The 569,428-nt window shown below is 38.8% G+C and overlaps 5 protein-coding genes and 1 gene segment (V, D, J or C); 1 reads left to right on the top strand and 5 right to left on the bottom strand.

Annotated features, from left to right (window-relative positions):
* The first annotated feature begins 76,051 nt into the window (after nucleotides 1–76,051).
* Nucleotides 76,052–266,574, top strand: LOC120522907. The gene is made up of 7 exons (XM_039743683.1): nucleotides 76,052–76,199; nucleotides 96,432–96,552; nucleotides 104,539–104,868; nucleotides 255,332–255,643; nucleotides 260,405–260,525; nucleotides 265,235–265,280; nucleotides 266,446–266,574. The coding sequence occupies exons 2-7, from the start codon at nucleotides 96,471–96,473 to the stop codon at nucleotides 266,518–266,520; spliced, it is 966 nt and encodes a 321-aa protein (XP_039599617.1). The 5' UTR covers nucleotides 76,052–76,199; nucleotides 96,432–96,470; the 3' UTR covers nucleotides 266,521–266,574.
* Nucleotides 151,586–213,745, bottom strand: LOC120522905 (nectin-1-like). Of its 3 annotated transcripts, none has more exons than XM_039743675.1 (11): nucleotides 211,213–213,745; nucleotides 186,651–186,763; nucleotides 185,420–185,449; nucleotides 176,301–176,348; nucleotides 170,289–170,597; nucleotides 158,171–158,470; nucleotides 157,755–157,860; nucleotides 153,754–153,890; nucleotides 152,785–152,873; nucleotides 152,441–152,544; nucleotides 151,586–152,027 (listed from the first exon to the last, which is right to left on the bottom strand). In XM_039743675.1, the coding sequence occupies exons 2-11, from the start codon at nucleotides 186,709–186,711 to the stop codon at nucleotides 151,973–151,975; spliced, it is 1,239 nt and encodes a 412-aa protein (XP_039599609.1). In that variant the 5' UTR covers nucleotides 186,712–186,763; nucleotides 211,213–213,745; the 3' UTR covers nucleotides 151,586–151,972. The 3 variants fall into 3 exon arrangements, with proteins under 3 accessions (XP_039599609.1, XP_039599611.1, XP_039599608.1); XM_039743677.1 differs by lacking the exon at nucleotides 211,213–213,745 and adding an exon at nucleotides 192,724–192,744; XM_039743674.1 differs by lacking the exon at nucleotides 211,213–213,745 and adding an exon at nucleotides 192,042–192,073.
* LOC120522906 (nectin-1-like) lies at nucleotides 264,880–338,630 on the bottom strand. 6 transcript variants are annotated; one of them, XR_005632531.1, is made up of 11 exons: nucleotides 338,379–338,623; nucleotides 336,647–336,746; nucleotides 325,660–325,992; nucleotides 321,011–321,310; nucleotides 316,123–316,228; nucleotides 312,542–312,693; nucleotides 310,539–310,647; nucleotides 308,881–308,925; nucleotides 281,975–282,063; nucleotides 272,123–272,232; nucleotides 264,880–267,735 (listed from the first exon to the last, which is right to left on the bottom strand). XR_005632531.1 is itself a non-coding variant. In XM_039743678.1 (10 exons), the coding sequence occupies exons 2-9, from the start codon at nucleotides 336,717–336,719 to the stop codon at nucleotides 282,003–282,005; spliced, it is 1,179 nt and encodes a 392-aa protein (XP_039599612.1). In that variant the 5' UTR covers nucleotides 336,720–336,746; nucleotides 338,379–338,623; the 3' UTR covers nucleotides 271,853–272,232; nucleotides 281,975–282,002. The 6 variants fall into 6 exon arrangements, 5 of the variants coding, with proteins under 5 accessions (XP_039599612.1, XP_039599613.1, XP_039599616.1 ...); XM_039743678.1 differs by lacking the exon at nucleotides 264,880–267,735 and having other exon boundaries at nucleotides 271,853–272,232; XM_039743679.1 differs by lacking the exons at nucleotides 264,880–267,735; nucleotides 338,379–338,623 and adding an exon at nucleotides 336,972–336,993 and having other exon boundaries at nucleotides 271,853–272,232.
* Nucleotides 338,631–395,499: 56,869 nt separating this feature from the next.
* Nucleotides 395,500–417,894, bottom strand: LOC120522908 (nectin-3-like). 3 transcript variants are annotated; one of them, XM_039743685.1, is made up of 8 exons: nucleotides 417,831–417,894; nucleotides 414,571–414,672; nucleotides 414,116–414,448; nucleotides 409,641–409,937; nucleotides 404,888–404,993; nucleotides 402,536–402,681; nucleotides 396,974–397,093; nucleotides 395,500–395,599 (listed from the first exon to the last, which is right to left on the bottom strand). In XM_039743685.1, the coding sequence occupies exons 1-7, from the start codon at nucleotides 417,871–417,873 to the stop codon at nucleotides 396,975–396,977; spliced, it is 1,146 nt and encodes a 381-aa protein (XP_039599619.1). In that variant the 5' UTR covers nucleotides 417,874–417,894; the 3' UTR covers nucleotides 395,500–395,599; nucleotide 396,974. The 3 variants fall into 3 exon arrangements, with proteins under 3 accessions (XP_039599619.1, XP_039599618.1, XP_039599620.1); XM_039743684.1 differs by having other exon boundaries at nucleotides 396,974–397,096; nucleotides 417,831–417,889; XM_039743686.1 differs by having other exon boundaries at nucleotides 396,974–397,096; nucleotides 417,793–417,866.
* Nucleotides 417,895–433,306: 15,412 nt separating this feature from the next.
* LOC120522911 lies at nucleotides 433,307–457,426 on the bottom strand. The segment is given in 3 exon segments: nucleotides 433,307–433,664; nucleotides 455,559–455,888; nucleotides 457,312–457,426. Coding segments are annotated over 3 exon segments (447 nt in total).
* Nucleotides 457,427–482,172: 24,746 nt separating this feature from the next.
* Nucleotides 482,173–541,082, bottom strand: LOC120522910. Its single transcript, XM_039743687.1, has 5 exons — nucleotides 540,833–541,082; nucleotides 504,526–504,855; nucleotides 496,403–496,508; nucleotides 491,070–491,115; nucleotides 482,173–483,393 (listed from the first exon to the last, which is right to left on the bottom strand). Exons 1-5 carry the CDS (start codon nucleotides 540,891–540,893, stop codon nucleotides 483,307–483,309), a joined length of 630 nt encoding a protein of 209 aa, XP_039599621.1. The 5' UTR covers nucleotides 540,894–541,082; the 3' UTR covers nucleotides 482,173–483,306.
* Between the last annotated feature and the right edge of the window lie 28,346 nt (nucleotides 541,083–569,428).

Genomic DNA, 569,428 nt, shown 5'->3' on the forward strand with positions numbered 1-569,428 from the left:
AAATTAAACCGGTTTGATAATGAGTTGTTGCTGTTAATGACAATAAATATTGGAACTGACAAAGAATGTTTTTTCCATTTCGCTTCTGAATAATGAATGCTGATGATCATGAAAAACATGAACAATACAGTTAGCAGGGTGATACTAGACTGCAACTAGTATCCCCTGCTCTTGTGACAGCTGAGCCATTGCATCAGTATGTCAACATGCTGCTGTCTTAAGTGGAGACATATAGTGTGTTCTCACCTTCAATACTGAAATTAGATGTCTTCATTTCTATTCTTGAATTTGAGTGGGCTTGCATTACTCGAGATATTTGCTAGCTTTTAGAGTGAGTGCTACACTGCTTATCTATCTCGTATATAAAACAGTGAGAATCATGGCATATACCATGTCAACACTAGCTAACTACAAATACACATACAAAATATAACAGGGCCATAAATAGTAAGGATAGCTTCCTTGTTCAAAGAGGCAAGTTGACAGACCCCAGTGATGTTCCAATAAAGCCACCTGTTAAAGGCAGACTGCAACTTATCTGAAAGCAGCAGATGCAGATCAGCTCTCATACAACCATTATTTGACAGACGGTAAACTAACCATGATGAACATGCTCTATATAAATCTACACATTCTCAAACACTTAAAACATATCTGCCTAGAAGACCTGATACTCCAAATTTCCCACTAGACAAACATTCATTCACTGCAACAGTTAAAAACGACAGTTTCCTTCCAGCTATGTACTTTCTTGTGTCCTGACCACTTCCTTTCTAATGCAGTCTATTGCATAGATGCACGCTCAGACAACTCAAATGACAGAGTGCACTTTAGGAGGTTTTGAGTTTCTGATGCTGATCTTGGTGAAAATGAAAAATCCAGGTAAAATTTACACAAAGGCTGAAGAATGTGTGACGGTATAGTAAATAAGTGTAAAAAATCTTGGCAGTTGATTTCAGAGTTACTTCAATGACTTTTACTTTGGATTAATACTGAATGTGATGTTGTTTGATTTTTTCTTCTTCATAACATCCTTTGCTTTTAGTTCTTTATTATCTTTTCTTTTTAAACATAAGCACAGTATATATTGAACAATTGTCATGTATTGTATTTTGTGTTGTTTAATTTTATTTACCTTGTTATGTGTATGGATGTAACACCAAGAAAAATTTCTAACAACTATGTTGCCTGGCAATAACGTTTAAGTTCTATATACAGAATACTAAAATTAGGGATGTTCAAAACAATTTTACATGATAGATTGTTTATAATGGAATGCTAAATGATGCCTGCTGGTTGGAGTTAAAAATTACTTTTAAATGTTTCCTTTTTACATAAATAGTGCACTGTTTACACAATTATGTTAATCAGTACTGGATTAAGGTTGAAGGAATGTTTAATTTATATTGCACCTGTCATGGTACACACTAGTTGATAATACTTTATGTAATCTTCATTTTACATAACAATTAATACGGCAATATACCAAATATAAGTGTATAAGGTATATACGAGGTGTGATCAAAAAGTATCGTGAATGTTGATGGAGAGCACCATCCAAGAGCAATGCAAAACAATTCAATGAAGGTTCTGACATGTCCATCCTAGAGCCTAGTTTGCATCAAGTTTCAACTTGTTTGATATTGTCAGTCATTTGTGAGCCGCTGTTGAGTTCAAGTGTGTTTTTCAAGTTTGTCGTAAATAATGGATATCAAGCAACACATTAACATGAAATTTTGTTTCAAATTGCATAAAGCTCAGGAAACCCATCAGATATTAAAATTGGTTTATGGTGACACTGCACCGACAATTAAGACTGTTTACAAGTGGTTTGATCAATTTCGTAATGGATTGACTCGGTTGAAGACAAGAAAAGATCAGGATGTCATTCAAAATCAATAACAGAGGGAAATGTTGAAACGATTTCATCCTTCATCATGACAACGCTCCTTGTCACACATCCCTTCTGGTACGACAATTTCTGTCAAATAAAAACATTATGCTGTGTCCGTACCCACCTTATTCGCCGTGCGACTTCTGGCTGTTCCCTAAATTGAAGATGACCATGAAAGGCAAATGATTTCAATTCATTGAGGACATCCAAGCAGCCATGAAAGCCCAACTAAAGACATTCTCGAAAGAAAACTTCCAGAACTGCTTAGCAAAGTGGCAGGAGCGTTGGGATAAGTGCATTCGAATTGGAGGAGAGTATTTTGTGAGTGACTAGTAGTTGTAAATCTTTTACTGCAATAAACGTTTCTTTTTAAAATATTCACCGTATTTTTTGATCACACCTTGTATTTAACTTTTCATATATATATTTATAGTATCTTTTATAATAATGATCAAAAAATTCTGGTATAACCAACAGTCCAATGTTTAATTTATATAGTGCCTTTTGAAGTAAATGCAAAATTAAAAACCATCCAATCTGTTTTTAAATAATTTAGTTCAATTCAGGGTAGCATAGGCTACCGGTCTACCACAGGGCCATCTCATGCGCACATACACACTAATACGAGTCCAGTTTAAAGTCACAATTGAACCTATGAACGCAATTTTAATGAGAGACATGGTGGATGTCTGTTGCATCTGAAGGAAAACTGGAGTAAATCAAATAGATACAAGTAGAGAATGCAAACTACATGCAGCACTGTGCTGTTCACATAAATGACAGGATTGATAAGCATTTAATAAACCATTCATGTTTAAAACCTTGGATTCTAAACTGTATTCTGCTGGTCCAAACATGCGTATTCTCTGTTTGAATAGAGTCAGTGCTCTAAATAAAAAGAAACCAAAAAAAAAAAGAAACAACAGAACAAACAGCAATTCTTCTACACTATAAAACTATACTAGAAAACAAAGTTTGCTGTAAATTAAAAGCAATAGTGTAAATTTTAAATGCACATGAGAATAAATGCAATGTTAGCACTGCTGCCTTACAGTAAGGAGTTTAGGGTTTGCATCCCAGGTCCCAGGTACTCTCTGCATGGTATTTGCAAGTCCTCGCTTGGTCTGTGTGGGTTTTCTCTGAGTGCTCTACTCGCTTGTCCTCCCACTGTCTAAACACACAGGTTAGGTGAATTGGTGACGCTAAATTGGCCTTAGTGTGTGCTTAATGTGTGTGTGTGCACCATACAATGGACTGGTATCCTGTCCAGGGTTTATTTCTGACTTGCGCCCTATGCTAGCTGGGTTACTCCAGCCCACACTATGCCAATGCTCCGGATTAACTGGGTTAGAAAATGACAGAGCATTTGAGAATAAATTAGTAAACTTTACTTTATAGCAATTTGAAATTATCATAACTGGTTGCGGAACAGTAGACCAGCTCTTCTCCTTGATGCAGTTGCTGGAAGGTATGTTTGATTATGATAACCTAGTCTACATATATTTTGTAGATCTGGGAAAAGCATATGACGTGGGAGGTGCTGAATGAATATGCCACAGAGTTTAACTGCTGTCTGCCGTTACTATGAGGTCAGTCACCTAATGCCCCAACATCAGATAAATTTCACAATGTCCATCAAGAAATGCCTGCCGTATGCCTGGTAACACTGTGGTTAAAATTAGGGTTGTGGAAGGGCTATCTGACTCAGAAGGCATTTTGTGACTTTGTGGGTGTTTTGTGATGTTGTAGGTGTTAGGTGACCTATAGCATGCCTATTACATGCTGCACTTAGACCTATTTCAGCATATGGAGTAACTGGGCTGCTCCTGGGTGCTATTCATTCCATATATGAAAAATGTGAGAACTCTGTCAGGATACTTTTGCATTTGTTAACTGTGGATTTCTTGTCACCATTCTTGTTTGTGTTTTTTATACGCAAAATATCAACGAGAAGCTGAAATTGTGAGGGTAACTTGCTATGGAAGCTAGAGATAGCATTGTTGCTTTATGTAGATGATGTTGTCCTCTTTGCCTCATCTGATTGTGCCCTTCAACATGCACTCAAGTGATTCATTGCTGAGTGTGAAGCAACAAGGATGAGGCTCACTGCCACTAAGTATGAGGTAATGGTTCTCTAGGAAAAGAGTTAATTACTGTCTCCAGGTAATGTGGGAACAACTGCCCTTAGTAGAGGCATTTCAAGTATCTTGGGATTTTGTTTATGAGTGATAGAAATGAAATTAACAAGTGGTGGCCTCTGTCCTGTGGGTGCTTTACTGGGCCATCATGGTGAAGCAAGAGCTGAGTTTAATTTAAAGACAAAACTCTCTATCTATTAGTTGATCTACAATCCTGTCCTCAACCAAAGTCATGAGCTGTGAGTAATAACTGAGAGAATGACATGACGAGTACAAGCAGCAGAAATTAGGCTTCTTCCTAGGGCCACTGGACTGAAACTCTATGATAGGGTAAGAGGCTCAGTGATTCATGAGGACCACAGACTAGAGTTGCAAAACCAGGCACATCCCCATCTACAGGGTCTTCACCTAGTGAGAAGTCTGGGCTAACCTACTTCACCTGCTGCTTTTGTGACCCTCACCAGGAAAAGTGGATAAGAAAATGGAATAAGATGAGATGAAATGTAGCGTATAAATGCTTGACATATTTGACAGAAAATCTGTTATTTAAAATCTGGGGCACTGTATAAAATGATTGTTTTATTCAATGGTTGTATATAAATATATATACTAGCAGAATACCCGCGCTTCGCAGCGGAGAGGTAGTGTGTTAAAGAAATTATGAAAAAAAAAGGAAAAATTTAAAAAAATAAAGTAACATGATTGTTAATGTAATTGTTTTGTCATTGATATGAGTGTTGTTGTCATATCTATATATATATATATATATATATATATATATATATATACACATCTATATATATAAATATATATATAGCAAAATACCCGCGCTTGGCAGCGGAGAAGTAAAAAGAAAAGGAGACATTTTAATAATAACGTAACATGATTGACAATGTAATTGTTGTATATATACATACATGTGTACATATATACACAGACACATATATTATGGGGTGCCAAACAGATACAAATACATTGATTTTCTGAATATATAAAGTCGGCGTCAGAATATATAAAGTCAAAACTTTAATATATAAAGTTATTCCCGAATATATAAAGTCAAAACTTGAATACATAAAGTCAGCGTCGGTATATATAAAGTCAGCGCTGGAATATATAAAGTGAAAACTTGAATATATAAAGTCTAGTTAGATTTAGTCATCATTGTATAACTATTTCTTTACCATAGAAATTTAAAGACTAATTTCAACTTCCATTCCTACCAAAGATATTTCTGGTGACTAAATAGAACCTACTTATATCCAAATTCGAGCTATTGAGCCGTCGCCTGCCTGCCTGAATAAGTCACCCTCGCTTCGCTCTTACTTTTTTACAGTTCATTTAATCATGGCTAGTGGCGGAAACATTATAAAATGGAAGGAGGATTACACTGAGTATGGCTTTACCAAAACAATTATTGATGGCGAATCCATTATTCATAAAGCTTGAATTGGTGATCTGTTTTTCTGTGTTAACCTCATATTTTTTCATACTTCTTCTCAAACCAAGGGGGTGCGAGGGTAAAATGAATTGAGAAGAAAAGGAAAGATTTTAAAAATAACGTAACACGATTGTCAATGTAACCTTTTGTAAGTAGTGTCTGGAGGATTCAGTGTGGAGAAACTCTAGAGACAGCGTGTGTATTAACTTGTGGATTTTTCTGTGAGTATTTGGTGGCAGTGTGACGAAGTTGCTTCGGAAGACGGCGTTAGCCGCGGAGCTCAGCTCAGAGTGAAATGAGGTGAATGGGAGGGGAGAGGATGACGTCACTCCTCCACCTGCCTTAGTTTTACACCGTGCTTTGTTTCTGAAGTAGCTGCAGGCATGAATATGCTTGTACAGTATGTGTCACTCGCTCGCTTCTTATTGTTTCGCTGCCTTCTCAATTGTATAATGCATGTTTTCTTCAGCGCTTTTTGGAGCTCTTCCTGGTTTTCTACATAATGCGTTGACAGTCAGTTCACATGATTACGTGGGAGGCGTGATGATGTCACACGAAACTCCGCCCCCCACGGCCATTGAGCTCAACTTCATTACATTATATGGAGAAAAATAGCTTCCATTTATGACCATTTCGCGTAGAATTTCGAAATGAAACCTGCACAACTTTTGTAAGTAAACTGTAAGGAATAAGCCTGCCAAATTTCAGCCTTCTACCTACATGGGAACTTGGAGAATTAGTGATGAGTCAGTGAGTCAGTCAGTGAGTGAGTCAGTGAGTCAGTCAGTCAGTCAGTGAGGGCTTTGCCTTTTATTAGTATAAATATAATATTTGTCTACATCTTTTTCCAAGTAACTTAAGTATCCAGAATATAGTCTGATTGGTCCCGTAGATTTGGTGCAATTGGTAGACTGCAGATAGATTGAAGCAAGCTGAAGACAAGGAATGAAGACTATAGCCACTACAGAAGATGTTAACCATCTGGTAGACTTATGTGATTCAAGTGCAAATATTAAGAATATATAGTAAGGACTGATTCTGTGTCTCTCCCTAAGATTATGTTATATTTTGCATTATTTGTTTTGGCATGATTCCTCACCATTATCTTGTTCAAATTTTATTATGTATGTTTAGTTTTTATCTTTTCTACTCTTCCAGTGTTGTCCTGGTTACGTTCTGCCGTTACTCAATAGGACTGTAAAAGTCAATAGCATTTAAAAGTTTTTTTGATGTGCTATTAGCAAGGTTTTCAGCAACTGTTTAGTGTTCTTGCTGTTTTACTAAGAAATCTAAAGGTACTTTAACTCTTAGTTAGTTTCATGTATCTCTTTGGAGACTTTTCAGTCTGATTTCTTGGTATCTGATTACTTGACTTTGCCTTAGAATTTTTCTTTGAATTGTATCTTGGCAAAGTTGAATTTAAGCTTAGATTAAAACCGCTAAGAATTTATTTAAGACCCATTATAATTCTAGGAGCAAACTTGCATTGTGTATTGTAAGCCATTGATTTTACAAGAACCGAGTAAGCTGAAGTGAGTGATGTAGCTGTTACCTACGCAGTAGTACATGCCACACCCTTTTTTAGTTAATTTAATAAGCACACGTGCAATGACATGATTTTTGAAGACTTTTCATCATTTATCATAAATTGCAACTCACAAGTGAATCATTCTGAACTTTTCACTTTTGATAACAAATGAAAATGTAATATTCTTGTTTTCTTCTGATCAATTTACTGCCAGTAATGCACCAGGTTATTATACTATTTTACTTCCCATTAGCGTGATTTGGTGGCACAGTGGCTGTTGTGCCTGCAGTATGCCTTCATAGTCTTGGTTCTGTCAGTGAGGAGTCTGTTTTTCTCTGATTGATATGGTTTTTCTCTAAATTCCTAAAGGCACATATGCTCAGTTTAAAGGCAATTTTAAATTTGTCTAGTGCCTATGGAGTCCCCCTCCATAGGTGATCACAGTCTTGCGCCCAATGCTTCCAAAATCTTGCACTAAATTAAGTAATTTTAGAAATGGATGGGTATATCCCTTCAGTCACAAACCATACTCAATAATTTAAATGGTCAAAATATCTCTATTTCGTAGTAAAGTGTAAAAAGCTCATATCTCTTGTTTACTCAAATTTGAGAACAGACAACTTTAAGAAGATTGTGAGTAGTCTTACATTCCTGTAATTTTGCAGCCCTTGATTTTGCTCTGCTCCCATTGTGTGCCAATTCATACTTCAACAAAAGACTATAAAACAGTTTCTTGAGCGTACTGGTTGAGATTGTGTTCTGATATTTACTCTGAACTGTTTAGGCTGATTGTGCAAGGTTTTGAAAGGAAGAGTAAAATTGATTGTATTTAGGGTGGTGTAGCCACTGCTAGCATGCATGCAGAGGTGCTGGAGAGAACACTTACAGAAGACAACCAGTATCAGTTCTCTTGCTTGGGAAATAAACATAATAGTGAAGCAATGGGTGAGTGGTGTACCTCTGTGTAGCCTTCATTACTAGAATACAAACCTCAAGGTGTTAAAAAAAAAACAATTTAACAGGTGTGAACACTAGAGGATGTCCCAGACCCCCAAACCCCAGACACAATTGCACTCCACACAAGTTCAGGTTCAAAAATACTTTTTTTTTGTTTTGTTTTTAAATACATTTTTTCTCTCATTCTCTCTGGCTTCATAATGAAACCAGCACAAGCATAATGCTTTTCTTTTTTCACTTTTGTTCTCCTCAGATCCTCCCTAGGTGTGCTTTTTCCTTCTGATTCCCTGTGACGAGGCAGGGGGCCAAAATATTGTCTCTGGGAAGCACTTCTGGGTCAGGCAGAACCTGGGTAGGATGGTAAATCCTCCTCCCAACAGCTTCTCTTGGTGGCACCCAAGGAACAGGGCAACCATCAAAACCAACACTTCCATGCTTCCCTGTAGGTGTTCAGGTAGGGGATTATTAAGTATACTGGGGGATCACAGGATCCCGGGAGGCAGTCTTTCACTGTCCGTCCTTTAAAGTAGATTCTTCATGCGGAAAGGTAACAGTAGCCATCACAATCGTGATGCCCCTCCACACATATTGTCCATCCATGACAGTCTCCTGGCTAAAAAAGGGAATACAAACTGTGTTGAATATGATCTCCATCCATTATGATACATCTCCTGGATGAATAAGGAGACACCCAAATGTCAGTCCATCCCTGCCTTCAATCACACAGGACATTATCAGAATAAAGCTGCTTTCTCTTCATGACACATGCAACACTCACTGTCATATAGAAACAAACAAGTTTATTAAAGACCTCAACATTTCAGCACATGCGGCTTTTCAAACTTCTTCCGTCTTGGGTGAACAGCATCAGCAGTTGCTTAGACAAAACAATTTACATCTAATGAATAAATTATCTGTAAAGATGTAAACAGGCATGGTATAGGGCTATTGACTTGTTAATAGTGGTCTATGTAACGTAATCCCTCTCTCTTTTGCTTTTTGTCAGTAGACCATGTCTTCCTGCTCCTCCTCCCACTTTCACTACAACTTCTTTCCCAACTAGCACCTCAAAGCAACTGTGAAAAAGGGCGACTTTTAAATCTCTACCTGGGTTCATTACGAGCCAGGGTGGCCCTCTGTGGCTTCACGGACCCCAGACTAAACCTTCCTCTACTAGTTCTTAGCATCACTATGCCTCTGGACTTAACTTACTGTACATATTATTGGGCCAGGTCTTCTATGATTACACTTTTATGTTGTTTCCGGTACCAAAGAGAAGGAGGTATATTTTCCTTTGTCATGAATGTGCTAGGCTTCTTTTGTTTTTTTAGAATGTTATTATTGTTATTATGGTAATATCATTGCATAACTATTTTGTATTTTATTTATTTTTTTTTTGGTACAAGATATTCTTATGTCCAGTTACTATGATTTTGAGTACTTGCTAGGCGCTCAATCCTGTGGCCTGGGACCCATGAAACCATGGTGGCCATGATATCAGATGGCCATATGCCTTCAACAAGCATCTAATCCCAAACTTTGACACTTTAAGGACAAAACATGTAAATTAAATAAACAAGGAAGGCTTTTCTTGTTTTGAATTTTTGCTTTTTTGACCTTATTATTTTATGATAACAAAACAGTGAAACACACACTATTATAAAAAATATAGTCCACTCCTAAATACAATCAGTGTGACATATAGAAAGAGTTATGATACATTCGTCAAAGCCAATACATCATACCCCACCCTTAGCCTGTGCAGGGAGCAATTTGATTCCACAACTTCTATTATATTGTAGTTCTACATAATAATTAAAACAACAAAGATTACACAGAAGCATAATAATAATTATTATTTACATTTACATAGCACTTTTCTCACTACTCAAAACACTTTAGATAGTGAGTTAGGAACTACTTCAAACACCACTAATATGAGCATTCACATGGTTAATGTGGCAGCAGCCATTTTTGTACCAGTACTCTCACAACACATTAGCTATAAGGTGGTGAAGTGGTGAGAGAGAGAGTCAGTTAGAAGCAGGGGATGATTAGGGGTCAGAATGACTAGGCCATGGAGGCAATTTAGGCAGGAGCCCAGCATTCATACATGTTGGAAATGTACTGCAGCATTTAATAAATTCTTGCAAAACAAATAACTGTTCAACACAAAGACATTTTACATTTGTATCTAGATTTAAATAACATAATATTTAATTTTCCTATACCATTACAGAGGGTGCATTATGATTCTATCATTTACACAAAATCATTTGGCATGCACATCATGTAGCATAAGTCAGAGTTTATCGCCAGGTAGTCTAATTCCACCCACTCTGTTACTCTGAAAACTGATGCAATAGGATTAGTGCAATATTGTAAAGCCAGCACTATCTGTTGGATAAGAAAACATTTTCCCCAAAGTGGTCTTAATTTGGAATGTCCCAAGACATATGACTGAGTAAGAGTGGAGTTACATGTTGTTGTTCTCTGAGTCAGCCTTAAAATTAATTACAGCCTGTTTTGCACTGATTGATGAAGAGTGAATTTAATCTTCTTCTTTCGGCTGCTCTGATCCTCTTCTTCCATATCTCTCTGTCCTCTGCATCTTGTTCTATTACACCCATCACCTGCATATCCTCTCTCACCACATCCATAAACCTTCTCATAGGCCTTCCTCTTTTCCTCTTCCCTGGCAGCTCTATCCTTAGCATCCTTCTCCCAGTATACCCAGCATCTCTTCTCTGCACATGTCCAAACCAATGCAATCTCTCCTCTCTGACTTTGTCTCCCAACCGTCCAACCTGAGCTGACCCTCTAATGTACTCATTTCTAATCCTGTCCATCCTGTCACACCCAGTGCAAATCTTAGCATATTTACATCTGCTACCTCCAGTTCTGTCTCCTGCTTTCTGGTCAGTGCCTCCGTCTCCAACCCATAAAACATAGCTGGTCTCACTACCGTCCTGTAGACCTTCACTTTCACTCTTCTCAAATTGACCTATTTCCATTCCATAATACGAGGGACGTTCAAAACCTTTCTGCACTTTTATATTTTCTTTGGAAACGGTGAGGGTGGGAGGAGTATTAATTGGGCATTAAAAAGTTGGTACAACGCTGGGAAAATTGCATCGCAAATGAAGGTGACTGTGCACAAAAGTGATGCAATTTGTTTTTGAAATTCTTAATAAATAGAGTTAAAATATGTGGAAACTTTTTGAACGTCCTTTGTAACTTCAAAAATTATTTTTTTTCTCATTATTTTTCTTTTCAAATTGTTTCATTTTCACCTTTTATCTCTATCCAATTTTCTAAATCTTCTGGTAAAATTTCATTTCAATGCATACAGTTCTATTCTATCTTTGCCAATGCCCATGTTGCACAGGCTTAAAGTAATGTAGAGAATATATACGTTGCCAGTATCTTTATTTATTTTGACTTTCACTGAGATAATGTCACTTTTCCAGGTTTAAAACTCAATATCCATTATTTTAATGATTTCCTTTGAGCAATAGTTGTCACTCATTATCAGTCTACACATTCGAGTTTCCCTCCATCCAAATTTATATCTGCCTCATTTTTTCCTATCACCACTACTTTTGCATTTTCTTTATTTATGTATAAATCATAGCTTTTTCCACTTTCCTCTAACACTGTTAGTTGCACTTGAAGATCAAGTTCATTTTTTGTTAGTATTTCAATATCATCTCCTAATCTGAGATATTATATTATTTGCTTGCCAATAGTAGTTCCTTCTCTTACATTGACTGCCATCTTTTCCGTTATTCTTTCTAACAATGCTATGAACAACAGTGGAGACAGCAAGCCTCCTTTTCTGGTTTCCATTATCCAAAGATTTCAGTAAATATACTCTTTCCCAGCATTGTCTAAAATTGACTAGCATTTGGCACTGTGACAGTAATTGATAAAGTGTATCAATAATTCCAATACTGTCCACTTTATTATATAAAATATAATCAAACACATATAGTTATGGAAGTTTAGGGAAGTTAGGCAGGTTCTTCTTAACAGTGCATGTTGTAAAAATTCTATTTGAGATCAGAGTTGATTGAAAGGTTCAAACACATTGTTAATATAAAGCTCTTGAAAGGTCGAGAAACCTAGTGACTTTCATAAATCAAATACTGTGTTACGGAAGGCTAAATAATTAAATTATCCTGTAACAAGAGAATAATAGCAGAGCAGTGACTCAGCCACTAAGTGCCGCTTACATATGTTCCTTGACTTTTGATTTTAGTTTAATATTTAGTTTTGATGTCATTAAGGAGGTTCCTTGTTACAGACTGCACCTCTATTCTTTTGATGAATTCAGTTGGAAAAATGTTTGCTCGTCTCTGCTACTTTTTAAAAAATGCTTCATACCTGAGAGCCTTGATCACTTCCACAAGTTATTTTGAAATGAAATCATCTCAGCCCTCTGAAGTGATCACAGATTACATTGACTGCACAAAATGATCAAATGTCATTCAATTCACATAAAAACTATTAAGACTTATGGGGCCAATTTCATTCTGCATTCACATTTACATCTGAGGCTATTTACAGTAAATGCATTTAATGAAAGCTTAACAAAAAGTCTAAAAAAAACAAAGAGGGTAGAATAAAGTATGCTAGGGCTAGTGTCAGAAGTACAATATGGCTCTGCAAATGTGTTACATTTCACTCAGCAGTGTTAAACAAAATTTACATCATTAAACTCATAAAAGGGCTGCCAGAAATGTAAAAAGCAATTAAATAAAGCCTCAAGCTGACATTTTTCTAGTGTGCACATTGTTCAATGTGTGGTACAATAAGCCTGTAGCTCGAAATCTCAACTCACACCTCCAGGAGTTGGGCTTGGATCCCATCTTGACGACAGGTCAAAGGATAAAAATATTTTTTTATAATGAACAAGGTACATTAGTCCAATTTTAAACTTGTATATTCTGCTTGGTGCTACAGAAACATAAATATATATGTAAGACAAACACTTTGAATGACTTGAACAGCATGGCATGTATTAATATCCACATTCTGTATGTGTAGGGGTACTTCTATAACACTGACCCCTGTAATGACATAACCAAAAGAATAACGAGAGTAAATTGTGTGCAAATTAGACAATTAAGACATCATAATCAGCAACTGAATCTGGGATTGGAGGTCCATGGTGGGGCAAAAGTATGGTGTAAATGATGGTGCCAACTAAAAATTGCTTCTTTAAAATGTGATTTTTTTTATTTAATTAACTAGAAAATGGAACATAATGGTGCAGTGGTTAGTGCTGCTGCCTCACAGAATCAGGATCCAGTGTTTGATTCCTTCACCTGGTCTGTGTGCCATTATCAAATTCTTCCTATGTCTGGTTTTTCTCTAGCTACTTTAGCCTTTCTTTCATAAGGTAGCACGTTAGGTTAGCTGGTAGTTTTAAACTGGCCCTGTGGAGACTGTGAGTGTGTGCATTAATGTGTCCTGCCTGTCCCACTCTTGAACACCTCCACCTTGCTGCTGGGTTAAGTTCTAGTCCTCATTGATCTCAAAATTGTATTTGGAGGATTTCAGAATGCCACTGTTAATTAGAAAAAAAGTAAAAGTTTTTTATTTATTTTGTTGCATGAAGTTGTAGTTAGTATTCCATTGAACCCAGGCTTTTCTAGTTGGGATAGCTCGGTGTAATGTTTGCTTCAAGGCTCATGGTTTCTCTGTTCATTTCAAAGTTGACTGGAAGCACTAAACTGGCTGTGTGAGTAATTGTGAGTTGACTACATAACAAATGTTTACAAAATGAATGGACACACAAGAGCATACTCTGGTGTTTTGTCTTGGTAGAGTTCTATATTACTCTACTTTCCTCTTATGTATTCTTTAATGTGTAGCCTTTATCAGAATGCCTCAAATCTCATAGACTTATCACTGTTTATAAGGTATAACTTCTTTCCACTTTCCCTTCTACATCTATAACCTCAGGCAATTACAGAGTAAGTTTAGTTTAGTTACAATCTTAAACATTGTTGATAATATTCCTAAAATAAAAACAATAAGCAAAGTACAAGTGAACATTGGCAACCGTACAACCTGATAAATGCTGATGTATAGTTTCAGGTGGCACACAGACTTGTGAAATACTTAAATTGTCTCTAATTAAGTCATCATTTCAGGCCACATGCCTGTCTCAATATAGCTGTTGAGCTGTACTCTCCATTGTGTTGTCGTTTTCATGGAAATGGTTTAAGAGAGAGAGGGATGGGTAAAGCAACTGAATTCATACGTTTTCTGTTCAAATCTTATGGCCAATAGGGTGTCATGGTCCAGAATGGCTTCTGATTCAAACCCAAACAGACAACTTTAGACCAATATAATTCAGGTGCGACACATCCCCCACTTACTGGCTTATTTTCACACCTGCCCCCATAAACCATTTGTTGAGCTGATGCTTGACAGCTAGGTAGTCTGGCTTTCCTGTGGGGGTTGATTGAGAGAGTCCTGCAGAGAATCACTTACCAAACTGGTTTTAGACATTTCCCCTAACCCTGTCATGAAATTCACTTCTTGAGTCAGTCCTAAAGACTGTTGGATTAGACATGAAAGCACATCAAAGAAATAAAACACTAATATTACATTTGCTTTGTCTGACGTACAAATAAAGACATACGAAATATTTATCAACTTATATACAAAATTTCACACCGCAACATTTAGAAAGAAAACTGCCTTTGTATTACCATTTTTTTAAATTGAAACATTTGCAATATTCACTTAATTTTGGCTGGTGTTTGTTTTATAATGGATTTGGAAGTGACAATTGTTGTGTCTTTGTTTTACAAAGTCATAATGGCAGGCTGAGGCTGTAGTAGGATTTGTGGTACAGTGCTTAACCACAAATTGTTGATTCAAGTCCACAGTATGCTCATTTAGAGATTCTTATCCTTATAACCTCCTAGAATTTTGTTCCTACTCTCAACAAACATGTGCTTCTCCAAGTAGTCCAGTGAGAACTTGAAAATAAAGCAGAATGACCCTAACAAATTTGGAGAAGATATAAAAAGTTATCTAAAAGTTTCCAGGAATTTTCATTCTCAGGAACATCACTAGGAAATGAAAGCTAAAGTAAATTGTTGAAGTCAAGACGAGATCTGGAAATCTGAAAAATCTATTGGTATCATTTATACACTGCTCAGAGATGCAAAAAATAACCCATAAATTACTGCAAATGGCAAAATGTTTAGATAGATAGATAGATAGATAGATAGATAGATAGATAGATAGATAGATAGATAGATAGATAGATAGAACTTTGTCTCCCGGGTAAATTTGGTAGGAATTTCTTCAAAGAGCTAATGGTAAATAGGACTACAATTTTGACACCTGAAATTAAGCTCTAAAGTGAGGTGCATTTTATAAATTTTAAAAAAATAATAATAATAAAAGAAGTAAGAAAGTGGTGGAGTGAAAACTTATATCAATAATATCAACCCAATATCCAATCCAATATCAATCAATTCATAAATACAAAGGGAAAACTTACCGCTGTGAGGCACAAATGACAGATAGATAGATAGTGTGGTCAGGTGCAGAAATGACAGGTCTTGAAAAATAAACTTTGGGCTGTCAACAAAAGTCAGTGCCTCGTGGTGTTTAGGCATCATGCCTTTAGGCTTTCAAATAAAGAAAAAAGCTTGGCTTTAACCCCAATTTCAGGGTCAGTTTGTTCAGGAACTCTGTTTGACAGGTCACTCAGGGCCAAAAAGACGCCTCATTCTAGGCAGCTGGGTAGCCAGAATGATTAGGGCTAAGTGCCCATGCTCAAGTGCACTCAGTTATGTCATCATTCATTCCTTTGCTGTGACCTCCAGGAGGTCCAGAGATCACCCCATAACTGAGCTTGCCCTTTTAATTAGCTTGTTGATTCAGTGATGCTCCCCGCACAGCAAACCACGGCGTAAAATATCACACTGACCATCACAGAATTATAGAAGATGTGAAGGAAGTTACTAAACACATTTAAAAACACAGTCTCCTAAGAAACAAAAGCCTGGTTTGCCCTTTCTTATATATTTCCTCTGTGTTACAAGACCAGTCCAACCTGTCATTTAATGTGGACCCCCCCCAAGTATATGTATCACCCCTCACTCCCTGTTTAGTGACCAGACATAGAGGCTCTTCGGTGCAGTGAAAGTCAAAAACCAACTCCTTGGTTTTGCTGATGTTAGGATGTGGTCTCTGTATCACCCTTTACCAGTGTCTTTCTACAAAGAAACAAAATTTTCACACCACCCCCCTATCAATACACTCCATAAGTGCAGAGAATTTCTGCAAGTGACATTAGATACATTTCAAGAAAAAGAAAACTGAACAATTTGTGAAGAAGAACATGTTCTGAACCATTAAGTATAACTTATACTTTGGGGGGTGGTAGCACAACAGAAGGATACAATTGCCTCTGCTGACTAACAGCAAATCCAAGAAGCTAATGTCACAAAGGCAGAATCTTAATATGAAAAGAGGCTCAATAATGGCAGCATGCCAGCAATCCTACACATGCAAATCAAATACCAATATGAAATATATACAGTAGAAAAGTTAAAGAATGTACAGTACATTGGCTTTTTTTAGTCCCTAGACTCTTGAGTATGTATGTTAATGGAAAACAATGAATGAAAGAAAGCCGGAATTATTTATGAGTTAGAAGAGTTCAGAAAGGAAATTTGGAAAAAAATAAGAATGGAAAGAATTGTACAGTTGTGGGATATGAGAAAAGTTTGAAAACTGTTATTTGTGCCAAAATAAGTTACTACAAACTACTGATTGACAGGCTACCCCGGCTGTTGCATATACTATATTTACTGTTTATATCTTTAAATCTATTAAGATAAAAAATATGAATTATGACATTTTACCCAGCAGTGCCCTAAACCCTTGCACAACATGCATATCTCAGTATATGGATACAGCGCAGTGCTACATTGTATTTTTAAGTTGCATATATTAGATTCATGTGGTTCATATAGTGGTGGAAAAATTGCAAACACTGGTCTCTAACACCCAGGATGCTGTAGACAGAAACATTACACTTTCAGATGTTGATGATAAAGGAACTTTAACACCTCAAGAAACTGTGAGTAAAATCTTCCATTTCATTTGTATCAAGAAAACACGTATGGTTGCATTGCATTAGATAAAGATGCTCTTTCAATTTGCACAGCTTTATTATCTTTTAATTCAGATTAAAGCTGTGCTGCAATTCTATGCACACCAACATCCTTGCAGGAGTGATTGCATACAGTAGTTTTACAGCGTGGCAGTAATCTTGTCATTATTTACTTTCTTTCTGCAAATTTTCATTAAGCCCGCCAAACAGATTTAAAATTCTACTTTCACTGAGTGCACAGAACATATTAAAATGCAGCTACTGATGAGGTGCAATTAGTCTTTATTTTAATAAAGTGCTAAACATCACAGATGTCATCAAAGATCAGTTGACGTTGTTTGTGTTGACCTGTGTTTAACAGCATTTACTGTAAATAGCGTCAAAGGCATTTCTCTATCAGACAGACATATCACTTTTAACATTCATTCTTCAAAGCTGCAGTGACTTTTTCGCGGTCAACTAGTGGGTCTGAGATATGAAATGAACCAGAAATCTTGTAATTTAGGGTCCAGATCCTTAACCACAATGCCACATAACCTCTGTGTACTGTGTAGCACCAATTTACTGGTGAACAATTGAAATGCAAAGTCGTTTGACTGATTGCTTCATTTCTCCAAAAGCCTAGCAGTTTAACACCTGGTACTTGCAAGGTAGGACTAAAAGAAACAAATAGAAACAAAACTAAACTAAAAAAAAACAGGATTTCCTTGTAGGCATCTGTAAACCAGTCAATCAGTCACATGCATAAAGAGGATTTAAAAAGTTGTAAAACATGTTCGGTTTGAGGGAAAATGTATACTTTTCAGATGCAGGCTTTGTAGGCCAACCACCATATCTAGTCATAGAGGTGAAAGATCTGAAGGCAATGGTGACCTCAATGCCCTTAAAGTTCCCCTTGCAGTTACAGAACACTGGACCCAGCAACTACTAACGCGACTTTCACAGGTTTGCTTACCTGCCGTAGTCCTGATGTCTCTGTTCTCTGCCAGTTTATCCCTAACCCTGTTTTACCATTCAATCAAACCCTTAAGTTTAAATCCCTCCAGCTGAACTTCTGAAGCTGCAAAAATATGGAAGAATCAATGGCAAATTAATTAAAAAGCTTTAGCTAATTTGTTATAGCACTAAGCAAAATATTAAAGAAGATCAAACTAGAGAAATATCAAATGCAATGAGTTAACTTACCTCCTATCTCATGTATAAACTCCATAATGCAGTTACTGTATATTTATAAGTACTAATGAAAATGAAAAGTTCCACAATCCAACAGCACTGACACAGAGAATTCTGCTTTGCTCTTCTGTCTTAAAGAATGGAACGCTTTCCTCAATCAATCCTCAGGCATTTTTAATAATCAAAATATTGGACAAATGTGTCATTTTGGTTTCTAACTAACTTCAGCTATAAAAGTGCACACTATCCTGGGGTAATTATGTAATCATCTTGAGTGCTTGCCTTTTACCTTATCCTTAATTTTAATATCTATACTATGGAATACTGTATCTGGGCGAGGGATGACACAAGGCAAGACCTAAAATACTTTGGGTGACAACAGAGCAAAACCCATTTAATTCAATGCTGCAAAAATAGAGAACTTTTTATCAAAAATAAGTTTGACAAGTTGACAGCATTTATAAATGCATGAAGCATCTGCATGATCTTCCTGGTGGCTAGTCAGGTCCAATTTGAGATGCCACTTCCTGGGAGCATCTCTTCTTTATGCTGACCAGACCGGAAGGGCAGGGGCTTCATTGGCTCTGTTGCTGTCAAAGGGCGGTTTCTTGAGGTAAGAGGGAGACAAGACTGTTAGCGACAGTGCCCCCTCTTGTCCTGGGGTGGTAGCACATACCTTAGGTGAGCCATGAAGGCAATTCTCTGGTGAACACGTGTCAACACATAAAAAGTACATTTACTTGTGTTTTTTAACTATATAATTACATTCACTTGCTTCTTCAAATTTTGATTACAATTAATAAGAGATATCAAGTTTACTAAGTAACCACATTGACAAGGATATCAATATTTGACATAAGTAATCATTATAGAGCAAAAAGATTCCATTTCAAAATTATATTTACACTACTATGTATGAACATATCACTGCTCTTTTGCAGACTTTGCTCAAACTGTCCATGTCTTTTGAGCTCAGATCTCTTGCTTTCTAAATTGTCCATTAATATTTGCTCTTCAGGAACGGAGGAACTTAGACCACACTTTTGCTAATGGGTGAAGGTGGCTTCTTCTTTTGCACATGAATATTGCTCAAATGTGAATTAAGATAAACTTCAAATGTTGAGCTATATTAGGTAGGCACTGGGTGTTGCGTTTCCTGCACTGCAATATTTTGTATAACACTCAGTTGTCATACAGATTTTCTTACACAGGGTTCTAATAGAACATTCCCAGCAATCATCATCAGTGTGTAGCAACACACTAAGCTGGGCTGACCTGGCCTGTTATTCCCAGAAACCATGTGCTAAATGGACCATACTGTAAAGTATAAATATATACATGTTGTTCCACCTGAGTAAAGAACAATCATGGCAAAAAACAAAACAAAACACATTTCGACACCCATTTCGGTTTCTGCAAGAAGGAAAAGTGCAACCATCCCACCTGATTGCCCCTGTTAACATTTTTTCCCCTCTCTTTCCCTTTCATCATCTTGTCTTCTCCTATACTTCTAGCCCCAGACTCTAGAGGACTGTACTGAGAACAGAAGGGCAGACTTTAACACCCGATTTGTGTGTCATATGCTTGAGTCACTTGGCCATGGGTGTCTGCAGGAGAAAACCATATTATATTTTTTCAGTTTTACTGTCTGCACACTAATGTGCAATGTGTGTACTAGTATGGATAGTATTAATGATGCATGTTCAACGTTCCTGCATTTTTGCCAACATTTCAGAGTATTCTCAATCAAGTTTCACTGTAGTTTTTATCCTAGCTTTTACTGCTTAGTTATGCCACACTACTTTGACTTACTGTAGAGTGCATGGCAGGTGCTGAATGCCGCTGTCTCTGAGGGTGTCGATCAAATTCTAAAACTTGCAATGGCAGGGGGTAATGGATCACATGACTCCCTAATGACTTTCAACATAGTTTCAAATAGTTTTTCATCACAATAGAGTTGGTACTTAGAGTGTGCCATCAAAGCACTGGATCACAACACTTGTTATTCTCTTATGGCAATATCTTTACACTCCGGTGGCATATAATTGAGTTGTCTACATCTTCTTTGAACAATGTATTTTAAAAATTGAGGTAAGAGAAGCACAAGCATTATTTTGCAGAAATTAAGTGTCATTAGTGTGTGATATAGCTAACCCCCATGAATGCCATATTAGCAACTGCATGTTAAGTTCTAAACACTTTAAGAGCTTAACAATTTAGTTAAATTATTGAGGTCATTAACATTTACATCTGTAAAACTCCTTTCAAACAGTTTTATTCACAAATAATTTCCTGTGAAGGGTTTGAGTAAATATGAGTTGAAAGTTGACATTTTGCTAGGACTCTAACAGCACTGCCAGATAAAGTTAATTTGGATGTATTCTTATTGTGAAAGATTCCCGAACACAGACAGTTTCACAGACAGCCAAATCCAAAACACGCTTTTTATTTTCTTTTATACAACACACAGTACACGAACCCCCACAATAAACTCAGCTCAGTCCTTCTCTTTCTTTTCCTTTTCTTACCTTCTCCCACCTCCACTCCTTCAGTCGCAAGCCCCATCCTCTTCCACCCGACTCCGGCTGCCCGAGTGAAGTGAGGCGGTCTCCTTTATACTGCACCCGAAAGTGCTCCAGGTGCTTCCTAATTAACAACTGGCAGCAATTCTGGGTGTGGCGGAAGTGCTGCATGTAAGTTCAGCTCCTTTTCTGGCAGCACTTCCCTTCTCCAGTCGTCCCTGTGGGGCAAGGTTCCTAGATGTCTGCCACACTACATTTATGTGTGTAAGAATTGTTTGTTGTTAGGGCATGTGGTCCTAGAAGCTGTGTCTCGCTCTTGTTGTCCAAGTTTCTTGATACAATCTAAACCTTTTGAGACTGCTTTTTTGTAGTTCACCCTGGCAATAATAAATTCCTGGCTAGGCTCTGTAAGGTTTTGATTTTCAATTCCTGGTTTTAAAACTTGGTAGACATTTTGTTTAAGATTTCATCTCCTAGTCCTTTATTTTCTTTTGCCCTTGTGGCCTGCCAGCTATTTATTTGTAATGATACTCACCCCTCTGGAGAAGCTTCTTCTGCACCTTGATAGAAGGAGGAATTGTAGATTTCAAATGGATGCTGTTTAAGACATCAGTAGAGGGGTAGCTGCATGGAGGAGCTGTGGTCAAAAATTCAAACCACAATGACCATCCCAGACCCACTGATGGAAACTAGTAGTTTGAATATTTGTCAGAAGCCTTCTGTGCAGTTTGCAGGAAGGTTTCCAGATTTGACTGAGTGGTACAAGCAGGCCATAAAGATGGAACCTGGAGTGGTGGCCGTCAAGGCCAGTGTGTGTGTAGTTTCCTGAGGCTATGGAGATATGTTCTCTTTGGAGGAAGCTGTGCTAGAGGCATTAGTTGGGTCCACCTGGGTAGCCCAGATTACCACGGTGATCTTGCTCAACTCATACACATTTTTGTATGTTTTCTGTTCTCTTGATTTAACTGACTATACTGTTGTGGACTCATTTCATGTGCCACATCAGTTTTGCAAATTGGTACTGTGGTAACTGCCAGTGGTCAGCTATAACAGCCCTCAGAAAACAGCCTCTTTATAGTATTAGGTAAAGACGACTCTTGCTTCTAAACACTGCAAGTGGAGCACTTCCTGGCAACATCAGCTGAGCTGTCTGCTTAGCCCCATCAAGCTATGCAGTCCTGCCACCACACTGACCATTCATTTATCATACTTCATTCAACATACATGTTCCATATAGCAAAATAAATTGCAGAACATATTATATACATCTTCAGAAGAAATTATATTTTGTGGAAATATTACAGCTCTTTAACAAACAAATTCATTTTAAAGTTATTAATATTGTCTTAGGTGTTGGAATAGGTAATTAATTATCATAAATGTGACATATGATATATTATGAATAATTTTTTAAATGTTTATCAAATATCCAATAAACAATGAATATTGTTTTTCATTCTTACGTAGTAAACAAACTAAGGATTCCTTTGTATCTGCTTTCACTGTTTCACATTTTTCAAATAAATGACTAATATAGGCCCTGTAGGAAATACATTTTCCATATATCTGACACTGCCAAAAACTGTTCTTTCAGAATATATTCATCTGTTTATTGGAAGACAGTGTAAAAATATTAAGAATGTAATTAGATGAAATGGGTTGTCCTCCTGAGAAACAGTAAAAGAGTGGTGGAAACAGCAAGAATCAACTATCATGGTACTGCTATGTTTTTAAACAATTTCCCTTCTATTCAGGGCAGTTGTTCCCCCTTCATATGGGGTCTATCTCATTTATAATCTTTGTATTTATTCAAGCATGAAAATAAGCATACGACAAAAAACAGGAAATTGTATATGTTAAAATAAAAATCTGATTAATAAACCAGCTGTATGCATATATCCATGTAATTTACCTTTAGTGGTTAGGTGTGGGAAGAATGGACAGTGACAACTGAAGAACTGTTGGGATGTCAACCAGGTCAACCATTTTAATTTCCTTTTTTTTAACAGAAACTTAACACCTTCTGGTGACAAAACAAAGTGTCCTCAAGGGCAACAAAACAACACAAATTATAAGGCTTTATACAACCATTCCTTTAACACAAACAGTCTCCCAAAGAGCTCTGGTTCTGTCAAGTCTTGGTATCAAAAGACACCTCATCCCAGTCACTCGGGCTTCTTATCTCAGGAGGACCTGACAGGGAGGAGCTAATTGCCCTCACTGGGAGGTTTGTTGGAGCTGCAGGGAGAGGAGAAGATATCCCCTGTTGGGTTATCACATACCTTGAATGAGTCGGCAAAGAGATTCTCCAATGCACAAGCCCCCCTTAGCTCATCCCTAGGGGTATGAGTGGATTTCACTGTGAGATCTTGGGCTCAGGAGAGGGCATCAGCGTTTGCAAGGCAGGAACCCTGCCAGAGCACTACATTGAATTTATAGGGGTGCAGACTCAGGAACCACCGAGTGATCTGGGGATTGAAGTCCCGATGGTGAGCTCCTGTCCCAAGAGGTAGTAATTGAGCTGCTTGATTGCCCATTTGAATGTGAGGGCCTCCCGCTCAATAGCCGTATACCTCATCTGGTTCATCGGTTTCTAGCTGAGATACATTATTGAGTGTTTGAGTCTATCGATGACTTGGCTCAGCATTGCACTGAGGCTGTTGTCAGAAGCTTAATCTCGAGAAGAAAAGAGAGAGAAAAATTAGGCAAAAACAATGTTGGAGTGGGCATGAGGGCCTTTTTTTAATCACTAAAAGAATCCTCTGCCATGGGGCTCCACATCACCATATTGGGAGCCTTTTTCTTTGTCAGCTGTGTGAGAAGCGTGGCCCTCTCAGAGAAGTGGGGAACAAACCTCCGATAGTACCCTGCCGAATCTAAAAAAGCCTGTACCTGCCTCTTGGTTGATCCGTAGACTGGCACTGTGAAAGGACCAGAGGACCTCTGTAATGTGGCGTAAGTAGACAGCACTATAGGCATTACGGGGCCAAAGCAGTCTGTCCACCAGACTCTGAAAGGTCATGTGGGGGCCCATGCAACACAAAGGGTAGAACACAGTATTACCAGTGGCCACTAGGGGTGCTTTTGCTGTGTCTCTCAGGAGAATCTGCTAGTAGTCCTTCGTCATGTCAAGAGTGGATCCCATGCCTCAGGGGCGATGCAAGTAGGGACTGGAGATGAAGCTATAGTAAGGCAAGTGGATGTGCATCCCACAGGACTTGTGGGACTAGGACCCTGGTCGGTCACCCCAGGGTCTTTCTTCAGTGCCCTCTCTAGGGTCCGGCAAGTCATACTGGGTCAACGCTCCCTTAACTCTTTTTTTCATGGCTGGGATGCTTCTTGGATTGGGGATTCCCCATCCATGGCCAGGCTCCTCAGTCTGGGCAGGCACAGTGAACCATCATCCCGTTTTCTTTGGGGCCAATCCATCCCTAGTATCAAGGCATGTAAAGGTACTGTAAGGACCACCACCATTAGAGGTTCGAGTAGGCCCTGCACCCATATCCAGCAGGTGGCAGTCGGAAGTGTTCGCTGATCACTGTGAGTACAGGTTAGACTGGTCCGTTTACTATCACATGTTCCAACGGGACAAAGCAGCCTGTAACAATGGTACTGTTACTACTGGAATCATAAATGGCGAGGACTGCATGGACAATCAATTGGACCATGTCTGTAAAGGGAAGCGAGAGAGGGTTAGTCATGACCACAAGACAGTACCTTTCTCCCCATGTTCATCTGCTCTCCATTAAGTTTTTGGCCCGAGGACAGCAATCATGTGGGCAGGAGCCCACACTGGTAGCAGCAGAGTTGTTGTGATAATCGTGCTCTTCTTCAAAGAGCGTCTCCATCTCTCTGGCACCTGCTTCAAATTTCAAAGGTCAGGCAGGGTGTGACTGAAGTCCCTGTTCAGGCCTCTCTGTCATATTAGCAGTCCAGAGACTAAATCTTTCATGTCATTCTGATGCTGCCAAAGCACAGGCCGAAGGATGTGGTATGGGAGGGTGAGTATTAAAAAAACATGTTGCGCTTTTCCTGTTAAAAAAGGGGCCAGCAGGTGCATCCATTTATGCTGCGGCCATCATTGCTGGGTAGCTGTTTTCTCAAAAACCAATAGATATGTTTCAACGTCATCCCGTGGATACATCGAGACAAGCAATTGGGTGTGGCCTTGACCTCTTCCATGTCGGCCACCTGCTTCTGCCCATTCTGCCTGTTGCAGCTGTAGGTGGGTTACCTCCTCAGCCAGTCATTGTACCAGCTCTGTGAGGTTGCCAATGTCTGCCATTGCCTAAGCCAATGATTCTGATGACTATGCCAATGTGGTCTGCAGGGGGTGCACCAGCTCCTCAACCCTAATCCAGACAGGCACAAGCCACAAATCTAAAACAACATAGCCTTTTGTTTGGCTGTGGTAGACTGTTCCCAGTCATTCCTCACAATAAAGCACAGTCCACAGGCTCCAATAAGTACAAATAAAGCAGCACACAGCCCTTTCTTTAATTACATTAGGTGAATTACCTTTTTTATGTTTTGTAACACTGCAGTGGGCTGGGATTGGCTCCAGCAGACCCCCTGACCCTGTAGTTAGGATATAGTGGGTTGGATAATAGATTGATGGATGGATGTTTTGTAACAACATGTTGGGTATTATGTACGTGCACCCACACCATACGAAAACTGGACATAGCATGTCATCAGTCAGTTAATGGCTTCCAGCACAGCAGGCATTATTGGAGTGAGGCTTGGCTGAGGTATTACTATCCTGTCAGCCAGTTCTCTCAGAAGTGACAACAGGTAGCTTAATGTATGCCAAAAAAACAAATAACTGACAAAAAACCAAATACATTCTTCAGTGATAACACGCAGAGCTGGCAATCTTAAAAGGTAACTAAAATAGAGTCTGTGCAACATATTCCTCACTTTTAAGGTTTAATGTATTTGTTATATTAATGCACATCATAATAATGGCACAGTGATATGAATTATTGTGCATGTGAGTCATCATTTAGCTGGTTTGGCTGCATTTCCCTACTTACTCTAAAATCTTACATACAGATGGATCAGAGTTGCTGTAAATATGTGCACATTCTCCCATTAAGTTTTCTTTTATATAGTCAGGCTTTATGATAGTTTCATACACACATTTCAGGCTTCTTTATGTGTGTATGCAAGTTTTAAAATTCTGACTGCTGAAGACTTGGAGGTGCTAATTCTAATTCACACTCAGCAGCGAATTGCTCAAGTGTGTGCCAAAGGTCACAGTCAGATGAGACAAAGAGGATATCATGATCTGCATAAAGCAACGATGCTACCCCTAGCCCCTTAGAACCAGACTCTCTTACATCTTGTCCATAAAAATCATGAGCAACAACAACATTTATTTATATAGCACATTTTCATACAAACAGTAGCTCAAAGTGCTTTACATAATAAAGAATAGAAAAATAAAAGACACAATAAGAAAACAAAATAAGTCAACATTAATTAACATAGAATAAGAGTAAGGTCCAATGGCCAGGGGGGACAAAAAAAAAAAAAATCCAGACGGCTGGAGAAAAAATAAAATCTGTAGGGATTCCAGACCATGAGACTGCCCAGTCCCCTCTGGGCATTCTACCTAACATAAATGAAACAGTCCTCTTTGGATTTAGGGTTCTCATGGAAGGACTTGATGATGATGGTCACGTAGACTTCTGCCTTTTAATCCATCCATCATTGTTGGAGCATCATGAAGCTTTGAGTAGGTGGAGGTGGCAGGCCACCACCACAAAGAAACGGAAAAAGAAACAGAAGAGAGTAGGGGTCAGTAGATTTTAGAGCCACCATGAATAGTTATTATGAAGAATCGAACATACAGAGTATCAGGATTAAGTTAAATTAAGTTAAATGTAAGTTATAAAAAGGCCATGTTAAAGTAATGTGTTTTCAGCAGTGTTTTAAAGTGCTCTACTGTATCAGCCTGGCGAATTCCTATTGGCAGGCTATTCCAGATTTTAGGTGCATAACAGCAGAAGGCCGCCTCACCACTTCTTTTAAGTTTTGTTCTTGGAATTCTAAGGAGACACTCATTTGAGGATCTGAGGTTACGATTTGGAATATAAGGTGTCAGACATTCCATATATAAGATGGGCGAGATTATTTAAGGCTTTATAAACCATAAGCAGAATTTTAAAGTCAATCCTGAATGACACAGGTAACCAGTGTAGTGACATTAAAACTGGAGAAATGTGTTCGGATTTTCTTTTCCTAGTTAGGATTCTAGCAGCTGCATTCTGCACTAGTTGCAAACGATTTATGTCTTTTTTGGGTAGTCCTGAGAGGAGTGCGTTACAGTAATCTAGTCGACTGAAAACAAAGCGTGAACTAATTTCTCAGCATCTTTCAGATATAAGAGGTCTAACTTTACTTATGTTTCTTAAGTGAAAAAATGCTGTCCTAGTGATCTGATTAATATGTGATTTAAAATTCAGATTACAGTCAACAATTACCCCTAAGCTTTTTACCTCCGTCTTGACTTTTAATCCTAATGTATCCAGTTTATTTCTAATAGCCTCATTGTATCCATTATTGCCAATCACTAAGATTTCAGTTTTCTCTTTATTTAACTTGAGAAAGTTACTATTCATCCATTCTGAGATACAAGTCAGACATTAGGTCAAATGAATCGGTGTCATCAGGAGCTATTGATAAGTACAGCTGTGTGTCATCAGCATAGCTGTGGTAGCTCACGTTGTGCCCTGAGATAATCTGACCTAACGGAAGCATGTAGATTGAGAATAACAGCGGACCCAGGATAGAGCCTTGTGGACACCATATGGATATCATGTGTCTTGAGTTGTAATTACCACAACTAACAAAAATTTTCTCCCTGTCAGGTAGGATTCAAACCAATTTAAGACACTGCCAGAGAGGCCCACCCATTGACTAAGGCATTTCTAAGAATATTATGATCAATGGTGTCAAATGCAGCACTCAGATCTAAGAGGATGAGAACAGATAAATGGCCTCTGTCTGCATTCACCAAATCATTTACTACTTTAACGAGTGCAGTTTCTGTGCTGTGATTTGTTCTAAAACCTGACTGAAATTTATCAAGAATAGCATGTTTATTTAGGTGGTCATTTAACTGCATAATGACTGCCTTCTCCAGAACTTTACTTAAGAAAGGCAGGTTAGAGATGGGTCTAAAATTTTCAAGAGCTGAGGGTCAAGATTATGTTTCTTAAGTAGGGGTTTAACTACAGCAGTCTTAAGACAGTCTGGGAAGACCCCGTATCTAATGACAATTTACTATGTCAAGAACATTATCAATTAGCAGCCTGATACTTCTTTGAAAAACCTTGTTGGTATCGGGTCAAGGGCAGGTGGAGGTTTTAATTGAGAGATTATTTTCTTTAAATCAGGTAAATCTATCCTAGTGAAAGAGTTTAATTTGTTTATAACAGGATGTTGGGGTTTAGGAGGATCCTTAGTGTTGGGGAGATATACTATGTTATTTCTAATATCATTAATTTTTTGATTGAAAAATACAGCGATAGCCTCACAGGTTTTACTGGAAGTACTTAGGAGGCATTCCTTTGAGTTACCTGGGTTTAGTAGGTGATCAATTGTAGAAAATAAGACTCTGGGATTACTAGCATTGTTATTTATAATCTTGAGAAATAGCAGCGCTCTCAAGACGGACAGTGTTATTGTATTCTGTTATTATAGACTTTTAATATTTTATAGTGGATAGTTAGTTTAGTCTTCCTCCATTTACGCTCAGCTCTGCGGCATGTTCTCTTTAAATCAGACACTCTTTGGGTCTTCCATGGTATAACAATGCTAGAAGATTTTTCACTGTCTTTTCAGGTGCAACTATGTCAACAGCAGCTCTCACTTTAGTATTAAATCTTTCCACCTTACTATTTACATTATCCTCGCTATTATAGCTGGCACTATAAACAGACTGATTGCTTAGAATGTTTGTAAGTTTTAAAGCTGCTGCTGAGTCAAAGAAGCGTTTATTAACAATATGCTTCTCATGGTGTTTTTATCATTATTTCTATATTAAAAAGTAGAAGAAAATGGTCTGATAGACCAATATCAATGATCTGCTTTATATCAACTTTCAGTCCTTTAGTAATCACTAAGTCTAACGTATGACCTGCTTTATGTGTAGGCTGATTTATGAGCTGCCTCAAATCAAAAGAATCCAGGAGGTTCATAAATTCTTTTACTTTTAGATCACACTGATTATCTATATGAAAATTAAAGTCAGCAACTATTAGGAGTGTGTCATAGTTAGTAATTAAAATTGAAATTAAGTCAAAGAATTCCTCAAAAAAAGACGCGTTGAATTTTGGAGATCTATACACGGATAATACTAGAACTTGAGAATCTCCATGGATAACAACGTGAGATACTCAAAGGACTTGAACTTACCAAAACTGACATCTTTACATTTTAACTGGCTCGAGTAAATGTTTGCCAAGCCGCCCCCCCTTTTTCCCTGGCGGTCTGCACGAGTAAAACTGTAATCTGGAGGCGCAGATTTGATTAAAACAGCCACGCCGTCTGAGTTAAGCCACGTTTCACTTAGTGCAATAAAATCTATTTTTTTATCACTAATAAGATAGTTGATAAAAAACGTTTTGTTAGTTAAAGCTCTAACATTTAATAATAAAGCAAGACTGGTGACAAACCATAGCCTTGGTGGAGTCCAACACTGATAGTGAACAAATTGTATTTATTAGTCAAAATGCACATTCTTTGTGATTCCTCACAGATATAGAATGAAACAACAAGACTTTGCTCTCTCTCACTCTCTCTGCTGTCTCAGAACAGTGGTCAATAGTTATGATACACATACAAACACATTCAGTACATACACTGCAAGAAGCAAGACAGAAGTGTATTCTGTACATAAAGCCTTCATACATTGGTCAATTTTTCACTTTCACCTGACTAAAAATTACCATACAAAATTCTTAAAAATTTTTTTTTTTTAAATTAAGAGGGCATTTAAAATTTAAAGGAACCAACTTTTGAGATATCTTAAACTGTGTTTCAGATAAATGAAAAGGCAGAATTGCATTTAAGGTATCTGAAATCCTTTCTGGAATATCTCTAAATGTTGTTTGCGTTCATACTTTCAAATGAGAACAATGATTAATAAAACCTCTTGAAAATTGTTTTTCCAGATACAGTACATCAATAGGCATATTATTGACATCTACAGTATATAGAGAGAATTAGCAATTTAGCTCTTTCTGAAACTGTGTCTAGCTTCCTTATTATGCACCTTAATTGTTTACACTTTATGCGCCTTAAAATCTGAAACATATTTTATTTAATATGTTTTTATCTTTGAAAATGATAGATTCTTGCCTGTTTAATTTAAAAAAAACTATGAAGTAGAAGGAGTCAACAAAGTTTGTCCTGATATAAAAACGGCCTGTAGAAATGGCCTTAAGAGGGTTTAGGTGACCCACCAGCCACCAGAAGTGACTGAAGAACATGGAGAGCCACTCAAGTTACAGGATATGATCACAGTCGTCACTGCTTATGATCCACAAAGCAAATGTTTAAATACTCATTCCATGTCACATAATGTTTTTTGTTTTTCAGGTGGACCTGTTACAGGAAATTATACAACAGGTAAAAAAACACATTTTCTTCTTTTTTGCAAAGTATTCTTGTTTTAAATCTGTATTATTTATGAATTAAAATTCAATAAAAAGAAAAAGTCACATTTTTTCTCACTTTCATGCAGGAGTTTGAGAAATCATGTTGTGAAATGTTAAAGCTGTTTTGGAGGAGGAGTTGATCTTGGGATTTGAATAGTTTTGACTGTTAGATGCATAGTCCATTATTTTATTAGCTTGTACTTTAAAAATGTTCCTTTCCATTTAATTCCTCATTGTAAATTTGGCACATTCTTTTATTCATGGTGACTTGCGAGATCAGAGTATATTATAACTGTTTACAAATTCTTATTTATAGATACATCTTCAAATGCACAGGAAGTTATTTTGAGATACATACAGTGGAAATGCTTGTTTGCGACTGAGCATATTACATTTTCACTCAAGAGAATATTTTTACAAACAGGTTTATTTAACAGCATTTTAATAAAAATTCATATGTTTAGAACCTTGTGGGCATACGATTGGATGACTTGCGACACAACTTGTGTGAGATTTTTTTCATAGTCATTTCTCATATCATTTGATGTAACCATAGACTCTTTTATATCAGAAATTTTATTGTCTCTATTCTGCATCAGAACCTGAGATTTTTTTTCTTGGTCAACACTATAAATAATATTGGGCAAGTAATATACAATTTATTTAAAAATATAATTTTTTGAGTTAAGAGGGAATTTAAAATTTGAAGGAGCCAATTTCTGAGATATTTTAGACTGAATTTCAGATTTCTGAAAGGCAGAACTGTCTTGACTGCATTTTAAAATATGTGAAATCCATTCTGAGATGTCTCTAAATGTTATTTCCATTCATACTTTCAAGAAAGAACAATGAACCTCTTGTAAAGTTTTTTTTTTTATTTTCTTTACCAGTCATATCACTGCGGTGGGCCAGGATTGGTTCCTGCCTTGTGCCCTGGGTTGGCTGGGATTGGCTCCAGCAGACCCCCGTGACCCTGTGTTCGGATTCAGCGGGTTGGAAAATGGATGGATGGATGGATAGTCATATCAAAAGGCATATTAGTGCCATCCATTATATACAGAATGACATATCAATTTAGCCCTCTCTAAAATTGTGTCTCTGAGATTCCTTATTATGTATCTTAATTATTTTCATTTACTGCACCTTAAAATAATTTCTGAAACATATTTTATTGGATCCGTGTTTAACTTTGAAAATGATAGTTTCTTGCCTGTTCAATTTTGAAAAACTGTGAAGCAGAAGAAGTCAACAATGTTTTGTACTGACAAAATAACAGCTTGTAGAAATGGCCTTAACAGGGTTTAGGTGACCAGAAGCCACCAGAACTGACTGAAGAACATGGAGAGCAGGATATGATCACAGCCATCACTGCTTATGATCCACAAAGCAAAAACGTAGTTATTGTATTAGATACTTGCTCTCTTTCACATAATTTTCTTTGTTTTTCAGTTGAATCTATTAACAGAAACAATATAATAAGTAAAAAAAATAATTTATGCTTGTTTTTCTGCAATGTAACCTTGTTTTAAAACTATATTATTTATATATTGGAATTTAGTAAAAACGAAAGTCACAACTTTTCGTCTTAAAATGCTGAAAAGTACTCTTTCATGCTGGCACTTTGAGAAAATATGGTGTGAAATGTTAAAGCAGTTTTTGTGGAGGAATTAATCTTGGGATTTTAGTTGTCTAGATAGTTGGATGGACAGTTCACATTTCTTGTAATTTATCTTGTACTTTAAACCATTTCCATTTAATTCTTTATTGTATATTTTGTAAATTCCCTTTTTCATGCTGACTTATGAGATTTTTATACTATTTCGAGGTTGCTGATCATGAATGTTATATTTTTAATATTTGATTCTTTACCGATGATTCTGTGCTGTATAATTTAGAGTAGTTCAAGGTCAGTGATTTTGAATATGATGTTATTTTTGATTTTAATCCGTGACTTGAGATTTAAAATGAAATGAAAATGACACATTTTTATTACAACTGAGAATATTTAAAGTTTAAACATTTTTATAGAAACACATATTTTAATATCTATATATATAATTCACTAAGGGCATGCAAGACAGTGAGCGCAAGCAAGCCAGAGAGCCACGCCCGCCAACTCTAAGACCATGGGATACGTTTGACAGAGCCCCGCCTGCCAACTCTAACCCTCCTACCGCGTCATGGGATATGCATGACAGAGCCCCGCCTGCCAACTGTAACCCTCCTCCCGCGTCCAGCATCGCTCTCGAGGCATGTGCACTGCCTGCTCATGTGCCCGCACGCAACAACTCACCAAACACAGCCTCAGTCGCTTTCATCTGTGCAATAGTCCACATGCACCTCTGAGCCACGTTGACTTTTCACCGCACGCAAGACAGAGAGCCACGACAGCCAACTCACAGAGCCCTGCCCGCCAACTCTAACAGAGCCCCGCCCATGGGTTACGCACGAAAGAGCCACGAACGCCCACTCTAACCCTCCTCCCTTTCAAAGAAGCTTGCCAACAATTAGGTCTTCTTAAAGACAACTAGACAAAATGATCCGACAGGTTAATCCCTTTGCTAAGTCTTACATGCAAATGCATGACATTATCACTTACAGTAACGCTGTTGCTGCTGTACAAATGGTTTTCATGGAAAATCCAAAAATGGATATGAGAAGGAATAACGCCCCGTCCTTTTAAACTGATGTTGCTGCTATCTTTGTAGATGAAGACAGGGAACCTCCTGCACAACGCAACATTTGCATATACCCAAGGGGAGATGCTCGTCCCATCAGATTCTAATTTGCCTTTTACTTTTACATGCAATTTCCTGTTACATTGGCGTTTGCAATGACTATTAATAAGGCACAAGGACAAACTTTCAAAAAAATATGCCTGTATCTGCCATGTTGCTCTCTCCAGTGTTCCATCTTTTCATTCACTGACAGTTGTATCCTCAAACCCTCCTCATTTGGACAACCATGTCTTTCAGGAAGTGTTCACTCAACAATAAATAATTATATGTGGCTAGTTTCAAATATTTGACTATTTCTTGTTTATTATGCACTTCTACCTTATAAAGTAAATCAGTACATTGCCAATGAACACCCTGAATTAGAACGCTTATGTTAATTCAGAATTTTTCAATTTTATGTGAATCTTCTCATGCTTCAGTACTAAATTACAATCAATGGAAAGTGCTCTAATATACAGTAAGATGATTCACAGATAACTGGGAAGAGCATGCTTTTATTTTATTTTTGAACCCAGAAACCCTGTAAAAGTTATCTAGTAGGTTTAGCACCACTGGCACTTCTAAGTGTAGACTGTTAATTAAGAGCCACATCATAGAGAGTTACTTTTTAATTCTGTTTGGCATTGCCAAAAATGTACGGTTCTTGGTTTAATAGTAACTACAAAAAGCATTGGTGATAGTGGCAGCTGCCAGAATGTGGTGTAGTGTGGTTTGGAATGTATGCTGTTAACCCAGACAGACAGTTCTGGCATATTGAAATATGATCCAAGCACAAATATTGGGTACAAACCCAAATTTGTGATGTACAGTAAAGAAATATCCTGATTTCTCATCCACATCAAAAGCTTTCTCTGAATCCAGAGATTCTAAAACTTATGTAAACTCCACTGCTGAAGGACTACACAGTATAGTACATTAAACACTTTTTGGACATTTGACCAGATACATCTACAATTAACAAAATCAGTATGATCTTGTGATTTTATTGTAGAAGACACTTTCCTCACTCTATTTACTACATATAAGACTTTAGCTCGTACTTTGACATTACTCAGTAACAAAAGTGGTCTATAAGATGTTAATTCAGGAGGCCCTTTATTCTTTGAACAGATATCAATCAATATTTGACATAATGTATAGGGTAAGATGTGACCTTATTTAACGCCCTCAAACATAGATTATATTAATTGGACTAATGTAACAGACAGATTTTTATAAAATGCCATAAAATAGTGATTTATTCTTATGTTACATTTCAGGAAGCCTTAGTGGTTTCTTCACTTCTTTTATGAATAATGTATTACGCTGTGAAAGCTTTAATTTATCAAGGAAGTCATTGGTATAAGTTTGTTTGAGAGATGTCTAGTATTCCTTAAGTATAGTATAGTATTTCAGCTAATCCTTCATGTTTACCGACTTGTCTTTTACTGAGTTGTTAACTTCTGCACCTGGGTTCTGCACTTCATTTTTATGTGTTTCCTAAGATGAAATCTCCATGTTCATAATAAAAGTGGTGTGGTGTGACATAATCCTTAGTTTCTGTGTTTCTCTTCTATGTAGAAGACACAATTCTATTTGCAGTGACAACCTTTTTGAATAATTTATATTTTGCTTTCATTTTCTATTTTTTTTTTGAAAGGTTTATTGAAAATTTTCCCTTGGACTCTTCTCACCTCCATATTAATTTCTGCTGCACTGGCGGTTACTACATGCTGTATTACTATGATTTTCAATAAAATAATCAAAAGGTACAGTAAGTAATAAAGGTTTTTTTATTTTGAAAAAATAACTCTTACTCTTAACCAAAGACTAAAATAATGGAATTTTCTAAACACTGTCTTCATCTTTGGAACAAGACTGAAATCATTGTAGTGCTAGTCTTTGTCTCCATCACAGTCTTGGTTATAAAAAGAAACCACTTCAAGGATAAAAAATACAAGTAAATACAAGTTATCATCAATATACTAACAACCCAATTGTACTTCATTCACTCAGAATATGGAACCAATGTAGGAAGTACTTCAAGACAGAGAAGCTTTTATCTGTAGCACCTCTACACGATAACCACCTTTTTCCACTGTCAAACTTATACAGTTTTTAATGTCTGGAAAACATATGAGATTAAATCATTTAATGATTTGTCAATAGATAATGCCTTTGCATCCTATGAATAATTACACTCCAAATTTAGTTCCCCATCACCACAATTTTTCCACTATTTCCAAATTAGAAACTTTACTAAACAAAATCTGCCCAATTTTCCTCACCTACCACCTACTTCTATTGCGGAAGAAATACTGATCAGTTATGAGGTCTCAGACAGCATTTATATAATATATAAAACATTTTAAAGTCCCTTCCTTTCAAAGATCCCGGAGTACAGTGGGGAAAAGCATCTCTTACTTAACATTTCAGAAAAGGTGTGGACAGCAGCCATGCACAGAGTTCACTCTAGTTCAATATGCACAAAGCATACAAATATTCAACTTAAAATCTTTTAATGAGCACATCTATTTCATTTGAAATTATCCAAAATGTTTCCAGGGCAAGATCCAACCTGCAAACATTGCAATCGAGCCCCAGCCTCACTAGGCCATGTGTTTTGGGAATGTACCAAATTAACATCATTCTGGACCAAAATCTTTAAATGCCTATCAGACAGCCTTGTTGTCACAACCACTCCTAATTCATTAACAGGTGTTTGGTATACTCCCTGATGGGTTTAAGTGGAGAAGGACAAACTTTTACTTCACTATTACCATGAAGACTTATCTTGGTCAAGTGGAAGAATCCTAGCCCACCTCTTTTAAGTCAGAGGGTAACTGATGTTATATACTATTTGAAATTTGAAAAAATCAAATTCTCACTTAAAGGATCTATACAAACCTTTTTTTAAAACCTGGCAGGATCTAATTAATAACATTTTAGAACTTAAAACTTTAGAATTTAGTTTTGTTAAGTTAGACTTATTTGTATGGCATGTTACTTGCTTTTAATAAATTCAATAAAAAGTTAAAAATAGAAAATTAAATGATAAAAAAAGTGTGTCCTTAGTTGATCGATATTTACAATGCCTTTACCTTTGCTGTTGAAAAACAAAACAAACAAGCAAAAAGAAAATACACATTAAAATGTGATGCTATGTTTGTGTAGGAAACTACAGCCATGAATTGTTTGTTTAAGCCACTATTTGAATCAATATCAAACTCCTTGCTGAATTAAATGTATTTTCTGATTAGTTTAACATTCAGATACATTTGTCAGAATATTTTTACTTCAGTTAAAGTGAAATAAGGGTACATTTGTTTGCTTTTTACTTTACATAGTTTAGAGAAAGTATAGGAATCGTGAAAAAATCCAACCCTTGATATTTTGATGAATCCTGACATTTTAGACTTTCCTGAGTCCGAAAATACCATTTTTGAAATGATGTCTGTTTGTGAGTAAACACAATAACTCGAAAACGCTTTGTCCTCGGTCAATGAGATTTTATACACCTGCTTTATATCAAAAATAAGGAATCCTATCAACTTTTGGGCCGCTTCCAGCAACCGGAGCTGGTACTTTAACTGAATACTTTAGCGAATTTTCAAGTAAACTATGGTTACAATAAAAGATAGATGATTAAAATTTTGTATAGGTTTTTCTAATAATAAAAAGAAAACATATGAAATTTGAGAAAATTACTTAATTGGAAGTAGTATTTTATTTAAGCAATCATCCAAATGTTTTGTATCATGGAAATATAAATGTGTACACTATATTAAAAACAGTATTCAATATAATGCATATTCTTTCAATAACTTATTTATTTTATTTAAATTTATATATCATCAGTTTAACAATAACATGTAAACATTGAGCATGACACATAAATATAAAGATGTAATGGGAACAATAAGCTGCTATGTCAATAAGGTTAATGCATCAGAATTCTTTCATATCTATACTAATAAAAGGCAATGCCCTCACTCACTCACTCACTCACTCATCACTAATTCTCCAGCTTCCCGTGTAGTTAGAAGGCTGAAATTTGGCAGGTTCATTCCTTACAGCTTACTTACAAAAGTTGGGTAGGTTTCATTTCGAAATTCTACGCGTAATGGTCATAACTGGAACCTATTTTTCTCCATATACTGTAATGGACGTTTGCCCGATGGCTGTGGGGGGGCGGAGCTGCGTGTGACATCATCACGCCTCCCACGTAATCACGTGAACTGACTATGACCGCAGTACGTAGAAAAGAAGGAAGAGCCCCCAACAATAAAATGGTGGAGAACCCGAGGATTGAATAAAAAGGCTGCTTAGTTGGCGAAGCAAGGAAAAACGACGGCCTTATATGCCGTTTGTTTATAAAACAGTGGAGAAGCTGTGTAAAGGCTGCTTCACATAAAAACAGCGGAGCGCCTTATATGGGCAGGCAGTCAGCCAAAGAAGGGAATCAATAAATAACTATAATCATAATAAAGGAACAAAAAAAATAGTGGAGAAACCGCAAATTAAATAAAGGAAATGGGTACTTGAGCAGTAAACTAAGTCTAAAATAGCTACACAATAACTATAACAATCTTAATAAACGAACAATAAAACAGTACAGAACCGCGAAGCAAGGAGAATAAAACAGTGGAGAAGCTGTGTAAAAGCTGCCTCACAAAAAAACAGCGGCGCGCCTTATATGGGCAGGCAGTCAGCCAAAGAAGGGAATCAATAAATAACTATAATCGTAATAAAGGAACAAAAAAATAGCGGAGAGCCCGCGGATTAAATAAAGGAAATGGGTATCTGAACAGTAAACTAAGTCTAAAATAGCTACACAATAACTATAACAATCGTAATAAACGAACAATAAAACAGTAGAGAACCGCAAAGCAAGGAGAAAGGACGGACTTCAACCAATCAGATTTTCAGTTGGTGTCAGTAGGACCCTTTAGCAAGCGTACGGCAACGTCACCGTATTCAGACCCATTGATTGGATAGAAGCAGATATGAGCAAGTCTACGACGCCATTGAACGCATCATAAACGCTCCGAGCGAAAGATCGTTGCGTGCACTACAGACAACTCCATGGCAGGATTCTGGACAATATTATTTGCCAGACACAGACCAGATTTCAAGACCATGAAAACCTGATGCTTATCACGCTCCTTGATCCCCAAAACTTTCGGGAAAACAAGAAAATTTTCACGAATGCAGCCTTCTACACTTTAACACAACAGCCACGGAGCGCTTTTGGATCTGTCTCGGCTAAAAACGGAACTGACTGTAATGTATTCTATGGATGATTTTGCAGGAAAATCTCCCACTGATCTCCTTGACTTCCTTCATCAGAAAAATCTAATTGAGAGTATGGGGCGGCTGTTCACATTGGTATATTTGGCGGTGAGCATTCCCGTGTACACTTCTTCTGTCGAGCGGAAATTTTCAGCCCTAAAGCGAATTCAGACTTATGCCAGGAGTAACATAGGGTGGGTTTGCCTTTCACCCTTAGCTTCGATGGGGATAGAAAGTGAGGTTTTGATGGAACTGAAGCACTCCGATAATCTGTACGACAGAGTAATTGAACTGTTTTTGAGGAAAGAGAGGACGATGGATTTTGTTTACAAATAATCCGAATTTTTGGTGAGTAAAATGTTACGATTTTCCTAAATGATATTGCACGTTTATGAGTTATTATTGATGCTTTTTATGTGTGTCGCGGCTGTGGGTGCAGTTGAAAGGAAGTTGTTCATCCCTGGTTTGTCTATAAAATAAAGGCATTTATTGTGGCTACAGGAGTATATACATTCACCTAAAGGATTATTAGGAACACCTGTTCAATTTCTCATTAATGCAATTATCTAATCAACCAATCACATGGCAGTTGCTTCAATGCATTTAAGGGTGTGGTCCTGGTCAAGACAATCTCCTGAACTCCAAACTGAATGTCAGAATGGGAAAGAGAGGTGATTTAAGCAATTTTTAGCGTGGCATGGTTGTTGGTGCCAGACAGGCCGGTCTGAGTATTTCACAATCTGCTCAGTTACTGGGATTTTCATGCACAACCATTTCTAGGGTTTACAAAGAATGGTGTGAAAAGGGAAAAACATCCAGTATGCGACAGTCCTGTGGGCGAAAATGCCTTGTTGATGCTAGAGGTCAGAGGAGAATGGGCCGACTGATTCAAGCTGATAGAAGAGCAACTTTGACTGAAATAACCACTCGTTACAACTGAGGTATGCAGCAAAGCATTTGTGAAGCCACAACACGCACAACCTTGAGGCGGATGGGCTACAACAGCAGAAGACCCCACCAGGTACCACTCATCTCCACTACAAATAGGAAAAAGAGGTTACAATTTGCACGAGCTCAACCAAAATTGGACAGTTGAAGACTGGAAAAATGTTGCCTAGTCTGATGAGTTTCGATTTCTGTTGAGACATTCAAATGGTAGGGTCAGAATTTAGCGTAAACAGAATGAGAACATGGATCCATCATGCCTTGTTACCACAGTGCAGGCTGGTGGTGGTGGTGTAATGGTGTGGGGATGTTTTCTTGGCACACTTTAGGCCCCTTAGTGCCAATTGGGCATCGTTTAAATGCCACGGGCTACCTGAGCATTGTTTCTGACCATGTCCACCCCTTCATGACCACCATGTACCCATCCTCTGATGGATACTTCCAGCAGGATAATGCACCATGTCACAAAGCTCGAATCATTTCAAATTGGTTTCTTGAACATGACAATGAGTTCACTGTACTAAAATGGCCCCCACAGTCACCAGATCTCAACCCAATAGAGCATCTTTGGGATGTGGTGGAACGGGAGCTTTGTGCCCTGGATGTGCATCCCACAAATCTCCATCAACTGCAAGATGCTATCCTATCAATATGGGCCAACATTTCTAAAGAATGCTTTCAGCACCTTGTTGAATCAATGCCACATAGAATTAAGGCAGTCTGAAGGCGAAAGGGGGTCAAATATTGTATTAGTATGGTGTTCCTAATAATCCTTTAGGTGAGTGTATATATATATATATATATATATCGTGGACTTGAACCCGGACACAGACAGGCGGACATCTTAATTTCACCACACACCGTTTATTTACACTATTTACAACAATAATGAATCAGTGCACTTCCCAGTGCCTCCAGCACCGTTCCCCCAAATGTCCAGGCCTCACAGTCCTTGTGCCTCTCTCTTGGCCGCCTCCCGTCCTCTCTCTAGCTCCGTCCCCTTAAATAGGAACCCGGATGGGCTCCAGCTGCTTCCCGGCACTCCTCCGTAGCCATGCCCCAGTGTGGCGGAAGTGCCGGCTGCACACCCGGAAGCCGTCCGGGTGTTTCCTGTCGTCTTCCCCCCAGCACTTCCTGGTGTGGCGGAAGTGCTGGGCTCCAGGGATATTCAGGCACCGGGGCGCCGCCTGGCGGTGGCCACGGGTCCCTACAGGGCTGGGCTTCCAAGCCCTTTACCCGAGGCCCCCAACATAACCAGGGCAGACGTCCCCTCACGGTCTGGAGGAGGTACAAGCCCTCCTCCGGTCCTCCTGGGCGTCCATGCCTCAATATATATATATATATATATATATATATATATATATACACACCCCGATCTACATACTGTCAAATAAACAAAACACATGCCGTGGTGCAACACGAGAGGCTTTGCCTCTAGCGCTGACATCCGAGGTTCGATTCCCGAGACAGGGTGCAGTGAGTGTGTACGCCTGATGAACCCAGAATTAGGGTGAAACACGTGCCGCGTATTGTTTGCATTATTTGACAGTAAAACTATTTCAGTATATTCAATATATATAAATCAGCACTTCCCAATTCATTTTACCCTCGCACCCCCTTGGTTTGAGAAGAAGTTTGAAAAAATATGTGGTTAACGCAGAAAAAAAGATCACCAATTGAAGCTTTATGAATAATGGATACTTTATTCGCCATAAATAATTATTTTGGTAAAGCCATACTCAGTGTGATCCTCCTTCCATGTTCTAATTTTTTCACGACTAGCCATGATTACATGAACGGTAAAAAAGTAAGAGCGAAGCGAGGGTGACATATCCAGTCAGGCAGGCGACAACTCAATAGCTCGAATTTGGATATAAGTAGGTTCTATTTAGTCGACAGAAATATCTTTGGTAGGAATGTAAGTTGAATTTACTCTTTAAATTTCTATGGTGAAGAAAAATGTATGCAATGCTGACTAAATTTACCTTTTATTCCTACCAAATCTATCTATCTATCTATCTATCTATCTATCTATCTATCTATCTATCTATCTATCTATCTATCTATCTAAGTTGCTACATACAATCAAGTCATACAGTTGAAATAGAAACTATGACAACTTTTATAAAAATCTGAGTGGGATACTGGGGCAGCTTAGCCTCGAGTTATTTAAACAAGATGAAGGACTGAATAGTCTCCTTTCATTTGTCAAATATCTTGAGTTTTTATGATTTTACTGCCTCAAATATGCTATACAGAATAACATAACATTGTTAGTTTATTATATGTGATATTTTTCTTCAACAGATATAAATCCTTGAAGATGCAAGGAAATACCGGACAAGAAGAAAAGGTATTTTTGATAGATCAAATGTATATTGGAGATATAAAAGACACAATTATATTTAAAATGTTTATTATTTCCATGGCTTTGGGGTACTACTGCTGTGACGTGCTGCATAACTGACAAAAATTACAATGTCATGAATTCCATTCCTTACACCTGAATATTGCATCACTTTCTTCCTCCTGAAGGTTATGTTTATGCCTTCACTATAATCTGTCAGTCCTTGGCAAATTATCACTCAAGGTCAACAAAACCTTCCTCCTTGTAGGAACACAAACCCTACGCCTATTCCAAAACCTTCAATAATACTTTCCTGATTGCTCAAGTTTAGTTTCCAATGGTAACCTTCATCAAATTCAAATCAGTAATATTGGTTTATTGAGCAACCAGGCTATTTTGACTTGCATTCAACTAAATGACTATCACACAAGGTAGGTGTTAGGGTTTACTTCAAGTAGGACATACTGTAAAAGGCCAAAGAGTGCCAAATTATCAAAATAAAAGCTCTCAAAAAAAAAACTTAATAGTGATCCAAGGTAGAACAGGAAACTTAAAGCAAATTAATGGAAACAAACAAAATATAACATAAAATCCAATATTCCTCCACCAGTACTTAATTCTACAAGATTTTGCTGCCCACATTTTCACCTCCAAGGTGCCACCAAAACAGTGCCCCCTTCATCTCCCATATCCACCATTCCGTTTTCTTTCCTTTCAACTGCCTACTTTCTGGAAGTGAGCACTTGCCCTAACTCTCCTTTGCCTGAAATGGGCTGATTTTAAGCAACACTCAAACACTACTTCGATCCCCTGAAAATCCTGGAGTTCCATCTGAAAGACCAGCAGCCTTGTAAGCATCACAGCTACTTGCCCTCATAGGCAGTGGCGGCTCACTGCTGCGCTCCACATTCTGGAAAGACTTTTTTTGGTTTCCTTAAAATCAACCAGAACCTCCAGCATAATATCTTATTGTAGATTTCTTTATTGGAACAATAGGAGGACCCCATTGTCATTCTTGTGTATCCAATATGAGCTTCTGATTAGCTGTTCAACTGTCAATGGATGTTTTCCATTTTTATGTTTGTTCCACTGTACCAACTCACAAATGGCAAGTTTTTTCACACTGAAAACCTTATTTAATCCAGAGACCTAAAGAATCTGGTGCAGTAAATATCCAATATCCGGACAGAATTAGCCAGTAGTTATAGGTGGGCGGCTACTGTCAAAATCGCAATTAGAGCTGTCAATCATAATGATTAATGACGTTTAAGCCCCGCCCCCTCTGATGTCACACCGGAAGTGCCGCCCCGCTGACGCAAGACCGGAAGTCCCGCCCCATCGCCTCCTGATGACGTCACGTCGGAATTCCCCTGCCCCTCCACGTGACCTCTCTCCACTCCATTGGTGCCACCCCCTGGCGTCGGATTGGTGTAAGGCTTCCCGTCCCCTCCCCGACTCCTCCTTGAACCCTTCCCTGGCCCCTGATTGGTTCCATAAACTGTCAAGGGTCCGTGTGATGGATGTCTGACCGCTGGTTGAACCCGGATTGCACCTGCCAGGCAAAATAAACTGTCAATGGCCCGTGTGACGGATGTCTGCCCGCTGCTTGAACCCGCTCAGCCCCCCTCTCCCAAAAGACAAGCCCAGGCGTGTTACAGCCTTTACCTCGACAAGCTCGGGCATGCCCGGGGCCTGTCGTGAACAGCTCAGGCATGCCCGAGGCCTGTCCTGACCAGCTCAGACATGCCCGGGGGCTGCCTCGGCCCCCGCCCTTTCTCTGGCACATGCCCAGGCAGGCCCTGGGGTCTGTCCTGACCGGCTCAGACCAGCCTAAAGTCGCCCCAGCACCGACCCGAGGATGTTCCGTACCCTGACGGCCTCAAGGGACTGCCTCGGCCTCTGGAGCAGCACCTGACGGGCGGCAGCCCCAGACCTCCCAGTCCCCCGATACTTACCGGCCAGTTCTGAAAAGGCCCTATAAAAAGCCAACCATTTTGTTCTCATCTTGGCTTCAAAAACCTGCATTTTTCCAGCTCACACACACACAGATAACAAACTGTCAGATCAAAGACACGGTCTGAGTCAGGCCACAGCACCTGACGGTCATCCTCCACACACTTCCCGGTCCCCCACACATCCCAGTCCCCCACACTTCCCTGCCGAAAGCCTAAAAAGCCAAGCATTTTGTTCTATCTACGATTTTAAGATGAGCACACCATTAAAACATCTCATCTTTGCTTCAAACTAAGTCAAGCTGCTTTTTTTTTTCCATCTCACACACAGATAACAAATTGTGAGATCAAAGACACGGTCTGAGTCAGTCAGCGTGATCGCACCCTGCTTCTGGGCCCCCTGGGGTCAGGCCACACCTAGCGGCCGGTCTCCCCACCACTTCCCAGCCACTTCTGAAAGTGCTGTATAAAAAAGCGAATCATTTTCTTCGGTTCTATCTATGATTTTAATATGAACACACCATTAAAATATCTATCTCATCTTTGCTTTATCACTTACAGGTCCATCCTTTTCCATCTCACAGAAATTCCTCAACCAACATTGAGTCAGGTTCCCAGTGACAGACTCTGCAGTAAAAACATTCTTAGCAATGGAGCCGGTTTCTCAAAAAGAAATCAAGCAGCCCCGCTTTTAGCAGACCCCCTTGCAAGCAGGCCTGTGTGCTCTGTCTCTCTTTCTCTCAGAGCGCAGACACAGGCTGAGATAGCCCCTGCTGCAGCGTGGAGCGCGATCGCCTTCGCATAGTTGTGTCCTTCAAGCACCCATTCCCTCTGGGTGAGCCCCTGCGAGATCGTCCGCTTGTCAACAGCTGTCTGTAAAGTCCCCTACCCCCATACGTCAGTGGGCTTGAGACCGCGCAGACCCTCGGTCGATGGATCTTTTAAAGTTAAGGGATTTTTAAAGATTAGCTTGTAAAGTTTGAGATAACTGCTAGTTCAGCCCTTTAAAAATCACACCTAGTTAAATAATATGCCGCAGTTCCCTTTTAAATCACGTTTGAGACGTCTAGCCTGGGCTGATTGGTGGCTGATATCAAAAATGTTCACATATATACAGAGCTTAACCTTAGGGTTTATTTTCCGGGGTCTGTCTAAAATCAGACAAAAGACACTTATTAAAAAAGAGCAAAACCCTAATTTCCTTAATTACATTGTCCTCCTGGCTGAGTAATGAACCATGTCCTGTACTTTCGAGAGGCCGGCCCATGCCTGTCATCCCTTACACTATATAGCATGTTTGGTTACTCTTTTTGTAAGTATAATATAATGAAGTATCACTACACTGGTCAAGAGAGACGGATTCCACGTTTGTTTTGCTCAGCTCATTTCTATCACCTAGGAGCCTTTTGACAAAAGAAACCTCTCTAAATACACTTGTGCATTTCAACGGAGATTTATAAGAAATCAGGTTTTCTACCTTATCCCAGTTTTGTACGTGCATGTAAAAGAACAGAATTTTGATATTTTCTGTCTACTCAAAAAACTGAAAATATTTCTATTAACACAAATGATAATTTGAAATCATTTTACTATTTCTAATTAAAAAGTTAAAAACAGAAAAGCCCAATTATGATTTTTGTTTGTCATGGGATGGCCCTAGGGTGACACTTTTCCCCTTTATACTCTTACTTATGTAGACCTTAAAACATATTCTTACCAAAATAGTTCATCACTTCCCAATTCCTGTAACATCAGGTAATTAGACAGAGCTCCATGACAGGCAAGAGAAGATTATAGGTCAAATACACAGTGTCATAAAATAAAATAAAGTGTGAACACCGCGCAGACCTCTGCCCATGACGGATGGATCTTTTAAAGTTAAGGGATTTTTAAAGATTAGCTTGTAAAGTTTGAGATAACTGCTAGATCAGCCCTTTAAAAATCACACCTAGTTAAATAATATGCAGTAGTTCCCTTTTAAATCACGTTTGAGACGTCTAAAAAATCTAGCCTGGGCTGTATAATTTGTAATTATATTACTTAATATAATTTGTATAAAAATCGATCTAAAACAAGCCTTTTTTCTCTTCAAACTCACCCCACATTTTAAATACAGGTATCTTCAGCTGACCCTAAGGAAACATCTTGTGGAAGCAAGCGGCCCGCATGGCTCAGGGAGGGGCTGATGGTTCCAGCAGGGGCCGAATTCACACTTCAGCTAAATCAGGTTTCCCAGTGACAGACTCTGCAGTAAAAAACTGCTAGTTCAACTAGTTCATATTCTAAACTCCAATATTTAATGTTCTTCCTGAATCAGGAGGAACACAGCCCTGACGTTTAGTGCCAGATAAGATTCTAACAATAACTGGCTAATGTTAATCAGCCTCATACTAGCAGATGTTAAATAATGTTTTCCCCAACTCTTTCCCATCCTGTGGAACTGCCTACATAGATGACCATTTAGTTGATAATATACCGCAGAACACTTAGGTTCTGTTGTAGTGTGCGGTGAGCTTGGGGTGATCCGGTCTTAAGATGTTTTTTAATCTCCTCTGTCACTTAGTATTTGTACATTTTAGTTTGTACTGTCTTATCTTTGTGATAGAGGCGAATCAATGTTTCATTTTGGAATAATAATGTCTAGCGTAACTCTGCCCCTGACTATGATCCCTGCGCAAACCCAGGTCCTTGGACTCGTATTCAAGAAGATTGCAGACACTTGTTGACTCTTGGAATCACAGTTCAAACTTACGTCCCTTGACCCTGAATGCTACTAAAACCAAGGATGCTTTTTCACAAACAGAGGGGAAAGCAGTTCTCAATGACAGCCATCCTATGTCACCTGGACTACCTAAAAGAAAGAATAAAACCTCATAGTTTTAGTAAAATTTTAATCCTTGTGCTAACGCCTATAATAGATATGATGTAACTATTCACTAAAAACATTTTCCATCCTGATTGGCCTAACGCGTCCAAAGCCTAATCATCAGCCCTGTAGTGTACAGGTTCCTATAACCTCCTATAACCGTTCTTATTTTCAGGGTCTCATAACTGCTGTAAAATGGAAGGCTATTACCAAGCATTCACAGAATTTCTAAAACGCTGTATTATACAAAGCCCCCTGACTACCAAAGTGTTTATAACCTGTTGATGAAAATGCTGATTTAAAGTAAAGCCTGAACAAGATAACTGTTTTCTAATCATCATATAAAATGCTTAGTAAATAAAGAGAGACTAAATACAATTTATAACAAAAATGGAACACCGATGGACGGCTGAATAAACAAGGGAATCTAACTTAGCTTGAAATGCCGCAGAGTGTTTTACCAATAAAACCCTACAACTGTGGTTCTCAAACTCTGGGCTGACCACGCTAGGGGGGCGAAGTAACAAAAAGGGGACTCGAAGATGTGAAAAAAAGAAAACAAGAATCGAAAATATAAAAATTACATCTATTGAACCCAAAACAAATTGACTTAAACTACCTTCTGATACAGAAAAATAAATATAGAGATAGATAAATGTCGATGCAAGTAGGTATAATAAAATATGCAAATAAAGTGTCAGGAGAATAAAATATGATTTTTTTCATGATTAGCAGGCCAAAGAACTGGCCATTTGAGAAAAAATAATCGTACATTTGTGTTGTAAGCAGAATCTGAATGACTTGGGCTGGCAAGAAAAAATAAAGGGTAAAAGATATCAGATGTCTCCGGTTCATTTAGGGACTTTATACTGGCTATTCCAATTTAAAATGAGTACAGAAATTAAGTTCTATGCTATGTTTGGGGTGGATGTGATCAGAAAGGCACTGATGCTTCCAAAGAACTCTTTTGGAAACAAGGCTTTTTCTTATAACGTTTTAAAATCGGACCTTTACAAAGATGCTTTTAGATGCTTTATTTTCTAAAGATACTTTATTTTCATGTTAAAGCAACCGGTCGTTTTACTTGGCTACTGAACATGTATTTTTGTTCACTAATGCTTTAGTGTTTCATTAAGAATTACCCGAATATGTGATCATTAGTTTAAGAAGAAAGAGTAATTAGCTCTCCTATTTTGTGAGCTATACAAGCGTGCTGAGCGGTTGGCTCCCATTTATGAGGTCACTAGCATGAGCTAAAGCTGCCGATTTTAAAAACATGATTTTAGTTCCGATGAACTTCGGAGGGGCAAAAAAGGGCTACTTACATCCCCTGACTATAGTTAAACCAGCACACCTCACTACGGCCTCCTGTGCATTCTTATAAATCTCCGTTTAGATAGATAGATAGATAGATAGATAGATAGATAGATAGATAGATAGATAGATAGATAGATATGAAAGGCACTATATAATAGATAGATAGATAGATAGATAGATAGATAGATAGATAGATAGATAGATAGATACTTTATTAATCCCAAGGGGAAATTCACATAATTCATCAGCAGTATACTGATACAAAGAAACAATATTAAATTAAATAGTAATAAAAATGAAAAAAAATTAAAATAAAATTAATGTGTTTAAACGCACAAGTGTATTTACAGAGTTTTCCTTTGTCGAAAGGCTCCTAGGTGATAGAAATGAGCTGAGCAAAACACTAAAAATCACTGATCGCAGCAAATCCAAAAACACACGTGGAATCTGTCTCTCTTGTGTGGTGTGGGGTTACTTTTAAAAATAACTTCATTATATTATACATACAAAATGAATAACCAAACATGTTATATAGTGTAAGGGAACGGCAGGTATGGGCCGGCATCTCGACCTTGTTCATTAGCCTGGGTGCAAGCCCCTATTAAACCCGAGGCCACAGAAGGAACAGAGAGCTTTTACAGGCAGAAGTGTTAAAAAGAGACACAAGGCGTTTGTAGCACGAGACTGCTCCATGTCTTTAAAGGTGATAAATCAAAGTTTAGGTTTGTACATGACATAATCCTAACAAATTCCTGAGACTACCAGCCGGTGAGCTCTCTGAGGGTCACCCAGCGGGGGGTGGGTGCTCGAAACGGGTGGGCTCAGTTGTTTGCAAGCGAACTCACAGAGTCCCTCCTCCGATTGAGGTGCTTGCAAAGCCTGACTTTACTTTCTGTGTGTAGAGAGAGAGAGCAGGGGGCTGCTCGCAGGGGGGTCGGCTAAAAGCTGACTGGGTCTGCCACTTGGTCTTTCTCTCTGGGAAATCAACTTCATTGCTAAAACTGTTTTTTACTGCAGAGTCTGTCACTGGGAAACCTGATTTAGCTGAAGTGTGAATTCGGCCCCTGCTGGAACCATCAGCCCCTCCCTGAGCCATGCGGGCCGCTTGCTTCCACAAGATGTTTCCTTAGGGTCAGCTGAAGATACCTGTATTTAAAATGTGGGGTGAGTTTGAAGAGAAAAAAGGCTTGTTTTAGATCGATTTTTATACAAATTATATTAAGTAATATAATTACAAATTATACAGCCCAGGCTAGATTTTTAGACGTCTCAAACGTGATTTAAAAGGGAACTACTGCATATTATTTAACTAGGTGTGATTTTTAAAGGGCTGATCTAGCAGTTATCTCAAACTTTACAAGCTAATCTTTAAAAATCCCTTAACTTTAAAAGATCCATCCGTCATGGGCAGAGGTCTGCGCGGTGTTCACACTTTATTTTATTTTATGACACTGTGTATTTGACCTATAATCTTCTCTTGCCTGTCATGGAGCTCTGTCTAATTACCTGATGTTACAGGAATTGGGAAGTGATGAACTATTTTGGTAAGAATATGTTTTAAGGTCTACATAAGTAAGAGTATAAAGGGGAAAAGTGTCACCCTAGGGCCATCCCATGACAAACAAAAATCATAATTGGGCTTTTCTGTTTTTAACTTTTTAATTAGAAATAGTAAAATGATTTCAAATTATCATTTGTGTTAATAGAAATATTTTCAGTTTTTTGAGTAGACAGAAAATATCAAAATTCTGTTCTTTTACATGCACGTACAAAACTGGGATAAGGTAGAAAACCTGATTTCTTATAAATCTCCGTTGAAATGCACAAGTGTATTTAGAGAGGTTTCTTTTGTCAAAAGGCTCCTAGGTGATAGAAATGAACTAAGCAAAACAAACGTGGAATCCGTCTCTCTTGACCAGTGTAGTGATACTTCATTATATTATACTTACAAAAAGAGTAACCAAACATGCTATATAGTGTAAGGGATGACAGGCATGGGCCGGCCTCTCGAAAGTACAGGACATGGTTCATTACTCAGCCAGGAGGACAATGTAATTAAGGAAATTAGGGTTTTGCTCTTTTTTAATAAGTGTCTTTTGTCTGATTTTAGACAGACCCCGGAAAATAAACCCTAAGGTTAAGCTCTGTATATATGTGAACATTTTTGATATCAGCCACCAATCAGCCCAGGCTAGACGTCTCAAACGTGATTTAAAAGGGAACTGCGGCATATTATTTAACTAGGTGTGATTTTTAAAGGGCTGAACTAGCAGTTATCTCAAACTTTACAAGCTAATCTTTAAAAATCCCTTAACTTTAAAAGATCCATCGACCGAGGGTCTGCGCGGTCTCAAGCCCACTGACGTATGGGGGTAGGGGACTTTACAGACAGCTGTTGACAAGCGGACGATCTCGCAGGGCTCACCCAGAGGGAATGGGTGCTTGAAGGACACAACTATGCGAAGGCGATCGCGCTCCACGCTGCAGCAGGGGCTATCTCAGCCTGTGTCTGCGCTCTGAGAGAAAGAGAGACAGAGCACACAGGCCTGCTTGCAAGGGGGTCTGCTAAAAGCGGGGCTGCTTGATTTCTTTTTGAGAAACCGGCTCCATTGCTAAGAATGTTTTTACTGCAGAGTCTGTCACTGGGAACCTGACTCAATGTTGGTTGAGGAATTTCTGTGAGATGGAAAAGGATGGACCTGTAAGTGATAAAGCAAAGATGAGATAGATATTTTAATGGTGTGTTCATATTAAAATCATAGATAGAACCGAAGAAAATGATTCGCTTTTTTATACAGCACTTTCAGAAGTGGCTGGGAAGTGGTGGGGAGACCGGCCGCTAGGTGTGGCCTGACCCCAGGGGGCCCAGAAGCAGGGTGCGATCACGCTGACTGACTCAGACCGTGTCTTTGATCTCACAATTTGTTATCTGTGTGTGAGATGGAAAAAAAAAAGCAGCTTGACTTAGTTTGAAGCAAAGATGAGATGTTTTAATGGTGTGCTCATCTTAAAATCGTAGATAGAACAAAATGCTTGGCTTTTAGGCTTTCGGCAGGGAAGTGTGGGGGACTGGGATGTGTGGGGGACCGGGAAGTGTGTGGAGGATGACCGTCAGGTGCTGTGGCCTGACTCAGACCGTGTCTTTGATCTGACAGTTTGTTATCTGTGTGTGTGTGAGCTGGAAAAATGCAGGTTTTTGAAGCCAAGATGAGAACAAAATGGTTGGCTTTTTATAGGGCCTTTTCAGAACTGGCCGGTAAGTATCGGGGGACTGGGAGGTCTGGGGCTGCCGCCCGTCAGGTGCTGCTCCAGAGGCCGAGGCAGTCCCTTGAGGCCGTCAGGGTACGGAACATCCTCGGGTCGGTGCTGGGGCGACTTTAGGCTGGTCTGAGCCGGTCAGGACAGACCCCAGGGCCTGCCTGGGCATGTGCCAGAGAAAGGGCGGGGGCCGAGGCAGCCCCCGGGCATGTCTGAGCTGGTCAGGACAGGCCTCGGGCATGCCTGAGCTGTTCACGACAGGCCCCGGGCATGCCCGAGCTTGTCGAGGTAAAGGCTGTAACACGCCTGGGCTTGTCTTTTGGGAGAGGGGGGCTGAGCGGGTTCAAGCAGCGGGCAGACATCCGTCACATGGGCCATTGACAGTTTATTTTGCCCGGCAGGTGCAATCCGGGTTCAACCAGCGGTCAGACATCCATCACACGGTCCGTTGACAGTATATTTTGCCCGGCAGGTGCAATCCGGGTTCAAACAGCGGTCAGGCCTCCATCAAACGGACCCTTGACAGTTTATGGAACCAATCAGGGGCCAGGGGAGGGTTCAAGGAGGAGTCGGGAAGGGGACGGGAAGCCTTACACCAATCCGACGCCGGGGGGTGGCGCCAACGGGACGGAGAGAGGTCACGTGGAGGGGCGGGGGAATTCCGACGTGACGTCATCAGGAGGCGACAGGGCGGGACTTCCGGTCTTGCGTCAGCGGGCGGCACTTCCGGTGTGACGTCAGAGGGGGCAGGGCTTAAAAGTCATTAATCATTATGATTGACAGCTCGAATTGCGATTTTGACAGTAGCCGCCCGCCTATAACTACTTTAGCCTTTCAATAGTAAATTTGTTACAAGTAATAGTAACAGCCAGCTCTGTGGAGTCTTTCGATACATGTTCTCCCTTTCCATGAATTTGCAGAATTTGTTTTTGACTCTGGATTTTGATTGCATTTTTGGCTCTGACAAATGGTTTCTTCTGATTCCTGGTTTTGAACTTGACCTATACCTTGGTTTTGGACATTTTGATTTTTTGACCTCTGTCTCTGTTTAGGCGAATACTATGTATATTTAGTTATGTTTATTTATTAATTAATAATTATGTTCTGTCTCTTTAAATGTTCTGATGTTCCTTTTTTTTGTGGCTGTAACCCACTACTCCACAGTGAGCACATCATTAATGTAACCTGCGTAAGCGGTGCTCTTCAAGAAAACATTGATGTAAGGAAGTATAAGCAATGTTTGCATATATGTGGAAGTTATTTTGTCAAAATGGTGCCATGTGATCCTCTCAAAATCAAGGATCAAGATCTAGTAGTTCACAAGCACCAGAAGCCTGAGCTTCCATTGTTCTTCTTCTTCCCATAATGTAATCGCCTTCTGCAATTTGTGCCATTCTCAGCAGATGTCGCTGCTCTTGTTTTTCTCCCTACCATGTCACTGTCTACTTAAGTTTGCCAATGGAGGTTTGCCATAAAAGAGACGTGAAACAAAATAAATTAACCAGCCATCAGCCAAAATGTTGTAGATTATTCACGTCCCAAGCTTTCAGTAAAGATCAAAATCAAGATTGTAGCCCCAATTGTTTGTAATTGCATAACAATCGCGTGACAGACAGACACAACCCTTAGAATTTTATCTATGTAGCTGATAATATAATAATTAAAATAATCCATTGATCTTTCTAATCCTCTTATCCAGGGCAGGGTTGTGGAGCAGCCAGCACTTATTCCAGAAAGTATCAGATTCAAGCTAGGAACAATACTTGGACAGTTCATGGTGGCAGTCCATGGCAGTGCAAACACACATGTGCACTAGGGCCAATTTAGCAAAGCAATTCAGCTAAGTTTATTCAGTTCAGATGTTTTAGCTGTCATTTGTGCCTCACAGCAGTAAGTTTTATGTGGAGTTTATATGTTTTCCCTTTGTGTTTATAGATAGATAGATAGATAGATAGATAGATAGATAGATAGATAGATAGATACTTTATTAATCCCAAGGGGAAATTCATTAACTTTTTACTCCACAACTTCCTTACTTCTTTTATTATCATATCCTCACCAGGAACCACCCAGCATGCACTAAAAAAATTATAATTGGTTTGTGGTGCTGCAATCTGTCCAATTGCACACTCTGTTTTCTCCATTTTAAGAGTATTTTTTATTCTGCGTGTGCACAGCATGCCATGGGTTGTTATAACTTCAACGACGACAGCTGCTGCAAGCAGAGCAACAAGCAAGAAATCTATCTTACTTTGAGTAACTAGCACCAAGAATGTGTCATAAAGTTTATTATTTCCAGCTTACTTTTGTTGTCACAAGCATGCCATCAGAAAAACAGAAGGCACATTTTCTGATCCCCTTGCTACTTTAAAAATGGACATATTCGGTAAGTTTTTAACATTTTCATCACATTGGTACTCAAAAATAGCTCCTTTATAAAATAAACACTTCACTTTAGACCAGAATTTCAGGTCTATCTATCTATCTATCTATCTATCTATCTATCTATCTATCTATCTATCTATCTATCTATCTATCTATCTATCTATCTATCTATCACCAACCAAGTCTCATTTTGTTGTGGTTCTTTCTCTTTTCAGTTAGGTTTGTCATTCTCTAAGTTCAACAGATGTTTTCACTCTTTACCACACACAGCCATGTCTTAAGGTCAATTTTATGAAGAATGCTTTAGGTAAAGCCCTGAAGTCCTAGAAGTGAACAGAGGATTTCTTCAGTGCTGGCATTCCTATTTGAATGTGCAAGTGACGAGAGTGAGCTTTAGATTTCATCATGTATGGAGTCACAAATGTACAGTAAATAAAAGTGTGATTGTTCCAAATAGTAGGTTTTTTAATAACCGTAGTTTCATCTTGAAAGTATACTGAAAATTGTAAAATGCTGACACAAACTTTAATATTGTAGTGACCAGAAAACGTTCAGGGCTGTTGTTTTAACGTCTCTAATGTACAGGGTGACTTTGATACGTGGTGAGTTATCTTGGTTGTTATACACAGTAAAAGCTCGGGTTTTTTGTTTGTTGTTTACTCACAGGCTTGGTGTATCGACGCACACTAAAAGCACTCCGTACTCTGAGCTAGAGCAGCGATCTCTTGAGTAGCATTGTTTTCATTTAATTCAATGCAAATATATTGCTGAATAATTCTAAATAACGTTTAGTTAATTGTTAAAGGCTTCCAGATGGATATCTTTATCATGGACCAGTTTTTTTTTTTACCACGACTCTAGCCATCTGAAGCACCAGACTAGCCTGTGCCACGTTAAAAATAAATTAATAAATAAATAATAAACTCTTTTAGCACTGAGAAGTTATAGAGCCTGTATTGTGGGAAAAATAAGAGCGACTACTTCAGTTTGCAAGATAAACAAAGTTTAATAAATAACCAAATTAAAGATAATGTAAGAAGCTGACCATAAATCAGAGGAAGGGGCTGTGAGTATTGAGCAGCCACCTGCTTGGCTGAAAACCTTACTTGAGCACCAGGTCCAGCAGTTTCAACAAATTTTGTCATCAACAATGCAGAAAATTGAGGCTGCAGTGAGAACTTTGCAGGATGCTAGGTACAGTCCCCCAGTAGTCTCTGAAGGCCCAGAAGTGCTTTCGAGAGCATTTGAAAGTCTAAGACCCAGTTTGCCATCTGCTTCCCCACCTCCAATGCTCTCCTTGTATGAAAGCACAACCAGACCTCATAGAAGTCATTTGCCAGCGATCTCACATCTCCAGTCATGCAATGGACCCTACATCAGAATGCATTGTGCACCCCCATATCTTAGATAGGAGAGCTATAGCACCACCATCCACCTCAACCAGGAGTCTGCCTGACAGAACAGATTATTCACTCATTCTGGAGAATGGCAGACCCAGCCATCGTCCCAGGAAAATAATGACAACACTATTTTACAGAAAGGCCCAAACAGCTACTACCACCATCATGGACAGCGCCATGCATCAGCATGCTGCACAAATGCAAAGCTAGCCACTTTTGATGGAAAAGAAGACTGGGAGATATTTTTTGTTCCTTTTGAGAGGGCAGCACAGAGGCATGTATTGACTAGAGCTGAACGAGTTGATTGGCTGTATGAAAGACTCAGAGGGCCAGCTATGTGTTATGTCTGTTCACTCCCTGAACACATTTGAGAAGACTATGCCCTTCTGGTGGAGCAGCTGACCCAGCGGTTTGGGCAGGTGGACTCCCCCCGTCACCATTCGCCAACGACTTGGTGAGCTTCGCCAACATAAGGAGTCTAGGGGAGAGTTTGCAGAGGAAGTGCGTCGTCTAGTGACATTAGCATATTCTGGAGTAAATTTGGACCTGCAGGACCAGTTAGCCGCTGATATTTTCCTGAAGGGGCTTCACAACCAGCGTATGGCTTATGAAGTCCTGAATAAAGATCCAACAACTCTAACTGAAGCACAAAGATTGGTTGAGGTGCATGAACCTAATTACAGAGCAACACTGGGCAGAGACCCTGAGGCAAGGGGACAGGTTAGACGTGTTTACTGGGGCGATGAGGACATGGATGTCACTCCAAATACTGCCCTATGTCCTCAAGAAAGCACTAGTCAACTACCTGTGACCAGGGAGCAGATTCAAGATATACTTAATAAAGTGGAGAGACTTCAAGTAACTCTAGATGATGTCCTAAATCATAGTGGGTCCCCTTCACATGTGCAATTCTCATACCCAAGGAACAGATCATCCAGTATTCGACCAGCAATAGAGAGAGGAAGGACCAGTGCACGCCAGCCACCTATCCCTAGCAGAACAACCCGGCTTCGTTCACCAAGCCCATCTTCCGCTGGCAAAGGAGTTTGCTACTCCTGTGGTGAAGAAGGCCATTTCAGACACGAGTCCAGAAAGTTAGAGATACAAGTTAACTTGGCCCCAGATGATTCATGTCCCAGAGCCTGTGATGGAAGTGTCAAGAGGCTGACCAACTTATCTGTTGCCAGTGTGGGAAAGATGGCTGCACTAGGACCCAGCCTACATATTTCAGTCACCATAAACAACTTGCCTATTCAAGCTATTGTGGATACAGGAGCTGAGGTCACCATCATTTCATTAGAACTACATGAGAAGCTTAGATTGGGAGAACTGTCAGTCTCCACAACAGTGCTGCTGTGTAATGCAGAGTCAGGAAAGGAGATGGTCGCTATTTAAGGGAAAATAATGAAGTTAAAAATTGGCAGCAAGTCATGAAGATGTGAGGTCTATGTTGCTCCTATCCAAGATCAGCTTCTCCTAGGGTTAGATTTCATGTTGACCACGAACATGACCATTCACGCAGGAGGCAAGGTCTTCATTGGAGCTGAACCAGTGCCCTCTTGTATAGTGGAAGGGGCTAGAGGAGAGTATGCTGTATATCCACGTACATCTAGAGCATGCATCAACAGTCCCGCCGTGCAGTGAACTTGATGTATGGGGAACTGTTGAAGATTCAAGGCCTGGTGTTAAAGCAATACTGAAGCCAACAAGTTTAGCAGATGGCATATCTTCCGGTAGTGTGTTGGGTCAGATGGAAAACCATATACCTGTTTGTGTGTGCAATCTTAGCAGTTAGCTTTCGAGAATTTGAAGAAACGGTTGACAACAGCAGCAACAATTGGCTATCTTGTGTTGTTAAAAAAAAAAAGTTGGTCTAGTGTTAGTCGGTTCTTAATAATGACTTATTCTGAGTATATAGCTAAGCCCATACAGTTTCTGAACAGACTCAGCACAGCAGAAGGGGGGGTAGTGTAGTGACCACAAAAAGTTCAGGGTGACTTTGACACGTGGGGAGTTATGTTGGTTGTTATACACAGTAAAAGCTCGGGTTTTTTGTTTGTTGTTTGCTCACAGGCTTGGTGTATGGACGCACACTAAAAGCACTCCGTACTCTGAGCTAGAGCAGCGACCTGTTGAGAAGCATCTTTTTCATTAAATTCAATGCAAATGCATTGCTGAATAATTCTGAATAATGTTTAGTTAATTATTAAAGGCTTCCTGACGGATATCTTTGTTGTGGACTAGTTTTTTTATCCATGCCGCACAGACAGCATGACAATATTGTATTAATTGATGATTTAGTGAGCACACTGAAAAATTTGCAAGTTGAAAACTTTGACAAGATTCTGTTTTGCATATGTCGTATAAAGAAAAAAATGTCACAATCTATGTCATAGATTCATAGATTCTATGAATATTTAATATCTTTGCATTATCATTTTTATTTTTTTCTTATTGTTTGTAAAGGTATTATTTTTTACAGTTCTCTTGTCTTTCCTTATTCTGTTGTGATATCACCTGCTTTCCTCATAGCATTTAGAGATGCAGACTTCATTCCCACCTACCCTTATGCTCATCAGATTGTGACTTCACAGCAGCAGTATTACAAACATGTGAGCTCACCTTACAGAGGCCCTCTGTACATAATAAAAGGAAAGCTGAACAATGAATATAATATTGTTGCTTCTGATAAAAAATAATCACTTTGGAATGTGTACAACTTTACATCTTGCTTTGCTCTTCATTGCTTGCTGTTCAAGAATGATTTTACTTATCATGTGAAATAAATTTGTTATTCACTTTTAATCAGTTTGTTACCATATTAAACAGAAGTGTTTTGAATAAACATATTTATTGAGATAAAAAAATATAGAAATTTACAGAAGGTGGAATATTGAAATATTATAGAAATTCATACGTTGCAACAGTGCCAGGAAATATTTCCGCTGTAATATATATTCATATTGTGACCTTGTTCGCAAGTTTTCGTAAGAGGCACTACGCCTTAGGTTTCCCCCTACCCATTCTAGTGTTGGGCTCCTTTGGGGGAGGTTTCACTGCCATCCATTTAGTACACAAGTACCCTGGTCTTTTCTGGACAGGTCTTTCCAGACATGACTTAAACATCAGGAAGTTCTAGTATGCCCACTTACAGAGCAACACACTAGTTGACTGCTGCCTGTGTTCACTCACTGTCTTCGATTATATCAGAACAAACTCAGCTGCTCCCATAGATTAATTTTCTTTCAAAATAAGCCAGCTATGAGCAATTAACAAATTTCAATAAACCTCTCCAATAAATTTGATGCAGGGGAAGGGTTTACAAAGATTTCAAATCTTTTAAATGTCTTTGAACACCATGGAGATAATTATTAAGAAGTAGAAGGCAAATGGCTGACCAAGCTGTTTTCAAAAGCCAATCCTCCCGCAGAAGCAGGTGACTGAAGGAGACATACAGTAATCCACTGTCTGAACTAATCTGTTTGGTAATTTCTGCACTGTTGTAATGTTTTGGGTTCCAAATTGCTTAATTATTTTGTAATTTATTTTGGATATTTTTCAAAATGCATTGAGATGGTTATTTCTGTTAAAAGAAAACATAAAATGCTGATGAATTGGTTAACGACAGACATGATGAAGTAATTCTCACTGATACTCTCAGCAATGGAATCTCGAATTCAAGCCCAGGCCCAGTTATGGTCTGTAGGGAGTTTGCATTTGTTTTCTTTGTGTCTGTAAGTTTGTGTTTCTTTTTCTAAGCACCTCTCCAGCTTTCCTCCAAAATATCAAACAGGTCCAAATTAGGCTAAGTTGCTCAGTATGATTGGGTGTAGGTGCATGAGTATATATACTCTGCAAAAACAGCACCTTGTATAATGTCTGATTGTTCTTTTTATTGATTTTGCCCTGTCCCTGTAACCCTGAACTGAAAATAGATGAATCGATAAAAGACTGATAAACTAGCTGATATGTTTATCTTTGTGACTATGTACAAGGTGGCATAATATTAATAATATTGGCATAACAAGATAGTAAAACATTCAATGTTACAAAATTAACACAATTGTTTTCATTTCTAGGAGTTTCCAGATAAAGGTGACAATAAAAGAAGATATGAATATGACACATATATAGAAAAAATCAACCCCATCTACGAAGATAGTGGTCAAGCATAAAGTGAGGATATGTGCTTTTTGGACAATCATACACATTAACACTCCTTTACCTCTAAAGATACTAGACACGGATAAAGGCAATTTGTGTGGTAATTGTGCCAACCTGCCTGAAGTGAAAGAATGGCCATTAAATGGACTATTTTGTTTCTTTATTTTTACTGCAGCTGAGTTACCTAGAAATCTCATCCACCAGAGCACTGTAAGACAGACAAAATGGACTTAGGATTTTAAGAAATACATTTTCTGTGTCACTTTTTTATATTTAGAAGAATTTGAAAAGGATAAGTGAAATAAAGAGGTATTTTATTTAAAAGGAATTCTTCATCCCTTGAATGTGTTTAAAATCTGTAAAATAATGTGAAGATAAACCCCGACTGTGCATTTAGAGTAATCTTAAATAATTTAGTTATAAAAAATCGGGAGTGGTCTCCCCTGGACTTTCTCATATACAGGTACTTAGATATGGGGATGGATATGTGAGGAGTAAACCGCAAGACAATGATTATATTTTTATATTATGTACATTAAATAACCATCAACAACAAATCAAATCAAATTAATAATATATTGAAAAATTATTATAAAAGTAAAGTTGAATAAATCATACTCTGCAGCTGCATGAATAAAAAAGTACCACTTCCGGTTAGCGGAAATAGCTTAAAAGATGATAGAAATCTACATTTTGTACCTAATATTTGTATGCAAAGGTTGGTTGACCTAACTGAAAGCGTACTCAAGTTATTATGTTAACACACACACACACACACACAAAGACATAATTCCAAAAAAAGTATTTTTGGACTCAGGGAGGTCTAAACATCGAGATTCATCAAAATCTCTCTAATTTTTGGACGACTACAAAACTTTCCCTACAAGAAGGAATATCGGACTCAGCGAGGTATAAAATGTCGAGATTCATCAAAATTTCAAGGTCGAATTTTTGGACAATTACAATACTTTACCTATACTTCATATACAAGAAAGTAAAAATGAACAGAAGATGTGGCAAAAACAATTAAATGAGACACTTGCACCAAGGTGCTGTGATTTATATTCTTTTTTAACAGGAACAAAAAGCCATTATATCTACCTGGACCGTGATTCACTTCACCTTTATCACTTCTAATCCATACTTCCTGAAACTCTTGCCAATGCAGATAGACGACTCCACTGTATTCCCAGCAACTTTTTCAGGTTCTTGATGAGGACTTTCCAGATGGTATCACCAGCATTTCCTGAGCCTTTTCCTAGTGGGCTGTACCTGCGAGATCCCATATAGAGGGTGCCCTAAGTACATGCCCAAACCTTCTCAACAGGCTCCTCATGATCAAGGAAAGCAGTCATTGAACTCCATGGTCCTCTAATATTACTAATCTCAGGTGGCAGCTACACAGATATTAAAGAAGAAAAATATAAAAAATGATTTAACTTTAAATGGTTCTTGGAGACATTCTGAAACAAAACAAAAAATATAGATTGTTATGGACTGAATTGAACGACCACTTGAAAATTTTGTAGACTTAATGGACATGGTGATAATGATTATAGATTACTGAGCAGTTCGGGCTACCACACTTCTATTTTTGAATAACAAGCAGAAACTTAAAACACTAAGAGGCACACTATTTTTGCATTAATACTTTGTTAAGGAGCTTTCACTTCTACTGTCTTTTTACCTCTGAGTTTTGAAGTACTTACAATATGAAGAACACAAACTCCTGTTACTCCCCTGTCTATTAGGTGTGAGGATGTGGAGATCGTTCAGGACTACAAGTACCTGGGGGTATACAGTAAATGAACAGTAAGTTAGACTGGTCTAAGGACTCACTGGCCTTTTATAAGAAGGTTCAGAGTAGGCTCTATTTCCTATGCAGACATAGATCCTTTAGGGTCTGCAATACTATGCTGAAGAGTTTCTGTGAGTATGTGGCTGCCAGTACCATTTTTTTCATTGTGGTATGCTGGGGGAGCAACATGAAGGTAGCAGACATTAAGAGGATTAACCAACTGATTCAGCAGGCTGTCTCTGTCATAGGAGAGAAACTGAAGATCTTGGAAACTGTGACAGATAGGAGAATGTTGTCTACACTTCAGTCTATTATTGAAAAAGCTAATCACCCATGTTATATTGTTGTGGTTGGACTGATGAACGTTTTTAGCAGTAGACTGACTAGCTGAAAGTGTTTCACTGAACGACACCGAAAATCCTTCTTCCCCATAGCCATCAGACTATATAACTCCTCTTCCAGTCACTCATCCACACAATAAGATGTTCCCTCTATCCTTAATGGATCTCTCACAACATTTTTTCAACTACTTAGATGTGCAATAACCCGTCTGTTGTTTTTCATGTGAGTATATTTTAACTTCTTTTTCTCTCGAAATGTGCAATATTTCACCTTCATGTGCAATATTATTATGTGAAATACTTCCTGCTCAGTGTGCTATTCTGTTTAGTAAACTAGCGATTTGGTAAGAGAATCGAATATACTGTATAGTATCCATTATCTATTATATTCACCGCATACCTGTAAAGCAGAGAATGTAGTGTACTTTTTTTTGATACTTGTATTCTATTTTAATTTGTATGCTTATTTTTTATATTTGCTCTTCGTGTTACTTGTGCCTTTTTCTATCCATACAGTTGTGGCATAAGTATTTTTCTTTGGGATTAATAAAGTATTCTCATTCTGAAAGACAATCAATAGTTCTTTGCAATTGGACTTTGGCTCTCAGACTACAGAATTTTTAAACTTTGAACTTTAAAGCTCAAGCTTTCGGTAGAACTCAAAATTTCAAAAAAGTCTTTGTTTTAAAGTTCTACATGCATTTGCTACATTTGGTGAATTTCTGGTTGTTGTTGGTATTGGCTTTAAAGATTGAAAACTTTAACAGCTCAAAGCTAAACAGACTGATTTCACCAAATACCTAATCAGTTCTTAAGAGCAATGAGTGCAATGCAAGTTGTTCACAAAACTTCATAAGAATCGTTCCCATCTACAGCAGGGGAGTCAAAGTTATTTTGTTTAGGGCTAAAACTTACTCTTTATATATCCATCACGGGCTGGTATATATCAACAAACAACTACTTCCACACTTTCTTTACAAATAAGACATGCCAGTACCTCTCTGCACATCACAATTGTATATTCTGCCTTGAGTCTCTGTATATACTGACTTTTGAATTTGTATTAGCTTTTCATAATGGCATTACAGAATTCAAGAAAATGTTCAAATAAACTTTATTATGGTGGCAGAAACCAAAACTTTAGTGCCATGAACTTCAAAATAAACCCAGGTCTCAGCAATGACGTATATATATATATATATATATATATATATATATATATATATATATATATTGCCACAAACTCAACAAAGAGCCATAGCAAGGTTTGGGGCAGCTACCTGTATACTGTTTCCTGGATGCAAAATTGAATAAAGTTATAACACTGATGTGCACAACCATAGTCCAAAACAGAACTGAGGGGATAGGGGAAAGGTGGCGGATTTTAAAGGGCAGTATAGGAAATAACATCAGAGGGGCTGGAACCGAAAGGGTCTTCATCCATAGGCTCGAACCCGGAAGTGACGTCTAAAGGGTCGGAACCAGAATTGACGTCATCAGGGCCAGGCAGAACTTCCTATAAATGGTCAGCAGAAAAGCGAGAAAAAGAGTCAGTGCACTCTGACCCATCCCGGCCTAACTAGGAATTACCCTCATTCAAGCCCTTTAGCTGCCTCTACATATATATAAAATCCTAAGCCTAAAAGCGCAATGTTATTTGTCATGCTTTAAATCAGGCTTCTTTTAAAACCTACATATATATATTTGGTATCATTCTTTTGAGGATTTATTGAACTTTAATATGATGTTGTTAGATTTTCAGATTCTTATTCCATTTTTAAATTATAAACTAAAAAATATCAAGAACTCACATCTCATGAGACGGGACTTTGTGTCAAAAGATTTCACCACGCCCAGGGCTGGAAATAAAATAAATAAATAAAACACAAGCTGCTGTACAGACTTTTAAATGTAAGAAGCCCCACACGAGATGCAGATCACACAGCACAGCAGAAGCAGCAAGCCAGCAGCTGATCAAGCAAAGAGGAGGTAAAAAATAAACTGTATTTGTTTCCCATTGTATCACCGTTTAAGAAGTGGTTTCAACTCTCCTCTTCACAACACGAGTGGCAAAAACGGTATTTGGCTGGCGAGCAAAACAAGCAGGGAGGTATCACCTAGTATATATATATATATATATATATATATATATATATATATACGCAACAATAAACAAAAATTAAGGGATGGTGAAAATGAGCAGTTTTTAGTCATTCTTAAAAAAAAGTTTGTTTTCCTCCTCTTTCTCCAAGACAAGGGAAGAAAAAGAAAAGTAATCCAAGACCAAAAGTAAAAAAATGAGACAAGCACAAAACAACACAGAAAAATCTGTGAAAAACTTTACAGGAATACTGTAATAATAAGATACCTTTTCGCTCAGCTAACCTTTACTCTCCAAATGCCAGATAGTCACCTGAGCAATTGCTAACGTCAGCCAAAGCATAACCCAATCAGCGACAACGCAGAAACTTTTAACTCTTTTACGGCTCCACTACATGACTGGCTTAAGTGTACTTTTTCACCAGCCGGTAATCTGGCCGCAACACACACAGACTTCATCGGACATCCTTCTTGGCAGGCACAAAGTGACGCCAGTGCTTGAAGGCTAAACCAGTCCAATAGGCTTCCACAAAACTGGATTGAATGACCAGTGGTACTTTCACCTGCGGCCTGCCTCCATGCTGTCTCCACAGCTATTTCTGTCACAAAGCCCTATCACCTACCCTGCTCTACCTATGAAGAGCTATAATTAGTTACTTTTATCTTACACAATGATTTCTGTGATATGGCCTATCATAAGCAGGCGAGAAAAGCTACCAGCGGTCAACGGATGAAAACCAACACTGTAAGAAAAAATGACAAAAAGTCAAGTGAGAGCAACAGTCCCGACACAGGTGAAACTTTGCAGCTAAAGGAAAGTACATCTATTTATGCCTGCTCTAACATATGTCAAAATTAGATGGTCCTTGACCAAGTTAAAAAAAAATATAGGTATAACCTACACTGCTAGTGGATCACACAGTCCATATTAGAAGCCGGTCAAAAACATTTGGTGGGCACAATTCATATGGCTAAAAAGGCAAATACGTTTACTATCCACATACAACAATCAAGTTAGTGGAAAAGGCACAAAATTCGAGTAAGGCAAAGTGAGCTGCCCACACCTGTCAAGCTTTACAAAGTGAGTGCATGTTGTGACAGATAGGGGTTGCTATCGCTCCCTTGAACCCTTGTCCAATATGCCAGACACCAAGTAAAAGTTCAATAATTGACTTTATTTATATGCAACAGTGCACAAAGCACCCTCCTCTCCACTATACTCATCAGTAACCACAATAATAAATCAATAATCACAATCCACTGCTCCCAGATGCGTTGCCACCCTTCCACAGTCATTTTATAGTCCCTGACCCGGAAGTGTTCCAATCCCCAGTTCATGTGATCTTTATCACTTCCGGGTCAGATAAAAAGTCCTTTTCTTCACCCCGGAAGTACGTCATTTCTGCCGTCGCTCTTCCTATGACGCACTTCCGGGTTATAGGGCACATATGACTCTTTGCTCCTCCCTGCAGCTCCCTCTAGCGGCCCCTGTGGTATCCAGCAGGGTTGTGGATGAAAACTTCATTGTCCATGATTCCCTGCTGGTCTTCGGGGCACCTCCATGCTGCAGGGAGGCCTCCATCTGGCGGCCTGGAGGTATGGGCCGGGATGACAAGCCGGCCATAGACCACAATGTGTACATGTGTGAAGTTACACTACCATCTTTTTCATGATGTCATCATACTAAAACGCTACCTTCCCTTCATTTTTCCTTGTTGAATCATTATGAGCATCCAGTTTACATACAGATTAATAGCTCCAGTGTGTGCACAGATAAACACAAGCAAACACTAGGTGTAAATGAATATTTCATACAGATACAATCTATATATGAAATGCAGGTTTAAAGAGGGTCTTTGAGAAAAGCAGCGACCATTGTGTGCTGTATGCAACACATGTTAAATATTGAGGAAACTGGCCGAATTAAAAAGATCCAATGAGTAAATTTGGCCCATGGACCTTGTGTTTGATACCCCTCATCTACAGTGTTCACAAAATTTTTACCACAGACACATGGATATTTTTCAAAAAATGTTGATAGCATATTCTAGGGATATCAATTTTTTGTTCTGTTAAACAATGGAAACAATACATGAAATATGGAGAAAATTAAAAATAGAGCTGAATGTCAAATACAATATCTGTTATATAATCAAGATCTTGCCAAACCTTTCTAGCTACAGAGACAAAACAGGAGGAGGTGTGCCTGTGATAACTAAATCATTTATTAAACTATTTTTTTGTAAGCAACAATTAAATAAAATGATTAAAGGGTGGCTACAACACCTCACTGCTCACTTGACATTCTGTCACAATTTGTAATACGTAAGGGGTGTAGTGTTGGAATCCTTTGAAGGAAGCCACCTGGGAGCAACTGAAGAGCCAAGGGCTCTGCAGCAGGCAGGAAACTTACCCATGATCCTATTGTGTCAGAGAACATTATTCTAATGATGACAATGAATCTAACCCCCATTGCTAGAGCTGCATGTACTGCATGTAGAGCATTAAACCAACATTAAGCAAACAGTCCAGTGCTGTTACTCTCTTATATTTGAGAGTTGTGTTCTTAGCCATCTACTCGTATTTTAAAAATGCATGCATTTGTGGACTTGCCATTGGGCATGAAATACAACAACCTGTTTTTTTTTTCAGAAAGTGAATGATCCCTGCAAAATATTAGCTGATTGAAGGAATCAGAGACAACATAATTTATTTAAGTCATTTTTTTCTCCAAATGTATGCATTTTTTTCTTGGTAATGTATGCCCACTTTTTGTGTTTGTATGCAGCAAGGTAATGGCTCATAGTGTTTGGTTCCTGACTTGTATCCAGTGCTGCTGGAATAGTTCTTGGTCCTTGCAACCCCAAAACAGGTTTAAGAAGGTCTGGTAATAGATAGATGGAGGGAGTGGATGGATGAATGGATGTATAGATGGAATAATTCTTTTAAGATAAGCAATGGATGAGAGCAATACATTTTAGGTTTACATTTTTAAAAACACATGATAAAACTCAATGAAATAGCAATATGTTTACTTTAATAATACAACAATGTAATATTTTCACTTAGACCACTAGGTAGCACTATTGTGCTTGGAGAATTAAAAACAAAATCTTATTTTGATTATGCTTGTTTTACTGAATTTACCAAATTCATCAACTTACTTCTTTCATTGCATTATTAAAATATTTATTTCAAAGTGCCAGTTCTTGCATTTGTATTAGCTTCTAACTTCATGGTTTAGTATTGATTTCCTGGGGTAACATGTTGTTATTGTAGCTAGCGCTGTCATTTCTTGGATTCAGCATCCTGGTTTCATATTCTGCACTTTGTCATTTTTGATGTGAAGTCTTAAAATTTTCTGTGTACTCTGACATTTCTCTGGTTAGGTTATAATATTTGCTGCATTTACATATTTTAAACATCGTTCAAAGCTCAGTGGATATCAGTGCTTTGACTGAATGATGAAACGAATTGGCTGGGTGGATATGTGTGTGTGTTTGGAGACTTGGAAGGAGTTGGGGCCTGTAAAAGACTGTTTAAGACTCTTATCTGCCATGACTCTGGTGCTGCTTGGTTAGGGTTTGTGCCCCTCTAACTTTGAATTAGATCAGCAGAATGCAAAGTTAGTCCTTGAAGAGCCTAACCAATCCTTACAAATAACAGATCTTTCTTAATATTATGGCATGTTAGTGTTTTCCTTCTGCCATGTTAGGTCATTCTTACACTACAGATTTTTTTCCTTTCTAAGTATATCATCCAAATGAGTTGAAGCCTAAAGTGGATGAATAATCCACTAATCCTTATTTTTTCTCTTCGGTTTCCTTCTACTGTAAATATTTTATTAAACAAGATAGTTCATGATGAATACACAGATGAAAATGGAAGCACATTAGATGGAGAACTGCTGGTTTCTTCATTAGCATATTATTTCTAATTAGGAGCCATTAAAAACATGTGAATGCAGTTGTTTAAGGTTAAAATCAGCAATTAAGTGTGGGCAATTGTAACAAATGAGACCACTAAAATGAAGCATAAATACGTTGTATAATCATTAATTGTTTCAAAAGCAATAATTGGCTTCTTGTTAATAACTTGGATTTGAACAAAAACTTGCAGCCATGATGATCCTCCAGGCTGAACTTTGCATATCCCTGAAATAGACTTAACTCTAACAATGTCTTCAGGTTAAATTTGACCCAGTTTCGTCCTTGAAATTAATACAATTTTTTATATCCCTTAATTATCCAGAACTCTTTGGCGCCTTTTGGGCTACCTCCCTTAAAAAAGCTAAATTAACCCATTCGTTCCAATTAGGAATCGTGTGCTGCTACTTAATGTCACATAGACTTACACGTTCCTATCATTCTTTACTTTTATGATTTGGTTCTCTGCTGCCCTCTTTTGGCCAAAATGTAAACTTCTTTTCATTTGTACAGTTAGGCACTCCATCGTCTGTTGTACATACAGAGCATTTACAGTCATGGTCAAAAGTTTTGGTTTTCACAAAATTTTCTGCTTCAGTGTTTTAGATCTTTTTGTCAGATGTTTCTATGGTATACTGAAGTATAATTACAAGCATTTCGTAAGCTTCAAAGGCTTTTATTGACAATTTCATTACGTTTATGCAAAGATTCAATATTTGCAGCATTGGCCCTTCTTTTTCAAGACCTCTCCAATTCACCCTGGAATACTGTCAATCAACTTCTTGGCCAAATCATGACTGATGGCAGCCCATTCTTGCATAATCAATGCTTGGAGTTTGTCAGAATATTTGGGTTTTTGTTTGTTCACCCGCCTCTTGAAGTTTGACCACAAGTTCTCAATGAGATTAAGGGCTGGAGAGTTTCCTGGCCATGAGCCCAAAATTTCAATGTTTTATTCCCTGAGCCACTTTATCACTTTTGCTTTATGGCACGGTGCTCTATCATGTTGGAAAAAGCATTGTTCGTCACCAAACTGTTCCTGAATGTTGGGAGAAGTTGATCTTTGAAGATGTGGGGCAGGTGTTACGTGGGCTTCCCCTTGGCCTGGTCCAGCCACTGGAATCTTCAACAATGAGTATCCTGCAAGCCAGATCACCATCGGGAATATTGCACCACATGGCGTAGTGCCGAAACTGATGCTCCCTCAAAATGCAGGCAATTTGCCAAGCTCGGAACTCCATCGCTCATTCGACACAAAGTCAATCCAGCAGTACCCAAGGATTCACCAAAGAGACATAGTACCAAAGGAGTCCAGTCTTCATCTCAGGTCATTTGATAGCTTCCATGTCTGATAACCATATAGCAAAAGGGGAAGCACCAGGGGCCTCATATATAAACGGTGTGTACGCACAAAAATGTTGCCTAAGAATGTTTTCACGTTCAAATCGTGATGTATAAAACCTACACTTGGTGTAAAGCCACGCGCATTTCCACAGTAGCTCATACCCTGTCGTATGTAAGTTCTCTGCTCAGTTTTGCAGATTGGCGGCACCCAGCGTCAAAGCAGTGCTATTGTTCCTGTGTGGTTATCCTTTCTTTTTTAGATCCACATCCCTAATGTGGCTTTATAAATACACTGAAATTAACCATATATTGTTTATTAGTTTAATGCATCTGATTGTAATTAACCTGTAACAATATAATGGTCTACAGAATGGTCAAACTATTCTAAATACCATAGCTGCTTTAGCGTTGTTACTCCCACTGCACTTCGGATCCCACACCGGATAATCTTTTTCCATATTACTATTACTGGACCACTCAGAGTATTTATATCACTGTATCTGAGTGTGAATCACAACTGTACAGCAGCTGATGGGAGAGAGAATTATCGGTATACAGCATCAAGCACATTCTGCCTCAGCCATGCTGTCTATTCAACTGCTCTCATATGACAAATGCTTCAGAGCCTTTCCTGTATGGACCACATGGTTCAGAAACAGTTTCATCCCAAGAACTCTAAACACACTCAATCAGTCCATCAAGTGCTCCTTGTAGAACTGTTTGTACTTATAAGTACAATCACCTCACTGTAAACTTGCACTACAGTTATAATATTGCACATCCTGAGCCACTTTATAAAGCGCGTATTTACATATGATGATGATATAATTTTTAAGATGAAATGCAGCAAAATATGTTTATTATATTATACAGAAAAAACTTTAACTACACGGTGCCGCAGCGCTAGTGAGCTGCTTGCGCTCCGTTCACGGATTGTTCCTGCCTCGCGCTGTATTCCTGCTGGTGCTGACGCGACACTGGAAGGATAGATGGATAGAATAATTAAACACATTCTATGAAGATATTTCGATGTCCCTTAAAAGTTTTGAAGAATCGGCGTTCTAAGTTTACAGATGGCTTAACGTCTATTACAGAGCTGATTGTGTGGTGTTTGAGTATTTGGAGATAGAAAAGTAAGGACAGGAATTGGAGGTTAGTACGTTTGAAAGGTAGCGCACGGCGCAGCAAGCATCATGCATGAGACATGAACAATCACTGCGCCACCGTGTTCCCCTGTTTAATAACATGCTTTAACTCCTATCATCATGAAAATGATATCACGTATACATCTCAGTATTTTAATTATTCAGAGAGCTGTAATATCACGAATGTAATGGATTCTGTGTCCTGTCGGAGGAAGAGAAAGCCCAGAAGCACGTAGTAATTTGCACACATAGAGCACATAGAAGATCAAATACAAAACAAAGCATTTAACGTGCTACTTTAGTTATGATAGGATTGAGAAACTAGTAAATTAAACGATTTTAGGAATAAGTTTATTATGTTCTAATTTTAATGACAAAATAAACTACATGATTAAAGTGGAAATTTCGAGATTAAAGCTGACATTTCATGCTTTTTTCGCACTGTATGCTTTTTGTTTCTGTGTACCCTAATAAACTTTCATATGACACTCAGACGGTGGGCTACAACTCGCCTTTTCACAGCAACTTTGATATCTGACAACTTCTTTTTTGTTTCGGGCATTGTGTGACTTTGTGAACTTGAGCTTTCGGGTTTCTCCGGCACGCTATGTCACTCAATCAACTGCCTTTTGTTTATACCACTGTTTAAAACAACAAATAGTACGTTTTTCTTTGCCTCCACTTGGTATTTGCTGAAATTCTTCTATTTTCACTTTTGCTTTTGCCATTGATGATCAGTGAATCCTTTTTTGCCAACAGATGCCCCAGCGCTGCTGGACCCCATGACCTTGCCCAACACCCAGTCCATGTAAGCATTGAACAGAGCAAGAACACACCCCTGATGAACCCCAGAATCAACTGGGAAAAACACAAAGGTTCTACTTCCACTCTGTACAACACTCACAGTGTCAGTGTTCAGGCTGGCCATGATATCCAGCAACATTGAGGGTATCCTGTGAAGTCTTTGAATATCCCACAGGGCAGCTCAATCAACTGAGTCAAACGCTTTATGAAAATTGAGAAAGGCCACAAAGAAACTCTGCTGATATTCACATTTGCTCTCCATGAGATGGTAGACTTCTTAGGTACAAAATCAGACTGCTCCGGTTGTTGGTAGGTAAGCAAGTGACCACGGATCATATTGAGGATGACCCTAGGAAAGACCTTACCCGGCACCAAGAGCAGTGTTATCCCTTTGTAGTTGCGGCAATCCATACAATCACCCTTCCCTTTCCAGATAGGATCGACAAGTCCTGTTTTCCAGTCAGATGGAATGACGCCCATCTCCCAAATGGAAGCAAAGATTGCTTGCAATTCCATGAAGACAGCCTTATCACCAGCCTAGAGAGGTTCACCCAGGATACCACAGATCCCTGTAGCCTTTCCCACCCTCAGCTGTTTCACCACCTGTGCAATTTCAGTGAGATTGGGTGGTTCACATCTAATTGGAGGATCAGTCTCAAGAACCGTGGTCCCAGAGATATCCAACATCCTAGCCGGAGGATCAGCTTTAAACAGCTGCTTAGAGTCGCCAGCCCAGTGGATCACAACTGCAGTGTCATCTGTAAGGACCATTCCATCAACTGCCGTGACTGTGACTCTCCAAGGAACAGATTCGGATGGGCATAATGCTTTGATTCCTCTGTAATCAGGATGTGGATCACTAGACTATAGATGGTGTTTCACTTGCTCACTGATGCCTCTAACTAACACCTCCTTGTTCTGCCCTCAGAGCCCTCACAGCTCTCCTTCTCAGTTCCCAGTAATTACTGGATTTGCCATCAAGCTGTGCTCTGCAACTCCTCTTAATGATATCCAGAGTATTCTCTGAGATGAAACACCTCCTTCTGGGAACACTGGTAACACCAACACAACCCTCAGCAGCCTCCAGGGACCTATTACGGAAGGTCTCACACATCACATTAGGATTGGCAGTCACACACAAATCTGTAAATCCCTCCCAGAAACTGCATTCAAACTTGTCAGAAAGAGCCTAATCTTGGAGTCTGGCCAGGTCCAGCCTAATTTTTCTAGTAGTTGGTAACCTACTAGACCTAAGCTGGATATTCAGAGTAGCAACAGCAAGTCTGTGCTCAGAATTCACAAACTGGGCACTTCTGTAGACCTTGCAGTTTTATAGGAGCCTTGAGTGTCTGCCCACAAGGATGTGATTGATCTCCTTCACCGCACCACCAGCACTGGAGTTCCAAGTCCAACGATGCAGCTCAGGGAACTGGAACCACGATCCAGCAATTTTTAGCCCCTGATATTTTGCAAAGACAAGAAACATGGAGCCACTTTCACCACGGTCATCAGACCCATGGAGACCGAGACCTCATAGCCAGCCCTGTCAGTGCCAGTGATTGAACTGAAGTAAACCATGAACAGAGGAATGTCACCTTGTGGGCACCCATCAACCATCAAGTGAAGCTGAGTATAAAATGTATTCCTCACCGAGACAATAGACAAGGCACCCAGAGAGAGTTGTAATCTGAATCTCATATTACAATCGTTGAAAGGTGTGGCATCAGACACCATCGGAAGAAGCAGATCTGCTACAGCAACAATTATTCCCTGAGCCATCAGAGTGACCAGACCAGTAAAAAAATGTACCCATCTATAGAGCTCTGACCAGTCCCAGGTCTGCACACCTCATAGAGTGATGCCACTGAAATGCAGAGTTTACACAGCTCCTCTGACAGAAGAGGAAGATGATCATCATGCCGGAGAGACAAGACATTCCATACACCTACCCAGGTGGACTGCCTCCAACTGGGACCCATGTGCTACTGTCCAGCGGGTGATGCCTCCGCACCACACCAGTTCTGAGCCAATTGGCTCTCCAACAGTTTTGACTCTTCCGGGGATGGGGCTCCCGAAGGCTTTCCCCTATAATGCGAGCAGCCTTCCTATGTCATCTCAGAGCTGAGTTTTTTTTTTTTTTACGGTTGCTGGAGAGCCAATCCTCCATAATTTCCCAGCAAGTTGGAGGACCTCTTGCAGGGCTGGATGCAGTTTAATGTCATACCCAAGACACATGACTACCGTATTTAATTAATTTCTTTAATTCAAAAATACTTAATACCCATTATTTTAATTGATAGAGGAGCTTGCTCACTTTCATGCTACCATTCCAACTCAGGTTTCCACACCATGTGTGAACATCTAGTAGATTGGAAAGAAGATCAACCAACATAGCAATGTGAGTCAACCCGGGATGATGATGATGATAGCAAGAAGTGACATGGGACTAATAAGAGAAGAGATATGCAAAGCAGCATCCAACATACTGTATATTGACTTCTGTAAATTGACTTCCATTTCTGTTGATCAGCATTTCTAATTAATCACACAACAATTTCTGGCAGCTCATAAAGAAATAGTCCAAATACAGCAGCTGGATAGTATGTTTTTAAATTAACATTCAGCTTCAATTTATTTATAATATTTCCTGCATACTGTAGATTTGGTTAGCTCATGCATTTTTAATGTCCTGCTTTATGCGTAAAGTCAAGAGTCCATTCGCTTTCATAAAATGTATTAAGAAATGAAGGGAATTAAACACTAACTTGAAATGATGCCTTGGATGAAAACAGGTAAGTTACAATAGTACAATTTCAGTTGAAGGTGTGTGATACACAGTAAAACTCTGACCAGTCTTAATTTATGGGGAGAGAAGGGCACGGTGTTTGGTCAGATAAGCTGATGTTCAGCAGTTTGACATAATGATAATCATTAGCTATGCAGTAAATAACTGTAATCTTATAGATGCCCGTCATTTAAATTCATGCCCTAGTTGGTTTGATGTGGCATGTCATGTTTAATAAATCTTGGATTTGTTGACATTTACTTATTTGGCTGACACCTTTATCAAAGGTGACTTACAACAGTCATGATACAAGTGGTCAAATTTCCTTTTGGTTTTCTAATTGGAGCACAGGCAGGTGATGTGACTTTCTCATGGTCATACAGTGGCAGTCATGTGGGATTTAAACCCACAACCTCAGGATTTGAAGTTCAAAGCCATAACTATAAACTACACTGCCTGATAGCATTTACAGTAAATGAGAACATGAAAAGAACTGGTAATAATGCAAAATAAAAAAAAGTGTTGTCTGTGCCTTGTGGGTCACTGGAGCTGTCCTATAAGTTGGACACCCACGGGACACCAGATTTCCCAATCTTTGTGTTGTCAAGCGTGCCATCATTGCACTGATCGATTAATATGGAATTCAAGATGGAAATGGAAAATTAAAAGGAAAAGAAATGTACTGTGCTGGTTTGTTTCCTTCTGCTAGAAGTTACTGACTCAAGAGAAATAAGTGCTGTATCCTCAACTCAAACCCACCAACATGTGTACCAAGAAAGAGATCTCTGATGGCCCTGGTGAGAGAAGGGAAATGTCCAAAAAAGAAATTAAACCTCTGTCCACACTAGTATGTTTTCATTTAAAAGCTGTGATTTTAAACGAAAACGATCTCCGTCTACATCAGCGTTTTCTTATCGTTTATATCACTGACCACACTAAAGAGACCGTAAATGCATATGACATTCACATACGCTGGGCATGTGTGCATCGGTAGAAAAAACATTAAGTGGATGGTAATGCCACCAGCTACTGCATTTGTGTCCGCTATGCTAGAATATGGTTTTCTTCCATGAAAGTGGACCAATCGAGGAACAAAACGTTGTAATAAGCAGGATCTACAATGTGTTTATAACATGGATTTCGTTATAACAGAAATTGCACAGTGCGCGGTCTTTCTGCACGTACACTTGTCAAAGCTCCCTGCTGAATGCAAAACTCGATGGCAACATTTATTTTTCTTTTTGTGAGAATCAGTTGCAGAAAAAGTTGATTCTTTCCGATGCCGAACGACCTCACCCTGTCTCCACAGCGATAATCCCGCACGATTCACTGATACACGAGCTATAGACCTCCGGTGCGCCACAAGTACAGCTGAAATAGAATGTGATTGACAGTTACCCCGCCCATAGATCCGTCCACAATATCTCCTGACCTTTCGCGAGCGCCGCTGTTTTGCAAAAATGTGACGAATGTCGAATAAACTAAGTGACATAAACGTACAATCCAAATGGCTACTCAGTGGAGATCGTAAATTTATGGGCCAAGGCCAGAAGAAATGCGCATGTTTTGCTGCTTTTTTTTTTTTTTTAGGAACACTGGTTGAAGAGTAAATGTGGCTGTCCAGAAACTAAATATGAGACCCCAAGTTAACCTCTTATTTGTATGACACCCCGAGTTGGCTCGTTTTCCATCTCATTGTTTGGGTTAAAGGGAAAAAATAGAAATATTTAACGTCTATGAACTTTAAGCATCAAGTGAATTTAAATGGAAGCAGTGACTAAAGAAGCTGTAATGACAACCTGCACCTTACGTCAGGATTTTGATATTCTGTTTAATCAAAAGTTTAAATTACTCGAACATTTGTGGCATTTAAGCTACTTCTGAGGGAAGGCGCATACAAAGTAAACTCTTAAAAAGGTTGCCAGGGTGGTTATTCAGGACAATGCCATAGGGCAACCACTTCTGCTTCCCAAAACAGCCATCCGCATGAGGGTTCCAGAAAAAAAAAAAAGTTTTTATTTATTTATTTATTTATTTTTATATTTAGATCCGTAACAGGCTCCATACAGTCAATAGCCATGAATAGATGATAACATATTTGAAATACCAGTATACGTCATGATTTTAAAAGGTATTTTCCTGTATAAGTCCATGCATTACGGTCCAGGTTTTCTTAATCTGGTACCTGCCATACATTCAAACCTTTAGTTTGTTTTTTTGCATTTTGGGAAATTTTTCAAAGCTGAAAGAACCAACTTCATATGCAGAGAACTCTTCACATGTATAGTGGTGCTTTGACAAGCTATGGAAATGCCATTAAAGAACCGTTATTTTAAAGAAAGATACGTCCAGATTCCAGACCTGGTTACACGTGTTTACTAGCCTGTGCCATTCAGAGGTGCTAAACATTACTGTAGCTCTATATTCTTGTTCTATATACAGCTCAGGGATAAATAGACTTGTTAAATTTGCCAAAATCATTTCACCAAATTATTTAAATACATTAAAAATCAGAAAAAAGAAAACAAAAGCAAATGTTGTATATCACATATGTACATACATTTGACATAAAGACGCAAGGCGGCTTCCTTTACCGCTAGTCAGCTCTGCTCCTCTGTCGTTTGTTCGCCTGATTGCGCCTGCTGATTGTGCGCGTGTGGGAGTGCCGGTGCCTTTATGAGTCACCTCCGCGACGGCCGAAATGAAAGCCGTTCTCATCTGCGATTTCCTAGAGTTGTGGTTACTTTAAGCTTTAAATAACATAAAACTCGTCATACTTACATATGTTTATCAGTGGACTGTGCCATGCAGAATAAAGGATAGAGATGAAGTGAGCGCAATGTAAGTTCAAGTATATTATTACTTTTATTTAGGCTGCCTTCTCTGCAAGCTACGGCTTTGCATGTACGTTTTTGTAGAATGCTGTGTAAAATTATGCAAATTATTGAAAACAATCAGAAATGTGTTGAACCATTGGACATATTGAAAATAGACTGGAGACAAGAACAGAAAAAAACCCTTTAAACAATATTTAGGTTAAATTAACTGTGCGTAATTAAAAAAATACTGTAGAAAACAGTTCATTGCTGCATTTTCATAGGCAAATTATGCACCTACTTCAATAATATATCATCCGCGATCATCCTCCACAGATAAGACCAGTCCGAGACATGGAGCCAGCACATCGTGAGGAAAGATTAGGCGGACTTTCACAATTTAATTACTGGATCTATCTATCTATCTATCTATCTATCTATCTATCTATCTATCTATCTATCTATCCTTTGTAAAAGAACCTAACTGCCCGAAATCCTTGAATTTTATCACTGTATAATTCATAAATATATCTACAATTTGTTATGAATCGGAACAATATTATATAGACTATAGCGATTCTTTGCCGTCTGCATACATAAACAATCTGTTCTTCCAAAGAGTATCCGTATGGAAAATTTTATGTCATTTTTCACTTTAGAATTCACTATTGGTAATCCAATACATTTTATAAACGACACGCACACAACACTAAAACTGGTATCGACAGAAATAAATGAATGTTAAATGCCGAAAAAGGAATCATACGAAAAGAAGTTGATAATAATCAAGCTGGGCGATTGCATTTTAGCATCACGTTGTATGCAGAGATGCGATTTTGTCGCTTTAGCGGATGTTTCACTTATACTTCTGTGTTGTATTTCTTGGGTTGCACGGCAAAAAAAAAAAAATTAAGATTGTAAAGGACAACTTTTTCCCCTGCGAAATCCCAAAACAGCGTTTACCTCGGTTGTAAAAAATATTTGGTAGCATCACTTAACGAACATCTACTCGTTGTAGTATTATATAACTCCAAACAAAATCTAGGATTCTATTTACTACTGAATGCAAAATGACAATTTCCCCTCGGGGATTAACAGTATCCACTTAGTGTCCAAGTGGTTCAACGTGTATGCTGATTCCTGAGCATGGTGTGCGGTACGGATGTGTTTAATTAGACCGCCACTTAACTGATAGTTTACCTGCCAAGACTGCTCTCTGCTTTTTGATATCCTAGTAGTAAGGAAAGTCAAAATATGTCACATTTCTTTTAAAAACAACACTAATAAAAAGGCTTCATCGAGATTATTGTTGGCTAGTTTGAGGTGCCTTAAGTCATGCTGTACGGTCAGAAGCGGCTCTACCCCCAGAGCGTTATGGGTGCGTGCCCAGGGGTTAGTGAGGGCACAGTGTCCTTTCACCAATTAAAAACTACCCCAAAAGACTATATAGACTTCAAGTGCCGAAAGGACCAAATGCGAACCCCTTCGAGTGATGAAACAATCGAGGATGCGAGAGTCTGAAGTACCGCGCGGCATTAAACTAACGTGTGCCCGAGCACTGAATTTTTACAAATATGATCAACTCCCTATTAAGTTACCCAGGAGCGTGCTGGGGGTCTTAATTCGGGTTTGTGTTTGCTAATATTTTTGAGTTGAGAACAGAGTGGAGACTTTATTTGCAATTTGCATAAGTAAAATAACACAAGCACATTTGAAAATTTTCGCGGTTCCCCAAGTCAACCAGACAACCACTTAATTTAAGAAAAAAAAACCCAAAACATTATGTGTATAAACACGAACAGAGATTCTTAATTATTAAAGTGATATGGTTGAATGTGGTCAAAAAGAAACATGAACATATTTCTCGACAGCCTGATTAACTTTGCCAACCATTCTTATTGCTGCCTGAAGGAAGCCGTTAGAAGTGTCAAAAACTCTCTGATTCTCGGTGCCGGAGGTTATATCTGGTGTCAGAGGTTTTATTGATAATGGGGAGTAAGGCAGCATTTAAGGGTACTTTAAATAGTAGTCCATAACGCCAGAATGGAGATCTTGCAAATGAATAGATGTGTCTGATCATTCACTTAGTGTTGTTTCTATAAATTAACAGCGTTTTAAATGTTGTTTTCATAGCGGGATGGCACAGCAGCTCAGCAATTAGTGCTGCTATTTGACAGATCAAGCATCCTACATGTGTTTGAACCCCGTACCCGGTTGTGGCCTTTCGTGAAACATGCCTATGTTTTGCTTAAAAGGTGCGAGTGTGATTGTGGGTGTGTGCATGAAATGACCATCCGCGACTTAGAATTGGATAAAGATAGTTAGAGATTGTTATTATTAGTGGGGATTCTAGCAGAGTTGCAAGGTCCCTAAGACATTTATAACCCAAGGATAGCTTAAAAATTGTGAATTGCTCCAAAAAATAGCCCAATGCTTAAAGTAGACATAGTAACATACTGGAAAGCAGGAGACAGTTGTAGAGAGACAGGGTTGGATACATAACATCAAAGCCTGAGATTGGGAAGGAGGGAGTGCCCTCAAAGATAGTTCAGGGTTATAGATTAGGTATATAACATCACAAAACAGGGGGTATGGGGTGGTCCTCAGATATTTTTCAATGGTAAGTAACATATACAAGAAAGAACAATGGGGGTTGTTCACAATAGTCAAAAATCCTGTGCTTTTTTAAAAACTAGCTCAAAAAAAACGCAACCCATTATAAGCCCACTTTTTCCCTTGGATGATGATCAAAAACAGCCCAATTAGTTAAAAAAAACTGTGGACCTGGCAACACTGGATTCTATGGACTCTGGGGGGGCCCAAGACAGAGAACTCCATGGGGACCTCCAACTTACCCTTTCCTGAGCCTGTAGATAGTAAACTTTATTTACCTTATTTTAACACAATATCGAAATTACTAAAATCAATATGAAGAATTTAGCAAACACAAATCCTTTATTTTAATTTTGTGAAAAACATTATAAAAAATAAAACAGCACAATGAATATACACTTGTAGAGAAAATTAAAAAAAAAAGCAATAATAGAATAACATGCATTTTGAAAGCCTAAATGAATTAAAAAGTAAATAAAATGTAAAATGAATATAAGCTGCACCTGGTAATAAAAATAAGTAAAAATTGCATGTCGTAATATTTTAAATGATAAATAAAAAAGGGCAAATAATAGAATTTTTTTAAAAATCTACTCATAAAGGTATCCCTGTAACTTTTACAATCACTGCTTGTAGTTTTGGGCTACAGCAAATGCAGCCATTGTGTCCTCCAGTTCTGAAGACCTTCAAAACTGAGCTCTATTGAAATTAAAGTTAGGGCTGAAGGCTTCTTCTGGCACATGGTAGATCTCAACTAAGATTTAATGAACTTTAAAGATGAAAAACATCTTTCAGTAGAGATAACAGTGATAGCATTGCACTGCGTCTCTTCCTGACTCTCTCTAACTAGGGTTGCCAGACATCCCTCATATACGGGACATGTCCCATATTTGATCATTTTGTCCCCTGTCCTGTATTTAGTTCATTTTTAAATTTCATAATAAAAATATATTTTTACTACCTTCTTATGGCACTTAGTTGTAACTTTATAAGTAATTATACTTTCTTTTCTCAGATTCTCTTGATGGAATTAACCCAAATATAACAAGGAAGATAGTGTTTGCTGCCTGTTTGCAACTTGTTCAGTTGCTATGGGTGGCTGAGGACAGCGACACTGTTACCGCTTTGCTCTCCAGCCGCGCTGCCGTGCAGTTGTGTATCAGCATTGCAACATCCAGTGTCATCAAAGTGTGTTGTTACTACTTGCCACGGCCTACTTTTTTTCTAACTAATCCATCCATCCCAAGATGCCAAAACATAAGTGTAAATTTCGTGGTGAATATTCCAGCAAATGGACATTTATCATACAAGGCAGAAGCTGTTTTGAAGCAAACTGTGGTGACTGCAAGTCAATAGGACTCAGTCCCGCTTCAAACACCCAGCTTTTACTCTCCTCATTTTTTTCTTCCCATAACAAAAACAAAATCCTCCCATCAATTTTTTTCATCATCAATTTATTTTCTCACTTAAGGGGTTTCAAAAGTTCCTAACAAGGTCCTCTTAAGCATATGTTTTACCAAGCAGCTACAAGCTAGCTGAACATTTTTGGCAAATATCTGTAATGCCAGCCAGAAAATCTAAGTTGTACGTGTTGCCAGATACACGCCATATAAACAAGGCCTTGACAGGCAGAGAGCAAGTGGAGTTCACACCTAGGTGTGCTCAGTTGCTTCTGTGCCTTTCACGGGATTGCTAAACTCATTTTCAAGCTTTCACTGCAATCTGGATGAACTGCTTTGGCAATTGGTTTCTTCTCCTAGTCAGACGTTGGTTTTCATTCCAACTTTAATAATATTTGTTTTACTGATAGATTCTATTCCTTTGTCACTCCAGATAAGTTATCAGTTATTCTCCTTTGCTGCTGTTCATTTGTCTCAAATATTTGAGATGCTCCTGCTTGGGCATAATTAATTGAATCAACAATACAGATTCTCTACTACTTACCACTGTCCTGCTTCTCCTTTTTTTCCTGTTCTTGTTTTTTCTGCTTTTTGCTTCCAGACACATAAATTCTCCTCAAGATTTATGAAAACTGGTTAAACTTAACTTCACAAGAAAAATAATGTTCTTCGCAACTCGGGGTCTCCCTTATGGGGGTTTCTGACTGTGTCAGTATTCTGCTTACCCACAGATTTGTCACTGCAGTGAGTACCTATGTAAAAAATTGTTGGGGCCCAGACATTTTCCAGCTTTGCCAGTCCTGCAACTATATCTCTCGTTATATGTTACGATATGTTATTTTTTTTTTTATATTTGCTGACTGTTATTGAGTAGTTAATATTGTGCCTTTCAGAATTGTCATTAAAGGTCAGAACTTTATTCTTGCCTGTCCACCGCTATGGGTCTGTAAGACGCTCAGCCGTAAACCCCCCTGTGGCGTATGGCCAGGGCCCTTGCCTGGCCAAAATGCCCAAACTGTGGAACGGCCTGGGGAAAGAGGATTGCCGGGACAGTTTCGTCCCCGGGCTGATAAAGAGCAGCTCCCTTGGCTTTCAGTGGGGCCACGGGTTATGAGCATGGAGGCTCAACCCTGTTGGAATCTGTGGCCACCGCCAGGGGGCGCATGGACCTTTCCAGGGCCTTATATGGTCACGCTTCCACCACACCCGGAAGTGTGGTCAGAAGAAGCTCGATAGGCACCTGGGATCAATCCAGGTGCCTTATAAAAAGGAGCTGCCTCACTCCATGGGGAGCAAGAGTCAGGAAGAGAGGACAAAGCCTGAAGAGGAATGGAGGAAGAAGGACTGGCGGCAGAAGGGTGTTAGTGGTGCTGCATGGTGCTTATGGATAGACGGAGAAACTGTAAATAAACGGGTGTTGTGTGGCAAACTTGTCTGCTGCCTATCTGTGTCTGGGTTAAGGGGGCAGTGCGCCCCTAGTGGCTTACACCCCCAAAATGCCTTCATCTCGTTGTTCCCACCACTGCTTGCCAGTACTTAATTCTTTCCCTGTTCAGATTTTGTTTGTATCACCTCTTACTGTTGCTTTTCATCCTATACTGCACAATCTCTGCCTCTAACCCCCCAACCCCTGCTGACTCCAACTTGAATAAGCTGAATTTGATTTTTGCAACTAAAGCTTTAGAATTAATGCAGCACTTGTCTGTGAGTTTTTCAGTTTTAAGTCAGGTTGTAAAACTGGGCCATGAACTAACTTCATGTAATCAGTCATCCTGAACCAGAAATCATCAGATTTAGTTCTGGAGAGCCATAGTGGCTGCTAGTTTTTATTCAAAATAATTAAGGCACAGTTATTGCTGCTGAAAGAATTACTGTTCAAGTAACATTCTGTTCACTTGCTCATTATGATTTCCTCTCCTCAATTGCTTCTTTTGTCTCAGCAGGTACATTCTTTGTTATTCATTGTTTCTTGTATTTTTACCGAGCCGCCAAAAAAATGTGTTACAAATGACAGAGCAAGCAAGAGCTCACCATCCAACGTACTGTCAATTACAATTGTGTGTGTTCATCATGAACCATCTGTGTTAAAGAAATGGAAGAGGAAAGAGTTAAGTGCTGACAATTACTAATCAGGAATGAGTGTCCTGACTCTTAAGGATTAGCAAGTAACTTCACAAGAAATGTATCATGTAATGTGTGAGATATTTTTCCTTGGGTTTTCTAAATCCCCTCTTAATAGCCCACTTTACATGGCTGTACATTGTACTACTTTGTTAATCCTACCCCTGATACCACCTACAAAAAAAACATCTTAATTCGACTGAAAAACAATTGACTGACAATACTTTTATTATATGGTGTCATTTTCAGTCCCTAGATGGTATAAAATAAATTTGTGAAAAGTAATTTGGAGCAAACAGGACATAATAATTTAATAACCCAACAACAAAAAGCACATAAATAAGCACCGAATCGGACACCTATTGTATCTAAAATGAACACAAAAGAAATGATAGACACATGGCATGAACAAAATGACAGTTTTCTGAAGAAGAGTTTGTAACTCAGCATCATTGTTTACTAAAGCATGCAGCCATACAGGTGAGAAAAAGTAAAGTAGGATTAGGCAACCAAGAGGAAAAGTGACTGCATATCACAACCTAAAACGTATCCCTTTCATACTCAAGTTTAGAGCAAAAATCTGAAGCCACATTGGACCTCCAGGACTGAATTTAAGGACATGCCTGTCTTCCCTCAAACCCTTTTTTGAGGGCTCCCTGTGTACTTTTTATTTTCCATGCAGTAATAGTTTCAGAGAAGAGTATATCATTATGTTAAGGTGCATTTTAAGTCATGGTGATTAACATCTAAATCTAGGAGGTTAAAAAATTAGAATAAATATACTGTATATCAATTTAAAAAACAGCATTCCTTCCATTTACTGTATCCATTTTTTAGCAGTCCAGTTCAGGGCTTCAGGATCCAGTCTTAATCTGTCAGCACTGGGCAAAGTGCAGGAACCAACAATGTATAGAACAGCAGTTCCTGATAAACACTGATGAAAGAAAAAGAAAATATGTGTTATGCAAAGAAACAAATTATTAAGACTTTAGTTATATATAGCAGGGATACACTAAAATTGGAGAACAAGACCAAAAAATGTTCTGTCACCACTGTGCAGCATGAAACAGATAATCTGGGATTCCATAGGAATATCATAATGCCTGGAATGTATTGACTTTTAGCTCATTCTTACACTTTTTTTTATATTTTTCAACTTCTATAAAAATGCATGCTTTTATCAATTATTGAGTTTGTTTAATTTATTCCCGGCTTGCAGGTGCCATAGCCTACTATGGAAGAATCAAGTAGAAAGCCAGAACCTATTCTGGACTAGGTGTCTGCTAAAAATAAAACTAAAAATGATAATTTTGTTGGAAATATCCAGCAATCATTGAAAATGAGCAATGTTTTGAGTATACAAATTCAAAAACAAAACATGATAGGGTTACCCCACTTAATCCAATTCGGGGTCTCAGTGAACCGAAGCAACTTGGGCTTTTATTAAAGGTTAAAGGTGGGGTTTGATATATTTAACAATATATCTGATTAGAAAGTTAAAATTAACAAAATACAATATTGTGATCAGTGTTTAATACATATAGTGCTATAAAAAGGGCATCATAATCCAAACCAGTATTCTCAGACCCATTTCATCAGACACCTACTTTCACAATCATATAGGGTAATTTGTAACCACCATCTAACCTAATGTACAATACATCTCTAGTGTATTGGAGATGTAGGATGAGTTTGTCATGCTGATCACCACACATCCTTGCCACCTTCACATTGCACCTAGCAGAATATATTTTAATTCATAAATCATGCTTAGATAAGAACATGACCCCTGACTCTGCTTGCGGAGGTCACCATTGTCACTGTTTCTGCTATATATGTTGACAGCTCATCAGTTAATATTTTTCCCCAGTTAAATGTTAAACCAAGTTATAAACCTGTGAACTGTAATAATTTTAGGGTGTCCAGAGCTATATGTGTGGTGGACTGCCGGGGCAGTTACCCGGCCGGGACTCCTCTACAATGGAAGAGGCAGGGAAGAGAGCTTGTCCAGAACATTATATCCCTGGAATGATGGAGGGCAGCCCCCTGGAAGTGCTGCCAGAAGATGGTTGTTGAACAACTGCAGTCCTTCCGGGTGTCCAATAAAAGGGGCCAGCCACCACTACCCAGAGGCCAGAGTCGCTGTGCTGTGTTCTGGGGAGCGAGGAAAACTGCTTTCCAGATCGAAAATAAAGAGCATTGTGTGTTGCGCCTGCATCTCTGCCTGTCTATGTCAGGGTTGGGGCACAATGTGTAGGGGACGCTGGTGCACACATTTTGTTGCCGCTGTTCCCTGTTATCAACACTTTTCGTTAAAATACCCTAAACTTTTTGCAATTGTTCACTTTCTTTTTATTGTATGTATAGTTCATGGATGCAATTGATTCGAACTGTGTTGATTTGGATTTACTTTTATGGACTCTGCCTTGACTGGGTTTGCAGCCTCGGGAACACACACATTTTTGTTTGGCACACTGGACGAGCCCTATGGACATTTCTTTGCACCATGATGATGAGCCGGGGATGGTCTGTCTTCTTGATTATATTTTATACACTGGACTGCTCTCGATTCCTTTTATATGTGCTTAATGACTAAGAAATGATCTGAGGTTTACACCCAGCGTGATGTGGCTTTGGGCGATCCCACCTGTAATACCCAGCGTTACATGTATGTGGCTGTATGTTGGAACTTCCGAATTTTGGTATCTTCATGTGCATTTTGTAATATCTCCTACTATGCTTTTCTGCTGCTTGCCACTCATCTGCGCCACCCGATCCTCACGTCTCACCTTCTCCGCTGTGCTGTGCTGCTTCTCTGCTACTATTAGATAAGTATTGCTCTCTACTATATTAAAATACTCTCGTGACAAACTCCTTCATATTAAACAGTTTGTCCAGAGCAAATGATCAGACTGGAATATCCTAAAAGACAACGGTATTGCGCTGCGCCCAAAATATTTACATCGCGAGTCAGGTCGACGCCACGGCCAGGCTGCGAATAAAAAGTTCACCGGCAGCATTTGCTCAGGAATATGCCGTCCTACTCACAGGTTTGGAAATAGGAGCATCAGTGTGCCAAATCTGCAATATGTTAAAATAAACTCTGGTCATGGATCTGTGCACAACGAACCCACATCGGCTAATATTGCACTGTTTAACTCAAGATCTCTTAATGGCAAAGCACTGGTGCTATCAGAATTTATTACAGACAAAAACCAAATAACTTTACATCTGTCACAGAGGTGACCCTGCCTGGATACATTCACTTCACGGAGCCTCACAGCTCAATACAAGCCGGAGGAATCGCAGTAACTGCTAAATCGAAGTTAAACATCAAAAGAATCTGCATTGATGGTCCATTGTCTTTCAAGTGTCTGGCTGTTAAGCTAATAACAAAATCTGGTCCTGTCTCACTTATTGTTGTCTATCGTCCCCCAAAATACAATGCATCTTTTTATCTAATCTGACTGAATTATTAACCACCTTAAATTCACTTTCCCAGAGAGTCATTCTTCTTGGCGAATTCAACATCCATATTGACATTACTACATGTAAACTGAGAAATTAATTCCTATCCTTACTGGACTGGTTTGACTTGGTACAGCATTTTGATTTTCTCACCCACTCTGGTGGTCATATACTGGACCCTGAGCTGCACATCTGGATTATCTGTCGGCAACACTTATAGCAGTGATTTGGGACTCTCTGACCATAAAGCAGTATTTTTCACTGTCTCATTACCTCTCCCTCTTACCTGTAAATGTCAAATTTCTTTCTGAAACCTTAAAAATATATGTCCCTCTATTCTTGCTGGATCCATTTCTGATCTTTTTCTGTCTTCACCTATTCCATCAACACTAGATAGTCTTGACCACTATAACTCAGCCCTTCATTCAGGACTAGATAAAACAGCTCCTTTAAAACATAGGGAGGTTTCCTTTAAGCGTTCAGTTCCGTGGTATAATTCAGAGCTGTGATCTATGAAAGCAACTAGCCGATGCCTTGAGAGAATGTCACGTAAGACTGGCCTTACTGTTCACATCTCTGACCATCAAAAGGCTTACAGGAATGCACTAACTGCAGCCAAGAACACACATTATGGCAGAATAATAGAAAGTGGCCACGATAACCCAAGGGTTTTGTTCTCTGTAGTTAATAAATTACTTCAACCTGCATCTGGCCCAATTACCTCCTCTACTGAAGTCTGTGAAAAATTCCTCCACTTTTTCTGCAATAAAATTAAAAATCTAAATAATATAACGAACATAAATCCATCATCCATTTATATTCTTCCTTATCTTCCCACTCCATCCACCTCCTTTTCTAAATTTTCACCAGTCACATCAGCATTTATTAATGACCTGCTTTGTAAGATGAGGCCATCTACTTGTTTACTGGACCCCATCCCCACCACACTTCTTAAATCCTGCCTTCATGTCATAATCCTGACTGTTACGACAATAATCAATACATCCCTCGACGCTGGGTTTGTGCCTGCCACTTTTAAAATCTCTTCTGTAACCCTCATTTTAAAAAAGTCTGGTCTTGATGGTGACAATCTTAACAATTTTTGGCCTATTTCCTACTTACCTTTTCTGCCAAAAATTTTTGAGCGTGTTGTAGCCTCCCAACTCACCAATTACTTAACTTCTTATAATTTGATGGAACCCTTTCAGTCTGGTTACAGGGTGCAGCACAGCTGTAAAACTGCTCTTCTTCGGGTAACCAATGATTTGCTTACGGCAGCAGACTCTGGACAAATCAGCATATGAATTCTGTTAGACCTCAGTGCAGCATTTGACACTGTCAGACATGACATTCTACTGTCCAGAATGGAGAACATGCTGGGTATCTCTGGCACTGCCCTCTAGTGGTTCAAGTCCTATCTGACTGATAGCCAAGAGTTATTCTTGGCAACAGCAAGTCCGGCACAGCGCCAATCATATAAGGAGTTCCATAGGGCTTGGCCCTCTTCTCTTCTGTATTTATATGCTTCCCCTTGGCCATATTATTCAGAGCTATTAACTGGGTTATCATTTTTATGCAGATGGCACTTAACTCTATTTCAATGTCAAAAGTGCAACTTCATCAGAGTTTTCTCAGCTCACAACTTGCCTCAGTGAAATTAAAACCTGGATGAGTGAGAACTCTTTAAAATTAAATTGCAACAAAACTGAACTCCTGCAAATTGGCACTAAAACGCTACATAAGAAAATGAGCTCCTTCTCAGTTACTCTTGACGGTGATCTCATCAGACCTTCTTCTGATGCAAGGAATCTTGACGTCATTTTTGATTCGTCCCTTTCTTATTCCGCTCACATAAACCACATTAAGAAACTTTCTTACTTTCACCTCCGTAACATATTCCATGTTCGCTCATTCCTCTCCTTTTCTAATGCTGAGTAACTTGGCCATGCTTTTATCACATCCCGCATCGATTATTGTAATTCGCTGCTGACAGGTGCCCCTTCTAATCTTATATCACAGCTCCAGTTGATTCAAAACTCTGCTGCAAGAGTCCTTACATGAACCAGCAACAGCAAGCCCATCACACCCATTCTGTTTTTCCTTCATTGGCTCCCTGTGTTTTACAGAATCTATACTAATAAAAGGCAAAGCCCTCACTGACTCACTCACTCACTGACTCACTGACTCACTCATCACTAATTCTCCAACTTCCCGTGTAGGTAGAAGGCTGAAATTTGGCAGGCTTATTCCTTACAGCTTACTTACAAAAGTTAAACAGGTTTCATTTCAAAATTCTACACGTAACGATCATAACGGTCGATAACGGTTGACAATGTCCGCCATGTTGAACTTTCTTATTTATGGCCCCATCTTCACGAAATTTGGTAGGCGGCTTCCCTGTGCTAACTGAAACCTATGAATGTACTTATTTCGATGGTATGATGCCACTCTCGGCTGCCATATTGAACTTTCCAACGTCACTAATTTTCCAACTTCCCGTGTAAGTAGAAGGCTGACCCCATCTTCACGAAATTTGGTAGGTGGCTTCCCTGCGCTAACCAAAACCAATGTACGTACTTATTTCGGTGGTATGACGCCACTGTCGGCCGCCATATTGAACTTTCCAACGTCACTAATTCTCCAACTTCCCGTGTAGGTAGAAGGCTGAAATTTGGCAGGCTCATTCCTTACAGCTTACTTACAAAAGTTAAGCAGGCTTCAATTCGAAATTCTATGTGTAACGGTCATAACGGTTGACGATGTTCGCCATGTTGAACTTTCTTATTTATGGCCCCATCTTCATGAAATTTGGTGGGTGGCTTCCCTGCGCTAACCAAAATCAATGTACGTACTTATTTCGGTGGTATGATGCCACTGTCGGCCGCCATATTGAACTTTCCAACGTCACTAATTCTCCAACTTCCCGTGTAGGTAGAAGGCTGAAATTTGGCAGGCTCATTCCTTACAGCTTACTTACAAAAGTTAAGGAGGTTTCATTTTGAAATTCTATGCGTTACGGTCATAACGGTCAACAACGTTCGCCACGTTGAACTTTCTTATTCATGGCCCCATCTTCACGAAATTTGGTAGGTGGCTTCCCTGCGCTTACCGAAACCAATGTATGTACTTATTTCGGTGGTATGACGCCACTGTCAGCCGCCATATTGAACTTTCCAACGTCACTAATTCTCCAACTTCCCGTGTAGGTAGAAGGCTGAAATTTGGTACTTATTTCGGTGGTATGATGCCACTGTCGGCCGCCATATTGAACTTTTCAACGGTCTTTGTTACTTATGGGCCCATCTTCAAGAAATTTGATACGTGGGTTCCCAACGCTAACTGAATACTACTTACGTACATATATACGTCCATAGCTTGCAGCTCGGTCACCATGTGAGGAGGTGTTGGGTACCCCATCCCAACGCCTCCCATGTTGTTGGCTGCCTGCCTATATAAGGATGTCCGTCGCTCCAGTCTCTACATTCTCTTCCTTGCTTTGCCACGGGATTCACGTCTGCCTGCTGATAACTACAGCCTTTTTATTTAATCCACGGCTTCTCCGCTGTTTTATTGTTCATTTATTACGATTATAGTTATTGTTTAGGTATTTTAGACTTACTTTAAATTGTTCAGGTACCCATTTCCTTTATCATTCCAACCGTACCCCCATTAACATGTCTATCAAGGTGATCACCATCGATCAAAGAACTGTCACTTACCGAGTGGTTTCCATGCCCGGAGGTGGCACCTGCCTTTTCCATTCTCTTTGTTACATATTGCACGGCCATATCAGGCTCACTCTTAATATCCGGAGGAACATTGTGTCTTATGTATTGAATGACTGGGACAGTTTCAAGGTGTGGACTGATGACGGTACTGGAGATAATTATACTACACAGGAGCACTATAAGAGTGAAATGCTTAAGCCCTTCACCTATGCATCTGCATGTGAGTTGATGGCTGCCGCTGAATTGTTCGGTTGTCGCTTTCAAGTGTACCGAAATGGCCAAATATTTTACACCTTTCGACAACCTCCAATGCCTCTTAAACATCTTAGATTCACAGGTGACGATTTCAGTAGTGGACACTTTGATGTTTATGAATGTTTAAACTCTCAAAAGCTGGATGTGAAGTTATCGATGAAACCGGTTGTATACTTACAACGCTTGACAGATGCCGAATGTCTCTTCAGCACAAGTCCTACAAATACTGTCGTAATTGAAATAAACCATGAAACTCAAACCGATTATGACAACAGCAATACAAGCTGTGAGATTTGAAACAAGATTACTGTTCACATGGCCAACTGTACGTTGCATGCTCAAGAGTAAGCTCAACGCACAGCTTGGTCATATTACAACCAGAGGGCCAAACTCACAATGTGGTATACAAAGAGATCCTTAATAAATAATTATTGGTATATTTTCTCTCAGTTTAAAAAGGTTTAATTTTCTTCTTAATAAAAATTTTAAGGCAGTACTTCGCCGCTGCGAAGCGCGGGTATTTTGCTAGTCGAATATAAAATTCAATTAATAAACAACAAAGCTTTAAATGGCCTTGCACTGGACTACATCAGTGACCTTCTAAATCACTATGTGCCTGTTCGCCTACTACGGTCCTCTGATTCTGGTAATCTCGTTGTGTCTCACACTAATCTACACTCCATGGGTGACAGGGCCTTCAGCTCCATAGCACCCAGACTTTGGAATAACATCTCAAAATTGATTAGATCAGCTGACTCCATTCATTCTTTTAAAAAACAACTTAAAACTCATCTATTTAGGAAGGCTTTAAACTTAACATTCTGCCCATTCTGCCCTTTCTTTCAGTTTACCTCTCTGAAATTCTGTTAAGTTTTTATTTTAGTATTGAATTTAATATTTTACTCTGGTTTTTTGTGCTTTATTCTATTTAATGCTTTGTTATCTGTTTCATTGTTATATTCAGGAAAACATTTGTATCCAATGTTACATATACCCTGCTGTTTTTTTTTCTAAGTCTCTGTGAAGCACGTTGAGCATGGGAAAGGCGCTATATAAATAAAATGTATTATTATTATTATTATTACATTAATGTGTACATTGGTTAAAATGACTAATAGTTTTGCTTCACATATTCCCCCCTCATTCACTTCCCTATTTACCACATCTCTTTTTTATGTTCTAATAATTAACCTTCTAATTCCTGGTTAAAAGAATTTCCAAAGCCGAACAAGCTAAGGCACAATCAGCTAACCACTACTGTATAATATCAAGAGCCTATTCCTGTACATAATTCTGTATTACCCATATATAGTTTTCTTTATGAAAATTTATTGGGACCAATGTTTTCTTGTACCCTTGGTAATATGTTCAGTATTTAGGGCTTTACTTTTTTGCAGTATCCTAGAGGTATCACTTGTTGCGTAGAATTATTCACAGAAAGTCCAAAAGAGCACTGGCCTCTCTTCTTTTTAAAATTTGTATTCCTACATTAACTGCTTCTGCAAACATAGAGCATTTTTAACCTAGATTGGATCATGTCATGACATTTTCTAACCCACCAGGGTCATGAGGGCACTTGGACCTATCCCAGCTAACATAGGGAGCTAGGTGGAAAGAAACCCCGGACATGGCAAACACACACATACACTGCACAGTGAGAGGAAACCTAGGATGTGAACCCAGGTCTCCTTACTTGTCATTCCAGAATGAATCATGTTATCATTATATTATTGTTATAATAAACATAGCATCCTGTTCAAACCCTAATACAGAACAAATAAAAATAATAACCTTTTATATTTATCCTCTATATAGTTCATGTGAGCCCTTCAAACTGATTTTTTACTCCTCAACTGTTTAACCACTGATATAGCAGACAGTGACTGTCTATGTAAATAAAACACAATTATCTTTATTGTGTAAAAGATATATAAAGACTTGCACATGGAAGACATAAAACCCCACTTTAAAAATGGTCCTTTCACAGCTGATAATGCCCTTTGCATAGGCAATACTGAACAAGTATTTTTAAGACCCTTTTTCCATAATGCCAAATCATTAGCATACTGTACAATGACATTCCAAATCCATTCCAGTCTGTTCAAAAATATAATTAATCGCCAGGTTAAATATAATGAGGCTAAGAATCCTACTTTCAAGGGTCCCTTTACAGTTTCTACAAAAAAAATTCCATGCTGTAATGTGACACTTGTCCTTAAATGCAATAGCAACCATAACACCCAAACAGCAAAATGTAAATAAATTTAAAAAAAAAAAATTTCAAAATAAATATTAAGTTTAAGCTCAAAATAATACAATTAAAATAATGGTAATTAAGAGGCTGTGTGCTATGCAAATGGAAAAAATACAGAAAAGTCTCTTAACAAGTACAGGCAGCCATTTAACATAAAGAAGCAGGTGATTTTCACAGTTTTAAGTGGCAGTCATTCACTTAACTGCCAAATATGATGATGATGATAGGGCAGAACACACTGAAGGGGCTAAGAGAGTAAAACAATAGCATTAAGAAGTTTATTTCTTTTATAAGTGTGCCCATATAACGCCTTTTGTTACACAGTCTCGATCCACTGTACTAATTACCTTCATAGTTTTAAACACTTCAATCATGTCAACTCTTAATCTTCTGTTGCTTAAACTGTAAAGGCTCAGCGATTTTAACCTCTCCTCATAATTCAACCCCTGTAGCCCTGGAATCAGCCTTGTTGCTCTTCTCTGGACCTTTTCTAGCGCTGCTACATCCTTTTTTGTAGCCTGGAGACCAAAACTGTACACAGTACTCCAGATAAGGCCTCACCAGTGGATTATAAAGGTTGAGCAGAACCTCCTTGGACTCGTACTTAACACATCGTGCTATATCACCTAACATTCTGTTTTTCTTCTTAATGGCTTCTGAACACAATTGTAATTTCACTTTTTTATGTGTCTCTGTCAAATGTGACCAAAGTTAAAAGGGAAACAATGAATAAACATTACCTGTTTTTCAATACTTCCATTTGTGTTGTTTTAACATTGGTTATTACTTGCTGCTTACTGGCCACTGAAAACATATGGCCCAGCCACATTTCTTGGTTTGAAAATCAGGCCCAACTGAATTTGTATTTGAATAGCCCAAATAGATTGTCCCAAATAACACCAAGTCAAGATCTAAAGGTCCCTAAAGTCCTGCTCTCCACCTCATTACTTGGTCTCTTATTCCATTTGCCTATGGTTCTTGTGAATAAAGAAAAGCTTTCTAACATCTGTGTGAAATACAATACAATGCAATACAATTTATTTTTTGTATAGCCCAAAATCACACAAGGAGTGCCACAACGGGCTTTAACAGGCCCTGCCTCTTGACAGCTCCCCTGCCTTGACTCTCTAAGAAGACAAGGAAAAACTCCCAAAAAACCCCAGTAGGGAAAAAATGGAAGAAACCTTGGGAAAGACAGTTCAAAGAGAGACCCCTTTCCGGTAGGTTGGGCGTGCAGTGGGTGTCAAAAAGGAGGGGGTCAATACAATACAATACAATACAATACAATACAATACACAGAACAAATCCTCAATACAGTATACAAATAAAAATTTTAGAAATATCCTGCAGAAATTAACAGTAGATGATATCATCCATCAAGCTGCCTCCCCCATTTGGCCATTCCACGGCTGAAACAGTGCTGGGCCAGCCAATACGATGAAAGAACCCCTCTTTCCCACGATTCCTGCGATCCTCCATCAGGGATGACTTTACCTTAGGCAGGCAAAACAACCTGGCAGGTGGGCCGTGGCACCAAGTGCCACATTTGAGTACCGAGAAGAAAAACAGAATAGGTGAGGGTTAGTTTCCAGTTAAAACTATCATGTTACTTATGTTTTAGTGCTAATGACTAACAACAGAGAAATCTCTCCTTGAGTTTCCAAACACATCTTTGTGTTCTTGTTTTGCAGAATTTATTTTAAAATAACAACTGGGATCTACTGTGCTAATTCCTTTCATAATTTTAAACACTTTGATCATGTCACATCTTAATTTATGTTTGCTTAAACTTAAAAGGTTCAACTCCTTCACTCCCTCATCATAGCTCATACCTCTTAGGCACAGAATCAGCCTAGTAGCTCACCACTGGACTTTCTCATGTACTGATCTTTGTTTTTCAAAATATGGTAACCAAAACTGAACACTGTACTCCAGGTAAGACCTGACTAGTGCATTATATGACTTAAGCATTTCTCTTGACTTGACTTGTACTCCACACATCATAATATATAACATGATATCCATATAATATTCTTGATTGCTTCTTTACACTGTCTGGATGTAAACAGTAGTAAGCCCAGGTCATGCATATAAAGGGTACTTTCAAACTTCAGAACTCTCAATGTGTATTCAAATCTAACATTTTTACTGCCTTCCGGTATTACCTTACATTAAATGTCATCTGCCACAAATCTGACCGAGTCCTACGAAACAATTTGCATTATCTACCTTTTCTTTCTTAACTGAACCCAGTAAGCAATGTAACAACTGAATTCAAACATTTGAAGTTGTTTTTATAATTAAAATTCCACCTTTTCAACTTTTCATATTTAAGTATGTTTTATGTTTTAACATAATTTAACATTCTTAAATCCACTTTAGCCACGTCAGGGTTGTGGGAGGGTCACTATATTTACGGGCCACTATTGCATATACCCACAGGGCAAATTTTCATCAATAGCGGAGAATGATTGGAGATGTGGGAGTGATCCTGGAGGAGGAAGAGGGAGAACATCAGACAGATCAGGCATTCTGGTTGAAACCAGTTGCTTTTGAACTTTTGAAAATGTTCACTGCATGAAAAGAGGTGTATCTGTACTAGGAAACTCCTGTGTACACCACTGATTTTCGGAAGTATCTACAAGTACCACTGAGCGTATACATAAAATTCCACCAACCTAGGATACTTCCGGATTGATACCAATTCAGATGTATCTTGCTGAGGGATTCTTCCATGGTACAGCCATTTGTTGCCATGGCAAATAATCCACTCAAGGCTCTTTCAAGGAGACATTCACACCTCAAGAACCATTTGCATTTTACACCTCTGCACAACTCTGCTGTACTACATTGGTCTTTTATCTCAACATTGATTGGTTGATTTAAAAAAAAAACAAAAAAAAACACTTCCATTGGTCACACTTTTTATTTAGCCCAACCCAAACCCTCATAGCTTAGTGACTTGATTGGTTATTGGGCAGGTATGTAGATGGACCATATACACTCCCCACCCCCACTGTACTATACAACCCCGCACCATTTAATAAATGAGAATAAAATTGATTCAGAAATGTTTTTATTAAAATAAAACCAAACACTAATAAATATACAACGTAAGAATAAGAAAAAACTGAAAATATGGAGAAAAAAATGTGCAAATATGACGGTGCAAGTAAATTAAAAGCAATGAAACAAACTGAAACAAACACATGCACCAGTGCTTATTAAAGTTCTAAAAATGAATCTTCTTCTGGCCCGATTCCATCAGCTCTTACACGCTGACGGTGTGTAAGAGCATAGCGCATATCCGCCTCCAATCTGGAGTGAAGCTGCTGGCAAAGCTCAGACAATTGTGGGCTCCTGTGAGGTGGAGACCTCACAACCCACACCGGTCTTCCATCAACGATGGCATCCTCTTCATCGGACATCAGGTCCAGAATTGCAGTCTGCCATAGTTCTCTCTCTGCATCTGTTTGGATGACTCTAGACCTGGACTCCATCAACTGGAAAACACACCATATGTTAACCCATAAAAACACCCAGAAATGTACCAAACTTTATTTATATATATATATATATATATATATATATATATATATATATATATATATATATATATATATATATATATATATATATATATATATATATTGTGGAACTAGACCCGGACACAGACAGATGGACATCGTTGTTCACCCAACACACGTTTATTGACAATGATAATATTTACATTTTTATCAGTGCACGTCCCAGTGCCTCCAGCACCGATCCCCCAAAGTCCAGGCCTCACAGTCACCAAATGCCTTTCCTTCTGGCTGCCTCCACTCCACTCTCAAGCTCCGTCCTCTTCCACCCGATTTTTGCTGCTGATGGAAGGGAGGCGGCCCCTTAAATAACAGCCCAGATGGGCTCCAGCTGCTTTCCCGGCAATCCCCCGCGGACACACCCTCGTGTGGCGGAAGTGCAGGGTGCGCATCCGGAAGCCCTCCGGGTGTCCCCAGTCTTCTCCAGGTTTCTTCAGGCACCGGGGCGCCGCCTGGCCTGGCAAACAAGTTTAGCGGAGATTTCCCATACCATATTTGTCCGGATACAGCTCTTTTCATGCAGTGGTTCTCTAAAGGAAATGACACAAAATCACATCTTAGAAGATGACGGGAATGTTACATTAGAGTTCAGGTATGACAACATTTCTTTGATGTATGTGAAACTGCAGACTTTAAACCAATTTGTGAGATATACAAGGTGATATGGATAAATTATTATATTGAATCTGAATGTCACAAACAATATTATATTGAATCTGAATGTCACAAGTTAAAGGAATCTGTGGGCAAAAAAGCAAGTGAAATATTGTATAACTGTGCCTCTCATGGAAAATCCAGCATCCTGCATAATTTCTCTTTTTATTTTTGAATCAGTGCCTGATTCTGAGAAAGGGACGTAGAAAAGAGGCCGTGATGGAGGAAAATTCACTACTACATAATCCTTTGAGGAAATCTCTACTCATCCTGGTTCTTTCCTTCTGTTGCACATATGCAGGTAAAAATATAAAGGAAAACAAGAAAGCCTAAGGCAAATTTAACTGACCTAGAAAATCATGTTCATTTTGTTATCATTAAAGTGATGCTCTTAATAAAAAATAAATATTTACAGTATAAACTTCAGTGAAGGTTGACTGGGAGCTTTATGTTTAGTATCTGTCCTTACCATAACATAATATTCTCAAACCCATTTCAGCACCAGACGTGAGGTGGAAAGCAGGAAATGGTCCTGGACAGGCTGCCAGTCCAGCACATGTACCAGTCCCACTTAGGAGTTACTAGTGATCACACCTTCTGAGAGGACTACTGGTGCAGACACAGTGAGAACATGCAAACCGCACAGAGACAATGACCAGACACGAGATTTTACACAAGGATTTTGAATTTATTAAACAGTAGTAGTAACTAGGGCATCACCATGGTGTCCTAGCTTAGTCATTAACATATAAAATAGATGAGATTTTTGAAAATATTAAAAGGTGTTCCAGAGAAACAATGCTTAATTCTGTCCTCTCACAGCTCTGGTAGTTATAGTAGTATTAGTATTGTCTCATGTACATACAGTGGTGTGAAAAACTATTTGCCCCCTTCCTGATTTCTTATTCTTTTGCATGTTTGTCACACAAAATGTTTCTGATCATCAAACACATTTAACCATTAGTTAAATATAACACAAGTAAACACAAAATGCAGTTTTTAAATGATGGTTTTTATTATTTAGGGAGAAAAAATCCAAACCTACATGGCCCTGTGTGAAAAAGTAATTGCCCCCTTGTTAAAAAATAACCTAACAGTGGTGTATCACACCTGAGTTCAATTTCTGTAGCCACCCCCAGGCCTGATTACTGCCACACCTGTTTCAATCAAGAAATCACTTAAATAGGAGCTGCCTGACACAGAGAAGTAGACCAAAAGCACCTCAAAAGCTAGACATCATGCCAAGATCCAAAGAAATTCAGGAACAAATGAGAACAGAAGTAATTGAGATCTATCAGTCTGGTAAAGGTTATAAAGCCATTTCTAAAGCTTTGGGACTCCAGCGAACCACAGTGAGAGCCATTATCCACAAATGGCAAAAACATGGAACAGTGGTGAACCTTCCCAGGAGTGGCCGGCTGACCAAAATTACCCCAAGAGCGCAGAGACGACTCATCCGAGAGGTCACAAAAGACCCCAGAACAACGTCTAAAGAACTGCAGGCCTCACTTGCCTCAATTAAGGTCAGTGTTCACGACTCCACCATAAGAAAGAGACTGGGCAAAAACGGCCTGCATGGCAGATTTCCAAGACGCAAACCACTGTTAAGCAAAAGAACATTAGGGCTCGTCTCAATTTTGCTAAGAAACATCTCAATGATTGCCAAGACTTTTGGGAAAATACCTTGTGGACTGATGAGACAAAAGTTGAACTTTTTGGAAGACAAATGTCCTGTTACATCTGGCGTAAAAGGAACACAGCATTTCAGAAAAAGAACATCATACCAACAGTAAAATATGGTGGTGGTAGTGTGATGGTCTGGGGTTGTTTTGCTGCTTCAGGACCTGGAAGGCTTGCTGTGATAGATGGAACCATGAATTCTACCGTCTACCAAAAAATCCTGAAGGAGAATGTCCAGCCATCTGTTCGTCAACTCAAGCTGAAGCGATCTTGGGTGCTGCAACAGGACAATGACCCAAAACACACCAGCAAATCCACCTCTGAATGGCTGAAGAAAAACAAAATAAAGACTTTGGAGTGGCCTAGTCAAAGTCCTGACCTGAATCCAATTGAGATGCTATGGCATGACCTTAAAAAGGCGGTTCATGCTAGAAAACCCTCAAATAAAGCCGAATTACAACAATTCTGCAAAGATGAGTGGGCCAAAATTCCTCCAGAGCGCTGTAAAAGACTCATTGCAAGTTATCGCAAACGCTTGATTGCAGTTATTGCTGCTAAGGGTGGCCCAACAAGTTATTAGGTTCAGGGGGCAATTACTTTTTCACACAGAGCCATGTAGGTTTGGATTTTTTTTTTCTCCCTAAATAATAAAACCATCATTTAAAAACTGCATTTTGTGTTTACTTGTGTTATATTTGACTAATGGTTAAATGTGTTTGATGATCAGAAACATTTTGTGTGACAAACATGCAAAAGAATAAGAAATCAGGAAGGGGGCAAATAGTTTTTCACACCACTGTAGTTAAGTGAAATTCTTACTTCATGTATAACCAACATTCAGCATGTTGCCACTAGGTTGCATCATGATAAACAAATATGTATTGCAATTGAGAACTTCAAATTTGCTGACCTGATGTACTCCCTACTCCTGTTTGTATGCTCCCATTAACTGAGACCTTTTCACCTCATAGTATTACGGTCCTGAGTTTGAATTCCAGGTGGTCATAAACTGTGGGGAGTTTAATATTTCTTCTTGTGTTTACATGGGTTCTTTACAGAACCTCTCTTTTCCTCCCATGTCTGTGGGATGTGCATGTTACCGTCATTAGTGACTTTGAATTGGCCTAGTGGATTAAGTGTGAGGACATGTGTCTGTGCGTTCTTCCAATGCCAGGTTCCTAACTAATACCTGATAGTGAAATGATTGATTTTGGCTTCCTAAGACCTCATAATAAAAATTAAATTCAGAAAATGGATAGGATTAACAAAATGATCAAAAGTATATATTATACATGAAACTACACTAAAGTATAGAGTATGAATAGTGTGAAGCATATTCAAGCCTTTGTTTATCTTATATAAAACATTAAAAAACAGTAAAATGTTTAAGGAGAAGTCCAAATGGCTGACGTTTTATAAGTACTTTACATGAAACTGCAAAGTATGGCTACTAACTATAGCACTAATATTTACCTTAAACAAATAAAATACAACACGCATGTTTGCTGGATCAGCATGATGTTAATACTATTTTAAATTTAATCCTATTAGTAGTCCAAACATGACACACATGGCAGAAGTTCAAAAGCCCTGTGTGTACGTAATGTAAGCAATATACTGACATAGCAAAAGGAAAGAAGTGAAGCTTTCAGGAAATCAAAAGAAAAGAAAGCTTAAAAAATGTTAATCTCATTATTACTGTTGTAAAGCCATTTTATAAATTGTTGGAAACATAAGCAAACATTTTAAACCAATCTATTAAACTCATGGCTTAAACTTTAACTAGCTTTCTGTCTTTCCCAGTTTCTTCTTTTAATAATACCTCCCAGTGGGAGTTTTATTTTATTAAGGTGTATTAGAACAGACAGCTTTAAAGTGATCTGCTTCCAATATCCATTATCTTTATTTTCTTGCTAATCACTTACAATGAAATATTATATGTTATTAGATTTGTTTAATTTACTTATACATGAAAGGACAAAAATGAAAACAGCAACATCCCTTTCATGTCAGTCTGTTGTTATTGTCGTCGGTGTCTTTATACACAAAAGATCTTATGTTACTCCTGCGTACAATCAAAGGGAATTAACTGTCATTTTGAGGCTTCAGATGCACTCATTAATTCAGATATGCATCATTCAGACATTAGCGGAAAACCAGAGTACCTGGTGAAAAACACACAAACATTATAAGGAACATGCAAAGTGGATTTGCACTTGAATCTAAGGTTCTGAAGCACTAACCACTGTGTCAACACACCATCCTTTTTAAGGTTAATGCATCTGATATATAAATAAATATAACAATAATATTAAATCCACAAAATCCACATCACACTGAGGACATGTGCATGTGATTGAAAAGATGTAGCCATGGATTTCATTTAAATGGTCACTGAAATAAAACAGCAACTGGTTCAGATAAGCTTCTTTTATTGCAGCAGATATTCAAGAGGACCCTGGGTGTTCAGCTTAGTTGTTCTGATTAGACTAACACATTTTTCGGCTTATAAAGACATTCAGATAAGAAACAACAGCCAGAGAGCAATTAATCATCGTAGGCCATGTCAACACTATTTTTCATTTATAAACTGCATTTTTAAATGAAAATTATCTTTATCCACTCTAGCTGTTTCATATAATTTACAAAATTTATTTCCACCCACACTAAAATGACTGCAAATGTATATGATGTAGACATATGTAGACATTCGCCTACACTGGACGTGCGTACATCAGAGAAAAAGTCTTTGAAAGGATGGTAATGTCGCCAGCCACAGGATGTATCGCAAAACAGTAGCGACTGGTAAATTTTTTGCCTTTTGTGCATGCATGCAGTATTTAAACTGCACAAAATACAATTTAGATGCATACAAGAAAGCAACACAACAAACACCATGGAAAGAAACTCCTTTGAGTCTGCCATGTTGGACTATTGTTTTCTTCATTGAAAGGTGACCATTCAGGATATCACATTATAAGGACCAATCAGGGAAGGGCTACATAAAAAGCATGAACAAATCAGAGGGAGGTTAGAATCTGCGTTTTCACCCTTCCACACTGCAAAACTGAGCTGGCATTTTCAGAAGTATACATCTCTGGAGAACATTTTCAAAAGTTTTTGTTTTCAGTAGCTGAAAATTCTGGTGTATTGTGGATGAAAGATAAAAACAGAGACTAATCAGGGCCATCTTAACAACATTATAGGCCCATAAGCAAAGCAGTGCACTGGGGCAACTACCTACACAACCTCTCAGCAAGTCACAACATACAACTCCAAATCAGAAAAAGTTGGGACAGTGTGGAAAATGTGAATAAAAAAAGAAAAAAGCAAATTATAAATTCTCTTCAAATTTTATTTCATTGCAGACAGTATGAACACAAACTAATTCATGTTTATTTTTTGTCAACATCATTTAATTTGTAAATAAATATCCATTCTTGCCATTCAGGCTTGCAACACATTTCAAAAAAAGTTGGGACAGTACACCATTTACCACTTTGTACAGTTCCCCTGTCTGTTAACAACACTTAAAAGATGTTTAGGCATTGAAGAAATCAAGTGACTAAGTGTTGCAGGTGTTAGTTTGTCCCATTCTTCCTGCAAACAACCTTTTTAGGTGCGCAACAGTATGGGGTCTTCGTTGACACATTTTTAGTTTCAAAATGCACCAAACATTCTCTATAGGAGACAAATCAGGGCTGCAGGCAGGCCAGTCAAGCATCCGCACCCTCTTCTTACGCAGTCATGCCTTTGTTATGCGCACAGTATGTGGTTTGGCATTGTCTTGCTAAAATAAGCATGGGCATCCCTGGCAAAGATGTCGTCTTGAAGGCAGCATTTGTTCCTCCAAAACTGAGATATACTTCTCAGCATTGATGGTGCCATCGCAGAAGTGCAAGTTACCTTTGCCGAAGGCACTGACACAACACCATACCATGACAGACCCTGGCTTTTGGACTTGTATCTGGTAACAGTCTGGATGGTCCTTTTCCTCTTTGGTCCGCAGCACACGGCGTTCATTTCTTCCAAAAAAGATGTGAAAAACCGATTTGTCTGACCACAATACATGTTTCCACTGCACAATGGACCATCCCAGATGCCTCCGAGCCCAGAGAAGTCGACGGCACTTCTGGACACTATTTATGTAGGGCTTCCTTTTAGCAGAGTACAGTTTTAGCTGCCATTTCCTAATGTAACTACGTACTGTATTGCTTGAGGGTGACTTCCTGAAGTAGTCCTGAGCCCACGCAGTTATATCATTTATTGATGAATGACAGTTTTTAATGCAGTGCCGTCTGAGGGCTCGGAGATCACGGCCATTCAGATTAGGCTTGCGCCCTTGGCCTTTGTGCACGGTAATTTCTCCAGATTCCCTGATTCTTTTCACTATGTTATGCACTGTAGAGGGAGAAATGTCCAAATCTCTTCCTATCTGTCTTTGAGAAACGTTTTTCTTCATCATTTCAAAGATTTTTGCCCGCACTTGGTGGCAAATTGGCGATCCTCTGCCCATCTTTGCTCCTAAAGGACTAGGCCTTTCCTTGATGCTGCTTTTGTACCGAATCATGATTGCAATCACCTGTTAACATCACCAGTTTCAAATCACATCATTATTTAGTTATTATACCTCATTACTACCCCTCAATTGCCCCCATCCCAACTTTCTTTGGACTGTGTTGCAAGCCTGAATGCCAAGAATGGATGTTTATTTACAAATCAAAAGTTGACCAAAAAAAACATGAATTATCTTGTGTTCATACTGTCTGCAATTAAATAAAAGTTAAGGGAAATTTGTAAATTACTGCTTTACTTTTTTATTCCTCATTTTCCACACTGTCCCAACGTTTTGTGATTTGGGGTTGTACATAGATTAGAATGGGCCCCTATACTCGTGGTGCCCCCGGGCAACTGCCCAGCGTGCCCATGCGTTAAGATGACCCTAAGACTAATATTTGCATTTTTAGAAGAAAATGTAGTCGTGTGAACCTAGCTTTATAGACTGTGGAAAGATGCAATGAGAGTTAGAAACTTAAAGTAAACAATTTATCACACGATGAAATCATTGCAATGTCAGGGTATATTGTATCTAGTAGCAATACGTATATCAGGCAGTGACATCATAAATATACTGTACAAAACCTGTCTGCTTTCACATTTTTCACAATTCTCACAAGTGTTTACTCTTTGAAGCATTTTACGCTAACGTGATATGGCTACTTTTCTAATCTTTACGTGGAACATAAATTTTCTCAGGAGATCGGATTGATATGTTTGATAAAAGCCAAAGTGTCTGCTTCAGGAAGTTGGCTTGGCTTCAAACTATTGTGCTAATGAAAGTTGGTTCACAATTTATAAAGTGTCTCCCTACAGGGCTTACATGAGTTAGATTTGTTGTTTACGACAAAATAATGAGCAGTACAGGTTAAATATTCCTAACCCAAAATTCCGAGGACCAAAAGTATTTTGGATTATGGAATATTTGCATACATTTAATGAGATATCTTTGGGACACCCTAGATCAAGTAGCCAAACCAGCTAATTGACGACTTATCACCAAGCTGTTATTATAATGTGAGTTAATGTGACAATCATATTAAAACTCAAAAGTGCTGAATATGATGTGCAGACTGTATTTTGGTTGTCTTTAAAGAGGGCTAATTCTGTGTATTTGCACTGAAACACTTTTTTGATTTTTCATCTGTTTATATCGGCTAACTGTTGTCACTTGTAAGGCATCTGGCTGAATATCTCAGCCAAGCATCAATTTGTCATTCCTGCTGTGCTGGAAGCCTTTAACCAATTGGCAAGATGCTACATTCAGTTGTTAATTGCTGTGGGTGGACATACATAACGCCCTTATAAAAAGTCAATTTGCAGCAGTGTCCGGTTTCCCTAAAATAATCAGAGTAATTTACTACATTCATATCGCAACAAGGGCACCTAGCGAGAATTAAATTGCTTTTGTTAGCCGTAAGCAGTGACATTCCATTAATGCATAACAGAGGTGTTATCGTCTCTCACCCTAAACACCGACACAGCATATTGAAACAGCTATGCAACATCTATCCAACATTATGATGTTTCACTGGGAACCCCTCACTTCCAGTTTCCGATAGCTGATGGTCATGGTGCTTCACAGGGAACCCCAGCCCCGATTGTCAGTTGTGTATGATAGCTTTATGGCTCTTCATAGAGGACCACCTGCCCCTCAGAATGAATAAATCCATTTGGAATCTGCACATATGTTGTTCACCTCCACTCAGCAGTAAAATAAAATTAGGAGAAACATAGATGGCATCATGTTGGTGATGGTTCAAATTTTGGAATTTCAGATACTGACCTGAGCTTATTTATGTGAGCTTTCAAAGAAATTGGGAAAATGCATGAAACCCCACTAACACTAGACACTGTAAAAGTAGTAGCAATAGTATTGCCTCTTATACAGTGAAATTCTTATTTTCATGTTCAATCGACATGGTTGACTACTCTTCAGTTTCAAGATTAAGTTTTTTTTTACATTTTATAAAGTATGATTTTATATTAGGCAGTAGAACTACCACTAGAGTGTAATATCCACCAGTAAGTCTTAGTTGTTTTTCCTCAGATCTCTGCTCAGTCCATACCTGTGTCATCGCAGATGTGGGAAGCAATGCTACCCTGCCCTGTGGGAATCTGACAGGACAAGACACTTCTCAAGTGAACTGGTATAAAAACAGTCCAGACACACTGAAGGTGCTTTTGACTTACAGTGTAGCTGAAAAACAGCTCTTTCAATTAAATGAAACAAAGCCCAGAATAAAGCTGCTGCATAGTCCAAATGAAGATTTTGGTCTCCAGATTCTTCAGGTGCAGCAACTGGATGCAGGAAACTATACATGTAAAGCAACAATGAACACTGGGGTGAAAAGCACACAATGGGAGCTCATTACACAAGGTATGCAACTTTTTTCCACTCATTGTATAATATATCTCAAAAGTTTTGCTTGCAGCAGGTTATTAATACTGGCATCCAGCCCAGGTCTAGGCTTTGATTTCCTGTAGAATAAATAGTTCATTATGAGGAAAAGAGACAGATAAACTAAAGTTTATAAATTCATTTTGACACATTTTTATGTAGTAAAATCCCCATTTACACACAGACAGTGCTGCAAACATACACAACCTCACAATACTGTATCTAGCTCTCTTTCTCTTTCTCCCTTATTAAGCATTAGAATGTCCTTCTTAGCATGTCCTCCTTACAAACTGAGCCTTTGCCCCCATATCACTGGAGTTTTTAAATAAAACACCAGGTTGTGTCACTTGGAGAAACTCTCATAAGATTCTATACTTATAGAGTGTGTTGATAAAGGACATGAGACAGTGTGTAGGAGTCAGGTGGAGAAATTCTAGATGCAGAAATAGTTGTCTGCACCTAAACATCAGAAATACCAAGGAAATGGTCTTTTTGTGTTTGTTTCTGCCTTGCACCCAATGCTAGCTGGGATAATCTCCAGCCCCCAACTGCGACCCTGGTCTGGATTAAGCGCATTAGAAAATAACATGACATGGTTATTGACTTTTTGGTGCTAAGAAAATTATCTGCAGCTTAACATCAGCAAAACCAAGGAACATAGTGCTGACTTTCGTTGCACCAAAGACCCTCTATGTCCTGTCAGGAAGTGGATGTAGAGGTGATGTATTCCTACAAGCACTTGGGGGTCTACATCAATGACAGATTGAACTCATAACACGGAGGAGCTATATAAGAAGGGAAGAGCACGCTTATTTTTTTCTTAGTAGACTGTTTTCCTTTAATGTGGGAAATGACATCTTTCTCACTTTCTACAAGTATGTGATGGCCAGCAGATTTTTCTACACTGTGGTGTGCTGAGCCATTGACATCACTTCAAGTGAGGCCTACAAAATCAACAAACTAATTTAAAGGGCAGACTCGGTGATGGGATGAATTCTTGATCCTCTAAAGACAGTAGAGAAGGTGAAAATTAAGATAAAACTGTGTGCCATTATGAACAACACTGCAATCCTCTCACTGACACACTAGCACTGACTACTGTTAAACAACAAGGTATGCAGTAGAAATGTGTCAGGAAATGCTCCTGGGTCTCCTTTATACCAACAGCAATACACCTGCATAGTACTTCACTGTGTATTTCTATCTATCTATTTATCTATCTATCTATCTATCTATCTATCTATCTATCTATCTATCTATCTATCTATCTATCTATCTATCTATCTATTTATCTATCTATCTATCTATCTATGCATGCTGGAATGTAGTCATTCAGGAGCTCCATAAATACATACTTTTTTGATGAATATTGTAGTTTTAGGACATTAAAATAAATTTAGACTTTCCACAGACACACATACACACATACAGATGCCAATCAAGCTTTCCTGATGTTTTGAACATCATAGAATAAGAATCTAAACTTAACTTGATAACAGAGTTTTGACCCCAGTGAGCTAAGTAGGGGATAAACACATGAAGAAACCAAAGCAGACAACATAACCCATCAAAGCAGAAAACCTATCTATCTATCTATCTATCTATCTATCTATCTATCTATCTATCTATCTATCTATCTATCTATCTATCTATCTATCTATCTATCTATCTATCACCACCTGACTATAAACTAAAAGATCCAATGACAAGGACAAGGAGGAATCATCTTTTTGTTACTTTCAGGGACAAAAACAATATTAAAGAAAATTCTTTTGCCCTCTTACTCTCTTGTGCTGATATACAGTAGCACTGATGTAGCATTTAGTTTCACGTGGCATGCTGACCTCAATGGTTATTAGTATACACAGGTAATTGAAGAGGCTTGCAGGTTGGCAGACAGGCATGCTCTTTTGAACTAAAGACACTGTGGTGCCCATCCTGTTGTATAAAATCTCGATGGCTCTTGAGTTCTGTTCAGCCACTTACCAGCTAAGCTACAGTACCTTTCACACATGCATACATTTTTATTTGCACCTTCTCATTAAAACAGACAGGCTCTATAAGCAGTGAATCACGAGGCTGCTGCTTCCTACTTCAAATTTATTTACAAAGTTTCGCTGTTGTTTCACAAGCATTAAAAAGAATAAGACACATGATGTAAGTGACTTTGACTCTAGTGCAATTGTGGGTGCCATGCATGGTAACTATGGGCTCTAGACTTTAAAGAAGCCATTGATTGTGCAGACATTCTGTATATGACAAAACTTTGAAGCAGAAAGGCTACAGCAGCAGAAGAGCACACTTGTCAACTAAGAACAGGAAAATGAGGCCTCAGTGAGCATGCAATGACCAAAACTGGATGACTGATAATTGGAAATGTGTCACCTGTTCTCACAAATGTTTATTTCTGTTCTCACATGTACAGTAGAAAGTAGGATCAGAATTTAGTGTAAACAGCATAAATCCACAGTGCCTTGTGTAAAAGATACAGACTGGTGAAAGTAGCAAAATTGCTTGAGGAGTGTTTTTTTAAAATGTAAGTGTATGCCATTTGAATGCCACAGCAAGTACTGTTGTTGATTGTATATATCCCTTTATGGCCATAGTCTACCCTTTTCAAATCAATGCTTTCGTTAGGGAAATGCACCATGTCACAAAGGAGATATGTTGTCAAGCTGGTTTCACTAAAATAACAGTGGCTCCAGTTTACTCCAATGGCCTGCTCAGTCCCAGGATCTCAGTCTTACAGATTGCATTTGGAAAACGTTGAAGCAGGAGGTTCATAAAGGTAATGTGTTAAAATGAAAAAATGAAGGAAGTGAGTGATGCTGTTGAGTCTAAAGAATGTGTTTAGCAACTTGTTGAGTCAACGTTTTAAAAATACAGGCTATCATAGTGGCAAAACGGGGTCCTGCCTATTACTGGATAGGTGAGTCTAATAAAGTGGCCACTGTGTTGGGAAAGCACAAACTTAAATTCAATAAAATGTCAAATACACACATTCAATATACACTATTAGAAGACCAGGGGCGCTACCCTGATCAGCGACAGGGATGTGTTTGGCTGAAGAACATTTATTATAGCTTGAGAATGAAAATGTCTGACAACAATGACTGCCAGAATATTTAAAGCACACCACTACTAGAAGCTCTAATAGGAATGGACTATGGTAAAACAAGCCTTGATTTAAATTAAGATATTACTTATTGCTTCTGGCTTAACAGACTTGTTATTGATTATACAGAAAGCAAGGGGCTACTAGGTAGGGAAGTGAGGCACATGACAGTGACAAGACCCTGTAGGAACATGTACTGGCAGTAGCAATGTTACTTGACATGCCAAGGAAAAACAAAACACATGATCTGTTTAATAATATATACAATGTTGTAGATGCAGTATGCGGTTTAGCATTGTCTTTCAGAATGGGAGCATATGTTGCTCTAAAACCCATATATACCTTTTAGCATTGATGGTGCCTTTCCAGATGTGCAGGCTGCCATTCCATATGCACTAATTCACCCCTACACTATCAGAGATGCAGGCTTTTTAATGGAGCACTGACTTCAAACCTTCAGGCTGTCAGTTTAAATCCCACTACTGACACTGTGTGACCACGAGCAAGCCACTTGACCTGCCTGTGCTCCAAATGGAAAACAAAAAGAAGTGCAACCAGTTGTATTATAAATGTTTTAAGGTGTCAACCAGATATGCAAGATAACAAGCTGGACAGCCCCTCTCCTTTTTAGTCTGAATTTCAAATTTTCATTTGTCTGACCACAGAACAGTTTTCCACATTGCCTCAGTCCATTTTAAATGAGCTCTGGCCCAGAGAAGATGGCGCCATTTCTGAATCATGTCATATATGGCTTCTTCTTTGCATGAGAGAGCTTTAACCTGATTTCTGGAAGTGTTCCTGAGCCCAAACATTGAGTTCCATGACAGAATCAAGCCTGTTTTAATGCAGTGCCACCTGAGGGCCCAAAGATCACGGGCATCCAATATTGATTTTCGGCCTTGTCCCTTGCACACAGAGATTCTCAGAAACTTTTGATGACATTATGTACTGTAGGTGATGAGATATTCAAAGTGTTTTCGACTTTACATTGAGGAACATTATTCTGAAATTGTTCCACAATTTATAAAGGTATTTTTTGCAGAGCATTAAACCTCTGCTCATCCTTACTTCTGAGAGATTCTACTTCTCTAAGATGCTCTTTTTATATCCAAAAATGTTACTGAACTTTTGCCAATTAACCTAATTAGTTGCAAAATGATCCTCTAGCTGTTTCTTTTTAGTACCACGTACATTCTCAGCCAGGGCCGCTGCTGGCCAAATGGGTGCCCTAAGCAGAAATTTACTTTTGTGCCCCCTCCCCCAAATATTACGGAAGTAAAAATAAAATAATAAAAAAACACCTACTATAGGGGCCAAAATAGAACTTTATTCAAATAAAAGTAAATACATGAGGGCGCGAGCGTCATTACGTGTGCTTAGCCTACTCTGCGTTCACCGTAAAATGCAATATATACATTTATATTTTTGTTTATTTGTATATGTACATTATTAATATTAATTTATTATTATAATATATAAAAACGATTTTTTGAGCAGCTGGGATGGTGCCCCCCTGGGAGTTGGTGCTCTATGCAGACTGCGTACTCTGCGTATAGGGAGCGGCGGTACTGTTCTCAGCCTTTTTTTATCACCATCCCAACTTTTTTGAGATGTATTTTTGCCATCAAATTCAAAATGAACTAATATTTTTTCATGAAATAGTAAAATTCTCACTTTCAACATATAATGCATTTTCTATATTCTATTGTGAATAAAGTATGGGTTTATGAGATTTGCAGATCATTGCATCCTGTTTTAATTTACATTTTGCTCAGCATCCCAACTTTTTTGGAATTGGGGTTTTATGTTACATAGCAAGTGAAATTATCTAACTTTTTTATAACATACTTTACTTCGAGGTAACTCAGGCCCCTTCTTCAGGAAAGTTGTAATCCTGATGTGATTAAAGATCAAAGATGTTATTACATCTCACCTGAAGAAGGGGCCTGAGTTACCTCGAAAGCTTGCATATTGTAATCTTTTTAGTTAGCCAATAAAAGGTGTCATTTGACTTGACTTCTCACTACATTCATAATGGCTAACATGGTACAACACCCTAGTACTTCTTAATCTGGAAACAATTATATGTATTTTTTACCGATTCATTTGTTTATCACTATACTAGCTGTTACCTTAAAATAAAAGTGACAACAATTTACAGTGCCATATTTAAAAATTTTATTTTAAAATTGCACTGGTCTATGCAGTTCAACCCTGGAGTCTCTGCAGATCGTTTTATTGTAGATGTGTTTAGCAGGTAAATATCAAAAACTGTCACAGAATCATAACAAAAGTTAGTAAATAAAGGTATATGCTGTTATGCTGAATTATCTGGCATGATTTTGATTTTTTTTTTTTATTCTACTAAAAACCTTTGTTTTTAAACATAAATCATTAAAATTTTTTCTATCACAAACTCAGTGCAGAAGGTAGATACAGAAAATATAATTGAGGTCAGACGAGAATCAGACCTGCAGATGTGACATATTAAAATAATATGCAGGATAAAGGAAGTTACTGAATGTCCCAGTTTAACTGGCACCAGCATGCAAAGAGCAACCCAGTGTGCAAAGACATTTCTCACCTTACCTAATCCAAGGCAAAATACCTGAGTAGATTTGAAACTTGTTACTGTGCTTTTTTGAGGTCTTTCTTGAAAACAATGTCAACCCCACAGTGTTCATCAGTGTAACATTTTATTTTTAAAGCGCATTTAGTTTTCTGAGTATGGCACCAAGGTGTCTTGTATGTTGGCTGCTTCCTACAGGTCATTCAAAACTTCAGATGCCTACTACTTCATTTCAGTTTGCCAACTATGAAAATTGAATCATAAAAGGTCAATTACTTCTTGATATATTATAATAACTGGTCATTTAACAAAACAATTTGCAATACTGCATTTCAAAATAAAAAAACAAACAAAGTAGAACTGACAACTCATATTACTGCATTGAACTACAGAAATACAACATATAGTAACATTCTCAAAACTGTTTTTTTCATTTGGCAGGCAATGGGGGCTGAAGTCTGTCTCATGACAGGAACCAACTCTAGACAGAGTGCCAGTGCCACTTTATTTTCGATAATTACACCTACACTTACTCACTCTGGGACAATTTAGAGAAACTGAACTTGCAGAATGAAAAGAAAGAGGAATTCCCCAGAGAAACTTTCACACTGAGCATAAAAAATAAATACATAAATAAAATGAATTTTCCGTGTATTCTAGAGCTCTTTCATTTACAAGCGCTGAGTACTGCACTCATTTAACCACACAGCTCGATTTATTCAAACCCACTTAATCCAATTTAGGGTCACAAGTAAAGCAAAGCCAATCCTAATAGAATCAGATACGATTTTCAGACAGAATCAGATAGTAGATATTATGATAGAAGGTAACAAACAGCTCTACACAAGGTGCCAGTCTGCTGAAGCGACCAATCCAACACACACCCACTGGACCAGCAACAAATAACACAATGTGCACATCTTGGGTTAACTTGGAGGAAATCCACATAGACTTGGAGAAAATTTGCAAACTCCACACAGACAACAACCCAGTGCCAAATTCAAACCAAGGAGACCAGATCTGTGATGCACTACTGGGAATCCATGCTTCCCTTTCTAACAAATATGCTACAACCACCCATCCATTCAGGGTTATGAAAAAGCTGGAGATTATCCCTGCAATCATTGGGTGCAAGGCAGGAACAATCACTGGACACAGCGTCAACTCATTGAAGGGTTAATACACACATCAGAGACCAAATTAGCATCACCAATGCAACTCGTACATACTTGGGAAGAACATGCAAACTCCACGCAGAGTGCACCTGGGACTTCAACATCAGTGTCTTGTTGTAAGACATCAGTACTACCACTGCACCAAAATATGGTATATTAAACATGCAATAACATACAATAATACTCAAGAAATGTGTTACAAATATTCATATGAAGAAAATGAAAAGTGGATGAAAAAATTCATTTTAAATGCTTCTATAAATATTTTAAATACAGCAGCAGTTTTTATTATTTTTAAAGCATGATCTTGCAAGGGACACATTTTTAAAATGTGAAAAAGCTTACTTTACTAAAATGCTCCTAGTGAACATGGAACAAATGCAAAATACAAATCAAAAAGAAAGTACAGATGCACTGAAATAGAGTAAACTACTATAAGAGGCGCTTTTAAAGGTGTTAGTTACGTGGGTGCATCCTGTCTCCAGTAAAACCGTGAATGAAATAATTCATTACAAGTACTAGTGCTACTGCATACAGAACAATGAAAAAAAAAATTAAAATGACACATTCAATGTAAGATTAAATAGAAGGAAAGATACAGCATTTGTCTGGAACAAGTCCCTGTATGTGGATCCACACACAGCACAGGCAATGAAGACGGCTGTCTAAAGAATGTGTGTTTCTGAAGGGGAGTATAGATGGAGTAGCAAATCATGTCCATTTTTATGATGAAAGCTGTTAAAGTGGGTGACATGTGGGGATGATTGCCTAGGCTGATGAAAGAACTGCAACTGTTTCTGGAAACTGATAACCAGAGAACATAACACTAACCTTGGCGAGAATCATCCTAACATAGCTCATTTTTTTTTTTTTAATGTCTTAACTTCATCATCATCATTTCCTGATTGTGGTGAGTGGTATGTTGCATATAATTTGATAAATATCTGTATTTCTTTATTTGTAGAATTTTTACAATGTTAAAAGAGCAAGGAAAATGGACAAAAAACATTTTTTCTCTACCTCCAAAACTTTAGGAATGCTGGTTTTTATGAGTGAATTGCTGCAGCCACTTCTGACATAGAGGGCTACTTTCATTACTTCATGACTTGCATGGGTTATTTGTTTGAAAGATGCTGACCAAAAACAAAATTACTTGAGTTTGGGGGTCTGTGTCTGAGCTATTCCACTGGTAAATGCCCCAGGAAGGTGTGTTTGTCAGGAGCTATACAGGGACAATAAAGAGAGTATGGCTTGCAAAGGTATGCTCTCTCTGCCGTGTGGCATTGTGACGCAAGCAGACCAGAAGATAATCTGAAGAAAGCAGGCTGCCTGGGCCTGTGCAGATGATAAGCTGATCAGAAAGAATCAAATGTAACTATTCTTTATTTTTGTGCCATCTGAAATTACACATCCAGCATTTTCAGGTTGTATGGTCTTGTTTTAGAAAGCTACATTCTATTTGCTTGTGTGGCACTGGTTAGAATAAAATGTATTACCTATACTCCACAGTAGTATTATGGGTGTTGTACCATGTTTGCCATTATGGATGTGGTAAGAAGCTGAGCAAAATTACACCTTTTTTTGCCCGAAGAAGGGGCCTGAGTTGCCTTGAAAGCTTGCATATTGTAATCTTTCTAGTTAACCAATAAAAGGTTTAATTTTGCTTGACTTCTTACCATTATATTCCATAGTTAAAAGTGTAGCTCCTTTTCCTGCCTGTTTTTTTAACTCAGTCTAATCGCCTGAAGTTATAGATAAAGATTGGAAAGGGAAAGAAGTGCTGAACTGAAGTGTATCTGACTACAAAGTGGTAGGTGTATGATATCTGAGGCACTTTGGTTAAGTCTACAAAATAAAGAATATAAAGGGAAAATAGAGTCCCCACAGGACCCTACATGATAACACTGAGAATCGCCCTTCACTCACTGGATCACCACAAGGCTGCTATCTATCTCCTCTTCTGCAGATTTTGTACATAAATGAGTGCACAAATTCACTTAAGGACAGACATATTTAAAATTTGCAGAAGGCTCAGTAATTATGAGTCTTCTACAAAATATGGAGGATAGCCATGGACCTATTGCTGGTGATTTTAATCAATGGGGTGATTGTTCCATTTTTGTAGCTTAATACCAAGATATGTCTGTAGATTTTAAATGTTTCCCTTCTCTACCTTCCTCTCAACAATAAAAAAGGCTGTTGGACTGTAGAGTTTTGGGAGCAATACAAATATTAAAGAACAGTCATTGATACAAGCAGACATTTAATCACAATACAGAAAACATATGTAAGAAGGGACAAAAATGGCTGCTCTTTCAAAGGAAACTCAATTGTTATAAAACAGACAAAACTATAATGGCAATTTTTACAAATCTTTTACTAAATACATTATCACATTTGCTTTGAGAACCTTAGTGTTGAGAACAAAAACAGAACAACATTGTCAGAATTTGCAGTAAAATTGGTGGTGTATAGCAAGTGTCTCTTCCTGTATTTAAAAGTACATGCTGCAAAGAAGACTCATTCAAGCCAGGTTATGAATACAGGTTAGATAACAGGCCATTTCCAACAACGGGCTTCTCTGAACGCTCAGTGTGTTGGACCTTGAATAACATGGATTACAGCAGTAAAAGACCATGCCTTGTAGGTTCCATTCCATACAGTGGGCATGTACTCATCAAAACTGAATGACTGAAGCTTTTATAAACATTACAGGCTGCTGGTGGCATGTTACAAGATGCAAAAACAAAGACTAAATGAAGTTCTCCTACATGTTTAATGGCATTCGTTTTTACATTCCAAAACACAATTTTGCTCCTTCCTTTATAGTGCTTGTTTCATGTTTTAAAAATGGTCAGATCCATCAATTAACTCTTGATCAGCTTTGGAAAGGTGAAAATACAGAATTGACTACCATTGACTTACTTTGAGTCTAGCTGAAAACAGAAGACCAGTGCCACCCCTGGCCAAACTGGAACCTTAAGATGAATCTTCTTGGGAACCCCTGCCCCACCACCCTGAATCCACCATGTTAGAACTTCTTTTAACAGGTTTAATTTGAACATTAAATAAATAATACATTCACAAAGAAGTACACATCACATACTTAACTATAACTTCCAAAACTTGGAAGTGACTTTTTAGGGGTTTCTTCACTCTCTTGTTGCATTTTACAACTGAACACAAGGCAAAGTTATTTACAAAGTTATCACATGACCGCTTCTGTGCAAGGTCTGAGTTGATGCTGATGAGAGCCAAGCTGCTTATTCATTGTTGTGCCATAAATGACCTCATGTCTTGATGAGCTTAAGTTCTGAAAAACTGGAAGGGTTGTTGCAATCTGGAGGGCAACCCATAGATTTGTTCTTCACTAATAATAACTTAATAGTAATGATATAGGTGAATATATCTCCTACATTTGTGAATTTTTATACACTTCATTTTGTTTCTTCAATGAGAGCAGATAGCAATAAGATGTTTACTACATCAGTAATTGTATCTGCCAGCTGAATTGAATCTGCTATTTCTGTTTTTGTATATCAGAGTTGCATGACTGGTTGTTTTCGCACAATTTAGCCAATACCTAAGTAGAAAGTAAGAGAAAAGCTCCACTGTGTTGATAAAATTTACAAATGTGTTCTCAAAGTAACAACACTCAAAACATTTCACATGTCAATTAACTTTATTAACATTTAACAGCATGTATAGGTCCTGAGGTCTCTATGGCGGTTAATAAAAAATCCTCAACCGTGTGTCAGCTAGATCATCAGATAAAACCTGTTGTAACAAAGGCTCTATATTGCGCCCGACCTGACACAGATTGGACATGGGAGGCACGTATAAAAATAAATAAACTGTTTATTTTCTTCAGCTGGAGGGCATGTCTTCCCCGTGTCCCACAGCCACAACACAGTCCCAAAACAGAAACTACAATACCAAAACACTCCTCTCTCATTCTCTTCCATCACCACACCTCCACAAGCTTTGTCCTCCTTCCACCCAACTCTGGCCTCTGAGTGGTGGTTGCTGGCTCCTTTTATGGCCCACCCCGAAGTGCTCCAGGTGCTTGATCACCTGTTTCTGTTTGCACTCCCGGGTGGGGCTGGAGATTCGTCAAGTTGGGCTCAGGGACCCATGCCGCGTCTCCTGGCAGCCATCCCAGATCCCAACAGGGCTGTGGAGAACTCCATCTCCCATGAAGCCCTGCGAGACACTGAGGCACCGCTCCAACCCAGGGTGACCATTCAGCGTCCAGGGGGAGGTACTGCACCATCCAGGGCTGCTCCCCCTGAATACACATCGAAGGGGTGTCCCGGCTGGGCATGAGACCCGGCCATCCACCACACTGTTTAACACTCAATATCAAAATTATTACACATAATTCTATTCCATTGTTTCTCCAGTAAATAGATAGCTTTAGTGTAGTGTAGTTGATATAATGTTAGTGAGATTACTGGAAGTCTGACAAATGTAGATTTCTAAAACACAACAGGTAGTGCAGCTCGAGCTGCTTCTTCATGCATTTTTTTCTTTTCTGTGCTCCTGAGTGGTGCTGATTTGAAGCCAGCTCTACTTGTTAATAGAAAATTATCACAACAGGTGACTGTCAACAACATTAATTTGATGATTTATTAAACAGCAAAAACCCAAACAGAGTCAAGTTGGGGACGTCCAGAGCTTTGCTCCATTGAGGAGGTTGTTGCTTTGCATTATACTTTAATGATGTTAAGCAATATACCTGCTTACACTATGGTTAAGATTAGGTTTGTGGAAGAAATTATCTGACTCAAGTCAAGGAAACCAAGTGAAATAAACTTACAATCCAATTGGCTGTTCAGCAGAGCTCCTAAATCGTGAAGGTCTGTGAATCTCCAACAGGCCCCACTCCCCATCCTCTGATCACGGGCCTCATGTCAAGTGTGTGAACTGCATATAGTGGTGGATCTGCAAAAGACTATATTTCATTTCAGATCTACATAGGCACTGTTTAATGATGTAATATGTAGCCGATTTGGCAGCAGTTGTAGCAGAGAAATCTGGGAAAATACAGATGTGGTTGTTTTTGAATATGATCTCCTTCTCTCTAAGGTTTTCTTTAACCCATAGCTTATCAAATTTAGCAATGCAATTCCTAGTCTTCAAAACATTTGATCCACATTGGCAAAAGACAGTTACCATCTCTGTATTAGCTTTAAAGTGCTCTTTCAATATTTTAGGAAAACATTTTACTACAAATATCACTGAGTCGGGACTTTCTAGTCTTTTGGGTGTTCCTTCAATTCTGATATTTATTCTTCTATATCTATCTTCAGACAACACCCATTTAATATGAGTAAGGATAATAATGTGAAAAGATTTATTGCTGTAGAATTAGCCTTTTAATATCAATTTGGTATCGTTTGAATACCTGTGTGTTGTTTCTGACCATATTCATCCCGTTATGGCCACAGCCTCTATTCTTTTTGATACTTTCAACACTATTAAGTATAAATCACGCTGATCAGATGACAGTGACATCCATTTCCTCAAATAGCCTGCACAGTCTACAAATCTCAGCCCTATAGAGCACCTTTGGGGTGAAATGAAAGAGGAGCCACTAGGCATATACAGTATGTCTGAATGAAAAATCTGCAGGAACTTCATGGTGTTATCAAGTCTGCATGGAAGAGACTGTTGAAGCAGTTTTTTAAACCTCAAAAGATGTAAACTATTCGAGAGGTAAAAGGAGCTCCTATTCAGTACTAGATAGGTGGAGCTAAATAACTGGCCTCTGAGTGCAATTAGAACAAAATAACAATTGGTAAAATCATAAGATATATAAAAATGACAGAATAAACAATACATATGCCTTCTTATTCTTTCTCAGGCACTATTATCTGTTATAAATAGTGTCCTTTTTTTTTTTTTTGCATTGTTGGCAATGATCCAGACGTTCTTTGAGATCTGATCTTCATAAGGACCTTTTGGGGTCTAACCTTACTGAAGTAGATGTTAAAACACTGCATGGTGCAGCCGCCATGTCAGAAAAGGCAGCGGCAGCAGTATGGGAAAGCACAATGTTAAATCAAAACGATATGAACTGAATTAAAATTAAAACAAGCATAAAACATAATTGGCAGGTGCAATGTATATCAGCACTTGATCCTATGTAGGCACAAGTGGTGCATACTGTATATTACTTGCAAAAATCAAAGTACACACAAGGTTATGCAGTGCTGGGTGAGGTTTACTTAAAAGTAGGACTTGTGAATTACATATTGCTATTATGTTCGTTTTCATAAATGTGCTGCAGACAATTCTCACAATTTTATGTGTGTATGTAAGTGGACTAAAAAACCTATCAGCTAAATGAATAACTGTAACATTGCATTTTAATTTTCTAAAATAACTTGTTTAGCAACTCACTGAATTAATTATTTATTTTTGGTGCAGTACATTTTATGGTAAACAAAAAATAAAACTGAAAATACCCATTTTCTCTCCTGTCTTCTCATCATACCCTCCCCAGTTAGTCCTTCTGATTATTAAAACATGTTCACTTATTTTTATACTATAAATTAAAAACTCTTAAAAAATGATCTACTTCTTAGTTGAAAGAAACATATTTCCACATGCAAAAAAAATACTGAGGTGCTAACCACATACTTGGTATTGCTGTAGATCTGCAGATAAAAGTTACCACCAAATGTTTCAATTTCAAAGGCAGTGCCATTAGACACAAACCTAACATGCATAGGTCTTATTCAGATGATTTCTTTCTTTTTTGTGAGCATTCTATTAATCAGTTTATTTTGTATTTTAGAATAAATAACCTCAATGTATGTGTCCCTCAATCAGAAAATTGCTGTATTTATTAAAAATATTCAATGATTAAGAGTGTAATTGCAATTGCAAAATGCTGACTAAAACTTCACAGCATTTTATTCTAAGGAAAAAGTCCAGTTTCTATCTTTGACTTCTTGTATTGCCTAGTCAGTAATATGTTGTCTATGCACTTGAACATCAGATTCCTCAACCCCAGGGTTATCATCGAAAAATGGGTCATGTCTGACTCTGTTTTGTGTGACACTATTGTCACTCTGTGTTCCAGTTAACTATTTAAGCCAGTGAATAATCATTTGATGGGCAACAATGGATAGGCCATTCAGCCAAACAAAGCTTGCTGGTCCTATCCACTTAATTCTTCTAAAATAATATCAAGTCTAGTTTTGAAAGTCCCAAAAGTCCTACTGTCTATCACACTACTTGGTACCTTATTCCATTTGCTTTTGGTTTTCTGTGTAAAGAAACATGTCCTAATTTTGGTGCAGTTTACACTTAACAAGTTTATAATTGTGTCCCTGTGTTCTTATGAACTAATTTTAGAATAACAGTTTCATACCAAAGTGCATGTCTCCTCTTAATCTTCTTTTGCTTAAATTGAAAAGGCTCAGCTCTTTAAATCTTCCCTTGTAATTCATCCTTAATCAGCCTAGTTGGTCTTCTGCGGACTTTTTCCAGTGCTGTTATTTTTTGTATCCTGGAGAACAAAACTGCACACAGTACTCCAGTTCAGTCCTCATCAGTGAATTATAAAGCTTGAGCATAACCTCCTTGAACCAGTGCTCCAAGTACTATACAGCCTAATGTGCTATACAGCCTAATGTTCTGATAGATTCCTTAATGGTATCTGGCTTCTAAATGGCTTAATGGCTTCTGAATATTGGAAGTTGATAGCACTGAGTCCACTACAACACCTAAATCCTTCTCATAAGGTGTACTTTTGATTTTCTGACCTTCCATTGTTTATTTACATTAAATTTAATCTGTCACAAAGTCCCTCTGCAATGATTCAATAAATTCGAGATTATTTGCCAATCCACCTAGCTTGGTATCAGCTTGGGTGCCTTGACTCTCAAAGAAGACAAGAAAAAACTCCAAAAACACCTTGTAGGAAAAAACAGAACAAATCTTTGGAAAGACAATTCAGAGAGAGACCCCTTTCCATGTAGTTTGGGTGTGCAGTAAGTGTCAAAAATTGGGTAAATACAGTACAATACACAGAACAGAACACAAGTAATCCTCAATACAATATAATAGTACAACAGTAATAGTACAAGTACAGAGCAAAAGTAGATTATATCGCATAATAGCAACTGATTTGTTCAGTGTCTTGGAGACCTCAGCCATCAAGCTGCCTTCCCCCTACTGGCCATTCCACATCTGTGTCAATGTTGGGACTGGATTACAGTGTTCATCCATCACAGATGACTTTTCCTTAGGCAGGTACACAACATGGCAGTAAAGCAGTGGCACCAAGTGTCACATTTGAGCACCGAGAAGAGAAACAGAGTAATTGAGGTTTAATAACACATTATAACTAATATATTAAGTATGTTTTAGTGCTGATTACTAACAACAAAGGTGCAGTATGCACAGTTGATCAGCAGCTCTAGTCATGGTATGCTAGACTGAAGTTGTGAGTCTTCAGCCTGGATTTAAAAGCTGAAACTGAAGGGTCATCTCTTATAGTAGAAGACAGACCATTCCACAGTTTAGAAGCCCTGTAACTAAAAGTTTGATCTCCCACTGTTATTTTGGTAAACATTGGAATCATAAGCAGACCGGCATCTTGAGATCTTAATGTGTGCTCTAGCTTTCAAGTAATGATAAATTCAGATAAGTAAGTCAGATCTTGGCCATTTAGGCTTTATATGTTAAAAGTAGTTTTCTTGAATCTGCCATAAACTTAACTGGGAGTCAGTGTAAGGATTTAAGAACTGGATTTTTTGTGTTTGTATTTTCTTGTAATAATTTTTGCAGCAGCATTTTGGATTAATTGGAAGCTAAATAAAGAACAGTTTGAACATCCAGTGAACACCACATTGCAGTAGTCAATCCTACTAGAAATAAAAGCATGAAGTAATTTCTTGGTATCCTGCATATTTTGAAAACAACTTAATTTCCCAACTGATGGATCTACAGAAATTGCATTTCAACATGGACCAGAATTATAAACAAATATTTTCAACATCTTGTGGAATTCATGCCATGAAGAATTGAGGCTGTTTTGAGAGCATAAGGAGTCCCGGCCCAGAAGTAGTGTAGTGATCATAATAATTTTTTAAATGAACGTATATTATTTTCTCTTCACTCTGTACACCTCAGTCTAGAAATATAACACCAGGCCACGTCATTTGCAGAATTTGTCAGATGATCCTGCACTTATGACTGTATTGATAAGGGGGATGAGGCAGAACATAAGAGTCAGGTGGAGAACTATGTTTCTTGGTGTAAAGAAAATTGTCAGCATCTTAACATCAGCAAAACCATGGAACTGGTTACTGACTTTTGCCATAACAAAGAGATTTCATGTCCGGTCATTATTCAAGGAGTGGATGCAGAAGTAGTGCACTCCTACAAGTACTTTGGGGTCCATATCAATGACAGATTGGACTGGTATAAGAACACTGAGGAACTGTATAAGAAAGGACAGAGCAGGCTCTTTTTTCATAGACTGCATTCCTTTAATGTGGGAAGTGACATCCTTCACACCTTCTACAAGTTTATGATGCCTAGTACAATTTTCTATGCTGTGGTGTGATGGGTTGGTAACATCATTTCAAGAGAGGCCCACTGAATCAACAAATTAATTTAAAGGGAAGGCTCAGTTATGGGTCCCCTGGAGGTAGTAACAAAGGAAAGAATTTAAAAAAATCTGAGTGCCATTATAAACAATGCTGCACGTCCTTTCTCTGACACACTAACACTGATGACTTTCAGGTAAAGAATTATTTAGAAGTGTGTTAAGAAACACTACTGGGGCTCCTTTATACCAACAGCAATACACCTCTAATAATGCATCACTATGACTGTGACTGGCAAGTCAGAAGATATCTTCCCTATTAAAATTTCTTTTTAGTCATTCGAGTGTGTGCTCAGGCCATAGTATAGTTGAAAGGTTTCTGAACTTTTTTAGGACCCCCCAAAAGGACGACATGCCAAAGTACACCTGGCATGTCTGTGAAGGACTGATTTTCCAGATCGCACGGTACGCGCCTATAGACCGATGGGTGGTTCAAGGGACATTATAAAGGCAGGGAACAGTATAACTTGGCCACTGACCTGGCCCTGATTATGCCAGGAGATTATGTTTAGGAGAGTAGTAGCTCTCGCTGCAATAAATAACCCTGGTGATCCTGTTTAAAGTTCAATAAAACTGGTTTTGCTAAAGTACTGAGACTCAGCCTTGTGTTTTGTGGTGCAAGATAGTGACTCATGTGTCTCTCTCTCTCTCTCTCTCTCTCTATATATATATATATATATATATATATATATATATATATATATATATATATATATATATATATATATATATTTATTTAATGAGCTTCTGTAAAACTCCAGATTTTTTCCTGGGGACAAATAGAGTACTATCTATCTATTGTGCGGGATGAACCACCATCCCAGCCAGTGTGGACCCCACTCCCATACCTGGCCAGGTGGCCTTGAAAATGTAAGGTCAAGGAGGGAATGACAATATCTCCTTTCTGTGTCAGGTCTTGGATGTAGAAATACATTACAGTGGTTACATTGGGGCTTGACTTGAGAACTGGAAAGATTAGCAAAGTTGGTGAGTGTCTATGGGCAAAACATCCCCTTGTACAATAGGTGGCAGCATCCCATCTACTAAACTCCATTATGGATTCCTGCAGGGCACCATGCAAGTTGTTGTCCCATGGACCTGCCCTTTCAGGTTTGTGGAAGCTCTCAGATAATGATGATACAAGACCCCTATGTTCCAACCTGACTCAGAAGTGCTTCCTGGAGGCAAGCGATTACAACAACAACAACAACAACAACTTTTATTTATATAGCACATTTTCATACAAACAGTAGCTCAAAGTGCTTTACGTAATAAAGAATAGAAAAATAAAAGACACAATAAGAAAACAAAATAAGTCAACATTAATTAACATAGAATAAGAGTAAGGTCCAATGGCCAGGGGGGACAGAAAAAACAAAAAAATCTCCAGACGGCTGGAGAAAAAAATAAAATCTGTAGGGATTCCAGACCATTAGACCGCTCAGTCCCCTCTGGGCATTCTATGTAACATAAATGAAACTGTCCTCTTTGGATTTAGGGTTCTCACAGAAGGACTTGATGATTAAGCACCAGGTGTTTGGGGTACTGGTATGCCCTCTAGTGGCCACTCTATCTATCTTTCTATCTATCTATCTGTGATATGACACTTCAATTATGTAGGTTTTCTTACTTAGACACCATCATGCATTACTTTGGCAATTGGTGCCACGGCCCACCTGCCAAGTTGTTTGCCTGCCTATGGTAAAGTCATCCCTGATGGAGGATCACAGGAATCATGGGAAAGAGGGGTCCTTTCATCGGAGCAACGTTTCAGCCGTGGAATGGCCAAATGGGGAGGCAGCTTGATGGATGAGGTCTCCAGGACTCTAAAAATATCCAAATCTTATTATGTGATATCATCTACTGTTAAATTCTGCTCCGTACTTCTAAAATTTTTATTATTATGCTGTATTAAGGAATTGTTCTGTTGTGTATATTGTATTGTATTGACCCCCTACTTTTGACACCCACTGCACGCCCAACCTACCTGGAAAGGGGTCTCTCTTTGAACTGCCTTTTCCAAGGTTTCTTCCATTTTTCCCTACAAGGTTTTTTGGGAGTTTTTCCTTGTCTTCTCAGAGAGTCAAGGCTGGGGGGCTGTCAAGAGGCAGGGCCTGTAAAGCCCATTGCGGCACTTCCTGTGTGATTTTGGGCTATACAAAAATAAACTGTATTGTATTGTATTGTACTTTACTTAGTAAGTGTTGTGCTTTGAGCTGTAAAAACCACAATTGTTTGGTGTTACATGCACATTTGTTCCAGCTTCCTGTCCTGAAGGCTATTTACTGCTATTTGATAGGTGACAGACATGTAATCATGCAGTAGATGCACTATACTAAAAACTAGCTTGTATTGCACTTTTAAAATTAATTGAAGTGCAAGCAGTCCTGCTGTGTGTGATTATGAGGTACTACAAAGCTTATAAACTCAAGTAAAGTTTAGAAGAAGTTTAATACAGCCAGAATATCAAAGACCTGAGGTTCCACGCACTATAGTAATCAATATGAGCATCTCTATGCCAAAATCTTGGCACTTTTGGAGTGGCACCGCTGTTCTTTGCACTTAGGACATTACATGGTTAATGCCAGTAGTCAGCAAGAGAAATTGTTAGTATCTAATTTGATACAGCAGGCATTCACCTAGTTAAGGATTTTGGAGATACTTATAATTTTATAATCTTCTTAGTATTTTGTGTAAACTGAAATAATACCATCCATCTATGTTCAAACCATTTAATTCAATTTAGGGTCATGCCCAAGAGAGAAGAAAGCAAACATCACATTCATTTATTTATCTATGGCTTTGTACTAAATGATGAGTTTCGACATCGAAGAATATAAAAGTATATTGTTATTTATTATTGTGATAGAGGAATACATTCAGTGTACTTTTATAAGTTTTGTCTTTTGATCAGTTTTGGTCACCACACACACGTTCATTCTTGCCATATTTACATCATTCTAAGGATTTTCTTTCCTCTCATCACTTAAGCAAATTGGGTTTTTGCTGGGCAGTGCTTCATGGATCCAAGGTCCTGGGTTGGAATTCTACACCTGCTTACTGTCTTATGGAGCTTGAGTAATTTCTATATATCTGTGTGTTGTTTTGTCCCCATTTTGTCAAATTTTCCTCACACATTCTCAAGCCTTACATCTAGTTTTGTTGATGATTCTAAATTAGCCCCATTAGGGAGTGTGTTTGTATTCCTAAATGAGTCCCACCATGGACTGATGATCCATACAGTGTTGGCTTATGCTTTGTGTCTGATGCTGCCAAGATAGGCTGCATTTCACCTGAATTAGATAAAGCCGATTTAGACCTGACAATGGACTATGACAAAGACAATGGTATTTCAGAAAAATCCAGTCCTTCAACACTACACATAACATGAGGTTTTACTTAATTTGTATAACACAATTGGGAATCCACCTTAAGACACTGCAGGAAGACACAAGGATTTCTATTTTCCCTATAGCACGGAAGTACTCCCAAGTCATGGGGACGGAAGAACAGAAGTACTTCCGGGCTGAAGAAAAATATGGATCTTCAACTGACCTGGTAGTGCTGGTGAATCACATGGACTGGAGGACAGGATCACTTCCGGGTCAAGGACTATATAAAGGATTGTGGGAAACCCAGCAAGCTGAGCCGGAGTTGGGAGGAAGTGTGACGAAGCTGCTGGGTGGAGGGGAGGATTTATTGTATTGATTAGTGTTGATTATTGATTATTATTGTGTATTGTGAAGGTGGAGGTGCTTTGTGCACATTATATAAGAAATTAAAATTATTTCTGGGACTTTCACCTGGTGTCTGGATGTGTTGTCTGTGGGTTTGGAGCAGCGATATCGACCTCTAGTATCACTATATATATATATATATATATATATATTTTTTATTAACTTAAAATTGTACAGATGCAAATAGCATGAGTTCTGAATATTTTGTCTTTTGTGACAATGTGTGATGATCTGTTTCTAAACTGCACTATTTGTTTTTAATTTCTCCTACTTTTTTCAGATTCCAAACCTGTCATGATCAGATTTTACCACATTATTGTGTTTGTGGTAGTAACAACTATTGTCATTTTGATCATCTCTGGAATAATTGTGTGCAGGAATAACATTTGTAAACTGTAAGTCTTCATAACCCGTCTTGACTTTTGTTCACTTCATAGTAAATTTGTTAATCTGTTAACTCATTGTCTGCTGCATTACTGTGTAGCATCTTTGTTTTTAGACATTTATAAATTTAAAATGAGACTAGATTACTTGCTTCCTTTACTTTATGTTTTTTGTTAGATATTTGAGTGTTTGAACTTGAAAATTATTTGAAAAAAATATATATTTGACTCTCAAATGCTATGAGTATTTTGCATCCTCAGAATGGCAGACTACGCTTATGTATCGCCAGTATGTCACGCTTAAGTTGGTATCTTTGCACTGCACAGTACTAAATCATTTTCAAAGCTACTGACTTAAATTATATATGTCCTGAGTATTTGTAAGTGCTTCTTAATTCTGTATCAACCTGCTGTTCCACTTTCCATTTGCAAGAAAAAAACTGGAAGAATCAGGCTGGTTCCATTTGTGCTTCCACATTTTTTGTCATGATTAGATGTCAAAAGTTGTGTCCAAAAAAAGTGTGGGAAAGTGTCCCAAGCAGGCCCAATCTAGCAAACTTTAATTATTTATTCCTTTACACAACTTTATTACTGGGTAGGTAAGTTAGCATGACAAACATTTCTGTATCAATCCAATACGCTACAATGTACATCAGTTATGGTCTATAAAGGGTGCTTCTGAGCCATGCAAAAATAAGTATAATGAAAAATCCATTCACGAAAGAGTTTTACAGGGTCAGTAAGTACAAGTGCCGGTCATAAAATTAGAATATCATGACAAAGTTGATTTATTTCAGTAATTCCATTCAAAAAGTAAAACTTGTATATTAGATTCATTCATTACACACATACTGATGTATTTCAAATGTTTATTTCTTTTAATTTTGATGATTATAACTGACAACTAATGAAAGTCCCAAATTCAGTATCTCAGAAAAATAGAATATTGTGAAAAGGTTCAATATTGAAGACACCTGGTGCCACACTCTAATCAGCTAATTAACTCAAAACACCTGCAAAACCCTTTAAATGGTCTCTCAGTCTAGTTCTGTAGGCTACACAATCATGGGGAAGACTGCTGACTTGACAGTTGTCCAAAAGACGACCATTGACACCTTGCACAAGGAAGTCAAGACACAAAAGGTCATTGCTAAAGAGGCTGGCTGTTCACAGAGCTCTGTGTCCAAGCACATTAATAAAGAGACGAAGGGAAGGAGAAGATGTGGTAGAAAAAAGTGTACAAGCAATAGGGATAACCGCACCCTGGAGAGGATTGTGAAACAAAACCCATTTAAAACTGTGGGGGAGATTCACAAAGAGTGGACTGCAGCTGAAGTCAGTACTTCAAGAACCATCACACACAGACGTATGCAAGACATGGGTTTCAGCTGTCGCATTCCTTGTGTCAAGAAACTCTTGAACAAGAGACAGCGTCAGAAGCGTCTTGCCTGGGCTAAAGACAAAACTGCTGCTGAGTGGTCCAAAGTTATGTTCTCTGATGAAAGTAAATTTAGCATTTTCTTTGGAAATCAAGGTCCCAGAGTCTGGAGGAAGAGCGGAGAGGCACAGATTCCACTTTATTTGAGGTCCAGTTTAAAGTTTCCACATTCAGTGATGGTTTGGGGTGCCATTTCATCTGCTGGTGTTGGTCTATTGTGTTTTCTGAGGTCCAAGGTCAACGCAGCCGTCTACCAGGAAGTTTTAGAGCACTTCATGCTTCCTGCTGCTGACGAACTTTATGGAGATGCAGATTTCATTTTCCAACAGGACCTGGCACCTGCACACAGTGCCAAAGCTACCAGTACCTGGTTTAAGGACCATGGTATCCCTGTTCTTGATTGGCCAGCAAACTCGCCTGACTTTAACCCCATAGAAAATCTATGGGGTATTGTGAAGAGGAAGGTGCAATACACCAGACCCAACAATTCAGAAGAGCTAAAGGCTACTATTAGAGCAACATGGGCTCTCATAACGCCTGAGCAGTGCCACAGACTGATCGACTCCATGCCACGCTGCATTGCTGCAGTAATCCAGGCCAAAGGAGCCCCAACTAAATACTGAGTGCTGTACATGCTGATACTTTTCATGTTCATACCTTTCAGTTGGCCAACATTTCTAAAAATCCTTTTTTTTGCATTGGTCTTAATTTATATTCTAATTTTCCGAGATACTGAATTTGGGACTTTCATTAGTTGTCAGTTATCATCAAAATTAAAAGAAATAAACATTTGAAATAGATCAGTCTGTGTGTAATGAATGAATCTAATATAAAAGTTTCACTTTTTGAATGGAATTGCTGAAATAAATCAACTTTGTCATGGTATTCTAATTTTATGACCGGCAACTGTATGTATACTTGTATTAATACTGTAAAATTAGCAAAAAAGCAAATTTTTAAAATGGTATGGTAGCAGCATTTCTTTAATTTCACTACCAGGAGTAAATGGTACTTTTCAAGCACCTTGCACTCAATCGTTTATTTACGCATTCAGAACACCAAGTGGAAATTGTTCTTTAACTGCAAAATCGAATATATACTTTACATCCAGCTAGCTTGAATCATCAAGGGGAACCCTCTGGTATTCAAACATTTATATGAACACCAGTGACTGCAAGGAGCCTACCAATACACACATTGAGGACAAATATATGTAATGACCATCCTTTATCTGAAATGAAGTGACCACTGCATCCTGCCACTGGTTCTGAGGAGGAGCTTCCCACTGGAATGACCTCAGAAACAGGGCGATGGGCATTTTGCTGGAGAGCCAACTCTTCCGCAGGGGTTAGGTCTGGACCGCGTGGACCTCCACCTGTTTTTTGCTTGTCTGCCTTCTTATTAGCTTTAAAATTAATGTTTTTTATACTATGTATGATTCTTTATGTCAACAATTCTTTAAATAGTTATATATCAATATTTACTAGTTTGAAGTATATTCTTGTACTTCACTTTAACCTGTCCCCATGTTTTCCTTGTGCTCACGTTTGATCTGGAATTATGACATATTAAATAATAATTAATCTGACACATAGGAAAGGAAACTCTGCTTTCAGTAAGTTCAATGCACATGCGTTTAATCTGTCGGCCAATTTTTGCCAGCCATCTTTTCTGGTTTGGGCTGCTTTTGCAGTGTTACCCCTTATGCATATGAAATCTTGAAATCCTTCGAGTAACACACAAACACACGCACACACGCACAGCTTGTATGAAAAAAATGCGCCCGTTTTTTCGTCATTTTGTTGCAGCCTATCAAAGACTTGCTGATCATGTTTTCTAGACTCAATATATATGGGCTTTTCACTCAGCGTGGATGCGCGCATTCATCTCGGATGATTAGATCCAGCTAAACTAATCTACTACACCGCTGCGTTTGAAAAACCAACATATCCCGGATGAGTTTCACTGGCATTAACTCATCCAAGATGAGGCATCTGATCTTTGGTTGATTTAAGCGACGTACAGAAAATACCCCCCAGCTATATAAAGAAAACTAGAGGTGTGGGAATTTTAATACATAGAACAAATTTGTAGTATAAGATGTAGTATGTGATTCTGATTGGCAATATGTGATCATTATGGGTAATTTATTTAGTTATAAAGTGATTTTGATAAATATCTACACACCCAATGTGGATGATAGAGATTTCCTCCAAAACGTATTTGCATCTATTCCTAAATTGGACACGCAAAAAATTATAATGGCCCGAGACTTTAACTGTGTTTTAAATCCAGACCTGGATAGGTCTTTAGCCACAGGAGTGAAAACAAGTAACACTGCAAAAACAATTACACAGTTTGTAATGGATCACAACTTAACAGACCCTTGGAGATTTCTAAATCCAAACTCAAAAGCATTTTCTTTCTTCTCACCAATACATCACTGTTACCGAAGAATTGATTATTTCTTTATAAATAACAATTTTTTGCCCATGATCAAATCTTGCAAATATGACACTATTGTTATCTCCGACCATGCCCCTGTGATCATGCAGCTCAAATCATTATGCCCCACATACTCATCTCGCAACTGCCATCTCAAACCACTTTTATTGGCTGATGAGAACTGCACAGAATTTATATCCAAGTAAATTGATTTTTTACAGGGAAATACATCCTCAGAGATCTCTGCAGGAATACTCTGGGAAACTCTAAAACCATTTTTAAGATGACAGATTATTTTGTATCTTTCCCACAAAAATAAATCAGAAACCAAGAAGGCATCAGAATTAATCAGTGAAATTACAAGAATAGATCAAGAAAAACACCAGATTCCCAAATGAGGCACTTTACAGGAAAAGACGGGCTTTGTATTCAGAATTCAACCTCTTGACAACAAATGAAATGAAACAACTCATTTTTAAATTGCAATATCATTACTATGAACATGGAGAAAAGGCTAATAAGATCTTAGCTCAAAAAATCCACAAGCAGGAAGTTTGCAATGCAATACCAGTAATTACCAACACAGATGGAGATAAAATCATTACCACTATAAGCCCTTATATTCTACTCAGTTTAAAGAAGGCAATACACAATCTAATGCAATTTTTGATGCATTACAGATGCCACAGCTCAGCTCTCAGTGCAGAGGAACTGGATAAACCTCTGACACTCTCAGAAATAGTAGATAGTATAAATTCACTTCAGAGTGGAAAGCAGCAGGCCCTGATTGGTTGCCCTGGCAAATTTTATAAAAAAATTTCAATTAAGTTAGCTCTCCTTTTATTGCAATGTTAAGCAATAAAACAGTAAAATTTTATCTTAAACTTTTCACCAAGCATTAATTACTGTCTTTCCTAAGAAAAATAAGGACTTATTACAATGTGCATCATACAGACCAATTACACTTCTGATTAATAATGTTAATATACTCTTCAAAGTTTTAGCTAGAAGGAGTGAGAAAGTGCTTCCTTCGGTAATATCACAAGACCAAACTGGATTTATTAAAGGCAGATATTTAGCTTCCAATCTTCAATACCTGTTTAATGTAATATATTCACTCACAAAGTCTAACACCCCGGATGCAGAAAAAGCATTTGATATGGTTGAATGGGACTACCAACTCACTACAGTTGCCAAATTTTTGGTTTAGCCTGAACATATGTGCATAGATCATACTACTGTGTACCAGTCCAGACGTTTTAGTTTACATTAACAATATTATTTCAGACTACATCAAACTAGAACAAGGTACTAGACAAGGAAGACCCCTGTCACCACTGCTATTTGCAATCGCCATTGAGCCATTGGGAGTTCACTTTCAATATGCTTTTGAGATAAAGGGGATTATTGAGAAGGACTTGAACAAAAAATATCACTATATGCAGATGATATGATATGATATATATATATATATATATATATATATATATATATATATATATATATATATATACTGTATATATATATAAATATATAAAAAATAAAAAGCAAAGCCCTCACTGACTAACTCACTCATCACTAATTCTCCAACTTCCCGTGTAGGTAGAAGGCTGAAATTTGGCAGGCTCATTCCTTACAGCTTACTTACAAAAGTTAAGCAGGTTTCATTTCGAAATTCTACGCATAACGATCGTAACGGTCGATAATGGTCGACAATGTCCGCCATGTTGAACTTTCTTATTTATGGCCCCATCTTCACCAAATTCGGTAGGCAGCTTCCCTGCGCTAACCGAAACCAATGTACATATTTATTTTGCTGGTATGACACCACTGTTGGCCGCCATATTGAACTTTCCAACACTCTTTGTTACTTATGGGCCCATCTTCAAGAAATTGGGTACGCGGGTTCCCAACGCTAACTGAATCCTACATACATACATATATACGTCTATAGCCTGCAGCTCGGTCTCCGTGGGATGCGCTGTTGGGTCCCCCATCCCAACGCCTCCCACGTTGTTGGCTGCCTGCCTATATAAGGCCGTCGATCGCTCCGGTCTCTTCATTCCCTTTCTTGCTTCGCCACGGGATTCATGTCTCCCTGCTGACAACTGCAGCCTTTTTATTTAATCCATGGCTTCTCTGCTGTTTTATTGTTTGTTTATTACAATTATAGTTATTGTGTAGGTATTTTAGACTTACTTTACATTGTTCAGGTACCCATTTCCTTTATCGTTCCAACCGTACCCCCATTAACATGTCTATCGAGGTGATCACCATCGATCAAAGAACTGTCACTTACCGAGTGGTTTCCATGCCCGGAGATGGCACCTGCCTTTTCCATTCTCTGTGTTACATATTGCACGGCCATATCAGGCTCACTCTTGATATCCGGAGGAACATTGTGTCTTATGTATTGAATGACTAGGACAGGTTCAAGGTGTGGACTGATGATGGTACAGGAGATAATTATACTACACAGGAGCACTATAAGAGTGAAATGCTTAAGCCCTTCACCTATGGTTCTGCATGTGAGTTGATGGCTGCTGCTGAATTGTTCGGTTGTCGCTTTCAGGTGTACCAAAATGACCAAATATTTTACACCTTTGGACAACCGCCAATGCCTCTTAAACATCTTAGATTCACAGGTGACGATTTCAGTAGTGGACACTTTGATGTTTATGAATGTTTAAACTCTCAAAAGCTAGATGCAACGCTTGACAGATGCCGAATGTCACTTCAACAGAAGTCCTGCAAATACTGTCATAATTGAAACAAACCATGAAACTCAAACCGATTATAACATCAGCAATCCAAGCTGTGAGATTTGACAGATTACTTTTCACATGGCCAACTGTATGTTGCATGCTCAAGAGTAAGCTCAGCACACAGCTTGGTCATATTACAACCAGAGGGCCGAACTCACAATGTGGTATACAAAGAGATCCTTAACAAATAATTATTGGTATATTTTCCCTCAGTTTAAAAAGGTTTACTTTTCTTCTTGATCAAAATTTTAAGGCAGTACTTCACCGCTGCGAAGCACGGGTTTTTTGCTAGTATATACGTGTATATATATATATATATCAGATCCACAAAAGTCTGTGCCAGTACTCACAGCACTAGCACAATTTCAAAAAATAACTGGACTCAAAATTAATTTGAATAAAAGTGTGTTTTTCCAGTGAACTCTCTAGCACACAATATTAAATTGGACACCTTCCATTTTATCATCGCAGATAAGTTTAAATAGTTAGAGGTAAACATCACAAATAAACACAAAGCTCATGCATAGATTGTCTACCGTTCATCTCATTTTAGCAGGGAAAATTAACACTGTCAAGAAGATCCTCCTTCTTAAGATTCTTTTTCTACTTCAAAGCATCTTCATAAACATTAACAATTCATTTTTTAAGAAATTAGATTCAATCATAACCTAATTTTTTTGGATTTCAAAACATCTACGCATCCAAAGGGTAACTCTACAGTGACCAAAAGCAGAAAGTGGCATGGCTCTACCTAACTTTCCTGGGAGGAAATATACAAACCTGGACATTGACACAAATAGATGAACACACACAGGCTGAGTCTGCAATAGAAATAAAATCATGCAGTATTTCTTTATATTCCTTGATTTGTGCCCCAATAAACACAAGTTGCATCAATATACTAATAACCCAATTGTCTTTCATTCAAAATATGGAATCAATGTAGGAAGCACTACAAGAAGCTTTTATCTGTGGCATCTTTACATGATAACCGTCTTTTTCCACCCTCTCATACTTACACTATTTTTAATGTTTGGAAAATGCACGTGATTAAATCACTTAGAGATTTGTACATAGATAATGTCTTTGCATCCTATGAATAATTACAATCCAAATTTAGGTTCCCATCAGCACAATTTTTCCAGTATTAGAAACTTTGATAAACACAATCTGCCAAATCTTCTTCATGTCTGATCTATGTTTATTCCAGAAGAAATATTTATCAGGCTTGAGGACTCAGACAGCATTTCACTAATATATAAAATATTTTAAAGTCCCTTCCTTTCAGAGATCACAGAGTACAGTACACTGGAAAAAAGGATCTCTTACTCAATATTTCAGAAAAGGAGTGGAAGGCAGCCATGCACAGAATTCACTATAGCACCATATATGCAAAGCATACAATTATTCAACTTAAAATCATTTAGCAAGCACATCTATCTCATTTAAGATTATCAAAAATGTTTTCAAGGCAAGATCCAACCTGCACATGTTGCAATCGAGCTCCAGCCTCATTGGGCCATATTTGTGTTGTGAACCAAATTAACATCATTCTGGACCAAAATATTTAAATGCCTATCAGACAGCCTTGGTGTCACAATCCCTCCTAATCCATTAACAGGTGTGTTTGGTATACTCCCAGATAGGCCTAAATTGGAAAAGGACAAAGAAACTGTAATTGCCTTTACTTTACTATTACCACATAGATTTATCTCACTCAACTAGAAGAATCCTAGCCCACCTCTTTTACGTCAGTGGGTAACTGGTATTATATACTCTTTGAACATGGAAGAAATCAAATTCTCACTTAGAGGATCTGTTTAAAACTTTTTTTGAAACCTGGAAGGATCTAATTAATAACATTTTGGAATACGCATTTACAGCCTACCAGGATATGACACCCTTGGGTTAGAAATGGCATCTTTATTTTGTGATGGTGATTCGGTGGGCTGCTGTCATTTTTACTGGAGATTGGCACGGGACTGTATATGTTGCTGCTATATGCTGCTTACTGCTCAATCATATAAAAAGAAATTACAAAAAATCCACAGCTCAGGTGTAGTATACTTTCATGTTTTCAGAATCGGTGAAACATGTAACCATAGATCATTTCAGGCTTATATTCACTCATACGTTACTACCCGAGTCCCTTATTATTGATTCATTTGTGTTGAGTATTTTATGTGATGAGCTGACAATTGTATAATTTGTTTGTAAGCAAATCATATTTAGCAGATTCCTTGTAATCTCACTAGGTCTTGATCTTGGAAATTTGTGGAATACTGACTCTAGCATTGTTCATATCATATCCCAGCCTCAAGATTTGCTTATAAATTGTAGAAATCGACTGTGTGTGTAAAAGTGGTTAGAAAGTCAGTGTTAATGTCTGAAACACACACCTTTGTGATATCAGTCCAAGGCTCTAGCCACAAAGGAGCTGCACTTCCTGACACTTTCCAGCAGTACTGTTATTAGGCAAGACGTTTACAAAGTGCTTGAGGTAACAAGCACTGTGTCAGCAGGAGATGGTGTGATTTTAGTGCTGTAAATGTTTCCATCTGTTATAAACCTCTAAGCACAGGGCAGTATCACACATGACAGCAAGAGAAAAACTGAAGGCGTTCAGTGCTATAGAAGTTGGTACACTTTCAATGCATCCTACCATTTACTGTCCTTATTTTATGTGTCTTATTGTGATATCAAATTCAGGTCAAACCGCAGTTTAAAACTGTCTGCCCTCATTCCTACTCCACACATCCTTCTTGGCAGTCTGGACTGTTTTTGTCTATTTTGAATGTGAATTTATTTAATCCTGCATGTTAAAATTAATTGCACCTTGCATTGGCTGGGATTGGCTCCGGCAGACCCCCGTGACCCTGTACTTAGGATATAGCGGGTTGGATAATGGATGCGATATGATGGCACAGTGATTATTGTGATTTCTTTATGTAGAGCTAGACATTATCTTGGTGATTTTTTATAGTTTTATTATACAGTAGGTTGTATACAGTATTAGGCCTAAATGACGTTTTTCATTTATTTATCTTATTTAAAAGAATTTGTTTGCACTTAGGACAGAGCAGCGAGTATTGCCTTGTGTATGTAGGATTCCCTGTTTAAAATCCCTGGATATTGTTTGGATTTAAAGTTTAATGATACATAACAAGTGCTTGTTGCAATGTTGATTTGTGAGTGTGGATGCTTATTGGTTTGCCCAGTCTACCCATGTCTGCAGTTTAAAGCAACCGGTGATTCCATATTGGACCCGTGTGAGTGTAGGCGTGCAATACATTGCGACCATGTCAGGCACTGTTTCCTGTGTTGTGTGCTAAATACTGCCAGAATATGATTTAACAGGTTTGAGGGAGTTACAATGCCTTGAAAAAGTATTCAATCTCCAACAATTATTTCACATAAATGATTGTCCCAATCTGAATCTGTTTGACTGGGACCTTTTTTTGTAAATCAAGCTTACTCTTTTACAGCAAATTGAAGAGAGGTGTTGGACAACAATTTTAGGTCTTGCAACATTAATTTGATGTGTTAAGGTTAGGACTTTAAATAACATAAATTTTCTTAATTTCAAGCCACTCTGTTGTTGTTCTGGCAGTGTGCTTTGGGTCATTGTCCTCTTAAACGATAAACTTGATCTTCAGTTGAAGTTTGTTGACAGAGGGTAGCAAGTTTTCCTCTTGTATCAGTGTGCTTAGGCACCATTAATCTTTCCATCAATCATAAATTGATTAGCAGTACCCTGATGCTGAAATGTATTCCAATAACATGATTCCACCACCAACGCACATTTTAGAGTGGATGGTGTTATCTGGTGTCTCCCATGCCAAGCTTCCATAAAGGCTGTTTTTGTTCAGTACCTTTGAGATTGTTGAACCATGAACATTCTCTGTAGTCACAGTCACAGACTTCTGGTACACAGTCAGGTTGATAACTGGTGTTGCGGAAGCCTGTCTGGCAAGTGCCATTCTTTGTTCAGGGACTAGGTACAGTGAGGCAGCTTGACCAAGGCCATGTATGTAGTTTCATAGTTGTGGAAATCGTGGTATGATAGACTGCACTGACCTCCAAGGTATGCTCATTGCCTTCAAGATGCTCTTGTATTCTTCCCCTGATCTGAAATATAATTTTATTTTTAACCTCTTAATTTTATTTGTTTTATTTTATTGAATTTAGTAAAAGAAAGTAACATTCCATACAAACAAGTCAAACTTGACAAAACTAAATTTAATTCAACTCCCACCCATAAGAAAGAGAGGAAGGCCAACAGCCTTTAAGAGTAGAAAAGAGGGGAGATAATCCCCTTCACTAATATAAATGCTTATTCTAAAATATTATTAATTAGGTCTTGCCAGGTTTTAAAAAATGTTTAAACAGATTATTTCCACTTACAATTAGTATATAACATGAGTTACCCACTGACTTAAAAGAGGTGAGCTAGGATGCTTCCAGTTGACCAAGATAAGTTTATGTGCTAATAGTGAAGTAAAGGAAATTACAGTTTGTTTGTCCTTCTTCACTTTAAGCCCATCTAGGAGTACACCAAACACACCTGTTAATGGATTTGGAGTGACTGTGACACCAAGGCTGTCTGAAAGGCATTTAGATATTATGGTCCAGAATGATGTTAATTTAATGCAGGCCCAAAACATGTGGCCCAATGAGGTTGGAGCTCGATCAAAGTGTTTGTAGGATGAATATTGCCCTGGAAACATTTTCAATAATTTTAAACAAAATAGATGTGCCTGGTAAAAGATTTTAAGTCGAATAATTGTATGCTTATATGCAGCTAGAGTGAATTCTATACATGACTGCTTTCCACTCCTTTTCTGAAATGTTGACTAAGAGATACTTTTCCCACTATACTCTAGGATCTTTGCAAGGAAAGGACTTTAAAATGGTTTTATATATTACAGGAATGCTGTCTGAGTTCTCAAGCGTGATCATTATTTCTTCTGGAATAGAGGTACTGTAGGTGGTAGGTGAGTAAAATTGGGCAGATTTTGTTTAGCAAAATTTCGAATTTGGAAATACTGGAAAAATTGTGTTGATGGGAGGCTAAATTTGGAGTGTAATTGTTCATACGTTGCAAAGACTTTATCTGTGTACAAAGCAATAAGTGATTTAATCCTGTACGTTTTCCAAACATTAAAACTTTGTAAGTTTGAGAGGGCGGGTAAAGGTGGTTATCGTGCAGGGGTTCCACAGATAAAAGCTTCACTAGCTTGAAGTACTTCCTAAATTGGTTCCATATTCTGAGTGAATGAAGCACAATTGGGTTGTTAGTATATTGTCGATGTCTTGTATTTACTTGGGCACAAGTAAGGAATATAAAGAAGTACTGCAGGATTTTATTTCTGTTGCAGACCAAGCCTGTGTCTGTTTATCTATTTGTGCCAATGTCTAGGTTTTTATAGCTTCTATATTTGCTGCCCAGCAATAAAACTGACAGGTACAGCCATGCCATCTTCTGCCTTACATCTTTGCAGGATCACCCTTTGGATGCGTGGATGTTTTGAATTCCAAATAAATGAGGTTATGATTGAATGTAATTTCTTAAAAATGCTTTGTTAATGTATATGGGGATGCTTTGAAATAGAAAAAGAAGCTTAGCAGTATTTTGTGGATCAGATATATATATAGTATCATATCATCTGCATACAGTGGTATTTTCTGTTGAAGTCCTTCTCTGATAATCCCCATTATCTCAGAAGCAAGTTAACTGCCACTGACTCAGTGGCGATTGCAAATAGCAGTGGTGAGAGGGGGTATCCTTGTCTAGTACTACATTCTAGTCTGAAGTAGTCTGAAATAAAGTTGTTAATACAAACTGAAGCCTTCTGAACTAATATACAGTAGTTTGATCCATGCACATATGTTCAGGCCAAACCCAAATTTGTGCAATTTAATGAAGAGGTAATCCCATTCAACTATATAAAATGCTTCTCTATAAAATGCTGATCTATTCTGGTAATTTCACTGATTAACTCTGATGCCTTCTTGATTTCTGATTTATTTTTATGGGGAGATATAAAATAATGTGTCCTCTTAAAAATGCCTTCAGAGTTTCCAGAGTATTCTTGCAGAGACTTCTGAGAATGTATTTGTCTCTAAAAGAAATCAATTTGATTGGGAATAAAGATTTGAGCTCCATGATCAAGGGGGCGTGGTCAGCGATAACAATAGCATCATATTAGAAAGATTTGATCATGGGCAAAAAATTGTTATCTATAAGGAAATAATCAATTGAGTAACAGTGGTGCACTGGTGAGAGGAAGGAATGTGCTCTTGAGTTTGGATTTAGAAATCTCCAAGGGTCTGATAAGTTGTGATCATTTACAAACTGTGTATTTGTTTTTGCAGTGTGGCAGAAGACTTATCCAGGTCTGTATTTAAAACACAATTAAAGTCACCAGCCATTATAATTTTATGACTGTTCACATTTTAATTTGCTTTGTGGAAAATATCTATGGTATTATTAAGCCTTAGCCAAAGAGGGGGGAATCTATCTCATACATTAATTGACAACAGGTCATCCCCCATGTGGAGAGCATCATCAAATTGGGTGAACTAGTAAAGTGCTACACTGTACCTGTGCAAAGTTAACATTATACTTACAAAGGGCATGAATAGTGATGTTTTGTCATGTAAATTCTAATGAGGCCATATCTGAATTCTCATTTATTGTGTGCAGACTTCTCTCACATTGACATTAACTTACCTAACTAATAATATCTGCCCTACTTTTTTCTATTAACTAGTGAAAGATGCAGGTTCACACACCTTTCATGTCACAGAAAATGAAAGAATATGATTCTGTTGCCTGGTCCTTCTGGTATCATGTGACATCCATCCTCATCATCTGAGAGAAGACAACCATTTATTTTTAAATGCTAAGTAAAGTGACATCCTTGCAATTGCCCAGTGCTCAGAAAAATATATTACCCATGAACTGCCTAAATTATCATGTTAAATTTAGAACCAAAAGGCTTTGACATGAAAAAGGACAAGAAACATAGGAAAAAAATGCAGACTACACTACACACCAGAGAGCCTGAACTGCACACTGTATGCCCAGTAGCAGTGCTTAATACCCTGTGGTCAGGTGTTTTCTGGTCAGTGTCAGACCAGCAAAATAATGAAAAATTATTTTCTACAAACATACCTTTTCTTACCACACCAGGATTCTACTCTTTTTTTTTAAACAGAAACATCATAATGTTGGCTTCTTTAAATGCACACAGTGGAAAGAAAACACAAAGACTTCTATGATGCCTTGTTAAAGTTTAGCTTCACTCTTCAGTGGTGGGTGAAAATTCTGATGCAGCATAATGTCATGTGAATGATGCATTAGCCATATTGATTTCCTTTCTTTTGTTTTTCTAATTACCATGGCTACCTTTAAGAGAGCAAATTGCATTGGACTTTTCGTAACTCTCCACTGATGTGTGCTGCATGGCTTTAGTTAGAAAGAAAAGATTCATCTGGAAAAGCAAATGTGTGAATAAAGAAAACAACAACAACAACAGCAGAGAGTAATCATTTGAGTAAACTGGAAAGCCAGGTAGCACATGCACACACAATCATAGGTATAGAGAACAATGCAGAGACACTTGGTCCAGGCCCTCAGCCCGAAACATGCCTGCAGCACCTGGCAAGACAGCGGTTTCACTTACTAGATAAAGCAATATTTTTCTAGATAATTAATTATACTCAAAATATAAAGCCCTAAACACAACCCAAAAATGAGGGTCCCTTGGCCCTTCCATTCCTTAACTGACAACATGTTCATACTCAGAAAGTGCTGAAGGTGAAACAAGAGATTACAACTTTCCTTCTTTATGTGAAAAATCAGTAAAACAATAATAAAATTAAGAGCTTAATTGTCCATTACACAATTATGCTGATAAGTTAAATGGTAGCTATACTCATCCAGCTGCATTTGCACTCAATGAAAGAGAAACTCTTAAAGCAAGAGACTAAAACAAATGTGGCATTTGATGACAGATTCAAACTAAACCACCATGCCAAAGAAAATGTTTTTTAACAATACAGATTAAAATTGAATACTGCAGAAAAGGACAATTACAAAAAATTAGACTAAAGTCAGTGTAGCTGTGAAACCCTGTGGTGTGCCCCTCCTTTTCATGCCCTACATATGTGCTTATATTGCTTAATGGTTAATCGAGGGCTGAGGATAGTTGGGAAGGAATGAACCAGCCTGGTATCTTACACAAGACATGACAGGGCATTCTTACATAGACATCTACACAGAGAAAATTTTGATTTGCCAGTCACACTTTTGTAAATATTTTTCTGAATACAAGAAGAATCCAAAGTCTTGGATGAAAACCTACTATGTGTGAAGACAGAGAGCGTGAGAAGACATCACATAGGCAGAGACTGAGACATGAACCAGCATTACTAAGCAGTGCACCCCATTCTTCTCTTAGAGTTCTCTTTACATTTATGTTTAATTAAATATTAAATATAACAAATTTATATAAGGGCAAATGGAAATTTACAATTTTGCAATAATTGTAACATTTTATTTAAATGTACACTAAAGCTTACAAGTAGAAAAACTAGTTTTTTTAACATTTTAAGAATAAAAATGTATATTGTAGCGACCCGTGGTTGAGTCTTAAAGTTTTTAGAGCCGTACTCTGCCGTGCACCTCTCCCAAGCTGTAGGCTAGCGGACTGCCAGCGTTATGCACGCAGCTTCACCCAGCTCTTTAGGTAGCGAGCACTCGTGTCCCATACACCGCACGACTCTGAGTGTCTCGGTAATAATTGCTTCGATAGAAATCTTAGCAATACACAGCTCTGTCCTGTTGTATCTCTTTATTAGAGCAGATAGTCAGCAAAAACAAAGCTCAACTCATTTGCTTAGCCATTGCCAAGTTCATTAATGAAGCCATCTTTCTTATCGATGGTGACTATTTACATTCAAATAACCCCCGGACGGCAACAGCCCAACCCACCCCACCAGCTGAGCACAGACACATACAATAATTACAACAGGAAACACAATTATATTACTTGGTTAATTTAACGCAACAATCAGCTTTTACATAAATTACCCACAATGTTATTTACATAAATTACCCAAAATGCAACACACCGCCAGCGCTGCTGCCGGGTCGCTACAATATGTTTCATTATTACTGTTATCACTGTTTTTCTTTTTTTTTTTCTAGGTGTTGCAGAACAACTGATGGTAACACTTACATATCACAAAAGGTATTTTTCAGTCCACTTCTGTACATTCTTGCATGTTTTAAGTATGCTCACCCTGGCTAGAAGTGTCGGTGATCAATATTATTTAGTCCAAAGATTTTAATTTCACAAAATGTTAATAATGTAGAAAAAACATACTTGGTGACAAAAGACATGACCAGTATGAAATTGCATGTTTTGAAAATTGCAAGTGTTTTATAAGAAATTCTGAAACGTGCACTTATTCAGTTTGTAATATTCTTGTATGTACCAATAATGTGAGCCATTTTTTCAAACAAAAGTTTCTGAATTTTGGCTAAGTTTACTGTTCATCCCGGTCCCGCTGATGGGTTGATGTCCTTCTCGTGTAATGGCCCGTCACCCCGGTATCTCCTCCATGCTCTTGAGAGTGTGCTGGGAGACATGACAAACCTTCTTATGATGGCACGTATGGATGTACCATCCTGGAGGAGCTGGACTACCTGTGCAACCTGAATCTGCTGCAGGTACCACCTCATTCTACCAGTAGTGACAAGGACACTATTACTCTTTCGGGATTTTAATTTGGCAAAATCTTGTGTTATTTTTTTTTACTTTACTTTCAACCATTTAATTTGATCACGAGTGTACATACATAACAAGTGATTAAAAAAATACCTCAAGCATGGCCATGGAAGAGAAAGATAGAGAATATTGTGTGTCTGGAATTGATTCGGACAACAATCAAATCTGTCTTAACCAACTGTCACCTAATGACATTTCTAATGTATGATCCAAAAAATTTGAGATTTAGGGTGGCTATGGAATAAAATTTCATGTTTTATCTAGTACTACATGTTTTGCTACTACATTGACATTTATCTTGCTATCACATTAACACTTGACCTCTATCTATACTGTATATATAAAAGTTAATGTGTGTGTATGTATGTATGTATGTATGTTCCAGCATCACATCCGAACGGCTGGAGCGATTTTCATGAAACTTGGTACACGTTTCTCAATGATCGACTAAAAATACTGTAGGGTGACATCAGCCATATCCCACCACCTTTTGGGTGGGGGTAATCGTGGTCTTGTATGCATGTTATCATCCAGTTGACACTCAGAACGACCACCTGAGGGCATAATGCAGGTGACTGCTAGCATTCTTTATGTTTGAGTACCACTGCACCCCTGTTGCTTTTGAAATTAAATAGAGTTCTACATGTGCAAGTGTGTGTGTCTGTCCGGCCTGGAAGTGAGAGGTAGAGTCGGGGTGAGGGCTCCAGCTCTGAGGATACGCAAGTGAGGCCAGCACATTGGCAAATGGAAACCTCCTAAGAAAGACAGTCGCTTAGCTGCTAATGCATAAACGATGCGAGAACATCGGCAACACGAACCCTCATAGCAGAGAGATGCCCTGAGTAGTTTTGACAATTTCAATACTTTCTAAGATCCCATGCTTTTAACGCACAGGCTTACACTGTTAGCATATAGCATATTGTTTTTCTCAAACAATTAAAAAAAAGGCACTTTATTTTCCTCCCGGGTAACACTGGGTATTTCAGCAAGTATATATATAAAAGTTGTTTGTTATTAATTATATTTTTCTCAAGTTAAAAAAAATATACTTTATTGGCCTCCCGGGCAACACCGGGTATTTCAGCTAGTTATTTATAATTTTGAGGTTAGAAGTTTTGATGACATATAAATCATTTTTGATGTAAGCTAAGACATGAGTTCTTTTTTCACAGCCACCCTGAATCTGAAATTTTTTGGATCATACAATAATTTCAAATAACCACAATTTTTTACGGCCACGCTTGAGGTATTTTTTATGAATCAGTCTTTACTTTCAGTTACCTTTATTTATACACTAGCAAAATACCCGCGCTTTGCAGCGGAGAAGTAGTGTGTTAAAGAAGTAAAGAAAAAGAAAAAGAAACATTTTGAAAATAACGTAACATGATTGTCAAAGTAACTGTTTTGTGTATTTGGCCGCAGCGTCACAAAGTTGTTTTCGTCTAGCTGCATCAGAAAATGTACCACGACGTCTGACACGTCTCCTTTTTAGTGTTTTCTCACAACTTGGATTGCTGTTGTTATAATCAGTTTGAGTCTATATATATATATATATATATATATATATATATATATATATATATACACATACATATCTTCATATACATACATATATACATATATACATATCTACATATACATACCTATCTACATCATATATACACACACATGCATACAGACATACACACACACAAATTATATATATGTGTGTGTGTGTATGTATGTATATATGTGTGTGTATATATATAATGTAGATAGGTGTGTGTGTGTGTGTATATATATATATATATATATAGTGGAAGTTGACCTGGACACAGACAGGCGGACACGTTCATTTCACCCACAACACGTTTATTCACACTAATAAAGTCACACAAGTGCACCACAAAACCCCCAAAGTCCCCAAAAGCCACACAATGCCATCTTCACCTTCAGGCCGCCTCCTTGCCTCCTCCAGCAAGCTCAGTCTTCTCCGCTACCGACTCTTGCCCTGAATGAAGGGAGGTGGCCCCTTTTATCCGCACCCGGATAAGCTCCAGGTGCTCCCAGGCAATCTCCCGCTGACACGCCCCAGTGTGGCGGAAGTGCCGGTTGTTCTCCCGGAAGCTCTCCGGGTGTCCCTGCTTCTCATCCCCCCAGCACTTCCTGGTGACCTACCTTCCCCGCGGTACTCTGTCGGCCGAAGGCTCCAGCGTCGCGCCGATCCTCTGCGTCACACGGCGTCTCTCCTGACGCGACCGCCTTCCCCTTCAGCTGCTCCAGCCGGATTACGAGAGTACCCAGCAACTGCAATAAAGGCGACTCTGTGGGCCGAAGGGACTCCTCCCACACTCGTTGTCTGCCTCCTGTGGGCCACTCCCTCTGGCCCAATCGGGTCTCTTCTCGGCACGAGACTGGCGTTCCTTGGTCCCGCCTCTGTACCATCATTGGCGGCCACACAAGACACACCGGCCAATCCCGTGCCTGTCAGCGGGCGGGACATCCGGCCCGCGGCCATCTTGTCTCCCTTGCTCTGGGTGCGGTGGCGTGCCTCCTCGTACAGTCTTTGGGGTGCGAGCAACTGTTGCTGGGGGTGACAGAATCCATGAAGGAAGAAAAATGAAAAACATTATTTGTACAAAATCTTAATTTATCTATCCATTCCTAAATAATTAAATGGGCCGGCTATTTCGTATCAGTGCAATACACTGTTTGTTAAAACGCATGACTCCCGCTCTTACGTGCAAGTCTGCGTGGATATAATGAACTATCGTTTCTGTTCAAGTTCTATTTCAATTTTAAATAGAAGGAATTTTTATTTAGTCGACAGAATATTATTCCGGAATAAATCAACTCAAACCTTAAATAACTTATAATATTTTGCTCTCCATAAAAATATATCCTGTCTAAATTATACAAGTTAGAAATAAAGTAAATGTTAAAAGAACAAACATTCAAATTTCTTTACTCTTATGTAATTTTATATAAAAAATAAACTTACATTTTAAATATCCCAAAAGATTTTGCTCTCCATAAAAATATATCCTGTCAAAATTATACAAATTCAAATATGAACATGGTGCATAACAAAACCTGGAAATATAAATAAAATGTGTTCTTTTCAGCAATAACAAATCAAATCATTCAGTTGTCTTTGCTCTTATGTCATTTTATCAGAGCTGGACGTCTGGCATCTTTTTTTGGCAACAAGTTCGTTTATGTTTGGTGTGAGGTTCTGTGTTGTGGAGATTCTCAGGATGGACTGCAGGTGCTCATCAGTGAGGCGACTCCTGTGTGCTGTTTTGTTAGTCTTCATCACTGAGAAGAGCTTCTCACACAGATATGTGCTACCAAACATGCACAAGGTTCGAGCCGCATGTAGACGGAGCTGGAGCATTTCTGCGGGAATGGAGTGAATAAACTGTGTGGGCCGTGCAGTACCGGACTTTGCCTTCAGTGTTGCATTACACTGCAGCTCAATCACCTCCATCTGAATCTGCACAGGTGCAGTTTCCACATCGACGGCAAATGGGTTGTGAAACAACTCAAAATTCTTTTTTTGTTCTTCAAAGCCACCAAAGCGCCGTGTGAACTCAGTGCGCAGTGCGCTCAGTTCATCAGCAAAGTGCGTATTTGGGAACACCGTAGTGCCGACTTGGTTCAACATTACTTGGCAACAGGGAAAGTGGGGCAAGTTGCACTGGTGCATTTGTGTCTCCCATAAAAGTAGCTTCACTTGAAATCACTTTGTGATTTTGCACGGGTAAAATGTCTGCTGAAGTGTCAGATTCTTCTTTAACTCTTCTGCTTTCTGTATCTTGTGCATTGCATTCAGGTCTTTCAGGTTATCTTGATGTTTTGTCTCATAGTGCCATCTTAGATTAAATTCTGTAATTACAGCCACATTAGCTCCACAAATGAGACACACAGGTTTACCGGCAATGTCAGTAAACATATACTCAGCCTCCCATCGGTTTTTAAAGGCTCTATGTTCAGAATCACCTTTTCTCTTCGGCATCGTGTGGGCTAGCTTCGCAATAACTTGCAGCATCATAAGCTAGACTTGATTAACGCAGAAAGTGCAGCTGAAGCACTGCATTATGGGATTTGTAGTTTATTGTGTTACCAGCGCTTCATATCCCCGGGCCATTAATAACAATTATATATAATGATTTGCGGGCGGATATAATTACGCCGGGCGGATGTGGCCTCGGGCCTTGAGTTTGACACATATGGACTAAATAGAACTTGAAAAGATATATTTTTTCAAATGTGATCGCGCAATTCAGATCGAGTTGATGTGCACTACAGTACATCGAGCCCGCGTGCTATTGTGGTTTTGCCTGCGTGCCTCAATAAGTTACCCTCCCCTCGCTCTTACTTTTTTACCGTTCATCTAATGAATACACTGAGTATGGCTTTACCAAAACAATCATTGATCGCGAATAAAGTATCCATTATTCATAAAGCTTCAATTGGTGATCTGTCTTTCTGCGTTAACCGCATATTTTTTCATACGTCTCAAACCAAGGGGATGCGAGGCTAGAATGAATCGTGAAGCATGCGTACATACTCAGTGCAGCACCTCTCGGGACTCGAACCTCAGACGTCGGTGCTAGAGGCGAAGCCTCTACTATTGCGCCACGGCGTGTGGTTTGTCTATTTGAGCGTAGCAGTGTAATTCGGTTTTTGTTCAGCACTCTTTGGAACTGTTGCTTTTTGTCTGCACACTGCGTCAGTTTACGTGAGCCACTGAATATGGTTTTATATGTCACTCGCTCGCTTCTAATTGTTTCGCTGCCTTCTTAATTATATAATGTATTTTTTCATCAGCGGTTTTTGGAGCTCTTCCTGGTTTTCTACGTACTGCGTGATTACGTGTGAGGCGTGATGATGTCACATGAAACTCCGCCCCCCACGGCTTTCGAGCTCAACTCCATTACAGTATATGCAGAAAAATAGCTTCCAGTTATGACCATTACGCGTAGAATTTCGAAGTGAAACCAGCCCAACTTTTGTAAGTAAGCTGTAAGGAATGAGCCTGCCAAATTTCAGCCTTCTACCTACACGAGAAGTTGGAGAATTAGTGATGAGTCAGTGAGTCAGTCAGTGAGTCAGTCAGTCAGTCAGTCAGTCAGTCAGTGAGGGCTTTGCCTTTTATTAGTATAGATATATACATATATATATACACACACACACATAAACATATATATACATATACACACATATATACAGTATATATACATATACATCCACATATATATACACATATATATATGTGCACAAAACCACGCTTTTATCAAGGCTTCCGTCGGGTAGTCTTTTGAAATGAAATTTTCCTCCAATCAGTCATAGCAACGCGCTTTCTTCCGACTGTTACATTTTTGTATCTCTGATGTGTGAATCAATGTAATCGGTGTACCAGGAAATCATGCATTGACAGAAATTTTCCTTTTCTTGTAATGCAAAGTGTGATTAAATGCATTATTTTTAACGCGTTATGAAGCAAATGCATCGAAGCTTCTCAGCTGTGCTTGTTCTAAGAAAAGGAAACATTTTAAAAATAATGTAACACGATTGTCAATGTAACCTTTTGTAAGTAGTGCCTGGAGGATTCAGAGTGTGGAGAAACTCTAGAGACAGTGTGTGTATTAATTTTTCTGTGAGTATTTGGTGGCAGCGTCACAAAGTTGCCTCCGCAAGACTGGGTTAGCCGCGGAGCTCAGCTCAGAGCTAAATGAGGTGAATGGGAGGTGAGATGATGACGTGACTCCCCCACCCTCCTTAACTGTCAATCCCCCCACAAAGACAGTCTCTCGGAATTTGCATAAGCACAGTTCTTCACCAGCAATTTTAACTTAGTTACAAAGTGATATCCTGCGTCCTCTCATTAAACTTGTATCCTGCAATAGCCGTGGGTATGACAAACGCCAGCGGCAGCCTGTCTATGAACTCAATTTAAACTTTAGGTTTACACCGCTTTGTTTCCGAAGTAGCAGCACTCATGAATATGGTTGTATATGTCACTCGCTCGCTTCTTATTGTTTCGCTGCCTTCTCAATTATATAATGCATGTTTTCTTCAGCGCTTTTTGGAGCTCTTCCTGGTTTTCTACATACTGCGTTGACAGTGAGTTCATGTGATTACGTGGCAGGCGTGATGATGTCACACGAAACTCCGCCCCCCACAGCCATTGAGCTCAACTCCATTACAGTATATGGAGAAAAATAGCTTCCAGTTATGACCCTTACACGTAGAATTTAACTTTTGTAAGGAAGCTGTAAGGAATGAGCCTGCCAAATTTCAGCCTTCTACCTACACGGGAAGTTGGAGAATTAGTGATGAGTCAGTGAGTGAGTCAGTGAGGGCTTTGCCTTTTATTAGTATAGATTTGCGAAATGCCACTTACGTGCAAATTTGTATCTATGGTTTCAAACACGTTATAAAAGTTATTCTTACTACTTTTGATTAGAACAGTAACTAATTCAAATCAATCTCACATTGTAACAGACTATCACAGATTACCTGACCAATTTATTTTTGAAACGTCACTATCATCACGCGCAGTTGTGGAAGAATACTTTTGGAAACATTACTAGCAAATTCGCTAGTGACTGTGTTCAATTTAACACTAATTATGTCTTATTCTAAAGCATGCAGAACGAGTCCAAATCAATCTTTAATCCTTGACTTTTATTATTGTTAATTTGAAGATTTTTGTTTTATTTCCTTGTGATGCCAGGTCCCCCCGAACGCTGGGCTGTTAAGCCTCTGGGCTGTTGCCTCTCCAGTCCACCTGTTGTCACTTTCATTTATACCAAAGCAGGTGAAGTTGATTCACAATCGCTTATGCTTCCTAACTTGACAGATTGATATCCCTGAAGTTTAACTTACCTGGTGTTAGACTTTGATGAATAAGTGTTCCCTTAATTCTTGAGCAGTATATTTTAACATATATTAATATAGGTAGTAATGTATTTTTAAATATATTTTGTATATATTTCATTTTTGTAAGAGAAGGATTCTAATAAGCAAGAAAATCAAACAAAAAGCAAAACAAGGAAAATTTTGTCATCAATCTTGAATACCAGGAATTGTGTCAGACTGACCTTTATCTCCTTGACCCCTTATGACATATGCAGCAAGACCCATGACATCTCCAATAGAAACACCATAGCAACTGCTACCACAGAACTGCATAAAATGATGTCATATATGAAGAAAAACAAAATGACCACAGGGAGACTTAAAATATTTTTAGGACCTTAAAGCAGAATTCTGAAAGAATTGATAGTAGTAATGAATTTAGCATGTAATAAAATCCTTAGTAGAAAAAAGTTGATTGAAAAAATATGACATTAAATCCAGAAAAAATGAAGTACAAAAAGAGTTCACATGATGCCATCGGGGCCCACTCACACAACATGTCAATTCAGATTCACCAATTCACTTAACTAACACATGTTGTAGAATATTGGAGGAGATTTATTGTGGGATTTGAGCCCAAAAGTTTGGATCTGTGAAGAAGCGTCATTACCCACTGGTTTATTAAGCCACCTTTGTTGTGCAGAAATAATGTCAATAATGCCATAAAGAACTCAAGGATGCTATCATAACCTTCACAAAGAATCAACTTATTGACTACGTTTCCATTAAAATTATTAGTTTTTTAAGATTAAAGGAATTTGTATTTGTTACATAATTTTTTCATTTGTTTTTATCTTCTCACCATAATTCTCTCAATCTGCTTTTTCCAGGGACAGACACGATCCAAAGAATGTGATGAAATCTATATGAACTGACCCTCAATCCGTGACGTTTCTCACAGTAATAAGAGTTGCCATTACTCATGATGACCTGCAAGCCTCAAATTGTTTTCTTTCTGAAATTTTACCAAAACTATGTAACTGGGAAAATGAAGAGCTCTAGGACATAGTTTATTGTCTTGTATAGAATTTATTTTATACATTTTGTAAAAAAAAATTAATGTCACATTGTAGTATTACCTCATGTAGAAATACATGCTATACTATTGGAGATTTTTGGTAATTGGAACCAACTTACATTTTATTGTTTCAGGTGTTTGAAATCCACTTTTTATAAATACAAATAATTCAATACACATAGTTTCACAGTATTCTCTTGGAGTTTGTTGTTAATTTTATTAAGGACTAACCATCCCCCACAGCTTTGCCCGCATAGTAGTGAAACAGGACAAACTAAAAATCAATAAACAAAAAGATATTGCTAGCTAAGCAGAGGCAAGGTACACTCCAAAACACAGAGGCAGACCGACTCCCCACTCCTGACGTCACGCTTCCCCCTCCCCTCGGTCTTTAGCCTCTGTCTTGGATTAGCACGAATATATAGCTCCTGCAAGCAAACTATGATTCTTAGCACAATGAGAGAAGTCGCAAAATCAACCAGAATGTTCAAGCAAATTCTAGAAAAAAAACCGATCTAAATCCCTTAAGTAGTTCTCTCGTGAAAAGCAGACAGACGTTGGATTTTATATATACACAGATTTAGTTTAGGCTGCAATGGAGGGTTATAATCATTTTGTTATAAATGGTATAGCACATAGAGTTTTGAAGTTTGGCTTAAATACTAATCATCTGCCATTGTAATATGGGAAATGAGTGCACTGTGGATGATAAATTATCATAACCTATGGGGAGAGGAACTAAGGGAATAAGGTAATTTGATAAACTGTGGTTTCTTCCTCCCATAGTCCAAAGACATGCAGATTAGGTGCATTGGTGATTCTAAATTGTTCCTAGTGTGTGCTTGGTGTGTGTGTGGCGCCTTGCCTGGGGTTTGTCTCCTGCCTTGCACCCTGTGTTGGCTGCGATTAGCTCCAGCAGACCCCCATGACCCTGTCGTTAGGATATAGTGGGGTGGATAAACTGTGGTTTTAACACAATTTCCTATGGAGGATGGTGTTTTACCAAACAAAAGATGGAATTTTGTCAGAGGATGTCCTAAAATGAACACTGGATAAAACCAAGTTGTTATATATTTTAATAAATATAAGAAAATATTGGGGACTCGTAAATGAGTGAGTGCTGACTTTGGGCTGCTGTTTACATCTTCAGGTTTTAACTTTATATTTGGAAAAGATTATCAGAATAGTTTTCAATTTTTACTTCTATATGGATTGCCATTATTATTCTTTGTCTTAACTAGGCAGTTGCTTTTTCTGATTCCTTTACAGTTTTTACAAGATGAAAACCGATGGTGTAGACAAGATATAATCTTGGTGGTTGAACAAAATTTGCTTAGCCAGACATTTCTGTATAAAATTTAGAAATTAAGACACATGGAAGAGAGGGTACTCTTTATAAACAAATTAAATCATAAGCTCATAGATATTGTGCTGCATTTACATAAAGGGCAGGTGAAGGCTATAATTAAAAAATATATTGACCCCTCATTCACTAAGGGTTTTTTTATATTATTGCACCTACATTACATAGGCTGAAGAGTAGTGAGGACAAAACTCCAAATTTTGAAAATAAAAGTAAAACCTTTGTTTATACCAATAACAACTAAATAAAACACAAAAAGTGTTCTGCACTTTAGGGATTTCTCTCCAAAAACTAGATTTTACAGTACATAACCAGGAAAATTTCAGATACACAACCCTTGAATTAATTTTCTTAACAGTGTGTGAGGTGGATGAGTTATGCGATAGCAGAAGGCCTGGGACATCAGATGTGCTCCCCTCAGTTATAAAGCCACAATGAAGACTTGTCAGTGATTTCCGTTCCCTGAATGTTTACCGTGTTGTTTTTCCCTGCTGGACTGTGGCTGTTGCAACATTTACTATATTAGGGAAGGATAGAGGTCAGTAAATTTAGTTCAGTTCAAAGTCCATGTCAGTTCAAGATCAGTACTGGCCTCTAATTCAAGGAACAAAAGTAATAAAAGTGAGCTTTTTGAGTTCTGTAAATGCGCTTGACTGTAGTAATCTTCAGAAAACACGGACCAATGGGCTGCAGTTTTGGTGAACTTCAAATGTATATATTTCCACGGTCACATTAGAAATGACATTCTCATGTGATCTGTCTGTCATCAAGATTCGATTTTCCTGCATTGTGTTCCTGCAAACTTGAGAAATTTAAATTCAGAGATTATTTTTATTGTACTATCAATGTCATATGCACTTGTGACTTCTGCAGAAATAATGAATATAAATCACACCAAGACACTGTATTAACAAAAGAACTCAGAAAAACAACCAACATTCTGTAATAAATTATGCTTACACTCCAAAGCTGGATCTATATTTTCACTTTATATAGTACCTTTCATATATGCACTTTAGCATATGTTTTTATGATGTTGCATATTTTAACACAGTATGCTTAATTCATATTTTGAAAGCCCTCATCATTTATATCACGCAGACTGAAATATTGAAAGGAATCACTTACTCCAGTTTTGCTTAGTATAGCTTACTCTGTGTGATAAACAGCAGAATTCATCAACTGACTAAAAGAAAGTAAGGGAAGCTGAATTACCCGATTTTGACTTCGTTAGAGTCTCTAGCTTGCTTGGTGTTATTGGGTTTCTGACACACTGCAGTTTTAGTGCTGAATGCTGTTTTATCTCCAAAGCACAGAACCTGTATGTACATAAGACACCATCATTGCAATGGACTTTCAATTGGCAAATACATTGTTGTGCTTTACTTTTCTTTTTTTTTTCTCATCTTAATGAAAGAATGATTTTTGTATCCCTATCCAATGGCTTTATTTAATAAAAAGGTGAATGCCAAACATGGATAGTTAAACAGAACCTTGAATACATTTTACCTAGATGGTAATGCATGTGGCATAACTCAAAGATGAACTAAAACACTTACCTTGATGGTGAAGGTTAGCACTGTCAATGTAAGGATTACCACTGGGATGAACACAACTATCATTCTTGTCTTGTCTGTGAATGGCTCTTCTATTAAAAGAAATAATATGTAAATTATGATTAGTGCTAGAAATACTTAAAATCACAGATTTTTTTTGTTGTATAATGATGAATGTTAACCCTTTAAATCCAAAGGAGACTTAGGTGAGTCATGCATGTAGGAAGTGTATCTGTTTACACTACAGACAATTATAAAGCATGTATTCAATATGCAGTACGTGAGTCCGTTCATCCATGTATCCATTTTCATTTTGGGTGGGATTGTGTGTATATGCAGTTGGTTTACACTAAATTCTAAAAAAAAAAAAAAAAAATTAATTTGACTTGATATTTTCACAGTCTTCAGTGGTTCAGTTTTGATGATTATGTACCAAGTGTAGCCTTAGAACATGGCATGGTCTTCTGATGCTCTAACACCTCTCTTCTGTCCTTTGTCAAAAACGATTATTTAAGTATTTCTGGTGTATCTTTTATTAACAACATGTTTCTGCCAACAGAACTGTAATTCACTGGATTTTCTTGGTTTATCACTCCATTCTCTGTAAAATTTTACAAATTGTGGTGTATAAAAATCACAGGAAGGCACCTGTTTCTGAGATGATAGAACCACAACTCCTCTTACCATCTGTCCAGTATACATATAAACACGAGAATTTCACTCTGCTTACTGTACTGCCTTAAAGCCTCAATGATGACAAAAATAACCATAATAAGGAAAATCTGATCATGAAATTAATAATAATAATAGATAGAAAAAAAAAATATAGTATGAAAGAACAATATTTTCCAAGTAGACTATTGTCATGAGTTCAAAGTTAAATACACACATCACAATGACACACAAAAAATTATTGATCTTCACTACTGCCTACTGCTATACAAAGTAAACGGAAAAGTAAACAGGACTTACCAACAAAGAGGAATAAATTGCCATTCCCTGTCCCATACTGATTGGATGCTTCACAGGAATAGAGTCCTGTATGATGAGGTGCAAGTTTTGTTAAGAATATTTTATTGGTAGACATATTTTGTAGCATTTTGTGTTCCCTAAAAATGGAAAACATTGGAATTAAGGACAGCATGACACCATAGTGTTTTGCATTGCTGACTTGCACTTCCAAGAATCCCTGCTTGGTCACTGTGTGAAATGTCCATGTTCTTCTTGTTTTATTCTCTAGATACTCAGGTTTTCTTAACAAATTTCAAGATTAGGTTAACCGGAGAATCCAAACTGTCCTGGTGTTAGCAATCTGTTTTTTTAGTAAAGCCTGTGTCTTTTGTTAACATAAATAAGGTGTTTTTGCACTTGTTACAGGGTTTTTCTTGAAATTAGGGTTCAGCTTAGGGATAGGGTTAGGAATCTGATACTGGATTCATTTTTTTGAAATGATTCATACCTTAATAGTTATGATATTGTTTAGGCTGATTCTGCCTCCATTTTGGATGATCATGGGTACCATACTTTTGTGTTGTTAGGTGTATGTCCTCAAAGGTTGTGACATCCCAGTAACGATACAATGGGTTAAAAGGTCATCATTCAAAACTTTTCCAAACTAGCTTTTGTCATTTTCAAAACTTTTTCAGCAACAGTTCCTGGATTTGACTTGCATTTAGTTATTTGACAATGATTTTGTCTCTCATTTTGTCTTCTGTTGCAGTGTGATTGACCTCCCAGTTTACTTAGATTTTTATTTTGGATTCTGAATAAATGTTTTTCCCAGTCACCATCACTAAATATTCTTTGCTAGCATGCCTAGCATAACACCTGGAACTACCAACTGCCACTCCACAACCAATCCTTCCTTGTTTTGTGCTCTACACCCAGTACTATTGGGGTGGCTCTGGTTCTCAGTGACAATGAATTATGTTAATTGGATACATTTCTCTACATATAAAAAAAATGCTGGAATGGAAAAGCAAGGTGACGATACGTGATCTTCTCAGAAGTTCTCAAAAGACATTTTAAAGACCCGTGAGACAAAAAAGACTGGCCATGGAGCGTCTCGCGGGGACCGTAAACATGAGACTTGGTGCCAAGAGATTGTCCCAGGGCAGTCACACGGCGACATGGAACATAAGATTCTTGCAAGACACACCCTTCTTATCAAATAAGAGCACGGACAGCCAGCAAAACATTGAGTCATATAAAGTCACGTGGCACACACAGATCCAAGGCACGATACATATGCAGAGAAAGGTACAGAATATGAAAGCAGTAATAGTCGAAAGTATTGTAGCGTCCCAACCAAGCTGAAGCCTTTTTTGTTTTAAGTGACTGTTAGGTCCGATCGAGAGAGGGCAGAGTGCAGCACGGAAGACTGATAGCTGGGTGCTAATTGATGCGGTAAGGGGGAGGTGAAACCCATGGGAGGAGTGTGTGCTAGAAAGTTGTGTTTGGGGTTACGCAGTCGACAATTGTTAAAGTAGAACTTTTGTGACACTTTATTACACCAGTCACTACAGTATCAAAAAAAAGAGCACAGATCGCATTGACGCAGACAAAAGGAAATTAGTTTAAGTCAGAGAATTTCAAAAATGGGGTTTAATTCACATGCATTTATTGGTTACTTTGAAAAAAAAAATTATTAACTGCTGATGATGTAGATCGTTTTGTATGTGCTGAAATTCAAAACAGAGAAACCTATCCAAAATTATGGTACAAAGTCATTAAACACAAGTCTCACAGACCTCATTTAAAAGATTCAGCATATTGGGACACGAAAGATTCCAATTACTGTATTGTTTTTACAGAAGTTCTGAAATAAAAGTAAAACTAATGAAATGGCAACAATTCAAAAAAAAAAATCTTAAAAGTCTGTATCCAGAAAACCAAACACAGGGGTTGGCGAGCGAAGCGAGCAGGGGGTGAAGCCCCCTAGTATTGAAAAAAATTATTCTGAAAAGATACGGATGCATCAGATTAGCAGACATCATTTTATAGAAAACTGGTGAGGTTTAATCTAAACTCGTTGGAACACTTGTAATAATGGTTATTTTGGAGCAACTTAAATAAATATACCCTGAATAAGCTCTAACACAAATTTAACATGGACCTTTTTATGCTAAACCAAAATAGCTCTTTAAACCTCACTTAAAAATTTCCAGATCAGTAGTACAAACAAACATGCATTTATCTAACTGTAATCTTTTGAATATATAGGACCACTTTCATCATTCCATTTTCTAATCCTACCCAGTTCAGATTTATGAATGAGAGCTGCTGAAGCCTGTCTCAGCAACATTAATAGCAAGGTAGAACAACATAAGATAATGCGCCAGTTCTTCATTGAACAAGCTCGCACACTTGGACCCACATTCTCTTACATGTCTTTGTTAAAGTCTTCTGCTAAATGAGAAATAAGAATAATGAGGGAAGAAAACTTGAGAATTTCTGCAGTTATGGAAGAACACATCAACTCTAAATAGAAAGTGACCGGGTCAGGAAGTAAATCCACAGTTTAGGGACAGTGAGGTACAAATACTAACAGTAATAGGACACTCAAACGCAAATGACATTTATATAAATATTGTAGTTTTAGACGTTTGCTGACACCCTCTAAAAGGGCTTATTGTCACTGAATACTCTGCAATAAATAGCATCTGAACAAAGGTAATGGAATAGATGATATTCCCTGTGTAAAACACTATATAAAATTTGGGCTGAGTGAAGGTGCAGTGATTAATAATATTGCACTGCTCCAAGTAATTGGATTCATTTAGTAGTCACTGCTAAATTTGATTTCCTTCCACACTTAAAAGGCATAGATGTTAATTTAATTTTGAAGGAAGGAAGGAAGCCTTTATTGTCATTGAACCAGTACAATGAAATTGTAAACCTTCATAAACATAGAAGTTTGCAGCCATCTATACTTCCAGATTGACTAATTTGTGGACTATGGATGTGGCGTTTGTAAGGAAGACACTCTGCATTTCGGGCTTATGTGGCTGCTTCCTTAATCTAGCCAGAAGGCCTGCCTGGCATCCAGGCTTCTGCTTGTTCTCCCAATGCTGTCTGTGCCTCCTCTCTGACCTAATAACAATCCAAGGAGCTCCTGGAGGTCTCGCTATATGATATGTTGTGAATCCACTGGTAACTGCCTGTAAAGTCCATATGGATTCTTTTCCCAATATTAAGCAAGTTTGTACGACCATAATGATCTATCTTAGCACACCTTGCACATAATACATACACAGACATTAACACAACCAAGCACCGAAACAGAAAGCTGAGAGCCGCTGTGTCCATGTGCGCCACCACACATGCACAGGAAATCCCCACATGTGTAGCTGAGAACCTGTCAATAAATGACCTGATTCTTGTTGATTTGCAATGAAGTACTTTATTTGTTAATTCACCATCTTTGACTGCTTCTGATCCATTATTATTTTGGTTCTCTTGCCAGGCATGTTCACACATAGCAGAACTTACTTTGACTTTGAAATGTAACAGATTGCAATTGCAAATGGTTCTCACAACCATATTTGACCTATTTGTAACTGCAATCCAATGAGATAGTGTGACAGACTGGGTTTTTGTTTCTTTACCTAGACAGGCAGTGCCACAACTGATTACAGCTGAATCATTGTAACATACTCTGTGTGGCCAAACATATGTGGACATCCCTCCAAATGACTGAGTTCAGGTGTTTCATTGTTAAAAGGTGCATATAACTCTCTGTGCATTAGTGATTGTGATTTGTATGAGTGCGCTTGGTGATGTGCTGGTTTCTCATAAAGGATGATTCTGGGACAGAATATGACTGAAAAAGTCTAATTTTAAAACAACTACTTTTTGGTTCATTAAACAAATATTCCATTCATAGAAGAATTCTGAATATTTACAGGTTTATCCCATTTTTGAAATTTTCTTATAAATTATATTACTGGGCAGATAGAATAAGCCTCACTTACTTCATCCATATAAATTTTGTTGGGGCCGGGTTTGCATCTGCCTCACAGTAGAGGGTTAGCTGGTCTGGTTCATCCTGAAAAGTCTTTAAAACAACTGAAGGGGGATCTAAACCAACAAAAAGGTGCTCAGGGTTAATGTAATTGCAACTCAGCCAAGTCTCCACAGCAGGCATTCATAATTGAAAATTTGATAAGCAGCCGGTGGGCACTAATTTGAAGATTGTATGGGCTGCACATAAAATGTCCAAAAGCAGTAAAATACAACAGAAACTGATTTCAACAGGCATCAAAGAACAAATACACATTATATTTAAGGTATAGATTTCTAAAATCCCTGATGGATGAAGGGTATCATAAAGGTAGAATAGGCATAGGCACTTTACATTTCAGACATTAATGTATTTTATAATACTTACAGGATATATTCAATGTATAAGGGAGAATTTCTGGTTGCTGAAATGTTGGATGCGTTACAACACAGTGCAGCTCCAGCTGGTTCATCTCCTTGGTAGGGAATGTTAGCAGTTGACTATGAATTGTTACTGTGCAGTTATCAGCAAAGAATTCTTCCATTACATGAGATTCCTTTTCCAAATGTGTTTTCCAGCTCACCTTAGCTGCTGGTTTGCCATGTGCAGCTATGCAGGTTGCCACTATGACTTCACCCTTTCCAGCCAATAAGATATTTGCTGAGGAAACTGTGATGCTAGGTATAACTGCAATGAAAAATCAAATCAATTAGTAATCAAAAGTCAAAAATCTAAAAATAAAAAAATCAGTGCATCTGAATCTGAATGGGTAATGGAGCATGTGTGAGAGTTTAGTATTTGTTACAGTAAGTGTATTTATTGGGATATTCTTATTATTTCACTACTGTTACTCTTTGAGAGGCAATTGATTGCAGCAGGCTACAATTATTACTGTTTTTTTAGTTTTATCCATTGAGCCTCCAAATCATATTTAAGCAGAAGAATTAAAAAGACCTTTCATCACTAAAAATCAAAAGAAAAAGCAGTAATTTACAGGTCATTTTCCATCCATCCATTTTCTAACCCGCTGAATCCAAATACAGGGTCACGGGGGTCTGCCAGAGCCAATCCCAGCCAACACAGGGCACAAGGCAGGAACCAATCCTGGGCAGGGGGCCAACCCACCGCAGGACACACACAAACACACCAAGCACACACTTGGGCCAATTTAGAATCGCCAATCCACCTAACCTGCTTGTCTTTGGAATGTGGGAGGAAACCCACGCAGACACAGGGAGAACATGCAAACTCCACGCAGGGAGGACCCGGGAAGCGAACCCGGGTCTCCTAACTGCGAGGCAGCAGCGCTACCACTGCGCCACCGTGCCGCCCGTTATTTTCCATTACTTCACTAAAAGTAATATCTGAGATTTGAGGTTTGCTCAGTTGCAATGTTCAGAGCTATTACTAGTATTTTTCTGATCTATCTACAGTATGTGAAGAAAGTTTCTAATATTCATGTGGGAGTCTCCCTTAAAGGAATATCCAAAGTTTCTGATTAAACAGATTTATTTGTGACCAACAGCAATCAATATAAAATCGTCAAGTTATTCGTATCACAAACACCACTATTTTTATTAAAATTTTGTTAAATAAACCACTTCTCATGAGTGAAAATAAAATACGCTCAAATCTGCCCAAGCATCTAAATTAAAGACTCGCCTGGCCCCTCATTTATAGGTCAGAGGTGCCACCTAGGAGCAATTTCATTCATTGACTATCATCTCATTTCACAAGATATCAAGCTTTCAAAGTACCCTGAGACATGTGTGTAATAAGACATTAAAGGTTAAAGAAAAGTAAGTAAAAGCATCATCAGGAAGAGTTTATGCCTTATACTAGTGGGATAGTTAGTATTCCATTTTCTGGTTGGAAGGCCAGGGTGAGTGAAAAACACTGGGGGACTTCCTCATGTGCTCAGGTCACTTCCCCATACACTACAGTGGTGAGACCTCATTTGGAGACCCATAGGGCAGCAGGGGAGTTGTGGATTCCTAGGGCTTCCATGTTTTGTTCCACAGGTGTTGCCAACAGCACCTATTGGAAGGCAATTTCCCTGTCGTGGGGTGGTTAAGCCCGACCAAGAAGTGCTAAGATTGGGTATAAAAGATAGTAGGGCACACAGCCCAGACAGCTGGAGTTGAGAGGAGATGGACAAAAAATTGCCTGGGTAAAGTGGAGTAGAATTGCATGTTTGAACCTGAATGGAAGTACCTGGGGTTTGGGGGTCTGTGACACTACTTCGTGGCCACAATATTTTTTCACAAGTTATTTCTGTACATAGGATCTTGGGTTCAGGGTGTATATCTCGGAAACTACTTGTTCTAAAATCTATCTATCTATCTATCTATCTATCTATCTATCTATCTATCTATCTATCTATCTATCTTTACTAGGATGTAGTCATCCAGGAGCTCTATACAAGACAGAAAATGCATAATTTTTCAATTAATATTGTAATTTTAAGACATGAAAATAAATGTAGATTTTCCACAGATACACGATACACGACATTTTTCGTTTCAAGAATGTATAAAATTGAAGAACGTATAAATTCTTTCCTGATCCTACTCTGGAACAGGCGAAGTTTAGCTGGCTGTGTGAACAGCATGATTCTTTGAGGTAAAGTCTAGTATTTTTAAGTGACTGTCCTTGCACTTTATTTATGAAGATTGCAAATGCAACACGTACTGGACATAGAAGTCGTTTGAATTTGAAATTGAATTTGAAAGGGAGTTCATCGGTTATACATGAAATGAAAACACCCTCTGTGTTTCCGATTCCAGTTAGAAGAGTAAAGCCTTGATTACATGGGGATGACGTGACAGTGTTGTCACATTTTTTTTCCAAATGCAATTGGAATTTAATGTTTTATGTTTTTTTTTTATTTTTTCAATTCATGTTCAGTTTTATTAATCACCAAAACTGTAGCTTTGTGATATTTACAATTACATTGTGACAAACAAACATCGGGACAAAGTTTCTTACTTATTTATTAGATAAAATAAATATATCTAACTTTTTCCTTTCCTCTCTTTTTTATCACCTGAAATTATTAGTAATTTATGACTTGTTTTATCTCTTTCCTTTGATCTGAATTCATATGTAACTGTATAATTTTTGTAAATTAAATGTGTGAAGTTTTGAACTTCCTAAGCTTTGTTTCATATTAAACCATACCACTGTTCCTACATTAAAAATAATTAAGAATAAAACAAATTAAACACATACGTAACTATGTATAACTCCTTGTTAAAATTCGCAAATGCAATGAAATTTAAGACGGAGAAAATGGTGTTTTGAAACATTTCAGTTCCTATAGGTGGTACAGTGGTACAACTGGAAAAAAGGTTGAGAACACCATTACTAGACTGATCATCACAGGAAGACAATGCTGGAGCTAGAATGTGATTACCTACTTTTATGGGAGAAGAGATGAAGTCTTTGATTTGTGAACTTTATTCACAAATCCAGAAAGGATACCACTGACTACCTTTTCTTTTTCTGTAGGTTTGGGCAGCTTCCTGGATAGTAGTAAAATATAACCCAAATGAGCTTACTGTAATAGGAAAAATGCCATTTATTTATGTCAAAAGGATTTTTTAAATGAATTTATGCATGTTGTAGTGGAGCGATAATATGAATGCAGGACAAAAAAGGAACTGGTCAACTGAACCCCTTTCAATTCAGATAAAATAGAAAAGAAAAGAAAGTTAAGCACTTCACTGTGCAGATATTTAATGAATTAACAGACATCATGTTTGGACTGTCAGGAAGATAAATGGGCCTCCGTTAATGCAAGCCAGGTCCACATCAAAATGTGACGCCATCCTCTGTGGCTGCTCTGCTTTTATATGTTGTGGATGGGAATGGAGTCTCATTTGATTTGCTGCCCTCAGGGAGAGGATTCTCCAGGCTGTGAGGAAAGAAGGACACAAGTCTGTTAGTGGCAATGTCCCCTCTTGTCACGAGGTAGTATTATTTACTTCAAGTAAGCCCGGAAGGTGACCCTCTGGCATGCATGTGTGACGATGTATATTCTGACACAAGAAAATACAATGTAAAACATAACTCCAAGGTGACCCAGTTCTTTCTCTTTTCCTTCTACTGAATTACATTTCCCCTTCTAACTCTTGACAGAATCTTCTGATGAATACTCTTCACTTTGGTTTTGCAGAATTTCTGGTCAGAAATGGAAAAGTATTTACCTTGCTAATAAATTTTTTACTGTTCGCACAATTCTATATTTGAGAGTGTGTGTGATGGAACAGACAATCTGCAGTCGTTGTGCAATGTTGAAACCAGCAGCTACAAATTTAATGAAAGGAACTTCAGCTATACTGATCTTAACTTTGAGGGAAAAAAAACGTTTACCCTGTCTACAGGGTTACAAGCACTATTAGCCTTAGAAACATACATATAAAACAATAATGATGCAATGTCGAGTTGTTGTGCCAAAGGCTAGAGGTGATGCTTTATCTACTGTAAAGTCTGTAAAGATTTCTTGTGGACAAGTGGAAGGAGAACATATTTTGCATTTCATTGTTTAGGTCTCTTGGTTTTTATTGCAGCTTGCAGTGTGAATCTGTTTTGCGGTTATTGTTTTTTAAAGGTTTCACATGCTGATCCTCCCTTAATAGCTTAAAATAAGTCTGACACTTGTTAGTGACCACTAAATCCTTGGCTTCAGTGAGACAAATGTATTGTTTTGCATGTTGTCTTTCTTGATTGTGCGCCTCACTTTCCTTCACGAAGACTGAAATCTAAGCAGCACCATGCCATATTCCATTACAGCCTGTCTTTGACTGCTGAGGTCCAGCACTAGGGTTCCTCTTGAAGTAGAGGAGTTTTCAGGCATTTCATCGAGGGTTACACCCTAAGTAAAAGGGAATCTGTCAAAGACAGCAGAATCCAAGCCAGGTGGATCTAATGCAGAGAGTCAAGATGTAGAAGACATTTCCCCTTGTGTCATTTTGGATAATGCTTGGTGCACAGATTTTCCCACTAAGCCTTTCAAAAGTTAAAGCTGGTCACTTTCATTGCTGATCAGGTTAAGACCAAACACCTGAGAGTCTATCATGTGCTAGCAACAGTGTTATTTGACTATGGCTGATCCTGCCTAATCAGATGGCAAAATCCAGATGTTAGAGGCTGCTTTACATATTGACAGAGCTCAATCCTTCCAGAAAGATTTTTAACTGCTTTTAACTGTTAACTAATGTTTTATTTTGTTAACTAATATCTTATCTTATTTTAATTTCTAACTTTGTCTTTTATTTTTTTTTCTTTCTTCATTATGTAAAGCACTTTAAGCTACTTTTTGTACGAATATGTGCTATACTGTATAAATACATTTTGTTGTTGTTGTTAAATTATTTCACTTTGGCCGAGATGTTTGGTTGGTGTTTAACGTGCATTTATAGATTTCAGCTATCCTCCCTGAGTGCTGAAAGGAAAGCCTCTCTTGCTCTGCCAAGAATTATTCCTTAGAGCAAAATTCTTATGCATTCTTCATTGTTCTTTTAAACTGCTAAGAGCTTCCTTCTTAGATGCTTTGTGAAGTTAAAAGTGGTTGATTAAATGCAGACAGGGTGATGAAGTGAGCTCTTTAGGCTTTTCTTTGAAATGCCCCACCTCATATTTCCAAAAACATTATTTGTTTTTGTTCAATACAATAAAAGATACATTGGAAATTAAGTTTAAAAAGGCAGATATTGGTGTGGTAGATGCCTCATAAAAGGATTTCATTCAAGATCACTTTTATCATTTGATTTTAGATCATTTGTATGACTACAACACTTACCTACATGAGAACCAAATGGCCATTTGTAGTTATGTTTTATGCTATACATCTATTCATTTTCTGAGCTCATTTTTTCTAATACTAAATTCTGGAGCCTTCCTAGGAGCATTGAATGAACAAATGATTGAGACAGGGAATACTCAACAATCCCACATTACTAGTTAGCTCCTTACAGTAGATACACACATTTAAGAACTTCCCTTCCATCTGAACTGAGGAAGTTTATGCTTTTGTTGTATGTTGCTTTTACCACATATTAACTGTTTGCATGATATAGAGGATTTGTGACAATACCTTTATATGCATCCTAAATAATAATAATTTATTTACAGAGTATTACATATTTCATTCAATGAGAAGTCAGGCAAAATGACACCTTTTATTGGCCAACTAAAAAGATTACAATATGCAAGCTCTCGAGGCAACTCAGGCTCCTTCTTCAGGCAAGATGTTGCCTTGAAACCTTGCATATCGTAATCTTTTTAGTTTGCCAATAAAAGGTTTCAATTTCCTAACATGGTACAACACCCTAGTACTATATTTCATTCAATAAATGTAGCTCAAAATTGCTTTACAAAACTCTGATTACAACAATACCACAGTAAGCATTACAGGTCTTTAATTTCGTATAAGGAACTTAGTCTTTGGAGGTTGATGAACTATATATGGAATAAAGATACAGTCTGTATTGCAATGACCCATTGGGAATGGGGGCTACGGTGTTGTTTCTTTTGTGGCTAAAACTGCAGTCCGATCTTCCATGATTCCTTCCATGTGGCTGCACATGCTCTAGTCTACCTGCATTTTCACGCCTCTGGCTCCACCTCACACCACTTACTTGGGGATAGAGACAGCAGTGTCTGACTTGTTTTGCCAAGCTCCATGAACAGATCCAATCCAGAATCCTTGAGATACAATGTTGGCCATGCATACAGACCCACCAATCTTAGCAGAGGAGATGCACCTCCTGTTTGCAGGTAAGAGCTCTCATATACAACTCATCTTCCAATATCTGCACTGGCTGCTTTCATGGTTCAGTAGTTCTGTTATGTGGTGTTTCTTTTCACCAGCTTCAATCCTCTTCCCTGTATGCATTTTAATTTCGAAAGATGTTGCATTATGTTTTTATAACACAATCTACAAATGATACGTATTACTTTAAAAACATTAAAATAACTATAGGACATGTGAAAGAGCTAGAATTCACATATAAAAAGTCTGTGTTGTACAGTATGCAAGATGAAACAACATGCTACTACTATTCAATGTAGGGAGGTTGCATAATGACTTCTGAAGAGCTCTAGTGAACAGGCACTTGAAGTTACATACAGGATGTGTCTTAGTCCTCGAGCAGGGGTGTCCCACTCCGGTCCTGGAAGGCCGCAGTGGCTGCAGGTTTTCATTCTAACCATGTTCTTAGTTAGAGAGCCGTTTTTGCTGCTGATTAACTTGTTTTGCCTTTAGTTTTAATTGACATGACTCAGAACCGTTAGTTGCTTCTTTTTCCTTAATGAGAAGCCAAACAATAATGAGATGCCACATGACCAGCTAACCTGAAAATAAAGAAAGGTGAAGGCCTCGGTCATGTTGGTCTGCTCAGGTCACCAAAACATCTTGACGGTGGTCTTAGAAAAAAACAGGAAATCAACAGTATACTGTGGCAGAATGAGAGCAGCAACAAGTCAAGATATTCAATAACAGCTTTAATTAACAGCAAGAATTGGCTTCTCATTAAGGAACAGGCTGGAGTTTGACGTTCCAATTAAGCTGGTCATCTGTTGGCTTGTTTCTGTTTGGCTGCCATTTCATGAAGAAACAAATCAATTCAGAGGACTGCATCCTTAAAAACAGAGCTACTAAGATGAAGGGAAAATGAGTTAATTGAAACAGCTTGTTGATTAGGAATACGGTTAGAATGAAAACCTGCAGCCACTGCGGCCCTGCAGGACCAGAGTTGGACACCCCTGTCCTAGAGGATTCATTTAAAGTTAAGGTTTGACAATTCTGTAAAATTTGGTTACTTGTTTGAATCGATTTAAGGAAGACAGAAGGCAATGATGTTTTTTCAGATAACTAGGCAAAAGTTTTAAAGTAAAGGACATAGGCGTAACATAGTAATAATCACTGATCATGGCACCAGAGAATAGTGACTTATTGTCTGTAGATCAGCACATGCATGTAAGAATTTTACTGTACTCTGTACAAGTCACGATATTAAGCCTATGAACCCAGGTATTAATTATTGTATAAAAATAACAGAAGTAAGTAAAATATGCTACTTAAATTAAATATAAAAATAATAAGAAAAACAAAATACATCAGTAAATGTAGAAATTATATGGAGAAACCGAAAAGATGGTATTGCTCTTTGGGAAACCTTCATAATTATGAACTGCTGAGTCAGGAATGTTTAATCTAGTGCTGCAAGTAGATAGGACAAACCTTTCTTGGTTAACCTATTTGTTTTACTATCCTTTAACACTTAGTTGGGACTGGCAGTAATGAATCCTTTTCATTTTATACACATGTAACAATACAATAGATGTGTGGTTTTCTGAAAGACAAGGAAGTGAGCTTTCATAAATCATCATACGTAACAGCTGAAATAATACTAAATTGATAGCACTTCATTTTAATTAGGTGGCAGCAATAGATTAATAGACTGCCTTACTGAAATTGACCATAAGGAAGGGCACCTCTTTAATCTAGAATTCTACTGTATGACTCCAGTGAAGCTTAACAATTGGCTTACCACATTAATACAGCTAAGTGTACCAAAAATAACAACCATGTAATGGTAGTCATAACATTAATAAAGGTTATATATTGCAAGTAAAGAAATAACTTTTCCTTGTTGCTCTTAAGCCCAAACAGTATCCAATATGCCATCTTTACAGAAGCAAACACAAATACAGACAGTCAAATGGAACGGGTCTTCATTACAACAGAATTATATTCTTGATTGAATATCCTAACACCAGAATCATTCTAGAACATTGCACCCCCTAATAACTTTAAGTACAGTTGCTTACTTTGTATACACTTTAAAAAGGAGAAAACTTCAAGCACATTAGTTTCCTGCTCACTGTATCCTAAGCCAGCATTCTTTAAGGTGAAACTAATTTCCCAGCAGTGACTTCTGGAAGAGGCAGAGATGTTGTGGCTCATTTCAGAATGAGTCAGAGGGCTACAGTAGCATACAACTTTGGTGATGTGGTAAGTAAATTAATCAACAAAGAAAAGCTCACATAGAGTCAGTGAATTTATGCAGAAGCCACACAGACATTGACCAATTATGCTATTCTCATTTAGAATGCTGGGTAAATTTTATACTTTTGACAAATGCCAAGCTCACTTTAGACATTATATAACCAGTAATTCATGTCGGTTCATCACAAGTCATGGTTACACACACTCCACCACTTATTTATATTTCCAGCCAAATGACTCTACAAATCTTTGAGATGTGTTACTATACCAATGTGAACACATTGAGCGTGTACACAGTCCACAGAGACCACAGGAAGACTGAAAACTGAAACCATGGTCCATATGAAAATATGAACATAAGAAATTTGACAAACAAGAAGACCATTTGGTCCATCAAGCTTGTTTGTTTAGCTAATAGTGAAGCTGCATCAATATACCATCCAGATAGTTCTTAAAGGTTGTCATTGTCTCTTCTTCAATAACAGGTTTGGGGAATTTCTTCCAGATAGCCTCAGCTCTTTGCAGAAAGAAGTGCTTCCTGGGGTTAATGGTGCTATGAGGTAGCATAAAAAACCTGTCAGCATTCTGTTCCATGTAGTATGATGATCATTGCAAAAGTAATAATGATGTGAATAAGCAGTTTAATGAGGATATGAATAAGAAATTCATTTAATTTAAATCTACCTCCATTTATTTACTTCTCAACATTATTCCCATCCCAATTTATGCATGTTGCCACAGTTTTAGAAATCTGAACATCCTGTTGCAATAGAACTCTGCAGCCAAGCCTCAACAGCGTTGCATGGCCACCTCATTACTTAGTGCCATCTAAAGATGCTGATTCCTTTTAATGAGAACCTTACCATTATTACAATCTTTTACAGATCTTGTACTGAGTCTGTCTTTATTTATGTTCTACTGGTCTGGTTTGGATGTCTGAATGTCAGCAACAAAAATGGAATAAATCACTTTGAAATTTGTTCAATAGTCAAATCTGACAGACCTGTTTAATAAGCACGTGTTATGGAAAGCATTCTCTCAGACAGAACTCACCCTGTACTGTAAAATCACAGTTCCATTTGTTGCCATCAGGTCATGGGTTCAAGGTTCCCAGCTGCTATTAATCTTCAAAAATAAGTTACATTTTAATAAAGATCCCATGGCTTAAATTATCCCTTGAACAGTTACCATTTGGATTTATGCTGGTTTAATGTTTATGTGTAACATAGATAGATAGATAGATAGATAGATAGATAGATAGATAGATAGATAGATAGATAGATAGATAGATAGATAGATAGATAGATACTTTATTAATCCCAAGGGGAATTCGTATAATCTAACATTATGCCTTCAAAATTATGTTCAATAGATAGATAGATAGATACTTTATTAATTCCAAGGGGAAATTCACATAATCCAGCAGCAGTATACTGATACAAAGAAACAATATTAAATTAAATAGTAAAAAAAAAAAAATATGATGTTAGCATTTACTCCCCCGGGTGGAATTGAAGAGTCGCATAGTGTTGGGGAGGAACGATCTCCTCAGTCTGTCAGTGGAGCAGGACAGTGACAAAAGTCTGTCACTGAAGCTACTTCTCTGCCTGGAGATGACACTGTTCAGTGGATGCAGTGGATTATTTATGATTGACAGGAGTTTGCTTAGTGCCCGTCGCTCTGCCACAGATGTTAAACTGTCCAACTTTAATCCTACAATGGAGCCTGCCTTCTTAACAAGTTTGTCCAGGCGTGAGGCGTCTTTCATCTTTATGCTGCCACCCCAGCACACCACCGCGTAGAAGAGGGCACTCGCCACAACCGTCTGGTAAAACATCTACAGCATCTTACTGCAGATGTTGAAGGATGCCAACCTTCTCAGAAAGTATAGTCTGCTCTGACCTTTCTTACATAGAGCATCAGTATTGATAGTCCAGTCCAACCTGTCATCCAGCTGCACTCCCAGATATTTAAAGGTCTGCACCCTCTGCACACAGTCACCTCTGATGATCACAGGGTCCATGAGAGGCCTGGGCCTCCTAAAATCCACCACCAGCTCCTTGGTCTTGCTGGTGTTAAGGTGTAAGTGGTTTGAGTCGCACCATTTAACAAAGTCTTTGATTAACTTTCTGTACTCCTCCTCCTGCCCACTCCTGATGCAGCCCACAATAGCAGTGTCATCAGCGAACTTTTGCACGTGCTTTTTGCAATGCTATAGTGTATTAATTTTTACATAGTTTTTTTCTTTTGATGGCTGTGTTCTTTGTTGATTTGTTTTAAATGTTACTTTCTCTCTGTAAAACCTGCTGACAAACAAAATTTCTTTCTTAGGATGTTTACCTTGAATTGAACTGAACTGGAATGCTGAGGTCAATATATTTTATATTTTGTTGCTGTTTGTGAATGACCATTATACGACCTATCAGCAATGTCTGTTTATTAATAATACTTTATGTATTATTTGACACTGCTGATGTATATTTGGGCAACTCCATATGTTAACTGAAGTCATTTATGCATGTTAGCTGAGGGATTTCTTCCTTCATAAAAAATTTAATCTTGGCATATTCTCAGCAAGGTTATTTTTGGTCATTTAGCCTCACTAAACTATTTACACTTAACTGAGTCAGGTGGCACCATTTTTTCTTTCAGCTATGAGACAATGGATGGAAGTTGTTCGATCAGGTACAAGAACACAAAGCAGACCAACAGTTTCACAATGCAGATGCCCAGTCACCCCAGGTCATTTTCTGGCTATTAGTGTTTAAGTGCAATTGCTGTGATAGTTATGGCATCTAAGTTGGAGATGCATGATTATTTCAGGAATAAAAGCAAACACAAAAAGAAGTCACTCATAAAGAACAAAAATAGAATTGAAAACAGAAGGAAGCAATTTGTAAAAGTTTCAGTTGCTTTTCAAGCCAGAGGGCTTAAGCATAATTGGTTTACCAGAGCCAAAACACTAAAACACAGAGACAAAACAGAAAGAGTATCAAAATCAAGATAATCTTACTGCACTTGTTTGCCAATCAAATGTGTTTCTCCCACAAATGGGCTCCTTGGCTGCACTTATATTTATTAGAAAATCTGAGGGTGATATGAGGAGGTTTTGGCTCCTAACAACCACACAAAAATTACCTAGAAATCCATTCTCTGCCCAAAGCAAATATAAACAAAAACAAAAATTAAACCAAAAAGCAAAATTCAAACTCATAAACAAAAATAAAGCTAAAAAAAATGCAGCCTCCAAAGTATAAAAATCCAGTGAAATAAAAAAAAATCTAAAGTGTAAAACATTTTTCTAACCTGGAAAAACAGGTTTCCTCATTTTTAACAGAAGTATCAGTTACAATACCATACACTTCAACACCTACAGGTATTTCTTGGCAGTTATGTTCGTTACAATGCAATCTGTATATGTTATACAAAAGTATTATCTCATCTGAATGTTCCAGAATGTTGGCAGAATTATTGATTTTCTATATAGCTTACCTTGAACAAACAGCTTAATAAAGTGATCATGTGAGCCACTGGGAAAGGTGGTGAAGATGCAGTTATATTTCCCCTCATCAGACAGACTGACATTTTTAATAATAATTGAGCCATCCCAGGTTCCTTTGCCAACAAATGTGACTCTTCTTGCAAATGGGACCAGTGGGCGAGGCCCTATTGTTGGATGATAGATTAGAAAGTTTTCTATCTTTTCATTTATCCATCTCTGCCAGGTGATTTGTGAGAGTATCTCTGTGACTCCATTCAGGACACACCTAAGTGTGACATCTCCTCCAAGAATAGCAGTGACTAGAAGCAAACAGATTAAGACATTTCATTTACATGATGAGACTAAATGCTCATGGTCTGAAAGCCGAATACACCCTCCAATTACCCTTTGTATCACTAGACTAGCAAGAGTTTTTAAGGATGAGGAAACACAATCATTTAGAAGGCTGACTAAATATTCACCTCCAGACAGTGTTCAGAAGACATTAAGAAGACAAATAGAATGTTATGTTATATTGCATGATCTGTGGAGTACAAGTCCAAGGAGGTTCTCCTCAACCTTTATAATGCACTGGTGAGGCCTCATCTTGAGTATTGTGTGCAGTTTTGGTCCCCAGGCTCCAAAAAGGACATAGCAGCACTAGAAAAGGTCCAGAGAAGAGCAACCAGGCTGATTCCAGGGCTACAGGTGTTGAATTATGATGAAAGATTAAAGGAGCTGAGCCTTTTCAGTTTAAGCAAAAGAAGATTAAGAGGTGACATGATTGAAGTGTTTAAAATTATGAAGGGAATTAGTACAGTGGATCGAGACTGTTATTTTAAAATGAGTTCATCAAGAACACGGGGACACAGTTGGAAACTTGTTAAGGGTAAATTTTGCACAAACATTAGGAAGTTTTTCTTTACACAAAGAACAATAGACACTTGGAATAAGCTACCAAGTAGTGTGGTAGACAGTAAGATGTTAGGGACTTTTAAAACTTGACTTTTGGAAGAAATAAGTGGATAGGACTGGCGAGCTATGTTTAATTGAATGGCCTGTTCTCGTCTAGAGTGTGCTAATGTTCTAATTTCAAAAACAAGAATGTCAGGCTATTTGGCCTGGTATGACTGTGACTTATGTTCGATCTGCCCACCACCCAGTTCTGTACTTGCTAATTCCAAATAGACACTGTCTTCCTGTGACTGGTTAAATCTTTGGTGGAATAAAAATGTGAAAGGGGATTGTGAAGCTGCTAAACTTGCTGATAAACCTGCCTAAAACAGTATATCTCAAATATCCATCCAACCATCCATTATCCAACCCGCTGTATCCTAACTACAGGGTCACCGGGGTCTGCTGGAGCCAATCCCAGCCAACATAGGGCGCAAGGCAGGAAACAAACCCCAGGCAGAGCGCCAACCCACTGCATATCTCATATATCATGCTGTCAACTAGAAAGTGAAAGTTTATTTTAAAAACAAGCTTATCATGTAATTTATGGGAAACTGCAGTCAAAAGTTCAAACTGAGCAAGCCTTATCAGATATTCGTTATTTTATGTGTTTTTTTCAGTTCTTTAAGGATTTCATCCAAAGGTCGTTATAATAATAGTAAAGTTTAAGAAAGCTAAAAGTCATACAATTGATCATCCATCCATCTTAATTCAAATTCAGGTTCACAGACAGCTGGATGCCACTCTGACAGTGTCAGCTACATGGCAGAAGCCAGCCTTGAGCCAAGTGCCAGTCCGTTGTAAAGAGATGGTGACTCAAACACTCACATAATAAAGTACATGTAAAGTCATTTTTCACCCTAAAATGTACTGCACAGTATGTGGCTCGGATGTTGTGTAATGTAGCTTATCTTAATGGAAATATAAAACTGATGGTATATACATGTGAAAAGTACTTGTGCCCCTTTAGATTTTTTATTCTTTTTAATTCTTTTCACATTGAACACCTTCATGTCATCTAATGCTAACAAGGTAACAAATAACTCTGACGTCTACTCAGCTAGAAGACAAACCTGGCCAACATAGGGACGTTCCCATGCCAAGTGCTAGTGACGCTTGCTTTGCTTTTCTTGGAGAAGTTTATGTAAAAAGAGTTTTAATTAGCCAAAGTGATAATTCGGCTTCTGTTTGGTAGGGATGTTACTGTTTGCACACTTTGTAGCAGACTCACTTAATCCTTGTTAATCTGTACTTCTCTTCTCAGCAGCCAACTAGTGTTATCCAGGTGAAGCAGAGTTAACAAATATAATGGATTAATTCAAATCTAGTATTTCAGTACTCTGCACACAACTCCTTCAACTTTAATGCAAATTTAAGGTTTACTTTGTTTTCCAAAAGAGTGAAAAAATAAGCTCATTAACCAAATAAGTTAATTCTCATCATTCTGACTGACCATTTAAGCCTTTTGGCTAACAGGGGTAACATAACTTACACTTTCACCCCCCTGTCACATTTTGTAATAGAATTACCTGAGCCATAGCCCAAATGTATTTAGTATTAATTAAATTTATGTCAAATATAAAATCATTCAATGCTCCAATGTGAACATAAATGGCCAGTGCCTTAAGTGAAAATCTGCACTGTATTAACAGTAAACGATTTCTCACATAATTTTAGATGAGCTTCATATAGGAGAAATTCTGGCCCACTTCTCCTTGGAGTACTGCTTTATCCCAGTACCATTTACTCATTTTCCGGCATAAAATTTTACATCTTGCCATAACATTTTAATGTGGTTTGAATTACTCATTCTTAAATACAGTTTTTTTTCTTGCTTTTGTTTACTTGCTTTTATGTTAAATTTAGTGTAGTGCAGAAAATTAAACTGCCATTCATTTATGGAAGTCCCTGTTACAATCACTTCCTTCATTTTTGGCATTTAAGCATAAGTCAAAACAGCAAAGAGTCAAAAAGCAACAGAATCAAAGAAAACTGATCACCAAAAACCCAAAAATAAGTGTATAAAAGTCCTAACTCTCTAAAATGATTTAAACTTTAACAATTTGTTCAGAATACAGTATGAAACATACACTAATCAGTTCTTCCCATGGTGACAAAGTGAACTTCCCTCTAATGAATCCTTAGAATTTTTTCCTACTTCGTCTCAATCTCTAACTCTCACAGAGTTTTGATATAAACATTTCTCAGGTATAGATTTTATTTTTCCAATCTTCCACATATCGAGTGACATCATATTCATACAAGTCACAGGCCACACCTATCGATGACCTCCAAGACTGCTGTACTTGCCACCTGAATACACAGCACTCAGTCACCTTTTCACTTTTCACTTTTAAGGAAACAGGATAAATCTGTCAAATAAATAGTTGAGAAAGGCAAATTTTCTGAAATATACAGGAAAGACAATTAGATGAAAACATAATTCAACATTCACTTGCTTTTGTTTATACTGTCATTTTTTAAGTCATTCATTTACTAAGTCCATCCATCCAGCCATCCATCCATCCATCCCTCTATCCATCCACCCATGTTTCCACTTTTTTAAATTTCTAGATAATGGGGAACTAGAGCTTATGTTAGTTGCATGGGATTCATGGCTTAAATAAAATCTTAATGAAATGCCAGTCTGTTGAAGGTTTTGCTCACTCACAAAGGAAAATTTAGAGTTGCCAATTAGCCTGTCCAGTGTATGTTTTGGAATGTGGAAGGTAAACCAATTGGAAAAAGAAAACATGCAATTACAAAAAGCACAACTACTCCGAACTAAGACTAAGACTCCGATTAGTCTGAGATCTGAATAATTTTTTCTACCTCTAAAACAACCTCTGCCTCGACATGTCCTCTTCCAAAGTTTTATTCAAACTATTTACATCTTCAGTCCACAGGGTACTTCATAAACAGTTTGCTTGTATTCCATTCTATAAAAATGATGTCTTTAAAAAAGAAAAGATAAGCATGCATAGTGACAAATAGGGAACAGGAACTGGACCCCAAGGTTTTTATAGTTTTGTCTTTTTATATTAGTTTTTATTTCTATATTTTTTCTCACCACCATACTTGGAAATTCAGTTTAGTTTTAGTTTTCCTTCATTGTATATTTTTAGCTTTAATTTAGTTTTTATTTCACAAAGACATTTCTATTTTATTTTTATATCTATTTGTTTCAGTTTTAGTTTTAGTAATTATGGAATGGTTAAAGAGATACTATGGAGTTTAGTTTTGTGTCACAATCAGACCTGTACACTTAACAGATGTGAATATATTATTAGTTTAATGTTTGCGGAATCTTACTTCACTATATGGTTTACTATCTGTGTTTGTTTTTGTCTGATTAAAAACAAGCATCATCAAAACCAGATACTGAATATGAACAATTTTATAATTTTTTAAATATTTTCTATGTCATTTGTGCTGCACAAATCTTCACTGACTGGTGGCACTTTTTATCTTTTCCTTTTATTACCCAGCATGGGACAATATGTAATGAAATTTAGGTGAATTTTACTCTAGATTTCTATACCACACAACATATCTCACTCCAAGACAATGCGCTTATAATGGATGCCTTCAATATTGCATTCAAAAATCTCTCATACTGGGCTTTGTTATTTTGTACCAGCCATATTGATCTCTGATTCTGTCTCAGGCACATACAATTTATAGACAGAATTTTGCCACCTGCAGGCCTGAAAAGATATTTAAAAAATCAGAAAATAGATTCTACTATGTTCTGACAGGTGTGATCATGAAATATCATAGGGGCTTAGGAAGAAAAGGACTCTTAGGTTTGAATCAGTGTGCAAACTCCACCTTTCAGTCATCAGCCGCTGTTCACTGGATAAATATATGCGGCTGGCTCGTGAGGGATGACTTTCTGTTTTAGAGTTAAAAGTTAAAAGGGCTAAAGACTAACAGCAAGAAAATTCATTCAAAAATGAAAACTAAAAATATTTTTAATAAATTATTATTTTATTTCAGTTAGTCTTTCTAGCTGCTTTAATAGTTTTGTTTAGTTTTAGTTTTTCATTTCAATTTTTACTGTGGTGGGCTGGCGCCCTGCCTGGGGTTTGTTTGTTTCCTGAATTTGTGCCCTGTGTTGGCTAGGATTTGCTCCAGCAGACCCCCGTGACCCTGTAGTTAGGATGTAGTGGGTTGGATAATGGATGGATTTAAATTTTTTTAATTATTTTATTTCAGTTTATGATTTTGTTTTTTTAATAATAGTTTTAGTTTTGATTTTAGCTTTTGTTAACTATAATAACTTTGCTGGAACCACAGCCTACTCAAAAGCTACGTGGACGCTGAATTTCATTTTTTTTTTTTATCATGTCTTCCTGATCTTCCATTTCACATAAATATGTGTTATCTTATTTGCAGACCCAAAACTGTCCCAGTCTAAATTAATATAGAAAGGTGTTTCAGTGAGTGACTCCTGCAATATATACATTGCCCATCTGATATCAGTTCCTGACCTACAGTTGATACTGTTCTAAAAGGCTTCAGCACTTCATAGTGCACAACTTGAATTAGGCAAATCCATTAAATACAATGATGCAAATACAGAAACTGGGTAGTTCATGGCCCTGTACTCATCAAAAATTATGCTTGTACTTTGTTTAAGTGCAAGTGTTCTTTTAACCAACCAGAAAGCTTCACAGCAAATATGACCGCAAGAGGACTCAACCATTTGTCCATTAAGTATAATGCTGCTGGCTTTACCCTTTTTCCTAGTTAATTGGGTAGCCCTGAGCAAGTAGCTTAACCTACAAGGGTTCCATGCTCAGTGCCATAGTGTATCAGTGGAATAATTTTACATTTATTACTTGGCACAATTATGTGAACAGTAGTTTTACATTATGTTTTTATTTTGTTAAAGCTGCATCTATATTTTTTGAAAGGTGTAGCCATATATATCAAGTCACTGTTCCAAGCAGTTTTGCAGCACTCTAATCATTACCTCATCATCCTTTTCTCACTACAGAAATTAAATAATATTGTTATTTTTAAAAAGGGCTGGTAGATATCATACATTAAACAAGAAAAGTTACCTTTGTCCTTTACTTCTTCAGGTTTATCATTCCATTCAAATCTTCTATCTGCAATTCAACATGTATTTTGTGAGGTAAAATAGTCTCAAAAGTACTAATAAAACATAATAGGAATCATTGTCATTGACACTATCCATTGACAAACAGGCATTGCTGTAAATTTGGTTTAGTTAAGAAAATGCAACATTTGATAATATAATACAATTTAATGTTAATACCAAAGTATGTATGAGGTATATATACTGCTCAAAAGAATTAAAGGAACACTTTTTAATCAGAGTATAGCATCAAGTCAATGAAACTTATGGGATATTAATCTGGTCAGTTAAGTAGCAGAGGGGGTTGTTAATCAGTTTCAGCTGCTGTGGTGTTAATGAAATTAACAACAGATGCACTAGAGGGGCAACAATGAGATGACCCCCAAAACAGGAATGGTTTAACAGGTGGAGGCCACTGACATTTTTCCCTCCTCATCTTTTCTGACTGTTTCTTCACTAGTTTTGCATTTGGCTACAGTCAGTGTCACTACTGGTAGCATGAGGCGATACCTGGACCCTACAGAGGTTGCACAGGTAGTCCAACTTCTCCAGGATGGCACAATCAATACGTGTCATTGCCAGAAGGTTTGCTGTGTCTCCCTGCACAGTCTCAAGGGCATGGAGGAGATTCTAGGAGACAAGCAGTTACTCTAGGAGAGCTGGAGAGGGCCATAGAAGGTCCATAACCCATCAGCAGGATCAGTATCTGCTCCTTTGGGCAAGGAGGAACAGGATGAGCACTGCCAGAGCCCTACAAAATGACCTCCAGCAGGCCACTGGTGTGAATGTCTCTGACCAAACAACCAGAAAGACTTCATGAGGGTGACCCAAGGGCCCCATGTCCTCTAATGGGCCCTGAGCTCACTGCCCAGCAGCATGCAGCTCGATTGGCATTCGCCATAGAATACCAGAATTGGCAGATGCACCACTGGTGCCCTGTGCTTTTTACAGATGAGAGCAGGTTCACCCTGAGCACGTGACAGAAGTGAAAGGGTCTGGAGAAGCCATGGAGAACATTATGCTGCCTGTAACATCATTCAGCATGAGCAGTTTGGTGGTGGGTTAATGATTGTCTGGGGAGGCATATCCATGGAGGGTCACACAGACTGCTACAGGCTTGACAAAGGCACCTTGGCTGCCATTAGGTATCAGGATGAAATCCTTGGACCCATTGTCAGACCCTATGCTGGTACAGTGGCTCCTGGTGCACGACAATTCCTGGCCTCATGTGGTGAGAGTATGCAGGCAGTTCCTGGAGGATGAAGGAATTGATACCATTGACTGGCCACCACACTTTCCTGACCTAAATCCAATAGAACACCTCTGGGACATTTTGTTTTGGTCCATCCAATGCCACCAGGTTGCACCTCAGACTGTCCCAGAGCTCAGTGATGCCCTGGTCCAGATCTGGGAGGAGATCCCCCACAACACCATGTGACGATGTGGGTTCTGGCTCCACACTCCTATTGCTGTTGGAAGCACTTGAACCCAACACCGTCGATAATGTTACCTAGTGAGCTAGTCAATGGAGGCAAATTACTGAGCAAGGGGAAGGTAAAAAGTGCAAAAGTGCTTTTATTTAAAAACCAACAAAAACAGTGTTCCATAAATAGTGCAGTTTCAATAAATAATCCATAAAATGAAAAAACGTGGAGGTTAAAACAACAATAAGAAAAGACAATCCTTTAAAATGAGAGGTTAAATCTTCTTATGGAAGCAGTCTTAAAACACTAACAAATCCGGTGCTTTTCTGGTAGCGTCTCACCTGCTTATCCCGTTTGGGCCAAGCAGCAGGCAAGATGCTCTTTGCAGCTGCCCTCTTCTAGACACACACACGAGACTGGAGACCTCCCGATCCCTGGCTCCGGTATGGCACTCATCCCAGTCCCGGAGAACTTGGTTTCCACCAACGGCCAGGTCGCTCACGTTGGGGATTCCCACCACCAAGTCTCCCGACTTCTGCTGCCTTTCAATGGCCTCTCTGCGGCCAGTCGCCTTCCCTGGTCACTCCCGCAACCTGATCACTCAGCGGGAGAGACATCAACACAAACACCTGGGTGTCAGCCTAACACCCAGCTTCCACGCAGCTGTCCACGAGCGCTCGATCGCGCGCTCACCACACTCACGCACCGCCTGCTTCCTCTCCTGCTCCCGGTAACCTCCGTCCTCTCCTTTCCTTTTTTTCTCTCTCCATTTTTTTTCCCCCTCAGAACGTTTCTTTCTCCACTTTTTTTTCCCCTTTAAAACTGACTCGCGCTTCTTTTTAAAATGACGAGGGCCACAGCAGCTGCAGCATTAGCCATGGGACAATCATGAATGTGGGCAGTTCCTCACCTGTGCACTAGGTGAGAAACGCCCACACCCTACGGATCGTCCCGCGGCCCACTATGGCCCAACGTCCCCTCACTAAGCCGCTAGCACATCGATTACTTATTTAAAAATGGCCTTTACTCAACGAGCTGTGGACCCATAACACCACACACCATCTGTCATCTCATTAGAAGCATGCACCCATGTTGTCAGGCATGTATACAAGAACACAGGGGCCATACAAAGTGCTGCGTACAATTTTGAGTTGCTGCAATTAAATTTTGGCAAAATGGACTAGCCTGCCACATAATTTTTTCACTCTGATTTTTGGGGCGTCTTTGAATTCAGGGCTCTGTAGGTTGATCATTTTCATTTCCATCAAACGATGTGGCATCCTTTCGTTCCTAACACATTACCCAGTCTATATCAGTATAGATATCCAGGAGGATTTCTTTTTCCCATTGAGATCTGATGTGTTTTCAAAGTGTTCCTTTAATTTTTTTGAGCAGTTTATATTTAAATATACCGCTCAAAAAAATTAAAAGAGTACAGCATCAAGTCCATGAAACCTCTGGGCTATTGATCTGGTCAGTTAAGTAGCAGAGGGGGTTGGTAATCAGTTTCAGCTGCTTTGGTGTTAATGAAAGTAACAACAGGTACACTAGGGTACCGAGGGGCAACAATGAGACGACCCCCAAAACAGGAATGGTTTAACAGGTGGAGGCCACTGACATTTTTCCCTTCTAATCTTTTCTGACTGTTTTTTCACTAGTTTTGCATTTGGCTATGGTCAGTGTCACTGCTGGTAGCAGTGGTGCACAGGTAATCCAACCTCTCCAGGGTGGCACATCAATATGTGCTATTGCTAGAAGGTTTGCTGTGTCTCCCAGCACAGTCTCCAGGAGACACGCAGTTATTCTAGGAGAGCTGGATAGGGCCGTAGAAGGTCCTTAACCCATCAGCAGTACAGGTATCTGCTCCTTTGGGCAATGAGGAACAGGATGAGTACTGCTAGAGCCCTACAAAATGACCTCCAGCAGGCCACTGGTGTGAATGTCTCTGACCAAACAATCAGAAACAGACTTAATGAGGTTGGCCTGTGGACCCGACGTTCTCTAGTGAGCCCTGTGCTCACTGCCCACCACAGTGGAGCTCGATTGGCAGTTGCCATAGAATACCAGAATTGGCAGTCCACCACTGGTACCCTGTGTTTTTCAAAGATGTGAGCAGGTTCACCCTGAGCACATGTGACAGATGTGAAAGGGTCTGGAGAAGCTGTGGAGAATGTTATGCTGCCTGTACCATCATTCAGCATGACCAGTCAGGTGGTGGGTCAGAGATGGTCTATGGAGGAATATCCATGGAGGGATGCACAGACCTCTACTGGCTAGACAACGGCACCTTGACTGCCATTACGTATCGGGATGAAATCCTTGGACCCATTGTCAGACCCTATGCTGGCTCAGTGGGTCCTGGGTTCCTCCTGGACAAAGACAACGCCCGGCCTCATGTGGCGATAATATGTAGGCAGTTCCTGGAGGATGAAGGAATTGAAACCATTGACTGGCCCTCAGGCTTGCCTGACCTAAATCCAATAGAACACCTCTGGGACATTATGTTTTGGTCCATCCGATGCCACCAGTTTGCTCCTCAGATTGTCCAGGAGCTCAGTGATGCCCTGGTCTAGATCTGGAAGGAGATCCCCAGGACACCATCCATCGTCTCATTAGGAGCATGCCCCAACATTGTCAGGCATGCATACAAGCACGTGGGGGCCATACAAACTACTGGGTACGATTTTGAGTTGCTGCAATGAAATGGACTAGCCTGCCGCATCATTTTTTCACTTTGATTTTCGGGGTGTCTTTGAATTCAGCCCTCTAGGTCGATAATTTTCAGTTTCATCAAACGATGTGGCATCCTTTCGTTCCTAACACATTACCCAGTCCATATCAGTATAGATTTCCAGCGGGATTTTTTTTTCCCCATTGAGATCTGATGTGTTTTCAAATTGTTCCTTTAATTTTTTTGAGCAGTTTATATAATAAGAATAAATGCTACAAATACAAAAAGGTCATGAATACCAGAAACAACAAGAATACAATGGTTTTAAGTATACTACAAACTGTTAGATCTCCATGGGGGGAAAAAAAAATTTGTTTAATGCTCTCCCCTGTTTTTTGCAGTATGCAGACTATCCAGGATCCTAGTCTTGATTTTCAACATTTACTGTAACTCAATAAAGCCAAAACTTTTACCTAGAAAATTTCTCAGTATGAATTTGGACTATGCCACATGTTCCTGGATTTCTGCCTTAATGGTTAACAAATGTGAAAGTGCAATGCTGGATGAATATCCATGACCCTCAATTCTAGGATGTGTTCTGTATCCTCTATTTTTCTTTCTGTACAAAATGACTGGAGTGCTGAATCTGTAAGGCTGCTGAATTTTGCCAATGACACACATATTTGTTGGATCAAAGGCACAGGCAAAGTCTCATATTGTATGAAGATAGTCTAGCCAGTTAGTGTGCCCTCAACAATTTGGACATAGGTGTTTTTTTTGTGAGGTGACCCTTCCCCTTCATCCCTGATAATAAATGGTGTAACTGTTACTATTAAACAGTCATTAAAAGCTGATTGACACTAGTATTAATCATATGCTAAAACTGGATGAGAATATATATACAATCATAAAAGGTTTGTTTATTGTCTTTCAGTTTAAAACGTTTACCCTTCCCCAGGCAGTGCTATTCTTTGTCTTTCTCATAACTGTTAAGTCTGACAATATGGCATTACACCAAAACAAATTCTCAGCAATTATGTTGCCTGGCAATAAAGTTAATTTCATTTCAGTTCAAATCAATTAACCCTTCATTTATGTTGCTGTAGTAGGCTGTGTTATTACTGTTACATACATATATACTGTACATACAGTAGTATTTAACTTATGTATTTATTTCAGATGTTTTCAACTCCTGGTGAATCATGGGACAAGTTGTAGTTGTGTTAATTAATTATTGTTTGTTTGTTTGTTTTCTGAGATTCAAAGTCTAGTGTTTGGTGCACCCTGAAAAGTCTCAGCCTGAATACTCTGAAAATGATTTGGGATTATGGGGGACCCCCCTCACTTCTAAAACCAATGGTCATAAATGGTTTGACTATGAATGTAGTGGAATCATCTAAATGTCTTGGCACCACTGTTACCCACAGTCTGAACTGAGATGAAAATATGAATTTGCTTATAAAAAAAAAAGCTCAAGTTCACCTTTTTTATCTCTAGCAGCTTAAAATGTTGAACCTGTTTCAATCAGTTTTGGTTGGTTTAAAGAGCAGTCATTAAGAGTATCCTCACTTTCTCAATAACTGTGTGGTATGGCAGTGCATGTTCTCATTCAAAACATAAACTGCAGTGTCCTTCTTGTGTCTGTGCAGGTTTTCCTCTGGACACTCCAATTTGCCGTATACATTTTCAAAGATTTGCATGTTGTGTTATTTGGTGATTCCAGTTTGGCCCCTGAGTGAGCGAAAGTGTGAGAAAGTACAGGGGGGAATTGGACTATGTGGTTATGAAAATGAATTATGCGATATTTGCTTTCCTTGTTTGCCATAGACTTTCATACAGAAGGAAATGTAATAACTGAGTGCCAGTGGTTTTTGGGATGTTAGAGAATGGAAGTCACACATAGCCACAGTGTTGAAAAACTGAAAGTCAACAGATTGTTTATCATATTTTATGACAGTTCAATATTGCTGCTAACTGTTGCAATCTGAGTGTTGCTATCCATGTTTCTGATTTTGTTCACTTTCTGTACATTTATGGATTGTTTTTGCATCCCTTGCTATACATTATTGTCATGTCAGTCAGGTCGCTCAGTGCAATGCCAAGAGACATTGGTAGTGATATAATCGGATGTGGCCATTAGACATGGCTTCATCATATGCTGCCTAATTAAGATGGTGGAGCAGCAAAGATTGTTTTCTGTATTGAATTCTGTCTGAAAAAACAAAACAAACATCTTTTGCACTTTAGTTAGGTGAAGACAACTCTAGATAGTGGCAGAAGCTTTCCTCTTGTTCTCTTTTGACATTGAATTTTGTTTCTGAATATTAGGCTTTTGACAATCAGTACATTTACATTTTTTTTCTGTTAATGCTACCTCTTTGCCTGTGCTTGTCTTCGAATTCTTTTGTGTTGCTTTTTGACATCTACCTTAGCATCACAAGGACCTTAAAGAAGACCTTAGTGTTATAACCCATGCCTGTTTTACTAATTAGGAGTCTGGTTCATGTTTCCAGACTATCAGCTCATACTCGTCTGTCTCTTAATATAACACTATTGCCAGACCCCTTGACTGTAATTACTGTCTGCCCTGTTTGGTGCCATCTCCCAATTGTAATAGCTCTTTAGATCTTCCTGAGATTTTTACTCAAACCAAACCAGAATCATAACCAGAAATTTCTGAACCAAAAAGTCCTGAAAAAAATCAGTTTTTTCTTAATCATCATGTTTTCTTAATTCATTTTGTATTATTTACTTGTTGTATCTGCTATATACCTGCTATTTTAAAGCTTCTTATATTGCCAGTTTGAATTTGCTTCAGGTCTCTCTATGCATGATTTTTTTTTTGCCTAGGTAAAGACATGTTGTTTTCCACTGTGATGGCTTTTGTCGATCACGTGACCCTGCCTTAAAATGATGGTGGCACAGCATGGCCTGCATTCTGCTATTGTGATAAACTTAAAACCATCATGATGTTGTGCTCAATTTCTTTTTTGACTTTTTTGGCTTTATGAACCTCAGTTTTGAACTGTTTGACTTTGATTTTTTGCCTCTAATATTTGTTTTATTGTGTTTGATCTTTGACCATTAATTTGTTTAATTTTTTATCTCCTGGCCACTGTTTTTTTAATTGTCCTTTTCAGGGGAATCCTTTCTTTCATTAACATCTGGCATAATACTCAGACAGGGTGGCACGATGGCGCAGTGGGTTTTCTCCGGGTGCTCAGGTTTCCTCCCACAGTCCAAAGACATGCAGGTTAGGTGCATTGGCGATCCTAAATTGTCCCTGGTGTGCACCCTGTGGAGGGCTGGCTCCCTGACCTGGGTTTGTTTCCTGCCTTGCGCCCTGTGTTGGCTGGGATTGGCTCCAGCAGACCCCTGTCTGGATATATAGCGGGTTGGATAATAGATGGATGGATGGATAATATTCAGACACTTTTTTATGCAAGACCAGCATTTATAACACAGCTGTCATGATGTTCCAGGTCATCTGGCACATGTGTCACATGCATAACAACCATATGTCATTATATTGACCAGAAACACAAGTGATGATGCCCATTAAAACTATAAACACAAAATGCTGGCACCCATACAAACACTTATACAAAATGGTGATGAAATGATATCAATAATTAACAATAAAATATCAGTAAAATAATAGGTTATTACAATAAAATGGAACATTCTTTGGTCAATCTTGACACAACTTAGTTTCAGGATCCAAAAGGGCCATCAACATTGTAGCTATATGATGTAAGTATGGCCCAGAAGCATGATGAGATCATTAGCTCTCTTAAACATTTTGGATTTGCCATACACTTAATAGGCTGAAATTCTGTCATCTGTTCTAAAAATTAGGCTCATCGCTACTAAATATTAGGATGGTCAATCCATTATTATGGATTTTACACTTTTTTTTTTTTAAAACCCATATTTTCATTTTTACCCCTGCACTACATACATTTTTGTTTTTAGAAGCTAGCTAAGCTAACTTCAGGCAGAACTCAAGCTGACTAATTAGGATCAGTTGACTGAAGTAAGGTTGTGGCACAGCTGTAACTCCACCATTTTTATTTAACCAAGTGTCTTTATCGGAGAAGAATTTTAACACCATGCACAGTTTGATTTTCACCGTTTCTGTAGTTATAAAAATCCAAATAACTTATGTACACATTTTTTGAACCTTCTTAATTTATATATTCACTTTTTCTTGCCTAATAAATCATAACAACAATACATCACCAAGCTTTTCTCTCGCTAATAATCTTCCTGTTCTCACAGGTGCATTGCACAATAGGATCTATTCGTCTTGCTTTCAATCTCCCTCTCTCCCAACATTTTCAAAATTCATCTTTTTTCTATTAAGACTTTGATTATTAAGAATTTAGCAGATTAGTATAGATTCAGTTTGACGATACATTAATCCATTGAGACTCATTTTCTAGGCTGCCTTGAAATCTATGGGATTTGTGATAATGGGCAAAAGATTTGGTTTTATTATTTGCCTGTTTCATCTTAGTGATCCACTCTGACATTACAAATATTTTTGTCTGTTGTGCACTTTCCATTTCTCCATGAGCCGAATCAAAAGACGATGCACAATATATCAAAGATGGTTTATTTAGAATCCCAAAACTAAATGTTCTCTACCCTCAGCATCTCTTTCACATTTATTATCATGGACCACTAAAGTGGTAGCACAAACCTCACTACACTTTCAAAGAGACAGCGCAAGATGTCATTAGTGAGGGTTCCGGTTTTTAGTTTTTATAAAATATGTTGTTTTACATCTTATACTTATTTAAAATATATATGTAGAGACAGGATATCAAAAATGGATTTAACTATGCATATTTTAATAACTGGAGATTGTGAAAAAAATAGAATTATTGAAGTTAAACTATTTATTAAAGATTTTTTTAAATTAATATTTTTGGGAAAAATGACAAAGTTAAAAAGATCAGACAGAAGATAATGGCAGCTTACCTTCTGATTTACAGTGTTCTTGGTTTGAATCTGAAATTGGGAAAACAGTAAAAATATAGTGTGAATATAAAGAAGAAGAAAGGGATATCTACAGTATGACTGTTTGAAACATTCATTCTTAAAAGAAAATTCATCTCTCACATCCATCCATTTTCTCAAACTACTTTTACAACTAGATTAACGAACGTTCATATATATTTATATATAACATGCTTCTCTAAACACTATTTGTTGCTGTTATGCCATGTAGTGGTGCAATAAGCAAAATGAGCTATTGGATCAATAATAGCAATTACACCTTTTTATTTTATCTTAGTGTCAGTGTCAAGACTGTTCAGTTTCTGTTTTCCTTTTATGTAGTTATCTAATGCATGAGAAGAATGAGTAGAAATGGGACACTGCAGTCCTAAACATGCATGGATTTAGGAAATTTGGGGTGAGTTTTTAGGAATAAACCCTTTGACTTGACCTGCAAAGCCTGATGATTAAGTTCTTCCCTGAGAGTCCCCAGCGCACACAGTGGCCCCCTGTAGGCAGTGTGGGCTTGGAAAAACGCAATTAAATACCGCAGTGGCCCAAAAGTGGGGGCTGTTACAAGGAGTACTTTAGCAACGTTCCCCTAGTGGCCTGAAATGGGGTAATTGCTGTTAGTACAAGTTCAGTAAATCCCTCATTGGCCCAGTGATGGTCTGGTAATTACTACCCCATTGGTTTCCTACTTTTTAATGTTATCACAGAGTAAGTAACACAGTGAATTCATATTTTTGGTGGGTTTTAGATTTTGATTGTATAAGTATACCGTAAATAACATTTTAAATGTCATCATACTGTACAGTATTATTTTTATATTGGCTAAAATTGCACTTTTTATATATTATTAGTAATGTTTTTGAGTTCAGAGTTGTAATGTTTTTCTTATTAATTAATAACTTGTAATTAAAGCATTATTCTATTGATAAACAAAACCATCTAAACCTGAAAAAATCCTTCAAGAAAAGGACCAGTAAAGTGACATGCAGTGGTATCGCTGCTGCCTCACAGTAAGGAGACCAGGGTTCATGTCCTGGGTCCTATCCCTTTGGAGTTTGTATGTCTCCCCCGTGTCCATATTGGATTACTCCAGGTGCTCTGTTTTCCTCCCACATTCTAAACTCATGCATGTTAGACGGACTGCTGATGCTAAATTGGCCCTATGGTCTATGTACTGTAGCAGTGAATACTCCATACTTACATGAGAAGTTCATATAAGCAGCAAGAGCTATAAGTGTGATCCAAGTATTGTTGGTGTCCATTAAGGTCCATGTGCTTCATAAAAGAGAGATTGGACACTTAATTTGCTTCAATCTGCAAGTATAAAAAGTATCACATTAGGCAAACCCTAAAGTATACATTTTTTTTTTTTAAATAAATGATTAGTTTTGCGTTTTCTGTTAAGTACACAATGTCTGCTAGGGATTTGGTTAAATGCCATTAGCCAGAAAGGATTGGATCATGGGAACACTAGCACTACTATTACAGTACATCAAGATTGAATTAGAAAAGTAATAATTAGTCATACAAGAAGCTAAGTGAACTTGATAGTAAAAAGTTTTGTGATTTCAAATTGTCAGCTCAAAGTGCAGTGGCTCAGGAAATTGCTGGATAATGCAGCAGGCTGTGCCAGTGACTACATCAATGCTTCCCATCGTTTCCTGGGGTGACATCCTCCAGTCCGTAGATGGCTAGGTAGTGACTCAGTTCGATGGCTGATGAATCTGTTCACAGTATCAATTGTGCTAGTCACTCACCATTACTGACTGTGTGAATTTTTGAATCCGTTCATATTTAGGAATGAATCTGATTTTAATTTAATTTAATTTGGGATGATGACTGCTGGATTCATAAAGGGAGACAACACAAAATCTGTGTGTTTCAATCTGCATTTTCAAAAAGTGTGAGCACCATCATCTAGAGAAACCGTCCTCTTCTGTTACTTTATAAGGATAGTTTGAAACCTGTTTGAGGCTCTGAGGAGGCTTTTACAACTGAATACTGACTAATGCCACTCAGCTACAATTTCCCAGAAAAGTCAATATGACATTAACACACTGTCTGGTGCATTCTGGGGTGCCATTCATGGTCTCCTACATATACTCTGCTGAATGTTGGCTTTTTGGGACAATATCTGGTTGGATATACCGTAAGGCACTTGCATATATTGTAGTGTTCATGTACTCTGGTTTCATAATCATTTTTACTCTCCTGTTGTTTGGTCTGCATGTCAATGTATTGTAAATTATATAGAATATCAGTACTCATGAGTATTGATTCATACTGCAGTATGAATAAAATGAACACAAACTGACAGAGCTGAAGTGTAATTTACTCTGGCTATTTTTACACCTAATTTTAACTTTCAGATGAGGGGTGTATTTAAATACACAAGATAACAACATCATTTAATTTCATTTAATTGCTTAACATTAAATCATTTTATTTCTGCATGTACTGTACAGCATTTTGTTCTTGGTTATAATAAACCAATAACGGCGTGTGCAGTGAATACACTTGACTTGAGCATTCATAGTTTTCATCCTCTTTCTCTGTACGTTTATCATTCGTTTGCTCAGAGGTTGATGCACTTGCCGCTTCCTGAGCAGCTCTTCTTTTTTCCACCCTAGCGTCCTGCTTCTTCTCTTCTTTCGTCGGCACCTTTATGCATTAAAACTGATTAAGTCAGCATTTGTGTTGCAATTACCGCACGGCCACCCTGCTTGCTGCTGCTGAGAATAGATTCTACAATAAAGTAAAATGAAAATGAAAAGAGTAATAATTCCAAAACTGTTCATTTTTAATATAAAGCTGTAGTGAAGAGTTTCAGCATAGTACAGTATATGTGTACCAAATTTCTGGCTACAGGTTATTTTATATTTGACCTTGACCTTCCTGGGTTGACCTTTGACCTTGGAGATCAATCATCACCCTTAAAGCAGATAGTAGACGTCTCTTTGGTACTGTATGTGTAGCAAATTTCAGGTCAATAGGTCAAACGGTTTGTGACCTACAGGTGATGTAAAATCCTGGACAGACAAACGAACAGCCACTGAGCGTATTATATAAAAAGATGATAAAAATCTACTTATGCATTAATAAGTGATATTCATAGTCCAGTCTTGGGTAGGCATGGAACACATTCATATACACTGGACCAGTTACAAATTACCAGTCAACCTGATTATATGATGTTGGGCTGTCAAAACCCCACATTTGGTTGGAATGTGGAATCTGGTTGACTTAACAGCCGCTACAAGCACATGTAATGAGGTACAGCACAATGACTTGTGCACTCTGCTATGCTTCTTGTAGTATTAGGTCACAATAGACTGTTTATTTGTTTCTCCAGTTGTAACAACTTTCTTAAAAAAGATCATGTCTGACTATAGCACCAAAGACTTCAGGAAGGTCTCTGTGTGCTGGCCAGATACTGTATATCATACTCCATGAAAACACCAGCATGGTGGCAATTCATCATTCTATCACATCTGACTGTCATTATCACAACCAGTATGATGTATTGCACCACATTTTATTGTAAAAAATAACTACTTATTCAAGTCCATAAATCAAAGAATTGATAAGAACAAACTGATTGTCAAAAACAGATTAAGGAGATCCCTTGACCTAGAAAGGCAGTTGCTGTCTGATTTCTGTCCAGCCAGTCACCCCTTTGTTTATTCTGCAGATGGTCCATATACTGTACTGTAGATAGTGGTGAGTTTGTTTTAACACTGATCAAACTGCTAAAGTGGCCATAACTTTGACTATAAGATTTGCTGTTTCTGACCATGATGTGTCCTTTACAAAAGTTTTGACTTTACTTTTAGATTTATTATTTACTTTTTCAGTGAAATTCCACTTACTTTATAAATTACATGTAGCCTACAGTACTTTGTCAAGAACCATGATTTTATGGAATGTCTAGGTTCTTGACCTCACACGCTTGAAAGTTTAACAAATTATCGAATTTAGACAAATTGTATTCCCATCCAGCTGAATCATGAACAAAATAACCGCCTTTGGGCACTGAATGATTTTTAGTGACTGCATTTTCCATAAATATTCTATAATATCTGTGCAGCAAAGCTTTGTAAAATTAGATGTAAAGTCTTGATGTTTAAGAAAGATAAAACACATGCCTAGTTATTCAAACTTTTACTTAAATACAATCTGGATCTGTAAAACAATCTGGATGCCTTGTCTGGATTAGCAGAAGTCTTCAACAGTGCAATTATTTGCAATTAAATTTTTTTAATCAAGCAGCTACCCTATTATATTGTATACCATATATATATAAATACATATACATACATTATATATATATAAATACATAAACATATATTATATATATATATATACTGTACATATACACTGCTCACAAAAATTAAAGGAACACTTTAAACAAACACATTAGATACATCAGATCTCAATATGAAGTTGGATATCTATACAAATAACGACAGGGCAATGTCTTAGGAACAAAAGGATGCCAAGTCTTTTAATGGAAATAAAAGTTTTCTGCCTACAGAGGGCTCAATTGTGTGGACACCCTAAAATCAGAGTGAAATGAAGATGTGGCAGGCTAGTCCATTTTTTCAAAAACTTAATTTCTGCTACTCAAAATGCTTTTCAGTATCTTGTGTGGCTCCCACGAGCTTGTATGCATGCTTGACAACGTCGGGGCATGCTTCTAATGAGACGACGGATGGTGTCTTGTGGCATTTCCTCCCAGATCTGTATGAGGGCATCCCTGAGCTGTTGTACAGTCTGAGGAGCAACCTGGCGGCGCCTAATGGACCGAAACATAATGTCCCACAGATGTTCTATTGGGTTTAAGTCAGGGGATCGTGAAGGCCATTCAATTGTTTCAATCCCTTCATCCTCCAGGTACTGCCTGCATACTCTTGCCACATGAGGCCGGGCAATGTCGTGCATTAGGAGGAAACCAGGACCTACTGCACCAGCGTAGGGTCTGACAATGGGTCCAAGGATTTCATCCTGATACCTAATGGCAGTCAAGATGCCATTGTCTAGCCTGTAGAGGTCTGTGAGTCGCTCCATGGATATGCCTCCAAGATCATCACTGACCCACCACCAAACCAGTCATGCTAAACGATGTTACAGGCAGCATAATATTCTCCACGGCTTCTCCTGACCTTTTCACGTCTTTCACATATACTCAGGGTGAACCTGCTCTCATCTGTGAAAAGCACAGGACGCCAGTGGTGGACCTGCCAATTCTGGTATTCTATGGCAAATGCCAATTGAGCTCCCCGGTGCTGTGCAGTGAGCACAGGGCGCAGTAGACATTTGGGCCCTCAGGCAACCCTCATGAAGTCTGTTTTTGATTGTTTGGTCAGAGACATTCACACCAGTGGCCTGCTGGAGGTCATTTTGTAGGGCTCTGGCAGTGCTCATCCTGTTTCTGCTTGCCCAAAGGAGCAGATACTGGTCCTGCTGATGGGTTATGGACCTTCTATGGCCCTCTCCAGCTCTCCTAGAGTAACTGCTTGTCTCCTAGAATCTTCTCCATGCCCTTGAGACTGTGCAGGGAGACACAGCAAACCTTCTGGCAATGACACGTATTGATGTGCCATCCTGGAGAAGTTGGACTACCTGTGCAACCTCTGTAGGGTCCAGGTATCACCTCATGCTACCAGTAGTGACACTGACTGTAGCCAAATGCAAAACTAGTGAAGAAACAGTCAGAAAAGATGAGGAGGGAAAAATGTCAGTGGCCTCCACCTGTTAAACCATTCCTGTTTTGGGGGTCATCTCATTGTTGCCCCTCTAGTGCATCTGTTGTTAATTTCATTAACACCACAGCAGCTGAAACTGATTAACAACCCCTCTGCTACTTAACTGACCAGATTAATATCCCATAAGTTTCATTGACTTGATGCTATACTCTGATTAAAAAGTGTTCCTTTAATTCTTTTGAGCAGTATATATACACAGTTTATATATATATATATATATATATATATATATATACAGTATATATATATATATACAGTATATATATATATATATATATACACACACACACACACACTGTATATGTATGTATGTAATGTACTCACATACTATAAATTGAAATAATCCTTGCAAATAGTTAATGCGGCATGGTGGTGCAGATGTCTTAGTCCTAGACCTGGTACTAGTATTAATCTTAATATTTCTAAAATATTGTAGAGGCAAAATCTGTCCATGATACATTGATTTTAACATAGTTCTGTACTTGCCCGTTGGCATGGTATATAGAAAATTTTAATATAAAATAAAATATTTTTAAAAATTGGTTGTAGCATAAAAGTTAGAATCGACTAAAACTGACACTTTGAAATGTGATTTCATAAGTGAATGCATCAATCTTTTTGTCATAATCTTAAATCTTAAATAAACTGATACAATATATGTTTGTTAAACAATTGTTTTCTCTTCTGCGGAAAAATTCCCTATTAATAATTTTAACATAAAAGTTTGAAATGTTGAAAGGGAAAATGTTAACAGTTAAACTTCCAAAACACCTACAAAAAATATATCACCCTTAACTCCCAGTCACTAATTAGGAAGTATGCCTTACCTTACATGTCATATACTGTACTTCTTTCGTGCACGGACCAAGAGAAAATGTTTCAAACAAAAAAAATCCTGACACCTGTTTCTGTTTCTGATATGCACAAACCGTTTCTAACTGCCAATCACTGCCTGCCTTACTTACACTTCTCTAATTATTGCCCTGCATTTGAACTGCGCGTTACAGTATTATGCTTTTATATATAAACAGTGTAAGAATAACTGTAATGTTTCGTGTGGAAGGAAATTTAAAATAATAACTTGCTGATGGACTTATACATTTTTATTAACATTATCTGTTCGTTTTCGCTGGGCGCACTGAACCGCATTTGTTAAAAGTTTTATCCGCTTAATACATTATTAGCGTTGCCCGTATGGTGCGCCCAGTCCATATCACAGAAGTGGTTCCATTATACTGTTTTATTAGTTGTGACAATTTTAGTGCTGTCATTTAATGCTGTCGTTTCACTATTTTATCTTAATTACGTTTTTTATATATATTGTAACGACCGAAACCAGGGGTGAAACAAATTTATTTTGTTTTTACCGCAGGCGCTGCTGTGTCTTTGTTTTGATAAAGTGCGACTCCATCCGTATACCGTTGTGAAAGCCGTTAGACTTGCCTCCGTTTGCCTTTGTCCTTCCCGCCGAAGCACACAACCCCCTTTTGTATTTATTTTTTTAATCACCTGTCTTGATGTCACATCTGATAAACCGGCTGGCTGCAGTCTTGTTGTTTTTACCTCTTGAATACGAAGTGTTAGGAAAGTATTGGAATCCTACAAAAATTCCATTTAGAGATTTTGATGAATCTCGACGTTTTAGACCTCCCGGAGTCCCCAAATACCGTTTTCAGAATTATGTGTGTGTGTGTGCGTGTGTGTGCATGTGTGTGTGCGTGTGTGTGTGTGCGTGTGTGTCTGCGTGTGTGTGCATGTGTGTGTATGTAAACAAGATAACTTAAGTACGCTTTCACTTAGGTCAACCAAATTTTGCATTGAAGTATTAGGTACAAAATTTTTTTAGCTATTTCCGCTAACAGGACATGGTATTTTTTTTTTTATTCATGCAGCTAGAGTCTTTAGCTTTATAATAGTTGTTCAATATATTGTTAATTTGATTTGATTTTTTGTTGATGACTCTTTACTGTGTATAATATAAAAATATAATCAATGTATCATATCCATCCCTATATCTGAGTAGGCCTATAGCAAAAAGTCTAGGGGAGACCAGTCCCGATTTTTTTTGCTAAGAAAGGTAGTACTGCATCTTAACAACTATCTTCTAGTAACCTCCACTGTACATAAAGTGCTTTGAAAGGTTGAGGATCAACACACATTAAAGATGCAATCTCCGACAGATGCTTAATTTGCTTATTATCTATCATAACAGGTCCAAGAAATCATACTATTAATGCATGCCCTTAACGCCATCACTGGGCCATAACTAATCCATCCATCCATCCATTTTCCAACCCGCTATATCCTAACTACAGGGTCACGGGGGTCTGCTGGAGCCAATCCCAGCCAACACAGGGCACAAGGCAGGAAACAAACCCTGGGCAGGGCGCCAGCCCACCGTAGGGCACACACTCAGACACCCACACACCAAGCACACACTAGGGACAATTTAGAATCGCCAATGCACCTAACCTGCATGTCTTTGGACTGTGGGAGGAAACCAGAGCGCCCGGAGGAAACCCACGCAGACACGGGAAGAGCATACAAACTCCATGCAGGGAGGACCCAGGAAGCGAACCTGGGTCTCCTAACTGCGAGGCAGCAGCACTACCCACTGCACCACCCCATAACTAATCTCTGAGCCCAATATTAGCTTTACTTATTATATTGGAGAATACTATGGAGGGAAGGCAGAACAAGTGGCTGTGGTCAGGAAAAAGGAGACTTTGCAAAAGATAACTAACTCTTTTCTTTAAGATATTAACTAAAGTTTTTCTTTTCCTCATTTTTATTGCCAACCAACCATATTTGTAGATGGTTAGCTGGTTTACAATTTTAAGAAAAGTCTGAATTAGTGTAAGCCACCCTAATTCAGGTGTTCAGAAGAAATGTAATTATTCGGTTCATGAAGCAGAAGTACCTTATAAACAATGATAGCTGTTCAGTTTAAATGTTTAAGGTCTAAATATTCTTGATTGGAGCATACATCTGTAATTTTGCACGATATTTGACAGCGGTCCACAGAGGGCAGAGGACTAGACCCTTAGTAAAGGATCCGAGATCAAAAGTAACATCACATTACGCCTAACTTAATGCTGCAGCTCGAAGAGGAGTGCCTCCTGGAGAAGTGCCTCCATCGAGAGAGACATGGAGAGAGCAAACCTGATGAACAATTTTTTTAGCAGGTTTGACCACCCTAAACCACTCTCACTCTCACCTCAGAGTACTGCATCCTTCACCTATCCTTCTCCTGATACCAGCATAGGAAAGACATCCCCACCCACAATTACAGCAGGCCAGGTAAGCAGAGAGCTGAGGAGATTTCATGCCAGCAAAGCAGTGGGTCCAGATGGAGTATCGCCATGACTGCTGAAGGCCTGTGCGTTAGAGCTGGGGAGTCCTCTACAGTGCATCTTCAACCTGTGCCTGGAACAGGGGAGAGTCCCGAGGCTTTGGAAAACATCTTGCATCACCCCAGTCCCAAAGGAATCACGTCCTGGTGAGCTGAATGACTTCAGGCCTGTCTCCCTGATATCACATGTGATTTAGACCATGGAGCGGCTGCTGCTTCACCACCTGAGTCCACAGGTCCAACACCCCCTCGACCCTCTGCAGTTCGCATACCAGGAGAAGGTGGGAGCGGAGGATGCCATCATCTACATGCTACCCCGATCCCACTCCCATTTGGACAAAGGCAGTGGTGCTGTAAGAATTATGTTTCTAGACTTCTCTAGCACCTTCAACGCCATCCATCCTCTGCTCCTTAGGGACAAGCTGACAGAGATGGAAGTAGATTCATACCTGGTGGCATGGATTGTGTACTATCTTACAGACAGACCTCAGTAAGTGTGTCTCGGGAACTGCAGGTCTGACATTGTGGTCAGCAGCCCCGGAGCACCGCAAGGGACTGCACTTTCTCCAGTGCTGTTCAGCCTATATACACCAGACTTCCAATACAACTCAGAGTCCTGTCACGTGCAAAAGTTTGCTGACGACACTGCTGTCGTGGGCTGCATCAGGAGTGGGCAGGAGGAGGAGTATAGGAATCTAATCAAGGACTTTGTTAAATGGTGCGACTCAAACCACCTACAACTGAACATCAGCAAGATCAAGGAGCTGGTTGTGGATTTTAGGAGACCCAGGCCCCTCATGGACCCCATGATCATCAGAGGTGACTGTGTGCAGAGGGTACAGACCTATAAATACCTGGGAGTGCAGCTGGATGATAAATTGAACTGGACTGCAAATACTGATGCTCTGTGTAAGAAAGGTCAGAGCTGACTATACTTCCTTAGAAGGCTGACATCCTTCAACATCTGCAATAAGATGCTGCAGATGTTCTATCAGACGGTTGTGGCGGGCGCCCTCTTCTATGTGGTGGTGTGCTGGGGAGGCAGCATAAAGAAGAGGGACACCTGACACCTGGACAAACTGGTCAGGAAGGCAGGCTCTATTGTAGGAATGAAGCTGGAGAGTTTAAGATCTGTGGTAGAGCGACGGGCGCTGAGCAGGCTCCTGTCAATCATGGAGAATCCACTGCATCCACTGAACAGGATTATCTCCAGACAGAGGAGCAGCTTCAGAGACAGACTGCTGTCACCGTCCTGCTCCACTGACAGATTGAGGAGATCGTTCCTCCCCCAAACTATGCAACTCTTCAGTTCCACCCAAATGCTAACATTAATCAAAATTATTGACTGTTTTTACATGCATTTTTATTACTTTTTTATTTAATATTTTTTTTTGTATCATTATACTGCTGCTGGATTATGTGAATTTCCTCTTGGGATTAATAAAGTATCTATCTATCTATCTATCTATCTATCTATCTATCTATCTATCTATCTATCTATCTATCTATCTATCTATCTATCTATCTATCTATCTATCTATCTATCTATACCTAGATTAATAATCAGGTTTGAAAAGACTGTAGTTGTTAAAGGTGAACAGATCATTGTATAAGCAAAGTGTCACATTTTACTGTTTGCAGTCTTCTAACTGCATATTACTTATTCACTAATAAGCATCTCCATGTTTTCAGTCACCCCTGCCCTGCACACACATTTACTGGCTCATCACCAGCATCCTGCTACTCCAATGTGTACGGTGTTCCATTGTGCCATTATCTCCAGTGAGTATAGCTTTAATTGCTTTGTCATCTCAGATAATGATGAAATCGTGGATAGTATGGTTATCTCTGGATGAGTGGTACTGCTTGAACTTTACATGTACCTAATGCTTGTTATGTGGCCAGCCAAGTTGTTTAATTTTACATGACTGAATTTTTCACCTACTGTAGCTCTCTGTTTGCTCTTTATTTTTCATATATCTTGTCACACACCTGTGGTTAGCAGACAACTTCAAGGTTTGTCAAATGGTAATTCCATCCTGAGTTAAGGGTCGGTGCAGTCACCTAATGCCTGTATTTCTCTTTTGTGTGTAAACTTGAAGAGTGAAGGCATAAAGAAGCATGACGTCACTTCTGGCATCCAGTCATTGGAACCCGCCTTTTCCACTAACCCTGCCATATAACCACCTCCACCATCATATTATCCTCAGTCATTATTTGGAGTCAGTGACTGAAAAGATGTTATAGTGATGGACTGTCAAAGTCTGTTTTTTGCTTGTATCACAAGCCTTCAATTATATGGAAATAACCACCCGATGCCCCAACCCTTTATGATCTCTTTGTGTTCTTATTACTATCTCTAAATATTGTATCATATTAATACATTCAATTTTAGTCTCTACAGATCCTTCAACTGTACTTTCTATTTACACATAACTTTTTTCTGAAGAAGCCAATGCTCTGCACTTACCTACTGATTTGTCTGCCTTTGCCAGTGCTGTTTCTAAGCCAGTCTTTCATGCATCATACAGTAATGTAAGTTTCACATCTAGGTTACGGTATTTCAGGACACGATTGTTTCTTTGTTTTTGGAAAATAGTTCCCTGTCTTCTTTTCACATCTGTAGGTTTTGGCACCTTTCTGTGCTCTTGCTTTGAACTTTTCTGGCTCTAGCTTTGACCCATCAGTTGATGTCTAATATACAGAACTTTACCTCTTTTTTTTGCATTCAGTGTGCCATTTTCTACCAGCATCTGTACAGAAAATGTATCAGTGTATATTATGGTCTCTACTTGCCATGTCTGTTGTGTCGGTCTCACCTGCTAATCGCGACATCTGCTATCACATACAGTACAGGCTAAAAGTTTGGACACACCTCCTCATTCAATGTGTTTTCTTTATTTTCATGACCATTTACAGCACTCCATCACTCTCCTTCTTGGTCAAATAGCCCTTACACAGCCTGGAGGTGTGTTTGGGGCCATTGTCCTGTTGAAAAATAAATGATCGTCCAACTAACCTGACTTCAGCACAACACAACTGCTGGTCCCAACCCCATTGATAAAGCAAGAAATTCCACTAAATAACCCTGATAAGGCACACCTGTGAAGTGAAAACCATTTCAGGTGACTACCTGTTGAAGCTCATCGAGAGAATGCCAAGAGTGTGCAAAGCAGTAATCAGAGCAAAGGGTGGCTATTTTGAAGAAACTAGAATATAAAACATGTTTTCAGTTATTTCACCTTTTTTTGTTATGTACATAACTCCACATGTGTTCATTCATAGTTTTGATGCCTTCAGTGAGAATCTACCAATGTAAATGGTCATGAAAATAAAGAAAACACATTGAATGAGGAGGTGTGTCCAAACTTTTGGCCTTTACTGCACATACGCACAGACAGTTCAGGGTTTGAATGAGTCATTTTTTAGAATATTTCTGGAATCAGACTGATGCTCATTATCACCTTGAGTCACCTATATCTTTGACACGCTAGCTTTTTTCCAATCCTATTTTTATCTCCTACTTTCCACAAACTTCTTTTCTGCAACTCACTCCTCATGGCAGACTCTCTAAATCAGGACTCTCTGTATCTCTTGCAAACAAGTCACCAACAATACTACTTCATCTGGCCCCTCTGTAAAATTTACCATTATCATGGCAGTCTACAGGTCTTATTTGCTCCATTTTTGTACATAGGTGAAATAGGGAGAAAATGTGAATATCATTTCAGGGACAATGGGGTAAGTAACCATTAACATCAAAGACCAAAAGCTTATTTTAGAATGTTCTGCATCCTTTGATCATAGCCACACTGATCAGATTGTGTTCTATCACAGAATTTCAAAGACACCTTGAAAGCTAAACTAATTCTCACCTCTTGATCAAATATTTTTTCAGGTTCAAACAACCAATTAACTTTTTAATCTCTTGTTTCATCTTTTCAAACGGCAGCTTTTTTACTTCCTCATGCCTTTCACATTCTTTAACAGCTCAAGGCTCAATAAAAGGATAACAACTAAAAAGTTGCGTCTCTTACATTTTTTCTTTTCAGCAGGGTAATCATTTTTAAGGTTTTTTTAATTACAGATGCATACCGACAAAGCCTTCACTAACTCTTCCATTTGTTACATTACATTTATTTGTTTAGCAGACCCTTTTATCCAAAGAGTTTAACTGAATCCAAAAGAGGTTAATTGAATAATTATATATACAATAACTGAAAAACATCAGTATGGTGGATGTGATATATTGCCTAGTATTAATTCATGCCAGTAGATGGTGCTATTTGTTTTATTAATACAGTAATTCCAATAGGCTTTGTTTCTCTTTATTGATGTTCTTGTTGATTATTATATGTTTGGTGCAATTTATAATATACAGAGTTCAGAAAAATAAATGGATTATTTTCCAGGATATTTATCAGAGTGGAACTCACTACCATATGTCTTGGACACTCGGGTGAAGAGAGGGGCGGAGCTGTCAACTGATCACCACCTGGTGGTGAGTTGGCTTCGATGGTGGGGGAAGATGCCGGTCAGACCTGGTAGGCCCAAACGTGTTGTGAGGGTCTGCTGGGAACGGCTGGCAGAGTCCCCTGTCAGAAGTAGCTTCAACTCCCACCTCCGGCAGAACTTCAACCACGTCCCGAGGGAGGTGGGGGACATTGAGTCGAATGGGCCATGTTCCGTGCCTCTATTGTTGAGGCGGCTGACCGGAGCTGTGGCCGCAAGGTGGTCGGTGCCTGTCGTGGCGGCAATCCCCGAACCCGTTGGTGGACACCAGCGGTGAGGGATGCCGTCAAGCTGAAGAAGGAGTCCTATAGGACTTTTTTGTCCTGTGGGTCTCTGGAGGCAGCTGATAGGTACCGCAGGCCAAGCGAACGGCTTCGTTGTTGCTGAGGCAAAACTCGGGCATGGGAGGAGTTTGGAGAGGCCATGGAGAACGACTTTTGGACGGCTTCGAGGAGATTCTGGTCCACCGTCCGGCGTCTCAGGAGGGGGAAGCAGTGCAGTGTCAACACCGTATATGGTGGGATGGTGCGCTGCTGACCTCGACTCGGGACGTTGTGGGTCGGTGGGAGGAGTACTTCGAAGACCTCCTCAATCCCACAAACATGCCTTCCAATGAGGAAGCAGAGCCTGGGGACTCTGAGGTGGGCTCTCCCATCTCTGGGACTGAAGTCACCGAGGTGGTCAAAAAACTCCTTGGTGGCAGGGCCCCGGGGTGGATGAGATACCGAGTTCCTTAAGGCTCTGGATGTTGTAGGACTGTCTTGGTTGACACGTCTCTGCAACATCGCATGGACATCGGGACAGTGCCTCTGGATTGGCAGACCGGGGTGGTGGTCCCCCTCTTTAAAAAGGGGGACCGGAGGGTGTGTTCCAACTATAGAGGGATCACACTCCTCAGCCTCCCTGGAAAAGTCTATTCGGGGTTCTGGAGAGGAGGGTCCGTCGGATAGTGAACCTCGGATTCAGGAGGAACAGTGTGGTTTTCGGCCCTGGTCGCGGAACAGTGGACCAGCTCTTCACCCTTAGCAGAGTCCTGGAGGGTGCATGGGAGTTTGCCCGACCGGTCTACATGTGTTTTGTGGACTTGGAAAAGGCATTCGACCGTGTCCCTCGGGAATCCTGTGGGGGGTGCTCCGGGAGTATGGGGTACCGGACCCCTGATAAGAGCTGTTCGGTCTCTGTACAACCAGTGTCAGAGCTTGGTCCGCATTGCCGCAGTAAGTCGAGCCCGCTTCCAGTGAGAGTTGGACTCCGCCAGGGCTGCCCTTTGTCACCGATTCTGTTCATAACTTTTATGGACAGAATTTCTAGGCGCAGCCAGGGTGTTGAAGGGGTCCGGTTTGGTGGACTCAGGATTGGGTCACTGCTTTTGCAGATGATGTTGTCCTGTTTGCTTCATCAGGCCGTGATCTTCAGCTCTCTCTGGATCGGTTCGCAGCTGAGTGTGAAGCGGCTGGGATGAGAATCAGCACCTCCAAATCCGAGAGCATGGTCCTCAGCCGGAAAAGGGTCGAGTGCCCTCTCAGGGTTGGAGGAGAGATCCTGCCCCAAGTGGAGGAGTTCAAGTATCTCGGGGTCTTGTTCACGAGTGAGGGAAGAATGGAGCGTGAGATCGATAGGCGGATCGGTGCAGCATCTGCAGTGATGCGGGCTCTGCATCGGTCTGTCGTGGTGAAAAGGAGCTGAGCCGTAAGGCAGAGCTCTCAATTTACCAGTCGATCTACGCTCCTACCCTCACCTATGGTCATGAGCTATGGGTAGTGACCGAAAGAACGAGATTGCGAATACAAGCAGCTGAAATGAGTTTCCTCCGCAGGGTGTCTGGGCTTGAGAGGAGTCAGATGAGGTGGCCCGGGCATCTGATCAGGATGCCTCCTGGACGCCTCCCTGGTGAGGTGTTCCGGGCACGTCCAACCGGGAGGAGGCCCGGGAAGACCAGGACACGCTGGAGGGACTATGTCTCCGGCTGGCCTGGGAACGCCTTTGGGATTCTCCGGAAGAGCTGGAAGAAGTGGCCGGGGGAGAGGGAAGTCTGGGCCTCTTTGCTTAAGCTGCTACCCCCGCGACCCGACCTCGGATAAGCGGAAGAGGATGGATGGATGGATGGATGGAACTCACTTCAGTACATAATAGTGGACATGTCTGGCCATACAGCCATATAGCTTAAATCCTGATCTACCTTAAGGTTCCAGACTCCCCTTTTCACAGCACAAGCCATTCAGATTCACTTTTGCTACATCTGGCAGTATGTTATCAATGTTAGGCAGAAGAAAACCACTTATGTTGAATCCTCCATTTAATCTTTTCAGTTCTATACAGGTTCTGCGTTTCCAATTTTGCTTGTTTACAACTGGAATGTCTGATCCACACTGTGGTATTCTCACCTGGTGCCATTAGCTTTTTCTGCTCAGCCGTAGATTATGCAGTTCATCTTTTAATACTCACATCATTGACACAGGTACATGTCTTTTTTGCTGATTTCCTTATGATTACTTGTTTATTTCAACTATTTGTCTTTCTATCAGTCATCCCGTGGGACACATCTGAATATTTACTGTAGCTCTTATAATGACCAAGGTCAAATGTTTCTTTTGCCTTCTGTACTTTCTAATTGGACTTTGAAGAGGTTCATTGCCTGCAGCATTTTGCTGCTCTCGACCACCCTAAACTCTGTGATGTTATGTGAACAACACATCCCAGGAGCCCTTAGCGCAGAGGTGTCAAACTCCAGGCCTGAAGGGCCATAGTGGCTGCAGATTTTCATTATAACCCTTTTCCTAATCAACAAACAGTTTTCACTGCTAATTAACTTCTTTTCCCTTCATTTTAATAGCCCTGTTTTTAAGGACTCAGTGTTCTTAATTGATTTGTTGCTTCATTAAATGGCGGACAAACAGAATTGAGATGTGAAACGACCAGCTAAATTGGAATGTCAACTCCAGCCAATTTCACTCCAACCAGTTTCTTAATGAGAAGCCAATTCTTGCTGTTAATTAAACTCATTATTTAATTCCATGGCTCATTGCTGCTCTCATTCTGCCACAGCAGACATTTCCAAAACTGTTGATTTTCTGTTTTTCCTAAGAACACCATCAATATGTTTTGGAAACCTGAAAGATCAACCTTACTGAGAACTTCACCTTTCTATATTTTCAGATATTGTGTGATGGGCACTGGTGAGCTGGTCATGTGGCAGCTTATTTTGTGTCTCATTATTGTTTGGCGGCTCATTAAGGAAAAAGAAACAACTAAGGGGCCTAAGTCAAGTTAATTAAAATTAAGGCAAAAAAAGGTAATTAGAAGCAAAAACTGGTCATTAATTAAGAAGGTGGTCAGAATGAAAACCTGCAGGTCCTCCAGGACTGGAGTTTGACACCGGTGTCTTAAGGGAAAGGAGGGCAAGATAATAAGATAGAAAGACAGCAGTTATTAGCGTGTCGTTGAATAAAGTCAGCTTCTCTGTTGTGATACTTAATGCAAAAAATATCACAAAACATGGTGTCAGAAGAAGGACCTGACAGGTGAGGAAGACAACAAAAGCATATAGCGAAAACAAAATATCGATGTCAAGCGCATGCGTAGTACTATCAACGGTATCAGTGCGAGTAGGACTCCTACAGCGAGTTCACAGCATAGACATCGTAGATATTAACAATTAAAAAAAAAATGTATCTTATCAGCTTTATGATCACGCGGGAGAAGAACGGTGTTTTCATTTAACGACAAGTCGTCACCAGGTCTGCAGACTGTTCCATTGACCTGACACGTGGATGGCAATTCACTGCGGTTCCTTTAAGAATTTCTGTCTTTTTCCCAGCCTATCAGCCTATGTATACAGTGCCTGGGAACGCACTATCAGAGTCCTTCTTGCGCTGTTACTGTTGAAAGCTGTATAGCTGCGCACAAAGCACAGGAAATCTGATCTTCACGGGGATCTGATTTTTTCACTACACCGTAATCTGGCTTCACCATTTCAATCATAACAAAACAGAAATTTATTTTACGTTAGTTACCAAGTGGTGTGTGTGTTTTTTTTTACCGCCGTAGGATTCAAGCCTGTGAGTACCGGTCTGAACCATTCCAGCTAAAAGGAAGGGGACGATACATTGTAGAGGCTGCCTAGATTGCTACTTTTGGCGGAAAAAAACTTTTCTAAATTTAACGTACATTTTCACTTTAAAATGTAATTTCAATAACTGGCTAATAAAAACTGATACAATTATGTTCCATTTTTTGAGGGCCCCTGTAAATTACGCGCCCTTGGAATCGTCCTTTCTCCCCAACCCCTTACACACACACACACACACACACACACACGCCATTAAGGAAGGTGTCCGAGAGCAGTCACTATTTTATCGTGATGTGATAACGATTCTTTTAAGTGATTTGATTCAATCCGTTCAGTTCACCAATATCTTTCGAATTTATAAAACTGATTCGTTCACTTCAAAAAACAACACGCTATATTCTACTTTAAAATATAGAACAGTATAACCGTGTAACTACTTTAAACACCAAACAATGTAAACAAAATAAGTAATTAACACATAATAATAATACTTTAATTTTGACAACAAATACAATTTCAATAATGAGTAGAAAAAAACTTACAAATAGAGCCTTGGAATAGTACACACATCATCTAGCTCAGTGCTGGATTAATCATATAAGCAAAGTAAGCACATGCTTAGGGCATCAAGGGTAAAGGGGCACCAAAAAAATTTTTCATAGCCGAATTTATCACATAAATTATTAAATTAATTACATTTGTACCCTTTTTCAAAATTTAATGAAAAATTGATAATGCCTCCTTGTACCTCCCTATGCCGTCACTGTTCGTAGATGGCGCCTTACACAGTGCGTTCTGCATACTGGTGCCATCTACGATGGGGAATTCCCGTTTCATGGTGATTCTTTTAAACGCCATATTATGTCAAAATATTGTGAAAATAATTCGATTCGAAACAATATGTTTTTATATTTTTAAATAATAGTTAATTAAAAGTTATTATCACGTAATTGTGTTTCGTGAATTATCTGTTATTTAACTTAAAATAAATTTCTAGTGCATAGAAAGCATTATTTTCTGTTTTAAGCAAAAACAAAAAATCGTCCCAGTTTGAGGAAAAAATATTCTGGTAAGTCTATTTAATTCTATTCTTGGGTATTTTAAATTCATTTACATTATGTAAAAGTGAAAATCGTTCAGCTGATTACTATTTTACTAATAAAGATCTCACAAACTTTTCACAAAATATTCTTCAAATCTTGTACTAAGAATATGTGTAAATAGATTTGCTAAACTGACACAAAAGCCACAAATAAATGAAATAATCAAAATGGTAAATCTACTTACATTTCAAAAAAACCTTTAAAATCGACCCTGAACGTTAAAATTTGTAAAATTTCGGATGCCATTATCTCTTCAAGTAATGATAAAAATGCGATCAGATCTTTATCGAAAAGCAGTGCCGCACAAAATAAATTTTTAAATCATTTTTGGGGTTAAAGTCAATTTCTACAGGTTTTGGCAGAAGATTGGATAATTTGTAGTCCAGAGATAAATATCATATCAGCACCTTTTGCATAATTGTTGACAAACTTGAAACTGAGATGAAAAGGAGAGGAGAGATATACACAGAAATAGCTGAGAGTTTCTTTTCTATGTGATCTGCCATATGCAACTTCATCATCTACTAACACTGAAAGGTATTCTAAGTACTGTGAAAAGCTGATTGATGCTTACCCAGAGGACTTCAACAGTAATTTCTCAGCTGAACTTCAGCAGTTTCATTTATATGTGTGCCATAAGTTCAGTGCAACAGAAAATGTAAAAACAAGATTCAGTCATACAGAACTTGATAAAATAATTTTAGAAGACAAAATTGAGTGTGCTTTTCCAAATGTAGACATTGCCTTTCATATATTTTTAACATTAATGGTCACAAACTGCTCAGCTGAGCACTCATTTTCTCGGTTGAAATATATTAAAAATCCCCTCAGAACAACTGTGCATCAAGGCAGGCTGGATGCTTTATCTCTATTATGTATAGAAGCAGATGTGTTATGTAAGATTGATTATGAAGATCTAATCAAAGAGTTTGCAAGGAAAAAAAGTAGGAGAAAATTATTACGATACAAATAAAATGAAGCATTCAAAAATAAATATTTTCCTTCTTACTATAAGTATGTTTTGTTTAATTTTGAATTTTCGATAATAAAATAAAATTTTATTTTCTAGTTTGTTATTGTTTTAATATTTTGAATTACTAGTCTAAGGGGGCACCAAAATTACTTAGTGCTTAGGGCATCAAGGGTCTTAATCTGGCCCTGGTCTGGCTGACTGACTGATGGCTAGCAAGTGGACATCGCCCCCAGGTGGCTATAGTCAGGTGTGGAAAAAGTAGACTGCTGGTGTCTCTGTATGAAGAGTTCATTTCCTGTGCTATAAAGTTACAAGAATGTGAAAAAAGCGACGTGTTTACAACATCAGTAAAGTGCGCATATTACCCAGCATCAACACGTACCCATTGATTTTCTGAATCTGCATTTTCCAAATGCATTCTGTCCTTGGAGGAGTGAAGTCAAATCTGAAATTATTTTTGCCTGGGATGTCTGGTCAGTTGCGTAGCACATTCACATATCCACTGTCACCAGCTTAATGTCAAGTTACTGATGTGCCTGATATCATATCTTTAACATTTGGAATGAGAAAACCCCAAAAAGCACGCACAGTCCTGGAGGGCCGCAGTGACTGCAGGTTTTTATTCCAACTAGTTTCCTAATTAGAAAGCAGTCCATGCTGATAATTAAACTTGGTATTGAACTATTTAGCTTGTTAATGCTTGCATTTACCCAAGAGCAATTTTAATTGCACCGTAGAGTTTCCTTCAGTGAGAAAATTATCCATGTGTTTTGTGGACAAGAACAGATTTAAATGTAGTGGTCCTTCCAGTTCCCCTCTCATTCATTTCATTCATGGTAAGCACGTTAGCTGGAGAGCTGCTGGTTTATTGATTATCTGCATCTCATTATTAACTAATGTTTGATTAAGAAAACAGGCAACAATTAAAACTTAAATGCAGCTGCTAAAATCTAAAATAGGCAGTTAAGGGTTCTGAATGGTAACAGGCAAGAGAACTAAAATTAAGCCCAAAAAACGTATTGCTTTAGTAGTAAATAAAAGGGTTCTAATTAAGAAACTGGCTGAAGTGAAAACCTGCACCCATAGCAGACCTCCAGGACTGTAATTGGGGACTTCTGATCTACAAAGTAACTAAAATTTGTCTTTGATGAATATCAACTATCATTATCAGCAAGGACTGAGTTTGAATTAGGACACTGGCTGGAGTGAAAACCAGTAGCCACTGTGACCCTCCAGGACCGTGAATGAGGACCCTCGCAGTAAACTGTATACAATGGTAACCCAGCCGAGAATCAAAGCAGAGGCAGTGACCTACCCAGGTTATTCAATTCAGTTTCGTCTTATTAAGCACACAATGCTTCGCCGCTATAATCCACTACTCTTTAGGTGATGTGTTCGATTTGGACTGCAGGTCAACCCTAAACTGCCTTCCTATTTAAAAATATGACTATAAGGAAAATTGAAATCCTTAAACCCGAAATCATTACTTTAATTCCTAAATTCACTCAGTTACACAGTCTGCTTATCCTTTTATGCGACGACTCCAGCCAATGCTAGGATATTGACCAATATTTTTTATAATGTATTGCATATGTTCAGAATGTATATTAATAGCATAAATAATTAAATTGCAATACCCCATTCAAAAGTGTTGAACAGTTTTGTATTCCGTTTTGTATTAAGTGATATTTTTTTTTCAGACACAATCTAATACTAAATATTTAAAGGACTTTGAAGGAAGCAAAATGCACAAAAGGTTAATTCTTTTTTATGTATTTATTAAAGAAACCCTTGCATCTAATCAGGGCCGTCTTAACAGCATTATGGGCCCCTGGGCAAAGCAGTGCACTGGAGCCCCTACCTACACAACCGCTCAGCAAGTCACAACATACATAGATTAGCATGGGGCCCAGCGTGTCCATGTGTTAAGACGGCCCTGCATCTAATGTGAAAAAGTAATTTTCCCCTTGTACCATTTTTAGCAGTAATAACTAACCAGATGCGTCCTTAAGATTTTGACTGGATCCATACTGCACTATGAAGGACTTTTATCCCATTCATTCTCACACAACTGCTTCAGCTCATTGTCTTTTGTATGATTGCAGAACATCAATCAATTGGTTTGGTTCCTGCTACAATATTTCTAAAGGATTTAGGTATGGAATTTAATTGGGCCTTTCGATTTCTTCAGATTTTACCATTGTGATTTTCACTTGTTTGTCTGCTTTGGATCGTTGTCCTGTTTCAGGACATTGGTTCAGGCCATGGATGGATAGTCTTAACATTCTCAGCGGAATGATATGTTGTCTACACCATGATGTGGCCAGGCTTTGGGCAGCCATGACACCATTACAGCCATGCTTGACCACTGGTGAGCAGTTCACAAAGTAGAGCTTTAACAACCCTCATTCTACTTGGGTCACTTTTGACTTATCTATCCCTAAAGCACTCCTTGCTCCAGGGGAGCTATCCTTCAAACCTTCACTGTCAGCTATGCTGTTACTTGTTCGATTTTTGGGACTTTGTTGAGACAAGAGAGGCCCACAATTCCTTAGATACCATTCAAGAGTTCTTTATTGCTTCATGAAAAATTTGACAACTTAGCCTCAGAGAGATTTTAATAGGGACTTCTGTCCTGAAATTTCTCTATCTGCTTCTGACTGTGTTTCAGTGGAGCCTTGGAGCTTTAGAAATTGCCTGTAATTCTTTCCATACGCACTTTCTCTTGAGTTTTTTTATTTTTTATAAATTTAGCTTGACTGTGGCATGGTTTGCGCATGGCACCTGTCTGCTGATATCCTCACTCAAATGGTGACCACCAAAGTTAATCAGGTTTATATTGGCAAAGCCTGGTCTAGATGAGGCCTGATTCTGACTATTGAAAGTTTGTTATCTCCTTACTGGGATTGACCTCCGACTACAGAAAAAAAATGGTATATTTATTTAGCCTGAATACCAAATAAATACCCTACAATGGCTTGACATGCCATCCTAGGCTCTTTCCTGCCTTGCACCCAATGTTCAGGGGATAGGCTCTGCCAGCCAAGACTCTGAATTGGATTATGAGGGATTTCTGATTGCATTTTTGTGTACCAAAAACACACTTGTATATTAATGAAATGCACATCAAGTTCACAATAAAATATATGCAATTATTGAGGAAGACGCACTTCAATCCTTTCACCATTGCAGAATTGCAGCTCTTGATTGTATACAGCAGATGGTGCAAAATAACGACTGTCACAAAACTGGCCTGTAGGATGTAGCAATAAGCGACAGCAGATGGAGCCAAAGTTCATGAAAAGTGTGGAATTGTACAGTATGGAGTGATTTAGCCATTGCTCACCTATCAGGTAGAATCTCTAAATAAACACTTTGATAAAAAATCAAATTTGAAATGAATTTGAGGCAATAGAACCTGCAACTTTGTTGTTTTCACCAATGTATAATGTTAGTAAGAATCATTCAACCAATTAATCTAGTGGCCTTTCTTAAGAAGAGTGCCTTTAACCGAAACACTGGCATGCAACACTTTATCAAGCACATAATATATGAAGGAGAATAAAAGCTCTAAACAGATGTCCTCCATTAGGGAAGAGTGTGAGATCGACAGGCGGATCGGTGCAGCGTCCGCAGTGATGCAGGCTCTGCATCGGTCTGTCGTGGTGAAAAAGGAGCTGAGCCGTAAGGCAAAGCTTTCAATTTACCAGTCGATCTACGTTCCTACCCTCACCTATGGTCATGAGCTATGGGTAGTGACCGAAAGAACGAGATCGCGAATACAAGCGGCTGAAATGAGTTTCCTCCACAGGGTGCCTGGCCTTTCCCTTAAAGATAGGGTGAGAAACTCAGTCATCCAGGAGGGGCTCAGAGTAGAGCCGCTGCTCCTCCGCATCGAGAGGAGTCAGATGAGGTGGCTCGAGCATCTGATCAGGATGCTTCCTGGACGCCTCCCTGGTGAGGTGTTCCAGGTACGTCCAAACGGAAGGAGGCCCCGGGGAAGACCCAGGACACGCTGGAGGGACTATGTCTCCCGGCTGGCCTGGGAACGCCTCAGGAATCCCCCAGAAGCGCTAGAAGAAGTGGCCAGGAGAGGGAAGTCTGGGCATCTCTGCTCAAGCTGCTGCCCCCGCGACCCAATCTCGGATAAGCGGAAGAGGATGGATGGATGGATGACACAGAGACCTAATTCTCTGAGAAATGTACATTGTTATTTAATCCAAATACTTTTAATGTTATAATCTGTGCATTTAGTGGTATTTTATAACACTGACATACACTTCTAATAATAGAGAGTATCAAGACCACAGTGGCATTTAAGAAAGTACTCATTAACTTACCCAGTATTGCCTGGGTGAGAAAGTAGAAAAGCAAAAGTAGTTACAAATGATATAATAACGTCCTAGTGATGCTTTCTTTCTTTCTGAAATGCATAGCAGGATCTCCTGATTCTTATTGCTGTTGGCATCTAGCATGTTAAGTTAGTACCACAAGCCCCATCTTTTTCTCTGGTGTTCAGACAGTGTATCCTGATTGTGGATGACATAGCATGGCATGACATGGATGACATGGCATAGTATCTTTATAACCCACATATTAGCATTAATAGGGAATTTATTTTTCTTTTCAAAATTGAGGTTATCCATTATTGAACCCTTTATTTAATATTATGTGTAAGTTCTAAATAAGTTTCCTTTCTGTCTTTCTGTTATGTTAAACTTAAGGGGGTGGGGCCACCCACAGGCCTTTATAAGCCTCCATACACTGCAGTGCTTCTCTTCAGCATTGTTAAAAAGAAGCTTTTGTGAATTACTGTTGTGAGTATTTGTTGAATTTCTTTGGTATTTGACACCTTAAAATTCTTTTTTTTGATTTTGCTTTTTAATTGTTGGCTGGTCTTGTTTTGAATTTGTTTTCCTTTTTAGGGCAAACCTCTTTAAATATATTGTTTTGCTCTGTTCTTGGTTTGCAAATATATTTTTGTTAATAAATCGTGAAATATAAAAAAAGGAAGATTGGTTTGGTTATTATGGCCAGAAGGATTCATGGTTCTTCTCACCCTAGAGTTGGAAGTAATTTTTCAAAGATTTTTAGCTTTTCTGTTTTATAGGCCAGTGCAGGCTACAAAATTTAAAAAGGATTAATCTCAATAGCATGACAAGTTCATTTACAATGCATCTTAGATATGGCTGGTTGGTGATGGAGGAGAGGAAACAGAAACTCCAGTCAGCAGCATTAACGTAGGAAATAAACTGCTGGAGGGTCTTGGCCCACTGTCACCTTTATGTTGCTTTACCACTTGGGTACTCCTTAACAATAAGAAAAGAACACTATGAATTCATTAAGGAAATAAATAGATCAGATCAAGTTAGTCAATCAACAAATCCACCAGTCAATTAATTTTTGTTTTATATGGCACCACACCCTTCACACACTATCATAAGACACTTATAACACAAGGAGAAGAACAACACAACAACATTAGGTAAAGTACAACAAATTAAGACAGCTCGATTCATGTGAAACTGCAAGAAATCCGACTACAAAAATTGATCTTCAAGGGGTTATAAAGTGCAATCAGGAGCTGTACAATTACTATTGAAGATTCAGATTTTAGGATATACTGTAGTTATAGTGAAGAGCGCTATAGAAAAGGGTATAGCCAACTGAAACATTACACAGAAAAGTTGACTGTGTAAGTGTAATTTGAACATGACTACAGATGGAGGTTCATGATGAGACCTAGACAAAACTAAATGAACGATACTGAATGCTCCACAAGTCTTTAGGATAAAGAGAACACTGGCTTCAGAAGATCTCAGGTATTTGGCAGGTTGGGGCAAATACAAACAAAGATGACAAGTAAATCAAATAATTTAGCTTTATTTTTTTATTGATTTTAGCGTTTCATTTTATTTTTATTTAAATTTGTTTAACTTTTGATTCCAATAAATACTAATATATCATAAACTAAGCAAAATATACTCACTTAAGTAGCAAGGTGTTCATTTCATTTGCTCCATGTCAAACCTCTGCCAGCAGGATTCTTAACTTCTAATACAGTATATTAATAATTAGAGCTAAAAGAGCTACTGAAATGTGAATTGCAGAGAAGAGTTTCAAGTAAACAAGGAGAGGTAAGTGGTAGATAAACACCCAGACTGTTGCGCAGATCTGTTATTTAAAACCCACAGCGAGAGAGAGTGGCATAGCCATGTTTACTCCTAAAAAAAAAAAGCACAAGATTGAAACTTTGCCATTGCGACCACAGACAAATCGCATTTCACATAAAGGGAAAGCTGTATAGCCAACCCCCCAAAAAATGATCACAAAAGTGCAGATAATTATTAGCTTACCCTTGTATACTGTGGATATCATTAGATTTACCCATGGGCACCAATTGTAGCACCAGTATGCTTAATTAGAAAATAACTTCTTCACAATGGTAAACTGTATAAACATACACACAAATTGTGATGAGAATCTGAAATTCTCAGTCCGTGTTAACAGTCTATAGGAGTTTTTTGGTTGCCCTAGTTTTGCCCAGTGTCACAAAGGTGGGTATATCAGTCTAATTGGCCTGATATGACTTATTGGGGATGCATGAGTTAGACCTGTGACAGTATTGGTTCTTACTAAGTGTGTTCTGTGTTGTTAGGTTAGGCTTCAGGCACCTACAACCATTTACAGTATAAGGTAAAGAAGGCCAAAAAAAACAAGTGGGAGAACAGATGAAAAGAACCAGAAAGATATTCATCAGGTGCTTCTCTTTGTAACGTGAATTCAACAATAGAATGACGTCTGCATGCAATTGAAATTCAAGTTCAAATCCGGTTATTGTGTTAAATTAAACATATGAGGTCTTGAAGATGTGAAGAAAAAAATCAAACAAGTGCATGTCTTAACTAAAGCATTTGTCCAGCGTGTATTGACAGGCTTAGGAGTTAAACCTCATTAGCTCTGAAAGTGGATAATTATTTGGGGTCTAACACAGGAGAACAATATACTCTAACGTTGATCTAAAAGTTAAACAGTGAATCGTTTAGCTGAGTATGCCAAGTGGCACTTATCGAGGAATACTTTAAAGACAGATTCTAGGAAGCATGTTTTCACTCAGAGGTTTCTGGGTATCTGAGCAAATGATAATGCATTTAAAATGTAATCTAGAGAGCTTTTAAAAGGTGTCAAGCTGGGGCATCAGCATAACAAAACAATAAGTTAACCAAACCAGACAAAAGGACCGAATTGTGCCCTTGTGTTCATAAATGTTTATTATGTTACAGACTTCTAGAAATCTGACCTATTTATTCATAGGGACAGAAACTCAATTCACTGAGAAGTTAATCATTGTACTGTATACAATTACAAGGCATGAATGCACACCCCTCAGATACCACTGCTTTCTCGGTATTACATATCACAAAAGCAGAAGTTCACAAGTTCAGTCCTGGGGCCCACTGTGGCTGCGGGTTGTCATTCCAATTTTCACACTAAAGCACCTTAAATTAACTTCACTGTTAAAATAGCAGGGCTTTCTTTTTCCATCTCTTAAATTTAGACAACATGTATTTAGACATCATGAGGTGCCAGAATTTGAACCTAGGACTTCAGTGATGCAGCAGTGCCATCCAACAATTTATTTAACTCACTAGCTAAATTGACTGCAATGTTTGGTTAATTCAGGATCAGCAAATGTGGATTATCTACTAGATGATAAAAAGCGCAGCGAAAAAAAAATTACACAAAGTGGAAAAACCCAGACTGTCATAGTGGTCTCAAGTCCCCCAAACCAATGCAGAAGACATTTGTGCTGTATCATCACATGTATGAAGCATTTTTAAGTTACCAAAAACCATTAATTATTACATTAATTTGGCATCAGTTGAGGATAATGGTGTCAAATTTAAATAATCAAAGCATTCTTAAATTAGAACAGTTTTAATTAGAACTGGCCATTTAGCCAAGCAAAGCTCTTAATTCTACACATCCTGATTTCCGTGATATAAAATTAAATTGAGTTTTGAAGGTACATAAGGACTTTTGAGCCTCTTGTTGTCCGTGTGAAGAAAAACCTAAAGTTTGTGAAAAATTAACTCTTAACAAGTTTAAATCTATTTCTCCATGGTCTTGTTGAACAACTCAATGGAAACAAATGGATCATCCATATAAACTAACTTCAGAATATAAAGCACTCCAATCATGCTATTTTTAAATCTCTTATTACTTAAACTGAAAAAGTTCAGCGCCTTCGATCCTTCTTAACTTCCTTAGAGTCCTCAGTCTACACATTCTTTTATGAAACTTCTGCTTTTGTAATATGGAGACTGTAAATATGGGAGACAAAACACAGAAAAAAGTTTGGGGATACCACCTTGGTAACCTCGTATACATGAAGTTTAGGCAATGAAATAAAGCACATCTTTACAGACATGAGTTTATGAACAGAACTGAATGATGGAAGTCAGGTAGAAAACAGACAATAACTTTGAATAATGTTAGCTTTTGCCCTCCTGGGTGGAATTGAAGAGTCGCATAGTGTGGGGGAGGAACGATCTCCTCAGTCTGTCAGTGGAGCAGGACAGTGACAGCAGTCCGATGCTGAAGCTGCTCCTCTGCCTGGAGATGACACTGTTCAGTGGATGCAGTGGATTCTCCATGATTGACAGGAGCCAATTCAGCACCTGTCGCTCTGCCACAGATGTCAAACTGTCCAGCTTTATTCTTACAATAGAGCCTGCCTTCCTCACAAGTTTGTCCAGGTGTGAGGCGTCCTTCTTTATGCTGCATCCCCAGCACACCACCGCGTAGAAGAAGGCACTCACCACAACCGTCTGGTAGAACATCTGCAGCATCTTATTGCAGATTTGAAGGACGCCAACCTTCTAAGGAAGTATAGTTGGCTCTGACCTTTCTTACACAGAGCATCAGTATTGGCAGTCCAGTCCAATTTATCATCCAGCTATACTCCCAGGTATTTATAGGTCTGTACCCTCTGCACACAGTCTCCTCCGATGATCACGGGGTCCATGAGGGGTCTGGGCCTCCTAAAATCCACCACCAGTTCCTTGGTCTTGCCGGTGTTCAGGTGTAAGTGGTTTGAGTTGCACCATTTAACAAAGTCCTTGATTAGCTTCCTATACTCCTCCTCCTGGCCCCTCCTGATGCAGCCCACAAAAGCAGTGTCGTCAGCGAACTTTTGCACGTGGCAGGACTCTGAGTTGTATTGGAAGTCTGATGTATACAGGCTGAACAGGACCGGAGAAAGTACAGTCTCCTACGGTGCTCCTGTGTTGCTAACTACAATGTCAGACCTGCAGTTCCCGAGACTGTCTGTAAGATAGTACACGATCCATGCCACCAGGTGTGAATCTACTCCCATCTCTATCAGCTTGTCCCTAAGGAGCAGAGGTTGGATGGTGTTGAAGGCACTAGAGAAGTCCAAAAACATAATTCTTACAGCACCACTGCCTCTGCCCAAGTGGGAGAGGGATCAGTGTAGCATATAGATGATGGCATCCTCCGCTCCCACCTTCTCCTGGTATGCGAACTGCAGAGGGCCAAGGGTGTGGCGGACTTGTGGCCTTAGGTGTTGATGCAGCAGCCGCTCCATGTTCTTCATCACATGTGAAGTCTCCTCAGCTCTCTGCTCACCTGGGCTGCTGTAATTGTGGGTGGGGATGTCTCTCCTATGCTGGTATCAGCAGAAGGATGGTTGGAGGATGCAGTACTCCGAGGTGAGAGTGGGTTAGGGTGGTCAAACCTGTTAAAGAAGTTGTTCATTTGGTTTGCTCTCTCCACGTCTCTCTCGATGGTGACACCCGCTTCGAGCTGCAGCCAGTGATGATCTTCATCCCATCCCACACTTCCTTCACGCTGTTATTCTGCAACTTCTGCTCCAGCTTTCTCCTGTACTGCTCTGAGCTGGACTCGGAGTGCTGGCTTATATGCAGGATAGACCAGATTGGATAAGTCCGGGACAGCAGAAACCAGAAGTGATGTCATTGGTGGTAGAGTTGTCAGTCAGGTGATCTGCAGATGGAGAAAGAGAGAAAGGATTAGAGTACCAACCCCTGGTTCGGCAGGTAATCACACTTGCTCAAGCCTGTAAGCTGCATGCGTATGACAAGATCAAAAACTGCACAAAATACTCTACAGTACATGAGATCTCACTATGTGTTATATTGATAAGTATAATCTCTCTTAACTCCACACATTGAGCTATACCAGTTTTCCTATTCTCATCGGTACACTGCCTGGATGTGCAAAGCGATGAGTACACTATTACTCTCTAATCCTACTCAAAAGATGAACTTTTAGGTGTATAACTTCCCATCCCCTTGTGTTTACATGAAATTTCATTTGCTATAAATCTATCCAAGCCTGCATTCTACCCAGGCTCCTCTGCAATGATTCTGACAATTCTACATTATCACCATTTCACCTAGCTTAGCATCATCTCCAACCTTGACTGGCTTATTGGTAATATTTTTAACCCAATTGTTTACTTTAATTACAAAGAACAGCAGTTTCAGCACTGAACCCTGAGGAACACAACTTTTAACGTCTTTGAATAATGATAAGATTCCTTGCACCATAATCTTGTGCTTCATGTGTTCAATGCAATTTTTCATCCATTTCTATAAAGTTTGATCAGTAGGGTTTCACATGGGAACTGTGTTGACTTACAGTTTAAATGTAATTTTTTACAGTTTCTCCATGGTGTCCAAAAATTATTAAAAATCCTTTTGGGGATTTTAGAGGTCAAGGAATCTGGTTGTCACTTTTTTTTACCCATTTCTAAGGGTGTTTATAAGTAAATACAATTTCCTGCAGTGGCATCTTTTATATGCACTGCTAAGTGAGCACCTGCTATTAGAGATGCATTTGTGCATTGCTAGGCAACATCTCCCAGAAGTTACGCCAAGTGACATGATCAGCATGACAACTCATAAGACAAGAACAAAGTGTTCATCGTCTGGATACAACCTACAGTTGTGCTTGAAAGTTTGTGAACCCTTTAGAATTTTCTATATTTCTGCATAAATATGACCTAGAGCATCATCAGATTTTCACTCAAGTCCTAAAAGTAGATAAAGAGAAACCAGTTAGACAAATGAGACAAAAATTTATACTTGGTCATTTATTTATTGAGGAAAATGATCGAATATTACATATTTGTGAGTGGCAAAAGTAAGTGAACCTCTAGGATTAGCAGTTAGTTTGAAGGTGAAATTCGAGTTAGGTGTTTTCAATCAATGGGATGACAATCAGGTGTGAGTGGGCACCCTGTGTTATTTAAAGAACAGGGATCTATCAACGTCTGCTCTTCACAACACATGTTTGTGGAAGTGTATCATGGCACGAACAAATGAGATTTCTGAGGACCTCAGAAAAAAAGTTGTTGATGCTCATCAGGCTGGAAAAGGTTACAAAACCATCTCTAAAGAGTTTGGACTCCACCAATCCACAGTCAGACAGATTGTGTACAAATGGAGGAAATTCAAGACCATTGTTACCCTCCCAAGGAGTGGTCGACCAACAAAGATCACACCAAGAACAAGGCGTGTAATAGTCGGCGAGGTCACAAAGGACCCAGGGTAACTTCTAAGCAACTGAAGGCCTCTCTCACATTGGCTAATGTTCATGTTCATGAGTCCACCATCAGGAGAACACCAAACAACAATGGTGTGCATGACAGGGTTGTAAGGAGAAAGCCACTGCTCTCCAAAAAAAAGTTGCTGCTCGTCTGCAGTTTGCTAAAGATCATGTGGGCAAACCAGAAGGCTATTGGAAGAAAGTTTTGTGGACGGATGAGTCCAAAATAGAACTTTTTGGTTTAAATGAAAAGCGTTATGTTTGGAGAAAGGAAAAGACTGCATTCCAGCATAAGAACTTCATCCCATCTATGAAACATGGTGGTGGTAGTATCATGGTTTGGGCCTGTTTTGTGCATCTGGGCCAGGACGGCTTACCTTCATTGATGGAACAAGGAATTCTGAATTATATCAGAGAATTCTAAAGGAAAATGTCAGGACATCTGTCCATGAACTGAATCTCAAGAGAAGGTGGGTCATGCAGCAAGACAACGACCCTAAGCACACAAGTCATTCTACCAAAGAATGGTTAAAGAAGAATAAAGTAAATATTTTGGAATGGCCAAGTCAAAGTCCTGACCTTAATCCAATCGAAATGTTGTGGAAGGACCTGAAGCGAGGGAAATTCAGGAATTGATATTTTTTTAGAAGAATTAAGTGGATAGGACTGGCAAGCTTTGATGGGCTGAATGGCCTGTTCTCTAGCTTGTTCTAATGTTCTAATGATATAATTCACCTGTTATTGTCACATGAATCTCAATTTTTTTCCTTAACAACTGCTTCCACTAATGTACTTGTGAATGCACATTAAGCTTACTGGTTTATAGTTACTTGGCCGATATTTTTAATTAATGGGATAGCAATTGCTAGTTTCTAGTATTTAGGAATTTCCCCTCGTGTACAATCATTTTTGAAAAATAAACATCAATGGTTTATATACTCTGCGTACTCACTAATCTCCTTAATTACTCTGAGATCAGTCTTATTAAATCTATTTGGCTTGTTTGAATTTTTCTTTATCATTATCTGAATTTAATGTGTTAATTCATTACAATAAGTATAACTTACATTATATTGGGGTGGCATAGTTAGCAATGTTGCTTAACTGATTCTGCATTGCCTGTGTGAAGCTGACACATTCTGCATGTGGCTGCAGGTGTTTTCCTCCCACATTTTAAAGAGCTGTATGTTGGTTTAAGTGGAAACTCTAAACTGGCACCATGTGAGAGCGGCTATATGAGTAAGTAGGACTTGTGGTGGACTAGTACCCCATCAAGAATCTGGGTCATGCCTTGTTCCAGCAGCTGCTGAGGCATCTACTATCCCCATATCTGATACACAGAACTGGATTAAACAAATTAGAAATTTATATTCAATCTAAATAGAATTTAATAATAACTAGCTAATAGTGATTAAATCACAATCAGAATAACCTACATGTGGTTATTGGTAGAGAGGCCATGTCAGAATTTGTGAGCAGGTTTCGGGGCATGAACAAAAATAAACAGTGATGTACTATAGTAATAATTGATCTATTTTACTGTTTGTAATTCTGTTAAATATGAAACATAATAACAGAAGAAAAACAATTGTTTTCCTATTCCAACATAGTAAGGGTTAGCATGTTAAGTGATTGATGTTGATTCCTCCCTTTCTTATTCCGACCACATAAATCACATTAAGAAACTTTCTTACTTTCACCTCCGTATCATATCCTGTGTTTGCTCTTTCCTCTCCTTTTCTAATGCTGACAAACTTGTCCATGCTTTTATCACATCCTGCATCAATTATTGTAACTCGCTGCTGGCAGGTGCCCCTTCTAATCTTATATCACAGCTTCAGCTTATTCACAACTCGGCTGCAAGAGTCTTTACTCGAACCAGCAGCAGCGAGCACATCACACCCATCCTGCTCCATCTTCACTGGCTCCCTGTGTCTTACAGAATCGAATATAAAATCCTACTAATAACCTACAAAGCCTTAAATAACCTCGCGCCAAACTACACCAGTGACCTTCTCCATCACTATGTGCCTGCCCGCCTACTAAGCTCCTTTGATTCTGGTAATCTTGTTGTACCCCACACTAATCTACACTCCATGGGTGACAGGGACTTCAGCTGTATAGCGCCCAGACTCTGGAATGACCTACCGAAATTAATCAGATCAGCTGACTCCATGAATTCTTTTAAAAAACAACTCGAAACTCATCTGTTCAGGAAGGCTTTTAGCTCTACTTGACTTCATTCCCCTTCTCTCAGTTTACCTCTCTGTCAAGATGCTCATACGAGGTGTGGCAGAAAAGTAATGAGACTGGCAACACTGCAAGCGATCTGGCAATGCAGCGCAGTTGTCCTTGATAGAGCACGTGTATCAGTACCCTCCCATAGCTCAGTGCGAGTTTCAACTCCTTCCGTTAACTACGTGATTTTTGTGACTGCTATTAGCAAAGTTGTGTTTTTGGTTGTGCGTCACGCAAAATGGAACAGCGGAATTTGGAGCAACGTTGTGCCATTAAACGGCAAGTGTGACGTTTGAAGAGTTAAAACAGGCCTATGGGGAACATTCTTTATCCCGAGCTCAAGTTTTTTGCTGGCACAAATCATTTTTGGAAGGCAGAAAACACGATGAAGATGAACACCATTCAGGGAGGACTTCAACTTCGAAAACCAATGAAAACATCGAACATGTGAACACTCTTGTGAGATCAGACCGTCGTTTAACATTAAGAATGTTGAGTGAACAATTAAATTTGAACAGATTTACCGTTCATCAAATTTTGATTGAACATTTGCACATGCGAAAGGTCTGTGCCAAAATGGTGCCGAAAAACTGCCCTCTCCATAACAGAATTGTTGACCTCAAAAGGCATTCCTGTGGTTCCCCAGCCCCCTTATTCACCTGACCTCAGTCCGTATGACTTTTTCCTTTTTCCTAAACTGAAAAATGTCCTCAAAGGACGTCATTTCGGGACTTTAGAAAACATCCAAAAGAGTGTAACGGACATGCTGAAGACCATACCGGTTGAAGACTTCCAGTGCTGCTACCAACAGTGGGAACAACGTCTCCATCGGTGTGTAGCTGCCCAAGGGAACTACTTTGAAGGGGATAACATTGATGTTTGAAAAAATAAAAACTTTGGTAAATAAAAATCAGTCTCATTACCTTTCTGCCACACCTCATATAACCTGTGTGTGTGTGCTAGATCATCAGTTATGTTGTCTGTTAGGCTTTCTCTGAATTTACTGTCTTAATCTTCTTTATTTATTTATTTGGTTTGCTATATACTGTATACCCTGCCGTTCTCTCTTAAATTCTGTGAAGTGCCTTGAGCATGGGAAAGGCACTATATAAATAAAATGTATTATTATTATTATTAAGTGATTTGTTCACAGTCCCACAACAAAGTAGACTGAATTAGCAACCATTTGCCGTAAGATCTAATGCCTCTCCTACAGACATTTTAGTCCTTTCATCCATTATTTTCTGACTCTGCTCTTTCAGTTCCTGTGTCATGGGAAGCTGAAGCCAGTCCTGGTAGTACCAAGAACCATCCCTGGATGTGACACAAGTTTAGCATAGGACACACTCACACCCACACTCTGTCATGCCAATGCAAATTACACTTAACAGGCATATATTTAGATTGTGGGTGGATGGGGAATCCAACAATAAGACAATATTTATTTCATCCATCAAAAAAGAATATATTTAAGTAATTATTTTCACATGACATGTTTCAGTGCTCAAGTTGCTGTTATGTATTCGAAGGTGTAAAAATTTACAAGCTGCTCTCAGTGTGCTGAGTTGAGCAGTCAGAGCAAGTGTTACTGTAACAAGTCATTTTTTAATCATAAACTTTGCCATGCTGTTACAGTTTGTCCAATGCTGTAAGAGCCCAATGGGACTTGGAATGACATCCTTAATTGTTAACCTGAGAATTTAGGTTGAAATATACAGAAAGTTTAATATTCCAGATGTGGAATGCACTTATTTTTTATTTGTACCATAAAAATAAAAGACTACTTGTATATGTTAAATGTACTTTCATTTTAGGCTGCTGTTGAAGTCTAGTTGATAATGAAAATGCCACTTTGTGAGGGTGATTACACCTGGGAGTGTTTTCACCTTGTGGCTTTTAAGCTCATATTTACTTTTATTGTATATTCTTTGAGAAAAACAAGTTGCACACCAGGTAATTTAAGTCAAATCTGCTTTCACATGTCAAACAAAAGAGGTGAAACTTGAGAAAGAAAAGTTTCCAAAAGCAGAAATAGGGATTCATTTATTTTTTTTAGTGTCATACAGGTGCTGAATGGTGGCCTGTGGCACAACTAACCAAATATTTTTCAACTGCAGCAGAACAGATATTGCTGACATCTAAGAATATTTCAGTAATTGCCAAATGGCTACTAGAGACAATTTAGGTCAAGTAAGGGTGCTTGTGTTGTTCACATCCCCACAAGGTGTGGGGTGGACACGTCCCTGTAGATAATTGTCATCAAGAAGGTATACCACCGAAAATAATATGATGAGTGACTGATTATATTGGCCTTGATAGGAAGCAAAAGTAACTGTTAAAAGAAATGATTGGATTCTACGCAAGGACACATCTGGTGGTGTGAGGTTCCAGAATGTTGTTTACAAGTACATTATTTTCTGTTTTTTCTTCATGAGCAATTGTTTTGATATTCAAACTTAAGAGAAAATTGTTGCTCACCCATGAAGATGTCTAAATGGCATTCCATGACAGAGTAAGCCCAACACCATTCCAGATGCAGCTGATTTTATATGCTGTAATGACTCCCCGAATGAAGTTCCAACTTTGCATTGTATTAATCCATGGCTTAAACCATTACTCCAAGATCCACAATTACCCTTGAATGATGGAAAGGGGTTGTGATGGTCTGTTGGAAAATCTGCAAACATTTTAGCCCAATTCATGCTAGTGGCAGATCTGGTTTGGTTAACTCTGTTGGTATGTTTGACCCAAGCCTGTTATCTGACAGTGGATTTGTTTGCTCATCAAGTTATTTTTATTTCCTGTTCATCCTTTTTGACTCTATAGTAAACAATTTGAGCCCAAGCCTAACTGTTCAAAATAGTAAACGTAGTAGAGATGTAAGAGAAAATGTACCTGTATTCTGATACCCACAAGGTAGTGCAGGAGACTCTACATCTGAATACTAAGGGACTATCATCAACACACATGCTAAAGCCTGATCTTTTTGGTTTATGAAGAGCAAAACACCTCAACCTAACTAATTTAGCACACAACATATCTTTACAACTTCCTAGTGAGCGGCACTGGCATAGAGGACCATATGTAATGATTTTGAATCTTTGGCATTTTACACTCTGTTCATTTTATTTTTAGACTTTTTAGATTTGTTTTTCCTAGTGATATTTATTATAATAATATTTTTTTTACATTTTTGCAGTACTTTTCTCACTACTCAAAGTGCTTTTCATAGTGAGTGGTGAGCCACTTCAGCCACCACTAATGTGTAGCATCCACCTGAATGATGCGACAGCAGCCATTATTGTGCCAGTATGCTCACCACACATTAGCTGTTAGGTTGTGAAGGGGTGAGAGATACTCAGCCAGTTAGACACTGGGAATGATTAGGGAATCAGAATGAATAGTCTGTTGGAGGGCAATTTAGTCTGGACATCACAATACACTCTGGTCTTTACAAAGAGATCTTTTATGACCACCGAAAGACATGACCTCAGTTTTACATCTCTGAAGTATAGCACCATTTTTACACCAGAATGTCCCCATCACTGCACTGGGACACTGGGATCCACACACAGATCACAGGTTAAGCACCCCCTTATGGTCTCAGCAACACAAGCTTTTTCATAGATGGTCTCCCATCCAAGAACTGACTGAGCCCGAACACATTTAGTTTCAGGTGGATGACCTCTACTGAAGTGCATGTGGAATGGTACTGTATATCTGTCTCTTTGCATATCTGTGACTTGATTATTTACAGTTGCCAGTTACGTGATGATGAAGTGGCAAAAGGCATCTGGCATTCAAATCTATGATTTTTTTGTAGGACAAACAACATGATTAGAGTCAATTAGGAGTAATTAGAACAAGTTAGTTTATTTTAGGCTATGCTTTTTGGCTAAGTGTATGGTGATCGGTTTTGATAAAAATTTGAAAAAGAAAGCAATAATATTTGACTTGAGTTAAAGCTATTAAATCAGAAAAAAACCACAAAGGCGGTGATTAATAAAAATACAAATTAACATTAATATATAATGTTATCAATTAATGTTTTTTGTCTTTGTGCATTAAATATTATTTTGTCTATTAATTAGAATTTATGTGTTATGTTTATTTAGGGTGTAGTGTTTTTAGTTTTATATCATGTGTTTTCTGGCTGGAACCCTTGGAGCCACCATTTACATGTCAGCTGGAGTATGGCTCTCATGGTACAGAAGTGAAAAGTACAGAAAGGTATTGAGAATTGTGAAAATAGCATTACCTGCATATTGTTCTTTACCTTATTGGCTTGTGGACTTTTTGCTTTGTTTTCTTACTCTTTTTTTGGATTTTTTTTTAATTTGAAAAAGGGCCTACTTTTCCTTGGGTTGCCTTTTCAGCCTTGCTGTTTTTGGGATTATTTGGTGTTTTTTCTTATTTTTGCATTTTGTGTTTCTTTATTTATAAAGATTCTTTATTGGCCTTGTCATTCAAGTTGGATGTTTTACAGGTACAATTCTCCATTGTAGTGCAATTTCGAGCATCTTGAATATTCTTTTAAAGGCTTTGTTGCATTTTAGCCTGGCACATGATTTTTGGGGAGTGACCATTGGGTTCTTGGTCACCACCCTGACTAAGGCCCTTCTCCCCTGATCGCTCAGTTTCAGCCGGCCAGCTCTAGGAAGAGTCCTGGTTGTTTTGAACTTCTTCCACTTATGGATAATGGAGGCCACTGTGCTCATTGGGACCTTCAAAGCAGCAGAACTTTTTCTGTAACCTTACCCACATTTGTGCCTCGCGACAATCCTGTCTCGGAGGTCTACAGACAATTCCTTTGACTTCACGCTTGGTTTGTGCTCTGACATGAACTGTCAACTGTGGGACCTTATATAGACAGGTGTGTGCCTTTCCAAATCATGTCCAATCAACTGAATTTACCACAGGTGGACTCCAATTAAGCTGCAGAAACATCTCCAGGATGATCAGGGGAAACAGGATGCACCTGAGCTCAATTTTGACCTCCATGGCAAAGGCTGTGAATACTTATGTACATGTGATTTCTCAGTTTTTTATAAGTTTGCAAAAATCTCAAGTAAACGTTTTTCACGTTGTCATTATGGGGTGTTGTGTGTAGAATTCCGAGGAAAAGAATGAATTTAATCCATTTTGGAATAAGGCTGTAACATAACAAAATGTGGAAAAAGTGATGCGCTGTGAATACTTTCCGGATGCACTGTATAAACCTGGGCTCATATTTAACCAAAGGGAGAGTGTGGAAGAGATATACAAATGTTGGCTGGTTCCTGGGAGGAAAATGAAAAGGGCTTATTATGTTCTCTCGGAGGAGAGACCAGCAGGTAGAAAAAATAAAAAATTGGGAATTTCATCCAGAGTGGTCGTCCCAGGAGCAAGATTTTGCTCTCTGGGAACAAGTGGCACAATGGCTGCAGCCATTTGAATTAACCATGTTCCAGACAGTGCAGCAGGTAACCTGCTTTATCATAATGAAAAGTCTTCCCAAGAATTTTACCCAGCCGGTCCGGTGAGACTTTAACACCATGGAGGAGCTTATACAGCTCATAGAAACGTCTAAGCCTGCCTCACAATCTGGGAGAGCAGAACGGTCCTCTAGTGGATTCCATGGGGATTACGTCCCACAAGTTAGGTCTCTTTCACATAAGCCAGAGCCTGTTCCGAAGTCCCCGGGTGTTGGGTGTGCAACTTACTTGGAAGGGAGGAGGGATGCAGGTGGAGGGGGAGAGGTGGTTTATGTGCACTTACGAAACCCTTGACAATATTCCATATGGGAGTAGTAGTGGTCAATGACTCAGTGGAAGTGCTCCTCGATTCAGGGAACATTTCCATTGTTGATTGCTGATATGTATTACCTCGACAATGGACGAAAGTAAAGACCAGTATTACATGCATACACGGAGTAATCCATAAATATAAAACCGCCCTATGCTTCATCAGTCATGGAGGATCACTGAAAAAATTCCCTGTAGCGGTCCTCCACAAACCATCTGTGATTCTGGGGTGGGACTGGGCTGACAATAAATGGGTTGCACTGTTGTCTACTCGCGATAGAAATGTAGGCCTAGTTATAGACTGGATTAACCTTAATCAAGCTGTCTCCACGCCATTTAATCAGCCGGCAGAGAGAGATATAGAAGTCCAAGAGGTGGATGGGGATATTCCTGGACCGTCACAGATAGATACATCATCAACCAGGGCGTCAATGAGCCAGGAGGATTCCCCACCCCTTATGGTCAGACCGGACTCTCTCTCTGAGATGCACTTTCAATTTAGAGAGACACCAGCTTCTTTCAAGTGAGAGCAAAGTAATGATGACTCCCTGCAATTGCAAAGAATGCAGTCCTACTTGTCAATGGCCAACACACCCATCAGTCCCTGCCACAGGGTCCTCACTCTGTAATAGAAAATGCACCATTATATTGGGTAGCAGAGCGTGAGGGGGAGGTGGGGAAGCTGTTGTTAAACCCATGAACCTACCGGGAGCAAGTCTGTGAGTTAGCGCACGCGCACCTCCCAGGAGGCCATTTGGGCACCAAAAAGACCCTAGAGTGTATTAAGCTCTGATTTTATTGGCTGGAAATTAATGAGGAGGTTCGCCATTTTTGCATCTCTTGTCTGGAGTGTCTACTATTGCAAATTCCTAGGAAGGACCAAGCACCTCTCGTTCCCCTTCCCCTGATTAATGTCCCCTTTGAGCAAATTAGGGTTGATATTTTAGGACCCCTAGAGCCCTCAGCCTGAGGACATAAAAATATATGTTCCCTTACGCTCAGCCACGTCTAAGGCAGTCACACGGGAGCTTGTAGGGATCTTTGTGCATGCGGGATCCATAAGGAAGTCCTTATAGACCAAGGGACGCCTTTTACCTCAGAGATGTTCAGGGAGACTGCCAAGTTACTTAAAATAAAGGCCTTAAAGACCTCGGTGTATCATCCTCAACCTGACGTTCTAGTCGAGAGGTTTAATCAGACTCTCAAACAAATGCTTCTCAAGGTGGTCAGCGGGGACGGGAGAAACTGGGACCAGCTCCTCCCCCTCGTACTCTTTACCTATCAGGAAGTCCCACAAGCCACTACGGGGTTCTCGCCATTTAAATTATTATATGGTCGGCAACCTCTGGGAATATTAGATATCCTGAAAGAATTATGGCAAGGAGAGGCTCTTCCCAGAACCAATGTAATAGAGCATATCATGCAGTTAATTGATAGATTTTGGAAAATTCTACCTATTTTAAAAAGTCACATGGAGAAGGTGCAAGAAGCACAGGCCCACTATTATGATCATGGTACAACTCTCTTGGTGGATCGTGTCATGGTTTTGGTTCCTACCTCCGATTCTAAATTACAGTACTTGGCAAGGGCCATATGAATTTAAGGAGAGAAAAGGGCTTGTCAAATATTTGGTGAAACAACCTAATCGTCGACCGAGCGAGCAGGTGTAACATGACTTGCTGAAACCATGGAAGGAGAGGGACAAGGATCCCTCCTCTGCTCAGCACCACTCATTCTTTGCTCAATAAAACATCTTTAATTTTGGTGCGGAATCAAATTCCAGACAGAGACGGGAGCTCGAAGCAGCTATCCTGTCCGTCCCGGAGGTAGTGAGTGAGAAGCCAGGAAGGACCTCTCTGATCATGCACGACATAGTGACAGAGCCCGGGGTTATTGATAAAGAGCGCCCCTATCAGCTTCCCGAGACAAAGAAAGCAGAAGTGGAGCTGGAAATTAAGCATATGCTAGAACTAGAAGTGATAGCGGAGAGTTATAGTCCCTGTTCCAGTCCGATCGTCTTGGGTAGTAAGCCTGATGGTAGTTGGAGGTTTTGCAATGACAAAGTACTCCAATCCCATAACGCGTATAGTGCTGTCTACCTAGATGACATTGTCATCTATTCCAGCACATGAAAGGAAGACGTACAGCAGGTTAGAGCGGTATTGCGAACGCTAGGAGAGGCCAGGCTTCGAATCAATCTAAAGAAATGCTTCTATAATAACAATAATAATAATAATAATACCTTTTATGGTAACACTTTACATTAAGTGTCCATAATCAAGTAAGTCACCAAAAATAAAAACTAAAGTTTACAGAACAAAAGTGAAACTAAAATTAAACAAACTGGTAGTTGAAAATGGTATAAAATTAAACAAATTATTTTAAAAAATGAACTAAAATGACCTTGTTTCAAACTAGCTAAGATCACTTTTTGGATTCCCTTCAAAACTTCACCCTGGATTTTCAGGGCCTGCTGCGTTTTAAAGCTGGCATTAATGGATTCTTTTGAGCCTGTCACTTTTACCCAAGGCTCCTCTGCACTCTGTATGTGTTGTATTTGCTGCTAGCCCAGGCTATCATCTATATGGAAATTCTGGACAAGCTTCACATCAGGCTGCAGTACAAGTAGAAGAGCAGCCTTAAAGTTCACCCTTTGGAGCTGGCAAGTGACATCAAGGTTTAAACAGTTCTCTCTAAATAAACTGTTGCCTTCCCTTCATATAGAAGAACTAACTTATGTGCAAAGATGTTTTAATATACTCTTATTTGATTTTAAAGCAGAGAACTGTTTTATTTTTACTTGCAATTGCTACAAAGACATAAAAGAAAATGTACTCTGTTGCTACTCTCTGTTCAGGATAGATCAAGCACAACACAACTCCTTATTGATCTCTTCTGACTTTTGACAGAAACAATTTTCTCAGCAGAAAGTTATTCAGCCATGATGCATCGAGCAGCCCACTTTAATTAAATAATGCAGTTTAATGTTGCAAGTGAACACAGGCTGGTAACACTGAAGGTGAACAAATTTAAATCATTCTTTTTACTCATAAATCACTCTATCTAATGTAAGATATGTGGTTTGACAGTTTAGTGAAGACATTGAAAAGTTTTGCTCACTTTGTATGCATCAAACAATGCAAGACAAGAGGGGGCTGCATGTGATGTAAACCACAATACGTTTCAGCTAGCTGATCGGGTGACTTTTAACACCTGCCTACACACTTTTATTAAGAAGTGGAGTCCTCAGGATGTTCGACCAGATTCATACCCTACTTTAAAGGGCTCTGACTTGCGTGTGACTCCTTATGACTTTGACAAATGAGATAATATTTATGATTTTTTCTAAAAATTAAAAAAAAACTAATTCCTGCTTAAGAAATGCAGATTTAAGAAAAGAAAATGTCAAATAGAAGCTTGGTGTACAGCATCTGCTGCCATGGTATCTTGAGCCTCCTCTTCTACAACTTCTGCACATTGGCAGGTAAAATCGTTTGTCTTCTTAATGTTGTAATGTGATGACAGTGTTGTGAGGTGGCCCTGTCCAATTGTATGTCAGACATCATTATGCTAGATTATTTTAGTAGTAAATTTGTCAAATTGGGGAGTCTAAAAAGATTAAAATCTGAATTTCTTATTACAAAGTAAAAAAGAAAACTGACCGCACATATTGCACTAACATTAGTTAACTAAACATCATTAGGAAAACTGAAGTTGCAAGATTAATTTGTTAATTGCTTTAATTTTTTCAAATAGCAATTACTGTTTACTACTGGGTATGACTAAAAGGTGGAACATCATCTAATGGCAGATGTTATGATTTTTCCAAATATCAGCTAATATATCAAGTGACAATTTAATTTTTTTGGGGTGGCAGAGTAAAAAGTGCAGTGTCGCCACACAGTTCCGAAATAGGAGGATAATAAACTTTAAGAAATATTCTTTTCTCATACAATAGAGGCAATAAAGTAAAATTTATTGTGCTTGTTAGTGGTAGTTTGCCCTTTAATTTGGATGTTTTTGGACAATATTGTGGTGCATTAGTTAGCACCGTATGCTTGGTGTGTGGGTGTATGTATGTGTGTGTGTGTGCGTCTTGCGTGGGCTGGTGCCCTGCCAGGGGTTTGTTTCAACACTTTGTTTGTACACTAACAGAAAATGATGGATTAATATGATGTAAGTGTTTAGACAGATGTTACATTTTAAATATTTAATTTATCATACCTGCAGTGGGCTGGCACCCTGCCAGGGGTTTGTTTCCTGCCTTGTGCTCTATGTTGGCTAAGATTGGCTCCAGCAGACCCCGTGACTCTGTAGTTATGATATAGCGGGTTGGATAATGGATGGATGGATAGCACCAAGTTAAAATCTCCTGTATGGGTAGATTTTTCTCTCATTTCTCTAAAATATGCACATAAGATTAGTTGGCATCATTAAATTGGCCAAGCAAGCAAGTGCCTGTGTGTGTGAGTGTGTACATTAATGGATCTGCGTTCTGTCCAGGACTGATTGTAGCTCTCTTCTGCAGAATGTTGGCAGGATATCATGCAGCACTTAGTTAATAATAAACAATGGATTTATTTTATGAGTTTTATTTTGGATTGACTTTTGATGGGTAAATGTCAATCATGGTGGCACAGCGGTTAATGCTCTTGCTTCGCAGTTCTAAAGTTTCCCAACATCACAAAGATATTCATGTTACCGCTAAACTGGCCCTGTATGAGTGAGCGTACAAGCGGACACTGTGAAGGTGTGGCACCCTGTTCAGGTTTGGTTGCTGTCTTATTCCAGTTGCTTCCTGTAAACTTAAAATAAATTAAGAAGCTTAAAGAATGTTATGTTTTTGGGGGGGCTAAGTAGCACAGTGGCATAGTCTAACGATGTTGTAGACATTTCCTTTTCTTCTCCACATCACAGAGATGTTTAACCAATAAAACTAAAATGGTGCGTATGTGTGAGTGTGCAGGCCTTTATGTATGTGCTCTCTGTTCAGGACTATTTCCGCCTTGTGCCAGATGTTGACAAGACAGGGTCTACACAGTGCAACAGTGAACTGGATAAAATATTATAGAAGAAGTATATGGTGTATTTTATCTTCTTTTGTCGTATAGGAGGACAGGATGTGAACAAGAAATAATAAGATTTAAAATATCTAGTGGGTAGAAAGCTCAGTGTACCAATTATATTTCATAATGTATACTGCACGTTTCAAAAATTGTTCTACTTTTCCAATAAAGAATTTGAACCAAAATATTTAATGATTCAGCTACAGAATCTCTTGATATTTTAAGACCTGCACCTATTATGACTCTAAATGGATAAAGGCTAAGTAAGTGGGCAAAAACAGGCGACAGAGAAACTCAACAAAGAGTCTACTGTATGACTAGCATGGTCCAAAGCAGACGGACACAATGATCCTGAAGCAAAACCAAAACTTAGATCAAAAACTCTGTCAAAAAACAAAGGATAAAGGATACTCAGACATGACTAAAGTTAATTTCCATAACTATACCTTTCTAAAATGGCATTGTAAATCTAAAAGAAGTATGCTATTAAGTTAAAGCTAAATATTTATAGTATCTATGAACGACTCAAACTACAGAATAATTCTATGGACAACCAAATGCTTGTCTTACTTCTGCAGATACCTGGGCAAGTTTCGCTGTCAATGTAGAGTTTGCATTTGCTAACCAAATTCTCCCACAAACATTAGCTTTTCGGTGTTGGGAGGGTGGTTGCCTCTGTTGATTCACTTATAATCATTCCTTTGTCTATCCATATGGGGAGGCTGGAGCCTATCCCACCAAGCATCGGACACAAGGCAGGAGCAATCCCTAGACACGGTGCCAGTCTATTCTTATGTGAACACACAGACACACAAACACATACCAGGTCCAATTCGACTTCACCAGTTCATAGTCTTTAGATAATGGAAATGGAAGGAAACCAGACATGGGAACAACATGCAAACTCCATGCAGGGACATGAACCCCAGTCTTCTTGTTGATAGGCAGGAGTGCTATTACTGCACCACTGTCTTCTTCTTCTTTTGGCTGCTCCCGTTAGGGGTTGCTACAGCGGGTCATCTTATTCCATATCTTTCTGTGTTCTGCATCTTGTTCTGTTACACCCATCACCTGCATGTCCTCTCTAACCACATCCATAAACCTTCACTTAGGCCTTTCTCTTTTCCTCTTCCCTGGCAGCTCTATCCTTAGCATCCTTCTCCCATTATACCCAGCATCTCTCCTTTGTACATGTCCAAATCAATGCAATCTCGCCTCTCTGACTTAGTATCACAATCGTCCAATTTGAGCTGACCCTCTAAAGTACTCATTTCTAATCCTATCCATCCTCATCACGCCCAGTGCAAATCTTAGCATCTTTAACTCTGACACCTCCAGCTCTGTCTCCTGCTTTCTGGTCAGTGCCACTGTCTCTAAACCATATAACATAGCTGGTCTCACTATCTTCCTGTAGACCTTACCTTTCACTCTTGCTGATACCTGTCTGTCACAAATTATTCCTGACACTCTTCTCCACCCATTCCACCCTGACTTCACTCTCTTTTTCACCTCTCTTCCACAATCCCCATTACTCTACATTGTTGATCCCAAGTATTCAAACTCATCTACCTTCGCCAACTCTACTCCCTGCATCCTCACCATTCCACTGACCTCCCTCTCATTTACACATATGTATTCTGTCTTGTTCCTACTGACCTTCATTCCTCTCCTCTCTTCGGCATATCTCCACCTGTCCAGGTTCTCCTCAACCTGCTCCCTACTATCGCTACAGATCACAATGTCATCAGCAAACATCATAGTCCATGGGGACTCCTGTCTAATCTTGTCTGTCAACCTGTCCATCACCATTGTAAATAAGAAAGGACTCAGAGCCAATCCCTGATGTAATCCCATCTCCACCTTGAATGCATCCGTCACTCCTACCGCAGACCTCACCACTGTCACACTTCCCTTGTACATATCCTGTACAACTCTTAAATACTTCTCTGCCGATCTTGAATTCCTCATGCAATACCACATCTCCTCTCGAGGCACCCTGTTATATGTTTTCTTCAGGTCCACAAAGACACAACGCAACTCCTTCTGGCCTTATCTAAACTTCTCCATCAACATCCTCAGAGCAAACATTGCATCTGTGGTGCTCTTTCTTGGCATGAAACCATACTGCTGCTCACTCATTATCACCTCCCTTCTTAATCTAGCTTTAACTACTCTTTTTCATAACTTCATGCTGTGGCTCATCAATTTTATTCCCCTCTAGTTACTACAGTCCAGCACATCCCCTTTATTCTTAAATATCGGCACCAGTACACTTCTTCTCCACTCCTCAGGCATCCTCTTACTTTCCAAGATTCCATTGAACAATCTGGTTAAAAACTCCACTGCCATCTCTCCTAAACACCTCCATGCTTCCATAGGTATGTCATCTGGACCAACGGCCTTTCCATTTTTTATCCTCTTCATAGCTGTCTTTACTTCCTCCTTGCTAATCCGTTGCACTTCCTGATCCACTATCTCCACATCATCCAACCTCTTCTCTCATTCTCTTCATTCATCAGCCTCTCAAAGTACTCTTTCCATCTGTTCAGCATACTCTCCTTGCTTGTGAGTATGTTTCCATCTTCATCCTTTATCACACTAACCTGCTGCACATCGTTCTCAGCTTGTTCCTTCTGCCTAGCCAATCGTCACAGGTCCTCTTCTCCCTCCTTAGTGTCCAACCTCTCATACAACTCATCATATGCCTTTTCTTTAGCCTTTGCCACCTCTCTCTTCACCTTGCGCCTTATCTCCTTGTACTCTTGTCTACTTTGTGCATCTCTCTGACTATCCCACTTCTTCTTTGCCATCCTCTTCTTCTGCATACTCTCCTGTATTTCCTCATACCACCACCACGTTTCCTTTTCCTCCTTTCTCTTTCCAGATGTCACGCAAAGCACCCTTTTTGCTGTCACCCTTACTATATCGGCTGTAGTTTCCAAGCTGTCTGGTAACTCTTCACTGCCACCCAGTGCCTGTCTCACCTCCTTCCTAAACTCAACCTTGCAGTCTTCCTTTTTCAACTTCCACAATTTGATCCTTGGCTCTGCCCTCACTCTCTTCCTCTTCTTGATCTCCAACGTCATCCTACAGACCACCATCCTATGCTGCCTAACTACACTTTCCCCTGCCACCACACTGCAGTCTTCAATCTCCTTCAGATCAACTCTTCTGCATAGGATGTAATCTACCTGTGTGCATCTTCCTCCACTCTTGTACGTAACCCTAAGTTCCTCCCTCTTCTTAAAATATGTATTCACCACAGCCATGTCCATCTTTTTGGCACAATCCACTATCCTCTGACCACCTTCATTCCTCTCCTTGACATAATACCTACCCATCACCTCATCGTCTACAATGTTCCCTTCACTTTCTGTCCCTTGGGTACACTGTTCATCACTTCATCCAACTCACTCCAAAAGTTTTCATTCTCGCCCATTGCACACCTAAGTTGCGGGGCATATGCACTAACAACATTCATCATCACACCTCCAATTTCCAGTTTCATAATCATTACTCTGCCTGACACTCTTTTCACCTCCAAAACACTCTGCACCACTGTATTACCCAAAATTGATATGTATAAGTAAGTTTTCAATTTTTCATTAATCTATTGCTGATCTTATTCACAGGCTCATAAAACTCAATCCTGAGGCTTTTCCCCAAGCAGCAAGCCTTAAAAGCTCCAAAAGGTCTTATAATCAAAAGAAGCCATGCCCTAATCTCAAGAAGCAGGCTTTTGGCTTGTACATGCCCCACTAAAAAAGGGATAAGTGCTTTTATCAAAAAACTCAGTAAGGGAAGAAAGGACACCATAAAATATGATTGTCTTAAATAACCAAATAAAGAGCTAGGAGAAATTTGAACATTTATTTCCCAAAGATATTTTTGAATCAAGAAATGGCAAATAAGGAAAGCGTAAGAAATGCTGCTTCAAAAAACAAACAAATCCAGTTCGCAATCCAGTAATCATAATCCCAAAACAGAAGCAAAACAGAAAAATCCAAAGAGCTTTTACAATAATTAATCACCAACCAAAGAAAACATCTATGCTGTCGCAAGGGACCTTAGTCACCCAGCCTAATTTAGAGGTCCCACCACCTGAGGCTCAATAAAAGGGGGCACAAGAAATAATATTTCAATAACATAATATAGAAGAAAATAAACTTAACAATAAACAAATAAATTGCATGTTCTCCCCGTGTCTGCGTGGGTTTCCTCCGGGCACTCCGGTTTCCTCCCACAATCCAAAGACATGCAGGTTAGGTGGATTGGTGATTCTAAATTGGCCCTAGTGTGTGCTTGGTGTGTGGGTGTGTTTGTGTGTGTCCTGTAGTGGGTTGGCACCCTGCCCAGGATTGGTTCCTGCCTTGTGCCCTGTGTTGGCTGGGATTGGCTCCAGCAGACCCCCGTGACCCTGTATTCGGATTCAGCGGGTTAGAAAATGGATGGATGGATGTAATACATACTGCGGTGGGCTGGCGCCCTGGCTAAGGTTTGTTTCCTGCCTTGTGCCCTGTGTTGGCTGGGAAATTAGGATATAGCGAGTTGGATAATGGATGGATGTAATACATAAAGAAACAAAAATATAAACAATAAGAATATTTACAAATTAACATTTAGAAAACAACCAAGATTAAAAATTAAATCCTGGGTAAACCAAAACTCTTGCCGTAATGCAATTTAACTGAATGCATAGCAGTAATTTCCACCTCTGCTTGAAAGGACATGATTCTACAAAGCCATTTAAATCAATCAGGCTACATTTCATTTTTTTTTTTTTTTTTTTTTTTTTTATTAATTTTATTACAATCATACAAGCAATCAAGTTTTACAAAAAAGAATTATGTTAAGAACAGATCGATCCCCACCCTGAGAGAGAGAGCAAGCCAAACGTGTAAAATTTAAGGCTTGTAAACACACCTAAATTAATAAATTCTCTGTGCTTTATAAACTTATTTTAAAATATTACTGATTAGATCCTGCCATGTTTTGAAAAAAGTCTGTACAGATCCTCTAACTGAGTATTTGATTTTTTCCAATTTCAAATAATATAACACATCAGTTTCCCACTGACTTAAAAGAGGAGAGTTTGGGTTCTTCCAGTTTATCAGAATAAGTCTGCGTGCCAACAGTGTAGTGAATGCAATCACAATTTGTTTGTCTTTCTCCACTTTAAGCCCTCTGGAAGAACCCCAAACACAGCTGTTAATGGGTTAGGAGGGATTGTGAGTCCAAGGCTGTCTGAGAGGTAATTAAAAATTTTTGTCCAGAATAATGTTAATTTGGTGCAGGCCCAGAACATGTGACCCAGTGAGGCTGGGGCTTGGCTGCAACGTTCGCAGGTTGGATCATGCCCTGGAAACATTTTGGAGAGTTTTAGTCGAGACAGATGTGCTCGATATATAATTTTGAGTTGTATAATTGTATGCTTTGCGTATATGGAGCTCGAGTGAATTCTCTGCATTGCTACTTTCCACTCCTTTTCTGATATATTAATTGAGAGATCATTTTCCCAGTGTCCTCTTGGATCTTTGAAAGGAAGGGATTGTAAAATGATTTTATATATTGTAGAGATGGAGTCTAACTCCTTGAAATTGAGCAATATTTTTCCAGTGGATGAGGGTGCAAGATGAGGAAAATCTGGAAGGTTCTGTTTAACAAAGTTCCTGATTTGAAGATAGTGAAAGAAATTTGTAGCTGGAATGTTAAATTTGGAATGTAATTGTTCATAGGATGCAAAGACGTTGTCTATATAAAGATCTCTAAGCAAGTTAATTCCAAATTTTTCCAGATATTAAAACTGCATATGTTTGTGAAGGTTGAAAGAGGTGGTTCTCTTGCAGGTGCCACAGAAGAAGCTTCTCCGTCTTAAAATGCTTTCTACATTGGTTCCAGATTCTAAGTGAGTGGAGCACAATTGGGTTATTAGTGTATTGCCGATAACGTGTGTTTATTGGAGCACAAGGCAAGGAATACAAAGAAGTACTGCAGGATTTTACTTCTATTGCGGTCCATGCCTGTGTATGTTCTTCTATTTGTGTCCAGGTTCTTATCGCCTGTATATTTGCTGCCCAGTAATAAAACTGGAAGTTAGGTAGAGCCATGCCGCCTTCTGCCTTTTGTCTTTGTAGGGTCGCTCTTTTGATGCGTGGATGTTTTGAATTCCAAATAAATGAGGTTATTGTTGAATCTAATTGCTTAAAGAATGATTTATTAATGTATATTGGTATGTTTTGAAATAAAAAGGAGCTTAGGAAGAATATTCATCTTAACAGTGTTAATTCTTCCAGCTAGTGTGAGATGAAGGGTTGACCATCTATGCAAGTCTTGTTTAATTTTTTCCATGCAGACGCTAAATTTTGTTGATAAAGAGCTTTATGTTTACTTGTGATGTTTACCCCGAGGTATTTAAACTGTTCTGCAATGATAAAAGGTAGGGTGTCTAATCTAATATTATATGCTTGAGAATTCGCGGAAAGAGTACACTTTTATTCAGATTAATTCTGAGACCAGAGAGCTTTTGAAATTCTGTGAGTGCTGCTAAGACTGCAGGCAAAGAATTTTCTGGGTCCGATATATACAGTACCATGTCATCTGCATATAATGAGATTTTCTGTTCCAGTCCTTCTCTGCTAATCCCCTTTATCTGATCAGTATTTCGACAATGTATTGCCAGTGGTTCAATGGCAATTGCAAACAGCAGTGGTGACAAGGGCATCCTTGTCTTGTGCCACGCTCTAGTTTAAAGTAGTCTGAGCAAATGTTATTGATGCAAACTGAAGCTTCTGGGTTAGTATACAGTAATTTAATCCATGCACAAATGTTCGGGCCAAACCCAAACTTCTCCAAAATAGTAAAAGGTATTTCCATTCAATCATGTCGAATGCTTTTTCTGCATCCAATGATAATAATATTTCTGGGGTGTTTGATTTAGTTGGTGAGTATATTACATTAAACAGGCGTCAAGATTTGAAGATAAGTGTCGGCCCCTAATAAATCCAGTTTGGTCTTGTGATATTACGAGGGAGCACTTTCTCCATCCTTCTAGCTATGATTTTAGAGAGTATTTTAACGTGTTATTCAGAAGTGAAATTGGTCTGTATGATGCACATTGTAATAAGTCCTTATTTTGTTTTGGAAAGACAGTGATTAGTGCTTGGCGAAAGGTTTGTGGAAGAGATTGGTTATCTCTGGCTTCTGTAAATGTTGCTAATAGGAGGGAGCTAGCTGAGCGGAGAATTTCTTGTAAAACTCTGCAGGGTAGCCATCAGGGCCTGCTGCTTTTCCACCTTGGAGTGACTTTATAGCATCCAGTAATTCTGATAATGACAGAGGTTTATCAAGTTCCTCCACACTAAAAACTCTATTTGTGGTATCTGTAATGTATCCAGAAATGCATTAGATTGTATATTGTCTTCTTTAAACTCAGTAGTATATAGGGATTTATAGTAGTCTCTAAAAGTGTGCATTATATTTTTGTGTTCGATGATTTTATCTCCGTTCGTGTTAGTGATTACCGAGATTGCGTATGCACTTCTTGCTTGTGAATTTGTTGAGCTAAAAGCTTATTAGCTTTCTCTCCATGTTCATAATAATGATGTCTGGATTTGTAAATTAGTTGTTCAGTTTCTTTAGTTGTCAAGAGGTTTAATTCTGAATGTAGAGCCTGCCTCCTCTATGTAGAGTCTCGCTTGGTAGTCTGGCATGTTCTTCATCTATTTTAGTAATTTCGCTTTTATCTCTGCTACTTTCTTCTTCGGATTTATTTCTGTGGGAAAGATATGAGATAATCTGTCCTCTTAAGAAGGCCTTAAGAGTTTCCCAGAGTATTCCTGCAGAGATCTCAGGGATGTATTTGTCTCTAGAAAGAATTTGATTTGTTTGGATATAAATTCAGTACAATTCTCGTCAGCTAATAGAAGCGGTTGAGGCCATCTGGGTGAGTGTATGGGGCTTAGTAATTTCAGCTCCAAGATCATAGGAGCATGGTCCGAAATAACAATAGCATCGTATTTACAAGATTTAATCTTAGGCAAGAAGTTATTATCTATAAAGAAGTAATCAATCCTTGAGTAGCAATGATGTACTGGTGAGTAGAAAGAATATGTTCTTGAATTTGGGTTTAAAAACCTCCAGGGATCTGATAAGTTGTGATCAGTTATAAACTTTGTAATTATCTTTGTGGTGTTAGTTGCGTTCCCCTGTGGAGGAAGTCTTATCTAAAAGTGGATTTAGAACACAATTAAAGTCCCCAGCCATTATAAGTTTATGAGTGTTCAGATTGGGAATGGATGCAAATAAATTTTGTATAAATTCCTTATCATCAACATTAGGTGCATAAACATTTATCAAAATCATTTTACAGTTAGATAAGTCTCCCATGACCATACATATCTCCCTTCAGGATCCAATACTACATCTGATGCTACAAATGGTACTGTTCTACGTATGAGAATTCCCACCCCTCTAGTTTTCTTTGTAAAACTAGAATGGAACATTTGGCCAGTCCAGTCTTTTTGCAGCCGGAACTGATCCTTACTTAGTAAGTGGGTTTCCTGTAAAAATACTATTTTAGCATTTAGACCTGTTAGGTGAGAAAGTACTTTCTTTCTCTTTAATTTGTGATTCAGGCCTTTAACATTCCAGCTTACGAAGTTAACTGTCCCATCATGGAGACACTGATTCTGAGTTTTTGATGTCATTTTATAGTCTTAACTGGAAGTGAAATAGTTTAGGTCTTAATTTCCTATTCCCCAAGAGTTGTTGCCATGCAGCTTATTATTACGTTGATAGTTATAATTATAAAGATTGAGATGATAGATTAGATATAGATCAAGCCTGCTCTCTTTCTCTTCCCCTTAACCCCCCACCCTCCCTTTTGCCTCCCCAGTGAGGCTAAAACCCACTTCACGCAGTCCCAGTCCTCTGACATACCCAGAGACAGAGCACGTCCAAAGCACAACAAGCCCCCATGCAGTGGCGCTTTAGAGTTAAAAGATAGAGATATCTGTTACCAATATAGTCTTTAAAAGAGAAAAAAAAAAGAATTTTGCACTTAAAATATACATATAGTCTTCAGCAATTTTAGTGCATTAAGATGATACACCCAGATAATAAACCCGGGTGATGGTGTTAAAGATGTGTCCAAAATAAGCATAAGCATAACAAGTCTTAATGCAGTAATAGCAATAACAGTATCAGGCTACATTTCTAGTATATTATTGATATGTTATGCATGTGAAACAAACCAATAGTGGCAACAAAAAAGGAAGTGGAGCCCCTCATAACACATAAGCCTCTTATGACAAACTTAAAATAAAAAAGAGTCTATAATGTTACAACATCAATCACCGTTGCTGTATAATTTACAAAAGCAGAATTTAGAAATATTCTTTCTTTGCCTGAGATGCTATGGTGGTTGTTCTTTGACAGATTGCTATATTTTATCTTTGTAATAGGGTCATTCTATAAATAACAATTTAACATTATATATTTGTGCAGGAGTTGTGTTCTGCTAAAGTGTAAGCATTGCAATTAACAACCATGTAAATAGGTCAGACCTTGTCTGTTTTGAATACAGTTGACATGACTGATGGTTAAACAAAGCATACCAATGTACTGTGCAATGTTTATACAAAGTATTCATCAGGTTGGAAGTTTAAATATTTAGATAAAGAGTTTTTTTCTAGGTGTGGTTATTCTTATTTATCAGGTATGAGCTCCTACTCAGTGTCTATGTATATCTGTACACTGGACTGTGTCTCTTTACGTTTATGTATTGCCCTTGCATGATGGATCAAATTTTATCATTTTATATTTTATCTTCTTATATTCATCTTTTCTATTCTATCCTGTTTACACTCCAACTACTCTGTGAAAAGGTGATTGAAAAGCAAAAGACCAGGGATGTCAGGTCAGGGCTGGTTGAGGAGCATGCACTGGTACAGCTTGTTGTCGTATCCACCACATGACACAACAGCTCCGGATCCTGGTTGGCAACCCTCCAAGGCAGGCATGCAGTCCAGTCCCACACTCCAGAAATGACCATCTATCTGCCGCAGCCAAGTGTTATGTGGGCATCCCGTTGGCTTGGTCCAGCCCCTCGGGTCCTCAACAGTCAGGATCCTGTGAGCTGGATCACCCTCGGGGAATCAGGCCACATGGCCATAGTGCTGTAACTGATGCTTCCTCACAATGCAGGTAATGTACCTCATTCGGGACACCATGAGCAACCACTGATTTGACACAAAGTCAAACCAGCATTACCCAAGGATTCTCCAAGGAATCACAGTACCGAAGGACGCCAATCTTCATCTCAGGTCACTGGATATGTCTCGCAACCATATAGCAAAATAGGAAGCACATGACTCTAAAGACTTGGATCTTTGTCCTTTTGCAAATATAATGTCACACACCCCTTTCCAGTGACCTCATGACCCCACATGATCTCCCAATCTGTCTAATGACTTCATGGGAAGAGTCACCAGAGACATGAATGTGGCTGCCAAGGCACGTAAACTTCTCGACAAGGCTGACACTCTCTCAGCAGACAGACACATTGCTGATGGCTGTGCCTAAGAGGTCATTAATGGCCTGGATCTTGGTTTTTAACCAGAACACTTGCAAGTCCAGGTACTCAGACTCCTCACTCAGTCTCTTGAGAACCCTGATCAGATCCTCCATTGTGGGCAAGTCAAGATCCATGAATCTCTCTTCACAAGCAGATGCCCCACAGCCGCTGGACCCCCACGACCCTGCCCTACACTCATTCCATGCAAGCATTGAACAGAGTAAGAGCAAGAACACACCCCTGATGAACCCCAAAATCAACTGGGAAAAAACGCAGAGGTTCTGCCTCCACTCTGCACAGTACTCACAGTACCAGCGTACAGGCCGGCCATTATATCAAGCAACTTTGAGTTGCTGGATATCACAGGGGATGAACACAAAAAAATATTCAAGTCACTGAATATCCCTTAGGGTCCAGTTAATTTTATCTTTAAGAAATATACAGAGCATGTGAGAACTGTAGTGTTTCTTCCCAATGAAGAGGCGTATCTGCGAGAATTAAAAGATTCAAACAGAAATTATTCAGCAAAAAGAACAAATTTATTATTCAGATTTAAACTTTAAGTCCGAGACTTGTAGATCGCCTAATTCGTGTTGCAAACAAAGAAAAAAAAGTATTGTTTCTTTCCAATGAAGAGGCGTATCCAGGAGAATTAAAAGATTTGTTGTTTGGTGAAAGTGAAATCTCGCAAGAGAAAATTTCAAGAACTGCGAGACAAGAGCTTATGCAAAGAGATTTGAAAAAGTCCTGCCCACATAACCATGCACACGGTTCAATCTTTTCTCATTTTAGGTCAGAGACTTGTAGATCGTCTAATTCATGTTGGCATCAGGGAAAAAAAAAGTAGTGTTTCTTCCCAATGAAGAGGCCTATCCGCGAGAATTAATTGTTTTCTTATTTGGTGAAAGTGAAATCCACATACGCGAGCGACAGAGATGTGAAGTTGCTGGTGTGTAGCATGGTTGGCGACTGAAGTGAGCAGCGGTTGAACACCCCTAGTATAATAAAAAATGTAAAAAACATTCAAGGCTATTAATACTTTTATAGGCACTGTAAATCTAGCAAGGATCTACAGTATGTGCAACCGTATACCCACTGCAAGTACAGCAGCTTGAATGAAACATTAAACACCATTGAAATATAGTGCAAACAAATGCTTTTAAGCATCCATTAAAATATCTAAATTGAGGCTGATATACTGCATGGGACTGTCATGGGAAAGATCGGGTATCTGCTCACCTTTAGGGGCCAAATATGTCATGACCAAAATGATTCCAGTCCATGTTCTGTGTTTTATTTTCTCTTTCCTTTATTTTGTAGAGGGGTCAGGGCACTGGAGATTGCAAAAGAGGATTGTGCATTTATTTTCCTGATCTGCCTTTACTGTACAGAGTCAACATCCTATCCTGGCTGGATTAGATGTTAGGCAAGAAACAACTTTTAATGTTATGTCAGTCCATCATTATGTAGATACTGTTATTACGCCCACTTGAATCCTGATCAATTTTTTCAACAGTTAATATAATAGGATCTTTCCGCCTTCTGCAAGTAAATATTGATTAATATTGATTAATATATAAAATATTGAGCCTCCTCAGGAGGTACAGTCTGCTCTGGTCATCCTTGGACAGCGTCATTGTGCTGTTAGACCAGTTCAACTTGCTGTTTATGTTAACCCCCAGGTTTGCACCATTTCCACGTCCACCACCTGGATGGAAGCTTATGTTTCATCTTTCAGCCAATATTTAAAAATATTTCTGCCTTTACTACAGAGAGTTACAAGGCAATTAAGTGCAATTTAGAGTCGTGAATTGTATCATTTTGAAGGATGTGCATCTAAGATTGGTCAGCTGCTGGACTGTCTGTGAGCAATACTGGAAGTCAGTTTTAAAATATATAAAGGAAATTGCAAATTGTAATTGCAAAATATATAAAATCAAATTGCAAAGCCAAGACTTCAGGGCTAGTTTCTGCTGCCAGGAGTCACAAAATATAAGAATCTCAAAACCAGTTTCTCAATTTCACACAAATCAGGAATGCAGGTGGTGACATTTATGTGGTCGTATTGGTAATGTCACCTCTAACCCACTCCCAGTGCATCATGGGAGAAAGACTGTGAATTACAAGAAATATCAAGAAAGACAATCATACAGGACCGGTGCAGGAAGGAGTGGTGCAGAAGTAAAAACTGTCTGCAAGAAAGGAAGCATTGTGGTCTGTGTCTTAGAGCCATTTCATGTTTCCTTATCAGCAAAAAAGTTCTAAGGAAGACAACTAGGTCAGCCCGTGGACTACCTGGCACAATCTGAGAACCACTGAAGTAGCTGAATCACAGAATTTGCCTAAAACACTGAGACTTAAAACACATTGGAATGTAAGAAAAAAAGAATATTGTTATTTTGTGAGAGTGCCTTATTCAAAGAAGAGCTGATGACAGAGATAATGGCCTTACTGCGTCACACTGTATGAAGTACTGTGGTTTTGTTCCTTGTTTTAGGTATACAGCTCAAAGTTAATGCTAATTCAGTTTATTTTAATGTTTTACTCTTCTCAAAGGTCAATATACCTGTACAAATTTACACATGCAGTATTGAAAAAAAAACAGAAAAATTACAACCCAATGCAGCACACAAAACACACACACATACTGTTCTCCGCATTACAAAGACTGTTATGAATGGTGCACATTAGCTGGTGTCCCCACTAAGATGGGGCGAGGCTCTTTGGCTGAATGGAAGGAAAGCTTGTTGGAGGCACAAGAATGGAGAGGACTGTCAGGACTGGTGAGGCAAGCAGGAGGTGCTCTGGTGAAAGTGGGCTTGCTGGCATCCTGGGTGTGATGGAATGAAGATCCTTATCCAACCAGGAGGCCAGTATATTGGAGAGGCAAGAGGATGCAGTCGGCTCAGACTTTCTGCTCCCCTAATATGTTAGATGGCAGCATCCCTGGACTTCAGCATCTATAAGGACACCTGTAGGGTATGCTGGGAACTGTAGCATTATGGAGCAGCCCTGTTGGAATTCATGATCCCAACACTTGCAGATGTCCACTTGAAATGCTTGAAGTACTTCCAACGGGCTATGCCCTGGCACTGATATTACCCTTGGGTCAGGTTGAAAAGTAGCTAGTCTGTCGTATCAGGAGAGATGGCGTCAGGAGGCAGAGGACAAAACACATTGGTCACAGTTTGATAATGCTTACCTGTCTGTTAAGGTGCTGTGATTAATAAAAGGGACAAATGGACGGGCAAAAGTAGGTTTACAGTTGTTTGTATTAAAAAAGACATGCAGATATTGCCTATTACGATAGCTTTATAAACTCAATAGCTTTATTAACTCAAAGGAATATCACAGTGCACTTAGGTACAATCTCATAAGTGCTCACATTACCATCCTCGCATACTCACAACTGTAAACCTACTTTTGCCCACCCCTGTATTTGAGCCTGTGGCTGTGTTGGGTGTGATTGAGTCTGGAGTTTGGGGCTACTGGTTTCAAGCCATTACAAATAGAAATTCCAAAATCATTAGTCGTTGTGTTGTAGTTGAGAAGTGACTAGGAAAGAAAAGAGTCACAGTGCAAAGAGGGAGAACCATATTTTAGAGAAAGATGGGAGATAACAGGGAGTGCTCTTGTGGTTGAAACCAGGGGCTGAGGGCTGAAGCCGCATCACTTGACAAAGATGCCTGTTTGATTCAGCCCAGTGTGGATGCAGGATTAGTTTATCTAGGATATTTGCTATTTCTAGATTTTCTTGTCATTTTTTCAGATGTGGCAAGACACATAATGATGCAATCCTACCGTTCCAATACATTTTAAATGTCAAAAATTAATAAATGTAGGATTACCATTTGTAAATGACACCTAAAATAAATTTAAATGTCGGTGTATAACTTGGTATGCAATATACAGTATATTGGCTTTTTCAATAACTGTTTTGGCTTTAACTATGTTTTTCATTTGGCCTTAAGCTGCCTGAAGAAGAGGCCTGAGTTGCCTTGAAAGCTTGCATATTGTAATCTGTTCAGTTAGCCAATAAAAGGTGTTATTTTGTTTTAATTGTCATTGCATCCATAATAGCTAACATGGTACAACAACATACTGCTGCCCTTAATGTTGAAATCCTGATCTTTTACGAAGTGTCACTAAAGTCCTCAACTGTTAAAATGTGCCTGGAAAGTCTACCCTTGTTAGACCTCCTGGAGCAATCAGCAAACACCAAGGGGTTTGTATCGAGGAGTTATGATTATTTACTAGATTTACTCCTTGTGGAAAGAAACTGCCGTTTAATCTATAATGCCTGGCGAAAGGGAAAAGCTTAAAGGAGTCGTGGCAATGATGTGAGGGGCTGGTGATGAATTTCCCTGAATCTGGAGTAGTATTTGGTCTTGTAAGGTGGGTAGACTGGTTCCAGTGATCTTTTCTGCAGAACCGACTATTCATTTCAGCCTGTTTTTGTCATGTTTAGTTGCCATCTAAACCACACTGTGATGGATGAACTTAGGTGTGACTCAATGATTGTTGTGTAGAACTGAATTAGCAGCTCCTGTGGTAGATATAGAGACCTCAAAACCATACAGGTTCCAACAACTGACACCTTATTGTATGGAGAAGTATGGAGAAGGGTGGCAATAAATGGGGGGAACTCCTTAAGTCCACTGTCCTCTCCACAGTTTTGAGCATGTTTAGCTCCAGAGTGTTCTCAGCACACCCAAGGGCCAGCTGCTCAACCTCCCTTCTGTGTGAAGACTCATCATCATTTCTGATGAGTCCAATAATGGTTATGTCCTCAGGATTTTTGCAGTCATTAGTATACAGGGAGAAGATCAAGTGGGCCGAACACACATCCCTGGGGGACATCAGTGTTGACTGTATGGCAGCTAGAGGTGAATTTCCATGGTTTCACCTGCTTTTTCCTATTTCTTGGGAAATTGGTAGTCCACTGACAGGCGGAGACAGGGACAGAAAGCTGGGTTGAGTTTAGAGTAGAAGAGTTTAGGGATATTTGTTTTAAACTTTGAGTGAAAAATCAGGCAGAATGACACTTTTTATCTGCTAACTAAAAAGATTACAATATGCAAGCTTTTGAGGTAACTCAGGCCCCTTCTTCAGGCAAGATGTCCACAAACAGAAGTCTTGCATGGGTCCCTGGGTTGTCAAGATGTTGCAGAATGTAATGCAGTCCCAAATTGAACACATCATCTAATGAATGACCTGTTTGCACAGAGACTTGAAATGTGAATCTGCATCCTGTTAACAACTGAGATGTGTATTATTTTTTATTATATTAAACAGCTCCAAATATAATGTAGCTAGCACTGTAGGCCAACAGATGGCACTGAATGAACACTGTTGATCATTTGATAAAACGTGTAAGGTTATCTCTTAACCACATTAAACTGAAAATTGTTTTCTGCCAAAAGTGGAAACATAGTATATTAATTTTTTTAAAGACAAACATCCTCCATTTTACAACCTGCATTGGGCTAGGGATGGACTGACATTCAGGTACCTGATTGGAAAATCCCAGTAGGCTGCTATCCGACTGCCAGAACACAGACAATGAAAATTTGAAACAGAGTGAGTGAGACAGAGGAACATGTTGCGCTGTAACTGCACTCTCTGATTAAATACTCCTACAATCCTCTGAACCATCCTCCAACACCCCATAACCTAAGTGCAAGGTACAGTTCAGAGAAAAGATGGTAAAAGTTCTTACACAAAATAGAAAGGAAGGGGAGGTACTGGCAAAATAAGGGAACAATTTCAGATTAGTCCAAACAACAAGTAGCAACTTGGGCAGTTTAAGAGTGAGAAACTGCAGCTCAGTATAGAAATGGTTAGCTCAGCATCCTGTTTAGTTGCAAGTGTGATACATTAAGCAGCCACGGTGGTGAAGGGGAAGTTAAGAAATTACTGACATGGTGTTAGTCTCCAATTTTAAACAAGTTGATGTCAGAGTTGGAAGATTCATTTTTGATTTCATTTACTCTATAGTTTAATATAGCCAATAATCTGAACTATTTCACTTTATGCTTTATATTGACTTTGTATACTTTACTTCACAAAGAATTTCAAATATGTGTGGGAGTGGAGTTAACATTATCAAGTGGTGAACAAAAGCTTAGTTTGGACAACAGCCTAACTCTGTACATTATCCACACCCTCACACATTTGAGGTTCAGCCAAGAGCAACTGCTATGGAGCAGCAACTGCTAAGGAGCAGCAACGTACAGCTGGAGGAAGACAGGAGGACGTTATCAGAGAGTCAGGGAGACGGTTCAGTTTCTCTATAGTTGGGGCTTTAACGTCCATTAGTATAGAGTACTATGTTACAGTGTGAGTACATGTGCTGAAGGGATGGGGTACAAGAAGTGTGGTGGGCCAGTCTGGACAAAGGTCCAGTGGCACTTTTTGTTCTCAATCTACTCACAGGTTGAGCAAATTCAGAGTCATGAAATCAATTAACATGCAAGCATTTTGTGCAACCTTCAAGTACCTGGGGAGAGCTTATAAACTTACGACAGACAGAAACCAGGCTGGGATTTGAACCCAGGACTCTGGAGCTGGGAGGCAGCAAACAGCATGCCACTACCTTCCTCCACAAAAACATGGCTTGAGTTATACAGCTCAAAGATCAGGGTGTTGCTCTAGTTTATACTGTGAACATGAACAAAATTACAGTACTCGTCCCTTTCCTGCCAGATTATTGTTTGAAAACAGCAGACAATACACACCATTGTTTGTGAAACAGAGCATCTGTTTAATCTGTCCTTTGAAGCTGCAGAGCATGCTTATCAAGTATCCTGCACAATCAAGTATCACCCAGCCTTCCATCTATGATTACAAAACCTGAATTTAAGAAAAACCACACCATCTGCATACTGTTTGAGCAACAACATGTGCTGAGGCAACTGCCCACATCATTCTGGCTCGTTCAACTTTTATGTTTACCCAGAAACTACTGAATAAATGATTAACTGCTATGGAGGGGATGGAAATATATGTCTGATAAACAAAATAAAAAGGCTGCTTTAAGCAAATATGAAAATTTTCATGTACAATTCTTTCCAGTTAATTTGAAAATGATTTTATCCTAGGGCTTGGCAAATTTTAGGTGGAGCAGACATCTCCTTTGTTGTACACTAACAGAAAATGATGGATTAATATGATGTAAGTGTTTAGACAGATGTTACATTTTAAATATTTATCATACCTGCAGTGGGCTGGCACCCTGCCAGGGGTTTGCTTCCTGCCTTGCTCTCTGTGTTGGCTGGGATTGGCTCCAGCAGACCCCCGTGACCCTGTAGTTAGGATAATGTTTGGATAATGGATGGATGGATGGATGGAATTTATCACACTGTATATAAGGACACATTTTATTTCCCCATTTGCTGTAGTTGCTTTTGATGCTTATTTCATTATACAGATCTTCATTTTCTGTTCAGGCTTTATTCACATTTTCTATTTTGATTTGAATCCTGGCCATTTGCACAGTCTTCCCAAAGTCTCATTTTCTTCATGAATAAAACTTGTCTCACAGAGCTTTACATATAATACATGCAACAGACTGTCAGAAAGGGGCAATACTTTGGAAATGTGAAATCTCTTCTGGAAAGACGTCACACTGCGTCTAATTTGACATACCCAGTGACAGCTGGTAACCTGGCATCTCAGGCAAGGTCATCAGCACCTACAGTTGTTAAGTCTGACATCCCCTCTGACTAGAAGTCACGTAATGGGACATCATCAGAAGAAAATGTCTTTTGTCTTCACGTGTCCTAGAAGTGATTTTGATGGGGTGTAGTATTGGTTGTTTCAAAAGAGCAGGTTAATAAATTAATGAATGAAGAGGAGTGAACCAACAAAAGCACCAAACAAATGTGTGCAGCAACATGTTCACGCAGTTATGCAAGCTCAGAAACCAATAGCTGAATAAATGAAGGAAAACATATTTTAGCTTTTTAAATGCCTTTCATATGATGTCTTTTGCAATATCTCTGCCAGACTAAATACATTATGTAATCACTATTTTCTTGCACATACTTGACATGCCACCACTACAAAGACATTGAGGTTGGCCAGACTCCTTACTTTATCATAAAGAATGAACCCTGTGACTCAGTTCAGAAAACCTCACCTCTCAGAGCTCATTTTGGAGGTGGGCACCAGATGCAAAGGGTAATATTAAGTGTCTCGATTACAAAGTATCTACACTGTACATAGTCATTATCATGTAAGTACAGTATAACTATGCATTATTGATATGTTGTTACCTGGTAACCAAACTATTGGGATGGATAAGTAATGTCTTTACATTCTAATTTCTTGTACTTATCTATACCATGGAATTAGTGAAGCACTGTGTATCTGCAAAGTGGAAAAAAAGGTCAGCATTCCATACTGAAAACAAAGAAGATGAAGGCAGGGCCATTTTCTCATATAAGCAATCTAAGCCATTTGGAGGGTGCCCAACTCACACAGGAAAGAGGGATAAGGACCACCAAAATAGGTACAATAATCCATAAATAACCCACAGACGCCCCTGGGTATGTGAGATAACCTTTTTTTCTTTATACAAAAACACAATGATATACAGTGCATCTGGAAAGTATTCACAGCCATTACTTTTTCCACATTTTGTTATGTTACAGCCTTATTCCAAAATGGATTAAATTTGTTTTTTTCCTCAGAATTCTACACACAACACCCCATAATGACAACGTGAAAAAGTTTACTTGAGGTTTTTGCAAATTTCTTAAAAATAAAAAAAACTTAGAAATCAGATGTACATAAGTACTCACAGCCTTTGCTCAATACTTTGTTGATGCACCTTTGGCACCAATTACAGCCTTAAGTCTTTTCGAATATGATGCCACAAGCTTAGCACACCTATCCTTGTCCAGTTTCACTCATTCCTCTTTGCAGCACCTCTCAAGCTCCATCAGGTTGGATGGGAAGCGTCGGTGCACAGCCATTTTAAGATCTCTCCAGAGATGTTCAATCGGATTCAAGTCTGGGCTCAGGCTGGGCCACTCAAGGACATTCACAGAGTTGTCCTGAAGCCACTCCTTTGATATCTTGGCTGTGTGCTTATGGTCGTTGTCCTGCTGAAAGATGAACCGTCGCCCCCGTCTGAGGTCTTTGGAGCAGGTTTTCATCCAGGATGTCTCTGTACATTGCTGTAGTCATCTTTCCCTTTATCCTGACTAGTCTCACAGTTCCTGCCGCTGAAAAACATCCCCACAGCATGATGCTGCCACCACCATGCTTCACTGTAGGGATGGTATTGGCCTGGTGATGAGCGGTGCCTGGTTTCCTCCAAACGTGACGCCTGGCATTCACATCCGAGTTCAATCTTTGTCTCATCAGATCAGACAATTTTGTTTCTCATGGTCCGAGAGTCCTTCAGGTGCCTTTTGGCAAACTCCAGGTGGGCTGCCATGTGCCTTTTACTAAAGAGTGGCTTCCGTCTGGCCACTCTACCATGCAGGCCTGATTGGTGGATTGCTGCAGAGATGGTTGTCCTTCTGGAAGGTTCTCCTCTCTCCACAGAGGACCTCAGGAGCTCTGACAGAGTGACCATCGGGTTCTTGGTCACCTCCCTGACTAAGGCCCTTCTCCCCCGATCACTCAGTTTAGATGGCCGGCCAGCTCTAGGAAGCGTCCTGGTGGTTTCGAACTTCTTCCACTTACGGATGATGGAGGCCACTGTGATCATTGGGACCTTCAAAGCAGCAGAAATTTTTCTGTAACCTTCCCCACATTTGTGCCTCGAGACAATCCTGTCTCGGAGGTCTACAGACAATTCCTTTGACTTCATGCTTAGTTTTTGCTCTGACAACTGTGGGACCTTATATAGACAGGTGTGCGCCTTTCCAAATCATGTCCAATCAACTGAATTTACCACAGGTGGACTCCAATTAAGCTGCAGAAACATCTCAAGGATGATCAGGGGAAACAGGATGCACCTGGGCTCAATTTTGAGCTTCATGGCAAAGGCTGTGAATACTTATGTACATGTGATTTCTCAGTTTTTTATTTTTAATAAATTTGCAAAAATCTCAAGTAAACTTTTTTCATGTTGTCATTATGGGTTGTTGCGTGAGGAAAAAAATGAATTTATTCCATTTTGGAATAAGGCTGTAACATAACAAAATGTGGAAAAAGTGATGCTCTGTGAATACTTTCCGGATGCACTGTACTTCAAGTGTAAAGCGTCACCCAACTGCCACTGCCTAGATTTGTGGGCAAGACCCAAAACTAGCTCCTTCAGTTAGGGTAACTTAAAGCTATTATCTTGAATTCTGAATACAGTAGCCAGCATGAGTAATATCTAATAGCATTGTAGTCTGTTGTTTTGTCTGTTTATTTGACCATCAATCTCACAAAAAAGAAAAAAAAAACTAATTTTCATGAAATTTTAAATGTGCAACCATCACTTTAACTTTAAATATATACTGTTGGGGGGAGGGGGTGTAATGGAGGCATAAAAACCAAAAAACATTGCTGTGGGGACTACAATTCCCATCAGGCAGTAGGAGTGCTCTAGGGCTAATGGGAGGACATGATTATCAGCATGCACAAGGTGGGATGTCCTCTAAGATTGCAGTTACAGCATTTTCTTCTCAGCTAATCTGGATAACTGTATTTGTTTAAGAGTATGTCTTTTTGTCTCATAGTGATTTACTTTTAGTAATTTCCAAGAGACCATTTGTTTTCATCTAGACCCTTTTCTGAGATACATCATGTGAAAAATTAAATACACTGCATGGACATTGTTGACTTGTTTTAACATGTTCGAACAGACAAAAAAAATGATCTTTATGCAGACACATAAAGGTGATATACGTACACAAATGACACATAAAATTGACATGATATATTCATTCTCATAATGTAGAGTAACAAAAATGCAGATTTGCTATGTGGACAAGTATGTACACCCCTATATTTATTACCATTTCAAATTTGTAAAATTAGAATCAGGTGTTCCAGATTAAATGTCATTGATTAGAACCTTCTTAGAGAGTTTGCAGATGGTGCCTGTCTTAGTTAAACCACAGATATCGAGCATGTGGTATTCTCTATGATTTTGTTGTGTGTGGTGTCATCATGCCAAGATCAGAAGAGTTCAATAAAGCTCTCAGAAAGAAGGTTGTGGGTGCCTATGAGTGTGGTAAGAGATTTAGAAAGATCACCAAATTATTTGAAATCAATTATTCCACCACAAGGAAGATCGTTTACAAGTGGTGTAGATTTTAAACAACTGCAAATTTGTCCAGGACTGCCCAGCCCAGCAAATTCAGCCCAAGATTTGATACTAAAAGAAGTCTTTAAAAACTCCAAAATTTTATTGGAGGGTCTGGAGGTAACTCTTGCATACATCTACAATCAGAACAAGACTGCTCAAATTTGACCTGTGCGTGAGGTGTGCCAGGAAAAAGCCTTTGCTATTCAACAATAACATTAAAGCCAGTCTACAGTTTGCTATTGAACATCTAGGCAAAGACCAGGCCTTCTGAAATGATGTGCTATGGGCAAGTTTGTCAAAGTTAGAGTTGATATAAAACATTGACCTAACATAAAAGTGTGAAAAGAAGAAGAGGAAAAAGAGTTGTTAGGCCAGAGTAACTGTAGACATTTTTGACAAAGACAGCATTTCAGGAGAAGAACCTCATACCAAATGTGAAGCATGGTGGTGGAAATGTTATTATGATTGATGGCTTATTTTCTGCTTTGGGGCCTGAGCAGCTGCTAGTCATCAAGCCAACTATGAATTCTGCATTTATGGACAGTTTGAACCCAAAAATGCAGCAACATAAACAGCTGTGGACTATGGCCGGCCAGTCATCCTGGCCAATACCCCCAGGCCATCAGATGGAGCCATCCCTGCAGCATGGAGGCGCCCCGAATGCCAGCAGGGAATTATGGACATTGGAGTTTTCATCCACAGCCCTGCTGGATACCACAGGGGGCCCTAGAAGATGCTGCAGGGAGGAGCAGCGAGTCTTTCGCATACAACCCGGAAGTGTATCATAGTCACATGAAAAAAAAGACTGACGTACTTCCGGGATGAAAGTGCTAAGAAGTCACATGGACAGGGGTTCAGGAACACTTCCGGGTCACGGACTATATAAAGGACTGTGGGAGATCCCAGAGTTGAGGTGAGCTGGGTGGAAGGGTGGCAACGCATCTGGGAGTTGGAGGAATTGATTATTGTGGAGTATTGTTTATGTATATGAGAATAGTGGAGTGTAGGGTGCTTTGTGCACTGTTTATTAATAATAAAGTCAATATTTGGACTTTAACCTGGTGTCTGGTGACTGTTCTGAGGGTTCAAGAGGACGATAGCGCCCTCTATCTGTCACACAGCATACAGTTAATACTGTTTGTACTTGTTTATATGCTGTATGTTATGTATACATTTTGGGAGATATGTTTGCGTTTCTTTTGTTGGTATTGTTTTATTGTCAGTTGTTCTGAGGAGACATGCAAGTAGGAATTTCTTTGTATTGAGTACACATGACAGAAAACTTGACTTGAAGAACTGCTTTAAAATATATCTGAAAACAGGCCATCAAATAATTATATGTGCAGTGGTCAGCCTCTTACGCTGTGCTTACTTTTTCCTGGAAACTCCACAACTAAAGTATTAATTAAAAAGAGACAAGCCATTACCCTTAACCTTAGTAACTGCTTCTATTGTAATTTAACATTAAGTGATTGAAAACTTAAATGATGAATTAAAATGGAAAGAAATTTAAGGGATTCCAAAAAACTTAGAATAAAAAAGAAAACAAAAAACAGAAGTAAAACATAATAGAGGATAATAAACTAAATTAATCCTTCTAAATATTAATTGAGAATTATGAGAAATAAACCAGATGATATACTGTAAATAGGGAACAAGATGATTAAAAAGAAAACAAATGAAAGGAAATACTTGCAATGAAAAATCCCAAAAGTACAAAAATGAATAAAGTGAAGGTTAGAGTAAATGATGAGCTATGACAAGCCAATATAGTTCAATAGATTTCAAGTGACGTAAAAATGATATGGATTGATGTGCTAATGTTAGTTGTTTGCTGCGCTGACTAACTGTAGTTCAAACTTCTTGAACAGATCATTTGTTAAAGAAATACCTGATGGAGAGGTGAAATCCTCACTGAAGTCTTAAGGTTAAGTTGTTGTCTGCTGCCACCATAACGGAGAGCTTCCCCTATAAACTATCATCAGAGAAACAATCAGTTTGCTTACAGAGCAGCGCTTGTATAATTCCTTTCCTCTTGCATTCATTTCTACATAAATGAGTTTTTGCTTTTCATTTTGTGCGTTTACTTTTATGATTAACTTACCACAATCAGGAGGAGCAGTGAGCTGTTGTATAAGTGTCTTGTGTGTATGCACCTCTGCTGGCATTTGATTAACTTTTAATGGAGATCTACTTTGCCAAGTAATAATTGGGAATTTACACAATATTAAAGTTTAAGGGATTTTTCTCAATGTAAATTTACAGCTAATCCACAATTAAAGTAGCACAGAATGTTTCTCTGCTTTAAGATAAACGTGTTCACAAATATGCCAATGCTTTTCAATGGGATATTTCAAATTTCAAAAATGTATATAGTGTGCTCTATTTTAGGTATATCTACGAAAATCAAACTTTGTTGCAAATTTTCTTGAAGAACTTTTGCTCCAGATTTCAATAAAACTGGTCCATTGGGAGTCGAGTTGTTTCATGCAGAAAGACAGCCAGACAATGCCAAGGCATTTTCAATAGGTGCTTTTCACATTATATTTGAACACAAAAACAAAAAAAAAAAAATTCAATTAGATACACAAATTCCCCAAGAATCCCGGAAACACGTTCTTCAAAGTTAAGTTTAGTAAAGCTGATGTGATTTCTAGTCATAGGCTATGTTAGGCTTGCAGACTGATATGGCCGATCTTGTCAGTTGAAACAACTTAAATTCATCGTCCAATTACACAACTGTTTGCCAACTTTCTAGCACAGTCATGCTTGCCCATTTTTCTGACTAGCAATAATGTGATTCCTGACCGAGCCGGTGCATAGTAAAGGGTTAACAGGTATAGCCACAATTTCCAGCCTCCTTTTTTCCATTCTGTCATGCTAAGTAAAGCACAAGACATCAGACTGGTTGTGAGCTCCAAATCACCCATGTTCCTTATCCTTTGTCACTGCATTATATGCATTGTACTCCCGCATGAACATTCATTGCTTGTCAGCTATCATGCACACACAGCCCACTTCTGTAACTAAAAACAAAATCAATCTTGTCTGATTTTGTCAGGGTGAGTTGACAAGTTGGAGTGGCCGCTGAGCATGTCACATTACGTGCCTGGCCTTCACAACAAACCACTGCCAACTGCATCCAACTCACCAAGACTATGTAAATGAAAGTTATGACTGAAAATTTCTAGAAAAGTAATTTAATGTCACATGGCCTTAAATAAAAGGTAGCACAACAAGCCAAAACCTTACTATAAAGGCCACAAACACTCAGTGCATCAGCTAAGGATTGCTGCAACTGCTTCATTTATACAGCCTCAGATGACACCTAAGAACTTACCCATAATAAGAGGCTATCCCCCAAACCAAACCCAGGCACCCCCCCTTCTCAGGATGAATTCTAAGGAAGGCTAAAAGAGTTTTATTAATAAAAGAGAAAGATGAGCAATGCACAGAATTGAGTGAGGCTCCATCAAAATCCTAAAATCTTCCAGTCAGTTTAATCATTGTCTCTGATATACTCAGTTTGGATTAAGCATGCTGGAAAATGAATGACTTGATTGATGATGTAAAATTCTTGCTTTCCTTTTTTCCCTCAGATTCCAGCACCTATGCTTCCATAGAAGTGGGAAGCACTGTCACGCTTTCTTGTGGAAACATGACAACAAATGACACTGTACAAGTGAATTGGCTTAAAGATCATCTAGGCATGATTGTGAGTTACGATGTAAAACGAGATGTGCTTTACCAGTTGAATGAAACAAAGGCCAGGATTAAACTGTTGCAAGGCCCAGATAAAGATTTTGGCCTCCTGATTTCCCGAGTACAGCACCTGGATGCAGGGAACTACTCATGTAAGGCAACAATGCGCACTGGGGTCTTTAACACACACTGGAAACTGATCACACGAGGTATGTAACCTTTCTATTCTGTTCTGGCACATGAAGATGTGAAGATAAGCAATGCAATCGAGGAAAAGTGTTATGCAACAAATTACACTTCACCACAAGGATCATGTTCTTAATATGGTAATGTAACTCAGCTATCCTTCCATGAAAGGATATAAAACCAAATAATGAGTAGTGGGGTCTTTACTAAAAACAGCAGCTGCAGGGGCAATTGGCTTGACGTTTCTGCCTTTTATGACCAGGTTAGGGAAAGAGGCAATCATGACCCAAATATGTTTCATATCATCCATGGGTAAGCTTCACTTTACTTGGAGCCCCTTAACTTGCTTTATACATTTCAAGAACCAATCATTTGCATGATAAGTAGTTTTCCAAACTCAACCCCAGCAATTCCCTGACCAGCTCACTGAAAGGGATGTCTTCCACAGAAAACATCTAGGGCCCACTGCCATTATACTGGCTTTACACTGACGTTCAGTTGTGGAAATTGTAGTAATTACAGTATGTGATTATTTACTGAATTCTATTAACAGTGTTAAGTGACATTTTTTCAATATCTCCTACTTTTGCATACCTTGTTGAGACTTATAAATAAAAATGGAATTTTGGTGGGGAGCTCTCCATGATGTTCTGACCTACACAATTATTCACCCCTTGCTGCCAATGATTATATTTTATTGCATACACCAACACTTTATTATTCTGTGCCATTGTCATTTACTGTACATCTTAAGAAATTCCAGAAACAGGCTTGAAAGATGTCAGATATCATCTCCTACCCATCCAGGATTGGTGATACTCCAAAGGAAAGGAAAATGAGCCGGGTGATTAAAAGAGCCCGAGTGCATAGCTGCCATCCTTTTCTTCTCTATCATGCAACCATTAAACTAAATCTGAGCGACTCCTTTTGTTTCGTTTTTGATTTACCAGTAAACCCACCATTATAGGCAATTGAAAACTTTAAACCTTCACAGATTACTGGTTGATTGTTCTCTTCCACCATCCATCTGTCAATTTCTAAACCTGTTTATTCTATGTATGACAAACACAAAGAGGGGAAGACTGAGCTGAATGTTGCAGTACTCCTGTTTCCTCAGTAGTGTGGTGGTCTGTTTTGTTAACTAATTATTTTTGGTCTTTTTCTTTTGTGTTTTGTAATATTGTGTTGATTACTTATACTGACTGATCTGTTTCTGTTTGATTAGGCATACGAGATTAGGCTTCATGATTACAAGATTTGCCTGCCGTTGGTTCGCTTTTAAATCTCCTTTTTTTTTGTGATAGCTATGTTATATTCCTCCCTCGTTTCTTCTTTTTTTTTTTTGGTATTTTTTCTTCCTCAACCCCTTCCCTTTGTTTTCCTTTTATGAGAGAGCTCATGTTTTTTTCTCCGTGTATACTTAGTACTGGAATGAGTCTAACACCTTGTCCACAGGATGAAGTATCCCAGGAGGGGCGTCTCCCCAACTTTTTGATTAAGGGCGTCTGGAAGAACTCTCACGGGGAGGAATAATAGAATCGCTGCAGTGCCTCATTTCTGTTTTTGATTTTTGTTGTTTTTTTCTTTAGCTCCTTTAGTTTTGTGTTTGTACTGTATCCTTGATCCCTTACCCTTTATATTCCTTAATTTCTGGGGTGCGACTTTTAACTGAATCAATGCCTACAGGTGCTCCGCTCATAAGGGCCGCAGTTACTTTGGGACTATTAAAAGACATCTCTTACCACAATCTTTTTAAAGCGGCATTGACTGCTCTTTACAACAGTGTTCTTTTTTTGGCTTCCTTTGTATTAGATTAGTTTTGTTATGAGTAGGAGCACCTGGCATTGCAACTGGGGTTTGAGGCCTCCAAAAAGTGGCACAGTAGAAGGTCTGGGCCCTCACTGGCCTACCCAGAAGAGTCTCATCCCAATATATCTGGTCTCCTAATTACTACCTTCTGGCACCGGTATACACAGACCCAATATAGGGAGCTAACTTTAGCAGTTTAAAATATAAGAAATATTTTTTAAATATATGTACAGGTAAATGCTGTACAAGAGAGATGTTATCATATACTTCTTGCTTGTAGACAATAAAAGAACACAAATCCGGAAGCCAATCCATGAAACAAAGGAAGTAATTATAGTATTTAAATAACCAGGAAAAATGATAAAATACAATAGTCACAATAAACTCAACTAAATGCAATGCACCACTGGAAGGTCTCACAGTGATATCAGGGAGGGCCCTCCAACAAAAAACAGGGGATGGCTACATAATTACAGAAAAAGTGCTTAAATAACAAACAGTACACCCGCACTAACATAAAATATGAAGCAAAAGAATTCAAACTTAACAAAAAACAACAATAAATAATTACAAGCCAGGAAAAAAACACATTAACAACACATTTTTTCTGATTTTGACCTTGGTTTTGGTTTTAAGGATAATATTTTGGATTAACAGATTTAAATATATATATTTTTCTTTCTTTCTTGCTAGTTGTGTGCCTTTTGCTTAAAGAAGATTTTTTTTTAGTTTTTTATTCTTTTATTTTCTCAAATGTATCATTTTTTAAATTGAAGTTTCAGTTTTGTAGTAATGAATTTTTGGATTTCAAGTATCTGTTCATTTTATGAGCATTTTATGTGGCCAAGGTGTTTTTGACCTTTTACTCTTCCTGGAGCCTCCATGCTATCTTATCTCAGATTTTGCTTTTACGTAGAACAGATGGAGAAGGATGGCAAGGGACTGAGGGACAGCTCTTTATTTAGCAAAAGCAGAGGCCTAGAAGTCAGAGCTCTTACTTTGCCTTGTAATCAGGGGTGCGAGTACCTTGCTCCTTGTTTGACTTTTGGCTGGTAGTTTTAGGTGGAAGACTGATTACTGTTGCCCTTTTAAAAATATTGCTTCTTTGTTTGTTGTTACATTTTAGGTTTGTTTAATTTGGGTTACGGCTGACTTAATAGTTTGTAACAGATTAAGATGCTTCTCGCACCCTTGTACCCTCAGACTATACGTCAGACACCAGGTAAAAGTCCAAAGATGATATTTATTCTAATAATAAGTGCACAAAGCACGCTCCTCTCCACAATTCTCAAATAATACAATAATTAATAACCACAATAATAAACAATCCTCCACTCCCAGACGCTTAGCCACCCTGCCTCCCAACTCAGCTCATCGTCTGGGAGCTCCCATAGTCCTTTTATGTTCCCTGACCCGGAGGTGTTCCTTCCCAACAGTCCACAAGTCCTTATTCCTTCCGGGTCAGGGTAAATAATGTTTCTCACCCCGGAAGCCCGTCGCTCTTCCTATGACGAACTTCCGGGTCATAGGGCATGAAGAATTCTTGGTCCTCCCTGCAGCTCCTCTCGTGGCCCCATGGCATCCAGCAGGGCGGTGCACAAAACTACATGGTCCATAATGCCCTGCTGGTCTTCTGGGGACCTCCATGCTGCAAGGAGGGCTCCACCTGGCGGCTTGGGGGTATTGGCCGGGGTACATGGCCGGCCATATCTTACAAGTTGCTTAGGGCAATGTGTAAAGTATAAACACGACATACAAGTGAGAGAAGCTAACCGTGTAAATGTGCCAGTAAATTCAACTGAAGATAAGTCCAATGAGGATAAAAGAAGAATGAAAATTATTTGTGCCATTATTCTTATTTCCTGTGTACTCACCTCAATATAACGTGTCTATAACACCTCTGTCTGATCATATGTGCGCCTCACAAAGCTTAGGATTTTGTTCCAACAAGTTTCAAAAAGAAAAAAATAAATAAATAAACTATCACTACTTTAGATGACCCCACGGTTTTGCTCAAGAGATTTTACAGTGGCATTCTTATATCGCCCAGCCTGATTTACACAAAAAGAAATTTAATTAAATTTTCAAAACCTTGAACAAATAGGTCCTTTCTTTGATCCCAAGTTTGAAGGTCAGAACTTCATTTGCAATTAATTAAATATTTTGCTAAAATTGTGATCTACCTTGATTGGACTTGTTACGATTTGCTGACAAGCTTTTGGTTTCGTAGAAAGTCATTTTTAGCTTCCATACCTGCAATGTTTAACTAGTGAGCACAAGGAAATAAATTGTACAGTTTTATCTGTAGTTTATTTTCTGAACCCCTTATTCCTGATTATAATCTAGAATATCTTTAAATTGTTATTTTAAGTGATTCCTCAGCTTGATGTCCCTTTAACACATTCTGAAATGAAAAAAGACATTAGAAGGCGTTAACTTTGAAGAAATTCCAGGTCTGAAATGCATCCCAACTGAATTCTTTGCTGCATTCTTGAATCCACAGTACTACAAACAGATGGTTTGGTGTGGCCACTGAAAATGTCCACACCTTCTTCACATAACTGACGTTGTCCTCATCTTCTCTACCCCTTCTGCTTTCTTATCTATAAATATGTTTATATACTACCACCCTTTGAGAAAAGGCGGTGGAGTCTGTGGTTATAATAAAAACTGGCATGCCTCTTGAATATTACAAATGTAGCACAGCCTTTACACTAGTGCTTTGCTTTTCATACTAGTCATGCAATGCTGTTGCTAAACTTTAAGGAGCTCTGGGATCGAAGTTAAGCAGTAAGATAAATGTGTTTATAGGTCAACTGTGGGCCAGACTGAAATATTAAAACTGGCCTACTAGATTTTTTACACAATTTATGGTCATATTTGAACTGTTGCAATAGACTCCTGGGAATCAAATAAGCAACATGCATATGTATTGTTTGTACTCAATCCATTAAAGTTTCTTCTTTTTGTGACAGATGCCACTGGATCATCATTTATTTTCTCCAAACCTACCCTTATCATTATGGTGAATATTCTCACTGCAATATGTTTATGTGGAAGTTGTTTATCTTTCAACAGAAAATATCTTTTCAAAGTGTAAGTATTTCCTGCTACTGCTGCAAATGATAAATGTATAACGTCAGAAAGCTTAACTTTTCTGGTCATTGCTATTTTGAGTTCAGTGATAAATGTGACTGTGTGAAACAAGCATTGGCGGTGTTCTTATACCAAGAAACCGGGTGGAGATAGAAGGCCAGTGTCGATGGTAATAATGAATTATGAAACTAGAAGCTAAAGATGGCAGTCCCATTAGCTGGTATTGAATTGAAGAATTCTCATAGTCTATAGCACATCTTCTCTCAATTGTGTTAACATCCAGTGGGACTTTTGAATAAGGATAATGTGTTAATGCTGTTGTGAAATGCAATATGTAATATAAAGGTTTGCTAATTATCCATCTACCCATTTCCTCACCTGCTTATCTGCAGCATGCTTGTGAAGCAGCTGGAACCTATCCCAGAAATAATCAGGCATAAGGTAGGAACAATCCTTGACAAGGGCACCACTCCATTACAGGGTGAACACACACACCTACCTCTAAGGGCTAATTTAGCATTGACATTTCACCTAACCTGCATGTCTTTGGACTGTGGGAAGAAATCAAAGGACTTGAAGGAACCCACGTGGACACTGGGAGAACATGCAAACTTCAAACAGAAAGCAGCCTCCTTGTTACAAGGCAGTAGCACCACTGCTGTGCCACCAAGTGCCAATCACATAACAAAAATTACAGAAGGACTGAATATGGAGCACCTGGATATGATGAACATTCACTTTTCACTCTTCCACTGCTTTTATATTTAAGGTAAAACAAATATAACCACAAATTGGATGCTCGTGTTCAAATGTATCTGGCTAAAAGCATAAAATTACCAAAGCAAATCAATTCACTGTGTCAGGTCAGGTCAGGTTGGGGAGCATGCACTGGTACAGCACGTTGCTGCACCCACCACACGACGAAACATCTCAGGATCCTGGTTGGCAACCCCCAGGCAGACACACAGTCCAGTCCCAATGTTCGGAAATGTCCCTCTATCTGCCGCAGACGGATCCGAGCTGAATCACCCTCTGGGAATCGTGCACCATGGCCACAGTGCCGTAGCTGACACTCCCTCACAAAGCAGGTAATGTGCTTCATTCGGGACTCCATGAGCAACCGCTCATTTGATACAAAGTCAAACCAGTGGTACCCAAGGACAGATACAGTACCAAGAGAGTCCAGTTTTGACTCAAGTCACTGGATAGCATCTATGTTTCGCAAACATACAGTAAGACAGGAAGCACCAGGATCCTAAAGACTCGGACCTTCGTCATATAGCATAGATATCAGGAGTGCCACACACCCCTTTCCAGTGACCTCATGACCCCCCCCATGCTCTCCCAATCTGCCTACTAGTTAGTTTACCTGCTCATAGTCATAAAAAGGCTTTTGTAGCGAGAGTGTCTTAGTGGATGTCCATTAGCATGTTTAAGTATACTAAATGGAAAATTAAAAGGTAAGCTGGGAGCTATTTCAAAGTGGGAGCATATGGCAGAAAAAGGTTTAGCAGCTGTTACTCTGGGAAACAGCAAAACTAATAACACCTGCATAAATTTCTCTCAGTGCACTTTGGAGTTCTATGTGCCACTGTGTACCTTAATAAGAAATGATGTTGCTGGAATTGCACTGGGGGGACGGGGTTTTGGGGGGTAGTGCAACATCATCCAGTAGACATTCTATCATGATGATGATGGCAGATGAATGTGCTATTTTAGGATTTACTTCTGAACTTTCCATAAGTGCTTATTTTGGTTGATAACTGGTGGCCAGGATTGCCACAGTGTGTTGGTTATATAATTATCATGCTCTCCTAACCATTCATTCAGTTCTTAATGCATGGTCTGTTCAAGGTGTAATTGCTGGAGTATTTCACTACATCACAGAAATTTTTAACGCAGAATGAATATGAAAACCTGAAATTGTATTTCATGTCACTTACCTCACCCTTTGAGTGTAGCAGTAACCAAAACCATGCCATGACAATGCAAATCACACCATAGCTGAGCAGCCAGAACCTGTCACAGTGGAAAACAAACATTCAAGCCTGTAGACTGCTTTTGTGCGAGGCACACTTGTAAAGCGGGTGACACATCTGGCCTCATGATTTTCCCCATGCTCAGTAAACCACTTCTCGTCTTTGCATTATTTATATTATGGGCTGTACACATTGAGACCAGGAAGAATTTCACTGTTGCCATTACTTTTAGTGGGTAGGATTTGTTACTTTAATTTTGTTTTTAATTTTTAATAATCAGAAGGCCATTAACTGAAAATCACAAGTACAAAGGGAGAGGACAGTAAACAATTAAACAGGTTTTAATTTATGCCTGTGGAGGAGATTCTCATTACGAAGCAGGTTTAAAGTAGTTTAAAGCTTGAGGGATTCAAATATCCTCCAGTTCATTTAATTTTCCCAGAAAAGAAAAATAAAGGCTAGATGAAATTCCTGATATAGCAGAATGCCAGTTCAAAGAGCAGGAGATCTAAATAAATGCTTTCCATAAAGCAACTGGTTTCCCAGTAGTAATTTGCCTGGCACAGACTCATGCAACTACAACTTCCCTTCAGTGCCAGAACTGCCCACCTTGACATAGATGCCAATACTCTAAATTGACTGCTAGCATTATATTAAACTCCCTCAGCTTCTGAAATATATGTAAGGGGAGCAGTCTTACCAACTAAAGTTTCTGAGTACAGGCTCAAAAAGTCTTACATTTTTCCAGCTATAGCCTAAATGAACTACATTTGCATGTATTTTCTTAGCAGATGCTTTTATTCAAAGTGACTTACAAAAGAGGTTAACATAATCAAATAAACAGTCTGCGGGACTTTTGGCAACAAGTGTTACAGGACAAGGTTTCAAAGCTGATCATACAAGTGAAGCGCTAAGAACAAAATGCAAGTGAATTATAATTCCTAGGTTACAAAATCTAATGGCTAATATCATTTGGACTGAAACTCACCAACCAAGAGAGTCTTCAAATGTTTCTTAAGCACTGAGGGAGTCAGAATTTTGAAGGGAGGTGGGCAGCTCGTTCCAATGACTAGGAGGTATACACGAAAAGAGTCTGTATTGAGTTTTTTTCAAAATATATTTATAAACACGGACACACATATTAGCATGAACACATAGTAAACATATTGAACCTGAACAATCTAAATGTTTAGCAATATAACTTCTTTAACAGCATGTGAGTGTAGATGTAGGTAAATGTGATATTAAATATAGAATTGCATAATTGACCACACCAATGCAGAAAGATCTGTTATTAATATAATTTGCCTCCCAATTTCATTTTAATATTTCGTCACTTGAATACACACACCACTCTAATCTAGTGCTTTATGACATCTGCTTTAGTAAGGGATTACAATAGCCATCTTCGCATTATGTACCATGTCAGGGAAGGAAATGTTTTTCTAACTTGGAATAAATGTGTGTTCTTTTTACCTTATTGTACATTTTTAAAAATTCAACATTTTAGGATGGCTGATTACTTATATTATACTTCTTTAACAATGAACAAAAATAACAGATTTGGTACTCCAACTCTAAGGAGTTTTATTAAAGATGCCTGTTACAAAGAATATTATCAAAAAATACGTGAAAAAGCAATTTATAACTCTACAATTTGACAAAAAAACTTTTCTTTCCATTTTTAAACATTTCCATATAAAAAGAGTAACAATTAGAGGGTATAAGACAACAAGCAATATTACAGCACATACAATATGGCAAAATATGTGTGTGGAGCAGTACATATGGCTGCCACATCCCAGATCTGGTGCTCTAGGTTTGAACCCCAAGCCAGAAGTCTGTCTATGTGGATTTGAAAATTCTCATCATGACTGCATTGGCTTTTCTCCCACGACTCAAAATTTGTGTTGTTAGATAAACTGGTGCTTTCAAATTCACCTCACGTGACAGGGACATGTAATGGAGCAAGAGTGGGCCATGTGATGGATGGTGCTCTGTTTAGGGCTGTCTTTGGCCTCTGCCAAGATCTGCAGAGATAGGGTTAAGCACCACCTGAGCATGTGATGAGGTAATAAAATACTTCTTTATGAGCTCTACAAATGTCATGTATAAAAGGAGGAGGTTGGGAGCAAGTGGTGATTACAATGTGTTGTTGCAACCACCACACGACGAACCACCCGGATTGAGATCCAAGTGCAGCCATTCGACAGGCGACTCCTCAGCACCACACTGAATAGTGTGAGGTTTTTTCTTTTTACAGTGGCTGGAGTGCCAATCCTGCCACCAACCCCCAAGTTTTCCCTGAAAGTTGGAGGTCACCAAAAAAGGAAAAATATTTTATACAGTGTAGTCCAAAAACAGAATAGCAAAGCAAATAAAAAGAAGGGTATTTTAATTTGGTACATTTCTCTGTTTTACATGGACTAATGTAAACAAAGAAGGCAAGACACAAGAGACTTCAAGTTAAAACATTCAGTACTATTTTCAGTATTTAAATAAAGTGGTAAACTAGATAGTGATAATTTATTTTGAGATATTTGACTCAGGTTGTGACTGAAAAAAGCTTTGCAACAGTAGATTTAACTTACATTAAATAAAAATTACTGTCTAAATGACACTCTAATGCAGCATTTTATATTTTAATAATTCCTTCCAGACACTACCATAGTGCTTTGAAACTCATTTTGGTTAGTAAACTATTGATACTCTGATTCTCTTTATTCACAGTTGCAAAAAGCAAAATGAGAATGACAAAGCAGTAAGTAACCAGCAGGTAAGTGGCTCTGAGATGCATCCAAACATGCTTTTTAAAACAAAGTAATCCTTCACAGAAGAACTTTTAGGATAAAGTCTTCTTTTGCTTCAGCCCTACAAGAAAATTGGGCTTATAGCCTTGCAAATTGACACCATGGAAGCCAAACTGTCTCTAAAATAAGTGTTACATTAAGAAAGTAATAATTACAAGGAAGAGAAAATCATCAGAAAGTACAAAGTAACAATTAAAACACAAAACAGTCTGCTGCTTCTGATAATGTTACGTAAAGCAGAAAGACAAATACAAGGAGAAAGGAGTTGACATACACCATCAGTACCAAAAGCCAGCCTGTCTGCACCACTAGACACATCCACTCTACCACCTATTAAACATCATGAATAAGTAGTCTGGCTCACATTCTCTCCCTATCTCTCTCCAGTCCTGTGGTGTATCTTGCCTGTCTGCCAGCTGACTCTATACTCTACTTACAGAGTTTAGACTTAGTGTGGAGGCTCAAAAGCCTCCAAAGTGCCAATGCAACCCATATCACCAACTCTGACAGATAAGAAGGGAGCAGGTGCTTTTCATGGTTATTAGGGTACATTTGCTTTAACTGAAGGGATCCAGAGCCCCACCATGAGACTCTCTGTAGCATTCCTACTGCTTCAGATCAAAAGCTGTTAATTCTGCATGGCCATCCACCTTGTACTCGGATAATTAAAATTCAGAATTACCCATCTATAATTAGAGCTATTTCTGTCCCTTGGATGCTCCTATCTATGCACATACTAACAAGCTAATATCCTGCATCACCCTGACATTTCTTTTCTCCCAGAAATTCCTTGTCATTAGGGCAAAAAATATACAGTGGATTTAAAAAATAATCACACCCTTCGAAAATATTCACATTGGACATTTTAAGTTGCATCAAGTAAATGAATCTGAAAAAAATATTTTTGTGTGTGTTTTCATTTTAAGCTGTTAAGGAACAAAATGTGAATACTGTATATTCAGATGGGGTGATTATTTTCAATACCAACTTAAAATATATAAATTAATTACTTAAAACCATGCCCACCATATATATTTTATTTTTAGTGTTGTATTTTATGTTTTTAAATGTGTTTTTGATGACCACTTTATAGCTCTGTAGTGTTTTGTGATACTTTTGTAATTTTTTTAGGTTGAGGATCATCCACGTGAACCTGATGATATCTACATCAATAGCCTGACAATTCCAATCCCAAAAGCTGACTGAGATTTGTATTTTTGAAGATGATCGAATGAACAAATATACACTACACTTAAATATACAAACATAAAATAAATAAAAACTATAACTAAACTGCTTTTTCACAGTCAATAATATTCAGTGATTTCCTTGCTCATCTTTACAGCAGAAACTTTATATATTTATATAAAAACATGGAGTTTTCCACAAAACAAGGCGATTGTTATACATATACACACACAAACACACGCACACCCACACACAAAGACCCTATCTACAGTTAGCTCCTGCTGAGACTATCCAGCAACCCTGGATTGAACAAAGTGGATTTGAAAATGAAGATATGGATGGATAGAAAACTCTGCAGTCATTCTCATCATAATTACAAAAGTTATCATGCTTGTTAGACCAATCAAGCAATTCCATAAACAACTGTGAAGACTTTTACAATTTGATCCAGATGAATAACCCTGTCTCACAAAAATTCAGAGTTACGGCAAACTTTAATTGACACCTCAAAATCAGGTTTTCTTCTTCACTTATATACAAGTAAGCATCACATAAATTAATGAACACTAGCAATGAGTATTGCATAAGAGAAAAATACCCTTAGACATCCATCTGTACTTGCTTACCAAGTCCTTAAAAATACATAAAAATGTTAATGAATTTTCTAATAAGAGCACTATAGCTTTTGTAATAAATAACTAAAGAAACATTAAAAGCATACTCGTTAACTGTGCTGCATTACATCTTCAGGTTCACTGGCTCAATACCCACACTAGTAAACAGGGTTCAAAATTAGGTGGATGGATATTGTGTCGTGGCTAAGCTCCTAAACTAGTTTCAAAAGATGTGTACACCACCTAAAGAATTGACTGAGCACTAAAACCATATTCTCTATCAACTACTAATCCATATAGGTACATGACTCTATTGCCATAACAAGGGTTTCCACTTGTGAGAAAAACAGGAAAATTACTTTGAGCTAAAATAGAATTGTTTATATAGACATCATTAAATAAAGTCAAATAAAGCCACAATAAGCAACTAAAAGTTCTAGGGTTGTCCAAGATCATATTCTCTGGAAATTCTTGCTGTCTTCGACTCTCTGCTGCAATCTTTAGCTTTTCTGAACACCAGGATTCAAAGCATTTCCTTTCCCCAGTCTTAGCCAGTGGTGTCAACTGCCTTGTTCCACCTTTGACTGGTTATGGTTCCTCAACATAAGAGGCACATCAGCTACAAAAGAATGATACAATTATGACCATTCACTCCCAATTGAAGAACATTTAAAAATATTAAAAACCAAATAAAACATAACCTCTCACTTTTAACAGTTAGAAAATTTCCACTAAAAATTATAATACATTGTTCTCAACTTAATCCAAATCAGAGGTGTATGCCAATCCTGGCAACTCTAGGCAGAATGCCAGTCCAAAGCAGTACCACTCACACACAAATTAACACTCATGCAGGGGTCCAGATTGGAATTCCCATCCATCCATCCATCCATTTTCCAACCCGCTGTATCCTAACTACAGGGTCATAGGGGTCTGCTGGAGCCAATCCCAGTCAACACAGAGCACAAGGCAGGAAACAAACCCCAGGCAGGGTGCCAGCCAACTGCAGGGCACACACACACACACACACACCAGGGACAATTTGGGATTGCATGTCTTTGGACTGTGGGAAGAAACCAGAGTACCTGAAGGAAACCCACGCAGACACGGGAGAACATGCAAACTCCACGCAGGGAGGACCTGGGAAGCGAACCCACGTCTCCTAACTGCGAGGCAGCAGCGCTACCCACCGCACCACTGTGCCGCCCCGATTGGAATTCCCAATTAACCTAATTCTCTTGTCACTTGTGGTGGAACAGGAAATCCACAGTAATCAAGACGAAAATCCACATAGACACAAAGGGAACATGCAGGCTACACAAAGACAACGACAGAGCATTATACTTGAAAGGAAATTATGTGTCATTCAAATAACTTCATCTCTGTGATTCAGTTTATATCACATGTTCTGTTCATTGCTTTTCCTGCTTCTCTCCTCACTACCCTTGTTACATCTGCTCTTGCTCCTGCTGTTCCTTTCTAGGCCTTGTATCTGTACACCCCACATTTATGACGGCACAAATAATATTACTACTTGCTAATTCGGTCACAACTCAGGCAAGAATGTAAATTAGTTCAAAAATGTAGCATTCCAAACCTCACTCAAAAATACTGCAAAAATAAAAATAAATAAATATGTTTGCAATGTGGTGTCAAGTGTATATCAAAGACCATGGGTGTTAGTTCCTTTCTTGCCATTATTGGTCATAAACCACAGACCTAGCCTGGACAGCAAAAAAATCTAATGCATGTTACACTCCCTCATACAGCCATACTGGGCTGTAACTCCCTGGGTAGAGTTACTTCCTGTATTTACAATGTTGGAGGAATGTGATACTTGGATAAAGCTCTTGGGAATGTGAAGGAAATCTAAACATACCAGAAAGGCTGCACCTAGGCTGGGATTTACTCCTAGCACTTTGAAACCAAGGGTGACACAGTGTTAATGCTGCTGTCCCAGTGTGAGGGGACAAGCATTCACATCCCAGGTCCTCCCTGCATGGAGTTTTTATGTTCTCTCCGTGTTTGCACCTACGGGTGCTCTGGTTTCCCCCCACTTTCTAAAGATAGGTGGGTTAGGTGGACTGGCGATACTAAATTGGCCCTAGTGTGTACATATGTGTGTGTGTTCACCCTGCAATGGACTGACACCCTGTCTAGGGTTTGTTCCTGCCGTGCCCCCTTTGCTAGCTGGGACAGGCTCCAGCACCCCCTGTGACCCAGTTCAGGCCTAAGTGTGTTAGAAAATGACTGACTTTGACACCATGAGTCTACAGCGCTTACCACTGTACTGTCTTATTATACATGACATATTTATCAAAAATTGACATTTTAGTAATACATCACTGCACTATAGTTTCACTACTACCAATTTCAGTTTGATTCCCAGGCCATGTTTTAAATGGTCTCCTACATTCTAAACTGACTCAACAGGGATGAGTAGTTGTGAGAGATTAAATGAGTCGGCCCTTTAATGGAGTTTTTTTCCCCTTGCACCTATTGAGACCTTAAGTGGAAAAAGTGGATTAAGGAAAAGGCAGATGGTCTGAAATGTCACAAAGGTAAGTTTCTAACACTGTACAAGGTAAAACTTCACATATTTTTACTTCATAAACCTAAATCTGTTGACTGATTCTAGATATTTTCTGAAGTCATTATAATCAAGTGTAGCTGACTGCACTAGACTCATAGAAGTTTGACACAGACCCCGATATATCCCAATGATTAAGTGGTGGAAGCATTATAAAGATTACAGAGATATACAGAGTGTATAAAACATACTTTAAATGGTCACAGATCATGCTACTAGATTGTGAGAAACTGTCTAATTTTTAAAAACTAAAATGAAGACATTAACTGCTGCCACCAGCTCTAGTGACTGTGCTGAATGAATTGAACAGAACTGATCTAGCATTTCTGGACTCTCATTTACAGTACTTTAGTTCTTCTGAGACTGCTCAATGAGTAAAACATGCTCTACTATTAAAAGAATGAATGTACAAAAAAAAAAAAAAAAACAAAACCAAATCACAAAGCAATCAGCTCTGATGTTTGTTGGAAGGCTGTTATGTTAAACACAAAAGCCACCACCTTAAATGAACTGAAACCAATTTGCATTGGCTCACTTCACGGTGGTCACACATTTGCAAACATACCACCTGCTTCTTGACTACACCTGCCCCGCACTGCCATCTGTTATTAATAAAAGTGTCCAATTTCATATTTTTGTTCCACTTTATTTAGAGAAGCATATTATATGTTAGTGGGTTAGTACAAAAGCACAGGGAGAGGCCTGTTATTAATGATATTAGTTCCAGTTGACGCTTGGGTGCCATTTACAAAAGCATTACACTGTTTGCTTTGGGTGTTGACTGAAAGCCACACCAGTTCATCAAGCCACACCAGTTTCTCCTTCTAGCATTACCACAGAAAATCTATCAACACATATCTGTGCTTTTCCATTTCATGGTGCACCTTGTTCTTCTACACACTAACACACACACACACATTATGTGTCTTATATTGTATACCATACATAACTTTACATGGTGTACCATAACACTGGAATCACTGGGAATAATCCATAATTATTGACAAATGCAGCACCATTATTCCTGATCTCATTCACTGCAAGTTTGCTGACCAAGTGCCTCATTTGGATTTGTATATCAGAAACAATGGTGGAAACTTAGTATACATTCTGTGAATAAAAACTCCATTTACTATATCATTTTTCCCTGTATCCCACATTAAAACACATTCTGTAGTCATCTGCTTATATTTTAACTGACCTAGTATAGGCACATATCTCACAGCAGATTAACTAGTTTTGGCAAAAAATTAAAGCACAAGGCAATATTAGATGTTACTGTTATAAAGCAGTAAACTTACTAGCTATTACAATACCTGTCAAATTTTTCGACCAAAAACCTAAGCTATTACAAGCTTGATTCTCCTGTCAGTGTTTGTTTTCCATCCATTTTCAAACCCGCTGAATCCGAATACAGGGTCACGGGGGTCTGCTGGAGCCAATCCCAGCCAACACAGGGCAGGAACCAATCCTGGGCAGGGTGCCTGCATGTCTTTGGATTGTGGGAGGAAACCCACGCAGACACGGGGAGAACATGCAAACTCCACGCAGGGAGGACCCGGGAAGCGAACCCGGGTCTCCTAACTGCGAGGCAGAAGCGCTACCACTGCGCCACCGTGCCGCCCATGTTTGTTTTCTGTTTTCTTAAATAAATGTTACTGTTGAGCTTTTGTTTAAATGATATTGACCAGAAGGTTAAGAGTGTTTCACCTGCTGCCAGTTTTTGGTCTGTATGCTCTTTATAAAAATATTTTCAGTGCTTTAATTTATTTTTGCATGAGGTACTATTTGATCCTTCCTATTCTTGGTACAGAAGAGGAACCAACACTTAACAGGGAACAAATTAATTTTATCTGAACTGTAGAGTCTATAGTGGGCTGGCGCCATGCCTGGGGTTTGTTTCCTGCTTTGCACCCTGTGTTGGCTGGGATTGGTTCCAGCAGACCCCTGTGACCCTGTAGTTAGGATATAGCAGGTTGAATAATGGATGGATGGATGAACTGTAGAGTAAAGAAAAGCAGAAATACTTTTTCTATGTATAACTTTTAAATATAGCTTTCTTCTTTGACAATTGTGATTCATTTGTAAGAGAAAATAAAAAAACAATGGCCTTGATTCAAGTAACAGACCCCACTGGAGCATCATCCACGTGACACAGTAAGGTTTATTCACATTCATGCCAACACTGACAATAGTGGATGTTAAACTAAGATAACACCATGCCTTTAAAGTGTTAAAGAAGAACAAACAGAGTAGAAAACATACAAAGCCAAGCAATATAACAAGTGTCAAGAGTAAATTAATTAAAAATGAAAATGAACTGCACAAAAATAACTTAAAAGTCAATAATTAAACTGAACACTTGAAAAATGTAAAAAAAAGTACAAAAAAAATATATATAAATATAAATGAGCACCATAATTTTGGAATTGACATTTTCTTCCTTTTTTTTTTGTTTTGCTTTGTGAAATTTCAGCTCATATATGTGAGGTTTCACGCCTGTTTCATGGGTTTCTCACTTCAGACCTAAATAAAAACAAACAACATTAGACAACATTAAACATCAAGAAAAAAAGCAGCAACACTACAATATACTATTAAGTTGCTATAAAAAAATTATGTTTTACTTACTGTATGAGGAGAAAGACTATCCTGTTATTGTTTCAGCAAAGGCTTTAAAAATGGTAACCTTCAGAAGTCACTGCTGGATCTGCTGCTATTTTTAATACATTTAAACGATCAGGATAGGAATATAAGCAACAAGCTTTTTAAGTCTGCCAATGATACCAAACTAGGTGGGATTGGCAAATAATCCAGAAACAGCAGAATCACTACAGAGGGAACTGGACAGAATACAGGTTTGGATAGATTAATGGCAGATTAAATTTAATGCAAGTAAATATAAAGTGTTACACGTAGGAAGGAGAAATGTTATGTTTAAATACACAATTGGAAGTTGAAAGTACCATGTACGAGAAAGATCTAGGATTCATAGCGGACTTGTCACTACAAACATCCGGACAGTTTTAAGAGGTAAGAAGGCTAACAGAATGTTAAATTAAATCACAATGTGTGGAGTACAAGTCCAAGGAGGTTATGTGTCATCTTTGTAACACACTAGTGAGGCCTCATCTGGAGCACTGTGTGCAGTTTTGGTCTCCATATTACAAAAAAAAAGACATAGCAAAGCTAGAAAAAGTCCAGAGAAGAGCAAGTAGGCTGATTCAAGGACTCAAGTCAAGTCAAGTCAGGGAGCATGCACTGGTACAGTGCGTTGCCGCAACCACTACATGAAAAAAAAACACGGGATCCCGGCTGGCAACCGCCCCCAGACAGACACGCGGTCCAGTCCCACCCTCCGGAAATGAGGAGGTGTTACGTGGGCGACCCATTGTCTTAGTCCAGCCACTCGGGTCCCCAACAATGAGAATCTTACGAGATGGATCACCCTCGGGGAAACATGCCAAATGGCCGTAGTGCCATAACTGACGCTCCCTCACAATGCAGGTAATGTGCCTCATTCGAGACTCCATGAGCAGCCACTCATTTGACACAAAGTCAAACCAACGGTACCCAAGGATTTTCCAGAGTAACACAGTACCAAAGGAGTCCAGTCTTCGTCTCAGGTCACTGGATAGCATCCATGTCTCGCCACCATATAGCAAGACAGTAAGTACCAGGACTCTAAAGATTTGGACTTTCATCCTTTTGCATGGATATCGGGAGTGCCACACATCCCTTTCCAGCGACCTCATGACCCCCCATGCTCTCCCAATCCATCTACTGACTTCATAGGAAGAGTCACCAGAGACAGGAATGTCACTTCCAAGGTAAGTAAACCTCTCGACAAGGTCGACATGCTCTCCGCAAACAGACACACTGCTGATTGCCCAAGAGGTTATTAAAGGCCTGGATCTTGGTTTTTATCCAGGACACTTGCAAGCCCAGTCACTCAGATTCCTCGCTCAGTCTCTCGAGTGCCCCGATCAGAGCCTCCAATTGACTTCGCTATGATCACAGCATCGTCAGCAAAATCAAGAATGGACAGCCAATGGGATCAGGTCTGTTGGGGACTGGCACTGGTGTGGTGCTGAGGCGTCGGCCGTTACACGACAGCACTCGGATCCTAATTTGAAGTGGCTCATATAGGTAGGCGCATGGAACGTCTTGTCTGTCTGGCAAGATGATCAATCTTCCTCCACATTTCAGTGGCGGTACTCTCTGAGGTGCGCAGACCGGGGACTGACCAGATCTCTGTGGGTGGATACACATTTTATTGGTCTGGTCACTCTGATGGCTGTCATACTTGGGGAGTAGCTGTTGCTATAGCGGATTGGCTTCTTCCAATAGTGTCCGATGTCATTCCTTTCAACAAGCGGTATCATGAGACAACAACAACAACATTTATTTATATAGCACATTTTCATACAAAAAAAAATGTAGCTCAAAGTGCTTTATAAAATGGAGAATAGAAAAATAGAAGACACAGTAAAAAATAAAAATAAGTCAACATTAATTAACATAGAATAAGTAAGGTCCGATGGCCAGGTGGACAGAAAAAACAAAAAAAAATAAACTCCAGACGGCTGGAGAAAAAAATAAAATCTGTAGGGATTCCAGACCATGAGACCGCCCAGTCACCTCTGGGCAATCCACCTAACATAAGTAAAACAGTCCTCTTTGTATTTAGGGTTCTCATGGAAGGACTTGATGATGATGGTCACATAGACTTCTGGCTTTCAGTCCATCAATGTTGGAGCATCATGATACTTTGAATAGGTGGTGGTGGCGCAGGCCGCCACCACAAAGAAACTGGAAAAATAAACAGAAGAGAGAGTTGATTACTCAGATTACGGCACACCCTGGGTGCCTTGTCTGTTGTCTCAGTGTATGCTCTGACCACGGTGAGTGACATCTCAGTAAAGGAGACATTTTATTCGCAGCTTCGCTTGGTGGTTGATGGGTGCCCACGAGGTGACACTCCTCTGGTCATGGGTGACTTCAATGCAGCCACTGGCACTGACAGGGCTGGCTATGAGGATTGTCTCAGTCCCTATGGATCTGGTGACCGAGGTGAAAGTGGCTCCATGTTCCTTGATTTTGCAAAAGGTCAGGGGCTGCGAATCGCTGGATCCTGGTTCCAGCGCCCAGAACCACATCATTGGACTTGGTACTCCAATACTGGTGGTCCGGTGAAGGAGATCAGTCACATCCTCGTGGGAAGATGCTGGTGGCTCTTGCAAAACTACAGGGTCTACAGAAGTGCCCTGTTTGTGAATTCTGACCACAGACTTGTTGTTGCTACTCTTAGGATCCAGCTTGGATCCAGTAGGTTACCACGTACTAGGAAAATGAGCCTGAACTTGGCCAGACTCCAAGACCAGGCTGTTTCTAATGAGTCTGTGTGAGGAACTTGCAGATTTGGGTGCGACCGACGATCCTTATGTGATGTGGGAGACCTTCTGTGACAAGACCCTGAAGGTTGCTGAGGGTTGTGTTGGTGTTACCGGTGTGTCCAGAAGGAGGTTTTTCATCTCGCAGGGCATCCTGGATATCATCGAGAAGAGTCACAGCGCACGGCTCAATGGCAACTCTGGTCCGTACTTGGAACTGAGAAGGACGGCTGCTAGGGCTCTGAGGGCAGATAAAGAGGCGTTTGCTATAGGAAGCTGTGAGCAAGTGACGCACCATCTGTGGTCTAGCGACCCACATCCTGCTTACAGAGGAATCAAAGCATTATGTACATCTGAATCTGTTCCTCGAAGAGTCACAGTCAGGGTGGCTGATGGAACGGTCCTTACGGATGACACTGCAGTTGTGACCCGATGGGCTGGCTACTTTGAGCAGTTGTTTAAAGCTGATCCTCCAGCTAGGACATTGGATATATCTGGTTTCACGGTTCTTGGGGCTGATCCTCCAATTAGCTGTGAACCACCCAATCTCACTGAGATTGCACAGATGTTGACCCAGCCATGGGGAGGAAAGGCTGCAGGGATCTGTGGTATCCGGGGTGAACTTCTCCAGGCTGGTGGTAAGGCTGTCCTCCTGGCATTGCAAGCAAACTTCTGCTTCCATTTGGGAGACTGGCATCATCCCAACTGACTGGAAAAAAAGAACTTGTTGTCCCTATCTGGGAAGGGAAGGGTGATAGCCTGGATTGCAGCAACTACAGGGAGATGGTCTTGGTGCCGGGTAAGGTCCTTCCTAGGGTTGTCCTCATTAGGATCTGTGATCACTTGCTCACCTACCAGTGACCGGAACAGTCTGGTTTTACACCTAAGAAGTCTACCATTGACCGTATCCTGGCACTGAGGGTTCTCATGGAGCGCAAACACGAATATCGGCAGAGTTTCTTTGCAGCCTTTGTCGAGTTTCATAGAGCGTTCGACTCAGTTGATCGAGCTGCCCTGTGGGATATCATGAGGGTTCGCAGGATCCCCTCAAGATTGCTGGCCTATACACTGGTACTGTGAGTGCTGTGCAGAGTGGAGGCAGAACCTCCGAGTTTTTCCCAGTTGATTCTGGGGTTCATCAGGGGTGTGTTCTTGCTCCTACTCTGTTCAATGCTTGTATGGACTGGGTGTTGGGCAAGGTCATGGGGTCCAGCGGCTGTGGGGCATCTGTTGGTGAAGAAAGATTCATGGATTCAAGGACCTTTTCAGTTTAAGCAAAAGAAGATTAAACGGTTACATGACTGAAGTGTTTAAAATTATGAAGGGAACTAGTACAGGTACAATGGATTGAGACTGTTACTTTAAAATGTGTTCAACAGGAACATGGGGATACAGTTGGAAATGTGTAAATTTGTACAAATTTTAAAAAGTTATTCTTCACACAAAGAACCTCAGAACCATAGAATAAGCTACCAAGTAGTGTGGTGGAGAGTAGAATTTTAGGGACTTTCAAAACTCAACCTGAAGTTATTTTGGAAAAATTACATGGATAGGACAGGTTAGCTTTTTTGAATGGCCTGTTCTTGTCAAAGTAGAATTAACCTGTCTATTATAGTTTGAAGAAAGAATTTAAATATTACAGTCTAAGAATACTTTTATATTCCACTGTAAAGCCAAGCTCCTTTAGCCTTTCAATGCAATTTCAGAAGTTAGAAGTGAATGAATCCTGGTCAACAAGGTTATGAAGGTCCAGGCTACGCTCATTTTTCTTAGGTAATAATACAACTTCTGACTGTTCTTTGTGAATTAGATAAAGCAATCTTTGGATATCTGTTTGTAACTGATAACAATAAGGTAAGGTGGCATGGTCTTAGCTCTTCTGCCTCACTTATCCAGCATTCTGAATCCCACACCTGGTTATTGTCCATGTGGAGTCTGTATTTTCCCTGTATCTCTGGGTTTTTCCTCTGGGTAAGCCAGCTATCTACCCACATTCCCAAAAATATGTATGATGGTAAGTTACGTGGTGACTGTAAATTGACCCTGTGTGGATGTGAACATTCGTGCACATGTTTGTGTATGTGTGTGTGTGTGTGTATGGCTGGGGTTGAAACCTGTCCAGTGTTACCTCTGGTATTGTGCCGATTGTTGCAGGTGGAGGCTCTGGTCGCATGTAATCCTGAATTGCATTAAGCAGGTTTGACAATATTATGCTGTATCATGTTACTTTTAAGATTGCCAATGGACCTCCTTTTTAAATTAGCTGTATGAAATTACACTACTTATTGCACAATTTTTTTTTCTCTTGCAAACATGTTACTAATATAGATCAGTTCCTTTCAGCAGCTACTGTACAACTTTGATATTATTGTAGGCTGTACTTTCACATTGATCAAATGTATGCAATATTTAAGTCTTTTACAGTGACTACATATGTTGAAAGCATAGGTAAAGCTGTCAATAAACCGGACACCTCATCTTGATTTGAGACAAAGCTGAATTCTGAGGAGGAAGTTTGCACAAAACTAAAAGGCAGATTCTGCACACAAAGCACAGCATGCAGGAACTGAAAAAGGGTCTTGAGGCGGCCTTTAAATGTATACTGGAAAAAATTGAGGAGCACATTCAGGAAAATGCGTCTGAACTGAGCACACTTGCCGATCAGCTGGAGGATATTAAGCAGGTATTCACGACTTGACTTGAAACAGCCGAAAATCTAGCATCCACCGCTGATGGAAAAGCAACAACTGCCAATTCCGAATGCAAAAAACATTAACATTTCAAGAATATTGAAGATTTTCTTTTCTTATGCTTATAGTATTTAGACTGTATTGGCAATAGCTATCTCAATTTTAATTCACATACACCGCTGCTGGGGACTTGTTTTGTTTTGGACGTGCTCTGTCTCTAGGTATGTCAGAGGACGGGGACTTTGTACAGTGGGGTTCAGCCTCACATGGGGAGGCAAAGGAGGGGGGGGGGTGCGAAAGAGAGCAAGCTATCTCTAATCTGTACTTTTAATGCTTATAATTACAATTACCAACACAACAATGGACTGCATGGCAATAACCCCTGGGGAAATTGGAAATCAAGGTCAAAGCTGTCTCATGTTTGGTTAAGGCTACAAAATGACATCAAAAATTCAGAATCAATGTCTCCAAGACGGGACAGTTAATTTTGTGAGCTGGAATGTTAAAGGCCTGAATCACAAATTAAAACGAAAGAAAGTACTCTCTCACCTAACAAGTCTAAATGCTAAAATAGTATTTTTACAGGAGACCCACTTATTAAGCAAGGATCAGTTCTGGCTGCAAGAAGACTGGACTGGCCAAATGTTCCATTCCAGCTTTACAAGAAAAAAAAAAAAAATTTAGAGGTGTGGGAATTCTTATACATAGAACAGTCTCATTTGTAGTATCAGATGTTGTATCTGATCCTAAAGGGAGATACATGATTGTTATGGGTAATTTATTTAATTTTAAAGTGATTTTGATAAATGTTTATGCACCCAATGTGGATGATAGGGAACTCATCCAAAAAGTATTTGCATCCATTTCCAATGTGAACACTCATAAAATTAGAATGGCTGACAACTAAAGAAAATGAACAACTCATTTTTAAATCAAGATATCATTACTATGAACATGGAGAGAAAGCTAGTAAGCTTTTAGCTCAACAAATCCACAAGCAAGAAGTTCGCAATGCAATCCCAGCAATTACCAACACAAACGGCGACATAATCATTGACCATAAAAATATAATTCACACATTTAGAGACTACTATAAATCCTTATATTCTACTGAGTTTAAAGAAGACAAGATACAATCTAATGCGTTTCTGGATGCATTAGAGATACCACAAATAGATACTCTTAGTGCAGTGGAATTGGATAAACCGTTGACACTATCAGAATTATTAGATGCTATAAAGTTACTTCTGAGTGGGAAAGCAGCAGGCCCCAATGGCTACCCTGCCGAATTTTATAAGAAGTTCTCCACTCAGCTAGCTCCCCTCCTATTAGCAACATTCACATAAGCTAGAGACAATAAAAGTCTACCTCAAACTTTTCATCAAGCATTAATCACCGTCTTTCCTAAACAAAAAAAGGACGTATTACAATGTGCATCATACAGACCAATTTCACTTCTGAATAATGATGTTAAGATACTCTCCAAAGTCCTAGCTAGAAGGATGGAGAAAGTACTGCCTTCAGTAATATCACAAGATCAAACTGGATTTATTAAAGGCCGACATTTAGCGTCCAATCTTCAACACCTGTTTTGTTTTTTTTATTAATTTTATTACAATCCATAAAAAGCAATCAAGTTTTTACAAAGAGAAAAATTAAATTAAGAACAGATCGACACCTGTTTAATGTAATATACTCACCCGCAAAGTCAAACATCCTGTAGATTTTATTATCCTTGGATGCAGATAAAGCATTTCATATGATTGAATGGAACTACCTTTTCACCACATTGGAGAAATTTGGGTTTGGCCCAAACATTTGTGCATGGATAAAACTACTGTAAACCCATCCAGAAGCTTCAGTTTGTATTAACAACATTAATTCAGATTACTTTAAACTAGAACGTGGTACCAGACAAGGATGCCCCTTGTCACCACTACTTTTTGCAATCGCCATTGAGCCACTGGCAGTTCACTGTCGAAATGCTTATGAGATAAAGGGGATTATCAGAGAAGGACTTGAACAGAAAATGTCTCTATATGCAGATGATATGGTATTGTATATATCAGATCCACAAAATACTGTGTCTGCTGTCCTAACAGCACTAACAGTCTCAGAATTAATTTGACTAAAAGTGTGCTCTTTCCAGTGAATTCTCAAGCACACAATATTAGATTGGACACATTCCCTTTTATCATCGTAGATCAGTTTAAATATGTAGGGGTAAACATCACAAGTAAACATAAAGCTCTATCAGCAAAATTTCGCTGTTTGTATGGAAAATATCAAGCAAGGCTTGTATAGATGGTCAACCCTTCATCTCACTTTAGCTGGAAGAATTAACATTGTTAAGATGAATATCCTTCCTAAGCTTCTCTTTTTATTTCAAAATATTCCAATATACATCAATAAATCATTCTTTAAGAAATTAGATTCAACCATAACCACATTTATTTGGAATTCAAAACATCCACGTATCCAAAGAGCGACAAAGGCCAAAGGCAGAAGATGGCATGGCCTTACCTAACTTTCAGTTTTACTACAGAAAAAGAAAACAGAAAACATACAAACTATAAAAACTGGACATTGATACAAATAGATGAACATATACAGGCTTGGTCTACAATAGACATAAAATCCTGCAGTTCCTCTTTATGTTCCTTGCTTTGCGCCCCAATAAATGCAAATTATCGCCAATATGCTAATAACCCAGTAGTGCTTTACTCACTCAGAATACGGAAACAATGTAGGAAGCATTTTAAGATGGAGAATCTTTTATCGGTGGCAGCTCTGCACGAGAACCCCCTTTTTCAACCCTTGCAAACATATGCAGTTTTTAATGTCTGGAAAACATTTGGGATTAAACCACTTGGAGATCTGTACATAGACAACGTCTTTACATCTTATGAACAATTATATTCTAAATTTAACTTTCCAGCAACACATTTCTTTCACTATCTTCAAATTAGAAACTTTGTTAAACAGGACCTGCCCAATTTTCCTCACCTCCCACCTCCCTCTATGCTGGAAAAAATATTGATCAGTTTCAAGGACTTAGACAGCATCTCTGCAATATATAAAACCATTTTACAGGCTCTTCCTTTCAAAGATCCTAGAGGACAATGGGAAAAGGATCTCTACCTCAACATATCAGAAAGGGAGTGGAAGGTAGCAATGCAGAGAATTCACTCGAGCTCCATATGCGCAAAGCATACAATTATTCAAGTCAAAGTGTCTCGCTGAACTTTGTCCAAAATGTTTCCAGGGCAAGATCCAACCTGTGAACGCTGCAATCAAGTTCCAGCTTCACTGGGTCACATGTTTTGGGCCTGCACCAAATTAACATCATTCTGGACCAAATTTTTTAAATGCCTTTCAGACAGCCTTGGTGTCACAATCCTTCCTAACCCATTAACAGGTGTTTTTGGTGTTCTTCCAGATGGGCTTAAAGTGGAGAAGGACAAACAAAATGTGATTGCCTTCACTACACTATTGGCACGCAGACTTATCTTGCTCAACTGGAAGAATCCTAACTCTCCCCTTTTAATTCAGTGGGTAAATTATGTTATATATTATTTGATATTGGAAAAAAATCTAATTCTCACTTAGAGGATCTGTGCAGAAATCAATAACATTTTAGAATAAGCTTTTAAAGCACTGAGGAAGCAGATTCTCTCCCCATTCCTTTTTTTTTTCTTTTTCTTCTCCATTCATCTATATCCACTTATTAATTTATCTATTTACTTATTTTTTACTAGGTTTAAGTTTTATTCTGCTGCCCATGTTCTCTTTCTCAGGGGTGGGGGCTGACTTGTTTTCAATTCTATTCTTGTAAAATTGATCTATTTGTATGGAATGTTGTGTGATTTCAATGAAATCAATAAAATAAACAAAAAAGTAGAAGGTTAGCGCGAACACCCCCTCTCAGGCCAGGGTGGCATTACCTGTTTTAGACAAGCCTGGACAGTGATCCACAGATGCACATATGTGACAAGATCAAGAGAAGCTTCTTGAGGTGGGTGGATACTACCTGGATACGTCTCTAAATCTGCTTGAAAGTGAGCACTCATTCTAATGGGGGAGTTGAAAAAGTTGCCAGGGAGAGGTGGACCTGGTGTACCAAGAAGGTACTGTATGTTGTCACTACAACAGTGAATAGTTTCAAATATAATTTGGTATACTTACTGTATATAGTTTAGTATTGTAAATTAATTTAACTTTCTTCATCTTCCCCCCTGCCTTCATTTGACATACCAGACTCATCAGCATCATTTCTGAAATTAAAAAAAATTAAAAGTCCTTAAAAAACTTTTATTTCTTTTGAAATAATTATTGTAAAAATTGTTCCATCAAGAGAAAATATACACGTCTCATTGACTATGTCCAAGTTAATTTTTGTAATTCTTACCCACTACCATGTATTGTAATCAGCATAAATGAACTAAAACCTTTTATCAAATTAGTTATCACAATACTACAGTATGCGAAGGAAAGCACAGTTGTAAATAAAAAAGAATGCCCTTTTGACAGAATTCACACATTACGTATGCCTTATTGGACAGCTCTAAACAGTGCTATTTTGATATTAGACTGGACCATCCCTTATCATGGCTGCCTTTACAGAAGACATTGTCCTTACTATGGGACATAATTTTAGTAAACAATACCATAGTCACTACCACAATAATTTCAAAAGAATATTTCTCATATTTTTTTAACAATGGTACTTTTACCATTTTACTTTTAGACATAACATTATCCAACCTACTCAAGGCACAAGTTCATTGCAGGACACACTCAGGCACACACCATCTTACACATATGAGGCCTACTTAGTACTGGCAAGTAACAAAAAAAACATCTTTGGGTTGTGGCAGGTATTGCTGATTGATATTAGAAAAAATGATTACAAATTAGGACCACTAAAATGACACTAAAAGACTTTTATCTTGACTTTCAAGAAACATTTGATAAGGTGCCACATGAGAGATTGAGCATCAAAGACAAATATAAGGTCAGGGTGTAATGTGTAGAAAGGTGCAGCATTGGCTAAAATGCAGGAAACAGAAGGTTATGGTGTGAGGAATCCTCATCGGAATTTGGTAATGAAAAGAGTGGTGCTCTACAGGGGTCGGTGCTAGGGCTGCTGCTATTTTTACATATATAAATGATTTGGATAGAAATATAATTAACAACCTGGTTAAGTTTGCAGATGATACTAAGCAACTTGGATTGGCAAATAATCTTGAATCTATTGAATAATTATAGAGGGACTTGGAAAGCATACTGTCTTGGTCAGATCTGTAGCAGATGAAGTTTAAGTAAGTATTATACATAGGATGCAAAAATATGAGAAGGTTGAGGATGCCAGTTTAGTTAATCAATAACTTAACAAGTGACCCTTAAAGAAGTTCCCAAAAAGAGTGCTCATTTTGTAGATATTAATTATACTGTACCTGTAAAATACTTTGAGCGGTTTACGAAATAAATAATGTAAAGCTAATTTCTTTCTGAAATCAGTTTTGTAAGGTGAATTTTCATAATATGAGGACATAATTACCATTAATTTAAAGATAACAAATAAGGGTCCATTATTAAAAAATAACCCTAATTTTTGGTCAAAAAACACTAAAATACATGAAACCTGTTAAATTTAGTTTCATAGCATTAATAACCAAGTAAAACAATTTTGCTTCATTAAGTAATTTTTAATAAGGTTGTTTGCCTGGGCTTTATCTCTTTATGTTTAACATTCAATGGAATAGATGGAGTCATAATGTCCAACATAATACAGGGAGAAACACGATTAACACATGTGATAATTAGGAATGATCAGCAAAATTCACCAAAGTGTTTTTCGCAGTGAATTCGCTGTGTTCACCGGCAACCTTGTTCCGAAAAAAAAAAAAATGCTGTGCGACCAGCATGCCATCATAGCGCAGTAACAGCCATGTTGGATGTGTACTGTAAGCATACTCCACCTCACACTTTATGACACTGCCTGATGTGTTTTGTGCATACGTGAATAATTTACAGCATACACATGCATGTGTGACATCACTATCTGTTTGGTACTCCAGTTGGATTTGCAACCCACATGTGGTTAAAAGAAAAACAAAACATGCATTAGGTTTATTTGAGAGGTACACTAACTTACCAAAATGAGAATATTATGAATACCGATGCAAACTGAACACTGCTAGTGAGTATATAAGTGCTTATTTCTTTGCACTCACTCATTTGCTGTAGCGGCATGTGGCAACTGTGCATACTGGCCAAATGCATGCAAAATTAACAACTTGCCATGGCTGCAAATCAAAATAAAACCTGACCATCTAGATTCAGAAGGAGAATATTTTATATAGGCATTGTACACATTTTTTAATACTGAAAGAAATCAATGTATTTTTGTGGTAATTATTGTTCATTATCTCAGAGTGGATATTTAGTATATTACATGATACACAATTATACTACTTCTATCTTATTTTTATTTTTTTTTCCCTTTTTTCACTTTCTAATTATTTAGTTGATTTATTAGTTAGCAAAGAAACAACTAAAATTAAGACCAAATTGTTAATTTCCCCTTGGGATTAATAAAGTAACTAACTATCTATCTATGTATACTGTAGTTCAAGATGCTATTATGTCAACATTTATTTTTAGAAATCGACTGGAATGTTCCCTCCCCAAGGACACAAAAACAAATACAGCAAATATCAGTTCTTCCTGTAAAGCTTACGTATGACAGAGAAAGGGAGTCTACTGTTAACATTTACATCAGAATGAAGAGAACCAAGTAGCAAGCACAAAGGCAAGGCTTTGTAAAGGACACTAAAACACATGTGTGGTTCATTCAAATAAGTCAGTTTAGGACATGATAAGCTCAATAGTGCAGGAGGTGGCGAGTACATGCTGAGTGTCTTTCACAAACGTTAACTTCTTGGCAGGTTGTCCAACACCACACACATCAAATGACACCACATTCATAGTTTGAACTCATCCATAGCATAAACATTCATAAAGTTTTCTGCATCGTTCCTTTTTACCCATATACATATAATCTTATCAAGACTTTTTGGGTTTAGAGTAAACTAAAAAAATTAAACTTAAAATAGTAATAAACAATAGCCAGGCACAACATTTTTTAAAGTAAATAATTATTTTTAAGTTTAGAATGCCTCATGAGGACCAAGACTACTTCCTGTTTTAGGCAAGCTTAATCAGGATGCTTGATCTCTGTTGAAACAAACAGAGACCAGTGGAAAATTAATATAGTTAACATCAGTGGGATTAATTAGCCATCTCCTACTTAGTTCAGGGTTTACTATAATGAGCTCAAAGGAAAAGCAACTTCCACACATACTGCACTAGGCTATGTAAATTAAAAAGGTACTGTATACAAAATGAAAAATCTAAATAAAAAAGAATACTGAAACAAATAAGTGCATAGAATTTATTTATAAACCACTTTCCTCAGACAGGCATCACAATGTGCTGTATAATAACATAAAATAACAAAGAATTCATAATAAAAATAAAATAAAGCAAAAATATACTAAGAAAAACTACTTAAAAGCTTGTCTAAAAAATAAGTCTTAAGCTGGGCTTTAAACTGTTCAACCAACTGCATTGATCTCAGAGCAAAAGGAAGATTGTTCCACAGTCTAGGAGCAACAGATTGAAATGTGTGATCCCCACATGTCTTTAGCCTGGAGCGGGAGACAGAAAAAAGGCCTTGTTGGCTGGATCTCAGGGCCTGACTAGTGGTGTAATGGTGCTGGACACCCAAAATGTATTGAGAAGCCTGATCATGCAGGGCACTATAAGTGAGTATGAGATTTTTATTATGAGAATAGCATAGGAGTAATAGGAGTGTACTTATGGTAGTGTGTTAAAACCCTGGCATCGGCGTTTTGAATGGTCTTAGTTAACCCAGATTTATTTAGACATTTATAAAGAGAGTTACACAAATAAATGTGTGATCAGATAAAAGCATAAATACCCATTTCCATCTCGGCCTTAGAAACAACAGTTCTTAACTTGGATAAAATTCTCAAATGAAAAAAGCAGGAGCAATGAAGGGACCTCACATGGCCATCAAAATTCAAGGGTTGATTGAAAACAACACCTAAGATATGTAGAGACACCTGAGAGAAGCTATAAAGTGATGAAAGCTTTTGGCCAATTGCTATGTATAGGTCTGAAGGGGCAAAAATTAGATGTTCCAATTTCTGAGAGTTTAGCTTTAAGTTGTTGGCTAAAAGCAATTTATTAATCTTCATCAGGCAATCAACAAGAAAAACAAACTTGTATAATTGTTGGCTCATCAAAGATCAATAGAGCTGGATGTCATCGGCGTAGAAATGATAAGAAATATCCTTAAAAGAACTGATAATATGATCTAACAGTAGCATATGTAATGAAAAAAGAATAGGCCCAAAGACAGAACTCTGAGGAACCCCACAAGACAGTAAAGCACTGACCAACATGAACTCGCCCATATAAACTGAAAAACTCATCAGCTAAACAGGAAGAAAACCAGGCTAAAGCTGAGACAGTGATACTTACAGAGTAGGACAACTTGCCTAAAAGGATCTTATGGCCAACAGTATCAAAATCTGAACCAAGATCAAGCAATACCAGCACAGAGCACTTGCCAGCATCTGCAGCCATTAGTAAGTCATTCGAGACTTTTAGTAGAGCTGTCTCTGTGGAATGATTCTTTCGAAACCCTGATTAAAAAGAGTCCAATATCTTGTTTGTCTCAAGAAAGGTGACCAGTTGTTGCTGAACAACCTTTTTTAATTTTTTTGAAAAGAATGGCAGTTTTGAGATAGGTCTATAGTGTTTTTACAATGGAGGGATCTAAATTAGGCTGGTTTTTCAACAGGGGATGAGCAACAGCATATTTAAAATACGCAGGGACACAACCAGAGTTCAGTGAGCAATTAATAAAAGATACCAGGCTAGGACCAATAGAGTAGAGAACTTTTAAAAACAAGAAAGTTGGTAAAACGTACGAGAAGCTAGAAGATAGCTTCATTTTCTTAAATCAGAGACAATAATTATCTTTTTACCTTTTTTTCTCTATTCACTGATCACTTCTACCACTTTCTTTTATGTGGAATCGCTCCCTGGACACTTTTTACTATTTTTACTACTTGACATGGATTTTTACACTCCCGAGACTCGCCTATTCAAGTAGTCAACTTAAAGCACCGAGAAGAAATGCTCATGTCGGTGAGGTTCCTTATTTACCTGACAAGGTAAGAAGATGATATCAGGGCAGCCAAGCCGGCGCAAAGATAAAAGATAAGATAAAAGCCAGGCAACTTGAGAGAAAATGGCGTTATAAACCGTCAGTGCCTTCTGTGATCCTGGGAAATGTGAACTCACTACCAAATAAAATCAACGAATTGGCTGTGCTGGTGAAAAATGTCAGAACCTACAGAGAATGCAGCTTGCTGTGTTTTAGTGAAACGTGGCTAACAACTACCATCCCAGATGCTAACGTGGAGCTACCCGGGTTTAGCACAGTTAGAGTGGACAGAGAAGCAAGTACCTGCGGGAAGAAGAAAGGAGGGGGACTCGCTCTCTATGTCAATACAAAGTGGTGCAACTCAGGACATGTAAACATTAAAATCTCTAATTGCTGCAGGGACATCGAACTGTTGGCCGCAAGTCTGCGTCCCTATTACTTGCCCAGAGAGTTTGCACACATGATTGTTGTTATTGTTTACATCCCCCCTCAAGCGAACGCGGAGATAGCAAGTGACATCATCCATTCCACAGTTGCTAAGTTACAAACACAGCATCCTGAAGCATTTGTGCTAATCTCTGGAGACTTTAACCATGTGACGCTGGACAAAACATTACCTGCCTTCTCCCAGTATGTGGATTGTAACACCCGGGGAAATAGGACTATCGACCTACTGTATGCAAATGTTATAGCAGCATACAGCACCACCCCGCTGCCTGCGCTTGGAAAAGCAGATCATAACCTGGTTCTGCTTCAGCCTCACTACAAACCAAGAGTGAAGGCGCTACCTACAAGCACACAATCATTCAGGAAGTGGTCCCCTGAGGTAGAGCAGGCTCCGAGAGACTGCTTTGGAACTACAGACTGGGATATACTGCTGGGGTCACATAGTGAGAACATTGAAGAGGCTGTTGACTGCACAACTTATTACATCAACTTCTGTATGGACATTGTAGTTCCAGTAAGAACAGTAGGCTGCTATGCTAACAAGCCATGGATTACAAGTGACATCAAAGGCCTTTTGAATTAGAAGAAAAGGGCTTTTAAAGACGGTGATCAGCATGAGCTCAAGCGTGTGCATAAAGAACTCCGAGTCCAGCTCAGGGCGGCGAAAGCTGGAGCAGAAGTTGCAGAATAACAGCATGAAGGAAGTGTGGGATGGGATGAAGATTATCACTGGCTGCAGCTCGAAGCAGGGTGCCACCATCGAGACAGACGAGGAGAGAGCAAACCAAATGAACAACTTCTTTAATAGGTTTGATCACCCAAACCCACTCTCACCTCGGAGTACTGCATCCTCCAAACCATCCTTCTGTTGATACCAGCATAGGTGAGACATTCCCACCCACAAGTACAGCAGCCCATGGGAGCAGAGAGCTGAGAAGACTTCATGCCAGCAAAGCAGTGGGTCCAAATGGTGTATCGCCACGACTGCTGAAGGCCTGTGCGTTGGAACTGGGGAGTCCTCTACAGCGCATCTTCAACCTGAGCCTGGAACAGGGGAGAGTCCCAAGGCTTTGGAAAACATCTTGTATTACCCCAGTCACATCCTAGTGAGCTGAATGACTTCCGGTCTGTTGCTCTAATGTGAATGACTTCCGGCCTGTTGCTCTAACATCACATCTGATGAAGACCATGGAGCGGCTGCTGCTTCACCACCTGAGGCCACAGGTCCGCCACGCCCTTGACCCTCTGCAGTTCGCATACCAGGAGAAGGTGGGAGCAGAGGATGACTCACACCTGGTGGAATGGATCGTGGACTATCTTACAGACAGACCTCAATATGTGCGTGTTGGGAATTGCAGGTCTGACATTGTGGTCAGCAACAGAGGAGCGCCGCAGGGGACTGTACTTTCTCCGGTCCTGTTGAATCTATATACATCAGACTTCCATTACGACTCGGAGTCCTGCCACGTGCAAAAGTTCGCTGATGACACTGCTATTGTGGGCTGCATTAGGAGTGGGCAGGAGGAGGAGTACAGGAAACTAATCAAAGACTTCGTTAAATGGTGCGACTCAAACCACTTACACCTTAACACCAGCAAGACCAAGGAGTTGGTGGTGGATTTTAGGAGGCCCAGGCCCCTCATGGACCCTGTGATCATCAGAGGTGACGGTGTGCAGAGGGTACAGACCTATAAATATCTGGGAGTGCAGCTAGATGACAAATTGGACTGGACTGCCAATACTGATGCTCTGTGTAAGAAAGGTCAGAGCCGAATATACTTTCTTAGAAGGTTGGCGTCCTTCAACATCTGCAATAAGATGCTGCAGATGTTCTACCAGACGGTTGTGGCAGCCCTCTTCTACGCGGTGGTGTGCTGGGAGGCAGCATAAAGATGAAAGACGCCTCACGCCTGGACAAACTTGTTAAGAAGGCAGGCTCTATTGTAGGAGTAAAGTTGGACAGTTTAACGTCTGTGGCAGAGCGACGGACATTAAGCAAGCTCCTGTCAATCATTGAGAATCCACTGCATCCACTGAACAGTGTCATCTCCAGGCAGAGGAGTAGCTTTAGTGACAGACTTTTGTCACTGTCTTGCTCCACTGACAGACTGAGGAGATCGTTCCTCCCCCACACTATGTGACTCTTCAATTCCACCCGGGGGAGTAAATGCTAACATTACTCAAAGTTATTGTCTGCTTTTACATGCATTTTTATTACTATTTAATTTAATATTGTTTTTTGTATCAGTATACTGCTGCTGGATTATGTGAATTTCCCCTTGGGATTAATAAAGTATCTATCTATCTATCTATCTATCTAAATCCTTAAGAGAAAAGTAGATTAAAAGAGTCAAAAACTGAAGTACAAACCGGATTCCAAAAAAGTTGGGACACTAAACAAATTGTGAATAAAAACTGAATGCAATGATGTGGAGAAGGCAAATGTCAATATTTTATTTGTAATAGAACGTAGATAACAGATCAAACGTTTAATCCGAGTAAATGTATCATTTTAAAGGAAAAATATGTTGATTCAAAATTTCACGGTGTCAACAAATCCCAAAAAGTTGGGACAAGTAGCAATAAGAGGCTGGAAAAAGTAAATTTGAGCATAACGAAGAGCTGTAAGACCAATAAACACTAATTAGGTCAATTGGCAACATGATTGGGTATAAAAAGAGCTTCTCAGAGTGGCAGTGTCTCTCAGAAGCCAAGATGGGTAGAGGATCACCAATTCCCACAATGTTGCGCAGAAAGATAGTGGAGCAATATCAGGAAGGTGTTACCCAGCGAAAAATTGCAAAGACTTTGCATCTATCATCATCAACTGTGCATAACATCATCCAAAGATTCAGAGAATCTGGAACAATCTCTGTGCGTAAGGGTCAAGGCAGTAAAACCATACTGGATGCCCGTGATCTCCGGCCCTTAAACGACACTGCACCACAAACAGGAATGCTACTGTAAAGGAAATCACAGAATGGGCTCAGGAATACTTCCAGAAACCATTGTCAGTGAACACAATCCACCGTGCCATCTGCCGTTGCCAGCTGAAACTCTACAGTGCAAAGAAGAAGCCATTTCTAAGCAAGATCCACAAGCTCAGGCGTTGTCACTGGGCCAGGGATCATTTAAAATGGAGTGTGGCAAAATGGAAGACTTTTCTGTGGTCAGACGAGTCATGATTCGAAGTTCTTTTTGGAAATCTGGGACGCCATGTCATCCGGACCAAAGAGGACAAGGACAACCCAAGTTGTTATCAACGCTCAGTTCAGAAGCCTGCATCTCTGATGGTATGGGGTTGCATGAGTGCGTGTGGCATGGGCAGCTTGCATGTCTGGAAAGGCACCATCAATGCAGAAAAATATATTCAGGTTCTAGAACAACATATGCTCCCATCCAGACGTCATCTCTTTCAGGGAAGACCCTGCATTTTTCAAAAAGATAACGCCAGACCACATTCTGCATCAATCACAACATCATGGCTGCGTAGGAGAAGGATCCGGGTACTGAAATGGCCAGTCTGCAGTCCAGATCTTTCACCTATAGAGAACATTTGGCACATCATAAAGAGGAAGGTGCGACAAAGAAGGCTCAAGACAATTGAACAGTTAGAGGCCTGTATTAGACAAGAATGGGAGAGCATTCCTATTTCTAAACTTGAGAAACTGGTCTCCTCGGTCCCCAGACGTCTGTTGAGTGTTGTAAGAAAGGGAGATGCCACACAGTGGTGAAAATGGCCTTGTCCCAATTTTTTGGGGATTTATTGACACCATGAAATTCTGAATCAACATATTTTTCCCTTAAAATGATACATTTTCTCAGTTTAAACTTTTATTCCGTGATTTATGTTCTATTCTGAATAAAATATTAGAAGTTGGCACCTCCACATCATTGCATTCAGTTTTTATTTCACGATTTGTATAGTGTCCCAACTTTTTTGGAATCCGGTTTGTACTTGAAGAACTGGTGTCTAGAATAGCAGGCATATGTGGAGAGATTGAGCTGTCAACCATGGCTTTGCTAACAAAATAATTAAGAATGTCACGTTTTGAGGACACCAGGATATCAGATGGAGCAGGTAAAACAATATTGGAAATTGAATCAAATAAAACTCTAGGGCTACGCTTACTGTTAGAAATATATTTGCAAAAATATAAAGCTCTAGCTTCCCTCACCATGTTGTTATATGTAAAAAGCAGATCTTTAAGATGTAGATGATGCACCTCTAGATTAGTGGTCTTCCATAAACACTCAACCTGCCAGCAGACACGTCTGAAACTAAGGATATAAAAGCAGACTTAGAGGTTTAATTTAACTGGGGCAACAATGTTTAGAATGTTGGTACAGTGATCATTAAAAGATTGAATCAAAAGGTCAGACATCAGCAATACAGGTACGACTAAGCATATCAGGAAATAACTGCACGTGCTTAATGTGTGGGGCCTGCAGCATTATGTTAATATTTAGTGAAGGAGTAATACTGAAAATAGAACTGCGCTAATCTAACGGAAACATAAAGGAGGTTTATACAGCATACATACAGCATACAGTTAAAGAAGAGACTTTACAATATTTTAAAGGCGACAACCATGAACTTTTTCTGAGCTGTAGATTCTTTCAGAAATAAGAAAAGAGTCTTTAAATAAAGAGACAAAAAAAGACAAAATTTGAAAAAAGAGGTGATTGACAGAAGTTTTGTTTTATCAGAGACTTCGCAATGAACAGTGAAAAAAAATAAATTAAATAAATAAATAATCCCAGACTATATATTCTTTTTGAAGATGTTCAAAAGCTTCAAACGTAAACAGACAAGCCAAATGACTAAAGACTACTTTTAAAGTTCTGATGAAGATGCCCACCGAATAAAAGTTGGTCATGGAAAATGAAAATGAATAAACTTGATCAATGGATCAGTTGATGGTAACTGAAAAAGCATGAAGGCTCCTATGGTGCAAATGGAATGGCATTAAATGCCATTGCAGCTAATCCAGCAGGAAACATTTACATGTGCAAGTTTTATGGAACACTCAGGTTATTATTGTAACATTTTAATTAGAAGAGGGACTAAACAGCATAAAACCAATAATGATCACTTTACTGTAATCAGCCCTACCCACAATAACCCATATCTAACCTTCCCTCCGGAACATTAGTCAGCCACAAAATCACCCCATTAACATTAGTGGTCTGCTAAGGAAACGGAAATGTAAGAGAGTCAAACAAAGTGATAATCTCAATGTAAATACAGCAGAGTCGACAGAAAGACAGACAGATAGACAGATAGATACTTTATTAATCCCAAGGGGAAATTTACAATATAGCCGGATTGATTTTATTTTTGTTTTTCCAATTGGAGTGCAGGCAGGTGAAGAGAATTTACAATATAGCCAGATTGATTTTATTTTTGTTTTTCCAATTGGAGTGCAGGCAGGTGAAGAGAATTCCTGATGGTCAAACGGTTTCTATAGTGGGATTTGAACCCATAATGCACTTGAAGACAAAAACCTTAATCACCACACCACATTACCTACTACTATGGACAGCTTCTGGATTCAGGCAGTACAGAACTCACTTTGGATTAAACAGGACAAAAATAACCATCAATGCCAAGTGTTTACAAATCCTGTTACTTTTAATTTGAAATGAAAATAAAATTGGCAGTCACAAATTCCAAGAAAAACAGAACGCAGCATGGACAAAAGTGACAAAAAATAAAACCAAAGATGCAAGGATAACTATAAATATATGAAGTATACTGTCAGAATATTATACATCACCAGGTTGTGTTTCCTGAATCATTTTTATTTTCCTTTTCTTGTCATCTTTGCTTCTTCTTAAATATTTTTCATGTGTTTAGTGTTACCATTTTGTATTGTTAATGATGATTTGTTATTTATAAATATGTGTGGAGTCTTATCTTATTTTCCCATTTTCTGTGGGTGAAACCATAGAAGGTAGGGCCACCATTATGTCACTGTTGAGGGATCCCCCTCAGCCAATATAATATTTCAGGCTGGGAATAGGTCTGTTGAAGAGCACATTTATTTGTTAATATAATATTTTTCTGGTTTCTGAATTTTCTGCTTCAGTCTTTGGATTCGATTTTTGAATAATATATTAGCAATTGTTAGTTGTGGAATGCTTGTTAGACAAAGCCTTTGTGGAAGACGAATGTTCTCTTCGTTCCCTTGTACTAATTCATGTCTGAGAAGTAAGCTTTACGAAACCAAGTAATAGCATGCTTTGTTTTAGCAAACAGAAAAATGTTTGTGCAAAGGACTCAAGGTCTGAGCATTCCACACATGAGTCTGCCTTATCACGTTTTCCCTTAGCTTACATCTGAACGCCATAACAAAAGGAGCCAAGAAATCAAGTTGCACAAGGGGCGTTGAAGGGGCTAAAGGTTTGTGTATAATAAATGTGTTGACTGTTACATTTTATAATGATATTAAATTATGCATTCTAGGGGTATAAAACTGGACCCCACCCAACAGACGGGTTCAGAAGAGCCCTGACGCTGTCATGTATATTTGATTGTCTGCTTTTCTGAAACTCTTCTCACCGTGACTCTGAAAATAAAGCTGCTTTATAACCGCACCTGCTGTCGGGTCTGAGATTTCGTCCACAGTTTTGGCGCCCAAACGTGGGGCAGGAGACGGCAGACGGCTCCTGTGCAGGATCGTCCAGAGGACCGTGGTGGAGCCGATTCCGCCGGATCGGGTCCAGCTTCGGTAAATGTAGGATTGGCCTGCCTTGGGCGTTTCCTGCGTGGGGAGTCCCTGACCTCCTCCTAGCCGATACGAGGCATGACTTGACGGGCATTTCCATGCAGGTGGATGGAGTCACGGTGAGTAGATCGGGGGATTCCTGTTAGTTTGACTGGTGTGCTGGAAGTAATATGAATATAGAAGGAAAAGGAATAAAAAGCATATGCAAAATAAAGAATAAGAAAGCATACTGTATGGAAAATACATAGGAGGGTTCTAAGGGCTCACGGAAAGTGGCTTTGGGACCCTACGGAAAACGGCACAGTGTGAATGTTAGCTAGTCAACCCTGTGGAAAGGATTAGAAAAAGGGCGAGTGGCACGCTCCTATAATAATTTGAGGAACGGGGTGAAAGGGCGATTTAGAGAATGTGTGTCTAAATAAACGGGAGGTCGAGTTTTTCATCTGCTGTCTGGTCATACTCTTGTTTCAACGGGTTGCTAAGGTGACGGAGACTATACCCTGGCAGATTGACGCATACAAACCGTCTGATGAAGGGATCGGGGTAAAAACCTCCATATCCTGGACTCCACGGGGCGTATTGATGTAGGATTCTGCTGATGCAAATAACGGACACGAAGTCACCTGAAGCTGTAATCCGGGAATAGGAGCGGACGGTGGGTGGAACGGGGTTTATCGAGGGCTGAGTCACTTTCTGCTGAGATCCTGCCACTCACTATGGGAAAAACAATCAGTAGCCAGTCAAACAGTCCCCCAAGAGTCCTAAAAAACCTAACGTTAGAAGGATTATTTTCGGGGATCGCCAGGCTCCTAGTGCGCTGTCGGGATCGAAAGGCGGGTTCCCTAGAAAGCTCATTGAAAAGACGACAGGATTAAAAAAGCATGTAGGAGGTGGAATAAGGACAGTGGAGGTGGATGGCCAGTGGAAGGAACTGGAGATATGAATTAGAAAAATACTGTGCAGAAATACACAGGGTTGTTGTAATGGAGGTCCTTATCGGATGGATATTTATGACAGATGGGAATTGGTTATTAAAGACCGACGTTGGAAGCGGCACAAAACGGAATGAGCTTTAATCTTGCTGAACTTAAGAATAGAAAGGAAAAAGAAGAGCTCCTTATAGCATTACAGAAAGTGTAGGCTGATACGGGACCCCAGTCTGAAGGAAGGAGGAGAAGGAGTGATAAAAAAAAAAACTTTTATATCCAGTGCTCTCTTCCAAAACACTTTACCCACAACCCCTTCCACTGCCACATTCACTCATTGCCCCAACGGCTCCTGTGGTTACCGATGCCCCAGTTACTGATGATTTCTTTGATGAACAATATCAAAGCGACCCCTTCTCACTTACACATCCTGATGATGAGACTGACGGCCACTTGTTAGGGGCTATGGGAGGCTTTTCTAACTTACACAAAAAGCCCTCCATTTCACAACGTGCTAGAACCAAAACCCTCAGAGATAAGACCCCTGAAAACCTTACTCCATTTAAGTCCCCTAAACCTTTAGCACCCACATTTTCATGCCCTTTAATTGAGGTTCCTAACCCCAACACGATCCCACACTGCCCCAGGAAACGATAACCCCACTACTGTAATGATACACGTAACTGAGATATTCAAGAGCTGAAAGACGCAGTGTCCAAATTGCCTGATCGTATAAGGTAATCGGTGGGTTGAAGTTTGTGGAACAGGTGCAGCAGCTAGATAATATGTACAAACCCAGTGCAGCCGAGTGGACCCAAGCGCTATGCAGAAAGATGGCCACTACTTGGGCTACTGTCAATTATGGGCAGCATAATGGAATACAGTGGCATTGGAATGAGGCATTGCCTCGTGGACAAAATAATGAGGGTCTTTTCCTTGCCAAATGGGAATCTGTGAAAACTGCAATAGCTGCAAAATATAAAAAGGGCACCGACCGACTACCTTTTCAGCTGCCAAACAAAAGAAAAATGAGACAGTAGATGAATGGGCACACCGCATTCAGGACTTGTTGACAAACCATTCTGGCTTAGACAGCCCAGACGACCGTAACAAGGCAGGAGTTCCTCCTTTTCTGTCAGGAGTCAGAAGTGATATTCAAAATAAAGTACGCACGTCCTGTATTTTGGATGGGAAAGTGCCACTTCTGATGAAGTTTAAAGACACGCGGAGCATGCTGAACGACAGACTAAACAAAAAGAGTCAGACACTCAGACCAAGTTAATCGCGGCACAAATGAATTATTATGCAGGTGGAGCTCAGGCAGGGGGAGAGGACGTGAAAGACGTGGATTTGTCCGAGAACAGGGGCGAAGCCGGGGGAGAGGTAGTGGATTTTTGCTTCCTAATCCGAATTCTTCATCTGCTCAGCCGCCTCTCCCCTCAGATCAAGCACCTACACATCTTGCCTGTTACAATGGGACACTTCTGCAGCAATTGCCCACATCAGCTTCCTCCCCCCACCTTCCTTACCTGAACCTGAGCATATTCCTTTCACAGGGACCCCCAGCCACTCTTTTCAGTTGCCTTTGCTCACTTGCCATGCGGACACAGATCCTTTATTGACTTTGCTGGTGAATGGCACTGAAACTGTTCTCTAGTCTGCCTCGAACGATACACTGACTGTTCTTAGTGCTTCTGGACAACCACATTTTTTACTGGTGTCTAAACCTCTTCTTCCACATTCTTCCTAGGACCGATCGATAGGTGCGGTTAAAAGCAGCTTTATTTTCAGAGTCACGGTGAGAAGAAGTTCAGAAGAGCCCTGACGCTGTCATGTATATTTGATTGTCTGCTTTTCTGAAACTCTTCTCACCGTGACTCTGAAAATAAAGCTGCTTTATAACCGCACCTGCTGTCGGTCTGAGATTTCGTCCACACCTTTTGTCTCATTTTTACTTTATTGTTCTTATTTTCTGATATTCATATAAATTACTTAATTTATAAAGATTCATTGTTGGACTTGCCTCTTAAGTCAGAGGTTTGATAGTTACTTTTGCTGGAAGGTAATTTTTACATATTTGGGAAATTTAAAGGTGTTCTTTTCACATTTTTGGGACTTTGTAGGCCAAATCCTGCCTGTGGTGTTTGGCGCCAGGCTGTCTTAGGTGAGGTCTATCTCTAGACTGGCCAGTGAAGATACTGACCTACTCTGTGGTCTTTTTTGGAGATTATCACCACCTTTTTTCCCTGTCTGTTGTGCACTTGTTCAGGATACCCAGTGTCACATTTCTCCTCTTGGCTACCCTATGTTATGAGAGTCATCATGAAATGAATGCAAATGAAGGAAAGATAATGTTATGATCTTGTTTCTTTTTATTATTATTTTGGCATACTTCTGCTTAGTGCATCAAAATGTAGATTTTGTTTATGGCTTTTTAAATTGGACACTCATATTATACAATTTGCTTTCACATTTAAAATATTTTTCAAAGGTTAAATATATATTTTCCTGTTTTTATTGACATTACTGTTCTGATGGGTGTTGCCACTTTTTCGATTTTTGTTTACAGGTTTCTATGGTGTTTCTGGGCGGCACGGTAGTGTAGTGGTAGCATTGCTGCCTCGCAGTAAGGAGACCTGAGTTTGCTTCCCGGGTCCTCCCTGTGTGGAGTTTGCATGTTCTCCCCATGTCTGCGTGGGTTTCCTCTCACAGTCCAAAGACATGCAGGTTAGGTGCATTGGTGATCCTAAATTGTCCCTAGTGTGTGTGCTTGGTGTGTAGGTGTGTGTGCCCTGCGCCCTGTGCTGGCTGGGATTGGCTCCTGCAGACCTCCGTGACTCTGTAGTTAGGATATAGCATGTTGGATAATGAATGGATGGTGTTTCTACCCACAGCTTTCTGGGAATCATCACGCAACTGTATAATGTTGGTCTTATTTGTTATGCAAGACTATGGATAAAACCTTCAGACGTTCTGAATGTGTTTACGGTTAACATTTTATGGCAAAAGCGTTATAGCACTCATTTTCTTAAATATGCTTCTAAGATTTGGTTTAAACAAATGACCTTTCATTATGAACTTGGTTAGAATTATTACTTGTATCTCATTTCCTGGTCCCTTATTCCTTAAATACTACCTTTAAATTCAACATGGCAGTACAAATATGGACAAAATGAAATAATATCTACTGCTTTATACCACAGTTTTACAGAGTATTGGCAACACATGTCAGTTGTGGTCTCTAAAATGAAACTATAACATGTTGCCTGTGAAGCAAAAATAAGTCAAAGAAAATCTTTTACTCCTTTGTGTGACAGTTATACTATGTCACTAAATAAGTATGTCTACTAGTGCCTCTTTATCAATCAGATTCTACACAATATGCCTTAATGTTTGTATTCATGTAGAGTGAATTCTATACAAGCAAAAGCAATGCACTGAAGTGAAAGTCAGAACAAAAAAGATAATTTCTATTAACTTGGATGCTGCTGGCAATGAATGCAGCTCACAACAGTCTGTCAGTAATCAGTAGTAATCACACCACAACAACAAATTATTTAGTTTTTCTACAATAATTTGGATCCATGTCCCTTGCCCTACCTAAATACTTGGAATTTGCTGATGGCTCTGCAATGTATAACTTCAGAATCAACAAACTTAAAGGCTTTCACACTTTAAAACACTCACAAAGATACTATCAATCAGGTAAGTTGGACAACCCCAGATTTGTGACAATGCTACATGAGTGACATCATGTGTTGCGGCCTCCTGTTGTGAAGTGGTAGAAATCAGAAAAAATGTCACTCAAATCTACAACTGCCCATAGGGAAAACAAACAAAGAACTGCACAAGAATGGAAAATATTTTTAACAAACTGAAAATGACCATAACTTATAAAACAAATTACTGAAATGAATTCCACACATTCTGAAAACCCTAAAAAGAAGAAAACAGCACAAAATGTATGAAATAATCATGGGGAAGAATTAAAAAAAAAATGTGTGATAACTGATCTAGCACACTGTAACGAAAGATTTAAGTTCCAGAAATATTTAAACACTATTAAGTTACGTTTCAATCTTTAGTAGCTGTGTTTGCTTTTGCCTTGTAATAATTCTTAATAAATCATGCAAAGGATAAACCTTACTGACTCTGCATTTTGTTTTGCGGATCAGTATCACAGTGTTCAGCTCAATGTGGGGTTCAAAGAATCTACTTTTTATGATTTTTTCTGTGTAGGGATTTTAAGTCATTTTGATTGCTTAACATAACCATCCTTTGTAGCCCCAATTGGTCTCTTTCATTTTAGCAGCAAAAATTTTACTCATTAAAGTTTCCCCTCTTAGAATATCATACAGAAATGTATCTTTATGCACAGAATGACACTGAAAACTCTCTATTTTCAGCAACTGCCCCCAAACCCCAAGTTCCACCACAAACCCATTTGAAGAATTTCCAATTTTCAGTTTCTTCTTTCCTTAGTTGTCATGTTTATGTCCATTACAACCATCTACAAGTGATTATCTATTTGGGGACTTTGCTTATGTAGCTCTCTTCTCTTGTTGAAAATACTTGGCCAGAGAGATTCTGGTCTTAATCATGTTTTTGATGTTTCTACTTTCTTAAGAAGGAAAAGTAGATGTTCCAACTCTCAAATTTTTGCTCTTAGTATGATCCTAAGGTAATTTAGGAAACATATCAGCTGATGTACAAAGCAGAATATTTATTTTAGAGGGGCAGACAAAGGCAGAAAGGCAAGGCAAGAAATGGAAGCAAAGCAGGGTATGAATGGTTCAGTAATAATCAAATAGAAATGAAGATTCAAAGGGTTAGGTAAGCTTAAGATCTAAATGCAAAACAAAGACCAAAACCCAGGAGACTTTAGTTTTAATAGAATACACCTAGAACTCAGTCTACTATCTGGCATATTATTTTTCTATCTTTTCCATTTTCCTTGGATTGAATATTTGGTCTTTGTATTTTCAAGAAAGCTGTTAATGGAGAAGTGCCCATTTGCTCTCATGTCTCACTGTTGTTACTCAGTCCCTCTTTCCTTTTTTACAAAGACTGTAATGCTAATTAAAATGAGATGCATAATAATAAGGACTCAACAACTGATGTTTAACAAATATCCTACTTCCCTTTTGCAAACCTCTTTACCAACTTACCTTTATCGAGTTGAAGTTTAAGTCATTTTCTTATCTCCAGTGACTATGCCTCCTGCTGTATGTTCAGTTTTGTTAGTGACTTTGACTGTTACCTTATCCACAGACAGGTTTAATATCCTTCACAACTCACTCTTGTTCCTTTACTCACCTCATCAGCTGCCTTAATCCATCCATTTTCTAACCCGCTGAATCCGAATACAGGGTCACGGGGGTCCGCTGGAGCCAATCCCAGCCAACACAGGGCACAAGGCAGGAACCAATCCTGGGTGCCAACCCACCGCAGGACACACACAAACACACCAAGCACACACTAGGGCCAATTTAGAATCGCCAATCCACCTAACCTGCATGTCTTTGGATTGTGGGAGGAAACCGGAGTGCCCGGAGGAGACACGCCTTAATCAGCACCATTAAAAAAAATGAAGTCACACCGAAAGCAAACACCTTTCACTCAACCAGCCACAGCTAAACCCAGTCTTGATTCTCTTGCAGTCTGAAGCACTCCTGTCTGCTGTATTTATAAGGGACTTTTTAGTATATGTGTTAATTTGCCCCAATTTCCAGTATCTAAACTTCTCAAGTGGAATATGTGCAGAGTTTCAAGTTCTTTGCTGAAATGTTCCCTTGTGAAACAGTCCCAACAAAGTCTCCATTCTCTTAGGAAATACAGAGAGGACCAACTTTCTTAGCAGCTTCTGGTGAACATCTATCACAACACATTCAAGAGCATCCTGTCTCACTGAGTGACTGTGTGTTTAGCCAGCTCTACAGACACTGAACGGAAGAAGCTGCATGTCTGTGTTAGCTGACTGAAAAAGAAGGCTGGCGGCATCAGCAGAGACACAACACACACATCATCCCATGTGTGATCCACTGCCATCTGGTAGGCAGGATAGGGTAACCCAATCTCACACAAATAGACAGAAAATTAGTTTATTTTCCCAGAGTTGTGGCCTGCGTCACCATCTTGTACAACTGCCACAAACTGATTTAAACTCCACATTGGACTGTCATTATACGTGCACACAATTCAGCCTCCAAAAGGCTGAATCTGTTTATCTAATTATTTATTGCTAGTATTAATTTACTGCTCCTTCTGTTGTAAATGCATAATTTTGGGTTCTCTTCTTTTGACATATTGTTGCTTTTATAAGAGATGTCACACCAAATTTAACTGTATGCAAGTATAGTGACTAAGATTACTAACTAGGTATTCTATCAATAATTAAAAACATCCATATTCTGAATTTTCCTATTCCAGGAATGCATGGTGGAGCGTTAATGCATATCCCTACAATGTCAGCTGCAAAACAGAAATTATCCTGGGATAGGAACTATCAGTTTCAGTAAAGCCGTATACACATCCACATTCATGAATACTAGAGTCTATTTATATTTGCTAGTAAAAATGTTTCTAATTCTAGAAAGAAACCAGACCATATGGAAACTTCCACACAAAGGAGAAAATGCAAACAGCTTACAAATACAGGACTGACCAGAACTTAAGTGACTAGAGAGAAGAAACAGCAGCATTGATAAGTGCACCATCAAGTCTGCTTTGACTGATCTCGATACTAATAAATAGAATTTTACATTTTGTAACACCTTGTCCTGATGGAAGCCACAGTGTTAATAGATGATTAAAGCAAACATGTAGCTTCCAAGTAGATACCCAGCTGCTCCTTAAACAGGCAAGAGATAATCTCTCCTTCATGTACATGTGTTTTACATTAGCATTGCTGTATAAATGACTCAAAAAGTTGTTCATTTACTTTGTCTATACCTGGTAAAGAATATGTTGCATGAAGCTGTGTGCTATACATGCTACAGGACTGCATGAATAATGAAAATCAAACCCAAACCCACTTATACCCATCACAGTTCAATCAAACTTGAACTGAGTGGGGATTTATGCAAATCATCTCCTTGATTCTAGAAATGTTATATATGTCGATAATGTTTTGTATTTGTATTAATGTTATACAATTTTTATAATGTTCTGTTAGTAATGGTGTTGTTAAATGGCTAGTAGGTTTTGAGGCTAGGGCTGTGGAGGAGCCCATTAGCACAGTTCTGCCACAGGCCATGACATGTATAACAGTGTCCCAGCCCTTAGTATATAACACAAATAAAGTTGTTGTGAAAAGCATCCCTCAGAAATTGGCCCATTCCTAATTCATCCTGTAAGTGTGCTGATACATCAAATGTTCAGCAAGAGTTCCATACAACTTTGCAGTCTTTAGAACATGGACATTTTATTTGCTCACTATATAAAATGGTGTTGTTGCATCATACTGTCATTATACTTACTGTTAATTCAATACAATTGCTACACTTGTCTTTAAAAAATGTTTCTCTGTTACTGATTAATGGTTCTTTTCTTAAAATTACTAAAATAATAAATACTATTTATTGTAATCTGTTTGTTCACTGGAGCTCATGCCAGCAGCACATAAAAGCTAGAGGTTTATCCTGGGCCGGATCTGAGGTCTTTATCACACACAGAAACACACATGCAAGACAGCATTTCCGAGTCACCAGAAGAAGAAAAAAAAAAAGATATATTATATAGCCTCTTTAAAATTACCATGAAAATGTACAATCGAGAATCTACATTTATACTATTTCACTATTAATTTCAAAGCATTTGTTTAAATCATTAAAAGTTTTCATTGTCCCACAAATTAGATTAGCTTATTATGAAGGCTTAATTTTTTCAACTCCACACGAAGGGCAAAGCAATCACTGCTATCAGAATTCATGTCCTCAAAAACTGAAGTAACAGTACAGTACTGTCAGTAGAAAACTTCTCACCTATGCTGTGTATTGACAGATTGCTGCTAACTTATCACCCGGCACTTATTCACTAAAGAGGACAAAGTGCAAGAGGCCAAAGCTTTGTAATATATTATGTAAATGTCATCATCAGATTGGGGGTCAGTGGTTCTGCATTGAGCAAACTTTGCTTTAGCAAAATTCCCTTTAAAGTCTTGATTTTGCTTTTCCATAGGGTGGACACTGCAGAGTGTAGAACCAGTTATAACACCCAGGTGGAGGTGAAGGCTCACCACTACAGCACAACTATTTAAAAATTATTAAGAAAAAGGAAATAAAATAGTTTCACAATTCAGTGGGCATTTTGCCCTGTGTTATTTCAAATGACAAGACAGATGATTTTGCTATTTTCTTAAGCAGCATTAAGCCACAATCATGCTGACCTGAAAAAGATACCTTTTATAGTCTCATGAGAATCCAGCTGGCATGGTAGACAGCTCACATACCTTGTACCACTTTGCAAAAGGTTATACTTTCTACTGCTATAGTTTACTAGTTAGTTCAACTTCATTACCATATTTTTCCAACCCTGTTGTAACAGTTGCTGCAAGTCAATACTTTTATCCACACCCACAGACACTCATGGGACTGCACCTACACCTGCACCAAGGAAAATTAAAATTTGCTTGTCAAAATGACACAAAAAGCAAAAGTGTCAAAGTCTTACATTCCAGACTTCAGCATATGTGCAGAGATCATAGACTTTCAGCTGATGGTTGTTTCCATTCTCACATAGCCCACATACGTAGCCCAGCACTACAGTAGAGGGAGATGGAGATGCAGATGCAGCTTGCCCCAACAACTGACAGCATTTCCAGAATAGGTTGTCTCCTGTTCAATGTTGCCATCCAGTGCAATAATCATTTTACTGACAACCGCTTCATAATCCTACTTAGGACTAATGTTCATAAACATACCTCAAAGGCCAATACAACTCATTCATTCCTCAGGAAGGAAAAATGACTTAGTCTTGACAATTTCATATACAGGCAGTCTCCGGGTTACGTATGAGATAGGCACTGTAGTTTGTACTTAAGTTGAATTTATATGTAAGTCGGAACAGGTACATTATTTTAATAAATGCTATTGTTGACCGACTGTAATCAAGTGCTCTGCCAATGAATGATGCAGTTTCAATTCTCTGACCTTTTTATTTCTACTTTATTTTCAACAGTGATGGTTTTTCTCTTCTTTACTGTATCACCAGCACCTGCATCAGATTTGTGTTTCAGAGACATTCTTGAAGGATGAAGACAAAAGGTTAAGATGAGCTCTTCTGCACAGCACTGTACACGTTATCACAGCAGGAAGATACCAGTCGTCAACATGTCTGATGTAATGGAACTTCCTGCTATGCATGTAACAGTACAAGCAGGCTTGCTATTGAGAATGAATGGGGGCGGTTCATCACCAGCCCACCTCACAGTCACCTCCATTACAGTAAGCTGCCTGCAGCGTCCGCCCACCGAGAACGAACACGGTGCAGCCAAAGGAGGGTATTGAATAGCCAACCACAACCCCCATTCGACAGGCCCCGTTCACCCTCCGTTCAGCCATAACCGGGTCACCGCTTGCAGCATTACCAGCCGCCCACCGAGAACGAACGAGGAAGACATGTGTGGTGGGCAGGCAGTGAAACCGCTTGCCACTAGGAGCCACCCAAGGGACACTACACAAGCAGCGAAATCACCCCCGCTAGCCTCCATCCATCCACCACTTGCAGCGTCCCCAGGCCGAAGATAACGGAACGGCAGTTACCGAGGCCCATGCATCGCAGCTGCGACCCTGTGCGTAAATCTTAGGTTGGATGTCAGTATCATGGGGACTACCTGTAGTTATCTTTAATGATTCTGAATGCCTTGCCTACAAATATAAGAAGTCTTATTCTTTCAGCAGCTCCTCGAACAGTCTCTATGACAGGTGGTCATTAGCTTCTTCCAGCCCTAGAAAATGTATGAAAATAATTAGCACACTTCCAAGACCACTCCTACAGTAACAAAGAGTTGATCTAGTAATCCATAGCTGGGACATATTCAACATTACAAAATACCAAATCAGTGTTACAATCCAAAGGTTCTCTCCCCATCTTCAACACAACAATGAAGAGCTACAGTATACAAAACACTTTTACCATTTCTACACATTCAGTCTCACAGAAGTGAAGCTTATGCTGTGACCTTAACCAAAGAAATTCACTGTTTTGTCATGGCTGGGTTCTAGGATGACCCTAATCTAATACTCTTATCACTCTGCCAGGACTAATTGCTATTGTAGTACAATATTTCTTCTTTTCTTTTACATCAGTATCCCCAGGCAATTAGAGTACCACAAAAAGTAGGAAAGAAAGTTAGAATTTTATTAAGCATTACTCAAATATATAGTGTCATAAAGAAAAAACAAAATACTGTAATGTGTATGAACTAATTAACCTGGTATTACTAAATTTTTAGTGTTCTCAGGTGGCCCAATTCTTGCATTTCTTGAAATGTCCGCAGTAATTCAGAGCATTCTTGAATTCACACAACACAGCTATTCTCTGATCAGCAACTTTGCTTATCTAATAGAGCTCTTTACCAATATCCAAGGCTCACAAAACTAAAATCATGATTTCAAAACCAGATGCTTTAGCTTACCCTGCTGACATCATAACTGCTAGCTAACAGCACAGAATGTCTATATAACTAATGGTAACATTTATCAACAAAAACATGCATAGCCAACCAATAGCTTACACTCAAAGTATAGCAGAGCTAATCACACTACTTAAGTCTACTTAAAGTAAACATGTTTTCAACATAACATATAGTATAGAAATAAAATAAAGCATCCTTTTAAAAGTCTACTTTTTAAACATTAAAAGAAAAGTCATTTTCTTTCCAGAAACAGTATCCTCATTTCTCCAATAGAAACCTAAATCAATCTAATGAATTCAGGGTTGCCTCCTCAGAGTGGCAACAATATGATTGACTAAAATCAAACTTCTCTCACAAATGTATTGTCTGCCTCTCCTGAGTCATCAGAGTATTACCTAGAAATGCACTGAAGTTACAGAAAGTCATTCTCCATAGATTCACTAAATGTCACGGCATTGGGGCCTTGCTTTGGTTACTGGTGCATCTTCAACTGACTATTCCACAGATAACTTTTGGTAAAATCTGTGCATGGACAGCCTTACTCTTTCATTTGACCATTTCTCCTCACTGTTAGTATTGGACAGTGAGATTTAGAGATTCTGAAATAACATGGACTGAATGTGCCCAGGCCAAAGTAACTTGCAGCTTTGTTTCTTACTGATGCGTTCAATTCAAATTCTACCTCCACAGACATACATCGGAATGTCCAAAGACATTCTTTCCACCATTTTGAATTTTCCAAATGCATCTTTTCACTTTTAATGTTTGCACTTTTTAAGTTCATACTCTATTTGAACAGTTCAAACTGGTGTAATTTAGAGAAGGATTCACTTTGAAACTATCTTAAAAGATTTTGTCTCAGCAAATTCCCTCATGGTTGAGATTCCTTGATGTACTAAATTAACAGCAACACTGCTGTCCATTTATCCTTGGAATTTTACTCCATGTCATTTTACTATATACCAGTTGCTGGGAAAAACACAGCAGCATTATGATCCCGAGGCAGTTCCCAAATGCCTATATTGATTTTTTCTAGTGTTCTATTCCACCTTGTCTATTTATTCATTCAAAAAGAATAAGTGGCTCAATATCCATAATCCTGACTCCCCATTAACGCAGTGAATGTACGACCTTGATTTGAAGTTCTCAAAAACAATACAATTTAAAGAAAAACTGGGAAAGATGAGAAGGGGAGCCTCTAAAAACCTCATTAAATAATGAAAGAAAGACTTGAGAATACGAAACACAGCTACATTCCAACAAAAAAATTTATGGAACATAGAAATTGTGATGATCTAAATGGTGTCCTCTAGCAGTGGGCAGTATAGCCTAAAATCCACATCATGTTATAACTAAAAATTCTGACATTTTTGATGAATACTGGAATGATGTATTTGCATATACTTTTCAGGCTGAAACATTTAACAAATAATTGTATTAACGATTAACTATCTGCACAGGCCCACCTCTTATCCATTGAAACGCTTAATGCATTGCTTCTCAAATTGATTTGATGGCATTCACTTCTCTTTCTTGAACCACAGCTTTTTCATATTCTCTCTCCCTGACTGAAACTTCGGTCTTTAAACATACATATGTTGTCTAACATATTTAATCCAAAACAGAGTTGTGGGGAGCCATAGGAAATATCAATTCACCAATCAGGTGGAGCCACAAATCATTCTGGGTAATATATTCACATATAAGTCGGGTCTTGAAACCCGAAAAATCGATCATAAAATCAGACCCCGACTTATACACCTGTTCAAAAATACAACACATTTTTTAAAATCCTCTTGCTTCCTCCAATCTTGCACCAGTTTCTCAGATACATCAAATTTTGTTGTAGCAGCGCAGTTACCAATTTCTTTTACCACTTCAACAACTTTTAATTTAAAAGCAGCTTCATATTTTCTTCTGATCAAACACTCCATCGTAGATAAGGGATACTCTTACAATAAAGGTGTATGAGGTTGCGAGTTACAAAAAATACATAACAATGCAAACGGTGCTTTGGAATAGTTCGGGTATTACCGTGTGATCACGTAGTCACAATACATAGAAAAAAAATTATATGGTAAAATCAAGCTCCGATTTATCCGTGGGAGAACTTAACCATGAGTATATACTGTACGGTATTCTTAAAGGGACAGGCTCATTTATTACATGCAGTTCATATGCAAGTTCATACCCAAATTACATTTAAGTAACTGATAAAATGACCTAAAATTACATTTTCCCTTTACATTTTCTGTGTATAGATTTGCACAACATTTGATACAAAGTGCTTTAGTTTTAGGTGTGTTTTGCCAGGTTTCCTTAATTCTTAGTACATTGGTAAAATGTTTTTTTTAATCCATATCACAAAAAGAATTACACTTGGCCACTCCTAGTCTCATTATATCTATAAAATTTCACTAAATTAGCAACACTTTTTCATCAATTTTCTCATGCTACCCTTTATAGTACATGGTTAAGAAAATAGGAGCCTATGCTAACATCAATGGGTTCAGGTCAAAAGCTAGCTCTATACAAGATGCTAGTATATTACTGGGCAAAATCATGCAACCGTATTAATAACATATCGCTTGAATATGAGAGGAAGCTAGAGTCACTAGAATAAATGAACTTCACCACTGGAAAATACAGGCTCCACAAAGAGGGAATCCCAAATTTAAAAAATCAAACAGAGGTCAAGTGTTGTAAGACAGCAGTACTATCACGCAGACCAGATTACATTGCACACCAGTCCTTTAAACTTTTGTAAAAAATGTGGATGCAAATATATTCAATTACATAAAAATAGTGGAAGTCCAGGGAAATGCACAAAATCTGAGACAATTGCTTTCATTGTGGACTCATACATTGGATGTGTTTATTTAATGGCAAGTTGAGATTCTTTTCTTTAACTCTTATAATACAAATTAACTGTAAATTAGCCATTTCTAAATTAAATTACCTTAACTAGTACTGAATAAATTTCCTGTATGAATTTCAACTTAAGTCTAATGTACACTGCCATGCTATATATACAGTTTAAAAATTCCAAAGCAAAAAAATAAAATATAATAGCCACATATAAAACATACTGTTGCATCTGGACAGTTTCAGAGGGTGAGCCAGAAACTGGAATACTGTGAAAAGAATTAGAGGAATGTTAACAGCATTAAGGAGAAGCATTATTAGATGTTCCAAAAACTAAGACACATTATTTGACACAATTCAATTTGGTTTAAGTTATCCTAATGTGAAATAAAATAAAAAATAAAAAAAAGGTTTCTGTTATAAAGAATTTCTTTACAACGCCCGAGATTCCTTCATGTTATCCAAACTGCTGATAAGCATTAAATACTTAAGAAATTTAACAAATGAACACAGACCACTCAGTTCACAAAGCTTGTTAGGTTGGCTAATAACTTAATTCTCCCTAAGTCTTACTTTTTATTTTCTTAAATTTCCATTACAGTATCTAATTTAGCATGTGAGCATGTTTAGCATTTTCCTTTTCAGATTTTAGGAGACTTTGTGTAACAAAAGTGCTCTTTCTTTAAATGTTTATTATTAAAATCAGCTGAGACTCACAGAAATGAATGGGAAAGGCAAACAGTATATATAAACAAGTGGCTTTTTAAAAATATTTGACTGAAATATACGCAAAACAAAGTACTTCATTTAATCATATTAATATCCATAAAAATTACATATTTGTAAAATTAATTACTTCTGATGTTGACAGGTTTTATAACATTTTTGAATATTATAGTTTACCACCCTATAAAAGGACAACCTCAGTATATTAACAAAAATATTAAGATATCATTCATTACTTTAACATTGAAAACTTTTTCTATAACATATGCTACACTTAGAAGTGCATTACATTATCCTTTCCATATACAACTACGTATTTTCTGTTTTTTCCACTTTATATATCTACAGCCTGGAACAGTACAAGATCGACTTTCTCCTTCATATCTTCACATATACTTGGTTTATCTTGTCCTAACGTTTAGATAGTGGTATAATTTAAAACTTCTGTATATTCAAAACTACTAATTAAAATGAAAGCATTTACTGTAATTAGTGTTCTTGCATGTACCACAGATTATGGGATTTTTGCCGACAGCAGCTCTTGTTGGGAGATATTTAGAAAATTAGAAGCCAGCTAGTGACAAAAGGGGAGTATCAATTAAAATATATATAAGTAATAGGAATTTTGAGTAAAAGATATATGAGAAAATGCATTAGGGTGAAAGCAATACATGCATAGAAGGGTTTACACAGACTTTAGATTGGATTTTGCATGGTCTTCCGAATTGGGGGAGATTTCCTCTTGAAACCCTTGACTCCATCTTTACCCTCCTCCTCCCCTCCAACCTCACTTCAATTCAGAAAGACACAGTTATGGGACAAATAGAGAATTTAGAATGTATGCTTCATGCATGACTCTTTCTAGACATGTGCCTGTTGGTATTGTGGTAGGCTCCTTCTTTAAACAAACCAACTCTTAGCAGGAATAATATGCTTAGAGAAGATGACTGGATAGAGAATACTGCAGAATATACTGTCTCAAATTATATTATTATTATTAAGGAGAGAGGTCTATACAGATAAATCCATTATAAGCAGACAATGGAGGTGCATCTTTAGTTATGAGAATAGAACACACAAACAGTGCTTAATAACAGCCTTTTATCATACAGTACATGATATACATAACAGAATCTGCATGCTAATAGGAACTCACCTTTCAGACCTTTGTTTTATTTTATACCAGGCTAAGGCAAAAACTGTCGTCATGGCAAGCATCAACAATATAATTCCAGAAGCAAGCATACCACTGTATGATCTTGAAGCTGAAGCAATAAAAGTGAAAAGATATTATAAATACACTGTTAAGAGATTATAGCACACAAAAAAATAACAAATTAACATAAGGTCAATGACTGATGATTAACTTATAATCTTGATGGAAGAAGATAAACCTAAAACTTGGGGCACATGGGCCGTCATTATATGAGTGCATAAAATAGTGACGTCACGTACATGGGAGTCTTCTGATAGTAAAGCTTGATTAACAGCTTAGCAGAATCAACATCAGCACGGTGATTTCCAAAAGACTTACATTTATATAGCAACAGCAGATTTAAGAAAAAAAAAAAAGTAACTGATAATGTCTTATACAAGGTATCTGTCGGCATTATATAGTGAGTGAACAAAGATTTGCCATCAGGTTCATAGCATATTGCATCCTGCATTTTGCGTTGAGAGTTGTTGTGGTGCTCTGCGCCTACACTTGGTGAGAACTACTGTGCAATAACAAAGTAGTTTGTACTGTTGGATTATGTTTCTGAGGCGGCCATGATAGGTTGGCCATCTAGCTCTGTGACGAGAATTACTTGCATTCTGTTTTGTGCGTTGCATCTACCCCATTTTACGCTTGCCCCACCTACCTGGAGGAAGGGGGTCCCTTTCTGAACTGATCTTCCCAAAGTTTTTTTTTTTGGAGTTAGTTTTTATTTTGTCATCTTAAAGAGTCAAGGCTGGGGTGCTATCAAACAGGGCCTGTTAAAGCTCATTGAGGCATTCCTTCTGTGAGTTTGGGATATACAAGAAATACATTGTTGTTGATATGGTTTTGGGAGTGTGAGATTTTGAGAACTCTTGGACACTGGCAGAGATGTATTTCCATTGTGCATAGAGAATGTGCATTTTTATATCAGCATACATTTGCTCAGGTATAAAAAAAAACAATTACTTATGTACTTGTTGCTCCATAATTACAAGATATTACTGCTCCATTTTCTTGACTTGTTTTTGCCACAACACTTTCTAAATGTGTCACAACAAATTGCTTAACTTCGAATTGTTGGTATTACATGATTAATGAATAAATGAACTCTTAAGTATTCCACAGTTCATCACAGAGCAAAGATTAAAAGTGTCTACTTTTATTCATTTCACTAATAATTAGATTTATAAATATTAGAAACATGTAATAGCTGCAAAACAGACTGACTCTGTTTTTATGCTTTTGTGCATTCAATGAATCAAATTGTTTTAGTAAGATAAGAAGTAAAAGATGGATTCTATGTATATCACTGCAGAAATAATACATCAAGTTATAATCTGTTGTCACAAGAGGCTGGGGCTCAGGACACAGCCGGGACACCTGGAAGGACCGGGAGGTGGCTTATATGTCTCATAGGCCATGAGGGGGCAACCAACCTGGATGTTGAGGGGGATCACGGGAAAGGAGCAAGGAGGCTCAAGCCCATTGGGGCGTATGGCCACTGCTAGGGAGCACCCCAAGCATTGTGGAGCCTGGGAAACATGCACTTCCACCACACCTGGGAAGGTGGAGGAAGATCCTTCCAGCAACGCCAGGAGTGCTTCCTGGACGTCATCAGGCACCTGGAGCACATCCAGATGGAAATAAAAGGGGCCGCCTCACTCCAATCAGGAAGCTAGAGTCGGGACCGGGAGCAGGATGAAGCTCCCGGGAGGAGAGGAAAGGCGGCCCACAGGGACTGAAGGAGAGGCCCTTGTGGAGGATAATTGGTGCTGGGAGCACGCTGTGCTGTGTGGGACTTTTTGTTATAATAAAACGTGTGTGGCATTCGACACCCGGTGTCTGTCTGTGGTCGGGCTGTTTATCACACTGTACTACCAAGAAAACTACAAAGTACTTTTTTCTACTTAGAAGTAAAGCCAGTTTGTCATTATATACATAACAATAATTATACTTACTGAAATAAAAATATAGTGAGGCAACTCCAGAGCCTTTTGAATTTACAGCTTCACAGAAGTAAAATCCATTTATGCTGGGTGTTGGCTCTTTAATAATCATCCTACTTCCTTCTGTCTGTATATTTGTAGTTTCAAGAATCCTCTCATTATCCCTAAAACAAAACAATGATTTTGGAAACATAAAAAACAAAATAAACAAAAATAATTAAAAATTAAAACCAAAGGTTTTCGAAAAACATACTTTGCAACATTTTAAATACAAGGGTGTGCTATACTTTCATACAGACTGCATTTAGATAAGAATACAAAAAGTCAATACAGGAGAGAAAAAATTTACTTTATAGGATCAACATTATCCTAGGCAGACCTCAAACATTATCATATCACGGTAAAATGTTCATATTTTTAAATGCGTTTATTTCTATTTTGTGCAGTATCCTTAGGCAGTCAGCAAAAACACATAGCACTGAAAGTAAAATCAAAAGCAACTAGAAAAGAAGACGGTTTAGGTGAGAAAAACGTGTGTGCACTCTTCATTGAGAAATAATCCTTTATTATTATTACTATGAAACATTTATTACTGTTAGTTCAAGAATTTGTTTCTACTGTACAATATGCCAGAGGCGCACAGTATGCCGTGCTGAACATTTGTGATGGACTTGTGCCCATTCCATATTCATTATTCATTTTATGCTAGTGACTAAGGCAAATGTATTTTTAAACAAATGGCTGCTTTTCAAATCTTTCTTCTGCATAATGATATCTACTATTTGCTTGCAGTGGAATGTCTTTCATGAATGCATTTATAAGAGATTTTTGCACTTAATACATATATTGAAGGACTAAAATGAACAGAGAATGTTGAATCTTCATACAATTCAGTTCAATTGAAATGAATTCAGTTCAACTGGAAATGCATGTTTAGTTATTTTTTGACTTTAAAATGGCTTTATATGAGTGCTAGAGTGGATGTGAGAGTGTACCCTGCAATAACTGAAGTGTTGGGCGTTAGTTGCTTATCACCAGACAGCTGTCAACAGGAGATGATGTAGGTACAATAAGAGTGGACAGCAAGGGAAAAACAGGGTCACTTTCAGGTCACCATCAATGTCATGTTTATTTAAGAAAAAGTCATTTATTTCTACAAAGCAATCAGATGATTAATAATATGTTTATTCTGTTGCTACATATTTGGTAACTGCATCTTACAAAATCAGACCAATTAGCTTAGGGTACACTGTAAAAGGCTATCTGTGCATTGCAGTAACGTCTGTGCCATTAGTGATAGTCTTGTTTGTTGCTGACTAAAGTCACATGTTTTAAACTCTCCAAAGCATTTAAGGCATTTAAATATACACAGTTATATTTTCTGTGCAAAGTTATTATCATTAATGAAAACAGTAACTAAAATAACTAAAAATAATTTTGTTAATCAAAATAATGAAACAAAACCTGAGTCAAAATGATAACTAATCTTAGTTTAAAAGCACATGTTGGAAAACTGAAATATTAAAAGTGGTAGAAATGATATCCATATTTGTCTTAGATATTAGACAACTGCAGTAGCCTACTGTTGACTTTTCTGTCATCTTAATGCTCATCTAAAAGCCCTTTTTAAAGCTAAAACAAAAGCTACATTGAAATAATTCTCTAAAGATAAATATTGGCAATTGTTAAATTAAATTAACAGCTAAGATGACACAATAACTGCTGGTAATAAAGAGTATTATTAATATTTAATATCTAGAGTGGGATGACCAGTCACAATAAAGTATCTAAAATTACTATTCGTGAGTGAGGCATAGGAAAAGCTTAAATTCCTAGAAAAATCTCCCCAAAACTGGTAACACATTAAGGTTTAAGTATCCACACAAAATGGAAACCATTTCTTCAGTTAATTAGGATACTAGGATATATATAGAATACTAAACATTTATATCTCTCTCTCTCTCTCTATGTGTATATACATATACATACGGGGGGGTCCTGTCACGCACGAGTGTTTGGGGAACAGCGGATCGACTCGGTTTGCTTCGGAAAACGTCCCGCAGGGGGTCGACGGCAGTGTACTAACCTAAACAACGCCCGGACGGCTATAGGAAGCACACATATTCTATCCCTCTGCTATCCCTTGATGATGTCATGCTCCCAGAATCCACCACAGCTATCCCAGCATTCCTCACATCAATGTCCGGTCCGCCTCCATAAAATGTCCATCCTCCCTCCCTTCAGTGTCTTTTGCGTTTTGTATGAAACAACTGACCTATTTTTTGTTGCAGTATACGGGGCTAAAAACCCCAAACCTTGAACGACTTATTTGTCATATATATATATATATATATATATATATATATATATATATATATATATACTGTCACCGAGATGGATATATACTGTCAGAGATGGCTGGGGTGGCAACCTGGCCGGGACGCCCAGAGGAGGGCTAGCGCCTTCCCCAGATCATGTGGGGGCAACTGCTCTGGTACCTTTGGAGGCCACGAGTACAAAACTTTGAAGCTCCACCCTGTAGGGGCCCGTGGTCACCACCAGGTGGCACCCCTATGCCTTTGAAGGCCTGGACCTCGGCACTTCCGCCACACCTGAAAGTGCTGGGGAGAAGAGGAGCAGGGACACCCGCGGAGTGCTTCCGGGGATGCAGCTGGCACTTCCGCCATACTGGGGCGTGTCGGAGGAAGATTGCCGGGACACACTTAGAGCACATCCGGGGGCAGCAGAAAAGGGGCCGCCTCCCTCCATTCAGGGCTAGAGTTGGGAGAGAAGAGCGCTTGGTGGAGAGGAGTGGAGGCGGCCTGAAGAAGTGACGGAGGCATTGTGTTGTGGCCAGGACTTTGGGGACTGCACTTGTAAATATGGCAAATAAACGTGTGTTGGGTGAAGCCAACGTTTCCGCCTCTCTGTGTCTGGGCCGGCTGCCACAATACATTATATATATATATATATATATATATATATATATATATATATATATATATATATATATAATGTATTTGTGGCTGGAGATCCACAAAGGGAGAAAAATGAATCACGTATCATAAAGTAGTTTTTATTCCTGATTTTATTCCTATATGTATATATATTCAGTTTTTACTTTTAAATAAATGTTTTCACTCTGCCATTATGGGTTATTTAGAATAGAGTGATGGGCAACAATGAAAAATGTATCCATTTAAGATTATATCTACAACACATATTAAAGTGTGAAGAGGTCCGAATACTTTTATATATTATAACTTTTATTCTGCCAAAGCACAATTTGAATTTTTTTTATATATATGGTATACACTGTATATATGCTGTTTATATATGTAAATGTGAAACAGTCTGGAGTTCAGGTAAACACTGCCTTATTTACTGTAAACATGAAGTCTTTGACGTCATATACAGTTAAATATTTTACATATTGAAACTTCAGTTGCAGGCCCCACAAGGATTAAGAGAGATTAGGAAAGAGATGAACAGAAAAGGGAATTCAATAGGTAGTTTTCCTTAAAAAATACAAGAAATATCCATATTAAGATTACTTAATATTTAATTAGGAAATATGCAGTTAAATCACATACTTTCTCCATGTATAATGAGAAGCTGGGGGGTTAGCATCTGCTTCACAGTCAGCTATAACCTCATTTGGTTTTTGATCCACAATGAGTACTTTAACAACTGGAGCATCTTAAAGAGGAAAAAGTAATTGTGAGCTAGGTCTGGAAAACAATACTTTAAATAATATTTAGCTTTTTTTTAGAAATTTGAGGCATTTAAGATGAATACCGTGTCTCATCATCCTGTTTCTTGTTTTAACAAGCTAAAATTATTAATTATGCATTACAACACTTAAATCAAATAGAATCATTAAGAATATTTTAAACATATCAAAATAGAAACATATATGACAAAAATCATATAAAGGAGAAGTAAAAATGAGAAACAAATAAAAAGCCTTAAGCATTACTTCTTATTATCTATTTATCTAGGTTCCAAACCTGCTTTTCCATATAGGGTTGTGGTGAAGCTGGAGTCCACTCCAGCAAGCACTGGACACAAGATGGAAGCAAACCCTGGATAGGGAACCATCCCATCAGAGGGTGAATACACTCATACACATACACACACTAGGATCAACTTAGTGTTCACAATTCATCAGACTGGCATGTCTTTGGACTGTGGGATGAAACCAGAACTTCCAGAGGAAACCCATGTGGACATGGGGAGAACATGCAAACTCCATGCTGGGAGAACTCAGGATGTGAACACTGGTCTCCATGCTCCGAGGCATCAACAATTCCACTGTGCCTCCATGCCAACCACTCCTTATTATATAAAGTTTAAATATAAAAACACATTCTCTATTTGTATTTATAATCTTTTGTAACAGATATTGTAATGATACCATGTCTAGTAAATTTTCAAAAGATAGGGGTGTCATTCCTTATAGTCATTTTAATTTTCCTGGTGAGAGCTGCTTCACTTTCCATTATGTTTTGAACAAGTTACTAAGAAGGACAAACTCACATAGACCTTATCTGTTTCAGCATCTGGTCTCCTTCAAAAGGCTAACAGCCTTAATGGCAAATGGCAAGACAAATGCCTGGGCAAGATGGTAGTAAATATCCACTTTTCTATTTGATGTTAGGACCCCATACAGTTGATTTCATCTATGCAAGATCCTTTGCATCATTTTCTGTTTTGAAAGCCAAAAGAAACTCAAAACTGATTTTATCCTAGCCTGCCACAGACTAGTGGGTCTCAGTCATTCGATATGTCACCTTAGATGATCGGCTTCAGTGGAGCACACCTCCAACTTCCTCCAACTGGCTAGGATTATGTAAATAAAAGCTACAACTGCAGATCACTGAAAGAGCCATCTAAGGTAACATGGGCTTAATTAAGTGCTTTTTTTGTATGCAGCACAATATTTGTAGAGTTTTGTTTTTTTTTTAATCAAGAGCTAATATTATTACCAGGCAATATGCTGTAGTGGTTAGGGCTTTGAACTAAGGACTTCAAACCCTGAGGTTGTGAGTTCAAATCCTGCTACTGACACTGTGTGACCATGAACAAGTCACTTCACTTGCCTGTGTTCCAACTGGGAAGACAAAAGAAATGTAACTAATTATATCGCAAATATTGAATGTCACCTTGAATTAAAGAATAAATAAAAACAGGGAATAATAATATTATTAGGTCACTTGGAGCTGCTTACTCTTGAACATATATAACTGTCAATGAGCAAAACATTCTTGCATTACATCAATTTCTGCCTTTTCCTAGTGATTTTGATGGTCGTTGCAAAACACAATTTTACAGGAAAGTCTAATCTTTTGAACTGAAATGGGTAATCAGCTATATTTACTCTAAGGTGCAGTTGCACATTTTTTTTTGGGTTTCCTCTCAACATTTTTGAACTGCAGTGCAGCTATTATCGTACCACTCACTCCCTTCCGGCATAGCATTTGTGAACAGTTGTGAAGCTGTGTCAGATACAGTATTTGAAAAATTAAAATATGTGCTTCAATGTAAATGTTTAAAGTAAAATATTCTCGATTGTGAAAATTTTAATATTTTTCATGCTGTGATAGAGGTCCATTGAGGGCGAAATCCCTAGCAAGGGGACAAAAATCAAAAATAACATATTCATGATCACTGGCCCAGAAATAGTCTAAAACCATACCCTGCATACTTGTGTTGGAGGGCTTGAACCACCAGTGAAGAATCAAATATCAAAAATGTTATCTTCATGATCAGCAACCTCAAAATAGCATAAAATGACACTCCACATGCCAATATTACCAATCCCCATTTTTTTAAAGTTTTGTAAAAAAGAGTAACTTTAACCATTCACATCCCATTTGAGGGTGATCCCCTGGGATCAGCTGATGTGGCAGATACAATTTCAAGTCCTTCTCATTTTTGCTGAAAAAATTTTTGGTTTAGTCTTCTTGATAACTGTGCAACTTACCACACAAAATATTTCATATGGTATATCATATGTGGGTTTTTTTGCATATTGGCGAGTACGGAGTGTGGTGTATGGCCAGCCGTTCATCCCGGCCGATACCCCCAAGCCGCCAGGTGGAGCTCTCCCTGCAGCATAGAGGTGCCCCGAAGACCAGCAGGGAATCATGGACATTGGAGTCTTTATCCACAGGCCTGCTGGATACCGTGGGGGCCACTAGAGGACGCTGCAGGGAGGAATGAAGTTTATTTTCCTTACGCCCCGGAAGTACGTCCAAGTCACATGGACAAGGGTGTCTGGAGTTGTGGACAAGGGTTCAAGGGAGCGATAGCGCCCCCAATCTGTCACAGGAGACATCAAACAAAAAAACAGAAGTGATATTAAAGTGTTCATAGGTAATCCTTGAGGAGACAAAAACGGTATACTGGGACAAACATTTAGGCATGGTGACAGTCAAAAAACAACAATAGTGGTTTAAGATCATTTTACATGCAACACAGAGCAAGCTCCTCACAAAATTAAGAAAAAGCAGAACAATAAAAAGAACCCCACTGTGGATGAAGAAGGGTTGATTGTAGAGTTTATAAGAGTGTTACAGCAACTGTTAGAAAGGATAATAAGAAAACTAAAATGCATCTGGAGAAAAATAATGTCAATAATAAAAAAAAGATGACCAGAAAACAGTATTTCGTTGTTTCATTAGCAAAAGAACAGTCAGGGAAATATACAGGGAAATGCCCACAATCCTCATTTTTCTGAAGTTTTTACACATGAGAGGTAGGGGTTTCCTACTTATACAGTCATATGAAAAAGTTTGGGAACCCCTCTCAGTCTGCATAATAATTTACTCTATTTTCAACAAAAAAAGATAACAGTGGTATGTCTTTCATTTCCTAGGAACATCGGAGTACTGGGGTATTTTCTGAACAAAGATTTTTAGTGAAGCAGTATTTAGTTGTATGAAATTAAATCAAATGTGAAATACTGGCTGTGCAAAAATTTGCGTTCCCTTGTAGTTTTGCTGATTTGAATGCATGTAACTGCTCAATACGGATCACTTGCAAAAATGTTGCGTATGCCCGTTTCCACACACTTCAAGATGAATAAAAACTAAATTTGGCATAAAGCCACACACATTTTCACGGCAGCTTTACACTGTGCGTACGCAAGTCTCTATTCAGTTTTGCAAATGGGAGGCAACCAGCGTCAAAGCAGTGCTAATGTTTCTGTGTAGTTTCCCTTTCTGTTTCATATTCACATCCACGACGATGGCTTCATCAAATACATTTAAATGAATTGCATGTCATTTACAAAATTAATTCACTTGATTATAATCATTCTGCAACAATATAATGGTGAATGGAATGGCAAAACTATTCTAATTACCATAGCTGCTTTAGCATTGTTAGACAACATTGCAAATGAAAAAATTAATAGTATTTACAGATGATGATGACTGGCTTCTAAGTCGATTTTGATTTCCAAGAGATAGCCTGTTGGAGTTGTGTGCGGACAGGCGCCAGCTTTACAAAGGCAGACTTTGAGGAGCTGTACTCTACCTGTTCCTTTGCAAGTTCTGTCCACCCTCAGGTTTTTAGCCACTGGGGCTTTTCAATGTAAATGTGCTGACCAATTAGGTATTTCACAATCATCACCATGTCAACGCCATGCCAGCTGTATGGGATGGTATTATCCTCTTGTCATCCAGATATACAAGATTTCCTTACACTGTGGTTGAATTGATAAATATCAACTTTACATTCACTGAAATTCTTTTTTTCACATTCTTTTGCCAATGCCTTTTAACAAAACACTGAACGAAATGGGCTATTTAGATTGATTTGCATATTCAAATATGCAAAATTTGGGGAGGAGTTGGGGTGGGGCTGTAAGTGTGTGCATGTGTGTTAAAATTCACATTGATTAGGATTTATAAAGGGAAAGTGTGTGGAACTTGGCTTACACACAGTTTTATGAATCAATTTTTTTATGCGTATGCACATTTCCAGTTTTGTCCATTCACCATGTTTTAGTGTGAATTCTATGTACGGGGTTATACATGAGGCCAGCAATAATTCCCACATGCAAGGGTGAAGATTTTGATTGAAATGTAAATCAACAGCTTCATCTGAAAACTTAACTCCCTTTACTTCAATAGCACAATCCAGTATAACATTTGCAAACTGTTACGAGTACTCCGATTTGTTGGACAATCTGATTAACTGCTATAACTTCATAAATGAACAAGACCCTAAGGCACTTAAAAGCCAACATTAAGTAGCATTTAATTTCAATGGAATTAATACAATTTAATAAAACTAAACACATTAGGCATAAAATCTTGAGTCTGATTAATGTAGCCTGACACTAATTTTATGAAAACAAAAAAACTACTAGAAACAGATTTACTAAAAAACACTTAAAAACACAATTAAAATGATTGCCAGATTAATTTAAGATTTATATCTTCTTCTGCAAACAAAAGCTACTATACTTACAAGTTACATTCAGCCTAAATGGCACTGAAATGTTGGTATCGATCAAAGGCTGCTTCACAACACAAAACACTTCGTGGTCATTAATTTTCCTTGTAGCCACTGTCCGCAGGACAGACCGAACTGTAAATGTCCCATTTATTTGAGATGTTGTATTTTCTGTACTTTTGGATGCAGATGGAGCATCACTCCAAGAGACAAGAGGTTCTGGTTTGCCATTTGCTGCAGTGCAAATAGCAACATTGCTTTCACATCCTTCAGTGTTGGCATCTGTGTCTACAGTTACAGTGACAGATGGACGAACTGCAAACAGGCAAGGATTAAACACAAAAAGACAATCAACAGTTGTACAGTGTTTTACAGAAGCAAGATATACAACTTATACTTGTTTTAAACAATTTTCATAAAAAAGTGCATCATATGGTACCCTCCAGGGTGAAGCCCATCATAATCAGTTTATAGCATTTAATGTAATTTGACTTGCAACAAATATACAGTGCAGTGGTAAAAGGAGAAGGTCAAGTAATCAAAAAGTTGTGTTTTCATCCTGTCTTTTCATCAAGGAATACTTTTACTTACTTTATCTTTTACAGTGGTATGTTGATGATTTCTTAACCTGCTCAAGTAACAGCTACAACGCAATGAGCCAGTGGTAGGATTTCATTCTCCAAGTCAACTTAGCAGACAACTAGGTCATACATGCCCGCTACCTTTTCACATACAGCATACTACTTGTATCCATCCACTAATTTTCTGTCTTATCCATTCCAGTTTTGTGGGGAGCTGTTGCCTAACCTAGCAGCATTGGAGAACAATGCAGGAAACAAACTTACAAGGTGTTGGAGTCCATCTAATGGCACACTCACTAGGGACCAGTGCAGAGCCTTTAAATAACCCAACCTGCATGTCTTAGGGATCTAATAAGAAAACGGGAGACAAGAGGAGAAGTTATAAACTCTGTACAGGTATACAGGCACTAAATAATGGACTCTGAAGCTTTGAGACAAAAGCATTATTCACTGTGTTATCATACTGCCCTCACTCTCTTTAGTTTATCGTATTAAATCTTAATGGATAAGGAGGACAAACCTTAACTTATGAAATATCTACTTATAATGCAAAGCCATCCATTTGTCTTTCTTTGCTCAATCATTCCAAGATCATTTACCTATTTAAGCATGACTGTACTTTCTTAACATATACTGTAAACCCTAGTATGAGTTGGCATTACATTACCAGTTGCAACTTGCAAGGGTGCCATTGTAAATCGCAACTCTGCAAAGTTGCTTGCTCTTCCAACTAGTGAGGCAAAAAGATAGTGAGCCACCTCAAAGAGACATGTATAGAGTAGAGAATCAATCTATTGTGTTGCTTGGTGCCGACACTACACAGGTGTCAGTAGCAGGAAGAGAAGACCTACAGCCCAATTTAGCAGAGTGCCCCGAAGACTTCAAAAAGACTTACTTGGCTCTTCGGAGGACTTGCCCTGGGAGTTTTAAGGCTCTAATCCGTAATCTGGAGTGCTGTTAGCAGCAGCAGTACAGGCTGGAATACAGCTGAGAGACTGTCACATCTGCAGCTCCACCACCACTTTTCCATCAGCTAAGGTGTATTAGTGCAGACACCAGCGGAGCTTCATGGTCATGGAGTTTGGAAAAAGTGTGGCAGATTAAGTTGCCACTGATCCTGAGTGGGATGTGAGAAGCAGGGTCAGTGGTAAAAATACGCAAGCAAAGGACAAGGCATATCGTAGAGGTGTTGAGAAGCGACGGCAAAGGGAGAGTCTCAAAACTGAGATCCACAACTGGAACACATTTTGCAGCAGAAGTTCAGTCAAAGAAAACACCCAAAACACCAGATATCTGCATCCCCACGCAAGGAGGTTTGACTGATCTCTTACAACTGACCACCAGCATTGAACACCTCTGCCGTAGCACATCACAGTGCAGCACTCAACATTCCAGCTGTCCCATTTGACAACATAGCGCCCACAATCCCTGCTGATATACCCTCATCACCACCTGCATGTTTGAAGTGAGAAGATCATGTTGCTGTTTCAATGACTTCAACTGGAGGGCTATGTAATGGAGCTGAGACATAACATCAGCCAGGCATGAGTCATCAAAGTATAAGCTGGCATTACATCACCAGTGGCATGTGCGCCTATATGAATGGCAAGCCTGAAAAGATGCCAGCTTTTCCAACTAGTGTGGCAAAAGGCAAGCATTCCATTTAAGGATATCGAGAAACCTCAAAGAGTCATGTAAAGAGCAGATAATCCATCCATTGTGGTACCTGGTGGCATTAACACTACAATACATATCATCTGAAATTATGGATGTTACATAAAAAATACCAAAAAAGATTGAGAGACCCATTTTCTTTTATTTTTGTACCATTTTTCTAAGCAATGTATTACAAAACTTTACGGTCTGTAGAGCACTTTATTAAACAAAGCAGATGAATAAAGAACTGTATAATGAGGCTAATGAAACTTTCACTATGGCCTCATTTCTAATGTGTGTGAGAGGGAATTTCCAACACTAAGTAAAACAAATGGAGAGAATTGTAATGCCTTGGCCTATGCCATGCATTTTCTCCCTGAAGAGAACCATTTAAGTTCACAAGAGGAAAACTTGCGAGGCATATCTAGAGGAAGGAGAAAAAAAATCCTACAGGATATCAGAGAGCAGGTTTATTATTAAGATGATGAAAAGCCAAGTTTACTGGGATGCTGAGGAGGGGGAAATGCCTTCAAAAGGACTCAAGAATTAGCAAAGTGGGCGAGCAGCCCCACTAGGTGAACAGGGCAACTACTGGTAATGGCAGGCAAAGAGAAGCAGTGGTGTTTTGCATTTCTCTGAGCTTCAAAATAGTTCCTGTGTATGCTTTACAAGTAAAATAAAGTGAACTGTGTGTACTTTGTTCTTAGCATTATTGAACATGGGACAAGACGTGTTAATGACAGGGCCTTTTACAATTTATAGAAGCATACAAACATATCTCAAAAGATTACAGAACATATAATATAGACCCATTTATTCATCTTGTGTACCTGCTATGCAGTTTAAGTTAATGGGAGCACGAACCTATCCCACAATAAGCAGATTTAAATTTAATAGAACAAAACATCAGGCTATGGCTACTAAGCACAATGCAGAAATGAAACATTAAGCAATTAAATGCAGAAATACACAGTTAAGAAGTTAAGAAAAGAATGTTAAAAATTTCAAAAGAAAACAAATGAAAAGTAGAGAAGAATTCTAATAGCCTTCTCATCTGCTTATTTTTCAGAATTCACATGATGACAGCATTGGTATGGCTCGAAATAGTGTTAACAAATGTTAGTATCGGTTGTCAAAAATACCAAACATTTCAGAACATTTACAAGAAATGCATTCATGTAAAAAAAATAAAATGTATAAAAAAATAACAGTGAGACTATTTTTAGAGGTTCCTGGTCTGAGCTTACAGACTAAACAGCCTTTTAATTTATGACATATACTGAATGACATAGTCTGCGTAACATCGAAATCCTTTGCTGCAACCACTGTTCAGTATCTTGAATAGGCAGACATTTGTTTTGGACTCACTTTATCATAGTTTCAATTTATTTTATTTTCCTTTTATGCTGTAAACTTACACACCATGCTATTAAGGTACATATAAAGGATTTATACATGATTGCAAAAATACTACCTTTATAAATACAACCAGCCATTTAAATGCCATCTTTTAAAACATATATGAATCAGACCATCATATCACATACTCACCCTCCTTATCAACGGAGTATGTGAGTTCCATTGAAACAAGATTATTAAAACAGTTTCTTATCATGTGAAAGAAGTTGTTTAGTAAATGGCAAAACATAAAAAATGATACTAATATTCATTGCCTGTGTTTTCCTAAAAACTTCCTCACGCTTATTGCTAGCCATAAATGACTAAACAACCATCCATTCCTCCATTTTTCTAACCTGGTTATCTGTTTAAGCGTTTCAGGGAACCAGTACCTGACAGCAATGGGTACAAGGCAAAACAAGTCTTTAATAGAGTGCCAGTCCATCACACGCCAAACTTGCAAGCACACACAAGCATGGGGCCAATTTAGAGTGGCCAATTAACCTGACATAACATGACATAATAGTTGAGTAAATTTTCAAAATGGTATTCATTTTTACCTTGTATATTTAGATTTCAACCTCTAAGAAGACAAGCAGCATTTGTGGAAAATCAGCAATATTAATATTTGTTCTTGGATGGCATTTGACTTTCAAATAGAATGTTTGGTGCTGCCTATGCATATCTACCTACATTATGAATCATAAGTAGAATTTAACACAATCATAAGTTTCTATAATCATTATCATGCAACAGTTGTGGAAGAAATGATAAGCATATGATTGTCCAGTTAAAATACTACCCACGCTTACAAAGGAAAATAAACATTCATTACAACCACACTCAGAAACTCAAACTAACAAGCTAAAAGCATAAACCTTTTACCTGAGGTCAATTAAACAAATAATGAAAAAATAATCGGACATTTAAAATTTTAGCTTCATTAAGAGTAAACTACTCCAACATCCTCAAGCTATGGGCTGATGTTCTCAATTATACAACATACAAAGGGGCGGGGGGATTACTTACCAAATATTGTGACTTGTATAACTCTTTCAAATGGGCCACTTGGAAAAATGGTAAAAATGCATTTATAATTCCCTTCATCGGATAAGTCTGGATCAGAAAGTAGTAGAGAGGCGTTGTTAAATTTATTCCCAATACGTTTAAACTTCTTGCCAAAGTCAAGCAGTATCCGTTCACGATCAGGAGGTGTAAATATATAAAAGTTTTTGTATTCTCTGTTGATCTCTTTTTGCCACGTTATCTGCCTAATTTCTTCATTTGTATCAAGCAGTAGACAGTTAATGATGACTGGGCTCCCTACCACTCCAGTAATGGGACCATCCACCACTCGTATTCCTGTAAAGACATATTAAAAGGAATGAAAAGTCCTGAAATTTGTAATAAAACAGGTAACAAAAAGAAATTCACCGATAAAAGAAAAAGGAGGAATTTTAGATCATTTGTGTCTTTCGCAGCTTTTCACAGTAACTCAAGAGTTTCAAGACACTATGCATCAGTGCTACAGTATGCATTAGGTTGCTCACCACACCCACAGTTGAACTATAAAATTCACTTGAGACAGACACTTCAGGGGGAAAAATGTGCACATTCTGCAAATGTAGTTAAACTAGAATGCTGAAGAGCAACTAAACAAATTAGGCTCATTAGAGGATGCTTTTTGATGGCCATATTTACAAATTTATCCAAATTATTCAAGAAGCATTTCCACCTTTTATGCAGTGCCACTGGATTATGCAAATCTAGACTTCAGATAAACTTCCCACCCAATACACTGACCCCTCTTCGAGGGTTATTGGCTTAAATGTTATGTCCAAAGATGGAAAAATGTTCTCTCCTTACCTTTGAACAACTTTCCTAGCAGCATTTCAATATTCTGTGAAGCACTCTTTTATCCAACTAATGAACATTTCAAGCATTACATAAACCCCGAGTCTGTGCAGATTAAGCAGCAATGTGCTAGCAAAAGAACATGAAGGGGTAACTGTGCTTGGACTGGCAGGATCACCGAGTATCTCTTTGGATGGTATAATTATTCAATCATACCAAATTATTTTCTGAAACTTTTTATTGACATAACCCTTCTTATTTATGTGCAAGAGGAACTGTTAAAGCGCCGATTTTGTAATTGGCCAATGATATGCTCCTGTGTGCTAAAACATAAGTACACATTTCTAACATTTGTGGTTAGTAGCATACAGTATTCCCCGTTTCAGAACTAAGTCAACAGTAATGCTAAAAACATCAACATTGTGCTTTCATGAAATTTCAAATGCACGAGAATGGTTCGTCTTTGGAGATTCATTTTCACCAGGCCCCATCTAGGCCACAATCAAGAGGTTGACTATAGAATTTTACTAAGGCATAATTCAATGTCTGGGCTTTCTTTAGCAATAACAACAGAAGAAGATGATATCAAGTTGGAGTGAACTGTAATGGAGAATAAAATAACTGTGTATATGATAGCAGACACTAAAAGGTTTTAGGTTAATTGAATTCATTCTTAATTTAAAAAATAAACATGAGCAGAATCTGTACACATTGGGTGTCTAGAATTTTGTCTCCTAAAGGAAACAACACTGCATCTCAATATTTAAGGAGTATTTCCCAACTACAGATGAAACATGGATACAAGACTATGATCCAAAATCCAAACAACATTTGAAATAATGGAACCATAGCAATTATCCAACATGAAACAAGATCCCATACAGTTCCAGAAAGATCACAAGCAAACATTTTATTGATGTTTATGATGAAGCCAAATCTCTGCACATCTCAAAAGGCCCACCTAACCAGTCCATACGGTGATTTGCTTTGGCAATTGTGGCCATCAAATAGGGAAGATAAGCAAAGGAAGCTATCAATAATGGTCCTGCTAATGCTGCATGGGTTGCAAAGGCTGCAGTGAGAAACTTTGGATTCAAAGAGAAGCCACACCCACTCTATTCTTCAGACCTGGCCCCATGACTATCATCTATTCTGAAATCTGAAGGGCTACCTCAATAAAACACACATTATGCAAGTGATCATGCTGACAAGCCAACTGCTGAAGACTGGTTCTACAAGCAGGACAAAATATTTTATGTAAGTGGTACAGAAGAACTTCATCCATGCTGTACAAAATGTGTTACTGCTCAAATTAATTAATTTAAAAAATTGCTTGGATTTGTTGAAGCTTTTCTTTTTAGGTCAGGCTCAACACTGTTCAGCCACCTTTTGCATATATGTACATGTTCAAAATTATTGCCAAGTAACATAGTGCACTGAAATTCTTACTCCCACAGACTAGTGACAGCAGGTACAGTGCCATCAACAGACAATGAATATAAGTGTAGACAATGAATTAAATTATGAATTAAATACGACCAGTGTTGGGGAATGTTATTTTTAAAGGTAACTTAGTCACATTACTCACTACTTACAAAAAAAGTAAATAATATGCTATGTAGTTACTTATTATAAAATGTAATGCATTACAAACAGTGTGCGACTTTTTCTTCTTTTGAATAAAAAACTGCACATTTCATTGGTCAGCATTTGTTATTAAATCCTAAGCCCATATACAAATGTTCATGTTACTAACCAGAAACACAGCCAAATGTAATCATTTTCTTGTGCTTTATAAATACAGTACTGTTGTTCCCCGGGGTCCAGAGCTGAGAGTGACACACTCCCCTGCTGGCCGAGTCTTGTCTGAGGTGTAGGAATACCTGGGTAAGCCGGCTATAAAAAGCAGCCCCTTAAGTAACGAAGGTGGGGACCAGATACATCATTTTGGGGGCACATTAATCGTCTCCAGGCTGCTAAAGCCCATTGGCTTTTTTCCTTACACCTACCCAGTGCTACTGTAATGATCATAGGTTCCCTGTAACCCTAAACTGGGAGTATTAAATGTAAGCCTTAGCAGATGCAGGACTAAATGTATACTTATAACCTTTGGTCAATTCGCTTCACTTGATTGCACACTATGCAAATGTTTAACATCATTCTCAACTGTCAACAGAGAGCTGGAGGGCACACGCGCACGTTGTTACACAGACTGCAGTAAGCAACAGCTTTGCAAAAAAAGGCATATAATAAACACTCACTATGAATGGCTGTTGAGCAGCCTAATGACCTGTGGATATTGTCACAAGCATAGGCATGTTACAAAGCAATTATCAAGAAGACAAGGAAACACTAGGGAAGAATGTTGAGGTTACCCTGCACATTAACTGTCTGTAATCTTCTTTACCATTACCAATAAAGAAGTCAAAAATATCGTCTAGTCAGACCAGTGAGTGGCCAAAGAATACTAGTGTAGCTGATGCTCATTTTCTTCAGTTGATTGCATTCCTTATTGCTTTTCTGGCAATACATTGGTAACTCCATACTGAATACCCAACCCTTTTTGACCTTCTGTCAGATCCCAGAGGCCAATCCTGGAGGTCTTGAGACATCTGGATGAACAAATGTTTGGCCAGGCAAGAGATAATGGTTGCCAAGGCAGTAGTATGGACTAGTGGTTCCAAGAAGAAAGGACTGTGAGGCCCCCCTGTGCTGTCTGGGTTGTCTGCAGTTGGCATACTTGACATTGAATGCGGGACATTGACAATCATGACCAAGGAAGGGCTGGGCAATGAAGACACATACATACAGCAAAAGATGGTGCAACAGGGCTTTGTGCTTTTATTACACAAAATCATACAATAAAGTGTTCCAAAACAAGAATAATGTGCAGAGCAGTCTTCATAATAAATGTATCCTCAATAAAAAAAAGTGTCTCGTAAAGGTAAAAAATTAATAACACAGAGATACTTGTTTCTGCATTCCATCTAGCAAATCTGAAGCATTGTTCTTCACAGAAACCAATGTATTAAGAGTTTAAACCTTCTTAAAAGTCCATTCTGTTGCTTTGGCTATATCTGACTATTTCTATTCATATATCAGTCACCTAAAATAATTTCCTGCTGCTTTTCTGCAGGATAAATGTTTAGTTTTGAAACAGGTTGAAGGCATTACTAAGACATGTTGATAAACTTCATTGCTAAATTTTGACTTTTTATGGTTGATTCCTAGCATTTTAGGAGCATTGACAGGATTGTCAATAAACTATTTCTTTACTAGAATAGAGCTGCTTTACACATTAAGAAGGCCTAAATGTGCAATCTACTCCCTTCACTCATATTAAGTAAGGGCAAATTATTATTTAAATACATAAAAATTCAAATCTTTTATAAAATATTACTTGTGACTTACTCCCACTCTGCATATTCTATTTATCTGTCTCTCTCGCTCTGTATATATATTTCCATGTTAACACTTATTTCCTGGAATACTTTCTATTCATGAAGTGCTACTGACATTGTTGTTTAAAGATTTTCCTGACATTATTACATTATTACCTGTGGACTTGATGAACAAGTCATGTTAAGTCAAGTTGGGGAGCATGCACTGGTACAGTGCATTGCCGCACCCAATACACAACAAAATAACTCGGGATCCCAGTTTGCAACCCCACAGGCAGACACATGCTCCAGACCGACCCTCCGGAAATGACCCTCTATCTGCTGCAGCCAGGTGTTATGTCAATCAAAAAATTAATGATATTAGAAATAACATAGTATATCTCCCCAACACTAAGGATCCTCCTAAACCCCAACATCCTGTTATAAACAAATTAAACTCTTTCACTAGGATAGATTTACCTGATTTAAAGAAAATAATCTCTCAATTAAAACCCTCCACCTGCGTCCTTGACCCGATACCAACAAGGTTTTTCAAAGAAGTATCAGGCGTGCTAATTGATAATGTTCTGGACATAGTAAATTCGTCACTAGATACTGGGGTCTTCCCAGACTGTCTTAAGACTGCTGTAGTTAAACCCCTACTTAAGAAACATAATCTTGACCCCTCAGCTCTTGAAAATTTTAGACCCATCTCTAACCTGCCTTTCTTAAGTAAAGTTCTGGAGAAGGCAGTCATTATGCAGTTAAATGACCACCTAAATAAACATGCTATTCTTGATAAATTTCAGTCGGTTTTAGAACAAATCACAGCACAGAAACTGCACTCGTTAAAGTAGTAAATGACTTGCGGGTAAATGCAGACAGAGGCCATTTATCTGTTCTCATCCTCTTAGATCTGAGTGCTGCATTTGACACCATTGATCACAACATTCTTAGAAATCGCCTTAGTCAATGGGTGGGCCTCTCTGGCAGTGTCTTAAATTGGTTTGAATCCTACCTGACAGGGAGAAAATATTTTGTTAGTTGTGGGAATTACAACTCGAAGACACATGATATCCAATATGGTGTTCCACAAGGCTCTATCCTGGGTCCGCTGTTATTCTCAATCTACATGCTTCCGTTAGGTCAGATTATCTCAGGGCACAACGTGAGCTACCACAGCTATGCTGATGACACACAGCTGTACTTATCAATAGCTCCTGATGACCCTGATTCTATTGATTCACTAACAGAATGTCTGACTAGTATCTCAGAATGGATGAATAGTAATTTTCTCAAGTTAAATAAAGAGAAAACTGAAATTTTAGTGATCAGCAATAATGGATACAATGAGGCTATTAGAAATAAACTGGATACATTAGGATTAAAAGTCAAGACGGAGGTAAAAAGCTTAGGGGTGATTGTTGACTGTAATCTGAATTTTAAATCACATATTAATCAGATCATTAGGACAGCATTTTTTCACTTAACAAAAGTAAAGTTAGACCTCTTATATCACTGAAAGATGCTGAGAAATTAGTTCACGCGTTTGTTTTCAGTCGACTAGATTACTGTAACGCACTCCTCTCTGGACTACCCAAAAAAGATATAAATCGTTTGCAACTAGTGCAGAATGCAGCTGCTAGAATCCTAACTAGGAAAAGAAAATCAGAACACATCACACCAGTCTTAGCGTCACTACACTGGTTACCTGTGTCATTCAGAATTGACTTTAAAATTCTGCTTATGGTTTATAAAGCCTTAAATAATCTCGCCCCATCTTATATATCGGAATGTCTGACACCTTATATTCCAAATCGTAACCTCAGATCCTCAAATGAGTGTCTCCTTAGAATTCCAAGAACAAAACTTAAAAGAAGTGGTGAGGCGGCCTTCTGCTGTTATGCACCTAAAATCTGGAATAGCCTGCCAATAGGAATTCGCCAGGCTGATACAGTAGAGCACTTTAAAACACTGCTGAAAACACATTACTTTAACATGGCCTTTTATAACTTCATTTTAATCGTAATTTAACTTAATCCTGATACTCTGTATGTTCAATTCATCATAATAACTATTCATGGTGGCTCTAAAATCGGTACTGACCCCTACTCTCTTTTCTGTTTCTTTTCCGGTTTCTTTGTGGTGGTGGCCTGCGCCACCTCCACCTACTCAAAGCTTCATGATGCTCCAACAATGATGGACGGATTAAAAGGAAGAAGTCTACGTGACCATCATCATCATCAAGCCCTTCCGTGAGAATCCTAAATCCAAAGAGGACTGTTTCATTTATGTTAGGTAGAATGCCCAGAGGGGACTGGGCGGTATCATGGTCTGGAATCCCTACAGATTTTATTTTTTCTCCAGCCGTCTGGAGTTTTTTTTGTTTTTTCTGTCCCCCCTGGCCATTGAACCTTACTCTTATTCGATGTTAATGTTGATTTATTTTGTTTTATAATTATGTCTCTCATTTTTCTATTCTTTAATATGTAAAGCACTTTGAGCTACTGTTTGTATGAAAATGTGCTATATAAATAAATGTTGTTGTTGTATGTGGGCGACCCCTTGGCCTGGTCCAGCAACTCGGGTCCCCAACAATGAAGATCTTATGAGCAAGATCACCCTCAGGGAAACGCACCACATGGCTGTAGTGCCGTAACTGGCGCTCCCTCACAATGCAGGTAATGTGCCTCATTCGGAATGATGAACCATGGAAAGTAAATTATTCATTTTACTTGCAACATGGTGCGCGCTACGCTGCGCGTTGGATGACCACAGTTGAAGGACTCAATCGTAAGGACCTCTCGTCGGGTGTCTCATTGGCTCGCTTTTGCCTCTTTCTTTCGCGATCACGGCGTAATCTGTCTTCTCTCTCTCTGTAGGGGTTTCAGTTGCCTGTCGTTGTGCGGCAGAGACGCGTCGTTGAGCTAATCTGTGTGAATGCTGAGTGTCCGTTTCTTGCGAGCGACTGTCATGCCTTTGCCACTTTGCTTCGTGATCACGCTGTAACGTGTCCTCTCTCGCAGCAGCAGGTTTATTTGCGTTTTGTTTCGGCATTGTTCCCTAAGGTCTCCTCTGTACAAGTGCACATGGGTAGCTGAAGACGGAAAGGCATAGTGGGCATAGTGAAACACACGAATTAGTGACCAGGGGAACCATCCGACTCAGACGCGGGGCTCGAAATACTCAAGTGCACATGTTATTTATAATTTAATTTTTTTTTGTTATGAACTTCCCCAAAAGAGTTGATCCCTGTAAATAGTTAATAGTATATGAACAATATAATCTGTTGTAGTATGGGCGTTAATTAGCGTCACACCTCATAACCTGCATACACCATGTGTTTGGCTGTAACGCCAGAAGCGCGGTGGACGCTGTAAGGGTAGGTTGTGGCTTCTGTTTCTTTCGTGATTTTTTTTTATTTCATTTTATTGATTATTTAATAGGTAGAGGGGAGAAGACGTTAATGTGACGCTCTGTCTATTTCTTTACTTTTGTTTTGAAAAGATTTTCGGGAACAGGAAAAATAAAAGCAAAGGGGAAAGAACGGAGGGGGTAAGCAGGAATTCTGAGAGGGGACGGACTGGACTTTTCTACAGGGCGGCTATACAGCCAAAAGGAACGCGGACACGGACACCGCGCTGGGCTTTTATTATATAGATAGATGGCTTTTTGACTGTAGTAACAGAGAATATTAAAAGATTAATAATACTGAAGCCAGTTGACTACATTAAATATTGTATCTGTATCGGTGAACAAAGCCATGTATTACATTTCATTTTCTTTAATATGCTTTATCATATTAAAGAGTCTCCTATAATACTGTTTATTTTCACTTTAGGAAGCCAGTCTTGGCAGGATTTATTACATATATTAATGCATTGTTGTATTTACAACTTTACTACAGTATACCACCGTGCAAATGTCTTTATTTCATTGCTTAGACAATTGTTTTATGTCTTCTGCACTAGTGTGTGAATGGAAAAAAGTGCACTTTAGAGTTACATACACTGTTTGAAAATGTGAAACAATACAATAAAATATATGAATATCATTGAAGAAAGATACTAACATAGTAATAGCCCAATTTCCAGTTAAAAAATCTGAAATCTTTGTAAGCATATAGTCCAGTGCTTGAATAAGCAAATACAACAAACAGTTGCTGATGAACCATGACATAATGTGTGCATTTCACAAAGTTAATAAATCAAAAGTAAACAGCTGTGTACAGTGAATAAAACTGGACAAGGTACAACCAGACTAAAAAAGTAAGGTTGCAGAAATTGTGCCGGATTAATCTGCAAATCTTACCCCATGGCAAAATTTAGCATAGTAACAAGACACAAAGTGCTCACCCTACATCATCAAGTAGAAATTTTGTAGAAGACAAGTGTTCCCAGATGTGCTGTCCACACTCTTCTGCAGAAGCACAGACAGACAATGGTGATAACCAGAAATGCTGTGTATGAATACAGAAACTGAGTGAGCAAATGAGAAGTACATCAGCATAAACCTCTTCAAACTCCCTTGGTGGAGTGGTGGCTCTAAAGGCTAAGGACCTGCGCTAGAATCTGGAAGGTTGCTGGTTCAAATCCTGTTATTGCCAGAAGGGATCCTACTTATCTGGGGCCTTGAGCAAGGCCCTTTAACCTGAAAATTGCTCCAGGGGTGCTGTACAATGGTTGACCCTGCAATCTGACCACCAAAGGTCATGCAAAAAGACAACTTCCCCACAGGAATTAATAAAGTATATAAAAAAAAAATCAGAAAATGTCCAATACCACTATCAGCTCAGAACTGGCAGTAACCACCGATGGTGTAGTATACGCATCTACAGACCAGAGAAGTCTTATAAGAAGTGGTCCACATGGAGGTGTTGTGACCGAAAAGCCATTCCATAATGTCAAACGAGTCACCTATGCACAAACACTCAAGGACTGGTGTGCAGAAAATGGCAGTAGACGCTCTGAACTGATGAGTCAATATTTTGGCTCTAACAGGTGGCAGTTTGCCCGCCACTGTGTGGCAGAAAAGTACATGAATAAATGTCCCCAGCAACAGTAAACACAATGGAGGTTCCCTGCAGGTTAGGGGCTGCATTTCCACAAACAGAGCTGGTGGTCTGATCAAAACAGATGGCTCTGTCACTTCTGAGAAGTTCTATACATTGTACAATACCATCACTGTGGCATCTCTTCAATCCCAAATTCTTTGTGTGGAATGATATAAAATTAAATTATTTGCAGTGAAAAAATATCAGGCAATCATTCAACAGATGGCATGTCCCCCAAAAAAGCCCTGATCTCATTACCATCAACCCCAGTCTATTACTATTTGAAGAGACAGAAGCAAGTAAGACTGTAGTGGAAGTTCTCTTTTAGAGGCTTGGAGCAACCAACCACTCATGTACATTCAGAAACTGTACAAAAGTATGCCTAAGAGAACTGCTGCTGTTTTTAAGGCAAAGGTTGGTCAAGCCAAATATTCATTTCATGTATGCTTTTATTGCTTTGATGCACTTTCTAGGAATTTTATTGCTAAATAAAAACTATTCATGACATTATTTTAAAAACAATTGCCATTTTATAACATTTTTTCACAAGTTCCTGAGAGGTTTGCATAATTTTGCACATACTGTAGCATTCATGTTTCATAAAACTTAACTTTGTATGCAGTTTCACATTCTGTTTCAAGTTTACTGGTGCATGAAAGGTATCTTTGCATTAATTTAGAAGAAACTTTTACATGAGTGTGAAATCTATCCATTGCATAGAATGTTGTTCAAAACATGTTGTTTTAAATAAAAAGAACAAACAGGCAGACACAATGAATTTGTGAGTGAGTGAAATATATATACATACAATATCTAATTTAAATCCTATTTAAAAACACATTTTTACTCTCTGGCTTTTAACCCAGTAAGATATGTTGGCTATCTGTATACTTTTTATTAAGAATCTTTTCAGTTCTTATGTGTTTACGTGTTTCTGTTTCATTTACCCTTCAGTTTTATGTGTCTGATATGTTGGGTTTTCTTTTTTTTTTTATTGTACAGCACTTGGGTCAGCCATGATGTTGTTTTAAAGTGCTTTATAAATAAATAAATATACATACACACACACACAGATACTAGCTGTGTTATACAGCTTTTCTCAGGAAATTTCCTAAGACTAATATACAAAGCCCTCATCAAGAAATAAATATTTTTAAAATTAACATTTTTATAAGGGGTGTCATTAATAGTACGTAGCACGTTAAATGAATGCCACAATTAAAGGTATGTCACATGAAGAAAAAAATATATATATTATCAGCATCTTTAAAAGGCTATACAGTAGTGCTGTTGGTTAATCGGTGTGTCAGAAGTATCTTTTTTTTTTAAAAAAACAACAAAAAAAAAACAAAGGGCTAATAAAATTGGCAGACAGTGTAGTGTAGTGTAGTAGTTAAGACTTTGGGCCAAGAAGTCAAACCCTGCGGTTGTGGGTTCAAATCCTACAACTGATAATATGTGACCATAATAAGTAATTCACTTCACCTGTCTCTGCCCCCAATGGAAAAACAAAAGAATCCAACAATTTTATCTCAGATATTGAAAGCTGCCTTGGATAAAGGCATCAGTCAAATAATAAGTAATATTAAGTCTCTGAATCTACTTACTCTTGAACACAATTATCCATGAGTAAAACATTCCTGCATCAAATCGATTCCTGCTTTTTGACTTTTTTTTCTGAATTTAAGGTTACAATGCATTGCATGCCATTTAAAGTTCCTCAACCTACCTTTACTCAAAGAAATAAGGAGTAACAGCCATAAGAACCATGCATGAATCACATGTCCTGGAGTGTCATCCATTATAATACATTAAAACAAGGCCTCAAGCTGAAAAGAAAAGTATAATTATTTTAATAAACTGTATTATATTTAACTACAATAGTATAAAGTACTTAGACTCCTTATGCTGTTACCCTTCAAATACTGACAAAATACGTCGTTATTTTGTATTAATTCAAATTTCAGTTTTAATTAAAAACCTTAAGGGAAGCAGGATACAGTACTAATTCAGTTGTTATCGCACTGAGAAGGGGTGTTGAAAGGTAGGCTCACCTGCACAGATCCGATGCTGCAAACACAGCTGCATCATAGGCACTTCCAGGAGTGCCAACGCAAATGTCTCGTTTCATGCACCTGTCATCAACAAGGGCCTGGAGAACAATAGATGGCCACCCTTTGCGATTAATGTAATCCCGGCAGCCTTCCGTCGGGGGAAGAATAGGCACATGCGTGCCATCCAGCGCACCGTAAATCTGTGGCACAAGATGAACCAAGGAATTGCGGTATGCAATTTCATTGGCCTCCGCTACAGTCGGAAGTCTGATATAACGCCGCATTAATTTTTCTTTAATAGCGGTGCCCACAGCATATACACATCGATGGGCGGTAGTTTTACTAACCCCGAAAGTTTCTCCAACTACTCTATACTCGGCGCAGGTTGCCAGCTTGTAAAGGGCGATGGCAATCCGCTTTGGGGTTGGAACCGTTGGTCGGTGACAACCTGTGATGGGCGCAATATCAGGACTGATGAATCCACACAACATCTCAAACGTTGGCCGTGTCATTCTTAAATGCTGCAGCCAGATATTTTCTGTGAAGTGTCTCTCCACCACCTCCTCCCAGAAGGTCTTATTCCGTCGTCTCTCCCATAGAGACTGGGGTACTTTCTTCGAGCTCTAGGGCTATCAGACAAGCAACTGCTTCATTCTGCTGTCGTCTTCGGATATTATGTACAATTCCAATTATTTGTGAAACTGAAATAACAGTAGGCTGGCAAATTTCAAAAAACTGTCTGAATAATCTCTCCATTTCTTTGTTTAGTGGAGGGGGTGTAACGTGGAAAACAAAAGGTAGATAATTTGCGACATACACAAAATTATGTATGGAAACGGCTCAAGGGCAGATTTTTTTTCGCGATACAACAAAATTTATGCGACAGTTCGTTTTGGAGGGGATGACGTCATCACGCACACCATTTTATCGATAAAAAGCCAGTTGGATGGAAACAGGCTGGAGACAGCAAATTTCGCACATTTTTTTTTACGTATATTCTGTTTGTCGATAACAAAACGTCCCAAAAAACTGGATGGAAACTTGGCTAATGAAAACGTGAAAATGAAAACATAATCGAAATATGGCACAAATAAAAAAGATATTTTGTAATAACAAAAAAAAAAGATAAAACAATGAGCACAATACCAACTAACGCGTAGAAAATTCAATGAAGTCCAGTAATAGAAAAGAATGACAGCGCAATTATTATTATGGATAATATGCAAAAAGATTAATTATTTAATTATAATTACTATATATGATTCGTGTGCAGTAAAATTGTTATTTCACCGCCAGCACTAAATAAAAAATGAAGTCTAACAACTGCCAGAAAAACAACCTTTCTTTTCTGATTGCGTATTTGATCTTGTGTTTATAATACAGTACAAAACGGCCGAGTGTTTTTACCTTTTGTTGATGTGTGCATGTTGGGAGAAATCTTTCATTGTTTACTTCGCCATCCATCTCTACAAAGCATTCCTAGAGTTACGGTATCGGTCCACTGATAATTGAAGCTTATATACCTTTCGTAATTTACATTTTAATCTTGAATCTAAACACAATAATAAAAAAAAGAAGCACAGCTTGCAACCGAGCTCGGAGGGAGCAGCAGAGCAGACCGGAGACATTATGGGCGGATCTTTCTCGCGGATCTTAGTACTGGGGGCATGGAGGCGCAGTTAGGAGACCAAGGTTTACTTCCCGGGTCCTCCCTGCGTGGTGTTTGTATGTTCTCCCCGTGTATGCGTGAGTTTTCTCCGATCTCCTCCAGCAGACCCCCGTGACACTGTAGTCAGGATGTAGCGGGTTGGATGATGGATGGATAGTATTGGCTAATTCAGAATTTCAAAGAATGGGATTGTTGTTACTCTATGACAATCAAAAACTCATCTGTCCAATTATCAACGTTTGAAGTTGTCTATCAAGTGTAGCTTTAACCAAACGTTTCACAGTTCGTTAGGGTCCCTCTTAAATAACCTGCAGTTGTAGACGAAGAAGCGGCGAAACTAATTGCTTATATTTTTGACAATGGAAGTAAGTGTGCTTCGAAATGAAAACGTTTGAAATTTGCAGTTTTTTCGTATTTTTAATAACTTTGTTTTGCATGGTCATGTTTGTACCGTGAACATTTACGTTTGTATTAATAATCATTTTCGCTGTAGTAACTGATTTATATTCAGTGCTTTAAGTGGATTGGCACTTAGCGGTACCGGCAACTCTTCAAATTCCACATGGCAAGTTTCACGAGAACTCCTTGACTGTGCATGGAAAACGAAAAAAAAAACTTATGCAAGCATCTTGGAAACGCTTGATCAGTTATTCTGTCGTGAAGCAGGCTTTTGATAAAGTTCAGATTGACTACAGTGGTGCACGATATTACCTTTTTTTCTTTTCAGTTTAGTTTCGTATGTTGGAGCAATGTTTCTAAATTGTAATACCAAATAATCTGCGATGTTTTTGTACCGTCAATTTTAATAGAATTTAAAGGTAGCTTTGTGCAGATGATGCCTGTCATTTCTAAATTGTTAAAGACTTTCCTGCAATGGGCAGTGCAGCACTTCATTGTATGTGACTCAGACTGATAGTCGCGTTGTTCACAGAGCCACTGTATTTTGTTTTCCTTTCGGTCAGATTGCTACAAGAATATCTTCTGGAAATTGGATGTTAACGAAAAATCAAGTAAATTGCAAACAACCATTTCTTAAACTTGTAATTCACTTGTAGTGTTTGACTTTCACGTGTGTCTTTTTCTTTCTTTCCTTCTTTTCCTAAGACATCCCCGCTGGTTCAGTAGACTGTGGAATAGACATGTTGATGGTATTTGACTAAGCTTTATGTAACTTTACATTTGTGTTTAGATTGTGTATGGATTTCAGCACTTTTTCTCTTATTCTCTCTCAGTATGTTCTTTATGTGACTATGGAGGAACCCTTTGATTTTACTGTCAGCCTTTTAAAGATGCCGATAAAATATATATATAATATATATATACTCAGCAAAAAAAGAAACGTCCTCTGACTTTCAACTGTTTTTACTTTCAGTAAACTTAATGTGTAAATATTTGTATGAACACTAAAAGAGTCAACACCATAAGACATAAACTAAAAATGTTTCACAATGTGTCCCTGAATGAAGGGAGGCTCAAAATCAAAAGTACCAGTCAGTATCTGGTGTGGCCACCAGCTGCTTGAAGTACTGCAGTGCATCTCCTCCTCACAGATTTGTCAGTTCTTGCTGTGAGATGTTACCCCACTCTTCCACCAAGGCACCTGCAAGTTCCTGGACACTTCTGGGGGGAATGGCCCTAGCCCTCACCCTGTGATCCAACAGGTCCCAGATGTGCTCAATGGGATTGAGATCTGGGCTCTTCCACTGCGAGGATGATCAGCTGTCCTTCCTGTCTCCCTGTAGCGCTGTCTTAGGCGTCTCACAGTACGGACATGGCAATTTATTGCCCTAGCCACATCAGCAGTCCTCATGCCTCCCTGCAGCATGCCTAATGCACGTTCACGCAGATGAGCAGGGACCCTGGGCATCTTTCTTTGGGTGTTTTTCACAGTCGGTAGACAAGTCTCTTTAGTGTCCTGCGTTTTTAGAACTGTGACCTTAAATGCCTACTTTCTATAAGCTGTTAAGGTCTTAACGACCATTCCACAGGTGCATGTTAATTAATTGATTATGGTTAATTGAACATGCATGGAAAACATTGTTTAAACCCTTTACAATGAAGATCTGTAAAGTTATTTGGATTTTTAAAACATTATTGTTGAAATACACAGTCCTGAAAAAGGGACGTTTCTTTTTTTGCTGAGTATATATATACCCGCATTTCGCAGCGGAGAAGTAGTGTTTTAAAGAAGTTATGAAAAAGAAAAGGGAACATTTTAAAAATAACGTAACATGATTGTCAATATACAGTAATTGTTTTGTGAGTGTTATTGAGTGTTGCTGTCATCAAGGATTTGATTATCATTATTTCTTTCAATCAGGTTTGTATTTGTAGGATGTGTTGTGTTCAAGTTACATTCCGTGTTTGTCAATCATTGTAAAGATAACAGGTTTCATTCATCGATTCGTTTCTTACTGCATCAATAAACAGCTCGTCTTCCTCTTTATCTGAGACGTGACACACTGCATGCACGGGGTTTTTTTTACACTGTCTTCCTTTAGCGGGACATTGACTTTTTCCACCGGGTGCTTTGTTTCCGCAGTAGCTGCACTTATGAATATACTTGTATGTATCAGACGCTTCATATTTTTTGCTGCCTTTTCAATTGTGCAATTCGGTTTTTGTTCAGCACTCTTTGGAACTGTTGCTTTTTATCTGTGCACTGCGTCAGTTCACGTGAGCCGCTTGGTGTTCATGCATCGAAGGTTCCCAGCTGTGCTGGTGCCATCTCGTGCGATGTTCATGGCTGTATGTAATGTTAGCTAAGACCCGGCACTTAAAAGTTTCTCTCGCAGTTTCGCTGAGTTTGTGCCAAACACCACCCTGACCATCTCATCTTCCTCTGCATAGCACAGTCCTTCACCCGTGAATATTTAGCGGCAGTGTTTCTATTGGATTGCCGCTGATGGACGGCCTTATATGGGCAGGCACTAAATTACAAATGCCAGCGGCATCCTATGAACTTAATTTAAACTTTAGATTTACACCGTGCTTTGTTTCTGAAGTAGCAGCACTCATGAATATGGTTGTATATGTCAGTCACTCGCTTCTTATTGTTTCGCTACCTTCTCAATTATATAATTCATGTTTTCTTCAGCGCTTTTTTGAGCTCTTCCTGGTTTTCTACGTACTGCGTTGATAGTCAGTTCACGTGATTATGTGGGAGGCGTGATGATGTCACACGAAACTCCGCCCTCCACGGCCATCCAGCTCAACTCCATTACAGTATATGGAGAAAAATAGCTTCCAGTTATGACCATTACGCGTAGAATTCTGAAATGAAACCTACCCAACTTTTGTAAGTAAGCTGTAAGGAATGAGCCTGCCAAATTTCAGCCTTCTACCTACACGGGAACTTGGAGAATTAGTGATGAGTCAGTGGGTGAGTGAGTGAGTGAGTGAGTGAGTCAGTGAGGGCTTTGCCTTTTATTAGTATAGATCATTTTACAGTCAATGGGATCAATTCTTCCATCCTCTCGCTACATGAGGCCGGGCATTATTGTACACTAAGAGGAACCAGCATAGGGTCTGACAATGGGTCCAAAGATTTCATCCTGATACCTAACAGCAGTCAAGGTGCTATTGTCTAGCCTGTAGAGGCCTGTGCGTCCCTTCATGGAAGTGCCCCCCAGACACATCACTGACCCATCACCAAACGATGTCACAGGCAGCATAACGTTCTCCAGACTCTTTCACATCTGTCACATGTGCTCAGGGTGAACCTGCTCTCATCTGTGAAAAGCACAGGGTGCCATTGATGGACCTGCCAATTCTGGTACTCTATGGCAAATGCCAATCAAGCTCCACGGTGCCCACTAGAGGACATTGGGCCCTCAGGCCACCCTCATGAAGTCTGTTTCTGATTGTTTGGTCAGAGACATTCACACCAGTGGCCTGCCTGCTGGAGGTCATTTTGTAGGCATTGGCAGTGCCCATCCTGTTCCTCTTTACCCAAAGGAGCAGAAACCGGTGGGTCCTGCTGATGGGTTAAAGACCTTCTACAGCTCTGTCCAGCTCTCCTCGAGTAACTGCCTGTCTGTCTCCTGGAATCTCCTCCATGCCCTTGAGACTGTGCTGGGAGACACAGCAAACCATCTGACAATGGCATGTGGTATTGATGTGCCATCCTGGAGAAGTTGGAATACCTGTGCCACCAAACTCTTTAGGATCCAGGTATGGTCTCATGCTACCAGTAGTGACACTGACCGTAGACAAATGCAAAACGAGTGACAAAACAGATGAGTAGGGAAGAATGTCAGTGGCCTCCCTCCACCTGTTAAACCATTCCTGTTTTGTGGGTTGTCTTATTTTTGCCCCTCTAGTGCAAAAAAGCAGCAAAAATGGATGAACAACCCCCTCTGCTACTTAACTGACCAGATCAATAGCCCACAATATTCATTGACTTGATACTATATACCCTCATTCAAAAGGGTTCCTTTAATTTTTTTGAGCAGTTTATATATATATATATATATATATATATATATATATATATATATATATATATATATATATATATACACATATACATATTTATATATATACTGTATATACTGTCAAAATAAATTCCCAGCTGATCAGATTGAATTAGTTAATGGCTATGACTAAACAGCTTCAGTGTAGTGTGTGATAAAATGACCAGTAAAGTGGAGTCATTTACAGCTTGTACAGGTTTTATGTAAGGGCCATACTGGAGTATTGCTTGGGTAGTCATACAGTATAGGATGATGTCCAGCTGAACTATCTGCCATTTCTATCTTGTTACCAGTCGTGATGCTGAAGCACATCAGTGTCCGCTATACAGTTGGACTCCTGGCCTCCTCCAGTCTCAGAGACCCTAAAGACAGGCTGATGTGTTTAGTGCACCACTGGGACCTGATGGAGTCAAATGGAGGCTAAATGAGATATGAACAAACATCTGTCAAGTTTTAATCTCTAAATGTAACTTTTGCATAAATAATATGTATTATAATAAACATATATTTGATGATCTTAAAGAGGTATTTAAAATCACAAAAGTAATAAAGTTCGAATTAAGTCAAATAATTGAATACTTTAACAGGTGCACAGTCACAAAAACTGCAAAATTATTACTCTTTTTAAGGCATAATATTTGTTGTTCACAGATCATTTAACATAGTAAACTTCATTATAAAAATGATTAAAAGGTGACTGTTAGCACTATGATAACTGTGTTTCTTACATTTAACACTGATAACATGTAGAGACAGCCAATGGATTCTTTAAAGTCACAATTTTATAGCCAGCTTTCTTAACGTTGTCTGTTCCCTGATACATGAACATGAGAGTGTCAAGTATGTGATTTGTGATATTCTGTAATCATAATACAGCTAAAAACAAACTTGACTACAACATCCACAGGGAAGAAACTCACTAGAGCTGCAGGTATGTTGAGAACAGACATGACGACTGCAGAATATTTGACAGACATCAGCAAACAAAGAACAGAGGCTGATCTGCAAGCAGAAGGGGCTACAATGGAATATTAAGAATACATAAATAAATGTTGATAAATCGTAATGAAAGTAATAAAATACATTTTAGGGTTGTGTATTATAGAAGTGAATTTTTAACTTTAACAGTTTATTCAACGTTTAAAATTGTAATACGTTTATAGCCTGTCTTTAAGGTGACCTGTTAAATGCAGGCGACTATTTCATTTGGACATTCGAGTAAACAACAACATTTACATATTTAAGTCTACGTCAACCCATTAAAATTAGGCGGACACAAATTTGTATCGTTATGTTCATTTAAATTTTCTTCAGACGTTGTTTAGTAATGATAAATATCTCATATCCAAACTTTTATTATCATTATTTTTTCAGACCCTCTAATCATAAATGACGGTGGTAAAAATACACTGCAGTCTTAATAATGCACTCGACAGAATGCTATACTATAAGATAGTGGCACTAGTAGACTATCGTCGCAGATGTATTTTATGAATACAGTATACACTCCATCTCTTACAGTCACTTTATCTTGACCGTCCACCTTTAGAAATTATCTTACACATCCAACTTTACAAATTACTCCCACCTTTCTTTTTACATATCTATAAGGCAATTGACTAAAGCGGAACATGAATGACAAATAACACAGATTGGCGATTTGTTAAATGAAAAGGAGACGTGAACGTGACGTTTAAATTTTCGATTGGCTGATCAGTGCCTGACATACGCAAATTTAATATATGATTGCCTGAAATGGAAAATGATATTCACGCCCATTTTACTCCGGTCTGCAGCAATATCTACTTGGAAGCTTGTAAGTCACAGCAGCAACTAGCCGCTCCCCATTACCACACCACACAGTCATCTTCAGTTGGATAATGAGCCCCATCTTAGTGAGGACATGTGCCTTCACCTGGAAAATATTAGGGAAAAAGGTCTTATTTTAGGAGTGTGTTATAAACCACCCAATTCAGACAGTAATTTCAACACACATCTTTTTAGGGATATCAAAAAGGCAAGTTTACAGGGCGATATTATAGTCATTGGGGACTTTAATTATCCAAATATTAACTGGGATAACCTTGCAGATGGAGGAACTTTTAGAAGTAATCAGCGACTGTTTTTTAACACAGCATGTTAAAGCACCAACACGGGGTGAAGCCTGTCTGGATTTAGTATTCTGTAATAATCAGGATAGAATTGAGGGTGTAGAGGTGATTGAACCACTAGGGTCAAGTGACCATAATGTAATACAATTCTCAGTATTTTGTAAGAGTACAGATGCAAAGACTAAAATTGTTAAGTTGAACTTTGGTAGGGCTAATTTTGAGCAGATGCGATAAAGTCTAAGTAGGATAGACTGGGATAAGCTTTTAAATGTGGAGACAGTCGAGGAGCAGTGGAACAGGTTTAAAAATGTTTTACATGTAATGCAGGACAGATACATACCTAAATTTGGAATTAATAGGAAACTAAAAAAAAACTCCACGATGGATTAGATAGATAGGATTAATAAAGATTTAAAAAAGAAGTTGCAAAGGAAAAAACTGCTGTATAAGGCATATAAGACTAATGACTGCAAAGAGAATCGTAGCGCGTATGAGAACATGAGGGCAACCATTAAGAAGGATATCAGAGAGGCTAAAAGACAGTTGGAGAGGAATATAGCAGATAAGGCGAAAGAAGACCCCAAGAGATTCTTTCAGTATTTTAGTAGTAAAAGAACAGTTAAGGAGGAGGTCAAGTTCATCAGGAATAGTAAAGGGGAATTAAAAGAATCAGACAATGAAATAGCAGATGCCCTAAACTTACATTTTTCTGAGGTGTTTACAAGTGAGCAAGTGGATAACCTGCCAGAGGTAAACACAACTACTAAGGAGGTACTGAGGGATTTGGAAATTGTAGAGGGAGAAGTGCTGCTCAGATTAAATAAGATGAAATCAAACAAATCACCAGGACCAGATAATATTTATCCTTGTGTTCTTAAGGAGGCTAGTGAGTACATATATAAACCCTTGACACATATTTTTAGGAAGTCACTGTGCACTGGAGAGATTCCAAAGGACTGGAAAATGGCAAATATCATCCCATTATATAAAAAGGGTGACAGGGCAGATCCAAGCAACTATAGGCCAGTAAGCTTAACATGCATCACAGGAAAATTAATGGAAGGAATTATTAAGGATAAGATTGAGCAACACATGGCAAGGACAGGAGTTATTCTGAACAGTCAGCATGGGTTCAGAAGAGGGAGGTCATGTTTTACTAACATGTTGGAATTCTATGAGGTTGCAACAAAAGCATACGATCAAAGTGGAGCTTATGATATTATTTATCTGGACTTTCAGAAAGCATTTGATAAGGTGCCACATGAGAGACTGGGCATCAAACTAAAAGAAGTGGGAGGTCAGGGTGATGTTTTTAGATGGATGCAGAATTGGCTCAGACACAGGGAGCAGAAGGTGATGGTGCGAGGAACCTCATCAGAACTGGCCGATGTTAAGAGTGGTGTTCCACAGGGGTCAGTGCTAGGGCAGCTGCTATTTTTAATATATATAATTGATTTAGATAGGAATATAAATAACAAGCTGGTTAAGTTTGCAGATGATACCAAGATAGGTGGATTAGCAGATAATTTGGAATCCGTTATATCATTACAGAAGAACTTGGATAGCATACGGGCCTGTGCAGATTTCTGGCACATGAAATTCAAAGTTAGTAAATGTAAAGTATTACACATAGGAAGTAAAAATATTAGGTTTGAATACACAATGGGCGGTCGGAAAATCGAGAGTACACCTTATGAGAAGGATTTAGAAGTCATAGTGGACTCTAAGCTATCAACTTCCCAACAGTGTTCAGAAGCCATTAAGAAGGCTAACAGAATGTTAGGTTATATAGCACAATCTGTGGAGTACAAGTCTAATAAGGTTATGCTCAACCTTTATAATAATGCACCACACACCCCCAACCCAGAGCCCTTCAAACAGTTACACATTTGGAAGTTTGAGGCTTTTAGGAGGATGAATTGAATTATTGAAGTATACAGTATAATCATAGACTGTAAAAAAATAATGTTAAATTTATGGTAAAATTTTACTGTAAAAAAAAAGGTGACAGTATTTTTATGTCTATAAAAATGTTATTATTACGATAAACTGGCAGCTGGGTTGCCAAAACTTTACCGTAATAAATAATATTTTCAGGTCTATGGTATAACTTTGTAGTAAATGACTGTTTTTTCTTTACAACACATTCCTACAGAAGGGAATGTTTAACCATAACCAGAAATTCATGCAGTATAATAAATATGCAAATTAACAACCCATTAGAAAGTATTGTCAGGGTCAAACCCCAGTAGGCAGTTTGCATCAGTAAAGTTACAACAATCAATATCAAACATGTACCTTTTAATTACATACATTGAAAACAATTCAATGTTTAAGGAAACTATGACACATTGTCTGGTGGGGAAGCAAAGTTTGCTTTTGTGGTGTATGATGTCCTAAAGGTGTGCCAGCTTATCGAACACAACCCACCATAAATCAGCTTCCATAACCTCTAGAAACCTTCAGCACTCGGGAAAAAATAAGTCTGCTAACTTGGTTTAAGTGTTTTCCCCTACTATTCAAAGGTATGCGGTTCACCAGGAAGGGTGCGTGTCCTTATGCAAATATCGTAACTTCGGTGTTACTAAAATAGCGCTTTACCGTTTTACATTTTACAGTTGTTTACCATCGCTATTTAACACTTTTACACTGTAAAATTAGCAGATTTTTTTCATGGTAATTTAATGCATCAGTAAACAGTATGTAGGATATTTTGAAGGTAGAAAAATATCAATTTTACAGAACTTGGCTATAAAAAATAATGAAATGTATTTAAGATATAGGCCTACAGGTAATTTTCAGTAGAACATATGGTAACTTTCTTTTTTTCAAAAAATGTCTTTTACTTTAACCATTTACAGTATTTTTAAGGTTAAATTTACTGAGATAGATAGATACTTTACTGACGTTTTTTACAGTGTGTGGTTATACAAAAAGAGGAACAATATACCTCGCAAGCTACAATATATAGTGTGCCGCCAACAATATAATCCTGCGAAGCATATATTGTTGCACTATGATTAAGCATATGTTTCTAAATTTTTAAATATACTGTACTGTATATTCACCCATCCATGTTCGAACCTACTAACCCTGAACACGGTTGCGTGAAAGCTGGAGCCTGTCCCACCGAGCATTGGGTATACAGCAGAAAGGAACAAGCCAGGGAAGAGAACATGCATACTCCACAAATAATTTTATGTTTAAGGATTTTTATATTTTATTACATCGTGTAAAACAAAACAGGGAAAACTTTTTTTTTTTTTTACTATAAATGTATCAATTATTTTGGAAAAAGTTCATCTTCACAAATCAAAATGGTCCAATAATACCTGAATGCTTTTCTTGCCATTTTTCAGGTGAAGTTCAAATATTAGTTAAAATCTATAAAAGGTTTAAAAATACAGAAGCATAGAAAACTTTCTAAATATACAAACAACATAATATGGTTGCATAAATGTTGAATTTGTTACCTCTAGATGTAATTATTGTATTTTTTTGTGAACTTTACGTATGTATTGGTACTCTTTTGTGTGGATGTTTACGTAAAGCTTTGGAAAATTCTGTATGTAATTAATAACAAATAATTTATTGGAGGAAAGCAATAATGTTATACCCATCAACCCACCAACAAAGTTAGGCAAGCACAAAAAACCAAGTCTAAATACAGCAGAAAACACAACAAGAATAGAAACATGCAAAATTAATGAATAAATAATTTTCCCTACCCTACAGTGCCTTCTGTCTTACTGAAAAACTGACTTTTTAGGGCAGCAAAAATCCTGTGTTCAGATTTGGGATTTGGGCCTCTGGGTTTAGGCTGAACAGGCCCATTCTGGGATTCACCTATGGGCATTAGTAAGGTACAGATTAAAATAAAACCTAGCAAATTAAAGTATACAACAATATACAGTATGACTCAAGAATCAGCATGCATGTGCTACTGCCTTAACCAGTTGTAAAATGGGTTAATGTACACAGACTTGATGTAGTTATAGTATTTGATTTGACTAAATGTTGCCAAATGCATGTGGAAGTTTGCTGTGAGCATATTTTATTAAGCCTCTAAAAATAAGATTGCAGTCATGGAGTGCTGTTTTATAATATAGAGTAATACACTTTACAAACTTTGTACATAGAATCTTTTAACGTAGAATTCATTTTTACTTGTATGACTGGAAATATTATATCGATGAAGACAGAACAAAACAAAGCAATATGAATTACAAGTAACAGTGCACTGCAGTGAATACACTTGACTTGAGCATTCATTGTTTTCATCCTCTTTCTCTGTACATTTAGCATTCGTTTGTTCAGAGGTTGATGCACTTGCTGCTTCCTAAGTAGCTCTTCTTTTCTCCAACCTAACGGCCCGCTTCTTCTCTTCTTTTGTCGGCATTCTTTTTGCTTTAAAACTGATTAAGTCAGCGTTTGTGTTGCAATTACTTAGTATGTTTTTCTTAATTGTTCACTTAAGATGGCACTTAAGTCTTCTATCTGCCTCAAGAATGATTTAAGATATAAAGAAGTAGTGGAAGTGACAGCGAAGGTGGTAGGCGATGAGAGCGCCGCCCATACACATGCGCCACACGGCCACCCACCTGGCCACTGCCGAGAGTTGATTCTACAATAAAATAAAATAAAAATAAAAAGAGGAATAATAAACTTGGAGGTCAATTATCACCCCGAAAGCGGGCTAAATTTTCTTTGTCCATTCAGAGCAAAAGAGTTGTTTGGACCTCATTTTGAAAAAGATATTTATTCTCTTCACACCACTTCTTCTCTCAGTTCCAGCAATGACAGATAAAGCCTGCAAGACTTTAAGACAGACAAAACATTTTTTTATAAAGATAACACATTTATCAATTTTTAAAAATGATGCCAATGAGGAGAATTCTTTTTTTGTATTTAGGGTATTTTTTTTGTATTTTTTTTTTTGTTTTTTTTTCTATATTCTAAAAAATAACCACCGAATTTAAATGTGTGAAAATTTATCACATATCACATGTAGAATCCTAAATATTTCAACTTTATATCTTTTAACACTTGATTCTGTTGTGATCTAGACAGTTTCATTAAACAAAATCCCAAAATTGGGTCACCAAAGTAGCTAGGGAGTGGTCCAATATACTTTAAAGTCCCAAAAACCGTTACAAAAAGCCCCACAAAAGGAAGGGTCACCATCTAACTTCAACTTGTGTGCAACTGGTTGTGCCCTTTGAGTAACTCCCCAAGAAAATACAAGTAACAAAGAAGAAGTATGGACAAATAGAATTTAAATAATACACAAAACTAAAACAACACACAGAATAATTCAGATAACATAAACAAAAGAATCAAAGATAAACAAAAAAAAAAGACAAAAGGCATAAAAAGGAATTTGAACACAAGGAGGAACCCTGGCCAAAACATAACATATTCCATATCCTTAAGGGATGGCTTCCAGTCACCCATACACACTCCCACCAGAACAAAACACATATGCTTCACACGTGGGAATGGTGAGAAGGGAAGATTTTGGCCTGGCCAGGCAGACAAGGAAAGACTTCTGATATCCACAAATGGGTGACAGGCAGATCATCTCTGGGTGGCCACCACTGCATGATAAGCTGGATGTCACCTCCTGGTGGCAGTGAGTCATCAGGCTAGATACATCCACCTACACTCTTAAAAATAAAGGTGCCAGAGCCATTCTCCAGAATGTTGCCATTGGACAACCACTATTGATTCCCAAAGGACCCATCCACATGAAGGTTCCAAAAGCAACTTTTATTTATTTGGATCCACAACTCATACAGTAAATAACCATAAATACATGGTTAACAAATTTGTAAAATACCAATAAGTCATAATTTGAAAATGACAATAACACATTATACATCCAGGTTTTCTTAATTTTTTGTGTCCTGCTAGGTAGCCTACCATACATTAAAGATTTCCGTTTTTTTCTATGTAACGTATTCAAGGAGCACAAAAGGCTCCAAAGGAGTTGTCTTGACAAAATAGGCAATCCAATGGCAAAAAAGTCTCGGAAACACAAATCCATAGAGAGATCATATAACAGAGCACAGAGGCCAAAAATCCCAAATCCAGTAACACAATCAATAACTAAAGAGGCCTCACCAACACCCTGCCTATACAATGTAGCACAAGGAACAGGGTATTCCCGCAGTCTTTATAGGTCTGAGGACAGTCCCTCGACAGTGATGGACAGGTGGCACGCCTCTTGAGGAAACATCCACAAAATACAAGGAACATGGAGGAAGCATGGAAACAGAATTTTAATAATAACTAGCAAAATACCCGCGCTTCGCAGCGGAGAAGTAGTGTGTTAAAGAAGCAATGAAAAAGAAAAGGAAACATTTTGAAAATAACTTAACATGATTGTCACTGTTAAGTTTTTGTCACTGTTGTGAGTGATGAGTGTTGTTGTCATATATATATATATATATATAAATATAAATATATATATATATTTACACACACACACAAACATATATATATACATATCTATACATATACACATACATATACATACACACATACATACACACACATATATACACACAAATACATATATATATATACATACACACACACATATATAAACATATATATACATATACATACATATCTACATATATACACACACAGCTATTTCAGTATCAGTGCAATACGCTGCTTGTTAAAATGGATAACTCCGCTCTTACGTGCAAGTCTGCGTGGATATTATGAACTATCAGATTTGTTCAAGTTCTATTTAAATTTTAAATAGAAGGAATTTTTATTTAGTCGACAGAAATATCTTTGGTAGGAATGGTAAAAACAGACAGGAATATTATTCGTGAATAAATCAACTCAAACCTTAAACAACTTATAATATTTTGCTCTCCATAAAAATATATCCTGTCTAAATTATACAAGTTAGAAATAAAGTAAACATTAAAAGAACAAACATTCAAATTTCTTTACTCTTATGTAATTTAATATTTTATAAAAAATAAACTTAGATTTTAAATATCCCAAAAGATTTTGCTCTCCATAAAAATATATCCTGTCAAAATTATACAAATTCAAATATGAACATGCTGCATAACAAAACCTAGAAATATAAATAAAATGTGTTCCTTTCAGCAATAACAAATCAAATCATTCAGTTGTCTTTGCTCATATGTCATTTTAGAGCTGGACGCCTGGCATCTATTTTTGGCCACAGGTTCGTTTCTGTTTGGTGTGAGGTTCTGCGTTGTGGAGATTCTCAGGATGGATTGCAGGTGCTCATCAGTGAGGCGACTCCTGTGTGCTGTTTTGTTAGTCTTTATCACTGAGAAGAGCTTCTCACCCAGATATGTGCTACCAAACATGCACAAGGTTCGAGCCGCATGTAGACGGACTTTTTTTGTTCTTCAAAGTCACCAAAGCGCGTGCAAACTCAGTGCGCTTAGTTTATCAGCAAAGTGCGATTTGGGAACACCGTAGTGACGACTTGGTTTAACATTACTTGGTAATAGGGAAAGTGGGGCAAGTGGTTGTGTCTCCCATAAAAGCAACCTCACTTGAAATCACTTTGTGATTGTGCACGGGTAAAAACGTCCGCTGAAGTGTCAGATTCTTATTTAATTTTTCTGCTTTCTGTATCTTCTGCATTGCATTCAGGTCTTTCAGCCTCACTGATGAGCACCTGCAATCCATCCTGAGAATCTCCACAACACAGAACTCCCTGATGTTTTGTCTCATAGTGCCGTCTTAGATTAAATTCTGTAATTACAGCCACATTAGCTCCACAAATGAGACACACGGGTTCAGTAAACATATACTCAGCCTCCCATCGGTTTTTTAAAGGCTCTATTTTCAGAATCAACTTTTCTCTTCAGCATCGTGTGAGCTAGCTTCGCAATAACTTGCAGCATCATAAGGTAGACTTGATTAACGCGGTAACTGTTCGGCAAGGCAGCTGAAGCGCTGCATTATGGGATCTGTAGTTTATTGTGTTACCAGCGCTTCATATACCGGGCTTTAATAACAATAATACAGTATATAAAATGATCTCGGGCGGATATAATTACATGCGGGCGGATGTGGCCCGCGCCCTTGAGTTTGACACATATGGACTAAATAGAACTTGAAAAGATATATTTTTTCAAATGTGATCGCAATTCAGATAGAGTTGACGCAGCACTACAGCCTGCATGCCTCAATAAGTCATCCTCCCTTGCCTTACTTTTTACCGTTCATCTAATGAATACACTGAGTATGGCTTTACCAAAACAATCATTGATGGCGAATAAAGTATCCATTATTCGAGTATGTAGATCGGGTTATATATATATATATACATATATATATATATATACCCGCGTATCGCAGCGGAGAAGTAGTGTGTTAAAAAAGCTAGAAAAGAAAAGGGAACATTTTAAAAATAACGTAACATGACTGTCAATATACAGTATTTGTTTTGTGAGTGTTACTGAGTGTTGCTGTCATCAAGGATTTGATTATCATTATTTCTTTCAATCAGGTTCGTATTTGTAGGATGTGTTGTGTTCAACTTACATTCCGTGTTTGTCAATCGTTGTAAAGATGACAGGTTTCATTCATCGATTCGTTTGTTACTGCATCAATAAACAGCTCGTCTTCTTCTTTATCTGAGACCTGACACACTGCATGCACGGGTTTTTTTTACACTGTCTTCCTTTAGCGGACATTGACTTTTTCCACCGTGTGCTTTGTTTCCACAGTAGCTGCATTTATGAATATGCTTATCAGACGCTTCATATTTTTGCTGCCTTTTCAATTGTGTAATTCGGTTTTTGTTCAGCGCTGTTTGGAACTGTTGCCTTTTATCTGTACACTGTGTCAGTTCACGTGAGCCACTCGGTGTACATGCATCGAAGGTTCCCAGCTGTGCTGGTGCCATCTCGTGCTATGTCCATGGCTGTATTTAATGTTACCTTAGTCCTGGCACTTAAAACTTTCTCTCGCAGTTTCGCTGAGTTTGTGTCAAACACCACCCTGACCATCTCATCTTCCTCTCCATAAGCACAGTCCTTCACCCGTGAATATTTACCCGTGGCAGTTTGCTATTGGATTGCCGCTGACGGACGGCCTTATATGGGCAGGCACTAAATTACAAACGCCAGCGGCAGCCTGTCTATGAACTTAATTTAAAGTGTAGGTTTACATCGTGTTTTGTTTCCGAAGTAGCAGAACTCATGAATATGGTTGTATATGTCACTCGCTCGCTTCTTATTGTTTCGCTGCCTTCTCAATTATATAATGCATGTTTTCTTCAGCGCTTTTTGAGGTCTTCCTGGTTTTCTATGTACTGCGTGATTACGTGGAGGCGTGATGATGTCACACGAAACTCCGCCCCAACGGCGTTGAAGCTCATCTCCATTACAGTAAATGGAGAAAAACTGCTTCCAGTTATGACCATTACGCGTAGAATTTCGATATAAAACCTGCCCAACTTTTGTAAGGAAGCTGTAAGGAATGAACCTGCCAAATTTCAGCCTTCCACCCACACGGGAAGTTGGAGAATTAGTGATGAGTCAGTGAGTGAGTGAGTGAGTGAGTGAATGAGTGAGTGAGTGAGTGAGGGCTTTGCCTTTTATTAGTATAGATAATATTTAATAATACAGAACACTAATAAAAAACAGAATAAAGCAAATCATAAACATCAGTAACAATGTTAACATAGACAAAATAATCAAACATGAACAAAAAAGACACAAAAGAGAAATTTGATCACTAGTCTGGGGAGGGACGTGGCCAAAACATGTTTCATTCGCTTTTTTAATATTTTACTTACTCATGTGCTAAACCCAGCTGCCACTAGTACAACAGACCTTTGTTTTATTAATTGACAGTTTCTTTATATAGGATTAAAAAAAAAAATCATATAATATGACTAAGTAGTCAAGCCATGAGATTCTATGTATTGGGCTTTTGGAAGTTCAAATTAAATGAAGCATTTATGAGGTGCTTTAGATTTCAAAATATTGAGATATATATTGTGTATCATGAAATAGAATAAAAATATCTCAAAATTATTTATAGGCCATATACAAAAGGACAAAGGTCCAAGTCTTTATAGTCCTGGTGCTTCCTGTCTTTCTATATGGTTGCGAGAAATGGATGCTATCCAGTGACCTGAGACGAAGACTGGACTCCTTTGGTACTGTGTCTGTTTGGAGAACACTTGGGTACTGCTGGTTTGACTTTGTGTTGATTGATCAGTTGCTCATGGATTCCCGAATGAAGCACATTACCCGCATTGTGAGGGAGTGTCAGTTACGGTACTACGGCCATGTGGCACAATTTCCTGAGGGTGATCCAGCTCTCAGGATCCTCATTGTTGAGGACTCAAGTGGTTGGACCAGGCCAAGGGGATGCCCATGTAACACCTGGCTGCAGCAGGGGGTGGGACTGGATGGCGTGTCTGCCTGGGGAGTTGCCAACCAGGATCCCAAGCTGTTTTATTGTGTGGTGGGTGCGGCAACGTGCTATACCAGTGTATGCTCCCCTACCTGATCTGACCTGATATCGCCGAGCAGTAGCTTTTTTTATAAAGAATTTATTCAGAATTATTGTAATACTCTGAAACAGGGATAAACATTTTGGGAAGATATTCATTTTACCTATATTAAATCTGTGCACTACAGACAGGTTAACAATTAACCATCTATTGATGTCTTTAAAAAACTTTAAAGTTTATAAACTGCTAAACACTCATTATTTTAATATTGCTTTCTTATGTTTCTAAATATTCTGTATATGCATTTAATTATTATTTTCATTAAGGCTCCGCAATCTGTACTAACCCTTTCATTCTCTGCTGTTCTTTTTCTGGTTTTCTGTGGTGGCGATCTGTGCTACCACCACCAGATCAAAGCACCATGCAGTCCTTACATTGATGGATTGAAGGCCAGACATCCACATGACCATCGTCATCTAATTCTTCCATGTGAAGTCTGTAAACCATGAGGACTGATTGAGATCATTTATGTTAGGTAGAATACCAAATGGGGGCTGGGTGTCTCATTACCTTGAAACCTCTGCAGATTTTGTTTTTTTCTCTCCAGCGCTCTGGAGTTTTTTTTTTGTTTTTTTTTATGTTCTCCTGGCCATTGGACCTTACTTTATTCTTTGTTACTTACTATTGCCTAACCTTATTTTAATATCTTTTTTTTTTCTCCATCTTGTAAAGCACTTTGAACTACATCATTTGTATGAAAGCATGCTATATAAATAAATGTTGTTGTTGTTATCTTTAGTGCTATTCATCAAACTGCTAAAATCTGTTTAAAAAAGATCTTCAGGCCTCCTGGTACCTGTAAATCCCAGATACCTGAAATGTTCTGAAGCAGTCAGCAGATAGCCTTCTAATAAACTATTATGTGCTGATTAAGTTTAATGGAAAAAGCAGAGAAAAAGTAATTTGATGCATTTATTAAGAATGGTAATGATGCATTTGGATTAGAGATGAAAAGAACTATATTGTCTGCATAGAGAGATATACTGAGTACATATTTTTTGAGAAATACTTTATAGTAATGTTTCACTGTTTGTGTATCAGAGCTTACTAGTTATTATATTTTAATTTTGCATTTGCATTGTTTGTTTAGTAAGTAAATTGAGCTTCTGTTCATAAATGAACGTTCCACATAAAGAACGCTTATCATACAGTTAGGTCCATAAATATTTGGACAGAGACAACTTTTTTCTAATTTTGGTTCTGCACATTACCACAATGAATTTTAAATGAAACAACTCAGATGCAGTTGAAGGGCAGACTTTCAGCTTTAATTCAGTGGGTTGAACAAAACGATTGCATAAAAATGTGAGGCAACTAAAGCATTTTTTAACACAATCCCTTCATTTCAGGGGCTCAAAGGTAATTGGACAATTGACTCAAAGGCTATTTCATGGGCAGGTGAGGGCAAGTCCATCATCATGTCATTATCAATTAAGCAGATAAAAGGCCTGGAGTTGATTTGAGGTGTGGTGCTTGCATGTGGAAGTTTTTGCTGTGAACAGACAACATGCGGTCAAAGGAGCTCTCCATGCAGGTGAAAGAAGCCATCCTTAAAATGCGAAAACAGAAAAAAACCATCTGAGAAATTGCTGCAATATTACGAGTGGCAAAATCTACAGTTTGGTACATCTTGAGAAAGAAAGCAAGCACTGGTGACCTCAGCAACGCAAAAAAATCTGGACGTCCACGGAAGACAACAGTGGTGGATGATCGCAGAATCATTTCCATGGTGAAGAGAAACCCCTTCACAATAGCCAACCAAGTGAACAACACTCTTCATGGGGTAGGCGTTTCGATATTCAAGTCTACCATAAAGAGGAGACTTTATGAAAGTAAATACAGAGGGTGCACTGCAAGGTGCAAGCCACTCATAAGCCTCAAGAATACAAAGGCTAGATTGGACTTTGCTAAAGAACATCTAAAAAAGCCAGCACAGTTCTGGAAAAAACATTCTTTGGACAGATGAAACCAAGATCAATCTCTACCAGAATGATGGCAAGAAAAAAGTATGGAGAAGGCATGAAACAGCTCATTATCCAAAGTCCTGTAAAACACGGTGGAGGCAGTGTGATGGCTTGGGCGTGCATGGCTGCCAGTGGCACTGGGACACTAATGTTTATTGATGATGTGACACAGGACAGAAGCAGCCGAATGAATTCTGAGGTGTTCAGAGACAAACTGTCTGCTCAAATCCAGCTAAATGCAGTCAAATTGATTGGCTGTTTCATGATCTTTTGTGTGTTGTGTGTTTCAATAGCACTACAAATAGAATCTTTCATGCTGTCACTGTTACAACATGATAGTTCACTTTTTTCTTCATGCACTTAACCCTCCATATTCAGCTCATTACACATCTAATTCCACTGCATCAAGACCCTGGTCAGCAGTAAATAGAACTGTCTCACAGCGTAGGAGGTAATCATCTTTTCTCCCAAAAAAGTGGTCACTATGCAAAAACATTAATGTACTTCGATCATTTTTCAGCTCTGGAGCTGATTGTTTGCTTGCTTTAGTGGACTGTTTTATTGAGTGATTGATTGTACCCTTGATGAGGCTATCACTTTTCCTGTATACAGGCAAAAGAGTTATTCTCAATTAACAAGCTCAGGTAAACTGATGTGAAAGAATTGGAAAGAAAAATATAAGTAATTTAAAAATCCTTAAATCATGACACTTGTGGAGATGGCCAGGAGCAAACTATGGGGTATTCACGCTAAGTGGAACACCAGTAATCTAATCCATATCCTGCTGGTCTGCCCTTTTCTCATAACACTCTATATCTCCTACAAGTTATTGAGTATAATTTACTCATTTGCAGGAAACCATTTTCTCAATCCTTCTTTGATATTCTAACTTACACAAACCTATTGTTTCCAGCTCAGTTCACAAAGCAGAACCATGTTCCTCCCCAGGGCACTTTCAGTTGAAACAGGAACCAATTTATCATTAACCTTATGTCACAAACAATATTCATTTACCTGTCCCTTCTGGAAAATTTACTATGGAACAAAGGGCCTCATTCGAGTTCAAAGTCAAAGTTTATTCTACAGTATTTCATGTAGACATGTCAGCTGTTTTCATAGGCGAAATGGAGATGGCTGGTAGATCATTTTAGGGAGCATACTGAAATTAAGATTGAAGACCTTAAAAAGCCAGTTGTAAAATATTACATTTATCTTGATCATAGCCACACTGACCTCTCTGTTTGTGTTCTTTCACAAAACTATTTGCTGACTAACTTTTTAATCTCCTCCACATCTTCTCGAACAGCTACATTTTGCACTTGCTCTTTTCTTTCACTTTTGTCATTTCAGTATTTTCATTTCAAAAACAAAGTCATGTGGAATGCTTACACTTAACTAACCTGCCAACTAAAGAATTCTCTAAAATATTAGTATTTGCATATAACTTACACACATCCTCACATATACTTTAAATCAAGTGACATGCCACTTTTCAAAAGATCTAAAATTTTTATTTTCTCGTTGAGAGATAACACATTACACTTTCTTTTAGCCTTAGCCTTCAAGGGATTGCTTTGAAAACGTAATTGTGTTTTTGGAGCCATTTTTAACAGAAGCAAAGAGTTCACATGTAACCCCTATTTTACATGTATGTGTGTGTAAACTCCAGATGACGTGCTCTGCGTTGTATAACTTATTTTGGTCAAATAAAGTCAACCATAGATCATCGTTCAAATGTCCTTTTAGTTTCACTGCCTGTTTCAAGCTGCAATTCATCTTAAGAGGCTAAGAAACAAAAAGAATAACTAAAATCAGTAGCGTGTTGCAAATAGCTTTACTTTTCCTCCGCATCTATTGTGCCTCCTTTTAAAACATCACATAATTACCAAACTGCCATTTGTTAAGGCAAAAAATATATAAAGCAACAACAAACAATTTTACAAAACTGGGTATAGAGAAAAAGATTTATGAAACTTAAAAACCAGAAACAGCAGAGGCATATTCGAAAAAGTTTTACATCTACAGTGCTGCCCCTTCCAGCATGAGAGATAGAGAGACAGAGACAGGGCATGCGTTAGGCTTCCTAATAGAAAACACTTAGAACTTCATCTTCCAATACATTAATAATAAACTAACCAGCTAAACACAAGTCACTAATAGTGAACTAGCTAGAGGCGAGGCAAATAATACTCAAACAACAAGTGCTTGGGAGAGACTGAGGATTTGTGAAGTCCCGGGAGGCTTCAGCTGAGAATGCCTGCACAACACTTCATGCTTGTGGATTCTGTGTAATGCATGGCACATAGGAAATGCAATTTTTGCCTTTTAAAAGTATCTGGATTTATATATATATATATATATATATATATAGTTTTTTGTTTCAATCTGCGGTTGATTGAATTCATGTATAGAGAGCCGAAAGTATAGGTTTTTTTTAAGAGATGTGGTTTAAAAGTATTCAGTATTAAACTTCATAAAGTAATTGTATTTTTAAATAAATCTTTTAAAAAGTACTGCAAGCTGAATCCTAAATATTTTTGTATTCTGAATACGTAACACCTGTACTTGTATTCCAGTACAGTCCAACCCTGCCTCCTACACACATAAAGCCAATGTCTCATTACATGACTGCTAGTCAGAAAGTACGTTCAACCTGCAGTTACTGATCTTGTTGCCTGAGTAAGCCTGATTATGTGACTAGATATTGCAGAGCATATCAAATTTTGCAACTGTGACAATTTTCTAGTTCAGTTGCACATTTCCAAAGTATTGTAGGCTTGGACCTTTTTCTGGCAACTAATAACATGCTGCCTGATGGATCCAGTGTTGAATAAATGCTTTCTATTTACTAATATCCATTATATCATGGTACAAAAAACACAAAATATCAGATATACGAGACTCTGTTCAGTTTGCAAGTTCCAAACCACCCACGTTCTTTATTCTTCTTATTCTTCTTCCTATTCTTTTGCATTGTACTTCCGGATGAGTGTCATTGGTTGCCAGCTCTCATGTACACAAAGGTCACCCCCACAACTTAAGACAAAATCTAACTAATTTTGTTGGTGTGAGCCACAGTCTAGTTAGACTGAGTCTCTAGGTATGCCACACTACACGACAGGTAGTCATAGGAGCGTATTGCGACCACCGCTGTGGAGTCGGTTCAGAAAACTTTCAACTTTGAATCCTCAATGTAGGGTACCACTGACTATTTGGTGATATTATGGAACCATCTCTATTTATAACTAGTTGAAATACCCGGCATTGCCCGGGAGGAAATTAAAGTGTTTTGTTTTTTTAAATTGTTTAAGAAAAATAATTTAAAAAACATAACTTTAAAAATAAAAATAAATTAACAAACAATGAAGATTCACTAATGTGCTTGTATTCTTTACTGAAGTGCCTTGTTATAGACAATGTTTTTAGTTTTTCCATCTTTAGCCAATATATAAAGGTTCTTAGGACTTTGTACTGTTGAACATGCCACATAAAGTTGTCCATGTGAGAAACAGGCTGTTTCCAAATTGATTCCAGCAATTTTCAATGATTGTGCAAATGTTCCAAGCATCAAGTGGATGATAACAGACATACAAGACCGAATCTCCAATTAATCTCTTCCAATTGAAATTCTTTTACAATCAATTAAACGTTAAATATTTTACCTATATAAATAAATATTAGAAGTTAAAAATCATAGCTGTATTTGGTTTATACTTTACCTTCGATTTTGATAAGTTAATTAAATTAGTTTTTTGACTATGAACGTATTAAAAAAAAATCCTATTTCTTTTTTACAAAAAAATTGTAACACCAACATGTTAGCTACGATGCTGCAAAACAAATGACATTTAGTTCATTAATGAATAAACAAAAATCACAAAGACGGCCACTGGTTCCACAAAATAAATATAGGATGTTTATGGTAGATAAAAATATAATTGCTTACTTATCTTATATATAATATAATTTTAATCAAAATATACGTTCAAAGTAGTGTAGAAATGATGGGAAAAGCGAGGCCTTTTTTAAGTTTTTTGACAGATTCATTTCTGTTTTAGGGTGTAGTAATACTTTTTACATGCAGAATTTTTGATGACTTAAAAAAAGTCAATTAAATTAATATTATTATTAGGTTGATTTAATTCTATTACCACTAAAACATTATTACAATAACAATAATGCAAGATAAAAATATAGCAAACAAAAACAAACATTAAACAACAAACAAATAATACTACAGATTTTTCATGATAAAACTGTTGGTTGTTTTTACGGAGCACACCAGAAACGTTCCGAGCATCAACTGGATGATAACATACATACAAGACAGCAAGATTGTTACGGTCTGCTTTATATATATATACATGTATATATATATATATATATATATATATATATATATATACAGTGGTGTGAAAAACTATTTGCCCCCTTCCTGATTTCTTATTCTTTTGCACGTTTGTCACACAAAATGTTTCTGATCATCAAACACATTTAACCATTAGTCAAATATAACACAAGTAAACACAAAATGCAGTTTTTAAATGATGGTTTTTATTATTTAGGGAGAAAAAAAATCCAAACCTACATGAATGGGGTGGGTTAGGGTTGATTTAACCCGACAGTATTTTTAGTCGACCAATGAGAAACATTTGCACCAAGTTTCATGAAAATTTCTCCAGCCATTTGGAAGTGATGCTGGAACACACATACATACATACACACAAAAATACATTAACTTTTATATTATATATATATACTGTATGTATAGATTTCATATTACAACTCCCACTCCACATGGCAAGGCGTCACATGCTAAACATAAGAGGTTTTGGTGTCATAATGGGCCAGTACTTGCTTTTACTTCTGTCTTACCTTGTAGCTCAGTTCTCTCTCCTGAATAGGTTCTTAAATCCATAAACATTTTTTCCATTTGCTTCTGTGCCATAAACCTTTTACACCAAGTCTAATATTATAAAAACAGTGGGTCCAGTATGCACTTGCATCACTATGCTATTTTTCTGCCTAGTATCACTTCTAATGTCATTTCCTTCACTTTTAACAAGTTGTAAACACTGTGAATACACCTACGTCACTGTAACTTATGTCTGCTTCTACCTATTTTGAAAATAAGCAGTTTGCTGCACTTTTATTTCTAGTTTTGTTTCCTCACACATGGGTTAAATTATCTGTTTTAGGATACAAAAAGCATTTTTTGTTTTTGAAATTTCACAACTGAGCATCACACTTTCCCCATAGCGATAACGTTTGTTGGTTTTCTTGAAGTCCTCTTCTTCCTTTTGGTGTGACTTTGAGACTGTTTTCTGTTTAAACAACGAGGTGTGAGATACTTGCAGAGAAGACTGTTTTACCAAGTGATAAACTTTATCCACTAATTGCATGTGATTTGTAAGCCAGCTCCTTAAAGGTTTTAGTAGCAAGTTCCTTAGCCTGTACCATTTAAAAACATCTACTTCTGATAAAAGTTCTTTCTATATTTATATGGACCATACAGCACAAACTCATTTATCTTGTAGTGCATCTTGCCAGCTATTTCAAAGCCACAACATATTCCGTGATGCGTTCCTCTTCAAGCTGGTTTTGCGTAAAAAAGTAAAACCGCTGTAATCAAAGGCTGAAGTTTGAAACTTGTTAAGTGTTTCTTTCAGTTCTACGTATGTCTTTTTACTTTGAGTAGCTGGAGTGACTTTTTTAACAAGCCATAAGAATCTACAACAGACAGAAAAGCACAGACCTTCCTTTCCTCTGGCATGTAGTTTGCTACCATCCAGAGCCCCAACTGTTCCAGAAGTCTTTCTTAGATTCTTTGTGTTTTGACATTTTTCTTATTTAAGCTATTGCTGCTGTTGTGTTGAGTGTGTTGAAACTGCCTTGTTGCCAATTTGTTATACAGTATCTTGTTATCTTCGGTTATATTTCTAGATACAACCAGTCCCACAAGGTGATGAACAACAGGAAAATAAAACTGAAATAACCACAAACACTTATATGTCTTTCTTTCACACTTGTCTCCTTATTATTCCTACCATACATTTTTTTCTTAACTCCGCCTTCCTTTTTTTAACATGCACACATAATCTTCACCATATAAGGAATAACATGATAGGCCTTGATATTTTACTCAATTCATCTTAATACTCAACACTAGAAAACATTAACAAAGACTGTTTTCTCCTTTAAAGGGCATGATACCATCAGTGATCTGGGTCATCACATTGTTCAAAGGATATTCAATATAACCATGTAGAAACGGCAAGTGGACAGATGACAGTAAACCCGTGTTTAGAAAGAATTTTATTTTCCCCAAGGTGAAAATCTGACCTTTTACAGAAGTTCAATAAGTAAATAATATATTATGAGAATGCCCTGCGGTGGGCTGCCGCCCTGCCCGGAGTTTGTTTCCTGCCTTACGCCCTGAGTTGGCTGGGATTGGCTCCAGCAGACCCCCGTGACCCTGTAGTTAGGATATAGAGGGTTACATAATGGATGGATGGATATATTATGAAAAACAACAAACCCCCTCTCATACACCAGAATGACTAAAAGGAAAGAAAAAATCTGACTTGGCAGCTACAGTCACAGTGAGGCATTATATAGACATTGCTCTTGGTACAAAACAGCCTCTGTAGCGTTTCTTGACACACTTCTGAAAAATTTGTTGACTGAAAGTACTCAGTGTTAGTGTGTCAGAGAGAGGATTTGCAGCATTGTTCATAATGACACTCAGTTTTGTTTTCATTCTCTCCTACACTATCTCCACTGTGTTTCTATAACTGTGCCTGCCCTTTTAATTAGCTTATTGATTTGGTAGACCTGTCCTAAAGTGATGTTACCGGCCCAGCACACCGCAGCATAGAATATTGCACTGGCCATCACAGATTTGTAAGAAATGTGAAGAATGTCACTATACACATTAAGGAAAAAGAGCGTTCTACACCTATATAGAGTTCCTCTGTGTTACGAGACCAATCCAGTCTGTCATTAAAGTGGACTCACCAAGTACTTGTAGCAATGCATTACCCCTACATCCACTTTCAGAATAGTGACTGGGTGATAAGTCTCCATGGTACAAGAAAAGTCAATAACTATTTCCTAGGTTTTGCTGATGTTAAGTTGTAGCCAATTCTTACTAAAACAAGAAACAAAGTTCTCCATCTGACTCCTATGCTATGTGTCTCATCTTCTTTATCAATACACCCCATAAGTGCAGAATCATGAGAACATTTGTGAAAATTACATGACCTGTATAGTGAGAGGTGCACATGTTGCATACAATACGAGAGCATACAGGTGTACTTTGTCTCAGAAAGGTGTTTATTTCTGAACCACTAATACCACCAGAAACTCACCCTCTAACCCCAAACACTTTATGGCAAACAAGAACACACTGTCTAAAATGTACATATTGCAAACATAACATTTCCCCCCTCCCACACCAAATACAGTGACTCCCAGAAAAACATAACATAAGGCTTGAACTTTCAGAAGTAATTGAAATTGTACAGAAGTTTTTTTTTCTCTTTTGTGTGCTTCTTCCAAAATCCAAATGTCATTCTAAAGTCTGTTTAACTGTGAAAATCAGTAAGGAAATCTTTGAATCTGGCTGGCCGAGTTCTGACACATTCAGGTCTGGAGATGGTTTCAATCGGAGGCTGAAACACCTCAGGGTCCTCAGTCTGCATAGGGACTGATGATCCTGCAGCTGAATTGAGCCACTGCTGTAAAACCTGAAGAGTCACAGCTCGGCACCAGTGGTGCATGTACCTTGCGGAGACGGCTTTCATGCCATCAGGAACCATCAGCCAGACAAAATTTGTCAGGTCCTAGTTGACTTATTACTTTTAAAGGAGAAGACCAAAAAGATTTCAACTTGTTTCTTGATGTGGCCGCCAGACCCTGACCCAATCTGATACAGTTATGTCTGGCATTTTCACCCAGTGTGACCTATCAAAATGTTGCTTCATTTTATTCTGGCTCTTGAAAACATTGTTGTGTGTATGCATTGCAGTGGGCAAAGCTGGTTGGGCACTCAGAAAATCCAGTGGAAGCTGAAGTTCACGACCAATCATAAGAGCTGCAGGTGAACTGCCTGTAGTTGAGTGTTGTGTAGCTTTGTAGTGAAGAAGTGTCGGGAGAAGTGCCGAAAGAAATGTGCATCCATCTGCCAAATGTGCTCTAATGCCATTTTTTAAAGTTTTATTTAGACGCTCCACACCCCTATTGGCCTGAGGGTGGTAGATTGCTGTGCAATGGTGTTGAATTCCTTTGTTCATCAAAAAGCTTGTAAATTCAAAAGAAGTAAATTATGGACCATTACCTGTTGAAGCAGCCACTGGCAACCTCCAGCAAGCAAAAATGGACTCCAAAAACTAGATCACAGCTCTGGTTGTAACTGATCCAACTGAGGCTACATCTGGCCACTTAGAATGAAGGTTGTATGCCACAATAAGAAAAAGCTGATGATATGGAACGCCATTTAACTCGCCGCAGATGTCTAGCTGTATGTGCTCCCAAGGCTTAACAGGCCACTGAACTGGCTGCAATGGGGATGTGGGTGGAGGACCCATTTTACGGCCAACAAGAACACACTGTCTAAAATGTACATATTGCAGACATAACATTTCCCCCCTCCCCCACCAAATACAGTGACTCCCAGAAAAACATAACATAAGGCTCGAACTTTCAGAAGTAATTGAATATGTACAGAAGTATTTTTTTTTTCTTTTTGTGCGCTTCTTCCAAAACCCAAAGGTCATTCTAAAGTCTGCTTAACTGTGAAAATCAGTAAGGAAATCTTTGAATCTGGCTGGCCGAAGTTCTGACGCGTTCAGGTCTGGAGATGGTTTCAGTCAGAGGTTGCAACACCTCAGGATCCACATTCTGCATAGGGACCAATGATCCTGCAGTTGAATCGAGCCACTCTGGTGTAAAACCTGAAGAGTCACAGCTTGGCACTGGTGGTGCAGGTACCTTGCGGAGGCGGCTTGCATGCCATCGGGAACCATCAGCCAGACAAAATGTGGCAGGTCCTAGTTGGCTTATTACTTGTAAAGGAGAAGACCAAAAAGATTTCAACTTATGTTCTCGATGTGGCCTCCACACCCTGACCCAATCTGATACAATTATGTCTGGCATTTTAACCCTGCGTGACCTGTCAAAATGTTGCTTCATTTTATTCTGGCTTTTGTACACCCTGTTGTGTGTATGCTTTGCAGTGGGCAAAGCTGGTTGGGCACGCAGACAGTCCAGTGGAAGCTGAAGTTCCCGACCAATCATAAGAGCTGCAGGTGAACTGCCTGTAGTTGAGTGCTGTGTAGCTCTGTAGTGAAGAAGTGTCTGGAGAAGTGCAGAGAGAAATGTGCATCCATCTGCCAAATGTGCTCTAATGACATTTTTTAAAGTTTTATTTAGACGCTCTACCCCCCCTTTGGCCTGAGGGTGGTAGAATGCTGTGCGGTGGTGGCGAATTCCTTTACTCATCAAAAAGCTTGTAAATTCAACAAAACTGGACTCCAAAAACTCGATCACAGCTCTGGTTGTAACTGATCCAACTGAGGTTACTTCTGGCCACTTAGAGTGTAGGTCATATGCCACAATAAGAAAACGCTGATGATGTGGAACACCATGTAACTCACCGCAGATGTCTAGCTGTATGTGTTCCCAAGGCTTAACAGGCCACTGAACTGGCTGCAATGGGGGTGTGGATGGAGGACCCATTTTACCTCTAAGAAGGCAAGCAGGGCATTCCTTGACCAGAGCTTCAATATCAGCATCAATCCCTGGCAACCACACAAGGTTGCGACATCGTTGCTTAACACGGACAATACCCAAATGGCCCTCATGTGCCATAGCCAGGACTCGTGCCTGGAGAGACCTTGGAACTACTGTGCAGAGACCACGAGCAACACAGCTTTCATTCCAGCAAGTGAGTTCATCCTTGACACGATGGAATGGCGTCACCTCAGCTGGTACTTGAGTAGGCCACCCCTGCCTGATAAAAGTACGAAGCTGAGTGAGCACAGGGTCTTGCTCTGAGGCCTGCTGCAGCTCCTGGAGTGACACCCTGGCCTCTAGAGGTGTGTGAAGAAGCTGAACAAGTTCAGGCTCAGCAGAATCAGGGCAGGGAGTCATGACTGGAGGAGCTGAGAACCGAGACAGTAGGTCAGCCACCACATTGTAGCGCCCGGGAGTATACTGGAGTTTAAAATTGTACTGCTGGAGACGCCTAACCAGCGGTGCAGTCTTAGTGGCCTGTGACCAGAACGAGATATAGAAACCAGTGCAGTGAGAGCTTGGTGGTCAGTTCTGAGTGTAAATGCACGGCCATACAGATACATGTGCCACCGCTCGCAAGCCCAGATACATGCCAGTGCTTCTCGCTCACTAACTGAGTATTTCTGTTCACCTGGGCTAAGAGCTCTAGAAGCAAATGCCACAGGTTTCTCAGTCCCCTCCTGAATCTGAGACAGTACAGCCCCAAGAGCAGCTCCAGATGCATCACATGTGACTAAGGTGGGACTATTGAGGTCAAAGTGTGCCAGCACAGGCGGTGAAACAAGCTGAGCCTTTAGTAACTGAAAAGCCTCTGTGCAGGCTGGAGTCCATGCCCAGGGAGCATCTTTCTTCAAAAGTTGACATAAGGGTGCAGTAGTGGAGGAGTATTGTGGCAGAAAACGTAGATAGTATGCAGTCATACCCAAAAATGAAGCAACCTGTGCTACTGATGTGGGCTCTGGAATTCTCTGAATTGCCTCTGTGTTAGACTGGAGTGGGGTTAAACCATCTGCAGATAGTTGGAAACCCACAAATTCAATTGAAGGTGCAAAAAACACACATGTATCACCATTAAGAGTGAGATTATGCCTGGCCAGAGCTGAAAACACTCTTTTGAGACGCTCATCATGGGTAGAGGTTGTGGGACCATGCACAACTATATCATCAAGATAAATGACAACCCCTGGAATCCCTGCCAAGATGGTTGACATTATCTTCTGAAAGCAACTCGGGCCTGAACTGAGTCCAAATGGCATTCTAGTATATCGGAAAACCCCAATGTGAGTGACAAATGCAGTCAGGTCTCACTGCTGGGGTGGAGTGGCACCTGCAGATATCCTTGACGGAGATCTAACTTTGTAAAGAAACGAGATCCATAAAATTTTTTAGTTAGCTCCTCTGAAGTTGGCAGAGGGTATTTGTCAGGAACGACTGCCTTGTTTACTGCTCTTAGATCGACACAGACTCGTAGTTCCCCTGACTTTTTTTTTCCATCCATCCATCCATCCTCTTCCGCTTATCCGAGGTCGGGTCGCGGGGGTAGCAGCTTAAGCAGAGAGGCCCAGACTTCCCTCTCCCCGGCCACTTCTTCCAGCTCTTCCGGGAGAATCCCAAGGCGTTCCCAGGCCAGCCGGGAGACATAGTCCCTCCAGCGTGTCCTGGGTCTTCCCCGGGCCTCCTCCCGTTGGACGTGCCCGAACACCTCACCAGGGAGGCGCCCAGGAGGCATCCTGATCAGATGCCCGAGCCACCTCATCTGACTCCTCTCGATGCGGAGGAGCAGCGGCTCTACTCTGAGCCCTCCCGGATGACTGAGCTTCTCACCCTATCTTTAAGGGAAAGCCCAGACACCCTGCGGAGGAAACTCATTTCAGCCGCTTGTATTCAGCGATCTGTTCTTTCGGTCACTACCCATAGCTCATGACCATAGGTGAGGGTAGGAGCGTAGATCGACTGGTAAATTGAGAGCTTTGCCTTACGGCTCAGCTCCTTTTCACCACGACAGACCGATGCAGAGCCCGCATCACTGCGGATGCCGCACCGATCCGCCTGTCGATCTCACGCCCATTCTTCCCTCACTCGTGAACAAGACCCGAGATACTTGAACTCCTCCACTTGGGGCAGGATCTCTCCCCAACCCTGAGAGGGCACTCCACCCTTTTCCGGCTGAGGACCATGTCTCGGATTTGGAGGTGCTGATTCTCATCCCAGCCGCTTCACACTCAGCTGCGAACCAGAGAGAGCTGAAGATCACGGCCTGATGAAGCAAACAGGACAACATCATCTGCAAAACGCAGTGACCCAATCCTGAGTCCACCAAACCGACCCCTTCAACACCCTGGTTGCGCCTAGAAATTCTGTCCATAAAAGTTATGAACAGAATCGGTGACAAAGGGCAGCCCTGGCGGAGTCCAACTCTCACTGGAAACGGGCTGACTTACTGCCGCAATGCGGACCAAGCTCTGACACCGGTTGTACAGAGACCAACAGCTCTTATCAGGGGTCCGTACCCCATACTCCCGAGCACCCCCACAGGATTCCCCGAGGGACACGGTCGAATGCCTTTTCCAAGTCCACAAAACACATGTAGACCGGTCGGGCAAACTCCCATGCACCCTCCAGGACTCTGCTAAGGGTGAAGAGCTGGTCCACTGTTCCGCGACCAGGACGAAAACCACACTGTTCCTCCTGAATCCGAGGTTCACTATCCGACGGACCCTCCTCTCCAGAACCCCGAATAGACTTTTCCAGGGAGGCTGAGGAGTGTGATCCCTCTATAGTTGGAACACACCCTCCGTCCCCTTTTAAAGAGGGGACCACCACCCGGTCTGCCAATCCAGAGGCACTGTCCCGATGTCCATGCGATGTTGCAGAGACGTGTCAACCAAGACAGTCCTACAACATCCAGAGCCTTAAGGAACTCGGCGATCTCATCCACCCCGGGCCCTGCCACCAAGGAGTTTTTGACCACCTCGGTGACTTCAGTCCCAGAAATGGGAGAGCCCACCTCAGAGTCCCCAGGCTCTGCTTCCTCATTGGAAGGCATGTTAGTGGGATTGAGGAGGTCTTCAAGTACTCCTCCCACCACCCACAACGCCCTGAGTCGAGGTCAGCACCATCCCCACCATATACGGTGTTGACACTGCACTGCTTCCCTCCTGAGACGCCGGACGGTGGACCAGAATCTCCTCGAAGCCGTCCAAAGTCGCTCTCCATGGCCTCCAAACTCCTCCCATGCCCGAAGTTTTGCCTCAGCAACAACCAGCAGCGCTCCGCTTGCCCTGCCGGTACCTATCAACTGCCTCCAGAGACCCACAGGACAAAAAAGTCCTATAGGACTCCTTCTTCAGCTTGACGGCATCCCTCACGCGGTGTCCACCAACGGGTTCGGGATTGCCGCCACGACAGGCACCACCACCTTGCGGCCACAGCTCGGTCAGCCGCCTCAACAATAGAGGCACGGAACATGGCCCATTCGACTCAATGTCCCCACCTCCCTCGGGACGGGTTGAAGTTCTGCCGGAGGTGGGAGTTGAAGCTACTTCTGACAGGGGACTCTGCCAGCCGCTCCCAGCAGACCCTCACAACACGCTTGGGCCTACCAGGTCTGACCGCATCTTCCCCACCATCGAAGCCAACTCACCACCAGGTGGTGATCAGTTGACAGCTCGCCCCTCTCTTCACCCGAAAGTGTCCAAGACATATGGCCGCAAGTCCGACGACACGACCACAAAGTCGATCATCGACCTGAGGCCTAGGGTGTCCTGGTGCCAAGTGCACATATGAACACCCTTATGCTTGAACATGGTGTTCGTTATGGACAATCCATGACGAGCACAGAAGTCCAATAACAAAACACCGCTCGGGTTCAGATCAGGGGGGCCATTCCTCCCAATCACGCCCTTCCAGGTCTCACTGTCATTGCCCACGTGAGCATTGAAGTCTCCCAGCAAAACGAGGGAATCCCCAGAAGGTATGCCCTCTAGCAAACCCTCCAGAGACTCCAAAAAGGGTGGATACTCCAAACTGCTGTTGGCATACGCACAAACAACAGTCAGGACCCTTCCCCACCCGAAGGCGGAGGGAGGCCACCCTCTCGTCCACCGGGGTAAACCCCAATGCACAGGCTCCAAGTCGGGGGGCAATAAGTATGCCCACACCTGCTGGCGCTCTCACCGGGGCAACTCCAGAGTGGTAGAGAGTCCAGCCCCTCTCAAGAAGATTGGTTCCAGAGTCCAAGCTGTGCGTCGAGGTGAGTCCGACTATATCTAGCCGGAACCTCTCGACCTCGCGCACTAGCTCAGGCTCCTTCCCTTCAGAGAGGTGACATTCCACGCCCCAAGAGCCAGTTTCTGTAGCCGAGGATCAGACCGCCAAGGTCCCCGCCTTCGGCCACCACCCAACTCACACTGCACCCAACCTCCTTGGCCCCTCCCATAGGACTTTTTTTTTCCAACAACCAAATTGGAAATCCATGGGGCAGCATTAACAGGTTCTATAATTCCAGCCTCTAGGAGGCGTTGCAGTTCAGCAGATACCCCGTCAAGAAAAGCCAGTGGGATGCGGCGTGGTGGCTGGATGACAGGAGGCACAGTGAGATCTAGCAAAGGCTGGTGATGAAAGGCAGAGAGACAGCCAAGTCCATCAAAAAGTGATGGCCACTTCTGTTGCCAAGGGGAGCAGACATTAAAAATTACAGATCCACTAGTGTCAACAAGGGTAAAACCAAGGCTGTAAAAAAGATCCAGGCCTAAGAGGTTGGCACCATGGCGGGAGACATGAAATGTGAATTGTGGAAGAAACTTAGAACCATAGCGTACTGACAGCTCAACTGAACCCACAATGTCAATCTTAGAGCTGGCATAGCCACAAAGAGTGGTGACTGGAGCAGATAGCTGGAGATTTGGGAAAAACTGCTTCTTGGTCTTTAGATTTAACAGAGACACTGTTGTTCTAGTATCTAGCAAAAGACATACGTTGTCTAGTTCTACTGTGCAGGTTTTAAAAGATGTATGCCTAGATGTCACATAATGAATTGTCACGTACTTTTGTATCGTTAGTATGTTCAGCCAATTGATCCAAAATAAATTAATCTTGCATGCCTCCGAACTTGCATAAAATGGATAAACCCATTAAGTTGGCCACGTACTGGTGAACCGATTCGCCTGCCTGTTGTCGCCGTTTACGAAATCGGATTCGGTGGAGGATAACTTTGCGAGCAGGAGAAGTGCGTCTCCAGGAGAGTCACAGCAGCAGAGTATGTGCGTTCCCCAAAGTCATAAACACGCGCTGTCCCTCCGTTCCCAGACAGTGTAGGAGCAATTAAGCTCTTCTGTGCTCATCGCTTACATTTTGAAAATCAAGAGCCAGGAGGTAAGTTTCAAAAGACTCCAGTCAGCGGGACCAAAGCACCGGAGGCTGTCCAGGTAGAGAAAGAAAGGGAGAAGGTGGTGGAAGTGAAAATTCAGCCATCCTTGTCTCTAAAATGTTGCATACAATACGGGAGCGTACAGGTGCAGTTTGTCCCAGAAAGGCGTTTATTTCCGAATCACTAATCCTGCCAGAAACTCACCCTCTAACCCCAAACACTTTATGGCAAACAAGAACATACTGTTGTAAAATGAACATATTGCAAACATAACAGCACAGAGTGAAGAAAAAAGGAGACAGGATTGTTCCTTGTGGTGTTCCAGTGTTGCTCACATCCACATCCGAGACACAGTTCCTGGCTGCCCAAGAGACAGTCCATTATCCAGGACTCTGCAGGCTCAGGCACTTGCATATCTCTGAGCTTACTGCTCAACAGGGATGACTGGGTGGTATTGAGGGCACCGGACAATTCAAAAAACATAATCCTCACAATGCCACCGGTTTTGTCTGGGTTAGAGTAAGCATTGTGGAGCAGATAGATAATAAATGTATTTGTTTATTTATATAGCAACTTTCCCAAGCGCTTCAAAGAGTCTTTTTAAACAGCAGGTATATGTAATATTGGATACAGATGTTTCCTGAAAAGAATACTAAAACAGATAGATACAGGATATACAACGGCGTTAAAAAGAATAAAAGACAATAAACAAAAGTAAAATAGTAAATTCCATACTAAAAGAAAGTCGAGCAAATAACATCATTTGTGATAACACACACATTATACTGAGCAACTGGACAGAGAGGAACTGGAAGAGGGAGCAGAACATCAGGTTAAGTTAAAAGCCTTCCTGAATAGATGAGTTTTAAGTTGTTTCTGAATAGAGTGAATGGAGTCAGCTGATCTAATTAATTTAAGGAGGTCATTCCAAAGCCTGGGTGCTATACAGCTGAAGACCTTGTCACCCTTAGAGTGCAGGTTAGTGTGGGGCACAACAAGATTGCCAGAATCAAAGGACCCAACACTTATCTCTCTGTGGCCTGGGGAACGTCAAAGGCTGAAATCAGGATTATATTACTATATACAGGATCCTCAGTGACCCTGTGTTGTGATGGTAGGTTCCTCCGGTGGTTAGTAAGGGTTCTGCTCTCCAGGTTAACCAAAAACAGGAATATTATCTACTGCTCTGATATTGATGGCATGGCCAGGACTAAATGTTAGTTCAGGGTATTTATAAATCATTCCTAGCTTATCTAAAACTTACTCCTTATGTTTCTTTGATAATACATCAGAAACCTTTAGGGTTTTGAAGACAATGTTGAATCCTTCAATTTGTTTTAAATAAGTTGGTGACTAAAGCCACTATTGAAATCACTACAATGCCCTATTATATGATGGGCCTGGCTAAACATACCAAATAAAGTGTTATGAAGCATTATTTATAGTCACCTGAATGCCGGTATTTCAACTCACTGCCAAGAGGAACTAAGTATTATTATGAAGAAGTTCTGCTATTTGTTTACTTAACTTGTGCACATCCCACTCTCAAGGCTGCTGTGGTGATATTATTGTGTAGTGATCCCTATGATGTTCCTTGTCTAGTTTTGGTTCTGTTTTTCTCTACATACAGTACTTGTATAGGTGTTTTACACCTGGCCATGCAGTATGGAAATATATTAGCTAACTGAGGAACTAATCAACAACAATGATACATTTATTTATTTATTTATTTATAAGGACAATTATTCATTCATTTTTCAAAATACAAAGAATCCAGGTGTATTTGTTTCGATGAATTTTGACTAATGACATTTCAGTTTCAGTCTTCTATCACCTTATTAGTTTTCCTTGTGTTACTATGTCACAGACTTTCTATGTGACTGTGTTATTGTGGCCAGAAAAATATGTGCTGGTATACTTTGATATTTTCATACAAACAAACTGAACTCTTTTACTTGTGTATCAGAGATATAGCATGATTACAGGAATGTCCAATTTATTATGTTAGCTATTAGGGGATATGGCTGAACCTTCCTTAATCTATTTAACTATACAAAGGCAAACATTTTCCCCTACTCCTAATACTGGCATGAATTTACATTAAGTTACTAAGACTGTTATTAGAACATTCTTGACAGACTTGGCAGGTCTAAAATGCTTTAATTTAAATGAGTTCAGATTCAAACTCATCTTCATAGCCGTGTGGCAGCACTGCTAAACAATTGCATGGTGATTCAGATTAAACTATTTACACCAAACTAGCTATTAAAATTTGTAAGCCAAGATCTGTCAAGGTTGTTGGTTGCCTTTAAACGGTAACAAAAATGTGTTCTGCACACACTAGTTAATCTAACTAAACAGTAATGTCCCCATGACTATCAACTACTAAACTGCAATATAACCCTTCAGAGGGCCTCTTTCTGATAAGTAGCACTGTGGTGTAACTTGCTGGTACATAAACGAAAAACAACTATTTAGAAAGACTTTCAGTTGGGTAGGAAACAGATGGCAGATAAGAGCTATACACCCTCAGCAACTCCCATAGTGAGAAAAAATGAATTAAGTATGAAACTTTTAACCTGTCGAATTTCCAAAAACTCAAGTTACTCTGATAGAATTCATTTTGTTGAGAAAAAAATTAATCCAGCTTGAATTTTCCTGTTCTGTAAAATTCTTTAGGATGGCATTCTGATTTGAAGTACATTGTATAAATAAATGAAGGGTCACACATTTTGGAGGAACAGGTCAAATAAATGCACATACAAAGATGTCTAAAATAATTCTAATGGCTGAATTTCAGTGTTGGGAGGCAGTTAAACTGAAGAAGTGTTTTTACTGGCATGCTTATGAGCAGTGGAACAATTTCCCCTATGAATGCACTGTGTGCAGAACGTTTGCATAATCCGCTTCCCTATTTAGAAATATTTTCCATGCGCAGCTTCAACTGTATAGTTTCAGCTGCCACATTTATAAGTGCAGCAATAATTCACTAAGCTAGACATCATAAGCCTAGACTAGCCTTGACGCCACATATGTGAATGGCCCTCGCAAACTGGATAGGTGACACAATTCCCAAGAATACATACGGAACGGCAATGAAAAGATATAATAAGCCCATAATTCACTCATGTAATCGTTTTTGTTAGGAGCATAAATATTTATAGTCTTGATATTGTTATTTTGGGTTAGTGGTATATTTTTTGAGGTTGCACAGTTGCACTGTGACTATCAATGCTGCCACAGAATTGCAGGAAACTGGGTTCAAATCTTGGCCTATTCAATTTCTGTGCGGGCTAGCACACTCTCTCTCTCTCTCTGTGTTCATTTGGAGTTTTCTCCGGGTACTTTTACTCTGGGTTTTTTTACCTACAGTATACATCCCAAAGATGGATATATTAACTGCCAACTCTAAGATGTCCTGGTCTTAAGTGAGCAATTATTGGTTGTCCCTTCCAGGGTTGGTTCCAGCACACAGAAAAATTGTACTTCTCAAAGACTGATCTTTGATGGCTCACAAAGCTTAAAATTAATTCTCATTCATGTTTCATTTAAGAATCAACTTTGTGGTAGATGTTTCTCCTAGATTTCCTTAGAAGAAACATTTTAGGCAAAAAGGGAGACATGAGATACAACTGAGGTAAAAGGAGACAAAATTGAGAGTTTGGTTTGAAAAACATGTTAAGCTTTGTGAGATCTCTTTCTACTCTTGTTTTAATCTATTTCAGGAATTCACATTTTTTTTACTTATTATTGGACTATTTCTGATTATTGATGCCTTTATCCAGGTGACTTACAACATTTGAGATATGATTGGTTACATTTCTTTTGTTTTGCTAATTGGAGCACAGACAGGTAAAGTGACTAGGTCATGGGCACACAGTGGTGTCAGTAGTAGGATTTGAACCCACAACGTCAGGAGTGAGTGTGATCTACCTGGAGCATAGCAATATAAATTACAACAACTAATTGTATTATTCAGAAGAAAGGACTACAGCTTTGTAATCAAAGTAAAGTGTTTCATTACTACTGTTCATACATTTCACCATATATTACCAAGTAAACAATGCAAATACTTTAAAATAAAATGTCACGAAACTCAAGAAAAGACCCTTGCGAGAACAGTAGGGTATTTTTTCTCAGGAGAAAAATCTAAAAAGCATGAAACAAAAGAAAACTTCCCCATTTTATTTCTTACTGATCTCATTATTGTCGAGGAGAAACCAAAAAGATATTAAAGAAATGTTTTCATTCCTCTGGGTATAGCTTATTTTGGTAGCAATAAAAATGGAATAAACTAAACAAAAATGGAATATGTAGATTTGGAGCAAGTGAATTTTAAAAATGAACACATACACAATTGTTTCTCATTTGATTTTAAAAATGTAAAATATTCCATATCCGTCTGTTAATGTCTTATGTAGCACAGTATTTTCCAAATCACGTAGATCCCAGAATTGTGATAGCAAAATCACAAAAATTAAGTCAGGAAAAGAAAAACCTAAATTGTGTGGAAAACATCAGAGAGTCCAGCACTGATGGAGTAACATGTCTACGGACTAGGAATTAACTATCAGTTATTCTTCCTCTTCAAAACATCCAACTTTTCTTTTAATGTGTACATACAGTATGCTATATTTATTGTCAATCCACCTTAATAAAAGGATAAGTGACAGACAGTGGCACTTCCATTACACTACCTGTGCAGGTGTACTGTGCTACATAATATTGTGCTTGATAGTTTAAAATTACAAACACATAATTTCTGAAATTGAAGAATATTAACAGCAGGTTAATAATAAGCTCGCCATTCTACAAAAAAAGTTGTTATGTAGTACCGCAAAGCAATCAGTGCTTAATTTGACTGAGTTTTAAAGAAAATCCCAAACTTGTTGCATGTTTTAATCAAATCCAGTCTTTCAAATTCATTCTTTGCTTTGAGTGTCAATAGCTGATTGTTTTCTCATAATCCTCAGGATCAAAGTGTGTGAGCGGAGGGCCAACTAGTCGTATGACGAGAAGTACAGAGAGACAGTGCTCGTCAGTAACGAGGGTCTCATTGGAGAAACAATTAGATTAATTTGCGAAAACCCATGTTTGCACACACTTGATAAAACTGGAATACAACCAAGACTCAGCACACAATCGATTATAGAATCATTTAATATGTATGTCTGTGTTACAATGCACCAGCATGTACTGTCACAAAAAACAAAATCACAACATCATAGACTATTACCACCACTTCAAGAAACACAACACAGCAACACTGCATTGTGGGTTGAATGTTGATAGGCTAGGTGGAGTTTGCATTCATGGTCTGTGCTACTATAGAAATTTATGAAGGAATTTCTGAAGGCTTGTGAAATGTGTAGCACAGTGGTTAGTGCTGCTGCCTCGCAGTTAGGGGACCCGGGTTCGCTTCCCGGGTCCTCCCTGCATGGAGTTTGCACGTTCTCCTGGTGTCTGCATGGGTTTCCTCTGGGTACTCAGTTTCTTCCCACAGTCCAAAGACATGCAGGTTAGGTGCATTGGTGAAAACTGCTGGAAGAAGAAGTTCAGAAATAATGTAGACTAATTTGTAATTGTCTGTCACCCTGTAAATGAATATCGGCACATTTAATTTCATATCTTCTGCCGCATCTTTCAGTTACTAGGGGAAGCAGTTACAATTCAATGACATTGCATTCAGCCATAAATTAGTCCGCCATGGTTGCTGTCACAAGCTCCAACAGTTTTCTAGCTGAAAAAGTTTGAGAAGGCCAATCAGCTCAAACATAAATTATATTTTAATATTGCTTTTATAGCACGCCTTTAAAGAACCTTATAAAACAGCAATCAAGAGAAACTTACTAAAACATAATGTGTGTATAACATATCTTTAATGGAAATTTTTGTTTAATGAAGTTGCTTGTTTCTGATTTGTGCAGGGATAAGATTAAATTATCAGTAAGCTGATTTTTACTCCCCCATGAAGTTTAGAACAATCTTTTCACACACAGAGACACTTGAAAAAGTTGCAAACTGCTCATTGTTACAAAATAAAATTCCAAAACATCCATCCATTATCCAACCCGCTATATCCTAACTACAGGGCCACAGGGGTCTGCTGGAACCAATCCCAGCCAACACAGGATGCAAGGCAGGGAACAAACCCCAGGCAGGGTGCCAGCCCACCACAGGGCACACACACACACACAATAAGGACAATAAAGGATCTCCAATGCACCTAACCTGCATGTCTTTGGAAGGAAACCGGAGCACCCAGAGGAAACCCACACAGACACGGGGAGAACATGCAATCTCCATGCAGAGAGGACCTGGGAAGCGAACCCAGGTCTCCTTACTGCAATGCAGGAGTGCTACCACTCAGGGCCGTTTGAAGGAATTTGGGGGCCCCAAGCAAAATGGACATGGAGGCCCCCCGCACACACGCACGCACGCAAAGGAACCACAGCATAGCCATACAGTTTAAATTCGCTCACACTTTATATAAATAAAAAAGGTTTACAGTGCAAATACTGCTGTTGCATATACTGTGCATAAATAAAAAAATGTTTAGAGTGCAAATACTGCTGTTGCATATAAAGTGCATAAAATTTGAACATTTTCAACAATTGAACATTTGCAAAAAACACCACTGTACAAATAAACAATCATTAATAGAAGGTAAATTGACAGTTAATTAATCTTTAGTCTTTAGCTATGCATTTACTGAATGAGCACTGTGCAGCTGTTCGTCCGACTGTACTGTATTTTATTTTATTTTTCTAAACTGTTTTAATTATTCTTATTTCTTTTTATTATTTTAATTTCTTCTATGTAAAGCACTTTGAATTGCCATTGTGTATGAAATGTGCTATATAAATAAACTTTTTACTGTTAACAAACAGTGAAATTATAATTAAATGTTTACTAATTATTAGTAGTGCTGTGAGTCGACTACCAATGCTTAAAAACATCCCAAGCTAATGTTTGATGCACAGAATTTATTGTGTTGTTTTCCTAAATAGATTATCACAGACGTGGAATAGTTAGTATAGCATGCTATGCCACTTTCATCAAAACCTATTACAAAGCTATAGCAATGTCATGTCATTTATGTATGATACATACAGTAATCCCTCGCTATATCGCGCTTCGACTTTCGCGGCTTCACTCTATCGCGGATTTTAAATGTAAGAATATCTAAATACATGTAAGCAGGAGTTCATATCAGGAAATTTCAATAAAGTTAATTGATAGATTGTTTAAGGGAGGAGAAATTTGGTGGGTGGAGTAGAGATAAAGATAGAAAAAAAACATAGAAGTGGTTTTTGTGTAGCTCAGTGCGGTATGTCCACAGTTGTGTTCTTAAAGAGATAAATATAACTGGCAAATAGTCCACAAAACTGGGGTGACCATCTCTTTGTGCCTTTCCACACATCGAAGACTCAGTCGGCTACGCTACCGAGGTCGCCCGCAAGACAAGAAGAACCGACGCCGAATTCTGGTAAGGAGAGTAGCGGATGCTTAGCACCTGCTCTTACATACATATGACGGATTTTTCGCTGGTTCGCGGATTTCTGCGGACAATGGGTCTTTTAATTTATGGTACTTGCTTCCTCAGTTTGTTTGCCCTGTTGATTTCATACAAGGGACACTATTGGCGGATGGCTTAGAAGCTACCAAATCAGAACATGTATTACATATTAAATAAAACTCCTCAATGCTATAAGATATGCTTCCCGCGCGGAACTTGATTGTTTGCTTGTCTCTGCCTCTCTCTCACCCTCTCTGACATTCTCTGCGCCTGACGGAGGGGCTGTGAGCAGAGGGGCTGCTTGCACAGAAGCTGTTTGCCTAGTGGATACGAACGCACCTCTAAGAAATGCCGCTTTATCACGGTGCTTCCAAAAACACACTTATTGATTTTTGGATTGTTTGCTTTAATCTCGCTCGCTCTCTCTCTCTTTGACATTCTCTGCGCCTGACGGAGGAGATGTGAGCAGAGAGGCTAAAGGCAAACTTTAAAGCACAAGTATTGATTTTTGATTGTTTGCTTTTCTTTGCGAGCGCGAACTCTCTCTCTTCCTCTGAAATTCTCTGCTCCTAAAGAGAAGATCTATTTGCATTCTTTTAATTGTGAGAAAAAACTGTCATCTCTGTCTTGTCATGGAGGACAGTTTAAACTTTTGACTAAAATGTGTTATTTCATGTCTAGAGGGCTCTAATAATGTTAACAGTGTGGGAGAGTTTCTAAGGGCTTAAAATATATAAAAATAACCATACAAACATATGGTTTGTACTTCATGATTTTCATCTATCGCGGGGGTTCTGGAACAAACCCCGCGATCGAGGAGGGATTACTGTAAACATATTTCTGCTAGCCTACCTGCTGCAAAATTGCACCATTTGTACAAGACAAGTAGAGCTATTTTATGTGTGTAATTTATCACTTACCACTGTCTTGTTTTTTCTTATCCTCCTCTTCCTTTCTCTTCTTTCTTTTTTGGCTTCCTGAAGCATAATTCCGCTTCCTGACTGCCGAGGAAGTTTTGTATTTTGCCGGCAGCAGAGATCGCGTGGTTGGCTGGCTGCTGTCAGCGAGGGGGCCCCCCTTGAGGGGATCCCGATAACAGTGTCATTGCACTTTACTGCATTCACTATCAATGGGGCGCTCACACAGTTTGTCGCTGCATTTTATTCTTAACCAGTCGTTGTCTTGGGGCCCCAGGCCAGCTCGGGGCCCCAAGCAATTGCTTGGTTTGCCTGCCTTGTCGCGACAGGCCTGCTACCACTGCACCACCATGCCGCCTAATTCAAAAACAATAATTAAAAAAAATTTGTAGTGCAAGTTAACATACACATGACACATACACAGCAAAATAGCATATGCAACAAAAAAAAACCTGAGCAGGAAAAATAAAGTGCTCTTTACAAATATACAGTATACACAGTTCTGTCCTTCTGAACCTCCGGCAGGCAAGTAATCCCAAACAAAAAAAAAGGTTTTGTTCCTTCATAAAATAAAGTGGAGGAAGTGTCCACAAAGAAAACACAAAAAGGACAAAAAAAATCAAATATATACAGCAAAAGTTACAAGCAGCATGCTCCTTGCGCTCATCACCTTTCATCACCCAACAATCACCTCCACTCTGTAAATCTGAGGTTCTCTCCAACACTGTACTGTGAGTTGTATGATTACTTAGTTAAATTATTATCAATTTCAATGCTGGAAATTCATTTAAATGATCAACAAGATGCCCCACCAAGGGACACTTAAGTTAAATGTGCTTTAGTTTGAGTGAGGGATCTCTGTTTCACCATGGTAGAAGCATGAAGAGATCTACATTGATATCTACATTTATCTGTGAAAGTCTACATTAACACTTTCACTTTCTCTGTTGTGGTTCGATATGCTGAAATAAACAAAGTAATAAAAGATTATTTATAAAAATAAAGATAATAGAAGATTGATATATGCAAGTATATCTAGATACACAGTTTATTTTGTGGACAAGTAATGAATTGTAGGTCCCAGACAACATACAGTATACTGTACTGTATATAGATAAAAGACAATAACAAAAAGCACAAAATATACAATTATGCTTTGCACTGGCCAACTAACCCAACCAACAGAGTGTTCTCTGTGTGTTTGTGTGTGTGTGTGAGATGCTGCTCTGTAATTTTTGACAAGATTTATGATGAGAAACTCATAATAGCCAGAACTTATCCTTTATAGGGATATTACCTTTATTAGCTGGCTTTGTCCTTTCTATTAAATTGCAAATAATAGTTCTCAGAATGAAAATACAGTGGTACCTCTGGTCACGACCATAATTTGGTTGCGACCCAAACGTTTTTTATTTTTATTTTTATGCACAAAAATAGTTTTATAGCATAGAATGCACAATGTAATAGTAAACTAAATGTAAAAACATTAAATAACACTGAGAAAACCTTGAACAACAGAGAAAACTAACATTGCAAGAGTTTGTGCAAGACGAAGTTTGTACAAGACCCTTACGAATTGCTTGTTGTAAACACTTTTTTTATTTTAAGCACAGGGAAAAAAATTAAAGTTTGAAAAATCCTTAATTTATACAAAAACTAACCATAAACAACCAAGAAAACTAACCTTTTATGAGTTGAGTTCTGGCGTGAAGGAAGGGAGGAGGAAGCTGGATGGAGAGTAGGTTACAGTTTTGAGGGAGAGTCCAGCTCTGCGACGGAGGGATGTTCTCCTTCCAGTGTTTTCTCTCTTGTGATTTCTTCTGTTTCAAGGGTTTCTGGTGTTTTTAGCCATTTAGCTGGTGGACCAGACTTCGCGAAATAGCAGTCTAATGTGACTTGCCTTTTCCTTTTCGGAAATGTGGGACAGCATGGTCATTCATCATGTCTATCACTCTGTTCGCAACCACTTTGTCAGGGTGGTTCTTCTTGAAAAAATCCTGGCACTCATTTCATTTTTCCATGACGGCTTTTATTGCATCACTTCTTATGCTGGTCCTGCTGGAGTTCCTCTGTCATCAGCTTCTCCTTGTGATCCAGGACCATGGAAAATGGGAAATCATTGGCACGTACGAACCAAAGGGAAACTGTCCGGCAGTGTTTTTGTTCGCCACCAGAGTGTGTGGTCGTGAACAGATGCAAACTTTAGGCAAACTTTTTGATCATAACCCGATTTGTATGTGTTCGGAAACGTTCGTGACCAGAGGTTCTACGGTAGTACTTACAGTTTATGGTGAGTGATGCTTTGTTTCTTTCCTGGTTAGCTTTCACCAGACATCTGAAAAAATCTTCAGTGCACTTTCTTTCTTTGTTCAGCATACTTGTCTTCTTCATCTTTGGTTGTACTTTCTAGTTGCAGTTTCCCTGTGAAGGTTTTACATACATAGTGTCCTTGTTGGCTGACAAAATTACACCTTGTAGTTAGTCAGCTCCTGTTGTTAGCAAGGTGAACACACAGTTTTTACATATGTGGTTTTTCTCAGCTTGGGCACTTGCTATTTTAGCAAGGTTTGAACTAATGACACCCCCGGTCCATTTCCTTTTATGGACAGTATTCCAGTTTTTTTCAGTACAGCCCTGGTTATTTTTTTGAGATAGAAGGGATTGCTCCAAACTTCATTGCGGCCACACCTTAAGCACTGGGGTCTCTGTTGCACAAGACAAGTTATGGCCTTGTTGTGCAGTGAGCCAATTGAGTGAAGCAATCAGCTGAGGTCTTACACAAGTTTTTCAAGGAAAAAAAATGAGGTATTGCTATGGGTTTCCTGGTTGTACATAAGCCTATCCTCCTAGTTGACCACTAATTTATGGTCCTTTGCTCAGAATGTAGGCATTGTGATGGATAGCCGGCAGCTAATCCCAGCCAACACATCCAGGGCACTAGATGGCGTCCTCCCTGTAGCCTTGAGGTGCCCCGGATTCCCGCAGGGCATCATGGAAAATGGAGTCTGTTCCTTCAGCCCTGGTGGGTGCCGTGGGTACGCCAGGGGGAGCTCATCCAACACCTGGGGATTGTTACAGTTACGCCAACCCGGAAGTACTTCAGAGTCACGAGGATGGAAACCTGCAATACTTCTGGGACACTTGAGAAAGGTCTATGTGGAGTTGACCCGGAGAAGGAGGACTTCCAGGTCATGGCCTTGAAAAGAATGATGGGAAACCCCAGCAGACTGTGCCAGAGTTGGGAGGATGTGTGACAGAGCTGCTGGGTGGAGGGGAGGATTGATTAGTGTTTATTTGAGAACTAGACATTAAGCCTTTATTTGAGAACTAGACATTAAGCCCGTTACAATAACGGGCGCTAGAACAGTAGTGCATAAACATTAGTAGGAACAGTCTATATTAAATTTCAAGGACCTTGACCTCATTCTGTTTCTTGTCAAAAATATTTTTTCAAGAAGCCTAAAGTAAAATAATAATAAAAATAAAATAGAAACGTACATGACACCACAGTAAGTATAATTAATATTGCCTTAGTGTAAAACTTTGTAACAATCTGTAAGACACAATATCTGAAGAAGATATTTAGGTAAAATTTTCAATTTTTTTACCTCATGAAATTTTTCTGTACAATTTCATTATAGACAACATTTCTTGTAAATATTCTGTCTGAGTTTAGCAACAGTTTGCCTTGTTCAGGAATCTCTACAACCTTGACAACAACATCTGGAAAACTTCTAACTCTTGATAATGCAACATAAAACTGACCATGGCTGAATAGTGGTTCTGGCAAGAAAATGCCAACCTTTTCTAAGGCTTGCTCTTCTGAGTCTGAGAGTTTTTCTGAAGCTCATTTTCTTTTTCTTCAATAAATCTATTTGCTCGTATTTTTCTTTGTCTTTCAGCGTTTCTTTTGTTGATGTTTACTTGTTGAGCTGACCGTTCTTCCAGGAAAAGTTGCTTATATAGGATTTGATTGTCTGTGTCTTTTGTCCTACTTGACGTGTCCTTTTTTTGGGTGGCATGTTGTTAGTAGATATGTCCGTAATGTTTTCTCCTACAGTAATACTGGCTTGTATGTAGCTGTAATATGCATCCTTTAATATGTCTTTGGCATGGGCGGGGCACGGTACAATGTGCGGCGCGGCCCGCGCATGTGCACTTCACCAGAAGACATACACACGGACACTTGGACGCACACAGGGGTTTTATTAAAGAGGATGATATTGATTTGTTATTGTGTATAGTGGAGTTGGAGGTGCTTGGTGCACATTATTATAGTAATAAATGTATTATTGGGACTTTTTATCTGGTGTTTTGGCGTATTGTCTGCGGTTTGGAGGTGCCACAGCAACCCCTACTGTCACAGCATCCAGTACTTGCCTTTGAGAGACATTACTGCAATGTTAGAAGGTCTTGTAGTGATCATCTTAATAGATCAGCTACAGAGGCTGCATTCCAAAGGCAGGCCCCGTGATAAAGAGACTGATATTAAGAGTGTCTGGCAGCAGCTTGCTAAGCCAGGACTTGGGTTTCAGCCCGGCAAAATGGATACCAGTCTGTCCTACAGTGCACCTTCTTACAATCCTCACTATACTTCAAATATTTGATTCAGTCTGAATGCCATTTCTAGTAACCATATTGACATTTTATAGTATAATGTGGTGTCACCTCTCCAGTCACAAAGTTCACTTTGGGTGCTTCTCTAATCCTTGCACTCACAGTGAGGGAGGGAGAGGACAGCGTTTGCCAAAGGAGGTTATGTTAATGCTTTATAATGCACTGGTGAGGCTGCACCTGGAGTACTACTTGCATTTTGTCCTCCAGGCTACAAAAAAATCAGCAACATTAGAAAAAGTCCAGAGAAGAGCAACTAGAACTACAGAGAATGAGTTATGAGGGAAGATTAAAGGAGTTGATCCTGAAGCAAAGGGAGATTAAGAGGTCATTTTTCAAGTGTTCAAAATTATGAAAGAAATGAGTGCAGTGTTTCTTAGCTATCATTTTAAAATGAGTTGAACGAGAACAAGAGGACAAAGTTGGAACTTGTTAAGGGTACATTTTGCACAAACATAAGGAAGTTCTTCTTCACACAGAGAACTATAGACACATGGCACATGGAATAAGTTACCAAGTAGTGTGGTACACAGAAGGACTTTACGGACCATCAAAACTAGATCTGATGTTATTCTGGAGGAATGATGTGTGTGGGATTGGTAGGATTTGTTATCCTGAATGGTTTGTTCTCATCAAAATTTTTCTAATGTTCTTAAAGACTACAGTCTAAAAAATTAATTTTGCTTCTTTTCAGCAATTCTGATGATTTTGTGTTTTGGATCATTGTATGGCTGTACCACCTAACTACAGTTCACTACCAGATATTCTCCTAATGGGTCTTTCAGTACAGAGCACAGGAGTTTATGTTACTATAAATAGCCTGTTCTCTTCAAAACCTTTCTTATGAAATCTTATTCCCACGACATTTGCAAAATGTCGTTAAGAAATTTTTTATTATCACTAGCTAAAATGCTTGTCGGACTGTTGCACTGTCCAGGGTTTTCTGCCTTTAGTTTGATGTTGACAGGACCAGTCTCTGGCAATCTGTGAGCCCTCAAGCTGGATTTTGTGAGTTCAGGAAGAAGTGACAATATGCTGAAAACTGCAACCCTCAAATGTGGTGGCCATACCAGTCTAGGCAGGTGCTTTGTATTTATTTTACTTTAAACACAAAACATCAGTTTTAAGGTGATAACAAACTTATACACCCAAATTTTACTCAAAGATCTGACCTGTCACTTCACCATAAATAAATAGTATAAGTGAATAAGTGAGTGTTTTTGAACTCTTATTTTTACTGTTGTATCATGCTCATTTAAAAAATATGAAATTATTTTTTTTATTAGTCACACTCAATAATCACTCATTTTATCAGACAATTTGCCTCAACTCCAACAACCTTACTTTAAGGGCAAAACCAAATGAGTTTAATATTTATACAAACAAATGACAAATATTTACAATTCAAAAACTTCCTGCTTTCTTTGCAACAAATACATTACAGGCTACAATACAGGCTAGTGAACTTTGAATTGTAGTACATTTTTTTAAAACTGCTGCATAAATATACAAATATAACTGTGGCTTAATTTCCTAGAATTGTTTTTTTTTTTAAATAAACAAATTTTCTTTCTTTTCTGTGAATGCTAAAGAAAAAGGCTTTTTTTTTTTTTTTTGTTACTAGCAATTGTTTTTTCCTAGGTTCTTGTTTCAGGTGTCCAAATGTTCTTGTTTTAGAAAGTCCCTGGCTCTTGATCTTCCTGTAGCTGAGCATTGCTCCTGCATTAGTAGAATCCCACATATGAATTCACCATTTAACTATTTTGGCTGTTTCTTATATTTCCCAGGCATTGTGTAGACCTCTGCTCTTTCGGGAAGTTGTGTTCACAGAGTGGAAGTCTGAATGGGAGGAAAAACACAGCTGTGAACACTATGGAGGTGGATGTGATGTAGGAGATGCTGGTTTGTGCAATTCTTCCCATCCTGGAAAATGTAGTTACCTCCTTAAATAGTGACAAAGTCTTTACCAAATTTAGTTCAGCTAGTTCATTGTGCAATGTGATCTGTGAGTCAATTTTATCCTGCATTTTCAAGAGGTGAATATTTATGTATTTCTCCTTTTGCCATTTTCCATTGAGGTTTCTGACATTTTTGTTCCACACTATGCCATCTTTTCTACTTTTGTCCTTGCTCCACTGTGACTACACCATTTTCTTGGGCTGTTTAGACCAAACTTAATCCTGGGAAGCAGAAACTGATCCTATTTCAGAAGTTAGTAAGCTTTATTATTTATTTGGAGTTCCTTCTCATATTCCCAGGTCCCTCTATCATCTTTCCTATTCCAAAATACCTGTTAATACAAAGGTTAACACATTTCCAAGCTTCCTGACCCAATTCCTTTTAGGGGGACATTACAAGAAAGGTGCCCATAGTAATTGGAGGGTGGGGGGTTTATGAAAGGTTTTGGCAAATGCAATCAGACGAAAAGGTAGTTTTAGGGCAAACAGGGTTCAAAATTCCAAAAGAAACACAAAGAACTGATTGTCAAAGTCTGAAATGTCAAAGTACTATTATTCTGTTGAGAGGGACAGTAACGCTTAGAAAAAAAGAGTTGTCTGCTGATACCCTCTTGGGTTTCAGTAGAAATAAGAACCCCACTTACTCACTTGGGTGGGTGCAGTTCTATTTCGCACAAATGGGTAAAGTGTTGCATACTGCCACTGAAGGCCTGGATTCATGGCAAGCCTGTCCATTTGAAAAAGAGGGGCTGGATCCTTAGCAACTTCTTGCCAATGACACGTAGTCAGAATAAGATTTCAAAATACTTGTTTTTATTTTATATTTTTGTTAACTAACTCTACACTAATGTTTGTTTTTAATTCTAAATCGAAAAGCTTGGATGCTAGAAACTATGCCCCATCTTCTTATACAGTATAAGCAGGCCTTGATTAAACAAGCCATTATATAACTTCAGTATCACAAGTCTTGCAAAAGGCATAGTGATCATAATCAACATTGCCACTGCCATGTAAAATATACTTTGTATTTACAAAAATGGAGGCAACCATTCAAAAAACAAAAACACAAAAATGGTGTCACCAGAAAAACAAATATTTATAAAGCCAAAAACAAACAGTTCAGAAATAACAGACTGTAACCCAAGATGTCAAAGCCCCAGAATTATTACATTCCTATCTCTAAACCCTTCTATTCTGCTTCCTATTATTTAGTCCTCCAAAATTGCTCCTGTTGCTCTAGTTCTAAATGTTTCTGGAGTCCATAATAAATATATCAATTAGAAGGGAAATCTCAGTACTGACATAGCTTCCTCTCCTACATTTACAGATGGTGCCTGCTGCTAACCCTGCACATTTTCTGTTTTCCCTCTTTATTTCTACTAATATTACAAACTAACATTCCAGACAATCATCCAACCTCTTCTCTCTCTCGTTCTCTTCATTCATCAGCCTCTCAAAGTACTCTTTTCATCTGCTGAACACACTCTCTTCTCTTGTATGTTTCCATCTTTATCCTTTATCACCCTAACCTGCTGCAAAATCTTTCCCAGCTCGGTCCCTCTGTCTATCCAATCGGCACTGGTCCTTTTCTCCCTCCTTAGTATCCAACGTCATACAACTCATCATATGCCTTTTCTTTAGCCTTTGCCACCTCTCTCTTCACCTTGCGCCATATCTGCTTGTACTCTTGTCTACTTTCTGCATCTCTCTGACTATCCCACTTCTTCTTTGCCATCCTCTTCATCTGTATACTCTCCTCTATTTTCTCATTCCACCACCAGGTTTCCTTTTCCTTCTTTCTCTTTCCAGATGTCATGCCAAGCACCCTTCTTGCTGTTACCCTCACTACAACTGCAGTAGTTTCCCAGCTGTCTGGTAACTGTTCACTGCCACCCAGTGCCTGTCTCACCTCCTCCCTAAACTCAACCTCAGTCTTCCTTTTTCAACTTCCACAATTTGATCCTTGGCTCTGCCCTCACTCTCTTCCTCTTCTTGATCTCCAATGTCATCCTACAGACCACCATCCTATCCTGTCTAACTACACTTTCCCCTGCCACCACACTGCAGTCTTCAATCTCCTTCAGATCAACTCTTCTGCATAGGATGTAATCTACCTGTGTGCATCTTCCTTCACTCTTGTACGTAACCCCATGTTTCTCCCTCTTCTTAAAATACGTATTCACCACAGCCATGTCCATCCTTTTGGCAAAATCCATTATCATCTGACTTTCTTCAGTCCTCTCCTTGACACCATACCTACCCATCACCTCCTCATCTCCACTGTTCCCTTCACCAACATGCCCATTGAAATCCGCTCCAATCACCATTTTCTGTCCCTTGGGTGCACTGTTCATCACTTCATCCAACTCACTTTAAAAATATTCTTTTTCACCCATTGCACACCCAACTTGCAGTTCATATGCACTAACAACATTCATCATCACACCTCCAATTTCCAGCTTCATAATCATTACTCTGCCTGACACTCTTTTCACCTACAAAACACTCTTGACATACTGTTCCTTCAGAATAACTCCTACCCCATTTCTCCTCCTATCCGCACCATGATAGAACAATTTGAATCCACCTCCAATCCATCTGGCCTTACTCCCCTTCCATTTAGTCTCTTGAACGCACAATATATCAGCCTTCCTTCTCTCCATCATATCTGCTAACTCTATCCCCTTACCAATCATACTGCCAACATTCAAAGTTCCTACCCTCAGTTCCACTGTCTTTACTTTCCTCCTTCTTCTGTTTCTTCTTCTTCGGCCAACAGTAGCCCAATTTCCACCAGCACCCTGTCGGCTAACAGTACTGGTGGAGGTCATTGTTAACCCGGGGCTCAACCGATCCGGTATGGAAATTTGTATTGTTGTCCGCATATTGATTTGGCAAAATTTTACACCGAATGCCCTTCCTGACATAACCCTCCCCATTTATCCGGGCTTGGGACTGGCACAAAGAAACACACTGGTTTGTGCCTCCCCTGTGGCTGGGTTAAGTACAGCGTAAGTATAATAATGTTAAAAAAATTAAACCTTTAGATTTTGGTTAATCTTGATGTTTTAGACTTCCAAGAGTCCGAAAATACCGCTTTTTGGAATTAAGCCTGTGTGTGTGTAAACACAATAACTCAAAAACGCAACATGATGGATGAAATTTGGCATGTGGTTGTTACACCAAAATTGTTGATCTGTATTAACTTTTGAGCCAAATCCATCAGCCAGAAAGGCTCCTTTACCTGAACACATACTCGATTTTTTTTTTTAATTAAGAACCTGCAGAGTCCGATTTATCCAACAAGATCAGCAGATTGTTACTGACCAATCACTTTTGCTTTAAAAACGTTGTTTAGCAACAAAGCGATACAAACCTAGTAAAATTCCTGAGTTGACAACGTCTCTACTGAACTACAGGTAGGTAGGTGAAGAGAGTCTGCCAAGTGATGAAAAACTAAACATACTATGTGTTTTTGTATTTATTCTATATTTAATAATTTATCTTTTCTGAGTTGATATTCACAGCTCAAAATACCTGATATTGTGAAAATAATCCAGTAGTAGAATTATGCTTTAAAATATTTGTCCCCATTTTTAAAATATTTTTCTCTCTCAAAATAGATAGCTGAAATATCATATTCTTTTTGCTCTTAACATCAGCCATATCATACTTATTGCACACCAGGGATTTTTCCTGCCTTGCATCCAAACCTGCTGGGGTAGGCTCCAGGTTTCCTGCGATCCTACTCTGGATAAACAGGGTTAAATAATATATATATATATATTGTTCTTAATCTCATGTGGTTTCTCTGTCGTTATGTGCCTGTCCATAACCCTATCACCTGCCCTCACTCTGCTCATTAAGGGTTCACCATTCTTATACATTGGCTATTCAAGTCTCACCACCCCTAACTTTAACATTGATTCAAGTCTAAGAGTCTTGTACTTCCTAAGCCCCCATGATCTTCATGATCACATCTGTCAGAACACAGTACAATTTATTTTCTGATTTTTGGTATCTTTCCAGGCCTGCAGGTGGCAAAATTCTGTCTATAAATTGTATGTGCCTAAGATGGAACCAGAGATCAATATGGCTGGTAGAAAATAACAAAGCCCAGTATGAGAGATTTTTGAATGCATTATTGAAGGCATTCACTGTAAGCACATTGTCTTGGAGCAGAATATGTTGTGTGCTGTAGACGTTTTGAGTAAAAAAACATCCAACCTTAAAATTCACCTAAATTTTATTACAAATTGGCCCATTCTGGCAATAAAAGGAAAAGCACAGATTTGTTGTCACAAATGACATAGAAAATATTTTTAAAATTACAAAATTGTGTAAAATTGCTTATATTCAGTATCTGGTTTTGTTTATGATTGTCTTTATCACACAAAAACAAACCCAGGTAGTAAACCATGTAATGTAGTAAGCTTCCATTCACATTATACTCATATCCAAATCCGTTGTATACAGTTCTGTCTGATTGTGACATAAAACTAAACTCCATAGGAGCTCCATGCCATGATTACTAAAACTAAAAGTGAAACTAATAGATATAAAAATAAAACAGAAATGCCTTTGTGAAATAAAAAGTAAATTAAAACTACAAATACACAATGAAGTAAAACTAAAACTAAACTAAACTAAGACCAAGTAAGGTCAGAAAAAATATAGAAATAAAAACTAATATTAAAAGGCAAAAATATAATAACCTTGGATCACACTTCTGAATCCATCCCTGCACCTGAGTTTACTATTTCTGATTTCTGAAGTGTCATCTGGCACTGCACCCTCTAAAAGTGGGCTCATGTTGAAAGTCTAATGGCAGACCATTGACAGCACTAAGAGGTGTAGGTATTTCATTATGTATAATAAAATAATTACTTGGATGTGTAAGTTCTATCACTACTACTTCTTCTTTTAAAGCCTTTCCCCCTTTCATGTAGAGTTTGCTATAATGGACCATCCCCTTCCCCTCTCATCTGTTGCATCCTTCCTTGCCTGATTTTCTCCCTTAGGTACCCCACAGTCAGTTTATTTTCTCTTTAATCATCCTTTTCTCCTCTGTCCCAATACCTTCTTATCTATTATTTTTCTCCCCACATTGTCTGCCTTTCTACTCATGACATGCATGTAACCACTTTAACCTTCTTTCCTTGATTTTCTTTGAAATTTCTCCAACTTTAAATTTGATTCTGTCATTCCTAATCTTATCAAGCTTTGTTACTCCACACATTCATCTTAACATCATCATTTCCGTAGCATCCAGTTTACTTACATGCATATTTAGCTGCTCAGATTTTTGATTCATACAACAATGCTGGCCTGACCACTCTTTTATACAATTTACCATTCACTCTTACATTGATTCTTTGGTCACACAATACTTCCAATACCTTTTTTCCAATTGTAACAGCCTTATTGATACTATGGTTTATTTCTAGATCTAACTCTCCATCATCTGTTATTGTTGATCCTAGATATTTGAACATTCCCCACCCTTTTAAGCCCTTCTCTCTGGAGGCTAACTTCTTTAGCTTGTTCTTGTCACTTAGATTTGCTTGCCCTTTATCTTGTAGCTACTGATTTTTCAAGATTACACAAGAAACTATTATAGATAACTATAGCCACTGCACAAGTGTCGCAAAATGTACAAAGGCACCAGACATGGCAGAGACTGCTCAGAGTATGTGAGCACCAACAGCACTGCTCTTGTTTACACAAGCACACTTACAGTATGTGGCACCACTTTAAAAATGTATTCAGAGTTGGGCTGGATGAAATTTGCCTTGCAGTGAAAAAAAAAGATGCGTTTACTGAATTTGTCATACAAATACAAAGAGCCATTATACCAAAAATTCTAAATTAAGCAAAGTTGGATAAAAATAGTTACATAGACAGTTACATTTTTATAGTGCTTTTGTAGACACTCAAAGCACTTTACAAAGATAGTGGGGAACCACTTTAACTACCACCATTGTGCAGCATCAACCTGGACGATGTGGCAGCAGCAATGTTTTTGTCAGTAGCTCCCCACACATTAGTTATTAGGAGGTGAAAGAGTGAGAGAGACACTTTGCCAGTTAGAAACACAATATGATTAAGAGGACAGAATGACCAGGCCGTGGTGGGAAATTTAGTCAGGGGGTTACATCCTATTTTTTTTCAAATGTTACTTAGCGCTTTCTTATGACCACAGTGAGTCAGGACCTTGGTTTTATGTCTCATCCAAAGGATGGCACCATTTTTACAGCACAGTGTTCCCTTGACAAGCAGGGATGACTGCACTCATTTGCCCCAGGAACTGGTGTTCTTAAGTGAGGCATTATTTAAAACTTAAAAAAAAAAACTCTTCCAGTGACTTACAACAGCAGACTTTGGGTCACCAGAGGAAAATGTGAAACAAAAAATCTGTAAAACTTAACAAATGCATTCACTGTGAAGCCAAAAATATTCTAAGTATTGATTAACTTCTAATGAGTGCACACGTATCGAAAAAAGTAGGAATTGTTTTGTATTTTCACATCCCGGGTTTATACATTGTTGAACCATTCCAGGCGAATGCGAAGCTAAACATGTGTTTTACTTTGTGATCATCTACTCAGACCGGCTATTGCTTACACTATATGAAAAATCCACCCACACCAATTGGCTGCTAACAGAGAAGTAAAAATATAATCAACTCATCCCAGAGAGTGCCAAGAATCTGTGATAAAAACAAATTGTTTACAACTTTGCATTGTCATAAACATACAGTAATTCTGATGCTGAAACCTTTGCTGCTTCAGAAGAGATGTAATATTTAAAGCTTTTGTTTCATGTTTGCTCCGGTGCCCCACAGACTGTCATTGTAAGCTGCTGGGGGTCTTCACAAAGCCAACCTTTCAAAAAAGAGAAGACATTTCCATTGCCATTAGTTACCACATGAGACAAATAAAAATACTGTGGCATGCAGCTGGGGGTGGTACCCAGCCGGGACGCCCAGAAGGACCAGAGGAAAGCTTATGCCTCCTCCAGACCCCGAGGGGGCCACCCCCCTGGTGGTTTTGGGGACCATGGGAACAGAGCTTAGAAGTTCAACCCTATAGGGGCCCATGGTCACCACCAGGGGGCGCCCAGATGCCTGAGGAGCCCTGGCCCTCAGCACTTCTGCCAGTGCTGGAGGGAAGAAGACCAGGGACACCCGGAGTGCTTCTGGGTGCACAGCTGGCACTTCCGCCAAACCTGGAAGGGCCGGTGGAAGGTTATCGGGAGGCACCTGGAGCTCGTTCGGGTGAGCGTAAAAAGGGGCTGCCTCCCTCCATTCGATGGCTGGAACCGGGTGGAAGAGGACGGAGCTCGGAAGAGAGGAGTGGAGGCAGCCAGAAGAGTGAAAGGCATTATTGAGAGGCTTGGACTTTAAGGGTGATTGGTACGGGGTACTGGGTTGTGTGCACTGTAAATATTGTAAACGTGTGTTGGTTGGTGAACCATTGGTGTCCTCCTGTCTGTGTCCGGGCCAGTTTCCACAAAACTGTAATGCCAACAGCACGTCTGATAACACAATTCCATATTACAATTTATTCTGGAAAAGAACTGCATAAAAATAACCCACAAAATAGCAATTCACTCTTTATTTCAATTTTATTACTTTTAACAGAATAAATTGATTTCCTGTGGTCTCAGCAACTCCTTAATTTCATCATGGTCTTCACCCTCCTGAAATGACACAGAATTGTAACGTCATGACTATACAGTAGCAGGATTTTTTTCTCTGACTGTTGTTCTTTTTTAAGTTTAGTCCGCTTGCAATGTTTGCTTTGTCATTAGGTGAACATTTAGAGGGTCCTTAGTATAATATAATCTGCTACACCAGGGGTTTTCAGTGTTAATCCTGGCCTCTCTCCATGGCTACAGGTTATTCACCCAGCCAATTTCTTTGTTTAATTAGACTTCTCTATTAGTTAAACAATACTTTACTTCCAGTTCCTGTGTTTTCTTGAGTCAATGCAGACATTACAAAATAGTTTTGCTAAACCTCTCTTTTTTTTTTTTTAAAAAAACTTTTCAGGTAATTTAAGCCATTATTTGCTACACAAAGGAATGATAGCGAAACAGCTTCTACCTTCTGGTCTCCAGTGTCATTTGCACCTGTACCAGCTCATTGTTTATTGTTAGTATTCAAATATGCTTTCTGATTCTCAGGATTTTTCTTTTAGTTGGCACTGTTCTCATGAATATCTTAAGTCTAGTTTTTAATATACAGATGTGCTGCAAAAGCAGGTGGTGGCAGATTAATTCTCTCTGAATACAAACAAAGCAATTAAAATGTTTATCAGTGAAAAATAAAGTTAAACACTTAAGTTATTATGATGTATTTGCTTAATACCCTTATACAAATTAACTTATAGGTTTAGAATACAGTTGAACTGTTTACACCCTTTTTTAACAAATGGCACAGTGATTGGTTAAAAGACTTGCACAGGGTCACACAGGGAATTGAAACAGCAGCCATGGGTCCGAGGTCCCAGCTCTCAACCACCTCACCACACTCTATATTATATGTCTTAAGGGACACGTCGGACCTTTTTTGTTTAGTATATAGCACTGTATTTGTACCAGAAGCTACTGTATTTTTATACTGTCCTAGATTATATCCTTCTAAATCAAATTTGACTTTAATAACCAACAGTCTATCAACCATATTGGGGAACTGTGGAAACTAAAAAAAAATACAAAATCAGTTTATTGGCAGGGGATACCTTCTTAGAAGAAGAAAGGGTTAATCCAAATAAACATCAAACTATCATTATTACCCCCTCACCACCAATCTAAGTAGGCTGTTACAGCAGAGGTCATGAAGGATGGTCTTTAAGATAGACTGCATACAATTTACAGAGGTGGAAATTAGACATATTAAATAAATGAGCATGATTCATAATTTTTTATCATTAAATTTCCTTTAACGATATAATCCTTCAAAAAGGAAGAATAAAAATGTAAGGAGTTATCCCCTTCAAAACTAGTTCATTTCTTAAAAACCACCAAGATTAATAAGATGGCGTAATCATGATAATAAATAATACCACTTGCCTTAAGCTTGACCTAACTCCCGATTCCTTTTCTTGAACATGAGCCATAGACAAATACCCATTACTAAAATAATGATCAATAGGGGAATAATGCCCACAAAGTTGATTCTGTGAACTGGTGCTGCTGCAAGAAAATATTTACATTATTAAAATCTTTTTATTTAATAAAGTAAATCAAGTCAACTAGACAGTTACAGGTATATTTGACTAGAAAGCATGTACCCTGATTAAACATTATTATGACAGTTATATCAGAAATAAATAAATAAATCAGATTTATATTATATTACAGAATAAAGCATTTGCAAACACATGTTGTTCCACTAATCCTAAGAATCACAGAGAATCATACAAATTTCATTCAAAGACATTATATTTATAGCTGGATATACAGTATTTGTGTGTAGAAATTATGTACAAAGAATTTCATCTCTTTAGCAAAGAAGCAAACAATTTATGTTTTATATTGTCCCTTTATACAAGTGCAAGTGTTGGCTCTGTCCAGTGACTGCTGGTATAGGCTCCAGCTACCTTTGGCTCCCAAACTGGATTAATTACCTTTAAAAATAAAAGGATGGATGGGCCTTATATAGTATTAGTAGTATATCAGGATATAAGAAATTTGACATGACTATTCAGTCAATCAAGATTGCTTGTGGAGCTAATAACTAAGCTATCCCAATATCTCATCCAGACACTTCTTAAAGATTGTCAAGGTTATTGCTTTAACTACATGTCTCGGTCAGTTGTTCCAGATTTCCACAACATTTTATGTGAAGAAGTTTTTTTTTTGGACATCAGTCCTAAATGTACTTCCTCTTAATTTCCACTGGTGTCCCTTAAGCTGAATGAATTCTGCTAAATCTATTTTATCAATTCCTTTAACAATTTTGAAGGCCTGGGTTAGGTCCCCACACGGTCTGCTCTGCTCGAGACTAAACAGGTTTAATTCCCTGAGTCTCTCGGTGTACAACATGTCCTTAAATAAAATGCACAGATGCCACTCCTGATGCACATGTTCATTGTGTTTGCAGTTCAAATATCTATTTACTCCACAAAACATATTCTGAACCTGAGATCTGAAAGATAACCTTCAGGAATCCGATATCAGCAATTAATTAACTTCTGAGATAAACATGCAACGGTTGTTCTGTGATACATAATGCAGAGGAGTTTTATTTTCATATTTCTGCCGGCTTTGGATCCAGCCTGAGCAAACCTGAACTACACTAAGTAGTTGGAGAATGGATGGCTATGTGTTTAACATACTGTATTTTGAAAGTAAGATTATAATTTTTTAATAACCTACTGTATAATGTAGCATCTCTGTGTGTACTTGTGTTAAAAATTTGACATAATTGATTTATTTATGGATTTTGAGTGAGGTTGCAATTATAATAAACTTAAAATAAATGAATTACATTTGCATTAAAGCTAATGATGCCAATAAAAAAGCTGATCCATGTAACGTACTGAAGACAAAAGAAATATAAACGGCTTCATTATGAATATGTAGTGCAATAAGCAGACATCAGCATGCAGGTAACACACAAGTTTGGGTCTTTTTTCAGAAAGTAAAATGGTGATCATACTGTATTAATTAATGTGTAGCAAGTTGGTTGGATATACAAGTAAAAATTTCACTGTGCTCTGTAATATAAAAATACAACAAATACTACTACTGCTAAAATTAATGTAAACAAATATATGAATGAATAAAATGTTTGCTCTATAAAATAAAGAATGATGTATTGCTGTTATAAAGGAGGGACCAATAGGGAGTGCAACTGAAATATTAATGAATTGATGCAAGACAAGAAGTAGACAATGAGATGCCCTGTTGAGTTTTAGGACCATCAAAAGGGGGCTCAATGCTTAGTGACTGTCCAAGGCTTAGTCGCTTCCAGGGCACAAAATAATATTGGGGATACGTAAGTCTCCAGAAACCTTCAGACCAAGTTCACATTCCCAAGTTTAGTACAGGGTTCTCCCATGGCTGCAGTTTTTTTTTATCTCAACCAGTTTTACAATTACTGCATCATTCTTACTTTTAATTAATATTATTGTTTAGTAAGTTGTATTTTTTAATTCTCTTATTCTAACAACTTCTGACATACTTGGCAAAAATTTTGCCAAAACATTAAATGCTTACATTTTATTTGCCATTTTCTTTTTAATTCACCCTTTTATGTAGAGTTTGCTTCCTTAATTGTACCCAAATGCTGCCAATACTGAATAATTCTCCAGTAACATATTCACTTGTCCACTCACTTGTAAGAAACATCTTAGTGAATAGCCAAGTAAAAATAGGATGGAAACGTTTTGTCATTTTTACCATTCATTGTTGTGTGCACTGCTCATTAGTAATCAACAGCATTTGGAAGCAATTAAGAGAATAAATTCTAAAGAAAGGAAACTGGCAAAAGGAATGTAAGCATTTTCTGATGATTCTGAACTTATGGGGTGTATTGAGAAGGGGGAAGAGGCAGTCTATAGGATTCAGGTGGAGAAGTTTGTTTCTTAGTGCAGAACAAATTGCCTGCAAGTTAACATTAGCAAAAACAAGAAATTGGTTATTGACTTTCACCATACAAATGAGCTTCTATGTCAGGTCACACTATTCAGGAAATGGATGTGGAAGTGGTGCAATCCTATAAGTACTTGGGGGGTCCACATCATCAACAGGTTGAACTGGTCTTGTAACACAAAGGGGCTATATATAAGAAATAACAGAGCAGACTCTGTTTTCTTAGGAGATTACAGTTGTGCTAGAAAGTTTGTGAACCCTTTAGAATTTTCTATATTTCTGCCTCTAAATATGACCTAAAACATCATCAGACTTTCACTCAAGTCCTAAAAGTAGATAAAGAGAAACCAGTTAAACAAATAAGACAAAAATATTATACTTGATCAATTTTATTGAGGAAAATGATCGAATATTACATATTTGTGAATGGCAAAAGTAAGTGAATCTCTAGGATTAGCAGTTAGTTTGAAGGTGAAATTCGAGTCCGGTGTTTTCAATCAATGGGATGACAATCAGGTGTGAGTGGGCACCCTGTGTTATTTAAAGAACAGGGATCTATCAAAGTCTGCTCTTCACAACACATGTTTGTGGAAGTGTATCATGGCACGAACAAAGGAGATTTCTGAGGACCTCAGAAAAAAGTTGTTGATGCTCATCAGGCTGGAAAAGGTTACAAAACCATCTCTAAAGAGCTTGGACTCCACCAATCCACCGTCAGACAGATTGTGTACAAATGGAGGAAATTCAAGACCATTGTTACCCTCCCCAGGAGTGGTCGACCAACAAAGATCACAACAAGGCTTCTCTCACATTGGCTAATGTTCATGTTCATGAGTCCACTATCAGGAGAACACTGAACAACAATGGTGTACATGGCAGGGTTGCAAGGAGAAAGCCACTGCTCTCTGAAAAAAACATGCTGCTCGATCACATGGACAAACCAGAAGGCTATTGGAAAAACGTTTTGTGGACAGATGAGACCAAAATAGAACTTTCTGGTTGAAATGAAAAGCGTTATGTTTGGAGAAAGGAAAACACTGCATTCCAGCATAAGAACCTTATCCCATCTGTGAAACATGATGCTGGTAGTATCATGGTTTGGGCCTGTTTTGCTGCATCTGGGCCAGGACAGCTTGCCTTCATTGATGGAACAATGAATTCTGAATTATATCAGAGAATTCTAAAGGAAAATGTCAGGACATCTGTCCATGAACTGAATCTCAAGAGAAGGTAGGTCATGCAGCAAGACAACGACCCTAAGCACACAAGTCATTCATGTTGTGGAAGGACCTGAAGCGAGCAGTTAATGTGAGGAAACCCACCAACATCCCAGAGTTGAAGCTGTTCTGTACGGAGGAATGGGCTAAAATTCCTCCAAGCCGGTGTGCAGGAATGATCAAAAGTTACCGGAAACGTTTAGTTGTAGTTATTGCTGCAAAGGGGGGTCACACCAGATACTGAAAGCAAAGGTTCACATACTTTTGCCACTCACAAATATGTAATATTCGATCATTTTCTTTAATAAATAAATGACCAAGTATAATATTTTTGTCTCATTTGTTTAACTGGTTTCTCATTATCTACTATTAGGACTTGAGTGAAAATCTGACGATGTTTTAGGTCATATTTATGCAGAAATACAGAAAATTCTAAAGGGTTCACAAACTTTCAAGCACAACTGTATATTCATTTAATGTGGGAAGTGACATCCTTTACATACTCTATAACTCTGTGATGGTCAATACAATCTTCTATACTGTGAAGTGCTGAGCCAGTAGCATCTCTTCAAGAGAGGCCCACCAAATCAACAAGTTAATTAAAAGGACAGGCTCCATTATGTAATGCACCCGTGGTCTCACTGGATGTAGCAGAAGAGGAGAGAATAAAAATAGAACTGAGTGTCATTATGAACAATGCTGCATATCCTCTCTCTGACATACCAACAATGAGAATTTTCAGCCAATGAATTATTCAACAGAAGTGTGTCAAGAAAAGCTAATGGGGTTTCTTTATGCCAACAGCAATATGTCTGCATAATCCCTCACTATGACAGTAACTGCCAGGTCAGAAGTGTTCTTTCTTTTAAGTCACTCTGCCACAGACAGACTGATGGTAGCAGAGAGATTAATTAGTTTGTCAATGGTCTCGGCTAGGATTGGCTTGGCCCTTTGAGTGTACATCAGGAACCAGACTTGTAGGTACACATGGGGAACACTAGACAGAAGTTGGTCTTAGGACCCTGATGTTCTTCTGACCCTGGAAGACATCTAGGAGTCTTCTCCAGAAGGACTAGAAAGGAGGATTAGAAAGACCCTTACAGATTTCATTAAGGGGTGCTTGGAGTTAGGATAATCAATGGAGACAAGAGGTCTCCTGGTAGAATGATGAGAGGCCCAAAAAAAGAATGCGAGTGAGCAGGAGTAAACATCAGAACAAGCAGGGAAAGTCGGCCTACTGCCTTACCAAGAAAACAGGAGACTTATTGTTTAATCAGTCCCTGTGAAGCAGAGTTTATTCATTTTACCCTGTCTTTTAATAACTGTTTATTAAACTGATTAGATCTGTATCTTGTTGATTCCTTTGTTCTAATAAATTCTGCCTTTTGTGCCATTTCTGTCTACCTGATATATTTTCCTTTAGTATTGTCGCTTTAACTTGTTTGAGTGATTAACAATTCACAGTGCACTGGCGTGCCAAACTCCTCTGTCTTTCCTTAAGAGTAGATTAAAAGGTGATGTAAATATTAAAAGACTATGAAAACAGCACCAATGTTCTTTGGAAAATCTACAATTTTAATTCTATCTGATGTTACTCTTGTGACAATAAATACAGTGGGAACTGTCTAAGTGTATGTTGAGCTCAATGATGTGTATTTGTTAAAACATTTATGATCATTTCTATGTTAAGCCGTTAACGTAGAAAACTTCATTAAAGTGCCAGTTATTGGTCAAGTAAGTATTTCACACATGGACAGCACAATAACAAATCTTCACTTTTTGTTTATAATAGATAGATAGATAGATACTTTATACTTACATTTAAGATAAAATGTGCCAACACCAGTGCCTCTTACATTAGTTGCCTTACAAAAGTACTGCTTATTGCTTTCATTGGCTAGCATCAGCATAAGATGTCTGCTCCCCTCTGATGTAACATTATCAAAAGCTATTATGTCACTTTCCCTAGAATAGTTACAAGAAACATATCTGTATGAAACCATTTTATAAACCATACTATAACACAAACAGTTTTATTGGCACTGAAACCTAGACAGGAGGTTAAAAAAAAACCTTAATGGAGACAATTCCAACATTGACAACAGAAAGATAAATCAGAGCGTCAAACTCTTCTTTGATACTTGAGTAACACGTCTTCTGATCAAGAAAGCATGCCTCAAAGAGGCAGTAGTCTCATTCTGTAAATTGAGAGACATATCTATGAAGTTATACAATAGCAGACACTGTTCTAAAAATTCTATAAATTTAATATTGAAGGCATTACACAGTATATTAAGGAAAAAACAGCAACTGTAATTTACAGTGGTGTGAAAAACTATCTGCCCCCTTCCTAATTTCTTATTCTTTTGCATGTTTGTCAACACAAAATGTTTCTGATCATCAAACACATTTAACCATTAGTCAAATATAACACAAGTAAACACAAAATGCAGTTTTTCAATGATGGTTTTTATAATTTAGGGAGAAAAAAAATCCAAACCTACATGGCCCTGTGTGAAAAAGTAATTGCCCCCTGAACCTAATAACTGGTTGGGCCACCCTTAGCAGCAATAACTGCAATCAAGCGTTTGCGATAACTTGCAATGAGTCTTTTACAGCGCTCTGGAGGAATTTTGGCCCACTCATCTTTGCAGAATTGTTGTAATTCAGCTTTATTTGATGGTTATCTAGCATGAACCGCCTTTTTAAGGTCATGCCATAGCATCTCAATTGGATTCAGGTCAGGACTTTGACTAGGCCACTCCAAAGTCTTCACTTTGTTTTTCTTCAGCCATTCAGAGGTGGATTTACTGGTGTGTTTTGGGTCATTGTCCTGTTGCAGCACCCAAGATCGCTTCAGCTTGAGTTGGCGAACAGATGGCCGGACATTCTCCTTCAGGATTTTTTGGTAGACAGTAGAATTCATGGTTCCATCTATCACAGCAAGCTTTCCACGTTCTGAAGCAGCAAAACAACCCCAGACCATCACACTACCACCACCATATTTTACTGCTGGTACTGATGTTCTTTTCTGAAATGCTGTGTTCCTTTTACGCCAGATGTAACGGGACATTTGCCTTCCAAAAAGTTCAACTTTTGTCTCATCAGTCCACAAGGTATTTTCCCAAAAGTCTTGGCAATCATTGAGATGTTTCTTAGCAAAATTGAGACAAGCTCTAATGTTCTTTTTGCTTAACAGTGGTTTGCGTCTTGGAAATCTGCCATGCAGGCCGTTTTTGCCCAGTCTCTTTCTTATGGTGGAGTCGTGAACACTGACCTTAATTGAGGCAAGTGAGGCCTGCAGTTCTTTAGACGTTGTCCTGGGGTCTTTTGTGACCTCTCGGATGAGTCGTCTCTGCACTCTTGGGGTAATTTTGGTCGGCTGGCCACTCCTGGGAAGGTTCACCACTGTTCCATGTTTTTTCCATTTGTGGATAATGGCTCTCACTGTGGTTCGCTGGAGTCCTAAAGCTTTAGAAATGGCTTTATAACCTTTACCAGACTGATAGATCTCAATTACTTCTGTTCTCATTTGTTCCTGAATTTCTTTGGATCTTGGAATGATGTCTAGCTTTTGAGATGCTTTTGGTCTACTTCTCTGTGTCAGGCAGCTCCTATGTAAGTGATTTCTTGATTGAAACAGGTGTGGCAGTAATCAGGCCTGGGAGTGGCTACGGAAATTGAACTCAGGTGTGATACACCACAGTTAGGTTATTTTTAACAAGGGGGCAATTACTTTTTCACACAGGGCCATGTAGGTTTGGATTTTTTCTCCCTAATAAAAACCATCATTTAAAAACTGCATTTTGTGTTTACTTGTGTTATATTTGACTAATGGTTAAATGTGTTTGATGATCAGAAACATTTTGTGTGACAAACATGCAAAAGAATAAGAAATCAGGAAGGGGGCAAATAGTTTTTCACACCACTGTACATAACAGTGAGGATAAACAATTTAAATGAACAGAATATGAATTCACCTAAAAAAGATACCTTTAGATTTTACTACTATAAACTGTACTCTTCTATTACAATAGAAAGAAAACTCCATTAAACATGAAAGCTCTAAACAATTATCATGTCTAGCATGCTCTTCTCATACATAACTAATTTAATCTAGACATAAGTATGGCCGGTTAAACAAAAAAAGAATAACAAAGAATGGCTGTACTTTTTCCAAACGAATTTCTCTGCGGCAGGATTGGCATCAGCTTCACACAGGATAACCATCTTATCAGATTCAATCTCTGCGATCCGTACAGTGACAATGGGTGCATCTTAAAAACAAATGGTCAAGAATACACTTCATTATTTGACTATTACCCTTGTCTGCTACCCATCTAACTGAAACTGTACTTCTAAATACACTGAATATATAAGTACACTGAAAGATTTCCAGTTTTAAAATCAACATCTTCTGAGGAAGTAATGATTTCAAGATATAATGGAACCTCTGCTGTGAGAACAATGCTTCACAATTAAACTGCAGGTCCTCTCTCTGCTGCCTCATCTGGACTAATTGTTTTATGACTATAAATATGTGATAATTTTTTACATTTTCCATTATTCTGTAATAGTACAGAAGTTAAAATTTCAGTCATCTACTGTTTATTATACAAAAATAACTTAAATATATTTGCCTGTCAAGCAGTTTATTTACACTGCTTTTACAGAATATTTATAATTTATTAAACACCAAAAATACCTTATGTTTACTGTGTTTAGAGCACCCTCAACTAAGAGAAACAAAGCAGTAATAGTATAAAATACAATAATTAATATTAGCATAAATTAAAAACAATGGAGTAGGGATTAAAAGTGAATGAGACTGCAGGATTACTGCACAAACTCTTGGAGTCAGTGTGGAGTCTACACATTCTCCCTGTTTCTGTGTGGGTTTCACTCCCCGGTTTCCTTCCACTGGCCAAAGACATGCAGGTTAGGAGAATTGGTTTTGCTAAATTTGGCCTGTGTGTGTGGATAAGTGGATTAAGAAAACTGGTGGATGGATGAATGCTTTGTTAAGCTTGTGTGTATAAAATGTCATGAACCTGGTGCAGTTGCTCTTGAGTGAAACAATCAGCAATCAGTTGTCCAGTAAAGCTACACAGGAGTTGAAGAAGTGAGTGATGCACAATGCTATATTTAAACTGAGCTTTAGAAGAAAATCAACTCTGCTAAATTAAAGAATTCAAACAGGCTCAAGTAGATTCTTGAGCTCAATACTAAAGTTCAGGAAACTGACAGAAGAAAACCACAGAAACATAGGGACAACATCCAAAGTCCATGCTGAAAACTGGGTGCTAGATTTGAACCTATTACAATGAATCTGTAAAGTGGCAATCAGAGTGTGCTGCTGTGCCATCTAAGCTAAGAATATGTTAAAATATAGTAATAAATATCTTGTATTTTTAATAATTAACAGCATTCACACTTATGTTGAATTCTAAACTGTCTTAAAGCTGGAGAAATGTATCCTGTGACAGAAAAAAAAACAGCACAGTTGGATAAAATGATTAAAGTTTTTTTTGAAGATAAGGATAAAAGTAAGGAGAAGTGGATTTTAGAACTGTTCACTCTTCATATAAAAGAATTATTCAATCACTTTTAAATAAGTTGGATGAAGTTTACGAGTTCAGGTGCTGTGACATTTTGTTTATTTTAGAGATCCGGCTAGGACTTCTTATTTCAGACGCTATTTTAAAACTGGACAGGCTTCATTTAATATCATTGGACAGAGAGAAAAAGGCGGTAGGGATAACTGGAGATTTATATGAATAAGTATTAGTAAAAAGATGAGCACATTTTAATTAAAGCCAAAATGTGTTACCCAGACATTGAAATCCAGACTTAATTTATTCATGTTATTATGGATTATGGATTATTATGTTTTAAGCACTTTGAGCTACATTATTTGTATGAAAATATGCTATATAAATAAATGTTGTTGTTATTATTAATATATTACATTAATGTTTATTAACTTGGGAACAGAAATGATTCACTCTGTTATGAAAATTCTAATGAATAAATCATTCTGTCCCTAGAATGATGGTGGCTTCAACCAGGGAAACATCAGAACAAACATCTATTAGCTTGTTTCATTTGTGGACACAACAAGCTGGACCTACTCCATTTAAATGTCAATGTTGTACAATGTAAACCTGTGGCACATGTGGACAGGTATTGTGACCTGACATTTGCGCGATAGACATATGAGCACCGACAAAATAGCGGCGATTAAACGCGGCGTCAAAATCACGCCGACAAAATTGAGAAAGTTTCATTAAATATGAATTACTAGTTTAAAGCATATATAATAATGTTTATTTCAGTCAATATTATGAGACGCGGCATGCCATCAGCACGGCACGCAGATAACCCTTAAGATCACACCCTGCATATGTAGGAAGAATTGCAGCAAGACGTCTTGATAATTGAGCGTATTTAGGCCTGAGTTATACTTCACGCGACGCGACGCATGCTGCAGCGGACGCTCCTGCTACGCAAGCGTTGTAGTGTTTATACTTGCGCGCGTACTTTACGTAAATCTGGAGGAATCCACCAGGTGGCAGTGCGAGATATTATCGCGGTGAGAACATGTTCGGCTTCTCTGTGTTGTGAATTGCCTAAAACACCTATTAAATTCCGATAACACCTTACCGCAAAATCTCTGAAAAGGATGTTTATTGATTAAATCCATAAATCCAGGGATGTATGTGTCCATTCCAGCTGAAATTTCCACTTTAATCACAAAATACACGTTTTCACCGTGTCCTTTATTTTTTTCTCAGTGGCTCAAATATAACGCTATACATTATGTTGCTGTTGTTAAGTTGCAAAAATTAAAAAATAAAAAAGACATATATAAATGACACAATACATTTTAAAAGTCTCACATACCATCTTTTGTGCCGTCTATTTATTTTTTTGCAACTTCACATCGGCTACATAATGTATAGCGCTGTATTTGAGCCATTCATCAAACAGCAAAGTGCGCACATCGATCCCCGAATGATCTCCATAGAGGCTTGCTGTCACGTGTACTGTAGATAGTAAACAGAGACTCTGACGTCACGTTCCGACTTTTAGGACACTGCGCCCCCCGACTTTTTGCTGGTACTGCAACTCGCGCGCGTCGCGTTAATTTCTGAGGACCTGCTCAGAGGGCGCGTGAAATGAACGCTGGGAGCGCGTGGCAGCCATGATGCGGGCGCGTACGCATTCTGAGCGTGAAGTATAAATGAGCCCTTAGACTTTCTGGCTGCCTGACTGCTGGTAATTCCGCTTTGTATACGACGCGTTATGCCAACCCTCGACTGAGTTATTTGTTTGCGGCATGCCATCAGCAGTTATAACAGTTATAACCTAGCACATAATGTGTACATAATGCGCACGTACGCGTCCCACTCTCTTGGCCTCACTCGCGATTTTGTCGGCGCTCATTTGTCGAAAACCAGTTAGCGGGTTTCTCGGCGCTCATTTGTCCGTCGCGGTTTTGTCGGGGCTCATATGTCTATCGTGCTTTTGTCGGTGAACTGACAGGTATTACCATCCTACTTCCACCTACAAGCCAATTATTGTCAGCAGCAGCTCTCAGTTATCCAAGCCTGAGGTTTATATGTTTGTTTGGGGGGTTGTTGTTTTCCATGAAGCTTGTATTTTTCTTCTGCTTCTATAACTAAGCGTTTCATGAAAATTTCCACCGTGTTTATAACTGTATGTGACAATATGTAAACTGTATGTTTGATTTAAAAAAAATCTTATATTTCTCATTTTTTATTTTAAATTCTCTAAATTCTCTGTATTTTTGTATTGATGCAATTTTCCTCAGCAAGGCTGGATTTTTGTCTAAAAATTAGTGGAAATATCTACATGCAGAATTAAAGAATTATTTATTTAAAGTTAAAATAGCAGGTATAACAAATTATTTAAAAGACTGGCAAATAATATGATTCCGAATTTTATAAACTACTGTAAGCACCAGAAAGAGTAAACTGTGTATTAAAAAATGTCTGAACTAAAAATATCAAAGTGCTAGTTATACTGTGGGTTTTTTGACATCAGAATCACTTTTATTTGACAGTACTAAATGTACAGGAATTTAATTTGGTGGCTTTGGGGCTGCTTAAACAGAAAACAATATCACATACAAATAACATAAATAAAATAAGTTAAACAACATATATTATAGCCAGTTGCAGAATAGTGCGATTACAAAAGAAATGTGCAAATGATGTGGAAATGAAACCATGTAGGGGTATAGTGTTTATACATGGGCATATGTACACACACACACACCTTCATACATAAAAGAATATAGAAATAAGCAAGGAAGACAGACTGGTGAAGCCTATTGCTGTGGGAAAAAAACTACAGAGGTGTCTATTAGTTTTAGTTTTAATTGACCAAAAGCATTTACCCGAAGGGTGTTTTGGACAAAGTGATGACCCAAGTGAGTCAGTGGTGATTCCTTTGACATAGTTTATGACACTAGATACATATAGGTCTGCAACAGTTGAAAGAGCACAACCAATTATTCTTTTAGTAGACCTCACAATACAATGTAATTTACTTTTGGAGTAGACTGCTGCAGAACCAAACTAGACAACAAAGCAGAATGTGATCACACTTACATTCCTCCTAACGAGTCTGAAACTCTCCTTGAGTTAATTTACAAAAATTAATGTCAAGCCCTGTGCAATTATGAAAATCTAAACATTAGCACCTTGTAATGTAGAAAAAGAACAGACTCTCAACTTCAGATTACCCAGTATTCTCATCACATGCTCATCAAATTGCTATATAGGGAAGACAGCTTAGGTCTGATTTAAAAGTTCATTGTGGCTTCTGTTTTGAAATAAACCGACTGAAAACAAAAAACAACAAATAGTTTTCAAAACTAAACATAAAACAATACTCACAAGTGATATTTAAATTGACTGTTGTATTAATTTTGGTTGCAAGAACAGGCTGCTCCACAACACAGAAAACCTCAACCTGATTCAGCATTCTGGAAGGCACAGCAAGTAGATGACTTTGGACTGTTGACGAACCATCTGAATCTGAAGTGGAGTTCATCTCCACTCTGTGCTCAAAGGTGGTGATCCATGACATAGCAGGTTTGGGTTTTCCATTGACTGCAGTGCAAACTGCAATGACACCTTCAGTGGTAACATCTTCTGGAATACGTTCACTTTGCACTGTCACTGATGGCTGAACTAAAAGAAACAAGAGGAACAATAAATGTTGGACATTTTGCGATGCAATATTATAAACAAAATTGGTTCAGTTAACCTCCATGGCAATAACCCCGACTGCCTCTTGGGCTTGGAATTCTATGTAAAGAAAGTTAAACCCGAGTATCTCTCAAAGTAAGCTGTTATAATCCAATGGAAAGTGTTAAGCCTGAATAATGCTCAGACAATATTCTGTTGCCACCCAGTGGGTAAAATAACATTAAAAATACATGAATATTTATTTCTATGCCACACTATGATAACTCAATATTCATGATTGTGGTGGAGCCCTCAAGCAAAACACACAATGACTTGTAAATGAGAAGCTTAGAACAAACAAAGTTTTACAACAGATTGAAACTGAACCATTACTTGAATCAAGTGACAGTGATGACAATATGAATTGGTCATCAAACGTTGAAACGGACAGCAAAACTGAAGCATTGTATGACCAGACCTCCATAATATGCCTTTTGACTTCTGTTGTGTGAAGCTTCACTTTGATGCGACTATAACTGTATGGCAAAAAGACAAAAATATCTTTCAATTGGAAAGACAAGAAAGATGTTAGATCCCAAAACATTGTTCACAATGCCGCAGCTCTCAATGTTTGTGTCAGGGATAATATGAAAGTCACTAAGCCTTGCTCTGTGGTTACCTACTCATGTGCAAGCGACAGAAAACATATTATAATAAAAAATGCACAAAGAAACACTCTTCTACTGTCCTGACTGCATTGTCGAGCTGTGCATTGGTGACAGTTCGAAAACATATTACACAAAGAACATGTAGGACATCTGATGCCTTTCCTATCATATTTATGTTTTGGTACTTACATGTTCATATTACTTGTAACAATATTTTTATAATGAAAACAATTCTATTTTTTGGCTTCATTTTCTGGGCCTACAAATAACACTAAAGAGGCTACTCAGTCTTATATATGACACACTTCAGAAAGCATCCAATCTATTTTGCCAGTAAACAGGAAAAAAGAGAAAAAACTATTGAAGGATCAGAAAAGAAATTAAAACATAATGAGATGGCAAAGTCCAATATATTAATCAAAGACAAAGGCAAAGTCCAAAACTCTTAAAGCATTTTAAAATCACTTATAACATCATGGTTTTTTTTTTGGAGAATCCAAAATCTTGGAAACTGATTATGTTGTGCTGCCATTTTAACTACCCTCTGGAAGATGACGTCACACAATGCAACTTACAGGGTCACTTGGTGGCAACACAGTCTTGTTTCTACAGTATCAGCAAAATACAAATAATGGCAGTGCTTGTGATAAACAAAAAAATGATTAAAAAAAAAGAAAAAAAAATTAACAATATAATAACAACAAAGAAAATCATCAGAACAAATTTCCACTGGTATGAGTAACAATAAAATACCCAAAAAATCCATCCATCTATCATCACAAGGAGATTTTCAAGGCAAACAAGCACAACTCGGAATAAACAAGATAAAGCATAACATTACAAAATAATTCAACACATGATGAACTTCAGGGAAACTAACTTGGAAGTGTCTACATAAGAAAGCATTAGCAATGGCACACATGAGTATATATCACGGTAAATTTTATATACCTTGCACAGAAAAGCCACTTAAACAAAATGTAACTAAGATGTTTAAAACAAAGAGACTTCATAGCCAGTTTACAGAGCTCAACATTCATTTCAGGCTGCCAATTTAAACCTACTTTACATTACCAAAATCAAAACAGAACCTAATTAGAATGTCTCATTTAGGAAGGACATAATTGAGGCAATGTAACTTGAATTGCCTGTGTAAAATAAAGAATTTATTAAAGGACAAGGTCACCCTCTAGTGGGAACCTCCATAAAATATTTGAAAAATAACTGATCATAACACAGTGAATTCTTTCCTTAATAATAATACATTTTATTTATATAGCACCTTTTCCATGCTCCTTTGTAAAATTGTTTCATTTTGAATTGTAAAGATATGAGAATATGTCCTTGTAGCCTAGGGTTTAGAAAAGTACCAATATTTCTGGTAGGTGATCCAGCACCCTGCTCCAATATTCCAAACTTAGCCCTCAAAGCACAGTGCTTTTTAATAGTTGTAGTATTAATATTGTCACCTGTACAGAGTACAGTCAAATTCCTATTTGCTTGTTCATTCAACATGCCACACATGGCCACTTCCCAACAGCACGACAAACAATAATGTATTAAAATAAAGAGCTAAATGAAATTAATAGAATACTCAAATCAGATTAGGACCAAGGAGCTTGTTGTGGACTTCAGGAAAAAGAAAACTGACATCAAACCACACTACATCAGAGGGGACTGTGTGGAGAGGGTGTCAGACTTCTGCTTCCTTGGAGTCCACGTCAAGGAAGACCTGTCCTTGGGTGTGAACACAGCTGAGCTCGCAAAGAAGGCTCGGCAGAGACTTTATTTACTAAGAGTCTTCAGGAAAAATAACATCCTCCAAAAACTGCTGGTGTCCTTCTATAGCTGCTCTATTGAGAGTATCCTGTGCTACTGCCACTGAGAGTTCTTTTCCAGCTACACCACAGTGCAGAGGAAAACACTTCAGTGGATCATAAAGACTGCCCAGCAGGTTATCAGCTGTTCTTTACCCTTTCTGGATGAACTGCATGGCTCTTGCTGCCTCAGGAAAGCGGAAAACCTTTTAAAAGGCTCCTCACAACCTGCTCATGACATGTTCCAACTGTTGCCATCAGGCAAAGGATAAAGGAGCATCAAAACAAAGACTAATTGACTAAATAGCAGTTTCCACCCTGTTGCTATTAGGACATTGAATGCCACCTAATCACCTCCAATGCAACATGTTGATTACAGTGCAATAGATGACATCTTGTGTAATAGTGCTTCATGTGCAATATGGTTTTATGTTGAATGTTTGTGTTCTACCTCATTTCCTGTTCTTTTATAATTATATTTATTTTTATATATACTGAATATACATTTTTTAGATGTATTTTTTTGACCCCGCAGGGACTGCACCTAATTTCGTTGTATTTGTTACAATGACAATAAAGATATTCTGATTCTGATTTTGATTACCTGATGTATTCCTTACTTTTTCCCTACTTACATCAAGTAACAGGGAAATGGAGTCTACCCCAGCAGCAATGAACATAAGGCATACAATGAAAATTGGCAAAAGGCTGATACATCATAGGGTCCACTCACATACATCCCACACCTACATTTACTGTACATGGAGACAACTTTGAGACTCAAGTTAACCTATGTGGTATCCGGCCGGGGCTGGAGCCTGGCCGGGACGCCCAGGAGGACTGGAGGAGGGCTTGTGCCTCCTCCAGACCGCGAGGGGACGTCCGCCCTGGTTATGTTGGGGGCCTCGGGTAAAGGGCTTGGAAGCCCAGCCCTGTAAAGACCCGTGGCCACCGCCAGGCGGCGCCCCGGTGCCTGAATATCCCTGGAGCCCAGCACTTCCGCCACACCAGGAAGTGCTGGGGGGGAGATGACAGGGGACACCCGGACGGCTTCTGGGTGCGCAGCCAGAACTTCCGCCACACTGGGGCATGGCTACGGAGGAGTGCCGGGAAGCAGCTGGAGCCCATCCGGGTTCCTATTTAAGGGGCCGCCTCCCTTCAGTCGATGGTGGAAGTCGGGTGGAAGAGGACGGAGCTAGAGAGAGGACGGGAGGCGGCCAAGAGAGAGGCACAAAGACTGTGAGGCCTGGACATTTGGGGGAACGGTGCTGGAGGCACTGGGAAGTGCACTAACTTCATTATTGTAAATATATTGCAAAGAAACGTGTGTTGGGTGAAATTAAGATGTCCGCCTGTCTGTGTCCGGGTTCAAGTCCACACCTACCATTCATGTGCTTAGGATATAGAAGGAAAACTGAAATGCCTTAAGAAAAACCTTCACAGACACTAAACAACATTTAAACTCCATACATACAGTGCGTGGATATGGGATTCTAACACCCCGACTAACAACTGTACCACCACGACAGCCAGCTACCAATTAAAATGTCTTTTTTTTAGAAAATTCATATCAGTTTTTGATAAGCATCTATTTAATAAGTTATTTCCTCAAATTTTTTCTAATCATTTATAGGATTTAGAATTATTTCATTCTGCAAATTAACACACACAGTATTGCTGACAAGGTATCACTCACCGTAAACTGTAATACGAAACACATCTTCAAACGTCCCACTCGGAAAAATGGTGAAAATACATTTGTACTCCCCATCATCCAAGAGACTTGTGTTTCGCAACAGAATAGAGGCATGCCTTTGTTCCTTTCCAATAAATGAAAATCGCTTGCCAAACTCATTTAACGCTTTTCCTGCACCATCTTGTGCAATGACAAAAATGTTTTCCCACTTGCCGCTGGTATATTTCTGCAGGGATATTTGTTGAATCACTTCACTTGTGTCCACCAGTCTGCAACTAATGGTCACATTTTTGCCTGATTTTACACTTACTGGTTCACTGATCACTCGAGTTCCTAGCAATACAAATGGAAAGCATAAAAAAAATAATGTGGTGCATTCTTATGGGCCCTGTACATGAGTACAACATATAGTAACTAAATTTGACAAAATTGTTGAATACACTTACTGGACTTACCATTAACACGTAACAACAAGAGAAGAAATAACAAAATACACATATTTTGGTGGTAATGGTGAAGAAGAATGCCAATAAACCCAGGTCTGCATCGTCTGCTAACTGTGAAATTAAAAAGTTTGTTATTGATCACCATATAAAAAAGAAAACATCTATAAATTAACAAACTTGTGGTCATTCTATTTAATTGATTTTATGACATTTTTTCTTGTACTTCTTGCAAAAACACTGTGAGCTACAAAGTCAAAGCCAAATCTAACTTTATTGTCTTCTCAACCATATACAAGTATAAAGATAGATGAAATTGCGAAGCTCAGGGTCAACAGTGTAACAACATGAAGTGCAAATTAAAAAAAATTTAATTAAATTAAAACTAGAATTAAAATTACAAATTTAAAATTAAGATTTAAAATTAAAACAAAAACAAGACAAGACATTGTGCAAAGACAAGACAAAGAAGTAGTTGCAATATTGACATGTAGTAAGCAATATGAACATTGATACAATGTATGGTATTATGCAATCTAGATACATAAAATATAGTCAATAAATTAATATAATAAAGAAATATAGATAATATAGAAATTATCAGTGTATAATACTAGTTGTTTAGGACATGTGTAAACAATGACAGGTCAGAATGTTTCACAGCAAAAGGATAGCAAAGAATGTCATAGTGCAGTGTGCAAAATACTTAAAGGTCAGGAAGAGATTTTCAGTTCTTTTCTATATGGACACAGCTTTGCAGTAAAGTGGCTTGCATGTATAAAAGTTCTGTTTTTAGAGGTGGTCTAGGCTTTGTGGAAGGTCCCAGGTGGCACCATGGTGTTAAGGAGTCTGACAGCTTGGGGGAAAAAACTATCCTGCAGCCTGGCAGATCTGGCTCTGATGCTGCAGTATCTTCTCTTGGATTGCAGAAGTGTGAAAAGTCCATGTGTGGGGTGTAAGGGGTCCTGCACAATGCTGCTGGCCTTGCGGACACTGCGTTTGTAGAATATGTCCTGTAGTGAAGGGAGAGGCACCCCAATAATGTTCTCTGCTGTCTTCACTATCCTTTGCAGGCGCTTGCGGTCGGATATGTTACAGTTGCCATACCAGACAGTGATGCAGCTGGTCAGAACACTCTCAATGGAGCCTCTGTAGAACACTTAAGTATGGAAAATTTCCCAGGTCATAGGTACAAATTATGAACCACAGTAACAAAGAATATGCACGTGATTCATGACCTACTCATGAAAAACATTTTAACTGATAAAAGAAGAAACTGTTCATTCATACAAATTAGCTAATAAAAATGGAATAAAGTGCTATCATTTTTCCCTTTGTTAAAGTAGAACAAAATAACCTTGAAAAGAGCTCAAGAAAAAGGCTAAAACCAGCAACACATCAAAGTCAAATTTTCTCCATGAAAAAAAAAAAAAAATAGCCCAGCCAGGTAGAATAACTGCCCAGTGATAACATTATCAGCTTTTGGCACCACAATATTAAAAAAAAAAAAAAGATTTGTAGAATGAAATTTTGGGAGCCTTTGTGTGACTGGGGTACACCCATATGTTTGTTAGTGCTGGTGGCAGCGAGTCCTTGTGTGGAATACTGAGAAGTGACAGGCTTGAGGCATCACTCTGACATAATTGTGTGGAAAGGCCCCTATGTGGGATATTATAGAGTGACTGGCAGTGGGCATCACTTGAACAAAATTGTGTGACAAGGATCTCTGAAGTGTGTGTGTGTTATCTGTGTGTGTTAAACTAAAGTGCGAGAGTAGATGAACTTAGTAAGGGACTTGGTTAAGTCTCACAATGCCCACGATAATACAGTCATTGGGCCAACAATTGTAGTTGTCAAGTGGGGCATCAAATGTGAGAGGTTCACTGGGGCAAAAGCTGTGCTAAAGTTTGCCCAGAGTTTGAGAATGTGCATCAAGGACAAGCTCCTAACCCTGTGTGTGTTATTGTCTAAAGAAGTTTCAGGTATTGGGACTCTGAATTAAAACGTAAAGTAGCTTCAAATATTAGAAGTGAATTTAATATTAATATTAAACATCAGATATTAATATGAACATGATATATTAGAGACATGGTTAAATCTGCTGCCTCACTGATCAAGTGTCCTGTGTTTGAGTACCATATCACAGCATTGCGTGTTCCCCCAATGTTTGCATTAATGATTCCTTTGGGAATTCTTGGTTACCCTGGCACATCAGGTTCATGTATTGGTAATTCAACAACCCCATTCTATGTAATTCAGGGTATTCATGTGCCATGCCATAAACTGGCATCCAGTCTAGGGCTGTTATGTGCTTCATGCCATGTGTTGCTTGGGTAGGCTCCAACCCTACCAACCCTGAACTGAATTAAGTGGGTATGTATGTATGTATGTATGTGTATGCACAAGAGCTGGGGAAGTTTAATGATAGCATTTAGTGTTTTTTATTTGAACCACCGTTTGCTATTACTGTACTGTAACCTTACTACTTAGTTATTACAAAAAAATCTCATAGGGCCAGGAAGCTTTCTCCATATGTTTCACACAGAGTACTGTATACAGTGGAAATTCTTCAAAATATATGCAAGATTAATACCATTCAAAGTTTGAAAATTTAGATCAGTTTTTACATCAGGAGATAGTGTAGTCAGTATTTCCCTTTTCGCTTTAGTTAATGTATACGTATTGTCAGTACGAACCATATTATCAGTTATTTTATTAATAAAGGATAATATGTTCGTTTGCAGTTCCAAGGGGAACAACCCCGCATCTACCCGTTTTTTGTTTTGTGTACAGTATATCAGCGAGCCGACCGACCTCCGATGGCATATAACATCCCCAGTTATACAGCGGGCACAAGAAGTATACCCACGGTTCTTTTGTTGCACGTAATTTTTTCCGGAGACCTCTAGCTTTAGTCCCATTCGAATCACTCAAATGACGGAACTTAACTGTCATGTTGATTCGCACGAGACTTGTTTAACCTAAGGTTATTGTTCACAGACTTTTTACATTTGGTAGAAGTATCCGAGATGTGAACGAGCAGTCCGTGAAACGTTACTGACACGTGCGATTCTGACGGCACTAAAATTACAAAGGTCCTCCTGCAGTTACTACTTTACTGCACCAAACTATGCATGAAATTACAGAAGCTCTGAACCGCACAGTGAAAAGAAATTTGGAACAACCCTTATCTCGTACGTTCACTACGTTTTTTTTTGCCTCAGACATACATACACGTGAACACAAAAGAGTCTTCATTAACTCTCTCTCACCATCAGCGGAGTTCAAAGACAGAAGTTGAACACTTCCACGCATGCGTACTTCAATATCTGGAAGTGACGACACACACTAGCTCGGAAAATAAAGAAAAATCATTGTTTGGATAGTCTTTTTATGAATTGGGTAAGGTGACCGTCCGTTTTCTGGGGACAGTCCCCTTTTTCGGACAACTGTCCTCACTCGGAAACATGTCCCCTTTTTGCCATCGGTTTAAGATTTCGTCCCCGGTTTCAGCTGGTTTACTTTCATGAATGTATCTCATCACCACGATAATTTGAACTCGGCGCGCGTGCGCGGTGTTTTGACGGAGGTTATGCTTTACCACATCCTGCACCTTTGGCTAGAAATCACGTGATAAGCTTTCTTTTTGTACTCTGTAGTGTTTAAAGTCCCTACTAGTGATCTATAGATTCTAAGAGAGGCACGCCGCGCCCCGCCTCTGTCTGTGGCTGTGTCTACGCGTGGCTTGCTTCTGGATGCGAGAGCAGCGTGGCGGCTCTTTTCTTCCACCTGTTGTTTCTGCATTTTGGGGCTGTGATCCCTGTGATTCAACATGAGTGCTAAAAGGAACTGTCAGTTCAATGATGGGCTTCAGTGTGAGTTTTCGTATTTGCGTTCGACCCCGGATGATTCTGTTGTGATCTGCAGCGTGTGCGACTCAAAAGTTTTCCATCGGTAGTGGTGGGAGAACTTCAATCACGATTGGCAGAAATAAATTCTGGTGACCGCTTATATTAGGCACAGTCATTTAAAGGAAAGGTGTTTGAACAGGCTAAAAAGATTTAGTGGTCGTCTTTCAGTGAAAGTATTGTGAAAGAGACTACAGATACCGATGTTTGGAAAATGATTAAAAAAGCGAGTGGTTAGTAAAGATTAGACAATTCAAGTATTAGATGATGAGGGACGATTGATGGTAAAGGAGGTTGAGAAGACTGAGTTAGTTAGCTAAAGCGTTTACTAAAACTCACAGTAAAACAGTTTGTCTGAAAACATTAGGATAAATAGGAGAGTACTTTTAAAACACTAAGGCGATATGTTGGAAGCAAGAAGTAGCAATGATGATATTACGGTTATGGAGTTTTCTTTAAATGATTTTTAAAAGCTGTTGCAAAGACTAGGAGGACATGTCCTGCAAAGTATGGCTAATGTTATTGCATGCTTGGAAATATGCCAGAAATATCCTTAGAAATAATACTGAAATTCTATAATTATATTTGGAGAGTAGGATTCTTACTTCGTGGAAAAACGCAGCAGTGATACCGATTTTAAAAACAGGTAAACCCCCTGGAGACCCTTCTAGCTGTAGACCAATATCACGACACCAATTTCTCACTTACGTAAAATCATGGCACGAATGGGTAACGGAACTTTTAAATTACTTGTTAGAAAAGAAAGGGGAAATAACTGGTCATCAGAATGGATTTAGGAAAGGTAGAATGGCGTTGGATTCTATTTTATGTTTAGATGTATAGATATTTAAAAAATCGGGAGTGGTCTCCCCTAGACTTTCTCGTATTCAGATATGGGGATATATATTTGAGGAGTAAACCGCAAGACAATGATTATATTTTCTTATGTGCATTAAAGAACCATCATAACATACTCTATAAAAAACAACAACATGCAATTCCCCACCATGCCAAACAAGTTTCAAAAATTGTTTGAATCAATTCATTTATGTGCGCCCCACGATTTTATTTAGTCGCATATAACTATGACAATTGTGGTTAAATAAAAAATATTTTTTTGCATTTATAACTAATGTAAATAAAATTGTTTTACTTAAAAAATGTACGTGTATATACTGTATATATTGTTATTTTTTACTATTCCGCACCACACTCCAGTCCAGCTAGTGGCAGTAATGCACCATAAGTGGGTCTGCTAACTGCCATAAAACACAAACGAAGAAGAGGAAACATTGTCTATAGAACCGTTTATTCTGCACAGGTGTTTGTTTAAGATCTTCAAGTGTGCATATTTATGAGTATAAGTTTATAGCTGTCTTATTTTTATTGTATTGAATAGAAGAAAACCAACCCAGCCCTCTTTGTTAATATACGTCTGTCACTGATGCTTGCGGCGTGTTTTCTGTGAAGTTTGGCTGTTTTATCAACTTACCTGAATATTTTTTCGTGTATATAAGACAGTCCTTTTAAATGAGTGGAAAAGGTTATGAGTAACTGTATACGCATGAATTTCATATCCCGTTTATTACCAGTACGTCTGTGTGGATTGCTAATGTAGCACCGTTCAGATTACTGATTTACTGTAGAACTGCTGTGGCCGCTATTGTTAAAGCCGCGTTCGTGCGCACTGTCTGTTACACTGTACGATTACTCTTGTAGTACTTAAGATGTCACTTGCATTCTGTCGCATCTCTGGTCTTTTCTTCCATCAGTATTTCAAGCACATATTTGGTCAACTAATGGGGGCTGAGCCTTGTATTATTGAGATTGATTAGTACGAGCCGTATGCGTGTTAGGTTTCCATCTCCATCCCTTTGAACAAAAGCATCTTTCAAATGAGTAGATATAAATGTAACTTGTATCTCAATTTAAGAACCAAATGTAACAACATGGTAGATCAGCCATAAAGAAATCACTTGACCTTTTTGAATATTTTATTAGTGTTTACTTAAAACAAAACAGAAAAGAGTCTGGAGCTAACCCTGTATCCACCTTATAGTCATGAATTGCAAAGACCTCTTGTTCTAAAAAAAAATAAATTTTAACTAAAGATGTCATGACACACATGTACAGTAGTGTAATGTAAACTCGCCCTGTTTTGATATCTAAGGTAAAATTATATTACAATGTCAAGTGTTATACATAAGTTGTATTTTGCAGAGGTCCTCAATCACTGTCCTGGATGGCCGCAGTGGCTTCAGGTTTTCATTCCAGCCAGTTTCCTAATTAGAGCTCAGTCCTTGTTGATAATAAAGCTTGGTATTTAACTATATGCCTTGTTAGCACATTTATCAAAGACACATTTTAGTTACATTGTAGATCAAAGATCCTCAATTACAGTCCTAGAGGTTCACAGTGGCAGCAGGCATTCACTTCAACCAAATTCTTAATTAGAAACCATTTATTTACTACTAAAGCAATATGTTTTTGGGGTTAATTTTGGCCGCAATTCAGAACGATTAATTGTATATTTTAGTTTTTAGTCATTTTGTTTAAGTTTTAATTGTTGCCTGTTTTCATAACCAGACATTGGTTAATAATGAAATGTAGATAACCAATAAACCAGCAGCCCTCCAGTTAATGTGTTTACTTTTAAACCTGTGCATATCCAGTACACTATGGAGTATCTGTGTTAAAAAATGTTTAGATATAAATGAGAGGAGAATTGGAAGGACTGTTAAGTATAAATTTGTTCTGGTCCACAAATCACATGGCTAATGTTCTCAGAGAAGGAATCTCTACAGTGTAATTAAACTTTCCCTTGGATGAATGAACGCACTAACAAGCCAAATGGTTAAATACCAAGTTTCATTATCAGCAAGAACTGAGTCTTAATTGGGAAACTAATTAGGAAAACCCGCCACCACTGCGGCCCTCCAGGACCATGACCAAGGACCCCTGATTAATGTTTCTTTTGGTCAGTGGGCCTGACTGTTGGCCAACTATTTAAACATTCCAGTGCACTTGTTGTGAATGGTATCTAAAAGTCCTGAATGCTCAAGTAGTGCAATGAGTCGCTGTCATCTGCAAATGGATAATCCACAAACAAGAGTTTTTATTACAAGTATTTAAAAAGACAGTAAATACAGGTAATAGGTAATATTTGGTAAAAAGCTACAACCTTATAAAAACTACACACATTCAAAGACAAATTAATGTATTACATAAACTTTTTAATGCATTAGACAGACTTTTTTATTGAACTCACTGAAATGCAAAAAATAATTTAAATGTATGCTACAAATCTTACAGGGAAAAATACTGAGGTAAAAGACAAATTAATATTGAAAAAATAAATGTGGTGTACTGTGTACATGAAAAAGTGCAGACATTCTAGAGGAGACCCTGGGGGAAAGAAACATGGCAATAACTGAATTGTTTGTTGTGCAGCAAATGCTACAAATTAAATTTGCTGAAGAATTTTTTTTCCTCGGCACTGCCAGCTAAATAAATGTTCGGCCATTTCAATCCGATTCGTGAATGTCTCACTAAGATGCTCCAATCGATCAGCAAGCGTGCTCAGTTTAGCCGAGTTTTTCTCAATGCGCTCTTCAATTTTACCCAGCACCTGTCGAAGTTCAAGTTGTACCTCTTGACGCAGCCTTTCATTTGCCTGTTGGATTTCCTGTCGCAGCCATTCATTGGCCTGTTTCATCTCCTGTTTCAAATCCTGTTTCAGTCTCTCAAGTGCCTTTGCCGTTGCTTTCTTATTAGCCTTCTCGCTTTTCTTTATATCTTGCGTGAGCTCAGCGAGCAACACTTTCAGTTCAGATAGTTCAATTGTGCTTTTTTGTACCGTAGATGAAGCAGCAGACTTTGCTGAAGCCGGCGTCCCCGCTGCTTCAGGCTCGCGTAATTGCGTAATTGAAGCCGCAGACTTCAAGGCCCTTTCCAGTTTCATGTGATCTTCTCCAATCGGCGAGCTATCCAGATCTGCACTCACGATTGCACCTTCGCTCCCCTTTTCGCTCTCAGCCGGCGACGATGTAGCGGACCGTGGTCCCGAGGAGTCTGTGCTTTCGCCCATCTTATCCAGGTCTGTCTCTGAAAGGCCGAATCTAGAACCGGGGCTTGCTGATCTCAGCTTGGGTGTAGCTTTAGTTTTCGATTCTTTCGAACCCCCCTTCTTGTTGGCCATGTTCATATGTGCTTACATATACTGTAGCAGTCCCTCTCGGCTTGAATAAATACAGGATATCTCAGGATAATAAGCAAATAATATGAAAAATAACACCACTGCTAACGGAGCTCCACTTCAGACGTCCATCTCTCGCATCGGACGAGACCAACTCCTCTGCTTAACTTAAGAATTTTTAAAATAGTCCAATGCTACTTTGAAAGGATGTTCTGGTCAGACTCCCGCTGCTTGCTGAAAATCATAATAAGTACCATCATTATACACGCTATCCTTTTGTGATTGTGCAGTAAGTAAAATATACAATGTATTCTGCCTTTCGTGTTAAGATGATTCATGCCTTGCCATTGTCTGTTTCTCAGTGAGGACATGAACATGCACGAGAGCTTGTGCTGTGATCTAAATCAGGATAAAATGCATCTTTTTGGTTCTATGCAATAATAAGAAAAAATATGTTTATGTCCACCTTTGAGAAAAGAATATCCCACATGAACTTTAACGTATCTGCATGGAAGATTGGTTGCATAAAATACAAGACCAAGCTCACATTCTGATACAAAGAATTATTTTGTTGTTGTAAACTGGAGAAAAATGCTTGGTTCCGGAATGCCATCTTTTGAGCCATACAGATGAAGCATGCCTGCCAATTTAGGCTTGTCACGATACCAAAATGTAAAACTTCGATACGATACAGAGAAAAGCTTTGAAATTTAATACTATTTTCAGTAGTTAATACTGTATATATTTTGTAACTCAAAAATTGCAATTCTGTATGCATTAAAATGTTCACATTGATGCAAGCAAATTATATGTTTTTTCATTAAGTGTAAGAATAATTAACCTTAACTGGCTTTATGGCCCACCCCAGAAACTAAAGTTCCCATCCACCCGTAGTCATTGTATATATGCACTTTTAAACTTTGAGCTGGGTTATAAGGAAGCAACAAACTAGGGCTGTGAGTATAGTAAAAAAAAAAATAAATAAATAACTCCCCCCTAAAAAAACGTTCCAGTGTGGCACTGAGGTGTCCCCCGCTGCACTTGGGTCCCAATCCAGGTGGTTCGTCTTGTGATGGGTGTGGCAATGCGCTATTGGTGTGTGCTCCCAACTTCTTTCTCTCACTGCACATGCCTAGGTATTGTGTCATTACAGTCCTAAATGTTTCAGTTTTAACTGTCAGATCTTCTGATTTTATGTGGAGGTGGCAGCATTGAACAAGAGTTCTTGGTTGACAGCATTGGGCTTTACTTACCCTTTTTTTAATATGAAGGTTAATGTTGGTCATACTTATGCACTTAAACATTTTTGCATGTTATAATGTATGGCATTAGAGCAACTAAACAACCACTTCTAAGACATGATGAAGACTACTTGATGGTCAGTTATGTGCTGACTGGTAAATATATTCAATTGATAAAGGGTATAATGATTGTTTCATATTGCCACATATAGCATGTCTTTGATGACATCTTTTGTTTTAAGCAGTGAAATCTCTTGCTCTAACCCCTGCTATTTACAGAAGTCAAAAGCATATTTGCATTTTGTTTGTTTACATGCTTAATATGTTGAAAGCTGTGACAGTCACACAAAACTCAGTAGATGCCATTCAAGGCACATATACATCCATCCATCTTCCAAACCCACTTCTCCTAAACATGGTTGTGGGGAAGCTGGAGCCTCTTCCAGCAAGCATCAGGCACAATGCAGGAACAGTCCCAAGGCAGGGTTCCAGCCCATCACAGAGCAAACACATGCACATACACAGGGGGCCAATTTAGTGATGCTACTCCACCCCAACCTACATGCCTTTGGACTGTTGGAGGAAACCAGAGCAAACCCACACGGACGCAGGGAGCACATGCAAACTCCACCCAGGTAACACTCAAAGATGTCAGCTTTGGTGTCCTTGTTGCGAGGCAGCAGCACTTCCACTGTACCAGCAATACATAAATTTATTTTACATACACAAAGGCTACATAGCTGAAAGTATGTGGACACCCCTAAAAATGATTGCATTCAGGTGTTTCAGCCACACACATTGTCACCAGGTGTATAAAATGGCACAAATTGGTTACTGTCACATCATCCAGGTGGATGCTGCACATTAGTGGTGGTTGAAGTGGCTCCCCTCTCACTGTGTAAAGCGCTTTGAGTTCCTTGTGATTCAACTCTTTACAGACCCCACTAAATATCTTTTTTTTCATTCATTAAATTTTAAAATGCACCAGCTTTGGTAGTGAACTTGACCAGTGTACCTGTGTATGGCAGGGCAAAATTCAACAGTGATTTAACAAAAGTGTCTCAAAACTGTCAAAGTAAAGTGGCTCAACATAACGTAACCTATTTGTACCTAAACAGGGCCTAAGTGTGGAATATTTTTTAAATAATCTACTGATTTAATTTTATTGTTTAAAATAGAACAAGTAAGTAGTGTGCATCAGATATGTGAATCAGTAGCTGGATATAAGCAAATAATTAGGCTGGAGAAAATAAATAGTCAGCCAAATAAGTAGGAACCTTCAGGCTGGCGAATTTCACTGATCTCTGATTGAGAGGCCACTTTTTTATTTCAAACACCCCAAGACTGTTTACTTGAATCCCAGTGGTATGTGACAGGTTTGGTGGAGATTAAAAAGTACAAAACTATACAAATGTACAAAAAAACCCTGCATTTTGACCACTGTTGGCTACTGTTCGTTTTATGTGTAGAAATGCAGACCTCCCAGGATGTTTTACCATATTTAAAGATATGTCAAAGCATGAATTAAACATGAGTTGCATGTTCTTTTATACTGTATAAAATATCTGTAATATTTTAAGTTGTTTTCTAATTGCATATGCAAGCTCAAGCTTCATGCTGGCCTGGGTGCAAGACAGAACTTTGTGAACTTGTATTAGTATGTAGGTGACTTGACACAGATGTCTAAAGTAAGAATAATAATTGAATTTCATTGTAATTGTCATTGTTAGTGTTTCATTTATTTTTTATTCCTTTCATCATTATTAAATGTAATCTATATGAGGTGAGGTCACTGCAAGTGTTGTTGCTGTCCAGTAGCAGCAGCCCATAAAGGAAAGCTGGCACTGGCCCCTCTGGAGTGTCATAGCTACATTTATAGCTTTGATGCAAAATGCTTCTGTCTTCTCCTTTATCAAACTGAAAAATCTGCCCTAAACAAGACTATGTTTGTTGAAAGGTATGTATTGGTAATTTATTGAGATTTTGATAGCTTTATTAAATAGGTACTTTCACTATGTAAATGTATTTTACATCACAGAACAATGGAAAAATAAAGTGTTTTATCAAGTACATTTGATGTGGCATATGAATAAAAATTATACATTTCAGTCTAGGCTGTGTGATAAAATAAGATAAAAGGTGAACTGTGCTGAATGGTTTTGGCAGGTCACATTCAACATTTATTTTAAAAAAGGAAGCAAACATTTAACAATGTATATGAATGATTTTGTGTCAAGAAATGCCATAGACAAAGTATTTATAGCTCATTAAAGCAGAATTATACCGTTGGCAGTCTGAGTGATCTCTGACATGCAGTTTCTGCTTGAATCAGTGAGCGGAAGAAAGTAAACTGGTAAGGAGGACCAAACACATGACAAACATGTGACACCTGTTTATTATGGGTGGTGTTAAACATTTAACTTCCCCTTCCATGAAGCGTCTGTCACACCCAGCCAAATCCAATCCATTATTACCATCCCTGAATTCAGTTTCTACTATAGTACATAAAGTGTATGTGTACTGTGGTGGACAGCCGGCATTCCATCCAGGCCGGGACGCCCCTGTGATGGAAGGATTTGGGAAGGCAGCTTTTCCAGGTCACTGCTTCTCCCAAAATGCTACATGGCAGCTTCCCCGGGATCTGGCGTTGCCCCAGATTCCCACAGGGCATCCTGGAACTTAGAGCTCGGTTGCGCAGTCCTGTTGGGTGCCATGGGTGCCGCCAGGGGGAGCTGTAAAGGAACAGAAGGACTCATGTCATATTTATAGCCTGGTAGTACTTCGGTACTCCCGTCCTCATGACCTGGGAATACTTCTGGGCTATAAATATGACACAAGTTCTTCTGTTCCTTTACATGCTGAAGGAAAATCCAATTCTCCATCTGACCCGGAAGTGCTAGCAAGTCATGTGAGTGGAAGAAAAGAAGCACTGCCAGGTCAAGGACTATATAAAGGACTGGTGGAGACCCAGCAAGTGAGCCAGAGTAGTAAGGAAGTGGACAACGCTTGGGAGGTGTGAAGGAGTTATAAAGAGAGAATTGTGTTTATTAATTGTGTTTTGGTGGATGTGGTGCTTAGGGAGCACTAGAAAAGAAGAAGATATTTAATAAATATCATCTGGGTGCTTTTAACCTGTGTTCTGTGCATCTATCTGTTGGGTTTAAGAGGCAACAGACACCCCTAACATCCACAGTACATGGAGGAGCACCATTGTTTATGCAAATATGCAATTGGGCACTGAAAAGTTATAACACCTTACATTACATAGCAAATGTGATGAAATATAATAATAAAATATAATGATGAAATTGCATGCAGTAAAATAAAAAAAGTAACACACTACAGTAACACGCTTTCGGACGAGGGTTCAACAATTCATGGTTGTGACAGAACTGTAAGGCTAAAGATTGTTGTACTGAATAAACAGCACATTTCAAAATTTGCCCGTAGATTAAAATTATTGCAGGGCCCTGTCTTAATGTGTTGAAACATTTAACTGACTACAAAAAACATTTTAAAATCCTTACTTCAAATGTAACAGTTCACAGACTTATATTTAACAATGTTTACATATCTTGTTCTGACTCGCATTTTGGCCCTTCAAGTGTTTGGCTAAATTAGTTGTATTAGCCCCTTTAGTTGGTAATTGTACAGTAGCAAATCCTGCATACATGCTTGCATGTATCTTGTGTATGTATCTCTGTACCCATTTGGAAAAAAGCCAAAGTATTTTGAGAAACCAATCTGACTGCCCTCTTTGTCAGTTAATCATGCTGGTGAAGGCTGTGATGCTGCTGAGGTTGCTGTCTTTAATACCTGTGAGAGGATGGAAACAGGCCTTCAACTCTAGCCATGCCCATTGGTAGCCTACGAGGCTCAACTGCTAACAGCCAGAGAGAACCGTGAGTGTATTTATAATACCATGAAACATGAGTATTGTTAGAGAGACAGCATTAATTAAGAGACAGCTCACATTTCAAGGTACACCTCCCAGCATGCACAAGAGCACATATTATGGGATGTTCAAAAAAACAAAAGAGATGCACATGTACTACAGTAGTCATTTCCACATAGAGAAGTATTTGTTTGTAATAACTAAGAGTGAGTAGTGTCCTGAATTAATAAGTAGTGTGTGTTAATGACCAGAGGTGGGTTCATTTGTGTTTTATTTGTATCGTATTTTTGTTATACGTTAAGATGCAAAGTTGTTTCAAGTGTACTGTTTAGCATTTATATGTTGGGAATGTGTGTTAGTGTTATTTACATGCAGCAGTATTATTTCAATTATAGTTTATGTTATTACGTCAATGTACTTTACTATAAGTTTGTTCATACGATTTACTGATAAACTTTATTGATTTAGATTTCATACTGCAGATAAACTAGTGCCAAATTTGAGTAATACTGACATCTAGTGGACTTTTGTATAATTTACCAATACGTTTTATGTATTTTTTTTATTGTAGACCACACATACATACTGTATATACCTACTCAAATACAGGTGTATATCTTTGAATAAATAAGTCAATTTCATTCTGAGCTGCTGTGTGGAATTCTCTATATCATTTACCAGTGTCCTGACCGAAACACTGGAGTGAACACTATAAGTCCTGAACACATTACAGATACAGTAGTCCTTTGCTACAAGTATTGAAACAGTTTTAAAAATATTGAAATCAATACTTATTGATATTTTAATACTTTTGACAACCCTACGTAGGATTTTAGAATGTGATTTCATTCATAAGTCATTTATCAAAAAGAAGAAGAAGGGCAGCACCTTTGTCTTAGAAATATTTAGATGTAAAAAGTCAGGTAGTCAGTCATTGTCCAACCAGCTATATCCTAACACAGTGTCACAGGGGTCTGCTGGAGCCAATCCCAGCCAGCACAGGACTCAAGGTAGGAACAAATCCCTTGGCAGGACACCAGCCCACCACAGGACACACACACACCAAGCACACACTAGGGACAATTTAGGATCGCCAATCCACCTAACCTGCATGTCTTTGGACTGTGGGAGGAAACCCCACACAGACACGGGGAGAACATGCAAACTCCACGCAGGGAGGACCCAGGAAGCGAACCTGAGTCTCCTAACTGTGAGGCAGCAGCGCCACCATGCCACCCTAGATGTAAAAAGGAATGATCAAATCATTGAACAAACTCATCAACAATACGTCCGTTGGCTGTCCTCACCGAGTTTTTCAACCACTGGGTTACCATCAGTGGGTCTCAAGTTGCTATTGTTTGTTAATTTTAGTGGGTCATGAAGTTTCACACTCAATGGGTCCCCCTTGCTGGGTCTCCGAGACACATTGGAAAATGTGAGTCACAGCCCCAGAAATGCTAAGAAACGATGTTCTAAGAGACTCACAATGACAGAGTCATCTGCAGACTTCAAGATGTGTCAGTCCTTATGCAAACTCCTGCAGTGATGTGTACAGTATATAAACTAAAAAAAAGAGGTGATAGGCAGCAATCCTGCAGTGTATCAACAGACACATTTAGCTTATCAGATAAACAGCCATTGACTCTCACTCTTTGTGTTCTGTTAGTTGGTCCAGAATCCACCTCACCAAGGTGGGGTCCAAACGGAACTGATCAATCAGTTTATCAACTAACATTTTTGGTCTGTATTTTATTAAAAGCTGAAAAGAAATCTATCAACAGCAATCTTGCATGATTTTTTGGTCCTTCCAAATGCTCATAGAGTAAATGTAAAAGGATTGCTGTGACATTTTCCACGCATTTCTTTGCTCTGTATACAGATTAGTAATGGCCCAAATACACCTGGATTTTGTTTTGTAACTGTTTCATGATATGAGAAGTTAAGGACATCACTCAGAAGTCTCTTAATGCTTTGGCTTTTTTTACTATTTTTTTTTTCAATTTTGAACTGTTTCCAAAGGCTGGGCACTTGTGGTAATTGCTCTGTACATGAGTGAAGTAGATTTTCACTTATTCTGTCTGGACTGGAGTGGGTTTTTTTTTTTTTGTTATTTTAGGTTGTGTAATGACATTTTTGGCATCATTCAGGTCAAAGAAAGGCTGGCTCCTGGCTGTAGATCTTGCTCTGTTCTATTGCTGAAATAAAATACAGTGTTTCAAATCATGACAGTCAGTTTTAGCTCCTGCCAATTCAACATGATTATTGCACTTAGTGTGATGCCACCCATCATCTTCATACTTTTCCACAATGAATACAAGTTATCAGTCTGCAGTCCTTTCTCTGTCCTGTCCTTATACTTCAGCTTTGTTGGCTTTATTTTATGCTTTACATACTGTACTTCTTTCTGTTCAGTTAATATTACATTGACATTAAATATTATTGACATGCCCTGTTTCTTTTGGTTATGAGTTTGTTTAAAGCTCTAGTAATTCATGGATGTGTTCATCAGTTCATTAATGTCGGCACAGAATTCTTGAAACATGAATCAGTTAGTGCATTCAAAACAACCACCCAGAGGCTCAACAGAATCCTTGTACCTTAGTTGTATCTCTTTAATTTCTGTTTTGTAAATTGGAATAAGTTGGAGACAATTATGATCTGTTGAACCCAGAAGGGATTTTGCTCTTGATTCATAAGTGTCTTTAATATTCCTGTAGCACTGATGAAGCACTCTGTTGTGATGAGTTGGACAAGTGAACTACTGGTAAAAATTAGTATTTTGTTCCATGAACACTGGTGAAAATTTTCCAAAACAAAACTCAAAGACTCAGTAGACACTGATTCAAGCCTCTTTATCACTCTGGAGATGGCTTTGCTGTCCATTCAAGTGAATAGACAATCGTAATAAAAAGTTGTGGAGAATCTCGGGGTAAATAAACAGGATGCAGTGTGACAGACAGACATTCTGATATTTGCTTTGTTCAGATATTTTCTCTAACCATCACTGCTTTACACAATTGTTTATTTACACTCACCTAAAGGATTATTAGGAACACCATACTAATACGGTGTTTGACCCCCTTTCGCCTTCAGAACTGCCTTAATTCTACGTGGCATTGATTCAACAAGGTGCTGAAAGCATTCTTTAGAAATGTTGGCCCATATTGATAGGATAGCATCTTGCAGTTGATTGAAATTTGTGGGATGCACATCCAGGGCACGAAGCTCCCGTTCCACCACATCCCAAAGATGCTCTATTGGGTTGAGATCTGGTGACTGTGAGGGCCATTTTAGTACAGTGAACTCATTGTCATGTTCAAGAAACCAATTTGAAATGATTCGAGCTTTGTGACATGGTGCATTATCCTGCTGGAAGTAGCCATCAGAGGATGGGTACATGGTGGTCATGAGGGGATGGACATGGTCAGAAACAATGCTCAGGTAGCCCGTGGCATTTAAACGATGCCCAATTGGCACTAAGGGGCCTAAAGTGTGCCAAGAAAACATCCCCCACACCATTACACCACCATCACCAGCCTGCACAGTGGTAACAAAGCATGATGGATCCATGTTCTCATTCTGTTTACGCCAAATTCTGACTCTACCATTTGAATGTCTCAACAGAAATCGAGACTCATCAGACCAGGCAACATTTTTCCAGTCTTCAACTGTCCAATTTTGGTGAGCTTGTGCAAATTGTAGCCTCTTTTTCCTATTTGTAGTGGAGATGAGTGGTTCCCGGTGTTGTCTTCTGCTGTTGTAGCCCATCCGCCTCAAGGTTGTGCGTGTTGTGGCTTCACAAATGCTTTGCTGCATACCTCGGTTGTAACGAGTGGTTATTTCAGTCAAAGTTGCTCTTCTTATCAGCTTGAATCAGTCGGCCCATTCTCCTCTGACCTCTAGCATCAACAAGGCATTTTCGCCCACAGGACTGCCGCATACTGGATGTTTTTGCCTTTTCACACCATTCTTTGTAAACCCTAGAAATGGTTGTGCGTGAAAATCCCAGTAACTGAGCAGATTGTGAAATACTCAGACCGGTCCGTCCGGCACCAACAACCATGCCACACTCAAAATTGCTTAAATCACCTTTCTTTCCCATTCTGACATTCAGTTTGGAGTTCAGGAGATTGTCTTGACCAGGACCACACCCCTAAATGCATTGAAGCAAATGCCACGTGATTGGTTGATAAGATAATTGCATTAATGAGAAATTGAACAGGTGTTCCTAATAATCCTTTAGGTGAGTGTATATAAAGCCAGACGCCTCCACCATGTGACTCACAGGTCGTAGCTAAGTCTCTGTCCAAACAATTTGGTGCACCACATCCATCAATCTTTAAGTGATCATCCAAATCATTTCCATTTAGCCAGGTTTCTGTAAATGCACACATCTTTATATTCAGCCTGAAAGCTTACACAACCTTAAAGTTCGTCCACTTTGTTTTGTATAGATTGAACATTTCCTAGTCAGTAAGGAAGGTCACACTCGGCACAGTTTTTTTTCCTTCTTTCTTGAATGCCTTCTTATGTCCCCCTTTTGTGTTCTTTTCTTGTTAACACAATCTGCGGTTGCCTCGAAGATAGACAAGCAACCCTCAACAGAAGTGGCAGTTGCGCTTCTGCATGTCGTCCCATTGGAGAGGGTCTCAAAAGAGTTTTGAAGTCTCACAAGAGAAACAACTAAGTAATGTCAGAGAGATCAAATCATATATGGGCAGATCCAGTGTCTGTAGACCTATTGCAGCCTTAAAATGAATAAGCTGGTACAGTCAGACACCAACCAAGGTAATGATAAAAACCTGCAAACCAGACTCAAGTTACACAGAGTGTCCAATACTCAGGCTGTCAGGATGATTTGATGATTATACTCTTTGATGCATAGATTGTCCTATTTTGTGTTCTAGTTTAGTCACTGAAAAAAGCCAGAGCTGTTCAAAACATTATTCATATATATTTCATATAAATATCACACATAATATTAAAAATGTTTACTGGGATAGGATAGAAAAGGATCTTGATTGTACAGAAGTACCCATGTGACTACCACGTACATGTATGCATCAACTCAAAAATCATTTCCTTTCTTGAAAAAATGCTTGCATTACAATTTAAACTACAGTATACCAGTATGACATCACCAAAGTAACACTTAATAATTATTTGTATTGCTAAATTTTGTAAATTGGTAAACCTGATTTTTGAAGGTGTATGAAGAAACACCTTCAGTTTTCCAGTCTGTACTCCACTCTCATTCTTTGGAGTTGGCTCATCCAGTCTCCGATTACGTGGCTGATAGATAGATAGATAGATAGATAAGCCATTAATTGCTGTGGGTGAGTTCATAAAAAATGATTAATCTTAGTGATTAGAAGTCACTTTATGATACATGTATGTAATAAGCTACCAAATCTACTTTTGTGTAGGTTTCTCAAGGCCTCCTTAATCTGTTATTTCCTGGAGTCAGTAAGCAAAAAGTATCACAAGAGGAACAATCAGTTGACAAAACGTACGTAATGTGGTGTAGATTTGGACCTTTGGTGGGATAAAATAAAGTTGTAACAAGATATAAACAACATATATATAAACTTGACATCATAATACAATCACAATGAATAATCACAAAATCAGACACCATGACATTTATAATTTTTGTGTATTTGGATTATTATTTTTGTTTTTTATTTTACACAATCAAGCATAGCCAGAATGTTCATTATTTCCATATAAAAAGTTAAAATGTGAGGTAATTGGCCCTTTTTACACTATGCAGCAGTTGCACAAGTACAATCTGAATAATACTAACTTTTAGATCATCTCTTGCGTTCATGCTGTCCTGCAATCTGTAGCAGTAATGAAATGTGGACCTGTTGAAAACACAAACATCCAACAACAAGTATTTACTAGCATGCAGTAGTGTGTAATCATTATCAAAAGACCTTATTTTCTTTGTTATTATGATGCCAAATTGACTTCAATTTTATGTAATGCAAGGGTACAAATAATTCACTTATTGATTCATTTATTACATTAATAAGCAGCTGTCAATCAGGCTCTGGTGCATTCATACACCAACATTCACATCTTAAAGAAGATATATAAATGGGAGTAATGGAAGAAAACCTTTCTCAACACAAAGGCATTGTACATTCTACATAGACAGTGACCAGGCATTCATTTGACCTGAGTTTTGTCTGTAAAGCACTGTATCCCCATGTTGAATCAAATAACTCATTTTGTGCTATATTTTGTGTTTTCTTCAGTACATCCTGTTAAATGCATACTGTACCAATGGCCACATCCTTCTCTTCCTGATTGGATGTTGATTAAAGAAAAGAATTCACTCCCATGATGTAACAACAGCAATTGCCAACAGAAGCAGTTGGGAGGGAAAGATTTTTGGAAGTAAAGATGTATTGGGGGGCACAATGTTTATGGATTTTCCTCCAGTTTTGGGATAATGATTCTCAAATGATTTTATGTATGTTTTCAACTATTCTGTCTAACACTCCAAAGTCAGTGTTTACAGTCCTGGTAGGTATTTAAAGAAAAAAAGTTGTTTATGATAATCCTGCCAATGACTACCTTACCTTGTAAAAGTTTTGAAAACATATGACACTTTTGTATTAGACATTGTCTCATCAGCTTGTATTGTTACAAGATAGTTGCTGTGTAGAAAAAAATGTAATTAAAATTAATAGTATTTCCATTTTCAAATGCGTGTAAGAGGTATCCTGTATATGCTGTATATCAGTTTATTTGTTTCTGTCCTTTGTAGCTGTTTTTAATAAATACTTGTGCATTTATATTGCCTCTCTCATAATAGCTTCTCTCCATGCAGTCTTTACTATTTTGTTTTTTATTATGATTTCTATTATTTTTTATTTTCACTGTCTACTTGTCTTACTTTATTTTTCACTAGCTAAGGTCTCTAATAGTAGTGTAATTTCACATTTGTAGCATTTTCAGTCTTAGAACTAAATATATATATATATATATATATATATATATATATATATATATATATTTAGTTTATATATATTATATATACAGTATATTTATATATATTGTAGTCAGTTTCTTAAATCATGATGTTTCTTCTGTTATGAACAATGAGCCCAATGAGTACTGACACAGTAAAGGGTTTTAATGCAGCTGGCAATACATGAAACATATAAGTCATTGTTATTGGTTTTCCTATAAAGGTAGAAAAGAACGTACAGTACATGAAAAGTTCAAGAATTCAGGAAAATGTATCTTAACATGTTTCTGTAATACTGAAACAAATATGATACATTTATGAGTAAATATCTAACATAACATAATATTCTCAATGAATCTTAATTTGTCAGGTATGTAGGTGTCTGTAACCTATCTTGGAAGCAATGGGAAAGATTCAACCTTAGTCTGTTGAAGGCTGGATTCATGCAGTATTAAACCTCTGCTTTTCCAATTAACCAGACATGCACCTCTTTGAAAACTGAATAACTGTGTGAAAAACCAAGCAGACAAATGAAAAATGTAACTTTCCATACATAATATTTTTAAAGCTTCCTTAATTCATTTCAGAATTGTAGGAGTCGGAGCCCCTGAGCACAAGCAGAAAAAAACCTAAGTAGCATGCCAATTTCAGTGAAGAAAATCTGACTGAAACAAAACTAAAAAAAATAACTTAATTAAAAAGAGAGATTTGTTCAAATATATACGGTGGCCACTTTATTTTGAAGAAGAACAATCTAGACAAGAACTGGCTATTCAGGCCAACAAATCTCACCAGTCCTATCCACTTAATTCTTCTAAAGAAACATCAAGTCTAATTTTAAAAGTCCCTAAAGTCTTATTGTCTTCCAAACCACTTAGTAGCCTATTCCAAGTGTCTATGGTTCTCGGTGTGAAGAAAAATTTCCTAATATCTGTATGAAATTTACCCTTAACAAGTTTCTAACTGTATCCCCATGTTCTTGGTGAACTCATTTTTAAATAACTGCCTCAATCTTCACATTCCCATAATTTTAAGTACTTCAATCACATCTCCTCTTAATCTTCTTTTGCTTAACCTGAAAAGGCTCAGCACTTTTAATCTTTCCTCATAATTCATCCCCTGTAGCTCTGGAATCAGCCTAGTTGCACTTCTCTAGACTTCTTCCAGCTCTGCTATGTCCTTTTTGTAGCCTGGAAACCAAAACTATACACACTACTCTAGATGTTCTCTTAAAAATTACTTTATATTTACTATTTTCTGGAGAGTACAAAAATTATTAAACATACCGTATATATATATAAAAAATATACTAGCTTTCCTCTGCGGCAGTGCCCACGTAGTAGTGAAACAGGACAAACTTTAAAAATCAATAGACAAAGGCATTGTATCTGATCATGTTCAGGTCTGATGGGAGAATGTTTCCCGTGTGGGGAGAAAAGCCCATGGCCATGATATCTTTGGCAATCAGCAGCTACACTCTAAAACACACTTAGCTCTGATTTCTCTCTCAAAAATGTCAAACGTTACTCCTTAACAATCTGTAGATGATATTGTCCATTGAACAAACAGGTATCACTAGCAAAGTGGAGGCAAGGTACACTCCAACATGTGGTGAGAGATAGACCGACTGAAACGGAGGCTGGCACAGAACTGATGAGGGCCCTGCCACTACACTACACTATCTGCACTAGAAATCAAAGCAGAATGGTTTTATCCAACCAAGGAATAACAAGCAAACCGATCAATGGCACATTTAATCACATGACATAATTAATGCAGTGAGTGTGATCACATGAGACATTCACATCATCATGTAAGCAAAGAAACACGTTTTTGATCTACATGAAAACAGTAAACAGACTCCAAAACCAAATTTGCTGTATTAAAAACTATAATGTGAGCCAAAGTATATGTAGAAAATGAGGTCATTACTACACATATACTGTATAAAGAGTATAGTCTACAATACAGTATTAAGCAAATGAGACAGAACTGTCCTAAACATAATGACACTTTAAATACATTTGTATAAGAATTAGAGTGAAAATGATACAGTAGAGTATTGCTGTTGTTTTTTACATTCCGATATCAGTGTATGCAGGAGAAGGATCAGGACTTTTTGTGCCATGCAAAGATAAACTGCAAACATCTCTGAAGACAAGACTAAACCCTTTGCAAATGTTATAGCATTAAATGTTATAGGTATAAGGATATCAAATTGCATTCCAGCAGATGGCACAATGAAAGTCTTAGCTCAGTTGCTATTATGGTTTGTCCTGGGTTTCCTCTCTGGTTTAAGTTTCTTCCCTTCAATTTTTTTATTTTGTTCTTTTGTTTTGTTTAACTTCACAATTCCCTCTCCCTTTTTGAAACATTACAACCTTGGCTTCTTTTGGCCTGTGCAGACTGAAAATCTTGCTGTTATGAAACAAGAGCTAAATATTACTTTTTAGATCAAATCTCAGTAACTATTAATCTCCTAATTACATTTTATGAATTTTCATCATTTGAAGAATATTGAAATAATTTTGGCAATGTCTTCCTTAATTTATGATTTGTAAGATGTTGATGCAGTTGGATGATGATTTGGGGTACCATTGTCATTCAGTGAATGAGTGCCAGAAAGCAATCCAGTTCTTTTCTAAACTTCACCCAGATAGCAAACCTACCTCTGCATCCAAGTCTCCAGCCACCATACACAAATCCAACTCTCCAGTTTTTGCCACCACTTGCACTGAGTCACCTACTCCAGTGTTTGTTACCACTTCTTATGAGTCAACGACCAAGGTACTCCGCCATCTCCTTTGATCCACCCACACCAATATGTATCAACCTATTTATTGAGCCATCTATATCAGTGTTTGTTTCAAATTCTTTTGAGAGGCCTTCTCCAAAATATGCTACAGTCTCCTGTTAGGCCCCCAGTCCAATATGTTGTGACACTAGAGGGCGCTGTCGCCCCTTAAACCTGATAGACAAACACCCAAGACACCAGGTAAAAGCACTAAAATGGCCTTTTATTCCTTCTCTTCTAATAGTGGTGCCTCAAAGCACCTTCGCCACCATACATAAACACTAATAACCACACAATTATTCTCATCCTTTCCTCTCAGCAGCCCTGTCTGTCTGTTTTTGCTCAGTCACCACGAGTCTTGCTTTTTGGATTTTTAATGAATTTTGTTAGTGATATCTGGAAACCACCCTTTGAAGTGAGGGTTTAAATATGTTTTTTTCTAGATTTCATTGTAGTAATGATCTAGTATGTTGTGCTTAAGCTTAACACTGGCCATAGGAAATTTTTTTTTTTTTCCTGCTTTCAAGTACATACATATACCACTATTCTACCCACCTTTGACAGCAACGGACAGAATGAAGGTGATGACATTTTTAATATAAGAAAATTTTCGCATTGCCTACAGTATCGTCTAACAGAAATTCAAATAACTTCCCTTATCACTGAGCTGCAGTATAAGCAAAATATTAGTGAAACTGTGGCCAGTTTCTATTCAGGAGCCTCTAATTTCAGGGCAGGCAGTAAGAGCTCATGTGCGTAATTTTTCCAATTTCAAATGTAATAAACAAACTTCACACCAAAATAAAGGTATCACACCTTCATTAAAATAAAGATAGCTGAGAAGTCTGCATTGATCAGTGTGAACTTGAGGTTAACATCTTAGACCTTAAACCTGCTGTCTGAGCATGAGAACCTGTGTAATGCACATACATTTTCCAGTGTAGTTCATCAGATTTATCAATTTCATTGGAATTTTCTTGTCCTTGGTGCAACACATTTTCCAGAGTTTGTTGACCTACAGGGTTTGAGCTATGGTGTGACCAGTGTCTGTGTAGTTTTCACTACGTAATGTGTTTCCACTAAGTAATCCAGTTGTTTTCCCTCCTGTGTTATCATTAGGTGAGTGGATCTCACTAAATTTGTTTTTTGTGGGTCTTCTCCTACACAATCTACACTGAACACACATACACACTAAATGACCAACTATGAGTGGTGCCCACACAGCATACCACTCCTCTAGTGCTTTGGACTCACTAGCATAAGAAAGAGCAGACCAAATGGTTGTCCCTCAGGACAATGGAGGATAATGCAACTTACTGTCTATAGGAGGAGTCTCTTCTTATCTGTGTAACCCTGTGGGCGGGTAAGTGTTAATCTACCAACACCAGGTGCGCTATATGTGCAGGCAAAGCATAAGAGTTTAATGCAATGCAGTATTTATTGGCAAACATAAATAATAACAGTAAAAATAAATTAATAAGAACAATATAACACATCTAATAAGCAATAAAGCATATAAAATATATGATGCTATGTACCCCTTTCATAATATGTTCTCCAATTTTTATTAATACTGGTTTCCTTGTAGTTTCCTTTGTTATGTGCATCACTTTTGCTTAAGAATATTATGAGTACTGCCTCTGGATATATAATACTGATCCCTGTGCCCACACAGTGCAGACCCACATCACTAATTATGTATGCATAATTAGCCATGTGCCACAGCTACATGTCAAAACAAAGGAGACTCCCCAGGGCACAACTGGTTCGGATGCTACAGTACATTCTGCCAGATGGAAGTCTGACAAATAGACCGTGGTAGGGGTGGGAGATGTTAGCATCTTTGGGATGTGTTAATAAGATAACCAGACATTACTTCAATTAATAGTAGTAAACTGCATAACAGAAAATTTGTCTGGATTTATTTTTGATCATATTGGACATTTTAGAAGAATATGCTACCACAATGGTTGTACTATAGAGGCCAGTATCTTGCTATAGAGCAAGAAATATTATGTAAATTAATTTTCTTCTTAAGATATTTATATACCCAGGCCTAAGGCCCATACACTTCAGAAGAGGTCATCCACCTGAAACTAAGCATGCTAAGTTGCTTTTGGAAGAGGTGTTAGTGAGTCTAGCAGGGGGTGCTTATCCTGTGGTCTGAAAGCTCATGTCAATGCCCCAGTGCAGTGAAGAGAACACTGCACTGTTAAAATGTTGCCATCCTTTGGATGAGACATAAAACCAGATTCTGACTGTCTGTGGTCATAAAAGATCCCTGGGAGTCCTTCATAAAGAGTAGGGCGACTCCCAATGTCCAAGCTAAATTGTCCTCCATAGCCTAGTCATTCTACCTCCCTAATCATCCCCAGTTTCTAATTGGCTTTTTGTCTCTCACCCCTTCACCATTTTATAGCTAATGTGTGGTGAGTATACTGGTGCAAAAATGTCTGCCATTGCATCATCCATTTGGATGCTATTCATTATTGAAGTGGCTCCAATCACTATGTAAACAGCACTTTGAGTAGTGAGAAAAGTGCTATATAAATGTCAAGAAATATCATTATGGCAGGAAAGATAAATAAATAAATACACACATACATACATACATATATAAAATAATGGTCATTTTTAAATTATTGTATATTTGTCTGCATGTGATAAATTAATTGTGGTTTGGGTAGCAAGAGGAGTAAAGCTGAATCACGCAATCCATACCCCATCTGATGTTACACTAGTACAATACTCTCTAACGTGGTAAAACTGCAGGTCAGGCCTGAAAAGCATTCTCCTCCACCTTCTTCCTAACATCATTAGAAAACACAGAAGACTCTGTAAATAATAATAATGAAGGATTTATTGTTATTTACAAGGCATTCTTTCTCTTGATGGAAGAGAAAAGTACAAAACAAATGCACAGATAGTAATTACCAAAATACAGAATTTATCACTACAGATATTTTTGATAATAAAAAAGTACTACTTTCTAAATTATGCATATAATGATTAAGTATTTCTTTAAATAAAACTCAAAAATATTTTTTAAAATGCAGAAATAGTCTCTGCAGATATTTTTTCATAACTTAATTGCAGAAGCTACTTTACTATCTTCTGGATTCAGCAGTACAATATTTCCATTAATGATAGCACCTTTATCACAAATTTAAATTCAAATGTATTTTATCTCCACATTCAACAATCCTGTCAGAGGAAAATTAAAGAATTTTGAGGGTGAAAATACCCCAGATCTAAACTCCATAAAGAGGCTGTCATTTTTTTTTCATCAGCCTGATATTAAATTCCTGTAACGCAATGGCATTTCCAGGCTAGAATAGCAGAATTGTTCTGGGAGTGGAGCTACAAAAGAGAAATGTTGTTTCAGCTTTGAATAGTAAAACATACACTGATTAACTACTTTACCTAAATAAGTTTAAGCATGTAAAGAGTGTGCTATAATCAAAATGCAATGGCAGTAGTTAGCGCTGCTCCTTCAAAGATCTGGTTTCCTGGGTTTGCTTGCCATGTCTGCTCGTCATCTCCGAGTTTACGTATTCTCTCACACATCCACAGCATGTTTTTCTCCATGTGCTCTTTTTTCTTACAGCCTCCTACAGCCACAAAGACATGCTTGTTAGGTTAAATGACTACTCTGCATTGCTCCTAGAGTGTGCAGATCATCCATTTTTTCTCCCTTCTTTGCACTCATGGAAAAGGATTAAGTGATTTTGGAAATATTATGGTAATATTATTTTCAATATTACTATTAAATCAAATATATATATTTTTATATATCATGTATTAATTCATTGGGTGGTTTGCAATCCAGTTGATAAAAGTACAGAACCTAAGATTGTTAAAATGAAAATAAAGTGCTTCAACATTTTATGCCTTTCTGTACTTGATCTTATGTGTGATGGTATTGATTCTAGGTGGCAATATACAAAAAAGTATTATATATTTTTGCAAATTAATTAACAAATTAATGGTTCACTGGGAGGACTTCAAACCAGGTAGCAAGCAGGTCTGTCTGTTTTGTCTATAGTAGCTACTGACTCATAATAATAATAATTAATAATTAATAATAATAATAATAATTAATAATAATAATAATATATTATTATTATTATTATTATTATTATTATTATTATTATCATTGGCTTGCTTCCACACTCTTAAAAATAATAATTCTTTAATGGCATTTTATGGTTCTTTGCTAGGTTGTGTGGTTCCTTGTAGCACCACTCCATTCTGTGAAGGATTCTTTGCATATGAAGTTTGGTTCTTTGTGCTTTGAAAAATTTCCTAACATATAGAAAAACAAGCTGAAATCTGTAATATATGGCAGGCTATCAAGCAGGGCACTAACAGATTATGAAAACCTGGACCTAACCTGATTTACTGCATGTATGCTGGAAGAGACCTTTTAAAATCATGATTTATTGGTATTTCACAAATTTGTGACCATCTACTCACTGTTATTCACTGTATGGAGCTTGTTACGGATATAAATAATGACAATTCTTTCTGGAACCTGCATGCCGATGGGTCTTTTGGGAACTAAAAATGGTTCCCCTGTGGCATTGCTCTGAAGGACCACATTGGCACCTTTATTTTTAAGAGTGCATCCACCTATTAGGATTTGCTGCTTTTTCTTACTTTTATTCTGTGCTTTATCAATTTTTTTCTGAACTTTATTATCAGTTCTATTAATGTTTTGAATAGCAACTAATTTATTGGTATTGTTGTTTTCTTTATATATTTTGGTTGCAATATTATTGATATTTTTCACATTATTATTGGAAATGTCAAACCACAATTTTATTTTTTAGCAATTGTGACACCATTGCTATCCTTGGTGTGGGGTATATTCCCACAGTCTGCACATTAGGGGTGGACCTCTAGACTTCATGAGACATCCACAAACCTAGCCACAAAAGCATATTTAATTTAAAAAAAAATATTTTTTGAGCATTATTAGGCTAAACAAAACAGTGAGAAACTTCTGTGTAATGTTATATGACATTACTGGCAACAGACTGTTGGATGTGATAATATTCGAAATCTATGAAGAATAAAATCATGATTAAAGAAAGTAAATATCTGATGTTCAAAGCAAGAAATTGGCACAACAAATCATCGGCAAGCTACCGAAGATAATGTCTATGCTTAAATCATCAGTAAAAGAGGGAAATGGCAAAATGCTACTAATATCATCAATGAAGCAGATCATATCAGATAACTGTAGCCTCATGGAGAGATCAACAGAAGAGGCTTCTTCGCCTTGTGCTCCCTGCCCATCTCTGTCATGATGTGGCTTTTATTTTATTTTTTTATATTCATTCCTTTGCCTCTAAAAATATTATTTGCTAAGCTATAATAATATAAGCTAAGTACTTTCTCCCAAGGAACCATGTTTGTTTTGTTAATTTGTCAAAGGTTGTGGATACAATAGAGCTGGTCAATCTATTAGATGACATACTCAGCTGCTTATGGAACCATCATTTGAGGGAAGCCATTTTTGAAAATTAAGGGGCATATGACTGGCAATGGGATACAACGTAAAGAGACTAGTGTTACTTTGATCAATTTTAAAAAAATGCCAAATTATATTTACTGTGATTCAATGTTGTATCCAAAAACTTTCAAAGATGTGAATACTTTTTATTGATAATGCAAAGTCATTATTTAAGGACCACTCATTGTCCAGGATTTTGGATAACTCTCATAAGACTTGGTGTGTTACATCAATTAGAGTGACATTTCTGACTTTGACTAAGAGTTTTTGGTTTGCATTTAGGATTTTGTGTTTTGACTAAGGACTGATGTAATATTTTGGATCCTACTTGTTTCTGGAAAAATGTTTCTTCTTCTTGTCCTTTTTTAATCACCCTACTGTCCTGCCATCCAAAATCTTCATGGCAGAACACCACCAATTTTTCTTTAAAATGAACCCAGACAGCTTAATCAACAGTCTGTCAACCTGCAAGGAAGTTAGGAAAGGCTCCATATCTGAAACAGTGACAGTGTGAGAGAGAAACAGAAGATGTGAGAGAACTGCGTCCTTGGTGGGGAGTGTTACAGTCACTGATGGCAGTGTGTAGCAAACTTCCCTACACAAGGCGCACCTACATATAGATCGGGGGCCAAGTTGACGTGGTTAATCCTTTTGCTGACTCCTTTGGAGATTCTTACAACAAAATAATATGTTTCTTTGACAAAAAGACACTCCACTCTTTTACCAGGACAATACCAAATCTTAAAAAGAAAAATAATTTTTTTTCTTTGAATTATTTTGATCAAATCTTGTCTTTGGAGCCACCTTTTTTCCCCCATTTTTCATATGGTCACACTTTCCTTCTGACACCAACATGAACGCTGCTCTTAACAAAGATCAACCTAACGTAGTATTTAGAATGTGCAGACACTTCTATATGCATTCTTTGATTCTTGGTTACTTGGCCTTCTATATCTCAAACAACAGCTTTATTTCCTTTAATTTTAAATGAAGAGTCAGAAAGCTGAGTGTGCTACTGGATGACTAAGGTCATCTGACAAAGGCAACCTATGGGTGCATTTTCTGGAAGAATGTGAGAATTATTAGCCATTTTTAAAATAAAATTTAAACAAAGTTGTGGAACAGCTACCACATCCTGCCTTAGCATGTGTTGGTAGCTACTCAATATCCGTTATTCACACTTTCCTTCTTGGTCAGCCATCTGACGTTTTGCAGAAGCCAGTGTAGGTGTGGGTGGAAGGGTGTGGTTGTTAGCTACTGGAACAAGTAAAAGAAATATTTCTTATGAAGTGTGTGTGTCACCAGGAGAATACAGTGTTAGGAAGCAAGCTCCCTCACATGGTGTTCATTTGTTTCCTTCCACAAGTAGACAAGAAAGTACATCAGCAGGAGCTGACATTTATATTCTAAGGGAGAAAAATAAAGATGTAGATATATTTTAAAAAATAGTTTAATATATTATATCTAATATTAAATATATGAAATACTTTTTGCTTTCCTCATAAGATTTTAAATTTTTGCTAAAAGGCTTCTCTTTCTGAATTCTATGCACCAACCTCTATATTTCCAAATATTTTTGCTTTTTTTTATTACCCAAATGACTATAATAAATGTTTTCTTGTTGTAAGACAATTTGTTATGCTTTAAAATATGTATTAGTGATCTCCTCACACCCACATCTGCACTTGAAATGGGTCAGGTTGAGGGAAATCATTTGAACTGACGACATGGGCTTTGGATTGGTAGAGGAAAGTTATGAAACCACATGTAGGACATTGATCATTTCATACAGATGACACTATGGAGATGAAATCAAACCATTAAAGTGTGACAGCCCAGGCCATTCAGCAAAACTCACCTTGGTGCTTTTATTCTGTAGTAGGTAAAGGAAATAACAATCAGGATGATCAAACTCAATGTAATATATGTAAGTCTGACAAAAAAAGAATACTGCAAAACGCCTGAATGATGAGAAGCTAAAAAAGAGCATAACAGAAAGGTTAATAAAGTTGTAATCTTAAAAAACTAAAAAGTAGCATGCTTATCCATAAACAAACTAATAAAAAGAGAAAAAGCATAGTGTCAGCGAAAGCTGTGGAGACTGAAGTTGTCATCATACCACTATAATATATTTTTAAAGAATTGTTAGAAATCACTCATGGTTTTACGAATTAATGAAAATTGCTGTCTTCATATATAAAACAACCGCTCACTTACTTTATGGCCTTTAACGCAGTTCAAAGTGTAGTTCATAAGCATTTCGTTGAGCCGCTGGCAATAGTCCAGTGAAATGCTAAAATTACCCACATCCACCACATATCTTAGTGACTTCAGTTTCCTCTTCTTTAATTTTTTTTTTTTTTGCTCTTTGAACTTATGACAGCATATTCATTTTCTTAAATACAGCTTCATCATTCACCGTTTCACAGCATCTAAAGTGAGCAAGACTTTGACTTTTGTAATGATGTTTCTCCTTCTTTCGTATGTAGGATGTCATTTCCAATGAATTCATTTGTTGCATAGACCTGATGCAAGACTTCTTTTAAAAGTTCAACTACTTTATTTCGAACATCCATCCATCCATTATACAATCCGCTATATCCTAACTACAGGGTCACGGGGGTCTGCTGGAGCCAATCCCAGACAACACAGAGCGCAAGGCAGGAAACAAACCCCGGGCAGGGCGCCAGCCCACTGCAGGACACACACACACACCGAGCACACACTAGGGACAATTTAGAATCGCCAGTGCACCTAACCTGCATGCCTTTGGACTGTGGGAGGAAATCGGAGCACCCGGAGGAAACCCACTCAGACACGGAGAGAACCCGAGAAGCGAACCCGAGTCTCCTAACTGCGAGGCAGCAATGCTAACCACTGCGCCAACAATAACAAATTAATCTTATAACAGTTTGTAAATATTAAGACACAGTTAAAGTCTGTATTGCTCCATTTCCTTCTGCCTGCCAAATTTCTCCCTCTCACATCTGGAATCACACAACTCCTGTCTTGCATGCGCACAAGAACTCTCACTGAAACACATGAAATTAATGATGGTGCATTTACAAATAATTTAAAACTACTCTTTTTTAAATTAAAAGGTTCACTTACATTATGGCTGTTACTACTAGGTCTGGACTTAGGAGGCAGGGGGCCCCTGGGCTTGAACCACTGTTTGGGCCCCACCTAGGTGTTCTGAGTGAGTCATGGAAAAATTAGTATGTAAGGTTTAGGAGTCATGTAAACTTGAATAGGCACAACACAAGTAGTATACAGTAAGAGCACACAAACAGCATCTGAGATTAACAGTGATAGAGTGGGGGGACTGAGTATGCAATACCTAAAGATTCAAATTAAAATTGATAGTCATCAGAGCCCAGAGTACCATAGTAAATATTAAAAACAAAGTGGGCCCAACCCGTCAACTTTCTATTTTTATATTGAGACAGAAGGAAAGATGGAGAAGAAATATTTAAAAACATCATTCTGGCACCTAGTTATTTTCACAAAATCAGGTGTTTTCAGCTGAAAAATGAAATCAAAAATGAACATAAAAAATAAAATAAAAACACATTAGCACATTTAGTTTTTCAGCAGTTTTTGTCCAGCTACCAATAAACTTCACATGTTGTTCAGTAAACATGCTGCCAGCTCAGTAATGGTACAGGTAGGGTACAGTCTGTCATTGCCATTGTCAAATAACTCTGTTGTCAACAATTACATTCTGCTCAGTTTTTTCTGAGACAAACTGGTAGATGCGTATAAAAAGGCAAAACAAAATAAATAAAATATAAACAAAAAAACTGATACCCAGATGAGAGGCAAGAATCAAAGACAAAAATCAGGCAACACATGAAGCTCAATAGCAAAGGGAATGTTTCTTTTGTGTTTAAAGGATTTATACACAGACTGGAAAAAGCTTCATGCAAATGCTGACCTTTTTATCCTGTTGTGCCGATGAACTTGGAAGTCATGATCCCAGAGACCACACCCTGAGAAAGGCAAGACCCTTACAGGTACTGGTATTTGAAGTGTTGCATAAATGATGTGAAAACTGCAGCCTTTAAAAATGCACTCAATGGCAACCAAGAGTTGTATCTTGACAATGGAATTCCAAAAATGATGGTACCCACAAACAAAACAAAGTTGCATTTTGGTAAATAGTAATAATTTAAAAATATACTTTATTCCAGTGGCAATAACTGCCAAAACACCTAGATACCTATTTTTTGGCAATATAGGAGGAAAACTAGTGCATCCATAAAACACACACAATTAGACATAGGGGGAATATGCAAACTCTAAATAGGCAGTGATGAGATATGTTATTTAAACCCAGGATACAAGATCCATGGGGCAGCAAAGCTAACTTATGCTCTGTGAGGCAGTCCATCCTTACATTATGCATTCTGTAGATATTTTATTGAATTACATGGCAATGTAGTGTCTACTCTAGTGCTGAATATTATTGAAAGGAGTCAAATTCACATCAGGCTATCATGGAGGTGCCCCAAAGATCAGTGCTGGGCCTCTCTCATCTTCTTCTTGTACACCTTTTCACTAGGTCCTATTATCAAGTCCCATGGCTTCTCATATTACTGCTGTGCTGATTATACTTATGTATATCTGGCATTCCCTGATGAGGGCAATGTGGTCTTAGCTGGAATCTCAATACATCTCAGTGACATCTCAGCTTGGAGAGAGGAACACCATTGCCAAGTCACCCTGTTGCAGACTGAGTTCCTTATCATCCCAGCTACTTCTTTCATTCAAAATAACATCTCTGTAGTGCTCTTTACATTATCACTAGCACCTACCAAGTAATCGCATAAACTTGGGGTGATAATTGATCGCCAATAATCACATTTTCACAGTCTTCCATTCATGTAGCTTCATTGCATATAACATCCTCAAGATCAAACAGTATCTGGTGGAGTATGTAATTTAAATTCTTGTCCAAGCACTGGGCACAGTGCACCTTGCTACTGCATCTCCTTACAGGTAGAAGTGCCTGTGTGTATTGTCAGCCACTACAGATACTCCAAAATGCAGTGGCACATCTGATGGAAACATCAAGTCATTGATGATAGCTTAGAAAACAGTTTATGCATTCAGACTAAAGTGTGTTTGGATTTTTATTGACTTACTTATTTATCTACCTATTTATGTATTTATTTATTATTTAAGTTAGAGTTAGGCAGTTTTCTTTATTGACTTGTAGTGGACTCGTCACTATCAACTTCCAGAAATTGCTCTGAAATTGTTCAGAAGCCATCAAGAAGGCTAACAGAATGTTAGGTTATATAGCAGGATGTGTGGAGTACAAGTCAAAGGAGGCTATTCTCAAACTTTATAATGCAGTTGTGAGGCCTCATCTGGAGTACTGTGTACAGTTTTAGTCTCCAGGCTACAAAAAGGACATAGCAGTGTGGGAAGAAGTCCAGAGAAGAGCAACTAGGCTCATTCCAGGGCTACAGGGGTTGAATTATGAAGAATATTGCATCTAGATTGCTTTGACCTACAAATATAGCAATTGTTCATAATGTAATATTTTCTTTATACAGCACAGTCTGTTAGGCTTTTTTTTAATGTTTTATAAGTATGTGATCAGCATCTTCAAAAGTTACAATTTGGCAGTTTTCTTTATTGTGTCCCTGTACACAGATTGCTTAGACAATTAAAAAAGGTCAAAGTTCTGGCCCAACCACTGACTGTGTAGAGTTTACACAATCTACCGACGTCTGAGTTTATTTTTCCTGAGTATACTTCTTTTACCTATCAACCCAAAGACAATGGACTTCTTTAAATTTACCATGGTTGTGTGTGACCCTAAACATATCCTGTTAGTCACATCAGTTCAAGGGTCTGTCCTGTCTTACTGCCAATGTTGCTGGTACAGACTTCACCCTCTGCAGCACTAATATGAATTAAGCTGGTGATGATAGAATGAATATACTACAAATTGTGATTCAACCAGTAGTTTATCAGGTAAGCATTGCACTGGTAAATCATTTTCTGAGTTCTTCCTGTAACAAATACTTTCAAGTACTAGGCAGCTCAAAAAAGTACCATATATTGATTACTGAGAATTTTGCAAGACACTGTTACCCAGTGTTGCTTACACAATTAGAGGTAGTCATTTGACTCTCCAAATTCTTAGAGGATCTTGTGACTTTAATTTATAGTCTCATTTATTGCACTGTTATCACGGTTGTAAGTCCAATTTTCAGAATACACAATGGGAGGTCTGAAAATGGAAAATATAATTTATAAGTGACTCATCACACTTAACTTTCAGAAATAGTTCTGAGGCAATTAAGAAGGCTAACAGAATGATAGATTATATAGCATGATGTGAAGAATATAAGTCCAAGGAGTTTATAATCAAGTTTCAGAATGCACTGGTGAGGCCTCATCTGGAGTACTGTGTGCAGTTTTTCTCTCCAGGCTACAAAAAGGACATAGCAGCGCTAGAAAAGGTCCAGAGAAGAGCGACTAGGCTGATTCCAGGGCTACAGGGGATGAGTTATGAAGAAAAATTAAAGGAGCTGAACCTTTTCATTTTAAGTAAAGAAAGATTAAGAGGAGACATGATTGAAGTGTTTAAAATTATGTAGGGAATTAGTACAGTGGATCGTGACTGTTATTTTAAAATGAGTTCATCAAGAACACGGGGACTCGTTGGAAACTTGTTAAGGGTGAATTTTGCACAAACATTAGGTAATTTTTCTAGACACATAGAATAAGTAGTGTGGTAGACAGTAGAACATTAGGGACCTTCAAAACTAGACATGATGTTATTTTAAAAGAATTAAGTGGATAGGATTGGTGTTGGATTTAATGGACTGTTCTCATCCAGATTGTTCTAATGTTCATAAGTAAATATTATATACAAGAGAAAAAACACTTAACTAACTCTAATATATGAAGAGACCTCTTTGTTGTTGAGAGAGTGAAAAGCCTCACAAAATCCCTGTATACTATACACATAACAACAATAATACTTCTATTACCTCCTCCTTGAACCGTCACCTTATCGTGGTGGAGGGGTTTGCGTGTCCCAATGATCCTAGGAGCTATGTTGTCCGGGGCTTTATGCCCCTGGTAGGGCCACCCAAGGCAAACTGGTCCTAGGTGAGGGATGAGACAAAGAGCGGTTCAATAAACCTCCAATGAAAATAAAACTTGGACAACGCTTTCCCTTGCCCGACGCTGGTCACCGGGCCCCTCTGGAGCCAGGCCTGGAGGTGGGGCTCGATGGCGAGCGCCTGGTGGCCGGGCCTGCACCCATGGGGCTCGGCCGGGCACAGCCCGAAGAGGTAACGTGGGTCCTCCTCCCCATGGGCTCACCACCTATGGGAGGGGCCAAGGAGGTTGGGTGCAATGTGAGTTGGGTGGTGGCGAGGCGGGACCTTGGCGGTCTGATCCTCGGCTACAGAAACTGGCTCTTGGGACGTGGAATGTCACCTCTGAAGGGAAGGAGCCTGAGCTAGTGCGAGGTCGAGAGGTTCCGCTAGATATAGTCGGACTCACCTCGACGCACAGCTTGGACTCTGGAACCAATCTCCTTGAGAGGGGCTGGACTCTCTACCACTCTGGAGTTGCCCCGGTGAGAGGCGAGCAGGTGTGGCCATACTTATTGCCCCCCGACTCGGAGCCTGTGCATTGGGGTTTACCCCGGTGGACGAGAGGGTGGCCTCCCTCCGCCTCGGGTGGGGAAGGGTCCTGACTGTTGTTTGTGCGTATCGCCAACAGCAGTTTGGAGTATCCACCCTTTTGGAGTCTCTGGAGGGGTTGCTAGAGGGCATACCTTCTGGGATTCCCTCGTTTTGCTGGGAGACTTCAATGCTCACGTGGGCAATGACAGTGAGACCTGGAAGGGCGTGATTGGGAGGAATGGCCCCGATCTGAACCCGAGCGGTGTTTTGTTATTGGACTTCTGTGCTCGCCACGGATTGTCCATAACGAACACCATGTTCAAGCATAAGGGTGTTCATATGTGCACTTGGCACCAGGACACCCTAGGCCTCAGGTCGATGATCGACTTTGTGGTCGTGGTCGCCGGACTTGCGCCATATGTCTTGGACACTCGGGTGAAGAGAGGGGCGGAGCTGTCAACTGATCACCACCTGGTGGTGAGTTGGCTTCGATGGTGGGGAAGATGCCGGTCAGACCTGGTAGGCCCAAACGTGTTGTGAGGGTCTGCTGGGAACGGCTGGCAGAGTCCCCTGTCAGAAGTAGCTTCAACTCCCACCTCCGCAGAACTTCAACCACGCCCCGAGGGAGGTGGGGACATTGAGTCCGAATGGGCCATGTTCCGCGCCTCTATTGTTGAGGCGGCTGACCGGAGCTGTGGCCGCAAGGTGGTCGGTGCCTGTCGTGGCGGCAATCCCCAACCCGCTGGTGGACACCGCGTGAGGGATGCCGTCAAGCTGAAGAAGGAGTCCTATAGGACTTTTTGTCCTGTGGGTCTCTGGAGGCAGCTGATAGGTACCGCAGGCCAAGCGAACGCTGCTTCGTTGTTGCTGAGGCAAAACTCGGGCATGGGAGGAGTTTGGAGAGGCCATGGAGAACACTTTCGGACGGCTTCGAGGAGATTCTGGTCCACCGTCCGCGCCTCAGGAGGGGAAGCAGTGCAGTGTCAACACCGTATATGGTGGGGATGGTGCGCTGCTGACCTCACTCGGACGCTAGGGTCGGTGGGAGGAGTACTTCAAGACCTCCTCAATCCCACTAACATGCCTTCCACGAGGAAGCAGAGCCTGGGGACTCTGAGGTGGGCTCTCCCATCTCTGGGACTGAAGTCACCGAGGTGGTCAAAAACTCCTTGGTGGCAGGGCCCCGGGTGGATGAGATACCGAGTTCCTTAAGGCTCTGGATGTTGTAGGACTGTCTTGGTTGACACGCCTCTGCAACATCGCATGGACATCGGGACAGTGCCTCTGGATTGGCAGACGGGGTGGTGGTCCCCTCTTTAAAAGGGGACCGGAGGGTGTGTTCCAACTATAGAGGGATCACACTCCTCAGCCTCCCTGGAAAAGTCTATTCGGGGTTCTGGAGAGGAGGGTCCGCCGGATAGTCGAACCTCGGATTCAGGAGGAACAGTGTGGTTTTCGCCCTGGTCGCGAACAGTGGACCAGCTCTTCACCCTTAGCAGAGTCCTGAGGGTGCATGGGAGTTTGCCCGACCGGTCTACATGTGTTTTGTGGACTTGGAAAAGGCATTCGACCGTGTCCCTCGGGAATCCTGTGGGGGTGCTCCGGGAGTATGGGGTACCGGACCCCTGATAAGAGCTGTTCGGTCTCTGTACAACCGTGTCAGAGCTTGGTCCGCATTGCCGCAGTAAGTCGAGCCCGCTTCCAGTGAGAGTTGGACTCCGCCAGGGCTGCCCTTTGTCACCATTCTGTTCATAACTTTTATGGACAGAATTTCTAGGCGCAGCCAGGGTGTTGAAGGGGTCCGGTTTGGTGGACTCAGGATTGGGTCACTGCTTTTGCAGATGATGTTGTCCTGTTTGCTTCATCAGGCCGTGATCTTCAGCTCTCTGGATCGGTTCGCAGCTGAGTGTGAAGCGGCTGGGATGAGAATCAGCACCTCCAAATCCGAGAGCATAGTCCTCAGCCGGAAAAGGGTGGAGTGCCCTCTCAGGGTTGGGGGAGAGATCCTGCCCCAAGTGGAGGAGTTCAAGTATCTTCGGGTCTTGTTCACGAGTGAGGGAAGAATGGAGCGTGAGATCGACAGGCGGATCGTTGCGGCATCCGCAGTGATGCGGGCTCTGCATCGGTCTGTCGTGGTGAAAAAGGAGCTGAGCCGTAAGGCAAAGCTCTCAGTTTACCAGTCGATCTACCTCCTACCCTCACCTATGGTCATGAGCTATGGGTAGTGACCGAAAGAACGAGATCGCGAATACAAGCGGCTGAAATGAGTTTCCTCCGCAGGGTGTCTGGGCTTTCCCTTAAAGATAGGGTGAGAAGCTCAGTCATCCGGGAGGGGCTCAGAGTAGAGCCGCTGCTCCTCCGCATCGAGAGGAGTCAGATGAGGTGGCTCGGGCATCTGATCAGGATGCCTCCTGGACGCCTCCCTGGTGAGGTGTTCCGGCACGCCCAACCGGGAGGAGGCCCCGGGGAAGACCCAGGACACGCTGGAGGGACTATGTCTCCCAGCTGGCCTGGGAACGCCTTTGGGATTCTCCCGAAGAGCTGGAAGAAGTGGCCGGGAGAGGGAAGTCTGGGCCTCTCTGCTTAAGCTGCTGCCCCGCGACCTGACCTCGGATAAGCGGAAGAGAATGGATGGATGGATGGATACTTCTACTACAACTAGTACTACAAATAAATATCGAGTAAGAGGATTTGTGCCATAAAGAAGTCATTTTGAAAACATTGCTTCTCTCTGATGTGGTGCTATCCACTGTAGCTGACTGACATCTAATGGGGGAATTTGGAAGAGCATAAGTTTTGTTTTTCTTGCCACATAAAGCTCCTGGAAGATTTAATTGAAAATTTTTGTTTCAGTACATTTTCTTCCACTTTAAATCTGCTAGACTTGTCCTAAATGTAGAGCTTCTTAATTAACTACCAATAATTTCATTTTTTTTTTGCATTAAAAAAACCAATGCATATCTTTGTTTTCTGTTGCAATTTTCAACCACATCACGTCTCCAGTGATAAAAGTGAGAAATGTCCATTTTGTAAGTACAGGCAAACAACCTGTTTTTTTATCATAGTTTGGATTGAATTATATATGTATAAAATATTCCCTATAACCTGATCTCAAAAAGGAGCTAATTTTAAAGAAGATTAGGTGCACTGCCAGAGACCTTTTGTGCTTTTTATTCAGTACTTGCATAGCATTGTACAAACAATTCAATTCAATTGCTTTCTTTTGCAGTAAATGAATGATAAGAAGACTTTGATCTTAAAACGTGTGACACAAAATCAAAATCTAAACTTAGCCTACATGGTAAATGTTTTTTACAGTTATCACCCTTTGTGTATCAAAGTACATATAAAATTGACAATTGTTTATTTTTATTTTTTTCTAAACCATCATGTCCACCTTTACTACTAAATTTTGCATTACTTTCTGCCAAGAGTGCCCTGGCATTTCCAGTGGGCACAGAATTAAAAGGAGCATGTTTAGAGTGTCATGTCTGAGTCTAAGCCAAGAGCTGGACGTTGAAGGAGCTCCCAAGCTGCCTCAAGCAGACCTCGCCTAAGAACTTTTATCAAAATCATTCAAGTATTTATCAAGCTGTTTAACTATTTATTTACATTTTTCTGCTGTACTTTATGGGGGAATATTTCTCCATAGTCTTTCTGGTTCCAGTTTATTAATTTGGTAATAAAAGCCAAGAGCGGGGTTCGTTGACTTTTAATATATCATCAGCTTCAGAACTGCTTCTTCAAATTTCTCCTTTTCTTTTTGTTTTTCTAATGTCTTCCTACTCAGATTAAGAAGTGATTATTTATTTCCATTATTACATTTTATCCAGTGCACTCTTTTTGTTTATGATTAAATTTCTTTCTGGTATCAACATCTGCTTCTCCTTTGCCTACTTATTTAACCCTGAAGCACCACATGCTGCCATATCTTCCCCATATTTTCTATAATCCTGTTCCCTGCCAAATCTGCCAAACACTTTTTTCATAACAACTGATTCTCATTTTAAAACAGGAATATCCTAATTATATTCTATCACTGAATAAATCATTCTTGAAACCTAAAAATGATATATTTTTTTCACTTTTCTTGAATAATTCCATTCTTCTAATGCTTTTTAACTTTATTATTTCACTTAACATCTTCCATTCTTATCTCCATCTATTCTTTGATTCATTCCCATTCTTTTCTTTATATTACCAGTAAAATACAGTAACATTGTGTGCATTTTTCTCATGTATATGTTGAAGTTTAAATGATTGCATTTTTGTTTATTATCTTTACCAATAATTACGTATGATACAGCCATTAATAAAGTTTTCAACTGCATATTTATCCACCATTTCCAGCTTAATTGCATTAGATTAATTAATGGGATTCATATGGCCAAGCTCTTTATCTTGAGAGACTCATTTTGGGCCTTTCAAAATTTCAGTTCCTTTTCAATTGGCAGGCACTTTAGTCATTGTCTTGACTACACTGAAAAGAACATTAATTTGTTAACATTTTTGCTATTATTGTTTATCCTACTCTTCACATGACTTTGTTATATACTGTACAGTGTGGTGGTATTTTTATTTGATTTAAAAACTTTGTCACATTTTTTATCTTTGGTAAATGGATTAATTAATGTTTTATATTACTGAAGAATATATTTAATTGTAACTTTTCTTCATCTTTATTTTTGTGTAAATATACTTTTAGATTTGTCAACATTCCCATTTCATTTCACTCTCATTTAGTGAAAGAAAGAAAGAAAGAAAGAAAGAAAGAAAGAAAGAAAGAAAGAGTGATATGCAGTAAATCACCTGTTTCTAGACGGACTGTGAGCTCCCACTTCATGTCCTTTACTCCTTGTGTTGATGTCACATCACAGCTGTAATTCCCTTCATCAGATGACTGCACATCGGTAATATGAAGAGTCAGTGGATTTTCTTTACTCCACTTAATTCTTTCTGTGGTTATATTAATAAAAGTCTCATTGGCAGTATAAGCAAAAAGAAGTTCTGATGCACATGAATTGCTTTTCTTCCAGTTCATCTGTACTGTGTTGTCATGTGAAGCATTACAATTGAAAGTAACATTCCCCCCCAAAGCGACTTCCACATGTACTCCTGCTACTGCCGCTCCATGGTGATCTGTAGACATAAAGTCAGAATGCAGTCTGTCAGTGAAATAACACAACGACCCTCACCACACCTCCCACTAATGACCCTGTTTTCCTATAATCATGCAGGATTCTTGCCGTTGGCTTCCATTTCGCTCCTTCAGCCCATGGACATATAATCAGTTTTAAAATTGTATGTGTTATATGCAAATGGTAATAATAACAGCAAACTAACATTTACATTTTCAAATATAAATACATTTTTTTCTTTAAAAACTTTAACTCATTACTTAAAACATTCAGTAGCAAATTTCAGACTGACAAATGAAGTTAGTGCTGGAGATCTGAATGTGTCAGGCTGACGTTATACCTGTGCTTGTGGTTCAAAGATTTTATTTTCTCATTAAATAAATAGAACTGTGGGGAGCTGCAGCAATCAGTGGAGCCAGCAATGACAAAAGGATGTAGAAGTACACTTCATGTCTTTAATACATGAATGCAATTATCTTAAGCTCAGTAACAGAGTAGAGAAGAAAGCTCAAAAGTTCAATTTTCTTGAACAGTTATTTGCCTTAAAAGAATGACAAATATAAAATATTACTAATAAAAAATCTTTACTAATTTTACATTTTATTTTGTTTAAATTTTTGTTTAAACAGCTTAATGCAATTTATAATACCTACAGCAAATAATGTTTGTTTTAAATCAAAATTCATTTTATTAAAAAGACTTTTAGTATTTTAGAAAAACTGTCATATATGAAACAATTGAAGCATACAGATCAAAAACACAAGTCTATGACACCATACCTTGAAGGGTTCTATCAAAAATTCCAAAATGATTTTATTTTATTTTAGTTTATTTAAAAATAAATTAAAAAAATCAAATTAATTGAAACAGCAGGGCTCTGCAGCTAGTGAATGTCCCTGCTGCCTCACAGTTCCAGAAGCCCCATTTACTGCTTATTAACTTATGCTTCAGTTTTTCTCCTAAATACATAATTATGTGCATGTTGTTTTAGTCCTGAGAATAAGCTGATATTCTATGAGTTATGGTGTTTGCATGAATATGCCCCATGGTGAAATGATGTCCCATCCAGGAGTTGATTCTTAGTTTTTCCTTGATGCTGCCTGTATTCTCAATGACAATAAAACTGGATGAAGCAGACCGAAAAGTGGAATGATGACTTGGTACAGCGGAGAAGTGTAGTAGTCTGTGCTGCTGCCTGATGTCTCAAGAGTCCTACATTCAGATCACAGTACATTCAATGTCTATGAGGAGTTTGTACTGACTTGCTACAATTCTAAATGTCCTTTCTATATACTTTTTTCTGTGCAATTTACTTTGAAACAGTTAGATAAATATTGTATGAAATCATTATTCAGTTTAAAATTTTAACCCAGAGACAAATGTATATTATCCAAAAATAAATAGAAAATGCAATTTAAATTTACCTTCAGACAGAAGAAAAAATATCCACATGAGGAAAGTTTGTTGCAAAGATTTAATAAAGTAGAGCTTTAAGTTCATGATGGTTTTCTCAGTGTTTCTACTAAATGAAACAGTGGTTTTCAAAAACCAAAGCAAACATGACTAAGTACACATGATCCGAGAGCTACCGCCATCCGCACATACGTCACTGGGTTTGTTGGTTTAGCGTGGCACACACACACATACAGCAGAATAAGAATAGAAGTGTAAGCTTCTGCATGTGCCTGCTCATCTGTGTTTGAATTCCAATTAATTGGACTGTCTAACTGCTGAGGCTCAGCATACAGTATCTGAGTAAAAGTTCGATTTCAAATGCCACACCCTGCTAGGCTCAGCCACTTAATGTTGTTTTCAAAAGAGCTACGTAGAAGGTGCCATGCTGCTCTCTTGAATATCTTGCTCTGACCAGATGAACTCTCTCCAGGATTTTTTCTTCAGGCAGGGCCCACAAAACTTCCCCTGAATATCCTTATAGTGTCAAAGTTCAGGGCTTTGCCAGTTTTGTCTGTTGACATGGCTGGTAAACCAGTTATGAAATATTATTTATAGGCATAGTTAGACATATAAAAGACAGGTTAACTTTACATAAATGTCTTAAGAATGTTTGAGGATTTTTTTGTCCTCTAACACAAAATATATTGATATTTCTCAAACATTTAAAGACAAATTGATCAACAGTTTCTAAAGAAACAGTAATGTCATGTAGAACAGTGCAACAGATGTAGAAGTTATGTTGTACATGGGAAATTTAGAATTTGTTAAAATCATAATGAAAACCGGACCACCTGAAATATTTCACCACCTCAGTAAATGTTTTGAACTGGAACAAATGTATAACAGGAACTGTGATTTTAAAGATGTCTTAAACAACAGATCCGCCATTGTCAAAGTTCTCTCAGGAGGAAATGACCAAGGGCCTCATGTATAACGCCGTGCATAGAACTCGCACTATAACATGGCTTAAGCACAAAAGCCGAAATGTGTTTACGCACAGAAAAATCCAGATGCAGGAATCTGTGCGTACTCCAACTTCCACGTTCTTCCGCTACATAAATCCCGATCAGCGTGAAAACTAACGCTCATGCACGCGCATTATGTAACGCCCCAAATCCTCCCAGAATTACGCCTATTTGAATATGCAAATCAATATAAATCGCCCTTAAGCGCAGCCTTCTGTGAAAAGACAATGGGAAAAGCACGGGGAAAATATAAGAATTTCAGCGAATACCAAGTGGAGGCAAAGGAAAACATACTATTTGTTCAAATAAACCGTGGTATAATCAACAAAATGAAGTTGATCGAGTGGCATAGCGTGTTGGAGAAACTTGAAAGCTCACATTCACAAAATCGCACAGTGCCAGAAATAAAAAAGAAGTCACATATCAAAGTTGCCGTGAAAAGAAGATTTGTAAGCCCACTGCCTGAGTGTCATATGAAAGTTTATTAGGGTACAGAGAAAAAAGGCACACGGTGTTCAACTTCAATCTCGACATTTCCACTTTAATCTCGTAGTTTATTTTGTCATTTAGTAGAACATTATAAACTTCATCTTAAAATCGTTTAATTAACCAGTTTCTCAAATCACATCGTAATTAAAGTAGCACGTTAAATGCTTTGTTTTGTATTTGATCTTCTACTCGTATGTGCTCTGTGTGTGAATCACTACTTGCTTCTTAAACCGGCTCTCTTCCTCTAACTGGACACAGAGTCCATTACATTCGTGATATTACAGCTCTCTGAATAACTAAAATACTGAGATGTATACGTGATGTCATTTCATGATGATAGGAGTTAAAGCATATTATTAAACATGTGTTTCACTTCGATGAAATAATTTATTGCAGCAGTACTCAGGGGCGGCTCTAGGCTTGTGGTGGCACTGGGCAGAGGAAGAATCGGTGGCTCCTTAAGCCCGCCAATGTCAGTAAGGTAGCTTATCACGGTGGATGGCCACGTCCGTTGCGGACACTGCACAGCAGCCTCGTGCTCATGACAAGCATTTATCTTTTGTCGAAATTTGTCGCTGCGTTTTTAGCTGTGTTGTTATTTTCTCTTTTTGTTTTATATTCAATATATATTGGCGTGGCTGCCCCAAGAGTGCTTTTCTTTTCCCAAGTAACCGATCGCCATACAATCAGCTCTGTAATAGACGTTAAGCCATCTGTAAGCTTAGCGCCGATTCTTCAAAAGGTTTAAAGAACATTGAAATATCTTCGTAGTACATGTTTAATTATTCTATCCTTCACGACACTCCCAGTGAAGAATATAGATTATTTAATTGAAGTTAAAGTTTTATCTGTATAATTTAACAAACATATTTTGCTGCATTTCACCTTAAAAATGATATCGTCGTCATATGTAAATGCGCGCTTTATAAAGTGGCTCAGGTTGTGAGATATTATAACTGTAGTGCAAGTTTACAGTGGGGTGATTGTACTTATAAGTACAAACCGTTCTACAAGGAGCAATTGATTGAGTGCATTTAAAGTTCTTGGGATTAAACTGTTTCTGAACTGCGAGGTCCGTACAGGAAAGGCTTTAAAACGTTTTGCAGTGGCTGAGACAGCGTGTCCTTAAAGCTGTATACCGATAATTCTCTTTCCGATCAGCTGCTGCTGTGATTCACACTCAGATACAGTGATATAAATACTCCGAGTGGTGCAGTGAGAAAAATATGGAAAAAGATGATCCGCTGTGGCAACTCCTAACGGGAGGAGCTGAAAGAAGAAGAAGAAGAAGAAGAAGGAGAAGTGAGAGTAACAACGCTAAAGCAGTTATGGTATTTGGAATACTATGGCTGTTCCCTGGACCATTATATTGTTACGAGTTAATTACAATCAGATGCATTACACTAATAAACAATATGCAGTTAGTTTCTGTGTATTTATAAAGCCGCGTCATGAAAATAAAGAGTAACCACACAGGAACAGTAGCATTGCTTTGACGCTGGGTGCCGCCAGTTTTCAAAACCGAGCGGAGAACTTGCGTACGACAAGGCATGAGGTACCGTGGAAAAGTGCGTGGCTTTACGCCAAGTGTAGGTTTTATACATCGCGATTTGAACGTGGAAAAGTTCTTACGCAACATTTCTGTGCGTACGCACCGTTTATACATGAGGCCCCAGGTGAGACAGCTTCAGTAACCACACTCACAGTTTGACTTGATGGTGGCTAAAACAATCTGTATGTTTACATGACAGAAACTCATCACAGCTAAATGGTACATTTTATTTTTTTAGCACTTTTTAATAGCAGACACATATTCTAACTTTAGACTTCTGCAAACAAATGGATTTAGAAATAAAAAGCAAATTTTACACTTAGTTACATTTTGTCTGCCATTTTTCTATATGACATCTATTATCTTCTTGTATAATACACTACTGTGGCTGTCTGTTTGCCTGTCCACAATTTTAAATCACTACATGACATCTACTGTCTGCTTTCGGGGTGATGATTTTCATTCTTTTTATTTTTTTTTATTTTACTGTAGAATCAACTCTTGGCAGCTCCCTCCCACCTTTGCCATCACTTCCCCTACCTCTTCATATATTAAATCATTCTTGAGGCAGATTTAAGACTTAAGTGCCAGCTTAAGTGAAAAATTAAGAAAAATGTACTAAGTAATTGCAACACATAAGCCGACTTTATCAGTTTTAACACAAAAAGATGCTGATGGAAGAAGAGAAGAAGCGGGCCACTAGGGTGGAGAAAAGAACAGCTGCTCAGGAGCAAATGAATGCTAAACATACAGAGAAAGAGGGTGAAAACTCTAAGTCAAGTGTATTCACTGTATGTTATCATGCAGTCCACCGTTACTGGTAACAAAATATTTCAGAATACAAGGGGCATTTCAACATGAAAAAATGACAACTATATATAAAATTAATTTGCCAAAAGTTACATTTCAGTTAAATATTAGGATACTTCCAAGGACAGAAAAAAACTTCATTTCTTAACATCCAGGTCAAGGTAACCAATTTTCCTAAAAAACATTTACTTTATTTTTATTGATATTATAGAGCGCCACGATGATACAGCAGTTAGTGCTTTGCCACATCAATTAAGCATCCCAGTTTGACAACTGCACCTGATAGGTTTCAGTGTGGAGTTTCCACAGTATTCTCATGTTTACCTGTGATCTTCCCTCGTTGATCTAGGTTTCCTCCCAAAGACATGCATGTTATGTTAGCAGGCAACTTCATGTCAACCCCCTGTGACTATTAAGGGCTACAGAGAGAGGCTCAGGATGATGACATTACTTGCCAATTAAAGTTTTGGCTGTAGTATTATACAGTACTTTATATAAGAAGTTTTTATTGAATGATGTTTGACAAAATCTTTTAATATACAGGTATATATACTACAATTACTTTTACATCTTTATATTTTTGAAATATATAGATAAGAACTAAACTGTGCTAATTATCTTTATGTTGATTGGTTCAAAATGTTAACTGTTACTGTATGCAAATGATCATATCTTATTTCAGATTATGGGTCTTGAATATTAGTCATTCTGCATAGAGAACTGAGTTTTTATGTGGGCTCCGCATAAACAGCATCCACATTGGCACATTGCAGTGGTGATTTTGGCTGTTATTTAAGAGTATTTAAAGAGAATTCCCACAACATCAGTGCCATGAAGATCTAAACCTTTTGCCATATAGCTGAGTCTTTGAACCTCTGTGTGGTCTTTTTGGAGAAAGAATAATGGATGGTCTGAGTGAGACAGTATTCCAAGAAAGGTTCATTAACCAATATGATAGATGGCAGTGCTCCTATGGCATAGTCTCAATTTGGATGCCAGCATTGCTCTATGAGACTCATAGTTCAGAAGGGTAACCCTGTTGGGGTCCTTGTGTGCCTCCAGAAGGTGATGCATGACTTGGAAGTGCTCCTGCCATACAATGCTATGGAACCCAATGTACCCTGTCCATTTTAAAAGAACCTTGATCTGGGAGTCATATTTGGGAGGTGATGGACAGTGCTTGCATGGGAGAAGTGGAAGGTGTGAATGGAAAGCACTAGTTTTCTATTGTGTTGGCATTAAAGAGAAAGTTATTGTAAGTTATTATAAGGTAATATGTAAATAAAAATGTTTCTTTTGAACCCACGACTGTGTTTGTACCATTCTGTCTGGAGTTTGGGAGGTCAGTGGCGCCCCCTATAGGACACAGTGGAATATAATATGTTAATAAAATGTATTATTATTATTATTATTATTATTATTATTCAGTGATTTTCTAAGTATTCCTGATGGCTGAAGGCATCTTCCAACTATGTTAGACTAATTATTGTGGTGAAACAAGCAATCTGTCCTTTGAGCCAGCAGTGCTAACCATTGTGCCACAATGTCACAAACAACAAAAGACACAGACTGAATGATAACCTCAAACAAAATAAAATAAATGGCCACAAATGAGAAATAGGTATATATATATATATATATATATATATATATATATATATATATATATATATATATATATATTGCACACTTTTACTGTCAAATAATGCAAAGAGTACGCGACACGTGTTTCGCCCTTTTTGGGCTCATCAGGCATACACACTCCACTGCTCCTCTTACAGGGGTCGAACCTTGGACGTCAGTGTTAGAGACAAAGAACCTTTACGCTTAGCCATGGCGTGTAGTTCGTTTATTTGACAGCCTGTAGATCGGAGTAATTACATTCATTGCATTAGTAGTCTGAGTCCCGACCTGATTGTATGGATGGTTACCTACCAGGTAATGCATGTGGTTGGTCTTCCATTTGGCAAACATCCGCCACGAGGCCCTCTTCAGTTGCGAGAAGCAGATCATGGAACGTTGCATAGTTTTACTCTCAAATAATGCAGAGTTCGCAACATGTGTTTTGCCCTTATTTGGGCTCCTCAGACGTACACACAGGCTGTCTTGCCTGAAGAAGGGGCCTGAGTTGCCTCGAAAGCTTGCATATTGTAATCTTTTTAGTTAACCAATAAAAGGGGTCATTTTGCTTGACTTTTAACAATCAGGAGAATAGTTATGCAAAAACTTGTTCATGCTACAGCAAATTACTCAGATTTAATTTGTGATATCAGTGCATAAGTGATCTTGGGGCTTAATAAAATCTTGACAAATTTGGAGGTTAGCTTCAGAGCTGTTGACATGTATTTTTAAGTAAGTAAATTTAAGCACGTTTCCTGTGATTTTAGCAAGTCAAAACAACAGTATAATAGATTAAAGGTAATTAGCATTTATAAAAAGTTACAGAAGTTTAAATATGGCAAAAGGTTCTTAAGTATTTAATATAACTTCAAATATGCTCAATTGTGGCCTCCAGAGACTGACATTAGATGAAGTGGATCTGGAAAATAATTAATGGATAGACCTTCACATTCTAAAATCGTGTAATTACTTTTCATTTCTTACTCTCTTCTTTATGCTAGAATGCTAATTATTATCTCTTAATTCTGTGCTTATATGTTAGTCTTCTTTAAAATAACCTCATTTGAATGTCATTGACAATTCAAAGAACTAAGAGTTAATGCATTCACCACCATCATGTGTAACATTTCTGTAGCACTTCCTATTTAGAAAAGGAGTGCATAGACAGTATAACTCAAGCCTCACTCAAAATACAAAAGTTTGAAAATGAATATGCTATTGTGTTAATGTGTTCTGCTGGGCTGCTATACATATTGTAGCAGGGCATCTGTTGTTATCTTGGTAGTTCTGCAGTCTCAAAGATACTGTACAATTAACTTGGACCTCTTTTTGATACATCTACTGGGCTACTGAATGCAGATATTGTAAAAGTAGCATTCTCTTTTTTAAAAGATACCTAGGACATTACACCACAGAGTTAGGAAACACTGTCCTGAAAAAAGAGACGCAACTTTTTTAAAACTTATAAAGAATATTAAAACCTCAGCAATGTTACTTGTTTCAATTATTTCTTTTTTATAGATTTTATTGTGCAGCGAGAATGACTTCTGTGGTTTAAAAATTATTTTTTTAATTTAGGAGCAGTTTTAAGAAGGAAATGATGAGAAGGTACAACTATTTTTAGTAAATCCCCCCACCTCGGTGTTGGTTAAAGCTGTCCAGATTTGCACATGACAGTAGCACCACAGTTACACTACTTTTCCCATTGCCATTATTATGTTCTACTGCATTTAGTGGTAATGCTTTATAATAACTTTGCTTAATAAAATTAATAATTTAGACAACTGTAAAAAGACATACAGCTACAGAAAAAATATTTTTATACATGTAAAGTGTAGAAGCTGCACAAATTATTTTAGTGTTAAACACAGAGACATAAAATTGACAGGTTTATAGAACTTGCATATGATGAATAAAATCGTTGTAATGTATTTTGGAGACATTTTTCAGTAAGAATGAATAGTGTGCTACCTAATAGATAAAAACTACCTTATTAGTCATTTTTAAAATCATTAGTAAATGTTTACAAATAGTATACATGGCCTCAAGGAGACTGGGGTTCCTGTCCCAAATGCTCCCAGTATGGAGTTTGCATGTTCTGGGATTGATTCCAGCTTTCCCATGACCCTACACTGAATAAGTGGGTTTTGGAGAATTTTTTTCAAATATATGAATTAAAATATACATATTCAGTTAATGAAATGTGTTAATATTTGAATTTACATTTACTGATAATCTATTAAACATTAGGTTATACCTTCTCATGACTTATTAATAAAAGTTATTATAAAGTGTTACCCATCTGGTGAAAACAGCTACAAACGTCAGGGGTTAAAAGCTATTTCCCATCTGTCAAAAATCTTCTATTAATCATGATTTAATATTTTTGTTTTGAATCTTTAAGGGCTACCTTTAAATTAAATAATGATATTCCTCTGTAGTGTAAAGTGTAAGCCAGATGGGATGGCTCATTTTGTAGGCTCATTGCCTTTTGTAGGTATTGCCTGCTTTTCTTAGTATGATGTATCACACTTTCATTTCAGGCAGGTCAGGTTGTGTTGCACTTTTGACCCACATGAACACAAATTAGAACTCATACCCAGCATACTTTTGACATCCTTGGCTAGGCAAGTATTAGGATTAATTTAAACACTATAAGTACCACATGGAAGAGACTGACATCCCAACCAGGAGAAGGGAAAGTTTTGTAGCTGGACAGGAGACTCCAAGTAGACAGACAGACATCTCAGCTGAGAGAGAAGAAGGTGCCTTACACCAAACAAGACTCCCCAAGGTGGACGGATGGACATCCCAGCCAAAAGGGAAAGACAGGGAAGGACTGTCTCTGGGGGATGTTTTTCCCCCAGGATGCTTGTTGGCAGTGACACTGTATATTGGTACCCAATCGAGAAACAGTAGGGAATGCTAGGAATTGTAGTCCGGAAGTGCAGCCCTGCTGGGGTCCCTAGGTGCCTGCTATTCGGGACTTCCATATGACCGAGAAGTGCATCCTGTCAGGGTATTGTATACTGGTTAATGTGTTATATCATCCACCCGCTAGGGGGCCTCAGTGAGATATATTTCTAGTTGCAGGCACCAGCGAAGCTGGGTCGGAACTGTTAGGTGGCATGTGCGCAAAGGAGCATATGGAGTTGTATACTGTTTCACTGCATTCTTAATAAACGAGAAAGCGACAAACGAATGCCTCCTGGTAAATAAATACAAGACATGGTGTCAGAAGTAAAAGTGTTACAAAAGAGAGATGGCGAAATTTAATCCCCCAGAAAGTTTCAACTTTGGTCATCCGACAGAGTGGCCGTCCTGGAGACAGAGGTTCTCACGCTACAGGGTTGCTACAAAGCTGAGTAAGGAGGACAAAGAGGTACAGATTAGCACATTAATATATGCTATGGGCATTGAAGCAGAAAACATTTTCAAATCGTTTGCGTTCGAGGATGGAGAGAGTGCGGAGGACTACGAGACTGTTCTTGGAAAATTTGAGGAATACTTTATGCCGAAAAGAAATGTGATACATGAACGGGCATGTTTCCATCAGAGAATGCAGAAGCCAGGGGAAAATGCGGAATGCTACATCAGAGCATTGTACGAGCTGAGTGAGTACTGTGAATTCGGAGCGAGCCGAAATGAACACATAAGAGACAGACTCGTAGTAGGCATAAGAGATAAAGGTCTCTAGGAGAATGCAGCTAATGACAGCACTTACCCTGGAAACGGTGGTGCAGATGACACGGCAGGCCGAGGACGTTGCAAAGCAGATCAGCCAGCAAGAGGGACAACCAGTGAGCAGCTTGCAAGAGGTAACCTCCAGGCAGTCATTAAAGGCAGCTAACAGGCCATGGATGAAAGAGAAAAATAGAAGAAGCAGTGAGAATAAAAGAGAGGACACAGAGTGTGGTAGGTGCGGCAAGACAAGACACCTAGACATCAGAAAATGTCCAGCAGCGGGGACTGAATGTAAAAAGTGCAGGAAAAAAGGGCACTGGGCAAGAATGTGTAAATCAAAAACTGTGAGACAAGTGACGGTGAAAGAAGAAAGCGAAGAAAGCTTTTACCTGGGTTCAGTGAATAACAAAAATAAACTAGAAGAAGCTTTATGGACTGTGACACTTATAATAGGTCGAATCCCTGTCAGTTTTAAGATAGACACAGGAGCTGACGTTAATGTTATTAACACAGAGACATTTAGAAGGCTCGAGTCAAGCACACAGCTCAAGCACTCAAACATAGTACTGGACAGCCCAGGGGGACCACTAAAATGTATAGGACAGTTTACATCAAAAGTGGAGCATAAAGGCCAAAAGTATGCCATTACAGTGTATGTGGTAGACGGAGAAACTGTTGGTAATCTCTTGAGCCGAGAGACAGCGGCTGAGATGAGGCTAGTCAAAAGAATAGAGCAGTTAAGCACAGTTTTCGAAGGAAGCAGTACCATGAAAACAGAGCCGGTAAAAATCCACCTGAGAGAGGGAGCCGAGCCATACGCAGCATACACTGCAAGAAGAGTGCCATTGCCCCTAATGTCCAAAGTTAAAGCAGAACTGCAGAGGATGGAAGAACAAGGCGTAGTGAAGAGAGTCACACAGCCCACAGATTGGTGTGCTCCCATGGTGCCAGTCATGAAACCCAATGGGACAGTGAGAATTTGTGTTGGACTGAACAAGCTAAATGATAACATTAAAAGGGAGAGATACATACTTCCCACAACAGAAGAAATCCTAGCTAAATTAACAGGAGCAAGTGTCTTTACATCATTGGATGCAGCGTCTGGATTTTGGCAGATTCCTTTAAGTGAGGACAGCAGCCTCTTGATAACATTTATCACCCCAATGGGCCGATATTGCTTTAAAAGGTTCCCATTTGGAATCAGCATAGCCCCAGAAATTTTCCAACGCAAAATGCACAAGCTTTTAGGAGATCTGGAAGGTGTGGCCGTGTACATGGATGATGTGATAGTGTATGGGCAGGATGAAACAGAGCATGATAAACACTTAAAAGAAGTACTGAAAAGAATGGACAAAGTAGGCCTCAAGCTAAATAAAAAGAAGTGCATATTCAAGAAATCAGAGTTAAGTTTTCTAGGTCACATCGTTGATGCTCAAGGTGTCAGAGCGGACCCGGAAAAGGTACGTGCAATTAGTGAGTTGCAAGACCCTAATAATGTAAGTGAACTGAGGAGAGCGCTAGGCCTTATAAACTATATGGGCAAATACATTCCAAACTTAGCAACGGAAAGGGGTCCTCTGTATGAACTACTTAAGACAAAGAGTGTATGGGCTTGGGATCAACCACAGAAAAGAGCATTTGGCAATCTCAAGAACGCACTCATCAAAGCACCAGTCCTAGTACATTATGATCCAGCAAGAGAAACCACTGTATCAGCCGACGCCAGCAGCTACGGAATTGGCAGTGTGCTACAGCAAAAGCACAACAGCAGCTGGAAACCAGTTGCATAGGCTTCGAGAAGACTGACAGATGCAGAGGTCAGGTACGCCCAAATAGAGAAGGAATGCCTTGCAGGCGTATGGGCGTGTGAAAAGTTCCAAAAGTGCTTGGAAAAATTCAAACTGGTCACTGATCATAAGCCGTTAATACCACTGATCAATAGCAAAGATCTGGACTGTGTACCAGTGAGATGTCAAAGACTTTTGATGAGACTCATGCGCTTTAATGCGAAAGCGGAATACATGCCAGGCAAAAGCTTGGTGGTAGCAGATGCATTGTCAAGGAGCCCATTAAGCACCACAGAGGATTTCATGTCAGTGGATATGAGTGCCCATGTGAATGCAATCATCGGGAGTTTGCCAGTGTCACAGCAGAAGTTGATGGAGATAAAGATGGAGACTCAAAAGGATGATCAGCTCCGAATAGTGGAGAAATTTATAAAGGAAGGATGGCCTGAATATGCTAAAAGCATACCTAACAGCATACAAGGCTTTTACAAATGGAAGGATTTCTTGTCGTTGAGTGACGGACTGTTAGTGCTGGGCAACCGCTTTGTGATTCCAAAAGCAATGCGAAAGAACATTCTTAGTATAATTCAAAAAGGACACCAAGGACTGTCAAAATGCAGAGCTCGAGCTAAAGAGACTGTGTGGTGGCCTGGAATTTCTGAGGACCTGAGGCAAAAGATAGAAACTTGTAAATTTTGTATAGAGAACAAACGCACACAGCATAAGGAGCCACTACAGCCAACCCCATTACCAGAAAGGCCATGGCAGCGAATAGCCATAGACTTATGCATGCATCAAGGGAAACAGTATTTGGTGGTATCCGACTATTATTCATGGTATTTGGAAATTCTTCAATTAAGTGTAACGACATCAGAGCGTGTTGTACATAAGCTCAAAGTTACCTTCACAAGATTCGGCATACCCGAACAAGTTGTTAGTGACAATGGACGCAATTCAGCAGCGAGGTCTGGAGGAACTTCTGTGCCACATACGACATTCAACACATTACCTCGAGTCCACACAATCCTCAAGGTAACGGGCATGCAGAACGGGCCGTTCAGATTGCAAAACGGATACTAAAGCAGAAGGATCCATTGTTGGCACTAATGAGTTTTCGAGATACCCCTAACACCTCTACTGGTGTAAGTCCAACAGAATTGTTGATGGGAAGAAAAATCCGCACTACTCTACCCACTCTGCAGAAAAACCTCAGGCCAAAGTGGCCAAACAAAGCAAGTATAAGAGAGAAGGATAAAGCTGCAAAGGAACAACAGGCATACTACTTCAACAGGCGACATGGCGTGAAGGACTTACCTGTTCTCAGACCTGGGGATTCGGTCATGTTAAAGCTTGATGGTGAATCACAGTGGAAGGGACCGGCTAAGGTGCTAACAGAGAGTACCACTCCAAGGTCATACAATGTTTCCCAGGAAAAGGAGGGAGAAAAAAGGAGAAACAGAAGACATATCCAGCTACTGCCTGAAGGAGTTCAAGATGAGACTTTTAAAACAACGAGTACTGATCAACCTACACAGAAAGTCCAGCAATGTATGGACCCTGATATACCGGTTGAGGCAGTTACAATAACACCTACTATCACAAGGTCAGGCAGAGTTAGTAAGCCTGCGGTTCGCTTGGACTTGTAAAAGGATTACAGTATTACTGTAAAATGTAACAGATACCAAAAGTAGAATGTTTATGTGGGTGTTATGTTAATTTGATTATAACACAACATAGTAGTGCATGTCTGAATAGTGGATGTTGAACAGTTGAGTCAGTAACATGCAATGTTGAACCAATATTATGGTGTATTGTTATAGGTCAATGTTTTGTGGCAAACAAGTTCTAAATAATGGTTTACGGTCTTTACAGTTCCTGTATAATGAAAAAAAAAAGAGGTTGTGAGTGATGTTGGGTTCACATGTTAATGGTAATAGAAATGCTACCCTAAGGAATTGACTTAAAAGGGGGAGGTGTCAGGGTATTGTATACTGGTTAATGTGTTATAACATCCACCCGCTAGGGGGCCTCAGTGAGATATATTTCTAGTTGCAGGCACCAGCGAAGCTGGGTCGGAACTGTTAGGTGGCATGTGCCCAAAGGAGCACATGGAATTGTATACTGTTTCACTGCATCCTTAATGAACGAGAAAGCGACAAACGAATGCCTCCTGGTAAATAAATACAAGACACATCCAACAGACAAAAGCCCTGTCACTGGTACTTGTTGTATACAATACGAGAGCGTACAGGTGCAGTTTTTCTCAGAAAGGCGTTTATTTCCGAACCACCAATTCCGCCAGACACTCAACCTCTAACCCCAAACACTTTACGGCCAACAAGAACACACTGTCGTAAAATGTACATATTGCAGACATAACATTTCCCCCCTCCCCCACCAAATACAGTGACTCCCAAAAAAACATAAGGCTCGAACTTTCAAAAGTAATTGAAATTGTACAGAAGTAATTTTTTTTTTCTTTTTGTGCGCTTCTTCCAAAACCCAAAGGTCATTCTAAAGTCTGCTTAACTGTGAAAATCAGTAAGGAAATCTTTGAATCTGGCTGGCCGAGTTCTGACGCGTTCAGGTCTGGAGATGGTTTCAGTCAGAGGTTGCAACACCTCAGGATCCACATTCTGCATAGGGACCAATGATCCTGCAGTTGAATCGAGCCACTCTGGTGTAAAACCTGAAGAGTCACAGCTTGGCACTGGTGGTGCAGGTACCTATGGAGGCGGCTTGCATGCCATCGGGAACCATCAGCCAGACAAAATGTGGCAGGTCCTAGTTGGCTTATTACTTGTAAAGGAGAAGACCAAAAAGATTTCAACTTATGTTCTCGATGTGGCCTCCACACCCTGACCCAATCTGATACAATTATGTCTGGCATTTTAACCCTGCGTGACCTGTCAAAATGTTGCTTCATTTTATTCTGGCTTTTGTACACCCTGTTGTGTGTATGCATTGCAGTGGGCAAAGCTGGTTGGGCACGCAGACGATCCAGTGGAAGCTGAAGTTCCCGACCAATCATAAGAGCTGCAGGTGAACTGCCTGTAGTTGAGTGCTGTGTAGCTCTGTAGTGAAGAAGTGTCTGGAGAAGTGCAGAGAGAAATGTGCATCCATCTGCCAAATGTGCTCTAATGCCATTTTTTAAAGTTTTATTTAGACGCTCTACCCCCCATTGGCCTGAGGGTGGTAGAATGCTGTGCGGTGGTGGTGAATTCCTTTACTCATCAAAAAGCTTGTAAATTCAACAAGTGAATTGTGGACCATTATCTGTTGAAACAGCCACTGGCACCCACCAGCGAGCAAAAATGGATTCCAAAAACTCGATCACAGCTCTGGTTGTAACTGATCCAACTGAGGTTACTTCTGGCCACTTAGAGTGTAGGTCATATGCCACAATAAGAAAACGCTGATGACGTGGAACACCATGTAACTCACCGCAGATGTCTAGCTGTATGTGTTCCCAAGGCTTAACAGGCCACTGAACTGGCTGCAATGGGGGTGTGGATGGAGGACCCATTTTACCGCTAAGAAGGCAAGCAGGGCATTCCTTGACCAGAGCTTCAATATCAGCATCAATCCCTGGCAACCACACAAGGTTGCGACATCGTTGCTTAACACGGACAATACCCAAATGGCCCTCATGTGCCATAGCCAGGACTCGTGCCTGGAGAGACCTTGGAACTACTGTGCAGAGACCACGAGCAACACAGCTTTCATTCCAGCAAGTGAGTTCATCCTTGACACGATGGAATGGCGTCACCTCAGCCGGTACTTGAGTAGGCCACCCCTGCCTGATAAAAGTACGAAGCTGAGTGAGCACAGGGTCTTGCTCTGAGGCCTGCTGCAGCTCCTGGAGTGACACCCTGGCCTCTAGAGTGTGTGAAGAAGCTGAACAAGTTCAGGCACAGCAGAATCAGGGCAGGGAGTCATGACTGGAGGAGCTGAGAACCGAGACAGTAGGTCAGCCACCACATTGTAGCGCCCGGGAGTATACTGGAGTTTAAAATTGTACTGCTGGAGACGCTCTAACCAGCGGTGCAGTCTTAGTGGCCTGTGACCAGAACGAGATATAGAAACCAGTGCAGTGAGAGCTTGGTGGTCAGTTCTGAGTGTAAATGCACGGCCATACAGATACATGAGCCACCGTTCGCAAGCCCAGATACATGCCAGTGCTTCTCGCTCACTAACTGAGTATTTCTGTTCACCTGGGCTAAGAGCTCTAGAAGCAAATGCCACAGGTTTCTCAGTCCCCTCCTGAATCTGAGACAGTACAGCCCCAAGAGCAGCTCCAGATGCATCACATGTGACTAAGGTGGGACTATTGAGGTCAAAGTGTGCCAGCACAGGCGGTGAAACAAGCTGAGCCTTTAGTAACTGAAAAGCCTCTGTGCAGGCTGGAGTCCATGCCCAGGGAGCATCTTTCTTCAAAAGTTGACATAAGGGTGCAGTAGTGGAGGAGTATTGCGGCAGAAAACGTAGATAGTATGCAGTCATACCCAAAAATGAAGCAACCTGTGCTACTGATGTGGGCTCTGGAATTCTCTGAATTGCCTCTGTGTTATACTGGAGTGGGGTTAAACCATCTGCAGATAGTTGGAAACCCACAAATTCAATTGAAGGTGCAGAAAACACACATGTATCACCATTAAGAGTGAGATTATGCCTGGCCAGAGCTGAAAACACTCTTTTAAGACGCTCATCATGGGTAGAGGTTGTGGGACCATGCACAACTATATCATCAAGATAAATGACAACCCCTGGAATCCCTGCCAAGATGGTTGACATTATCTTCTGAAAGCAACTCGGGCCTGAACTGAGTCCAAATGGCATTCTAGTATATCGGAAAACCCCAATGTGAGTGACAAATGCAGTCAGGTCTCGACTGCTGGGGTGGAGTGGCACCTGCAGATATCCTTGACGGAGATCTAACTTTGTAAAGAAACGAGATCCATAAATTTTTTTTAGTTAGCTCCTCTGAAGTTGGCAGAGGGTATTTGTCAGGAACGACTGCCTTGTTTACTGCTCTTAGATCGACACAGACTCGTAGTTCCCCTGACTTTTTTTTTCCATCCATCCATCCATCCTCTTCCGCTTATCCGAGGTCGGGTCGCGGGGGTAGCAGCTTAAGCAGAGAGGCCCAGACTTCCCTCTCCCCGGCCACTTCTTCCAGCTCTTCCGGGAGAATCCCAAGGCGTTCCCAGGCCAGCCGGGAGACATAGTCCCTCCAGCGTGTCCTGGGTCTTCCCCGGGGCCTCCTCCCGGTTGGACGTGCCCGGAACACCTTACCAGGGAGGCGTCCAGGAGGCATCCTGATCAGATGCCCGAGCCACCTCATCTGACTCCTCTTGATGCGGAGGAGCAGCGGCTCTAGTCTGAGCCCCTCCCGGATGACTGAGCTTCTCACCCTATCTTTAAGGGAAAGCCCAGACACCCTGCGGAGGAAACTCATTTCAGCTGCTTGTATTCGCGATCTTGTTCTTTCGGTCACTACCCATAGCTCATGACCATAGGTGAGGGTAGGAGCGTAGATCGACTGGTAAATTGAGAGCTTTGCCTTACAGCTCAGCTCCTTTTCACCACGACAGACCGATGCAGAGCCCGCATCACTGCGGATGCCGCACTGATCCGCCTGTCGATCTCACGCTCCATTCTTCCCTCAATCGTGAACAAGATCCCGAGATACTTGAACTCCTCCACTTGGGGCAGGATCTCTCCCCCAACCCTGAGAGGGCACTCCACCCTTTTCCGGCTGAGGACCATGGTCTCGGATTTGGAGGTGCTGATTCTCATCCCAGCCGCTTCACACTCAGCTGCGAACCGATCCAGAGAGCTGAAGATCACGGCCTGATGAAGCAAACAGGACAACATCATCTGCAAAAAGCAGTGACTCAATCCTGAGTCCACCAAACCGGACCCCTTCAACACCCTGGCTGCGCCTAGAAATTCTGTCCATAAAAGTTATGAACAGAATCGGTGACAAAGGGTCAGCCCCAGAGGAGTCCAACTCTCACTGGAAACGGGCTCGACTTACTGCCGGCAATGCGGGCCAAACTCTGACACCGGTTGTACAGAGACCGAACAGCTCTTATCAGGGGGTCCGGTACCCCATACTCCCGGAGCACCCCCCACAGGATTCCCCGAGGGACACGGTCGAATGCCTTTTCCAAGTCCACAAAACACATGTAGACCGGTCGGGCAAACTCCCATGCACCCTCCAGGACTCTGCTAAGGGTGAAGAGCTGGTCCACTGTTCCGCGACCAGGACGAAAACCACACTGTTCCTCCTGAATCCGAGGTTCGACTATCCGACGGACCCTCCTCTCCAGAACCCCCGAATAGACTTTTCCATTGAGGCTGAGGAGTGTGATCCCTCTATAGTTGGAACACACCCTCCGGTCCCCCTTTTTAAAGAGGGGGACCACCACCCGGTCTGCCAATCCAGAGGCACTGTCCCCGATGTCTATGCGATGTTGCAGAGACGTGTCAACCAAGACAGCCCTACAACATCCAGAGCCTTAAGGAACTCCGGGCATATCTCATCCACCCCCGGGGCCCTGCCACCAAGGAGTTTTTTTGACCACCTCGGTGACTTCAGTCCCAGAGATGGGAGAGTTCACCTCAGAGTCCCTAGGCTCTGCTTCCTCATTGGAAGGCATGTTAGTGGGATTGAGGAGGTCTTCGAAGTACTCCTCCCACTGACCCACAACGTCCTGAGTCGAGGTCAGCAACCCACCATATACGGTGTTGACACTGCACTGCTTCCCCCTCCTGAGACGCCGGACGGTGGACCAGAATCTCCTCGAAGCCGTCCGAAAGTCGTTCTCCATGGCCTCTCCAAACTCCTCCCATGCCCGAGATTTGGTGTCCACCAACGGGTTCGGGGATTGCCGCCACGACAGGCACCGACCACCTTGCGGCCACAGCTCCGGTCAGCTGCCTCAACAATAGAGGCACGGAACATGGCCCATTCGGACTCAATGTCCCCCACCTCCCTCGGGACGTGGTTGAAGTTCTGCCGGAGGTGGGAGTTGAAGCTACTTCTGACAGGGGACTCTGCCAGCCGTTCCCAGCAGACCCTCACAACACGTTTGGGCCTACCAGGTCTGACCGGCATCTTCCCCCACCATCGAAGCCAACTCACCACCAGGTGGTGATCAGTTGACAGCTCCGCCCCTGTCTTCACCTGAGTGTCCAAGACATATGGCCGCAAGTCCGACGACACGACCACAAAGTTGATCATCGACCTGAGGCCTAGGGTGTCCTGGTGCCAAGTGCACATATGAACACCCTTATGCTTGAACATGGTGTTCGTTATGGACAATCTATGACGAGCACAGAAGTCCAATAACAAAACACCGCTCGGGTTCAGATCGGGGGGGCCATTCCTCCCAATCATGCCCTTCCAGGTCTCACTGTCATTGCCCACGTGAGCATTGAAGTCTCCCAGCAAAACGAGGGAATCCCAGAAGGTATGCCCTCTAGCAAACCCTCCAGAGACTCCAAAAAGGGTGGATACTCCAAACTGCTGTTCGGCGCATACGCACAAACAACAGTCAGGACCCTTCACCCCACCCGGCGGAGGGAGGCCACCCTCTCGTCCACGGGGTAAACCCCAATGCACAGGCTCCAAGTCGGGGGGCAATAAGTATGCCCACACCTGCTCGGTGCCTCTCACCGGGGGCAACTCCAGAGTGGTAGAGAGTCCAGCCCCTCTCAAGAAGATTGGTTCCAGAGTCCAAGCTGTGCGTCGAGGTGAGTCCGACTATATCTAGCTGGAACCTCTCGACCTCGCACTAGCTCAGGCTCCTTCCCCTTTAGAGAGGTGACATTCCACGTCCCAAGAGCCAGTTTCTGTAGCCGAGGATCAGACCGCCAAGGTCCCCGCCTTCGGCCACCACCCAACTCACACTGCACCCAACCTCCTTGGCCCCTCCCATAGGACTTTTTTTTTGCAACAACCAAATTGGAAATCCATGGGGCAGCATTAACAGGTTCTATAATTCCAGCCTCTAGGAGGCGTTGCAGTTCAGCAGATACCCCGTCAAGAAAAGCCAGTGGGATGCGGCGTGGTGGCTGGATGACAGGAGGCACAGTGAGATCTAGCAAAGGCTGGTGATGAAAGGCAGAGAGACAGCCAAGTCTATCAAAAAGTGATGGCCACTTCTGTTGCCAAGGGGAGCAGACATTAAAAATTACAGATCCACTAGTGTCAACAAGGGTAAAACCAAGGCTGTAAAAAAGATCCAGGCCTAAGAGGTTGGCACCATGGCGGGAGACATGAAATGTGAATTGCGGAAGAAACTTAGAACCATAGCGTACTGACAGCTCAACTGAACCCACAATGTCCATGTTAGAGCTGGCATAGCCACAAAGAGTGGTGACTGGAGCAGATAGCTGGAGATCTGGGAAAAACTTCTTCTTAGTCTTTAGATTTAACAGATACACTGTTGCCCCAGTATCTAGCAAAAGCGGAAGACATACGTTGTCTAGTTCTACTGTGCAGGTTTTAAAAGATGTATGCCTAGATGTCACATTATGAATTGTCACAGGCTTTGACGATGCCAGAGGGGAACGGCAAACTTTCGCGAAGTGATTGGCCTTATTGCAGCGCCGGCATATCTGACCCCTGGCAGGGCAGCTCTGCGCTCTCGTGGAGTGTGATTTAGAGCCACAATTTCCGCAAAAACGCTGGGGTCTTGGAGGAAGGTGTCGCGTAAGCTGCACACTGGGATCCTCGTTGCAGTTGTCCGAGTCTTCTGTGCTTTGCAGTGCTTGAGCCGCGTCTCCTGTCACTGCTGAGGAAGCAGGAGATGTGTCGAGTTTGACGGCGAACTCCGCGGCAGACTCGATCTGAAATGCAATGTGGATTGCCCGTGATAGACTTAAATCATCTGATTCTAGCAAGAGCTTTTCGCGGACTTTTGGATTGTTCGTGTTCTCAGCCAATTGATCCCTAATAAATTCATCTTGCATGTCTCCGAACTTGCATAAACTGGCTAAACCCCTTAAGTTGGCCACGTATTGGTAAACCGATTCGCCTGCCTGCTGTCGTCGTTTACGAAAAAGAATTCGGCGGAGAATAACACTTTGCGAGCAGGAGAAGTGCGTCTCCAGGAGAGTCACAGCAGCTGAGTATGTGGCTGCGTTCCCCAAAGTCTTAAACACGCGCTGTCCCTCCGTTCCCAGACAGTGTAGGAGCAAAGCTCTTTTGCGCGCATCACTTACATTTTGCAAGTCAAGAGCCAGGAGGTAAGTTTCAAAACACTCCAGCCATCGGGACCAAGGCACTGGAGGCTCTCCAGGCAGGGAAAGAAAGGGAGATGGTGGTGGAAGTGAAAATTCAGCCATCCTTGTCGCCAAAATGTTGCATACGATACGAGAGCGTACAGGTGCAGTTTTTCTCAGAAAGGCGTTTATTTCCGAACCACCAATCCCGCCAGACACTCAACCTCTAACCCCAAACACTTTACGGCCAACAAGAACACACTGTCGTAAAATGTACATATTGCAGACATAACAGTACTCTTGGGTCTTCAATAAAAGGGGCCACACTGCCTGAGTCAGAGCTGGGAGGAAGGAAGACAGCACTTCACTGGAGGAGAGCAGTGTAATAGAGAGAGGAGAGAAGGAAAAGAGGAGAAAACACGTTTATTTGTTTGTACAAGGTATTTGTAATAAAATCACCCTTTATTTGAACCCAGGACTGTGTCTGTGTGTTTGATTTTTGGGGTTTAGAGCTCTGTGGCACCCCCTTGCCTTTATAAAGCTTTAGTCACTGCTTTGCAAGAGCACAATTAATACAGCGTGCATTATTTTTATTTAGAAAACTGCTGACTGCTCTGGAACTTTTGCTAAATGAATGAATCTGAGAAAATTAATTTTATTTGCATGAATTTCAGTAATAGAGAATACTGTTTATGTGAAAATATAGAGTCCTTAAATTTCAGTGAAGAGAACAAAAATAATTTCAAGTAGCTAGTGGGACTGAAACAAATTTGTTGATGTAGTTAAAACTGATTTGCCATTTTCATTTATTAAGGCAGCCATATAAGGGGAAAAAAAAATAATAATTCATAGCCATAAGTCTGAAATCAGACAATATGTAGAATAACAGTCTTCAAACACAGCTCCTAGATGGAGTCAGTGATAAGATTTGGTGTCAAGCTGTCTTGACACGCACTGATGGCTTTCAGCAGTGCACTGCCACTAACAAAGAACAAATGCGTGCACTTCAAGCAGAAAAGCACAGTCTCAGTGCAACACCTGAGGCTCTGCAAAGTGGTCAGGGTAAAACATGTAAAACCAAGGAACACGTCAAGATGGTATCAGTCTGAATGACCGACAATAAATCAAATCTTGAAAAGGGCTGCTGCTGCTGCAAATTACAGGCAAAGGAGCTGCTACTACTAAACGTAAATGCCCAGAAGTCAGAGTCACACACATTCAAACACCACCTAATAAGAAAAGAGAACTTTATTTAGTTGAAACCAAAGTTTTAAGTTGTGTCATCCAATAATATTTTATCCACAGGAACATTTATAATTGATCTTCCCACCAAGAGAAGCATCATCACCACTATGATTGTTACTGCGTAAGAGAGAAAAATCCTCAATACAATGCAATACTGCTGCAGACACTTAGACTCCATGCACACCTCCATGAGTTATTAAATATGAAGCACTGAGAGCTGAATGTAACACACCTTATCATAACAACTTGTCATAAAGTCTTAAAAGTAATACTGTATGAGAAATATGGGCAGGAATATCAAAATGTTTGAAGTATGTAAACCACACTGTAAAGACATGATTATCTCAGAGAGATTTATTTATGTGTCCTTTATGTCGATGAGCAAAAGAAGCAAGTTATGAATTATTAAACAGGAATCAGCAGGTTAATCCATGTTTGGCAGGAATTTGAAGTTCATGCAATTTTCAAAAAAAGCATTAGAACAATGGTGCTTCATTTGCAGTATGGACACCTTTGTAAATGCAGTTCATCAAAAGAGCAAAGTTCTGGGCATAAGTGGAACTTATGTTGCAAGGATGAACATCTTAGGAAGAGAAAATATAATAAACTAGCCAACCCGTGGCGTACCATGCGCCGCATAATCAGGCCGGTTTTTTAATGATTTTTAAGCACAGGGAGAAAATTAACGTTTGAAAAATCGGTAATGTAATAAATCAGCAAGAAAAGCAACATTGTAACAATGCATGGAACGAACCAACATACAATCGTCCATGCGGTGCTCAGGCGCAGAGGGTGGAACAGGAGGAGAGGAGAAGGACGTCCACTCCGCTCCCTCCGTCATGCTAGTCTGCTGATTTCTCGTTCAGTATGCACTGCCCACTCATGTGCCCACCTACAACTCGTCACTCGAGTCATTGTCGTCATTGCACAGTCCAGATGCACCTGTGACTCACGTAGACTTTTCATTGCTCTGTGCGGTTTTGGCTGCCTTTCTATATATAATCCACCAAGACACCCGACCACGGTGGTAGCGATGTGGGAGGGGGGTGTGTACAAAATGCAGGAGCATCTAAGAAGACGCATGTTTGTCGCAGATGCGAATTGCTGTATGTAGCGTGTAAAACAGTTTGCTATGATGCACGCGGTCGTGCGTCATAACCGAAAACTCCTTTTTTAAAGACTGCTCACTTCATTGTGTTTTAACCTCAGTTGTAAAGGAATGTTTTAAGGATCCCATGGGATACCGCTCGCAAACAGTTTTACACGCCACATATGGCGATTCACCTCCGTGAGAACCATGCCTCTATGAACAGTCAAGGTGGCTCGGAGGTACATGAGGCCTCTACAACAGACGAATATAAATGACGCCGTTCTTTCTGTGTCGTCGCTTTTGAGTTGGTGGGCGTGGCTCTACGATTTGTCGTCGTATCCAAACTTGTCGGCGGCTTAGTGAATCCACGCCCTTTCCGGCGTGCTTTCAATGGGTGTCTTGCCTTAGTGAATTATATATATATAGATAATCTTCAACATGATATTAATCTCAAATTTGAGACATACAATTAAAGATTTGAATCTTTAACATGTAAGTTTAGAAATCACACACACTGTGGGTAATTGGCAACCTCACCAAAATAAAATATTCTGTGAGCAGGCACATTACACAGCTGAACATGTTAGTTAAGTATCTACTCGATACACAGAAATTCTTACAAATAAAAGGATCAGAAATTGTCTCATAGAGTAACCCTAAAATGACGGAATGTCCCAGAATGGGCATTCCACTAAAAAGGAACATGAATTAGTGTATACCTTACCCAGAAAATTATTCTGCATGTCAGATTAAACTACATCTGCTTCCATTGATTGTCTCAAAACAGTTCAGATATCTAAAAATTACAATAATGAGATAATCTAAAGATCTATTCAAGTTTAGTTTTCATAATACAGTATACAGTAATAGAAAGAGGTATTTTATTTTAAGTTAGAGGCATCTGTAACTTTGTTCATTTGGAATGCAGTTACAAAAAGATGACTCTAAAAAGCAGACTATGAATTGAATCAGAAGGTATTGTTGGCCATGAAAAGGCTATCTTGTTCACATTCCTTACTGTATATTTTCATTGCGCTCCAGACTCTACAATCTAGCAATAGCTTATTAGATTTCCAGTGGACCACCATTTAATCTATTTATGGCACCAATTAAGAAACACTTTAAGGCAAAGATGATCATAAATTCTTACATCCCCCTATTTAATTTACTGAATTCGCAGGGTATCCAGACCATCATTCACCTTTATATTGACATATATACAATATATAAATCCTTTGGACAACTCTACTTGAAATATATTCTTCCAGTAACTTTACTTTTTCCACAGTTAGTGCAAAAAAGAAACATTGTTGTAATCAACTTGTCCAATCTCCCTGACCTTCCATCGTTATCTACATGTATATCTATCCCCAGTTTAGACAGTTAAAACATTTGAGAATAGGTTGTCCCCAGCACCTGATCTATCTGGAGGATTTAAAAGATTTTTCCTAGTCTTGAGAAGATGAATTTTTTTTATGAGTGTACACTAGTTTGGTGGTACATTTATTATACACAGTAATTTCACCAACATTTTAGCACTATTTTCTTCTAATTGCATGAGTTCCAATGGTTTATATCAAGGTAAGGAGTACAGTACTATGTGTGTATATAAAGAGCCCCAAACTATTAACAGCCCAAATGCTTACAGCAGAGTTCCTATAGAATCTAATATGGAACTTTATTAAATTGAATACTCTGGTGTGCTTGACATAAAGTTCATTCTCCACATCACTGAGTAGCCCTCTAATTTTTGATGATCTGTGTTGGTAGACATTGGTGTAAAGTGTCACCCACAGTTGCTCTTTTTTCTTTCCAAAGCTCTTTTGATGCTTTATTGTTCCATTCTAGTTGAGATACTCATTATAGCAATTGCCGGACCCAAGGCCTTCAAACAATGTTATTTTTAAATGATTGTTTAGAAAATAATCCTAATCAGTCAGAAACATATAGCTTTATAAATCAGTAGAATAATTTACCTAGTCACTTTTTATTAAATTTAAATTCAATAGAATATATTAGAAATTGTTGTAAAAATATATCAATATTGTAGGGAGTACAATTTCTAGCACATGGACAATATTTTCCATATATTGATTTAATATATTAATTAAAGGTTAACTTAACTGATTTTTAATATGTGTTGTATAAAACTTGCAAAAATGTACACATGTACAAAAATGTAGCATATTTAGGAAATTATGTAAAAAAAATACAGAACTCTGTGGTGAAAATTGAATTAAAAGTTCAGGGTAGATGAAGTATGCTTATTTTCATAGCCACCTGTCCATCCAGCTGGATTTTGTTAACAATATCACTAGGACAACATTCAGTTGATGTAAATATTTAATCAGGGACTCATTACATTTTGGAAATTAAATAGGAGTTGTACTTTGAGAAGCTGAATATGTTGTTTCTTTTAAGAATGCATTTGAGAAGCGTTTAATTGATAGGCTGTATTGTTAAGCTTTTGAGGAAGAGAAAGCATTATTGTTTAACTCACAAATATCAAGGACTGTATTTTGAATCAGTCATGCTGCAGAGAGCTATATGATTTGTTCCTCATTTATGCATAAAAAGAATTAAGCTGTGTGCACAGCATTAAGGGACTAACTTGCATCATTTATAAGAAACTGCTGACCTTGATAATAACAGAACACCCTGTGATATTACGAAATCAGCTGTGACCAGTTTCTGAACCCTTGCTTAAACTAGTTTGAGCATATTGCTAAAAACTTGGGTATGTAGCTAAATTCCTCCTGGCTGTTGTGCAAAAACATTGCATGCCTAAGCAAGATAAGATATTGATCACTAAAGCTTGCTATGCTAAATGCTGCTTTGAACATGTAACAGATCTACTATAAAAGAGAGAAACTCCTTGGAATGTGAGGCTGTCTGATCTGACCTGGCTGACTGAGCTGAGGGTCTGCAGTCTCTTTAAAACTCACCAAGAATAAAGAATTTTTTTTTACATTTTTTATTGGTGTTTGCCTGCTGTTATCTCGACTTTCGTCCACACTTATTTTACCTGTGCAATTGAATTTCTTATGGAAATGTTCATTTATGAATTAACCAGAAAGTGGCACATCCTTTACGAGAGCTTCAGTCTCAAATATTGTTACTACAGTACTTGTACTGTTATCTGACAAACAGAATTAGATTATTTTAAATTAGGAAACAAACTTACCATTAAAAATTATTTGTAAGAATAATCCATTTATTCAAATAACATTTAAGTGCCAATAATAGTCTGCAGGAAATAGTTTCTTCTTCTTTTTCTTCTTTAAAAAAATGTTCTAGAAGGTTTCTGTTTTTCTATTAGTTTATTTCCTACTTCATACAGCACAAAGAACACTTATTCTCACAGCATGGCTATTCAGCCTAGTTCAAAACAGTCCATGTGCAATTGGACTTCATATCATAGAAATGCACATCCATTATAAATAATGTATATTTTTATGTTTCTTATTAAAGCTGAATCATTGGTATCTCTATCCAATGCTTTCATATACAGAATTCAGTCTTTCAAAATAATTGCTTCTTCTATTCTTTAAATTACTGAGGTTTTCAGTCAGCTCCTGCAAAAGTAAGAAAGACATTGTTAGCATAGTTGAGCATTAGGACTTGAAATGAAGATCAGCTTGGAATCACTGCATATGTTTTCAGGTTTCAGTTAAATCCCAGACTAGCATTGCTAAGTTTAATAAGAGCTTATAATAAGAGCCTACCATGTTTCTTAAATGATGTATTTGTCTTTGATGTTTTCACATGACGTCCGACTCTCTGAAATCCATTGGCCCTCCCTATAAACATGTTAAGCCCTTGACCTTTGAGTTCTTCAATCTAATTCAGAGCCTTAGCATAGAAAGAGCAGTCCACATCAAAATATCTGATCTCGTCTGATTTATTGGAAACTGATTTTTGCTTGATCTTTTTTGTCTCTATTCAGAAATCCGCTCTGTTTTATTCCAGATAAGAGCTGTGTTGCAAACCTGAGGCTTTCAGATTACAAAACAACTGTCACTCTTAGTGAGATGTGATTTTATGTGCTGTTCTTACTGTTGTTTATTATCTCAGTCTCAGATTGATTTTATCAGATATGCTTGGGCGATTACTTTATATATCAGTTTTTATACATCCATGCACTGATTTACGTCCAACCCAGTAGAGGCAACTCGTACTTAAGGCTGAGAGCCATTGGAAAATAATCCTTTTTAATAAAACCCTTGTGTGCGTCCAGTGTCTGTGTGTGTGTCTTCTGGTGAAGTGCGCATGCGTGGGGCCAAACAGCATGTGTTCAGTCTCTTCCTGTGCATTCCCTGTGCAGAGAGAGAGAGACAGATACACACACAGGCGCGCGCGAGTCACACACACACAAGCGCGCGCAAGTCACGCACACACACACACAGGCGCGTGGTGTCCGTGTGTGTGTCTTGTGGAGAAGTGTGCATGTGCGGGGCCACACAGCACGTGTTCAGTCTCTTCCTGTGCATTCCCTGTGCAGAGAGAGAGACAGAGACACATACAGGCGCGTGTGAGTCACACACACACACACACACAGCAGCCTTGAGTCACACACACACACACACAGGCGCGCGCGAGTCACACACACAGGTGCGTGCGCGCCACACACACATACACACACACACACAGGCATATGCGACAGACAGACACACACACACACAGGCGAGAGACAGACAGACACACACATACAGGTGAGAAACAGACAGACGCAGACACAGAGGCGCGCGCTTAAGAGACGCACACGCGAGAGACACACACACGCAGGCCCTCGAGAGAGACACACACACACACACACGCACACACAGGCGCGCGCGGGCACTGTTGCAATGTTACTTTTCCTGGTTGTTTATTAAATTACAGATTTTTCAAATGTTCATTTTTTCCCCTGTGCTTAAAATTCATTAAAAAAAGAGTTTTTAGCGAGTGGATCATAAGGCTATAGTGCAAATTCTTGCAGTGTTAATTTTCTTTGTTGTTCAAGGTTTAATTAGTGTTATTCAATGTTTTTATATTTAGTTTACTATTACGCTGTGCTTTCTATGGTATAGTTAACTATATTTGTGCTTAAAAAGTTCATACGGTCTGGAACGGATTAATTGTATTTTCATACTATCCTATGGGGGAAATTACTTCAGTTCACGACTAAGTCGGGTTACAACCAGAGTTTTGGAACGAATTATGGTCATGAACCGAGGCTCCACTGTATTACTGTCAGACAAAATTACAGGCATTTTACGGAAATACAAACCAGTATTACTGAGAGAGAAAATTAAAGGCACACAATACAGTGACACATATTATAGCCACATACAAGGTCCCTTGCCATTTAATATAGACTGTTCATACAAATGTTTATGCACTACTGTTCTAGCGCCCGTTATTTTAGCAGGCTTAATGTCTAGTAGGGTAATAATGTTCTAGAAATTGCTAAAACGAGTCACAGTAATAAACCTTTTGATGTTGTTATTGTTATTTCACAGAATTACATATGATTTCTCACTCTTGGAGGACTTCTTAAGATTTACTGTATTTTGATCACTCATTGACAACCAAATAGAGGCAATTGCAAACGTACAATGAACTGAAATTACTTAGAAAGAGGGAAACACATTGTGCAATGGTTAGACGACCCACCATGACCAACTAGCTAAACAACAATGGCAACCCACCACCCATTGGCAATCCAACTGACTCACAGTTAACTTCTCTAGAACTCCTTCTATCCCTGGCATACTAAAAACTTTCTACCTGTTTAATAGTGTCATAGACTCTACTGCCTCTGCAGTTAAAAGCACTCAGAATGAGGAGTTTATTCATTAATAGAAGATACCCTTCTCATGTTATCAACATGGCTCTCAATCAAGCCAGGAGAAGACCTTGTAATATCCACTATTGCAGGAACCATTAGAGATCTACTGTCCATAAGTTGTTTCAAATGAGGGTTTTTTGACCAGCATACTTCAACTTCAGGCTGTTGAAGTATGCCTTGATATACAATAAAACAAAGAAAGCAAGCAGCTCACTATAACTGACATCAGACCTCACGTATACCCTATAAATTGAGTGCACTTTGTGGTGCTGGATGAACTGCTGCGCATGTCTATTTAGCTCATTCACAATTGCATCTGACATGGTCTCACTATACATGTCACTAAAACTATAACTAGAATCTATAATACTGTCAATGGTCATTTCTGGAGAACTGTCACTATTACAACATGACAAATTCTCCTTCATATGCTCTCATGCTGTTCTCTCAGTCACCTTCAGTCACATGTATAAACTCCAGTATGATGTGGCTAGTGGTGGACATCTCATGGATAATAGTAAAGATATTAAAGATGACCCAATAAGCCAATGTAGTGGAAGAAATATTTGTCTCTCTATTATAAAAAAAACTTGGAAAGGAAAAGCAGGGTGACAAGACATGATCTTCTCAGACGTTCTCGGAAGACACTTAAAAGACCCACAAGACGAAAGAGACTGGCCACGGAGCATCTCGCAGGGACCGTAAACATGAGACTTGGTGCCAAGAGATTGTCGCAGGACCATCTCGTGAGGACGTGGAACATGAGATTCTTGCAAGACACACCCCACTTACAACCAATATCAAATAAGAGCATGAAAAAAACAGCTATGTTATATAGGTTAAAGTCAGTGGCACTGACCAGAGAGCAGGAGACTGAGCTGGATGTGGCAGAGTTAAAGATTCTAAGATTTGCACTGGGTGTGACAAGGATGGATAGGATTAGAAATGAGTACAGTAATCCCTCGCTATATCGCTCTTCGACTTTCGCGGATTCACTCTATCGCGGATTTTAAATGTAAGCATATCTAAATATATATCACGGATTTTTCGCTGGTTCGCGGATTTCTGCGGACAATGGGTCTTTTAATTTATGGAACATGCTTCCTCAGTTTGTTTGCCCAGTTGATTTCATACAAGGGACGCTATTGGCAGATGGCTTAGAAGCTACCCAATCAGAGCATGTATTACATATTAACTAAAACTCCTCAATGCTATAAGATATGCTTGATTATTCTTTTGACTGCTTGATTGTTTGCTTGTCTCTGCCTCTCTCTCACCCTCTCTGACATTCTCCGCGCCTGACGGAGGGGGTGTGAGCAGAGGGGCTGTTTGCCTAGTGGATACGGACGCACCTCTAAGAAATGCCGCTTTATCGCGGTTCTTTGGCATACTTAAAAGCACACGTATTGATTTTTTGATTGTTTGCTTTTCTTTGCGAGCGCTCTCTCTCTCTCTGAAATTCTCTGCTCGTGATGCAGACACTCCTTTGAAGAGAAGATCTATTTGCATTCTTTTAATTGTGAGAAAAAAAACTGTCATCTCTGTCTTGTCATGGAGCACAGTTTAAACTTTTGACTAAAGGGTGTTATTTCATGTCTAGAGGGCTCTAATAATGTTAACAGTGTGGGAGAGTTTATAATGGCTTAAAATATATAAAAATAACTATACAAACATATGGTTTCTACTTCGTGGATTTTCATCTATCATGGGGGGTTCTGGAACGCAACCCCCGCGATCGAGGAGGGATTACTGTACATTAGAGGTTCAGCTCAAGTTGGACAGTTTGGAGACAAAGTCAGAGAGGCGAGATTGCGTTGGTTTGGACGTGTGCAGAGGAGAGATGCTGAGTAAATTAGGAAAAAGATGCTAAGGATAGAGCTGAAGAAGAAAAGAGGAAGGCCTAAGAGATTTATGGATGTGGTGAGAGAGGACATGCAGGACATGGGTAAAACAGAGCAAGATGCAGAGGACAGAAAGATATGGAAAAGGAGGATCCATTGTGGCAACCACTAATGAGAGCAGCCGAAAGAAGAAGAAGAAGAAGAAGAAGCAAACTTTTAGAGAACTCTTGGTTTTAATTTCAAATAACAAATTTGCCTACAGTATGTGACAACGCATTCGTTGTATGAAGTTACTTTTTTGAGCTGCAAGGCATAAGCGTCATGTTGCTTTTAATATTTTTTCTTTCACAGCCCATTTCACAGCATATGCAGTGGCATTGCTGCCAAACAAAATATTGTAAAAAGTTTCTCAGAAAGAGCTATTCTTACATTTTGGTGGGTTAACCTGATAAAGAATTACTAGTGTGTACCATTCCCTTGCACCAGTTATCAGTAGTTAATCAATGGCATAGCTCAGACTGCAGGAGATCACATGAAGAGACATAATTTCCTGAATGTTAAATGTGACTCACTTAGCTTTTAAGTGTGTGAAGACATTTTTATCTTCACGTGGAAACTGCTGTCATTTGGAAGAAGTGTATTTTTAAATGAGCAGACAAGTAAATAAGAAGTAATTGTTCCTCTTTAGCATGCAATGTTGTTTGCAACTGTGTCTAAACTGTCCATTACTCAGCACCAGAATGTAAATACAATTAAGGGAGGACACTCTTTACAGAGGAGTAACTATATGGAGCGATAGATAGACAGACAGACAGACACACAGACAGACAGACAGACAGATAGATAGATAGATAGATAGATAGATAGATAGATAGATAGATAGATAGATAGATAGATAGATATGATGAAGAATAGAATGTTTCTAAAAATATCTGTAGACCAGATCAATTAAAAGTAAGAATGACACACTAATTGGAAAACTGGATGGAATAAAAATCCTGCAGCCAAGCGGGTCCCACAAGCTTATTGCAATATTCTCAGAGTAACAATGTACCAAAGGTTTTATTTTATGATTAATATTTATGGAGGGTTTCAAATGTAATTGTTTAAATGTAAGTTGATCCAGACTTACTTTTTTGTGTTTTTGCCTCTGGATAAACACTGAACATCACACAGTTAAGTATGTGTAGTATTTTATGTCTATAGTGGTGTTTCACACATTGTCCATTCATCCATTTTCTTAACCCACTTATCCAGGGTAGGGTTGTGGGTAAGCTGTAGTTTATCCTAGCAAGCATCAGGTGCAAGGCAGGAATAGTCCCTGAACAACAGAACATGAAATCTAAGCAAATGAAAAATTTTTACCTTAAACCATTAAATATTGTTTTCCTTATTGTACAAGCAAGATTTATTGACTTTTCAAAAAAATTGTACTTAAGATAATTTTACTTATATTAGTAAATCTTAAAAAATAAAGTTTGCTTACCCCATTAGCAGATCTTTTATTGGAATAAAAGAAAAACAACTGTTTTACTTAGCAAAAAATATGCCAACTTTACCAAAATTTACTTTCTTAAGAGAAGCTAAACAATCTTAAATACATATTTCTTGAAAAGTCACAAAATCTTACAATAGCAAAAAAAATGTAATGGCTTGAAATAAAATTTTTTCACATGCTTATGTTTCATGATTTGTAGTGCGGAGAGGGTGCCTGACTATGACAGGGTGAACAGATGCAGTAAGGACAACTAAACAATTCCAGTTCACCTAAGTTACATGTCTTTGAACTGCAGAAGGAATCCAGAATGCCTGGAGGAAAAATTTCACATGTACCTTTGCTTCCCAGTTGCAAGGCTGCAGCACTACCACTGCACCACCATGATACACTCGATAAAATAATGATTTAGTTGACTATACTGCAGGGAAAATGTTTTAGAAATTGGCCAGGCTTTCTGATGCATGTGTGGTTATTAAATATTAGAACAACACTGTTCTAAGTAGTACCTTTATAAAGGATCTTAAGGTATTCAAGTGCCCTTTCCTTGGATAAACAGCACAAACTTCAGAGAAGCATCCAGAGTGAAATTAATAAAAATGTAATTATATTTTAAAATATAATGTTGTTTGTGGTAAGTCAGTGTGATCACACACACAACTGCATAAACTGTCAGACAGAGCCTCTCAGTAATAATAGGACTGTATTGCCAGGACCACCACCACCACCACTAGAGCCCCATGCCATAATCATGTTTAGGTAAGCGCTGATGTAGTATTTTTCTGGTGATTTCACAGTTGCTTTATATTGGGTTCAAATGCGGCACTCAGTTGCTATCTGTCCTAAGTCAATGCATTCTTCCCATATCAGTGTGTGGGTTGGTTTGAAATTTCAAAGACAAGCATATTCATTTGCATAAGATTTGTGCTGTACTATAATCCAGCCTGGACTGGTTTTTGTCATGCACCTAATACTGCCACCCTGAACTGGATCAAAGTGTTTTTGAGTGTTGCATTCATTTCAGCAATCATTGAATATTAGAACAATCTAAACAAGAACAGGCCATTCAGACCAACAAAGCTTGATAGTCCTATCAACTTAATTCTTCAAAAATAACATCAAGTCGAGATTTGAAAGTCCTTAAATTCCTACTGTCTACCACACTACATGGTAGCTTCCATGTGTCTATGGTTCTCTGTGTGAAGAAAAACTTCCTAATGTTTGAGTGAAATTTACTTTAAAATGCTTCCAATTGTGGAATAACACAAAATAAACACATTTTAAAATAGCAGTTTTGATTCAGTGTACTAATTACCTTCATAATTTTAAGTACTTCAGTTAGGTCACCTCTTAATCTTTTTTTGCTTAAACTGAAAAGACTTAGCTCTTTTAATCTTTCCTCATAATTCGTCCCCTGTAGCCCTGGAATCAGCCTAGTTGCTCTTCTCTGGATTGTCTCCAGGGATACTATTTCTTTTTTGAAGCCTCGAGACCCAAACTGCACACAGTACTCCAGATGAGGCCTCACCAGTGCATTATAAAGCTTGAGCAGAACCTCCTTGGACTTGTAATCCACACATCATGTTGTATAACCTAACATTCTGTTAGCCTTCTTAATGGCTTCTGAACACTGTCTGGAAGTCGATAGCTTAGCTTAAATCCTTCTCATAAAGTGTACTTTTGATTTTCAGACGCCCATTGTGTATTCAAATCTATGTTTTTAATTCCTGTGTGTAATACTGACATAAATTTCATCTGCCACAAATGTGCCCAAGCCTGTATGCTGTCCAAGGACCTCTGTAATCACTGAATGTATTGTACATTATCTGCCAATCCACTTAACATTGTAATTGTATGCCAACCTCCCATTTCCACCATTATTTCAACTTTCCTCCCAGGAGAGTTACCACCAACAAACCTGGATAAATCAACATCCTCACCATCACCTCCATTGTGTGGGACAAAAATAACACTAATGGATGCAACAAGATCCTTTGGTTTCAAGAAAAACAGATACAATATTTCATACCATCAAGGATTTTTTGTATATATTAAAATAAAATATAAGCAAAAAAATCAGCATACTGCTCCATTTCCATCATTTGTCCTTAGATTCTGGTCTTGTTTGGATCTAGGAATAAAAGCAAGAAAATATCAGTCATTTTCCATCCCGCTATATCCTAATATAGGGTTCACAGGGGTCTGCTGGAGCCAATCCCAGCCAGCACAAGGTGCAAGGCAGGAACAAATCCCCAGGCACGGCGCCAACCCACCGCAGGACACACACACACACTAGGGACAATTTAGGATCACCAATGCACTTAACCTGCATGTGTTTAGACTGTGGGAGGAAACCGGAGCACACCCACAAAGACACGGGGAGAACATGCAAACTCCATGCAGGAAGGACCCAGGAAGTGAACCCAGGTCTCCTTACTGCGAGGCAGCAGTGCTACCACTGCGCCACCCGAAAGAAAATATCCTTAATGTAAATAGCTTTTTAATGATGAAGTGTTGGGATGCTGAGTAAATCAAAATACCTTTTAAAATGAATCCAAAACAAAATGACTTTCGGGCTGCACATCAGTACAGATTTATAGACTAATGCTGTAGATATAGTGTTAAGCATTTCAAAAATGAAATAGTTAACAATATGGGAAATTCAATTTACTTTCAACAAAGAAAAATAATAATGATGAATTTTTCCACTTTTACAGCAAACCTTTTCAGTCAATTGAACGTTCAGAATGTAATAAAAGGAAAGTCCTGACACCAAGAGATCTTAAGAGTCTTAAAAAATATATTTAGTCATTTGAAAAATGAGAACATTGACATATGTTCAAATGAAAAAGTCAGATAGATAGATAGATAGATAGATAGATAGATAGATAGATAGATAGATAGATAGATAGATAGATAGAGTTAAAAAGCTTCTTTGAAAAGCAAAAGTTACCCCTGGGATATATCTATCTATCTATCTATCTATCTATCTATCTATCTATCTGTCTGTCTGTCTGTCTGTCTGTCTGTCTGTCTGTCTGTCTGTCTGTCTGTCTATCTATCTATCTAAACAATGACGCCTGCTTCAAAACTACTATAGAGTAACTGGGTAAATCAGAACTCAACAGAAAGCAGCAGGCAAGAGGTATAGCTTAAGGTGTGTTGCGCACAGCAAATGTTTTTGAAATTTGTATGTCTATGCAATCATGGACAAATGAGCAAAAAAATCAATTAGTCAAAAAAAAATCAATAATAAGCAAAAAATCAACAAGTGCACTCTTAATAATAAAGTGCCAGAGTGGTACTTCAGAGCGATGTCCTATAGGAACCATTTCTATTTCCCAAATGACCCAACCACATGACGATTCCAGAAAGAACCTTTGTTTATTTAGATCCATAACAGTCCCCATACAGTGAATAAACATGAATAGATGGGAACAGATATCTGTTACCGTCCTGCTAGGTAGCCTATCATGTGTTAAAGATTTCAGTTTGTTTTTCTATACATTAGAAAGTTCTTCAAAGCACATAGAACCAGCTTCATATGCAATGAACCCTTCACTGAATAAAATATTGCTTTGTTAAGCAAAGTCTTTGTGAGGAACCAGACAACCTAATAAAGAACCATAAAATGCAATTAAAGAACCAGTTTTTTAAGAATGTAAAGCCAGAAGCCATTTAATAATTATTGAAAGTCTTTAGCTGATGTTATTACTGCCAAATGTGGTAAGGGGCAAATTACAAATAGATGTGTGCAGTTTTGACACTAAGTTTGTTCCATGTTTCATTTACTTATTTTACTAACCTTTGTAAACCAATCCGTTAGCATGGCCAGATTGTTGTTCATTTTGTTTATGTAATTTTAAATTGTCTACAGTCAATAATAATAGACGAATCAGTAATGTAAGTCTGTGTTTGAATTTATCTGAGTGTCTCCCTAGTCCATATAAACACATCAAGGACAAATATCAGGCATGAGACAAGTTCCTTTCAACAATGTACTTGAATTTTCTGGGTCTTATTTTTCCAGTGTAGGATAAAAGGAAGTCAAACTTTTTTTCTAAGAGCAAAAGCACTTGGTAAGACAAACCTCATGTATCACCTCCTCTCTGTTATTGTCAGTTCATTGACTTGCTCAAGACTTTCTCTGTTTTTGTCGGTACACCATGTTTTAGTATGAATTCTACTCGTTATACATAAGGCCCCAGGGCTCTAAGGGTATGATAATATTTACCATAGAATTCCCTGCTCTTCTTTTTGCTGCAGATGGTTTTTAAGATTTTGGCCCTATGTTTGGAATCATTGTGATGCTGTAAAATGAAGCTGGGGCATATCAGATTCCTCACTTATGGTATGGGACCTACCTGTACTTTTCAGGAGTGATTGGGCCATCCATTTTGATCAAATCATCAATACTGTTTGTGGAAATACAGCTCAAGACTTTCAGGTAACCTCCAACTCTCTTCACTGCTGCCTATACACATTCATCCATGTACCATTCTCCAGCCCTTCAACGCACACACTGCCTACTGATAGAGGCAACAATTTCAAATCTAGACTCATCTTCTAAAGCAACTACTGCCATTTTACTGCACCCAAAGTGAGTTGTTGAGCATATATTTCCACCTCAGAGGTATGGACTTTTGGTCACAACGCTGCCATGAATAACACATCTGATAAGATTTCTTTGGACAGTTCTCAGCTTATAGCAGTGCTAGACGTCTTCCAGTTTCAAGAGGATGTTAGCTTGATGTATTTCTCATTTGCTGCACTCAGTTTTCATGTCCAGCCACTTTGTTTGTGGTCCTCAGCCTTGTCTGTTTTTGCTTCTGCTGAAATGCTTGGGCAGTGCACTTGGAAACACCCGTCTGCCACAAAATATATGCTTCTGAGACACCTTGATGATGCAAGATGATGTCTTGTCACTATGCTCCTTTTTGCTTTGGTTGAAGATTGGCAGTTTAAGCTGCCACGTCTACTGCAACCTCACCTTTCTAGTTCAGTTATCCTTTCAACATACATATCATGTCATTGATCATTACCACCAGTTTATTATATTTGCTTACTCAAACACCTGGCTATAAGCATACTAAGATCGCATGTTTTTAACTGGAATGTAATCTATTACTATGTACATTTCTGTCTTTAATATTCAAGTATCATATTGTATTGCTTTACTTTTGCAAAATAAATATTTGGAGTTCTAAAATACTCTCTTTTCTATTGACACACTAACCCAGAAGACATAAAATAATATTAACAGTATAATGAATGCTCACACATGCAAATGGGACAAAATCAGTTCTTGTTTTCTTGTTATTTTTAGTGGTGTAATAAAAAAAATGAGTTATTCTGAATATAAATGATAAAGAATCAAATGATTAAATCATAGCAAGTGAGGGAACTAAAATTAAGACCAAAGTAATTTCCATTAGTAGCAATAACTGACATCTACTTTTAAATATTTAAATTGGCTGGAATGAAAACTACCAAAAGCAGCCGCTGTCCAGGAGCTGATTTGAGACCTCCTGGTGTTGAGCCTTCTTCTTCATACTTTGATTATAATTGAGGTCAGCTCTGCACCACTTACTCATGAATGACTTTTCACATTGGGGATGGTGTTTTCTTTAATCTTTAATCCTTCTTTGTCCTGAACATTTTGTTTCAATGCATTGTAGAATACTCTCTCCTCCATCTGTTCCAAACACATCTCATTTACTATCTTTTAAGACTAACATATAAAAAATGAAAAGTAAATACACTGAAAAGCATACAATTTTAAGGCACACTGCAAGGAAGTTCACAGTACTGCTCTGAAATGAAATGAATTGAGGAGAACACCACCAATGTAACTTGACATTAGTGGATTTCTTTTCAAAATAATCATACAATATGGTAATACATTTGTACCGTATAGCAGTTAGCGTTGCTGTCTAATGGATCCAATGTCTAGAATCTAAATAAGAGCCCAGGAGTTTTCTCTGTAGAACATGAATCTTCTTACTTTGTGTAGGTTTTTCTTGCTGGTACTCCAAAAGGAAACGGAGGTTAGGTGAGTCTGTGATTTGAAATTGGACCTATGGGTGCGAGTGAACCCTGCAGTGGAATGGTGCCCTGGCTAGGGCCGGTTTATTGTTTGGCATTTGATGTTGCCAGGCTCTGATCACCATGACCCTGAACTTGATTAAGTCAGTTTGAGAATACTAAGCATGTTATAAATTAATAACTAGAACTGGGATCTTGCAGTTTGATTAAATATGTTATTATTACAATACTACTTATGAGATTATAAGAACAATATTATAGTACCACTAACAGCATTATAAGAACCATTAATACAAAAATATGATGACATTAATGTGAATAATAATCTTGCAGCAATGTCCTGTATATGATGTACTCTTCTAATCTACATTGGATTAATTCCAAAATGCCTGATGTGGCAAGTTGATAAATGTTTTATCAACTGTCCTATATATGATACTTCTGTATTTAGTGAGTGGCATCATCTATTCTTGCATTTTGCCTTGAGAGTTGTCACGGTGCAAGAACAGAGTAGTTTGTACAGTTGTGTTGTATTTCTGAGGTGGTAATGTTAGACTGGCCATCTAGCTCTGTGAAGAGGATTACTTGTGTTCTGTTTTGTGTGTTGTGTTTACCCAATTTTTTGACACCCATTCTGCACCTAACCTACCTGGAAGGGTGTCTTCCAATTTTTCCCTACATTTTTCTTTTTAATTTGGGTCGGTTTGGGGTGAGTTTTTTCTTGTTCTCTTAGGGAGTCAAGGTTGGTGAGCTGTCAAACAACAAGGCCTTTTAAAGCCCATTGAGGCATTTCTTGTTTGATTTTGGTGTAAACAAGATTTAAATTGTTGTTTTACATTAACTCAGTATATAGTAACAAATACTACAGGTTTTAAACTACTATACTTAAAAATGGTCTTCCCAGCTTTAAATGTTTCTGCACTGAGTTAGTAAGGAACCTGGCCTTTTGATTTTTTACTTACAAAACTATTATAATCCACTGAGGTTGTACACTAAAACCTGCACCATTTTTGTCATTGGTATATATAATCTGTACAAACATTTAAAGAAATTCACATTGAATCATAGCACTTTTCCTGAAGTGCATTTTTTTTACATTTCTCTATGGCAGTTAAAAGACAGGACAATACTAGACCAAGTCATCCATCATGCACAAGTGGCAGGCACCATATGATCAGTTATGCTACACTAAACAAGACACATCCTTTAAGTATAAATAGAGACATTGAAATTTAGAAATGATGCAAGCTTCAAGTAATTAAAAAATGCTTCAAAAATAAAATAATGCTTTTGTGCAGGATTTTCTATACAGTATCTAGACAATTATCTTTTTGTCCCAATTTTTTTATTGTGACATAATGCAAAGTACTCACCTTCTTTGCCTCCTTGTACAACAGTAAATGATTGGACCAACTAAAATGAGGCTAATTCCACATAGTGAGAAAAGCACATATTTCAGCATTTCTGTATTGGGGACAGCTGAAAAATTAAACAAAAATCAATAACTAAAATATACTTGATTAAAAAATTGAAGGTGATACACCATCACATAAATAGCAATGCTGTTTCACAGTTTAAAAGACCTGGGTTCACATCCTCACCCAGTGAAGTTTGTATTTTTCTTGAATGTGTCCATGTAGGCTTTCTCTGGGCGTTCTGCTATCCTACCAATTACAACAGCCATGCATGCAGAGTTATTTAGTGACTCAAAACAGACACAAGTCTGTGCAAGTGATTGTAGCCAACAATAGATTAGCTCCCTGTCCACCTGTCTTTTACTCAATGCTCCTGCCTTGATAGTCCTGTGAAGTGATTAAATGTATAAAAATACATTTAAAGGCATTTCCACACCAGATTATTACAAACTACTTCACAGTTTACTCTGTTTATTGTTTGTGATGTTGGCTTAGGTATGCTGGGAAATTAATTGAATACTTTTACAATTTAACATCTGTAGCAGAGCGACGGGCACTAAGCAAACTCCTGTCAATCATTGAGAATCCACGGCATCCACTGAACAGTGTCATCTCCAGGCAGAGGAGCAGCTTCAGTGACAGACTGCTGTCACTGTCCCGCTCCACTGACAGACTTAGATTGTTCCTCCCACACACTATGCGACTCTTCAATTCCACCCAGGGGAGTAAATTCTAACATTATTCAAAGTTATTGTCTGCTTTTACATGCATTTTTATTACTTTTTAATTTAATATTGTTTTTTGTATCAGTATACTGCTGCTGGATTATGTGAATTTTCCCTTGGGATTAATAAAGTATCTATCTATCTATCTATCTATCTATCTATCTATCTATCTATCTATCTATCTATCTATCTATCTATCTATCTATCTATCTATCTATCTATCTATCTACAAGTGGTGCTTCCTTGCTATCTTATTGATGTCCTTGTCCATTGTAACTGTAGTGTAAGGCGAGATCAAGCACGGGTAAAACGCGTGTCGAAAGAAATCTCTCTTTTCCCTTGGGATTAATAAAGTATCTATCTATCTATCTATCTATCTATCTATCTATCTATCTATCTATCTATCTATCTATCTATCTATCTATCTATCTATCTATCTATCTATCTATCTAATTGTATCTTTATAATTTACACCATGCTGTTCTTCTCTCTGCAGAACAAATGATCGATAGACATTCCACCTCTGACGTCTCTTCCGACTTCCCCCCTCCAGAACCCGCCCCTGTCACATCACACTCCTGAAACCTGGCTTTCCCACCATCATGGAGTCAGTCTGAAGAAGGCTTTGAAAAAGATGTCTCCACAATAACGGCATGCATTTTCAATTTCAAAACATCTTTCGATAATACGGAGTTGATTTAGGTGTCCTACCCTTTATGACTTGTTGTCTGATTCATTTTCAAGGGCCACAACAAGGCCAAATCTGAGATCATGAACCAAATCTGAATACTTCATACTGTAAATTAGCAATAAATGGTTCACTTGTTAGAAATTTAAGACAAATCCAATGATATATAAAAAATATAATTTATTAATTTCAACAGGATTGCTTTTTTTTATATTTGGGTCATACTTCGAAATGACTGTAGCATCACTGTGTTTAAGGTACAAGCAAATTATGGGTGGGACAAGAGTCTATTACAGGTCACACTCATCATACTAGACCAGTTTAGTTTCAGTTATTAAGTTTAACAGGCAATTCAACAATGATGGAGGGAATGAGAACATACAAGGAAATCTTATGTGAACATTTGGAAATACAGTACAGGCCAAAAGTTTGGACACACCTCCTCATTCAATGTGTTTTCTTTATTTTCATGACCATTTACAGCACTCCATCACTCTCCTTCTTGGTCAAATAGCCCTTACACAGCCTGGAGGTGTGTTTGAGGCCATTGTCCTGTTGAAAAATAAATGATCGTCCAACTAACCTGAGTTCTGCACAACACAACTGCTGGTCCCAACCCCATTGATAAAGCAAGAAATTCCACTAAATAACCCTGATAAGGCACACCTGTGAAGTGAAAACCATTTCAGGTGACTACCTGTTGAAGCTCATCGAGAGAATGCCAAGAGTGTGCAAAGCAGTAATCAGAGCAAAGGGTGGCTATTTTGAAGAAACTAGAATATAAAACATGTTTTCAGTTATTTCACCTTTTTTTGTTAAGTACATAACTCCACATGTGTTCATTCATAGTTTTGACGCCTTCAGTGAGAATCTACCAATGTAAATGGTCATGAAAATAAAGAAAACACATTGAATGAGGAGGTGTGTCCAAACTTTTGACCTGTACTGTATGCAGAATTAACACAGATGGTGACTGGAGTGTGAGGTGAATCTGGATCACTGGCACTGTAAGGCAGCAACACTGATAATGTGGTATCATTGTGCATTATAATTATTTTAAGAAAACAATTCAGTATAAAATATTCTGTTGGAGTACATACAGAAGTAGGCTATGATTAAATAAAGATTACTGCTATTTGATCTAAATGCAAAAACTAACACAGGACAAAGGACACGCTTCACATCCAAACTCTAAACACCTTTAAATAATAGTTTTATATCCACCTGTCATTTTTTTCTGCTTTAAGGGTCTGGCTGACCTGAATGTTGTGATCTAAAAGAATGAAATAGATCCATATCACTTGTGACTTTATATGAAAATCTAAACAAACTAATTTTTCTGTTATCAAGAATGCCTCTTCATGCTTTAGAATAGTGCAGCCACTTAACAAAGGCAATGTTTCCTAAAACCAAAAAGAAAAAGGCTACATAATGACAACAGAAAAAATGAGAAATGAAATATGGGAACTCCAGGTAGAGACTGACACTGAAGAGAACAGAAATAATGGAGTAAATACCTGATCTCATTTTACATGAAAGGCCAGAACTGAGTGTGCCTGGCAGTGCACTTCCATGGAGCTGTTTATTGAGCCATGCTAAAATACTGGAAATGCATGGATAGACATTGATATTAGCATTGGCAGAGATAATTTGGCAGGGTAATAGGTTGAGCTGATTGTGGTGTTGTAGTTTAAAATGATTTTGTAATTTTATTTTTCTATTTTAGGGGTCAAATCTTGCTGATTAGGATTTAAAATTGGTAGCACTGTCTTTTAGTGAAACACTGGTGTGATAAATCTTAATCTTCTATATAGATTATTAAATGGGAATAAAGAGAGTGTTGTGATTTTTTTTTAGGCATCAGTGCAGTTCATGGGTATTTTATTTATTATATGCCTTTAGTTTTATGGTGTGCTGACATCTGCTGGGCAGGTCGGGGCATTAATGGACATTTTAATTGATTTTTTTAAATTTTATTCCTGTTGTGCTTTGGCTAGATCATGTGGATGTAAATGTGGACTCATAGTTGTTTTTGATTTGCAGTTTACATCAAACAGAATGTGAACATAATACAGTGGTGTGAAAAACTATTTGCTCCCTTTCTGATTTCTTATTCTTTTGCATGTTTGTCACACAAAATGTTTCTGATCATCAAACACATTTAACCATTAGTCAAATATAACACAAGTAAACACAAAATGCAGTTTTTAAATGATGGTTTTTATTATTTCGGGAGAAAAAATCCAAACCTACATGGCCCTGTGTGAAAAAGTAATTGCCCCCTTGTTAAAAAATAACCTAACTGTGGTGTATCACACCCGAGTTCAACTTTCGTAGCCACCCCCAGGCCTGATTACTGCCACACCTGTTTCAATCAAGAAATCACTTAAAATAGGAGCTGCCTGACACAGAGAAGTAGACCAAAAGCACCTCAAAAGCTAGACATCATGCCAAGATCCAAAGAAATTCAGGAACAAATGAGAACAGAAGTAATTGAGATCTATCAGTCCGGTAAAGGTTATAAAGGCATTTCTAAAGCTTTGGGACTCCAGTGAACCACAGTGAGAGCCATTATCCACAAATGGCAAAAACATGGAACAGTGGTGAACCTTCCCAGGAGTGGCCGGCCGACGAAAATTACCCCAAGAGCGCAGAGCGACTCATCCGAGAGGTCACAAAAGACCCCAGGACAATGTCTAAAGAACTGCAAACCTCACTTGCCTCAATTAAGGTCAATGTTCACGACTCCACCATAAGAAAGAGACTGGGCAAAAACGGCCTGCATGGCAGATTTCCAAGACGCAAACCACTGTTAAGCATAAAGAACATTAGGGCTCGTCTCAATTTTGCCAAGAAACATCTCAATGATTGCCAAGACTTTTGGGAAAACACCTTGTGGACTGATGAGACAAAAGTTGAACTTTTTGGAAGGCAAATGTTCCGTTACATCTGGCGTAAAAGGAACACAGCATTTCAGAAAAAGAACATCATACCAACAGTAAAATATGGTGGTGGTAGTGTGATGGTCTGGGGTTGTTTTGCTGCTTCAGGACCTGGAAGGCTTGCTGTGATAGATGAAACCATGAATTCTACTGTCTACCAAAAAATCCTGAAGGAGAATGTCCGGCCATCTGTTCGTCAACTCAAGCTGAAGCGATCTTGGGTGCTGCAACAGGACAATGACCTAAAACACACCAGCAAATCCACCTCTGAATGGCTGAAGAAAAACAAAATGAAGACTTTGGAGTGGCCTAGTCAAAGTCCTGACCTGAATCCAATTGAGATGCTATGGCATGACCTTAAAAAGGCGGTTCATGCTAGAAAACCCTCAAATAAAGCTGAATTACAACAATTCTGCAAAGATGAGTGGGCCAAAATTCCTCCAGAGCGCTGTAAAAGACTCATTGCAAGTTATCGCAAACGCTTGATTGCAGTTATTGCTGCTAAGGGTGGCCCAACCAGTTATTAGGTTCAGGGGGCAATTACTTTTTCACACAGGGCCATGTAGGTTTGGATTTTTTCTCCCTAAATAATAAAAACCATCATTTAAAAACTGCATTTTGTGTTTACTTGTGTTATATTTGACTAATGGTTAAATGTGTTTGATGATCAGAAACATTTTGTGTGACAAACATGCAAAAGAATAAGAAATCAGGAAGGGGGCAAATAGATTTTCACACCACTGTATATCATGTTTTAAATTAAGTTGTTTCCATTCGCAGTATATACTGTATGTCTGACATTTTATGTTGTATGTACTTTTTATATGTGATCCTTTGTAAACCAATCATTTAAACATTCTGTGATCAGAATATAGGTCACTTTCATTGTATGAAATTTTAAACTATCTGAAGCTATTGAAAAGCCTGTAATATTTGTCTGTGTTTGAATTGATTTGGGCATTCTACCAGCCCTCTACTAAGATTTTAGGAGGGCGGCAGTGTAACAATCCACCAGTACAAGTTTCTGTGTATCTGTGTGTCCATTCAGCTGCTATGCCACTATTATATACCAGTTGGTATGGGATTCTTAAATAAAAAAAACAGTTCTAATGTTTGTGATATGCCATGTGTCGGAATGCAAAATGCAATGCATTTTATTGCTTCATGCATTATAAAATACATTCCAATAGATGGTGCACTGCAAACATTTTCTCCAATAAGGAGAAACTGATGGACAAACAGAAATCAGCTTATCCACCTTAATAATGTGTGTTTCTCTATATCTGTTTGTCTGTCTGCTTGCTATGTCTTTGTGATATGTCATTTGGTATGGGATTCATAAAAGCAGTGATAATGTTTGTGATGCACCATCTGCTGGAATGAAAAATGCAATGCATTTCATTACTACATGAAATTATAAAATAAAGTTCAATAGATGGTGCACTGAAAACAGTAACACTGTATATTCTGAGGTCTACATTGATTACTTACATTTCAACCCATCTTATGTAGGTAGCACAGCTAATACAATTATATATAGTTTCTGATGCTACATTCAATTTAATCTAGTGTGTGGATGCTACATTCACCAATCAGTCACAACATTAAAACCTCTCATTATCTAATTACAGTGGCATCTGTCAAGGGGTGAGATAGATATATTAGGCAGCAGGTGAACAGTCAGTTCTTGGAGTTGATGTGTTGAAAATGGGAAAAATGGACAACTATAAGGATCTGAGTACCTTTGACAAGAGTCAAATTGTGTTGGCTATACGACAGGGACAGAGCATCTCCAAAATGCAGGTCTTGAGGGTGTTCCCGGTATGCAGTGGTTGGTACCTACCAAATGCAGTCCAAGGGAGGATTACTATTGAATCAGTGACATCGATGTACAAAACTCATTGACACACATGGTAAGTGAAGGCTAGCCCATCTGGTCTGATCCCATAGAAGAGCTACTTTTTAAAAATAAAGCCAATCATAAGAGAAAGGTGTCAGAACACAGTGCAGTGCAGCTTGCTGAGTGTGGGTCTACAAAGCCGCAGACTGCTCAGAGTGCCCATGCTGATCTCTGTCTGCCACCGAAAGTGCCTACAATGGGTATGTGAGCTTCAGAACTGGACCATGGAGCAAATAAAGAAGGTGGCCTGGCATGATAAATCACATTTTCTTTTAGATCATGTGGACCGCTCGATGTATTTGAGTCTACCTGGGGAAGAGATAGCAGCAGGATGCACTATGGGAAAAAGGTAATCTAGCAGAGACAGTGTAATGCTCTGGACAATGTTTTGCTGGGAAACCTTCAGTCCTAGAATTCACGTAAATGTTACTTTGACACGTACCACCAGCCTAAAGACTTACAGACTGCATACACTCCTTCATGGCAACTGTATTCCCTAATGGTAGTGACCTCTTTCAGGAGGATCATTTGCCCTGTCACACTGCAAAACTTGTTCAGGAATGGTTTGGGGAACATGACAAAGAGTTCAGATGTTGACTTTGCCTCCAAATTCCCCAGATCTCAATTTGATCCACCATTTGTGTGATGTGCTGGAAAAACAAGTCTGATCCATGGAGGCCCCACCTCACAACTTACAGGACTTAAAGTATCTGCTGCTAACATCTTGGTGGCAGATACCACAGTACGCCTTCAGAGTGGGATGTACGCAATATTAGGCGGGTGATTTTAAAGTTGTGGCTGACTGGTGTATTACAAATGTATTGTGAAACTGATTGGGAGTCCTAAGCAGTTCCAGTCCAGTTTTGAATGTGAGTTTGCACGGTTGTGTAATACTGGCCCACATAGGGCTGGTTTCTTATTTTTGCATCTCATTCTTGGTCCTTGGTTCCAGCTTTAACCAGGAAAAATACAGTTATAAAATAGATTTGGTATATACATTAATTGAAATATTAAAGTAATAATAAAATATTCCTTGGATCATTCATTCACAAGGTACATTACAACTTGCATTTTAAGTACTGCAGAGGTTTACACTTACAGTATGTATCTCCTGCATAGAACTGGCAAGCTGTCTCAGAGTGAGTTTCCATCTGCAGCCTAAAACTAGGTTGCCATGCTTTCTTGTGAGACTACAGGTCCTCTGTGTGATTGCAAATAGGGCATACTGTCATACTCCTATTTGGGAGAGACTGTTGTTCCCTACATTGTTAAATCGAACAGGCAAGGAAAACAGATAAAGATTTACACTATCAGATTAACAATAACTAAATAAAACAAATCCTGAAAATACATACATAGCCAAACCCACCTAATCAAAGTCAAGGTCGCAAGGGCCAAAGCCAATCACAATGGCAGTGGAAACAAGGCAAGAAAAGTGCTGGACAGAGCAAAAAATCATCCCAAGACACACACACAAACACACACGCACACACACACACACACACACATGAACTGTAGTCAAATTACAGTCACCGGTTACCCTAACATACACTTATTTGTAAATGTGAGAGAAAAAAACACATTCTAATCCATGCAGGCATTAGAAGTACATTCTAACTTTACAAAGCCAATAAGTGGGTACAGGATAGGATACTTGATCCAGGAGGCTGCAGTGATGGGCAATGCACTACTGTGCTTCCCCTCCAAATAATTACTATTCAAAAATAAAATATTTAATATACAGATTAACTTGAAAGGAACACAATTACATTTTGTTTTATTAGAAATCTCTTGAGTCTGAGTAGCACTGTTACATATAGCATTACCTGTTTCTAGACGGACTGTGAGCTCCCACTTCATGTCCTTTACTCCTTGTGTTGATGTCACATCACAGCTATAATTCCCTTCATCAGACGACTGCACATCAGTAATATGAAGAGTCAGTGGATTTTCTTTACTCCACTTAATTCTTTCTGTGGTTGTATTAATAAAAGTCTCATTGGCAGTATAAGCAAAAAGAAGTTCTGATGCACAGGAACTGCTTTTCTTCCAGTTCAGCTGTACTATGTTGTCATGTGAAGCATTACAATTGAAAGTAACAGTCCCCCTCAAAGTGACTTCCACATGTACTCCTGCTACTGCCGCTCCGTAGTGATCTGTAGACATAAAGTCAGAATGCAGTCTGTCAGTGAAATAACACAACGACCCTCACCACACCTCCCACTAATGACCCTGTTTTCCTGTAATCATGCAGGATTCTTGCCCTTGGCTTCCATTTCGCTCCTTCAGCCCATGGACATATAATCAGTTTTAAAATTGTATGTGTTATATGCAAAGGGTAATAATAACACCAAACTAACATTTACATTTTCAAATATAAATACATTTTTTTCTTTAAAAACTTTAACTCATTACTTAAAACATTCAGTAGCAAATTTCAGACTGACAAATGAAGTTAGTGCTGGAGATCTGAATGTGTCAGGCTGACGTTATACCTGTGCTTGTGGTTCAAAGATTTTATTTTTTCATGAAATAAATAGAACTGTGGGGAGCTGCAGCAATCAGTGGAGCCAACAATGACAAAAGGATGTAGAAGTACACTTCATGTAATACAATTATCTTAAGCTCAGTAACAGAGTAGGTAGTGTGGTGATGTAACACCATTTCAAAACTGCAGTCTTTTGATTTTAGCCCATTATTAGAAAATGTAGTTTGCGATACAACAACCGCTGGCTATTTGACTCAGTCTGTGTTAACCAACAAAGCACCTGAATAGATCAAAAGGAAACAAAATATAAAACTGACACCTTGTTTTTAAAATATAATAATGTTGTCAAATGTGATCCAAATGTACGAATTATTTTTCAAATAATGCAAAATCAGCTAAAACTATACAGTAACAGTTAATGTGGACCAGCCCAACTTTAACTGTGCATCAAAATATGTATAAATGTATCATGTTTCAAATTGTACCATGCAGATAATCATATTAGCATCTTTTTAGACAGAGCTTTACTGAAATATACTATACATTTCTTTGAGTGAAAGTGTGTGTGTGGATGTCTGCCCATGTTTGTATGTTTCTCCACGTGTCCATACATGCATACTTAAGTTATATATCTCAGAAACTAATTTTGCAAAAATGTAGCAAATCAATAGGCCTGATCCTATGACTAAACAGAGCAGACTGCAAAAATCTCTGTTAAATAAAAACAACTTTCTACGTCAGTCATCATTATGAAATAGTTCAAATTGTTTGTAGCCAGTCCCAAGCGTGAATAAATAGTGAGAATGGACATCAGGAAAGGCATTCTGTCCTAACAATTATGCTGAAACTTATAAAATGTAGGCCTCACATGGAAGTGGGAAAAGAAGAAGAAGAAGATAGGGATAAGTACTGGACCAAAAGAATAGTCATGTAGTCTGTAACAAGACAAACATGATGTACCTTATTTGAAAGGTGAATATTTTCTGAAGTTATCGTTGTGTGTATGTTTAGCCATTCAGGGCAGATTTCTCGGAAACCATTTGTTCTAAAGTATTCTGTCATTTCTGGGATGTAGTCATCCAGAAACTCCACACAATACAAAGAAACACATCATTTTCCAACCAAAATTGTAATGTTAAGATGTGAAAATCTATTTAGATTCAACACATACACAGATATTATGCTAAAATCTACTTTTCTTGATATTTTAAATATTGTAGAATTTGAACTTAATTCAACAGCAAGGTTTTCACCCCCTTAACCAAACTTCTGTTTATTTTGAATCAAAAAAAAAAAATTAATGACAAGGTTAAAACTAAGACAAAATGCAACAGATTCATAAAAAATGCATGGGAGGAAATAATCCCGCTAAAAATATTTCTTTGGTTGTCCCACACGACTGCTTTCCATGAAGTACGCGTTTGCTTGCATCGCCCAATTGCAGGAGATTTTGCACTAATAACTGCCATGGCTGACCCACTCAGTTGTAATTAATTATTTGTTTGCTCATTTTGAAGCCCTTTTTACTCACATGTTACCTATTCAGTATGTCAGATATCTTTCAATTAACCATTTGAGGCCAAAGATTATACGACTTTAAAATGCAATTTCATTGTTCAAAAAGGCAGTTGGCATAAGAATATTTAAAATTATAATATAAAAAATTGATGAATCTATTGAAATATACAGTAATTTATTGTGATATTCACATCATGTATTTAAATACAATTAGATGTAAGTTCTAAATCATAGTAGTTCTAAATCAATTCCAAATTGGGAAATTTGGCTTATTATAGTATTACAGTATAGTATTTTCATTTTTTTACCATACCATACCATACCATATTTATTTGTTGAGCGCTTAAAAACACAGCATTACAACTGACCGAAGCTGTACAGTTACAACAAGCAGGACTAAAAGCAAAATATTAAAAACAAACATTAAGAGAGAATTAAAACAGAGATACTAAAAACAGGTCAGGGGACCAAATAAAATAGAGAAAATAGTAAAAGGCAAGTGGAAAATGAAACAGGTTAAGAATTAAAAGCCAATGTGAAGAAGTGCGTTTTTAGGCGAGATTTGAATGTGAATTTTTATTTCTTTATTTCTATTAATAGTATCGTATAGTATATTATAGTACATAGAATTCAGTTATATTTTAGGAATCATCCTATGTTTTCATATTATTTATAATGAAATTAGACTCTTATAACGGGCAGCATGGTGGCACCACTGCTGCCTCACAATAAGGAGACTGGGGTTTACGTTCAGGGTCTTCCTTGTGTGGAGTTTGCATGTTCTCCCTGTGTCTGTGTGGGTTTTCCTCCCAGTGCTCACAATCCAAAGACATGCAGGATATGTGTATTGGCCATAATAAATTGGTCCTAGTGTGTGGTTGGGGTGTGTGTGTGTTTGTATGTTTGCCCTGCAATGGACTGGTGTCCTGTCAACTGTTTGTTCCTGCCTTGCACCCTGTGCTATCTGGGATAGGCTCCAGCAGACCCTACAAACCTGTTCAGGACTAAGCAGGTTAGAAAATGACTGACTGACTGACTGATTGACTGACTTTTTAAATATTTTTTCCTGGAAGTGTTTTGTTTGTATTAGGGTTGGTTTAAGTCACTAAAATCTTTGACAATTTACAGTTAACGCAAAACTGAGACCTTTTTGGAGATCTTTGAAACACAAGGACCTTTACACTTTGAAACCAGAATATAAAATGATGTGTTTATTAGACCCACACAGTAATGACTTGCATTTTATCTGAGGAAATCATATTATAATATTTTGTATATAAGTCTGGGAGGCATTTTCTGCAAAAAAGGAAATGAAAATGTAAATTATAAAATAAAAATGCAATCTCTCATTTGCAATTTCATTTTCAAAGTCTATGCATAAGAATGCTGCAAAATTTTAAATAAAATTAAACAATCCCATTTGTACTTTTATTTTCAGCCTGAATAGCACTGAAGCTGCAAAAATGAAAAGTAAGGCGCATTTGTCACGTTGCATTGTCATTTTCAAGCTCTCAACATGCAAATAGCATGGATCAGTGGGTGGGTCTTTGCACCTCGATTTCCCACAATTCTTTGTCATTCATAGCTGTAGAGCCCCTCTGATTGATAGAATACTTCTCACTGTGTTTAATTCATGTGATTTTGATCATTTCACCCCTGTATTGCAAGCTTCACAGCGAAACTGTCTCACAAAATCTGAAGAGCATGTATAATTCAAGTCCTGAAGTTATTAATGTGCTATTCAATTACAATATTTAACATGACAGAAGTTAATAGCACAATTTACATTTATTTACACTGAAGTACAAATGGGGCGCTTTGTATTTTTGTAGTATTATAGTGTGGAATCACCACCAAGTACCGAATTGACTGGATTCCCTCCTCTTTGCATAGTTCTTTGAAGTGACTCGCTCTCCTTAAAAGGACTGTTTGCCTTTTGCCACGCTAGTTTGAAAAGCTCATGCGACTGTGCAGAGCTGCCATTTTTATTGGCACTCTTACTATTGATGATACAATGCCAGCTCAGTCTTTTGGTTACTCGCCCCTAGTTGATATAATTTGTCCTGTGTTGTTGCATAGCCCTCCCTTCAAAGTCAGTCCCCAACAGCCACTTCCAGCTTCTTTCAACAGTGTACAATCTCTTTGAAATGGCTGGGTGGAGTTCTCTCCCCCTGCAGTAATGCAGCCAGTGTTGAGGGCAAATCAACAGGGTTTGGGAGCTCTGCGTTGTCAGATGGCACAGCATGGATGTTGTGTGCTGCACTGGCAAATGGCAAACTAGAATGTTAAGTGCTGTGCTGAAGTTCAGTGCATCAGGCGTTTTCAATGCTAGTCAGCTGTCGGCAAATTTCCTGGTGAGAACAGGCAGACAGTGTCAGTTTCCTTACTGTTTCCCTTTACTGAACTGGCACTGCAAAACATGCACCAGGTCTGCATGTCAGCTTTGAGACTCTCCCTTCACTGCAGCTTCACAACGCCTCTATGATCTAATTTGTCTTTTACAGTTTTTACCACCGGCCTTGCTTCTCATGGCTCACTTGGTGTCCGTGGCAACTCAATCTACCACACTCATCTCCAGCTACATGAGCCTGAAGTTCTGCTTTTGTCCACACCAGTGCCGTATTAACAGCATTATAGGCCCCCAGGCAAAGCAGTGCACTGGGGCCCTTATCTACACAACCAATCACGGAATAAAAATGTAAATGGTAGATAAAATTAAACACATATTTATTGTATTGGTAAAATCAGTGTTTAAACATTAAAAGCATGCTGTACAGCAAAGATTAATCAACCCAAATGTTTGAACAATATAACATCCATCCATTATCCAACTCGCTATATCCTAACTACAGGGTCATGGGGGGCTACTGGAGCCAATCCCAACCAACACACCTACACACCAAGCACACTCTACGGACAATTTAGAATCGCCAATGCACCTAACCTGCATGTCGTTGGACTGTGGGAGGAAACCCATGGAGACACGGGGAGAACATGCAAACTCCACGCAGGAAGGACCCAGGAAGCAAACCCAGGTCTCCTAACTGCGAGGCAGCAGTGCTATCCACTGTGCCACCGTGCTGCCCCACAATATAACATGACCATTGAAAAACACTAAAATTTCAACATGTAAATGATACTCAATTGGTAAACCATACAGATGGAGATGAAGATACAGATGAATTATTTATTATTAATCAATTGTCCAACACAAACATTTGCAAAATTTCTTTGCAGAAAACTGAGTTAAAATTATGTAAACATATACACTTTTACATTATGTAGTGTGTGAGATCTGTACACATACTGTACATGCATGTGAGATTGCAGAGGTGACCGTGATACTAAATCATGTCCACTTGTAACACAATAACAAATAGTGATAGTTTAGTATAGTATAGCATTTATTTTTTGACAGCAGTTCACAACATAAATAGATTAGCATGGGACCCCTATGGTCGTGGGGCCCCCGGGCAACTGCCCATCATGCCCATGCATTAAGATGGCTCTGATCCATGCACCTGGAAAAATAGACCTTAGCAGGTGGAGAAGCAGTGGTGGTGCTGCACAGGTGTCCATCTCTCAAGTGTCTCCATCCTTGTACTGCTGCTTCAAACGGCACTCCAGATTACAGATCTGAACCTGGAGAGTTTCTAGCACCTCCGCTGAAGAGGCGTTACAGTGTTCAACACCCATGGTACAATATAATACTACAAAAATACAGAGCGTCCCATTTCCACTTCAGTGCAAATAAATGTAAACTATGATACAATCCATCCATTCATTATCCAACCCGCTATATCGTAACTACAGGGTCACAGGGGTCTGCTGGAGCCATTCCCAGCCAACAAAGGGTGCAAGGCAGGAAGCAAACCCCGGGCAGGGTGCACACTAGGGACAATTTAGGATCGCCAGTGCACCTAACCTGCATGTCGTTGGACTGTGGGAGGAAACCCACGCAGACACGGGGAGAACGTGCAAACTCCATGCAGGGAGGACCTGGGAAGTAAACCTGGGTCCCCTAACTGTGAGGCAGCAGCACTACCCACTGTGCCACCGGGCCACCCCTATGATACAATAAAGGCCTTAAATAAATAAATAAAGGCTGTCATGTTAAATATTTTAATTAAATAGCACATTCATTTCTTCAGAGCTACAATTATGCATGTTCTTCAGAGTTTGTTACAGTTTCTCTGTGAAGCTCGCTGTATGGGGGTGAGAAGATCAAAATCATGGGAATTGCACAGTCAAAGCAATTATTCTATTCTATCCTATCGACCAAAGTGGCTCTACAGGTACAAAGGACAAAAAAATTGTGGAAAATCGCCAAGGCCGGCCGATTGACTCTCGCTGTTTGCATGTTGAGAAATTGAAAATGAAAATGCGCAGTGGAAAATGGAAAATTCAATGAGTAGAAGGTGCCGCCAGTGTTTATTTGGGTTTTACTTTTCAATTCATTGCGGTTCAGGCTGAAAATGAGATTCCAAATGGGGTTATTTCATTTTATTTTTAATTTGTGTAGCATTCTTGCGCACAGACTTTGAAAATGAAATTTCAAAAGAGAGATTGCATTTTCATTTTATAGTTTTAATTTTCATTACCTTTTTTGTAGAAAATACCTCCCATATATATGTACAATAACCATTTTTGTCCATTTCATCGGATAACTTTTACTGAGGTACATGTTCCGTATATATTGTATTCAACTGGTGTTGGAATCTCCTTTTCTCTGTTGCCTATAGCATTGAGTGCAAGACAAGTTTGCCCGCTCCTGGGTAGGCACTCTGACTTACATGAGGCAACTTACAGTCTCCAGCTAATTTAAATTACAGTCCCAAGTCCAAGGAATGGAGGACATGAAGATTACTGCACAAATGTACTAAGAATATAATATACTAAAATGGAAATGTTGAGCTCATTACCCTGCTCAGGATGTAGAGGGCTAAAAGATAAATGGATGAAATGTTGATTAGGTCTTTATATCAGATATTTAACAGTTTGTCTTGTTAACATTAATAAAGAGAAACAAATTTCATTTTTTCAAGTAAATATGCTAAACATGGGTCAGATCTTATCTGCTCCGCTGACGTTCCTTCACTTTACAATCAAACCCTGTGATCTTCTAAAACATCCTGCCTATTTTAACCACAACCACAGGAACTTTGAGAGAATTTCTTTGGACTTTGTGACCTTTCACATGACAAATATGAACCACGCTATCTGCCCATTTCCTTTTTGTGACATGTTTAGGACCCTAATGCAGTAGCAAATGACCTCTTTTGACTTTAGCTTGAAAAGACTCTTACTGTTCTGTCCTTTTACCCTTAGGGATGCTGCTGAATTCTGATTTATTATCATTGTGTACTGTTAAAGGTAATTTGTTTAGTACAAATCTTGAGTGCATGTGCTTATGATAACGTCAATTGTCAGTTGTTGGGTCTTGGATTACCTTCTTGTATCTGTGTGACAATGCCATATGTTTTGTACCTTCATGCTGCAGAAACATTTTACTTAGGGTTAATAAAGTCCACCTAAACTCACCTAATACATTTGCCTCCTTCCTATAATGTATCTTTCACTTTGGTCACATTTGGCTCTTTTAACAAGGTAGTAAAAATCATTGTCTCAAGTATAGGGCTCATAAAGGAACAGGTCTATGTCAAGCCGACTGCAACATATGACTTCTTGAAGGGCTAAATGAGTATCATATTGAAGCACTGAGTTAGTTTCACTTGTAAAACATATAATGAATAATTCTAAAATCACTTATGAATATCATAAAATATGTGATTATCTTATCATTGTACAGCATTTTCATTAATGAGAGCAACAAGAAAGATACGGTGCCCACTTTTACAGAAACAGGAATATAATAAATATTAAAAGGAACCTAAAACATAATGCAGAATCACGTTGTCTGATGTATGAAAAATTAATACTTGTTTGAAAAATACTTGAACAATCCAGGCCTCTGAACTGAGGTTAGAACATGGAGGGATGGATAAATGTGTGCCAATACCTTTTCTCATGCATATCAAATTTGTAAATTACACCCCGGCCATAACTTAGTAATTAATATCACAGCAACAGCTTGAACATGCAATGGTAACCATCTATACCTTTTTCATGCAATTGGAGCAATTTGTTTAAAGAGGCACAAGCTGTGCATTACATTTTAAAATGTGTACTTTTTAAGCTTTTAATATTAAAACCATTCAACCTTTAAAAATAAACTGCTCTAAAAAATAAAGGAACACTTTTTAATCAGAGTATAGCTTCAAGTTGATGAAACTTCTGAGATTTTGATCTGGTCACTTAAGTAGCAGAGGGGGTTGCTAATCAGTTTCAGCTGCTTTGGTGTTAATGAAATTAACAACAGGTGCACTAGAGGGGCAACAATGAGATGACCCCCAAAACAGGAATGGTTTAACAAGTGGCAGCCACTGACATTTTTCCCTCCTTGTCTTTTCTGACTGTTTCTTCACTAGTTTTGCTATGGTCAGTGTCACTACTGGTACCATGAGTCAATACCTGGACCCTACAGAGGTTGCACAGGTAATCCAGCTTCTCCAGGACGGCACGGCATCAATATGTGCTGTTGCCAGAAGGTTTGCTGTGTCTCCCAGCACAGTCTCAAGGGCATTTAGGAGATTCCAGGAGACACACAGTTACTCTAGGAAAACTGGACAGGGCCGTAGAAGGTCCTTAACCCATCAGCAGGACCAGTGTCTGCTCCTTTGGGCAAGGAGGAACAGGATGAGCATTGCCAGAGTCCTACAAAATGACCTCCAGCAGGCCACTGGTGTGAATGTCTCTGACCAAACAATCAGAAACAGACTTCATGAGGGTGTCCTGAGGGCCCGATGACCTCTAGTGGGCCCTGTTCTTACTGCCTGGTACCATGGAGCTTGATTGGCATTTGCCATAGAATACTAGAATCAGCAGGTCCACCATGGGCACCCTGTGCTTTACACAGATGAGAGCAGGTTCACCCTGAGCACATGTGAGAGACATGAATGGGTCTGGAGAAGCCGTGGAGAATGTTATGCTGCCTGTAACATCGTTCAGCATGACTGGTTTGATGGTGGGTCAGTGATGTTCTTGGGAGGCATATTCATGGAGGAACGCACAGACCTCTACAGGCTAGATAACTGCACATGACTGCCATTAGGTTTCGGGATTAAATCCTTGGACCCATTGTCAGACCCTATGCTGGTGCTGTGGGTCCTGGGCCTACAATACTTATTTTTGAGGTGCTGAAGCACCACAAGAAACAGTCCTGTCTCCTTTTATTTTCACTCTATACACCTCAGGCTATAAATATAACACCAGGTCATGTCCCTTGCAGAAATTCTCAGATGATTCTGCACTTTTGGGGTGTATTAATAAGGAAGATGACCAAAGTATTGAAGTCAGGTGGAGAACTTTGTTTCTTGGTGCAAACAGAATTGTCTGTAACTCAACGTTAGAAAAAACAATGAACTGGCAATTGACTGTTACTGCACCAGATAACCTCTATGTTCAGCCACCATATAACTATATAAGAATGGGGCAGAGCTGGCTCTTTTCTCATAGGAGACTTCATTCCTTTAATGTGTGTAATGATATTTTTCACATCTTCAATAAGTCTGTGATGACCAGTGTAATTTTGTATGGTGTGCTGCTCTGGGTTGGTAATATCACATCAGAAGAGGCCCACCAAATCAACAAACTGATTAAAAGGACAGGCTCAGTTATGGGATGCACTCTGGACTCCTTGGAGTAGTAGCAAAGGAGAGAATGAAGACAAAGCTGAGTGCCATTATGAACAATGCTCCACATCCTCTCTCTGACACACTAACAGTCAAGCCAGAAGTTTTCTTTCTTTTTAATTTTCTTTCATTTTAGTCATTCTGGTGTGTGCTCACACTATAGTGTCTATCTATCTATCTATCTATCTATCTATCTATCTATCTATCTATCTATCTATCTATCTATCTATCTATCTATCTATCTATTTATACATTATTGCATCATGGTGGTACCTCTTCTTTTGTTATGGTTTGATGATACATAGGAATGTTGCAGAAACTATTAATCTTATTTTGCCAAGACCTTATTTCATTCTTAATTTGCATCCATCCATCCATTATCCAACCTGTTATATCCTAACTACAGGGTCACAGGGGTCTGCTGGAACCAATCTTAGCCAGTACAGGGCACAAGGCAGGAAGCAAACCCCGGGCTGGGCACCAGCCCACTGCAGGGCACACACACACCCACACACCAAGCACACACTAGGGATAATTTAGGATCGCCAATCCACCTAACCTGCATGTCTTTGGACTGTGGGAGAAAACCAGAGCACCCAGAGGAAACCCATGCAGACACGGGGAAAACATGCAAACTCCATGCAGGAAGGACCCGGGAAGCGAATCTGGGTCTCCTAACTGCGAGGCAGCAGCGCTACCCACTGTGCCACCGTGCCACCCCATTCTCAACCTGTCATCACTATTACCTTGCAAAACCTGATGAGCCAGTCCTTTTCAATTGTATTATCTATTTTTTAACCTAATTATCCAGATATGGTTGTGACAATCCAGTGAATATGCACTGGAGCACTGGAGGTGACATCAATGCCTGGACCAGCGGTTCTCAAACTTTCATATTTGGCTGTGGCTGTGTACTTTAAAGCAGGCACATATTAGTCATTAGAGCTATGCCTTAGAAATGTTTTATTTTAATTTTAGTTATAATGCATTCGTTATGATTATATGCTTGCAAATTTAAATTTGAAATAAAAATGTAAAAAATTAATTTTGATGTCTTGTTCATTTATTCGATGCCCCCCTTGTACAGCTTCAGCACCCCACATTTTGAGAACCACTGGCCTGGACAATGTGTCAGTCCATCACAGTCCATCCTGTGGTTTCGCCAAACCAGGAATGAAACAGGACAAACTTTAAAAATCAATAGACGTTGGTACTATATCTGATCACGTTCAGCTCTGATGGGAAAGCTTTCCCCACCTGGGGAGAAAAGCACAAGGCCATGATATCTCTGGCAATCAGCAGCTACCCTCTAAAACACATGGAGCTCTGATCTCTCTCTCAAAAACATCAAAGGTTACTCCTTAACAATCTGTAAATGATAATGTCTGTTGAACAAACAGGTATCACTAGCTAAGCGGAGGCAAGGTGCACTCCAATACGTGGCAAGAGGTAAGACTAACTCGAACGGAGGCTGTCAAGTGAATGAGGAAGGCCCTGTCCCCCTGGTCTCGGCGCACAGCTACTTTTTTGGATTTGCATAAATACACCAATACAGCAAGCGAACTATAATACTGAGAGAAGATGCAAAATCAACCGGAAAGTTCAAGCAAATTATAGAAAACAACCAGATCTAAATCCGTTAAGTAATTCTCTCATGAAAAGCAGACAGACATAAAGCGGACAGACATACAGACATAACGCGCTTGGACCACAAAATTTTTAAAACCGTTTCTTAGTGAGCACCTATGGACCAAGGGTAACCTACATTCCAAATTTCAAGTCCCAAGTCCTCATGGTTCGGGAGATTTCGTGATGAGTGAGTCGGTGGTATTTATATACAGTATACAGATTCAGGGCTGGTGCCACCATTAAGGTGAATTAGGCATTTGTCTAGGGCACATATGGACCTAGCTACACAGGTTAGCTACCAAACAGTTGGTTGGCACACTAATAAGCTTGGCCTAGGGTGCAAAATAACCTAGCACCAGCATTTATTATATTTTATTATATTTCTAGCTATGTGGTAATAGAATAAATTTGCAAATATTTGATATCTCTTGCCCTATGTTTACTCGCAGCATTTGTCATATGGCTTTCTTCAGTGTCCCTGTGTGTCTCAATCTGTCTTGACCAATAACTCTTTTCTCGATCAAGTTCCCATAAAGCCTGCTTCTCAGACTCATTTCGAGCTGTATTCCCCTTTTGAGTACTGTCATTGGTAGAAGGGTCCCCATTACATAGATAGATATTTATTTTCTTAACCAATTTCATTTTTTGAAATGACAATAAACCAGGCTTGACATTATTGTGATAGGAAGGTAAGATATATTTCACTTTTCTAATAAGATTACATCCATTTTAAATGCCATTTTGTTGTTCAAAAAGATATATACTATATTAAGTATGTTACAATATAACTGAAGGTCTACATCTGTTTAAATACAGTATATTGTATATTGTGGCAGACATGTGCACGTGTACAAAAAATTACAGTTTTATTTGTTCACCAAAACATATACAGTATACCAAGTATCATCTCTTGGTGATAGATGGCAAACTCAGCCAACCACAAAACTGCAATGGAAAATCTTTATTAAAAGAGATCATAAAAGAAGTACTAGTGACAGTTTTTTTTTTTTTACTGAACTTCAAAAAACATTTAGTCTAAGCATTGAGTTTTAGATACAGAGCCACAAAGCATCCTTGTACAGCCATTCCATCTGACACTACAGCATATTTTTAATTATTTGCATTATTACAATTAGGTTAATTTAGTGATGTTTTGGTCTCTGACAGTAAAAGACATTGAGACTTTCACCAGATTTGAAGTTAACAGACTACACCGAATGACTTCAAAGCACCACACCCAAATTTCTTCATGCACAGATTAGAAAGCAATGTTTTTGCAAGGTACGTGCAGTATTCTTTTGTATTATATTTGAGAAAATTAGATATTAAGTTTATCATTTTGAGATTAAAAAATATCCATCTACTTTTTGATTTCATTATATAAATGTAACAAGCAGCAGGAATCAGAGGCTATACTGGTGGGACTGAGTGCTTGGCAGGAATCATCCATAGACAGAATGCCAGTAACTGGCAGTGCCTATTGACTCATGCAGGGCACTAAAGAGTCGCCAAAAGGACTGTAACTAATCTTACCTACTAAATCCGGTGAATATAGGAGAAATCAGTAGTATATAATGATTGCCAGATAAATGTAATGAGTAGCATAATATACTAAAATGTAAAGTGTTGTTTTGTTGTTCATATTGAAATTTTAATAGATTAGATTAAATTAGATTAATACCAAGGGGAGATTTAGAATAATTATACTTTGTCATGTTAATATTCATAAATTTGGCATTATATCAAGCTAGTAGGCAAACATAGAGCAATCTTATTGAGTCGTCCACTGACATTTTCTGGCTGTCTTATCATACACTGTGATCTTTTAACATACCTCCCAAATTATAATCTAACCACAACCCCAAGAGCTTTTAGAAATAGACTCTGTTTATCAGCAACCTCCCACGTGCCAAATATGAGCCACACTATATATGCTCATTTCCTTTTTGAGATGTGTTTTTGACCCTTATCCAGTAGGAACCTCAACATGCAGGTTTCTAATTTTTGACTTTAAGTAGGAAGCATATTCATCTCTTCCCTCACTGTATCATTCACCTTAGCCATTTGCTTTCTCTAGTTCACTGCTCATAAAAAGATATTCAGATGTGAAGCTGATGACTTATCAAATGGCTGAATGATTGACATATAAAAACTCTGACTGATCTGGTTCCAGAAAATCAATAAACAACCAGAAGCCATTAACAAAAATCATAAAATATGTGACAATGTCATCAGTGCACAGTATTTTCAATAATAAGAGCAACAAGGAAGCTTAGCATGCTGCTTTACAGGAATAGCCATTAAGAGTATAAGAATAAAATATAAAAAGTAGTCAAATGTCTGAAAAATTTTGTGTTAGAAGTTAGAAAAATGAATGGATAGATAAAAGTGTACAATCATTTGTCATCATATTTGTAATGTTATTGAAGAAGGACACCAAAAAATGTGCATGTGCAAGGAACTGCAGTGAATAAACACGGCGTGTAAGCATTCTTGAATATGAAAAATCTACCCAAATCAAATTTCTTGGAATTAAATTATGTCAGCCTCAAAGTGGCATAGACAGGAATCTTGAGTTGTCTCTTGTATCATCAATATTTGTTTCTGCAAATTATGTTAATTTTTTTTATCACTCTGGGGTTGTTCTTTTCATCGCCCATTACCAAATTCACACTGCCTCAGCCTAGATGGTGCTGATTTCTTTTGCAACTACAGTGACTAATAGTTTAAATAGTGATCAAAACATTTTTCTGTTTCTAGAAAACAGAATACAGACAAACATTCTGTTTCTAGAAAACAGAACGCAGGCAAACAACGTGGAAATTACACAAATACCTTTAATTTGAAGAGTATGTCCAATAATCAGTAGAACCTGAGACACTGAATATCCACCAGGGTTTAAGTGTGCAAGGTGAAATGTGAAAGGTGACACACCTGAAGAAAGGATTCAATACAACACAAGGTACAACTGACTGAAGTCAATATAGGCAGCCTGCAAGGGATCTGGTGAGGGCTTTGACTAACCGCTGTCATAAAACAGGCAAAAGAGTTAAAGGACAGGCCGCACAAAAGAAATGTATATACTGTATGGCAAGAACAATCCAATTAGATTTAATCAGACCAGTTTTGTTTATTTTTGTGCAGTACTATTCACTCCGAATTCAAACACTGATTTAAACATACTGTAAATTAGCATAACCATACATCACGTACATGCAAAAACACACATGTTGATTTACATAAATATTAATAAACCAATCAATAATAAACAATTTAAAATAATGACCGCAAACAAATAGTCTAGCCACATCTCATTACAGTACAGCAAAGGAAAATAAAACTCCATTTAAAAGTGGTAAAATTAACAATAAACATGGGGAGACTGCAGTCCTTTGGAATATATAAAGTCAGACTTGGGCCTTCCCTGGGAATCCCATAATAACCATATGTCACACACACGCTACATTCCATATCTCTGACATGCTGTCTTGATGTTACATTCCATGGCTGGGACTGGTAGCTTTATGCCTCTGTGCCTGTGTTTGGTTAGGAGCTCTGTTCAAGAACAAAGTAGTATTGTGTTGTTGCATTGTAGTTCTGAGATGACAATGATAGCTTGGCCATCTAGATCTGTGAAGAGGATTACTTGTGTTCTGTTTTTTGTGTTCTATTTACCTCATTTTTGACACCCGTTGCACACCCAACCTACACTTTATGGACAAATGTATTGGGGCATACCTTTTAGGTGCTGACTTCAGGTATTTCAATCAGACCCATTGTATAAAATCGACTGCCAAGCCGTGTGGTCTCAATTTACAAGCATTTGTGAAAAAAATGGGTCGTCCTGAAGAGCTCAGTGACTTCAAGCGTGGTACTGTGATAGGATGCTTTGTAATAATAAGGTTGATAAAATTTCATTCCTGTTGAATATTCTGTTGTCAGCTGTAAGTGGTATTATTGGAAAGTGGAGGCATTTAGGAACAACTACAACTCAGCCAAGAAGTGGAAGACCACGTAAAGTCACAGAGCGGTAAGGTGCACAATGTTTAAGAGTCGCCAAGGATCTGCAAATTATATATCTGAAGAGCTTCAAACTTCCATTGGCATCAATATAAGCACAAAAACTGCGTGAATGGGCTTCCATGGCCAAGCAGCATATGCTAGCCTCACATCTCCCAGTCCAATGCCAAGTGTCAGATGGAGTGGTGTAAAGCACACCACCACTGGAGTGTGGAGCTGTGGAAATGTGTTCTTATAGAGTGATGAATTACGCTTCTCTGTTTGGCAGTCAGATGGGCGAGTCTGGGTTTGGCGGATGCCAGGAGAATGTTACCTGCTTAACTGCTTTGTGCCAACTGTGAAGTTTGCTGGAGGAGGCAAAATGGCTTGGGGCTGTTTTTCAGGGTTTGGGCCAGGCCCCTTTCTGCCATTGAAGGTCAATTTTAATGCTTCAACATACCAAGACATTTTGGACAATGCTATACTTCCAACTTTGTGGAAAAAGTGTGGGGAAGGCAATTTTTTATTCCAGCATGACTGTGCCCCAGTGCACAAAGCAAGGTCCAATAAAGACATAGCTGGATGAGTTGAGTGTGGAAGAATTTGACTGGTCCTCACAGAGCCCTGACCTCAACCCCATTGAACACAATTGGGATGAACTGGAAAGGAAATTGTGAGCCAGACCTTCTCGTCCAACATCAGTGCCTGATCTCAAAAATCCTCTAAAGAAGGAATGGGCACAAATTCCCACAGAAACACTCCAAAATCTTGTGAAAAGCCTTCCAAGAAGAGTGGAAGCTGTTATAGGTGCAAAGAGAGGACCAACTCTATATTAAAGTCTATGTATGTGAATGCAATGTCATTATAGGCCCTGTTGGTCTAATGGTCAGGTGTCCCAATACTTTTGTCCATATAGTGTAACTGGAAGGGGGTCTCTCTCTGAATTGCCTTTCCTAAGAATTCTTCTATTTTTTTCCCTATAAGGTTTTATTTTATTGTCTTTTTAGATAGTCAAGGCTAGCAGACCACCTAAACATAGGGCCCATTAAAGCATATTGAGGTATTCCTTGTGTGATTTGGGGCTATACAAGAAAAAAACAACAGAAATCTGATGTGAAATCCACCATGATCAGTTCTGTTAAACTGACCAGGATGTTTGCAAATCACAAATGGAGAAGTGAGCTTAAAATAAAAAACCTTTAAGAAACAAATATGTTTTTACTGAGTTTGTCAGCAGCTGCCAGTATTTGAGGGTTATTTTAAGCAATTCCTGTTACATTTTACATATTTATATTTATTGATTTTCATTATTTTATGCCTTTTGTATACATCTTCATGTTGCAGATATCTTATGCTGACGAGGGGATAATAAACCTTTACATACCTCCAAAAAGGTATGCACTGTTTCTATGCTGTATGTAGTTTTTTTGTGTTTTTTTATATTTATTATTTTAGTATCTCTTACAAGATTGTTACAATTCAGAAATCAAGCTCTTTGCAAAGGCATTGTTGAGGTGTGCCAGGTATTCCGCAAGATGCATTTTCAGAGCTGGGTAGCATTTTGATTCCATTAATATAAGAATATGAGAAGACAGATCAAAGCCTAAGGAAGTGGTTCTTCACTGACAACTATAAAAAAATTTCCATTCCTTCTGAAACTGAAGAACTGTAAACCAAAATTACCTTAAGCTGCCTTAGCCTTTTTAAGTGTGGTCAAAAGCATCGCTTTACACTTTGAAGCTTTTAGCTACAAGTAAAACAATTGTAATTACGATTTTGTTCTTCTTTTACTAAGCATTTTCTGTCACTGAGAAAAGGTTTATTGTGAGATGAAATGCGCAAGTCAGTGACCCTGTCATACTCTAAGTTTTCTCTGGAGCAATTTTAGTTACTTTTGAAGTTTTGTGTCTAATTAGACTTCCGATTTGACTGTTTCTATGCTCAACATGGCTTACAGAGAAAAGACAGTGCCGTAAACATCTCACTATTGAACTTTTACTAAATCAAGGTTATTTTTTCTTTTACTTTAATCTTATTTTTCCTCTTTTTTCAAGTTTTGATTGTTACACTGAAAAATTTTGAGTTTCTTTAAAATAATAGTGGACGTGCTGTCATTTGTAATTGTTTTTTTTTGAGGAATTCTCTGACTTAATGTCAATTTTAATTATGAATTATGACACACTCCTAATAGTTGGCGACTTTAATTTTCATACAGATAATCAGTATGACCTGGACTCCTGGACTCTCTTGATTTGAGGCAGCTCGTTAATCAGCCTACACATAAAGCAGGTCATACGTTAGACTTAGTGATTACTAAAGGACTGAATGTTGATATAAAGCAGATCATTGATATCGGTCTATCGGACCATTTTCTTCTACTTTTTAAAATAGAAATAATGATAAAAAACCCCCATGAGAAGCATATTGTTAAAAAACGCTTCTTTGATTCAGCAGCAGCTTTAAAACTTACAAACATTCTAAGCAATCAGTCCGTTTATAGTGCCCACTACAATAGTGAGGATAATGTAAATAATAAGGTGGAAAGATTTAATACTAAAGTGAGAGCTGCTGTTGACATAGTTACACCTGAAAAGACAGTGAAAAAATCTTCTAGCATTGATATACCATGGAAGACCCAAAGAGTGTCTGATTTAAAAAGAACATGCCGTAGAGCTGAGCGTCAATGGAGGAAGACTAAACTTACTATCCACCACGAAATATTAAAAGTCAAAATAACAGAATACAATAACACTGTCCGTCTTGAGAGGCGCTGCTATTTCTCTAAGATTATAAATAACAATGCTAGTAATCCCAGTGTCTTATTCTCTACGATAAATTGTCTGATAAACCCAGGTAACTCAAAGGAATGCCTCCTAAGTACTTCCAGTAAAACCTGTGAGGCTATCGCTGTATTTTTCAACCAAAAAATTAATAATATTAGAAATAACATAGTATATCTCCCCAACACTAAGGATCCTCCTAAACCCCAGCATTCCGTTATAAACAAATTAAACTCTTTCACTAGGATAGATTTATCTGATTTACAAAAAATAATATCTCAATTAAAACCCTCCACCTGCGTCCTTGACCCAATACCAACAAGGTTTTTCAAAGAAGTATCAGGCGTGCTAATTGATAATGTTCTGGACATAGTAAATTCGTCACTAGATACTGGGGTCTTCCCAGACTGTCTTAAGACTGCTGTAGTTAAACCCCTGCTCAAAAAAAATAATCTCGACCCCTCTGCTTTTGAAAATTTTAGACCCATCTCTAACCTGCCCTTCTTAAGTAAAATTCTGGAGAAGGCAGTCATTATGCAGTTAAATGACCACCTCAATAAACATGCTATTCTTGATAAATTTGGTAACAAGATAAAAAACCACAGATCCAAAAGGTGACTATTCTTTTACTTTTACAAGGGCTGAATTAACACAGGACTGCTGCTTTTCATATTGCTTTTGAAGTTGGGAATCTGTTTTTTTCTCTGCAGTCAGGAAGAAGGCAATATGGAAGAGTTTCCATGACATCAATCACCTTGCTTCTACAGAGCTCAAGTATAAAGGTGTCATATCATGACTAGATGGAGATATTACATCTGAGAATATGTGTGGTGGCTGCAATGATGCAGACGTGTTGCTATTTTGTCATGTTTCCTCCGCACAACTATTCATTAAATGGGGGTCTTTCCCTTTAGGTGCTCTCTAAACCTGTTTACTTTTACATACCTTTTACACTGAGTACTCTAAATAAATAGATAGTGCTACACCACAATGAAACACATAACAAAGTACTGTAGGAAAAAGAGGGCATCACCCATTCTGCTTGACTTCAGTGGCACACCAGGCCTGTTAAGAAATCAGATTTAACAGGGGTTAGACATCCAGCTACATAAAACCCCACACGCATTTCAAACTAGGTTACTGAACTTGCACCAGGATCTGCCTGGACTTCCTCCGATAACAAAGCTGCAAATCAGAGATGAGCTGACATCTTTGCCAAGGCCCTCTCTCCAACAAAAGAGAGCAAAATTAGACTCCAGGCAGGACAAATACCTATAATTCAAGAGATGGCAACTAGGATGGACAGAACAACTCGCCTATTAGAAGACACTGGCTTTGGAAATGGATGTGACTTTAATCCGATCAGGAGAAATAATGTATTCCCATAAAACTCTCTGCACCATCCTTGAGAGGATCTGTGGGATATTCACTGGGATTCTCTCAGGGAGGGAAAAATATGCAAAATGACCTTCTGAAGCCTGGTCTCTGAAACTTACAAAGTTATGAATTGCTCTTTGTTAGAGAGCCAAACCTGATAAACTTTTCTCTTTGTGAACGTGAGAGCAGAGATTCAGTTTGCCAAGCTAAACAGTGAGCAAGTCTGAAGACTGAGAAGCAGCCATCATGCGAAGAAGGGAATTTCAGCATCTAAACTCTTGTGCCGGAAAGAGTGATGCTTTTCCCTAAGTTGCAGATGGCACAGCAAAGGGCCTAACAGCAGAAAGTAAACTGAAAAAGCCGCATCACAGAACCCCAAAAACAAAGGATCATGAAGCAAAGAGAAAGAGTGCATTCCAACGCAAGACGAATCCTTCATTTGAACCAAGAACAACAACAAAGCAACAACTCCACACATCACCTATAAAAACCTGGTATCGTAAAACTGTGTATTTGTGCTCAGATAAAGTAAATCTCTAAATACCAGTAAACAGCCGGTTTATATGCTATAATGTATGTTTGTATGTGTAGTTCATCTGTCTCCATTCTTACATGTCAATATATACATATGCACTTATCATACGTCTGTAATCCCTGGATTTATTAAAAAACTGCATTATTCGGTTCCTTAAAACAAATGTGCCTCAGTTACCTTGATTTAAATTTAAAGGGTGGAGACCTGCATCCTACAATGGAAGAAGTTTTGTATCAGTGATGACATTGACTTTGTAGACAGGTGTGGGAAGCGTCACACATGTGGTTTAATGTTTTTTTTAATGTTAAAGTTGCTGCAAGAAAATAAATTCAAGTAAACCAAAGTTAAATATAAGACATTTTTGGGTTCCATATTTTTCTTATATTTTATTTTCAGACATCTGCTGAAATTAGGGCTGCATTTTCTTCCTTTTAACAGTGTGCTTCGTTTTTGTATAGCATCGATGATTACCTGATTAGCTCTTTTAAGATGATGGTGGATCATTCATATAGGGATTTCTACCATTCTATATTTTTTTATAGAACAGCAAAAAAAACGTGAGAGAGTAAATTTGCAATCTGAACATCATTACAATGAACTTTACAGTTTAAACACAAGGAGCTAAGCTCATTCTAAAAACTGAATCACTCATTAGTCAAACATGCCAAGATCAATAAAGATTTGTAAAGACTTCGGAAAATGAATTATTAATGCTCACAAGGCTGGTAAAGGTCACAAAACATTTTTAAAGACTTTACTTAAGATCAGGAAGACAATGGGCAAATGAAATTAAAGTAACTGCCACTAAAACCCTTCCCAGGAGTTGACAGCCAATAAATGTAATCCAACCACAAGGCATACATTACTCCAGGAGGTGGAAAAGAACCCTCTTATATTGGCTAATGTTATTTTCATAATAAGTAAAACCCTCTGGCAGAATTTTGTTATGTAAAAATATTAAACAGTAATAACAGTGCCTTGGTACTCACATTCAACTATCCATCCATCCATCCATTTTCTAACCCGCTGAATCCGAATACAGGGTCATGGGGGACATTCAACTATATAATCTAAAATGCTCCTTGAAGAATTTTCAAGGGAAAAACAAGAACAGCATGCAACTTACAAATGTAAAATTTGGTGAAATTGAAATCCTAAATTAAAATAAGACTTATCTGGACCTGGCAGTAAGGTTGTTTTTGGTTTGGACCACTTTGCAACCACTGGAGGACCACTGAATATGGGAGAATGTGAGTGCATCTGTCCATGATGATAATTTAAAAAAGAACAAGTATGAGTCAGAAATGTTCAAAAATGAGTTCAAGTGATAGAGAAAAATGGGTTAAATCTTAAATTACTCTAAAGATACAGGAAACACTTAACTGAAGTTCAACTAAATGGGTTTCATCAGGCTCTTAATGTAGGTGCTCATATGTTTTTTCCAACAAAGCTCAAATGATTTGATTTGATTTTTCTCATCATATTTGCTTTATCTGTTACCAGGATTTACATGAAAACCAAATCACATTTTGGATGAAATCCATTTAAGATAAGAATGTTTCTAAATGGTTTCAAACACATTCCTTCAGTGTTTTACAAGTGAATTTTGCACAAGTAGAAAAAATACCAGAGGTCACCATGTGCAACAATCATATGGAATATATAAAAAGTGTAACATTCACTTCTTTTTTCTTAGACCACAGGCTGTTGACCTGGCATGATTCAAACTGTGAACGCCTTGGAGCAACTTGTCAGCATTATAGCTGACAAGGGTGACAACCAGATAAAACACTGACTAATAATTTCAGGGCATTTGTTTTGAATAATAATAGTAATAAAAAAAGAAAGCTAAGATCAAAAACCATCGAGAAGAATCTCAGACCTTGTAAACCATGAAGCGTTATGGAAGGTGGCTGTGAACTACAGGGGATTTACACCATAATAAGTGGAATTTTTATTTTAAATCTGCCAAAGTGAATTTGTTCTTGGCAAACTGTAAGCAACCCGGAGACAAGCAATGAATGTACTTAACACAAATGAGACTTGTGAGCTGCATAACCCAAAATGAAACAAATTCAATTCTCTGCCTCAGACTACTGTCCAGACCGATTCTGTTTAATTTAAATTTTTTTCACTATCTTCCTTCTCCATAGACGTCTTCTATTAGCTTTCAAACATCTTCAGGACCCCAGATACCAATTTAAAGAAAGGTATTTACATTACAGATGGTTCAAATAAACTACGTTGTGGGACCTTGTTTAATAACACAGCAAGCACATACTCTTGGTTGAATTTTTATTTAAAATTCATAAAAGACACAAGGCAAATAAAATGGCAAATACCAAAGATGAAACTGTAGATTTAAGAGATTCAATAGTTTTCTTGGAATTTAATAATTTCCCTTTCTCCTTCCTGTTACTAACTGAGGTTCCATCAATGTATGTTGCTTATGTTGTTAGCATTCAAATTTTTAAGGTAAGTAAATAAGTAAAAAATAGACTATATTAATGGTTCATAACTGAGACTTATTTATTTTGCATTTGTATTTAATGTGTTGCTAATATTTTCATTATTGCCTTTCAAACTTTACATAAAGGGTGATTAAAAAAATTGAACATTTTTAAAAGTGTTCTGCTCAGTACATAACTATAACACAAACGATATTTTATTCATCTTAAAAATGATGACTTTGAGTCCATTGGAACAGGTCAGTCCTTTAGTATGATTTATCTGAGACACTTTGTCACTTATCACCATCAATAGCTGACGTGGTAAATGTAATACATTCCGCTGTTTTCACAAAACACAAAAATCTAGAAAAAAATTAAATGTAACTTGAAACTTTGGTGCATACTAAATGTTCATTTGATAATTACTTATTGAGTACTACATCTTTGGAAGTGTTTGATACTTTTTCAATATCCCTGCATTTTATTTGCCATATTAGGTTATCTATATATATAAAAGTCAATGTGTGTGTGTGTGTTTGTATTTATGTTCCAGCATCACTTCCGAATGGCTGGAGCAATTCTCATGAAACTAGGAACACATGTTTCTCATTGGTTGACTAAAATACTGTAGGGTGAAATCAACCCTAACCCACCCCTTCTGGGTAGGGTGGGGGTGATCTTGTGGTCTTGTATGCATGTTATCATTCAGTTGACACTCGGAACGACCACCAGAGGGTGAACTGGAGGTGACTACCAGCATTCTTATTGTTTGAGCACCACCACGCGCCTGTTGCTTTTCAAATTAAATAGAGTTGGCCGGTTCTGAGCATCAATTGGGTCAGTGTTTCTCTACGTCGGTCCTGGTGACCCTCTATGGCTTCAGGTTTTTGTTCCAACCAGATTCCTAATCAGTGACAACACCTGATAGCACTGATCTCATTTAATTAGCTGGTATTATTTTTCTTTTATTCTACGTTCAGAAAAGTACAACAGCATGATTTTTACATTCATAAAACATTTAGAAATATTCCTGCTTTTGCTATAAATTTAAATGCTTAACTCTCTTTTGTTGATTTCATTATATTTGCCCTTTCTCTGTGCAGTTTTTCCCCTTTGTTGTATCTTATTAATGACAATTAAAAAAGAGCAGAGCAGACATTCTGGCAAACAACACTGAATAATCAAAGGCTGCAACTACTTTAGCGGTCAGACACAATAATTGGTAAATAATGCATTAATTAAACAATTAGAACACCTGGAAAAGTAGAACGAAAATCAAGATGAAAATATTGTTAAAAAGAAAAAAAACATTATTCCCATATATCTGCTTGGTACATTTAAAAAAAAATATATATATATATATATATATATATATATATATATATATATATATATATATATATATATATATATATATTTACCAATCTTAGTTTTCAAATTTCTTTATTGTTCCTAAAACAAAGAACTTGAGAAATAACAGTTTACTTAGTTGCAGCCACTGTGTGTCCCCAGGACCGAGGTTGGGAAACACTGGATTGGATGATAACATACATACAAGACCGCAAGACAAGCACATTAGTGAGTCTTCATTGTTTGTTAATTTATTTTTATTTTTAAAATTGTATTTTTCTTTTAATTATATTATTCTCAAACAAACAAAAAAAATGGCCAATGCCATTTCAGCTATGTTCACTAGTTCTCTCTAAAGGTAGATAGATAAACAAATATAGACTGACAAATGACAGGGGGTGCCTTTGAGCCATCTTGAAACCCAAAAAAATTCTAACAAAGTTTATGAAGAACATCAATAAATGGACTTTGCCTTAGAAAATATCTTGGTATTTTGTGTTTGTTAATTATTTTTATTCTTCTTGTTTTGTACTTTAAACTTTATAGTTCTACATCTTCATTTTGCTGTTTGATGTTTTTGCTTCTTCTTTTTCCGGCCATTTTGAAACATTTACTTTCTAAATTCTTTCTATGATTATAACTGCTGAGATATGCTAATTCTTGTTTATAATTTCTGGTATTTTATTTATTCACTCATTTTTCTCTTTAAATACTAATATACAGTATAATTATATTATATGCAACATTGCATGGACATTGGGGATTGTGCCTCTGGATTGGCAGACCGGGGTGGTAGTCCCCCTCTTTAAGAAAGGGGACCCGCATGCCATGTTCCAGTTACAGAGGGCTCACACTTCTCAGCCTCACTGGAAAAGTCTATTCGGGGGTCCTGGAGAGGAGGGTCCATCAGATAGTCGGACCTCGGATTCATGAGGATCAGTGTGGTTTTCGTCCTGGTCATGGAACATTGGCACAGCTCTACACTCTTAGCAGGGTCCTGTAGGGTGCATGGGAGTTTGCCCAACCAGTCTACATGTGTTTTGTGGACTTGGAAATGGTGCTCGACCATGTCCTTTGGTGAATCCTGTGGGGGTACTCCGAGAGTATGGGGTACCGGACCCCCTGATAAAGGGCTTTTCGGTCCCTGTACAACCGGTGTCAGAGCTTGGTCCGCATTGTTGTCCAGTGAGAGTTGGACTCCACCAGGGCTGCCCTTTGTCACCGATTCTGTTCATAACTTTTATGGACAGAATTTCTAGGCACAGCCAGGGCGTTGGGTTTGGTGGACTCAGGATTGGGTCACTGCTTTTTGTAGATGATGTTGTCCTGTTTACTTCATCAGGCCATGACCTTCAGCTCTCTCTGGACCTGTTCGCAGATGAGTGTGAAGCGGCTGGGATGGGAATTCGCATCTCCAAATTTGAGACCATGGTCCTCAGCCGGAAAAGGGCGGAGTGCCCTCTCAGGGTTGGGAGCGAGACCCTGCCCCAAGTGGAGGAGTTTCTCGGGGTCTTGTTCACGAGTGAGGGAAGAATGGAGAGTGAGATCGACAAACGGATCGGTGCGGCGTCCACAGTGATGCGGGCTCTGCATCGGTCTGTCGTGGTGAAAAAGGAGCTGAGCCTTAAGGCAAACCTCTCAATTTACTAGTCAATCTACGTTCCTACCCTAACCTATGGTCATGAGCTATGGGTAGTGACCGAAAGAACGAGATCGCGAATACAAGCGGCTGAAATGAGTTTCCTCCACAGGGTGTCTGGGCTTTCCCTTAAAGATAAGATGAGAAGCTCAGTCATCCAGGAGGGGCTCCGCATCGAGAGGAGTCAGATGAGGTGGCTCGGGCATCTGATCAGGATGCCTCCTGGACGCCTCCCTGGTGAGGTGTTCCGGGCACGTCTAACCAGGAGGAGGCCCCAGGGAAGACTCAGGACACGCTTGATGGACAATGTCTCTTGGCTGGCCTGGAAACACCTCGGGATTCTCCTGGAAGAGCTAGAAGAAGTGGCCGGGGAGAGGGAAACCTGGGCATCTCTACTCAATTTCCTGCCCCCGCGACCCGATCTTGGATAAGCGGAAGAGGATGGATGGATATATATTATAAATTATATCTATATATATTTTTTATTATATTTTATATAATATTAATACGGTGGAGCAATTTAAAAAAACTGCTAAAAACCCATTATTTTAAAAGGGCTTTCTTATAGCTTCATTTTAGTGTAACCCTGGTATTCTGTATATGCATTCAATTATTGCTTTTTTTTTAATCATGGCTCCGTGAGCCATGCAAACACCTACTTTCTCTGCTGTTCTTTTTCCGGCTTTCTGTGGTGGTGATCTGCGCCACCACCACCTGATCAAAGCACCATACAGTTCCTACATTGACGAACTGAAAGTCAGAGGTCCACGTGACCATCATTGTCTAATTCTTCCACATGAAGCCTGAAAACCATGAGGACTGATTTAGATCATTTATGTTAAGTAGAATGCCAAGTGAGAGCTGGGTGGTCTCATGGCCTCAGAACCCCTGCAGATTGTTTTTTTCTTCAGCTCTCTGGAGTTTTTTTTTGTTTGTTTTTTCTGTCCTCCCTGCCATCGGACATAACTTTATTCTTTGTTACTTAGTATTGACTAATCTTATTTTTGTATTTTTCTTTTTCTTTCTTTATCTTGTAAAGCACTTGAAGCTAAATATTTTGTATGAAAATGTGCTATATAAATAAATGTTGTTTTTATTGTTTTAACATATTGTATATTAATTTAAGCTATAGTTTTTGTATGAGACTATGCTACAAAAAAATTTTGATATTTTGGAACTGTGGTTCTGAACACTTGTTTTATTTGTTTACTAGATTATATCAAATTAAATTATTAAAGTATTGTGTTGGGCAAAGAACTGTCATGGTTTTGGCATTTCCCTTTGGGGACTATTTATAACCAAAAGCCACCTCCAAACCGCAAGCAAAACCATTATGGCTACAAAGAGGACAGTCAGTGGAGCCAGATTAGAGTTTATTAACATGCCAAAGCTGATATCAGTTCTGTGAACTTACTAAAATTAATAAATACAATAAAGAAGATGAAATCAGCTTCTGGAAGTTGTGAAAATTAATAATGAAATTGGGAAAACAGTTGTGACTATAATGTATTTACCTGATGTGTTATATCAATATGAGTCATCTAATGAAATGGGATGTTTAGCCATTACAAAAGAGCAGTTAACTGCAGTAATAGAAAATCTTAAGGTGAGACTTCATTCTCTCCAGCCTTTAGTTTCACATTCCCAGGACACAGAAAAGACATTCAGGTTTTGTTACTGCCATTCACTCTAGCAGGTGATCATCCAGTCTTCCTGCCTGCAACCCCAAGTTTGGAGTCCCGCGGGGCAAATTGAGACAAGGTTGCTCCTATACTTCAGTCATCAATGTTTCCTAAGGAAGAAGCCTTGCTGTTATAGTTAGCGATGTCTGAAATTCACCCTTTAAGGTATTGGTTTCATGAGGCTTTCACAGAAACTTTGCAGTAACTTTAATTTTATGAACATTTTTTCCCTTCCTTTTGCTATCTAATTCAGCTACACATACCTATAATGTGACACCAGTCTTCCTATCCTACATATTCTCAGAATGTGGGATGAAACCAAAGCACACTCAGAATAAAATAAAGGAAATTCATACCTTAATTACTGTGTCACATCAGATCAGAATACAACTTTAGCACAGGCTATAGATATCTAATTACTTCTTGAAATGCAAAACTATAAAAAGGAAGACAAATACACTACTTTACAAGCAAGACAAAGCAATTCTAAAATAAAAAGAACTCCAAAATGAGCCTGTCTACTATCTGCCTTGTTGCCTTTGCTTTCTGCTTGGCACATATTTCTCCTCATTTATTATACTGGAATCATGGAGAAACACGGCCTGGGCTCTGCTTTGTTATCTCCATGGAAAAATAACAATTGGTTTCCAAGTAGACTTTTTTACTGACAGTGATAGAAATATTGAAAGTGATAGAAAGAGTTAAAAAATTTAAAGAAAAAAAGCTATCTACAAAATGTACTCTCTTTAAACCATAGAATATGACGTCTCTCCAAAGGTCCTCAACCAAAATATAATTGTGGCTAAAATACTAAAGGACTGTGACAGTGTGATCAGTGTTGATCCCAGAAATTCCAAAAAGACCCTTTCCTGTTCAAATATTTCCAACTCACTGTTAGCAAATATTAAAAAGACCCAAGACAATGCTTTAACTAACAGTCAAACATCTTCTGCCATGGCCGGCTTTAGGCATCATGCATTAGCTTGTGTGTCCCCAAAGAACCATTTTTGTGCCCCAGAAATATCTATTAATACAGCTCTTTCCACATTTTGCCTAAAATGCATTCAATATTTTATGATAAATAAGCGTATGCTGGTGAACGTTGCACAGTAACCAGTGCAGATGGAATATCTTTCTATGGTCTGTTGTTTAATGTCTAAGTATGTTCTCAGTAGCTAAATGAAAAAGTAAATAGTCTTATGTTGTTCTGTTTGGTTTAAAATGTCTGACATTGCAACTGATCTGTTAAAATTACTTATAGTTCAATTTATAAATAACATTTTCAAAAGTCTGTGGTAGACGGCCGGGACCCTTGCCCAGCCGGGACACCTGTGTGATGGAAGGACTGGTGGAGAGAGCAGGATGAACATTATCTCCCCCGGGACGCTACAGGGCTGATGTAGCTTCATGGATTCCCAGAGGGTATGCTATGCTGGGAGTTGGAGTTTGCTGCAGCCCTGTTGGGTTCTGTGGATGTTGGCAGGGTTGGCAGAGCCCTTCATGTAAGGAATGATGCCACACCCGTAAATGCTGCTGAAGGAGATCACCAGACACCTGGAGCATTTCTGGGTACTTTATAAAAGGAGCCAAATGCCACTACTCTGAGAACCAGAGTCGGGAGGAAGAGGGACATTACTTACCAGGAGGAGTACAGATGGACTGAGAGAAAGAAAGAAAGAAAGAAAGAAAGAAAGAAAGAAAGAAAGAAAGAAAGAAAGAAAGAAAGAAGTTTGATTTTGTGCTGTATTGTACTTGGGACTGTGCTGTGCAGATGGGAAAGCGTTTCCCACGAGAAAAACATAAAAACGTGTGTGCTGAACTTGTGTCCTGTTTCTGTCTGTGTTGGGTTTGGGCAGCTGGAGCTCCCCCAGCAAGCGTATTTTTCTATTTGAAGAATTTGTTTATCATATTATTTAAATGCAAAGATACATCTATTTAATTCTGGAAAATGTTGAAAAAATCATATGTGTAAAATCAGAGATTATAGAAAATAAAACATGACCTTTATTGAAATATTTGACTGAGATCTGACTGTTCTGTAAATATGAGGAAATTACACTGAAATAGCAATATTATACTTTACAATACCCGAAAAAGACCACTCTAGGATGTAGTCAATGATTTATACAGAACGTGCTAATAAAAAAATAAATTATTAATATTAACTTGATGTCTTTAGTTACAGAGACGTATTAGTACTAATGCACACTACTCCGTTATTATCCAAGCCCGACATTCATATATGTGTTTGGAGGTTGCTGTTTTTATATTTACATTTTCTTGAACTTCTGTAAGTAAGCCTTTCTCTACAATGTGCACTGTGTGTATAATTGTATGTGACAGATATAATTTGATTTGGCTTGATTGGTATTCTTGGAGATTCTTGGTTTCACAAGCTTTTATGTTTTATTATTTTTCTTTTGGAACTTTAGCATGACGTCAAGAGAGATAGCCATAGGAGAGATTGGCCAAAACCATAACTTGAGGCCTTGACAAAGTTAATTAGAAGGTTGAAACACAGTAACAATTAAACCTGACAAAGCAGGTCTGACTCTGTGCTGGCTACTTAGAATTCTAACTTATCTTAGCAAAAAGTAGTTTTTATAATACCAGTCAATGATACAGTATGTGGAGCTGTATGCCGAGTTCAGTGGGTGGCATAGTCTTTCTTAGCTCACTTTGTGCTAGTCACTTTGTGATCTCATTTGCAACATTAGCCAAAGGTCTGACTATTTGTGTCTACAGATTGTATCAGTAAATCTGTGAATCAAACACGCTTCTTGTTTTCAGAAGGATTTCCCTACGATCTCTAGGGGGAGTGACCTTTAGGTTCAAGACTAGGTGTGGGTGAATTTCTTGGCTTCAAAGAGAGAGGATAAGCTTACTTGCTTCAAAAAGAGTGGATTAGTTTACTGACTCAAAAGAAAATAAGCAAATGCTTTGTTTTTCAAAAACAGTGTAGTCTACTTAAATCAGCATTCATTTTCAGTTACATGTTCTTTCCTCCTTATCTGGGCATGAATGCATTTGTCAGAGAGTAAGCAAAAGATCACAATGTTGTCTGAAGATTAACTTGAATACCATTTTTGGTGCCTTTCAGACTGCCATAATGTAAAGAGGTGTCACTTTATATTTGTACATCGCTGGTTATTAGATGAAAGTCAGAAAGCAAGGTGACAAAATGTTGGCTAAAGGCAGAGTTGCAGAATAGCTCAGGCACTCATATAGCGTCCTTCCTGAATGCAGGGGTTTGAGGCATTTGACCTTCTGCGCCTCTTTCAAGTCTGTTCTTTTAGCATAAGAAGTCCTTGTGTGTCACTGAAAAGGCACATATATTGGTAGGATGGGGGAGTTAACCCCCTGAATGTGCTACGTGGTAGCCTCCCTTTGATAAATCAACTATGCGCATATCTATGGGACATCCTGGGAGTTTAGTCCCATTGGAGAGCACTGCAGGGTGCTGTTGGTGCCACCAGAGGGAGCTACTTTTAGGGACTTCTGCCTGACTCAGAAGTGTTTCCTCCATGCATTGTTGTGGCACCACAAGTACTCCCAAGTCCAACATAAACAGAGCCCACCCAGCTCACTTGCATAAGCTGGAGTCAGGCCTGGAGGGACGGCAAAGCTCACTCAGGAGTGGCAGAGAAAGAAAAGAGAAGAACATCAAAGTATATTTGATTACGGAACAAGAAATCCATTTTACATACTTTCTCAAATAAAAGAACTAGCTACATGAAACCAGGGGTTGTGTGTTGTGTAGTTGTATCTGGGGATTGGGGTTCTGAGACACAGTATAAAGCTGAAATATTTAGGATGTACATGCATTTTCTGGAGGCTATCCTGCCAGCATCAGGCACAAACCTAAAAGCAATGGATGCCATCTCCTGTCCAAGGCACATACACACACACATACACACTCTCATTTATGCAAGACTAATCAACTAACCTGGAAAACCTTGGCGTACTGGGGAAAGAATTCAGGTTCAAGAAGTGAATGCAAGAAAATACTAGAGAAAATTGGGAGAATTCCTGTCATAACATAATAAAGCAAAATATTTTACAGCCACTGTTATTACCAATTTGTGACCAGTAGGGGCTCAGATTGTACAAAAGAAACAAAAAAGGCATTGGAGGAAATAATTTACAGGAAAAATGCCCAAATGTGTTTAAAAAATCGAAGAGAATCAAGTTAGATTTCCTATGCCAAAAAAGTCTAATGATGAACAATATTGCTTCAAATAATAAAAGATGTTTCATTCTGTCACCTACCATTATAATGTGCTTATTTTGTTTATAATTTAAAGGAGCCTGTCTATACTGATATTTCTTATATAATAGCTTATATATATTTTTTTCTTTTTTTTTTTACCAATTAAATATATTGGGAAATAAAAGAAGTGATAATAAAGTATGGGGAAATTATTTTAAAAAATATATTAAGTTACATGCTTATAGTAAATGTCTGCAAACCTGTTACCCAGAAAGACACCAATTGGGTTAGAACTGTTCATTTGTTGAACAACTAAAATATATAAGAGAAGATAAAGTTAAGGAATAAATCATACACAAAAAAAAGATAACCAAAATAATAAATGTGATGCACATCGGTGTCATTTGTAATTTATCTGAGCTAACTGCCAGTCTTTAGAATTAAAACTTTGAAATGTTTCTACCTCCTGGCCTTACTTTTCCACAGGTCAATGGCCCCTTCATCCTCCTTTCCAGGAAAGCCTTTGACTCTGCTCTTCTCCCAACTCTAAGCTTGTCTGATGGAGAATGAGGAGGCTTTTATAAGACTATTCCTGTGGATACCTGTGGCACCACTCCTGTCTCCCAGGAAGCACTTTTGGGTCACCTTCATTCTGTACACCTCCAACTATAAATATAACACCATGTCATGTCACCTGCAGACATTTTCAGAATTTCCAGAGGTTTGTTTCTTGATGCAGAAATAACTGTCTTCAAATTAACATCAGCAAAACAAAGAAACTGGTTGTTGAATTTCACTAGCTCAAACAGCCTTTATGTCTGGTTACTGTTTTGGGAGTATTTGGGTGGGGGGGGGTCTACGTCAATGACAGGCTGGAATGGTTATTTAACACAGGAAAAGGAAAGAGAAGGTTCTATTAACTGAGAAGACTGCATTCTTTAATATGGGAAGTGACATTGTTCACATGTCCTGCAACTCTTTGACAGCCTTTATGATTTTATGTTCTGTGGTGTGCTGGGCTGGTAACATTTATACATATATTTTTTAAAGTATATTTCTACCAATAATAATATATTTGAAAAGATGTTACAATTGTCATATGCGGCTGGGGGTGGAACTCAGCCGGCACGCCTGGGGGGACCGGAGGAAGGCTGGTGCCTCTTCCCGACCACGAGGGGGCGACCGCCCTGGTTTTGTTGGTGGCCTCGGGTAGGGGGCTTGGAAGCCCAACCCTGTAGGGGCCCATGGCCGCCACCTGGTGGCGCCCCGGTGCCTGAAGAACCCTGGAGCCCACCACTTTTGCCACACCCAGAAGTGCTGGGGGGAAGAAGAATGGGGACACCCAAAGGGCTTCCGGGTGCGCAGCCGGCACTTCCGCCACACGGGGGCGTGTCCAAGGAGGAGTGCTGGGAAACAGCTGGAGCCCATCCGGGGTGGTATAAAATGGGCCGCCTCCCTGCATTCGAGAGCGGAAGTCGGATGGAAGAGGACGGAGCTGGAGAGAGTACTGGAGGCGGCCAGAAGGAAGGCTTAAAGGACTGTGTGAGAGGCCCGGACTTTTGAGGAATCAGTGCTGGAGGCACTGGGTTGTGCACTGGACTTGTAAATATTGTATATAGTTGTGGTGAATAAATGGGTGTGTTGGGTGAACAAACGTTGTCCGCCTGTCTGTGCCCGGGTCCCGTTCCACACAATATACTTCAAGAATAAATTACTACAATATCTGAATTTTACAGTGTACTGAAATACACTGTAAAAATATGTAAATTATTGCCATTTTTCTATGTTGCAATATATTTCCAAACTATAAAAATATTTTTCACAATATATTTTAAAATATCAGGAAGAATATTCTATAAAGCATATATATTGCAGAACACTTTTAAATGTACTCTAAATTCAATATTCTATGCACTATATTTTACAGTATTTATTGTCACACACATGTGCTTGGGAGACAACTCCAGGGCTCATCTAATGGTAATTACACCTCGAGTTGAGGATTGGCTTCTCCTCTCATTTCTCCTGCATAATCGGCGATGTTCTGCACCCCTGAGTTCACCTCTTCCTCCTCACCTGCCTTTTAACTGGCTACACCGCCACCTTGTCTCAGCACATGTTCTGGCTTGCCTTTGAAAAGATGTTATCATGTTTCTTTAAAATTACTTTATTAGTTTTTGCAAATCAGTTATATAGGGATCATTGGCTGGTGCCCCAAACCTTTATGGTTCCCCTGCTTGTTTATTACAATATATATTAACATTCCACTAATGGAAAATTTGCTTAGGGACAGATGTACGGGTATTATAAATATGTTTATAGTTAAAATTATTAGCCTGAAAATAGACATTTTTTATCATTCTAAACTAATACTGAAGAGATAGCAATCTGCTATCTTTTTTTAAACATAGTCAAAAAATATCAAGCTTATAATATGCAGGCTTCAGAGTGGATTATATCACTTCCTGCATGTGCTGACACCAATAAATTGGAGTAATTGGGAAGCAAGTGTTTAATTTTTCCAGAAACACGGGGCTGGGCACACAGTATTTAATATGTCTTACATACAATTTATCTACAAATATGTTTCTTAAAATACTTTAAGATAAATGAATGTTTGATTCTATGTCAAATATGATCTTAAAAATACATATTTGCATTTTACATTACATTACAACATATGTACAAATATTTGGGGTATGTTGCTGTGTATTTCATTTTTGTAAGGAAATTTACTCCAGGCATAAATAAAATGCTATCTATCTATCTATCTATCTATCTATCTATCTATCTATCTATCTATCTATCTATCTATCTATCTATCTATCTATCTATCGCCAAATAAATGGATTTTGTGGACGCACAGGGTAGGGCACCAAAGCGGCTGACACTCCCAAGCTCTGCTCTAAGTATCCAGCACCACAGGCAGCAATGAGGTTTATTCGAATGACTTCGTAAAAATACAAACAATGATGTTATAACGATCAACATTAACTCGTTTGATGTTTGATGCCCTAACAATGAAGAAATTGCTACAGTCACAAATGTAAACCTGCAAATGTCAACTCATGTGGAAATTATAACAGTTGCCTTGGCTACCCTAACAGTAGAGATCTATATGACATAAAATAAATTATTGGTATATATAACATTTAATCTTATGATGTACAATTTTTCAGCATTGCTTTTGATAAACAGATACACATATGAGCTGATGACATTAGTTTTAGGAGTATGAGACTTTAAAACAGCCAAAGTCTATTTTTCTTTCTTTTTTTCTCAATCAACTACCTATTTGCTTACCATTACAGATAATCAAATATCAAATTAGTCAGAAATTAAATCCATGAATAAAGAAAAAAAATGTGAAGGTTATTTACAGGCTGAAAGTTTCTATCCATAGTCTATAATGTTACTGAACAGCTAATTTTAAAGTTAATCCTGGATTAACATTAATTCTATTCAAGTCCATTGGAACCACTGACACCCAATTAGACCTCACTGCAGTGCTGAGAAGTCATGTCAGAAGTGGTCTTCATGGAAGAGTTGCTGCCAAAACAGCATTCCTCCAAAGTGGAAACAAAGCCAAGAGACACACCAATGTTCATAATAACTGGGGACCTGAACAACGGCGGCAGGCACTCCAGACTGACAAGTCCAAATTTGAAATTTCTGGCTCAAACAGGAGGCAGATTGTCCATAGAAGAGCAGGACAAGGATGCTCAGTATTTGTATGACATGCAAGGTTTAAAAGTAGAATTGCACATTTACAAATAAATGAGATTGAATGTTATCACTCTGCGGTGGGTTGGCACCCTGCCCAGGATTGGTTCCTGCCTTGTGCCCTGTGTTGGCTGGGATTGGCTCCAGCAGACCCCCGTGACCCTGTATTCGGATTCAGCGGGTTAGAAAATGGATGGATGGATGTTATCACTTGACTTCACTATACTATCATAAACACATTTTACTGGTCATTTTTAATTTTTTGTTTCTTATAAGCATTTAGCTTGAGTTTACATTATCTGTCTAAATGCAAGAAAATTAGATTTTTTAAGTTGCTGTGCAATTTCTTGTTCCTTATTGCGAAATAAATAATGATAAAAATAATATGCTTTTTAGGCAGTGTTTTGTTTTAAAGCAGCACTATCCGTGATCCATGTGCAGTTAGAAAGGTTTCTTCGGTTTCTTTGGTATACCCCATAGTTAATTGGAAATGAAAATCTTCCTGGTGTGAATGAATGGAGGTGAGTGGACCTTGTGATGAATTGACATGACATCCCATCTCCAATGTCAGGGAGCGATTTCAACTTTCCACATCCGTAAAGTCGAATGAAGTGTTATCAGTACAAGGACAGAAAAACAGTAATTAAAATATTCTCCAGTATGAGTGATTATAATAATAATAATAATGGATTTATAAAGACACTTTAGAACAACGTCATCTATAGTTATTTCATAATATTGAAACCATTTGCATGAATTGCAGTGAACTGATATCTCTTCCTTAACTAATTCCTGCCTTGCTTGAAATGCTGCTGGATGAACACTAAAATGAGGATCAGCAAGTCTCTTTTGGGGCCCATGTTTTAAATGCTATTACTAGAATAAATCAACTTCTACAATTGTTAGGTAGGCAATAATTAAGAAGCATCTTAAAGCATTTCCACTCTGTGGTTCATGCAAAAATGCAAACTGACTGAGTGAATAAGCAATGTTTCTCCTTACCTGAAATAGTGCACAACAGCTTGATGACATGAACCATCCATTTCCAAAATCTGACATTCATTGTGGCTGCTTGGCCAGAGAATGCAGTTTGAGTCACGCTGTTTTAAACAAGATGCATTAAAAAGGAAGTGGTTAATCTAAAAAGAACTTTGGTCACACCAATCTTATATCTGTAGTTTTAACCATTTCATTAAAAAAGGTTTCAGCTTCTTCTTTTTTTTAAAATAAACTATACAAACATAGATTTCAAATGCTTTATAATTAAAGGCAAAGGTTAATTCCTTTAAACCCTAACGTGACGAGCTACTCAGCTACCTATAGACTCTTTTCTTTCAATGCTGGGATTCCCATTACGCATGACTGTTCACAGTCACTTTAAAACACGTCAGGTAAGGAAGTGGGTTGCATATTTCACATAGTTAAAAACAATAAATCTACACAAAAGTATAGCAAGTAGAAGCACAGGCAGGAGACCATTTCTGTATTTTCAGAAGATGACTATCTTCAGTTCAGATATGAGCAATCTATCTCTCTTATTTCGCTCACCAATATTAATATCTCTGGATGAGAGGATAGAGCAAAAAAAAAAAAATGCACACACTTGATGTTGCTGGCCTTCTAAATTACCCTGAGTGTTTGTACAAGAACCTCTCTCCTGAACTATAGGAGGGTGTACTGTGCGCCTACACTAGTCATATAGTGGGTAATAATACATTATAATAATTTATTTAAGGTCTCACTTTTACCCAAACTAACTTACAAAACACAAACATATGTCATTGAGTTTTACAGTACTTCTGCAGTGGGGTCTCTGGAAGAGATTAAATCAGCACACTTGTGGAGTATAGTTTAAGTCTGTGTCAAAATTAATAAAGCATTTAGAATTCCTACACTTTTGCTCTGATTAATTGTTAAGTATACAAATGTAATGTAAATGTTCAATTTACTTAAGCAGAAAAAAGTTTATTAGCCCATGAGGCTTAGTAAATTGTAAGAATAACATTCAGTGCTTATTGTTGAGACCCAATGAGGCCCCGGGCAGGTCATTTAATTCACCATTGTTCCTACTTTATAAACATGTTCACAGTTATACTGTGCCTATGAATGGTATGAAGCAATGCATCAAAGAGTCTATTAAATAACAAACTGCAGATGTACTGAAGTTTCACATTAAAAACAACAGACAGCTATCCAGAGCCACCCATTCCTATATGCTGATCATACATTGCATGTTGGGCATGTAGAGGACCGATGGGGGCAGGCCAGCAATTCAGGAACTCCACGGGACAGCCAATTGGTTTGCACTTGGTTTACGTGACTTGAGTCAGATAACTCTTCCGACAATCCTAATCTTAACTATAGTGTAACCGGGCATATTGCGTAATTTCACTGAAGTTTATGTAATTATGGGGGACTGTAAGTTGTTTAAAGGGCAGTTTTAGGCACAAGGCTCATTAGCGTGGAGTTGTAAGGTTCACTGTTGGCAGTTACTTAAATGACAAAAAGAGGAAAGACATGAGGTAGTAGGAGATGATATCGGTGTTGTTTGGAAGGAAAATGTGGAGCAAAACATGGCAGGTATATGTGGTACAGTAGTTAGGGTATTATCTCATCTAGGAAGACCAGGTAGGGCTCATTGAATGGTTTACTCTCCCTGTTTGTCAATATTTGCACCTAACTGATTACCCTCCATTTTTTGTCTATTGTTTTTATTAATTAATTTATGATGGACAATTTCGCCAGGACATTGGGGTAAACTCTGCTCTTTATGAAAGGTACCCAGGAGAGTCAGGACTTTGGGTTTATATCTTATTGGAAGGATGGTGCCATATTTACAGCTAAGTGTCACCATCACTACACCGGGGCATTGGGATCCCCACACAGACTACAGCGTAAGTACCCCATGCTGCCCACACCAACACTTCTTCCAGTAGTAACTCAAGCTTTTTTTTTAGTTAGTCTCCCATACGAGTACTGGCTTGGTCCACACATGCTTAGCTTCAGGTGGATTACCTGTTCTGAAGCAGAGTTGGTATGGCTGCTGACTTAAAATACACCCAATTCATTTAAATACATCTCATCATTTAATCCACCAGTAACACAGGAATTTTTTTGGTGCTAGGAAATGACACGAAAGCCTTTAAACAAGCACTAAAGTGTGAAACTGATGAAACATCATGTACAATAAAAAAATACATGATCCATTCACTAACTTCATTAGATGAAGTTGGGTGTAACACAGCTAGGTAGTAATGAACCCTGCATAGGTTGCCAGTAAAGACAAGCATTTCAGAAAGCACATTTGAGCTGATAGACCTTACAAAGCCTATTGTACTGTACATCACTTCACATCTCGTGATCATATTCACAATGATCTCACTGTTTGTGCTGTTTCACAGGGCTTCAAAGATACTATTCAATGGAAAACAGAAGGAGCTGAGCTTATTCTCACCCTGGGATCACACATTTCTCTGTGTCTTGATGACTGACTAACTTTTTAATGTCTTACTCAATCTTCACATCTACTCTCACTTGTTCTCCTTTCATCTCCTCTGGCTTTGTTCCCTCGTTCTCCTCTTGTTATCTTCTCTTTTCTTTAGAGTTGCATGTCTGATGCAGGATATACAGCCAAATTGTGTCTTTCACCTTCTTTTCTTTTCAGCATGGAAATAACCATTAGCCTTGTTTTTTCCTTAGCATCCAATATGTTTAGCTGATTAGTGACAAATGCCTTTAAAGACCAATTACAGGTATTTTATTAGTTTATTGTTCATGAGTTGTACCTTCTATAAGACTGGGATAGTTCCTTTTTCTGTCTGCTATTTAACAATGTGTGCAGACATTTACATTTAACAGATTTTCAAATCATCTTATTAGACAGTTGTAGCTCTTTTTGTACTACCTTATCAAAAGTTGAAACTGGCCATCCATTGTTAAAGTTTGTAAGGGTTTGTTAATGTAAGTAAATAAACTTTACATAGAAAGAGTTATCTTATTATCGTCTGTAATTTCTTAGAAATGGCTTGGGCACTTCTGAGTATACGACATGGTTAGCTACTGTAAGAATCTAAAAGGTAAAATGATCAGAAGCATTTTGTGTGAGTTTAAATTTTGTATGTTACAGAAATGTAAAGGTAAGGCGGAAGACATTAAGTAGAAGTGTTACCTCCTGTTGAGTGTCGTGAGGAATTAATTAGGTATGGTTCTCTAGCGGTTTTCTGTGTATGTGTGGGCTGAGGAAAGAAGGATGTAAACTGATGTAACAGCAAAGCCATAGCTCATAAAGATCACATTGCACATAAAATGCTCCACCACTAATCTGATGAATACTGTCTTCTTGCAAAACAAGTGGTGCTTTAGAGGGCATCATGCCTTTGATGTGTTTATACCTGAGCATTTAGCTTGCATTTAGTTGCAAGCCTGCAGGTGAATTTGGTGAAATAAGAAAAGTAAAGAACTCTAAACAACTGTACATAGTTATAAATACATAAATATTTGAAATACTCAAGTTCCACTTAATGCAGAAAAAAGGCTTCCATTCTTTTCATGGCAGAGTCAATCACATTTCAAACATTGGGTCATCACTAGGAGATGTTTAGAACATCTCAGCTCTCTTTTATCTATTTGGAGGCACTCTAGTTCTTCTCTTCCATCTGTTAAATGGCTAATTTTTACACTTTGCATCTGTGATCCTGTTCTGTCAGTCAGTCAGAGCACACAGTTCTGACCACTGATGAGGGGAATGGGGGCATGCAGGGTTTAATAAATTTCATGAGAACAATCTGTTGTACAAAAACACATCCTTTAGAGGAAACCAATTCCCTTTCACCCAGTGAACTGCAGCCCACTCTTTTCAAGAACAGAACTGAAATCAAAATTATTAGCTCTCATGTGTTTTCTCACTGAGCAACAAATTGCTGAAGAATGTACTGAGATTCAGCCCTAAGACTTGAAGAATAACATCATTCTCTAGAAGAAGAGATGCTAACACAAATGACCCAAAATGTATATTTTCCAGACTTTTAAAGCAACTTGATGTAATGACCATGACATTCACAAATCAAGCTTAAAACAAGATGTAACTTTCTCCCATTCAGCAAAAGGGACCCAATGTCAAATAGAAGCAACCCAAAATCTTACTATCTGCCCAAAGCTTTTAGCATTTTATTTTATGCATCCATTCTCACACTGTGAGGTTGGTCAAGAGTATCAAAGTAAATATCAAAGCAAAGACCCGGTCCGTCTGCTTTTTAAGTTCCAGCCAACCGCTTTGAATTGTAGGATGGAGTTGAACAGACCAGGAGATGCATATGCATTTCAAAAACTGTGATGTGACTTATTATCAGTCAGTGAGTCAGTCATTTTCCAACCCGCTATATCCTAACATAGAGTCACGGGGGTCTGCCTCAGTCAATCCCAGCCAGCACAGGGAGCAAGGCAGGAACAACTTATCAAAAACTCTAAAATGGGAGCAAATCCATAAGCAAAGTCTAAATGAGAAATGTCAAAAACCATTGAATTAAAGTATCAATTGTCACCATAAACAAGACAAGACATGGCAAGAAATTGAAATGCTATGAGTTGTCCATCAGAAAGCTTTAAACATTATAAGCACAAGACTGAGTGAGGTCTGCTTTAAATCTGTACTCTCAGACACTGTACGGAGCACTGTGCAGAGTCATAAAGCGGAGTAACAGGGCTAAAAGTCCAAAATGGTCACATGATGCACTTAAAATTAAAAAATACAGAAATATTTACATTTATCCTAAACTAAATTAATAATACAAAACACATATGTAGAAATGTTCCTTGAGGTTATAACTCTCAAATGATCTATCACAGGGAATGGAACAAATTTAATTAACACAAAACACATTTCTGACAAGTTGTCCCAATTCACAAACACATGTAGTGTTTCAGGGATACATAACAACATCCTTACGTTTTAATCCCACAGCTGCAGACGAAAGTTATTGTATTAATTATGTGACATTGTCAGAACATACCTTGATCCAATCAAATCATATAAAATCAGCAATACTTTAACAGAAAATTATTAAAACGCTGTAAAACTAATAGTAGCAAAAACAGGAAACGTATTTTGAAAAGAGCCTTAAAGGCTAGAAAATGTATTCATAAAGAGTCCAATTGGAAGATATTTCCACAAGCATATGGGTGATGGTGAAGATGCGTCTTTTTAAGTCTTGGTGCAGAGATGATTCTGATTTTTGATCAGTTCTCTTAAGTTTTGCCAGTTTCTTTGGGAATGTAGATGTCTTGTCTGGGTGACAATCTTCTCTCTCCTGTTCTTATTTTCTATTTCTGTACAGAATACACTTAAAAACTTGCTTTGTGTACTATTAGATTTAACAATGATTACATGTATAATCAATAACCTTAACATCACTGCCATGTTTGCTTTACATCAGAGTTTACTTTTCCAGGCCATGACCCTTCTGATCCTAATCAAACCAGGCTAATAAATTTCACAAATATGACTAGTAAACTATTTTAGGACTCTAAAATAATGATCTAAAAGATACAGTTTTGGGTTTTGGAAATAAAACTTTGGTACTTAGTACACTACTTCATTTCAAAAATGCAATCATGTCCTAGTCCATTTGTAATAACAACTTCGTAATTAGACACCCCAAGCTGGTGAGGTTGGCTACATCTGACTTGCTTTTGAGATCTTGTTACTTGTACAACACTGCTCACCTACAGATTCGCTTCTTTTCTCTTTCATGCTTCCTCAGACTGCAATCCTGTCTCCCAATGAACCAATCTTGCCATGGCACAGGACAGTTTAAAATCCACCTTGATGTCATCCTGGACAAGATAGTCCTGATTAGGTCACTCCTGAATTCTGTGTGACCAGTGGCATATATCACTGTGGTATAGCTGGTCCACAGTATTCTCGGTAAGGGCCTATCCTCTTTAATAAAACCCTTGTGTGCATCCAGGTGTCCGTTTGTGTGTCTTCTGGTGAAGTGCGCATGCGTGGGGCCACACAGCACGTGTTCAGTCTCTTCCTGTGCATTCCCTGTGCAGAGAGAGAGACAGATACAGACACAGGCGCGTGCGAGTCACACACACACACACACAGGCGCGCACAAGTCACACACACACACAGGCGCGCACGTCACCACACACACACACGAGTCACACACACACATACACACTCACACACACGAGACACACACACGCATGCACACGCAAGACACACACACAGGCACGCGCGACAGACAGACAGACAGACACACACACACACACACACAGGTGAGAGACAGACAGACACACACACAGACATAGAGGCGCGCCCTTAAGAGACACACACTTGAGAGACACACACACGCAGGCCCACGAGAGAGACACAAACACACACACAGGCGCGCACGTGCATTGTTGCAATGTTACTTTTCTTGGTTGTTTATTAAATTACAGATTTTTCAAATGTTCATTTTTTCCCCTGTGCTTAAAACTCATTAAAAAAAGAGTTTTAGCGAGCGGGTCATAAGGCTATAGCGCAAATTCTTGCAGTGTTAGTTTTCTCTGTTGTTCAAGGTTTTCTTAGTGTTATTCAATGTTTTTACATTTAGTTTACTATTACGCTGTGCTTTCTATGGTATAGTTAGCTATATTTGTGCTTAAAAACTTAAAAAAATATATATGTACATACAGTTCATACAGTCTGGAACAGATTAATTGTATTTACATACAATCCTATGGGGGGAAATTACTTCAGTTCACGACCAAATCGGGTTAGAACCAGAGTTTTGAAACGAATTATGGTCATGAACCGAGGTTCCACTGTATTACTGTCAGACAAAATTACAGGCATTTTACGGAAATACAAACCAGTATTACTGAGAGAGAAAATTAAAGGCACACAATACAGTGACACATATTACAGCCACATACAAGGTCCCTTGCCATTTAATATAGACTGTTCATACAAATGTTTATGCACTACTGTTCTAGCGCCCGTTATTTTAACGGGCTTAATGTCTAGTTTAATCACCGCTCTCGCGGAGGCTTAGCAAGGGGGCATTGGGCCATAGCAAGCCGCGGGGCAATCCGCGGTGTGGCCAGTTCTCGCCGAGTGCACAGGTGAGGAACTGCCCACATCCGTGATTGCTCCCGTGGCTAATGTGCTACAGATGCTATGGCCCGTGGCATTATAAAAGAAGCGCAAGTCGGAAAATGGAAAAAAAAAAAGAAGGGAGATCGAAAAAGAAAAAGAAGTAAACGGAGGTTGGGAGCAGGAAGCAGGCGAGCAAATTGGTTCAGCAGGAAGCGGGCGAGTGCTCGCAGGCAGCTGAAGGCAGCCTGGGTGTTTGGCCAACACCTGGGAGAAGTGGTTGTGGTCGCCCCGCAAAGGTTTGTTTTGCAGGACGGGAGTGACCGGGAAGGTGCAGGACTCTCCGCGGAAGTTAGCGGGAGTCAGGACTTGGGACGCAGTGTCCCTAACGTGAGAGCCTTGGCCGTTAAGGGATTCCCAAGTTGCTGTCTGGAGGAGCCAACCGGAGCCTAGGATCGGTGAGGCAACTGACAGCAGTAGCAGGTGTAAAGAAGGTCAGCTGCAGAGAGAGAGCGTCTCCCTCGTTGCGGGGCCCTGATGGGTGAAGCAGGAGAGACGCTACTTTTAAACGAAGGCACCAGGTTTTCATTTGTTTTTAAAGACTGCTTCCTGAACGTTTTAACCTCGTTTTAAAGGATTGTTGTTTTTTCTATTGATTGTTTTTACATCCACGTTTTTCTTTTACGGATTATTTATTTATTGAAGAACTTTGGCACTGCACTTTATTTGAACACTGTTTCGTTGACTGTTTTAATAAAAGCACTGTTTCACCTTTTTTACCATCCCCTTGCTTACTTGTTGCCTCCACTCGGTGGACTAGCTCACTCGGTAACATTATCGACGGTGTTGTGTTGACGGGCTCCCGAATAGCGATGGGAGCGTGGAGCCGAACCCGCATCGTCACAATCACCGCTGACAGAACTTTGTTTCCTTCATGATCTTCAAGGCCCAGTGGTTATTATGGGTTATTAGCTGAAATCCATCATGCAAATTCAGCAACATTACATTTGAATGTTAATATTTTTTTCACAGAAATCTGTGAGATGCACAACTACAAAAAAAAAAACAAAAAAAGGCTTACGACTTAAGGGAATACTGTAATGGAATGTGTGTTTGCAATACAAGAACTTCAGCCTGGAACTGAATTTTTTTACAAGGCTTTTTTGGATTCCTGTTTCATTTTTTTAAAACAATGCATAAAATTTAGTATAAGCAAATAAGTACCTGAAAGAGGATGTGAAAATGAAAAGCAGAATTAGTTGTTACGGTCGTTGCTGAATTAAAAATAAACCATTTAAACTTGAACTACAGTTCATTGGGTACATGAAGAGATTAGAAAGAGTTATAGGTGAATAAATACAGAATGGCTCTTAGTAAACAAATATCATAGCGTAATATTGTCAAATCTACTTAATCCAATTCAGGATTGATGCTGTCAGAGTCTGTTTCAGCAGCATTAAGCTCAAGACCAAAAACAACTGACTTCTGCAAACGCTCACACAGGACCCATTTACAATTAGCAATTAAGAATGGCATTACCCACAAGCCATTAGGGCTGTGGAAGAAGAACTAGAGCACCCTGAAGTTAACTGACACATGGAATGTGGAGATGGTACATGGACAACAACTGGGGTAGGACAATGCTGGACCTGTGAAATATATGTGTCCAAAAAAGAAAGTGATAAAATTAACATGCCATATGGGTACAAAACACATGTATATGACTAGCAAAGGTTCTCTTCATTGCCCATGTTTATGTCTATAATGGGTCAAGGTAAAAAGCTAATTTTAAAGTATTTTTTAAATGTTGCCCCTTTTCTCATTGCTGACTGAAATGCGAGTGTTCCCACTTTCATCTAAACTACCTCCCTATTGACTATCAACTTCTCTGCTTTCATTAGTCAAGAATATGCACTTTTTGTGTATAATGCATTCCATAATCGCCATAGCTTATTGCTGGGTTGGAACAATGAACACTACATCTTTGTAATTCTTGGTTTAGTATGGTTTCGTGAATTGATATTTAATCCCACATTATTAAACTGGATGAACTGAATCTATGGACCACAAAAGGAATCTACAATAGTGTTGGGGGAACTGAAATTCACAGTAATTACTGCGGTGACACCAGTGGTGATATCTGATAATTAAAAAAAAAAGGAATTAAAGTTGATTCGTTCAATGTTGATTTCAAATTTGCACAAATCACAGTGCTGTATTGGGAATTAATGCCTAAAATTATAACTGCCTCATCATAAAATGGATATGAATAAATGTCTGCCATCAAAAAGCAGTAAATGTTACTATTGCTGTCTTCAGTCATTCTCTTTCTACCATATTCTGAACAGCGACTTGACATGTGCTAAAAAAAATTTTATTCTGTTTTATTGGGGCTTATCTCTATCACACTTACTAACAATGAGCAGGTGTACAATAGTATTGTGTGTTTCAAAATTGTAATGTTTTTCTTTGATAAAAAGGTAGTGTCATCAATTTGTTTCAGTTTGTTATCACATATACACAGTATGATGAAATCCTTCTCTGCACTTTTAACCAGCACAGAGAGGCCGATCCTTGCCCTTGTCCAGCGGTCCAAATCTTGCTCTGTTTCTTATATGTAATATCCATTCATCCATTAATTTTCTGAACTCACTTATGATATAACATCACAAAATAATAGGCAGGGGTGAGTGAAATAGCCAAGTTTCCTTTTGTATACAATTTTACAGAATGGACACTAACCTCACTAAACTGTTTCGTAACCAGGAAACTCACTAAAAAGGTTGTTTTGGAGTTTTTGGGGTGTTTTGAAAGAAAACATCATGTCTCCTTAAAGGTTTGTATAAACATTGCCCCAGTTTTAGACCTGTATATTACTCAGAAAAGGGTCTAGATGAATAAAATGGAGAAAAACTGTCTTTTGGAAATTCCACACAACCCTCAATGAGGCAAAAAGACATGCTGTACTGTCAGTCAAAAGCTGTAATCCAAATTAATCTTGTGCAAATTAGTTAAGATAAAGTGTGCCCTGAAACTGGTGTCCTCTCACCATTCCCAGAGCACTATTGCTGCTTGTTGGCATTGTTTGGATTGTGGGTTGCCTCTCCACATTACAATCCCTCTACTATTTAAATTGGACCAACACCAATGTACATCAGAATTTATGATTTTGGTTCAGCCATTTTTTGGTGACTGGTGAAAAAAGAACAAACATGACAAAAGGCTTATGATTTTATTTATACAGATTGTGCACAGTATATATACACAACACATACATATAGTAACATCTCAGTTAACAAATCCTGTAAGAATGAAGCACGTTCATAACTAAGTCGATATAACATGTGCAATGGCACATGCATATATTCAAGTACCAGTCTGCTGGTACCCTGTCACAGATATTGTCATTGATATTGTGTGTACTGTTGAATGTAAACATGTTGTACATTATGTATTTAGTTGTTTCAGACATGCTTTATTATACAAATAGTTTTTATAAAATAATAAATATAATTTGCCTATTCTGTCACAAAAGCTGGGACTGGGTCAGAGTCTTTAGAAAATGCTTCGCTGTTTTATACCGTACTTTCAGAAGGGAGCACACTTCCTCCGGAGAGAGGACTGGGAAGTGTGGGGAAGTCGGCCGTCAGGTGCTGCCTCACCAGGGACCGAGGCAGGCCCTTCAGGCCGGCAGGGTACGGACAGAAACGTGCCCGGACTTGTCCAGGGCCAAGGCAGCAACCTGCCTGGAATTGTCGAGGGCCGACCTTGGGCATGTCTGTGCTTGTCGAGGTAAAGGCTGTAACATGCCTGGGCTTGCCCTGGGGAGAGGGGGGCTAGGAAGTGGGTGGGGGTGGTGGTGAGTTCAAGGAGGGGGCAGACATCCATCAAACTGCCCTTGACAGTTTCCTTAACCAATCAGGTGCAGGGCCGGGTTCAAGGAGGGGGCAGACATCCATCAAACTGCCCTTGACAGTTTCCTTAACCAATCAGGTGCAGGGCTGGGTTCAAGGAGGGGGCAGACATCCATCAAAATCCCCTTGACAGTTTCCTTAACCAATGAGGTGCAGGGGGTGGGTTCAAGGATGGGGTCAGGGGCGGTTACAGGATGCCATTCACCAATCCGCCGTCAGAGGGCTGGGCCTCCCTTCACGCTCACCAATCTGCCACCAGGGGGTGGGGCCGGGTCACATGGAGGGGCGGGTCTGGGTTGCATAGAGGGGCGGGCCTTCTGGTCTTACATCATAAAGGGACGGGGCTTACGGTCATTAATCATTTTGTTTGACAGAAGGTGCATACCTAATACTACTCACTACCACTACCACTATCCACCCCACCCATATATACTTTATATACTTTCTTCTTCTTTCATACCATTACACTGGCCTTCCTCCCATCATCCAGCCAAGAGTTCGCTGATACCTTTACTCCTAATGAATACCCAAACATGATTTGGCCAGAACTAGTTTTTATTCTCTAAACAGGACAACTTTCAATATATATTACCGTTACTTCTAGGGTCTGGTGAATCCCTCCTGAACTCATTGGTCATCTGACTAGAACCCCAGATGTCCACGTCATCCCAAATCCTATCAAATATTTAAATGGCCATGGTAAACCTAGGTCAACTGTCAAGTAAAATGAGTGGCAGAGAACAGTATATTACTTTAAGAGCCTCTCAGCTACCACCTGATAGACTGGGGTATTCAGACACAATATTGTCTGACGTGTAATTTCTTTCCTCTAACTTCATGTTGGTTACCACCGCCTGGCAACATCTTTGCTTAATAAAGAAGGACATCCATTATCATTGTGTATTTTGTCAACTTTCCAGGTGGTGTTCTTAAGTTTGTGGACATCACTACTACCACTATTTCTGGTGCACTATATATTATTAAGGGCCATAATACCCCCTACTGGAGGTAGTCCAGTTCCTCTGCTGTGGTCACAAAAGCTGACCAAAATGCTGGTTAATGACCCTCTAGGACATCTTATAGTCCATACCCTGTTGTGTACCACACATAATTCTGGTCAGGTCATGTTATTTAGTAAAATAAACACTATAGAAGTAGTAAATAAACAGTAAATGTAAAATGAAAGTGGAAATGAAGCGTTTTTGTGAGGCAGAGAAACTGTTTAAAGGTTGGGTCTTGCTTGGTAAGAGAAGTCACTAATTAGCTGTTTTGATTCCACCACATGTTTGTGGCTTTTTGGAAGACCCCACAGGCTACAACTTTCACTATCACACTGAGCATATGAGACTGATATGCTTACCTTTTTAATGAAAATATTTACACAAAGATTTTTCAATGCACAGCTATTTTCTATATACTATGACGTATTAGTTAATGTAATGTTCATTCTGTGCAATGGCAACACCTATTATGAAAGAGAGCTGGATCTTATGAGGTAAATGGGCATCATTCATGCTGCAAAATCTGGTTTCTCACTTACATAAATACACAGGAAGTGTGTGAGAAGAAGGTCATTACCACAGAGGTAATATGATGTCAGGAACAAGTCTATAGTTGCTGCTATAGTTGGTTTGAATCCTACCTGACAGGGAGAAAATATTTTGTTAGTTGTGGGAATTACAACTCGAAGACACATGATATCCGATATGGTGTTCCACAAGGCTCTATCCTGGGTCCGCTGTTATTTTCAATCTACATGCTTCCGTTAGGTCAGATTATCTCAGGGCACAACGTGAGCTACCACAGCTATGCTGATGACACACAGCTGTACTTATCAATAGCTCCTGATGACCCTGATTCTATTGATTCACTAACAGAATGTCTGACTAGTATCTCAGAATGGATGAATAGTAACTTTCTCAAGTTAAATAAAGAGAAAACTGAAATCTTAGTGATCAGCAATAATGGATACAATGAGGCTATTAGAAATAAACTGGATACATTATGATTAAAAGTCAAGACGGAGGTAAAAAGCTTAGGGGTGATTGTTGACTGTAATCTGAATTTTAAATCACATATTAATCAGATCATTAGGACAGCATTTTTTCACTTAAGAAACATAAGTAAAGTTAGACCGCTTATATCACTGAAAGATGCTGAGAAATTAGTTCACGCGTTTGTTTTCAGTCGACTAGATTACTGTAACGCACTCCTCTCAGGACTACCCAAAAAAGATATAAATCGTTGGCAACTAGTGCAGAATGCAGCTGCTAGAATCCTAACTAAGAAAAGAATCTGAACACATTTCTCCAGTTTTAATGTCACTACACTGGTTACCTGTGTCATTCAGAATTGACTTCTTCAAATTCTGCTTATCTATACTAATAAAAGGCAAAGCCCTCACTCACTCACTCACTCACTCACTCACTCACTCACTCACTCATCACTAATTCTCCAACTTCCCGTGTAGGTAGAAGGCTGAAATTTGGCAGGCTCATTCCTTACAGCTTACTTACAAAAGTTGGGCAGGTTTCATTTCGAAATTCTAAGCCTAATGGTCATAACTGGAAGGTATTTTTCTCCATTAACTGTAATGGAGTTGAGCTGGAATGACGTGGGGGGGGCGGAGTTTCGTGTGACATCATCACGCCTCTCACGTAATCACGTGAACTGACTGTCAACGCAGTGCGTAGAAAACCAGGAAGACCTCCAAAAAGCGCTTAAGAAAACATGCATTATATAATTGAGAAGGCAGCGAAACAATAAGAAGCGAGCGAGTGACATATACTACCATATTCATGACTGCTGCTACCTCGGAAAGAAAGCAAGGTGTAAACCTAAACTTTAAATTAAGTTCATAGACAGGCTACGCTGGCGTTTCACATGCCCACAGGTAATGCGGGATACAAGTTTAATGAGAGGACGCAGGATATAAACGAGAGTTTTGATCACTTTATAACTAAGTTAAAATTGTAGGTGAAGGGGTGTGCTTATGCAAATTCCGAGACTGTGTTTGTGGGGATTGACAGTTAAGGCGGGTGGGGGAGTCACGTCATCATCTCCCCTCCCATTCATCTCATTTGGCTCTGAGCTGAGCTCTGCAGCTAACGCCGTCTTCTGAAGCAACTTCGTCAGACTGCCACCAAATACTCACAGAAAAATCCACAAGTTAATACACACGCTGTCTCTAGAGTTTCTCCACACTGAATCCTCCAGGCACTACTTACAAAAGGTTACATTGACAATCGTGTTACGTTATTTTTAAAATCTTTCCTTTTCTTAGCACAAGCACAGCTGAGAAGCTTCGATGCATGTGCTCCATAACGCGTTAAAAATAATGCATTTAATCACACTTTGCATTACAAGCAAAGGGAGCTTTTGTCAATGCATGATTTCCTGGTACACCGATTACTTTGATCAGCGCATCCCGATTCATTTTACCCTCGCACCACCTTAGTTTGAGAAGAAGTATGAAAAAATATGAGGTTAACACAGAAAAACAGATCACCAATTCAAGCTTTATGAATAATCGATTCGCCATCAATAATTGTTTTGGTAAAGCCATCCTCCTTCCATTTTATAATTTTTCCGCCACTAGCCATGATTAAATGAACGGTAAATAAAGTAAGAGCAAAGCGAGGGTGACTTATTTAGGCAGGCATATATATGACAGCAACACTCATGACAATGTCAATCATGTTACGTTATTATTAAAATGTTTCCTTTTCTTTTTCATTACTTCTTTAACACACTACTTCTCCGCTGCGAGGGCGGGTATTTTGATATATATATATATATGAATGACCTCCAAAGAGCGCTGAGACTTTTGATATCATGAACGTGTCTGCAAAAACTGTGGTCTCCTGCCCTGCAAAAGTCGAGCAGCACTTCTGCTTTAAGTCAAAGTGAGCACTTTTAATTTTTTTCATCCTCCCCCTGCGCTAAAGCCCAGACAAGTGCAAACACGGGACCCCTTTTCTACACCACGGCAAAATAATATTAAGGCGATTCACACTTTCTTTTGCACGTATACGATTATGAGGTTCTCACCCCGGATTATGAAGACACGCACACGAGTAGAGGACTGACAGTGCCATCACAGCCGATTAATGGCGAGGACGTCTCACCAGTCTACACAAGACCCACCGCGACTGTCCCCAAAAGGCGATCATAACGTCAGCGAACACATCTCTCTATACTATATAAAGAAAAAGGCAACTTTCCTTTCTTTACACCTTTTTTCCTTTTATCCCAAACCAAAGCCTTTCTCGCTTAACACTGCAGAGGACACAAAACTAATTTTCTTTAAATGCCGGTAAGGAACATTACCAGAGGCACAAATTTGAACGTTCACATAGAAAATGTAATTTCTATACCACAGCCGTCGTGTAGCGCCTTTCAAAAGGGATCTACTACCGAGAGATGATCCATATATATTTTAGCTGCTGTTAGTTACTTACCTGTTGTGTTACACAGTCTTTAAAATGTAGTTTACCGCAACCACTCCAGTAGTGCTCAATGTACCTGTACTTCTTAAAACGTTAATGTTTTACTGTTTAATAACTTATAGACTATATTTTATTATTTCTCCCTTGCACTCAGTGACCAAAGCTATACACACACATATATAAAAGCTATACACACAAGTATATGTATGTGTATATATATGTATGTATGTGTATATATATATATATATATATATACTGTATATATATATATATATATATACACACACACACCCCTATCTACATTATATATATATACATATATATATATACACACACACACACACACACACATACATACATGCACATACATACATACATACATACACACATATATATAATTTGTGTGTGTGTATGTATGTATGTATATATGATGTAGATAGGTATGTATATATATATATATGTGTGTATATGTAGATATGTATATAGATATGTAGATATGAAGATATGTATGTGTATATATATATATATATATATAAATATATGTATGTATGTATGTATGTGTGTGTGTGTGTGTGTGTGTGTGTATATATATATATGACAGCAGCAATCCAAGCTGTGAGAAAACAGTAAAAAGGAGGCGTGTCAGACGTTGTGGTACATTTTCTGATGCAGCTAGACGAAAAAAACTTTGTGACGCTGCCGCCAAATACACAAAACAATTACTTTGACAATCATGTTATATTATTTTTAAAATGTTTCCTTTTCTTTTCATAACTTCTTTAACACACTACTTCTCCGCTGCCAAGTGCGGGTATATATATATATATATATAATATATATATATATATATATATATATATATAGATATGAGAACAACATATATACTGTATATATATATATATATATGTGTATATATATATATGTATATATATATGTATATATATATAGATAGATAGATAGATAGATATGAGAACAACACTCATATCAATGACAAAACAATTACATTAACAATCATGTTACGTTATTTTTAAAATTTTTCCTTTTCTTTTCGTACCTTCTTTAACACACTACTTCTCCCGCTGGCTTGGTATTCTGCTAGTGGTTTATAAAGCCTTAAATAATCTCGCCCCATCTTATATATCGGAATGTCTGACACCTTATATTCCAAATCGTAACCTCAGATCCTCAAATGAGTGTCTCCTTAGAATTCCAAAAACAAAACTTAAAAGAAGTGGTGAGGCGGCCTTCTGCTGCTATGCACCTAAAATCTGGAATAGCCTGCCAATAGGAATTCGCCAGGCTGATACAGTAGAGCATTTTAAACACTGCTGAAAACACATTACTTTAACATGGCCTTTTTATAACTTCATTTTAATCTTAATTTAACTTAATCTTGATACTCTATATGTTCAATTTCATCAAAATAACTATTCATGGTGGCTCTAAAATCGGTACTGACCCCTACTCTCTTTTCTGTTTCTTTTTCCGGTTTCTTTGTGGTGGTGGCCTGCGCCACCACCACCTACTCAAAGCTTCATGACGCTCCAACAATGATGGACGGATTAAAAGGCAGAAGTCTACGTGACCATCATCATCATCAAGCCCTTCCGTGAGAATCCTAAATCCAAAGAGGACTGTTTCATTTATATTAGGTAAAATGCCCAGAGGGGACTGGGCGGTCTCATGGTCTGGAATCCCTACATATTTTATTTTTTCTCCAGCCGTCTGGAGTTTTTGTTTTTCTGTCCCCCCTGGCCATTGAACCTTACTCTTATTCGATGTTAATGTTGATTTATTTTGTTTTATAATTGTGTCTTTCATTTTTCTATTCTTTAATATGTAAAGCACTTTGAGCTACTGTTTGTATGAAAATGTGCTATATAAATAAATGTTGTTGTTGTTGTTGTTGTTGCTGGGCATGGAATACTAAGAGCAGGCAAACCGTTATCCATGTTGCCAATTGCCTTGGTAGGATAAACTGAAATATCTGAATTGCAAGCAATATCTTACAATGAACACACAGGTGGTCGTGAATGCAAACTGTATTGTAGTAGCCAGCATATTACTCTGAAGATATGTGGTAGTGGATGGGTGATGACAGCGAAAAATCACACAGGAACACTGAACTTTGCATTCCAAAAATCCCTGAAATATTAATTTTGCTCTTTACAAGTCCAGGAAGGTTCAAGAAGGCAGGTGCAGACTCCCAGCACATTAGATAAATACAGCCTCTCAGAAGATAAGGGGGATGACAAAGAAAGCATAGACAGCACACTCCTCTAAAAATGATTGTGAACAATGGAATAGTGAACATGAGCACAGAAACAGCATAAGCAGTGACTTTGTCTTAATACTGTAATTGTTAGTTTGCGAGGTGTTTTCTATGGCCATGACAGCGGGAAGGTTATTCATCTGGAAGTGCGGCTGTGGATCAATCATTATTAAATAAACAGAATGTTATCAGGCTTAAGTCACATTTAGTGTGTGTTTTGGTCTTTGGATCTCGGTGCTCATTACAGATTTATTCTTCATGTTTTTGTGAAGTGGCAATAATTAAATGTACCATAGCACAGTATCCTTCCTTATTATGTTTTTCTTCTTCTTCTGCTACTTTATTAATATTATTTGTAAAAGATGCCCCGGACACAGACAGACATAGAGACAGCCAAATGTCCATAACACACACGTTTATTCATCTTTTCTGAAATACAGCACTCACAGTTCACAATTAGTCTGGAATTAGTCTGAATTACTGCTGGAAATGTGAACCAAGTTTTAGTTTCCAGTTGTACAGGCACTGAACAGCCCACAACAGCTGATTCGATACCCCATACTCTTGAAGTACCCCCAAGAGGACACCATGATAAATGCAGTCATGTGTCTTTTCCGTGTCCACAAAACACAGGTAGACTGATTCCTCATACCTCCACAAACCCTCCAGAATCCCCGCACCGGTATAAACTTCGTCGAGCGGATTGCAAAATCCACATTGTTCCATTTGAATCCGAGTTTCAAGAAACAGCTGGATCCTTCTTTCCAAAACGCTTGTACAGCGGCCTTAGGGAGTATTCAAAAAATACAAATCAGAGGCACTGTCCCAACCTCCATGTGATGCTGCATAGGAGTGTCAGCCAAGACAGAACAACAAAATCCAGTCCTTTAAGAACTCAGGGTGAATATCATCCACTCCCAGAGTGTTGCCACTAAGAAGTTCTTTAATTACCTTGGTGACTTCAGCTTCAGTGTTGGGTGAGTTCTCATCCATGTCCCATGACTCTGCTTCCTTAATGGAAGGCATGTCAGTGGGATTTACGAGGTCCTCAATGTGCTCCTTAAGCCACCCAACTATATCACATGTAATGTCACCATCACTCCATTTCTTCTATAAATTCCATGGACAAAGCACTTCTTCTCTCTTTTGAGTCACCTGACAGAGTTGGTCATAATCATTTCAAGGCTGACAAAAAGTCATTTTCCTTGGCCTCACTGAACAATACCTATATCCAAGTTTTTGCTTTCACTACTGCCATTGCCATACTCTGATTGGCCTATCGGTACCTGCCAGCTGCCAAAGAGTGTAGGATGTTCATTTTGGTGGCCTCAGGATCATATTTCTACATTAAGTAGAGAATGTAGTCTGGTTTACTTCACTGGGCTTTGCCCTTAGACACGCACTGGGGTGATTTGCAGCTGTGTGAAGGGGCCAGAATGAAGGTCAGTACCAGCCAGAAAAGAGAAGCACTACCCCAAATGGAAGAGTTTATGTAATTTGGAATTTTGTTCATGAGTGAGGAAAGAAGGGAATGGGAGATCGACAAGCAGATCTGGGCAGCATACACAGTTGTTTGGACATTGTACCAGGCAGTCATGCACTCAATTTATTGGTTGATCTAAATTTCTATCCTCAACTATGATCATGAGCTGTGGGTAGTGACCAAAAAAAACTAAATTGGTGATACAAGTGGCAGAAATGGATTTCCTTTGTGAGGTGTTCGGGTTCAGAATTAGAGATAGGGTGATATTTGGGAGGAGTTGAAGGTAGTGCCACTTCTCCTCCACATTAAAAGGATCCAGTTGATGTGGTTTAGGCATCTGATTAAGATGCCTCAAGGATTCCTCCATGAGGAGTGGTTTCAGGAATATCCAACCGGGAATGCCACATGGTATCCCCTGTCAGGGATGCCAGGGGCAATGACCCGGCTCGGGCGCCGTGAGGGACCGGAAGAGTGTCTACGCCCACCCTGGATCATGTGGGGGCCGCCACCCTGGTTGCTTTGGGGGCCACGGGTAGAGGGCTTAGAAGCCCAACCCTATAGGGACCCGTGATCACCGCCAGGGGGCGTCCCAATGCCTTGGGAACCCTGGACCTCAGCACTTCCACCACACCAGGAAGTGCTGGGAGGAAAAGGAGCAGGGACATGCGGAGAGCCTCCGGAAAGGACAGCCGGCACTTCCGCCACACTGGGGCGTGTCCAGGGAGGAGTGCCGGGAAACACCTGGAGCCCATCCGGGGTGGAATAAAAGGGGCCGTCTCCCTTCATTCGAGGCTGGAGTCGGGTGGAGGCAGGACAAGGCAGGAGGAGAGAGAGTGGAGGCGGCCCGAAGAGAAGGCATTGTGTGGCCAGGACTTTGTGGGGGTTTGTGTGCACTGACTTTGTTCTGTAAATAGTGGTAAATAAACGTGTGGTGGTGAATTAACAACATGTCTGCCTGTCTGTGCCCGGGTTACATTCACATCTGGTGTAGCCAGCAGGATGCTCCGTCTGGTGCAAGACCTGGCATTCAAAATCTTGTTGTGGACGGCCCGGCACAGCAGGGGACCCCACCCACGTGCTGCAGAAGCGGCGTGCACACAGCCCCACGGGGTAACAGTACCCCACCGACCACCAGGGGTCCACAGGAGAGCCGTATTCCCCAAGGACGGATCGACGGTGTGTGGAGCCAGACTGCTGCAGGCTCCTGTGGGTGCACCGTTGCTGGAGGCGCCCGGGACAGCATTGCGTCTACGGAGGCCACGCCAAGGACGTTTCCTCGGTTGGACGGGGCCCGGGAGGTGAGTTCCCTGCCTGTAGGCAGCCGGCCCTGGGGGGCCGAGCATGTGTTTTATTTCGTTGGCAGGGACAGCCCGGATCCGCGTCAGTGGCAGATGTATGCTGGTCGGTGGGGCTTCAACGGCACGGTGGCACTTGCGGGAGCTGGTGAAAAGGAGCCGCTGCAGCTTAAGGAACAGCAACGCTGCCGGCAAGCAAATCGCCGCCGCAGGAGGGGAGCCAAAATGGCCGTGGACCAGCAGTCCCTCCCCCTGACAGGCACGCGATTGGATGGTGTGTCTTGCGTGCCCGCCGATGACTGGAGAGAGGCGGGGCGAAGGAATGTCCATCATGTGCCGGGGAAAAACCCGATTGGGCTGAAGGAAGAGGCCCCCAGGAAGTTGCTGGCGTCTTGGGCTGACGGACAGGTAGGCTCCACGTCGGTTAACTTCCTGTCTTTGCCGGCTGCTCTGTCGGAGCTGGAGGCATGCCTTCAGCCCACGGAGCAGCATGTCACAGGTGCTACATGCCCTCCCCGCAGAGTTGCAAGTCCTGGAGATGAAGGTGGCCACGTCTATCGAAGAGCTCTGGATGGCGATCAGACAGCGCAATGCTGGATTCTTCAGCCGGAGGTGTACGGCGCGGAAGGTGAGTACAGCCATCCCCGTATAGCATGAAGGAGGGTCTGCTGAAAACGGCTGTGATTCCAACGATCAGTATCAAGTAAGCAGTCCTCCGACAGTGGATGCGGCGCAGGGGGCTGTGCGCACGATGAGGGGAGAGACAGCAAGAGGGCTGGCAGGACACGGGCTTTTGAGTGCCCCAGGTCCTAGTGCCCTCCGTCCCGAATCGGCAGCAGTCTCGCGCCGCTCTACAGGGACGCAGACGGGAAGGAGTCTCTTTCTTTCCAATAAGGAGACTCAGACCGTCAGGGCATCCCAGACCGACATGAGGAATCGGAGGGTGAATGCCGGTTCCTCAGATAGGATGGGACGTGGTGCTGGGTGCACACGTCCGAGTACTGGCCGCCCTCTGCAGGGGCAGAGGGAACCCTTGAGGTCAGCGGAGAGAAAAGGACTGCAAGCGGTTCCGTCTGTTACAGCGACAGGAGGGACACAGAACCCACGGAGGGGGTGCCGAACAGGCAAGTGCCGGGGTGCCGGATGGAGGGGGGAACGCTGCCAGTGCGTGGCACAGAGGGATGCCAGGGAAGGGTGTCCAGGCAGCGGTTCTGCCCCTTTGTTTCTGTTTGTTTCAGGACCGGACCCCGGACAAGCAGTAGGACTTACTTCGTTGGGAACCTGCCCTCAGGAGACGGGCCGTCTGCTAGAAGGACTCTCCGCTGGCGTGCGGGTGCCGCCACGGCTGGCGGAGGCTACAAGGGGGCGAGTGGCTCCAACCAAAGGGGCACGAAAACCTCGGAGGGGGTGCCGAAGGAGTGGGCCCCGGGGTGCTGGTAAGAGGGGGGAGCGCAGCCTGTGCGAGACACAGGAGGACACCAAGTGGTGGTGTCCAGGTGGCGCCTCCGCCCCTATACCTGTTGGGAGAACAGGGCCGGACATTGGCTGCCCAGGAGTAGGACCCGCTTCGGGGGTAAGCTGCCCTTCCTACACCAGGAAGTGCTGGGGGGAAGAGGAGCAGGGACACCCGGAGAGCTTCCGGGAGGACAGCCGGCACTTCCGCCACACTGGGGCGTGTCCAGGGAGGAGTGCCTGGAAACACCTGGAGCCCATCTGGGGTGGAATAAAAGGGGCCGTCTCCCTTCATTCGAGGCTGGTGTCGGGTGGAGGCAGGAGGAGAGAGAGTGGAGGTGGCCCGAAGAGAAGGCATTGTGTGGCCAGGACTTTTTGGGGGTTTGTGTGCACTGACTTTGTTCTGTAAATAGTGGTAAATAAATGTGTGGTGGTGAATTAACAACATGTCTGCCTGTCTGTGCCCAGGTTACGTTCACACCCCTCAGAAGAGTTGTAAGGAGGTGGCGGAATAAAATGGATCTCTGGGCATCTTTGCTGAGAGTGCTGCCCATATGACGCAGACCTGGATAAGCATGAGAAAATGGATGGATACTAGTATCTTTTCTGTGGATCCTGTCAGATCAAATCAGATTATAACCTACACTTTATTTTTTATAAGCCATATAAAAATGGTGTATAAATGACAGTAATGCTAATTATCATTATAATGTATACTGTACACTAATGCCACTGAAAGTGCTTTTCATAAAATTTGTTTTATGCATCTGCTTTCTATGATTCAGATAAGTGTCTCCCAAGAGTAAATGGCAGTAGGAAGAATTGAGGGACCAGTTGGGACTGGACAAAATCAAACTCCCTCAACCCTGGTCAGGATGAAGCAGGCTTAGAAAATGGTAAAATGGTAATGGGAAAATAGTACAGTAGAGTATAAACATGATCTGTGCAAATATCAATCAAAAGTCTTTCAGATCAAGATGAAAAAATTATTTTACTTGTTTCTTCAATTTATTTCTTCTTTGTTTCTGGCAATCAAGGACAAATTACACAGAAATTACACCTGTTGTTTTGGAGTATATATGTCCTTTATTAATGTGTTAGACTCAAACAGTGACATTTATTTCCAGCTTGTTATCCATATTGTTTGTGTTTAATGATCATTCTCTGCATATTGCTGTTGTTGGTAGTGGGAGAGAGTTCATTGGTATTGAATATCTGCTCATCACTTGTGCTGGCTATTAATGATATCATCATCACCTGTTTAATATTCATTTTCTGGGTATACCCAAGCTAGCATATTGTCTGAATTTATTATTACAAACAAACCAGCACACTCATTAAGATCTAAAGGTGATGGCCTACTAAACATTCCAAAGATTGCCAAAATAACAGTAGGAGGTTAAATTTTTAGTTACAGGGATCCAAAACTGTAAAAAGATCTTCCTGCTTATATAAGAGATGGCCCTTCAGTCTCAGCTTTTAAATCCAGGCTAAAGAATCACTATTTTAGTCTAGCATACCCTGTCTAGAGCTGCTGATTAGTCATAGCTGTTGCATTTGCTTGATAGTCATTTGTAATAAAATATAAGCATTTTAATAATTATGAACTGTTACTAAACCTCCTACATTCTGTTTAGCTGCTCAGTATTTTAATGTGCCACTTGGTGCCACTACTTAACTGTTTTACCTGCCCATGGAAAAACATTTGAGATACTAGGAGCATTGGAATCAATGGATGTAAAGATTTTGCAGTCATATTAGATGGCCCAGGATTGACTCTACTGTAGAATGCTCAAGAGGTATGGGCAGCCAATTGCCTGAAGTCTCCAGGACTCTGACTGTGTCTGACTTTGCATTTCACTTTCTCTATTATATCTGACTGTAGATCTACCAGTGTTTTAATTTCTCTAGGGACACTGCTGACTGGAGTTTTATTTTCCTCTCCTCCATTATCAACTGACTAATGAATGAATTAAATTGAATTGAATTGAAACCGATACCATCTCCCACAACACCTTCATTGGCTTTCCTCTGAGCCTCATCCCCTCAGCTACCATCTTGGTACACATATTACTCTTCACGCAGCTTTTATCAACTTTATGTTTCAAAGTAGAATGACTCCTTTAGAGGTCAGAATTAAGAAAAGCTCCAGGAATTTCTCTCTCTGGCTTTTAACAATTGCGACTTAACTCAAAACCTAAATAAACAAACTTCTCTACTTTCTCCAAAACATCTCGAATGCTGAAAGCTGAACAATAAAATTACACTTACTGCATGACCATTCTGCACTGTTCTCACACACTCTCTACAAAACAATTCACACTTGCCATCTGCAGACTACCTTTCAGACGACCACATCTGTTATGTACCCACTTCAGATGAAACATGCCTCAGGTTGATTTCACACAAAACGTTTAGCACTCACAGATTCAAGTACTCTCCTCTTCTTTACCATCCTGTGCCTATCTCTTACTGATAAAAGTGGTTGAAATATAACCTATATTTTCTGAAATCATTCTTATTCTAATTAACTGAAATCTTTCTTACGGTGCAGTGTCTATGTGATGCTTAATATCTTGAGTGTTCATGATTATAACAAAACCAAATGCACAGAGATATCTTGTGTCATAATACTCATTAAATAATGCAGCTCATAAGTTAAATTAATTTCCATAATCACTCAACATTTAATTTTCATGAAATGTAATTTGCTTGGAATTGAATCATTTGTTGCACATAAATATATCAGAGACATCAGTTACAAACACAACTGTCAAGTGGAAGGTGCAAAATTTAAATTAAACTTAGTGCTTTCTGAAAAGGTGGTTTACACTTTATAAAAGAAATGTGAGATAAAAGAAATAATATAGAGCAAATCATTTTTACAATGAACTTGAGGAGAAGCAATGAAACATTAGTGACTGGAAGAGTTAGTTGAACCTAGAAGAATGTATTTACCTCATGTGTGTTGAGATGTCAGTAACCTTGTCACCTAAACTGAAGCTTCTTATTAAAGGTGACAGCTCAAACACAATACGCATAAAGAAAATTAAGACAAATTTAAAGCAAAAGCAGGCAAATGAAGAATGTGAAATCTCCACACTATGATTGGGACAAATTTTAAACACAGGACTTGTTTTGAACTTTAATATTTTCAGCTAATTTGTGAAGCACTATGCGATTGTACCTTCAGTAAAATATGCTATGAAAAATATATACTCAGCAAAAAAAGAAACGTCCTCTGACTTTCAACTGTTTTTACTTTCAGTAAACTGAATGTGTAAATATTTGTATGAACACTAAAAGAGTCAACACCATAAGACATAAACTAAAAATGTTTCACAATGTGTCCCTGAATGAAGGGAGGCTCAAAATCAAAAGTACCAGTCAGTATCTGGTGTGGCCACCAGCTGCTTGAAGTACTGCAGTGCATCTCCTCCTCATGGACTGGACCAGATTTGTCAGTTCTTGCTGTGAGATGTTACCCCACTCTTCCACCAAGGCACCTGCAAGTTTCTGGACATTTCTGGGGGGAATGGCCCTAGCCATTGATCCAAATCGATCCCGCTCCAGGGTACAGGCCTCGGTGTAACGCTCATTCCTTCGACGATAAACACGAATCCGTCCATCACCCCTGGTGAGACAAAACCGTGACTCATCAGTGAAGAGCACTTTTTGCCACTCCTGTCTGGTCCAGCGAAGGTGGGTTTGTGCCCATAGGCGGCGTTGTTGCTGGTGGTCTGGTAAGGACCTGCCTTACAACAGGCCTACAAGCCCTCAGTCCAGCCTCTCTCAGCCTATTGCGGACAGTCTGAGCACTGATGGAGGGATTGTGTGTTCCTGGTGTGACTCGGGCAGTTGTTGTGGCCATCCTGTACCTGTCACACAGGTGTGATATTCGGATGTACCGATCCTATGCAGGTGTTGTTGCACGTGGTCTTCCACTGCGAGGATGATTAGCTGTCCTTCCTGTCTCCCTGTAGCGCTGTCTTAGGCGTCTCACAGTGCGGACATGGCAATTTATTGCCCTAGCCACATCAGCAGTCCTCATGCCTCCCTGCAGCATGCCTAATGCACGTTCACGCAGATGAGCAGGGACCCTGGGCATCTTTCTTTGGGTGTTTTTCACAGTCGGTAGACAAGTCTCTTTAGTGTCCTGCGTTTTTAGAACTGTGACCTTAAATGCCTACTTTCTGTAAGCTGTTAAGGTCTTAACGACCATTCCACTGGTACATGTTAATTAATTGATTATGGTTAATTGAACATGCATGGAAAACATTGTTTAAACCCTTTACAATGAAGATCTGTAAAGTTATTTGGATTTTTAAAACATTATTGTTGAAATACACAGTCCTGAAAAAGGGACGTTTCTTTTTCTGCTGAGTATATATTGCTTGATTAATAGAGGTGTTCACTTGTATGCCTGTGTTAAATACCTTATGGGCTGTTCCTGCCTTTGCTTTTACTTTAACATTCATTTCCCCACAAACTTGAACTCTTTTTTTACAGTAACAAGATCGATGAAGAGATATAAAAACGAAGAGAAAATACAGCATAAAACTAAAAATAGAGATTAGAATTATGTGTTGCTGCTAATGTAGTGTTCTTTATAGAATAAAAATTTAAGATATAGTCCAGTAGATGGCGGTGAGTTACTAGTCATTTTTAAAACCAGAATCAGCCTATGAAAAAGTGGCTTCACAAGTATCATCATGTATTTATTTGATTAGATTATGGAATAAAATCAAGTATCTGACTTTTATCTTTTTTTATCTTTTATCTTTTCTGACCTCCATTCAGTTCTCCTTTCTCCTTCTCTTTTGCTCTGGTGCACCATCTTGCTGTTTATAAAGTGCTTGCACTCAACATGACATGTAAGGCATTCTTCATTGGTCACTGAGGGTTAATCTTTACCTTTCTTGACACTCTCAGCTCCTCTTCTGTCCAGAACCACTTTGGTGTCAATCTCTTCCCCTGTCTAAACAATATTTATGCAAGCAACACATTTCACCATTTTTATTGAATACATTTTATCATCATGAAGTATAACTAAATTCACTTGCAAAATTCAGTTTATTAAGTTTTAAGAAAAACATATGTAAATGTGAAAATTCTCAATTTGAACATATGTAATACTACTAATTTAACAAAGTACCAAATTTGAAAAATATCCAAAATCTAAAGATGTTTGAATGGCTGAACGTTTACATTTAGTGGATTCTGAAAGTATTCAGACCCCTTTTCTTTCAGCACACTTTGCCTTGTTGTATATAAATGAGAGTTTTCAGGTTTTGATTTATGATATTTTTGCAGACATGTTTTCATTTGTCGTTAGAGGTTACTGATTGAAAATTGATAGGCAAAAATGGTAAACTTATCTGTTTAAAATTAAATCCACAACATAATGAAGTGTGCAGAAAGTGAAGGGGTCTGAATACTTTCTGAATCCAATGAACTTCAAATTTTTTGCCATCTGTATAAGGTACAGTTTCACTGTACTTATTATTTTCAGTCTGGTAAGGTGACCTCCCTTCTTTTCTACCCCTTCTTGAGAAAAGCTATATTTAATAACATCTTTACATCCTCTAAAATCTCAAATTATCAGCATCTTCATTTTAAATTTGTACATAAACTTTACCTTTACCTTATAAACTTTATACTAAACATCTGACTGCTGATCGCATTTCTTACTCTTGCCTCTTACATATTCCTGGTGCATTTCTCGTGTTTTTTGCGATTCCCCAACCAACAAACCCTCCGGTTTCTTCTTTTTGAGCTACTGTCTCTTCCTATTCCTTCCATTAAAATTCCATTTTTGCCTTACACATTCCTTCTCCAGGACATATCTAGTCTTACCAACAATTGTATTTATTACAGGTTATTTCGTCTGTTTATAGTCAAAGCTGAACTAGTTATAACTATTTGCTGAAAATCTTCTGACTGTTTCAGTGTTGTTTTTTCATGGAAAAGTCTTTTCAGGGCAGCTTTCCTTAAACCATAAATCAAAATGCCTCTTTTCCTGTAGACTACAGTTATATGTTACATATCTGTCACTACTCCCGTTTGTCTATTCTTACACTTACAGACTTTTAGGGATATACAGTTCACAATTTCAGTCAACTTGCACCCAAGACTAGAGTCCACTAGCTCAGACTTCATTCAGGCATGACTGTCACAGCAGCTTCTATCATACTCCCTTGACTGACATACAGTAGCTGAGAAAATGACTTGTTTTTCCAACTCCAAGTAGAGAAGTAGAACAAAGCCTTTAAACAGGAAAGCAAGCATATTAAGCATTAATTTTTAAATAGTTATAACTAGTGCCAGAAACGAATACAGTAAATAGAGAAGTGCAATCCAACCCATACAAACTGATAATACTAGATAATCGTTTTGCAGGCAGATATTAATCTTCTAATCACAATGAAGCCTTCTTTTTCTCTAGTCAGCTGTCTCTCATCTGCTGTCTGTCAGGTCTGCTCTCTCCCTCATCAGGTCATCATCTGGTCTGCTCTCTTCCTAGCCAGCTGATCGTTTGACTTTATACTGGTTACTTCCTTAGTGTTCCTGTCTTAGTCATTTGTCTGGGCTCATAAATCCTAAATCTGTTTCTAATCTCCCAAGGCTTCATTCTGCAGGGTGAAGAAAGCC

The sequence above is a fragment of the Polypterus senegalus genome, chromosome 2 (genome assembly GCF_016835505.1).
Source record: "Polypterus senegalus isolate Bchr_013 chromosome 2, ASM1683550v1, whole genome shotgun sequence".
In the NCBI taxonomy this organism is placed as follows: Eukaryota; Metazoa; Chordata; class Cladistia; order Polypteriformes; family Polypteridae; genus Polypterus; species Polypterus senegalus.

What these genes read in the sequence shown, in the direction of transcription:
- LOC120522908 (XM_039743684.1), bottom strand. Translation starts at nt 417,873, where the DNA reads ATGCGTGGAAGTGTTCAACTTCTGTCTTTGAACTCCGCTGATG. An exon ending in GTCTTTGAACTCCGCTGATG is followed by an intron (nt 414,673 to 417,830) that starts GTGAGAGAGAGT and finishes TTAATTTCACAG; the next exon opens with TTAGCAGACGATGCAGACCT. An exon ending in GTTTCGTATTACAGTTTACG is followed by an intron (nt 409,938 to 414,115) that starts GTGAGTGATACC and finishes TGTTTCTTTTAG; the next exon opens with TTCAGCCATCAGTGACAGTG.
- LOC120522910 (XM_039743687.1), bottom strand. Translation starts at nt 540,893, where the DNA reads ATGAATGTCAGATTTTGGAAATGGATGGTTCATGTCATCAAGCTGTTG. An exon ending in TGTACAAGGAGGCAAAGAAG is followed by an intron (nt 491,116 to 496,402) that starts GTGAGTACTTTG and finishes TTTTATTCCTAG; the next exon opens with ATCCAAACAAGACCAGAATC. An exon ending in CAAATGATGGAAATGGAGCA is followed by an intron (nt 483,394 to 491,069) that starts GTATGCTGATTT and finishes TTACTTTTGCAG; the next exon opens with GAGCTGACTGAAAACCTCAG.
- LOC120522905 (XM_039743675.1), bottom strand. Translation starts at nt 186,711, where the DNA reads ATGGACACCAACAATACTTGGATCACACTTATAGCTCTTGCTGCTTAT. An exon ending in CAATTTATTCCTCTTTGTTG is followed by an intron (nt 152,874 to 153,753) that starts GTAAGTCCTGTT and finishes TTCTTTTAATAG; the next exon opens with AAGAGCCATTCACAGACAAG. An exon ending in TGCTAACCTTCACCATCAAG is followed by an intron (nt 152,545 to 152,784) that starts GTAAGTGTTTTA and finishes ATGTACATACAG; the next exon opens with GTTCTGTGCTTTGGAGATAA.
- LOC120522906 (XM_039743678.1), bottom strand. Translation starts at nt 336,719, where the DNA reads ATGGATGACACTCCAGGACATGTGATTCATGCATGGTTCTTATGGCTG. An exon ending in ATAAAACAAAGGTCTGAAAG is followed by an intron (nt 308,926 to 310,538) that starts GTGAGTTCCTAT and finishes TTCTTTTCACAG; the next exon opens with TATTCCAGTTTCTGGCTCAC. An exon ending in GAAACTGTCCAGATGCAACA is followed by an intron (nt 282,064 to 308,880) that starts GTATGTTTTATA and finishes TTTTAATTTCAG; the next exon opens with AAATGATGCTGATGAGTCTG.
- LOC120522907 (XM_039743683.1), top strand. Translation starts at nt 96,471, where the DNA reads ATGGAGGAAAATTCACTACTACATAATCCTTTGAGGAAATCTCTACTC. An exon ending in CTGGAAACTGATCACACGAG is followed by an intron (nt 255,644 to 260,404) that starts GTATGTAACCTT and finishes TTTTTGTGACAG; the next exon opens with ATGCCACTGGATCATCATTT. An exon ending in AGAAAATATCTTTTCAAAGT is followed by an intron (nt 260,526 to 265,234) that starts GTAAGTATTTCC and finishes CTTTATTCACAG; the next exon opens with TTGCAAAAAGCAAAATGAGA.